Source organism: Salvelinus alpinus, chromosome 2 (genome assembly GCF_045679555.1).
Source record: "Salvelinus alpinus chromosome 2, SLU_Salpinus.1, whole genome shotgun sequence".
NCBI lineage: Eukaryota > Metazoa > Chordata > Actinopteri > Salmoniformes > Salmonidae > Salvelinus > Salvelinus alpinus.
Genome location: NC_092087.1, coordinates 44,642,303 through 45,219,018, shown reverse-complemented (window position 1 = coordinate 45,219,018; position 576,716 = coordinate 44,642,303). Strand labels below are relative to the sequence as shown.

The following is a 576,716-nucleotide window of genomic DNA, read 5'->3' as shown; positions in this document are numbered from 1 at the left end:
TAGTGTGGCCAGATGGTAGCTTCACTTGCCATGATTATTGTATGCGTATAATTTGTCAAATGTTATTTTGTTCTGTAGTGTCTTGTAAACCCATGTGGGCTTGGCAATCTTATAAATCAATCATCACATTTGAAAATACAGTACAAGCCCAATCAAAGTAAGAACATTTACCCTTTTCTCAATATTGTAATATTGTATAAACATGATGTTCTACTGGAAACTTGCCTTTACAGTGGCTTGCGACACTCGCGTGGTTTAAGGGGAAACATTTAAATGTCTTGGAATGGCCTAGTCAAAGCCCAGACCAAAATCCAATTGAGAATCTGTGGTCTGACTTAAAGATTGCTGTACACCAGCGGAACCCATTCAACTTGAAGAAGCTGGAGCAGTTTTGCCTTGAAGAATGGGCAAACATCCCAGTGGCTAGATGTGCCAAGCTTATAGAGACATACCCCAAGAGAATTGCAGCAGTAATTGCTGCAAAAGGTGGCTCTACAAAGTACTGACTTTGGGGGGGTGAATAGTTATGCAAGCTCAAGTTTTCATTTTTTTGGTCTTATTTCTTGAATGTTTCACAATAAAAAATATTTTGCGTCTTCAAAGTGGTAGGCATGTTGTGTAAATCAAATGATACAACCCCTCCCAAAATACATTTTAATTCCAGGTTGTAATGAAACAAAATAGGAAAAAAGCCAAGGGGGTGAATACTTTTGCAAGGCACTGAATCTATGTACGTGGGTGTGTATGTACATCTCCTGCCAATGCAACATCCCCAGGTGTGATCCCTGCTTTGAGAAGGTTCTGGAGGAGGTGACCCGCTACACCCCTTGCTACACGGAGGAGATGGAGTTCATATTTGACCAACCACAGGAGGAAAAGAGGAAGAGTATCAGCAATGATGGACATCATCAACAATGAGAGGTGGCCTACACCTGCAGTCAGACTGTTACTAGGAGTGTGTGTGTGAATGTGGGTGGTCTTTCTTGATGTCATCTCTCACTAAACATTTCTGTCATGCCCTGATCTCTCATTCCCCCACTCTCTCCCTTTTCTATCTTTCTCTTTCCCCCTTCTCTCTTTCTCCTTCTCTCTCCCGGTGTGAAGTCTGTGTATAATGAGCTCCACAACACTCTCATTGCAATTAATGAGCAGGACAAACTGCACTGGTGGAAGAACATCCACAGACCGGGCATGCCCACTGACTGACCTCACTTCCAGGTGCAACACACACACACACACACACCCCGAGCTAGTGGAAGTTAATAGGTTCTAATGGAGTGTTCTGTAGTATGGGATGATGTAGACTTCAGCCGGACTGTATAACAGTAGCGTATGGTCCAACAATGAGACCATTATTAAAGACTGCTGGAGGTTAATATACTGGACCGGTCTGCCTTGTTGTTCAATGGAGTGTAATAAAACCTATTTTTCAGGAGTGGGCACCAGAAAAGAAAAGAAAAAGAAAGAGGTAGAGACACAGCAAGGCACAATAGAGGTGAGCATGTCTCCATATGTCTTTATGACCTCATGCTACATCACAACTATACGTCAGGTTCAGTCTCTTACGATTATCATGTCATACTGTGCGATGTTACCAAATTACCAAATCCTCCTGGCCAGATTTGCTTCAGTTCTGTTGTCACGTTCTGCGATTGGCTTGCTAGGCTACGTCAGGCGACGTAGGCTACGTCAACTGCAGGTGTGTAAATAACAATGTGTCTGGGACGGCAAAATCATGGCATAAGACGTGGCATAAGAAGGCTAAAATCATACATTCACAGACGCAACGATCATCTTGTTGGGGATGAACTGCGAGATAAGTGCTGGTGCATCCATTACGTTAATGGCCAGGGTTAGAGGTTCCAAAACCCTTCTATGGATTATATGTATACGGCCACAACGCAACAAGCTGTTCCACAGATAGGAGTGGGAAACACCAAAGCACACCAAAGACGGCATTAACAATAAGTCATAGAATAAAGAGGGCCCTTCTAAAAGCCTATTTCACACCATAGCCTGCTGAATTAGCACGGTAACTTTTCTTACATTTTGATTTTTGCACAACTTAAATGTGCCATGGATTGATGTTTCAGCATTATCTCAATGAAGAGTTTGGCGATCGACTGGCCATGTGTCACATATGCATGTGCAATTTCAAGCCTGCTATAGTTAGTGGCAGGCAGACGAGCAATATCTACCTTCGTACGGATGAAGTCTTACCTGGAATGTGAAACTAACTGAAGCTGGCTAGCTTTATAAAAGCCTGAATAGATCTGGCTTGCTTCGTAGTATGCCACTCTGGTGACAGATACAGCGACACACACACACACTAAACACTAATCCCTTGTATCTCTTTCTGTTAGTCTAATGGCTGGGATGCCATTGACACGTTCAACTAGGAGACGTACAGAGTCAACTCCATCTGTGGCTTCTTCTCCATGTACACGTGAGTATCTTCCCCTCAGCTATCCAATGTCTCAAAGCCCCTTAATCTATTTTTAGAAGGTTTGGTAATGCATTATTTGCCTCGACAGGTACCCCCTTTCCAACCAGAATACCTGTATTTAAACTGGTATAACTTACTGATAAGACATGTACATTTTCTCTCCTTTCCATCTATCCTCAGTGTTCCTCTGGAGAGGACTGCCTCGGATAAATGAGACAATGAGACAATACCACCACCTCGTCTCACTGAAGAACGATGAAGGCAAGACTGAGGAGTACAAGTACAGTACCATAGTCTAAGTGGGAGAGTAGACACGAATGAGTAGTGCCGAGGGCAGGTGGGTCACGAGAGGAATCACAGACATACACTAATACATGATCACATACAAACATGTAACAGAGTTAAGAACGTGCCCTAAGCTCACTCCACAGCTAGCTTGAAATGTTGCGGTTGAAGTCATCCGATTGTTACCTTTTGGGTGGCACAAACCGTTGGTACATTGTCAAGGAGGAAGGTCACGTGTGTTTGCGAGCAGAGGATCACTGGTTCGAGCTGAGTATGGGACAGGGATAGTGTAGGAAAATATACTGTTTTTGCATTAGCACTACACATCTGATTCAAATCATCAACACTTGATGATAAGTTGATCATTTGAATCGGCTGTGTAGTGCTAGGGAAAAACAAAAATGTGGGTCCCCAGGAACAGGATTAGGAAATGCTGTTCTAACTAGACTAATCACATTCCCACCTCATCTCTCACTGGCTACCCGTATGTAGACATGATCCAACTCTGGGAACATATTGACTCACATTGATTTAATGAATGTTTGTGACAAATCAAAATACAATCCGCCGAATACAACAGATTTGACCATGAAATGCTTACTTACGAGCCCTTTCCCAACAATGCAGCGTTAAAGATGCACTATGCAGAAATCGCTCTGCCATTTCCTGGTTGCTAAAATTGTCATAGTTAGCATAATTTCTGTTTATGTGACAAAACAAGCAAATATAGTATACAGAATCATTGTGCCATCTAAACCACTGTGAAATATAATTTCCATAACCCAAAATATTGTATTTTCAGCTGTTTGAAGCTGGTGTACAAAACCGAAAGGAAAAGACACAAAATCTGAATTTAAGAAGACAGCATAGAAATTGCGCACATAGAAAAGACATACCGCTTCTTAGACTTGCATTCAATGAGAATGACAGATCTATAAGGCATATTTATATGTGAATCTAGTTGGGTCACTCAAAAAGTTACATATTGCAGCTTTAAAAAGTAAGAAATATAGTAACACAATAAAATAACAATAACGAGGCTATACACAAGGAGTACCGGTACCTGTTTACTTTCTTTGCCGACCGCAAGCATGAAAGTTAGACAGGAGAGCATTGCTTCGTTTTTAAGAAGTTTCAGTGTTGCTACATTTGGCAAACAAAGTAATTGTGACACTATTTATGTTTTCCAGGTGATCATGGTAACAGCCTTATCATAGAGATGGACAACTGGTCCTCGGAATGCAATTAGTTTAATCAGTTTAATGTGTTAGCTGGGGCTGGGGAAAAAGTGTGACACCAATCAGGCTCCAGAGGGCTGGAGTACTACAATGAGGATGACCAGGTCAAGATAGAAACAACAGACTCAAGATCCAGAATGTTCTGATACAGAGCTTTCCTGGAGAGTTACTGTCTTGTAGGCTTTCTCGAACCCTAATCTAGTGCACCAGATTCTAAAAACTAGCTGGCTGATAAACTACAGGTGGGTAACTTTCCAGAAAATCTGAACCTCCACCTAGTCTCCCCAGCCTTTTCTCTTGTAACCTCTCTCCCTCTACTATAGATGCATTTTTTGATTGGACTGAGAGGGATGTAAACACAGACAGCTTGCAGCTACCACATTTAACAATGTGTGATTAATTCACTATTACATAATTTAAAATAAAGTGAATCATCTTATTTGTTTGTGCTAAGGTGGTCCATTAGGTTAATATGAATAGTACTGATGACGATTACAATCATGTTGGTAATGTTGACTTCAGTGAAATATTGTTGTTTATTATGTTTTGGTATTCTAATAGTTTCTGTAACAAGTCTCATCACCTGCTGCTTGCATTTCAATAGCTAAGTTGTTTATGAATTACACAATTGTCAGAAAGTCAGGATAAATCAGGCTAAGATGCTGCAACATCAGTCAACAGCCATCTTAGTGCAGAACAGCACTGCCTGGACACATTGAGACTAAAAATAATATTGGAGATATGGGTAAAGAGTAGCTACTAATGATCAAGGTAAGGCTAGACATAGCGTTCTACTTCTGTTTGATGAAACGTTCGTGGGATTATGCTATTGTATGTCATTTGAGCATTGGTTTGATTAGCGAACTAGCTAGCTACGGTAGAGAGGTCGATTTGTTGCAACAAAATGAAGCTCGATCTGAGCTCATGCATTGAATTGAATTGTGAATATGGCTGAGATAATTGAACAAAACAAGTATGTTGAGGGTCAATGTTGTCAAGGTAAAAACGTATTAGCAAGGCAATTTATGCTATAGCTGGGCTGCTCAGATGAGATGGGAACATGGGCTGTATCGCATTAGTGGAAACCAATACTGTTCTCGGGGCATGTTTTGACTAGCAGAAGTTACTTTTTGTAGCACTGGTTAGGATAACTTAAGCAGCAGGTTAGGATAATTAGGTTAAGGATAGGAAAAGGGTTAGGGTTAGCTAAAATTGTTCCCCAAAGTGACTCGAACATATCTAGCTACAACCAGGCCTGCCCTGAGAACAGGCTTGGTTTCCACTAATGCGATGCACCGCGAACCCAGGAGCCTGGCTAACGTTACAACATGAAATAACGAAACAGATAAAAATTCAACAAAGGCTATCTGACTTGGATTTGTTTTGAATATGGCTGAGAACAAAAATATATTGAGCGGCAGTGTTGTCGAGATATAACATTAGCTAGCTAGCTAAAAACTTGTGTGGCTAGCTACTGTTGCTAAGATACTTGAGAGTGGTTAGGTTTCAGTTTTGCATCACAGCTCGGTACCTAGAACAGATAGATCTCCAATGAGGACATGCTGCATGTCTCACTTTGAATGAGACTATGATCTGTAATCCTAATTCTGTTTTACCTTTTTTGGTATCTCCTTAAAACTTCTTAGGGCTAGGCCCCTTTTTTCTCAATTTCCGCCTGAATGACGTGCCTGTTGCTCAGTCCCTGAAGCCAGGATATGCATATAATTGGTACCATTGGAAAGAAAACACTTTGAAGTTTGTAGAAATGTTAAAATAATGTCGGAGAATATCCAAAGAGAAACCAACCATAATTCGGTTTTTTGACAGATCATGCTCTTACAATGGAAAGTATAAGGGCATACTGGAAAGCTCCCTGGATGCAATTCCTATGACTTCCACAGAGTGTCAGCAGTCTATGTTCAAGGTTTCAGGCTTGTAACTTCAAAAACGAAGAAGAAATATCAGTTTTAGTACAGGGACACACAGTCTTGGAAATTCATGTTTGCGTGCGCTATGAAGACAGGACGCACCTGCTAAAATCCACTTCCTATTGAACATTCTTCATTCCGTGAGAAATATTATAGTTTGATTACATTTTAGGGTATTTGAGGAGTAAATAGAAACGTATTTTGACTTGTTGAAACAAAGTTTAGGGGTAGATTTTCGGATTCCTTTCTCTGCATGTTGAACGAGTGGATTACTCAAATGGATGGCGCCAACTAAACAGACTTTTTGGGATATAGAGAAGGATTGTATCTAACAAAACCACACTACATGTTATAGCTGGGACCCTTTGGATGACAAATCAGAGGAACATTTTCAAAAAATAAGTGAATATTTAATCGCTATTTGTGAATTTATGAAACCTGTGCCGTTGGAAAAATATTTTGATGTGGGGCGCCGTCCTCAAACAATCGCATGGCATGCTTCCGCTGTAATAGCTACTGTAAATCGGACAGTGCAGTTAGATTAACATCAATTTAAGCTTTCAACTGATATAAGACACTTACATGTACCTAAATGTTTAATATCCATAATTTGTATGATTATTTATTTGAATTGTGCACTCTCCAGTTAGCGGGACACCTAGCCCTAAATATTAGCTTGTTAGCCCCTATGTAATTATTTCGTTCTCCTTAATTGTTCGCTGTAAAATATAGCAGAGAAAATATTGTTTTTAATTGAATCAACAACACATTTCTTGAATATTCAAACAGAAGAATGTGGTCATAATTAATTGTTCTTTGTGTTTCAAGTGTCACTGTTGAAAAGTTTGTGGAATTTCTTGGAAGTCATTTAAAAAATGGCAATTGGATAATGCTAATACATTAAACCCCATTTTGCAAGAAAACTAGCAAACTGATTGAGGTGTCATCTGGTGACAATTTAGGGAATTAAATTCTCAACCGAGGTACCAAATGTCATTCAGGAATATGCAGTATTGATGGAGAAAAGAGAAGGGGGAAAAACTCAGTTTAACATGCATTGGCCAATCAAAACCTAATAATTCTCAGAAAATAATTATCTATGCATCATTAATTTAGAAATCCAAAAATGTATGTAAGCCTACTAATCCCAAATTGCACGTTAAATAATCCACATATTCTGGTTTGAATACTTGGAGGACACTTTGATTAGCTGTAACACGATCTACTATGCCAGGTAGGGAGAAGACAAGGCTAATTTGTTTGATGCTAATGTGATGGGAAAAAGATGAGGTCAGAGAGGTACGGAACTCTTTGGGGTGAGATTGAAACATGCCTTTAAACATATTGATTGAGTGGTCACAGTTAGGAAGAGCTTGCTAGACCAGAAACCGAGCTAAAAGCAATGCCCTTCTCCTCTGTGCACTGTCCTTCTCTGATGACATCACGTGTGTGTCCCAAATGGCACCCTATTCCCTTTACAGTGCACAACCTTTGGCCATATGGCTCTGGTCAAAATAAGTGCACTATATAGGGAATAGGTGCATGCCACAGCCCATGAATACAGTAGATGAGTTCTGCTGCTGTCAGCTCCCCTGGTGTGGCTGCTGGTGAGGCAGTATCGGCCCTGACTCGACTCAGCTTAACTGGAAATCAAACTGCATGTCTGAAAGTGTTTTAATTAATAGCTGCATGTTTTACCTGCACTTGATTTCAAACACACACAGCCATGAATATACTATGTTATACCATAGTACCTGATACAATCAGTGTTTGATTGCTGATACACTGTAGAGTATACACAATATACAGAATAAAATATTACTAGGACGACTAGACATAGAAGGCACAACACTTCATGTTTACTGTAATGGAAAGCAATTCTTGAAATGGATAGTGTGTTGCTCAGAGCAGTAGGAATACTTTGCGGTACTATATGAGAGGCCTACATTGATAAACTGACAGTATCTCTGCACGCTGCCTCCTTTCCCTCTAAACCGTTTTCTTGCTGTCCAGAAGCCTTTCCTATCAGTTTATATTCTAGATAAACATTGACAACTCTGTGCCACGTAGACTGTAGCTTCCACACAGACAGGAGCAGTGTGAGTGCTGTTAAGGAACAGAGAACAGCCAGTGTTAGTTTCAGTCCAATGTGCTCAAGTCTAAATTCTCTTGTGTAAACAAGTAAAAAGGGTGCTTGGGAATATATTTTATTTTATTTGAGTTGCAGTTCTAACATGAGCCAATAGTCATTTTATTGTTGCTGCTTAGAGCCATAGTTATTTAACTCCCTTGACGTCATGAAAGTCAAATATTGTACATGAATGGTCTAAAGTATTACAATGAATTCATATAAATTCAAATGTATTTAAATAAGCAAGCGCAAAATAAAACTGATTTAGTCATATACCATGTTCTTGAGTGTGATTATATGTGAACCATACCAAGACTTTGTTGTGTACCATGTCATGGGTTCCTCATCAAAGTGACCAAAGCTACAGATGTAGGATCTTAATTTGATCACTCTTTTGTTGCTGAGAATTTTCCTGCACCGCAGTAAATCAGTAATGATTTACATACATTCACTGAAAATCTGCACTAACACACAGTTATATTAACAGTATTGCAGTTTTCATTAGGGCTGGGATATGTACTGATATTGATGCCCGGACCTGTTTGAGTTTTTACTTTACCTTCTATAACAGTATTTCAATGTTTGGTTTGTTAAATGTGATACGCAACTCTGGCATGTATAATGTCAGTTTTTATAGTTTACTCCGTTTTGCTACTTGAGTCATTTCTCTCCCTCTGCTCCTGCTGCTTAGCCTTTGCTGCATGCCACACAAAGCCCTGCCCCCTGTCACTCAAAGAGAGAGCAGTTGTTCGACCACAGAGTCACGAGCACTTTCTTGCCATTCACTCTGCATGGTCAGTTTGATGCAACAATGTTGGTGACTTTCTGCTTTTCACAAGCGTTCTATATTCTATTAGTTTGTCTATCTTACTGTCTGCAAACTACCGCTAGTTTGTCTTTTCTTAGCAAGGTGTTGCTAAAATAATTTGTCTTAGCCACTAATGCTAATCGCTAGTTAGCTTGCTGAATGTACTAAGAGTCCGAGCAAATGTAGCTAGCTAGCTAATACTGCCTGGTACCAGTGCTGGTGTAGGCCTAGATAAGCATGTTTGTGCAATGGTTTCTTATCAGAGAGCATGAATATGTTGGCTAGCTAGTTACAAGAAGTAAGAAAAGATGTGATGTAACATCTTATTAGGGTCACCTGGAAACACTGACCAACACTTTGGTTCCTCCCTGGTTTATTAATTAATTGTCATGTCAAACAACAATGTATTCAAGGTTCTGCCCACTATATTCCAACTATATAATTAGAATAATCAGTGTATTTCTATGATTCCAACAGTTCACCAATTTAACTAGGCCTATATTTTTTGCCCATATCATGCTGTGGTACAGTGTGGAAATTATAATGAAAGTGCAGGAAATGCAGAAATCAAAGATTTAAAAAATGTGATATGATATTTTGTCCATATCTCCCAGCCCTACTTTTCATGTAGTCTAATTAACATTATGGACTAAAAGTTAAAATCCTGTTATGCAGGATTATTTAGCTGCGACAATATAGGTCAAATTAACACCCTACAGCTGTAATTAAAATAGAAAAATTATATAGGTGAAAACAATCATGTATACTGTAATTATGCTTGTCAGGTTCTGACTATCTGTATCAGTGTATACTGTAGAGCAGATAAATACAAATCTGGACCTCGAAGCCAGTGACACTGCTCATGTTCATTATCCCCCTCTAATCAATAATTCATTTAGATCTGGGATACCAGGTGTGTGAAATGATTTATCAGGTAAGAAACAGAAAAGCATCGGTACTCCAGACCTCCAGGCTCAGATTTCAATACCCTGCTGTAGAGTAAAGGAAAGCTAAATGACAGTTGAATTCTCAGACAGGCACTTGTTACCATAAAGTCTCCTTGGGTGGGTTACCCTCTGTGTGGTGATCATGCCCGCATCCAAAATGCCAATCTATTCCCTATATAGTGCACTACATTTGAGCAGGGTCTATAGGCCTCTGGTGAAAGTAGTGTACTATAAAGGGATCAGGGTGCCATTTGGGACGAACCCCATTCCTATTCTGAATAACATACTGTAGAGGACAGAGACAGGGTGACAGAGGAAATCAATGTAAATCACTACCTACTGAAGGACAAAACATCTTGGCATCTCACTCTCCTCTCTCACAGCCAGGGTGACATTAGAGGACCTGTCTGCCACCTCAACCCTCCACCTTCCTGCCCCATTCTCAATCCCAATCTGCATTTAGATACATCATTGATTACGCCTGTGGAAGTCAGAGAGATTGAGAGAGAGCTGATGAGGAATTCTATGCTGCGTTGCAGTGGAGAGAGAAAGAAATTCGGAACAAACAAGATTAATAATAGCTTGTGGTGTTCATCCCTGGGGCCTGACAGCTAACAACTCTTGACAAAAACAGGGTTGAGAGCGGCAGATGGATTGTCTGTAGACATGAAGGAGAATGTGCACTGGGGCTGTAATGAGGAGGAGAGGAGCTAGATGGAGCAGAGAGCATGGGGCTGGACGCTCCCCAAGACCCTTGGAGGGACTCGGTGGAAATTAAATCAGCCCTGTGACAGTAACTTACCATCCACTTCCTGCCTTCATCTGTGATGTGGGGAAAACAGACATGTGGTTTTCGGACATGTTCATTTTTCACACGACTCAGACGCGTGGTTTCCCAACATTTCAAATGCAATATTATACATTTCTCATGTGTGCTTTTGTAACGGGTGGGATTAGAACCCACATCTCCTACACCACAAGCCAATATCTTGACACTACCAACTACGTGACCATGAGCAACCAAGACCGACTCATGTCCACTACGTTTTCACATTTTAATGTCAACTAGGGCTGTCAAACGATAAAAAAATGTAATAGAGTTTATCGCAGGATTTGCTGTGATTAATCACGATTAATCGCAAAATCATAATTTTCGCTAAATGAGGTATAATTAAAAATGTCTTAAACAAAAATAATTACAAGAATATTGCTGCTTGATTTTGTCCAAAGTAATGGTTAGCAAAATCATGTACATTGATAAACACACTTTCTTTAACCTCAAAGTTAACTTGTTTTGACATCACATTGTTGTTTTTAGCTGTATTGATGATTTATTTGGAATGTTTTCAGGGTATTTTGAATACTTTCAGACAATGCAATTAAAAAAATTATAGGTTAACTTGAGTTAACTGATCAACTCTGACAGTGCACATTTTAACATGTTGGAATGGATGGCTCAGCAGTGACAAATAATTATTTCAGGTAGGCAAAGTACCTTTTTTACAGAAAAAAAAAGAAACACAATTCCATAAGTGGAAACATTGCTACTGCAACATACAGTATTAACATCACCTTTTCACCATCACACGCGGACGTGCAATTCCTCATGTGAAAGTTCAATTTTCACCTCCGGAAAGTATTCCGACACCTTGACTTTTTCCACATTTTGTTACGTATTATTCTAATTATATTATTCTAAAATGTATTCAAATAAATGTTTTTCCTCATCAATCTACACACAATACCCCATAATGACAAAGCGAAAACAGGATTTAAGAAATGGTTGCAGATTTATTACAAATAAAAAACTGAAATACCTTATTTCCATAAGTATTCAGAACCTTTGCTATAAGACTCGAAATTGAGCGAAGGTGCATCCTGTTTCCATTCATATCGTTGAGATGTTTCTACAAATGTTAATATTTGGTTACGTTGACAACCAAACAGAATTCAATATTACTTTTGAAATAAAAATATATAGTGCATTCGGGAAGTATTCAGAGCCCTTCCCTTTTTCCACATTTTGTTACATTTCAGCCTTATTATAAAATGTATTAAATACATTTTCCCCCTCATCAATCTACATACAATACCTCATAATAGTATTCACAACCTTTGTTACTAGACTCGAAATTGAGCTCAGGTGCATGGTGTTTCCATTGATCATCCTTGAGATGTTTCTACAACTTGATTGAAGACCACCTGTGGTAAATTAAATTGATTGGACATGATTTCGAAAGGCACACACCTGTTTATATAAGGTCCCACAGTTGACAGTGCATGTCAGAGCAAAAACCAAGCCATGGGTTCGAAGGAATTGGGTCGAGGGGAAGGGTAACAAATCTGGGGAAGGGGAACAAAACATTTCTGAAGGATTGAAGGTCACCAAGAACTAAGTGGCCTTCATCATTCTTAAATGGAAGAAGTTTGGAACCACCAAGACTCTTCCTAGAGCTGGCTGCTCTACCAAACTTAGCAGCAATCGGGGGAGAAGGGCCTTGGTCAGGGAGGTGACCAAGAACAAGATGGTAACTCTGACAGAGCTCCGGCGTTCCTCTGTGGAGATGGGAGAACCTTCCAGAAGGACAACCATCTCTGCAGCACTCCACCAATCAGGCCTTTACGGTAGAGTGGCCAGACGGAAGCCACTTCTCAGTAAAAGGCACATGACAGCCGCTTGGAGTTTGCCAAAATGCTCCTAAAGACTCTCAGAGTGTGGGGATGTTTTTCAGCAGCAGGGACTGGGAGACTAGTCAGGATTGAGGGAAAGAGGAACAGAGCAAAGTACAGAGAGATCCTTGATGAAAACCTGCTCCAGAGCACTCAGGACCTCAGACTGGGGTGAAAGTTAATCTGCCAACAGGACAAAGACCTGCCAGCCAAGACAACGCAGGAGTGGCTTCGGGACAAGTCTCTGAATGTCCTTGAGTGGCCCAGCCATGCCCCGGAATTGAAACCGATTGAACATCTCTGGCGAGACCTGGAAACAGCTGTGCAGCAACGCTCCCCATCCAACCTGACAGAGCTTGAGAAAATATGCGGAGAAGATTGGGAGAAACTCCCCAAGTACAGGTGTGCCAAGCTTGTAGCGTCATACCCAAGAAGACTCGAGGCTGTAATCGCTGCCAAAGGTGCTTCAACAAAGTACTAAGGGTCTGTTTTCTAGTTTGAATACATTTGCAAAAATACATGTGTTTTAAGTTTCTGCTTTGTCATTATGGGGTATTGTGTCTAGATTGATGGGGGGAAAAAACGGTTTAATCCATTTTAGAATAAGGCTGTAACGTAACAAAGTTTGGAAAAAAGTCAAGAGGTCTGAATACTTTTCAAATGCACTGTATGTTTATTACAATTGAAACTGCAAATATAATTTTCACATATTATTGTTTTTTACATATGAAACTACAAATTAGATTTTCACATATGATTGTTTTTCACATGGGAACTTGCAATTACACATGTGAAAGTATATATTTTCTCTTCTTACATGTCAAACTGCAAATTAGATTTTAACACGTGACACTGCAAATTTCACATGTGCAACTGCAATTCACATGTGAGGTGAAAACATGTTTTTCTTCTCACATGTGAAAAGGTGGTGTTAACATGTGAACTCAAAATGTAATACGTGAAAATGTGAAAATAGCTATTTCACATGTGAAACTGCAAATGAGAGGTGTTTTTTTGTTGCTGTAAGGGCAGCCTAGGGATGCCTGATGAAGACCACTTAGAGTTGTGAATGCTACACTATGTTGAGCACCTTAGGGATGAAGACGAGGGTAGAACTGTGCACAGGGGTATAGAAAAGGAAATTGAATCAAATTGGTTCTGACACATGGACATGTATTCTTAATATTAACCATTTAGATGAGAGATGCATCAATGAAACTTTGGTATTGTTGCATCTAATGTCAAAGAGTAGCAACAGTCAAAGGTAGTAGAGTAATGTTGGTCAACATTAATAAAAAGTTACGGTAGCCTACTTCACCAGACACATCACTGTGGGTTTCTTTACTGTACCTCTCCTCTTTCTAAATATCTCATTTAACCTGTATATAAGAATATTAATATGTATACTGAAAAAAAATATAAACACAACATGTAAAACGTTGGTCCCATGTTTAATGAGACAGCGTGTATGGTATCGTGTGGGCGAGCGGTTTGCTGATGTCAACGTTGTTGTGTATATTTTTGTTCAGTGTATATATGAATACTGTGTAAATAGTATTTTTGTTGTCTCTTTGTGTCGTTCCAATGTTTACCTCTTATTTAATTAATTATTAGTATTTTATATATATATATACAGTGGGGAGAACAAGTATTTGATACACTGCCGATTTTGCAGGTTTTCCTACTTACAAAGCATGTAGAGGTCTGTAATTTTTATCACAGGTACACTTCAACTGTGAGAGACGGATTCTAAAACAAAAATCCAGAAAATCACATTGTATGATTTTTAAGTAATTAATTAGCATTTTATTGCATGACATAAGTATTTGAAAACCTACCAACCAGTAAGAATTCCGGCTCACACAGACCTGTTAGTTTTTCTTTAAGAAGCCCTCCTGAACTTCAGGAAACGTATGATCTCTGTAATTGCAAACAAAGGTTTCTGTACCAAATATTAACTTCTGCTTTTCTGATGTATCAAATAGTTATGTCATGCAATAAAATGCAAATTAATTACTTAAAAATCATACAATGTGATTTTCTGGATTTTTGTTTTAGATTCCGTCTCTCACAGTTTAACTGTACCTATGATAAAAAAGTACAGACCTCTACATGCTTTGTAAGTAGGAAAACCTGCAAAATCGGCAGTGTATCAAATACTTCTTCTCCCCACTGTATATATGTACATATATACCTCATGAAGCTGGTTGAGAGAATGCCAAGAGTGTGCAAAGCTGTCATCAAAGCAAAGGGTGGCTACTTTGAAGAATCTCAAATACAAATATAAAATATATTTGGATTTGTTTAACACTTTTTTGGTTACTACATGGTTCCATATGTGTTATTTCATAGTTTTGATGTCTTCACTATTATTCTACAATGTAGAAAATAGTACAAATAAAGAAAAATCCTGGAATGAGTAGGTGTGTCCAAACTTTGACTGGTACTGTATGTATGTATGTATGTATGTATGTATGTATGTATGTATGTATGTATGTATGTATGTATGTATGTATGTATGTATGTATGTATGTATGTATGTATGTATGTATGTATGTACTCGCAATTCAACAGCTCAGACACAAGAGGTATGTGGCAGGGTCTACAGTCAATCACGGATTACAAAAAGAAAACCAGCCCCGTCGCGGACCAGGATGTCTTGCTCCCAGACAGGCTAAACAACTTTTTTGCCCGCTTTGAGGACAATACAGTGCCACTGACACGGCCCCCTACCAAAACCTGCGGGCTCTCCTTCACTGCAGCCGAGGTGAGTAAAACATTTAAACGTGTTAACCCTCGCAAGGCTGCAGGCCCAGACGGCATTCCCAGCCGCGTCCTCAGAGCATGCGCAGACCAGCTGGCTGGTGTGTTTACGGACATATTCAATCAATGCTTATCCCAGTCTGCTGTTCCCACATGCTTCAAGAGGGCCACCATTGTTCCTGTTCCCAAGAAAGCTAAGGTAACTGAGCTAAACGACTACCGCCCCGTAGCACTCACTTCCGTCATCATGAAGTGCTTTGAGAGACTAGTCAAGGACCATATCACCTCCACCCTACCGGACACCCTAGACCCACTCCAATTTGCTTACCGACCCAATAGGTCCACAGACGACGCAATCGCAACCACACTGCACACTGCCCTAACCCATCTGGACAAGAGGAATACCCATGTGAGAATGCTGTTCATCGATTACAGCTCAGCATTTAACACCATAGTACCCTCCAAACTCGTCATCAAGCTCGAGACCCTGGGTCTCGACCCCGCCCTGTGCAACTGGGTCCTGGACTTCCTGACGGGCCGCCCCCAGGTGGTGAGGGTAGGTAACAACATCTCCACCCCGCTGATCCTCAACACTGGGGCCCCACAAGGGTGCGTTCTGAGCCCTCTCCTGTACTCCCTGTTCACCCACGACTGCGTGGCCATGCACGCCTCCAACTCAATCATCAAGTTTGCGGATGACACTACAGTGGTAGGCTTGATTACCAACAACGACGAGACGGCCTACAGGGAGGAGGTGAGGGCCCTCGGAGTGTGGTGTCAGGAAAATAACCTCACACTCAACGTCAACAAAACAAAGGAGATGATTGTGGACTTCAGGAAACAGCAGAGGGAGCACCCCCCTATCCACATCGACGGGTCAGTAGTGGAGAAGGTGGAAAGTTTTAAGTTCCTCGGTGTACACATCACGGACAAACTGAATTGGTCCACCCACACAGACAGCGTTGTGAAGAAGGCGCAGCAGCGCCTCTTCAACCTCAGGAGGCTGAAGAAATTCGGCTTGTCACCAAAAGCACTCACAAACTTCTACAGATGCACAATCGAGAGCATCCTGTCGGGCTGTATCACCGCCTGGTACGGCAACTGCTCCGCCCACAACCGTAAGGCTCTCCAGAGGGTAGTGAGGTCTGCAGAACGCATCACCAGGGGCAAACTACCTGCCCTCCAGGACACCTACACCACCCGATGTCACAGGAAGGCCATAAAGATCATCAAGGACAACAACCACCCAAGCCACTGCCTGTTCACCCCGCTATCATCCAGAAGGCGAGGTCAGTACAGGTGCATCAAAGCAGGGACCGACAGACTGAAAAACAGCTTCTATCTCAAGGCCATCAGACTGTTAAACAGCCACCACTAACATTTAGCGGCCGCTGCCAACATACTGACTCAACTCCAGCCACTTTAAAAATGGGAATTGATGGAAATTATGTAAAAATGTACCACTAGCCACTTTAAACAATGCCACTTAATACAATGTTTACATACCCTACATTACCCATCTCATATGTATATACTGTACTCTATATCATCTACTGCATCTTGCCATCTTTATGTAATACATGTACCACTAGCCACTTTAAACTATGCCACTTTATGTTTACATACCCTACAGTACTCATCTCATATGTATATACCGTACTCTATACCATCTACTGCATCTGCCATGCCGTTCTGTACCACCACTCATTCATATATCTTTATGTACATATTCTTTATCCCTTTACACTTGTGTGTGTGTGTAAGGTAGTAGTTGTGGAATTGTTAGGTTAGATTACTGTTGGTTATTACTGCATTGTCGGAACTAGAAGCACAAGCATTTCGCTACACTCGCATTAACATCTGCTAACCATGTGTATGTGACTAATAAAATTTGATTTGATTTGATTTGATGTATATAAAATATATCGAATGTCCTTGTCTATAACTGTTCTGTACTTTCTCATGTATTTGTACGTTTTACGTAGACCCCAGGAAGAGTAGCTGCTGCGTGTGCACTAGCTAATGGGGATCTTAATAAACTAAACTTCAAGGTCATAAATGTCCACAGAGAAGTTGGTAGACCTGCACGTCAGCCAACCTTTAATCGGCTGAACTGAAGCGGTTTCTTGTAAAAGCAGAGAGTGAAAGGAGAAGTTGTGAGAGCGAGAAACTAGACAAGCGTGTCTCACTAAATCACCTCAAAGAAACAAGCATGACCACTGGATTGATTGAGGCCAACAAACAACTCAAAATAAGAAGTGTGACATCGTAACACCTGAGCCAAAGGAATAGTGAAAAATCAACTCCTCAAGAAACAAGGAAAGAAAGTTCTGGAAATGCTCATACTACTCTTTCTTTAATACACCCCATCCTCAGAAGGTTGTTTTTGCACCTCTGTTGTAATAAATTGCTCCCACCTAACTGTCCTGTCTCTCTGGTATGTCACTATGTCTTAGTTCGAGTGTGCCATGATGGTGACACATTTAGACAGAGGAAAGAAAAGGCAATACTCTTCAGCCCCCCATGGATCCAGGTCAGTAATAAAGGCTGTGCACCTCTCTAATGAAATAAACCAGTGGTTTTGTTGAACCGCTATTGACAAGAAGCTCTGTGGAAGGAGGACGACCTGACATTTGGTCGATTCAGAGCATCTCAACCTACCTGATCACAACAGGGTCATTGCAGAAGGCAGTGCGACATGATCTCACAAACTCACTGTTATCACACTGGGCATTGTGAATCACGGCTCCCCACACAAGGTTTAAGCTGAACTCGTCATGAGACCATGGTGTGTCAGACCTCTGTTGCTCTCTGTCTGTCCGTCAGTCCGTCTGTCTGTCTCCCCATGTATTTTTGTAATACATTACTCAGCCCTTTTCTGTTTTATTTTTATTCTTGCTAGTCCTCCATTCACCATAACACTCAATATTCTAGTCATGGGAAAGGCATCCCTTTCGTATCCCCCAGACATGTAATAGGTGGATGACCTCTGTGAAAATAATTTATGTTTGGCAACAAATGTGAATTGGATTTGTCTGTTATTGCCCAAGCAAGCCTGAATTTCCCGCCGGGGCCCAGCAGTCTTAATTAAGTCAAATCAGCCATCGCTCCTAGTTTAGTTGAATTTACCCTGAAACACACACACACACACTCAAACACACAGTGCTCCAGTGCCGCTGAACCAGACTCCTCAGACACCATCTGACCACTCCTATTACATATGACTGCTCTCATTACTTCAGAGGGAGGGGGGGGGGGATGTTTGAGGTTGTTTGGGTTTGGATTGGTGTGGTGATAATCTCTCAGTAACCTTGCAGATGAGGTATGGTCTGGTGTTGTGGTGTTGTCGTGTGATGGTGAACTCTCAGTAACCTTGCTGATGGGGATTGATATAGTGTTGTAGTGGTGTGGTGTGGTGTGGTCTCTCTTGCAGATGGGGTTGTAGTCTGGTGTTGTGGTGTTGTGGTGTTGGTGATCTCTCAGTAGTCTTGCAGATGGGGTTTGGTCTGGTCTGGTGTTGTGGTGTTGTCGTGTGATGGTGAACTCTCAGTAGCCTTGCAGATGGGGTTTGATATAGTGTTGTAGTGGTGTGGTCTCTCTTGCAGATGGGGGTTGATATAGTGTTGTAGTGGTATGGTCTCTCTTGCAGATGGGGTTTGATATAGTGTTGTAGTGGTGTGGTCTCTCTTGCAGATGGGGTTTGATATAGTGTTGTAGTGGTGTGGTCTCTCTTGCAGATGGGGTTTGATGTATCGGTGTGGTCTCTCTTGCAGATGGGGTTTGATGTATCGGTGTGGTCTCTCTTGCAGATGGGGTTTGATATAGTGTTGTAGTGGTGTGGTCTTTCTTGCAGATGGGGTTTGATATAGTGTTGTTGTGGTGTGGTCTCTCTTGCAGATGGGGTTTGATATAGTGTTGTAGTGGTGTGGTCTCTCTTGCAGATGGGGTTTGATATAGTGTTGTTGTGGTGTGGTCTCTCTTGCAGATGGGGATTGATATAGTGGTGTGGTCTCTCTTGCAGATGGGGTTTGATATAGTGTTGTAGTGGTGTGGTCTCTCTTGCAGATGGGGGTTGATATAGTGTTGTTGTGGTGTGGTCTCTCTTGCAGATGGGGTTTGATATAGTGTTCCTAGTGGTGTGGTCTCTCTTGCAGATGGGGTTTGATATAGTGTGGTAGTGGTGTGGTCTCTCTTGCAGATGGTGTTGTAGTGGTGTGGTCTCTCTTGCAGATGGGGTTTGATATAGTGTTGTCGTGGTGTGGTCTCTCTTGCAGATGGGGTTTGATATAGTGTTGTAGTGGTGTGGTCTCTCTTGCAGATGGGGTTTGATATAGTGTTGTAGTGGTGTGGTCTCTCTTGCAGATGGGGTTTGATATAGTGTTGTAGTGGTGTGGTCTCTCTTGCAGATGGGGTTTGATATAGTGTTGTAGTGGTGTGGTCTCTCTTGCAGATGGGGTTTGATGTATCGGTGTGGTCTCTCTTGCAGATGGGGTTTGATGTATCGGTGTGGTCTCTCTTGCAGATGGGGTTTGATATAGTGTTGTAGTGGTGTGGTCTTTCTTGCAGATGGGGTTTGATATAGTGTTGTTGTGGTGTGGTCTCTCTTGCAGATGGGGTTTGATATAGTGTTGTAGTGGTGTGGTCTCTCTTGCAGATGGGGTTTGATATAGTGTTGTTGTGGTGTGGTCTCTCTTGCAGATGGGGATTGATATAGTGGTGTGGTCTCTCTTGCAGATGGGGTTTGATATAGTGTTGTAGTGGTGTGGTCTCTCTTGCAGATGGGGGTTGATATAGTGTTGTTGTGGTGTGGTCTCTCTTGCAGATGGGGTTTGATATAGTGTTCCTAGTGGTGTGGTCTCTCTTGCAGATGGGGGTTGATATAGTGTGGTAGTGGTGTGGTCTCTCTTGCAGATGGTGTTGTAGTGGTGTGGTCTCTCTTGCAGATGGTGTTGTAGTGGTGTGGTCTCTCTTGCAGATGGGGTTTGATATAGTGTTGTCGTGGTGTGGTCTCTCTTGCAGATGGGGTTTGATATAGTGTTGTAGTGGTGTGGTCTCTCTTGCAGATGGGGTTTGATATAGTGTTGTAGTGGTGTGGTCTCTCTTGCAGATGGGGTTTGATATAGTGTTGTAGTGGTGTGGTCTCTTGCAGATGGGGTTTGATATAGTGTTGTAGTGGTGTGGTCTCTCCTGCAGATGGGGTTTGATATAGTGCTGTAGTGGTGTGGTCTCTCTTGCAGATGGGGTTTGATATAGTGTGGTAGTGGTGTGGTCTCTCTTGCAGATGGGGTTTGATATGGTGTTGTAGTGGTGTGGTCTCTCTTGCAGATGGGGTTTGATATAGTGTTGTAGTGGTGTGGTCTCTCTTGCAGATGGGGTTTGATATAGTGTTGTAGTGGTGTTGTCTCTTGCAGATGGGGTTTGATATGGTGTTGTAGTGGTGTGGTCTCTCTTGCAGATGGGGTTTGATATAGTGGTGTGGTCTCTCTTGCAGATGGGGTTTGATATAGTGTTGTTGTGGTGTGGTCTCTCTTGCAGATGGGGTTTGATATAGTGTTGTAGTGGTGTGGTCTCTCTTGCAGATGGGGTTGGATATAGTGTTGTAGTGGTGTGGTCTCTCTTGCAGATGGGGTTTGATATAGTGTTGTTGTGGTGTGGTCTCTCTTGCAGATGGGGTTTGATATAGTGTTGTAGTGGTGTGGTCTCTCTTGCAAATGGGGTTTGATATAGTGTTGTAGTGGTGTGGTCTCTCTTGCAGATGGGGTTTGATATAGTGCTGTTGTGGTGTGGTCTCTCTTGCAGATGGGGTTTGATATAGTGTTGTAGTGGTGTGGTCTCTCTTACAGATGGGGTTTGATATAGTGTTGTCGTGGTGTGGTCTCTCTTGCAGATGGGGTTTGATATGGTGTTTTAGTGGTGTGGTCTCTCTTGCAGATGGGGTTTGATATGGTGTTGTAGTGGTGTGGTCTCTCTTGCAGATGGGGTTTGATATAGTGTTGTAGTGGTGTGGTCTCTCTTGCAGATGGGGGTTGATATAGTGTTGTAGTGGTGTGGTCTCTCTTGCAGATGGGGTTTGATATAGTGTTGTAGTGGTGTGGTCTCTCTTGCAGATGGGGTTTGATATAGTGTTGTAGTGGTGTGGTCTCTCTTGCAGATGGGGTTTGATATAGTGTTGTAGTGGTGTGGTCTCTCTTGCAGATGGGGTTTGATATAGTGTTGTAGTGGTGTGGTCTCTCTTGCAGATGGGGTTTGATGTATCGGTGTGGTCTCTCTTGCAGATGGGGTTTGATGTAGTGGTGTAGTGGTGTGGTCTCTCTTGCAGATGGGGTTTGATATAGTGTGGTAGTGGTGTGGTCTCTCTTGCAGATGGGGTTTGATATGGTGTTGTAGTGGTGTGGTCTCTCTTGCAGATGGGGTTTGATATAGTGCTGTAGTGGTGTGGTCTCTCTTGCAGATGGGGTTTGATATAGTGTGGTAGTGGTGTGGTCTCTCTTGCAGATGGGGTTTGATATGGTGTTGTAGTGGTGTGGTCTCTCTTGCAGATGGGGTTTGATATAGTGTTGTAGTGGTGTGGTCTCTCTTGCAGATGGGGTTGTAGTCTGGTGGTGTGGTGTTGTTGTGGTGTAGTCCACGGAGATCATATAATATATTATATATAGAGTAAATGCTGTAATATGAAATTATATTAGATATCTTTATTATATATAATTCTATGGTTTGGTCTCTGTTGCAGACAGAGGATGTTCTCCCAAGCTAAGGCCTTACTGTCTACACGTAATCAGGTTCAGTCAGTTCGTCTTCCTGAATGAGCCAAACCAGAGCTGCTAGCTAATCCCTGCATGCTTTCCCTTTCAGAATGAACACCTCTGGAAGCTAGGGGAGTGAACGTTATTTAAAGTAAGGGTTACATGGAGAAAATCTAAACTTTCTGAAATGAAACTAGATGGCCCTACCTTCAGCAAAATATGTTTTACCTAAACCCTCCCTGAACGCTTGAAAAAAAAAAGGGAATGACCCTCCCCAATACCTAAAATAATAGTAATAATCACAGAACAAAACAAACTTCACAGAACAAACTGGCGCTAACCAGAATAGAAAGAGGAGTGGGAGGCGCGGTGCACAACTGAGCAAGAGGACAAGTACATTAGAGTGTCTAGTTTGAGAATCAGATGCCTCCCAAGTCCTCAACTGGCAGCTTCATTAAATAGTACCCGCAAAACACCAGTCTCAACGTCAACAGTGAAGAGGCAACTCCGGGATGCTGGCCTTCTAGGCAGAGTTCCTCTGTCCAGTGTCTGTGTTCTTTTGCCCATCTTAATCTTTTATTTTATTGGCCAGTCTGAGATATGGCTTTTTCTTTGCAACTCTGGCTAGAAGGCCATTATCCCAGAGTCGGGATGCTGGCCTTTGCTTTTAGACATTTTCTTTAAATAAAATTTGATTTGATTTGATAATACCACCCCAATTCGTGTCTTGGTTTAAACTCAACAGCCCTTCACTGACACAGAGGTAGGCTTTTTAAATCTATGGATATAGCAGCCTATAGTCTAATTTTGTCTGTAAAATCTCTTATTTCTTAAAGAGGAAGAAATAGTCGCCATCACAAAGCCCTCTTGTTGTTAGTAAAGTCTAATTAAAATGAAGACCTGAAATGAATTATGCCTACTCGAATTTGCCTACTTTCAGCATCATGAGCTGTCCCTTTCTGATTGGTTGTGCCTTGGCTGCTGGTTCAAGTTTCAGTTTCAATGTTATTCGAATTTCAAACCTTGCTTAAATTTGTGTACGATCACGTGTCTCTCTATTATGTGTTGGAATACTTGGGAACAGATTTCTTAAATCAAAATCACTTGGAGCTGATTTCCTGGTGTTTTTACAGTCTTTTATGTCCAACATTGAATAAAAAATAATACAGAAACCTGAGGGGCCAAATAAAACTTACCCTGGTCTACCCTGGTCTATGGATCATTTGATTGAGACCACACTAAATAGCCCATTAGCGCACTTATTTGCACACCCAGCAGAGAATCAGAGATAAGAGGCGGCATTGGGTACACATCGCTATATAACCTAATAAGCAACTAATAACACTGAGAAATATTTAAATGTCATCAATTACAAATGACATGACCCTCCCCTGGACTGGATTTAAAAAATACTAAACCCTCCCCTGGACTGAAATTGAAAAACCATGACCCTCCCACATTTTCCTCCAGGTACCAATTCTGTAAATTTCAATCCATCCCTAGTTGGAGAGTGGTGGAGAAGGAGTGGAGACGTCTTCAAGTTGCCTCAGATAGAAGCAATCGAACGATAAAAATGACCAAACCCTATCCTGAAGTGATGCTTCTGGACACGTTCTCCAGCACTCAACTTAATAAGAGACGTGGGCAACAACAATACTAAAGTATTTATTTTTAATGACACGTTAGTCATAATAAGCTATTGACGCAGAGAGTCTTTGATGAGGCAAAGATTTCTCACTGTGTGTTTATGTTTTTATCAACGATTATAGACACTAATTAAAACACAAGAGAATAAATGAAGCGCTTCTGTCTTCTCTAGGACCTTCGAGCCTTGAGAAAAACTAAACAAAAACCATTCAATTGGCATACTTGTAAGATCTTTTTCTGCTATTTGTTTTCTCACTTTTCCTTTGTCGTTTTACCCTAAGCCTGAGGGATGTCATTGCGCTTGCTCCGACATAAAATAGATTAGATTTACTCAAACTAAAAACTTTTTGTGAAATAGATTCCTATTGGTGGAGGTTCCATATCACTTTACCTGTGTTAGCAGTTGATGTTATTCTTCAATAACACAGACCCCAAAGCAAATCAGGTGGAGAAAAATAGGTTTATTTAAAGAGGACAAATCATGCTTGGAAGTGGATGATAGATGGTCATTTTTTCCCTGTCCTCAGTGATTCGCTCCACAGAACAAAGTGACAGTGTGCAATGTATAACCCCCAACCATAGCCTGCGGTTGACCAATTAGAATTCCTTGCAGTAAAATTGGGCCAATGGCCAAGTAACAAGTATCCTGTTTCAGGCTCAATGTATAAACCATTCAAACCAACGAAAACGTGCCACACGTAGCTATGAGTCCAGGACTGAAACCCTTATTCTAAACTGATGTTGACCTGAAAAACAACTATTTCCATTGATTGTTAATCCCCTATTGACCTCTTCTGCCCTGCCAAGCAACTGCTCATAGTGTGGAACTGAGAAAAATAGCTTTTATTTACCTTGGTTTCACAGTAACTTTATGCAGGTACTGCTAACATGACCCCCATTTTCTTCAAAACACAGTACAATAGAGACAGGATACTTGTCCACATGATTAAGCATGTATTTAATGTAGCAAAAATGACATTAACTAATTTTCGACTAAATTAGCATTTACTGCCTTTTTGCTTGGTAGGGCAGTCTAGTCCTCTGCGTTGTGTATTATCTTAAAATATTCTTACACTAGTTTACCCTTTCAATCATCCTACCATAGTGGTTATCAGAGAGATTCATTTCATTTTTCAGTTTGTGATTTTGGAACCTTGAAACTCTGTAATCTTTGAACCGTGGATGAATGGACATTCATTCATTCAAGGCCTTGCATGAGTACATGTGTGAGATGTATCTGAGAAATGTAATTACATTCACTTTTCCATGAATAGTTTGTATTAAATCATTTCTCTGCTTCCTTTTTTTTCTCTGCATAAAACTTTCTGTCCATTTTTGCCAGCTCTTTTGTCTCCAATCCCTTTCCAGTCTCCATTTTTAGTTTTCTTAAGACGTTCTTTAAACACAGACACCTTAATGGTAGCCATTTTCTGTCATTTGACAGTCTGTGTGTTGCATCATCATCATCACACTTTCCCATCCTATAATCAAAGTGGTGCATGGTTAGATTGGTGCAGGTTGATCATTCTCTCCTCACCACAGGTATAATAACAGGCGATGCCTGTGTGTTGCTCAGAGGCTGAGACAAATAAAGCTCATACTGGGTACTCATACTGGGTACGCATATTGGGTATTCATACTGTGTACTTTATTGTGAATGACATGATACACCTAATCATGAGTTGAAGTTTAAGTGTATTTTGCTTTCCTTGCTACAGAACTGGTAGTAATTGAACATAATAAGAGGGTTTAGCTGTTCAAGTTGTGTGTAGGCTATGTGGTGCTAATAATGTGTGTATCTATGTGGTGATGAACAGAGCAGCCAGTAGCCAGAGCTCCTTTCTACTTTGCTGTCAGACAGAACACTAAACCAACCAGAAGCTAAATAATTCTGAAGTTGATGTGCATTTTACTTTTCTTGAAACCACACTACAAATTATTGAACTTAACTGCTTGTGTGTAGCCTATCTGGTGGTGTACAGAGCATCAGCTAGATCGAGCATCATCAGACAGACACACTAAACTAACCCAGAGTAGAGGCCCCCGGGGTAGCGGCATCACTATGAGGACCCGGCTACTGCCTGACACATCTAATCAAGTTCGTGGATCCACTTTTAGACAGGCTTGATCCACAGGGACCTATTCCCATGAGTAAAGGTTTCTCGCATCAAGAAGATGAGCAAGAAAAGAAAAGAAAAAAACAATTCATGTTCTCTTGCTTTGGTTTTATGTTCTCACTTAGATTGTATTCATAACATTTCATTTCTTTTGAAGTGGTCTGCTAAGTGACTAGCTTTCTGTTCTGACGACATTTTCTATTTATTTTCATAGAAACATTAATTAAAGTGTTTTGAAGAATCAAACTGTAAATCATGGGTCCTAATAAACTCATTCAAGTCTTAATTTTTATATCACAGTAATTAATCACTCATTTAAACCAGCATTAAATTGTTTTTAACTGCCAAGGCGTGTATTCTCTTAGTAGACGACACATTATTAATCTACTGAGTTTCATATTTAATCATGTCGGACATTTGTTCATGCTTGTTGCACACTAAGAATCACATTTTAGATTGTTCATAAGGAAGGCATAAGGCACAAAGCAGTGTTGTGATTTGGTGCTTTGCTGCAATTTAACAATGTTTACATATTTTTTTACCCACTTTATATGTACAGTGCCCTCGGAAAGTATTCAGACCCCTTGACTTTTTCCACATTTTGTTACGTTACAGCATTATTCTAAAATTGATTAAATTTTTAAAAACATGCTCAGCAATCTACACACAATACCCCATAATGACAAAACAACAACCTTATTTATATAAATATTCAGACCCTTTGCTATGACTCTCGAAATTGAGCTCAGGTGCATGCTGTTTCCATTGATCCTCCTTGAGATGTTTCTACAACTTGATTGGAGTCCACCTGTGGTAAATTCAATTGATTGAACATGATTTGGAAAGGCACACACCTGTCTATATAAGGTCCCACAGTTGACAGTGTATGTCAGAGCAAAAACCAAGCCATGAGGTCCAAGGAATTGTCCGTAGAGCTCCGAGACAGGATTGTGTTGAGGCACAGATCTGGGGATGGGTACCCCAAAACTTCTGCAGCAATGAAGGTCCCAAAGAACACAGTGGCCTCCATCATTTTTAAATGAAAGACATTTGGAACCACCAAGACACCTCCTAGAGCTGGCCGCCAAACTGAGCAATCGGGGGAGAAGGGCCTTTGTCAGGGAGGTGACTGATGGTCACTCTTACAGAGCTCCGGAGTTCCTCTGTGGAGATGGGAGAACCTTACAGAAGGACAACCATCGCTGCAGCACTCCACCAATTAGGCCTTTATGGTTGAGTGGTCAGACAGAAGCACCTCTTCAGTAAAAGGTACATGAAAGCCTGCTTGGAGTTTTCCAAAATGCACCTAAAGTCTCACAGACCATGAGAAACAAGATTCTCTGGTCTGATGTAAACAAGATTGAACTCTTTGGCCTGAATGCCAAGCATCACTTCTGGAGGAAACTTGGCAACATCCCTACGGTGAAGTATGATGGTGGCAGCATCATGCTGTGGGGGGTGTTTTTCAGCGGCAGGGACTGGGAGACTAGTCAGGATCGAGGGAAAGATGAACGGAGCAAAGTACAGAGAGATCCTTGATGAAAACCTGCTCCAGAGCACTCGGGACCTCAGACTGGGGCGAAGGTTCACCTTCCAACAGGACAACGTCCTAAGCACTCTTTGGGACAAGTCTCTAAATGTCCTTGAGTGGCCCAGCCAGAGTCCAGACTTGAACCCGATCGAACTTCTCTAAAGAGACCTGAAAATAGCTGTGCAGCAATGCCCCCCATGCTCCCCAGAGCTTGAGAGGATCTGCAGAGAAGAATGGGAGAAACTCTCTAAATACAGGTGTGCCTAGCTTATAGCATCATACCCAAGAAGAATTGAGGCTGTAATCGTTACCAAAGGTGCTTCAACAAAGTACTGAGTAAAAGGTCTGAATACTTATACTACCGTTCAAAAGTTTGGTGTCACTTAGAAATGTACTTGTTTTTTAAAGAAAAGCAAATTTTCTGTCCTTTTAAAATAACATGAAATTGATCAGAAATACAGTGTAGACATTGTTCATGTTGTAAATGACTATTGTAGCTGGAAACGGTGGATATTTATGGAATATCTACATAGGCGTACAGAGGCTCGTTATCAGCAACCATCACTCCTGTGTTCCAATGGCTAACGTTGTGTTAGCTAATCCAAGTTGATCATTTTAAAAGGCTAATTGATCATTAGAAAACCGTTTTGCAATTATGATAGCACAGCTGAGAACTGTTGTGCTGATTAAAGAAGCAAGAAAAGTGGCCTTCTTTAGACAAGTTCAGTATCTGGAGCATCAGCATTTGTGGGTTTGATTACAGGCTCAAAATGGCTACAAACAAAGACTTTCTTCTGAAACTCGTCAGTCTATTCTTGTTCTGAGAAATTAAGGCTATTCCATGCGAGAAATTGCCAAGAAACTGAAGATCTCGTACAATGCTGTGTACTACTCCCTTCACAGAACAGCACAAACTGGATCTAACCAGAATAGAAAGAGGAGTGGGAGGCCCCGGTGCACAACTGAGAGGACAAGTACATTAGAGTGTCTAGTTTGAGAAACAGACGCATCACTAGTCCTCAACTGGCAGTTTCATTAAATAGTACCTGCAAAACACCAGTCTCAACGTCAACAGTGAAGAGGCGACTCCGGGATGCTGGCCTTCTAGACAGAGTTGCAAAGAAAAAGCCATATTTCAGACTGGCCAATAAAAAGAACAGATTAAGATGGGCAAAAGAACACAGACCCTGGACAGAGGAAGATTGGAAAAAAGTGTTATGGACAGACGAATCTAAGTTTGAGGTGTTCGGATCACAAAGAAGAACATTCGTGAGACGCAGAAAAAATGAAAAGACACTGGAGGAGTGCTTGATGCCATCTGTCATGCACGGTGGAGGCAATGTGATGGTCTAGGGGTGCTTTGGTGATGGTAAAGTGGGAGATTTGTACAGGGTAAAAGGGATCTTGAAGAAGGAAGACTATCACTCCATTTTGCAACGCCATACCCTGTGGACGGTGCTTAATTGGAGCCTATTTCCTCCTACAACAGGACAATGACCCAAAGCACAGCTCCAAACTATACAAAAACTATTTAGGGAAGAAGCAGTCAGCTGGTATTCTGTCTGTGCTGGCCACTCTATTATAGTCACCAGATCTCAACCCTATTGAGCTGTTGTGGGAGCAGCTTGACGGTATGGTACGTAAGAAGTGCCATTAAGCCAATCCAATTTGTGGGAGGTGCTTCAGGAAGCATGGGGTGAAATCTCTTCAGATTACCTCAACAAAATGACAACTAGAATGCCAATGTTCTGCAAGGCTGTAATTGCTGCAAATGGAGGATTCTTTGATGAAAGCCAAGGACACAATTATTATTTACATTTAAAATCATTATTTATAACCTTGTCAACGTCTTGACTATATTTCCTATTCATTTTGCAACTCATTTCATGTATGTTTTCATGGAAAACAAGGACATTTTTAAGTGACCCCAAACGGTAGTGTATGTAAATGTGAGATTTCAGTTGTTTAAAAAATATATAAATTAGCAAACATTTCTAAAATCCTGTTTTTGCTTTGTCATTACGGGGTATTGTGTGTAGATTGATGAGAGAAAAATAAATTGTAATACGTTTAGAATAAGGCTGTAACCTAACAAAATGTGGAAAATGTCAAGGGGTCTGAATACTTTCCTAAGGTACTGTATATACTGTATTCTATTCATGGCTCATCCTATATAACTACTGCTGTACACACCTTTTCTATTCAAATACTGTCTATACACCCATTATATGTGTACAGTGGGGAGAACAAGTATTTGATACACTGCCGATTTTGCAGGTTTTCCTACTTACAAAGCATGTAGAGGTCTGTCATTTTTATCATAGGTACACTTCAACTGTGAGAGACGGAATCTAAAACAAAAATCCAGAAAATCACATTGTATGATTTTTAAGTAATTAATTTGCATTTTATTGCATGACATAAGTATTTGATCACCTACCAACCAGTAAGAATTCCGGCTCTCACAGACCTGTTAGTTTTTCTTTAAGAAGCCCTCCTGTTCTCCACTCATTACCTGTATTAACTGCACCTGTTTGAACTCGTTACCTGTATAAAAGACACCTGTCCACACACTCAATCAAACAGACTCCAACCTCTCCACAATGGCCAAGACCAGAGAGCTGTATAAGGACATCAGGGATAAATTGTAGACCTGTACAAGGCTGGGATGGGCTACAGGACAATAGCCAAGCAGCTTGGTGAGAAGGCAACAACTGTTGGCACAATTATTAGAAAATGGAAGAAGTTCAAGATGACGGTCAATCAATCAATCAATCAATCAATTTTATTTTATATAGCCCTTCGTACATCAGCTAATATCTCGAAGTGCTGTACAGACACCCAGCCTAAAACCCCAAACAGCTAGTAATGCAGGTGTAGAAGCACGGTGGCTAGGAAAAACTCCCTAGAAAGGCCAAAACCTAGGAAGAAACCTAGAGAGGAACCAGGCTATGAGGGGTGGCCAGTCCTCTTCTGGCTGTGCCGGGTGGAGATTATAACAGAACTATGCCAAGATGTTCAAAAATGTTCATAAGTGACAAGCATGGTCAAATAATAATCATGAATAATTTTCAGTTGGCTTTTCATAGCCGATCATCAAGAGTTGAAAAACAACAGGTCTGGGACAGGTGGCGGTTCCATAACCGCAGGCAGAACAGCTGAAACTGGAATAGCAGCAAGGCCAGGCGGACTGGGGACAGCAAGGAGTCACCACGGGCGGCAGTCCCGACGCATGGTCCTAGGGCCCAGGTCCTCCGAGAGAAAGAAAGAGAGAAGGAGAAAATTAGAGAGAGCCAAGATTTTCAAAATTTCCATAAATGACAAGCATGGTCAAATAATAATCAGGAATAAATCTCAGTTGGCTTTTCATAGCCGATCATTAAGAGTTGAAAACAGCAGGTCTGGGACAGGTAGGGGTTCCATGACCGCAGGCAGAACAGTTGAAACTGGAATAGCAGCAAGGCCAGGCGGACTGGGGACAGCAAGGAGTCACCACGGCCGGTAGTCCCGACGTATGGTCCTAGGGCTCAGGTCCTCCGAGAGAAAGAAAGAGAGAAGGAAAATATTAGAGAGAGCCAAGATTTTCAAAATGTTCATAAATGACAAGCATGGTCAAATAATAATCAGGAATAAATCTCAGTTGGCTTTTCATAGCCGATCATTAAGAGTTGAAAACAGCAGGTCTGGGACAGGTAGGGGTTCCGTAACCACAGGCAGAACAGTTGAAACTGGAATAGCAGCAAGGCCAGGCGGACTGGGGACAGCAAGGTGTCATCATGCCCGGTAGTCCTGACGTATGGTCCTAGGGCTCAGGTTCTCAGAGAGAAAGAGAGAACGAGAGAATTAGAGAGAGCATACTTAAATTCACACAGGACACTGGATAAGACAGGAGAAGTACTCCAGGTAACCAACTGACCCTAGCCCCCCGACACAAACTACTGCAGCATAAATACTGGAGGCTGAGACAGGAGCGGTCAGGAGACACTGTGGCCCCATCCGAAGAAACCCCCAGGACAGGGCCAAATAGGAAGGATATAACCCCACCCACTTTGCCAAAGCACAGCCCCCGCACCACTAGAGGGAAATCCTCAACCACCAACTTACAATCCTGAGACAAGGCCGAGTATAGCCCACAAAGGTCTCCACCACAGCACAAACCAAGGGGGGGCGCCAACCCAGACAGGAAGATCACGTCAGTAACTCAACCCACTCAAGTGACGCACCCCTCCTAGGGACGGCATGAAAGAGCACCAGCAAGCCAGTGACTCAGCCCCTGTAACAGGGTTGAACAGGGTTGAATCACCCTCGGTCTGGGGCTCCATGCAAGATCTCACCTCGTGGGGCATCAATGATCATGAAGAATGTGAGGGATCAGCCCAGAACTACACGGCAGGACCTGGTCAATGACCTGAAGAGAGCTGGGACCACAGTCTCAAAGAAAACCATTAGTAACACACTACGCCGTCATGGATTAAAATCCTGCAGCGCACGCAAGGTCCCCCTGCTCAAGCCAGCGCATGTCCAGGCCCGTCTGAAGTTTGCCAATGACCATCTGGATGATCCAGAGGAGGAATGGGAGAAGGTCATGTGGTCTGATGAGACAAAAATAGAGCTTTTTGCTCTAAACTCCACTCGCCGTGTTTGGAGGAATAGAAGGATGAGTACAACCCCAAGAACACCATCCCAACCGTGAAGCATGGAGGTGGAAACATCATTCTTTGGGGATGCTTTTCTGCAAAGGGGACAGGACGACTGCACCGTATTGAAGGGAGGATGGATGGGGCCATGTATCGCGAGATCTTGAATTACAGACCTCTACATGCTTTGTAAGTAGGAAAACCTGCAAAATTGTCAGTGTATCAAATACTTGTTCTCCCCACTGTATATACTGTATATATATGCCGGTCTCTGACATTGCTCGTTCTGATATTTATTTATTTTTCTGGATTATGTGTGTATTGTTTTTAGTTTTTTTTTGTTCCTGGTATTACTGCACTGCTAGAGCTAGAAACACAAGCATTCCGCTGCACATGCGATAACATCTGCAAATCTGTGTACACAACCAATAAACTTTGATTTGATTTTGCATGCCACGCACAACATAAATACTCTAGCTCTGATGACTAAATTAACAAGTTGGCAGACCTGTGCATCAAGTTAAAATGTTCTCTTTCTCTTCATAAACGTTGCTCCCTTGGCTGGCCCAACGGTGTGTGGTTTTACTGAGGTAGGGCAAGAAGAGCAGGGTTCAACAACAGTGATTGTTCTAGCTCTAATTAACATTGCTACTGCTTGGGCTGTGGTTGTTGTTCCTCCTGCATGGCCTACTAGGAGCACAGCTGTTCCTGACAATGATTTTGTTGACTACTCTTTATAGATTTACCATAGACAATACAAATAGCAGAGTAGCCCTTTCCTGGTGTTTATTTCCACTTCAAATGTAGTCGGTGATATCTGTTTGAATTAGGCGTTGAGGGAGACTGAGTGAACACCTCTTTGCCGCAGGGACTAACTCCTTGATTGGGAGACGTGAACCTTTCTTCTCCTGGGTCTACCTACTTGATTGAAGTCCTTTTAGAATTTGTCTGTGACGTATTGTTCTCCTCACGGATCATGTCACAAATAACACTTTTATGCTTCTTTTTACTTCAATCGTTTCTCTCGTTCTGCTATTTTGAGGACTTAATTAGTATTTTTTCCATTATAAAAGTGGCAGTGTAGACAGGGCCTGTGATCAAACAAATTATCTGGCAAGTCCAAATTAATTGTCACAAAGGAGTGTATTACTGGAAGCCATTAAGAGAAGCACAGAATTTGGGGATAAGGTTTGACAGTGTCTGTGGGCTAATTTGACAGCAGACCAGTGTTGTGATGGGAGCATAGAGGAGTAAATAATTATCTAGCAGTAAAGTAAACAACAATGTTTCCTCTCTCAGCAAGCACAGTGCCTTGTCACACACACGGTTTGAAAATGCAGATTGCTACAGCTCCATTTCTCAAACACAGATCGAAAGCAGGAGAGAGAGAAACAGGGAGCAAGAGAGAGAGAGAGATAGAGAGAGAGGAGAGTGATGGAGAAATTGAAAGACAGAGCAGAGAGCGAGAGAAAAAGAAAGAAGCAGAGAGTGAGAGAGAGAGAGAAAGCAGCCACTGAAGTAGAGCCAAGTCCATTATCCAAACCACCTCAGAGATTCAGAGATCAGCTTGAACTCAATTATCAGTGACTGGTACCGCTGAGCTTATTAGTAGAAAAATACCAAAACAAACTAGACATTCAACTATGTTATTTACTGCTCCTTGGTTGTCCAAATCAGCATGTTCTTATAAAGTTATTATCCTCCTCCCCTTGGATGAGTGGGTATAGAGGGAAGCACTGTCTCTGTAATTGGGTGTATTTGGTTCAATCTGCAATATTTCTTTCCCCCTACCTCGTCTTTTTCTCTCTCTCCAACCCCCTCTATTTCTGTCTCCACTCCCCTTCTCTCTCAATTAAATTAAATTCAATTCAAGGGGCTTTATTGGCATGGGAAACGTGTTAACATTGCCAAAGCAAGTGAAGTAGATAATAAACAAAAGTAGATAATAAACAAAAGTGAAATTAGCAATAAAAATGAACAGTAAACATTACACTCACAGAAGTTCCAAAATAATAAAAACATTTTATGCATAGTAAGTATATATACAGTGTTGTAACAATGTGCAAATGGTTAAAGTGCAAAAGGGAAAATAAATAAACATTAATATGGGTTGTATTTACAATGGTGTTTGTTCTTCACTGGTTGCCCTTTTCTTGTGGCAACAGGTCACACATCTTGCTGCTGTGATGGCACACTGTGTTATTTCACCCAGTAGATATGGGAGTTTATCAAAATTGGGTTTGTTTTCGAATTCTTTGTGGATCTGTGTAATCTGAGGGAAATATGTATCTCTAATATGGTCATACATTTGGCAGAAGGTTAGGGAGTGCAGCTCAGTTTCCACCTCATTTTGTGGGCAGTGTACACACAGCCTGTCTGCTCTTGAGATCCAGGTCTGCCTACGGTGGCCTTTCTCAATAGCAAGGCCATGCTCACTGAGTCTGAACATAGTCAAAGCTTTCCTTAAGTTTGGGTCAGTCACGGTGGTCAGGTATTCTGCCACTGTGAACTCTCTGTTTAGGGCCAAATAGCATTCTAGTTGCTCAGTCTTTTGTGAATTCTTTCCAATGTTTCAAGTAATTATCTGTTCTCATGATTTGGTTGGGTCTAATTGTGTTGCTGTCCTGGGGGCTCTGTGTGGTCTGTTTGTGTTTCCAGGTTCATCTCTCTGTAGGTGATGGCTTTGTTATGGACGGTTTGGGAATCGCTTCCTTTTAGGTGGTTGTAGAATGTAACGTCTCTTTTGTGTATTTTGATAATTAGCGGGTATTGACCTAATTCTGCTGAGCATGCATTATTTGGTGTTTTACGTTATACACTGAGGATATTTTTGCAGAATTCTGCATGCAGAGTCTCAATTTGGTGTTTGTCCCATTTTGTGAATTCTTGGTTGGTGAGCGAACCCCAGATCTCACAACCATAAAGGGCAATGCGTTCTATAACTGATTCAAGTATTTTTAGCCAGATCCAAATTGGTATGTCGAATTTTATGTTCCTTTTGATGGCATAGAAGGCCATTCCTGCCTTGTCTCTCAGATCGTTCACAGTTTTGTGGATCTTACCTGTGGCGCTGATGTTTAGGCCAAGGTATGTATCGTTTTCTGTGTGCTCTAGGGCAATGGTGTCTAGATGGAATTTGTATTTGTGGTCCTGGTGACTGACTTGTTTGGAACACCATTATTTTGGTCTTACTGATATTTACTGTCAGGGCCCAGGTCTGGCAGAATCTGTGCAGAAGATCTAGGTGCTGCTGTAGGCCCTCCTTGGTTGGCGACAGAAGCACCAGATCATCAGCAAACAGTAGACATTTGACTTCAGATTCTAGTAGGGTGAGGACGGGTGCTGCAGACTGTTCTAGTGCCATCGCCTATTCGTTGATATACAGTGGCTTGTGAAAGTATTCACCCCCTTGGCATTTTTCCTATTTTGTTGCCTTACAACCTGGAATTAAAATATATTTTGGGGGGCTTGTAACATTTGATTTACACACATGCCTACCACTTTGAAGATGCAAAATATTTTTTCTCGTGAAACAAAGAAGAAATAAGACAAAAAACTGAAAACTTGAGCGTGCATAGCTATTCACCCCCCCCAAATTCCGTACTTTGTAGAGCCACCTTTTGCAGCAATTACAGCTGCAAGTCTCTTGGGGTATGTCTCTATAAGCTTGGCACATCTAGCCACTGGGATTTTCTCCCATCCTTCAAGGCAAAACTGCTCCAGCTCCTTCAAGTTGGATGGGTTCTGCTGGTGTACAGCAATCTTTAAGTCAAACCACATATTCTCTATTGGATTGAGATCTGGGCTTTGACTAGGCCATTCCAAGACATTTAAATGTTTCCCCTTAAACCACTCGACTGTTGCTTTAGCAGTGTGCTTAGGGTCATTGTCCTGCTGGAAGTTGAACCTCCGTCCCAGTCTAAAATGGAAGACTGAAACAGGTTTCCCTCAAGAATTTCCCTGTATTTAGCACCATCCATCATTCCTTGAATTCTGACCAGTTTCCCAGTCCCTGCCGATGAAAAACATCCCCACAGCATGATGCTGCCACCACCATGCTTCACTGTGGGGATGATGTTCTCGGGGTGATGAGAGGTGTTGGGTTTGCGCCAGACATAGCATTTTCCTTGATGGACAAAAAGCTAAATGTTAGTCTCATCTGACCAGAGTACCTTCTTCCATATGTTTGGGGAGTCTCCCACATGCCTGTTGGCGAACACCAAATGTGTTTGCCTGTTTTTTTCTTTAAGCAATGGCTTTTTTCTGGACACTCTTCCGTAAAGCCCAGCTCTGTGGAGTGTACGGCTGAAAGTGGCCCTATGGACAGATACTCCAATCTCCGCTGTGGAGCTTTGCAGCTCCTTCAGGGTTATATTTGGTCTCTTTGTTGCCTCTCTGCTTAATGCCCTCCTTGCCTGGTCCGTGAGTTTTGGTTGGCGGCCCTCTCTTGGCAGGTTTGTTGTGGTGCCATATTCTTTCCTTTTTTAATAATGGATTTAATGGAGCTCCGTGGGATGTTCAAAGTTTCAGATATTTTTTTATAACCCAATCCGGATCTATACTTCTCCACAACTCTGTCCCTGACCTGTTTGGAGAGCTGCTCGGTTTTCATGGTGCCGCTTGCTTGGTAGTGCCCCTTGCTTAGTGGTGTTGCAGACTCTGGGGCATATATACTGAGATCATGTGACAGATCATGTGACAATTAGATTGCACACAAGTGGACTTTATTTAACTAATTATGTGACTTATGAAGGTAATTGGTTGCACCAGATCTTATTTAGGGGCTTCATAGCAAAGGGGGTGAATACATATGTACGCACCACTTTTCCGTTTGTTATTCTTTTGAAACAAGTCCTTTTTTTATTTCACTTCACCAATTTGGACTATTTTGTGTAAGTCCATTACATGAAATCCAAAAAAAAATCAATTTAAATTACAGGTTGTAATGCAATGAAATAGGAAAAACGCCAAGGTTGATTGTCACGCCCTGACCTTAGTTATATATGTTTTCTGTATTATTTTGGTCAGGTCAGGGTGTGACGTGGGTGGGTATGCGTGTTTTGTGTTGTCTAGGTCTTTTTGTAGATCTATCTACACAAGGCAGGCAATACGCTTGACCTCATCTTTACTAGATGCTGTTCTTCCACTAATCTCATTGCAACTCCCCTCCAAGTCTCCGACCACTACCTTGTATCCTTTTCCCTCTCGCTCTCATCCAACACTTCCCACACTGCCCCTACTCGGATGGTATCGCGCCGTCCCAACCTTCGCTCTCTCTCCCCCGCTACTCTCTCCTCTTCCATCCTATCATCTCTTCCCTCTGCTCAAACCTTCTCCAACCTATCTCCTGATTCTGCCTCCTCAACCCTCCTCTCCTCCCTTTCTGCATCCTTTGACTCTCTATGTCCCCTATCCTCCAGGCCGGCTCGGTCCTCCCCTCCTGCTCCGTGGCTCGACGACTCATTGCGAGCTCACAGAACAGGGCTCCGGGCAGCCGAGCGGAAATGGAGGAAAACTCGCCTCCCTGCGGACCTGGCATCCTTTCACTCCCTCCTCTCTACATTCTCCTCTTCTGTCTCTGCTGCTAAAGCCAATTTCTACCACTCTAAATTCCAAGCATCTGCCTCTAACCCTAGGAAGCTCTTTGCCACCTTCTCCTCCCTCCTGAATCCTCCTCCCCCTCCTCCCCCCTCCTCCCTCTCTGCTGATGACTTCGTCAACCATTTTGAAAAGAAGGTCGACGACATCCGATCCTCGTTTGCTAAGTCAAACGACACCGCTGGTTCTGCTCACACTGCCCTACCCTGTGCTTTGACCTCTTTCTCCCCTCTCTCTCCAGATGAAATCTCGCGTCTTGTGACGGCCGGCCGCCCAACAACCTGCCCGCTTGACCCTATCCCCTCCTCTCTTCTCCAGACCATTTCCGGAGACCTTCTCCCTTACCTCACCTCGCTCATCAACTCATCCTTGACCGCTGGCTACGTCCCTTCCGTCTTCAAGAGAGCGAGAGTTGCACCCCTTCTGAAAAAACCTACACTCGATCCCTCCGATGTCAACAACTACAGACCAGTATCCCTTCTTTCTTTTCTCTCCAAAACTCTTGAACGTGCCGTCCTTGGCCAGCTCTCCTGCTATCTCTCTCAGAATGACCTTCTTGATCCAAATCAGTCAGGTTTCAAGACTAGTCATTCAACTGAGACTGCTCTTCTCTGTGTCACGGAGGCGCTCCGCACTGCTAAAGCTAACTCTCTCTCCTCTGCTCTCATCCTTCTAGACCTATCGGCTGCCTTTGATATTGTGAACCATCAGATCCTCCTCTCCACCCTCTCCGAGCTGGGCATCTCCGGCGCGGCCCACGCTTGGATTGCGTCCTACCTGACAGGTCGCTCCTACCAGGTGGCGTGGCGAGAATCTGTCTCCGCACCACGTGCTCTCACCACTGGTGTCCCCCAGGGCTCTATTCTAGGCCCTCTCCTATTCTCGCTATACACCAAGTCACTTGGCTCTGTCATATCCTCACATGGTCTCTCCTATCATTGCTATGCAGACGACACACAATTAATCTTCTCCTTTCCCCCCTCTGATAACCAGGTGGTGAATCGCATCTCTGCATGTCTGGCAGACATATCAGTGTGGATGACGGATCACCATCTCAAGCTGAACCTCGGCAAGACGGAGCTGCTCTTCCTCCCGGGGAAGGACTGCCCGTTCCATGATCTCGCCATCACGGTTGACAACTCCATTGTGTCCTCCTCCCAGAGTGCTAAGAACCTTGGCGTGATCCTGGACAACACCCTGTCGTTCTCAACTAACATCAAGGCGGTGACCCGTTCCTGTAGGTTCATGCTCTACAACATTCGCAGAGTACGACCCTGCCTCACGCAGAAAGCGGCGCAGGTCCTAATCCAGGCACTTGTCATCTCCCGTCTGGATTACTGCAACTCGCTGTTGGCTGGGCTCCCTGCCTGTGCCATTAAACCCCTACAACTCATCCAGAACGCCGCAGCCCGTCTGGTCTCTCACGTCACCCCGCTCCTCCGCTCTCTCCACTGGCTTCCAGTTGAAGCTCGCATCCGCTACAAGACCATGGTGCTTGCCTACGGAGCTGTGAGGGGAACGGCACCTCCGTACCTTCAGGCTCTGATCAGGCCCTACACCCAAACAAGGGCACTGCGTTCATCCACCTCTGGCCTGCTCGCCTCCCTACCTCTGAGGAAGTACAGTTCCCGCTCAGCCCAGTCAAAACTGTTCGCTGCTCTGGCACCCCAATGGTGGAACAAACTCCCTCACGACGCCAGGTCAGCGGAGTCAACCACCACCTTCCGGAGACACCTGAAACCCCACCTCTTTAAGGAATACCTAGGAGAGGAGAAAGTAATCCTTCTAACCCCCCCCCCCCCCCCTTAAAAGAGTTAGATGCACTATTGTAAAGTGGTTGTTCCACTGGATATCATAAGGTGAATGCACCAATTTGTAAGTCGCTCTGGATAAGAGCGTCTGCTAAATGACTTAAATGTAAATGTAAATGTAAATCTATGGGGTTTTTGTAAGTCTAGGTTATTGTAGGTCTATGGTGGCATGAATTGGTTCCCAATCAGAGGCAGCTGTTTATCGTTGTCTCTGATTGGGGATCCTATTTAGGTTGCCAATTTAACTTTTAGGTTTTGTGGGTTATTGTCTATGTGTAGTTGCATGTCAGCACTAGTTGTTTATAGCTTCACGTTAGTTTGTTTAAGTGTTCTTCGTTTAATTAAAAGAAGAATGTATTCCAATCACGCTGCGCCTTGGTCTCATCATTATGACGAACGTGACAGGGATGAATACTTTTGCAAGGGACTGTATATGCTTGAAGAGGGTGGGGCTTAAGCTGCATCCCTGTCTCAACCCACATCCCTGTTGAAATAAATGTGTGTGTTTGCCAATTTTAACCACAGACTCTCTCTCTGTCCCTCCCTCTTTCTCCCACTCCCTCCCTCTCTCTCTCTCCCTCCGTCCCTCTTTCTCCCCCTCCCTCCATCTCTCTCTCTCTCTCCCTCTCTCTCTCTCTCGACTGAATAGGTTTAATTTGATTTCATGACAAAGATTGTATCAGTGCAAGATGTTGATTTCTGCGATTGAGAGTGTGTATATTCTTATACATGGGTCAACTATAGTTCACATTCTACATGTTTCACACTGTAATATTCTGTATGCTCCAGAACTGAGAGGGTTCTGCAACTCAGTTGAATAATTGCTTCAATTCTTATCTTTATCTTTATCAATTTATCTTTTCACTAAATAAAAACAAGTTGGATAAAAACATGTTTTATTTTCAAAATGCCCTGTGGGCTATACGTGTACAATGTGTCCGCTTCCTTTCTATCGGCCTTTCTTTCTCTCCTTCCCCTTTCTGTGTGTAACCACACTCTTTTTTCTGTTCCTTATAGAGCTTTACTCAACTCTTCTTCAAGGGCTCTGTACTACAGTACATCTTGTTCAGTAATTGTGTATTCATTCTTTGGCACAGAGACAGAAAGGTGTTTGGTTGTTATGGTTGACAACCTGTTTCTGATACAATGCAGATAAATGACAGAACATGGACATTTGAATCTGAATGTTATTTTTTGTAATGGAGTTTAGGTTTACTCCTAACGCCAGTACTGCCTACCTGTACTTCATCTTTAACATTATCTTATGAGTGCCAGAAGGTGGCCGTGCGGTTAAGGCCGCACCCCTCAGCACATGTATGATTCCTCCACCTGTGCGGGTACGAATCCATGCACCTATCGGCCCTACTACTTTGTGTCTCCCTTCTCTCAGTTTACCCTTCATTTCATACCAAGGTTATTATAGTAAACTAAAACAAAAATTGGAAAAACAATTTAGTAAACTGAAATAAAATAATGAAGAAGAAAAACATTTTAAAAACCGAGGGCGAATGCGGAGCATGAGCGTGAACCATAGGCGTGAACAATGACGGCAGCACCCTCATCACCAGCATTGGTCAGTCGCAAAAGGCAAAGCCCTGTATGGGATTATTTCAAGTACTGTACATTGCTGAAAAGCAAATGTATTGTGGTGTCAGAAGATGGCAGCATATGTGGAACGGAGGTAAAAGGGAAAAACCCAACCAACCTTAAAGTTCATCTGAACAGCTCCCACAAGGTGAGACAGCTATTTCTTTGTTTTTGGAATTTGGTCAGGAGTTGACTCCTGGTATCGTATGAACACACATAAGACATGGAAAATTTGTAGAATTGCAGGAAATTAGCTTTAAAACTGCTAAATGTTCTATCCGCTTGATGGAATAATATGTACAATTGCAGAAAATGAGCTTTAAAACGGCTAAATGTTCTCTCTGCCAACTAGAAGTGTGTGAACAGCTTGAACAGTTTGGGGTCGCATGGGTTGCGAGGTGGGGGTTTGCTACTACGGCAATAAATGACAATATCCATCAGGACCTTTACCGCCTACAGATGTAGGATCTTAATTTGAGCCAGTTTGCTACAGCAAGAAAATAATCCTGCAGCAACAGGATATGTGAATTATTATGTGGATTATAATTAATGGGCATTTTTGTAGGGGTTGAACAATTTCCGTAAGGGAAAATAAAGTCCAAAATGTGACTTCAAAAGCCTTTTTAAACCTCAAATACACTACACGTTTAACATTTCCTGTACATTTCCTGTAATATAAAAACTAAATAGAAATGTGTTTATCAAACTGAAACTGAATAAAAACGAGTAAATTAAGACTGAAAACTAACTGAAACAAAACTGAAATTCAAATAAAATGTCAAAAACGAATAGAACGTCACTAAACTATAATAACCTTGCTTCATACTGTCTCCGTAAATAAATTATAAAAAATAATAATTATAATCATTGTAATTCATCTCCTGCTACGTCTGGTAAAAGAACATGTCTATCTGCTCATGCTTGGAAGTCAAAGCAGTGGATGTTGTGCAACACTCGGTCTCCAGTGAAAAATGTGTGTGTGAATGTTGTAATGTGCGTGTTGTAATGCAGCATCAACAACACTGTATCCCGAGTGAGGAGAGGTTTCACCGCTCGAGTGTCTGCATGACGCTTGAACTCATTTAGCTGAACATATGGAACGTGTCATCACGTTCCCCCACTGTGGTTCCTATAGTTCCCTTCCCACTACAGACCCCAGTGTGTACACACTTTTCATGTTTCATCTACAAACCACATGTACAGTAAATCACACCGGCACAGGAGGAGAACCAACCAAGCTGCTGTCTGCGAATGTACAATAAAGCATCCACCAACCCATCTACTGTATATACATGGTTCTGTGACAGGTTCTGCCTACAAACGCTCAAGTTGACTGCAATTAGAATTTTAATTGCAAGCTGTAGGGCAGATAGCTTAGTGCAGATATGGCAGACAGAAAACCAGGGTTTATTTGCATATGAGTTCAAATGCAAATGAGAGCGTGATACATCAGGGACAGTGAAAAAGATCTAATTATTACTCCTTTGGATGTGTTCATGTCTACCACAATATATTTGATTATATCAACAATGTTAGTGTTTGGATTGAGATAGCCTACTTTTGTTGCCAGCGGTTGTCAGTGGTTGCTCCATAAAGATTCAAATGTTGATCATGATCATGTAATGCCATTTCATATTAAGAACAATACGTTTCACATTATGTATGAAGTAGCATTATGACCTCTGGGGGAAGTCTTTGGAAAGTTATTGAATTTCCAACAGAAAAATAAACCTACTAAGCAACATTACACTATGTACCTGACCTCCAAGAATGACCCATGCATGAGAACCTGCCAGTCCTAGATCACGTTGGAGGCCTACTGAAGTCTGTTAATACAGTTCAGAAGGGTTATGCCATATCACGGTGTTGGCAGCTCCAGTAGGCCATCAGACTGAGCAGCGAGTGATACCAGGCCGGCACCATAGAATGATTAGAGTGGGAGAAGCCCGACCACATGGCCGTTCAAGAGAAATGGTAGAAAAATGGTTTCTAATTTTTTTCCAGCTGACTCCTGTCCTGTGCACCTATCATTCAGGGACGGTGTCAGAGAAATGACATACAAAATATCAAAACCTGATTCAAGAAAGAGAAGTGAAAATCACTGGCCATTAACCTCCTTCTTCTGCATCTTTTGTTATTTTTCTCCAGTAGCTTTCTCAAGCAGCCACTCTTTTTTGTTTCAGGGCCACACCGTATGACACGAGTGTGAGAAATCCTGTGCGTGAGCGTTTCCATGGGACCGCTTGTATCTATCTTTCAGAAATATAGAGACCTATTTCCACCTTCCATTGAGAATCCTTCTCTGCTGTCTGTGTGCCTTGTAAATATATAGCTACAGCATTGATGGATATCACATCTCTACTGAGAAATTGGTTTTGGAAAGTAGCCTGATTGGATGGAGGGTGGAGGCCCACTGGCACTTACATTAGTTATCATATGAATAACTATAGGTGCAAACATGAAGGATACAGATCTTTACTAGGCTAGGGGGAGTATGGATAAAAAGGATCACTTCTCACAAGCAGTCACATTGCCACAGAAATAACTGGGATAACTTTCAGTGAGACATCCAGCACATACATTCTGCAGCTGTGCATGTCCATTGTTTGCTCGTCTCCAACAGAGCTACTGTATATGGCTCTCCACAACACACTCCACAATGCAGTCATCATACTGTGTAGCATTCTCCATGGCAGGAGTTTTATAAACTGCTTACAATGCTTATTCAGACTTGCATAAAAGCTTACCTTATGCCATCTAGGAAAAGTCACAGAAATAGTAAAGTCCTCCAGGTGCAATACCATGTACATACCTAATCACATAAATAATGATTCATTATATTAATTCATTCATTTATATTGAAATTCCTCATTGCAATTCTTGGTTTAAGAGGTACTATTTTTGGTCAAAAGTAATGCACTTTATAGGGAATAGGGTGCCATTTGGGACACACAGTATGTTGATTTGCTCCCGAGTGGCACCGCAGTCGAAGGCACTGCATCTCAGTGCTAGAGGCGTCACTACAGACCCCGGTTCGATCCTGGGCTGTATCACAACCGGCCGTGATTGGGAGTCCCATAGGGCGGCGCACAGCGTCGTCCGGGTTAGGGTTTGTCCGGGGTAGGCCGTCATTGTAAATAAGAATTTGTTCTTAACTGACTTGCCTAGTTTAATAAAGGTTAAATAAAACCTAAATAAGTGACTTTTAAGAACCTCTGCAGGGATGTATTCCCCATCTCCCTCAGGCTAGCCTCTTCATTAGCTTATTCCCATCTTCCAATCACAACACTCCTCAAAGGAAGGACTAGATAACATTGTTATGTACTCAGTGTTCTGTGGATCAAGAGAACAGCTTTGTAAATTACATTGTTCTATATGCAAATCGATTTACCTAAAGCACATTAGTGCAGATTCGTATTCATAATCCAAGTGGTTAATACCGAATTATTATAGTTCTTCAGTTCCCAAGAGAATAGAAAAGCAATGGGGGGGGGGGGGTTGTATGCATAAAAATACGTTATAAGGGTATACAGGGGCATCATGCACCCCCAAACGCTGAGGGGGCACAAAGTACTTGAAGATGGCTTGGCGTTGGATATTTTTTTAAACACCTGAAACAGATTTTTTCTGCAATCTATCTAGTCATTAAGCTTAATTTTATTAAATACATTTGTATTTTTCTGCATATCTAAGCATACATCTTGAGCTGTCTGTATCCTCCTGATCGGTATCTCTTTTTTTAAAGAAACTAAATATGCTTCTCTGCATCTAAAATGTGGGTAAAAGATTGAAAGGAATGTGAGTCTAGCTCAGTTATCGCTTGCTTTTCTAAAGTCTACCAACATTGCCAGCAGGCATGCCAGATAATACAGGTAGACAAGCTAGCTACTCTAACTTGATTGATAGCCTGAAATTGCTTTTTGGTAGCTATGCTGAACAAAAATATAAATGCAACATGCAAAATGTTGGGCCTATATGTTTCATGAGCTGAAATAAAAGATCCCAGAAATTTTCCAAACGCACAAAAAGTGTATTTCTCTCAAATTTTGTTCACAAATTTGTGTACATCCCTGTTGGTGAGCATTTCTCCTTTGCCAAGATAATCCATCCACCTGACAGGTATGGCATATCGAGAAGCGGATTAAACAGCATGATCATTACCCAGGTGTACCTTGTGCTGGGGACAAAAAAAGGCCACTCTAAAATGTGCAGTTTTGTCACACAACACAATGCCACATATGTCTCAGGTTTTGAGGGAGCATGCAATTGGCATACTGACTGCAGGAATGTCCACCAGAGCTGTTGCCAGAGAATTTTATGTTAATTTCTCTACCATAAGCCACCTCCAACGTCATTTTAGAGAATTTGGAGAGTACGTCCAACCCACTGGGGAGCCAGGCCAGGACCACCCCATCCAACTTCTTCATCTGCGGGATCGTCTGAGACCAGTCACCCGGACATTTGATGAAACTGAGGAATATTTCTGTCAAATAAAGCGCTTTTGATTGGCTGGGCCTGGCTCGCCAGTGGGTGGGCCTGGCTCCCAAGTTGGTGAGCCTATGCCCTCCCAGGCCCACCTATGGCTGCACCCCTGCCCAGTCATGTGAAATATAATTAATTTATTTCAATTGACTGATTTTCTTATATGAGCTATAACTCAGTAAAATTATTGAAATGATTGCATGTTTTATTCAGTATAGGTATGAGGTTTGGAGATTGGGAACCTACAGTACCTTCATAAACTATTCATACCTCTTGACATATTCCACATTTTGTTGTGTTACAGCCTGAATTCAAAATGTATAACTTTTTTATTTCACGGATATACCCCATGATGACAAAGTGAAAACATGTTTTTATAAATTTCTGCAAATTTATTGAAAATTTTATACAGAAATATACCATTTACATAAATATTCACACTACTAAGTCAATACCTGTTAGAATCACCTTTGGCAGCGAATACAACTGTGAGTCTTGCTGTGCAAGTCTCTAAGAGCTTTGCACACCCGGAGTGTACAATATTTGCATTCTTTAATGGGGAAATTGGAGGAGAGTGAAATGAGGGAGTTGCTGTGTTGGTGAATGAGACACGACATCCGCCCGACGGAGCGTGTCCGGGATTTGATGTTACCTGAGTCAGCTCTCCATACTCGTCCTGAGGTGCGTGCTAACCGTCGGGTAATGACAGTGCCAGTCCCACGCACCAGGCCTCCTGTGCGCCTCCCTAGTCCTGCACCTCCTGTGGCAGCCCCATGTACTAGCTCTCCTGTGGCAGCCCCACGCACCAGCTCTCCTGTGGCAGCCCCTCGCACCAGTCCTCCGGTGCCGGCGACACGAACCAGGCCTCCAGTTCCAGCACCCCGCACTCGCCTTGAGGTACGTGTCCCCAGCCCAGTACCACCAGTGCCAACACCACGCACCAGGCTTCCTGTGCGTCTCCAGAGCCCTGTACGCCCTGTTCATCCTCCCCGCAATAGCCCTGAGGTGCGTGTTCCCAGCCCGGTACCACCAGTTCCGGCACCACGCTTCCTGTGCGCCTCCAGGGCCCAGTATGCCCTGTTCCTGCTCCCCGCACTAGCCTTGAGGTGCGTGTCCCCAGCCCGGTACCACCAGTTCCGGCACCACGCACCAGGCCTACTGTGTGTCTCCAGGGTCCAGTACTCCCTGTTACTGCTCCTCGCACTCGCCCTGAGGTGCGTGCCCCCAGCCCGGTACCACCAGTGCCGGCACCACGCACCAGGCTTATAGTGCGCCTCTGCAGTCCAGTATGCCCTGTTCCTTCTCCCCGCACTCGCCTTGAGGTGCGTGTCTCCAGCCCGGTATCACCAGTTCCGGCACCACGCACCAGGCCTACAATGCGCCTCGGCAAGCCTGAGCTGCCTGTCTGTCCAGCGCTGCCTGAGCTGCCCGTCTGTCCAGCGCCGCCTGAGCCGCCCATCTGTCCTGAGCCGTCAGAGCCGCCCGTCTGTCCTGAGCCGCTAGAGCCGTCCGTCAGTCAGGAGCCGCTAGAGCCGCCCGCCAGTCAGGAGCCGCCCGCCAGTCAGGAGCTGCCAGAGCCGCCCGCCAGTCAGGAGCCGCCAGAGCCGCCCGCCAGTCAGGAGCCGCCAGAGCCGCCCGCCAGTCAGGAGCCGCCAGAGCCGCCCGTCGGTCCGGAGCTGCCCGTCAGTCCTGAGCTACCCCTCAGTCCTGAGCTACCCCTCAGTCCTGAGCTGTCCTTCAGTCCGGAGCTGCCCGTCAGTCCGGAGCTGCCCGTCAGTCCGGAGCTGCCCCTCAGTCCGGAGCTACCCCTCAGTCCGGAGCTGCCCCTCAGTCTGGAGCTGCCCCTCAGTCCGGAGCTGCCCCTCAGTCCTGAGCTGCCCCTCAGTCCGGAACTGCCCGTCAGTCCGGAGCTGCCCGTCAGTCCGGAGCTGCCCCTCAGTCCGGAGCTACCACTCAGTCCGGAGCTGCCCCTCCGTCCAGTGGCGCCCTCTACGATGGTCTTCAGTCCGGGACTCGCTGCAAGGGTCCCCGCTCCAGAGGCGCCACCAAAGCGGGTAATGACTATGGCGGAGTGGGGTCCACGTCCCACACCCGAGCCGCCGCCGTAAGAAGGCCCACCCGGACCCTCCCCTTCTGTGTCAGGTTTTGCGACCGGAGTCCGCACCTTTGGGGGGGGGGGGGGTACTGTCACGCCCTGACCTTAGTTATCTTTGTTTTCTTTATTATTTTGGTTAGGTCAGGGTGTGACATGGGGGATGTAGGTGTTTTGGCTTGTTCTGGGGGTTTTGTATGTTTATGGGGCGTTGTCTAGTCTAGGTGTTTGTTTGTCTATGGTTGCCTAGATTGGTTCTCAATTAGAGGCAGCTGTTTATCATTGTCTCTGATTGGGAACCATATTTAGGCAGCCATATTTTTGGGGATTTCGTGGGTTATTGTCTATGTATTGGTTGCTTGTGTCTGCACTTTATATATATAGCTTCACGTTCGTTTTGTTGTTTTGATTAGTTTGTTTAAGTGTTCTTTGTTTCGTGTTAAATAAATAGAAGAATGTATTCGTATCACGCTACGCCTTGGTCCTTCTCTCTTCCTCCATACGACGAATGTGACAGACGATTTAAGTCAAAACTGTAACTAAGACACTCAAGAAGATTGTATATCATATTGGTAAACAACTCCAGTGTAGATTTGGCCTTGTATTTTAGGTTATTGTCCTGCTGAAAGGTGAATTTGTCTCCCAGTGTCTGTTGGAAAGCAGATTAAACCAGGTTTTCCTCTAGGATTTTGCCTGTGCTTAGCTCTATTCCGTTTCATTTGTTTGAAAACTCCCTAGTCCTTAATGATTACAAGCATGCCCATAACATAATGCAGCCACCACCATGCTTGAAAATATGAAGAGTGGTACTCAGTGATGTGTTGTGTTGGATTTGCCCCAAACATAATGCGTTGTATTCAGGACATAAAGTTAATTTCTTTGCCACATTTCTTTGCAGTTTTACTTTAGTGCCTTATTGAAAACAGGATACATGTTTTAGAATATTTTTATTCTGTAAAGGCTTCCTTATTTTCACTCTGTCATTTAGATTAGTATTGTGGAGTAACTACAATGTTGTTGATCCATCCTCAGTTTTCTCCAAGCACAGCCATTAAAATCTGTAACTATTTTAAAGTCACCATTGGTCTCATGGTGAAATCCCTGAGCGGTGTCCTTCCTCTCTGGTAACTGAGTTAATTAAGAAGGAAGCTTGTATCTTTGTAGTGACTGGCGGTATTGATACACCATCCAAAGTGTAATTAATAACTTCACCATGCTCAAAGGGATATTCAATGTCTGCATTTTACCCATCTACCAATAGGTGCCCTTCTTTGCAAGGCATTGGAAAACTCACCTGGTCTTTGTGGTTAAATCTGTATTTGAAATGTAATGCTCGACTCAAGGACCTTATATATAATTGTATATATACAGAGATGAGGTGGTAATAAAAAAATCTTGTGAAACACAATTATTGCACACAGAGGGAGGCATGCAAATTATTATGTGACTTGTTAAGCACAGTTTTACTCGAACTTATTTAGGCTTTCTATTACAAAGAGGTTGAATACTTATTGACTCAAGACATTTTTGTTTTTCATTTGTAATTAATATGTAAACATTTCTAAAAACAGAATTCCACTTTGACATTATGGGGTATTGTGTGTAGTCCAGTGACACAAAAGCTCAATGTAATACATCTTTTATTCAGAATGTGGAAAAAGTCAAGGGGTGTGAATACTTTTCTGAAGGCACTGTATCTGGTCTAGCTAAAGCCAACTTCCTAAGATGTATAGGTGGCTAGTAGTATTACAGAGAAACAACAACACATCATATTAAGTCGCTCTGGATAAGAGCGTCTGCTAAATGACTTAAATGTAAATGTAAATGTAAATTATATATGTATTTTTTTTAAATAGGACAAATATGAGGGTGCACGTGCCCCTCTTGCCCCTATGGGCATGATGTCTCTGAGGGTATATGTGTCACGCCCTGACCTTAGAGAGCTTTTTATGTCTCTATTTTGGGTTTGGTCAGGGTGTGATTTGGGTGGGCATTCTATGTTCTATTTTCTATGTTTTTGTATTCTTTGTTTTGGCCGGGTATGATTCTCAATCAGCGACAGCTGTCTATCGTTGTCTCTGATTGGGAACCATACTTAGGTAGCCCTTTTCCCTCCTTTCTGTGTGGGAAGTGACTTTGTTTGTGGCACATAGCCCTTACGCTTCACGGTTGTTTTGTATTGTTTATTGTTTTTGTCGGCGTCATCCTAATAAAAAGGAATATGTACGCTCACCACGCTGCGCTTTGGTCCAGTTCTTTCAACGGCCGTGACAATATGACTGACACTTGAACTGGTTATTGTCATTATATTGATCCAACGTTACAGTATTCACATATTGTAGGTTCTCAGATTGCAGTGTAAATGTTTGCACATCTGTGGATATCTTACATATTACATATTAATCTAAAGTAAATCTATTGAGCACCTATTGCATATTAAACAAAAATGTATCTGTTTTATATCAGGTACCTACTGTATATGTATTAAACTATTGCCTAATCAGCCATCAACAGCAGAACTTGCCATTTCCACACGGCCAATTGCTTTTCTGACTTGTTGAAAATGGTGTTTAATTTTGAAATGTCACCCTCATACATATGTATGATATGGCCTTTTGTATTAGCTGAGAAACAAGAGATACAGCAGTGTGTGTGTTTGCATTTCCCTCCGATATTAGTGTATTCTAGATAACAGAGTTCAGAACACAAAATGTAGCTTCTGAAGTTATCTACTAGATAAAGTGAGGGGTCAAGGCACTACGGCAATCAAGGGATTATTAGTGACAAAGACAAGTAAAATATAGCAATAAAAGTAGCACAATAAAAGAAAAACACAGGTGCAGTGAATTATTGTGATATGATGCTTTTGCGCCTTTTTCTCGCTTGTTAACACTAAAGAAGGACTCCCTACAGACAAAACCAGTAATGTAGAATAAACTCTAGTGCCCTCAGCCTCTCCCTACAAGACGGATACAAAAAAATCTGTGGGAGGGGGAAAAGTGGGAGGGAGAAAATGGAGAACTGCCTTTTTGTACCTCTTTTGTATAACCCTGATTATTTAACGGCTCCTGCGGTCACACTTTCAAGCTGTTTAAATGAGGTAAGATGGTGGTGTCAAAGGCCTGATAACTAGGTCTGCCTTCTGCACTGTTTCCCTTCCTGAGAGTTCTCAGGTAAATGTTAAGATGAGGTTCTCACCACCATCTACTATTATGTGGTTCCACTATGCCGTATGCCAGGGAGAATTCACACAGCCTGGTTCTTAGGCCAATTTAACCTATCAGAACCACTGTGAACTGCTTGGTAATAATGGGGGTCTTGCAGGCTGTAGTAGTTCTCTCCTATGCTTTTTTAGTGCTTTGTCTTTAGCTTTTGAGGATGTAATGTACTGTAACTCAGCCAACCAAAAACATTCCCAGGAAATTAGCTTTTAATGCTTAAAAAAAATGTTGCACAATAGTTTTATCTCATAAGAAACACTTGGGAATTTAGTTATTTTTTACCATAACTAAACATATCCTATGTATTCATTTATTCGGCAGGTCTGTTCCCTGATTCTTTCTGCCATCACCGAACTGAAGGCAGCTAATGGACTTGTATTCAGTCAGGGGAGAATCATTGGAGGGAATCGATTTCCTGATGTTCCTCTGAATGTTTAAATGGATATTTAAATGTCAGCAGCCACAGGAGCACATCAATACCGAGATCATCAGAGGAATGCACAGAAAACACCGGGATAAAAAAGAACGAGCTGTCTGATGAATAAACACATTGGAGATGGCAGAACTGTTCAAAACGCAATAGGTCTCCAGGGTCAGTTGTCTGTCTTAGAGCCCACACACTCATAAGCTCCACCATGTACCTTTATTCACAAACAAACAACTGACCTGAAGTGACCTGACGAAGATCCTTGCAGGAATGAAACATTGTTTGCTTGTGAATAAAGGTATGTGGTGGAGCTTATGAGTGTGTAGGCTCTATTTCTTTTATACCAACTTTTTACACTTTAAAAACGAAATAAAGGATGTGCTTGTGATCCCACTTGACTCAGTTGTCTGTCGTCCCAGCAAACCAATATTGGTTAGGTTGCGGCAAATGTTCTCAGAACACAAAAACTGTCCAATCGTGCGGATGACTATACAATATCTGTATAAAACATTTGCCTGATGTTGCAAGAATGTTACCAGTACATATTTAATCTGTTCTTTAAAGGTTCCTAGAATGTTTCATTAAGTTGTGGGAACAGTCTTGTGGGAATATTGTGGGGCATTACAAAGGATAAACTGTCTAGTTGTGCAGATGATTATACAATGTTTATTTTCAGGCGCAAAAAAACCATTCTCTTGATTATACAAGAACGTTCCCAGAACACATTTTTTATGTTCTTTAAAAGTTCCTAAACACTGTGGGGATATGGCAAGAGAAGTTTACATACACCTTAGCCAAAATACATTTAAACTCAGTTTTCAATTCCTGACATTTATTCCTAGTACAAATTCCCTGTCTTAGGTCAGTTTTCCTCACATAATTCAAATCACAGTGCAGTAATCACAAAACACATTATTTTATGTGTTATAGCCTAACTAGACTATATGGCTATAAAGGTCTGGGAAAAGCTGTCTAATTTAAATTTACCAGAGAGGAAGAGGCAAACTTTAGGTTACTTTGGTGAATTGGCAAACTTTAGGTTACTTTGGTGAATTGGCAAACTTTAGGTTACTTTGGTGAATTGGCGAGGCATGCAAGATAAAACATGCAAGACATATGCGCACGGTTCTGCCTGCCTCTCCTCTCTCCCTCGCGCTGGCCTGCCTGCTCTTTCTCTTCACTAGGGTTTCCACCATTTACGAATTCGCCAGATGAAGTTTCGCCCCCATTCATTTTCAATGGGAGCACGCCGAGCAATGCGCAGGGGATTGTGAGAAGGTGAGCGGCGTGAACCCTGCAATATAAAAAGTTAAGCTCTGCTCTACTTTACTTTATGCAAATTGCACGCGGCCACCGCTGCCGATAATGAAACATACTTCCGCCTGTCATTAGTTCCGGGAAAGGAGAACCAAAAAGCATGGAGGAAACCCAATCATTGCTGTGTCTAGTTTTCCAATTTTATATGATTTTGCTATGCTAGAATACAGAGACAAAATCATGAGGTCAATGGCATGGAGGAGGATTGCAGAGATTGTTGTTGTTGATGGTGGGTGAAGAGAGATTTGCACAACAATGTTTGCTTGTGCTGCTAGCTAGCAATGAACATCAAGCAACCAAAACCTCAACACTGCGATCAAATACACCATTTGTAAATGTGTTGAGTAAATTAAATTGTGAAATTTGTCAACCAAAGGATAGAAATCACCCACCAGTAACATGCATAATAACATTGTAAATGATACACTAAGCATGAATTTCCCATGTGATATGCTACCAATTGGATAATGGTTTCATCAAATTATGATTATAATACAGAATATTGTAGTTTATGGCTCTTTCATTATACTTGTGTCATGACATTGATGATTATAGCTCACTTCCTGTAAAATACATTGGCCTAAATGCAGATTAATGGGTACTTTGGGTAAAGTAAATTGTGGCTTTGACTTGCAAACATTGTTGTGCACATCTGTCTTTACCCTCCATCAAATCAAATCAAACTCTATTTGCCACATGTGCCTATAACGATCTTCTTCGTCTGATGAACAGGAAGGATCGGACCAAAACGCAGCGTGGTAAGTCTTCATGCTTTGTTGAAAACTGAACACTAAATACAAAATAACAAAGTGAATAAACGAAAATCGAAACAGTCCTGGAAGGTGCAACAACACAAAACAGAAAACAACTACCCACAAAACACAGGTGGGAAAAGGCTACCTACAGTGGGACAAAAAAGTATTTAGTCAGCCACCAATTGTGCAAGTTCTCCCACTTAAAAAAATGAGAGAGGCCTGTAATTTTCATCATAGGTACACTTCAACTATGACAGACAAAATGAGAAAAAAAATTTATGAATTTATTTGCAAATTATGGTGGAAAATAAGTATTTGGTCACCTACAAACAAGCAAGATTTCTGGCTCTCACAGACCTGTAACTTCTTCTTTAAGAGGCTCCTCTGTCCTCCACTCGTTACCTGTATTAATGGCACCTGTTTGAACGTGTTATCAGTATAAAAGACACCTGTCCACAACCTCAAACAGTCACACTCCAAACTCCACTATGGCCAAGACCAAAGAGCTGTCAAAGGACACCAGAAACAAAATTGTAGACCTGCACCAGGCTGGGAAGACTGAATCTGCAATAGGTAAGCAGCTTGGTTTGAAGAAATCAACTGTGGGAGCAATTATTAGGAAATGGAAGACATACAAGACCACTGATAATCTCCCTCGATCTGGGGCTCCATGCAAGATCTCACCCCGTGGGGTCAAAATGATCACAAGAACGGTGAGCAAAAATCCCAGAATCACACGGGGGGACCTAGTGAATGACCTGCAGAGAGCTGGGACCAAAGTAACAAAGCCTACCATCAGTAACACACTACTCCGCCAGGGACTCAAATCCTGCAGTGCCAGACGTGTTCCCCTGCTTAAGCCAGTACATGTCCAGGCCCGTCTGAAGTTTGCTAGAGAGCATTTGGATGATCCAGAAGAAGATTGGGAGAATGTCATATGGTCAGATGAAACCGAAAAAGAACACCATACTTACTGTGAAGCATGGGGGTGGAAACATCATGCTTTGGGGCTGTTTTTCTGCAAAGGGACCAGGACGACTGATCCGTGTAAAGGAAAGAATGAATGGGGCCATGTATCGTGAGATTTTGAGTGAAAACCTCCTTCCATCAGCAAGGGCATTGAAGATGAAACGTGGCTGGGTCTTTCAGCATGACAATGATCCCAAACGCAACGAAGGAGTGGCTTCGTAAGAAGATTTTCAAGGTCCTGGAGTGGCCTAGCCAGTCTCCAGAACTCAACCCCATAGAAAATCTTTGGAGGGAGTTGAAAGTCCGTGTTGCCCAGCAACAGCCCCAAAACATCACTGCTCTAGAGGAGATCTGCATGGAGGAATGGGCCAATAATACCAGCAACAGTGTGTGAAAACCTTGTGAATACTTACAGAAAACGTTTGACCTCTGTCATTGCCAACAAAGGGTATATAACAAAGTATTGAGATAAACTTTTGTTATTGACCAAATACTTATTTTCCACCATAATTTGCAAATAAATTCATGAAAAATCCTACAATGTGATTTTCTGGATTTTTTTTCCTCATTTTGTCTGTCATAGTTGAAGTGTACCTATGATGAAAATTACAGGCCTCTCTCATATTTTTAAGTGGGAGAACTTGCACAATTGGTGGCTGACTAAATACTTTTTTGCACCACTGTAAGTATGGTTCTCAATCAGAGACAACGATAGACAGCTGTCCTTGATTGAGAACCACACCTGGCCAAACACATAGAAATAGAAAACAAAGAACAAAAACATAGAATGCCCACCCCAACTCACGCCCTGACCGAACCAAAATAGAGACATAAAAAAGGAACTAAGGTCAGGGCGTGACAGTGCCGAAGACAACAAGTGTACACTTTACCGTGAAATGCTTACTTACAAGCCCTTAACCAACAGTGCAGTTTAAGAAGAAGAAAATATTTACCAAATAGGCTAAAATAAAAAGTCATAATAAAATGTAACACTAAGAATAACAATAACGAGGCTATATACAGGGGGCACTGATGCCGAGTCAGTGTGCAGGGATACAAGCTAGTTGAGGTAATCTGTACATGTAGGTAGTGGCAAAGTGACTATGCATAGGTAACAAACAATCAGCGAGTAGCAAGTGTACACAAGGGGGGGGGGGGGGGTCAATGTAGATTGTCCGGTGGCGATTTTGATGAATTGTTGAGGAGTCTAATGGATTGGGGGTATAAGCTGTTGAGGAGCCGTTTGGTCCTAGACTTCAAACCAAGGCGCTCTGGTACCGCTTTTCGTGCAGTAGCAGAGAAAACAGTCTATAACTTGGGTGACTGGAGTCTCTGACAATTTTATGGGCTTTCCTCTGACACCGCATATTACAGTTGAAGTCGGAAGTTTACATACACTTAGGTTGGAGTCATTAAAACGTGTTTGTCAACCACTCCACAAACGTCTTGTTAACAAACTATAGTTTTGGCAAGTCAGTTAGGACATCTACTTTGTGCATGACACAAGTAATTTTTCCAACAATTGTTTACAGACAGATTATTTCACTTATAATTCATTGTATCACAATTCCAATGGTTCAGAAGTTTACATACTCTTAGTTGACTGTGCCTTTTAACAGCTTGGAATATTCCAGAAAATTATATCATGGCTTTAGAAGCTTCTGATAGGCTAATTGACATCATTTGACTCAATTGGAGGTGTACCTGTGGATGTATTTCAAGGCCTAGATTCAAACTCAGTGCCTCTTTGCTTGACATCATGGGAAAATCTAAAGAAATCAGCCAAGACCTCAGAAAAAAAATTGTAGACCTCCACAAGTCTGGTTCATCCTTGGGAGCAATTTCCAAACGCCTGAAGGTACCACGTTCATCTGTACGAACAATAGTACGCAAGTATAAACACCATGGGACCACGCAGCCGTCATAATTCTCAGGAAGGAGACGCGTTCTGTCTCCTAGAGATTAACATACCTTGGTGCGGAAAGTGCAAATCAATCCCAGAACAACAGCAAAGGACCTTGTGAAGATGCTGGAGGAAACAGGTACAAAAGTATCTATATCCACAGTAAAACGAGTCCTATATCGACATAACTTGAAAGACCACTCAGCAAGGAAGAAGCCACTGCTCTAAAACCGCCATAAAAAAGCCAGACTACGGTTTGCAACTGCACATGGGGACAAAGATCGTACTTTTTGGAGAAATGTCCTCTGGTCTGATGAAAGAAAAATAGAACTGTTTGGCCATAATTACCATTGTTATTAGGTGGAGGCTTGCAAGCCGAAGAACACCATCCCAACTATGAAGCACGGGGGTGGCAGCATCATGTTGTGGGGGTGCTATGCTGCAGGAGGGACTGGTGCACTTCACAAAATAGATGGCATCATGAGGCAGGAAAATTATGTGAATATACTGAAGCAACATCTCAAGACATCAGTCAGGAAGTTAAAGCTTGTGGGTCTTCCAAATGGACAATGACCCCAAGCATACTTCCGAAGTTGTGGCAAAATGGCTTAAGGACAACAAAGTCAAGGTACTGGAGTGGCCATCACAAAGCCCTGACCTCAATCCTATAGAAAATTTGTGGGCAGAACTGAAAAAGCGTGTGCGAGCGAGGAGGCCTACAAACCTGACTCAGTTACATCAGCTCTGCCAGGAGGAATGGGACAAAATTCACCCAATTTATTGTGGAAAGCTTGTGGAAGGCTACCCAAAACGTTTGACCCAAGTTAAACAATTTAATGGCAATGCTACCAAATCCTAATTGAGTGTATGTACATTTCTGACCCACTGGGAATGTGATGACCGAAATAAAAGCTGAAATAAATCATTCTCTCTACTATTATTCTGACATTTCACATTCTTAAAATAAAGTGGTGATCCTAGCTGACCTAAAACAGGGAATTTCTACTAGGATTAAATGTCAGCAATTGTGAAAATCTGAGTTTAAATGTATTTGGCTAAGGTGTATGTAAACATCCGACTTCAACTGTATATAGGTCCTGGATGGCAGGAAGCTTGGCCCCAGTGATGTACTGGGCCGTTCGCACTACCCTCTGTAGCGCCTTACGATCAGACACCAACATCTGCAATCCTCCTCCATGCCATTGACCTTCTGATTTTGTCTCTGTATTGTCTCGAAAATCATTCTCAGCAAATAAACGAGGTAGAATTACAATGCTCCCCACGGCACATTATTTTCCTTTTTGATATTTATTATTAACCTACAAATTGCCAGCTCCTTATTTTCATGTTCAGTCCTGTACCTAGAATACAAGGGTTGGATTTGCAGTAAACAATTTAATGTCACAAAAATGATGTAGAAAATCTGGCATTATCTACTGGTATCATTTTAAATTGGAGAGCTGACAACTGGACAAAAAAAGACATGTTAATTTGAGAAAGCAACACAGACAAATTGGAGACAGATCCCTTCATGCCTTTTTATTGCAGAATTGTGATCTGTGATGAATGAACATTCACACTAGTTCATCTTGTTGACAAATAAAATATGTTTAAACACTTCACTTCAATGAATCAACATTGAATTAAATAATTGAATTTGTAAATGTTAAACATCTTAGTAAGTAGGCTATTATTACTAAAGCATCATTTCAGTGGTGGCCAACCTTCCTCCACTCCCTGATCTACTGGGTGAAGAGGCTTCTATTCCAGTCTAGCAATAATAAACATTATTATCAGCTCATTAGGTTTGATAAGTTGAATCAGGTGTGTTAGTGCTAGGCTGGAACAGACGCCTGCACACCCAGCATACCTCCAGGAGAAGAATTGGCCTGCTACAGTTGTAATACGTTTGTAGCCTACATTGTGTGTGACTTTTAACTGTATTGTTGTATACAGCATTTGCTAACATAAGTACACATACAACCCATGGCATACAAGGATCTGCCAGCAGTCTCTTGGGACATTCACTGGGATGTATTCATCTGCAGACAAGCTTTCACAGCTTTCCATATCTGAGGACAGGCATCACAAAGAAACAGGTTTCATTTTATTTCAATTAGACTGCCATGACTATTATCTCTCTGTCTGTCTTCATAGTTTTCCTCTCTAGGGACTAAAACTGGAGAATATTTGCATAATGTTCTCCCACAACCTACCCTGTCTAACTAGTAGTACACTGTACTCCCTTTTCTGACAGCTGGAGTAGAAAATAATTTCACCCTCTTCCATTGCTGTTATCTACAAATGCATTTGGAGCATGAGTTTTTAATTTACAACGATAAATAGTGTTTTTGTCTCATAATATGAAATTACAGTAGGCTACTGGTAGCCTGTATCGATTACCCTTTTCAGGTGGAATGTGGTCCCTAGAAAGCGCCTCGGGCAACGTCATGTTTGTTCGTCTGTTATTAGGTTAGGCTACACAATGGCTTGTTTAATGCCGACATCAAAACTTTCTCTGGAAATATGAACAGCATTTTACTTGTCTGTAAAGTAATGCTGCGACTGAAGTGGGACTAACTTCCATCACTAGGCGACCAGAACTGTCAATCAAGTAATGTTGAGCTGCTGCAGGCAGCACATCAATCAACATAAAAAAAGTACTTTACAGTTCTTTAAATACAGTGACTTAAAAACAGCACAGCAGCACATCAATCAGCAACATGTATTGTTGTCAGGGAAGCAGTAGAACATTTAATGCTGGAGCAGAATTGTACTGTCTGAAAAGGTACAGACTTCTGATGCTGCAATTTTTAAAATTGTCTGAAAAGCTATCTATTCTTGCTATTGACATGTTACTGTAACAGTAGCTGCTTTCTATGATTGTAAAGGGTTGCTGTAGATATAACTTTATTGCCCAGCCCTAGCGGTCAAACATATGTAATAGGACTATTATTCGACATTGTGAATTGACACGGAATTTTGTGATTTTTTTTCTTATCGTTTTAACGGAAAACCAATAACAAATGTCCATTTCAATTATCAATTTGTCACATCCCTACTTGTAACCCTATATTGTAAGATGTTCTTCCTTCATCACGTGTTGAAGGTCTTATCATTTTAGTTGGATATATATTTATAAAGCTTCCTTTAAAAAAACGTGTGTTCTTGTGTATTCATATAGGCCTACTTCTTAAATACAGGCTCAGGACATTTAAACTACTATAAATAATAAACAATTTGACTTTTTCTCAATTTCAATCAAAACACATACTAATGCATGCAATACTCATTCTGAAAAATTATACGTCATAAATATACAAAAACAAGTTCAGGTTCAATTAATTCATATTTTATTGATTACATGTTCTGTGTTGTTTTAATCTTAATTTAGCACCTTCAGGGATACAAAAAAAACAGATCATTATTGAATATGAAAAGACTGGCGATTAACACAAAATTTAACAGCATTTGGTTTACTGTGCAAAATGGTATATTCTTCAGATGAGCACCATTATGGTCACTATTCATTCTAAAATAAACCCACGTTCCTTGCACCAGTTCTCCTGTGTGGTGCAGAATGTAGTTTGCCCAATGTAAGTTTCCAGGTCTTTCACCTTCACATTCCTGTGATTACGACGGCATGCACCTAAAACCATTAACTGTACTCCTTTTAAATGTCTAAATACTAAATCCTATCACATTTCATAGTCAATTCACAGATTATGACTTCACAATATTATTTTAAGAGTTTTTAAATGATCGTTTCCCCTTCCACCCCTTGTAGCTGTACTGTGTTATCCAAGTTATTTAAAGGAAGCTTTATAAATATCTATCCAGCTAAAATCCCACTTCATGACTTTCAACACGTGATATAGTAAAGTATAGTGTTACAAATACACAGCATATGAACAGGATGGGAACATTTTAATAACTCAGAAACTGCGTTCTATGTCATGATAGGGTAATATAGTCAATCTATATACAGTAGACTGAAAAAACCCTGCAATACCACAGCTTTCCCCTGGTGGCGCAGAGGGTTAAATAACCCATGTAAGTCAAAGCCCTTCGATGGTGATATCTACAAAGCTAACACATAGAATTGTTAAGATGGCCATACCATGGATCATTTACCTATTTGGTTTAGGATTTTAGGACCCCTGTAGGTATAAAAAAATAAATAAGTAAAAGTTATTTGATAATCCATTGAATTTGGTCTTTACTGCTATAGCCTCATAGAAATGCATTGAATAACACATTTGTTCATGGCAAAACAGATAGTAAAAACAGGGAAGTATGTTTGAAGTGTCTGTCCTACAGTATATCTGAGAGATATAAGAAAACTCGAGATTTGTAGATTTTTTTTTAGATCCATATTAAAGCACTACTCATGACACTTTCCCCCCCCTGTTCACAGTGTCATATTTACAGCCCGTAACTGGGTTACCTTCAGACGACTGCCGTAAAGCATGTGTGCGTCATAGAGCAAAGCACGTGTCCATGAGAGTCTCAGCTTTCGATGGTGGTGTCATATTAACTTCTAGATCAAACAGTTTGGGTTTGACAGGCGGTTTTATGAGAAGAATTGGGAGGTCCACATCAGCGACTTGAGACGACTGCCGTAAAGCTTGTGGTTGTTGTAAAGCGAAAACAACCGACACCCTTGTGTTCATGAGAGTCTCAGTTTTCGTTGTCATATTAGTTTCCAGCTCAAAGCATTCAGGTTTTATAGACTATTTCGTGACTATTTTTATGTTTTGATCTTTTCGTGTCTGGAAAAACACTGTATTCACAAGCCCTAGGTTATGGAAACGCTGACTGGCGGCTGCTGGCGAACTCAGTAGAATCTCACAAAGCCTGTGCAAGAAGCAGGTCTAGCGTAAACACATGGGGAGCTATTTAATAAAACGTGATGACGTCACGGCATGACGAGCAGGTGTATCAATTGACTGGGGAAGGGGGGGGGGGGGGGGCTCTAAGATGGCAGCTTGAGCACATGCTTCCTACCAAGCTCTGCATACCAACCTTTAAAAGATAGCGAAAAGTGTATTATTTTGAACTACCAAATAAAAATTTCACTTGCTAAAAACACCAGATCATTGATGATTTAAGCAAACGCTTGGATTGACAACTGCCACAACTACAGTATACTACAACTGGCCTGACAGACTCTATGACACTTACAGTGTCAGATGAGTATTTCCTTCCTTGCCTATAACCCCAAGCAAGCCTCCAGCTTCCAAGAAAGGCATGTTTGAACCTTGATGACACTGCCAATAATGATGCTATCACCACTCTTTCCAGGCTCACCAATACAAGATTCGATGCCATAGAGAAAATGGTCGGCGACAACGCAATGAAAATCGAGGGCTTGAAAAAAACGGTTGACTTTGCATGCATGGAAATCAAGGATGTTAAGAAGAAGGTCGCCTACATCGAAAAGGGTGTCGAAAAAAGGAGGAAAAGATGGACTTGTGCCAAAGAAGAATTGCGGAACTCGAAAGCTGATCATTTGTGTGAGATCCAGGGCATCTAGTTTAGATTGTAGGATGGAAGGGGTGTTAAGCATGTCCCAGTTTAGGTCACCTAGCAGCACGAGCTCTGAATGTAGATGGGGGGCAATCAATTCACATATGGTGTCCAGGGCACAGCTGGGGGCAGAGAGTGGTCTATAGCAAGCGGCAACGGTAAGAGACTTGTTTCTGGAAAGGTGGATTTTTAAAAGTAGAAGCTCGAATTGTTTGGGTACAGACCTAGATAGTAAGACAGAACTCTGCAGGCTATCTTTGCAGTAGATTGCTACACCGCCCCCTTTGGCAGTTCTATCTTGTAGTAGTTAGGGATGGACATTTCAGGGTTTTTGGTGGTCTTCCTAAGCCAGGATTCAGACATGGCTAAGACATCCTGGTTGGCAGAGTGTGCTAAAGCAGTGAATAAAACAAACTTAGGGAGGAGGCATCTAATGTTAACATGCATGAAACCAAGGCTTTTACGGTTACAGAAGTCAACAAATGAGAGCACCTGGGGAATAGGAGTGGAGCTAGGAACTGCAGGGCCTGGATTAACCTCTATATCACCAGAGGAACAGAGGAGAAGTAAGATAAGGGTACGGCTAAAGGCTATAAGAACTGGTCGTCTAGTACGTTCGGAACAGAGAGTAAAAGGAGCAGGTTTCTGGGCACGATAGAATAGGTTCAAGGCATAGTTTACAGACAAAGGTATGGTAGGATGTGAGTACATTGGAGGTAAACCTAGGCATTGAGTAATGATGAGAGCGATATTGTCTCTAGAGACGTTTAACTTCTCTAGGATAAGGGGCAGCATTTTCACTTTGGATGAATAGCGTGCCCAGAGTGAACTGCCTCCTACTCTGTCCCAGATGCTAATATATGCATATTATTATTACTATTGGATATACAACAATCTGAAGTTTCTAAAAATGTTTGAATGATGTCTGTGAGTATAACAGAACTCATATGGCAGGCAAAAACCTGAGAAAAAAATCCAAACAGGATGTGAGAATTCTGAGGCTGGTCGATTTTCAACTCATCACCTATTCAAACCCCAGTAAGATATGGATCTGTTTGCACTTCCTACGCCTTCCACTAGATGTCAACAGTCTGTAGAACGTTGAATGAAGCCTCTACTGTGATGTTGAGCCCGGATGGGAGGTGTTTCAGTCAGTGGTCTGGCAGAGAGCCAGTTCCTGGTCACGTGCATTCCACATCCTTGCGTAGACACAAAGGAATTCTCCGGTTGGAACGTTATTGAATATTTATGATAACAACATCCTGAAGATTGATTCTCTACTTAGTTTGACAAGTTTATTCGACCTGTAATATAACTTTTTGAAGTTTTCGTCCGACGTTCGCCTGGACCTGCGCGAGCGTTTGGACATGTGTACTAAACGTGCTAACAAAAGTAGCTACTTGGACATAATTAATTAACATTATCGAACAAAACAACCATTTATTGTGGAACTGAGATTCCTGGGAGTGCATTCTGATGAAGAACATCAAAGGTAAGGGTATATTTATGATGTAAATTCGTATTTCTGTTGACTCCAACATGGCGGAGAAATGTTGTTTATATCTGAGCGCCGTCTCAGATTATTGCATGGTTTGCTTTTTCCGTGGCTGGAGACATGGCGATTCAGACAGCTAGCAGGTCGGGGCTAGCAAGCTAACAGATGGGCCTTAGAGGGACGTTGCGACAGAGGAAAGTCTGTTTTAGCCCTCCCCGTGCGGTGACGTCGATAGACCAGTCGTGATGGATTAGTACGGTTCCGAGTAGCAGAGGGGTCCAAGTCCTATTGGCAAAATAGGTATAGTGGCCCAAGAAATTGGCCGATGGGCCTATTCGCTAACAGTCCGATATGCTCTAGACAGCTAGCGGGCCGCGGCTGATGACTTTTGTTTATTATGGGAGAATGTGCTGCTTAGTTTCCTTAACGATAATAAGGATAAAGAAAAACTATTTTACCTCTTAAATCTAATTGTGCTAACAGAAAAATGTCATATTCATAAATGTAAATTCCCTAATAAAAAACCACTCTTCCATGTTTTCTATTAAGGAGTTAGCAGTACGCTAAGACCATTCTACATTCTTCCAATAAGAAAGCTGTTAAAACAATCAATACGTGTGTATCTTTTAAATTCTTTGTATAATTTGTAATTTGTTGTACCGCCTAGCATATGTTATCATTGTCTGTTTGTATACTTCTTGTATGCATACTGGTATTTCTGCAATTATTATTATTTTTTTTTTTAATCAACTCTAGGGGGTTTTAATGATCTGTTTGAATATCCGAAGATCGCAGGTTCAAACCCACGTGCAGACTGTCAACATACAGAGCCGTCGGAAAGTATTCAGACCCCTTGACTTTTTCCACATTTTGTTACATTACGGCCTTATTTTAAAATGGATTAAATAAAAAACAATCCTTAGCAATCTACACACAATACCCCATAATGACAAAGTGAAAAGTTTTTTTTTAAACATTTTTGCTAATGAAAAAATTAAATAAAACAGAAATACCTTATTTACATAAGTATTCAGCCCTTTGCTATGAGACTCAAAATTGAGCTCAGGTGCATCCTGTTTCCATTGATCATCCTTGAGATGTTTCTACAACTTGATTGGAGTCCACCTGTGGTAAATTCAATTGATTGGATATGATTTGGAAAGGTACACACCTGTCAATATTAGTTCCCACAATTGACAGTGCCTATCAGAGCAAAAACCAAGCCATGAGGTCGAAGGAATTATCCATAGAGCTTTGAGACAGGATTGTCAAGACACAGATCTGGGGAAGGGTACCCAAACATTTCTGCATCATTGAAGGTCCCCAAGAACACATTGGCCTTCATCATTCTTAAATGGAAGATGTTTGGAACCTGGCTGCCTGGCCAAAGTAAGCAATTGGATGAGAAGGGCCTTGCTCAGGGAGGTGACCAAGAACCTGATGGTCACTCTGACAGAGCTCTAGAGTTCCTCTGTGGCGATGGGAGAACCTTCCAGAAGGACAACTATCTCTGCAGCACTCCACCAATCAGGCTTTTATGGTAGAGTGGCCAGACAGATGTAAAAGGCACATGATAGCCCGCTTGGAGTTTGCCAAAAGGCACCTAAAGACTCTCAGACCATGAAGAACAAGATTCTCTGTCCTGATGAAACCAATATTAAACTATTTTGCCTGAATGCCAAGCTTCACGTCTGGAGGAAACCTGGCACCATCCCTACGGTGAAGCATGGTGGTGGCAGCATCATGCTGTGGGATGTTTTTCAGCGGCAAGGACTGGGAAACTAGTCAGGATTGAGGCAAAGATGATCGAAGAAAAGTACAGAGAGATCCTAAATGAAAACCTGCTCTAGAGCGCTCAGGACCTCAGACTGGTGCGAAGGTTCACCTTCCAACAGGTCAACGACCCTAAGCACACAGCCAAGACAATGCAGGATGTCCTTGAGTGGCCCAGCCAGAGTCCGGACTTGAACCAGATCGATCATCTCTGGAGAGACCTGAAAGTAGATGTGCAGCAACGCTCCCCATCCAACCTGACAGAGCTTGAGAGGATCTGCAGAGAAGAATGGGAGAAACTCCCCAAATACAGGTGTGCCAAGCTTGTAGCGTCATACCCAAGACGAATCGTTGCTGTAATCGCTGCCAAAGGTGCTTCAACAAAGTACTGAGTAAAGGGTCTGAATACTTATGTAAATGTCATATTTCATTTTTTTATATACACTGCTCAAAAAAATAAAGGGAACACTAAAATAACACATCCTAGATCTGAATGAATGAAATATTCTTATTAAATACTTTTTTCTTTACATAGTTGAATGTGCTGACAACAAAACCACACAAAAATATCAATGGAAATCAAATTTATCAACCCATGGAGGTCTGGATTTGGAGTCACACTCAAAATTAAAGTGGAACACCACACTACAGGCTGATCCAACTTTGATGTAATGTACTTAAAACAAGTCAAAATGAGGCTCAGTAGTGTGTGTGGCCTCCACGTGCCTGTATGACCTCCCTACAACGCCTGGGCATGCTCCTGATGAGGTGGCGGATGGTCTCCTGAGGGATCTCCTCCCAGACCTTGACTAAAGCATCCGCGAGACATGATGTCCCAGATGTGCTCAATTGGATTCAGGTCTGGGGAACGGGCGGGCCAGTCCATAGCATCAATGCCTTCCTCTTGCAGGAACTGCTGACACACTCCAGCCACATGAGGTCTAGAATTGTCTTGCATTAGGAGGAACCCAGGGCCAACCGCACCAGCATATGGTCTCACAAGGGGTCTGAGGATCTCGGTACCTAATGGCAGTCAGGCTACCTCTGGCGAGCACATGGAGGGCTTTGAGGCCCCCCAAAGAAATGCCACCCCACACCATGACTGACCCACCGCCAAACCGGTCATGCTGGAGGATGTTTCAGGCAGCAGAACGTTCTCCACGGCGTCTCCAGACTCTGTCACGTCTGTCACGTGCTCAGTGTGAACCTGCTTTCATCTGTGAAGAGCACAGGGCGCCAGTGGCGAATTTGCCAATCTTGGTGTTCTCTGGCAAATGCCAAACGTCCTGCACGGTGTTGGGCTGTAAGCACAACCCCCACCTGTGGACGTCGGGCCCTCATACCACCCTCATTGAGTCTGTTTCTGACTGTTTGAGCAGACACATGCACATTTGTGGCCTGCTGGAGGTAATTTTGCAGGGCTCTGGCAGTGCTCCTCCTGCTCCTACTTGCACAAAGGCGGAGGTAGCGGTCCTGCTGCTGGGTTGTTGCCCTCCTACGGCCTCCTCCACGTCTCCTGATGTACTGGCCTGTCTCCTGGTAGCGCCTCCATGCTCTGGACACTACGCTGACAGACACAGCAAACATTCTTGCCACAGCTCGCATTGAGGTGCCATCCTGGATGAGCTGCACTACCTGAGCCACTTGTGTGGGTTGTAGACTCCATCTCATGCTACCACTAGAGTGAAAGCACCGACAGCATTCAAAAGTGACCAAAACATCAGCCAGGAAGCATAGGAACTGAGAAGTGGTCTGTGGTCACCACCTGCAGAACCACTCCTTTATTGGGGGTGTCTTGCTAATTGCCTATAATTTCCACCTGTTGTCTATTCCATTTGCACAACAGCATGTGAAATTTATTGTCAATCAGTGTTGCTTCCTGAGTGGACAGTTTGATTTCACAGAAGTGTGATTGACTTGGAGTTACAGTGTGTTGTTTAAGTGTTCCCTTTATTTTTTTGAGCAGTGTATATATATAAATGTGCAAATATTTATAAAAAACAGTTTTTGCTTTGTCATTATGGGGTGTATAGATTGAGTCAAGGGGTCTGAAAACTTTCCGAAGCTACTGTATGAAGTGTAAAAAATATTGTTGTGTTTGCATGATTAAATGCTGTTCAAATGTCCTATGAATTAAATGAAATGCCATGTGTGTCTATCACAATACAAGCCTCAAATGCGAATTGCCATTGAATCTGGAGAGAAACATAATGGGGAAGTATTACTAGAAATGTGCACGCTGAGAATGTTGTGGTAATATTAGGTCAAACTGAAATATTCTGACGACCTCCAGGACAAGCTAAAACATATATTGTGTAAACATCAATGGAATATTATGTTCACGTCAAACAAATATGTCATAAAAAAAGGACTTATTTGGAAATTGTGGAACATTCTACAATATTGTGGGAATATTCTGTGGAACCTCTTTTTTTTAATATTTTTTATATCCGAATATGACAAGAACATTCTTGCAACCTTCCAGACAACTCCCAATAATGCACTAAATGTTCTGGGAATCTTTAAAGAACTTAGAACATGTGTGCTGTCAACATTCTTACAACATTAAAGGGAAAATCCACCCAAAAGCTGTCATTATCTATCGCTGTTGATACAGACCCAAAGTGTTTTGCATGTTAGCAGTCAAGATTTCAAGATATTGGACTTTCAAGAAACAAAGTGTCACCGGCCACATCATCATGATGATATAAAATGCAACAGTGGACTAATATTTGTTTATGTTTTTGAGTGGTTTCCCTTTAATGGAATGTCCTGTGCAACCTAACTTTAACATTGTATGAATGTCATCACAACTAAGAATATTTTGTGCTTTGGGAACCTATCGCTTGTAATTAGGGATGTGCATCTTTCCCTTCCAAGACAATTTGCTATGTATCTAGATACATGGGCTCCGATAAGATACAGGAACGATACATTTTAGTTTGAAATGATTCGGTGCGAACATGTTTGATTAGAGGACAAATCGATGCGATACGTTTCAATGCACTAACATGTGTTGCATAAACACATTCATTTTCCATTCTAAATTCAAATCTGCTGCTGATGGAGCTCATGAGTTGAGCTGAGCTCTCTCTCTCTCTCATTCTCTCTCTCTCTCTCTCTCTCTCTCTCTCTCTCTCTCTCTCTCTCTCTCTCTCTCTCTCTCTCTCTCTCTCTCTGTGTGTAAATGATGTACAGTGCCTTCAGAAATTGCCTTCAGAAACTATACCATGAAGTCCAAGGAACTGTCCATAGATCTCTGAGATAGAATTGTGATGAGGCATATATCTGGGGAAGGGTATAAAACACTTTCTAGAGTGTTGTAAGTTTCCAAGAGCACAGAGGTCTCCATCGCTGGGAAATGGAAGAAATATGGATGGGGAGCTGTTCACCACCGCTCCCCATCTAACTTAACAGAGCTTGAGAAAATCTGCAAGGAAAAATGGGAGACAATCCTCAAATCCAGGTGTGCAAAACTGATCAAGACATAGCCAAGAAGATTCGAAGCTGTAATCGCCGCCAAACATGCTTCTACAAAGTATTGACTCAGGGGTTTGAATACTTATGTAAATGAGATATTTCTGTATTTAATTTTCAATACATTTGCTAACATTTCTAAAAACATGTCATTGTCATTATGGGGTATTGTGTGTAGAATCCAGTTTGAATTCAGGCTGTAACACAACAAAATGTGGAATAAGTCAAGGAGTGTGAATAATTTCCGAAGGCACTGTATGTCTATGGTGTATACCAGTGTTTCTCAACTAGGACCCCTTTCTTTAATTGAACCTTTATTTAACTAGGCAAGTCAGTTAAGAACAAATTCTTATTTACAATGACGGCCTACCCCGGCCAAACCCGGACGACGCTGGGCCAATTGTGCGCCACCCTATGGGACTCCCAATCACGGCCGGATGTGATACAGCACATGAGGGGGTAGTCTGGACAGAGCAATATGTACTTGGTGGTACATTAACCTGTTGGTGGTACAATGTTGCCTGTTTTTTGCACCCCCACTTTGTTTCTGAAATCACCATCACCCACTAATTAACATGTCATTTTTGCAGATTATGTGTTTGAGCTAGTAATGTATCACTATGTATAATTTACAAATTAGAATATATAACACAATTTTGGATTTCACCCCCATCTAAAAATCGAATGGTTTTGACAATTTGGAAGTTTTTAGTGAGCTTCTTTTCTCCTCCCGCTTTGGCCATGCAGTCAGTGCGCCTCGCAAAAGGGATTCCTCATTATAAAATTATCAACTTTACCCTATATATCTAAAATTGACCATATACACTGAGTGCACAAAACATTATTGGACACCTTCCTAATATTGATATGCACCCCACTCTTTTCCCCTCAGAACAGCCTTAATTTGTCAAGGGCATGGACTCTACAAGGTGTTGAAAGTGTTCCACAGGAATGCCCCTGTTGACTACAATGCTTCCCACAGTTGTGTCAAGTTGTCTGGATGTCTTTTGGGTGGTGGACCATTCTTGATACACAGGAAATTGTGGATCTGCACAGCACAGTGGATCTGGGCTTATCTGGCCCAAATATATTACTTGGGGCTCTGGCAGTTTGTGGCTACTCTCTGGCAGATGATTACACGGACTGATTGTATAATTAACATTTCATTATTTATAATTTATTTCCCATATTTTATCATTGTTTCTGTGATTTTTTAATTACATTTTTTACATTTATATTAAATTCTTTAAGAGTCCTGTTTAAGTGGTATTTTAGTATTTTGATACTTTGTGCAAGGCAATTGAAAACTTTGTAGCTGGGCCTCCCGAGTGGCGCAGCGTTCTAAGACACTGCTACAGATGCTGGTTTGATACCCATGCCGGCCGCAACCGGGAGACCCATGAGGAAATGCACAATTGGCCCAGCGTCGTCCGAGTTAGGGGAGGGTTTGGCTGGCCGGGATGTCCTTGTCCCATCGTGCTGTAGCAACTTGTGTGGCTGGCCAGGTGCATGCATGCTGACCCGGTCCAGTTTCGCTAGGGGAGGGTTTGGCCGGCCGGGATGTCCTTGTCCCATTGCGCTGTAGCAACTCCTTTGGCCTCTCCCGAGGCCGTACGGGAGTTGCAGCGATTGGATAAGACAAAAAGGGGGTAAAAAAGTGTGGATGGGTATAATTTGTATGTATTAAATGTATAATAGTAATATGTAAAATGACTAAATCGGGTAATTTTGTATACATTTACATCGGGCCGTTTCTGGGGGGGATTCTGGTAATATGCTGGCAATTTCAGGCTGAATTCTGGTAGACGGAAACAGCCAGATGTAGTTGGGCTGATTCTGGACAGTCATTCATTTTGATTCTGGGCCGAGTCCGACACCCGGGTTGATTCAATCAGTTCTGGCCCCCCGGAAGAGGGCCGCTTCTGGGCCGATTCCTCATTGCTAGCTGGGATGCTTAGTTCGACACTGAAGGAGAGGACCTATCAGTTGTCACAAAATATTCGGTATTTTCGGAATGTAAAATGAAAGTACAACAAAAAAGTTCATCGCCGATTCGTAACGTTTGAATAGATTTTCTGACCGATGCATAGTACATTTGGATCATTTTGGGGTCTGCGGACCGATGCAGTCATATCGTAAACATTTACAGTACCAGTCCATTATTTGGACACACCTACTTATTCAAGAGTTTTTCTTTATTTTTACTATTTTCTACATTGTAGGATAATAGTGAAGACATCAAAACTACAAAATAACACATATGTATCAAGGCGAGACCCAAATGCAGACACAGGAGGCAGATGATTGGAGTCTTACAATGTTTATTAATCCAAAGGGGTAGGCAAGAGAATGGTCGTGGACAGGCAAAAGGTCAAAACCAGATCAGAGTCCAGGAGGTACAGAGTGGTAGACAGGCTGGTGGTCAAGGCAGGCAGAAAGGTCAGGCAGGCGGTTACAAGGTCCAGAAACAGGCAAGGGTCAAAACCGGGAGGAGTAGTAAAAGGAGAATGCAACAGCAGGCAAACGGGGAAAAAGCTGGTTGACTTGGAAACATACAAGACGAACTGGCACAGAGAGACAGGAAACACAGGGATAAATACACTAGGGAAAATAAGCGAGACCTAGAGGGGGTGGAGACAATCACAAGGACAGGTGAAACAGATCAGGGCGTGACAATATGGAATCATGTAGTAACCAAATTAGTGTTCTTCTTTTGTTATGTCCCAACAATGTTCCCACCAGACTTTTCCCACATTCTTCGAATGTTTTCGGGGATTTGATCATCTTAAGGTTAGATCAATCTTAGCTAATGTTCTGGGAATGTTCCCATTTTGCTGGGTTTAGACTTCCTTTTGTGCAGAATAATGCACCATGCAGAGTAAGCCATCCTCAGCATATTCTATGCAGAACATATCCATATTTTATGGACATTCAGATACTTTAGAGGTGAAATACATGTTATGAATGTCATCTCATGGCTTTGTCTTTCTGTAAGAACTTCCCATAACTGCCAATCCCATAAAACAGACACAAAGAAGAGGTTTAGCACTTAAGGTGCTGAATACATATTTTATCACCTGTCGTCTCAGCATAGCAAAGATATTCATGAAATCTGTGAACCTTAGACTATCAGGATATCACCCTAGCATAGTGACCTCCTATTTCATTGATCTTTCTTGGTCAAGGAAGGACTCACAAACAGAATACCTTTATGGAAGATGCTGCTAATGTAAAATGCACTCATCCATGCCTAAGGGTCACTCTGGGGTTTTGTGAAGTGACCCTTATACCCTAAAGGTCACAGATGGGTTCAGCCCAATATTGATTGACATCAAAACGACATAGGGTAGGAGGATGGGGAGACGTCATGATATGAAGTGTGATAAAATTATACCCTGACACATCTTAAATTGGTTCACATCTTGGTTCTGTTTTCCATGGTCAGTAGATATTTCTGATAGCTACCTTGACCTATTATCATATTTACATGTCTGTATTCACAACCGATATGTCTCTATATGAATAATTGAGTAAGTCACATTTTAGGAAATGGTCTTAACATAGTTTTCCTGCAAGGATCTGGTAACGAGCAGCGTATAAAGGCCCACGGGATCAGTTGGGATAGTGGGTGAGACAACATGGTGTGTGTGTGTGTTGTAAGTCAATGTGCCTCTCTCTACTCCCTGAGCTAGAGACCCTCCTGACCTGCAGTGAGATAATCAGGAAGCCTCAGGGTTTACAGTACTAGCAGATACCCAGATGAGATATTAGTCGGTGTCCAAAGCAGCACCCTCTTCCCTATAGAGTGCACACATTTTGACCAGGACCAATAGGGCTCTGGTCAAAAGTAGTGCACTATGTAGGGAATAGGGTGGCATTTGATCCGCACATAGGCTTTACCCAGCAACACCCTGAGAAGACTGCTGGTATCCCCACAACACCCTGAGAGGATGACTGTCATAAGACCAGCGGGTTCTGAGTCAGTCAGAGGAAAGTCTGGGAATGCCCCAATGGCTGGAGGGGCTGGGGAGATGCATCATGGGAATGCCCTAATGGCCCACGGGGCTGGAGAGATGTCAACACAGAGGTCTGGCTGCAACCTGAGGAGTCTGCAGGGAGGGCTTTCCCAAACTCTACTACTAACATTAAGTGACATTAAATGAATTATTGTCTCATGTTTCACGCTTTATTCAGGACACCAGTGAATGGATTAACATAAATTGGGCCCCTCTTCTTTTTTCATCTCCTCTGTTGGGCTATGTTGGGCTTTACAAGCATAAATTCATCCTTACTGTAAATACAAACGGAGCCTGAAGTGATTCTGTTTAGCTAGATGGTTTTTTAATGTATGTGTGATGCCACATTTCCACATTGCGCTGAACAAAAACGTTTTTTATTCTAACTTAAATGGAATGTAAGTTAATCAACTGAGAATCCATCTGCACATTTTTTTATTCCAAATTACTAGCTAACATTCTAGACCTTGAATTGAATAGTGGTGAATAAGCAACAATGCATCTTTAACTAACTCTGAATAGACATACAGTGACTGTTTACACATTTCATTGACAATGTAAGAATCATTGTTTCCCTAGGTGATGGGTCGAAGGTCAGGTTACAGTTTGTAGTCCTGATGGTAGAACAAAACAAGCTTGACTGAACTGAATGTAGGGAATAGACGCTTTGACATACTGTAGCATTCATATGTCAACAAAAGCAACAGCAAGGTCTCTATCCACACTGCCATACAGCATAGTACACCTTGTCTTCTGGTATATTGACTTGACCCTGGCCCTTTGAAAAAAATGAAATGACTAGTTGCAGGCACTTGTATTTTTGCACTGTGCTTTCTGTATGTTCGACATAATGCTAAGAGCATAATTGGTACTTCTTTCTGCAGTGTTCTAACCCTGTGTATGGTATGTTACTCTAAAAATGGTCCTGAGGAGAGAACTATGCTTGTTTCCATAGCGAGAAAGTCCAAATTGAGGGCATATGTTAAAAATTCCAGTTTTCCAGACAATAAATAATAATCCTGCCATTGATTTATTTCTGGTATCAGGTCTTGTCTCTGTGGTCTGTCCACCAGTGACTGCCCCAGAAAGGCTGACAGCCTCAGCCTGGGTTGTGTCTCTAGCAGTAAGCTCCGGGTAGACCTGCAACCCCCAATTAATCACACAGTTACCAGGTTAAGTCTGGCTTTGAACAATGTTCATTACTCCTCTTGCGATGCTTGAAATGAAAATGCACAGTCTTCCTTTTCATATGAGAAGCAAAGATCTGTAGCTTGGGTACCAGTCTGTTTGTGCTAACATTCCACTGCTTGTTCTCTGAGTCATATGCAATTTTAGCACAACCAGACTGGTACCCAGGTTAAAGAAAATCCTGATTAATATTTAGATGAATTGCGTTGAATTCTGTCTGAAGACTTGAATCAGAGCATTACAATGTTAAAGGGTTTATTGTTTTCTGGAATAAGGGATAGAGTGATATGTAAAAAAATATATATAACTAATTGTATAATGTATGCCAGCCCAGCAACCTGTTCGTAATGTATTCAAATCCACCTCTTCCAATACCTGTAGTTTAACGACAATTATTTCACCAACTTTTATTACACACTTTGCTGAGCTCTCCTTAGATTACATAACATGTAAATGACCACAATTGGATTCAGGTAATAGGATATGTAGAGGTGAAATGACACATTATATTTTATTCCCCTTCAGGACATAATTATTACCTACAGTGCCTTCAGCAAGTATTCACAGCCTTTTTCCAAATGCTTTTGTGTTACAGCCTGAATTTAAAATGGATTAAATTTAGATACTTTGTCAGTGGCCTACACACAATACCCCATAATGTCAAAGTGGAATGATGTTTTTAGACATTTTTACAAATTAATTACAAATGAAAAGCTGAAATCTCTTGCGTCAATAAGTATTCAACCCGTTTTTTATGGCAAGCCTAAATAAGTTTAGGAGTAAAAATGTGCTTAACAAGTCACATAATAAGTTCCATGGCCTCACTATGTGTGCAATAATAGTGTTTAACATGATTTTTGAATGACTACCACATATCTGTACCCCACACATACAACTAATTGTAAGGTCCCTTAGTTGAGCAGTGAATTTCCAACACAGATTCAACCACAAAGACCAGGGAGGTATACCAAATGCATGCTTTTCAACCGTTCGCTGCCTGCACCCGCACGCCCGACTAGCATCACCACCCTGGACGGTTCCGACCTAGAATATGTGGACATCTATAAGTACCTAGGTGTCTGGCTAGACTGCAAACTCTCCTTCCAGACTCATATCAAACATCTCCAATCCAAAATCAAAGCAAGAATCGGCTTTCTATTCCGCAACAAAGCCTCCTTCACTCACGCCGCCAAACTTACCCTAGTAAAACTGACTATCCTACCGATCCTCGACTTCGGCGATGTCATCTACAAAATAGCTTCCAATACTCTACTCAGCAAACTGGATGCAGTTTATCACAGTGCCATTCGTTTTGTTACTAAAGCACCTTATACGACCCACCACTGCGACCTGTATGCCCTAGTCGGCTGGCCCTCGCTACATGTTCGTCGTCAGACCCACTGGCTCCAGGTCATCTACAAGGCTATGCTAGGTAAAGTGCCGCCTTATCTCAGTTCACTGGTCACGATGGCTACACCCACCCGCAACACGCGCTCCAGCAGGTGTATCTCACTGATCATCCCTAAAGCCAAAACCTCATTTGGACGCCTTTCCTTCCAGTTCTCTGCTGCCTGCGACTGGAACGAATTGCAAAAATCTCTGAAGTTGGAGACTTTTATCTCCCTCAACAACTTTAAAAATCTGCTATCCGAGCAGCTAACCGATCGCTGCAGCTGTACATAGTCCATCTGTAAACTACCCACCCAATTTACCTACCTCACCCCCCATACTGCTTTTATTTATTTACTTTTCTGCTCTTTTGCACACCAGTATCTCTTCTTGCACATGATCATCTGATGATTTATCACTCCAGTGTTAATCTGCTAAATTGTAATTATTCGATTTATTGCCTACCTCATGCCTTTTGCACACATTGTATATAGATTATCTTTTTTTTCCTACCATGTTATTGACTTGTTTATTGTTTACTCCATGTGTAACTCTGTGTTGTCTGTTCACACTGCTATGCTTTATCTTGGCCAGGTCGCAGTTGCAAATGAGAACTTGTTCTCAACTAGCCTACCTGGTTAAATAAAGGTAAAAAAATAAATAAAAAAAAATAAAAAATTCCAATGCCTTGCAAAGGGCACATATTGGTAGATGGGTCAAAATAAAAACATTGAATATCCCTTTGAGCATGGTGAAGTTATTAATTACACTTCGGATGTTGTGTCACTACAAAGATACAGGCGTCCTTCCTAATTCAGTTGCTGGATAGGAAGGAAATCTCTCAGGGATTTCACCATGAGGCCAATGGTTAAAAAAGTTACATAGTTTAATGGCTGTGATAGGAATACACTGAGGATGGATCAACAACATTGTAGTTACTCCACAATAATAACCTAATTGACAGAATGAAAAGAAGGAAACCTGTACAGAATAAAAATATTCCAAAACATGCACATTTGCAACAAGGCACTAAAGTAATGCAGGCTGCATCACATCCGACAGTGATTGGGAGTCCCATGGGAAGCACACAATTGGCCCAGCGTCGTCTGAGTTTGGCCGGGGTAGGCCGTCATTGTAAATAAGAATGTGTTCTTAACTGACTTGCCTAGTTAAATAAAGGTTCAATAAAAATAAAAAATACTCCAAAAAATTATGCTAAAAATTTGGCAAAGCAATTCACTTTTTGTCCTGAATACAACATTTTATGTTTGGGGCAAATCCAAAACAACACATTACTGAGCACCACTCTAAATATTTTCAAGCATTGTAGTGGTTGCATCATGTTATGGGTATGCTTGTAATTGTTAAGGACTGGGAAGTTTTTCAGGATAACAAATACATGGAATGGAGCTAAACAAAATCTTAGAGGGAAACCTGGTTGAGTCTGCTTTCCACCAAACACTGGGAGATTAATTCACTTTTCAGCAGGAAAATAACCTAAAACACAAGACCAAATCTACAGTCGTGGCCAAAAGTTTTGAGAATGACACAAATGTTAACATTGCCAAAGCAAGTGAAGTAGATAATAAACAAAAGTGAAATAAGCAATAAAAATTAACAGTAAACATTACACTCACAGAAGTTCCAAAATAATAAAAACATTTCAAATGTCATATTATTTATATATACAATGTTGTAACGATGTGCAAATGGTTAAAGTGCAAAAGAGAAAATAAATAAACATTAATATGGGTTGTATTTACAATGGTGTTTGTTCTTCACTGGGTGCCCTTTTCTTGTGGCAACAGGTCACACATCTTGCTGCTGTGGTGGCACACTGTGTTATTTCACCCAGTAGATATGGGAGTTTATCAAAATTGGGTTTGTTTTCGAATTCTTTGTGGATCTGTGTAATCTGAGGGAAATATGTATCTCTAATATGGTCATACATTTGGCAGAAGGTTAGGGAGTGCAGCTCAGTTTCCACCTCATTTTGTGGGCAGTGTACAGTACACTGGAGTTGATTACCAAGAAGACACCATGGGACTCGCATAGGGCGGTGCACAATTGGCCCAGCGTCGTCCGGGTTAGGATTTGGCATAAACACATGTAAATAGTGCCACAAATAAACACATACAGCTTTGATATTTGTTGTCCTTGAGGTTTTCTGCTGTGGTTTTCCTTTGTTTTTCCCCAATTTCTCTTTTTGTTGGTTGTTGGCACATTAGGTGGGTGGTGGTTTTGGTTGGGTTGGAGGGGGATGGTGGCTTGGGGGTGGGGAGTGGATGGTTGACGGGCAGCTCTCGGGGAGAACTGTGGGTTCAGGTTCCCGATTCGACTTGGTAAGAGATCTGGCGCATGACCCTGGTTACTCCTGTGGGTCGCTCTGGATGGGAGTCTGCTAGATGACTGAATGTAATGTAAATATTGAGCAGCTTCACTGCAGGTATGTTTTGAAAATAATAATGGGCAAATGTTCTACAATCCAGGTGTAGAAAGCTCTTAGAGACTTACTCTGTAAAGAGTGATTCTGACATGTATTGACTCAGGGGGTTGAATACTTATCTAATCAAGATATTTTATTTTTCATGATAAAAAAATTATGTTAGAGTTTTTCTTCCACTTTAACAATAGAGTATTTTGTGTAGATCATTGACAAGAAATTTCAATTAAATCAATTTTAACCCCACTTTGTAACACAACAAAATGTGTGGGAAAATCAAGGGGTGTGAATACTTTCTGAAGGCACTGTACATATGAATCACTTTGAAGTATAAACTGCAAAATGAATAGAGTGGGCGTTTCAGGATAATCACAATGGCCCTCCTACAGCGTGATGGACAGCTGACCTTGGTGCGTACTGGGGTGTATGTGCTGATTATCTTGAAATATTTCAAATGATTTAAGACAAATTACTGGCTGCGTCCCAATAATCTCTCCTTTCTCCTGAAATGTATACTCATTCTCTACTTCCCACAAATCTAAAAGCATTGGGTTGGTAGAGGGATGGGCTAGTGGAAGTTTCCACCATGTTTCTTATACCAGTCATTTCCTTTCGAATCAGTAAAGGGAAGTAGACAGGCACAAACTTTGGGAGGAAGGATATATTATTGGGATACACAGTAGCCACTGTGCATTTATCAAACAACCGTTTGAAAACAAGTTCTGGGAAGGAGTTTGGGGAGAGAGGTTAGTGTTACATTGTTCAAATATGATTAAAACATGGAAAACAAAAAGCACATTTAACCGCTCTTGTAAAAGGCATTTATTTAGGTGCAGTATACTACTTTTGTAAATCTTTTGTAAATCTTGAATGCATGCTTGTCAAATATGAATGCATAAAACATAAGAGGTGTTGGATCCATTTGATATTCTCTGGGAAGCTCGACCGCAGCCAAAACAATTGCGCTGATGGCGGCGTACTATATGGCCGCCGTTTTGCGAGCTCCAACCCAACTTTGCTATTTTGTGATTGTAGCCGCTATTGAATGCTTTTTTTGTCATTATAATAGTTTTTTTCTCCCCTTTTCCTCCCCAATTTCAAACTTGTCTCATCGCTGCAACTCCCCAATGGGCTCGGGAGAGGCGGAGGTCGAGTCATGCGTCCTCCGAAACATGACCCGCCAAACCACGCTTCTTAACACCCGCCCGCTTAACCCCGAACCCAGCTGCACCAATGTGTTGGAGGAACACAGGCGCCAGGCCCGCCACATGAAGTCGCTAGAGCGCGATGAGCTAAGTAAAGCTCCCCCGGCCAAACCCTCCCCTAACCCAGACGACACTGGGCCAATTGTGTTTCACCCTATGGGACTCCCGGTCACGGCCAGCTGTGACACAGCCTGGGATTGAACCCGGGTCTGTAGTGACGCCTCAAGCACTGCAAAGCAGTGCCTTAGACTACTGTGCCACTCAGGAGGCGCTGCCGCTATCGTTTCTTATAACTGACAATAACTTGTTAACATCAGATCGGCAGTTTCTTACCTCAATTCTGGCCTCAACTTTGACTAATTTGTCCTGGGTTCTTCTATAATTCCGACCCAATTTTCGGGGTATCCAAGAGGAAACACCAACGTTACAGAGGCAAGAGAGTGGGAGTTCTGTTGAGATTAAGGTGAAAGGAAAACTGGCCACCTCTTCCCCTAGAAGCAGCAAACCTGACTGGGTATGCAGGTTCCCTGCTTCCACAATCAAAAGCCCTGCATTAACACAGAGGTTAGCACTAAACTAAAGGACAGGGCTACCACACACAAGGCTATCACAGACAACCATGAGGCTACGGCTGAGGACAGAAACAAGTACAAGAAGTCCCACGTTGACCTCCACAGAGTCATGAAACGAGCAAAAGGACAATATAGGAATAAGGTGGAATCATATTACACAGGCTCCGACGCCCACCGCATGTGGCAGGGGCTACAGTCCATTACGGATTACAAAGGAAGACCCAGCCGTGATCTGCTCAATGATGCCTCTCTACCAGACGAACTCAATGCATTTTATGCACGCTTCGACAATAACAACACCGTGCCACCACCGACCCAGAGGACTGGGTGATTTCGCTCTCCGAGGCACAGAACAGCTGGCAGGCATATTCAAGGTCATTTTCAACCTCTCCTTGTCCCAGTCCGTAATCCCCACATGTCTTATTAAACTGACCACCACAATTCCTGTTCCCAAGAACTCTAAGCCTTAATGCCACAATGACTACCGCCCTGTAGCACTCACATCTGAAATCATGAAGTGCTTTGAGAGGCTGGTTATGGCACACATCAACTCCATCATCCCAGACACCCGAGACCCACTCCAATTTGCATACCGCCCCAACAGATCCATAGACGACGCAATCTCAATTACACTCCACACTGCCCTCACCCACCTAGATAAGAGGAATACCTATGTGTGAATCCTGTTCATTGACTGCAACTCTGCGTTCAACACCATTGTCTCCTTAAAGCTCATCAATCTTACAAGCCTGGGACTGAACACCCCCCTCTGCAACTGGATCCTGGACTTCCTGATGGGCCGAGCCTAGGTGGTGAGAGTATCAACTCTGCCACACAGACCCTCAACACGGGGGACCGCACATGTGTGCGTGCTTAGTCCCCTCCTGTACTCCCTGTTCACCCACAACTGCACGGCCACACGTGACTCCAACACCATTATCAAGTTTGCTGACGACACGACTCTGATAAGCCTGTCTGAGTTGAGCCTTGTATTTTATTTTTATATTAAGTATTTTTATATCAAATACTATGCACACACACACACACTTCATTTACCCACACAAATAACATGGACACACATTTATACGGACTCTACACACTCACATACGATCATCATATACGCTGCTCCCACTCTGTTTATCATATATCCTAATGCCTAGTCACCTTACCCCTATACATATCTACCTCTATCACTCTAGTATCCCAGCACAATGTAAATATGGTATTGGAACTGACCCTGGAACTGACCCTGTATATAGCTTACTTACTTTCCTATGTTCTTCTTATTTCTTGTGTTTTTGTTTGACCTTTTTGTTATTTTTAGTACTACATTTATATTGATTGCTGCATTGTTGGGTTTAGAGCATGCAAGAAAGGCATTTCACTGTACTTGTGCACGTGACAAAACTTGAAACTTGAAAGTGGGTCGAAACGTATGAACCCTCGGCGAAAGGGGCCACGGGGGCATGGTCTCTTTTCAGCTGGTGTCTTGTCCTGGTAGGTTTGATTAATTATTGTGGTTTCACAGTGCACATGCCCAGTGCCCCCGTATTTACAACGTGTTTTAGAGTAGGAGTGCTGATGTAGGAACTGTTTTTCATTATAGATCATAATGAATAAGATTACATAGACAGGGAGGACCTGTTCCTTGATCAGCACCAGAGGAGGCTGGTGGGGGGAGCTATAGGAGGACGGAATCATTGTAATGACTGGAATGGAATAAATGTTGTTTCCATATGTTTGATGTGTTTGATACCATTCCATTTATTCCATTCCAGCCATTACAATGAGACCATCCTCCTATAGCTCCACCCACCAGCCTCCACTGATCAGCACTCCTACTCCGAGACACCTTTTTAAATACGGGACATCAGATTTATGGTTCTCTATTTGGTTTATATGATTAATGTATCAATGTACTACTACTAATGTGTACCACTCTATCAGAAGTCAGTCCTTCAACCCGGTGCTACAGATGCACAGAGGCTTGTTGTGGAATTAAACTGAACTTCTTTACTTTAGATCAACATGTTAGCAACTCATATAAAAAAATAGTGTGCACCTGTGCACCTACCCTTCACGTGATACATTCTTAAAGCGACTGATTTAATACTCAACTGAGCTAGAACCCCACATTACTGAACACAACAGCCGGGCTCACCATGACAACACTATCCACACGAAGAAGCACCCACGAGGAATGATGAAACTGAATTGAAAGCCTGTACATTTGACAACGGGTATGCCTACAAGGCAATGCACTTTTGAAATGTCATTATCTGTACTCACCTTGGCATCACCGTGCATTAAGGCACATGTCAGGTTGTTATTGTAAAAGAGAAAGTGTCCTCCAGTCAAATAAAGGAAACAATTAATAAACAGAGACACACTGTAAAATGAAAGGGCGTGGAACCCTTCGATCTTGTGGGATGTTCTGCAAGTCAAGGGCCACGAAAACAAAAACAAACCAAAAAAGATCAACATTACACTAGTAGGGTGGGATTCAAAACATAGATACAGGACCAACACCACACACTGTACAGATGTCAGGGTGTAAATACACTACCATATAATTCAAATGTCTATGTTAGATACAACATGCAGGCCTGTAGAGCCTAGATCCAGCCAGGTACTTTTTAAACCATCTTTCAGTTATTATTACCATCAACACACTGAACAGATCTCTCTGCAGAGACTCATTTAATCTGCAGGGAATAATATATTTTAGGCTCTACTGTTCTCTGATTAAAGTGGTGCTGTGGGCAGCCCTAATCCCTCTATGAGGTTCAATTGCTTTTTTATCGCTCTGTCTGCCGTACTGGAAACACACATTGGATACAGTAAATACAGGGCAGCAGGTCTCCCCTCAGCAGGGGAAATGTCGGCCTTGCTGTGGCTTACTGTAATTTAAAAGTGAGTAAAAAGGTCAGTGTTGGAATGAGGTCTACCGTGCCGTGGCCTGCAGCCCTGTGGTAGTAGACAGGGGATTACTCACTCACTGTATCGGCTGGGTGTGTGTGTGTGTGTGTGTGTCACAGGAGGCTGCTGAGGGGAGGACGGCTCATAATAATGGCCGGAACGGAGCAAATGGAATGGCATCAAACACCTGGAAACCACGTGTTCGAGGTATTTGAACCCATTCCAACTATTCCACTCCAGCCATTACCATGAGCCCGTTTCCCCAGTTAAGGTGCCACCAACCTGTGGTGTGTGTGTGTGTGTGTGTGTGTGTGTGTGTGTGCACCCTTGCCAACTCATCCCTAATGGCTGGCTGTGGGATGAAATTCAGAGGACCATGAGGTCACTCCCTCCCAGTGTGAGGTTATAATGGGTTACTGCATGGCGTAAAAGTATGCTGATGGATGTCCTATATGTTCACATTCATACACAACAGGTATACAGCTATTTAGATAGGAGAGTGACATCAGAAATTAATTTACAAGAAATCCACACATACAGTATGTTGTTCATCCTGAAGGATCAACAGTGTATCACAGCCAAACGAGAAGAACTAAAGCTCTATTTAACTGAATAAAAAGTGATACATTCTCTGCAAATGAATTCTTCCCAGCACTCGCTGGTCCAGCTAACCACACGGTGACAGTCACAGAGCCACGCAACCACGTATCAATGCCACATCCTACTACACAAGCTTCGTTATTGTTATTTTATTGTGTTACTTATTTATTTTTTTAGCAAATATTACTTCAACTTTGCATTGTTGGTTAAGAGCTTGTGAGTAAGCATTTCACGGTAAGTCCTACACCTGTTCTATTCGGCGCATGTGACAAATACAATATGATTTGATTTTACATACAAACAGGAGACACTAGTGCCTCCCTTCGCACCACACAATAACGCACCACACCACAGCTGGTACCATTCTGAGGAAGACAGACAGGCAGCAGGTAAGCTGCAAGAACATGCTGAAAAACATAACATGAGTGTGGACATTTCCCCAAAGCATTAGTGTGTGTGTGTGTGTGTGGATGCAAGCTTAGTTTTCACAATGAGATTCAGTAGCATGCTCCACTTTGTGCTACTGCAGATGGGGAAGGGACCCAGCTGCTCTCTGTTCTTATGGGGTTGGGAGACACTCCCAAAGTGATCCTCAGACAAGACTGTGCATTTTATTGTCTTGTTATGTTATATTTTGTTTGTGTGAGGGATTAGTTTGTCCGCTCAGTTATAAAATACCTAGTTTTTATAACCTACAGAAAGCGGCTGCAATTTTGAGTATACCTCTACTTTTGAATCCTAGGTTGAGATTTCCATGTATGTTACTTGCTCAAATACTTTGTTCTTAAGTCAGTGTGTTGATGGAGCCAGGCACGGTTAAATATAGAATAAAATGTGTTTTTGAAGAGGTACAAAAAAGGCGTGCACTTACTACTACTGTAAGTCGCTCTGGATAAGAGCGTCTGCTAAATTACTCAAATGTTCTCTCTGAGTGTTGTAGCTCGTATAACGGTCATGCAAATTGTATTCTTTAAAATGTGTCATTAATGTTTGTCCCACCTATTGATTTCCTGTGACCTTTTACTTTCTCCATTTCAAATAACAGATTAAATGATTATTAATACAGTACAATAATAATATAAATCATAATGCAATTTATCTGGCAAGAATAAATATGTGTGTACTGCATTTTTCTGTTTACTGATGGGTGTTCATTGTGTGTGTGTGTGTGTGTGTTAAACATATTATTTCTCACAACGCCACCACTGCTGTTTCACCTTTTTTCTATGTTAATTAGATTTGATATGTGACCTCTCAAACAAAACTAGATAAAAGACCAGAGCAGAGAGAACATAGACTAATTCAAATAATGTATTATATTCTATTGTATCGATCTGTGTTTTTCTAGAAATACCTTCTGGTCCGTAAAATATAGAGAAGCAGTATAAGAGAGAACCTCTGAGAGCCTGAGGCTATTGTTTCAGGGAGCCCAGAAGAACAATTAAACCATCTTTACCAGCGGCCACATCTTCCTAAAGCACATTCCACACCTCCCAAAGTGCAGGTAAAACACAATCACTGGAAAACCTTTGAACTCTCAAAGTGTCCACTTTCATATCACTGAGTTTAAGGTGGGTCCGGGGAGCAGAATGCCTGCAGAACTGAGCCACTTAAATCTATTTTTCTATTTTTGAGTGCATTTTCATTTCTCTTGTGTGTCTTAAATGTGGATTAGCTCTATCATGGCTCTGTACAGTCTCTCTCAACATCAGAGGCGTCATGCCCATTGGGGGCATAAAGGCACGTGCCCCCTCAGATTTGTCCTGTTTTAAAACATTTCAGATGTTCAATGAATTACTCAACTTCATTTTTAAGCCCACGTTTTATCATAATTACTTTTAAAAAGGTCTGTTAGCTGTATTTTGGAGAGGGGGCACACTGACTGGACCAGGCAAAGAGTACACTCCCCCTATTCTCCCTATAAAGTGGTTCCTTCCAATGTGCACGATGGAGCAAAACACATAGCATTCTCAATTTTTAGCTGCCAGTGATGAGCAGAACTCGAAGGAGGTATGATAGGTTCCCAATCTCCCAACCTCATAACTAGCTACCAAGCCATTTCAAGCGTTCAATCAAATTAGAGTAGCTTGTCTAACTATCATAGCTGGCATGCCTGCTGGCAAGGTTGCTAGACTTTAGAAAAGCAAGCAATTACTAAATGTATTGAATAAGACACATTCCTTTCAATCTTTTACCCATATTTTAGCAGAGATGCAGAGAAACAGGAGGATACAGACAGCTCAAGAGATATGCTTAGATATGCAGACAAATAATTGATTTAAGTGTAATCTGGCATCTTATGGTAATAGCATGATATTTGTGTATTATTTATGATGCCATGACATGTGCCTGTTTTGATAATGTGTGTTATCCCATGTACTGTATTGTACTTTAGATATAATATCCTAGGCAAGTTAGTGCAGTATATTGAGATGTGTAATTTACAACATTCAGAATAACACCCGCATTAAAATTACAATTGAACAGTCAAAAGGGTAACTCATATAACCTACGCAGAAAAGTATACATCAAATTAGGCATAATGATCGATTATGGCTTTCGATTGCAGGAAACAGAATGTTTCAAGTGTTTGAAAAATGCAAAATGCCCCAGAACCCTTTTTGGTTCCAGAGGGTTCTGCCTGGAACCAAAAAGGGTTCTTCAAAGGGTTCTCCTATGGGGGCAGCCAAAGAACCATTTTAGGTTCTAGATAGCACCTTTTTTCCCGAAGAGTGTAGGTTTATAAAGAGATCAAAAATGAGTAAGGTAAAATCAACTCGGGGCTATGCATTCTATGGAAAATAATGAACAACATGGAAGCTGTGTTCCACAAGCTCACCTTCCACGGAGTTGCATTATTTTCCAGAGTACACATAGAGCCCCGAGTTGATTGTCCCTTTTATGCCATGGTAATCATTGTTGGTTTGCTTCCTGTCTTTAAGTTTGGGGTGGGTTTTTCTTTTGTTTGCCTCTTCTTGGGCAAATTTAGTAGGTGCTCATTATGGGGGTCTTTCAGGTTCCAGTTGTTACTAGTCGACTTTCAGCGGACACATCCATGAGTGTCTTTCAGAACCCCTCCTAAATCCCCACCTGTTTCATTTTGGTTGGTGGTCAGTGACTCTTTGTTACTTCCCCGTTCTGTTTGAGCGCCATTTTTGGTTTTCTTGCTGGGGAACGTAACAACAGGTAAGACATTTAATGTGTTTAGTACAGTCCGTTTGTAACGCCACTCACTATTGTAGCTGTATAGTCTGTTGTTGGTCTTGGCTACCTTAATGTTCCGGTTGGCTAGCTAGTACTCAGTCATGTGACTGCTAGCACTGTCCTGAAAAAAGTCATGAGGCCCTACAATATTAGTGTTTTTCTTAGTAGTGAGAACACTCGGGAGCAGGCAATGTCGAAAAGTAATCTTTAAACATTTACTTTTCTTAAATGTAGTTTTGTAATTGACTAAAACAAGCAGACAAAAATAAAATTGTGTTTAAAAAAGGCCAAATATTTGCTGCGAGGCAATAGGGTAATTTAGGTAACCACAGGTTGTTTTCCCCACAAGCGGGCGGGGCTGCAATGTTCTATCTAATACCGACTGGGTCTATACCATGGCATTGTTGAATACTCGTTTCTAATGGGCTTGAAGGGCATTTTAGAGCATGCATTATTTCCATATATTGCATGGTATATCTGCACGGTAGAATTCAATGGCTATAGTTCATTTTTACATGTTCTATTTTTGAGCTGCTTTTGAAAGCAAAATTCGATTTGAAAACATTACTGGCATTGTTGAATTCATTTTTCATAATAGCAAGCTTGGACTGCTGGTTTGGTTACCAAGGCAACTACTGTAGCTATCTAGTAAACTTGCTAGCTACTTCAGTGGATGTTGAACACATTTAGAATGGCAAATGAACACATTTCTAGTGGCAAATGTGTTAAATTATAGCCATGGTATAAAATGGATAATCAACTCGAGACTCTATACATACTCTGGAAAATAATGCAACTCCGTGGAGTTGTATATATTATATATATATACACTTAACTGAATATATATACACTTAACTTATATATATATACACTTAACTGAACTCCGTGGAGTTCCACATCGTTAATTATTTCCCATAGAATGCATAGCCCCTCGTTAATTATCCCTTACTTAATTAGCTACTGAAGAAGATAAATATCCAGAAGATGGGCTAGATCTTATTATAGTATTGCTTATTTACACATTAGAAAACAAACGTTTGATTAAACCACGAGGTGGCCTCTGTTATTGTTGGAAGATGTTGGAACAAAGGAGACCACAGCCCACTCTCGCCCCGGTCTCCACAGGCAATGTTTATGTCGAGGACATCCTTTCAAGCCATTAACTTTGTTGTTTCTGTTCCTGTTTTCTCCAATATTCCCTTGTTTCATAGCTATGAATACCTTCACAAATACTTTTTTTGTTGGACACAATGCCGGGGATAATTAGGGAGCATTGTGCATGACAATGGAAGACAGAGTGCAAACTCTGGGAGGGAATAAGCTAACTTCATGTGGGAAAGGATGGGTTGTGCTCTGCAGTGTTAGACAAAAAGAGTGAGCGAGATGGTGACAGAGAGAGGGCAGCAGAGTAAGGCTCAGAATTAACTTTCATTCCTCTCCAGCGATGGCTTGATACTGATTGAGGCAGGCAGCATCATTAGAATATGATACAGGCCCAGCATGAGGTCCTCACTAAACATACACAACTCTCTCAGTGATTTCTCCTAATATATCCGGCCCAAAACAAGCTTCCCAATATCATTTATTATTTTCAAAGGAAGTCAGCGGAAACTCGAGCACGGATGCCAGATGAGAAAATTCCAACTCGACAGCTCTGAATATTTGAGTCTCCAGATTCTCCATGCAACATTTAGCATCCCTGTGTTTGAAGACACCTAAATGAATCAGAAGATATGTATTAATTAACACTCAACTGACTTGCTCCACCTATTGGTGACTTGTTAAATGTCACACAGTACTGCACTGAGGACACTTAACTGATTAAAACCAGGGCCCCGATTTCCTAATAGTAATGGAAAGGGAACTTAGGTTTATGAGTGTTTTAACAATGCATCTTTCTGACAACGGCCGAAGATGTAACATGCATTTCCCAAAACGACCCGCAGTAAGAGCAGTCGCTAAGTGCATTTATACTGACAGGATCGAAAGAAAGGGAGCGCAGGTCCTGGATCACCTTCCTTCATTCAAATATTTCCTTAACATTATAATTATTTCACAATACTGGTAACGGATCAGCTCCTAGGGAGATGTTACCACCTACGCATTTATTTTAGGGAGATTGCAAAATACAAAACATTAAATACATTCCTAATATTTAATTCCAATGTATGCTGCCCATGTTGACTCCAATGCTTCCTACAGTTGTGTCAAGTTGGCTGGATGTCCTTTGGGTGGTGGACCATTCTTGATAAGTGATACTCATGAGCATGAAAAACCCAGCAGCGTTGCAGTTCTTGACACAACCCGTTGAGCCTGGCACCTACAGTACTGTACTTACCTTACCCTGTTCAAAGGCACTTAAATCTTTTGACTTGCTCATTCACCCGCTGAATGGCACACATACACAATCCATATCTCAAGTGTCTCAAGGCTAGACTAGGTTGAAGATACCACTTAGCGACCTCTACCTAATAATTATCATCAAAAACAAACATTACCATCACAATAAACAAAAATGTGTCAGAAAGTATATTTGGCATGACAGCCAGAAAGTATATTTGGCATGACAGCCAATGTTTATTATTTTTACCATACTATTAACATAGTTATCCCATAAACCCATCCTCTAATACCACACATTTTCATTTTGTTCTGTGGTTTGGTAACTTCCACTTCTTTGACGGACTCTGGCCAGACTGAAGAAGACGCAGAGTTTAGAAAAATTCAAAGTAAGCGGTGTCTGTCTCGCAATAGAGTCTTCAACCGGAAGGGGGCATTGCATTTTCATTCCGTTGGGGATGGTCCCCATTCAAATGAATGACATCCGGCTCAACGTAACGGAGTGCTTCTGGTGAATGAGGCATTCGATTACGAGTGTTTTCAAGTGCAATGTTATAACGATGTTTTGGGGAAACAGCTCTGAGATTTAACAATGCTACTACAAAGGTTCTAAAGGTTAATTTAGCTTTAAGATGCTTTTGGGAAACCGGGCCCAAATTGGGATGATTGCTTTCGACAATATCAACTTCAATTTGAGTGTGCACATTTCTAAATCAACTTCAATTTGAGCATAGAAATGTATTACATTGAGGTGTGCAGGGTTGCCAATGGAACAAATATGTTTCTTACAATGTTTGTGGTGGCAACTCATGCCTACTTTGAAACATCTTCTTAACCTAAAGCTGTTTTCCCTGAAAATAAGGGAGAGCTGTGTTCTTTCTTATCAATTTCTAAGCTTAAAGTGTATTTCTAAGATGGCGCCGACAGACATGGCAGCTCTGCTTCTAGCTCCTAAGCAACTTGGCAGTATTTTTTTTTGTGTGTGTTATTTCTTACATTATTAGCCCAATTTTTTTTGTGTTATTACATACAGCCGGACAGAACTTTTGGATATCAGAGCGGTGGTAACTCACCAGCATTACGACCAGGAATACGACTTTCCCGAATTGGATCCTTTGTTCATACCCCCCAGGGCAATTTAACTTATTCCAGAGGCTGCTCCAAAACAAAGCCGGCAGAGAAGAGGTATTCGGAGTGGACTTCTAGCCCGACTCAGGAGGCGTACACACCATCCCCCGCTTCCGAGTATATTACTCGATAATGTTCAGTCTCTGAATAATAAAGTAGACGAGCTCAGGGCGAGGATCTTCTTCCAGATAGACATCAGGGATTGTAACATACTCTGTTTCACGGAAACATGGCTCTCTCTGGATATACTGTCCCCGTCCATACAGCCAGTTGGGTTGTCAGTACATCGCACAGACAGGAATAAAGAACCCTCCGAGAAGAAGAAAGGCGGGGGTGTATGTTTCATGATGAACTACTCATGGTGTGATTGTGATAACATATAGAAACTCAAGTCCTTTTGTTCACCCAACCTAGAATACCTCACAATCAAATGCTGACCGTATTACCTCCCAAGAGAATTCTCTTCGGTTATAGTCACAGGCGTGTATATTCCCCCTCAAGCCGGCCCTCAAAGAACTACACTGGACTTTATGCAAACTGGAAACCACATATCCTGAGGGTGCATTTATTGTAGTTGGGGATTTTAAGAAAGCAAATTTAAGGAAAATGCTACCGAAGTTCTACCAACACATTGAATGTAGTACTCGCTCTGGAAAAACATTGGACCACTGCTACTCAAATTTTCGAAAAGCCTACAAGGCCCTCCCCCGCCCTCCCTTTGGCAAATTTGATCACGACTCCATTTTGCTCCTCCCTTCCTATGGGCAGAAACTCAAACAGGAAGTATCCGTACTAAGGTGTATTCAATGCTGGTCTAACCAATCGGAATCCATGCTTCAAGATTGTTTTGATCACGCGGACTGGGATATGTTCTGGATAGCTTCTGAGAATAACATTGACGAATACACGCATATGGTGGCTGAGTTCATCAGGAAGTGTACAGGAGATGTTGTACCCACTGTGACTATTAAAACCTACCCAAGATGGTAGCTGAAACTGAAAGCGCAAACCACCTCATTTAACCATGGCAAGGGGACTGGGAATATGGCTGAATAAAAACAGTGTAGTTATTCCCTCCGCTATACAATCAAACAGGCAGAAAGTCAGTACAGAGACAAAGTGGAGTTACAATTCAACGGCTCATACACGAGACATATAGTACCAGTCAAAAGTTTGGACACACCTACTCATTCAAGGGTTTTTCTTTATTTTGACTATTTCTACATTGTAGGATAATAGTAAGGACATCAACACTATGCAATAAAACATATGGATTCATGTAGTAGCCCAAACATTGTTAAACAGATCAAAATATATTTTAGATTCTTCAAAGTAGCCACTCTTTGCCTTGATGACAGCTTCGCACACTCTTGGCATTCTCTCAACCAGACTCATGAGGTAGTCACCTGGAATGCATTTCAATTAACAGGTGTGCCTTGATCAAATATATTTTGTGGAATTTCTTTCCTTCTTAATGCGTTTGAGCCAATCAGTTGTGTTGTGAAAAGGTATGGTGGCCGACGTGAGTAAGACATTCAAGCATGTTAACCCTCGCAAGGCATCCCTAGTCGCATCCTCAGAGCATGCAGATAAGCTGGTTGGAGTGTTTGCGGACATATTCAATCTCTCCCTATCCCAGTCTGCTGTCCTCACATGCTTCAAGATGTCCACCATTGTTTCCTGTACCCAAGATAGCAAAGGTAATGGAACTGAATGACTATCGCCCCGTAGCACTCAATTCTGTCATCATGAAGTGCTTTGAGAGACTAGTCAAGGATCATATCACCTCACCTGACACCCTAGACCCACTTCAATTTGCTTACCGCCCCAATAGATCCACAAACGATGCAATCACCATCGCACTGTACACTGCCCTATTCCATCTGGACAAGAGGGAATACCTATGTAAGAATGCTGTTCATTGACTATAGCTCAGCAGTCAACACCATACTACCCTCCAAGCTCCTCATTAAGCTCAGGGCCCTGGTTCTGAACCCCGCCCTGTGCAACTGGGTCCTGGACTTCGTGATGGGCTGCCCCTATGTGATGAAGGTAGGAAACAAAACCTCCACTTCGCTGATCCTAAACACAGGGGCCCCACAAGGGTGTGTGCTCAGCCTCCTCCTGTACTCCCTGTTCACCCACGACTGCGTGGCCACACACGCCTCCAACTCAATCACCAAGTTTGCAGATGACACAACAGTAGGCCTGATTAGCACCAATGACGGGACCGCCTACTTGGAGGAGGTAAGGGCCCTGGGAGAGCGGTGCCAGGAAAATAACCTCTCACTCAACGTCAAACAAAACAAAGGAGCTGATAGTGGGCCTCAGGAAATAGCAGAGGGAGCACACCCCTATCCACATCGACGGGTCCACAGTGGAGAAGGTGGAAAGCTTCAAATTCCTCGGCGTACACATCACTGACGATCTGAAATGGTCCACCCACACAGACAGTGAGGTGAAGAAGGTGCAACAGCGCCTCTTCAACTTCAGGAGGCTGAAGAAATTTGGCTTGGTCCCTAAAACCTTCAAACTTTAACAGATGCATAATTGAGAGCATAATGTCGGGCTGTATCACCGCCTAGTACGGCAACTGCATCGCTCGCAACCGCTGGGCTCTGGGAAGGTGGTGCGGTCTGTCCAATGCATCACCGGGGGCAAACTACCTGCCTTCCAGGACACCTACAGCACCCAATGTCACAGGAAGGCCAAAAAGATAATCAAGGACATCAACCACCCGAGCCTGTTCACCCAGCTATCATCCAGAAGGCGAAGTCAGTACAGGTGCATCAAAGCTGGGACTGAGAGACTGAAAAACAGCTTCTATCTCAAGGCCATCAGACAGTTAAATAGATATCACTATCCGGCTTACACCCGGTTCCTCAACCTTGCACATTAGAGGCTGCTGCATTATATACATATACATGGAATTACTGGCCACTTTAATAATGGAACACTAGTCACTTTAATAATGTTTATATACTGCTGTACTCATCTCATATGTATATACTGTATTCTATTCTACTGTATTTTAGTAATTTCCACTCCGACAATGCTCAATCTAATATTTATATATTTCTTAATTCCATTCTTTTACTTTTAGATTTGTGTGTACTGCTGTGAACTGTTAGATACTACTGCACTGTTGGAGCTAGGAACACAAGCATTTTGCTACACCCGCAATAACCTCCGCTAAATATGTGTATGTGACCAATTAAATTTGATTTGATTTATGTGTGAGAGCAGAGCCATACTCTGACATTGATTGCTCTGCCTGCAGCCTTTCTCAGTGGCTGAGTGAGTTAGTCCCATGTCTACTGGTATTGATTTAAACTAAACCTTCTTCTCTGTTCCTCCTTGATCTAGTCTCGACAAAGTGTTTGTCTTGTGTTCTTTTTGGTTGTTTTAGTCTTCCCCTTTAAAGTCAAATCTGCGTTTGCTTGTTTTTTCCCATCGCCTCCATGAAAGTACTTTTGAAACTTTTTTCAAGCGTGAAAATAAAATTGGTATGAAAAAGATGAATGCATTAGAGATTTGCAGGGGGTTACTAAGACATAAATGCAAAGGACGTACAAAATGTAAAGTTGCCAAATCTATGATCTGTGTATATGTACATAATATTCAATATTCTGCCGTGATCAGCATAACCGTATAACAGACTTAGAATTTGGGTGTCGACATGTCAACACAAGGCCTTTTCAGAATCGAATCATGGGTATATTAGTCAAATTATTAAAGATTATTAAAGATTGCACCTCTCATGATGCTCTGCGGTATGTTATTATGAGATGGGATTAAATTCAGTCACTCATCAGCAAAAACACTCCCTGACAAGCCAAAGTGCATTCCCCTGTGAGCTGCTTCAGTATTTCCACTATTGCTTTGAGCCCTGGGTGTTGGTTTTATACGTGTTCAAGATTCTGGAACAGCTGCCAATTGGACAAATACACTTTTCAAACTACTGTGCCAAGCTGTACTGCGCTAGCCTGGTTACGTAATCCACCATCATTTCTGAAGCCAATCTGTAAAGGACAATGTGATAATAAAATATCCAAGTCAGCAAGGTACAGCTCAGATTGGCACGGTAATGTAAAAAGAGTATAAAAGTATGGGAAGGCATCAGTTGGAGAGAGGGGAGTGGATGCTCTGGGTCTATTCCTATTTGGGTGAGCGGTTGTAACTTCTCAAGGTTTCTGCTCTGTTCTGCGTTGAACTGTGATGTTATGCATTTCATAGACTTCTGTTATGTCTACACCCTAACACATTGTGTTCTGGAACTGTTGCGTGTATAAATAACTTGTGTAAACAATATGATTGCTTTATCACCTCCCACTGGATGAGGTAACCATTTCCTCTTTGAGCTCCTACCATGAATGAGATTAGAGAGGGATCTGCCTTGCAGCTGTTGCATTAAAGATTCACTATCGTACTTTAAATTAGTCTCTGCCTAACCTTTAGATCGAGCTTTCCACAACATACGGTGCTGTGACACGGAAGTGATCCGTTTCGCTCGACTTGGACCCAGACATCCATCTGGCCACAACTGAAAAAAGATAAGAGACCTTATTCAAGCATCTCCCAGGGGCTGTCTGTTTTCCAGCCGAGCCTTAACAGTGAAAGATCGCCTGTCCTCCTCATCCACAACATTTAAGCGTTCAATTTGGCAGAACTATTTCCCTATAATAATGAATCTGGCTGAATAACATTGACCAATGGGAGCACAGGGGTGTCTCCAATAGTAGGGATTGGTTTTCCTACAATCACGTGAATACTGTTGGATCAGTATATAAATAGGGATTGGTTTCTCTACACTTGCAGGTGAATACTGTTGGGTCAGTATAAAAACTGGTGGGTCAGTATATACTGTATATACAATCGATTTGTACACAGAGGGTTAAGGAAGTGAGAAGGATTGATTATGTCTAATGAAGTTGGTCAAATATACAGTTTTTAACATTATTAGCAGGGATTGGATAGCCTACAAGAAAGTAAACAGTCAAATTATCTATCTGTAGGAATTGGTTGGCCTACAATTGAATATATATATATATATATATACATATCGTTTTGACTATAAGGTAGTAGGAATTGGTTTGCCTGCATGAGAGGAGAAAGCGGAAGGTAATTACAGAAATCTGACTAATAGTTTGGTTGGTAATAGGACAGGTTGAGTATAGAGAGGAAGGGATAGACCAGTGGTCGGATAGAATTGTGTCTGTTAAGAGACGTAGTTGGATAAAGAAAGATTGAATTGTATGTGTGTATATGTGTATGGGTTATTAGATGTGTGTGGGTTACTAGATGTGTATGGGTTACTAGAGATTTGGTGTAATAATACAAGAGTAAGAAGACAATTAGAAATCATGGGAGATAAACCCTCCAAAATCACCAGTGAAAGTGCTGATCCGGGCGAATTAAAAAAAAAACTTGTGCACCCACACGTAGACGTACGTAAGTGGGGTAGACGTTCTCAGAGACGTTCAGAGCTGTCCCCTTACAGATCATTTGATAAAGATAATGTTAAAAGCACTGCATGACTGTCTAAAAAGGTTTGGGAATAAAAGTCTCAGACAAAGATTGGCATAGCTTCGGCCGAAAAATATAATCGTCAAGATATCAGAACCTTCATCAAGAATTTAAATACATTAAATCACTGGAACACTTTAAATTACAATGTCCCTATGATTTTCCTCATCCTCTTTCAGCATATGGAGATGATGATGATGATTTGGCCTGTTTAGGTGCTATAAATATAAATATAATATGTACACGTTGATAATTACGAAGTGATTCATCAATAGCTCTTATTCTGATTCGGACAGGCGAGATGGAGAGAGACAGGGCGCTGCCACTGTCGGGTGAGCTACTCACCAATAGTGCATGAGTAGTGTGAGAAAATCCTGTCTCTAGTCTATTTGACTTTTCCTTCAATTCCCTTATGGGATAAAATTATTTCCTTATGAGTTATCAAGGGTTGTAATTCAAATGTTATTTGTTATTCTGATGAGTTTATTTAAAAAAAATCCTTCTCAAGAAATGTAGGGGGGCAGTAAAGCAAAGCTATTCCTACACATTCCTATGCCCTCATAGAAATGTCATCCTGCAGGTGGTTTCTGAAACTAATTCAATGTTTGTAAGAATCCATTGAGCTCCCTGGTTAGGGAGGGTTTCCTCCCAGGGTTGAGAGAGAAAGGCCTGTTGTGTACTCCAGCCAATAACAAGCTACTCTAATCAGTGGTTGATTACTGTAACCAATTATATCAATTTCATACTCTGTTGGCTACATATGGGGAGGGTTTTACGATTCGCCACCGACACTGTTGGGTTACCTTGGAAGCACGTATCACAGTGTGAGTCATGTGTCCAAAAAGTGAATGGTCAGTGCATGCAGAAAATGTACTACATGCACCGATTTGCCAAGAACACAATGCAGGAGAACGAGTACCCACTTCCTTGTCTTGACTACCAGTCCCCTGGGGCCCATTAGTAAAATATGCAAATTGATTTGGCAAGGCCTATGAGAACCCCAGCATCCCCTCCATGTGCTATCCCAGATCTGCATCTGTTGGATGACACTATGATGAAGTACTGTATAGCTCTCTGACTAACTGTATCCGAGCTGTTCACTCACAGGTCTCTGATGCCCAGACTCCCCCAGATGACCGTCCCCATCACGATCTCCAGTCTGGAGATTGGGTAATGGTCAGGAGGCACAACAGAGGTAAAGAACCCTTAAAACCCTGGTGGATGGACCACATCAGATCGCCCTCACCACCCCAACAGCGGTAAAGTGCTTAGGAAAAGACACCTGGATCCACGCCTCCCACTGCAAGCAAGTAGCAGAGCAGGAAGAAGATGTTACTCCTGCAACAAAGGAAGGGCACTCTGCTCATCCTGGGACTCGCAGCTATTGTGGCTGTGGGCATCCTCTGGGTGAAAGCAGACTCCGAGGCAGGTGAAAGTGCTAGTAACCTCTCCCCGACCTCTCCGCTCCAACAAGGCCCGGCTTCCACAGGGTAAAGCCAAGACGAGTACATATGAAACCTGCCTGGACTCTGATGACCCCACAGACCTGAAGAGGAAAAAAAGAGGACATGAACATGATGGGGTTTTCCCCAGGTCAAACACTTTCTTACATTTAGCTAGTAATGTCTCTGTACTACAGAATGTATCAGATTGTTAGGTTTGTGGATTGTTACTAGACAGTGCTGAGACTATGCCATTACGAGCTATACCCCTCGGTGCTTATCAAATATTGATGTGGACCAAAGCAGGTAACCAAAGGTAACCAATGTTTGATTGGGTGGAGGATGAGGTGTTTTATATGAGAAGATTTTAATAAACACACCTCTCTGCCCAAGCAACCCATCACCCTTGTCTACTCTCCCCCAGGTTATGTGTTATATAGCAAATGGAACCGGTCTTCAGTTGGGGGAAAGTCATTGTAAGTATAACCTTTCTGTCTACAATAACATAACCCTGCCCTTCCTGTTGAGAAATGGAACATTCCACCCTAACATGTCATTAGGAATACTTTATAAACTTAAGAATGTCAGTGTGTATGCTAAACGTATACTACCGTTCAAAAATTTGGGGTCACTTAGAAATGTCCTTGTTTTTGAAAGAAAAGCTAATTTTCTGTCCAATAAAATAACATCAAATTGATCAGAAATACAGTGTAGACATTGTTAATGTTGTAAATTACTATTGTAGCTGAAAACGGCAGATTTTTTTATGGAATATCTACATAGGCGTAAAGAGGCCCATTATCAGTAATCATCACTCCTGTGTTCTAATGGCACGTTGTGTTAGCTAATCCAAGTTTATCATTTTAAAAGGCTAATTGATCATTAGAAAACCCTTTTGCAATTATGTTAGCACAGCTGAAAACCGGTGTCCTGATTAAAGAAGCAATAAAACTGGCCTTCTTTAGACTTGTTGAGTATCTGGAGCATCAGCATTTGTGGGTTTGATTACAGGCTCAAAATGGCCAGAAACAAAGACCTTTCTTCTGAAACTCGTCAGTCTATTCTTGTTCTGAAAAAAGAAAGCTATTCCATGCGAGACATTTCCAAGAAACTGAAGATCTCATACAACGCTGTGTACTACTCCCTTCACAGAACAGTGCAAACTGGCCCTAACCAGAATAGAAAGAGGAGTGGGAGGCCCCAGCGCACAACTGAGCAAAAGGACATGTACATTAGTGTCTAGTTTGAGAAACAGACGCCTCACTAGTCCTCAAATGGCAGCTTCAATAAATAGTACCCGCAAAACACCAGTTTCAACGTCAACAGTGTAACGGCAGCCTTCCCTCTCTTCACGAGAAGAGAGGGTGTAACAGGGATCGGACCAAGAAACAGCGTAGTTGGTGCTCAACATATTTAATAATGATAAACAGTGAACACTTAACAATTACAAAATAACAAAATGTGGCAAACCGATACAGTCCTAGCTGGTGCAGAGAAAACACAGAGACAGGAAACAACCACCCACAAACCCCAACACAAAACAAGCCACCTATATATGATTCCCAATCAGAGACAACACAAAACACCTGCCTCTGATTGAGAACCATATTAGGCCAAACATAGAAACAGACAAACTAGACACACAACATAGAATGCCCACCCAGCTCACGTCCTGACCAACACTAAAACAAGCAAAACACACAAGAACTATGGTCAGAACGTGACAAACAGTGAAGAGGCGACTCTGGGATGCTGGCCTAGGCAGAGTTGCAAAGAAAAAGCTATATTTCAGACTGGCCAATAAAAAGAAAAGATTAAGATGGGCCAAAAACACACACTGGACAGAGGAAGATTGGAAAAAAGTGTTATGGACAGACAAATCTAAGTTTAAGGTGTTCGGATCACAAAGAAGAACATTCGTGAGACGCAGAAAAAATTTAAAGATGCTGGAGGTGTGCTTGTCGCCATCTGTCAATCATGGTGGAGGCAATGTGATGGTCTGGGGGTGCTTTGGTGGTGGTAAAATGGAAGATTTGTAGAGGGTAAAAGGGATCTTGAAGAAAGAAGGCTATCACTCCATTTTGGAACACCATGCCATACCCCGTGGACAGCGCTTAATTGGAGCCAATTTCCTCCAAACTTTTGAACTTTTGAATGGCAGTGTATGTCCTCAGTAAGTGGAACTATGTATATGTGGGGGGAACTGTGGGGGGAACTATTATCTGCCTAAAAATTGATCAGGATCATGCTATGCTGCCTATGTTGTTCCTGCTGTGCGTACTATCCCAATACCCACAAATCACCCTTTCTCCAACTTGTATAGGAGGACCATTGCATCTTGTCCTGCAAAATGTAATTTTTTTCTGCATTAATCCCTAATTATGTATTGACAGTTGCACTTGATTCCATTAGAGAACTAGCAAATAATGGGCAATGCTGCTGCTATTGAATAATTTACTGCTGAACTTGTGGCTATGCATACTATGGTCTTACAGAAAAGATTGGCTTTGGATATTCTCCTAGCATCTAAGGGAGGCACCTGTACGGTAGCTGGTTAAGAATGCTGTACTTATATTCCAGACTCCTCTATGGGTTTTGCTGAGTCATTTGCCACTATCAGACAGGTGGTTGATACTGTGGCAAAGCGAGATAACGAGTGGGGTTGGGTTCTGTTTGCATATGTGAAAGCTAGCCTTTGGGAACATTGGAACTCTTGTGTTGCAATGTCTCCTGGTACTGGTTGGATTCCTTCTGCTATTGTTCTCTGTTCTCATGCGTGACGACCTTGGTGAGGAGATTGTGTGAAAATAGCAGTATCCCCTCCCCACCAGATGGTCATGACCACAGAACTCAGCTTAAAATGACCTGACGGATCTGGCCACTGTTTCATCCTTTCACCCAGATTGCCCTATCAGAGATGATAGTACCTACTGTCATCGAAATGACCCCGATCCCTATGAACCTCCCTTTTCCCCAGATTATTATTATTAAGTTACCGTTCAGGAGTTCCATTCAGACTACCCCTTTTAGTGTAAAATGAAAATGTCCTTTTTCCAGAAGGTTTTAAGTTCTGTCTGACAGCTCAGATATATCGTGTATGGTGATGATTATGGTTTTCATGGCATCAAAGGGGGAATTGTGGTGGCAGAATTGGGGTGAGCTGTTGAAACGTCTTAAGGTTTATGCTCTGTTCTGATGTTAGGCATTTCATAGACTCCTGTTATGTCTGCACCCTGACACAAGACCATTGTGTTCTGGAACTGTTGCTGTATAAAATAACTGTCCCTGAGATTTCTTTTATCTCCTAAACAGGACAAACACTTCAAAACCTTGATTCTTATTATTTATTTTTATTTGTTACTTTTTTTTGCTATTTATGAATGTGCGTTTCTCTGGGCTAGTAGTAAAGGCCTAATTCAATATTTTATCAAATCATTTTGAAATATATATATTTTTTTAACCTAAAGGGGTCCTAAAATAAAATAGCTATGATCCCCCTTAGACTTTAAATAGTCTCTGCCATATCTTTGGATCGAGTTTTTCACAACACAATACTGAGTCCCCTTAGTGAGGACACTGATATCTGACTGCTACAGCAGCTTCCTCCTCATGTCCTTCAAACACTAGCTCCCTATGGTCCCTCTCTGATACACAAACCAGTACCTCTGATACACACACCAGTCCTTCAAGCACAGAACGTCTTCTTTCACATCCCTTCTGATTAAGGAATATTGATACATCTAAGAAATTGATACTACCATCCATCTTATTAGCAAAATTGTATCCAGGTCTCTCTTGAAAAAGCCATTTTCATCTCAACGATACCGACTTGGCTAATTAAAGGTTAAATAAATGTATTATATATATATTATTCCATCCCATCGTTTGCTCACTGTAATATATGTGCCTCTGCTCTCTACTGTTTGATGACACATGGCGTCTGATCTGAATGGAGACATCACTACAGTATAGACCTAGTAAATCCAATTATTCTATCCCCCACATCTGATGCATTAGATATCGGCCCAGTCAGCAGACAGTACACAACGAAGAGCGGTTCCGTACTTCACTGTCATTCTCCACTCAGCTCAGCAGCTGCCAAGCAACCAGGCGACATACAGTACACTACAAACCATGGGATGCAAGACCACCAACACCAGGAGCATCTGGGACCAGGCTACATAAACACACCTTTAGATCTGTAGGAATGCTGTGATGTAGATGGGTGTAGAGGTGTCTGATTGGCCCACGTCTTTCACCTGTCACCTACTGACAACGCCTGGTATTGTTGAAGATTTGTGAAAATGTGCCTGTATGTGAGTACGTAGTGTCTGTTAGTATGTTATATGCTTGTCTTCGTGTGTAAAGCATGAAGTGTGTGTGCTGCCATAATCAGGCATAAAGAGCATTGCTTTGTAGTACAACGTAGTAGCCTACATCAGGCAATTATGAGTCTACCTACTTTAACTACAGGCAAAATAAACTAAATCTAATGCAAATTGATGCAAGCTTTTCCTAGCTGATATAGGAAACTTGGCAACTGCTCAGTATGAAAACTGGTTCAGATGTGTGTGCATGAACCTGACACCAGAGGTTGCCTAGGGCAACATTAGGTATAAATAACTAAGGTCAGACAAGAAAAAAAATGATTTTCCTCCTAGGCAATGAGATAATTAGATGTCAAGCTGCATTATGGGTAATTAATATGGAAAAGTGTTATTACATATGAAACAAACCAACACCATAACAACATGTTAATTGTTATACTTCCAACTGTTGCAATGGATGAGACTAACATGGATAGCAAGTTTGACTGAATCAAAGTAAAACTGAATTAAAAAGTAATTAAGAGTGAACGTAATTATTAACTCATATACTGTAGTCACAAAAAAGGGTAGTTTTCAACAAGGTTGATATAGTTTATGTCTTGTCTGTTGGACTGAATAAAAAGGAAAGCTCAATCGCTCTATTGGCTGACCTATAGTTCACTGCTTATTAGTTTACATTGAGCCTTTCTATAGACCAATGACTGTTTAAATGAATGGACAAAGCCATTGATCAAATGACACTATTAATTCTTATGTGAAGACTCAATAGCGCATTGAAGCCAAAATGAAGTCGGTTAAGATGGAGAGTAATGGAGACATCCCTTTACCTAACATGCACAGTTTGAGCTAAACCAGGAAGGCTAGTTCAGTGTTGCCCCCTCTCATTGAGTAAACAAGTTGAAGGCCGACTAGGGTACTACAGGCTGCCATTAGCAACTAAATGATCCTTAACTTCTTCTGTGTGCGAATTTAAAATAATCGGACACATACAGTGCATTTGGAAAGTGTTCAGACCTCTTGACATTTTGTTACGTTACAGCCTTATTCTAAAATGAATACAATTTTAAAAAATCAACACAATACCCCATAATAACAAGACAAAAACAGTTTTTTTTTTTTTTTTTTTGCAAGAACAACCCCCAGAAATACTATATTTACATAAGTATTCGGACCATTCGCTATGAGGCTCAAAATTGAGCTCAGGTGCATCCTGTTTCCATTGTTCATCCTTGATGTTTCTACAACTTGGAGTCCACCGGTGGTATAATCAATTGATTGGACATGATTTGGAAAAGGCATACACCTGTCTATATAAGGTCCCACAGTTGACAGTGCATGTCAGAGCAAAAACCAAGCCATGAGGTCGAAGGAATTGTCTGTAGACCTCCAAGACATGATTGTGTCAAGGCACAGATCTGGGGAAGGGTACCAAAAAATGTGTCCAGCATTGAAGGTCTCCAAGAACACAGTGGCCTCCATCATTCTTAAATGGAAGAAGTTAGGGTCCACCAAGACTCTTCCTAGAGTTGGCCACCAGGGAGGTGAGTAAGAACCCGATGGTCACTCTGACAGAGCTCCAGAGTTCATTTGTGGAGATGGGAGAACCTTCCAGAAGGACTACCATCTCTGCAGCACTCCACCAATCAGGCCTTTATGGTAGAGTGGCCAGACGGAAGCCATTCCTCAGTAAAAGGCACATGACAGCCAGCTTGGAGTTTGCCAAAAAAGCACCTAAAGACTCTCAGACCATGAGAAACAAGATTCTCTGGTCTGATGAAACCAAGATTGAACTTGTTGGCCTGAATGCCAAGTGTGACGTCTGGCGGAAACCTGTCACCATCCTACCGGTGAAGCATAGTGGTGGCAGCATCATGCTGTAGGGATGTTTTTCAGTGGCAGGGACTGGGAGACTAACCAGGATCGAGGCAAAGATGAATGGAAACAAAGTACGGAGAGATCCTTGATAAAAAACCTGCTCCAGACGCTCAGGACCTCAGGGGAGAAGGTTCACCTTCCAACCGGACATTGACCCCAAGCACACAGCCAAGACAACGCAGAAGTGGCTTCGGGACAAGTCTCTGAATGTCCTTAAAGGGCCCAGTCAGAGCCCGGACTTGAACCAGATTGAACATCTCTGGAGAGACCTGAAAATAGCTGTGCATCAACGCTCCCCATCCAACCTGACAGTGCTTGAGAGGATCTGCAGAAAAGAATGTGAGAAACTACCCAAATACAGGTGTGCCAAGCTTGTAGCGTCATACCCAAGAAGACTCAAGGTTGTAATCGCTGCCAAAGGTGCTTCAACAAAGTACTGAGTAAAGGGTCTGAATACTTAATTAAATGTTATTTTTTTAATTTTTTAATATTTTTATACATTTGCCAAAATGTCTAAACATCTGTTTTTGCTTTGTCATTATGGAATATTGTGTGTAGACTGATGAGGGGGAAAAAAACTATTTCAAACATTTTAGAATACGGCTCTAACGTAACAAAATATGGAAAAAGTCAAGGGGTCTGAATACTTTCCAAATGAACTGTATTTGGTGTATTAGAAGTAATTATTGGTACCATGAATGTCTTCGACAAAAATATTTTATATGCACAAAGATTGACCACAAAGATCTGCATTTCTCCATTCACTATAATGGGGGATCCTATTTTCTGCTAACATTGCCCTCAATACCGTGGTCGTCCTTGAACTTTCGTGGCTTCAATGAGAGGGGGCAGTCGTTCTCCCATGCTATATACAGGCCATGTGACACAACATGACACCGACACAGTACACCTCAGACTTGCCATAGGGTTACTGTCATGCTGTCAACAGGACAAGCCAAGTGGTCAGCCAACAAACATAGAGACAACACCCCATGTCACGATTTACGAGTGAAAAGGGAACTTTTACAATTCCGTTCCATAGTGGATTGGTGTACCCGGGATGTTAGTATGATGTGACTTTCTTTTGGTATTCCACAAGCCTATACCTCTGACCTCAAAAAGAAACAGAGGCTAGGCTAATCGCAAAGGCTCATTTCATTACAATGCCCCCGCGCATACTCCCTTACACGCCCTAATTTATCTGACACTTCAAAAAGAGGCTGCTTGTTTGACCCAGACCCTTTGCTCTGCGCCAGGTCTTAGGTTAGGATAATAGACCAAGATTTGCTTTCACTTGAATTATATTTTTGGTTTTTGAGAGACTTGGACGCTGTGTGACATCTTAATCGCTACGCACGCACACACAATTATCATATGACGGAGTGGGAAGTACTGTAAAGTGTGTCAGATCTTCTCAGTCACTGGTTGGTTGGTTTAAAAGTTCATTGGAAAGAGGATGGGGATGGCTAAGAGGCTCGGCGTTTGATCTGCACCCTTAAAAGGTCCTCTCATCTTTGATATCCTCAGACACTTCTGGGTCACTGGTATATTATGGATAAACATTAACTACAGCCCTACGAAAAATGAACATTAACTCTAAAAGGGACAGCATTACCAGCTACATGGATATTTGGGCAGCCAAAAAACTGTATTAACAATCTGTCAAGTTATTCAACACTTAACCCAATCTGTGGGCCAAACATGGTTGAACACGGATGTTCCATTATTGGCTGTTTACTGTTAGCATGCTTCCATAGATATTTGGTCTTGAGTACAATGTCACAAGCTCTTTAAGGTCAAACCAGGTCAAGCACTAGGCCATGTGAGGCTGACTTTTTTTGTTGTTGAGCCAAGACTTCCTTCAGGCGAAGAGGAGGCACAAACTCAGGATACAGCTATTTCTTTACGATAACAGTGGAACAGTGGTCTTCTTGTGTTGTGAACAATCATCGACAAGGACTCCAGCATGTAGCACAGTTTACTATCTGATAGAAAACAGCACGGATAGCACTTAATCCAATGGAGCCACCACAGATCCTCATCCTACGCTTTGCATGCGCGCTGGTTTGGAGTTGTTGACTGGGGTAACCATAGTTACCAAAAATAATACAAGTTTACAACAGGAATACATGCAATGCTCAATATAATAATAATAATTTAAACAATGCGCCTAATAGGAAATAGCACAGCTAGCACATAGCAATGCAGCCGCCACAGATAATCATCCTACTCTCTGCACACGCTGTAGAAAAGACCTGACCCCCCCCCCCCAGACACATTGAATAACCAGCATTAGCTGAAATTATATTCAACGAAATGCACCGCAAAAGAAACACCACATCTCATGTATAATAATCCGCCAATGTTAATAACAAAATTGATATAACTTGTGCATTCCGATCTGCACTGAGGAGTATAAAAATCACTTTCGATGTACAGTGCTTTGCAACCATTAACTTACCGCTGGTTTGACGCTTGTTGACGGAGATGATTCTAACTCAAACACCGCCCCTCGTAAGCAAGCCGCACAAACCAGCCAGTAAGAATCTATATTGAGTAGGTGGAGGCAAGACTAAACAAAAACAAACAAAAAACGTTGGCTGACAATAGAGTGGCAAGGGGAATCACCAATAAAAACTCTGTTACACTAGTAATATTGCAGTAAAATTACCGTTTGATTATTTTCCAATTATACTCCTCAGGTGTCCCGTCACAAACACTTAGCTACCCTGCCTCTGTAGAGTACATGAATCAGAAGCAGCCAGCAGCCACTGAGCCCACTCTGTGTAATTAACCAGATATGTTGTGACACACCTCCTTCCACAGGTGTGTGTGTGTGTGTGTCCAACCCTGGATATTCTGTGACACACACTCCTTATTCCACAAGTGGATTACATTTAGAGCTGCTGTGAATGTTTTTTTACTGAGCTTGAAAACCAAAGCAGAGATCTAGCTATTGAACCCCTTGACTCACAAGTCTCTGCTAGATATACTAGTGAACCCAGGGTGGATGCCCCTTCAAATGTTAATGAAATAAGATCTCCTCAAAGGCTATTTGTTTCAAGCAGTGAACAGTGAACAGTATTAAGTGCATAGACACAATTTCTTATCTGAACACAGGAACATGTGAAGCTGCTCACTTTAAGTATGAATCCCATTGCATACCTAGCATCAAACACACCATAATAAGAATCATTCCTGCCTTTCACTGGAGCTGTCGAAACACCTCTTAATCTATCCTTCCTTCATCACTCCCCAGTGGACCAGTGATGACAGAGGAGAAAAGGGCAAATTAATAGGCCTCTGTTGCGACACCATTCCACTGCTGGGTGTACTGAGCCCCCTTTCAATTACTTGGGGTTCAGCGGATTCTCTATTTAAATTTGGCAAATGGAACGTTATTGTTTAAAATAAATGTCAACTTGCAGATTCGGAGTCCTCCGCTTAATAAAACCACATAACCTATTTCAGAACTCATTATGATGTAAATTGAACCCTTGAGAAGGTCGTTTTAAATACAGAAAAATAATACAATGAAACAACAACAAAAACGATCACACAGAGAAAGAACAAAAAGAGTTGCAAAAAAAACAGTTTAGAAACAAAAGAGTTTTCTACAATGTATTTCCTGTCATTTGTGGAGCGGCAGAGTTACAGCTTGCAGTGGGATGCTGGAGGAAAATGGAGCTACTTACTGTACAGAGAGGCCGAGAGGTGCTTTGTGACAATGAAGTGACAGGGAAAAAACTATTATGAGTCAGAGGCTGTCACAGTTTCTCTTCCATTAGTGTGTGTGTGTTTGTGTGTGTGTATGTGTGTGCCTGTATGTCACAGTGTCATACCATTAGCAGGAGGTAAGGCTAGATGAAAATGAACTCCGCTGTCATGAGGCAATGTTTCTCTCAGGAGACCACAACCTTTAAATTAAGTCAACTTCCCGATCTGCAATACACTCCTCTGACAGTGAATAATTTGCAGTTTATTAGCAGCTCGATCTGAGCCGAACAGGAAGAAAGAACACTATACAAATGTCTGTGTGTGTCTTTCAGAACCAGATTAATGGCCATAACACCGACAGTAACACCTTTAAAAAGACACATAAATCTCTGTAGATGGACGGTGTCAGAATGAAGCTTTTAACCTAAACTTTACTTCCTACAATCAATACAACATACATTGACATTCTGATTGTTGTACATGTACGTTCTTTTCAAATGTTCCTGCTGTAATAATTATATGCCTGTTGTTACAAACAGTAAGACAAGCAGAGGGGATAGAGAGAAAGAGGGAGGGGGGGCATTGCGTTTGGGGTTGTGGCAGTCAGAGATTTCTGAATTGGCCTGGACAACAAACCACCTGATGAAAATGTGTTTCCCTCTTCATCTCTGCAAAACATTTTTGGGGAAGAACTGCCTCCTTGGCTAAGACCTGCAAACAGTAGCCTAGCGTAATAAGGCAGACAAAGCATGAACTAGAGTGTGAAATATGGACTGTCCCTCATTTCACAGATCCCCTCCCCTCATTTCACCTATCCCCTCCCCTCATGTCACTGATCCCCTCCCCTCATGTCACCGATCCCCTCCCCTCATTTCACCGATCCCCTCCCCTCATTTCACCTATCCACCCCTATAATTTCACCGATCCCTTCACCTTATTTCACAGATTCTCTTCCCTCAATTCACCAATCCCCTCCCCATCATTTCACCGATCCCCTCCCCATCATTTCACCGATCCCCTCACCTCATTTCACCGATCCACCCCCGTTATTTCACCGATCCCCTCGCCTCATTTCACCGATCCCTTCGCCTCATTTCACCAATCCCCTCGCCTCATTTCACCGGTGTAATAAATGTATCACTAGCCACTTTAAACAATGCCACTTTATATAATGTTTACATACCCTACATTACTAATCTCATATGTATATACTGTACTCTATACCATCTACTGCATCTTGCCTATGCCGTTCGGCCATCACTCATTCATATATTTTTATGTACATATTCTTATTCATTCCTTTACACTTGTAAAGGTAGTTGTTGTGAAATTGTTAGGTTAGATTACTTGTTAGATATTACTGTATGGTCGGAACTAGAAGCACAAGCATTTTGCTATACTCGCATTAACATCTGCTAGCCATGTGTATGTGACAAATAAAATTTGATTTGATTTGATCCCCTCACCTCATTTCACCAATCCCCTCACCTCATTTCACCGATCCCCTAATTTCACCAATCGGCTCGCCTCATTTCACCGATCCCCTTGCCTCATTTCACCGAACCCCTCGCCTCATTTCACCGAACCCCTCCTCTCATTTCACCAATCATTTCAAATCAAATCAAACTTTATTTGTTACATATGCTGAATACAACAAGTGTAGACTTTACTGTGAAATGCTTACTACAAGCCCTTAACCAACAGTGCAATTCAAGAAGAGTTAAGAAATATTTACCAAGTAGACTAAAATAAAGTAATAATAAAAAGTAACACAATAAGCTTACTGGATGGCAGTAAGCTTGGCCCCAGTGATGTACTGGGCCGCTCGCACTACCCTCTGTAGCGCCTTATGGTCAGATGCCGAGCAGTTGCCATACCAGGTTATGATGCAACCGGTCGGGATACCCTCGATGGTGCAGCTGTAGAACCTTTTGAGGATCTGGGGACCCATGCCATTTCCACTCATTTCACCGATCCAATCCTCTCATTTCACCTATCCACTCCCCTCATTTCACCTATCCACTCCCCTCATTTCAACGATCCACCCCTGTCATTTCCCCGATCCCCTCGCGTCATTTCACCGATCCCCTCCCCTCCCCTGATTACACAGATCCCTCTTTTCACTGATCCTTTCCCCTCATTTCACCGATCCCTTCATTTCACCGATCCCCTCATTTCACCAATACCCTAATTTCACTGATCTCCTTGCCTCATTTCACCGATCCCCTCCCCTCATTTCACCGATCCCTCAACTCATTTTACTGATCCCCTTCGCTCATTTTACCAATCCCCTCCCCTCATGTCACCGATCCCCTCCCGATTTTACAGATCCCTCATTTCACTGATTCTTTCCCCTCATTTTACTGATCCTGTCTCCTTATTTCACCAATCCCCTCATTTCACCGATCCTCTCCCCTCATTTCACCGATCCCCTCCCCTCATTTCACCTATCCACCCGCGTCATTTTCCGAATCCCCTCCCCTGATCTTACTGATCCTTTCCCCTCATTTCACCGATCCCCTCTCCTCATTTCACAAATCCCCTCCCCTCATTTAACCAATCCTCTCCCCTCATTTCACCGATCCCCTCATTTCCCCGATCTCCTCCCCTCATGTCACCAATCCCCTCGCCTCATTTCATTTATCCATCCCCGTCATTTCACCGATCCTTTTTCCTCATTTCACCGATCCCCTAATTTCAGCAATCTCCTCCCCTCAATTCACCGATCCTCTCCTCTCATTTCACCGATCCTCTCCCTTCATTTCACCGATCCCCTCGCCTCATTTCACCGAGCCCCTCCCTTCATTTCACCGATCCCCTCCTCTCATTTCACCGAACCCCTCCTCTCATTTCACCAATCCCCTCCTCTCATTTCACCAATCCCCTCCTCTCATTTCACCAATCCCCTCCTCTCATTTCACCGATCCCCTCCTGTCATTTCACCGATCCCCTCCCCTCATTTCACCGATCCCCTAATTTCAGCAATCTCCTCCCCTCAATTCACCGATCCTCTCCTCTCATTTCACCGATCCTCTCCCTTCATTTCACCGATCCCCTCGCCTCATTTCACCGAGCCCCTCCCTTCATTTCACCGATCCCCTCCTCTCATTTCACCGAACCCCTCCTCTCATTTCACCAATCCCCTCCTCTCATTTCACCAATCCCCTCCTCTCATTTCACCAATCCCCTCCTCTCATTTCACCAATCCCCTCCTGTCATTTCACCGATCCCCTCCCCTCATTTCACCGATCCCCCCCCTCATTTCACCGATCCCCTCCCCTCATTTCACCGATCCCCTCCCCTCATTTCACCGATCCCCTCCCCTCATTTCTGTGTTGTATTTTAGAACAAAGCATGATGGAACCATACATTTTCTTGGATTTCTCTGCAAAGCAGTTGTCCCAAGCCAGGCCAGGGCCCTCAATTTCTAAAGGGAAAGAGGTCGAGCCAAGCCCACAATCCAATCTCAACACTTGGCCAATCTACACATAATATCGGCCTACCCAGTGACTCATCCACTCACAACAAGCTGCCGTCCGATCCAAGAGAAACACATCTTGTTTCTAAACCCATTTGTATGACCTGATCATCTTCCGGTCAGTCACAGCAGATTGTTTCCCCAGAACTCATTCCACCCAATGGACCTTCCTGACCTCCCTTCCTCTCCAGCCACCACTGTATCCTGGGACTCCCCAACCCCCCACTACCACCCAGTAACAGCTGCATGTGTACTCACCCTAAGACAATGAACGTTATTCTGTCCATGTTGTGAGCTATGTAGCAAGTTTTCTTTGATTCAGTTTTGCGTCCTGTTTGCTTGATGTGGTGGGGATTGTTGTAGATGTGGCCCATCTGCCGCTGGTCTCTGGCACACACAACCTGCACACTGCTCCAGCCCTGGCACATGTAGAGAGGGGAGATCAGGGTAGATGGAAGCACACATCAACAACTGATGGAACGATTCAGAAAGCTACACACGTCATACATGACATAACAAAAAGAACATACATAAAAAACACGAGACAACAAATCTCAGAACTCCACAGTTTGCTGAGGAATCACAGATCAGATATCCACAGTTTTCCAAAACACACAAGGTAAACACATACTGTATAAAGTGAAATGAGGTGAGGGGATCGGTAAAACGAGGGGAGGGGATCGGTGAAATGAGGGAAGGGGATTGGTACAGTGATTTTTAAACACAAATTCAAACACAAAGACCAGGGAGATTTTTCAATGCCTCGCAAAGAAGGGCACCTATTGGTAGATGGGTAAACATAAAAAAGCAGACATTGAATATCCCTTTGAGGATGGTGAAGTTATTAATTACACTTTGGATGGTGTATCAATACACCCAGTCACTACAAAGATAGAGGTGTCCTTCCTAACTCAGTTGTTGGAGAGGAAAGAAATCACTCAGGGATTTCACCATGAGGCCAATGGTGACTTTAAAACAGTTAGAGTGTAATGGCTGTGATAGGATCAACAAACTTGTAGTTACTCCACAATACTAACCTAATTGACAGAGTGAAAAGAAGGAAGCCTATACAAAATAAAACATATTCCAAAACATGCCTGTTTGCAACAAGGCACTTAAGTAATACTGCAAAAAAATGTGGCAAAGCAATTAACTTTTTGTCCTGAATACAAAGTATTATGTTTGGGACAAGTCCAATACAACACATTACTGAGTACCTCTCTCCATATTTCCAAGCATGGTGGTGGCTGCATAATGTTATGGGTATGCTTGTAATCGTTAAGGACTGGGGAGTTTTTCAGGATAAAAAAGAAACATAATGTTGCTAAGCACAGGCAAAATCCTAAAGGAAAACCTGGTTCAGTCTGCTTTCCATCAAACACTGGGAGATTAATTCACCTTTCAGCAGGACAATAACCTAAAACACAAGGCCAAATCTACACTCGAGTTGCTTACCAAGAAGAAAGTGAATGTTCCTGAGTGGCCAAGTTACAGTTTTGACTTAAATCTACTTTTAAAAAACTATGGCAAGACCTGAAAATGGTTGTCTAGCAATGATCAACAACCAGTTTGACATAGATTAAAAAAAAAATATATATTTAAAAGAAGAAGAATGTGCAAATGTTGCACAATCCATGTGTGGAAAGCTTTCAGAGACTTACCCAGAAAGACTCTTATAGACAGCTATAAGGCAGCTGTAATCACTGCCAAAGATGCTTCTACAAAGTATTGACTCAGGGGTGTGAATACTTATCTAAATGATATATTTCTGTATTTAATTTAATACATTTATTAAAACATGTTTCCAACTTGTAAGTCGCTCTGGATAAGAGCGTCTGCTAAATGCCTTAAATGTAATGTAAATGTTTTCACTTTGTCGTTATGGGGTATTGTGTGTAGATCGATGAGAGAAACAAATATATGTAATCCGTTTTGAATTCAGGCTGTAACACAACAAAATGTGAAGTAAGTGATGACGACTTTCTGAAGGCACTGCAAATGAATTATTAACATCTGTTTTTTACGATTTAATATTTCTAAATATAATAGAAGAAACGGGGGGTCTGTGACTAGAGTAATTGGGTGAGATTCAAAGACATTTGACTGGATGTTTTTGCCTAATTGGCAGTAGCTAACGATGTCTGCTAAGCTGAACAAAGTTGGTGTTAATGGCTGTCCTTTTCATGATGCCAATTTAGTAATCCTAGAAATGGAACTGAAATGACAACTTGGTCAAATTGGTTGTTCTTTTTGAAGTTGTTTTCTAGTAATTGCAAGAAACCTATTAAAGATTCATAGATTATGAACACACATGATTGTGCTATTTTTGGGTTGTTTGTAACTTATTTTGTACATAATGTTGCTGCTACTGTCTCTTATGACCGAAAATAACTTCTGGACATCCGAACAGCGATTACTCACCACGAACTGGAAGAAGCTTTTTCCTTTAACGAGTTCGACGAAAAGGATATATTGCTTTCCCGCCGGGAACAGGCCCTAATCTATGTAATTTGACGGGGTGCAGGTCGGGCTGCCTTCTGAGAATCTGTACGCGAGCGAGTGAACTCCCACAGCCATCGGTTCTACTGGCTAACATGAAATCATTGGAAAATAAAATTGATGACCTATCATTATCCAACCAACAGGATATTAAAACATGTAATATATTATGTTTCACCGAGTCGTGGCTGAACGACAACATGGATAATATAGAGCTGGCAGGATTTTCCATGCACCGGCAGAACAGATAAGAAGCTACTTCTGGTAAGACGAGCGGTGGGGGTGGGTGTCTTTTTGTCAATAACAGCTCATGCGCGATGTCTAATATTAAAGAAGTCTCGAGGTATTGCTCGCCTGAGGTAAAGTACCTTATGATAAGTTGTAGACCACACTATCTACCAAGAGAGTTCTCATCTATATTATTCGTAGCCGTCTATTTACCACCACAGACCGATGCTGCCACTAATAACGCACTCAACCAACTCTACAAGGCCATAAGCAAACAAGAAACTGCTCATCCAGAAGTGGCACTCCTAGTGGCCAGGGACTTTAATGCAGGCAAACTTAAATCACTTTTACCAAACTTTTACCAGCATGTCACATGTGCAACCAGAGGGGAAAAAAACTCTAGACCACCTTTGCTCCACACACATGCAAACAAATGCAAACAAAGATCTCCCCCGCACTCCATTTGGCAAATCTGACCATCATTTTATTCTCCTGATTCCTGCTTACAAGCAAAAACTAAAGCAGGAAGTACCAGTGACTCACTCAAAACGGAAGTGGTCAGATGACGTGGATGCTACGCTACAGGACTGTTTTGCTAGCACAGGCTGGAATATGTTCTGGGATTCATCCAATGGCATTGAGAAGTATACCACCTCAGTCATCGGCTTCATAAATAAGTGAGTCGACGACGTCGTCCCCAACCAGAAGCCATGGATTACAGGCAGCATCCGCATCGAGCTAAAGGCTAGAGCTGCCGCTTTCAAGGAGTGAGACACTAATTCGGACGCTTAAAAAAAAAATCACGCTATGCCCTCAGACGATCCATCAAACAAACAAAGTGTCAACACAGGATTAAGATTGAAACCGGCTCTGACGCTCGTCAGATGTGGCAGGGCTTGAAAACTATTACGGACAACGAGCCTACCAGACAAGCTAAATGCCTTTTATGTTTGCTTCGAGGCAAGCAACACCGAAGCATGCATGAGAGCACCAGCTGTTCTGATTGACTGTGTGATAACGCTCTCAGTAGCCGGTGTGAACAAAACCTTTAAACAGGTCAACATTCACAAAGCCGCGGGGTCAGACGGAATACCAGGACGTGTACTCAAAGTATGCGCGGACCAACTGGCAAGTGTCTTCACTGACATTTTCAACCTCTTCCTGACCGGGTCTGTAATACCTACATATTTCAAGCAGACGACCATAGTCCCTATGCCCAAGGAAGCGAAGATAACCTGCCTAAATGATTACCGCCCCGTAGCACTCACGTCGGTAGGAATGAAATGCTTTGAAAGGCTGGTCATGGTTCACATTAACAGCATCCTCCCGGATACCCTAGACCCACTCCAATTCTCATACTGCCCCAACAGATCCACAGATGACGCAATCTCAATCACACTCCATACTGCCCTTTTCCACCTGGACAAAAGGAACACCTATGTGAGAATGCTGTTCATTGACTACAGCTCAGCGTTCAACACCATAGTGCCCACGAAGCTCATCACTAAGCTAAGGACCCTGGGACTAAACACCTCCATCTGCAACTGGATCCTGGACTTCCTAATGGGCCATCCCCAGGTGGTAAGGGTAGGCAACAACACATCTACCACGCTGATCCTCAACACTGGGGCCCCTCAGGGGTGTGTACTCAGTCCCATCCTGTACTCCCTGTTCACCCATGACTGCGTGGCCAACACGAGTCCAACACCATCATTAAGTCTGCTGATGACACAACAGTGGTAGGCCTCATCACTGACAACGATGAGACAGCCTATAGGGAGGAGGTCCGAGAACTTGCAGTGTGATGCCAGGACAACAACCTCACCCTCAATGTGAGCAAGACAAAGGAGATGATCGTGGACTACAGGAAAAGGCAGGCCGAACAGGCCCACATTAACATCGACGGGGCTGTAGTTGAGCGGGTCGAGAGTTTCAAGATCCTTGGTGTCCACATCACCAACAATCTATCATGGTCCAAACACACCAAGACAGTCGTGAAGAGGGCACGACAAAACCTTTTCCCCCTAAGGAGACTGAAAAGATTCGGCATGGGTCCCCAGATCCTCAAAAAATTCTACAGCTGCATCATCGAGAGCATCCTGACCGGTTGCATCACCGCCTGGTATGGCAACTGCTCGGCATCTGACCGTAAGGTGCTACAGAGGGTAGTGCGTACGGCCCAGTACATCACTGGGGCCAAACTTCCTGCAATCCAGGACCTATATAATAGGCAGTGTCAGAAATTGTCAGTGACTCCGGTCACCCAAGTCATAGACTGTTTTCTCTGCTACCGCACAGCAAGCAGTACCGGACCGCCAAGTCTAAGACCAAAAGGCTCCTTAGGAACTTCTACCCTCAAGCCATAAAACTGCTGAACAATTAATCAAATGGCCACCGGACAATTTACATTGATACCACCCCCCCCCCTCATTTGTTTTGTACACTGCTGCTACTTGCTGTTTATTATATATGCATAGTCACTTCACCCCTACCTACATGTACAAATTACCTCAACTAACCTGTACCCCTGCACAGTAACTCGGTACCAGTACTCCCTGTATATAGCCTCGTTATTTTTATGTTACTGTGTTACTTTTTATTATTTTTACATTAGTTTATTTGGTATATATTTTCTTAACTCTTCTTGAACTGCACTGTTGGTTAAGGGCTTGTAAGTAAGTATTTCACGGTAAGGTCCACACGTGTTGTATTCGGCACATGTGACAAATAAAGCTTGATTTGACATGACAGAGTTTAAAAGGGTTAATCAGCAGTTGAAAGACAAACAAAGTGCCCTCCCCGCCACTGTTTCGATAAAAAGCTGAGGGATAGGGATGGAGAAATGTAATCACTCTCAAATTCATAGGCAGAGCTAAGGATGCCAGGACTGATCATCCATGATATCCAAAATTATAGTTTTAACCATGTTTTGAGGTTTTAACCAGTGTTTGTTAATATTTACTTTGTTTACAAGCATTGGACTAAAGCAAGCTTATGTTTTGGGTTCTGATGGGGTATGATAGTTGAATTAAGCACAAGGCATTTCTAACTTATATTCTTCAATAATCAATGGGTACATATAATTCATTTAGTAAAAAAAATGTATGTATCAACTGCTGATTGCCGCTTTAAAGAGTTCCAAAACGAACTGTTTTTATTTATTTTATTTTATTAATTTTTTAAAATTTTATCCCATTTTCTCCCCAATTTTCGTGGTATCCAATCGCTAGTAATTACTATCTTGTCTCATCGCTACAACTCCCGTACGGGCTCGGGAGAGACGAAGGACGAAAGCCATGCGTCCTCCGAAGCACAACCCAACCAAGCCGCACTGCTTCTTTAACACAGCGTGCCTCCAACCCGGAAGCCAGCCGCACCAATGTGTCGGAGGAAACACTGTGTACCTGGCCACCTTGGTTAGCACGCACTGCGCCCGGCCCGCCACAGGAGTCGCTGGAGCGCGATGAGACAAGGATATCCCTACCGGCCAAACCCTCCCTAACCCGGACGACGCTATGCCAATTGTGCGTCGCCCCACGGACCTCCCGGTCACGGCCGGCTGCGACAGAGCCTGGGCGCGAACCCAGAGACTCTGGTGGAGCAGCTAGCACTGCGATGCAGTGCCCTAGACCACTGCGCCACCCGGGAGGCCCTTAAAACGAACTGTTAATGTTAACCTGTTGTTTTTTTCTGTGGTGAAAACACACCAAGCTTCTCGCCCACTCCAAATTTCTGCCAATTTTGAGAATGCTTTGTTTTTCTATAATAAATATTTATTCATGTTTCCCCAAGTTTTACATCATTTCTGTTAAATCTACATTCCATCACCTCTTAAAATAATTGCTGGCGTTCCACCATTTCAGCCCATAGCCTACCGTTGTCGACATTTCAGGCTCTAAACACACTGTCTGTAAAGTGCACATTTGTTAGACTCACGAGGTAGAAGTTCATTTTATTTCCATCAAATGCGTTAGCTCCTTCATATGTGTCAGGTTCGGACGTTGGCTTAGTGCTCGCACAGTCGCATTCCTAAAGGCCGACCTGGCTTTCCTGCAAAGATGATACCAGTTGTGTGGAGAGTATGTCCCAGTGAGGGGCTAAGACAATATACAGATGTAGGATCTTAATTTGAACAGTTTCTCACAACAGGAAATGTGAATTATTATGTGGATTATAATTAAATTGACATTTTTGTAGGGGTTAATGCTTTTTTCATTGGGGCAAATCAAGTCTGAACATTTAAAGTGGAAATTATAAACTTTAGAAGCCGCAGTCTGGCGGACTGATTTCGGTAATTGGGAGGAGAGGCTTAGGCCTATAGCCCCCTGGGTCCGAATGGAGTAGACAGGTTTGCCTGCTCCAAGGCATTAAAGTGTTTTTTTATTATGAAGTTGATTTGAGAAGTATGTAGGCTAGATATCATCGTTTTTTGCAAGTCTGGACCACCTGATTCATCGGAAAATAAAAGCACTGTAGACTACGTTTGCACTTGATTCTGCCTGTCTTCAACTGCAACATTTCTGTCCTTCCAACTGCTACAAGGTCCCTATTTTACCTTTTCACTGCTCAACTGTGCTGCTCATATGATTATGCACAAAGTCATTATCCAAAGGTGATTACCAAGAAAGAAGCAATAACATCACATTAAGAAGTACATTTATCATCCAATCAGTCAGCGTGCTGATAGCTTGATGTACAATATGATTACAAAATGTCCTCGATTGAACCAAACTATCTCTGGCTCACGCCCCTACCCCTATTACTGTATGAGAATGTTGGTGGCTATAACACTATAACACTGAGTCAGTTTTCTATGCAGAGGTTACATTGGCTACATTCTCTGCCTGTATTCTTGTAAGTTAAAAATAATGAGTGTTATGTGAACAAAGAGATAATGGAGATGTTTTGAATCAAATTGTTCTGGGCTGGCCTTCCGCTGTAGTGAACACCTGTTCTTTTAGTGGATGAGAAGTGTGTGTGTGCGTGTGAGAGAGTGTGAGTGTGATACGTCTAGCGTACAATGTGTGTGTGCATGCATGACAGGAATTTACATCAACTGACACGTTGGACCTCTTGTAGGGAGCAAATTCTATTAAGTGACATTTCCATGATCCATAACAGCTCACAAAATCTAATTTAGCTCTAATTTGCTTTTGTCATCATCATTATTATTGCAATACATGTAAATACAGGAACTCCATATGCCTCAGCTAAACCTTTATATGTAAATGAGGCTCACTTTTCTCTGTGGATGATCACTGGAGCAAACCAAACTGAATAGCAGTGTGTGTGTGTGTGTGTGTGTGTGTGTGTGTGTGTGTGTGTGGTGGTGTTGTGTGTTCATTCGGTTTGCTTATTTCAGTTTATATTTCTATTTGGCTGAAACATTGTCTCCAAACCTACATTATGGTACGAAAGATGCTCTACAATTTGCAACGGTGCTCAGTAGAGCAGCACTGTCAACGCACCGAGCGCTGAGAAACAACATATGTCTCAAATCTTCTCATGAAAAACACATTTGTTGTCATGTCATCCCTCCCAGTGAGTCACACAATCAATGAACAGAAACAATCAAGGAAGTCAATTTCATGCCTTTATAACAGTCCCTCTCCTTGCCCCAACCTGGACTCGAACCAGGGACCCTCTGAACACATCAACAACTGCCTCCCATGAAGCATCGTTACCTATCGCTCCACAAAATCCAACAAACAAATACTTCAAGGTCTCAGAGCGAGTGACGTCGCCGATTGAAATAATAGCACACACCGCTAACTAGCCTGCCATTTCACACCGGTGTTGTGTCTCTGGCTATGCCGGATTAAGTGATATGACATGCAATTCTATAAAATCATTTCTCTGTAATTCATATCACCTGATTAAGCTAATCAGGTGAATGTAATTAACTAGAAAGTTGGGGCACCACAAAAGAATGTTTATAGAGCTGTTATCTTCCGAATAAACTCTTAAAGACCTAGTAATCTTTTACATCAATAGCGCGTGGTGATTTTATGCTTGTGTGCGGCTGCTCGGCCATGGAAACCCACTTCATTAAGCTCCCGACGAACAGTTATTGTGCTGACGTTGTTTCCAGAGGCAGTTTGGAACCCGGTAGTGAGTGTTGCAAACGAGGACAGACGATTTTTACATACTACGCGCTTCAGTGCTCGACGGTCCCGTTCTGTGAGCTTGTATGGCCTACCACTTCGTGGCTGAGCCGTTGTTACTCCTAAACGTTTCCACTTCAGAATAACAGCGCTTACAGTTGATCGGGGCAGCTCTAGCAGGGCAGACATTTGATGAACTGACTTGTTGGAAAGGTGGCATCCTCTGACGTTAAAAGTCACTGAGCTCTTCAGTAAAGCCATTCTACTGCCAATGTTTGTCTTTGGAGATTGCATGGCTGTGTGCTCAATTTTATACACCTATCAGAATTGGGTGCGTCTGAAAACGCCAATAATTAATTTGAAGGGGTGTCCACATACTTTTGTATGTATATATATATGACATGATAACATGTCTTGAGATGTTACTTTAATATAGCCACAATTTTCCTGCCTCATGATGCCATCTATTTTGTGAAATGCACCAGTCCCTCCTGCAGCAAAGCACCCCCACAACATGATGCTGACACCCATGCTTCACGGTTGGGATGGTGTTCTTCGGCTTGCAAGCCTCCCCCTTTTTCCTCCAAACATAACAATGGTGAGTATGGCCAAACAGTTCTATTTTTGTTTCATCAGACCAGAGGACATTTCTCCAAAAAGTATGATCTTTGTCCCCATGTGCAATTGCAAACCGTAGTCTGGCTTTTTTATGGCGGTTTTGGAGCAGTGGCTTCTTCCTTGCTGAGCGGCCTTTCAGGTTATGTCGATATAGGACTCGTTTTACTGTGGATATAGATACATTTGTACCTGTTTCCTCCAGCATCTTCACAAGGTCCTTTGCTGTTGTTCTGCGATTGATTTGCACTTTTCGCACCAAAGTACGTTCATCTCTAGGAGATAGAATGCATCTCCTTCCTGAGCGGTATGACGGCTGCGTGGTCCCATGGTGTTTATACTTGCGTACTATTGTTTGTACAGATGAACGTAGTACCTTCAGGCATTTGGAAATTGCTCCCAGGGATTAACCAGACTTGTGGAGGTCTAAAAAAAAAAATCTGAGGTCTTGGCTGATTTCTTTTGATTTTCCCATGATGTCAAGCAAAGAGGCACCTCCAATTGATTCAAATTATGTAAATTAGCCTATCAGAAGCTTCTAAAGCCATGACATCATTTTCTGGAATTTTCCAAGCTGTTTAAAGGCACAGTCAACTTCATGTATGTAAACTGCTGACCCACTGGAATTGTGATACAGTGAATTATAGGTAAAATAATCTGTCTGTAAACAATTGTTGGAAAAATTACTTGTGTCATGCATAAAGTAGATGTCCTAACCGACTTGCCAAAACTATAGTTTGTTAACAAGAAATTTGTGGAGTGGTTGAAAAACAAGTTTTAATGACTCCAACCTAAGTGTATGTAAACTTCTGACTTCAACTGTATGTTAGGCTTTGGTTGACATTTGAAAAAGCAAGAAATGGTAGTTATGCTGAGCTCATAAAAATGTACCTCTTCAATTTCTCTCTCCAAATGACTTTAGGAGCGTCAACTGTCCAAGCCACCCAAGAGGATCAGTCTGATTCTCTGTCCTTGAGTCGGAAAGGGACCAGCTTGAGGTAGGCTATACTTTCAAAAACGGTTGAAAAGTACATATCCTCTTCATAACACTGCAATAATCCATCAAATGTTCTCACAGGTGGCTTGCGTCGGACTGGAGGAACAGGGGCAGGTAAGTCCAGGCCCTGGACTAGAAGACACTAGTGAGGTTCTCATCACTAGTGTCTAACAGGGACAGGTAAGGCAAGCTGCTCTCTGTGGCCGGATGGAGGACCTGCGGGGGGTCATTCTTCCGTCACACTCCTGGTTAGACAATTTTACAATTGATCATGCTCAAGCTCTTTTGCAGGTGCAGCATCCAGAAGTAGGAGGCCTCCTCACGGTGGGAGGCATCGCCATACTGTCAGCAGTACCCAACACTGGCCAAGGGGTTTGTCCAGATAGTCAACCTCAAGGAAAACCACTGGGTCACGGTAAATAACCTTCGCTGCCAGGTAGGTACTGTTAAGGTGTATGACTCCAGTGGTCATGACACCACCCAAGAGTTTCTCCCACAACTCACCTCTCTCTTATCTTTTCCAGGGACCTCTCTGACTGTGGAGTGGCCGGCAGTCCAGCAGCAGAAAGGGGGCACAGATTGTGGGCTGTTTTCTATTGCAAACAGTCTTACTCTCTGCAGAGATGAGGAACCCTCCATTGCACGATACCATCAGAAATCCATTTCCCAGTGCCGATTCCAGTCCCCGTCCTGGGTCCAGGCCTCCCAAGGTCAGCGACCACTGCTTCTGTCGGAAATACGTGAGAGAAGGTAAGGAGGTGGCCCGATGCAGGAGATGCGGAAAGCATTTTCATGTGTGTTGTTTGTCTCATGTCGTCAATGTGTGTGAATTTGTCTGTCCATCGTCCGTCATCTGTTTTGTCTGATGTTTTCCCCACACTTGTTTTCACTAATTGGCCGGCTCCCCACCTCAAAACGATAGGTATTTTACTACATTGCATCTTGTTGTATATTGTATGTTATTGTAAATAACCTTAATAACCTGTTGTAATATTGTTTAAAATGTGTATAAAGATGCGTTTTCTTGCAGACATTGGCTGTGAAGTTGGTAAGTTGTTTGGTAAGTATATAGCATATGTAATCTGTCTTGTATTCAAAGTAATGTTTACTTATTTTTCCATTTGTTTGCTGGTAAATATTTGAAACTTGCTCAAATTGGCTGTAAATGTATACATTTGCATATTAAATGTATTCATTGCAAGTAACATTTTCAATTGACTGAAATGGACAGTTCAATTGCCTAGTTATTTACTGGTCCTTAAAACCCCTTCTCCCTAACCATTAATCTTTCGTGTCCAATTCCAAATCAAATTTTAGGCCAGGGTTGGTATGGAATTGGACATTGGTTTCTAGTTAGTGTTTGCATATCTGGAGGTTCTAGATTTGTGTATGTAATATGGCAGAAGTCTCCCAGAGTCCATTACACAGCAGGGTTGAGTCATCACCATATTGCTACACCTATCCCAGCCCCATCAGGTCAAACACTACAAAGATAGAGTAGGGAGTTAAAGGCCTTAATTATAAACAAAATACTGCTCTCGGCCTTGACGTGGTGAGAGGGCTTCCAACTCAACCAGGCCCATGTTATTGAACCCATGACTGAAACTGGCTGCCTGTCGAGGACAAGTGACAGGAAGAACTAGCCGCAGCATCTCTTGATTCCGCCTCTTTCCTCTCTCTTCATCCTTTAACTCTTTCTCTCCTCTCCCTCCTGACGAAATTCTGCATCTAGTGACTTCTGATTGCCCAACAATCTGCACACTCATCCCATCCCATCCTCCATCTCATTACATCATTTTTATTTAACCTGTATTTATCTAAAGCTACTGTTATTGTCATGTTGTCATTATTTGCTAACAAAGTTTGCTATGCACGCTCACAGGGCCCTACGAACACTGACACTCCAACGCATACAAACACTCACTCCATCATTTGCTCACACACACATACAGTAATATGCACATACAGTGCATTCAGAAAGTATTCAGACCCCTTTACTTTTTCCACAAGTTACAGCCTTATTCTAAAATTAAAATAAATAAAAAGGTCCTCATTAATCTACACACAATACTCAATAATGACAAAGTGAAAACAGGTTTTTAGAATTTTTTGCACATTTACTACAAATAAAAAATACGGGATAATCTCTTGAAATAGTTGAACACGTTATTTTTATTATTTTTATTTAGCCTTTATTTAAATAGGCAAGACAGTTAAGAACAAATTCTTATTTACAATGACAGCCTACACCGGCCAAACCCGGACGACGCTGGGCCAATTGTGCTACGCCCTATGGGACTCCCAATCACTCCCAGTGATCCAGCCTGGATACCAACCAGGGACTGTAGTGACACCTCTAGCACTGAGATACAGTGCCTTAGACCGCTGCGCAACTCGGGAGCGCAGCGGTTATTACTCCAACCTGGTGAAAGTGACAAACTGACTGAAGTTTTCATTTTCACCAAAAACAACCTTATATCGAAGAAAAACCTTTGATTTAACGGACTGCACATGCGCAGTTCGGCGAGAGACGACCGTTAGACCCGATGATGTGTTTCTATGCATGAGCTTAGTTAGCCAACATCGCCATGACATCGCTTACAAGTGTGATCGGGGATTTCTATTGGAGAAACAGTTTCTGCATATCTTAATACTGTACTGTCTTTGATTAAACTGTTATTGTTCCTGTGGTATAACACTAAGCAACATTTTATTGGCGCGATGTTAAATAATCATTTGGTAATTGCATTTGAATTGCATAACAGTGAGTTGAGAGTTTTTAAAACTACTCTACACTACTTTATTCAACTTGTGTGATAACTCAATTATTAAGCAATTCAAAAGCCATTTCTAAAGTCCTACATAACAACAATGTTGCTATTGTAGAAATCATAAAGTTACTACATCATGAACTTGATGTCAAGTGTTACTGTATCAGCTTACATGTATGTCTCACTCATTATGATATATTTCTTAGTCATTTTGAAAATGCAAAACTGTTCTACTCTAATTTTGAGATGAGTCAATTTATTGCCTAGATCTAGCTTAATTCCTGAAAGTGTAATTTATCGCATTTTTTCAGGCCTAAACATTTGTCTTGTTTGCTTTACATTTGTAGCATTGCTTTCAACTCTTTTGATTGATAAATGTTAAAGGTAGACTCAGCAATATGACGTAGATTCACTAAGTAAACAGCATAGTGTGTCAATTTCTGCAACACCCAAGAGCGTTGAAGCGCTGTTTTTGGTCCCGTGGCTCAAGCAAATCTGTGCACATGCACAGTGTGATTGTGTGAGAGTGAAGTCTTGCATCTCACTCATCTCAATATTTGGTGCTGTTCGTAAAATGTTCTCCAATCATTAAGTATTTAATTCTAGGATATATATATATATATACAGTACACACACATACTGAACAAAAATATAACGCAAGATGTAAAGTGTTGGTCCCATGAGATTAAATAAAATATCTCAGAAACATTCCATATGCACAAAAAGCATATTCTCAACAACAACAAAAATCTCAGAAATGTGTTTACATACCTGTTAGTGAGGATTTATCCTTTGCCAAGATAATCCATCCAAGAAGCTGATTAAACAGCATGATCATTACACAAGTGCACGTTATGCTGGGGACAATAAAAGACCACTCTAAAATGTTCAGTTTTGTCATACAACACAATGCCACAGAAGTCTCAAGTTTTGAGGGAGTGTGCAATTGGCATTCTGACTAATTAGTTAATAGTTAATTTATCTACCATGAGCCGCCTCCAATGCCATTTTAGAGAATTTGGCAGTACGTACAACCGGCCTCACAACCGCAGGCCACGTGTAACCACGCCAGCCCAGGACCTCCTCATCCGGCTTCTTCATCGTCTGAGACCAGCCACCGGGACAGCTGATGAAACTGAGGAGTATTTCTGTTTCTAATAATGCCCTTTTCTGGGTAAAAACGTATTCTGATTGGCTGGGCCTGGATCCCAAGTGGGTGAGCCTATGCTCCACCAGGTCCACTGATGGCAGCGCCACTGCCCAGTCATGTGAAATCCATAGATTAAGGCCTAATGAATTGATTTCAAATGACTGATTTCCTTATATGAACTGTAACTCTGTAAAATCGTTGAAAATATTGCATGTTGAATTTATATTTTTGTTTAGTATGAAGTCCAGGCACCACACCCTCATAGGGTAATTTGGCTGATAAATGCTGATATTTGCATATAGCACAAATCCCTGTTTTCTGGACACTGGATGTCAGCCTAAATATTTTGGTTTCATTTTGTTAAGACTTTCCTGGACTGGACCTTCATCCTTCTATCTGTAAAATACTAAAGACATGTACGTAAAATGCATTTTTGGCCGTCTATAAGCTGTCTTTTGCTGTTTTAAAGTTAATTTCCTGCAATTCTACACATTTTACTATCTCATATGCCGACTTGGGATAGACTGACTAGATCTGATCTCGTTACAGTAGTGCAGCCTCGTGCTACAATGTGCGTCTTGTCACCATGGAGACACCCCGACTCAAATGACTAGGGAACTTAACTGTGGATTTTAGCTAGCAGACTTTGGCATTTGCCAGTTAGCTAGCAAACATTGAAACTCACGGATGAAGAATTATTTCGAGAATTTGCTCTGTTTTGGAACACTCCCGTGGCCAGCGTGCCGACAATCTTTGACTGTAAAGCCAACACTGGACTGATGGCTAGACACATGCATGCCGAGGTTAAATAAAATGACGTTAGCCAGCTAACGTTACTGTAGCCAGCTATTGGAAGTGGTCACATGCCAGTCCAGAATGTTATCTAGCTAGCTAACATTAGTGGTTGACAAGGGAAAGAAGATATCCTACCTGAAACATGTTTAAGAACGAATATCAGGTAAATCTTAGTTTAACAAATCTTCAATGTACAACATAGCCTGACCGTTACCTCTCAAACACTCACTGTCTGTGTCATGAAAACGAATGGCATTTTCTTCAAAGGGTGGAGCTGCTGTAGAGATCTTCAGTGCACAAGGCAAAGATCCTGTTGCAAAATGGAAACTTTGTGGAGGAAAATCAGCTATAAATAAAGTGAGTTGCATATTGAGCCAGACATATTGCATGATTTTTCACATTCAATTGTAGGTCGGAAAAAATAGCACCCTCCCCTCTCTGTGCTTCTTCCTGTTCTCTGAATGTCTCCCTGCCTGTCTGCGCCTTAGGTTATACGTTATAAAAGCCAAGCCGATTTAGGCTGTATTGCAAATTAGTGCCTGTCAAATGTGTTCCCCTGAATCAACACTAAGTGTTAATTACTATTACAGGGCACCAGACTAACATTTTACACTTTTAAGGTTGGTGGCACCAGCCCATGATTTGGTCAGACCCAAATCCTGATCACACCCAAATCATGAGTAATCATCTTATGAAGTCATTCATATGTTTTACTAATATTAAGAAGTATAATAAATAGACTACTGAGGTAGGCCTATTCATAAAATAAGTTGTTTCATCTAACACGTCCAAGCAGGAATGCATAATTCAAGATGTTTTTATGTGCTAACTAATTCCAGTCATTGTCATGAATTTTGGGTTGACAATGAAACTATAGTTGTTATTTTACTGTCAAAATAGGACTCCAGAATTTTTATTTTTTGTTCGTCATAGATGAATTACATACATCGTTATGTGCACTAACTAATATCATAGGCGTATTAATTTGCAATTCAACACTATGCTATTACCCATGGGACATACAGTGCATTCGGAAAGTATTCAGACCCATTTACTTTTTCCACATTTTGTTACATTACAACCTTATTCTAAAAAGGATTAAATACACAATAGCCCATAATGACAAAGCGAAAACATAAAAAACAGATACCTTATTAAGTATTCAGACCCTTTGCTATGAGACTCGAAATTGAGCTCAGGTACATTCTGTTACCATTGATCATCCTTGAGATGTTTCTACAACTTGATTGGAGTCCACCTGTGGTAAATTCCATTGATTGGACATGATTTGGAAAGGCACACACCTGCCTACATAAGGTCCCACAGTTGACAGTGCATGTCAGAGCAAAAACCAAGGCATGAGGTCGAAGGAATTGTCCGTAGAACTCCGATACAGGATTGTGTCGAGGCACAGATCTGGGGAAGAGTAAAAAAAAATTGAAGGTCCCCAAGAACACAGTGGCCTCCATCATTCTTAAATGGGAGAAGTTTGGTTATTTCTAGAGCTCGCCGCCTGGTCAATCGGGGGAGATGGCCCTTGGTCAGGGAGGTGACAAAAAACCCAATGGTCACTCTGACAGAGCTCCAGAGATCCTCTGTGGAGATGGGACAATCTTCCAGAATGACAACCATCTCTGCAGCACTCCACCAATCAGGCCTTTATGGTAGAGTAGCCAGACGGAAGCCACTCCTCAGTAAAAGGCACATGACAGCCAGCTTGGAAATTGCCAAAAGACACCTAAAGACTCTCAGACCATGAGAAACAAGATTCTCTGGTCTGATGAAACCAAGATTAAACTCTTTGGCCTGAATGCCAAGCGTCACGTCTGGAGGAAACCTGCCACCATCCCTACCGTGAAGCATGGTGGTGGCAGCATCATGCTGTGGGGATGTTTTTCAGTGGCAGGGACTGGGAGACTAGTCAGGATTGAGGGAAAGATAAACAGAGCAAAGTACAGAGAGATACTTGATGAAAACCTGCTCCAGAGCACTCAGGACCTCAGACTGGGGAAAATATTTACCTTCCAACAGGAGGACGACCCTAAGCACACAGCCAAGACTTTGCAGGAGTGGCTTCGGGACAAGTCTCTGAATGTCCTTGAGTGGCCCAGCCATAGCCCGGACTTGAACCCGATCTAACCTCTCTGGAGAGACCTGAAAATATCTGTGCAGCGATGCTCCCCATCCAACCTGACAGAGCTTGTGAGGATCTGCAGAGAAGAATGTGAGAAACCCCAAATACAGGTGTGCTAAGATTGTAGCATCATACCCAAGAAGACTTGAGACTCTAATCACTGCCAAAGGTGCTTCAACAAAGTACTGAGTAAAGTGTCTGAAATCTTATGTAAATGTGATATTTCAGCTTTTTATATTTAATAACTTTGCTAAAATATATCAAAACCTATTTTTGCTTTATCATTATGGGGTATTGTGTGTAGATTGATGAGGGAAAAAAACTATTTCATCCATTTTAGAATAAGGCTGTAACGTAACAAAATGTGGAAAACATCAAGGGTTCTGAATACTTTCCGAATGCACGGTATAGGCCTATGCCCGCGCAATGGCATGTGCAAAAAATGGTCCAGCCAATCTGGCATTTGCCAGATTTGCCAGATGGCCAATCTGCCACTGCTGATATGAATAACCTGATCATCATAATCTAGCACTTTTGCATTGCTCTGCTCTAGGAGTTTGACAAAGAGGTCAAGAGCTTTGTGTACAGTCTGGAGGGGAGCAGCCAAGCTATTCAAATGCAGATGCCAAAGGATGGAAAAATGGCTCGTAAGTCTCAACCATATACTGTTTGAACGAGACCTAAGAATATTGTACCCAACTACTCCTATTGAAAAAACGAACTATTACTAATTTACTCTAGGTTGAATAATGTTTGTTTGTTTGATTGTCATTCCAGTTGGACTGGTACAGAGATTCTTGGTCCTCCAGCTGAATGTTTCCCAATGTAAAGACTTCTCTACAGAGCTTGTGTAAGTAGCCTACCAGACCAGTATCCTCTTATTTTCACTTACTTCATTGCCTTGCTTCATACCAGAAAAACCACTGTAATCACACATCTTTAACACTGAAGCTGTCTGTCAGCCATAATCTAACTGCCCCTGGTCACATGTATTCTCCCTCCTCCCAAGATGAGTTGATCATCTATATCCAGCCACTAATTCCTCAGGAAAACAGAGTGACAGTTTTATTGGTTCCAAAAGACATCCATTACCTTTTAATGTAGACATACGCACGCATGCACACAGACTCTCTCACTCACTCACTCACTCACTCACTCACTCACTCACTCACTCACTCACTCACTCACTCACTCACTCACACACTCTCTCTCTCTCTCTCTCTCTCTCTCTCTCTCTCTCTCTCTCTCTCTCTCTCTCTCTCTCTCTCTCTCTCTCTCTCTCTCTCTCTCTCTCTCTCTCTCTCTCTCTCTCTCTCTCTCTCTCTCTCTCTCTCTCTCTCTCTCTCTCTCTCTCTCTCTCTCTCTCATTATAATGACAGTGAGTTAGTATTGGATAATTCTGTAATCTTTTGTCTACTGAAACTTCATTAAGTTAAGAATAAAAGCCCACAGTGATGGTGTGTCTGAACTGAAGCAATGTGTTTGATAGGACCTGACCATTTTAATGAAGGGACTGACGAGATTTATCTCTGTGACACATTATACTGTGTCACGCTGGGCAGGCACAGGACCTTTATAGTGTGACCCATTAGGAAACTCTGTTCTGCAGGCAGTAGTATATGTAATTACAGTAGCAGATCATCATGTTGAAGGTCGGGTTAGCTTTACACAAAAGGATTACACATTGTTCACAGAGTAGCAACCATATGCACACACATCTAAATGCACGCACATGCACACACACTTTAATTAATTCATTCACACATTCTCACACACACACACACAAACTTAAATCAGTGTGCTTAGTACACAGTAAAGGAGAGATGGCATACACTCTAAACTCTATGTGTAATCCTGTCATCCGAAGAAGAATTTCCATAATCAGAATTGCTCAAATCAACACTTCCGATGAGGTGGATATTAAAAAGTTATTATAAACAAAAGTAATCAGGTGTTAAATTATCTAGAGTGATTCAATTCAAATGTTCTTTTTAATTCAGCAACCTTTTTCTATTTGAGATAGACAATAACACATTTGTAGAATTGGCTTTTAGCAAGAAGATAATCCATTGTGCTGCAAAACTAATTTCCAGATTAGAAAACAGGCGCTGGCAGTTGATCATATTCAAAGCCCTGGCTTGATTTGTAGTCACAATAATGAAGAGGGTGAAGTAAGTGAAGCAACGGTCTTGGCTGCACACTTTCTTTGCTGGTAACTTGCAGTTCATTCGGTTGAAATGGAAACTTAATCAGTTTGGGACTTTCGGTCTGCCAAATGTGTTCTTCAAACACTTTTGTGAATTGTTCTAAATTGAGTAAATATAGGCCTTAATGTATTACCGGTATATATAGGCCCTATAATGGGCCGAGAATAGGCCCTATATCATTCGACAGAGCAGACTTGTTGGTCCCGCTGCAGTGAAAACATTGATGTGATGTTGATGAATTTCATGCATCATCTTTCTGTGTAGTGTTTGTTATTCTGAAGCACTAATTAATAAAGATGCAATAATGGAAAAACGCAGCGTTTCGATTGTGTCCTGGTCACCGGTACCGTGTAATTATGTAAAACTCCAGGCTGGAGAAAATGCAATCCATTAGAGACATTGGTCATGGTTACTCGCTAGTGTTAATGAAGCTATCGTTCAGATGGAGGAGGGGGCTGTGTGGAAAATGGGCCAGAAGAGCTACTTTAGGCTTTCAGTTTGCTTCTTTCCCTCTATTTCATAAGGTCCTCCTCTCCTACTTTCTCTCTCTCAAACTCCCTCCCTCCCTCCCCTTCCCCCCCTCCCTCCCTGCAGATGATGAAGATACACTACATGACCAAAAGTATGTGAACATCTCATTCCAAAATCATGGCGTTTAATAGGGAGTTGGTCACCTCTTTGCTGCTATAACAGCCTCCTCTTCTGGGAAGGCTTTCCCCTAGATGTTGGAACATTGCTGCGGGACTTGCTTCCATTCAGCCACAAGAGCATTAGTGAGGTCGGGCACTGATGTTGGGGTGATTAGGCCTGGCTTACAGTCGGCGTTCCAATTCACCCCAAAGGTGTTAGATAGGGTTGAGGTCAGGATTCTGTGCAGGCCAGTCAAGTTCTTCCACACCAATCTCGACAAACCATTTATGTATGGACCTCGCTTTGTGCACGGGACACTGTCCACCAAATTTACAGTTGGCACTATGCATTGGGGCAGGTAGCGTTCTCCTGGTATCCGCTAAACCGATATTCATCCGTCGGGACTGTCAGATGGTGAAGCGTGATTCATCATTCCAGAGAAGACATTTCCACTGCTCCAGTGTCCAATGGCGGCGAGCTTAATACCACTCCAGCTAACGCTTGGAATTCCTCATGGTGATCTTAGGCTTGTGTACGGCTGCTTGGCCATGGAAACCCACTTCATGAAGCTCCCGACGAACAGTTCTTGTGCTGACGTTGCTTCCAAAGACAGTTTGGAACTTGGTAGTGAGTGTTGCAACCGAGGACAGACGATTTCTACGCTCTACGCTCTTCAGCACTTAACGGGCCCATTCTGTGAGCTTGTGTGGCCTATCACTTCGCGGCTGAGCCGTTGTTGCTTCTAGACGTTTCCACTTCACAATAACAGCACTTACAGTTGACCGGGATAGCTCTAGTAGGGCAGAAATTGAACAAACTGACTTGTTGCAAAGGTGGCATCCTATGATGGTGCCACGTTGAAAGTCACTGAGCTCTGCAGTAAGGCCATTCTACTGCCAATGTTTGTTCATGGAGATTGCCTGGCTGTGTGCTCAAATGTATACACCTGTCAGCAATGGGTGTGGCTGAAATAGCCAACTCCGCTAATTTGAATGGGTGTCCACATACTTTTGTATATATAGTGTAGATGAATAATAGCATAGTACGTTATGATTGCATGCAGAACTGAACACAGTAACAGTAATTGGTGCTCACCAGTGTAGTACCCTGACATTGGGCGAGGTGAGGAGATGAGATGGTTAATCATATCTGCTAGGTGGAGAAGAGGTAACAAGTGAAAGGAGTAGAGGTAACAGGTGAACACTGTTCCAAAGCCCATTACAGAGGAAAGACATGCTGGGAGACATTTGGGAGGATGTCCCAAATGGCACCCTGTTCCCTATATAGTTCACTACTTTTGACCGGAGTCCTATGGGCCCTAGTCAAAAGTAGTGCACTATAAAGGGAATAGGGTACCATTTGGGACCCTGAGAGAGGCTGTTTAGCATCAGGACAGCCATGTTGATAGGCCTTGTCTTAATTTGTGTCTGTGTGAATAGAGGTTAAACACACCATCTCAGCTGTAAGTAGAATAAGGTCTTAATACTGTAACGCTCTCGTAGGCCAGATAGCTTGATCAGTTGTTAACGCGTGTGTGTGTGTGTGTGTGTGTGTGTGTGTGTGTGTGTGTGTGTGTGTGTGTGTGTGTGTGTGTGTGTGTGTGTGTGTGTGTGTGTGTGTGTGTGTGTGTGTGTGTGTGTGTGTGTGTGTGTGTGTGTGTGTGTGTGTGTGTGTGTGTGTGTTGAGGACGGAGGAGAACCCAAGCCATGTGCCATATTCTTACGTGTTTTTGCTTAGAATCATTTCACGAGTAGGGTTGCAAAACTACCAGTAATTTACCAAAGTTACTGGAATCTTCAGTAATTTCTTCTGTATTTTCGGTTTAATTTTCAATATTTTGGTCCATATTGTCCATGAGTTTTTGGTAGATAGACCATATAGTTTAACAGAAAATAGCCTTATTAATAAGGTTGATGTTCGTGTTCCCTTCGTAAATCTAATTAGCATAATAAAAAAATCCCCATAAAAATGTGTCAGTTTAAACTAGAGATATCAGTTGGATGCGTCTCAATCCACCGCATCCGCCTATGTAACACTTCCGAAAATCGGTCTTCTCACAAAATCGTCTGAACGGTTTGGCCTAGATAAACTTTTATTATGACCCCTCTATGGAGAGATGAGACTCTCAAGAACACAATGGTTTTCTCCGTGTTGCTCTACGACCCCCACACGTGTCTTGGGACTAGTCTGAAGTTGGTACAGCCGATCTGCCAACTTCTGTCTGTCAGTTTGAACTACACTCTAATGTGACCCCTCTGTGTTAAGGTGAAACTCACGAACACGTACATGCCGGTTGTTTTGTTCTAGGACGCCCACAGGCCTCACAAGTCTCGTCTGAATATCCCCAATGTACCAGTTGTCAATGTACCAGTTGGAAAAAATGTGGTTAGACAGTATATATTTAGTGACCGAAAAAATTAACAAATGTTTCCTGATCCACAAAGAAAAATCAGATTCATTTTTGATACTTCAAGGGGTCTTAAAATTCTAAATCAAATAGAAGAATTATCCTAGGTATGACCGTCTTTAAAAAAAAAAAATGCATATAGCGTATGTCACGCCCTGATCTGTTTCACCTGTCCTTGTGCTTGTCTCCACCCCCTCCAGGTGTCGCTTATTATCCCCGGTGTATTTATCCCTGTGTTTCCTGTCTCTCTGTGCCAGTTCGTCTTGTTTGTCAAGTCAACCACCGGTTTTGTGTCTCAGCTCCTGCTTTTCCCAGTCTCCCTTTTCTTGCCCTCCTGGTTTTGACCCTTGCCTGTCCTGACTCTGAGCCCGCCTGCCTGACCCTTGCCTGTCCTGACTCTGAGCCCGCCTGCCTGACCCTTGCCTGTCCTGACTCTGAGCCCGCCTGCCTGACCACGCTGCCTGCCCCTGACCTCGATCTTGTACCGCTTGGACTCTGACCTGGTTTATGAACTCTCGCCTGTACCCGATCTGCCTTTTGCCTACCCCTTTTGCTATCATATATATCGGAGCTCAACCATCTGCCTCCTATGTCTGCATTTGGGTCTCGCCTTGTGCCCTTATAGCTTAGGAGTACCTCCCCAGCTTTGTCATTAAATGTTTTATTTTAAAATCATATTATTTAATTATTTAATATATTTTACATGTGATAAGGCCACACAGAGGGACAGGAATAAGCACAGACACCTGTGATAATCTGAAGTACCAAAAAAATGCCATTAGATATCATCTTGTAAAATTCCCCCAAAACCTTGAAAGCTACAAAAGTTCTAGTAGTTTACTGGTAACATTTGCAACCCTAATCATGAGTAACATGCTTACTTGCACACACACATAACTCAAAATGGTTTAAGTATACAACAGTTTTTCATCAATCTCTGTGCCTCAGATCACACAGTCCTCAACTTGTGACAAATCCGAACTTGAGTTGGCTCAAGCTGCCGAAAGCTCTCTGTACCCAAAGTAGCAAATGTTTCATTGTTCGCATTGTTCAACTGAAGGTTGTGTCAGTTTCGTATCAATGATGCATGTATACTTAATTCAGAATAACCATATAACCTTGAGACGGAGAGAAATGATTTGTCCTCTGCCTTTGAGCCATTTGGCTTTTAGCCCCCGGTGATATTATGCCACTATGATTACCAAACTGTAGACGGAATTACCATGCTATTTATTTTGTACTATGCTATTTATTTTGTACTATGCCCTTGCATCTAAGATGTAACTTACTCTTGCATGTATCCAGAAGAATTTGGTGTCACATTTGTTACTTTTACCACCACCAGCCAAGTGAATTTACCAGAAATTGTGGGTCAACAGTGTAATTTTTTTATTTTTTTACACCTATATGATGAAATCCTGTGTATCTGTGTGTGTCTTTGCAGAGAATGCACGCAACATACAATGAATGCCGTAAAAGATAGGCCAATATACAAAATGTTATTATAATGACACTTTGTTTGATGTCTTAATAACACACCCTCGGGGGCTTTAAGCTAGCTGTAACATTACATTTTCACCCCTCAACACATCTTCATTCCTCACACAAATTGAATTCTGTTTTAGGGGTGGGGATCGGTAGATAGGTGCTATAATTCAGTGGAGGTGGTGAAAGTGAATTAGCATGTAAATTGATTAATTCCCTCTTCTCTTCTACCCTCCACCTCTAACAATGAAGGGGATGCATCTTATCACGCTGACACAAGACAATAGATTATGCTCCTGAAAGCTGTGTGAGTGGAAAAATAGGCCAGCTCTCCCTCACTGTTAATAGGCCAGCTCTCCCTCACAACAATGGCTTTGGTTAACAGCTGAGGGACGGGCCTGGAGAAATGTTATTTGTTAATGAGCTATTGATGCAAGGACCATCCAATATATCAAAATTATAGTTGTAAGCATATATTGAGACTACAGTTTTGTGTACATTTACAATGTTTACAAATATTGGAGAAAAATAAGCTTATATTTTAGGTTCTGATGGGGTACGACAGTTGAACTAAGCTCATGAGGCATTTAATAATTTTATTCTTCAAGAATCAATGAGTATATATCATCAATGTATATGTCCAAAAATGGATGTAGCAACTGCAGGTTTGTTCCTTTAAAAGATCAATCTTATTTTTCTTATTAAAACCATAACGTTTCATTTCACATTTTAGTCATATAGCAGATGCTCTTATCCAGAGCGACTTACAGGAGCAATTAGGGTTACCGTGCATTCAGAAAGTATTCAGACCCGTTGACATTTTCCACATTTTGTTGCGTTACCGCCTTATTCGTGTAACGATTGTCGTCTGGAGAAGGAGAGGAGGACCAAGGTGCAACGTGGTAAGTGGTCATATTTTTTTTTATAAAATACGAAAACACTTGACAAACAACAAAAACAACAAACGAACAGTCCTGAAAGGTGAAACAAAACACTAAACAGGAAACAAACATCCACAAACAAAAGTGGGAAAACAGGCTACCTAAATATGGCTCCCAATCAGAGACAACGATAGACAGCTGCCTCTGATTGGGAACCACACCAGGCCAAACACACAGAAACAGAAAACCTAGACCTACAACATAGAATACCCAGACATAGAATACCCACCCACATCACACCCTGATCAAACTAAAAATAGAAACATACAAAGCAATCTACGGTCTGGGCGTGACAATTCTAAAATCGATGAAATTATTTTTTTACCTCAATAATCTACACACAATACCCTATAACGACAAAGTGAAAACGGGTTTTAAAAAAAAAAGCTAATGTATTAGAAATAAAAACAGATACCTTATTTACATAAGTATTCAGACCCTTTGCTATGAGACTTGAAATTGAGCTCAGATGCATCCTGTTTCCATTGATCATCCTTGAGATGTTTAGATTGGAGTACACCTGTGGTAAAATTAATTGATTGGACATGATTTGGAAAGGCACACACCTGTCTACTGTATAAGGTCCCACAGTTGACAGTGCATATCAGAGCAAAAACCAAGCCATCAGGTCGAAGGAATTGTCCGTAGAACTCCGATACAGGATTGTGTCGAGGGTACCAAAAATTTTCTGCAGCATTGAAGGTCCCCAAGAACACAGTGACCTCCATCATTCTTAAATGGGAGAAGTTAGGAACCACCAAGATTGTTCCTAGAGCTGGCCGCCCGGCCAAACTGAGCAATCGGGGGAGAAAGGCCTTGGTCAGGGAAGTGACCAAGAACACGATGGTCAATCTGACAGAGCTCCAGAGGTCCTCTGTGGAGAAGGGAGAGGCTTCCAGAAGGACAAACCTCTCTGCAGCACTCTACCAATCAGGCCTTTATGGTAGAGTGGCCGGACTGAAGCCACTCTTCAGTAAAAGGCACATGACAGCCCGCTTGGAGTTTGCCAAAAGGCACCCAAAGGACTCTCAGACCATGAGAAACAAGATTCTCTGGTCTGATGAAACCAAGATGAAACTCTTTGGCCTGAATGCCAAGCGTCACGTCTGGAGGAAACCTGCCACCTTCCCTACGGTGAAGCATGGTGGTGGCAGCATCATGCTTTTGGGATGTTTTTCAGTGGCAGGGACTGGGAGACTAGTCAGGATCGAGGGAAAGATTAATTGAGCAAAGTACAGAGAGATCCTTGAGGGAAAACCTGCTCCAGAGAGCTCAGGACTTCAGACTGGGGCGAAGGTTCACCTTCCAACAGGACAACGACTCTAAGCACACAGCCAAGACAATACAGGAGTGGCTTCGGGACAAGTCTCTGAATGTCCTTGAGTGGCCCAGCCAGAGCCCGAACCCAATCGAACATCTCTGGAGAGACCTGAATATAGCTGTGCAGTGATGCTCCCCATCCAACCTGACAGAGCTTGAGACAATCTGCAGAGAAGAATGTGAGAAATTCCCCAAATACAGGTGTGCCAAGCTTGTAGTGTCATACCCAAGAAGACTCGAGGCTGTAATCGCTGCCGAAGGTGCTTCAACAAAGTACTGAGTAAAGGGTCTGAAAATGTATGTAAAAGTGATATTTCAAGGTGTATGAATATATTCCGAATTCACTGTAAGTGCTTTGCTCAAGGGCATATTGGCATATTCTTCACGTAGTCAGCTTGGAGATTCCATCCAGTGACCTTTCGGTTACTTGCCCAACTCTCTCAAGGCTACACTCTTAGAAAAAAGAGTTCCAAAAGGATTCTTCAGCTGTTCCCATAGGAAACCCGTTTTTGGTTCCAGGTAAAAAACACAAAACACAATTTTGTTTCAGGTAGAAACCTTTTGGGTTCATGAAGCATGCTCTTAGGAGAGGGTTCTACATGGAACCCAAAAGTGTTCTTCTCGGAACCAAAAAGGGTTCTTCAAAGGGTTCTCCTATGGGGACAGCCCAAAGAACCCTTTTAGGTTCTAGATAGCACCTTTTTTCTAAGACTTGAAAGCTTTGTTGTAATATATAATTCCTGTTCACTATTAACTCATGAATTCCTTCACTTGTTTTTCAGGATAACTGATTTAGGTCATCTGAAAAGGAGGCTGTACCTATCCACGGTTCATAAAGAGTTCTCTGCTACACCCTTGCATGCAAGGATACCTTTAGGTCTGAAACGCAACGTTGTGAGTATTGCCCTCGCCTCCACCGCTACCATAAGTACAATATATCGAGGTTGCTTGTGACTTAAGAAAGTTCTGCCAATTTCTACCAGTTCAAAAGATACTATCCCAGCTTACAATTCTAGGGAGAGAGAACATTTTTGTAATGTTATCTGTAATGTTCTCCTGATGTTTGAGTGTCCAGATTTCCATTAGTTGTAGGAACATTCTATCTATGTCAGCAAAAACCTTATGAGAGCCTATTTAGCATGTTTTGGTGTTAGAGTTAGGACAATTCCTTAATGTCAAACATAACTTACCCAGAACGTGATTACCATGTTCTCAGAATATTCAATATTAGCGTTCAAGACACGTTTCATGGGACGTTGCAAGAACATTTGCGTGTCCTGTTTTCTGAGGGTTCTGAGAATATTCTATCAATGTCACACCAAACATACACAGAGCATGGTTGCCATGTTCTTAGAATATAAGATATTTATGTTTTAGACACATTTTATGGGAGGTTGCAAGAACATTAACGTTTTCAGTTTTCTGAGGGTTAGGAGAATATTCCATCAACATCACACCAAACATACACAGAACATGGTGCCATGTTCTCCAAATATAAGATATTAATGTTATAGACACGTTTCATTGTAACATTGCAAGAGCATTCCTGTGTTCAAAGACATTTAAAACATAGGACATTCTGTAATGGTCCCCTGGAGGTTTTTGTTTAGTTCCCGGGTTGTTCCGGGTGACTTCCCCAAAAACGTTTTTCAGGATGTCGCCTGATGGTCCCAAAGAAACGTTCTTCCCCCAAAAAAACTTTTCTGATGGTCCCCCGGTTGAAAAAATTTATGGGAGTATATATTGTACCAGGTATATATTGTACCAGTCAAAAGTTTGGACACCTACTCATTCAAGGGTATTTCTTTATTTTACTATTTTCTACATTCTAGAATAATAGTGAAGACATCAAAACTATGAAATAACACATATGGAATCACGTAGTAACCAAAAAACAATCGAAATATATTTTATATTCTTCAAAGTAGCCACCCTTTGCCTTCATGACAGCTTTGCACACTCTTGGCATTCTCTCAACCAGCTTCACCTGGAATGCTTTTTCAACAGTATGCTGACCACTTCAAATGCTGAGCACTTGTTGGCTGCTTTTCATTCACTCTGCAGTCCAACTCATCCCAACTCATCCCAAACCATCTCAATTGGGTTTAGTGATTGTGGAGGCCAGGTCATCTGATGCAGCACTCCATCACTCTCCTTCTTGGTCAAATAGCCCTTACACAGCCGGAGGTGTGTTGGGTCATTGTCCTGTTGTAAAACAAATGATAGTCCCACTAAGTGCAGACCAGATGTAATGGTGTATCGCTGCAGAATGCTGTGGTAGCCATGCTGGTTAAGTGTGCTTTGAATTCTAAATAAATCACTGATAGTGTCACCAGCAAAGCACCCCACACCATTACACCTCCTCCTCCATGCTTCACGGTGGGAACCACACATGCAGAAATCATCCGTTCACCTACTCTGCGTCTCACAAAGATACAGCGGTTGGAACCAAAAATCTCAAATTTTGACTCATCAGACCAAAGGATAGATTTGGTGTCCTTTAGTAGTGGTTTCTTTGCAGCAATTCAACCACGAAGGACTGATTCACACAGTCTCCTCTTGATGTTGAGAGGTGTCTGTTACTTGAACTCTGTGAAGCATTTATTTGGGCTGCAATTTCTGAGGCTGGAAACTCTAATGAACTTATCCTCTGCAGCAGAGGTAACATCAAAGCGCTTGGTTTTTGCAACTGCACTTGAAGAAACATTCAAAGTTCCGGATTGAATGACCTTCATGTCTTAAAGTAATGATGGACTGTCGTTTCTCTTTATGTTCTCAGCTGTTCTATCTTCTGTATACCACACCTACCATGTCACAACACAACTGATTGGCTCAAACAAGGAAAGAAATTCCACATATTAACTTCTAACAAGGCACACCTGTTAATTTAAATCCATTCCAGGTGACTGCCTCATGAAGCTGGTTGAAAGAATTCCAAGAGTGTGCAAAGCTGTCATCAAGGCAAAGGGTGGCTACTTTGAAGAATCTCAAATGTAAAAAGAAATTGTATTTGTTTAACACTTTTTTGGTTCCTACATGATTCCAAATGTGTTATTTCATAGTTTTGATTTCTTCACTATTATTCTACAATGTAGAAAATAGTAAAAAACAAAGCAAAACCCAGGAATGAGTAGGTTTGTCCAAACTTTTGATTGGCACTGTATGTAGACTGTTTAGTGACAAATATAAACCGTTAAATACATGTAAAAAATATCTAAATAAATGTTCTGAAGTGTCTATCCTTAGAGATAAGATCAGAATCTTTCCTATATCTCTAAGGATAGACACTTCAGAACAAACTTCCTTTAGATTTTTAGGGGGGGACTATCTGTTGTTTCTTATTGTATCTGTCTCTTTCTTATTCAATGCGTTTGTATGGGCTAATAGCAGTAAGGCCAAATAAATAAAACAATTCCAATTCATTTTTGATACTTCAAGGGGTCTTAAAAATTCAAAATCAAATAGAAAAAAGGATCTTTGGTATGACCTTTTTATTCCATATAGTTTAGTAGAACAATCACATTAAGGTACTTAATTGTTATCCACAAATGATTTGATATTGAGATGAAAACGTCTGCATTGGACCTGTAAAGGAATGTTCTCTAAAGTTATGGGAGCATTTGTTGTTCGCTGGGATATTTCTTCAACAAACTTTTTAACAAAAAAACAGGGACAAGGAGGACAGCTGTCAACTGTTTAAATTGCTTTAGATAGTCTGAACAAAACAATTTCCTTCTCTTCCCTCTTTTCTCATCTCTAGTGGTGCAACATGTGCATCGACCTTGTGTCATTCACCAGTGAGCTGTTTAAAGGTGCAGGGTTCTTATCCCTGGATGGAATCACTGTCTCTGCCAGCTGTAAGTTACGGAGAATCTTCACCATGAAGACTGAGCCTGCAGGGGCTTCTGATGGAGGTAAAACATTCAGTCAGTCAGTCAGTCAGTCAGTCAGTCAGTCAGTCAGTCAGTCAGTCAATCAGTCACACCAAAACACTCTAAACGCTCCTTTATGGCAAGACATGTCTTCTTCATTTTTGTCCATTCCATGGATATTAAACTGTACATTTTTATTCTGATGAACATTTTTGAAAATGGCCTACCATTGGCCTACCATGGTAGGTTGCTTGGCCTTGCTTAAACAGTCATGGTAAGCCAATGTGTATCATGTGAATAGCCTCTTCCTACATGGTGAATCAATGACACACCCCAGGGCGAGTCCAACTTCACACCTCCATCCCTCACAGAGCATGTTGAGAACTGTTGATGAGAACTGATATGGCACAGCAACACCTTGAGCAGCAGATTACTGGTGTGTGTGTGTGTGTGTGTGTGTGTGTGTGTGTGTGTGTGTGTGTGTGTGTGTGTGTGTGTGTGTGTGTGTGTGTGTGTGTGTGTGTGTGTGTGTGTGTGTGTGTGTGTGTGTGTGTACCCATTACACTGCCTGCTAATTCATCTGGAAAATGGATAGGCCTGGAATTATTTATTTTTTAATGAATTATAATGCAAAAGCTTCTTTTCTTTTCCTTGAGAAAGCCAATACCTCCATGATTATGTTTTCAGCTAGATCACTTTTGGTTTATTTCATTCTCTTGTTTCATGCTTAGTTTTTTGTTTTCCCTCTGTAGACCTATATATTGGTGGAAATGGTCCCATGGACTCGATCCCTCGGAGCTGCCAGTTACCCCCTGACGTCCACCAGGTGATCCAGGTAATGAACATGGAGCGGCTGAGACTGGCAGACCTGAAGACTTGCCCTCTCAACTCTGAGTCTGGTGGGTGAGACAACAAATCTATGAAGTAAATAGATAAAGAACCTACATCCCTTCTGTGAGGTGTTGAATACAAGTAAAAAAGAAAGTTGCACACTCAAAATCATGTGTGGGTGTGACTTTCTTCATTTGAGAGAACAAATGTAACCACATTGCAATCTGTGTTTATTTCTAATCCCCCTCTTTGGTTAGAACAATCACGTTATGGTTGGGATAGAGCTTGAGTTCTTGTTCATCTGTTCTCAAGTGTCAATAGCTGACCAAGTGATTGTCCAATAATAGTAACAATAACCCAGTAATACAAAACAATCAAATCAAGTCCAGTATATATTTTCATCAAACAGTTCTAGGCTACGTCCATTTTGTTCCGTCTTTGACCAAGAAACAAATAATAATTCAGTTCAATTAATTTCCATATAAGCCAGAGTTTTCCATTTGTTTCAAACAGACACCAGTAATTCTCTGAAATTGGTTTGCCCTTTCTGGCTCCTACTGTTTTTGTTCCCCTGATTGGATATGCTTCATGACTGGCTAAACTCAGCCTCAGACCCCCACATCTAACCAAAGTAAACATAGTCCCATAGTTGCAAACAGTTTTCCATTTATTGAAAGCAGCGTATTACAAATCTTTATCTTTGAAATGTAAAATGTGTTTTGTTTTTCAATATGTCCATAACATGTTTAAACACAAATAAACAGTCGAATATAGATTGTGCTTTTCCAGAGACTTTTGTTGCATGTAATCATGTGCAGATAGTTTCCTTGTCTCTCATGGCTTACATAATAATCTGTCAGTTCATCTCCTGTTGATTCCTGAGCTGCTATCACACATGGTACGTAAAGTCTAATAGAGTTTCTGAGGGATTAAATACATGAAGACAGGGCCTTAAAGGCATACCCAGGAAGACAGCATCATCAGAGTACAGCAATGCCCATTGAGATTATGTGGCTTTACGTAACCATTCCTTCATAACTTTGAAAGGCGGTCAAAGTTCCATTCTTGTTGTTTTGTGTACATTCTTTTGTTGTTTTATGGTTGAAAGCAATGAAAAACCAGAACAGGCAGTAAGTAGTACTTTAAAGGACTTGCCTTTATTCTCACCTAAAAGCTTCCACTCTGCTGCAGGCGGCACAGTGTGATTGTTGCACTCTAAAACCCAGGTGGCCTTTGGAATTTGGCTCGCACATCACCCCGCACCTGTACACCCAGAGAGAGAACAGCAATTATATGTGTTTATGAGGGAGAAAGACATGCGCCAGTGATTCAGCAGCCCCACTCTGCTCCCCTACAGACAGACAGTACCTCTGTGGCCTTTTTATCAGCGCATATTTATTTGTTCTGACAGCTGTCTCCAGCATGTTGAGTCACTTGGCCGTGCCATTAGAAATGAACAGTAATCACATGCACACACACACACTTGGACGCATGCATGCATACACACACACACACACACACACACACACACACACACACACACACACACCAAGAGAGAGACACACACACACACACATTCACACACATGCAATGCACACACTCGCTCACGCACACACCGTTCGTTTTCTTGTAAATTAGTTCTCATAATTGGTTGGTCTAGTTATTAGCATAACATGCCTAATAATGATTAAAAGGGATTGCTATTAAAGTAGACATCCAATCTAATTGTGTAAAAAAGACTGTTGCTAATTACTGTTTCTTGAGTTTAGTACATTCGTCAGCCAAACAGCAAATTAAAAGATGAAACATCTATAGAGATTTTTTGTTGTTGTTGAGAGAGAACAGTTGAACCAATTGCATGCTGGGTTTTGTCTTTTCAACAATGGTGTGACCTTGTCTTTAGGTTCATCCAATTATCACTAGGCACTTTGCTATGGAAAAGTGTAGGCGGGTTGTTCCCTTTTGGGCAGTGTGGTGAAGAAAACCTTTATTTCCCCTAATTTTAACATTCTGTCATGATGAGCACATGTTCAACTTTTTTTTAAACTATCTCAAGAGGTTATTATTATTATTATTTATTTGTTATATGGTAAGTGCCTATTAAGTGCCAAAGAAAGTAACGGTGTTGAACGCAACAGAGTTGACGATTTCATCTTAAATCAGCCATAAATCCCCATGTGACAGGGGGAATGGTAGCTCGTTGTGTGCAACAATTAGGGGCAATTGGATGCAAGCTTCACAACAACAAAAAATATAGTGAAAAAATTATTGCCTGTGTATTTATGGGAAACAGGCTTGACGTGTAATGCTCAACCCACTCAGTTTTGCACCACAAAACCAGAAAATTGCAAAAAAAGTAGAACCAGCTCACCTGCTTTGACATTTTTTTACATTACAGTCATTTCGCAGACCCTTTTATCAAGATCGACCTACAGTAGTGAGTGCATACATTTTCATACTGGTTCCCTGTGGGAATCGAACCCTCAATGCTGGTGTTGCAAGTGCCATGCTCTACCAAGTGAGCCACACAGGACTGATGTTTAATGTTTCTTTTGAAAAATAATATTTAAATAGGAGTAGTTTCACCATTATTGAAATGAGTTGTTTTTTTAACCTTAAAATAAATCAATAATCACATTAAATAAATGATCATCTTTAGAAACTACTGTATGAAAGCAACAAACTAACAAGGGGTTTACAAAAATCTGATTTATTGAATTTTCCATATGGTCTATATTAAAGAGCACTTCATTTAATATAACAGGCACCATTTCTACTTAAAATATCAAAAGGACGCAAAAGGGACTCATTTTGTGGAACGACCCAGGCCTGTAAGTTGTGGTGTTTCAAACCAATCAGACTCAAGCTTCTGCATTTATATAAAGGAAGCTATGGTGCTTATTTCCCACTCCCAATATTCCTCCGATTAGTTATACCACAGTTTCTATAACATAGCTACAGTTGAAGTCAGACGTTTACATGCACCTTAGCCAAATACATTTAAACTCACAATTCCTATTAAAAATTCCCTGTCTTATTTCTGTTAGGATCACCACTTTATTTTAAGAATGTGAAATGTCCGAATAATAGTAGAGAATTATTTATTTCAGCTTTTATTTCTTTCATCACATTCCCAGTGGGTCAGAAGTTTACATATACTCAATTAGTATTTAGTAGCATTGCCTTTAAATAGTTTAACTTGGGTCAAACATTTTGGGTAGCCTTCTCCAAGCTTCCAACAATAAGTTGGGTGAATTTTGGCCCATTCCTCCTGACAGAGCTGGTGTAACTGAGTCAGGTTTGCAGGCTTGCTCGCACACGCTTTTTCAGTTCTGCCCACAAATTTTCCATAGGATTGAGGTCGGGGCTTTGTGATGGCCACTCCAATACCTTGACTTTGTTGTCCTTAAGCAATTTTGCCACAACTTTGGAAGTATGCTTGGGGTCTTTGTCCATTTGGAAGACCCATTTGCAACCAAGCTTTAACTTCCTGACTGATGTCTTGAGATGTTGATTTAATGTATCCACATAATTTTCCTGCCTCATGATGCCATCTATTTTGTGAAGTGCACCAGTCCCTCCTGTAGCAAAGCACCCCCACAACATGATGCTGCCACCCCATGCTTCACGGTTGGGATGGTGTTCTTCGGCTTGCAAGCATCCCCCTTTTTCTTTCAAACATAACGATGGTCATTATGGCCAAACAGTTCTATTTTTGTTTCATCAGACCAGAGGACATTTCTCCAAAAAGTACAATCTTTGTCCCCATGTGCAGTTGCAAACCGTAGTCTGGCTTTTTTTATGGCGGTTTTGGAGCAGTGGCTTCTTCCTTGCTGAGTGGCCTTTCAGGTTATGTCGATATAGGACTCGTTTTACTGTGGATATAGATAATTGTGTACCTGTTTCATCCAGCATCTTCACAAGGTCCTTTGCTGTTGTTCTGGGATTGATTTGCACTTTTCGCACCAAAGTACGTTCATCTCTAGGAGACAGAATGCGTCTCCTTCCTGAGCGGTATGACGTCTGCATAGTCCCATGGTGTTTATACTTGTATACTATTGTTTGTACAGATGAACGTGGTACCTTCAGCCGTTTGGAAATTGCTCCCAGGGATGAACCAGACTTGTGGAGGTCTACAATTTTTGGGGCTGATTTCTTTTGATTTTCCTATGATGTCAAACAAAGAGTCACTGAGTTTGAATCTAGACCTTGAAATACATTCACAGGTACGCCTCCAATTGACTTAAATTATGTCAATTAGCCTATCACAAGCTTCTAAAGCCATGACATCATGTTCTGGAATTTTCCAAGCTGTTTAAAGGCACAGTCAACTAAGTGTATGTAAACTTCTGACCCACTGGAATTGTGATACAGTGAATTATAAGTGAAATAATCTGTCTATAAACAGTTGTTGGAAAAATGACTTGTGTCATGCACAAAGTAGATGTCCTAACCGACTTGCCAAAACTAGTTTGTTAACAATACATTTGTGGAGTGGTTGAAAACGAGTTTTAATGTCTCCAACCTAAGTGTATGTAAACTTCCGACTTCAACTGTATGTCCGTTTTTTATCAATTTTGGTTGAAAGGGGTGTAATTTATGTTTGTAAATTAATTATGTACAGAGGGGTGCTAGTATGCCACTGTAATATCAAGCTCAAATCCATATGTTAAATCAGCTGGAATCCATTTGCAATGTCAGGATATCACTGTCTTTTACATAGGCGGTGTTTGTCTCTATTCTTAGCCTTGAGTAATATTAATGAAACACAAATAAGTGCAAAGTGGTGACTGTGTGAGAAACAGTTTAAAAGTAATAGGCTGCTGATATGCTACATTAAGCCTATGTGTAATGTGTTTGAGCTGGTTACTTGAAAATTACACAAAACAGCCAAACATTGCTGTTGATCCCTATCACAGTCACGATCACTATCTATTTTCCCAGTATTACATTGAAAGAGATGATCCTATGCGTTGTAAACATTGATAACAAATGAGTATCCAAATGATCTGTTTATTTTTGTACCTTCCAGATCAGTCAGGCAGTGTCAGGGTAGCCAGTGTTGCTCGAGGCCCCAAGATCCAGCCGGACGCCTCCCACATCGCATTTGGATCGAGGGTTTTAGGACCCCCTCCACTGACCGGAAGGAAGAACGGTGGACTCTCAGAGGGACAGGGACAGGACGGGAGGACACAGGACGGGAGGACACACCGAAGCATGAATATGGTAATACTCCCCTGAGAAGGGAGCTTGCTGTCCAAACATGGGTTGATTTCATATATAAATATATTGCATGGGAGCGCTAGAGTCTCTCTTTTGAATACCCACATGAACACATTTATCATACGATGTGACTATTGCATTTACCAATAGTGTGAAAATAAGTGTTGGGAGGAGCTGTTATTATTTTATTGTAGCGCTGGCCCACTCTCCAAGCATAGATATCACATCCACTTTTTGAAGAGCAAACTTTACTCAACTAAAAGAGACCTTTGTGAATAGTATTTTAGGTATTCCTGCTTTTGTTTCTCTTTTTCTCCAATAGTTTCATGATGATAAGACTCAACGGATGTTGTCTTGAGGCACCGGGAGTTATTTGGGTCTTTGACGCATTCTGAACTATTTCTGTATTGTTATCCACCTGTAATATCTCCCATCATTGGAAAGCCAGTGCTGTGTCTTCTAGGACGCCCGGTGAGAGATCCGCTCTGTGATCCTCTTTTGTTTGTTTTTGCTTTGCTGTTTCAGTCTTTAGTGCTCTGATTTTATTTATGTTTTATAATATGTTTTTAGACCTCTCTCTCTCTCTCAATTCAATTCAAAGGGCTTCATTGGCATGGGCAACATATGTTTACATTGTAAATAGTAAGCATTACACTCACAAAAGTTGGAAAAGGAATAGAGACATTTATGGCTATGTACAGTGTTGTAACGATGTGCAAATAGTTCAAGTACAAAAGGGAAAATAAATCAACATAATGTTGCCCTTTTCTTGTGGCAACAGGTTGCCAATCTTGTTCTCTCTCGCTCTCACTCACTCTCTCTCTCTGTCTCTGTCTCCCTCGCTCTCTCCCTCTCTCTCCTTCTTTCTCTCTGTCACAGGGGTCTGTCTCTGGTGCAAAAACAAATAGAACAGCTGCTTCAGAGAGACATCAGGATCATGGAGACTGGAGCGAGAAACAACCTGGTCCCAGTAGCCAGAAGAATGACTCTGTTTATGAGCTGGCAGGTAAGGACAAGTCTGTTCCACACAACGTCAAGTAAAAATGCCAGACATTTACATTCAACTGAAATGCTCAAATCAACCTACAACATTGTTTTACATGTCGATGTTAGGTAACCTTGTTGAATGTTAGGACAATACTTTTAGAACATAATATTTGAAATTGTTCAAGCTTAGAGAGATGTGGCCGCAGCCATATTGAAACAGCGTAATAGGAATGGTAGAGCGTCCGCGCGCCTACTTTACTCATGGCCTTTGGTGTCCGTTCAGCGAGCAAGGTCTAGCTGTGTTAAACATTACAGTAGTTTTGACATGTGCATCGGATCATACTGTGTTTGCAAGCTAGCTAACAGCAAACAAGGTTAGTAAGCAAGCCAACTGCATGGTAATAAAGTCACTTTTGCAGATTGTGTACACTATGCATGAAACGGTATTCAATCTGGTTTGCAGTGAGGGACTTCACTGCAAACCCAGTAGAGGCTAGCAAGCTAGCTGGGCTAGAAACAGCTAGCTAGAAAAAGGAGTATTGACGCTAGCTAGGTGTCTGATCTGAAAGATTTAGCAACAGACATGTCGGGTTGTTAACAGTGTCCACTCGTATTAAATCAATTGCAGCTAGTTGTAAGATTTATGAGACCAAATTATGTTAACAATGTCCATAGTGAAATCCATAATCCATAGTAAAATCCTGCTCTGTAGCAAGCTGTTCCGATAACGACACTAGCATGCAAAATATCCATCAAGGATAGCTGAGCATGCCGTGGTTTTGGACTAGCTGGCTATGATAGCCCATAATGCACAGTATAATGTTTTGGTCAATTTATCATGCCATATCACCTAGTTTAGGGATCATCTAGAGTCAGCCGCGGGCCGATTTTTTTCTTAAGCATATGGTCAGGGGGCCGGAACATAATTACAAATCATTTGTAAACTGCAGATTGACCGCAAGAAGCACAAACGGATATAATATATAACTAAAACAGAATCATTTCAAACCTTGCTTACATTTGTATACGATCGCATACTGTATATCTCTTTATTATGTGTGGGAATACATTGGAACAGATTTCCAAAATTAAAATCACTCTAAGCTGATTTGCAGGTGTTTTTACAGTCTTTTATGTCCAATAAGAAAATATATATATTTTTAAATAAAAAAATGTTTTCTTAAATTGAACTGGCGGCCCACTTCGTCCAGTGGGCCGCCAGTTGGGGAACCCTGACCTAGCTAGTCTATAACAGGAGAGCCTTCTAAAAAGACAATTATTTTCATTTTTTTTTTATTGTTGTCAAAATGAAAACATTGTCAATGAGGCTACTAACATGCATTGTAATCTGGGCTGCCTGTCAGATGAACCAATCAAGTGATGTTGTTGATGACACATTATCAACATGGCAACACACAGTCATTTTTTTTATTTAACCTTTATTTAACTAGTCAGTTAAGAACTAATTATTTTTTACAATGAGAGCCTACACCGGCCAAATTGTTTGCCCTTCTATGGGACTCCCAATCACGGCCGGCTGTGATACAGCCTGGATTCAAACCAAGGTGTCTGTGGTGACGCCTCTAGCACTGAGATGCAATGCCTTAGACCGCTGCGCCACTCGGGAGCCCGAGTAGTCAAATGATTTTCAATCATTTTAACATAAATATTAGTTTTTCAGCAGTTTTAAGGGTAGGAACATGCATCTTTATCACATTTGGTTATCGAAATCACCTTAACTTACTAAAATGTTTCAGTTCATCTTTAATACTTTCGTTGTTAAGCAGACACTCTTAACCAGAGCGATTTACAGTGCAATCATCTTAAAGTAGCGAGGTGAGACAACCATATATCACAGGCAGAGTAAACATGAGGGTGCTGTGGGATTAATCAAGATATTTTTTTGATACGGTAGGTTTTCAGACGTTTTCAGACGATAGGGCTTCCAGATGTCTGTCAGTGTGGATCCCACACTGTAGTGTCGACCGTTTTCATTAGCATCAGCAAATCTCAAATCGTTGTAAGAGAAATTCAAGCATGAACTGAGAGTTTGTTATAGGCCATTAATAATTTGCATGTCACACTACTACAGAAACCATACATTCATTCCGCAGTGTGCTTCCCACACTGACCAATAGTCACAGACATGACTTGGAAATTGTGATTTGGCCAAATCTGAAAAACAACTTCCTCCTTAGTTTTGCCTAGCTTGCTTTATTCAGCCCAGTTTGTCGAATTACTGCTCCCGTAAGAGAAGTTAAATCAGTGGGTATATTTAATGTACTTTCAACAGCTGTCCTTTTCCACCAAGCTAACTAACCGTAAACACTGGTTCATTAGTACAATGGTATGACAGAATCATTGACTCCCCAACGTTCATCATAGTTATGGTTTCCCTTCTCAATCTGAGTGCGTAATTGAAATATTACATAAGTATGTCTGGTTAGCATGCTCCTTTATGTGATAGTAATTCAGCCGCACACTGACTCTATACACTCACTGACCTAAATTCAACTATATTAGACTTGGTAATGCAATACGTTTGAAGTGTGATGGAGTGTATAAGAAGATCATTAAAATATCTAGCTTTAGTTGTGCATAGCTAGCTTTATTTAGTCTGCTGCACTCGCTATTGATGGATTGGACAGAGCTTGTTTTCTGAAATACCTTTCATTGAGAATGAAAGATGGTTTTACTGTGGCATACTATTCAGTACTCCGTAAGCTGTTCCACTAGCCATGAACAAACTGTTATCTGCTCAGGTTCTAAAGTTGCATTATGTGTTTGTCAGGCTATTATTGTGACGCGTGTTTTGAATGTAACCTCGTTGTGCAACGTACAGGGAAGCCAGGGAGCCTGCAGCCGCGACCACCTAAAGACAGAGCGTCATCAGACAAGGCGGGGTCCAGGAAGCTACGGGTCCACAGTGCAGGGAAGGAGAAACTGGCGCCTGGCTCAGGTGAGCTGTGTATGTATTATGAAAGCTTTAGAGAGCCTGTCTGTGTGAACTGGATTGTGTGTCTAAGTGTGAAGTGTGTGCAGTGTGGTGGTCTTAGGGTAGATGTCCTCTTTTCTGTTGTAAATTGGACCCATAGACGCTGAACTTAGCCACCATGGAGACAGGAACCAACAACGTTTGACCCCCAGTGAGATGAGTGGAGACCAAACAGCAGGTCAGACACTTCTCTAAACTGACACACATTTTAAAATGGACACAGCCGGGCTCCGGCTAGTGCTTCTGTTTCTGATTTGGGAGTGAAGTGAAGACACTTTAACCCCTTTATCCAGTTCCTACTCCAGAGCACAATCTGGAGCTACAGTATGTGGCAGATGGCTTATCTGGCATGACACTTCCAAGGATGGTTCTTACCAAGATTTACTTCCATCTACCTCAATTAATTGGCAAGTTGGGCCAACTTTAGCCATTAGTATATTTGCCTCAGTAGTTTCCAGCTACAGTAATAGTACCCAGCTTCTGAAGTCTCACCCATTTCTACACATTTTATGCAGGATTATTGCTAAGGCTATGAAATACTTGTCTGAGTTTTTTTTGTTAACCCCCCACCCCAGCCACACTAAATGCACACTTTTTTTGCTCTTAAGCACATTTATGGGCTGTTCCCATCTCCAAAAGCCTGGAGCAGTCCCTGTGCAGGGCAGGAGGCAGCACTGCAGCCCTCCCCTCTTACTCTCAGTCTAAGCGCAGTACGTTCATTAATGGTAATGGCACATTAAATAAGAGTCAGAGGGGGAAGTCCCGTGGGTTTGGCTCAGGGTCTTCCACACAGCAGCACAATTAGAAAAGGTGATTATAGTGTTGAGACAAAAGTGCGCTGAATGTTCATAGACACTTCATACCGCTGAACTACTAGGCTGCATCCCAAATGACACACTATTTCCTGTATGGTAAGTAGCCTCGCGCGAGCCAGAATGGCTCATAGGAGCAGGAGTCAGTAGCCTGAGGCAGCTTGATGTACAAGTACACCCCTTGGACAGGACAATAGTCTATCACAGGGGCTTACTCCCAAGCAAAGAAGCATCAAATCAAATTCAAATTTTAAAAAAAGTATTTTTTTATTTCACCTTTATTTAACCAGGTAGGCCAGTTGAGAACAAGTTCTCATTTACAACTGCGACCTGGCCAAGATAAAGCAAAGCAGTGCGACAAATACAACAACACAGAGTTACACATAAACAAACGTACAGTCAATAACACAAGAGAAAATAAAAATAGAAAAATATATGTACAGTGTGTGCAAATGTAGAAGAGTAGGGAGGTAGGCAATAAATAAGCCCTAGAGGCGAAAATAATTACAATTTAGCATTAATACTGGAGTGATAGATGTGCAGAAGATGAATGTGCAAGTAGAAATACTGGGGTGCAAAAGAGCAGAAGGGTAAGTAATAATATGGTGATGAGGTAGTGGGGTGTGCTATTTACAGATTGGCTGTGTACAGGTACAGTGATCGGTAAGCTGCTCTGACAGTTGATGCTTAAAGTTAGAGAGGGAGATATAAGACTCCAGCTTCAGAGATTTTTGCAATTCCTTCCAGTTATTGACAGCAGAGAACTGGAAGGAAAGGCAGCCAAAGGAAGTGTTGACTTTGGTGACCAGTGAGCTTAGATAAGGTGGGGCTTTACCTAGCAAAGACTTATAGATGACCTGGAGCCAGTGGGTTTGGCGACGGATATGTAGTGAGGGCCAGCCAACGAGAGCATACAGGTCGCAGTGGTGGGTAGTATATGGGGCTTTGGTGATAAAACGGATGGCACTGGGATAGACTACATCCAGTTTGCTGAATAGAGTGTTGGGGGCTATTTTGTAAATGACATCGCCGAAGTCAAGGATCGGTAGGATAGTCCGTTTTACGAGGGTATGTTTGGCAGCATGAGTGAAGGATGCTTTGTCGCGAAATAGGAAGCCGATTCTAGATTTCATTTTGTATTGGAGATGCTTAATGTGAGTCTGGAAGGAGAGTTTACAGTCTAACCAGACACCTAGGTATGTGTGGTTGTCCACATATTCTAGGTCATAAAAATGTTATGCGCCGAATACAACAGACCTTACAGTGAAATGCTTACTTACAAGCCCTTAACCAACAATGCAGTTCAAGGAAAAGAGTTATATATTTACTAAATAAATTAGAGTATAAAATAAAAAGTGACACAATAAAATTACATAACAATAACGAGGCCATATACAGGGGGTATCGGTACAGAGTCAATGTGCGGGGGGTACAGGTTAGTTGAGGTAATTTGAACATGTAGGTAGGAGTAAAGTGACTATGCATAGATAATAAACAGACGTGTAGCAACAGTGTAAAAAAGGGGAGGGGGGGGGGCGCTCCGGTACCGCTTGCTGTGCGGAAGCAGAGAGAATAGTCTAAGACTTGGGTGACTGGAGTCTATGACAATTTTGGGCCTTCCGCTGACACCGCCTAGTATATAAAATTGAAGTAGGAAGTTTACATACACTTGTGTTGGAGTCATTAAAACTTGTTTTTCAACCACTCCACAAATTTCTTGTTAACAAACTGTAGTTTTGGCAAGTCGGTTAGGACATCTACTTTGTGCATGACACAAGTAATCTTTCCAACAACTGTTTATAGACAGATTATTCCACTTATAATTCACTGTATCACAATTCCAGTGGGTCAGAAGTTTACATACACTAAGTTGACTGTGCCTTTAAACAGCTTGGAAAATTCCAGAAAATGATGTCATGGCTTTAGAAGCTTCTGATAGGCTAATTGACATTATTTGAGTCAATTGGAGGCATACATGTGGATGTATGCCTGAAGGTACCACGTCTGAAGGTACCACGTTCATCTGTACAAACAATAGTACGCAAGTATAAACACCATGGGACCACACAGCCGTCATACCGCTCAGGAAGGAGACACGTTCTGTCTCCTAGAGATGAACGTACTTTGGTGCTAAAAGTTCAAATCAATCCCAGAACAACAGCAAAGGACCTTGTGAAGATGCTGGAGGAAACAGGTACAAAAGTATCTTTATCCACAGTAAAACAAGTCCTATATCGACATAACCTGAAAGGCCGCTCAGCAAGGAAGATGCCACTGCTCTAAAACCGCCATAAAAAAAGCCAGACTACGGTTTGCAACTGCACATAGGGACAAAGATCGTATTTTTTTGAGAAATGTCCTCTGGTCTGATGAAACAAAAATAGAACTGTTGGCCATAATGACCATTGTTATGTTTGGAGGAAAAAGGGGGACGCTTGCAAGCCGAAGAACACCATCCCAACCGTGAAGCACATGGGTGGCAGCATCATGTTGTGGGGGTGCTTTGCTACAGGAGGGACTTGTGCACTTCACAAAATAGATGGCATCATGAGGCAGGAAAATTATATTGAAGCAACATCTCAAGACATCAGTCAGGAAGTTAAAGCTTGGTCGCAAATGGGTCTTCCAAATGAACAATGACCCCAAGCATACTTCCAAAGTTGTGGCAAAATGGCTTAAGGACAACAAAGTCAAGGTATTGAAGTGGCCATCATAAAGCCCTGACCCCAATCCTATAGAAAATTTGGGGCAGAACTGAAAAAGCGTGTGTGAGCAAGGAGGCCTGCAAACCTGACTCAGTTACACCAGCTCTGCCAGGAGGAATGGGCCAAAATTCACCCAACTTATTGTGGGAAGCTTGTGGAAGGCTACCCGAAACGTTTGACCCAAGTTAAACTATTAAAAGCAATGCTACCAAATACGAATTGAGTATATGTAAACTTCTGACCCACTGGGAATGTGATGAAAGAAATAAAAGCTGAAATGAATCATTCTCTTTGCTATTATTCTGACATTTCACATTCTTAAAATAAAGTGGTGATCCTAACAGACCTAAGACAGAACATTTTTACTAGGACGAAATGTCAGGAATTGTGAAAAATGTTGATTAAATGTATTTGGCTAAGGTGTATGTAAACTTCCGACTTCAACTGTAGGTCCTGGATGGCAGGAAGCTTGGCACCAGTGATGTATTGTGCCGTACACCCTACCCTCTGTAGCGCCTTGCGGTCGGATGCCGAGCAGTTGCCATACCAGGCGGTGATGCATCCGGTCAGGATGCTCTCAATGGTGCACCTTTTTGAGGATCTGAGGACACATGCCAAGTATTTTCAGTCTCTTGAGGAATAGATGTTGTCGTGCCCTCTTCACGACAGTTTTGGTGTGTTTCAACCATGATAGGTTCTTAGTTATGTGGACACCAAGGAATTTGAAACTCTCGACCCGCTCCACTACAGCCATGTTGATGTAAATGGGGGCCTGTTCGGCCTTCCTTTTCTTGTAGTCCACGATCACCTTTGTCTTGCACACATTGAGGGAGAGGTTGTTGTCCTGGAGGTCTCTGACCTCCTCCCTATAGGCTGTCTCATCATTGTCAGTGCTTGGCTACAAAGTCGTGGGTGAACAGGGAGTACAGGAGGGGACTAGGAACGCACCCCTGAGGGGCCCCGGTGTTGAGGATCCACGTGGCAGATGTGTTGTTGCCTACCCTTACCACCTTGGGGCGGCCCGTCAGGAAGTCCAGGATCCAGTTGTACTGGGAGGTGTTTAGTTGCAGGGTCCATAGATTAGTGATGAGCTTCATGGGCACTATCGGGTACCATTTACAGTCTTTGGTGTGACTTGGCCTGGAATCGAACTCCCAACCTTCCAATCTCTGGGCGGACACTAACCAGAAGGCCACTGAATTAATATTCCAAATGTAGTGCACTACTTGTTTTAACCAGAAATCTATGGGCCCTGGTCAAAATAAGTGCACTAAATATCAATCAAATTTATTGATAAAGCCCTTCTTACATCAGTTGATGTCACAAAGTGCTGTACAGAAACCCAGCCTAAAACCCCAAACAGCAAGCAATGCAGGTGTAGAAGCACGGTGGCTCGGAAAAACTCCCTAGAAAGGCCAGAACCTAGGAAAAAACCTAGAGAGGAACCAGGCTATGAGTGGTGGCCAGTCCTCTTCTGTCAGTGCCAGGTGGAGATTATAACAGAACATGGCCAAGATGTTCAAATGTTCATAGATGACCAGCAGGGTAAAATAATAATAATCACAGTGGTTGTAGAGGGTGCAACAGGTCAGCACCTCAGGAGTAAATGTCAGTTTGCTTTTCATAGCCAATCATTCAGAGTATCTCTACCGCTCCTGCTGTCTCTAGAGAGTTGAAAACAGCAGGTCTGGGACAGGTAGCACGTCCGGTGAACAGGTCAGGGTTCCATAGCCGCAGGCAGAACAGTTGAAACTGGAGCAGCAGCACGACCAGGTGGACTGGGGACAGCAAGGAGTCATCAGGCCAGGTAGTCCTGAGGCATGGTCCTACGGTTCAGGTCCTCCGAGAGAGAGAAAGAAGGAAAGAGAGAAAGAAAGAGTGAAAAAGAGAGAGCGAATTAGAGAGAGCATACTTAAATTCACACAGGACACCGGATAAAACAGGAGAAATACTCCAGATTTAACAGACTGACCCTAGCCCCCCGACACAAACTATTGCAGCATAAATACTGGAGGCTGAGACAGGAGGGGTCGGGAGACATTGTGGCCCCGTCCGACGATACCCCCGGACAGGGCCAAACAGATAGAATATAACCCCACCCACTTTGCCAAAGCACAGCCCCCACACCACTAGAGGGATATCTCCAACCACCAATTTAGGGAATAGGGTTTAATTTGGGAAGCAGCCGTAGAGCCTAGCTAGCTGAAAGTATTAGGATTCTTTAGTTAAGTTTGGTCTGATGAGAGTCACTTGAACATAGTGGATGGATGGGCTCTTGAGTGTGTGAATCACAGGAGTTTGGAGACACCTTAATTGGGGAGGACGGGCATGTGGTAATGGCTGAAGCGGAATAAGTGGAAAGGTATCAACATCTGACACATGGTTCCCATGTGTTTGATACTATTCCATTCGCTCCATTCCAGCCCTTATCATGAGCTGTCCTCCACTCAGCAGCCTCCACTGGAGTGAATGAACATGATGTGTTCCAAGTCTGGACCTCCTAAGTGGGCCTGGACTCCATTGGTGAACATTTCACAGCATACATACACATACAGCCAATGTCACTGTCTGCAATAAGCCAACACTACTATTAATCAGCATGCAGTCAGGCCTCTGGAGCAGTGTGTTCCTGCCTGGGTGTTTTCTAATGCCAGGGCCTGTAGACAGACCCCATGGGCAGAGGTATGGGTGTGTGAGCGATGATTCTGCAGCAGAATGGCGCCCACACTACTAATGATGTCGTTTGTGTGCTGGCGGGTGAGCCCCGCTCTGCCAAGGCGAAGCGTTTTTCTCCCCCAGTCCCTCCCTGCATACCACAGACAAATACATTCGCAATCGTTTTCAATGCTTCGGCTTCCACTTATGCATATTTGAAATGCTCATTAAGGCATTATGCCTCTATTAACAAAGACCTGACCAAAATATATACATCTATGCAGGAGTGGAAATGAACGCAGGCCCGCTTTTGGCAACCATGGCATAATCGAATTCATTTCATTCTGCCGTACTGTGATTAGGCAGTAGTTATTTGCATATATGAAAATGAACCCAGGCAGGCAGAGAACAGCAGGAGGTTTTCCTGATGATGAAGAAATGAAGATGGATCCATTGATCACTGCAATAAGATCTCTGTCATTATTCTTGATTCATCATCACCATTACGCGTTGACTCAAGAGGAGTGTCTTACACAAGAGGCTTGGGCTGTGCATTAGCAGCCTACGCACTCTGATATTGAATACTCCGTATGGATTGTGCAATCCATTCACCTGAGGTTAGGCATTGTGTTTTCATTGTATGAAGTTAGTAAGGTGGAACTCTTTAGTTTTAGAGTCAATGATACAGTTGTAGCTAACGATCACGGGACGAGCAAATCGAGTCACCAAGAACCATTGGAGAAGGCAATCAGAGCAGTCTCATGTTTTTATTGACTGTAAAGCTGTTGTTGTTGTTGTTATTCTTCTCTTAGACAAGTTGTTGTCTCCCAGACCTGTTGACGAGGACAGAGCCTGTTTGGAGCCCTCCAAATCTTCTCCAGAGCTTCTGTCTGGCCAGTCGACCCCTGTCCCTGACCTCCCCCCATCACCATTACCCCTGCAGGACTCGGACAGTGATGACAGTGAAGGGGAGAGTGATGTGGATGAAGTCTCTGAGCCTCAGTTCTCAGTGGAAGACGTGTTCACCTTCTCTTCTCGGCCCCACTCAGCCAAGCGAGGCCAGGGACAAGGACTTGGAGACCAGGGCCAGGGACATGGAGAGACCTGCTGGACTGAGGAGGCAGCTCAGGCCGCTGACACCTACGGCCAGCAGGACACGGGAGGGCACAGGGGGGCCAGGCCAGACGACGACTTCCTAGCCAGCGAGAGTGAGGAGGTATGTCTATGTGTCTCAAACGACTGGGTCTGTTCCAGATTTGCTGGAGGATGAAGAGTACACACACACACACACACACACACACACACACACACACACACACACACACACACACACACACACACACACACACACACACACACACACACACACACACACACACACACACACACACACACACACACACAAGACCCTGTGCCCCATGACACAGTCCTCTCAACATCATTGTTTTTCTTCTTCAAAACATTTAGTTGCTCTGGTACATTTAGCTTCAATAGAAACCTCAATAAAAACCTCAACAATAGAAACCTCTCAGCGATTGTACAATAGAAACCTCTTAGACCCCCCATGACCTTCAGATGCCCTGAATAAGCAGTCCTACCACCGCCACACAACAACTCCAGTAGGAGCTGCTTCCTTAAAGCAATTGTTTGAAACTGAGAAAAAAAAGTTATGAGACACTCTATGGGCAAATAAAAGGATCGATTTTAAACGTAACCAAAGCATAAACTAAGTGTATATAATAACTAACTATACTCTTAAATCTTATATCTGAGACCATTAGTGCAAAGTGATTGTGATGTGTTATTGTCTCACCTACTTATCTTAAGATGAATGCTCTAATTGTAAGTCGCTCTGGATAAGACCGTCTGCTAAATGACTCAAATGTAAATATAAAATGTAAGAAAGTGTTTACACAGCAATGTAACCCAGTAATAAAGAGCTGCTGATAAAGAGCTGCTGAGGAGAATTTTTATAAGTAATGAGTACAAAGGCTATTACCGTTAGATGTATTCAAAGGAAAACGAATTGTCTTGACTGGTTTTAAATTTAAGAAGGAATATAGTTATTCAGATTTAAGACTTTCATTAATAGTCAAATTCAGAATAAATGACTGGTCCTTGAGGTGCTCATTGTTCTTTTCTTGGCTTGGCCTAATGGATTCCACAAGGAGAGAAAAAAGCAGTGAGGGTCAGTTATTTTATACATTCAGTCCATTTCTATATGAAAGAAAAAAACATGATTCAGTTTATTTTTTTTATGGGTCCTGTATGAGAAATATAATTCAGTTTGTCGTGTGAGAAACATATCACTCAGCTGGCTCAGACTAGATAACTTCCATTAGAATTGAGAATATATATTGTTCATCCTCAATTCAGTTGTGTGTGAGATAGAGAAAGATAATTTAGTTGTTGTGTTGATCCGTCCCTCTCTCTCTCCTCTACTGTCCTGAGGGAAATCAGTTTCATCTTCAACATACATATGCTCTGCTACTGTTAATTAGGCCCCTTTGATTGATGTGTGTGTGTGTGTGTGTGTGTGTGTGTGTGTGTGTGTGTGTGTGTGTGTGTGTGTGTGTGTGTGTGTGTGTGTGTGTGTGGGTGTGTGTGTGTGTGTGTGTGTGTGTGTGTGTGTGTGTGTGTGTGTGTGTGTGTGTGTGTGTGTGTGTGTGTGTGTGTGTGTGTGTGTGTGTGTGTGTGTGAGCTGCTCTGCTAGTCTAGAAGAACACATTGTAAAACCTCTGGAGCTTTCTATTTTTCTTTCAATTCCCATCTTGTTCTGTTTGCTTGTTTTCAGCCAATCATCTTACTCTGGGAGACCAAGGTTAATTTGAATAAACCACAGACTAGACAGTAGACACACAGCATGTTTTAGGTAATTCATGGGTTCAAATATACAACATCACAACTTACTACCATATCCACATGTAGTCCCAGTTGGCCTTAAAGAAAACTGTTATTAAACACTGAAAATAGCTTCCTCTTCTCCCTAACCTACAGTACCAGTCAAACGTTTGGACACACCTACTCATTCAAGGGTTTTTCTTTATTTGTACTATTTTCTACATTGTAGAATAATAGTGAGGACATCAAAACTATGAAATAACACATATGGAATCATGTAGTAACCAAAAAAGTGTTAAACAAATCAAAATATATTTCAGATTCTTCAAAGTAGCCAACCTTTGCCTTGATGACAGCTTTGCACACTATTGGCATTCTTTCAACCAAATTCATGAGGTAGTCACCTGGAATGGATTTAAATTAACAGGTGTGCCTTCTTAGAAGTTAATTTGTGGAATTTATTTTCTTCTTAATGTGTTTGAGCAAATCATTTGTGTTGTAACAAGGTATGGGTGGTATACAGAAGATAGCCCAATTTGGTTAAAGACCAGGTCCATATTATGGCAAGAACATATATTTGAGATTCTTCAAAATAGCCACCCTTCGACGCACAATTGGCTTAGCGTCGTCCGGGTTAGGGAGGTTTTGGCCGGTAGGGATATCCTTGTCTCATCGCGCTCCAGCGACTCCTGTGGCGGGCCGGGCGCAGTGCGCGCTAACCGAGGGGGGCGGGTGCACGGTGTTTCCTCCGACACATTGGTGCGGCTGGCTTCCGGGTTGGAGGCGCGCTGTGTTAAGAAGCAGTGCGGCTTGGTTGGGTTGTGCTTCGGAGGACGCATGACTTTCGACCTTCGTCTCTCCCGAGCCCGTACGGGAGTTGTAGCGATGAGACAAGATAGTAATTACTAGCGATTGGATACCACGAAAAATTGGGGAGAAAAGGGGATAAAAAAAAAAAAAAATAATAATAATAATAATAAAAAATAAAAAAAATAGCCACCCTTTGCCTTGATGGCAGCTTTGCTCACTCTTGGCATTCTCTCAACCAGCTTCACCTGGAATGCTATTCCAACAATCTCGAAGGAGTTCCCACATATGCTGAGCACTTGTTGGCTGCTTTTCCTTCACTCTGTGGTCCAACTCATCCCAAACCATCTCAACTGGGTTGAGGTCGGGTGATTGGGGAGGCCAGGTCATCTGGCAAATAAAGAAAAACCCTTGAATTAGTATGTGTGTCCAAACTCTTGACTGGCACTGTATGTCGGAACCAAAAGACAGATTGCCTAAAAGTGTAACTTGCAAAAGACATAAAATACAATGTTACCAATGAGGGAAATCAGATTATTCTTCCTTATTTATTCCATGTGCAACTCTGTGTTGTTGTATGTGTCGAACTGCTGTGCTTTATCTTGGCCTGGTCGCAGTTGTAAATGAGAACTTGTTCTCAACTAGCCTACCTGGTTAAATAAAGGTGAAATAAAAAAATAAAAAAAATAAATGTATCCCTGATTATTACTAGATAATTAATTCATATGGACATACTTTTTTCAGAGTTGTCCACATTCGATGCCTCGTCCCAGTTGGATCATGCTTAGTAATTGGCCATGCCAGAGGTGTTGACTCTAAACTGCGTGAGGCCTCTATCACACCACTGACATCAGTGCCCCACTCAATGACATACGATTCTGAGCATGAAACGAAAAGCAGCAGAAGAAAAAGATGAGAGAGAGGTAAAAAGGGAGGAAGAGGAGGAGTGAAGAAGAGTCAATGGGGTTCGGGCTAGGAGTCAAACTTAACATGCCCTATCACCAGGTTGTCCTCATTAGTGAACCAGGAACCAGAGCCGTCTGCTTTCAAGCCAAACCTACCGAGACCATTAGCCGGGATGAAAGCCTAGCGCTTTACACTACTTTAAAGCCATTTTAGCCTCTGCCAGCTAAGCAAGACTAATATTGAGTCTTTTCAGATAGCCTGCTGCCATAGTTAATTGCAAGTAATTTGGGACGTGGGATACCAGCCCACGGCTAGCCGCCAGTATGGAATCGTACAGTACAGCCGTAGCAGTTTATTAGCTAGCTGGCCGGCACGCGCATTCTTTTGCATTCATCTGTGGCAGGTTGTGCTATAATTCCCTTCTTGAGGCAGACGTCTTTTTCTTTCAAGGTGTTGCGTCAGTGCCTCCTCTGTCCTTTTAGATATGCCTGCCTGGCTACCATTACTCATATTCTAATAATAAAATAAATTTTAAAAATCCTATTTTTAAACTGTTCCTCTCTATTTCTCCCAGGAAGAGACCTCCTCTAGGTTCCTCTATCAGAGGTCCAGTGTCCCCCCCAGCCCTGGTACTCCTGGTGTTCCCCCCAGCTCCACCCCTGGTATCCCCGGATCATCAGGCCTAGATGAGGACACTCCGCCCAGACCACCGCCTGGGTCCAGTGGGTTCAGTGGGTCCAGTGGTGCGGACCGAACATTTACCATAGAGCGAACCCTAACCCACACAGACCCTGCAGGGTGTAAAACCAGGCTGGCTCCCCACACTGACTCCCAAGCATACAAGAGAACATTAGAGGTGCCTGGGGTGGTCCCAACCCGCTGCCGGTCACCCTGTCAGAGTACCAGGCAGGGGCAGAGACACAGCAGTCTGGGCCAGTCTGGACCTGGGGGAAGAGGAGGGGGAGCGAGCCAGACTCCGGACAGGAGCAGCAGCAGGACATCACTGAGCAGGAGATCTCTGCGAGAGATCATCCCCCGAGGAGACGCCACATTAGACAAGGTTAGGGACTGTCTGTCTGCAGCCAGGCATTTAGTATTCACAATCACATCCTTATTATCGCACTGTCTTCGTCAGAAGCTCTTACCCGCCCTGTGGGACAGAACAGAAACACATGATTTACCAAGAGAGAGAAAGTTCTGCTGTTAACTCCGCCATCTTCCATTTCCTCCTATACTTCTCATGTTATAATTAAGTGAGCAGCTGTCAAGTGACCATCAGTCCTGACTGTCTCTTGCCACTCTGGGATGGAGGCCCTGGGTGGAAGGGAGGCCCTGGGTGGGATGAGAGGGAGGGAGCCCCTAGGAGAGAAGGATGAGGGGGGAGCGAGAAAGAGGGAGGGAGAACCTGTCTGAGAGTCTAATTGAGCAGCCAGCCACATCCCTGATGCCACAATCCGGCAGGGATTTACAGTTGTCAAAGCACATCAGATGTGCCACCGTGTGATTCCCCCCCAAGACAACAGACTGATGCCTCATCAGTAACTTCAAGTTATAGCCTAGTAGTCACATATACAGGACATGGATGTATCACATTCAAGTCATAGTCTAGTAGTCACATATACAGGACATGGATGTATCCCATTCAAGTTATAGTCTAGTAGTCACATATGCAGGACATGGATGTATCCCATTCAAGTTATAGTCTAGTAGTCACATATGCAGGACATGGATGTATCACATTCAAGTTATAGCCTAGTAGTCACATATACAGGACATGGATGTATCACATTCAAGTTATAGTCTAGTAGTCACATATACAGGACATGGATGTATCACATTCAAGTTATAGTTTAGTAGTCACATATACAGGACATGGATGTATCACATTCAAGTTATAGTTTAGTAGTCACATATACAGGACATGGATGTATCATATTCAAGTTATAGCCTAGTAGTCACATATACAGGACATGGATGTATCACATTCAAGTTATAGTCTAGTAGTCACATATACAGGCTATATAGTACTTTATTTAACCTAGAGTTCTATGTGATTGTTTTTCTTCAGTGGTCTGTGTTTACAGTAGTATACTGTATAGTAGTTTTACCAATAGAAAAGCACTGCAATTTCCTGGATTTTCCCCCTCTGAAAACATGTAGTTACAAGTCTGCCTGTTGAATTGTCTCAGACCAGCTTAAAAGAAATCTCTCTTTTGATACAGATAGATACAGTGAGTTTGTCTGTGCCCCTTGTTGATCCTCATTCTCCCACAGACATATCGCCAAAGCTTAATAATAGATAGAAAACAGGGAATCAGTGGCGTGGGTGGAGGGATACACAAAGAGCGAGGGAGTGAGAAGAAAAGAGGGAGCAGAGTGCATTTTGAACGAGAGATGTAGAATTATCACTGGGAACTGTAGGAGAGAACAGTCATTCCCCTTGACCTCTCACAACAGAAGAGAGCCCACTGTTTAATTAAAGATGCTGTGTGTGTCCCAAATGGCACCCTATTCCCTGTAACATGCAATTCTTTTAACCAGGGCTGTGGGCAAAAGTAGTGCACTATATAGGGAATATGGTGCCGTTTGGGACACAGCCGGGAAAGTCTGAGAAGTCTGAAGAGAGTTTTCAGGAAAGAGGAAAGGTCCCTTTTGACAAAGAGTGGATGTGACAGTCATGTGGCTGCCTGCTTTGTGCCAGTCTTTCTTCTATGGTCGGGGTTGACTCCTCTCTGATGCTCAAGTGGTTGCAGTCAGGATGGGCTTAGATAGAAGAGAGTGAGGAAGAGAAGAGAGAGAGAGAAGCTTAGATAGAAGAAGAGTGAGTGAGGAAATGTAGAGAGAAGCTTGTTAAAGGGCTTGGCATCGTGCTGTTCAGCTTCTGATGGCATGATGACACGCCGTGTCGCACCCGCCCGCCTGCCTGCCTGTCTCTCCGCTCATCCCTCGCCTCCCCTCATCTCCTCTGCTCACATTAAAGTGTGTGATGTACAGAGCAGAGCAGAGCAGTGATCTAAGAGCAGGTTTGTCAGTCATGCTGTGCTGAGGAGAAGGATTCTGCGATTTAAAATAGAGAGGGTGAGAGAGAGGGTGAAGAGAGGTGGGGGGCTAGCTGTCACACCTTGAGGTGCCCGGGGCCCACTCCCTTCCAGCCGCTCCTCCTAAGAGGAACCAGGGGATCCATGATCAGAGCACAGTATTTTGTATTTTTTGAAATATTTTTTAGGGATCCTCATTAGCTCTAGCTGACACAGCAGCTACTCTTCCTGAGGTCCACAAAAGACAGGGGAGTGGAGGGATCCCAAGCCCACAAAGGAGGCCTGCTGCCTGGGTCGCTGATGAGGCTCAGATACCCCCCTCAACCCTCACCTCATTGTAGTGGAACACAGCACAGTAAGCTGTAGTCTTACAACCACTGACACACCCTGCTCCATGTCCCCAGCAGGTAGCCAAGTGAAGGCTGTTGAGCTGTCCTCTCATCAAGTCAAATCAAATTGGATTTGTCACATGCGCCAAATACAACAGGGGTAGACCTTACTTACAAGCCCTTAACCAACAATGCAGTTCAAGGAATAGAGTTAAGAAAATATTTACTAAATAAACTAAAGTGAAAAAATCTAATCAAAAAGTAACACAAGAAAATTACATAACAATAACAAGGCTATGGTTAGAGCGTTGGGCCAGTAACTGAAAGGTTGCTGGATCGAATCCCAGAGCTGACATGGTAAAAATCTGTTGTTCTGCCCCTGAGCAAGGCAATTAACCCACTGTTCCCCGGGCGCCGAAGACTTGGATGTCGATTATGGCAGCCCTCCGCACCTCTCTGATTCAGGGGTTGGGTTAAATGCGGAAGACACATTTCAGTTGAATGCATTCAGTTGTACAACTGACTAGGTATCCCCCTTCCCCTATATACAGGGGGTACCAGTACTGAGTCAGTGTGGTAGCCACTGAGCTAGCCTATGGTACAGTAGAGTCAGGGTCCTGATTGAAATGTTGTCAGAGAGAGAGAGAGAGAAGACAGAGATGATTGTTGCGGTTCCCACTGGCCTGTGAGGCTCTCTTTCACGCCAGCAGCCATTGATCCTCTCTCAACCTCCAGAGTTGCCCCAGTCCTTCCTTTCGGACAAAGCCAGTTACCACAGAGCTCCAAGCCTCCAACTGAATTGATAGCTGGACGAGTTACTGTACACACACACACACACACACACACACACACACACACACACACACACACACACCAGTCATGCCAGCTAAGCCACAGGCCAGTGGGTGATATCCAAGCCTGGGCTGGGCCCTGGATGGGAACACTGAGACATGCTGTTTTAAACACACTGATTTCTTATCTTTGTTACACTTACACAGGGGTTGGTTGGGCTCAGGTCATTGACCTGTTTCTTCTTATTGGACGGATCGAAACAGAACTTGCTATTTGTGGATGTGATGAAAAAGGATGATTGAGATTCTAGGAATTTGGGGCATGTGCTTGATACACACCATGGTCAAACCACAAAGCCCATTAAAAAAAGCTGTCAAATTCCTTTACTGTAATGTCTGGAATGCAGTGTGTAATCCATCTTGATTTTGTTTGTTTGAAGGTGGGAGAGGGGGGGGCAGAGAGAAGACATGAGCCTGTTGGGTCCAGTAGCTGTGATTTGCGTCTGTTGGACAGCCTGCGTATGCAGGAGGAAGAGGAGGAGGAGGAGCTACATATGCTGGCCAGTCTACGGCGGGAGCAGGAGGAAGAAGAGGAGGGGGGAGGAGCAACAGGTCTCAGTGCCTCTCAGATCCACCAATGTAACGTCAGCATCAGCACCAGCAGTGATGAGACATCCACCTGGACACACATACCTATGGTGAGTCATGTACTCCAAAGATGGGGGATAGATGAAGATGTCTTACTCAGGACGTTTGCCATTGACGTAGGGGGTTGGTGTTGCTCATTTCATACTCACATACTGTAATTTGCAGAAGCAATGAAGTAGGCCCAGATATCTATTATGCCTTCCCTTGTCCTTAAGCCCTTATTTACAGGCAGCTCTCCTGAGTGATACATTAAGGTGCAAATGGGGCTTATTCAAACAATCTCTCTCTCTCTCTCTCTCTCTCTCTCTCTCTCTCTCTCTCTCTCTCTCTCTCTCTCTCTCTCTCTCTCTCTCTCTCTCTCTCTCTCTCTCTCTCTCTCTCTCTCTCTCTCTCTCTCTCTCTCTCTCTCTCTCTCTCTCTCTCTCTCTCTCTCTCTCTCTCTCTCTCTCTCTCTCTCTCTCTCTCTCTCTCTCTCTCTCTCTCTCTCTCTCTCTCTCTCTCTCTCTCTCTCTCTCTCTCTCTCTCTCTCTCTCTCTCTCTCTCTCTCTCTCTCTCTCTCTCAGGCTAGCTGCTCACCTTTGTTGTGGAAAACTCGATCCAAAGATCAGGCTGTTATGCTGGTGAATGAGGACCCAAAAGCGACTTAATAGAAACAGAGTCTTTATTCCAGTCTTAAACAAAAAACCGATACTCCTGGATATTATCTTAGGTAAATCCAAAACAGGAAAACTGAAATCCTCTCGTCAGTAGAGAGGAACGACTGGAGACGCGGCCACAGACTGCAGGTCGCTTCGGGAAGGCACAGGCCGTAGCTGACATAGACACCTGCTCACACGCAGCATCTGAAGAAGGCAAAAACACGACAGGGCGGAACAAGGACACAGAACAGCAAACATCAAACAAGGATCCGACAAGGACAGAAGCGGAAAACAGAGGGAGAAATAGGGACTCTAATCAGAGGGCAAAATAGGGGACAGGTGTGAAAGAGTAAATGAGGTAGTTAGGAGAATGAGGAACAGCTGGGAGCAGGAACGGAACGATAGAGAGAGAGAGCGAGAGAGGGAGAGAGGGAGGGAGAGAGAGGGATAGAAAGAGGGAAAGAACCTAATAAGACCAGCAGAGGGAAACGAATAGAAGGGAAGCACAGGGACAAGACATGATAATCAATGACAAAACATGACAGTACCCCCCCACTCACCGAGCGCCTCCTGGCGCACTCGAGGAGGAACCCTGGCGGCAACGGAGGAAATCATCAATCAACGAACGGTCCAGCACGTCCCGAGATGGAACCCAACTCCTCTCCTCAGGACCGTAACCCTCCCAATCCACTAAGTACTGGTGACCACGTCCCCGAGAACGCATGTCCATGATCTTCCGTACCTTGTAAATAGGTGCGCCCTCGACAAGGACGGGGGGGGGGGGAGGGAAGACGAACGGGGGCGCGAAGAAAAGGTTTGACACAGGAGACATGGAAGACAGGGTGGACGCGACGAAGATGTCGCGGAAGAAGCAGTCGCACAGCGACAGGATTGACGACCTGAGAGACACGGAACGGACCAATGAACCGCGGAGTCAACTTGCGAGAAGCTGTCGTAAGGGGAAGGTTACGAGTGGAAAGCCACACTCTCTGACCGCGACAATACCTAGGACTCTTAATCCTACGTTTATTGGCGGCTCTCACAGTCTGCGCCCTGTAACGGCAAAGTGCAGACCTGACCCTCCTCCAGGTGCGCTCACAACGTTGGACAAAAGCCTGAGCGGAGGGAACGCTGGACTCGGCGAGCTGGGACGAGAACAGAGGAGGCTGGTACCCAAGACTACTCTGAAACGGAGATAGCCCGGTAGCAGACGAAGGAAGCGAGTTGTGAGCGTATTCTGCCCAGGGGAGCTGTTCTGCCCAAGACGCAGGGTTTCGAAAAGAAAGGCTGCGTAATATGCGACCAATCGACTGATTGGCCCTTTCTGCTTGACCGTTAGACTGGGGATGAAACCCGGAAGAGAGACTGACGGAAGCACCAATCAAACGACAGAACTCCCTCCAAAACTGTGACGTGAATTGCGGGCCTCTGTCTGAAACGGCGTCTAACGGGAGGCCATGAATTCTGAACACATTCTCAATGATGATTTGTGCCGTCTCCTTAGCGGAAGGAAGCTTAGCGAGGGGAATGAAATGTGCCGCCTTAGAGAACCTATCGACAACCGTAAGAATCACAGTCTTCCCCGCAGACGAAGGCAGACCGGTAATAAAGTCTAAGGCGATGTGAGACCATGGTCGAGAAGGAATGGGAAGCGGTCTGAGACGACCGGCAGGAGGAGAGTTACCTGACTTAGTCTGCGCGCAGTCCGAACAAGCAGCCACGAAACGGCGCGTGTCACGCTCCTGAGTAGGCCACCAAAACCGCTGGCGAATAGAAGCAAGCGTACCCCGAACGCCGGGGTGGCCCGCTAACTTGGCAGAGTGAGCCCACTGAAGAACAGCCAGACGAGTAGAGACAGGAACGAACAGAAGGTTACTAGGACAAGCGCGCGGCGACGCAGTGTGAGTGAGTGCTTGCTTTACCTGTCTCTCAATTCCCCAGACAGTCAACCCGACAACACGCCCTTCAGGGAGAATCCCCTCGGGGTCGGTAGAAGCCACAGAAGAACTAAAGAGACGGGATAAGGCATCAGGCTTGGTGTTCTTATTTCCCGGGCGATAAGAAATCACGAACTCGAAACGAGCGAAAAACAACGCCCAACGAGCTTGACGTGCATTAAGTCGTTTGGCAGAACGGATGTACTCAAGGTTCTTATGGTCAGTCCAAACGACAAAAGGAACGGTCGCCCCCTCCAACCACTGTCGCCATTCGCCTATGGCTAAGCGGATGGCGAGCAGTTCGCGGTTACCCACATCATAGTTGCGTTCCGATGGCGACAGGCGATGAGAAAAATAAGCGCAAGGATGGACCTTATCGTCAGAATGGAAGCGCTGGGACAGAATGGCTCCCACGCCCACCTCTGAAGCGTCAACCTCGACAATGAATTGTTTAGTGACGTCAGGAGTAACAAGGATAGGAGCGGATGTAAAACGCTTCTTGAGGAGATCAAAAGCTCCCTGGGCGGAACCGGACCACTTAAAGCACGTCTTGACAGAAGTCAGAGCTGTGAGAGGGGCAGCCACTTGACCGAAATTACGAATGAAACGCCGATAGAAATTAGCGAAACCGAGAAAGCGCTGCAACTCGACACGTGACTTAGGAACGGGCCAATCGCTGACAGCCTGGACCTTAGCGGGATCCATCTGAATGCCCTCAGCGGAAATAACAGAACCGAGAAATGTGACAGAGGAGACATGAAAGGCGCACTTCTCAGCCTTCACGTAGAGACAATTCTCTAAAAGGCGCTGGAGTACACGTCGAACGTGCTGAACATGAATCTCGAGTGACGGTGAAAAAATCAGGATATCGTCAAGGTAAACGAAAACAAAGATGTTCAGCATGTCTCTCAGTACATCATTAACTAATGCCTGAAAGACAGCTGGAGCATTAGCGAGACCGAACGGCAGAACCCGGTATTCAAAATGCCCTAACGGAGTGTTAAACGCCGTTTTCCACTCGTCCCCCTCTCTGATGCGCACGAGATGGTAAGCGTTACGAAGGTCCAACTTAGTAAAGAACCTGGCTCCCTGCAGAATCTCGAAGGCTGACGACATAAGGGGAAGCGGATAACGATTCTTAACCGTTATGTCATTCAGCCCTCGATAATCCACGCAGGGGCGCAGAGTACCGTCCTGCTTCTTAACAAAAAAAAACCCCGCTCCGGCGGGAGAGGAAGAAGGCACCACGGTACCGGCGTCGAGAGAAACAGACAGATAATCCTCGAGAGCCTTACGTTCGGGAGCCGACAGAGAGTATAGTCTACCCCGAGGGGGAGTGGTCCCCGGAAGGAGATCAATACAACAATCATACGACCGGTGAGGAGGAAGAGAGTTGGCTCTGGACCGACTGAAGACCGTGCGCAGATCATGATATTCCTCCGGCACTCCTGTCAAATCACCAGGTTCCTCCTGAGAAGAGGGGACAGAAGAAACAGGAGGGATAGCAGACATTAAACACTTCACATGACAAGAAACGTTCCAGGATAGGATAGAATTACTAGACCAATTAATAGAAGGATTATGACATACTAGCCAGGGATGACCCAAAACAACAGGTGTAAAAGGTGAACGAAAAATCAAAAAGGAAATGGTCTCACTGTGGTTACCAGATACTGTGAGGGTTAAAGGTAGTGTCTCACATCTGATACTGGGGAGAAGACTACCATCTAAGGCGAACATGGGCGTGGGCTTCCCTAACTGTCTGAGAGGAATGTCATGTTTCCGAGCCCATGCTTCGTCCATAAAACAACCCTCAGCCCCAGAGTCTATCAAGGCACTGCAGGAAGCAGCCGAACCGGTCCAGCGTAGATGGACCGACAAGGTAGTACAAGATCTTGATGGAGAGACCTGAGTAGTAGCGCTCACCAGTAGCCCTCCGCTTACTGATGAGCTCTGGCTTTTACTGGACATGACATGACAAAATGTCCAGCAGAACCGCAATAGAGGCAAAGGCGGTTGGTGATTCTCCGTTCCCTCTCCTTAGTCGAGATGCGAATACCTCCCAGCTGCATGGGCTCAGTCTCTGAGCCGGTGGGAGGAGATGGTTGAGATGCGGAGAGGGGGAACACCGTTAACGCGAGCTCTCTTCCACGAGCTCGGTGACGAAGATCTACCCGTCGTTCTATGCGGATGGCGAGTGCAATCAAAGAGTCCACGCTGGAAGGAACCTCCCGGGAGAGAATCTCATCCTTAACCTCAGCGTGGAGTCCCTCCAGAAAACGAGCGAGCAACGCCGGCTCGTTCCAGTCACTGGAGGCAGCAAGAGTGCGAAACTCTATAGAGTAATCCGTTATGGATCGATCACCTTGACATAGGGAAGCCAGGGCCCTGGAAGCCTCCTTCCCAAAAACTGAACGATCAAAAACCCGTATCATCTCCTCTTTAAAGTTCTGATAATCGTTAGAACACTCAGCCCTTGCCTCCCAGATAGCTGTGCCCCACTCCCGAGCCCGACCAGTAAGGAGTGATATGACGTAAGCGATCCGAGCTCTCTCTCTTGAGTATGTGTTGGGCTGGAGAGAGAACACAATATCACACTGGGTGAGAAAGGAGCGACACTCAGTGGGCTGCCCAGAGTAACATGGTGGGTTATTAACCCTAGGTTCCGGAGACTCGGAAGACCAGGAAGTAGCTGGTGGCACGAGACGAAGACTCTGAAACTGTCCTGAGAGGTCGGAGACCTGAGCGGCCAGGGTCTCAACGGCATGACGAGCAGCAGACAATTCCTGCTCGTGTCTGCCGAGCATTGCTCCCTGGAACTCGACGGCAGTGTTGCGAGAATCCGTAGTCGCTGGGTCCATTCTTGTTCGGATCCTTCTGTTATGCTGGTGAATGAGGACCCAAAAGCGACTTAATAGAAACAGAGTCTTTATTCCAGTCTTAAACAAAAAACCGATACTCCTGGATATTATCTTAGGTAAATCCAAAACAGGAAAACTGAAATCCTCTCGTCAGTAGAGAGGAACGACTGGAGACGCGGCCACAGACTGCAGGTCGCTTCGGGAAGGCACAGGCCGTAGCTGACATAGACACCTGCTCACACGCAGCATCTGAAGAAGGCAAAAACACGACAGGGCGGAACAAGGACACAGAACAGCAAACATCAAACAAGGATCCGACAAGGACAGAAGCGGAAAACAGAGGGAGAAATAGGGACTCTAATCAGAGGGCAAAATAGGGGACAGGTGTGAAAGAGTAAATGAGGTAGTTAGGAGAATGAGGAACAGCTGGGAGCAGGAACGGAACGATAGAGAGAGAGAGCGAGAGAGGGAGAGAGGGAGGGAGAGAGAGGGATAGAAAGAGGGAAAGAACCTAATAAGACCAGCAGAGGGAAACGAATAGAAGGGAAGCACAGGGACAAGACATGATAATCAATGACAAAACATGACAGTACCCCCCCACTCACCGAGCGCCTCCTGGCGCACTCGAGGAGGAACCCTGGCGGCAACGGAGGAAATCATCAATCAACGAACGGTCCAGCACGTCCCGAGATGGAACCCAACTCCTCTCCTCAGGACCGTAACCCTCCCAATCCACTAAGTACTGGTGACCACGTCCCCGAGAACGCATGTCCATGATCTTCCGTACCTTGTAAATAGGTGCGCCCTCGACAAGGACGGGGGGGGGGGAGGGAAGACGAACGGGGGCGCGAAGAAAAGGTTTGACACAGGAGACATGGAAGACAGGGTGGACGCGACGAAGATGTCGCGGAAGAAGCAGTCGCACAGCGACAGGATTGACGACCTGAGAGACACGGAACGGACCAATGAACCGCGGAGTCAACTTGCGAGAAGCTGTCGTAAGGGGAAGGTTACGAGTGGAAAGCCACACTCTCTGACCGCGACAATAACTAGGACTCTTAATCCTACGTTTATTGGCGGCTCTCACAGTCTGCGCCCTGTAACGGCAAAGTGCAGACCTGACCCTCCTCCAGGTGCGCTCACAACGTTGGACAAAAGCCTGAGCAGAGGGAACGCTGGACTCGGCGAGCTGGGACGAGAACAGAGGAGGCTGGTACCCAAGACTACTCTGAAACGGAGATAGCCCGGTAGCAGACGAAGGAAGCGAGTTGTGAGCGTATTCTGCCCAGGGGAGCTGTTCTGCCCAAGACGCAGGGTTTCGAAAAGAAAGGCTGCGTAATATGCGACCAATCGACTGATTGGCCCTTTCTGCTTGACCGTTAGACTGGGGATGAAACCCGGAAGAGAGACTGACGGAAGCACCAATCAAACGACAGAACTCCCTCCAAAACTGTGACGTGAATTGCGGGCCTCTGTCTGAAACGGCGTCTAACGGGAGGCCATGAATTCTGAACACATTCTCAATGATGATTTGTGCCGTCTCCTTAGCGGAAGGAAGCTTAGCGAGGGGAATGAAATGTGCCGCCTTAGAGAACCTATCGACAACCGTAAGAATCACAGTCTTCCCCGCAGACGAAGGCAGACCGGTAATAAAGTCTAAGGCGATGTGAGACCATGGTCGAGAAGGAATGGGAAGCGGTCTGAGACGACCGGCAGGAGGAGAGTTACCTGACTTAGTCTGCGCGCAGTCCGAACAAGCAGCCACGAAACGGCGCGTGTCACGCTCCTGAGTAGGCCACCAAAACCGCTGGCGAATAGAAGCAAGCGTACCCCGAACGCCGGGGTGGCCCGCTAACTTGGCAGAGTGAGCCCACTGAAGAACAGCCAGACGAGTAGAGACAGGAACGAACAGAAGGTTACTAGGACAAGCGCGCGGCGACGCAGTGTGAGTGAGTGCTTGCTTTACCTGTCTCTCAATTCCCCAGACAGTCAACCCGACAACACGCCCTTCAGGGAGAATCCCCTCGGGGTCGGTAGAAGCCACAGAAGAACTAAAGAGACGGGATAAGGCATCAGGCTTGGTGTTCTTATTTCCCGGGCGATAAGAAATCACGAACTCGAAACGAGCGAAAAACAACGCCCAACGAGCTTGACGTGCATTAAGTCGTTTGGCAGAACGGATGTACTCAAGGTTCTTATGGTCAGTCCAAACGACAAAAGGAACGGTCGCCCCCTCCAACCACTGTCGCCATTCGCCTATGGCTAAGCGGATGGCGAGCAGTTCGCGGTTACCCACATCATAGTTGCGTTCCGATGGCGACAGGCGATGAGAAAAATAAGCGCAAGGATGGACCTTATCGTCAGAATGGAAGCGCTGGGACAGAATGGCTCCCACGCCCACCTCTGAAGCGTCAACCTCGACAATGAATTGTTTAGTGACGTCAGGAGTAACAAGGATAGGAGCGGATGTAAAACGCTTCTTGAGGAGATCAAAAGCTCCCTGGGCGGAACCGGACCACTTAAAGCACGTCTTGACAGAAGTCAGAGCTGTGAGAGGGGCAGCCACTTGACCGAAATTACGAATGAAACGCCGATAGAAATTAGCGAAACCGAGAAAGCGCTGCAACTCGACACGTGACTTAGGAACGGGCCAATCGCTGACAGCCTGGACCTTAGCGGGATCCATCTGAATGCCCTCAGCGGAAATAACAGAACCGAGAAATGTGACAGAGGAGACATGAAAGGCGCACTTCTCAGCCTTCACGTAGAGACAATTCTCTAAAAGGCGCTGGAGTACACGTCGAACGTGCTGAACATGAATCTCGAGTGACGGTGAAAAAATCAGGATATCGTCAAGGTAAACGAAAACAAAGATGTTCAGCATGTCTCTCAGTACATCATTAACTAATGCCTGAAAGACAGCTGGAGCATTAGCGAGACCGAACGGCAGAACCCGGTATTCAAAATGCCCTAACGGAGTGTTAAACGCCGTTTTCCACTCGTCCCCCTCTCTGATGCGCACGAGATGGTAAGCGTTACGAAGGTCCAACTTAGTAAAGAACCTGGCTCCCTGCAGAATCTCGAAGGCTGACGACATAAGGGGAAGCGGATAACGATTCTTAACCGTTATGTCATTCAGCCCTCGATAATCCACGCAGGGGCGCAGAGTACCGTCCTGCTTCTTAACAAAAAAAAACCCCGCTCCGGCGGGAGAGGAAGAAGGCACCACGGTACCGGCGTCGAGAGAAACAGACAGATAATCCTCGAGAGCCTTACGTTCGGGAGCCGACAGAGAGTATAGTCTACCCCGAGGGGGAGTGGTCCCCGGAAGGAGATCAATACAACAATCATACGACCGGTGAGGAGGAAGAGAGTTGGCTCTGGACCGACTGAAGACCGTGCGCAGATCATGATATTCCTCCGGCACTCCTGTCAAATCACCAGGTTCCTCCTGAGAAGAGGGGACAGAAGAAACAGGAGGGATAGCAGACATTAAACACTTCACATGACAAGAAACGTTCCAGGATAGGATAGAATTACTAGACCAATTAATAGAAGGATTATGACATACTAGCCAGGGATGACCCAAAACAACAGGTGTAAAAGGTGAACGAAAAATCAAAAAGGAAATGGTCTCACTGTGGTTACCAGATACTGTGAGGGTTAAAGGTAGTGTCTCACATCTGATACTGGGGAGAAGACTACCATCTAAGGCGAACATGGGCGTGGGCTTCCCTAACTGTCTGAGAGGAATGTCATGTTTCCGAGCCCATGCTTCGTCCATAAAACAACCCTCAGCCCCAGAGTCTATCAAGGCACTGCAGGAAGCAGCCGAACCGGTCCAGCGTAGATGGACCGACAAGGTAGTACAAGATCTTGATGGAGAGACCTGAGTAGTAGCGCTCACCAGTAGCCCTCCGCTTACTGATGAGCTCTGGCTTTTACTGGACATGACATGACAAAATGTCCAGCAGAACCGCAATAGAGGCAAAGGCGGTTGGTGATTCTCCGTTCCCTCTCCTTAGTCGAGATGCGAATACCTCCCAGCTGCATGGGCTCAGTCTCTGAGCCGGTGGGAGGAGATGGTTGAGATGCGGAGAGGGGGAACACCGTTAACGCGAGCTCTCTTCCACGAGCTCGGTGACGAAGATCTACCCGTCGTTCTATGCGGATGGCGAGTGCAATCAAAGAGTCCACGCTGGAAGGAACCTCCCGGGAGAGAATCTCATCCTTAACCTCAGCGTGGAGTCCCTCCAGAAAACGAGCGAGCAACGCCGGCTCGTTCCAGTCACTGGAGGCAGCAAGAGTGCGAAACTCTATAGAGTAATCCGTTATGGATCGATCACCTTGACATAGGGAAGCCAGGGCCCTGGAAGCCTCCTTCCCAAAAACTGAACGATCAAAAACCCGTATCATCTCCTCTTTAAAGTTCTGATAATCGTTAGAACACTCAGCCCTTGCCTCCCAGATAGCTGTGCCCCACTCCCGAGCCCGACCAGTAAGGAGTGATATGACGTAAGCGATCCGAGCTCTCTCTCTTGAGTATGTGTTGGGCTGGAGAGAGAACACAATATCACACTGGGTGAGAAAGGAGCGACACTCAGTGGGCTGCCCAGAGTAACATGGTGGGTTATTAACCCTAGGTTCCGGAGACTCGGAAGACCAGGAAGTAGCTGGTGGCACGAGACGAAGACTCTGAAACTGTCCTGAGAGGTCGGAGACCTGAGCGGCCAGGGTCTCAACGGCATGACGAGCAGCAGACAATTCCTGCTCGTGTCTGCCGAGCATTGCTCCCTGGAACTCGACGGCAGTGTTGCGAGAATCCGTAGTCGCTGGGTCCATTCTTGTTCGGATCCTTCTGTTATGCTGGTGAATGAGGACCCAAAAGCGACTTAATAGAAACAGAGTCTTTATTCCAGTCTTAAACAAAAAACCGATACTCCTGGATATTATCTTAGGTAAATCCAAAACAGGAAAACTGAAATCCTCTCGTCAGTAGAGAGGAACGACTGGAGCGTCTCCAGTCGTTCCTCTCTACTGACGAGAGGATTTCAGTTTTCCTGTTTTGGATTTACAGACTGCAGGTCGCTTCGGGAAGGCACAGGCCGTAGCTGACATAGACACCTGCTCACACGCAGCATCTGAAGAAGGCAAAAACACGACAGGGCGGAACAAGGACACAGAACAGCAAACATCAAACAAGGATCCGACAAGGACAGAAGCGGAAAACAGAGGGAGAAATAGGGACTCTAATCAGAGGGCAAAATAGGGGACAGGTGTGAAAGAGTAAATGAGGTAGTTAGGAGAATGAGGAACAGCTGGGAGCAGGAACGGAACGATAGAGAGAGAGAGCGAGAGAGGGAGAGAGGGAGGGAGAGAGAGGGATAGAAAGAGGGAAAGAACCTAATAAGACCAGCAGAGGGAAACGAATAGAAGGGAAGCACAGGGACAAGACATGATAATCAATGACAAAACATGACACAGGCAGAGACTAATTGTATTATATAATAGTGAATATTCTCATCAAGAAGCTGCAGGGGAGATCCACCTCTGGTTTCACAGGGAAGAACTCAAAGAATAAATGGTTTCATGTCCCTTATATAGTGGGAGGTGATAATACAATCATGTTGTTTACACAACAGTTATTTCAATCCAGCAACAGTTCCGGAACACAATGGCCTTGTGTTAGGGTGCAGACATACCAGGAGTCTATGAAAAGCAGAACACAGAACAATAGCATAACCCTTGAGAAGTTACATCAGCTCACCCCAATTCTGCCATAACAGCTTGATGTGCTGTAATCATATTGCTGCTTTTTCGACTGTAACATCAGTGTCACGCTAGGGTATACACCGTGATGTTATACTAGAGAAACGGTGTTTCCGTAGCTAGGGCTGACCGTGAGGACCTGTGGAGAGTAAAATCAACAAACTCTACATAATCAAAACAGTTGCTTTATAAGAAGGTGTTGAATTTCACAGTTAGCCAGTGTTATGTAATTGCCAGCTGAAAAGTACCAGTGGCCTGGTTTTGGCCCCAAGTGAGAGCAGGTCCGCCGGAGCCATGGCCCGGTGAGACACGGGTGCCGGCTCGCGTAGATGGAAACAGAAAAGTCTGAGCCTTTTGGGTAAAACACTGGGGTAAATCCTGTATGGAAATGTGCCATTATAGAGTCATGAGATAAATACTGAGAACCTTTGCACTCTGTAGTAACATATGTAGCCACAGCGCCCCCATCAGGCAGCTGAGGGAGGTGCACTGAAGCTTTTTTGTTATTACGCAGATTGTGATTTCACATAATACTGTACGAGATAGTTAGAAAAGATAGCAACATGCTAAATGTATGTGGCGGGTATCTTTTTATGTTATTAGTCTCTGGTGACTGACAGCCTTTAAATTAAAATGTTAGCGGCCAGCCTGCATGCGAGACTTTCTTCTGGGTGCCGAGATTAGAATCTGAATGATTATAGCATCGCTGGTAGATTATGACGTTCTCTTTTCCTCATTCGTTGTGTTCTGTTGTTCTCAGCCGGCCAAACAGGGCCATCACTACCAGAAGGAAATGAACCCACTCTTACACTCCAATCCAAGGTGAGCATACCTCAAATCTTGTCCCCAAAATAAACAACACATAAACAATGTTTTGTCTTTTAAAAAGGGGGCAGAGTTTTTTTTAAATTATTATTATTTTTATTTCACCTTTATGTAACCAGGTAAGCTAGATGAGAACAAGTTCTCATTTACAACTGCGACCTGGCCAAGAATAAAGCAAAGCAGTTCGACACATACAACAACACAGAGTTACACATGGAATAAACAAACATACAGTCGATAATACAGTAGAAAAAAGTCTATATACAGTGTGCAAATGAGGTAAGACAAGGGAGGTAAGGCAATAAATAGGCCATGGTGGCGAAGTAATTACAATATACCAATTAAACACTGGAGTGATTGATGTGCAGAAGATGAATGTGCAAGTAGAGATACTGGGGTGCAAAGGAGCAAGATAAATTAATAAATACAGTATGGTGATGAGGTAGTTGGATGGGCTATTTACAGATGGGCTATGTACAGGTGCAGTGATCTGTGAGCTGCTCTGACAGCTGGTGCTTAAAGCTAGTGAGGGAGATATGAGTCTTCAGCTTCAGTGATTTTTGCAGTTCGTTCCAGTCATTGGTAGCAGAGAGCTGGAAGGAAAGGCGGCCAAATGAGGAATTGGCTTTGTGGGTGACTAGTGAGATATATCTGCTGGAGCGCGTGCTACGGGTGGGTGCTGCTATGGTGACCAGTGAGCTGAGATATGGCGGGGCTTTACCTAGCAGAGACTTGTAGATGACCTGGAGCCAGTGGGTTTGGCGATGAGTATGAAGCGAGGGCCAGCCAACAAGAGCGTACAGATCGCAATGGTGGGTAGTATATAGGGCTTTGGTGACAAAACTGATGGCACTGTGATAGACTGCATCCAATTTGTTGAGTAGAGTGTTGGAGGCTATTTTGTAAATGACATCGCCGAAGTCGAGGATCGGTAGGATGGTCAGTTTTACGAGAGTATGTTTGGCAGCATGAGTGAAGGATGCTTTGTTGCGAAATAGGAAGCCGATTCTAGATTTAATTTTGGATTGGAGATGCTTAATGTGAGTCTGGAAGGAGAGTTTACAGTCTAACCAGACACCTAGGTATTTGTAGTTGTCCACATATTCTAAGTCAGAACCGTCCAGAGTAGTGATGCTGGACGGGCGGGCAGGTGCGGGCATCGATCGGTTGAAGAACATGCATTTAGTTTTACTTGCATTTAAGAGCAGTTGGAGGCAACGGAAGGAGAGTTGTATGGCATTGAAGCTCGTCTGGAGGTTAGTTATCACAGTGTCCAAAGAAGGGCCAGAAGTATACAGAATGGTGTCGTCTGTGTAGAGGTGGATCAGAGAATCACCAGCAGCAAGAGCAACATCATTGATGTATACAGAGAAGAGAGTCGACCCAAGAATTGAACCCTGTGGCACCCCCATAGAGACTGCCAGAGGTCCAGGCAACAGGCACTACGATTTGACACACTAAACTCAGAGAAGTAGTTGGTGAACCAGGCGAGGCAGTCATTTGAGAAACAAAGGCTGTTTAGTCTGCCGATAAAAATGTGGTGATTGACAGAGTCGAAAGCCTTGGCCAGGTCGATGAATACGGCTGCGCAGTAATGTCTCTTATCGATGGCGGTTAAGATATCATTTAGGATCTTGAGCGTGGCTGATGTGCACCTGTGACCAGCTCGGAAACCAGATTGCATAGCGAAGAAGGTACGGTGGGATTCGAAATTGTCGGTAATCTGTTTGTTAACTTGGCTTTTAAAGACCTTAGAAAGGCAGGGTAGGATAGATATAGGTCTGTAACAGTTTGGGTCTAGAGTGTCTCCCCCTTTGAAGAGGGGGATGACCGCGGCAGCTTTTCAAGATTTGGGAATCTCAGATGATACGAAAGAGAGGTTGAACAGGCTAGTAATAGGGGTTGCAACAATTTCGGCAGATCATTTTAGAACTAGAGGGTCCAGATTGTCTAGCCCGGATGATTTGTAGGGGTCCAGATTATGCAGCTCTTTCAGAACATCAGCTATCTGGATTTGGGTGAAGGAGAAATGGGGGAGGCTTGGGCGAGTTGGTGTGGGGGGTGCCGGGCAGTTGACCGGTGTAGGGTTAGCCAGGTGGAAAGCATGGCCAGCCATAGAAAAGTGCTTATTGAAATTCTCAATTATAGTGGATTTATCGGTGGTGACAGTGTTTCCTAGCCTCATTGCAGTGGGCAGCTGGGAGGAGGTGCTCTTATTCTCCCTGGACTTTACAGTGTCCCAGAACTTTTTTGAGTTTGTGCTACAGGATGCAAATTTCTGTTTCAAAAAGCTAGCCTTAGCTTTCTTAACTGCCTGTGTATATTGGTTCCTAACTTCCCTGAAAGTTGCATATCACGGGGGCTATTTGATGCTAATGCAGTACACCACAGGATGTTTTTGTGCTGGTCAAGGGCAGTCAGGTCTGGAGTGAACCAAGGGATGTATCTGTTCTTTGTTCCACATTTTTTGAATGGAGCATGCTTATTTAAGATGGTGATGAAGGCACTTTGAAAGAATAACCAGGCATCCTCTACTGATGGAATGAGGTCAATATCATTCCAGGATACCCCAGCCAGGTCGATTAGAAAGGCCTGCTCGCTGAAGTGTTTTATGGAGTCGTTTAGACCCATTACGGATGCATGCAATGAGGCAGTGATCGCTGAGATCTTGGTTGAAAACAGCAGAGGTGTATTTGGAGGGCAAGTTGGTTAGGATGATATCTATGAGGGTGCCGTGTTTACGGATTTGGGGTTGTACCTAGTAGGTTCATTGACAATTTGTGTGAGATTGAGGGCATCTTGCTTAGATTGTAGGATGGCCCGGGGTTTTAAGCATGTCCCAGTTTAGGTCACCTAGCAGCACGAGCTCTGAAGATAGATGGTGGGCAATCAATTCACATATGGTGTCCAGGGCACAGCTGGGGGCAGAGGGTGGTCTATAGCAAGCGGCAATGGTGAGAGACTTGTTTCTGGAAAGGTGGATTTTTAAAAGTAGAAGCTCGAATTGTTTGGGTACAGACCTGGATAGTAAGACAGAACTCTGCAGGCTATCTCAGCAGTAGATTGCAACTCTGCCCCCTTTGGCAGTTCTATCTTGGCGGAAAATGTTATAGTTAGGGATGGAAATTTCAGGGTTTTTGGTGGTCTTCCTAAACCAGGATTCAGACACGGCTAAGACATCCGGGTTGGCAGAGTGTGCTAAAGCAGTGAATAAAACAAACTTAGGGAGGAGGCTTCTAATGTTAACATGCATGAAACCAAGGCTTTTACGGTTACAGAAGTCAACAAATGAGAGCACCTGGGGAATAGGAGTGGAGCTAGGCACTGCAGGTCCTGGATTAACCTCTACATCACCAGAGGAACAGAGGAGAAGTAGGATAAGGGTACGGCTAAAGGCTAATAGAACTGGTCGTCTAGTACGTTCGGGTCAGAGTAAAAGGAGCAGGGTTCTGGGCGCGATAGAATATATTCAAGGCATAATGTACAGACAAAGGTATGGTAGGATGTGAGTACATTGGAGGTAAAACTAGGCATTGAGTAATGATGGGAGAGATATTGTCTCTAGAAACATTTAAACCAGGTGATGTCATCGCATATGTGGGAGGTGGAACTAAATGGTTGGTTAAGGCATATTGAGCAGGGCTAGAGGCTCTACAGCGAAATAAAACAATAATCACTAACCAGAACAGTAATGGACAAGGCATATTGACATTAGGGAGAGGCATTCGTAGCCGAGTGATCATAGGGATCCAGTCAGTAGTTGGGCTGGCTGGAGACACAGCGATTCAGACAGTTAGCAGGCCGGGGCTAGCAGATGGGCCTTAGAGGGACGTCACGACAGAGGAAAGTCTGTTTCCGCCTCGTTGTGTCGTTCCGTCGATAGACCAGTCGTGATGGATTAGTAGGGTTCCGTGTAGCAGAGGGGTCCAATTGGCAAATGGATCTATTCAGCTAACAGTCCAATATGCTCTAGATAGCTAGCGGGCCGCGGCTAGCAGATGGGCATTCAGGGGACGTCGCGACGTATGAGCCGGTTGAGTAACCCCCTCGAGCAAATTGCGTATTAGGTTGGGTGGAGGAGGTTTCGTCCTTTTTGAATTTCCTAACAATACGGGTCCTCCGCCAACTGTTTAAAGGTAGCCAATATGTTCAGCCTGTAAATTATGTAACCTCCCTTTCCATCTAATCTCTTCTGTAACGTTATCTATGATGGGAAATCGGGGAGGCAGGTAGCCTAGTGGTTAGAGCGTTGGGCCAGTAACCGAAAGGTTGCTGGATTGAATCCCCGAGCTGACAACGTACAAATCTGTCGTTCTGCCCCTGACCAAGGCAGTTAACGCACTGTTCCCCAGTAGGCCGTCATTGTAAATAAGAATTTGTTCTTAACTGACTTGCCTAGTTAAATAAAGAATACATGAAATAATTCACTGATCCTGAAGTGAGAATGGATGGAGGGTGCATTCATTCTATCTGTCCATTCAGAATCAGTCAAGAGACCCAGGGCATGGAACCCTTCCTGACAAGTGTATGAAGCCGTACACAAAATGTAAATATGAACACATACTAACAGATTCCCACCTGTAGCAGTGCGTCAGTGTCTCATTAGCCAATGCTGTCCCGGATGATTAGCACAGAGTTAGTTAGTGTTTCCGTTGGCGCAAGGCCCAAACACACAGAGGTCTAATACACCAGTCACCTGGCTGTCATTACTTGGCTGTCATCACCTGGGCTTGGGTCTGGCTCACCTCACCTCATCTTACAGGATGCCATTGCCATTACTCATTAGAGCTCTTCTTGTCATCCTCTCTGCTCGCCTCTCAATTAGATGCAGGGCTGTTGTCACTCATTAGTACACAACCCGCTCTCTCGCTCGCTCTGTCTTTATGTTTTTAATTTCTTTGTGGGTCTCTCTCTCCCTTTCTCCCTTTCTCTCTTTCTGTCTCTCTCTGAGGACACACATGCAGCGCCACCAACATGTTACAAAGGATGACAAAAGTGTTGCATCACCTGTCTCCAAGTTGAATTATGCATTGTTCCTGTTGGCTCAAACATGTCTGATTTATTGATGAAAGGCAGGGAAGGCTTCCTGGTGTATATATCTCTGTCTCCATGATGTATTAAGTGCTCCTTTGTGGTGTAAAACCACATGACTGTTGAATGAACCTGGCAACAAAATTGCAGTCATGTAGGCTAGTGTTTTTGAGGTTCAATTTTGTTTGTATTATACTTCTGTTTCATTTCACACAAGCTCCTAAACCTTCTGTCCTTGAGACTGTCTCTGTCTTTCAAATGTTCAGACTGAGTGCTTGTGTTTCTGCTTGACTGCGCCTTGAGGCAGATTTGAGTACACTCTAAGAAAAAAAGGTGCTATCTAGAACCTAAAAGGGTCCCCATAGAACCATTTTTTCTTAGAGTATACTCAAGTATAGACTTATATTTTTTAAGTATAGGCTTGTTAACCGAACCCTATCCACTAGTGGCCTGTATTTACTACAGCAATACTACAAACACTAGATAGGTGATGACTGAATTTGTGTTACTGTATTCAAGTACAGCTGCAGTGGATCTGAGAGGTGTGTGATGTAGCATGCCAACCAGCTTTAATTATCTCTCTGTCAGTGGAAATCTTGTTTGTTCTTTCTCTTCTCCTCTCTTTTCTTCTTTCTTTATTTTGTATTCAGACATACCCCCAAAAGTGTTTTGTGTTCTGAAAGCCCAAAAGTGAAATCTTCGGTCTTAAGTGTCCTGACTGGCACCACTGTCTGCAAGGCTCCACTGTCAGTTATCTGGAGTGGTACAGTTTGACAGTTGAAACACTGCTGCTGTTCCCTGCTATAGTTTTGTCAGTGCTTTTCTGACACATTTACCATGTTCCTCTGTGTGTGATATCTGTGCCTTCTGCCTCTGGCTGGTAAACAAGCGTTGCATCTCCTAAACACCCTGTCATGGAGATATGGAGATATTCTCACTGAACACAGAATCTGAGGCATTCTCACTGAACACAGAATCATCTTTTTACAAAGTCTATTTTCAACAGAGGTAGAAGTGCCAACATCCGTTTTCTTTCTTCTCCAACTCCAAGCACAGATGTATTGTAGGAGTATACCCAGCAAACCGGGAATATTGGCAGAACATTAGCTAAGATTACCATGAAGTTCTAGTTAGGGTTTTTTCTAACATCAGGATGACAACATCTCAAAATCTTTCAAATAATGTTTTTGAAAAAAAAAAAAAAAAAGAACATTTAAAATTAAATGTTCTCCTAACATTAAAAAAAATCCCAGCAAATCAACGTTTTAAAGAACTCAGAAAGGCTGTTCTGTCAACATTCTTGCAACATCAAATTCATTTTTTGTGAAATCTGATACTAATATTATCTGAATGTCAGCACAACTGAACAGGTTTTTTGTTTGTTTTGAGTGTGTTTTGGGTGTGTTTTGGGTGTGTTTTGGGAACCTATCTCTTGTCATATCCCCACAATGTTCTCACCTTAATAAATATTTTAGGAACTTTTAAAGAACAGACAAAATGTGTTCTGGGAACGTTCTTGCAACATCAGGCGTATGTTTTATACAAACATTGTATAATCATCAGCACAACTGGACAGTTTTTGTGTTATGAGAACATTTGCCGCAACCTAACGAATGTTCTGGGAACTTCTGCAGAACCAATGTTGGTTTGCTGGGTACACTATAGATCATGTTTTTGTTTTTTTACACTAACCGCAAGGTAAAATACTTACTAAAAGGGACCTTCATCTTCTGTCAGGTTAAAAAGGCTAATTTATTTCCTCCCATCCCCAGTTCACTTTTATGCCATGAATATAATGACTTAACAATTCAATCTGCAGTCTCTCGTCCAGTCCCACTTAACAATTTCCTCTCCCTGCAGGTAAGTAGCTGCTGTCTGCAGCGTTGAGCTGCGTTGTCCTTGAAAATAGCTTCCATTAAATCTGCCTGTGCTTTGTGCCTCCCAGTGTGGAGTCAGAGGGAAGTGGGAGGGTGTAAATGGCTCCGGTAGGGGAAGGAAAGATTATTTGGAATATATTAGATTTTTGCTTCGGTCTGGAGAAGAAGTGATAATCTATTTCTAAGGGACACAATGGGGGAGGGTTACTATCTAGTCCTTGAAGTTGAAATTGAAAATCAAGTAGGATCTATATCTGACAGAAGTATAGAATGGCTGTATTTATGAGTGTGTAGATAGATGTATTTACAAAAAACTAACTCAGTGGAAGCATGTTGTTTTCCCAGTTTAGAGATTGAAATTCGAGAAGTCCATATTTTGCCGAAATGTATTCCGCAGCCACACTGTTAGAATGGAGGAGAGCGCTACACATCTCAGTCAAGTGATGATATCATATCAACCTATAGTGACTGTTCATTTTGAATATCAAAGATCAGAGCTAACTGGTGGAAGAGAAGGGGAATCCAAGGCATAGAGGAAAGCAACTATACCTCTCCAATGGAAAATACTTCTTAGCTGTTATCAAGTTCACAAATGTCCTAAAATCTGTGGACAGTTTACTTTCGGATGTGTTCAAACTATCAGTGACTTACTTGACTCATTCTTTTTAGCTCCTAGTTGAACAACTGGCCTCAAGCCATCATTAAGACAGGGTCTTTTTGAGATTGTCAACTAGGAATCAACTTCAACCATAAAGGTGCCATTCTGAAAGTTAGAGTTTAGGAGACAGGAGGCTAAAAGTAGTGGGAAGGAGATAGCCTTTGGTTCTGTCTGTTGCATTGACCTCTGATATAAATGGGAGAGAGAGAGCCCTGCTGGTAGCAGTACGGTGACACACACAACACACACACAAATATACACACACGCTGATGCAGTCTGCAGTGCTCCTTCACCCCCATCTCTCGTGTGTAGGAGGAAGAGTATTGCTCCTCTCAGTACGTCTGTCCCCCAGCAGTACAAGGTGTAATACTGTCCCTCTGACTACCACAAAGACTAGTGACACTCAATTTTAACAATTAAATCCATTTTAATCCCACTTTGAAACATGATCCCACTTTGAAAATAAATTAAACCTTCGAGAAGAAAATAAGTTAAATTCAAAACTTCATAAACCTCCCATGATGTTCTCTGAAGCAACTTTTACCCTGAGGCAAAGAAAGTACAAAAGAATTGAAGACGAGCTTAAAGTGGATACGTATCTGGATGGTGTCTAATGTAGTAATTTACTATACAATGATAATGCCTAGCCTATTTTTCTCCAGTTTCCACCTTACATCACCATATACTTACATTTAATTGTTTAATTTCTACAAACAGTAGTGCTGGAAGGGGAGAATGGAGCACAGGGAAGGCAGTATACGGGCCTCTTGCATATATACAGTATATGTGTTATATGTACAGTGCCTTCAGAAAGTATTCACACCCCTTGCCTTTTTCCACATTTTGTTGTGTTACAAAATTAGATTAATGGATTTAATTGTAATTTTTTATCAAGGATCTACACTAAATGTATGGAGAATAAAACACTCTTGATTAGATATATTAGTATTCTACCACGAGTCAATACATGCTAGAATCACCTTTGGCAGCGTTTACAGCTGTGAGTCTTTCTGGGTAAGTCTCTAAGAGCATTGTACACCTGGATTGCACAATATTTGCCCATCATTCTTTAAACAATTATTCAGGCTCTGTCAAGTTCGTTGTTCATCATTGCTGGACAGCCATTTTCAAGTCTTGCCATAGATTTTCATGCCGATTTAGGTGAAAACTGTAACTAAGCCACTCAGGAACATTCAATGTCGTCTTGGTAAGCAACTACAGTGTACAGTTGAAGTCGGAAGTTTACATACTCTTAGGTTGGAGTCATTAAAACTATTTTTTCAACCACTCCACAATTTAACAAACTATAGTTTTGGCAAGTCAGTTAGAACATCTACTTTAATGCATAACACAAGTCATTTTTCCAACAATTGTTTACAGAAAGATTATTTCACTTATAATTCACTGTATCACAATTCCAGTGGGTCAGAAGTTTACATACACTAAGTTGACTGTGCCTTTAAACAGCTTGGAAAATTCCAGAAAATTATGTCATGGCTTTAGAAGCTTCTGATAGGCTAATTGACATAATTTGAGTCAATTGGAGGTGTACGTGTGGATGTATTTCAAGGCCTACCTTCAAACTCAGTGCCTCTTTGCTTGACATCATGGGAAAATCAAAAGAAATCAGCCAATCAGACCTTAGAAAAACATTTGTAGACCTCCACAAGTCTGGTTCATCCTTGGGAGCAATTTCCAAACGCCTGAATGTACCACGATCATCTGTACAAACAATAGTACTGTCACGTCCTGACCTTAGTTCCTTTTTTATGTCTCTATTTTGGTTTGGTCAGGGCGTGAGTTGGGGTGGGCATTCTATGTTTTTCATTCTATGTTTTGTATTTCTATGTGTTTGGCCTGGTATGGTTCCCAATCAGAGGCAGCTGTCTATCGTTGTCTCTGATTGAGAACCATACTTAGGTAGCCTTTTCCCACCTGGTGTTGGTGGGTAGTTGTTTCCTGTTTTGTGTTGTGTCACCTTTCAGGACTGTTTCGATTTTCGTTGTTTCACTTTTGTTATTTTATATTTAGTGTTCAGTTTTAATAAATTTAACATGGACACGTACCATGCTGCATTTTGGTCCGATCTTTCCTATTCCTCGTCCGAAGAAGACGACGATCGTTACAAGTACGCAAGTATAAACACCATGGGACCACGAAGCTGTCATACCACTCAGGAAGTAGACGCGTTCTGTCTCCTAGAGATGAGCGTACTTTGGTGCGAAAAGTTCAATTCAATCCCAGAACGCGTCTTTTTGTGAAGATGCTGGAGGAAACAGGTACAAAAGTATCTATATCCACAGTAAAACGAGTCCTATATCGACATAACCTGAAAGGCCCCTCAGTAAGGATGAAGCCACTGTTCCAAAACCAGACTACGGTTTGCAACTGCACATGGTGACAAAGATCGTACTTTTTAGAGAATTGTCCTCTGGTCTGATGAAACAAAAACTATAACTGTTTGGCCATAATGACCATTTATGTTTGGAGGATAAAGGGGGAGGCTTGTAAGCTGAAGAACACCATCCCAACCGTGAAGCACGTGGTTGCAGCATCATGTTGTGGGGGTGCTTTGCTGCCGGAGGGACTGGTGCACTTCACAAAATAGATGGCATTATGAGGCAGGAAAATTATGTGGATACATTGAAGCAACATCTCAAGACATCAGTCAGGAAGTTAAAGCTTGGTCGCAAATGGGTCTTCCAAATGGACAATGACCCCAAGCATACTTCCAAAGTTGTGGCAACAATGTCAAGGTATTGGAGTGGCCATCACAAAGCCCTGACCTCAATTTATAGAAAATTTGTGGGCAGAACTGAAAAAGCGTGTGCGAGCAAGGTGGCCTACAAACCTGACTCAGTTACACCAGCTCTGTCAGGGGGAATGGGTCAAAATTCACCCAACCTATTGTGGGAAGCTTGTGGAAGAGTACCTGAAACATTTGACCCAAGTTAAACAATGTAAAGGCAATGCTACCAAATACTTCTGAACTTCTGGGAAATTGATAAATAAATAAAAGCTGAAATAAATAATTTTCTCTACTATTATTCTGACATTTCACATTCTTAAAATAAACTGGTGATCCTAACTGACATAAGACAGGGAATTTTTAACTAGGATTAAATGTCAGGAATTGTGAAAAACTGAGTTTAAATGTATTTGGCTAAGGTGTATGTAAACTTCCGACTTCAACTGAATATTTGGCCTTGTGTTTTAGGTAATAGTCCTGCTGAAAGGTGAATTTGTATCCCAGTGTCTGTTGGAAAGCAGACTGAACCAAGTTTTCCTCTAGGATTTTGCCTGTGCTTAGCTCTATTCCGTTTATTTTTATTCGCCTAAAAAAAACTCCCTAGTCCTTGTTGATGACAAGCATACCCATAACATGATGCAGCCACCACCATGCTTGAAAATATGAAGAGTGGTACTCAGTGATGTGTTGTGTTGGATTTGCCTTGTATTAAGGACAAAAAGTTAATTTCTTTGCCAATTTTTCTTGCGGAGTTACTTTCGTGCCTTATTGTAAACAGGATGCATGTATGTGGTTGAATCTGTGCTTGAAATTCACTGCTCAACTGAGAGACCTCACAGTTGTATGTGTGGGGTACAGAGATGGGGTAATCATTTCAAAATCATGTTGAACACTATTATTGCACACAGAGTGAGTCCATGCAACTTATTATCTGACTTGTTAAGCAAATGTATTTAGGCTTACTATAACAAAGGTTTTGAATAATTATTGACTCAAGACATTTGAGCTTTTCATTTTAGGGAACCACACATGCGGAGATCATCCGTCATGCGTCTCAAAGACACGGCGGTTGGAACCAAAAATCTCAAATTTGGACTCATCAAACCAAAGGACAGATTTCCACCGGTCCAATGTCCATTGCTTGTGTTTCTTGGCCCAAGCAAGTCTCTTCTTCTTATTGGTGTCCTTTAGTAGTGGTTTCTTTGCAGCAATTTGACCATGAAGGCCTGATTCACGCAGTCTCCTCTGAACAGTTGATGTTGAGATGTGTCTGTTACTTGAACTCTGTGAAGCATTTATTTGGGGTGCAATCTGAGGTGCAGTTAACTCTAATGAACTTACCCTCTGCAGCAAAGGTAACTCTGGGTCTTCCTTTCCTGTGGCGGTCCTCATGAGAGCCAGTTTCATCATAGCACTTGATGGTTTTTGTGACTGCACTTGAAGAAACTTTCAAAGTTCATGAAATTTTACACATTGTCTGACCTTCATGTCTTAAAGTAATGACGGACTGTCGTTTCTCTTTGCTTATTTGAGCTGTTCATGCCATAATATGGACTTGGTCTTTTACCAAATAGGGCTATCTTCTGTATACCACCCGTACCTTATTGGCTCAAACGCATTAAGAAGGTAAGAAATTCCACAAATTAACTTTTAACAAGACATATCTTTTAATTAAAATGCATTCCAGGTGACTACCCCATGTGGTTGGTTGAGAGAATGACAAGAGTGTGCAAAGCTATCATCAATGCAAAGGGTTGCTACTTTGAAGAATCTCAAATATAAAATATATTTTGATTTGTTTAACACTTTTTTGGTTACTACATGATTCCATATGTGTTATTTCACCGTTTTGATGTCTTCACTATTATTCTACAATGTAGAAAATAGTTTAAAAAAATAAAGAAAAAGCCTTGAATGAGTAAATGTGTCCAAACTTTTGACTGGTACTGAGGTGGACAGACACTTGTGTGAAATCACAGCATGTGTCTGTGTCTGACGAATGTTCCTCCAGCCAAGTTCTCGGTTGTTGAGCCAGTTAGAACAGAACAGAGGAGATGGGTTGGGAGGCTCAAGGGCAGTGGACGGGGAGGTTAGTGGTGGCCCATGGTGGTCTAGTCTAAAGAACAAAAGAGATGGGAGGCTTTGGTGGGCCTCATGGAAAGATCATCAGGTGCGATCCCTACAGTATTTTATTTATTTTATTTCACCTTTATTTAACCGGGTAGACTAGTTGAGAACAAGTTCTCATTTACAACTGCGACCTGGCCAAGATAAAGCAAAGCAATTCGACACATACAACAACACAGAGTTACACATGGAATAAACAAACATACAATCAATAATACAGTAGAAAAATCTATATACAGCATATGCAAATGAGGTAAAATAAGGGAGGTAAGGCAATAAATAGGCCATAGTGGCGAAGTAATTACAATATAGCAATTAAACACTGGAATGGTAGAATGTATTCTTCCCTCCCAAATCTCTTTGATTGGTGTTGGTAACAGGTATTGGGAGTTTCCTGATTGATTAAAACTGTCCTCCTTTTTTGACATTATCCGCTATTCACAAATTGTTAATTGACCTACACCGCAACTAATATTATGAATTTCCTAATTGTCTTTGTAGTCCTGATAGCATCTCTGTAGTGATGACTGTGTTCTGATGCCTATTGCCTCTAGGGAATGGATGGATGTCCTCAGCCCTCCCATTATTCCTCCTAGCCAGAAGAAAGGGAAGGGGTCAGAGGGCACAGGGGACCATCGGAGGGGACCCCCGACCAGAAGTACAGGCTTGGCTCAACACACACACGCACACACATGCACACACACACACACACGTAAACCTATAGAATCCACATTGTTTTTTATTCTCAGAAACCTGTGAAATGGCACCACCGTCACATTCTGCTAATGGAAATGTTTCACAGGTGTCAGAAGTTAGGCAGGCTGAAATGTTACGGCTCTCTTTAAAGAAGACACAGGGTGGAAACGAGGCAGAGCGAGGAGACCCATAAAACTAGGACCAATTAGGGCTATAGATCCCAGGAGGCTGCAGCTTTCTGTTCTCCCCGTGACTCCACAGGTCAGAGACAGTCTCGTTACAAGGCTGCGCTTCTAAAGACACGCCTGCCGGGGTTAATTGGCAAAACCTTTCCAATTTACAACATCATTTTAAACCTCTGACACATTGTGTCTCATAATTAGTTTTCATTATCATCCATTGGAGTTTCCAATTAGACACAATGTTTCTCCCAGAGCATTCCATTACCTTTTTAAGTAGTTAACTGCCCGTCAATTTAACAACTAAAATAATGGCGGTTAAAGCAAGGGGTTGGAAATTACATCACCTTTTTATTTAACAGCTTTCAGAATGTGTCTGTGCGGTATTCTGAGGTATGAGGATCCTAAACGTGGCTGTGCTGATTGATGTGAAGAAAGTGTCTGAAATGAAGTTAAGAAGTTAAGATTCACCTGGGTCCCAAGGTCAGCAGACCCTTACAGCCTACCAGGAACCATTTAATTCCGCTAAATAGTTCTGTTCACAGGGTAGTAGGGGTACAGATTCATGGCTTACACAGCATGTGTCTGGTGTTGGCAGTCTCTTCAGTCGTGCACTTACAGTTCATACAGGGTCTTGTTCAGTTCTCGACAAAAGGAATATTTCCTAAGAGGAAATCAGAACGCTTGTTCAGTCCAAAGGAGGCTGGTAGGAGGAGCTATAGGAGGATGGGCTCATTGTAATGGCTGGAATGGAATAAATGGAACAGTCGAACGTGGTTTCCATATTTTATGATGTGTTTGATATAGGGTTATTAAAAGAGGGTATATTATTGGAAACTTTCTAAGTTTACCAGTAAACTACCAGAATTTTGGTATATTTCAAGGATTTTATGTAATCTATCACAAGACATCTAGTGGCCCTTTTGGGTACTTCAAATTATCACAGGTGTCTGTAATAATCAAGTGTAAAATATATTAAATAAGATGATTTTAAAATAAAAAATAGAATGACACAGTTGTAAAACATTATATTAAATATAAATCATCAACTTAGTGAACACCATTGGTGTTTAATATGAGGGCTTCAGCATGAAATATCCTTTATATATTTTTTTACACATTTTATTTATTTTACTATGTCAATATGTATTTGATGTCAATATTTTGGCGTCAAACTGGTGGCAGTTGTGAACCCAGTCAATAGTTAGAAGAGTTGCAGAGTTAATTGAAAATAACGCCATTGTTGATTAGATGCCTTTTTCATTAATTAGGCTATTTCTCTTGAACGATATGGTCTATCCACTAGAAACTCATGGACAATATGGACACAGATATAATAAATGAATACTATATATGAATTTTTTAAAAGTTATTCAGGTATAAATTACCAAAGTTAGAATAGATTGCCATCGATTTTCTGTTAATTACAAAACTTTGGTAAATTCCAGGTAGCTTTACAACCCTAGTTTGATACCGTTGCATTTATTCCATTTCAGCCATTACAATGAGCCCGTTCTCCTATAGCTCCTCCCACCAGCCTCCTCTGGTTCAGTTGTACTCTTCTATTTATATATGGGGGGTAATTTATAATGTAGCAAGCTAAATGACCGAGTGGCGCAGCGGTCTAAGGCACTGCATCTCGCTGCTAGAGGCATCACTGCAGACCCTGGTTCGATCCTGGGCTGTATCACAACCGGCCGTGATCGGGAGTCTCATAGGGAGGCGCACAATTGGCCCAATATCGTCCTGGTTAGGGGAGGCCGGGGTAGGCCATCATTGTAAATAAGAATTTGTTCTTAACTGACTTGCCTAGTTAAATAAAGGTTAAAAAAAATAATAATTAAACGCCACCTTTGCAATCTCATCAAAAGGTTTGGCACTTGTGAGGAAAAAAATGACAAAGGAAATAAAAAGGGTTGGACTGTAACGCTCGTCTTTCTCCTCATCTGAAGAGGAGCAAGGATCGGACCAATATGCAGCGTAGTTTAAAGACATAACCACGTTTATTTAAACGAAGACGAAAAACACTTGAACAAACTACAAAATAACAAACGACGTGAACAGACCTGAACTTGAGAACAAAACACATGAACGCACGAACAGGACGGAACACACGAAACGAAACGAAACAAAACGAAACAGTCCCGTGTGGTACAAACACTGACACAGGAACAATCACCCACAAACAAACAGTGAGAACAGCCTACCTTAATATGGTTCTCAATCAGAGGAAACGTAAAACACCTGCCCCTAATTGAGAACCATATCAGGCTAATACATTGAACCCAACATAGAAACACATAACATAGAATGCCCACCCCAACTCACGTTCTGACCATACTAAACAAAGACAAAATAAAGGAAATATGGTCAGGAACGTGACATGGACCTCTTAATGTAACCAGTTAAGGTGTTGGAAATTGGAATAGTAGGGAGCCAGGTTGATGTCCCAGTCGGGCTACCCCCCCTGGTGTATGTGCATGTTATGGTATGTCATAACTGCATGTTCCTCCTGTTTGTGTTTCAGGGGCTGATGGATCAGTGAATGGAGGAAATGAGGACGAGGAGGAGTACCTGAATCTGCTCTATGATCCCTCTCTTAACTGCTACTTTGATCCCCAGTCTGGGAAATACTATGAGCTGGTCTAATTCATCAAGCTTTTTTATGAGCAAAATGCAGGAAAAGAACAGAATGTTCATGTTCACTGCTGGAAAAATAGATTTTTTTTGTTTTACTTAATTACGCTTTTCTGAACTATTAATGAGCCTTAGAAAATATTTATACCATTCTGTTATCCTCGGTTGTATTTAATATGGAATGGTGAGGATGCTCTTGTAATTAATTGTTTATACAGTGACTTTTTTAAGTGTTCTGTACTGTATAGTGTGTATGCAGTAGTGTGTGTGTCATGTGTGTCCTCTACACATATTTGTGATTAAACGTGTTTGTTTTATCCTTGGCTCAAATGTTTTTGTCCTTTGTTCAATTTAAGTGGTTAGACTTAGCCAGGGGCGGACTGGGAGAAGAATTTGGCCCTGGCATTGGATCCACACCAGCCCACGCCAACTCGCCGTATCTGTCTCAGCATCTTCTCTGCTGTCACTCTGTGCTTCTTCTTGTTCTCTGTTTGTCTGTTTGTGTCTGTCTTGCCTGTCTGCTTAAGCCTTATACGTTATAAAAGCCAAGCCAATGAATTAGGCTATATTGCAGATGAGTTCCTGTCAAATGTGTTCCCCTGAATCAACAGTAAGTGTTAATTACTATTACAGGGCATCAGACTAACATTTAGTGCCACCAACTTTTACAGTTGGTGGCACCGGCCCATGTTTTAGTTTGACCCAAATCATAAGCAATCATCTTATAAAGTAATTCATAGTGCTTTATTAATATTAAGAAGTATAATAAATACACTACTGAGGTAGGCCTATTCAAGAAATTAGTTGTTTCATCTAATATGTCCAAGAAAAAAATATTTTGGTGTGTGTCAATTTCAACCAGCCCATCTAACAATAAAATTATCCAGCACATCTGGCATTTTCCAGAAGTGCCAGATGGCCAATCCGCCCCTGGACTTTGCCTACACAGGGCTTACAAGACAAATCAGGACTGCACTTAAATAGATGATCTTCATTTTTCCTGCACTCACTCTATTACTATGGAGCAATATATTTCTGTTGATTTCACTGCTTATGAAATGTTAATATTATAAACATTTATTTCAGACAATCCCCCCCCCCCCCCCACAAATATTCCCTCAATTTATGCAGCTGTTACATGGAATTTGTACTTTTCCCCATTCAACAAACATGCAAAACTCAATCATGCAATATAGCCTACCTTTACAATCTTGTCCTCTCGTACTTCCCTAAATAAGGCATTCCACCTCCTCCAATCAGAAAAGCCTTTCGTTTCCACGTAAACAGGTGAAAAACCCAACCAGGAAGTAAACAATAATGGCGATGACTTCAAGAAAAATTGTTTCTAATGTTTTAAAACTATTTCTTATTTTCTTTATTCAACAAACATTTTGTGAGAGACCCACCACTAGTTTATCTTTAACCCAGAAGTTATCGGAGGACAGGAATGGGATCCATATGAGAAGTGTCACCCCCACAAAGTCGTCAACTCAACAGGTGAAGTAGCTGTAGCATATCCGTTGTCTGTCAATGTAATCGTTGTTGACAGTTGTACATATGCGCACACCTAGGCATTCGGTTAAATGGCAATCACATTTGTGACATTTCATTTCTCAAATTAAATTCCATATCTTTGTCGTTCAATAGGCAAGACTGCACCCGGGGGTCATTGCAGCTGTGATATTCGTTACATTTGCTGCAGTTCTTGCTGCAGTTTTTATCATCAGAAAATACTGCTTTCCCCGCAGGTATTTGTGATATTGATATGGATCATCAATAGAGCTGTGTTGGCCTTTCTATTTTAGATCATTATAGATCTTAATATCATGAAAGACAACATCAAACATGTTGCCTGCCTGGAGGTCCAGTATTCTGGATGTTGGCTGCATGTCAATACGAATGGAGCCTTTTTAAGGATTTATGATTGCCTTCATGAGGTTGTTCATTATGCTCATTTTATGTTATTTCATCAATGAGTAAACTTGCTTATCAGGTGTAGTGCCCAGGGTACTATCATAATGAACTGCTTATGTCATAGTCTCAATAATAAATCATGTAAATGTTAAACAGTGTTTTCTTTTCAGCGAGGCCACATACAGGTACTCAGTGCTGAGGCGGATGGAGGCTGAGGGGTCAGGAGGGACTGAGGAGGATGGGCCCTACACGCTGGGGGAGGACTCTGATGAGGTTGGTGGACCTGGTCCTGTGTCTCTGTCATCCTCCTCGTCACTATAGTGGTGTAGGGGTGAAGTTGCCCCAGGACGCTGATCTTGGGTCAGTTTTGCATTTTCCCTTCCGTTGGTTAAGGTTAAGATTGGGGGAAGAGAAGCTGATCCTAGATTTGCATCTTGGAGAAATATTACCCCTGAGCCACTATAGTCTACTCCAGAACAGCTGTCTTACTCAGGGGATGGAGAAAATTACATTTTAGAGACTACAAAAGTTTTGGCAACACCTAAGTTATACCATAGGCTATATGATAGTAATTTTACCTGCATGGACAGTACTTGGCTGCTAAACATTGGGACATGACAGGCCATTTATTTCATAGGTCTAGCCTACTATATATTTTTTCAGTGCTTGTGGGTGTTTTTGCTGTGATAAGAGATCTAGTTGTGTCTTTCTTCTCTTTTCTCCCCTCCAACAGGATATGTTGGAGTGAATCATCACTCGGATGACACTGCTCTGCGCTCAGGTTAGCTGAGGTCGACTGTGAAGTGTGTGTGTGTGTGTGTGTGTGTGTGTGTGTGTGTGTGTGTGTGTGTGTGTGTGTGTGTGTGTGTGTGTGTGTGTGTGTGTGTGTGTGTGTGTGTGTGTGTGTGTGTGTGTGTGTGTGTGTGCATTCGCTAAGCTGTTACCTCTTCTTCTCCTTGCACCCCTTCCAGTCTACATGCACCCGAAATGGCTGGGCTCTTTTGCATTGACTAGTTACAACAGGGCTATTATCCACTGATGCTGGTTTTAATTCAGGGAATTGTTGTCATGACATGCATACCTTATTCTACACATCTGGACTGTTAATAATATTTTAAAATATACAACCGATACCAATGGCAAGCAGACCAGAAGAACCATTCTTCACAAGTATAGATGCTGTGTCTGCACTGTGTACCGCAATCAAATCTTTCTATTTGTTACTGACCTCTTCAAGCACTGTTTCAGTTGTTGAGTATTGTTGTGTCATCTTTAAGTATTATTCACACATTTAATGTAAAGTATGTGGTACTATGTTAACTTAACACAGCTGCCCAGGTTTTGTCTTTAAGACACAAGCTGTTGTGGTTACGTCCTTTAATTATTATAATTTTTTGTCATTTAGCAGACACTCTTATCCAGAGTGAGTGAGTGCATACGTTTTTCGTTGTTTATTTTCTTCTTTATATTATATAAACATGTTGTATAAATGTATTTCCCCCTGAGCAAAAATGTGTATGTCAATCAATCAAATGTATTTATAAAGCCCTTCTTACATCAGCTGATGTCACAAAGTGCTGTACAGAAACCCAGCCTAAAACCCCAAACAGCAAGCAATGCAGGCGTATAAGCACGTGTTTGCCGTTCTGTGTTTAGTGTTTGCAGTTCTGTTTTGTGTTTGCCCTTCTGCATTTTGAAATTAAATAATGTACAGTACCGCTACTGTGAGTTTCTTCAGTGCTTATAAATAAAGAGACGCTCTGCTCATCTGGCATGAGTGACACGTCATTATCAACCACACCCCCACACCTGTGTATGCTAATCACATAAACCAACAATCCAAAGGGTAAATATGGAATCATGGAAGGGAGCGATTCCAGTAACATTAACGCCATCAGGCCAGTGCATGCCCTCTTGTCCGTTGGCCCATTTCCAATCACACTGCTGTGTTCTACGTTAGGTGTTTGATTTCAACACTAGAGGACAGTAAAGGTATGGCAAAAGTAAATACAACTGCTAAAGCTGCCTTTCTCAGGTCTCATTGTGTTGTATTGTTTGATCAAAGCCAATATCCGTTGTCGTGTCCTCCTCGGTGTGGCCATCTTGTTTATATGGTGGGTGTGGACATATTACCATATCCTGGTTTCACAATGTACCTTACAGGAGTGTTGGCATTTACTCTATACTATAGGCTACAGGATAATCACTCTTGGTTCTCTATTGAGGTTGAACACTGCTGTAGATTTTACAGGATGACGGTGGAAGTGGGGACTGTTGCTTGAGCTATACAGCATGACAGAGGAGAGTACTTCAGGCTGTCAGGAAATACTTCAGGAATCTCTTCTTTCAGTGTAAAGATCTGCCAAAATACCAAGGAATTGTCTTCTAATTGGCTGTTGAGATGAGACCAAGAGGTGAGAGCTCTGTTTTTGCATGGTATGGGAATATTTTGAATAAGTTAAATGTGATTGAGTGTGGAATTTGCATTATCTCACGTATGTGTGGTTGTGTTGCTGTGGTTGTGGTTGCTAGACGTTGTGTATCCTGTTATTTTCCTCATCGTCATCATCGTTATGTGGGGAATCTATACCAACCCACCCTACATCCATCAGAGAGCAAGGGTTATACAACAACATATCTTTGGTAAGATCACTCTTTCTCCATATCTATTTCTGTGTATCTCTTTTGCCCTCTACTTAATCGTTTTCCCCCTCAGTATAATAGCACTGTGTTGTGTTTCTCTTATTTCAGGATCTCAAAGAGCAACTGTGGTCACTGCTGGTAAGTGTTTCAAGCATTTCCATTTCAGCTATTTCCCATCTATCTTAATAGTATCAATCAATCTTCATAGCTGAACGTGCCGAATATTCAATACATGCCAAATGCTGAATACAGTAGAATTTGACCCTTTCTCCTAAGTAAAATATTCTGCGGGAATAATTTATTATGAAGTAAATAGTTGAACTTCAAGTGATACAGACAGTTCAGAAGTGTCTCTTATGATGTCTGAAGTTTTCTCTTTGTCCCTGATACATGTATCAGAACCCTCAGTCGCCTATCATTCAGTAATCTTTAGCTATTCACAGCCTCCTCCCTCACTTCTTGAAAGTAACCCAGTACTCTGTTTCATCAGATCTAGGAGTGTGATAGTGCTGGTTCTAAAGGAGAGAGACGTAGGAGGGGGGTCCTACATATGAATTATGTCTCTCATAATATGATTTTCTTAACTTTGCATTAATTTAAACTTTGTATCACACTTTGTATCATGTGTAACACTTTGAATCACATCTGAAGAGGTTTCTGTCTACACACAGTACCAGTCAAAAGTTAATTTTTTACTATTTTCTACATTGTAGATATATTTTGACTACCTCATGAATCTGGTTGAGAGAATGCCAAGAGTGTGCAAAGCTGTCATCAAGGCAAAGGGTGGCTTCTTTGAAGAATCTCAAATATATTTTGATTTGTTTGCCACTTTTATTTGGTTACTACATGATTCCATATGTGTTATTTCATAGTTTTGATGTCTTCACTATTATTCTACAATGTAGAAAATAGTACAAATAAAGAAAAACCCTGGAACGAGGAGGTGTGTCCAAACTTTTGACTGGTACTGTAGATTGCTTGACTGGTTGTATATGAGACTTATCATAAGGATGTGTGTTACAGCTTGATGAGTATGTTGTTTTCTCTGTTGGTTTGTAAATATATAATTTCAACACATATCTATCTGTGCCTGTATTTGTCAGCTGTGCCCGAAATCTCCCAAACAAAATGCAGCCTTTCCAAAAACTGCCCTATCGACCATTTTGCATTTCAAATCAGGAGTGGAGCAGCGACTGTTGTGGGCCCCAAGATCTGCTTTGATGGTAACATGTACGTGTGTTCTTAACCAATGTACATTCATATTGTTAACAGAAATGGACTTATTAACTAGTGATTAGTGAGCAAGACAGGAATATTTGAATGCAGCCCACCCCTACTTTAAACGTGTCCCAAATTAAACGTGGATATTTTCACCAAACTTTTGCATGACACTTCAGCTATTGCACATGTGATTGCTACTCCAGCTCTCGTGTTTGCAGTCTTGTGACATGTGACTCTCATCTCCGTAGTGTTATGAGTGGTGTGATGAACAACGTGGGGTCAGGCCTGAACCTAGTGCTGGTGAATGGTGAGCTCAGCTTCTCCTAACTTCACCACACATAAGCTGTGATGCACGTAGACACACTGCTATGGAGTGAATGGATTGGATTGTGCAAAAGTGAAATGGCATCAGACATGCCTGACTCGTTATGCAATGTGCATCTCTTGTTTTCATAGGTGAAAATGGGAAGATCGAAAAATTTGACTACTTTGACATGTACTCTGGAGGTAAGGGCAGTTATAAGGATACAACATTCAAAAGGCACTCGCACATCTGAGCTATCTTTGTTGCAGGTGCATGGTAACAATTGAATAAGATACTAGCAAGAGCAGCGTGGGGGTATCACTGCTCTTTATTAAGCTTCGCGTATCGGCCTCAAGGCCTTCGTCAGAGCTTTTTATTAGGATGCAAAAGCGACATGCATTCTATAATCTGATGGAAATGTAAAGATAGAAATGATCTTGTTTTTTCATCTAAACTACAGTTTTGTTTTCTTTTTTTCTTCTACTTTCTCCAAAAAGAATCAAAGGCCATCTTGGACTTCTTAAAGACGATTAAACCCGGAATGATTGTTCTGGTGGCATCTTTTGATGATGCAGCGACAAAGTGGGTTTAAATTAGTGTTGGGCAGTGGGCACCAATATCGATCATTTGATATGATATCGATATATCGTTTGATGTTAATATATGAGCAAGGCATATTGTGATATCGGTTTATCCTTCCTGTTAACCTACACTATAATGTAAAAAAAGCATAAATGGCTGTTCCTGTATGCACAAAACCCTCTCACAGACCTTCTCACAGGCTGTCTACTTAGTATTCGTAGCATGCCTGCTGAGTCATCACTCGGTAGATGGGCCTCCCATTGTATTCAGACTGGGTGGGTAGGTTAGGCTCCCAGAACATTCACACCTGGTCCAATGAGCAAACCGCAAACAGATGTCTGAACTTCCCAGAGCAGAGACAAACCGATATATTGTATCAAGATAAAAATGCAACTGATATAGATTTTCCATATCGGTGCCCATTTCTAGTTTAAATAAATTCAAACATTCATAAATCAATATTCATTTTACATCCTGTTTTCAAATTAGAACAGTCACTCTGATCCTCAACCTCTCCTCAGGATGACTGATGAAATCAGGAACATATTTGCGGGACTGGGAAGCAGCAGTATCAATGATGTCAAATTCAGAGACAGCTGGGTCTTTGCTGGAGGCGCTGGGACAGAACAGAAAAGCCCCTTTGAGAAGGTGAGAGAGCATTTGTAGCATCGACACTGTCTACTACAAATATCAAGATCAATCGATATAAAATCCCTATTCTGTCCAGCAACCTTTTTGCAATACTACTACACAATTGTACTGTCTATACTGTAATAGTATAGACAGTACATACTATATGTATAGTATATACTATAGTACTATAAGCTCTCTCTACTTTTGTAATAAAGCAGATGGTACAGTGGGGCAAAAAAGTATTTAGTCAGCCACCAATTGTGCAAGTTCTCCCACTTAAAAGATGAGAGAGGCCTGTAATTTTCATCATAGGTACACTTCAACTATGACAGACAAAATGAGATTTTTTTTCTCCAGAAAATCACATTGTAGGATTTTTAATGAATTTATTTGCAAATTATGGTGGAAAATAAGTATTTGGTCAATAACAAAAGTTTATCTCAATACTTTGTTATATACCCTTTGTTGGCAATGACAGAGGTCAAACGTTTTCTGTAAGTCCTCACAAGGTTTTCACACACTGTTACTGGTATTTTGGCCCATTCCTCCATGCAGATCTCCTCTAGAGCAGTGATGTTTTGGGGCTGTTGCTGGGAAATACGGACTTTCAACTTCCTCCAAAGATTTTCTATGGGGTTGAGATCTGGAGACTGGCTAGGCCACTCCAGGACCTTGAAATGCTTCTTACGAAGCCACTCCTTCGTTGCCCGGGCAGTGTGTTTGGGATCATTGTCATGCTGAAAGACCCAGCCACGTTTCGTCTTCAATGCCCTTGCTGATGGAAGGAGGTTTTCACTCAAAATCTCACGATACATGGCCCCATTCATTCTTTCCTTTACACGGATCAGTCATCCTGGTCCCTTTGCAGAAAAACAGCCCCAAAGCATGATGTTTCCACCCCCATGCTTCACAGTATGCATGGTGTTCTTTGGATGCAACTCAGCATTCTTTGTCCTCCAAGCACGACGAGTTGAGTTTTTACCAAAAAGTTATATTTTGGTTTCATCTGACCATATGACATTCTCCCAATCTTCTTCTGGATCATCCAAATGCTCTCTAGCAAACTTCAGATGGGCCTGGACATGTACTGGCTTAAGCAGGGGGACACGTCTGGCACTGCAGGATTTGAGTCCCTGGCGGCGTAGTGTGTTACTGATGGTAGGCTTTGTTACTTTGGCCCCAGCTCTCTGCAGGTCATTCACTAGGTCCCCCCGTGTGGTTCTGGGATTTTTGCTCACCGTTCTTGTGATCATTTTGACCCCATGGGGTGAGATCTTGCGTGGAGCCCCAGATCGAGGGAGATTATCAGTGGTCTTGTATGTCTTCCATTTCCTAATAATTGCTCCCACAGTTGATTTCTTCAAACCAAGCTGCTTACCTATTGCAGATTCAGTCTTCCCAGCCTGGTGCAGGTCTACAATTTTGTTTCTGGTGTCCTTTGACAGCTCTTTGGTCTTGGCCATAGTGGAGTTTGGAGTGTGACTGTTTGAGGTTGTGGACAGGTGTCTTTTATACTGATAACAAGTTCAAACAGGTGCCATTAATACAGGTAACGCGTGGAGGACAGAGGAGCCTCTTAAAGAAGAAGTTACAGGTCTGTGAGAGCCAGAAATCTTGCTTGTTTGTAGGTGACCAAATACTTATTTTCCACCATAATTTGCAAATAAATTCATAAAAAATCCTACAATGTGATTTTCTGGATGAGGCCTCTCTCATCTTTTTAATTGGGAGAACTTGCACAATTGGTGGCTGACTAAATACTTTTTTGCCCCACTGTATATAGTGTGACAGGTTCTTTGATGAAACTACAGTGTGATGATTTCCTATCTTCTATTGTTCAGCTGGCTGCCAATGATCAGAAGACCAATGTTTATGGAAACTGGCCAGAGATGGTGGAAATAGCCGGCTGCTTCCCCAGGAAAATCTGACTAGACATCCCATACAGAGATCTCCGAGTATACTGATCTAGAATCATGTCCATCCTGTCCATGTATTGTTATTCATTATTATGTCAAAGGGTAAACAGATCCTGAATCGGCACTCATACTTGGTGATTGACAGATCAAACAAACCACTGTCAGGATCACTCAACAATAAGGAACAACTTCTCTGTTAAGACTGGGCATTCATTGTGTGTTTTTTCATGTCAGATTATTATGGTTACAGAATTTTTTGCAAAATAGAGGAGTTTCAAAGTATGTAAACAATAAAAAAAGTAAGAAATTCGAGAGATGTATTGAATGAGAGATGTTGTTACAAATTAAATAATGAAGCTTGAGCTCCCTCTATGGGATTTTTATTGAACTACAGTTCATGAATTGTACTGTACATTTAGTATTGTCATAATCCCGGGCCTAACTTGAAATGTGCTGTCTTTTGTGTAGCATCATACTTTTCCCTGGAGAAATTACTTATCTCATTCACTTTTGTGTGTTTAGCGTGCTAGCACGGCTATTTTGGAAGGGAGGCACCTCTCATTGGTTGACTAAATAGATGGCATTCCATCTCTACCTAATCCGTGTTGTTGTTGTTTTCCAGGACTCCCTAGCCTGGTTCCAGATCTGTTTGTGCTATAATGTGAATTCCTTGTCACTCATTATCATGCCACACATGAGCATGTTAGGCGTGACAATGAAACAGACTGGCACCCAGGCTAAGGACTCCCTGGATAGCAGTGGCAATTGCTAGTGAGTGGATTACCTAGGTTAAATAGATAAATGAATGGTGTAGTGGCCAGCTAGACCTTCCTTGGCTGCACAGAGCACCAATACGCCCCCCATTACCGTATGCAAACCGGCTGCTCCGTCAACCTCAATTAGCCTAATCTGCCCTGGACCCCCCTTAAGCTTTGGAGAGTGGCGAGTGGGGACCACCGGTTAACCATGAACAGGTGGTCAGGAGTTTTTTTTCTTTGATGTTATTCTTCTTAATTATCTTACCTCTACCTCCTTTTGTCTCTGTTTCTCTCTCTTTCTCACAAACCCCGACCCTCACTCTTCTCTCTCTCTCTCTCCTCAGTTCTCTCCTTTCTCTGCAATCTCTTACCCTCTCAACCAAAATATCAACCGCTCCCTTCTCTTTCCTTCTCAAGCTTCTCCCCACCTAACCCCCTTTCTTACCCCTCTCTCTTTCTCTGGGCTCTCTTCCTCCCCCCACTCCTAAAGAGGCAGACCTCTGTTGCTCTCATTTGTTGACGGGCTTGGTGTGATGAACGGCTGGTGAATCCCCTAGATTTAATGCGCCCTCTCAGAAACTGGTGTCACGCATTAGACGAGGGTTGTCAACTTGTCCTTGGTCCTGGGGGAGTGCATTCCTCCCCGCTCTCCTCTCCTTCACTAGAGACCAGCTCGAGTGAAACTTCAGAACAAGTGAAACTTCAGGAGCTGTACAGACTCACCTACTCTTGCCGAGGATCTCAGCTCATCCTGAGGCCATGGGAGTCACCCACGGAAAGAAAGTAAGTAACTATTATGTTTCCTTCCTCATTTCTTCACTTCTGATTTGACACGACGCTGGACTCTGACAAATCTCAGGTCACATGGTCAGCTTGCAGGGTGCTGCTGCAGGGACATGCATTATGTTAATAAACTGGCAATGTTAAACAACTATTCTAATTAACTTTGATGTGTCTGTAAGCCCAAAAAAGGTCTGAAGGTCTATGTCACTTGCGAGCTAGAAAACCTGAGGCAATTGTTTTTCAATTGTAATTCATGTTTTGAACCTCAACCAGATTGAAAGTTAATGTCTGTCTCTGAATGAACATCTTTCATCGAACTTGTTTCATAGAATAAAGAATTACAGAAATGTTTGGTTTCCCTCTTTGGCCAGAGTTGCTTCACTGGCTATTTACAAACTTGTTAACAGTTCAAATGAGCCGTAGAAACCCACCGAGCACACACTGGATGAATCAATGAAATGACGTTGAACCAATGTGAAGTAAACGTTGAATTGACATCTGTGCCCAGTGGAACCTTCTGAAATATTCTGACAGCGATTGAAAGAGTGACAGTATGTTTTGTGTGACAGTATGTCTCAAGCTTTGTGACAGTATGTTTCAAGCTTTGTAAGTAACCCAAAAGAAGTGTGTGTCTGTGTGAAACAACACGTAGACTAGACCCGGTAAGAGCAGCATGTTTACCACAGAGCGAAGGTCCTGCTGTTGTGTCACAACAATGGTCGACGCACAACATCTTCTCCCAGAGATTAGCCAATAAGTGGCAATACCACCTCATTATCTAAAGAGCATTGAACCAACGGAGATGCCATTACTACAGCTCAACCAGATGTACACACACGTACTCTCCTCGTATTCATTAGCAGGGTTTGGGTCAATTCCCTTTGAACAGTGACGCTATTGCTAAACCTCAACAAGATTAAGATTCACTTAGATGACATCATTTTAGTATTACCTTCACTGAACTCTTACAATACTACTGCTCAACAATATTATAAACTCTTCTCCTGTTAGGGATGGATCCAAATGGACAGAATGGGTACATGGAGGAATATCGGTGAGGGTCATGCTTTTTCAATTTCAGAAAATGGCAAAAAGCACAGGCCTACCCCTTGTTAGCTTAAGATTTTTAAGAAAATAAAACAGATCTGATTATATAAAGTGATCTATAACAGCGCTTTGGTCCGTGATGCTTTGTGCTAGAAACAAGCTGTAAAATACCAGGGAAGACTTGACTCGGTTGCATATGGGGATATCATTCTTTCCTTTCTTTGACATTCAGAGGCTGAGCTACAGACAGCTTCTAGGGAAACACTTCTTGACCTTCTCTCATTGGGTTAAGCCAAGAGTAGACGGCAGTTAAAGCTTACATTTTTCTGCATTTGGCAGTTGAAGCTTACATTTTTGTACATCGGTAGGCCTACTGTCTGGGGTGGAAAGGTAGGCCTAACTTTTGAAAGTACCATGCTCAGATTCCTAATGACGTCTCAGATTGAATTGTTTGCAAACAGGGACAGTTTCTGTGGCAATTTTGATTTGGCATTGGGAAATAGGCCTATGGAAATGAGGGTAAATGGTAAGGATGTTTTGTTTTAATTATTATTTTGGGTATAGGGGATGGTCACTTCTTTTTTTTTTCTTCAAGCGCTCAGGGAGGGTTTAGGTCAAATATATTTTGCTGAAGGGAGGGCCATCCGTTTTCATTTCAGAGGTCCGATTTTCTCCATGTAACATTTTATAATGAATCAAATTCATTCCCTTAGTCAATAGCTGATCATGTTAGTATCTGGGTTGGGCGGTCAATACCATTTCAATTTAGTCATTTGTAGTGGTGGATCAGGACAAAATGACAAAGAAGCTTAAAATACCAGTACACCACTGCCAATAGGTAGACTGGGTTGCTGTGTATAAAGTTAGCCAGCCCCTTCAATATTTAATGAAAACCTATCTGCTTTTGCGACATACATTGTTTTACTTTTCAATTAATGATATATATACCCATTGATTTTTTTTTCTGAGTATGCCTCATGAGCTTACATTCAATTGTCGTACCCCATCAGAACCCAAAATATGAGCGTTAGAGTGTGATTGAAATTGAAAGGCAATGTTCCCGCATTAGCATTTACAGTAAACAAGGCATATTTCGGCTCAATCTGAAATTCCCTTTACGTTTCCAGCACACAATCTGTAACACTTCAGTGATACAGACTGAGTAGAGCCCATAGTCAAAACTATAATGTTGATATCATGGATGGTCAGTCCTTGTACCCATAGCTCTGTCCATAAGTTTTTAGAGTGGTTACATTTCTCCAGCCCCATCTCTCCGCTGTTTACCACATCAGTGGTGGTGAGGCATTATCATTGTTTGAAATGCAGATTTCCTTTCTTTGAACTATTGGTATGCTGGCCTTTGAAGGGGCAAAGATCCTCCAAACTCAGGCCATAAGAGATGCTGTCTGGCTGACCTCCACCCCAGGCAACATATGTACATGTAGACGATTGCAATGAACCACCAGATTATGTTTAGCTTTCATTTAAAACAAAGTTGGACTTGCTTTTAATCTGTTGTAGCAGTATGTCCAGTAGAAGGATTTAATCTGAAATACACTCAGTGGCCAGTTCACGAAAATGGTTTGCTCCTACAGACAGTCACGTGGCCGTGGCTTGCTATATAAAGCAGACAGACAGGCATCAAGGCATTCAGTTACTGTTCGATTGAACGTTAGAATGGGCAAAACGAGTGACTGAAGCGACTTTGAGCGTGGTATGATCATCGGTGCCAGGCACAACGGTTCCAGTACCTCAGAAACGGCCGGCCTTCTGGGCTTTTCACACACTACAGTGTCTAGGGTTTACCGAGAATGGTGCGACAAACAAAAAACATCCAGTCAGCGGCAGTCCTGTGAGCGAAAACAGTTTGTTAATGAGAAGTCGAAGGAGAATGGCAAGAATTGTGCAAGCTAACAGGCGGGCCACTAACAGTAAAGTAACAGTTCAGTACAACAGCGCTGTGCAGAAGGGCATCTCGGAACACAAGTCCTTGTCGTCCTTATCACAGATGGGCTATTGCAGCAGACGACCACACCGGGTTCCACTCCTATCAGCTAAAAACAAGAAGAAGCGGCTCCAATGGGCACGGTATCACCAAACAACGCCTGGTCCGACGAATCCCGATTCATGTTGCGTCATGTTGATGGCAGAGTCGGGATTTGGTGTAAGCAGCATGAGTCCATGGCCACATCCTGCCTGGTGTTAATGGTACAGGCTGGTGGCAGTGGTGTAATGGTGTGGGGAATGTTTTCCTGGCACACGTTAGGTCCCTTGATACCATTTGAGTAATGTTTCCATGCCCTGAAGAATTCAGGCTGTTCTGGAGGCAAATGGGGTTCTGACCCAGTACTAGATGGATTTGCCCTAATAAACTGGCCACTGATTGTATATTGCTCCTCTAAACAAGGCTTCATATTGTATAAAAAAAAAAAATTGTATTGAACATTATTGCCAGTAACTAAGGCCTGTTGTTTGTGGTTTTGTCAGTAATGAGGTGGATGGCAGGCCTCCACAAGGGCCTCTCCTCTCGGTTCACTGGTCATCTGGGTCTGTAGCTGCCCCTTCACGTCACAAGGGCCTCTCCTCTCGGTTCACTGGTCATCTGGGTCTGTAGCTGCCCGTTCACGTCTGGTCTAACACAAACAACAAAGGACCATTGTTGAGCTGATTGTCCATTGGGACATTCAAAATGAGTAGGCTGTGATCACCTTATGAAAGACATCCTCGAAATTAGACCATTCAAAATGTTTGTGAAAAACATGGTATTACTGGGAGAGAGAGAGAGATAGAGGGGGGAAGGAGATGGGGGGAGAGGACGAAGGAGAGAGGGGGGATGGGGGGACGGCTGGGAACGACATTACTGTGATACATGCTACTGTATTCTTTGGTCTGACTGTTTCTCTGACAGTTTCTCATGTGGTTGATTGTGTTGTATCTGTTGACAGAGTGAACACCACCTCCAAATCTCTCCCACCAGAAGTAGAACACCTCTGAAGGGAACAGGTGAGAACAATCTGTTATCCGATTAGAGTAGAAGAAGAATAGATCACTTAACATCTACCTGTATTGTCATTGGACAATGAAGATGTAGGGCAGTTGTCCCAGACACAGATTAAATCTAGTCCTGGACAGAAAAAGCAGGCTCAATGGAGAATCTCCATTGAAAGTCCTTCCTAGTCCGGGACTATACGTAATCTGTGTCCGGGACACCAGCCTGTAGTGTCTGTCTACCATGAGGCGTGTGGAGGTGCTTTGGGATACTGTAAATCCCCAACCATATTGTGATGGGTGTAATTATGTAAATAGGTCCGGCGGTTGGCTTCTAGTGAGGAGATTTAAACAGGGCGGGGCTTGAGCCCCTGGATAATCCAACCTAGAGGGCAAGGCACGGAGCAGAGAGGGGAGAGAGAGAGAGTGGAGGGATCAAAGTCACAAAGCGAAGGGGAGGGGAGGGGAGGGAAGGGAGAGAGGGTAGAGGAGGGAGAGGGAGAGAGGAGAGGAGGAAGAAGAGAGGAGAGGAGGAGGGAAAGAGGAGATGATGTATGGAGAGAGAGGGGGCAGTAGCGAGGCTACAGGACAACCTGAGCGGTCATGTGACTGACTGGCAGCTAGAGGTGTGGCCAGGGCTGGAGGCGGGGCTGAGGTGGAATGGAGACAGAGGTGTTAGGGTAGTGGAGCAGGGAGTGGCTGTGGAGGTAGGCTCCCAGACCCAGCCCAGCTCTGGTCAGACCTCTGGATTCATAGTGCCAGTGATAGCTTTGCTAGCTTACTTATCACTAGCTGGGCCCTGGGCTCCATAGAAGAGATGGATACTAGCAGTGTCATCCCAAACAGAACACCAGGGAGGCAGAGAGAGGGACTGATCAAGTCAGGTAAGGGACCTATAGATAATTTCACAGTGAGAGAAACAACTGCAGAAAGAGTAGCTTTTCATAGGAACTGATTGATGATTGGTGTAAAAAGGGCATCATGGGTTTGTGAGTACATCATTCATTTATACATAAATGAATGAATGATTCGATATTGGGTTGATGGGTGTTGATGATCATGATTCAATCCCTCTGGAAAATCACGGAGGCAAACTTTGTATTTATGCAAACACTTTGTAAATATAGTCCTTGGAGTTTGATAGTGAAATGTATAACCACAACATGTGCACAATTGACCTCGTGCAATAGGACACCTGTTGTTCTATGTAGTTCTGATATGGAGATAGCTAATGCCCTAACATGGTCCTAGATCTGTTTGTGCTGTACAGCCAACTCCTATGATGTTTCCCATTTCTATAACCATAGGAGTTGGCAAGACAGCACAAACAGATCTGGGTCTAGGCTACTAATGGATCACTGTTGCCCATGCCAAGGAATAGAACATAAGCTTAACACACCATAACGGACCTCTCTCCCATAACAAACAGCTGTGGTGCTATAAACAGAACAAAATGACCTGTTTAGCTGATTCTGCTGCTATGATGCAACTGGAGTGTGTCTGGCCAGCAGAAAAGGGACATGATTTTAGTTGTGTAATGCTACTAAGTGATGTAACCTCTGTCATAATTTCTGCTCCTGTCTAATACGAGGCTTACGGACATGTTTTAAAAAACGAGGATGTGAGCACAGGCAAAACATTCAAGTTGACATTGTTTCTGTCCCCCAGCCTCAGCCCACGCTGGCCTGCTGTCGGAACAGGATGGAGCGCAGGGTCAACGTGCAGAGGACCAAGAGCAGGGGAAGTCAGGTGGATCACCACCTCAGCCAGAGAGTCAGGAAGAGGAGGGCAGAGATTTTATCATCCAGACCAAGAAGCGCCTCAACCTGGTCAGCGTCTCCAAGAGCCACCAGGAGCTCCACCGGGAGTTAAGGATGACACACAAGAGGTAGGGCTTGCACAGGGTAACCCAAGTGTGCCCACTGCACATAGCTGCAAGCACGTTTCAACAGTCCTATTTGTTCTCTGTCAGAGGTCCCTGTCTGGAGGTGAAGCCGGAGCTCCAGCGTGTTCTGGAACAGAGGAACTGGGAACAGGGGATGAAACAGAGGAGAGAGGCAGAGGAGGAGAAGAAGAACCGGTCTCCTCTCCAACAGGAACTGCTCAAGAGGCACCAGAGGCTGGGGGAGGTTGGTATGCTTCATGTCAACGTTGGGGAGACTGCCTTCGCGGTAAACGCTGCGCATGTCGGCAAATTTTGACGCGGAGCTTCCACAATACTCTGGCGATTACGGCTTGAATCCAGGCCCTTGCTTTTGCGTCTGTCTGACTTGTCAAAGTTGACATGTTTCGCACTGCACACAGCTTCACTCATGCATTACTAGCTCATTTACATACAATGCTCATTATTAAAATGTATGATGGAGTCAAAGTAGACATGACTTATTCAGTTCCTGCGAACTTTACATACTGTGTCCTGTTGGGTTGAAACTTGTACATACACATAGCATGCAGTCCTATCTACTTCTGTATTCAATGACTGTCAGTGTCCATCTGTTCCCTGCAGCTGGAGAGGGAGCTAAAGGCACAGCAGGAGGGCCTGCAGAGTTCCCCAGAGTTCATCAGAGTTAAAGAGAGCCTGAGACGCACCACCATACTGGATGTGGGAGAGAAGATAGTTTAAAAGGACTGACAGGAAGATGCGTAACGTATGGTTAGAGTGATGTGGGGTTGTTTTAGCATCTACATGAGGTAAGGATAGGATGGTGGGGATACATGACTACATGGAGGTGAAGGAAGACTGTGTGACATTGAGCTATTCGATTGGGTTGACAGTTGTTGGGATAGTATGCTTGGCATAGTTCAGCTGCGTGGGAGTACAGATGGATGCACGCATGGTGCAGGTTGGTACCTGAACATGTCCTCGGCCACACGTCTTCTCCGAAAGAGCCTGCTGCCTGAAGGTAACCACCCCTTGTCCAATTGGCCTTTTGAAGAACATCTTTATTTGTTCCAATTAGGGATCGACTCCCTGCTAGCCTGGTCCCAGATCTGTTTGTTGTCTTGCCAACTCAATATTATCTTCCATGACAACGACCATAGGATCTGGCAATACAGCACAAACAGATCTGGGACGTGGCTGGCCCCTCCCATCCTCTGAGAGACTTGACGTTAGATTAGTCATTTGTCTCTCATGCCAACCACCTCTGACATAGAGAGAGCACCCCTTTAACCAGGGATCTTACTGAGTTACATACAATGAGTGAATGTAACATTTTTAATTTCATGCCTATATAGTGTTCACATTGTGATTGTATTCGTGGAATATGTTGATGTACTGTATCAGTAGATGTATTTGTAAAATAATATTACATTTCCTATTTGTTTATAAGTTTACAGTATTTTTTACCTGTCGTAAATGTTCAGAGTCATTTTATATTATTAGCAGTTTAACAAGTGGTCTAAGACTGTTATTTCTTAAATAATGGTTCCGTCCTGTCTTTCCCTGAGCCTCTCACGCACACATTCTCTATGCAAATCAACAGAACATACATAATTCACCTAGTGACAACAGTGAATAATAATGTTTAACACTTTGGATGACAGTGTCCTTGGAAACGTTTACTTTGTCATAAATAAAAAGGACATTAAACATTAATAAAGTGCATTTTATATTTTATCTGGACACAAGCGTAAGACAGCGTACTGTGTCTGTTGTACCATACGTCCTCTATCCACACTCAGGTACAGTATATACTGCCCCATCAGATGGCAGAATAGAACGCATGTACTGTATTACCGATGGTATTATTATAACATACCATAACCCTCACCGTTCAAGTAAAAAAAAAAAAATGTTTTAATGAAAGTGTAGTCTACCTGTTTGTCGTCTAATTTACGTGATCCTGACTGATTATTTTTTTTTTTTAAATGACAGTAAAATGACAGTACACACAATGCATAGACAAGGAAGTTTAATTTCATTTCCTGCGATCATATCTCCTCCGATGGTACAAATCATTATCTCCTTTCATACATGTTGATCAATAACCCATGATGCATTGCATCCATACATTAGTAGCTCAAAACAGCTTTTACAAAAAAGGATATACAATATATATACTTATATATAATATACACGTGTTTCTTTATGCATTTAAATGTTTGTCATGAGTCAAATAAATCTGTTTATTTTTTGAACAAATCGGAACCAAGGGGAAACAAAACCAAGGAAAGGTTCAACAGAAGGTCTATACGAAACAAATGAACACAGGTTATTAGGTTAACAAAGTCATCAAGAGCAACTACACCAAACATTTAACATGAAGCCCTTCACACATGGTTTGCATATTTTCCACTCTGCAGTCAGTCAGTCACTTATAAAGCCAGAATGATTGCCTTCTATGACTGGCCAACATCTTTTGACCAATTATAACCTCATGAAGTCACTGCTAAGGACCAAACACAGGTCACCATTGGCCTAAACCAGGTCCAACTATAAGGTTTTGGCTAGCAGTACCTCTGATTCAACTAAACAATAAGGATTTGGTATCCAATCTGAACAGCCGTTTGGCATGAACAAAACAGATAATAGGCTTCCCCAGTTGGCTTTCCATTTTATTTTACCTTTATTTAACTAGGCAAGTCAGTTAAGAACAAATTCTTATTTTCAATGACGGCCTAGGAACAGTGGGTTAACTGCCTGTTCAGGGGCAGAACGACAGATTTGTACCTTGTCAGCTCAGGGATTTGAACTTGCAACCTTTCGGTTACTAGTCCAACGCTCTAATATTGTCAGCCATTGTCAGCCATACTGATGTGTTGAAACCGTAATCATATCTAGTAACACTGTACTTTGAGAATTTTAATCAGACTGCATTCTGTCTTGTCATTGCAGTTAGAGAACTGGTTTCTCGTTCCACTCCTAAGCAAACGCTCAAAGTATTTGAAATATTTCAAATAGTATTTTAACTCAAGTCTGTCGTGTTCACTCAACATGTTTTATGTTACAATCAAAACGGTTACACAGTACCAGGGCAAGGGAGGGGTCAGGGACTATTCAGTATGTTGAGACAAACTACAAAACCTTCAGTGGACAAAACAAATAAATAGACTCCCACAACGACTTATAGAACATCCTAGAGTTGTAATTTAAACTAAATCAACATGGTTACCAGGGAAATGGTGCCAGTGTGCCACTGGGGTAGAGATATGACCATCATATGGACAATGCAGAGGTTAAGGTAAAGTTACAGTTCAGACTGTGCTGCACGTACGTGCGTTGTCAACAACAGAACATCTGACTGGTGATTCTCACTTCACATTATATAGTTTTCAGAATTACATTATATATTTTTGGATCAGGACAACAGAGTAGTAATAATAATCATACACGTGTTTTTTTTAAATATTTATATGTGGATCATCATTCATGTAAACATATTATAACCAAGTCATGCAGACGGTAGACCGATACTTCTTTCACAAGAGAGAGGTGCACAGTACAGAGCAGACAGTGAACACACACACTGAGATCCCTCCCACCACGAAGGATAGGGGTGTAAAATCGGCGGCACGTTTAAATGATCATAACATTTAGGGACCTTTGCGGCTAGAGGTGTCATGCATACAACTGACTTGATTCCTTATCAAGTGGAGTTTATTTGCAAACTACTCCTAACTGAAATGGTCTCAACATCAAACCATGTGCCCCAACTCGCATGTTAAGTGGGTGTGGTTACTATGGACATGCTCATTGGCTGAGAGGGTGTATAGGATTAATCTGATAGGCTATGCAGTCCGTTTGTTGTCATAGGGATCTCAGTGTGAACCTCTGGTAACAGAACAGCCATAAGATTTTTATTTATTTTTTTAAGTCTCCCTTTTATATCCACACATTTCACATTTTATCATCCAACCGAAGCATGCAGATGCCTCGAACCAGAAGCGCTTTTTACGACCCCAGTCTGAACCAGAATACAGAGTCAATCCAGAGTCCTGCAGTCAACTCACTCATAAACTCTGAAGTGTTTCTCATGGGGATGGAAGCATCAAAACTGAAACAAACACAGGTAAGATACGGATGACTCATGATCCAAATGGAACAATCGAAGAAGAAAAATAAACATTACAATGGAAAGAAGAAAGTAGTAGTGGTTTGAATGTTGATGATGAACTGGTATTGGCTTCAGTGATATGGAAACAAATGGTCTTTCGTGCCTGGAAACTCTGCCTGAATGGTTGTGTCCCTCTAGTGGACACAGCATGTCATAACATCACTCTGCATTCATGGCCAGACTGGGCCGGCTCTGGGTGGCTCCATAGAAACATACGTATCCCCATGGCGACAGGGGGGCGGGGTCTGTGGCTACTCAGACGCGACTTGCTGGCCTGCAGCAGTAGGTGCAACTCCTCAGACTGTCCCGGTCGGCACTGCCTTCTGCACTCCCGCGCCTCTGCGACACTGGAGAGGAGAGGAGAGCTTGATGACAGGGACAGTACTCCACAGTGCTGTACTAGAGTCACAGGAGGTTGGTGGCACCTTCATTGGGGAGGACGGGCCTGTGGTAATGACTGGAGTGGAATCAGTGGAATGGTATCAAATACATTAAACACATGGTTTCCAGGTGTTTGATGCCATTCCATTTGCTCTGTGCCAGCCATTATTATGAACCTTTCTTCCCTCAGCAGCCTCCTGTGACTAGAGTACTGTACTACTAGAGTACCAATAGAGTACTGTACACAACACTGTACTTGCTCAGAGGCTCCACAGTACTGGCGGCTATGTGAGATTTTTAATTTTTTAATTTTTATTTCACCTTTATTTAACCAGGTAGGCCAGTTGAGAACAAGTTCTCATTTACACCTGCGACCTGGCCAAGATAAAGCAAAGCAGTGCGACACAAACAACAACACAGAGTTATACATAAACAAACGTACAGTCAATAACACAATAGAAAAAATCGATATACAGTGTGTGCAAATGAGGTAAGATAAGGGAGGTAAGGCAATAAATAGGCCATAGTGGCGAAGTAATTACAATTTAGCAAACACCGGAGTGATAGATGTGCAGAAGATGAATGTGCAAGTAGAGATACTGGGGTGCAAAGGAGCAAAAAAATATATATAACAATATGGGGATGAGGTAGTTGGATGGGCTATTTACAGATGGGCTATGTACAGGTGCAATGATCTGTGAGCTGCTCTGACAGCTGATGCTTAAAGTTAGTGAGGGAGATATGAGTCTCCAGCTTCAGTGATATTTTCAATTCATTCCAGTCATTGGCAGCAGAGAACTGGAAGGAAAGGCGGCCAAAGGAGGAATTGGCTTTGTGGGTGACCAGTGAAATAAACCTGCTGGAGCGCGTGCTACAGGTGGGTGCTGCAATGGTGACCAGTGAGCTGAGATAAGGCGTGGCTTTACCTAGCAAAGGCTTAATGTGAGTCTGGAAGGAGAGTTTACAGTCTAACCAGACACCTAGGTATTTGTAGTTGTCCACATATTCTAAGTCATAACCGTCCAGAGTAGTGATGCTGGACGGGCGAGCAGGTGCGGGCAGCGATTGGTTGAAGAGCATGCATTTAGTTTTACTTGCATTTAAGAGAAGTTGGGAGGCCACGGAAGGAGAGTTGTATGGCATTGAAGCTCGTCTGGAGGTTAGTTAACACAATGTCCAAAGAAGGGCCAGACGTATACAGAATGGTGTCGTCTGCGTAGAGGTGGATCACCAGCAGCAAGAGCGACATCATTGATGTCTACAGAGAAGAGAGTCGACCCGAGAATTGAACCCTGTGGCACCCCATAGAGACTGCCAGAGGTCCGGACAACAGGCCCTCCAATTTGACACACTGAACTCTGTCTGAGAAGTAGTTGGTGAACCAGAAGAGGCAGTCATTTGAGAAACCAAGGCTGTTGAGTCTGCCGATAAGAATGTGGTGATTGACAGAGTCGAAAGCCTTGGCCAGGTCGATGAATATGGCTGCACAGCATTGTCTTTTATCGATGGCGGTTATGATATCGTTTAAGACCTTGAGCGTGGCTGAGGTGCACCCATGACCAGCTCGGAAACCAGATTGCATAGCGGAGAAGGTACGGTGGGATTCGAAATGGTCAGTGATCTGTTTCTTAACTTGGCTCTCGAAGACCTTAGAAAGGCAGGGTAGGATAGATATAGGTCTGTAACAGTTTGGTTCTAGAGTGTTTCCACCTTTGAAGAGGGGGAAGATCGCGACAGCTTTCCAATATTTGGGAATCTCAGACGATACGAAAGAGAGGTTGAACAGGCTAGTAATACGGGTTGCAACAATTGCGGCGGATCATTTTAGAAAGAGAGGGTCCAGATTGTCTAGCCCGGCTGATTTGTAGGGGTCCAGATTATGCAACTCTTTCAGAACATCAGCTATCTGGATTTTGCTGAAGGAGAGATGGGGGAGGCTTGGACAAGTTGCTGTGGGGGGTGCAGGGCTGTTGACCGGGGTAGTGGTAGCCAGGTGGAAAGCATGGCCAGCCGTAGAAAAATGCTTATTGAAATTCTCAATTATCGTGGATTTATCGGTGGTGACACTGTTTCCTAGCCTCAGTGCAGTGGGCAGCTGGGAGAAGGTGCTCTTATTCTCCATTGACTTTAGTGTCCCAGAACTTTTTGGACTTTGTGCTACAGGGTGCAAATTTCTGTTTGAAAAAGCTAGTCTTTGCTTTCCTAACTGCCTGTGTATATTGGTTCCTAACTTCCCTAACAAGTTTCATATCGCGGGGGCTATTCGATGCCAATGCAGTATGCCACAGGATGTTTTTGTGCTGGTCAAGGGCAGTCAGGTCTGGAGTGAACCAAGGGCTATATCAGTACCTGTTTTTTTGTGTTTTTTTGTTGTTGAATGGGGCATGCTTATTTAAGATGGTGAGGAAAGCACTTTTAAAGAATAACCAGGCATCCTCTACTGACGGAATGAGGTCAATTTAGAGGTGTATTTAGAGGGCAGTTTGGTCAGGATGATATCTATGAGGGTGCCCATGGTTACAGATTTGGGGTTGTACCTGGTAGGTTCATTGATAATTTGTGTGAGATTGAGGGCATCTAGCTTAGATTGTAGGAAGGCTGGGGTGTTAAGCATGTCCCAGTTTAGGTCACCTATCAGTACGAGCTCTGAAGATAGATGGGGGGCAATCAATTCACATATGGTGTCCAAGGTACAGCTGTGGGCTGAGGGGGGTCTATAACAAGCGGCAACAGTGAGAGACTTGTTTCTGGAAAGGTGGATTTTTTAGAAGCTCGAATTGTTTGGGTACAGACCTGGATAGTAAGACAGAACTCTGCAGGCTATCTCTGCAGTAGATTGCAACTCCGCCCCCTTTGGCAGTTCTATCTTGTCGGAAAATGTTATAGTTAGCGATGGAAAATTCTGGATTTTTGGTGGCCTTCCTAAGCCAGGATTCAGACACGTCTAGGACATCCGAGTTGGCGGAGTGTGCTAAAGCAGTGAATAAAACAAACTTAGGGAGGAGGCTTCTCATGTTAACATGCATGAAACAAAGGTTTTTATGGTTACAGAAGTCAACAAACGAGCACCTGCGGAATGGGAGTGGAGCTAGGCGCTGCAAGGCCTGGATTAAACTCTACATCACCAGAAGAACAGAGGAGGAGTAGGATAAGGGTACGGCTAAAGGCTATAAGAACTGGTCGTCTAGTGCGTTCAGAACAGAGAGTAAAAGGAGCAGGTTTCTGGGCACGGAAGAATAGATTCAAATAGATAGAATAGATAGAAAGAGTGAGAGTCTGAGTGAGAGAGAGAGGTGTCTGGCTGAGTGGGGGACAGGCTCAGTGTTTGTCTCACTTACAGCTCTCCTCCTCTACCCCCGGTCCCTCTTCTTCCTCCTCCTCCTCGTCCTCCTCCTGCAGCAGGAGTGCTTGGGCGTGACAGGGGCTGGTGGGGGTGATCTGGCTGGGGCCCTCTAGGCTGGTACCCAGCTGCAGTCTCCGCATGTGTCTCACCACCGCTGTGGCGTTGAACGCTTGCTATATGGGGGGAAAGGGAGGGGAAAGGGGGGAGATGGGAGAGGGGGAAAGAGAGAAAAGGATAGAGCAAAAGAAAGGGGAGAGAGAAGAGAGATAGAGGAGAAAGGGGGGATGGAAGAGAAGAGGAAGGGGGTTGGGAGAGAGACAATGGGAAGGGGTTGAGAGAGAGAGAGAGAGAGAGAGAAAGAGAGAGAGAGAGAGATATTTGAAATGTCTTTATTCTTTTGGAACTTCTGTGAGTGTAATGTTTACTGTTCATTTTTATTTTTTATTTCACTTTTGTTTATTATCTACTTCACTTGCATTGGCAATATTAACATATGTTTCCCAATGCCAATAAAGCCCTTAAATGGAATTGAAATTGAATTGAGAGAGAGCTGAAGGTGAGAAATGCACAGTGATTTATCCAACCACCATAAAAAACGTAGGAACCATATAAATTAGAGAGAGGACAGAGAGAGATAAACTAATAAAAAGAGTAAGAACATGAGAGTTATCAAAGCTGTGATTTTGAGCCACTGACCTTCCATTTACTTTTAGCAAAGTTCTTCTTGATCTGAGCACTGACAGACTCATGGATGTTTTTATCAAGAGCTGTGTCTCCACAGATCCTGAAAACCAGAAAAGAGAGAGATGAGAGCAGGGTGGGGCAAGCTGTCTGAAGTTTGGGTTGTGGGACGTAGGCATCGTAGCCTGGTTAAACCAGCCTGAACGCCAGAATGCATTGAAGGGCTTGAAGTGTCTCTCTAAGGTCTTAGAACACATTCAGAGACGACGCTGCCGCATTATTGGAACTCCCTACTGCTCACTCCCATGCAGACAGGATGTAGCCCTACTGCTCACTCCCATGCAGACAGGATGCAGCCCTACAACTCACTCCCATGCAGACAGGATGTAGCCCTACTGCTCACTCCCATGCAGACAGGATGAGGCCCTACAACTCACTCCCATGCAGACAGGATGTAGCCCTACAACTCACTCCCATGCAGACAGGATGGAGCCCTACAACTCACTCCCATGCAGACAGGATGTAGCCCTACAACTCACTCCCATGCAGACAGGATGTAGCCCTACAACTCACTCCCATGCAGACAGGATGAAGCCCTACAACTCACTCCCATGCACACAGGATGTAGCCCTACAACTCACTCCCATGCAGACAGGATGTAGCCCTACAACTCACTCCCATGCAGACAGGATGTAGCCCTACAACTCACTCCCATGCAGACGGGATGAAGCCCTACAACTCACTCCCATGCAGACAGGATGGAGCCCTACAACTCACTCCCATGCAGACAGGATGGAGCCCTACAACTCACTCCCATGCAGACGGGATGTAGCCCTACAACTCACTCCCATGCAGACGGGATGAAGCCCTACAACTCCCTCCCATGCAGATGGGATGTAGCCCTACAACTCACTCCCATGCAGACGGGATGAAGCCCTACAACTCCCTCCCATGCAGACGGGATGGAGCCCTACAACTCACTCCCATGCAGACAGGATGAAGCCCTACAACTCACTCCCATGCAGACGGGATGAAGCCCTACAACTCACTCCCATGCAGACGGGATGAAGCCCTACAACTCACTCCCATGCAGACGGGATGAAGCCCTACAACTCACTCCCATGCAGACGGGATGAAGCCCTACAACTCACTCCCATGCAGACGGGATGAAGCCCTACAACTCACACCCATGCAGACAGGATGAAGCCCTACAACTCACTCCCATGCAAACGGGATGAAGCCCTACAACTCACACCCATGCAGACGGGATGAAGCCCTACAACTCACTCCCATGCAGACGGGATGAAGCCCTACAACTCACACCCATGCAGACAGGATGAAGCCCTACAACTCACTCCCATGCAAACGGGATGAAGCCCTACAACTCACACCCATGCAGACGGGATGAAGCCCTACAACTCACTCCCATGCAGACAGGATGAAGCCCTACAACTCACTCCCATGCAGACAGGATGAAGCCCTACAACTCACTCCCATGCAGACAGGATGAAGCCCTACAACTCACTCCCATGCAGACGGGATGAAGCCCTACAACTCACTCCCATGCAGACGGAATGAAGCCCAATTTGAAATGGTTTATACTTTTACTTTTGATACTTAAGTATATTTTTGCACTTACATTTACTTTTGATACTTAAGTATATTTAAAACCAAATACTTTTACTCAAGTAATAATTTAGTGGGTGACTCACTTTTACTTGAGTCATTTTCTATTAAGGTATCTTTACTTTTACTCAAGTATGAGAATTGGGTACTTTTTCCACCACTGAGTCTACTGCACAAGTTTCTAACCCCTACTGTACACAGCAACAACCAGAGTTCTTTCTTGCCAAGAGCTCTCAAACTATGCAAATGTATTGCTATATCACTAAAGACATTGATATGCATATTTATTGATTTGGTGGTATGCCATTTTGTTGTTTATGACTTATCACTTATTGATGATGTACTGTTCATAGAGTTAGGCTTATTATATATTTTACTTGTGTTTAATTTTCTTATTGTTGTACGACATCGCATTTTATGTAAAGGTAACTGCCAAAATAAAGGAAACATCTAAATAAATGAGGGATACAAGGCATATTGAAAGCAGGTGCTTCTACACAGATGTGGTTACTGAGTTAATTAAGGAATTAACATCCCATCAACAAAACACCAAATTATGAAATTTCTCGTGGAAGAATAGTGTCGCATCCTCATAGAGTTCCAGACACTTGTAGAACCCATGTCAAGGCGCATTGAAGCTGGTCTGGCGGCTCGTGGTGGCCCAACCCCCTATTAAGACACTTTATTTTGGTGTTTCCTTTATTTTGGCAGATACCTGTATGTTTCTGCATATGAACCAAGATGTTCAGATAAACCTCAACCTAAGCTGAGGTTATGGTGTACCGGAATGTGTAAATGAAGTTAGATTTAGGGTTGGAGTCAGGGTTGAACCAGGATGTGGACATGAAGCTAGGGTTAGGGTTGCGGTCAGGGTCAGGGTTAAACCAGGATGTGGACATGAAGCTAGGGTTAGGGTTGCGGTCAGGGTCAGGGTTAAACCAGGATGTGGACATGAAGCTAGGGTTAGGGTTGCGGTCAGGGTCAGGGTTAAACCAGGATGTGGACATGAAGCTAGGGTTAGGGTTGCGGTCAGGGTCAGGGTTAAACCAGGATGTGGACATGAAGCTAGGGTTAGGGTTGCGATCAGGGTTATGGTTGAACTAGGATGTGGAAATGAAGCTAGGGTTAGGGTTGGGGTTGGAGCTAGGGTTGTGGTTGGGGCTAGGGTTGTGGTTGGGGCTAGGGTTGTGGTTGTGGTTGGGGCTAGGGTTGTGGTTGGTGCTAGGGTTGTGGCTAGGGTTGTGGTTGGGGAAAGCTTGTAGTACCAGGGGTGTTGAAGTGCTTGATCAGTGGTATATCTCTTCATGAAGTCTTTCTCCATCAGGTGACAGATAAAGTCTTTAGCTGGAATTAATCAAAACAGTTTCAAATCATTACTGAACATTCACATTGTTGATTCCTTACCAATTTACATCTCCAGATACACTACATGACCAAAAGTATGTGGACACCTGCTCGTCAAACATCTCATTCCAAGTCATGGGCATTAATATGGAGTTGGCCCCATCTTTGCTGCTATAACATCCTTCACAGTTATGGTGCTGATGTTGCTTCTAGAGGCAGTTTGGAACACGGTAGTGAGTGTTGCAACCAAGGACAGATGATATTTATGTACTAAATGCTTCAGCACTCGGCGGTCCCGTTCTGTGAGCTTGTGTGGCCAACCACTTCGCGTTGTTGCTCCTAGACGTTTCCACTTCACAATAACAACACTTACACTACAGTTGACCGGGGCAGCTCTAGCAGGGCAGAAATTTGACAAGCTGACTTGTTGGAAAGGTGGCATCCTATGACGGCATCACGTTGAAAGTCACTAAGCTCTTCAGTATGGGCCATTCTACTGCCCATGTTTGTTTATGGAGATTACGAGGCTGTGTGCTTTATACACCTGTCAGCAACGGGTGTGGCTGAAATAGCCGATACCATTCATTTGAAGGGGTGTCCACATACTTGTGTATGGTACAGTACAATCAATGGCTTACAAATCCACACAAAGTAGACATGGTATTCATTCACAGTTCAATGTAATCTATGTCTTTGAAACGAGTGCAGATCATTGAAAAAGGATTCATGCTTTTATTGTGTTTTTTGTGTGATCCTCTGACTTTTTTTCTATTATCAAAAAAAAGTAAAAAGTGTGTTTAAGATACCTGAATCGGAGATGTCATCCCAGTAAGGAGAGTCAAACTCATACTCTGCCTTCAGTATCTGCTCAAACAGCTTAGCATCGTTCTCGTCGTAAAACGGAGGGTAGCCACACAACCTGAAAGAGTTCATATGACATGAGGGAACACTTTTTGCTCCCATACATCGAACGCAGTTAATAAAATATCCCATTTAAATTGGGTTGTAAGGATGTAATATCACTGTAGCGCTATTAAGTGCCAAGAGTCCCAGCCACAGATCGACCATACCAACACGACCATACCAAATAACGTGGGGGTGTGAAGATCATTGAAGGACACGGACAAAACCATTTAAGAATTGTACAACTTTTGGACCGAGCTGCTCTAGCGAGTGTTCTATAACAGATGTTTAAATGCACAAGCACCAGTCAGTATACAGAGTATGAGACTGTATTTGTGTTGGGGGACTAAGCAGATAACTTACAGAATATAAGAGATGACTCCGATGGACCAGCAGTCTACTGCTTTGCTGTACGGTTTCTGAGCCAACACCTCAGGAGCTGCCAACAACATGAAACCGCAAAGTCAGAGGAGGAGAGAGGAAGAGAGGGAGAGTCAGAAATACAGAGATGGAGAGTCAGAAATACAGAGAGGGAGAGAGATTTGGGGCTAAGAGGGAGAAAGACAGAGAGGGAGAGCGTGATTGAGAAAGACGGAGGGACTGATTGCGACAGAGTCCATTGAAGTTCGTGTTTTACCCTCTCAATCAGAGCTCTAGTGGGTTACATCACACACACACACACACACACACACACACACACACACACACACACACACACACACACACACACACACACACACACACACACACACACACACACACACACACACACACAGCGAGAGAAAGACAGAGAGCTTTTGAAGGACTAACAGTTGATACAATAGCACTCCAACATAAATGGCATGCGAGGAGGAGGTTGTGAATGGATCAGGGAGAGAAAGAGAGGGGGTAGTGAGAGAGATCACGCATGCACACACCCACAAACACATGGACACACACACACACTCATGCACGCACAGATCTCTTACCCACGTATCCTGGGGTCCCACAGGCTGTAGACATGACACTGCCTGTATCCTCGATCTTAGACAGGCCGAAGTCACTGATCATGATCTTAGAGTCCTCGTCCATACTGTAATACAACAGATTCTCTGGCTAGAGAGAGAAAAGAGACAAAAGAAAGACAGAGAGAGTGAGAGAGAGAGGGTGAGAGTGAGAGTGTGGAGGGGAGAGACAGAGAGAGCGAGAAAGCGAGAGACAGGGAGAGAAATAGAGAAGGGAGAGAGAGAGAGAGAGAAAGAGAGAAGGGAAAGAGAGATAGAGTGAGAGAGAAAATTAGGGTATGACGTTATGATAAAAAGTGAAAAGATTACAACTGGAGCTTCGAAGCTTTTCTTACAGAAACCTTAATGATTCCGGTAAGAAATAATTGGCAAGAAAAGTTGTTGAGGGAGTACATTGGCACCTCTTCTTCCAGCCTGGGATGTGGCAGCATGCCTAAACCTGAGGGAGGATCTGTTGCATTCCATGTTCAAATGGTCAAATAGTGATTGCTTGGCAACATTGCACCAACAGCTGTATCCATGTAAAATATTTAAATATGAAAATTATAATTTGGCAGGAGAGGAGTAAATTAACCTAGATTTCCAGCTTTCTCACATTGGTGAACACGAGACATGGATGTGTAGCAATGCAAGACAAAGAGTAATTGGAGTGGTTGTTATTTTTGAGTACTAATCTAATGGACAGCATCTAATACTAATGTATCTATTTCTACAGGAATCATGACCATTTCACAACAGTACAAGATCTCATCAACTGACTCTCCAAGGAGGGAAACAAGCAGATCGGCCCTGTGTAGGATGACCCTGTGTAGGATGACCCTGTGTTAGATGACCCTGTGTTAGATGACCCTGTGTTAGATGACCCTGTGTAGAATGACCATGTCTAGGATGACCCTGTGTAGAATGACCATGTCTAGGATGACCATGTCTAGGATGACCCTGTGTAGGATGACCCTGTGTAGGATGACCCTGTGTTGGATGACCATGTGTAAAATGACCCCGTGTAGGATGACCATGTGTTGGATGACCCTGTGTTGGATGAGCCTGTGTAGGATGACCCTGTGTAGGATGACCCTGTGCAGCATGACCATGTGATGACCCTGTGCAGCATGACCATGTGATGACCCTGTGTAGGATGACCTTGTGTAGGATGACCATGTATGGTATGACCATGTCGTGGAGGTGTGTGTATGTATGTATGTGTGTGCGCGTCAGGGTCAATTATCTTTCAGTTCCAGACAATTCAGGAAGTACACCGAAATTCCAAATCTATTCAATGCTTTTCAATGAGTAACACTTAGAATTTCTGAATTCACTGGAATTTAAATGGATTTGACCCCAACCCTGGTTTGCGTGCATGTGTCAGTGTGTGTGTGTTTGTGCATGTGTGAGTGTGTGTAGGCACGTGCGTGCATGTATGAGTGTGTGTGTTTGTGCATGTGTGAGGGTGTGTATGCACGTGCATGCATGTGTGAGTGTGTGTAGGCACGTGCGTGCATGTGTGAGTAAGGCACGTGCGTACATGTGTGAGTGTGTGTAAGGCACGTGCGTGCATGTGTGAGTGTGTGTGAGTGTCGAGTTGCCATACCTTCAGGTCCCTGTGTACGATGCCCATGTCATGGAGGTATTTGACAGCGTCCAGGATCTGGTGGATGAGTTGGCTGGCGTCTCTCTCCGTGTAGAAACCCTTCTCTACGATGCGGTCAAACAGCTCCCCTCCAGACACCCTGACAGAGACACACATCCATGATACTAAAAATGGGACCCGATGCTTCCCTGCTTGGCACACAACATTAAGGAGATTGTGTGGCAGTAAGGCCCTGCTATAGACTAGTGTCCTGTCCAGGGGGTGTACTTGTACATCAAGCTGCCTCATGCTACAGAAAGGGGATAGGCCCTTACTCCTATAAGCCGTTCCCGGCACGCACGAGCCAATGCTACTTACGTATAATACTTACTTGCAGGTGCTGGACAAAAAGAAGGTCCTATACATACAGAAAAAAGGAATGTCCGCTCACTGTTATGCTTCTCCTAAACACAATATTTGAAGAAAGGAAAAACATGTCTTCAACTCTTACCCCACACCAGTCCAGCAATCTGTCCCCGATTCATGACTTACAGTATTTCTACCAGAACACTGAATAAGAAGGGGAGAGAGGGGTGACAGAGATAAAGAGAGACAGAGAGAGAGAGAGAGAGAGAGAGAGAGAGAGAGAGAGAGAGAGAGAGAGAGAGAGAGAGAGATAAAGAGAGAGAGAGAGATAAAGAGAGACAGAGAGAGAGATAAAGAGAACGAGAGAGAGAGAGAACGAGAGAGAGAGAGAGCCGACTCACAGCTGCATGACCAGGTACAAGTGGGATGTGCTCTCAAATATATCCTCCAGTGAAACAATGTTGGTGTGCTTGATTCTGAAAAAGAAAGAAAGACACAAAGAAGACAGAAAGACAGGGATATTATTATGACAATATACACTGAGTGCACAAAACATTAAGAACACCTGCTCTTTCCATGACATCGACTGAATCCAGGTAAAGGCTATGATCCCTTATTGATGTCACTTGTTAAATCCACTTCAAATCAGCGTAGGTGAAGGGGAGGAGACAGGTTAAAGAAGGAGTTTTAAGACTTGAGCCATAGATTGTATGTGCCATTCAGAGGGTGAATGGCTAGACAAAATATTTCAGTGCCTTTGAACGGGGTATTGTAGTAGGTGCCAGGTGCCGGTTTGTGTCAATAACTGCAAAAGCTGCTGGGTTTTTCACACTCAACAGTTTCCCGTGTGTGTCAAGAATGGTCCACCGCCCAAAGCCCATCTAGCCAACTTCACAACCGTGGGAAGCATTGGAGTCAACATGGGCCAGCATCTCTGTGGATCGTTTGACACCTTGTAGAGTCCACGCCCAATGAATTGAGGCTGTTCTTGAGGGAAAACGTTCAACTCAATTATTAGGAAGGTGTTCCTTATGTTTGGTATACTCAGTGTACAGTACTATGCTGCACGGTGTCTCGCTCTCAATACTGTCATGTGATCACCAGGTGGCACCATTGCTGTGTTTAAGAGTATGTAGGAATACCATACACAAAGCCTCATCCCATAAATAGAGAACTTGTAATATCGTGGGGCCGGTTGTTTTCTTCTCACACCAAAACGTACAGTAGTCTCTGACAGAGGAGTGTTTCATCATCTCTATCCAGAATATATGGATATATTTTGGAGACAGCTCCTGACGTTGGCTGAACACACCAGTGTCCATGTCCTGATGCAGCACCACAGACGAGAGAGAAGCGAGCCAGTTAGTGGGAGTTCTATAGTTACTGAGGGAATTACACTGGCAGGAACAGCACTGGTAATACACAAGCCAACAACGAGACATCCAAGGCTGAGGCAGGACATTGCTCCGTTGTTACACTGTAAGCATTCATGTAGGCGATATGTGACACTGTGTGTTGTTGCTGTAAAGAAAAGAGCGAGAGGATGGAGGAGAGAGGATGTCAATGTGTATGTCTATGAGTATGTCTCTCTCCCTCCCCTCAATTCTATTTCTCTCTCTCCATCACACTGCTGCAGGGAACTCCACACACACACACACATCTCCCCCCCGCCTCTGTATGTGCTGTTGCCCTAGCAACAAGGACACTAAAAATAGGTTTATCTTCTTTACTCCTGACATTTCCGGTGCACAATCCTGGTGTTTCTACTGACAGGACACATATATATAACGTACTGTATCATGCATCCAGCCAGTACCCCTTCTCCACTGGCATCCACTGCTTAACATCAAGTTGGCTCTGCCGTACATTACCATGAGCCAATAGATAGATACCATGCTGTCAATTCTTTACATTGACAGATCCTGTGTGTTACTTAAGCAATAAGGCCCAAGAGGTTGTGGTATATGGCCAATAAAGCACAGCTAAGGGCTGTTCTTATGCACGATGCAAAGCAGAGTTGCTATGTTCTTTATTGCTATTATTATCTGATTACCAACGTAATTAGAGCAGTAAAAATAAGTGTTTCGTCATACCCGTGGTATGCCACGGCTGTCAGCCAATCAGCGTTCAGGGCTGAAACCACCCAGTTTATAATTTCGATTTTACATTTTAGTAATTGACCAGATGCTCTTATCCAGAGCGACTTACAGGAGCAATTAGGGTTGAGTGCATTGCTCAAGGGCACAGCAACAGATGTTAGACCTAGTCTGCTCGGGGATTTGACCCAGCAACCTCTCGGTTACTGGCACGACCGCTAGGCTACCTGCCGCCTTCAGCCTCTTTCCTGAGCCTGAACGTAATGAGTATTAAAATATTTTCATGACTGATGATGGGGAAACGACCTGGTATTCATTATTAAAGCTGGAATCTGCAGTTGCTACGTCCATTTTTGGACGTATTAATTATTGATATGTAGCCTACCCATTGATTCTTGAAGAATAGGCTATAACTTAGAAATGCCTCATGAGCTCAGTTCACCTGTCACTTCCATCGGAACCCAAAATATAAGTTGGTATTACTCATGTTTGTAAACAACGTAAATATAAACAAACATTGCATAGCCTCAAAACATGGTTTAAACTATAATGTTGATATCATGGAAGGTCAGTCCTTGCACCCATAGCTCTGTTTATGTATTTGAGAATGATTACATTTCTTCAGGCCCATCAGTTTGCATTTTACCAAAACAGAGGCGCGTGGCCGCTTTGTAATTGTTTCAACTGCGGATTCTAGCATTAAGGATATCGAGTTATGTAGTGGTGTGGTGTGGTGTGTTTTGTTGTGTTAATTCTCTATGTTACTGACCTGTGCAGCACAGCGATCTCATTCTCGATGTTGTTCTCCTTCCCCTGCAGAGCCTTCTTGGGGATACACTTGATGGCCACCAGCCTCTGGGTCCCCTTCTCCTCTGCTAGCACCACCTCCGAGAACGCCCCCCTGGAGCACAGGAAACACACATGTTCAAAAATATGACACACGCTTACAGTTACACTTACTAACTGCAAAGACCAATCCAAATACTGTACATTAAAATGGGTTAAAGATGTGTTGCTGAACGTATGTCACCAATGCAAAAGTGAGGCAGTTAGTCTTGGTCCCTAGAACCCAAGTCAATAAGGCCTGCTTGTCTCAAAAGGTGGGTTACTAAAACGATAGTGACATTTTAATAAGAGGAAAGGGTCTGACCCAACTCAATAGGTGGAGTTCTTGGGAAATAAGGCGTGTGGATCACTTTGCACAAAGAGTGTTCGCACGTGAGCTGCATGACTCCTGGTGGGGCGAGTGTGGCTACAGAAAGAGCCTCCCTTCCTCCTCAGAGAGAGCACACACCAAGGGCGGCTGAGGGTATCCCCCATAGATCCCCATGGCCTAACCAGGCACAACCTGTCCAACACATTCCCCATGGCCAGCCACTATTACCATGCACATTCTGTCCACCATCTCTCCCACGAACGTAGGCTCTCTCCACCCAGGGAGGGCCTCCCCATGGCTGCTATAACCAGGCACATCGTGTCTGTCCCTAACCCATGCCAGCAGCACCTCTCTACCCATGGACGGTGTCCCCACGGCCACCCTCTAATAAGGCACATCCTGTTTCTCTCATCCCATCCCTCCCAGTAGCAGCACAGGTTCTCTCCCCCCAGGGAGGGTTTCCCCAAGGAGGACTAGCTACTATAACCAGGAACATCACATGCACTCCAGGCTCTCCACAGCTGTGTGTGTCATGGCAGCCAGGTCCTGTGGGGTTCAGGGCAGAGGAGAGGCTGGATAAACAAAAACACAAGTGTTTGCTCACTCATCATCACTAGCCATCCACATCACCCATCCCAACCCCAACCCTGTCTGACTCCCACAAAAATAACCATTGAAACAGCACTCCATCTAGATATTTAAAAAAATTCTACAAGCCAGTCTCTCTCGCTGCTATTTGGGATAGCGCCACTACCACCTACCTGTCAGTCTCAAAGTTCACATGGCAAACAGTTTGAGGCACTACAGCAATGTCTCCATTGTGAATTATTCAATAGGCCACCCACACACACAGCCATGTGCACGCGCGCGCACGCTGTGCAATCAGAAACAGATGCGGTTAGAGACAGATGACGATGAAGACGTGTACACTCACGTTACCAGCTATTATACAACCTCGCAAAAAAAATCTCTCTTTTCAGAATCAAGCACACCAACATTGTTTTACTGGAGGACATCTTTGAGAGCACATCCCACTTGCAGCTGTGATCTCTCTCTCTCTCGACTCATTCCCCTTGTTAAACAACACTCACACACAACTTGATGCTATTATTTATTCAATTTTATAGAAGGAATATTTCCTTATAGAAGGAATGCAACCAAAAAAGAGCAACCCAGTAAACCCACATAACAGTCTGGTTGGTATTGAGCAAAAACATGCACTGATGGGCACGCACGTTCACAGAGAACTGGGGCGTTATGGTAATTCTATCACTTGTTGTGGTCAGTTCCATCGCTCCCTGCTACAGGGCATGAGGATGAGTGGAGGGTCAGTTACGATGCTGAGGTTCTGAGAGAATCAACATAAAGGCCCCTCTATCCCATTTGGTGAGCCTGACAACCTCATTTGGCCGACAGCACATCTCTTCATCTCTTAATTGTAAATCGCTCTGGATTAGGGTCCGCTAAATTACTAAAATGTCAATGTTAATTGAAAGCATGTAAACTTTACGGTTCTCAGCCGCTGTCACGAACAACCCAGCACTGCTGTAGGGTACATTGGCGCACCACTTTCACTCACTGTCTATCACTGAGCTGAGCATTACACCAACCACACACGGACACGCACAGGCACACACACTTAAATAACTTAAACTATATTACATAACTTAAATGTAATATATTCTAATCCTATGCATTCTGTTGAATTCCCATATCTTGTTTACTCCCCTTGCATTCATTTTGAAAGTCGCTGTAAGTCCTTGACACCCCATGATGAGACTTCCTGCCACCCATGGCCCTCAGTCTTGTGCTCAATGAGCCAGTGGTGCAGAAAGGGTTGCATGGTTAGGCTGATTCCAAAAAGAGGGGATCAAATCTCACGCATTCACTGCACTTCCCCGTCCACATAATTGTCTTCAAATTTAGCCTGCAAGCAACAAAATCAAATAAAGTTGCACTTCTCATCGACCTGGAAAAGGAGACAAGCCATTGCTTTATTTGTGCTGTTCGACCCAGAAAAAAACTCTATATTCGCGATGTACCTATAAAGCCTGCCCTGGCCTGTTTTACAGTAAATGTTAACTGATATTTTATCACTAGGACACAAGGACACAAAGCTCTCTCGTAGTCTGTCAGTAAAATCCTAATGGCCTGTGCCTGGCAACCCTTAAAGACCACTGAGCTGAGGGCCTGAGGCCCATGAAAGGGACAATCAAGGTAGAGTGTATGGCTCACTCCCTCCCTCAATCCAGAGAGCTAAACATAGTGTAACTATCACACACACAGAGGAGGTCCGTTTCAACCGAGGACAGGATTAGAAGCAGATGTGCATCTTTACTTAGCTGGTGAATTACACACACACACACACACACACACACACACACACACACACACACACACACACACACACAATCGTTCAAAGGTTTGGGGTCACTTAGAAATGTCCTTGTTTTTGAAAGAAAAGCAAATTTTTGGTCCATTAAAATAACATCAAATTGATCAGAAATACAGTGTAGACATTGTTAATGTTGTAAATGACTATTGTAGCTGGAAACGGCTGATCTTTTATGGAATATCTACATAGGCGTACAGAGGCCCATTATCAGCAACGATGACTCCTGTGTTCCAATGGCACGTTGTTTTAGCTAATCCAAGTTTATCATTTTAAAAGTCTAATTGATCATTAGAAAACCCTTTTGCAATTATGTTAGCAGAGCTGAAAACGGTTGTGCTGATTAAGGAAGTAATAAAACTGGCCTTCTTTAGACAAGTTGAGTATCTGGAGCATCAGCATTTGTGTGTTCGATTACAGGCTCAAAATGGCCAGAAACAAAGACCTTTCTTCTGAAACTCGTCAGTCTATTCTTGTTCTGGGAAATGAAGGCTATTCCATGCGAGAAATTGGCAAGAAACTGTAGATCTCGTACAACGATGTGTACTACTCCCTTCACAGAACAGCGCAAACTGGCTCTAACCAGAATAGAAAGAGGAGTGGGAGGCCCCGGTGCACAACTGAGCAAGAGGACAAGTACATTAGAGTGTCTAGTTGGAGAAACAGACGCAGTCCTCAAATGGCAGCTTCATGAAATAGTACCCGCAAAACACCAGTCTCAACGTCAACAGTGAAGAGGCAACTCTGGGATGCTGGCCTTCTAGGCAGAGTTGCAAAGAAAAAGCCATATCTCAGACTGGCCAATAAAAAGAAAAGATTAAGATGGGCAAAAGAACACAGACACTGGACAGAGGAACTCTGCCTAGAAGGCCAGCATCCCTCTTCAACTATTTGCCATTAGTGGCAATAAATATTATTGTTGCCAAAGGTTTGCCGCAGATTCACCACTAGTGGCAAACATTTGCAAACTTCTGGTAACATTGTTTTGCACACTATTTAATTTTAAACAAATTTGCCCCCCCAAAAAATATTTGTAAGGGATATTATATCTATACTTTGACTCCAAGTATCGATAAATGTTTCACAATATTGAATCGCAATACATATAGAATCGTGAGCATAGCAATACATATTGTATCGGCACTTAAGTATCATGATATCGTATTCGTGAAGTCACTGGCAATTCCTAGCCCTAAAACGGAAGCTTAGCAGCTATCTGAAAAACAATACATACTGGTATTTAAATTATTTATAGAATAACACGACTACCACAGATGATTGCTTATAACACTTCCAGTATGCCACAATATTGATATTATCCTTAGCAATGGTGACACCAACACCATCTCAGATATGTGGGTTGAGAGATTAATTTCCCATAATGGAAAATGGATTAAATATGCCATAGATAAATAGGCAGGCCAGCGATGGTTCAGCTAGTGTAATGTGTCTCTAGTGCAGTGATCTGAGTGCACACAAGAATATGAGTGGTGAGTGAGAATGAGAGGCAGAGAGGAAAGGAGGCTGTGTTTAACCTAGGTTGACATGCAGGGGGAGAGAGAGGGGGGAGGAACGGAGCGTGACAGACCGCGCGCAGGCACACATGCACGCACACGCACAGAGTCTGAAGAAACATCACTAACCTTCTAGCTCTGAGCTTGTACACTTTCCATCATTAGCATGGGAATAAATCTCAGCCATGAGAGAACTATCGCACCCATCACCCAAACGAGCCCAAATATTTGGTGCACAAACATTTGGATTGAATACACATGCAGTACACACTGTTCATACACGCACAGCACAGTAATACACTGGCTTGTAGTCAACATTTGCCATTAGCTATTGATGTAAACCGGAGTCCCTGTGGGCTCTCAGATTACCAAAACATTGTAGTGGCCAGTGCCAATATGTGTAATGATACCAGTGTGCTTTTAGAATCCACATCCAAATAGACATGTACTGTATGTGGTGATGTCTTCTCTACTGTATAATAGCTTCATTACCTTATCAAATCGAACAAGTGTTGTGAGCCAAATGCAAATTCATATACAGATCTGCCATCTTAAGGATCCGCCCCTTTTTTAATTTTAAATCGCCTAAAATGACATACCCAAATCTAACTGCCTGTAACTCAGGCCCTGAAGCAAGGATATGCATATTCTTGGTACCGTTTGAAAGGAAACACTTTGAAGTTTGTGGAAATGTGAAAGGAATGTAGGAGAATATAACACAATAGATCTGGTAAAAGATAATACATAGACAAAATAACCGTTCTTTGGGGTTAAATACAGAGCCTTCAGAAAGTATTCATGCCCCTTGACTTGTTCCACATTTTGTTATGTTATAGCCTGAATTGTGTCACCGGTCTACACACAATACTCAATAATGTCAAAGTGGAATTATGTTTTTAAAAATGTTCAAATTAATAAATTAAAAGCTGAAATGCCTTAAGTCAATAAGTATTCATCCTCTTTGTTATGGCAAGCCTAAATAAGTTCAGGAGTAAACATTTGCTTAACAAGTCACATAATAAGTTGGATGGACTCACTCTGTGTGCAATAATAGTGTTTAACATGATTTTTTTATGACTACCTCATCTCTGTACCCTACACATTCAAAAATCTATAAGGTCCCTCAGTCGAGCAGCACATTTCAAACACAAATTCAACCACAAAGACCAGGGAGGTTTTCCAATGCCTCACAAAGAGCACCTATTGGTAGGTGGGTAAAATAAAAAGAAGCAGACATTGAATATCCCTTTGAGCACGGTGAAGTTATTAATTACACTTTGGATGGTGTACCAATACACCCAGTCATTACAAACATACAGGTGTCCTTCCTAACTCAGTTGCCGGAGAGGAAGGAACCGCTCAGGAATTTCACCATGAGGCCAGTGGTAACTTTAAAACAGTTACTGTCACGTTCCTGACCTGTTTTATGTTATTTTTGTATGTGTTTAGTTGGTCAGGGCGTGAGTTGGGGTGGGCATTCTATGTTTTGTGTTTCTATGTTTAGATCACTTGTAATTAGCCTTATATGGTTCTCAATCAGGGACAGGTGTTTGACGTTTCCTCTGATTGAGAACCATATATAGGTTGGCTGTTCACACTGTTTGTTTGTGGGTGATTGTCTTCTGTGTCTGTGTATGTTGCACCACACGGGACTGTTTCGGTTTGTTTGTTCATTTGATGTAGTCCGTTCCTGTTCGTGAGTTCTTCGTGCATTTATGTAAGTTCCATGTTCAGGTCTGTCTACGTCGTTTTCTTATTTTGTAGTTTGAAGTGTTTTTCTGTTTTCGTCAGTACTTTAATAAACTTCATTATGTCCAAATATCACGCTGCACTTTGGTCTAATCCCTACTCCTCCTCTTCGTCTGAAGAGGAGGAGGACACCCGTGACAGTTACAGAGTTAAATGACTGTGACAGGAGAAAACTGAGGATGGATCAACAACATTGTAGTTACTCTACAATGCTAACCTACAGTACCTTCGGAAAGTGTTCAGACCCCTTGAATTTTTCTACATTTTGTTACATTTAGCCTTATTCTAAAATGGATTAAAACATATTTTTCAAATCCTCAGTAATCTACACACACTACCCCATAATGACTAAGCGAAAACAGGTTTTTAGAAATCTTTGCAAATTTATTAAAATTCAAAAACAGAAATACCTTATTTACATAAGTATTCAGACCCCAAAATATCTAAACCTGTTTACTTTGTCATTATGGGGTATTGTGTGTAGATGAGGAAAAAAACGATTTAATACATTTTAGAATAAGGCTGTAACCTAACAAAATTTGGAAAAAGTCAAGGGGTCTGAATACTTTCCGAAGGCACTGTAAATGACAGAGTAAAAAGAAGCAAGCCTGTACAGAATTGTAAAAAATCCAAAACATGCATCTTGTTTGCAATAAGGCACTAAAGTAAAATTGCTAAATATTTGGCAAAGAATTGACCTTTACATCATGAATACAAAGATTAACTTTTGGGGGCAAATCCAACACATATTTTCAAGCGTGGTGGCTGGATCATGTTAAGGGTACACTTGTCATTGGCAAGGACTAGGGAGTTTTTTGGGGATAAAAAGAAACGGAAGAGAGATACAATTCAAAATCAAATAGCTAAATTATCCATGATATGACCATCTTAAAACAATTCCATATGTTAGCATCAGGAAATTAAAATGAGCCTTGTGAGCTGGCGGAAAATGAGCAGTTATCTTTCTCTCCATGCGGGTGCAGTTGAGTCATTGGATCAGGGCTTGCTATCAAAATGATGTTCTCTCTTGCTTGTGCAAATGCTAGGCCTAGGTCCTATTACTGCAACATTCAAATGTACAAAAATGGATCTAAAATGCAGCCATACACATCAACAACCATCGTTTTATATAGCTTAATACCACAAGATAGATATTGGTCTCCACTGGGATACGACATACAAGTGTCTAGTGCAGGGCTCACCACCCTTGTTCCTGGAGAGCTACTGTCCTGTAGGTTTTCACTCCAACCTGATTCTAATAATTAGCTGGTTGATAAACTGAACCAGGTTAGTTACAACTGGGGTTGGAGCGAAAACCTACAGGTGGGTAGCTCCCCGGGAACAGGGTTGGAGACCCCTGGTCAAATGTATCCTAAGGTTACGAATTAACTCAAAATTGGCACAAATAACTCAATACCCCGATTGACTTGATGTCAAGTTACACAGTTCAAATATGGACAGTCAAGTGTTATTTTACCCCCAATCTTGATTAGAAATGACCATACCAGACACTTTTGGATAACATAAATAGGAAACTAATAAAATAAGTCAGTAAGCTACACCAACATTAGGTTCTAGTCATACAAATTGTCGGGTAGATTGCAAAAGTAGATTTCAACGAGGAAATATTTTATTTATATTGTACGGAATGCTTGTCAAATAAATCAATCAGCCTTACTCTGTTCAAAAAGGACTTAGTTGTTGCAATGACAATACCAACCAGAGGGCGAACATATCTTGAACGACTGTGGTTGCAAGCATCTTTTATTGAGCAGTAATGAGGTGCCCAATGTTTGCAATTGAGATCAGCTGCGTGGGTGAATTTAACGCGAATTTATGGTTTAACGAGACAGCAGCTGGCGATAATAAGGATGCTGCCTTTTGAGGAAGACTTTCGAGGCAGGGTGTCAAAATTTGCGTGTCCCAATCCCATGTAAGGAGGCTATCCCTTAAGAGTCCGTTGCTAAGCTAGCTAGTTAACACGTTGGCCACGACAGCAGGCGATCTCATCCTGCTTATATCGGCTGTTTTCGAGATGAACATCCTAAACGAACTAGTCGTAGATTCAGCAATGTCTCAATTGTGAAGAACCGGACAGTTTTAAATTCTGAATTGGTGAACTTGCGAGCCAGCAAATCGTTTTCAGGTACTAAAGTGGGCACCTGATCACGTTTCACTCCATTGCATTGGCAGGAGAAAACAGTCCTGCCCAATAGCCAGCCAAGTTATTTGTACATCCTGTTGATGAGTCTGTTTTGCTACCTAGCTGCAGTGTTTGATTACCTAGCTAACTTTCTCTTGCCACTTTCCCTTCCCTTATTGTGTTGCACCATTGGGGTATGTGTTACTAGTTACAATTTGAGGCTACATTTTTCTACTCTTTCTGTAAACTTGACCAAGCCTAAAAATATGCAAAACTGTTAAATGATTGCAGAGTAATAAAGGTAGTTGTGGCTTAAGCAACTTGAACCAGCACTGACATTTGAGCAGTGAGGTTAATTTCTTTCCTCTCCTCTCTGCTTGTTCCAGGTTGAAGGACATCCCACCCTGCACATGTAAATAACTTGTTGTGAAGCTCCCAGACACCACCGTAATCGCCATATCCAAGAATATTATTCAGGAGTGTGCAACATCACAATGTTAAAATAAATTCACCCATATTGTTTATCCAGATTTGTCAGGACATTGTAATTTATGAAGCTCATTCTAAAATACAGATGTGATTTCTGTCCCAGGGGATTGCACTGTTTGCAAGTCTTCAATTTAGACCACAATTTGATGAACAAGAACCTGTAAAGTACGGTCCTGCATATAAAAAAAAACCTGTGGCTGTCATTACACAATTTGCTCTTGTGCACTGAACAAGCTTGTGAATGTTGGAAGTTAATCTCCTTGATGTCACTCCCTTAGTCCATTGTACAAAATAAATAATTCCTGTGTTTTAAAGAATCATGCACCGATACAGTAAAAACAAATGTTAACATTTATACAAAATTACAAGTGTTTCTGGTTGAGGCCTGGTGATCTGTCTAATCCCCTGCAAGGAGAGAAAAGGTAGCAATAATATAATGCTGTAATCATTTCATGTTTGATATGCATTTACAGCGCATTCGGAAAGTATTCAGACCCTTTTTCCACAGTTGGGCTCCCGAGTAGTGCAGCGGTCTAAGGCACTGCATCTCAGTGCTAGAGGTGTCACTACAGACCCTGGTTCAATTCCAGGCTGTATCACAACTGGCTGTGATTGGGAGTCCCATAGGGCGGCCCACAACTGGCCCAGCGTCGTCATTGTAAATAAGAATTTGTTCTTAACTGACTTGACTTTTTAAATAAAAAAATAAAATGTGTTAAGTTACAGCCTGATTCTAAAATGGATAAATAAATATTTTTCCTCAATCTACACACATTACCTCATAATGACAAAGCGAAAAAAGGTTTAGACATTTTTGAAAATGTATTTCTTTTTTTAAATCAGACCTTATTTTCGTACTGTATGTATTCAGACTGTTTGCTATGAGACTCAAAATTTGAGCTCCGGTACATCCTGTTTCCATTGATCATCCTTGAGATGTTTCTACAACTTGATTGGAGTCCACCTGTGGTAAATTCAATTGATTGGACATGATTTGGAAAGGCACACCTGTCTATATAAGGTTCCACAGTTGACCGTATATGTCAGAGCAAAAACTAAGCAATGAGGTCGAAGGAATTGTCCGTAGAGATCCGAGACAGGATTGTGTCGAGGCACAGATCTAGGGAAGGACACAAAAAAATGCTGCAGCATGGAAGGTCCCCATGAACACAGTGGGCTCCATCATTCTTATATGGAACTGACTGACCGGCCAAACTGAGCAATCGGGGTAGAAGGGCATTGGTCAGGGAGGTGACCAAGAACCCGATGGTCACTCTGAAGGAGCTCCAGAGTTCCTCTGTGGAGATAGGAGAATCTTCCAGAAGGACAAACCTCTCTGCAGCACTCCACCAATCCGGCCTTTATGGTACCGTGGCCAGACGGAAGCCACTCCTCAGTAAAAGGCACATGACAGCCCGCTTCGAGCTTGCCAAAAGCCACCTAGACTCCCGGATCATGAGAAACAAGATTCTCTGGTCTGATGAAACCAAGATTGAACTCTTTGGCTTGAATGCCAAGCGTCGGGTCACGTCTGAAGGAAACCTGGCACCATCCCTACGGTGAAGCATGGTAGTGGCAGCATCATGTGGGGATGTTTTTCAGCGGCAGGGATTGGGAGACTAGTAAGGATCGAGGGAAAGATGAATGGAGCAAAGTACAGAGCGATACTTGATGATAACCTGCTCCAGAGCACTCAGAACCTGAGACTGGGGCCGAAGGTTCACCTTCCAACCGGACAACAACCCTAAGCACACAGCCAAGACAATGCAGGACTGGCTTCGGGACAAGTTTCAATGTCCTTGAATGGCCCAGCCAGATCCCGGACTTGAACCCGATCGAACATCTCTGGAGAGACCTGAAAATAGGTGTGTAGCAACGCTCCCCATCCAACCTGACAGAGCTTGAGAGAATCTGCAGAGAAGAATGGGAGAAACTCCCCAAATACAGGTGTGCCAAGCTTGTAGTGTCATACCCAAGAAAACTCGATGCTGTAATTGCTGCCAAATGTGCTACAACAAAGTACTGAGTAAAGTGTCTGAATACATCTGTATGTATCAAATACTTATGTCATGCAATAAAATGCAAATTAATTACTTAAAAATCATACAATGTGATTTTCTGGATTTTTGTTTTAGATTCCGTCTCTCACAGTTGAAGTGTACCTATGATAAAAAATTACAGACCTCTACATGCTTTGTAAGTAGGAAAACCTGCAAAATCGGCAGTGTATCAAATACTTGTTCTCCCCACTGTACATGAGATGAGTAATGCAAGATATGTAAACATTATTAAAGTGGCCAATGATTTCAAGTCTGTATGTAGGCAGCAGCCTCTGTGTTAATGATGTTTAACTTCTTACGGCTGAGATCGTCTGAGATCCCGTTAACGGGATCGACTTGACAACAGCCAGTGAAAGTGCAGGGCGCCAAATTCGAACAACAGAAATCTCAGAATTAAAATTCCTCAAACATACAAGTGTTTTACTTCAATTTAAAGATAAACTTGTTGTTAATCCCACCACAGTGTCCGATTTCAAAAAGGCTTTACGACGAAAGCACACCATCCGATTATGTTAGGTCAGTACCTAGTCACAGAAAAACACTACCATTTTTCCAGCCAAAGAGAGAAGTCACAAAAAGCAGAAAGAGATAAAATTCATCACTAACCTTTGATGATCTTCATCAGATGACACTCATAGGACTTCATGTATGTTTTGTTGGATAAAGTTCATATTTATATCCAAAAATCTTAGTTTACATTGGCGCATTATGTTCAGTAATGTTTTACCTCCAAAACATCCAGTGATTTTGCAGAGAGCCACATCAATTTACAGAAATACTCATAATAAACATTGATAAAAGATACAAGTATTATACATGGAACTTTCGATAAACTTCTCCTTAATGCAACCGCTGTCAGATTTCAAAAAAACTTTACCGAAAAAGCAAACCTGAGTACAGCGCTCAGAGACCAAAACAAGCCATACAGATATCCGCCATGTTGTGGAGTCAACAGAAGTCAGAAATAGCATTATAAATATTAACTTACCTTTGATGATCATCATCAGAATGCACTCCCAGGAATTCCAGTTCCACAATAAATGTTTGTTTTGTTTGATAATGTCCATAATTTATGTACAAATACCTCCTTTTTGTTTGCGCGTTTAGTTCCAAAATCCAAATTGATGACGCGCAGGCCAGACGAAAAGTCAAAAAATTCCATTACAGTTTGTAGAAACATGTCAAACAATGTATAGAATCAATCTTTAGGATGTTTTTATCATAAATCTTCAAAAATGTTTCAACCGGAGAATTCCTTTGTCTGTAGAAATGCGATGGAACGCAGCTAACTCTCACAGTGGCGCACCTGAGTGAGCTCGTGGCACTCTGCCAGAGCCCTGGCTCAGTCAGCTCTTATTCCCTCATCCTTCACAGTAGAAGCATCAAACAAGGTTCTAAAGACTGTTGACATCTAGTGGAAGCCTTAGGAAGTGTAATATGACCCCATAGACACTGTATATTGGATAGGCAAACCTACAAATCTCAGATTTTCCACTTCCTGGTTGGATTTTTTCTCAGGTTTTTGCTTGCCATATGAGTTCTGTTATACTTAGACATCATTCAAACGGTTTTAGAAACTTCAGAGTGTTTTCTATCCAAATCTACTAATAATATGCATATCTTAGCTTCTGGTACTGAGTAGCAGGCAGTTTACTCTGGGCACCTTATTCATCCAAGCTACTCAATACTGCCCCCAGCCATAAGAAGTTAACAGACTGATGGCCTTGAGAGATGTTTTTCAGTCTCTCGGTCCCAGCTTTGATTCACCTGTACTGACCTCGCCTTCTGGATGGTAGTGGGGTGAACAGGCAGTGGCTCGGGTGGTTGTTGTCCTTGATGATCTTTTTGGCCTTCCTGTGACATTGGGTGCTGTAAGTGTCCTGGAGGGCAGGTAGTTTGCCCCCAGTGATGCGTTGTGTAGACCGCACCACCCTCTGGAGAGCCTTGCGGTTGTGGGCGGTGCAGTTGCCGTACCAGGTTGTGATACAGCCCAACAGGATGCTCTCAATTGTGTATCTGTAAAAGTTTGAGGGTTTTAAGTGACAATCCAAACTTCTTCAGCCTCCTGAGGTTGAAGAGGTGCTGTTGTGCCTTCTTCACCACACTGTCTGTGTGGGTGGACCATTTACACCTTCTCCACTGCTGTCCTGTCTGTGGATTGGGGGGTACTCCCTCTGCTGTTTCCTTAAGTCCATGATCATCTCCTTTTGTTTTGTTGACGTTGAGTGCGAGGTTGTTTTCCCGCCCTCACCTCCTCCCTGTAGCCTGTCTCGTTGTTGTTGGCAATCAAGCCTACTACTGTTGTCGTCTGCAAACTTGATGATATGAGTTGGAGGCGTGCAAGGCCACGCAGTCATGGGTGAACAGGGAGTACAGGAGGGGGCTGAGCATGCACCCTTGTTGGGCCCCAGTGTTGAGGATCAGCGAAGTAGAAATGTTGTTTCCTACCTTCACCACCTGGGGGCGGCCCGTCAGGAAGTCCAGGACCCAATTGTACAGGGTGGGGTTGAGACTAGTGATGCACTGATATTACATTTTTGGCAGATACCGATATCCAATATTTTCCTTGCCAAATAAAACAATACCGATTTATTAAAATTTGTACAGTTAAATAGTTAACACACATGGACGCAGCGGTCTAAGGCACTGCATCTCAGTGCAAGAGGTGTCACTACAGTCCCTGGTTCAAAGCCAGGCTGTATCACATTTGGCCATGATTGGGAGTCCCATAGGGCGGTGAACAACTTGCCCAGCGTCATCCGGGCTGTCATTGTAAATAACTGACTTGCCTAGTTAAAGGTTACACACACACACACCACCCTGACCAAAAAGTTATTTTGTTGGCATTTACGTATGTCCCCATTACCAGTAAAACATAATCAAAACCTGTTTCTTTCATTTACTTGCTGTGCTGTTTCGTTGTTCAGTCGTTTCATTCTCAACCAGGATTTCTATGGAATGCCGTTTGGGTCTTAAAAGATACAATATTTGACATGTAAAATAATATGAAAATCTGATTCAGTAGCTATAGTTAGCTAGCTAGTTAGATAGCTAACTATATAGCTAGGTGTCATCTAAAATAACCTTAATTTATAAGACAGTTATTTGATTAATGGTGGTCGGACCCATCTGTGAAGCTAGCCACAATACGGATTAGTCACAATAGTGGACTTTGCGGTTAGCCTTCAAAATAAAAGTATGGCATAATTCTACTATTTGTATTCATTTGCATCACAGTCAATTACACTTATTTTGAAGGCAAACCGCAAATTCCACTATTGTGCCTAATCCTTATTGTGGCTAGCTTCACAACACATAACCCAGTGCCTCACTAGCCAGATGAAGCTAGCTGGCTGCTTATAACGTTAGCTTTGGGCAACAGGGGTAAGTAGCTGGCTAGCTATTTATTTTCATTAAGTTCAATTTCAATAGGCAAACAAGTGGTAACCTAGATAATACTTACTCACAAGGATTCCTAAATCGTTGCTAAGAATAATGATATTGACTGCAGTTTCTACTGGTCATTGTTTTCAGGCTGGTTGTATTGGTGCTAGCTAGGTACCAAGCTAAACCTAGCTACCCCAGAAGTTGTGGTCGAACAAATTATGCTTTATTACCAACGCGGTATTGTAAATATATCGTCCGTGGCCGGTGTTTGTTTGCACACTTTTTTGTAGTTCTTTGACAGTGCTAATATTTATTTTTTCCTACGCAAGACCCAAACGGCATTCCATAGTATGTATGTCGTGGAGCTAACAGTAGTGACGCTATTACTGTGTAACTCCAGTAGGGCAACATCTGAAAAATAGCGCACTTGGTAGTGTGTACCGGTGCTCGACCAGTCGGTGAAAGCCAACATCACCCACGACAGAGAACGGTTGTTGTCAAGGGCAATGAATTCTATTAACTTGGCTTTAATGGATTTTGCCTTTAAGTTGTCTCGCTGAAATGTTCTTAGACTTTCAAATGACTGCTCGACTTGTTGACTGCTCGATCCACACAGCAGACATTGTTCGTTCCACACAGCAGACATTGTGTGGGCTAGGTTAGGAATGCTGTATTGCACTTGTAGCGCAAAATTAACGTGGCGTTATTACGTTATATAGGTGTGCACGGTAGCTTTGACATAGGTTTTTAACATTGGCGTTAAACTAGACATCAGCCGATACCGATGCTGCTGTTTTTAGCTAATATCGTCCGATTCCGATATGTTCACCGATATATCGTGCATGCCTAGTTCAGACCCAGGGCCTCATGTTTAATGATGAGCTTGGAGGATACTATGGTGTTGAATGCTGAGCTATAGTCAATGAACAGCATTCTTACATAGGTATTCCTCTTGTCCAGATGGGATAAGGCAGTGTGCAGTGTGATGGCGATTGCATCGTCTGTGGACCTATTGGGGCGGTAAGCAAATTGGAGTGGGTCTAGGGTGTCAGGTAAGATGGAGGTGATATGATCGTTGACTAGCCTCTCAAAGCACTTCATGATGACAGATTTAGTTCAGATTTAGTTCAGTTACCTTTGCCTTCTTGGGCACAGGATTAATGGGGGCCATCAGAGCATGCACCCTTGATACGAAAGAGAGGTTGAACAGGCTAGTAATTGGGGTTGCAACAATTTTGGCAGATCATTTTAGAAAGATAGGGTCCAGATCTAGCCCTGCTCATTTGTAGGGATCCAGATTTTGCAGCTCTTTCAGAACATCAGCTGTCTGGATTTGGGGGAAGGAGAAGCGGGGGGGGGCTTGGGCAGGGGGTGCAGAGCTATTGGCCGGGGTCGGGGTAGCCAGGTGGAAAGCATGGCCAGCCGTAGAAAAATGCTTATTGAAATTATCGATTATTGTAGATTTATCGGTGGTGACAGGGATTCCTAGCCTCAGTGCAGTGGGCAGCTGGGAGGAGGTGCTCTTATTCTCCATGGACTGTAGTGTTCCAAAACGTTTTGTAATTAGTGCTACAGGATGCAAATTTCTGTTTGACAAAGCTAGCCTTAGCTTTCCTAAGTGACTGTGTATGTTGGTTCCTGACTTCCCTGAAAAGTTGCATATCGCGGGGGCTATTCGATGCTAATGCAGGATGTTTTTGTGCTGGTCAAGGGCAGTCAAGTTTGGGGTGAACCAAGGTTTACATCTGTTCTTGGTTCTACATTTTTTGAATGGGGCATGCTTATTTAAGATGGTGAGGAAAGCACTTTTTAAAGAGCAACCAGGCATCCTCTACTGACGGGATGAGGTCAATATCCTTCCAGGATACCTGGGCCAGGTCGATAAGAAAGGCTTGCTCGCTGAAGTGTTTTAGGTAGCGTTTGACATTGAGGGGTGGTCGTTTCACCGCGGACCCATTACGGACGCAGGCAATGAGGCAGTGATCGCTGAGATCCTGGTTGAAGACAGCAGAGGTGTATTTAGAGGGCAAGTTGGTCAGCATGATATTTAAGAGGGTTCCCATGGTTATGGATTTAGGGTTGTACCTGGTAGGTTCCCTGAATTTGTGTGAGCTTGAGGGGATCTAGCTTAGATTGTAGGATGGCCGGGGTGTATCCCAGTTTAGGTCACCTAACAGTATGAACTCTGAAGATAGATGTGGGGCAATCAATTCACATATGGTGTCCAGGGCACAGCTGGGAGCTGAGGGGGGTCTATAACAAGCTGCAACGGTGAGAGACTTGTTTCTGGAAAGGTGGATTTTTAATAGTAGAAGCTCGAATTGTTTGGGCACAGACCTGGATATTATGACAGAACTCTGGAGGCTATCTCTGCAGTAGATTGCAACTCCGCCCCCTTTCCGACAAGTTCTATCTTGTCGAAAATGTTGTAGTTGGATGGAAATTTCTGGATTTTTGGTGGTCTTCCAAAGCCAGGATTCAGACACGGCTAGGACATCAGGGTTGGCGGAGTGTGCTAAAGCAGTGAATAAAACAAACCTAGGGAGGAGGCTTCTAATGTTAACATACATGAAACCAAGGCTTTTATGGTTACAGAAGTCAACAAATGAGAGCGCTTGGGGAGTGGTGCTGGGGGCTGCAGGGCCTGGGTTAACCTCTACATCACCAGAGGAACAGAGGAGGAGGAGGATAAGGGTACGGCTAAAGGCTATTAGAACTGGTCGTCTAGTGGGTTCAGAACAGAGAGTAAAAGGAGCAGATTTCTGGGCGTGGAAGAATAGATTCAAGGCATATTGTACAGACAAGGGTATGGTAGGATGTGAGTACAGTGGAGGTTAACCTAGGCATTGAGTGACGATGAGAGAGGTTTTGTCTCTAGAGGCACCAGTTAAGCCAGGTGAGGTCACCGCATGTGTAGGGGGTGGGACAAAAGGGCTATCTAAGGCATATTGGGCTGGGGGCTCTACAGTGAAGTAAGACAATAATCACTAACCGAAACAGCAATAGACAAGGCATATAAACATTAGGGAGAGGCATGTGTAGCCGAGTGATTATAGGGTCCAATGAGTAGCAATAGGTGAGTCAGGGAGCCGATTCAGTAGTCGCTACTACGCTAGGCGAGCTGGAGACACGGCGATTCAGACAGTTAGCAGGCCGGGGCTAGCAGATGGGCCTTCAGTGACATCGCAACGGAATAGCCTGTTGAGACCACCTCGGATAATTACATCGGCAGACCAGTCGTGATGGATCGGCGGGGCTCCGTGTCGGCAGTGAAGGGTCCGGGCCAATTGGCAAAAGAGGTATTGTAGCTTAAGAAATTAGCTGGTGGACCTCTTCTGCCAGCCGGGAGATGGGCCTAGCTCGAGGCTAGCTCAAGGCTAACTGGTGCTTGCTTTGGGACAGAGACGTTAGCCAGGAGTAGCCACTCGGATTGCAGCTAGCTAGCTGCGATGCTCCGGTGTAAAGGTTCAGAGCTTGCTGTAGGAATCCGGAGATGTAGTAGAGAAAAAGCAGTCCGATACGCTCTGGGTTGATATCGCGCTGTGTAGACTGGCAGTTATTGACCGAGCTTAGGCTGGTTGGTGTCCGAGTTAACAGTGAAGACTGCTAGCAGTGGCTAACTGACTAGTAGCTAGTTAGCTGGCTAGCATCTGATGGGGGTTCCGGTTCTAAATTATAAAAATAGCAGAGCCGTACCACATTAGGTGAGGCAGGTTGCAGGAGAGTATATTCAGTCCGTAAATGTAGTGAGATTAACATATAAACAAAAAAAAGAAACGATATTTACACGGGACAGGACGTGACAAAACCCACGTCTGACTGCTACGTCATCTTTGAAGCAGATACCTACTGCCTAGTAGAAACCAAGGCTGTTGGTTTCATCACATCATCAGGTGATGCTGCCTTCGAATCTCGGCCCAAATGGCAGTAACCTGCTGGAAAAGTGCTACCTACTAAGGTAGTTGCCTTGGTAGGCAGTAGGCATCTGCCTTTTGGATTGGTTAAATGTTAACAGTAGGCTACACCAAGAGTTTCCATTCATACAAAGTGTCAAAACGATTGCCCAGCACTGGTCACGAACTCTTGATGCTTGAAGCTGAATATTGCTGATTAGACCACTGCGCTATGGTGTGCCTTGCAGAGTGGAGTCTGACATTCACAAAGTCTATGCAATGGCACCATGCAATGCACCCTGGGCTGAAGAGGCAGACAAATAGGATAAATGTCGTGGAGCCTTGGTTAAATAAAACATTTCTCGAGGTAGGAATATCACAAAATATGATTAATGGCTCATTCGAGAGAAGACAACCTCCCGCGTTATGACATCGGCCATGTATGATAAACGTTTTTGCGATCTAAAAGATTCTATTAACTTCCAGTGTAGTGAGCGCAGCTTTATCACAATGGCACATCATACCGGCTGAGTTTCTGCCTGCTTGAACAGCAATAGCTCAGACACACATGAAAACAACATGAAATTACCCAGGGAATCGATAGAACATCGCTCAGAAATGCACAAAAAACAATAACATTCAATGTGGAAGTTTCTTTCCTTTTTAAGGGAGGAAAGACTGGATTCCCAACTGCCACCCAAGCCGTTTGGAACGCAGCCTGTGTCACGGAATACAGTAGCTAGCTGCAGCCTCTCCAGCATGTGCCCAGAGTTTGCATGCCACCCTGCAACACTGCATGGTGTATTTAAAAGAAAGCACTCCAATACATCTCTTTCCCATTGATGGATGCTTGCTGAGGTGGCAAATATACACTGAGTGTACAAAACATTATGATGCTCTTTCCATGACAGACTGACGAGGTGAAAGCTATGATCCCTTATTGATGTCACATTCAACCACTTAAATCAATGTAGATGAAGGGGGGGAGAAAGGTTAAAGAAGGATTTTGAAGCCTTGAGACAATTGTGACATGGATTGTGCGTGTGCCATTCAAAGTGAATGGGTAAAACAAAACATTTAAGTGCCTTTGAACGTGGTATGGTCGTAGGTGCCAGGCCGCACCGGTTTGAGTGTTAACTGCAACGCAGCTGGGTTTTTCATGCTCAACAGTTTCCAGTGTGTATCAAGAATGGTCCACTACCCAAAGGACATCCGGCCAACTTGACTGTGGTAAGCCACGAAATCCCTAGTTTGAAAGACTGTTTTTCTGGAAGCTGTGCTGCGCCATTTTCCTCCATGTGGGCCAGCCCCCTAGCAATTTGAGTTCTGGCCAATGCGACTCAGCCCCTCACCATTTGAGTGACAGCTAGCAAGATCCACACACAGCAGAGCGAGAGAGCGCAATGACGTGGTGCATATACTGTATGTGATGTAGTAAGCAATTTTTGGTGACCACTTTTGGCTCGTGAGAGCTACTTTCAGAACTACTGGCTAAAAAGTATTCAAAAGTACCAGATTTTGTATCTACTGGTGACATTTATATTAACTTTATCAAAAGGGGGTCAAATATATAATAGTCAGGTACCAAGTCAAGATCAGAAGTTCTCACGATTTGAGAAAAACTAACATCAGACTGATGGATGGCTCTCTGTCGATTTCACATGATTCAGGTGCTTCCCTCCAGGCAGCCAAAACCATCTCCCACCCCTGCCTCACCCATGATCCTCACCCAAACATCAACCCCCCCCAACACAGCAACCCCAATCCCTACATATCCCCCTGATGCACACAGTATTTGCTTTTCCCCCCTCTAATAGCGGGGGATTCTGACATGAATTAAGCGTGTGTAAATGGAATGTAATTCCCTTTTCTACAGATGCGTCGTATTCTAACCTTGACATAATTCCCTCATTCCACCACCTTTACGTGTGATGAAACGATGAATCAGGTCGAGCAACCTGTCGGTTCTAGGTGGAAGAACTTGATTTTTCTCGATAGAAATAACACCATTCTCCATGCACTGTTATTTACAGATTGATGAAAACTATTGATACGAGCTAGGTAAATGAGTAAGTCGTCTGGATAAGGGGATTGTAAATATACACTGTGTGTATAAAACATTAAGGACACCTGCTCTTTCCATGACAGACTGACCAGGTGAATCCAGGTGAAAGCTATGATCCCTTACTGATGTCACTTGTTAAATCCACTTCAATCAGGGTAGCTGAAGGGGACGAGGCAGGTTAAAGTAGGATTCGTCTTGAGATAATTGAGTCATAGATTGTGTATGTGCCATTCAGAGTGTGAATAAGCAAGACAAAATATTTAAGTGCCTTTGAATGGGGTATTGTAGTAGGTGCCAGGCACACCGGTTTGTGTCAAGAACCCCAAACGCTGCTGGGTTTTTCACTCAACAGTTTCCTGTGTGTATCAAGAATGGTCCACCACCCAAAGGACATCCAGACAACTTTTAACTTAGGTTCACTGGACACAAATGTGAAACAAGTCATTTAGCAGCAATACAGAAGCATGTCAACATATCACCTTTTCCACAGTGAAGTTTATGAAATGCTGGCCTTATAACTTGCAAGGCCGAAATTGAGACCCAAGCTATAGGCTTCTGTAGCCATGCGCAAATGACACAATAGCGCCAAACCTGAGTTGATTTCTATATTCTTTTAATTATATGCCCAGACTTCGCGGTATTTCTTCTTACTTTATTGTACCATGTTAAATATTAGCCACTATCGGTAGCCACCATCCGTTATAAATGTCAGTGACTTTAGTGTTAGTTTTCTTCCATTTTGCATCATTCCATTACATAGTTAATCTTTCTTTCCTCTGTCACGTTTGTGTGGTTGTTCCTGAGGAGGTTGTTCCTGAGGATCGCTAGCAACAGTGGATCATATTAGGTTAACGTATTGCAAGTTGTGCAATCATTTTGGACATGTAGCCTATTTGAATCATTATGGAACGCAGACCATAAGTAGTAGTGTAAACTTGGAGCCTGGCACACGGTTCAGAACAACTGGACCGTTGTCATCACAGATGACACTTTTCTCTCCTTCCAATATTTCATGGTTTGAACAATTGAATATGGCAACTTTTCAGGATGAAAAGTGTGTAAAGGCTCTCCAAACCAGTTCATTTTCTTGTCATTCATAAATAGGACAGAGTATTTTTAAATCTGCTAATTGGTGCTGAAAATATGAATATGCGTATTTACATGGCTTTCTTTCATTGGTCCCGTATAATCTGAACCGCTCTCCATATATTCTAGTGAGTCCGTTAATAAAATTTGAATTAAAGCTATGCCAAATTTAAAGGGATGGCTTTAGATACATGTATTGAAAATCCTATTGACTGAAAACTCCACAAGAAAATCTGTTGGCCAGCAAGTGGGAGGGTTTTGAGAGGTTGAATTCAATCTATTCAGCACGCGCAAGGGAACCACACCTGCCAATTCTGTTACGCAGCTGCATAAGGTAATTCTGAATACCAACTACTGAGAAGTGCGTTGGGAAAGCATACATTTCCTACGTCTGAATGTAATCCATAGAGGACATTTTCCTACACCAGAACAATATTTACTTTCTGTATAGGCTGTGTGTGGGTGTGTTAATTGGTTTGTGTGTGTGCATTAGCGTTGTTGGATTCTAGCTTGAAATATACTTATTCATGTTACCATACCAAAACTTTGATTACTTTACATGTGTAAGAAATGCATATGTTTGGGGTCAAGGAAGGCTAAAGAGGTACTTGGCGTGTGGAAAGTTACGGAAAGTCACTAAGTGAGAAAAGGGGAAGTGCAGGAAGTTCATATTCTATTCAAATATTATTGTTGAATATGAATGTTCCTAACGATGGCGGTAAAGGTCAACAGTCTAGTTTCAGTTCTTGATAAGGCAAGCCAGTTGCTGCGGAACCAGGACCATGGGGAATGTGGAACTCAACTCGAGACCAAGTCAACAGTGTGAAGAGAGAAGATACTGCTGGAAGAACATCTCCCACACACATACTCACTTCCACGCCCATGAGGGTCCTAGAGTTAAGCAGGGCCATGACATTACCAATAAGAGGGAGGAACCTACTATGTTTCAACCAATCCTTCTTTGGTGTTAGGTAATCTTAGACATGCAAGGAGGCGACTCTGCCTAGTTGGAAGGTATACAGATTTGTTTGTGTGGTTTGTATGTTGTCTTGGCAGCTGTATGACTCAGTGGGGTGAATAAACTTGGTTTGAGCTTTTTCTAGTTGTCGGCGTTCACGTGTGGGCATATGGTCACTGCTCTCTTAACAGTTTCAACCTAATTCCTCAAATCCATTCCTCTCGCCTCGTGTTGTGAACATGATAACGCAACAACAAACATTTACCACCCACTAGTACCAGACCAGCGCCTAACGATGCTAATATATTTCCTATAGCTACTGTTCCAATAACAAATCCTACTGTGTCACGGCTCCTCTGAACCTGAATCCTCTCATGTAAACTCATCAGATAGCAGTGGGTGTTTTCCAACAGTGATGATTAGTCCACCATGCATATGAGAACGATTGTCCCAACTCCTAACCATACGTCATTATCGCCTATGACTTACTGTGCTGCTGTGAAATTGACAGTCTTGTACTGTAATTTCTTCATTACTCTATGGACTAGAATAGATTCTAAAAAGACGGACTGATAGACTGGAAAAGTGGGAAGATTTCATATCCACAATGCTTTTCAACTTGTCTCTTACAGCTGCCATGAATCTAGCAAGCGAGATTACTTTGCAACAAATGCTTTTCATGATTGACACAGTTCTTATGGTTGTGAAAAAAGCATCTCATAACAGACTCATTTTAGATGTCGAAATGACAAGAACAGCAATAAAGTAATGCCGTGATGGAGTGTTGTAGAGTGCAGGAGTCAGGATGAAGCCAAACAGAGTAGTCGGACCGCTAGCATCCCTGTCATCCTCTCCCTCCCTCTGCCCTCTTCTCCCCCTGCGCCTCCTCTCCTTCCCCTCCCTTCATTTACAGCCTTCAGGAAGATGAGAAACACTCGGGGTGACTACGAGCCCCAGCCTCCAGATGATCCCAGTTAGGAGAGCTTGAGGCAACAGGAGAGGGGATCTTGCTGTGTCTTACAACACATTCATCTGCCTAACGAAAAAACTAACTTCTGTCTCCATAGTGACTGACTGCATGCAGAAATCTCTCTCTCGCTGTTGTCAAGACTACCAGATCGCTATGACCTCCGAGCAGTGCAAAACAGTTAGACATGCAGGGATCTTTCTTTCCATTAGGCCTTGACTACTGATTGGCTAAAAGCAAAACAAACAGGGAAACATGAGTCAAACACGTCAAAAGCTGGCTGGAGTTCTCAGTTTATAAGCTACACCACCCAGTTCACAAAGCTCCTACAGACAATGACCACGTAGCCGTGGCTTGCTATATAAAGTAGGCAAACAGGCATTCAGTTACTGTTCGATTGAACGATAGAATGGGCAAAACGAGTGACCTATGCGACTTTGAGCGTGGTATGCTCATCGGTGCCAGGCACAACGGTTCCAGTATCTCAGAAACGGCCGGCCTTCTGGGCTTTTCACACACTACAGTGTCTAGGGTTTACAGAGAATGGTGCGACAAACAAAAAACATCCAGTCAGCGGCAGTCCTGTGGGTGAAAACAGCGAAAACAGAAAAATAACAGTGCAAGCTAACAGGTGGGCCACAAACAGAAAAATAACAGTGCAGTACAGCAGTGGTGTGCAGAACGGCATTCCGGAACACACAAGTCGCTGGTCCTTGTCACAGATGGGCTATTACAGCAGACGACCACACTGGGTTCCACTCCTATCAGCTAAAAACAAGAAGAAGCTGCTCCAGTGGGCACACGATCACCAACACTGGACAATTAAGGAGTGGAAAAACATTGTCTGGTTCGATGAATCCCGGTTCCTGTTGAGTCATGCTGATGGCAGTCAGGATTTGCCGTAAGCAGCATGGCCCCATCCTGCCATTGTCAACGGTACAGGTTGGTGGCAGTGGTGTAATGGTGTGGGGAATGTTTTCCTAGCACACGTTAGGTCCCTTGATACCAATTGAGCAACGTTTCCATGTGCGGAAGAATTCAGGCTGTTCTGGAGGCAAAGGGAGGTCTGATTCAGTACTAGATGGATGTACCTAATAAACTGGCCACTGAGTGTATAGTCTTCTGCACGGGTGTTTTCACACTTGGTCCCTTTCAGCCAATTCTGGTGAACTCAGTGCGGTTCACTTAATTTTTTGTGCAATGTGAACACTCCAAAGGAACTCAGACGCCTTTTGAAAGAGCCCCCGAAGCAAACCGAACGGATACCATCTCAAGAGGTCTGAGTTCGGTTTGCTTGAATTCCGCAGACCGGTTCCCTTTTTTAGGGCAATGTAAACACCAAGCTGTCCAGGTTCGCTTGTCATTATTCCCACACCACACACACTAGACTACTGCAACACCGTTTCCCCTGCCATAACCCCTCACATTAGTACCCACAAAAGAGAGACAATTATGTGCAGGTTTGTGAATTTTTTGTTGTTGCTTTTTGGACATTGATTAGCAATTGTCAAGGATGCACAGGAATTCCAAAATATGTGTGGAGTTTTGTACTGACACAATGTTTAGATTATTTGTTTGCAACATGTGATCTATAGGGTAAGAAAGCTTCATAAGCTGTTGATTCAATTGTGTGGTTTAAATAGTGAGACAACATATTTGGTGAGAATCACAACATTCCATACCAAATCCTTGCTACCCAGGACTCTTGGGATGTCCCAACTTACGTTACCCCATTGAAGTTGACATTTAAAATGGCTATTGTTAGGTAAGGGTTAAGGTTAGGATTTAGGGTAGGGATGTCCCAAGGATCGTGCATAGCACTAATCACAAAATCAATGCTAGCTCTTGAAAGGGCAGTGTACAATTTTCAATTACAATATTATTTAATCTGCAGTGTTCGTCTGCTATTTATTATGTTACCAATAATGTTTACATGTTAATATTATCTTCTGATAATTATTACCGGTATATCTCATCTTTTAACTAATCGCAATCTATTAGTTTTCAAAATGTAAGTAGGTATATTTAGCTGTCCGATAACACCATCTGATGGCATGGCTTGCCCTGCACTTCATAAAAACCCAGAGTGCATTGAGTGAATGTTGGAAAAAGTTCTTGGTTCCTTTCTAAACATAACAATGTGAATGCATAGAGGACTCGGACAACAAAATAGGTGAAGAGAACTGGCAAAATAGTCCTCATTCAAAGGCACGGGCAGTGTAAATACAAAGAGAACTGGAAGCTACTAGTTTGAATGTAGTTACAAAATAAGACATACTAATTATAATCAAAATATAACATTTACATGTAAAAATGACTGGTAACAGGATAAATGTCAGAAGAAGAATTGCAGATGAAATCATGTTTTAATTGAAAATTGTACCGCCAACCTGCACATTTTTTGTTTGTGGCACTAATGTAAGGGGCTATGAAACAATGCTGCAGTAGCTTATGGTGTGGAAATAATGAGAAGTGAACCTGGAGAGCTTTGTGTTCACATTGCACTAACAAAGGGAACCGAACCACGGACTTCAAAATGAACCAAACTCTCGAGAAGGTCTCAATTTGGTTTGCGTCGCAGGCTCTGAGGGGTCTGAGTCGCTTTGGAGCATTCACACTTTTTATTTTTTTATTACACAAACCGCACAGAGTTCCCAAAAATTGTCTGAAAGGGATTTTTTTTTATTGGGATGACTCATGTACCACAAAGTCATAAAATCTGATTTTAAACCTAATCCGAACCTTAACCACACTGAATACCCTAATGCATAACCCTAACCTAAAATTAAGACCATTTCATGAATTTTTATGATATAGCCAATTTTGACTTTGATTTCTGTTAGATGGGCCAGCTGCACTCAGTTATGCCTCCAGGGCAAGACTCATGACAATAAACATCAACCTGCGTTTCACCTCCATGTATGAAGTGCACTAAACTTGAACAATTAATAACTCCTGGAAGGCCCCTCTGAAAGGCTTTAATATAATGCTGCCCTTTGCACGACCAATGTGTACAGTATTTGACATGCTAGATTATTCTGAAGCGAGGAGTTTAAACACAGAGCACGGTTACATGCACACAATAATACAATTATTGTGGATAGTCAGATTAATATAGTTTGTCTAAAATATTTACATTCTTAGAACCATATCCATAATAATCCTATTTACATGGACACATCTGAAAAAGGCTACTGATCTGACTTTTGATAAATGCTGAAAATCAGCAATCAAAACAAAAGTTCTACCACAGTGACCATGTTATTTTTGCGAAACCTTTTTAACTATAAGTTTGGACATATAAAGTTTGTGATAACTATTTCTAAGATGCATACTTAAAGTTTTTCCGAAGCCACTTCACTCGCACATAAGAAGAGGGAGGTTTGCGCTACCAGTGCTGGCATATACACAGATCATATACACCGCTGAAATGCAGATTAAGAAAACCAGGTGTTTTAATCGGCATATGCTTACTTCTATTTTGACTTTACGCCGATTAAGATAAACAGAGTAAGGTGTTTACATGACTATTTCCATACTCAGCCTACTGCCATAATCAGTTTAATATTGCAGTATTAGTGTGCATGTAAACATACTCACTGTGAATCCCAGAGAACACCCACTGGGCTCAAACTGGTTGAATCAATGTTATTTCAATGTAATTTGTCAATGTATTGTGACGTGGAACCTATGTGAAAATACATTGGATTTGAAAAAAGTTATCCAAACTGTTGTTTTGAGGGTGGAATTTCAACCACAGGACTATGTCATCATTGTAACCAATTTTCAACAAAGACAAACCTTGTATAAAATGTTGAAACAATGTTATATCCACTATCAGAAGAAAAAAAACTACAGGCTGGCAGCACTTCTTCCTGCAGAGTTGATCCATCTACAGCTATTAATTTGGTCTCCCATCCAGGGATTTAACCAAGCCCAGCTTAGCTTTGATATTTGTCACTGAGTACTACCAATGTGCAATCGTGAGAATGATTATTGAGATATCTCTTAATAACTAAATATATTCACTGTCGCTATCAAAGTCATTCAAAAGGGTCAGTTTAACAGATCATATTACATGTGACCATACTTTATCACTTATATATCAACAATGATACTATTTAGGCCTATATAGCATTTGCAAAGTCATCAACCGCTTTTGTTTCAATTCAACCCAGGGTTCAACTAAAAATAGACAATACATGCCTAGGGTTTCAAGCTTTGGTTGATTTCAAATGTAAATCTTCAAGTTAATCATTAATATGTTGGATTCAACTCTTCTCAACCAAAAATCAAAGGTAAATAATAGGTCTAAATCAAATATTATTTAAAGTGCATTTAAAGTTTAAATAGATTGTCTTATTCTTTAACTTTGATTTTTGGATGTGTCACGTCTGCTCCCGCTCTTCCAGGCTCCCCAGCCCTTATGCACTCCTGCCACAGTCAGTACACACACCTGCCTTTCCCCGTCACTCGCATCAGCGATTATTGGACTCACCTGGACTCAATCACCTCTGTCCTTGCCTCTCCTATCTGTCTGGTTCCCCACTGCAGCATTACTTGTCAAATGTCCTTGTTTACCCGTGTGCTGACGCTGTTCCTGTTTTGTTGCCTGTCTGTTCCGTATTAAATGTCAACTCCCCGTACCTGCCTCTCATCTCCAGCGTTGGTCCTTACAGGTTGAGCTGGAGACGTGAATCCAACGTATCAATATATTATTTTGTAGACAAACTGGATATTGAATTGTGTTTGGTTGTCACCGCAACCAAACATTAACATTTGAAGGGGATATATCTTCTGCTTGGATAGTTCCATCTGTGCCACAGACTTAGTCTGGCTTTAAATCCTATTTTGTCTACAAATTTAGAATTGATATGTTGGATTCACATCTCCATCTCAATGAAAAATCTAAGGTAAAGAATAGGAGTAAATCAAACATTAAAGTTTGATTAGATTTAGTCTTAAAATTAGATTGTTGGTTGAGAGACACGTGAATCCAACATAAAAAAATATTAATTTGTAGACAAACTGGAATTAAAGTCAGTGGCACAAAAGATACATCTCCTTAAAAATGTTGATATATGGTTGCGTTGACAACCAAACAACTTTTGTAATATAGTAAATAGTCCAAATGTAAGGCTCTTACAAATGAATGTAACAGTATTTATTCAATCGTAAAATGACCAGCACATCCATGGACACATTTTGAGGTTAGCCTACAGTAACTATAAATGTCTTCCTATGTAATCATAGAAAATGTGCATGTTCAACATAGCATGCAAAGGCTGCAGGTCTGTGGAGATCTTCACAATTGCTATAACAATCTGTGCAGGATCTCGAACATCATTGATATCTTGCACTATGTACTTTTAATCTAATCTCAACTTCAGTCCCGGTTATTTGGTTGTGCTATTAGATAAAACAGTGATTACGGTACACATTAAATTGTTGTATAAATACAAAATATCTGACATTGTATTCCCATTTCAACTTTGGTGTGTTTTTTAAAATGGTTGAAAGTGCAGTGATAACACATTTAGATGACAACTAAACCAAAAATCTGACTGTTTTTTCATCTGAATTTGGTTGTGCTTTTAGATGGTTGAAAGCAGTGATAACACATGGGGAAGTCAACACATTTCTGGCTGTCTTTTTGAGTGGGTGAATAAAAGGTTGAAATCTCATTGAACAACGTCTCAACCAAATATGACCCATATTTCCACGTTGAAATGACATGATGTGCCCAGTGGTCAGAGTTCGGTTTTAAGAGAAACAGTAGTTTACAGTGTAACATGCTATTCTTCCTAACACGTAGTACCTGCGTATGGTAGCCAAGTGTTTAGAGCATTAGGCCAGTAACCGAAAGGTTTCCGGATCGAATCCCCGAGCTGACAAGGTAAAAATCTGTCGTTCTGAGCAAGGCAGTTTAACCCACTGTTCCCCGTGGATGTTGATTAAGGCAGCCCCCTGCACCCCTCTGACTCAGAGGGGTTGGTTTAAACGCGCAAGACACATTTAAGTAAAAGGCATTCAATTGTACAACTGACTAGGTATCTCCTTTTCTTGTTAACACACTATGATTCAATACGGTGCTCTGGTCTGGTCCTAGTCACATAACAACACTACCACATCTTCCCACAGTCTGTTGAGTGTGTTTCAAACAAAGAAACTTAGATGATCAGTCATCATCAGATATGATCAGGCATAATTCCATGCCACTTACAGTGCATTCGGAAAGTATTCAGACCCCTTGACTATTTCCACATTTTGTTGTCTTGGTTGTGAGCTTAAGGTCATTGTCCAGTTGGAAGGTGAACCTTCACCCCAGTCTGAGGTCCTGAGTGCTCTGGAGCAGGTTTTCATCAAGGATCTCTCTGTCCTTTGCTCTGCTAATCGTTGACTCGATCCTGACTAGGCTCCCAGTCCCTGCCACAGCATGATGCTGCCACCACCATGCTTCACGGTGGGGATGGTGCCAGGTTTCCTCCAGACGTGACGCTTGGCATTCAGGCCAAAGAGTTCAATCTTGGTTTCATCAGACCAGAGAATCTTGTTTCTCATGGTCTGAGAGTCTTTAGGTGCGAACTCCAATCGGGCTGTCATGTGCCACTTTACCATAAATGCCTGATTGGTGGAGTGCTGCAGAGATGGTTGTCCTTCTGGAAAGTTCTCCCATCTCCACAGAGGAACTCTAGAGTTTTGTCAGTGACAATTGGGTTCTTACCTCCCTGACCAAGGCCTATCTCCCCCAATTGCTCGGTTTGGCTGGGCGGCCAGCTCTAGGAAGAGTCTTGGTGGTTCCAAACTTCTTCCATTTAAGAATGATGGAGGTCACTGTTTTCTTCAGGACCTTAAATGCTGCAGAAATGCGTTACCCTTCCCCAGATCTGTGCCTCGAAACAACATGGCTTGGTTTTTGCTCTGACACGCACTGTCAACTGTGGGACCTTTATATAGACAGCTGTGTGCCTTTCCAAATCATATCCAATCAATTGAATTTACCACTGGTTGTAGAAACATCTCAAGGATGTTGAATGGAAACAGGATGCACCTGAGCTCAATTTCAATTCTCATAGCAAAGGGTCTGAATACTTATGTAAATAAGGTATTATTTATATTTTTTATACATTTGCAAAATTTCTAAAACCTGTTTTCGCTTTGTCTTTATGGTGTAAAAAATATTTTTCATCCATTTTAGAATAAGGCTGTAACGTAACAAAATGTGTAAAAAAATCAAGAGGTCTGAATACTTTCCAAAGGCACTGTACATAGTGACATACTGTATTTCAAAAATAAAATAAAAACATCAACTGAATGATAACTTGTTTTATGGATCCAGATGTTATCAACCCCACACGTCCACAAGGACAGGACAGTTTGTACTAAAGCCGGGTCCTAACACATGAGGAATGTCAGGATTAAACCATAAGACCTGAATACAATATTTCCAAATTAATTTATTAACTCTATACCCTAAATTCTTGGATAAACTGAATTCAGTAATCTCTCTGGGAGCGTAAGGAGCTTTCCGTCAACACATACAGTGGGATTATATTTTGCTCTCTGCCAGGTCTCACTGGGAACACTGACAACAGGGAGGGAAGATTGGTTACAAGGTTTTCATAGGAACAAGGCGATGCTACCCTCCTGGTTATTCACTCCTTAAATCCTGCTTATATAAGACTTTTTATAATATCTCAATATTCTGTCAGACTCCACATTACTGTATTGAATTCCAATGTTATTGGAAAAAAGAGAATGAACAACTTTAAGGTTGAAATATTTGGATAAAGATTTGTTCATTTTGTTCACTGTTTAACACTGAAGCGGTGATCTGCTTCTCTCACGTTGATGCAACATTGGGATAAATATGGTGTAATACTGGAACTGTATATGACTGACTTGTCTCTCTACTTACTTTAGCTTTCCCCATTTGGCTACACCAGGTCTGATATACTGTAAGGGACCACCTCCTTATCCATCCAACAGTGGCTGAGTCCCAAATGCCACCCTATTCTCTACCTGTGTGAACTGACCGAAACGTCATGTGACGATCCTAGGCTTCATATGTGCTTCAAAGTTTGGACCATTACAATGTCTACTGAGAAATGTTTTTTAAATGTGAAATTTAAAAATGAAACAATGCATAAGAACGTTTTCTCTGTCTGATCACAAACACATTGACAGAAGAGCAATGGTCTAAATAAGACCGCATAAGACAGTGACCATAATGCAAAGGTCAGACCATCTTGCCGTTAGCATCTGAGAGACCATTCAGGCATCCTTATAATGACTATATCTGAGGGGGGCGGATACCCGAAGGATAGAGTACATTGCATTCTACCCCAAGGAGAGACATGCTAAGGTACACATACGCACCTAAATTTAACTACTCAAAGACATAAGGGAGTTCTCCTTCATTATAGGATCGCTATGGTTCTCCTTCTCAGAACATCCAAGTAAACGCATAATGGATCCATGATGCCGTGCTACAGAAAAAGGCCAAAGATGTTGAAAAATGTTGGCCCCATGATCACATCCAAGTGTGTGTTATTACCGCGAATGACATCCATGTTACCCTTGCAAAAAGAAGATTCGAAACCTCAAGGGTGTTTCCTGGTTAAATAAAATGTATTCTTCTCACCCTGTTTTTCATTGGCTCCTTTTTTCATTTTCCCCTCTTTGCTCCTCTCATGAGCTGCTGTTACTGGGCCATTTGGCCTGGCTGCTATATGATCTGTTCTCACTGAGACACTATAAATAAATCCAATGATGGCCAAGAACACTAATCTCTCTGGAACGCTAAACATAATATACTTCTCCTTGCACATCTCTCTTCCAGCATTGAGAGTTATATACAGTGGGGTCCGGAATTATTGGACCCCTTTATAAAGATAAGCAAAAAACTGCATTAAATGAACAATTATGTTATTTTATATTAATATATTTCCTCCGAAAAAGAGATTGAAAAAGAATTGATCCGTTTTTTTCAAGCACCCTCCCCTTGCGAGGATAACGACACGGAGCTGTTTTCTAAAATGTTTTATGAGATTGGAGATTCTTTCCAGATCCTAGATAATTAGGGCCCTAGAAAATCTGCGTTGCGGAGAATGCGGACGGAATCCAGGAATCTAGACATTAAATGCAATTCAACAATATACTCTTTTTTTAATTCGTAGAAAAATCAACTAAATGTATTGAATTTATTAGAAAATGTATTGAATTTATTAGAAAATGCATTATTCTGCCCAAGTTTCACATAAAAGATGCATAAAAAGCCTCAGTGATTCATATTTTACTTCAACTTTCTGAAGAGGCAAAGTCACAGGAATCAAATAATCTAATAAAATTTCATGTCACCTGCGCCAAATACAAATGCTTGTTTACAAGCCCTTAACCAACAATGCAGTTTTAAGAAAATAGAGTTAGGATAGGATTTACAAATAGTCCGGCTGGCCATTTGATTTAAATGTTCAGTAGTCTTATTGCTTGGGGTTAGAAGCTGTTAAGGAGCCTTTTGGTCCTAGACTTGGCACTCCGTTACCGCTTGCCGTGTGGTAGAATTTTTTGGGGTCTTCCTCTGACACTGCGTGCGCAAACATTTGTCTACCACTTTGTGTTGCCATTAGTGATAATGCTAATGTAATGGCTTTCCCAAAAACCTCAATTAAATGTTAACTACAAAGTGGCCTATGCATAAATGGCAGAATGATATAATGATTATTTGCATCAATCCAGCCTTTTGTTTTGCAACTCTGCAATCACATGAGTGCTACAGAAACATTGCTAACCAAACAACGGTCCCTTGCTGGTGTGCAGTTGAACTAGGGTAAATACACCCAAAATTCAAAATGTCAGATTTTTCCCAGACCCCAAAAGGGATCTTCTGGTGTGGTTTAAGCATTGTTGTGGGCTTATAACATCCACTTTTTTTGTTTTTCCTATTAAAAAAGTATGATTTTGATATTGAAAAACAGAAACCTGGAAAAACTAAAACAGAAAATGGAATCAGGCAAAAAATAACACTGATTTAATAGGGCTCTATTGATATCCTTAGTCTGTGCTTATGGACTTGATGTGTGCTTGGGGTAATTTTCTTGCAGGAAGATTCACTTGCATTCAAGTTTCAGCCTCCTGGCAGAGGCAACCAGGTTTTTGGCAAAAATGTCCTGGTACTTGGTAAAGTTCATGAATCGGTTGACCTTAACAAGGGCCCCAGGACCAACGGAAGCAATATAGCCCCACAATATCAAAGATCCACCACCATATTTTACAGTAGGGATGAGGTATTTTGTGAATATGAATTGTTCTTTCAAAAGGCCATTGGTCCTGGGGTGCAACGGCATCATGAACATCACCAAGTACTAGGACATTTTAGCCCAAAACTTGGTTGCCTCTGCTGGGAGGCTGAAACTTGGTTACAAGTGAATCTTCCAGCAAGACAACATCCCAAGCGCACTTCCACAAAGAAATGTGTTAATTGACCACAAAATCAACATTTAGCAGTGGCCATCTCAGTCTCCGGACATGAACCCCATTGAAAACCAGTGGTTTGAATTGAAGAAGGCAGACGAAGGATATCAAGTATCTGGAAAGATTCTGTATAGAGGAATGGTCTAAGATCCCTCCCAATGTGTTCTCCAGTCTCATAGAAAAAGGCTCAATGTCATTCTCCACTAATTATGACCCCTATTTGAGGGATTTTTTGTATTACTTGTTAAACAAAATCTATTTCTCTGAGCAATTGTATTAGTATACATTTTTCCATTTCTTTAGCATACAATATATCTCAGTATTTGTATCATTTTTTTTTAAACACAGTCATTTTTTTGCTCATCTTTATCAAGGGATCCAATCATTCCGGACCCCACTGTAGCTATTACTGTAACAGTGGTGTCAGAACACTTACGTTCCCAGAATTTCTTTGAAGTCGTAGTTTTCTTTGATGTCTGACGTCTTCTTTTTCCATCCATTCCCGTCCTCTAGATCTCCAAGGGGCATCCTATCCTAAACTGTCAATCCGATCGGCCAAGGGAGAACTGTGGAGGAATAAAGTGGTGGACAGTCAGGCAGAAAGCTTAGTATCACCATTTACTAGCTCATATTTCTCAGGCAAAAAGTAAATCCACCTTCAAGAAAAACCTAAAGAACATCTAATGCAATCAACCATATGACTGGACAGATACTAATCCCAGAGAGCATTCACTGAATGTTAAATATATTACCGGTCGGGTATTTTAATTGTCTGCAATGTCTACTTGTTAATCTCTTAATGTAAATTGTAATTGTTTGTAATGTCTATTTAGTTCTGTGTTGGACCCCAGGAAGATTAGCCGATGTTATGCATGGCGTCAGCTAATGGGGATCCTAATCAAATTCAAAATTAGCCAGAAAAATCTGCTCACTGGAAAAGACACACAACACAAATAAGGAATAGGGTGCCATTTGGGAAGCAGACATGGTGCTAAACCAGATGTATGGATCAATATTGGAGATTTAAAGCACTTTCCAATGCCGTCTCCCTTTAGTATGTAATTCATTACAACTCAAAGGACATTTCAATCGATAAATTACGAGTAAAGAGTGATCACCACGTGAGATTGTGTATTTACCACAAGGCTAAGAAAAGGAAAGAGAGCGAGAAATGTGGTTATAGTTTCTGTATACAGTATAGTATACAGAACAAAAATATAAATGCAAGATTAATTTTTTTAAATGTAACTAGACAAGTCAGTTGAGAACAAATTCTTATTTACAATGACTGCCTAGAAACAGTGGGTTAACTGCTTTGTTCAGGGGCAGAACGACAGATGTTTACCTTGTAAGCTCGGGGATTAAATCTAACAACCTTTTGGTTACTGGCCCAACACTCTAACCACTAGGCTACCTGCCGCCCCAGCAACATTTTCAAAGATTTTACTGAGTTACAGTTCATATAAGGAAAATCAATCAATTGAAATAAATTCATTAGGCCCTAATCTATGGATTTCACATGACTGGGCAGGGGCGCAGCCATGGGAGGGCCTGGGAGGGCATAGGCTCACCCACTTTGGAACCAGGCCCAGCCAATCAGAATTTGTTTTTCCACACAAAAGGGCTTTATTACAGACATAAATACTCCTCAGTTTCATCAGCTTTCCGGGTGACTGGTCTCAGACGATCCTGCAGCTGAAGAAGCCGGATGTCCTGGGCTGGCGTGCTTACAAGTGATCTGCGATTGTGAGGCCGGTTGGACGTACTGCCAAATTCTCTAAAATGACGTTGGAGGTGGCTTATGGTAGAGAAATTAACATTAAATTCCCTAGCAACCGCTCTGGTGGACATTCCTGCAGTCTGCATGCAAATTGCATCTTCCCTCAAAACTTCAGACATCTGTGGCATTGTGTTGTGTGACAAAACTGCACATTTTAGTAGCCTTTTATTGTCCCCAGCACAAGGTGCACCTGTGTAATGATCATGCTGTTTAATCAGCTTCTTGATATGCCACACCTGCCAGGTGGATGGATTATTGTGGCAAAGGAGAAATGCTAACTAACAGGGATGTAAACAAATTTGTGCACAACATTTTTGAGAAATACGCTTTTCCTGCAAAGGAACATATATATATATATTTTTATTCAGTATATATATATTAGGGATGGGCAACTGGCAGCCCGCGGTCCTACCCATTTCATAAATAGATAGTCAAAATCGTATGTCCTAGGTTGCAAATATATAGAGTTCCAAACTGCCTCTGGGAGCAACGTCAGCATTAGAACTGTTTGTCAGGGGGTTTCAAGAAATGGGTTTCCATGGCCAAGCAGCCGCACACAAGCTTAAGATCACCATGCACATTGCCAAGTGTCGGCTGGAGTGGTGTAAAGCTCGCCACCATTGGACTCTGGAGCAGTGGAAACGTGTTCTGTGGAGTGATGAATCATGCTTCACCATCTGGCAGTCCGATGGATGAATCTGGGTTTGGCGGATGCCAGGAGAACGCTACCTGCCCCAACGCATAGTCCAAACTGTAAAGTTTAGTGGAGGAGGAATAATGTTTGAGGGTGTTTTTCATGGTTTAGACGAGGCCCCTTAGTTCCAGTGAGGGGAAATATTAACGCTACAGCATACAATGATATTCTAGAAAATTATGTGGTCCCAACTTTGTGGCAACAGTTTGGGGAAGGCCCTCACCTGTTTCAGCATGACAATGTCCCCATGCACAAAGCGAGGTCCAAACAGAAATGGTTTGTCGAGATAGGTGTGGAATATCTTGACTGGCCTGCACAGAGCCCTGACCTCAACCCCATCGAACACCTTTGGGATGAATGGAATACCGAATGCGAGCCAGGCCTAAACATCAGGGCACAAACTCACTAATGCACTAATGGAAGCAAGTTCCTGCAGCAATGTTCCAACATCTGGTGGAAAGCCTTCCCAGAAGAGTGGAACCTATTATAGCAGTGGGACCAACTCCATTTTTATTGTCCATGATTTTGGAATGAGATGTTCGATGAGCAGACGTTCACATACTTTGTTATGTAGTGTGTGTGTATATTGTTTAACACTTTTTTGGTTACTACATGATTCCATATGTGTTATTTCATAGTTGTTGATGTCTTCACTATTATTCTACAATGTAGCAAATAGTACAAATAAAAAAAAACTTGTATGAGTAGGTGTTCTAAAACTTTTGACCGGTAGAAATAATATATATAAGTGCATTCGGAAAGTATTCACACCCCTTCCCTTTTTCCACATTTTGTTACGTTACAGCCTTATTCTAAAATTGATTAAATAAAAAAATGGTCCTCCTCAATCTACGTACAATAACCCATAATGACAATGTGAAAACAGGTTTTTAGACATTTTAGCAAATATACCAGGAATTAAAAACAAAAATACTTTATTTATATAAGTATTCAAAACCTTTGCTATGAGACTCGAAATTGAGCTCAGGTGCATCCTGTTTACATTGATCATCCTTGAGATGTTTCTACAACTTGATTGGAGTCCACCTGTGGTAAGTTCAATTGATTGTACATGATTTGGAAAGGCGCACAGCTGTCTAAATAAAGTCCCACAGTTGACAGTGCACGTTAGAGCAAAAACCAAGCCATGAGGTCGAAGGAATTAGCCGCAGAGCTCCATGACAGGATTGTGTCGAGGCACAGATCTTGGGAAGGGTAGCAAACATTTCTGCAGCAATGAAGGTCCCCAAGAACAAAGCGGCCTCCATCATTTTTCAATGGAAGAAGTTTGGAACCACCAAGACTCTTCCTAGAGCTGGCCAAACTGAGCAATCAGGGGAGAAGGGCCTTGGTCAGGGAGGTGACCAAGAACCTGATGGTCACTCTGACAGAGCTCCTCTGTGGAGATAGGGGAAACTGACAGAAGCCACTCCTCAGTAAAAGGCACATGACAGCCAGCTTGGAGTTTGCTAAATGGCACCTGAAGGACTCAGACCATGAGAAACAAGATTCTCTGGTCTGATGAAACCTGAATGCCAACCGTCACGTCTGTAGGAAACCTGGCACCATCCCTACGGTGAAGCATGGTGGTGGCAGCATCATGCTGTGGGGATGTTTTTCAGCGGCAGGGACTGGGAGACTAGTCAGAATCGAGGGAAAGATGAACGGAGAAAAGTATAGAGATCCTTGATGAAAACCTGCTCCAGAGCGTCAAGGACCTCAGACTGGGGCAAACGACCCTAAGCACACAGCCAAGACAAAGCAGGAGGGGCTTCGGGACAAGTCTCTGAATGTCCTTGAGTGGCCCAGCCAGAGCCCACACTTGAACCCGATCTCATCTCTGGAGAAACCTGAAAATAGCTGTGCAGCGAAGCTCCCCATCCACCCTGACAGAGCTTGAGAGGATCTGCAGAGAAGAATGGGAGAAACTCCCCAAATACAGGTGTGTCAAGCTTGTAGTGTCATACCCAAGAACACTCGAGGCTGTAATCGCTGCCAAAGGTGCTTCAACAAAGTACTGATAAAGGGTCTGAATACTTATGTAAATGAGATATGTATTTTATTTTTCATACCTTTGCAAAAAAACAAAATCAACTGTTTTTGCTTTGTCATTATGGGGTATTGTGTGTAGATTGATGAGAAGAAAAAAAACGTTCATACATTTTAGAATAAGGCTGTAACGTAACAGTCAAGGGGTCTGAATATTTTGAATGCACCGTATAAAATAATAGAATAATTTCAGCTGTGAAGAAAATCTGACGTGAAAAGATCTAATGTAAAAAGCTCTGAAAAATACCTGATATGAAAGATCTGATGTAAATTAGTGAAACAAAGATCAGAATTGGACTGCCTGTGTAAACGCAGCCAAGTACTTACTTCACTGTCAATTATGTGAGAAACTGGCAGGTTTTCATAGACACGATTAGGCTATCAATGACAACGGTAGGCCTACAATAGCAGACGGGTTAACCAATGTAATATATTATCATATAGACTAATCTGTCAAACACAGGTAGCCTACAAGTATAGCGCGCATCAATAGGCGATTGTTGGAATCAAAATACAAGGTGTATGGGTGTACATAAACATTCTGAATGTTCAAGGGTAGGCTATAGTCCAGCGAGAGTATAAAACGGCTATAGTCATAGATGGATATGAATTGTAAGCTAAGGGAGTACGTAGAAGACATTGCCTATGCAAAATCGAACATGCGCCAGTTGGATAGACAGGCTATATAATAGTCTACTGCGACATTATAGCCTACCCGGGGACAAAAAAAAACCCGCTATGTGTAAAATGTGGTTAGCCTATGTTTTCTTTTGCGTCCAAATTCAATGCAAATCTTACCTGAATGCGCAAAGCTCAAGAATCCCTTCTCCCTCTTAATGGGCTGTTTGGCTCTATGCGCAGCGCTATATCAGTTGAGGCTGCTGGTCTCGCGCCTGACGTCAAAGAAGGGTATTGGCTTCACAGCTCAGGAAATCAAACAGCCCTAAATCAACCACAGCTAAAAAGTAGCCTACTGGCCTTACTTAACCATTGTCTGGTGTACATGTTTTTGTTATGCATCCAATGTTCGCGGGTCTGATGGACCCACAGCATTATTGGGTTTTTAAAACGATACAACCATAACAATTTACGTAAAAATACGTAATACTTATATGTTGACTTATATCAATTACAAGCAATATAGAGCGCATACATGGATACAGCATACAGATCACATTTATCAATAAAATCACTATTCGTTTTTTTATATAATTCAAATTAAGACATGGGTGGATTAAATCATGTTCATATTGAACAAATATAAATGAAACAAGGTTTTCATCACTATTGATGTTTATTGCTTCGAACTGAACAAATTGAAAGGACACATTTTACATACAGTATTTTATGGAAACGATAAATGAGCCCCATTGAACACAAATTAATGCTGGTCTACACACCACATGAGGGACAGAGTTTTACTGTGTGTGTGTTGCAAATGTATTTCTTAGACTTGATGCATGTGCACTGTGTCTTCCTGTCCTTCTTGGGCCCACATACATCACAGTGCTTTTTCTTGTTGCTACAGGCTGCAATCTAGAATGATGAAAACACTTAGTTAAGAATTGTACTAACATCTCACTCACATATATAGTTACAGCAGGCCATGGTATGAGAGTCAGACACACACACATGCAACAACATCCCTCACAGAGTTGTTGGTTCTGTGGGTCAGATGGATGGGCAGATGGGGCACCAGCATCCTCCTCCTGAATCCTCCTTACGATGGCTGCAGAAGCTGGGGTCCTTGGGATATATTGCCTCCTCTGGATTTTAGGTCCTACCAATGCCTTGCCCAGCTCCTCGAGAAAGAGCCGTCACCTCTGGAGCTTCCCTCTGTTAAAATCTGAGTTCAACGCCATCCAGATGACAAACACGTTGTAGGGCGAGATGTCCAAGATGTTGAAGAATATCACAAGTGGCCAGCGTAGGGTTCTTCGTTTGGAGCTGTAGCCAGTCACCAGCTTGTCTAAATTGTCCACCCCTCCTTTTGTGGCATTGTAATCCATTATGATTTGTTTTTTGATGTTCCTGGCCAAAAATGTTCCCATCCCTATGCAGCGTACTCATGAGTACCAGATTTTTGCCTTTCTTTGGCACATAGGACACTGGGGACGTGAACATAAACTTAGAGGAATTGATAGGCCTGTTCCGTGTACTCAACAGCTGAGGTTGGAGCTCTGGCTTGTTTTTTTGTACTGTTCCTACCATCGCCAGCTTCCTGTTGAGGAGCTTCTGTCCCAGCTTCTGCAAAGTAAAAAGGTTATCGCATGTGATGTTGTGGCCACGTAGTCCCTCTGTCACGTCCAGAACAAACTGCATCCCTTGGTTCTTCTCTGGGGCTCCTATCTGGCTTCCCTGTATCCACTTGCAAGTTCCACACATCTGATGAAGCAGCATCACAAGCAGCCCATATCTTGATTCAATATTTTGCGGGTTTAGACGCTATGTACTGCCTGAAGGGGCAGCAGACCCTAAATGGCATAAGCTGCTCATCAACAGTAATGTTGGGCCCAGGGTTGTAAAACAGGGAAGAAGGTCCACCCACTGACCTGATTGCAGCTAGCTTGTCTCTCTGTCGCCGAGCTGGTCTGGTGTCTCGGTTATTGAAGAGGATAATCCTGGAAAGAATGTGGAAGTTTTCCAGAGACATTGTTGCACGGAAAAGTTATCTGCCAGTTTCTGCATCCCACAGGGATTCTCTGGATTCCCCATTGGATCTGAAAACACCAGCAAGATAAGAACCCCAAAGTATGCATGTAAATGAGTTTGGGCCATCTCCTTCCATCTCTCTCCAAAAACACACCTTTCCTCCAAATTAGTGCAGTCCAGAATGATTTTCTGGATGGTGTCTGGGATGAACAGTTCAAAAGAAGACTTTATGTCCTGCACATGAGTAACCGCCATCAGCGTCGGCCCTGGTATCATTCTTATCACACTGACAGCCATGCGGGGTGGCTCATTCCTTGGGCAATAAGACCATTCAATTTCACAATTTTTTGACATCCATATTTCTCCTCCTTCAGGCTGCTGATGAGCTGGTTGCTGACGGGATGTTCCTGGGGCTGGCTGCTGACGGGCTGGTCCTTGGTCTGGCTGAGGGTCAATCTCATCCTCTTCTTCCAACTCACTGTCGGACTCAGAATTGACAGAGACATGATCCTCATATTCTGAATATTCTTCATCTTCCAAAGTGGAAGATGGTCCTACCACACCAGCTTCTCTATCTGCAAATATTATTTCTAAGGCCCTCTGAGCAGAGATTATTTTGACCATACTGATTGATTGTGGTAAGAAGCCACACATGCAAAGCTATTTATTTGTTGTCTCCCTCTCCCACTTTGCACCTGGCTGGGGTAGAGTGTGAGAAAATACCCTTTTTTTTTTTTTACATTGTATCGAAATAATGTATTGTAATAACACTGTGCAGGTTCCCGCAATACATTGTGTAGTTTCACACTCTACAAAGGGTAAAGAGTGTGATAAAAGCAGGAAACAGGCAGACAGGCAGGGATACAGACAGGTTATTGGTGCTATGTTGAAACAGCAGGCCCAGGGAGGAGGAAAACAGAGTGAAGGCACACAGCAAACCTTTTTGTTTCATTTTTACTTGTTTTCACCTACACACACACTTTTCCACACTTTTATTACCCCCAGGTCCAGTGGACCCAAACACCACATATGCAAAATAAATGTGTATGTGTTCTTTAACATGTCCTTCACAGAAAATGAGCCAAGGCCAATGAGTCTCAGGTTGAAAAAAATGATTCATTGTGTCATTTTTCTTTCAGTAAACATTGAAAATGGGTCCCACAGACACAAACACCACACAAGGGTTGAATCAATATAGCCTGGCATCAACAGAGCCTGGCATGCAGGTTTTAAAGCTACCGGTAATTTACCAAAGGTAGCGGAATCTTCTGTCATTTCATAATTAACAGGTATCTATGGTAACTTTGGTAATTTACACTTGAATAACATTTATTTTATTATTAATATATAGCAGGCCTGAAATATAGGCTAGTATTACTTTTTATATCCGTGTCCATGAGTTTCTAGTAGATATACCATATGGTTCAAAAGAAAATATCCTAACTAAGGAAAAAAGCTAATCTAATCAACAGCAATGACATAATTTTTTCACAACTGCCACCAGTTTGGCACCAAAACATTTACAACAAAGACATATTGACATAGTAGAAAAAAAATTGTAAAAAATATTTATAAAGGATATTTCATGATGAAACCCTCATAATATATATATAAAGGATATTTAATGATCAAACCCTCATAATATATATATAAAGGATATTTAATGATCAAACCCTCATATTAAAAACCAATGGCATTCACTAAGTTGATTGTTTATTTTTTAAATAATGTTTTTATAGATTTGTCATTCTTATTTTTTTTTATCATCTTATCTTACATGTGATAAGGCCACACAGAAGGCCATAGTAATTACAGACCCCTGTGATAATCGGAAGTACCCAAAAAGGCCACTAGATATCATCTTGTTTAAATTCCCCAAAGAACTTGAAAGCTACCAAAATTCTAGTAGTTTCCTGGTAAACTTAGAAAGTTTCCAGTAATGTGCCCTCTCTTTGCAACCCTACTGGAAAGGATTGTAGCCTATTTCTTAATGCTAATAGCCTAACACACACCATGATGCTGTTATTATAAATTATTATTGAGGGTGCAATACCAGATTCCACACAATTCCATTCCAATGAATGAAATACAATCATAATTGCATGAGATTTAATTTCAGAATGTTAAAACAAATTCATTTAGATTCTGAGAACTCTACAGATGTAATTTGAGCCAATTTGCTACACCAGGAAAATAATCCTGCAGCAACAGATTTAACTGAGTTACAGTTCATATAAGGAAATTAATCAATTTAAATAAATAAATTAGGCCCTAATCCAGTGTTTCCCAACCCTGGTCCTCGAGTACCCCCAACAGTACACAGTTTTATTGTAACCCTGGACACGCACACCTTATTCAACTCATCAAGCCTTCAATGAGTTGAATGAGGCATGTTTGTCAAGGGCTACAACAAAAATGTGTACTGTTGGGGGTACTCAAGGACCAGGGTTGGGAAACACTGCCCTAATCTATGGATTTCACATGACTGGGAATACAGATATCCAGTCAGTATCTGACCAACAGATGCAACAGAGCATCCCAAACGTGCTCAATGGGTGACATGTCTGATGTGTATGCAGGCCAAGGAAGAATTGGGACATTTTCAGCTATCAGGAATTGTGTAAAGATCCTTGAGACATGAGACATGGTGCATTATCATACTGAAACATAAGGTGATGGCAGTGGATGAATGGCACAACAATGGGCCTCAGGAACTCGTCCACAGTATCTCTGTGCAATAAAAATTCCATAGATAAAATGAAATTGTGTTCGTTGTCCGTAGCTTATGCCTACCCATACGATAACCCTACCACCACCATGGGGTTCACAACGTTGACATCAGCAAACCACTCCCCCACACAATGTCATACACGCCATCTGCCTAGTACAGTTGGGATTCATCTGTGAAGAGCACACTTCTCCAGTGTGCCAGTGTCCATTGAAGGTGAGCATTTGCCCACTGAAGTCGGTTACAACGCAGAACTGCAGTCAGGTCAAGACCCTGGTGAGGAAAGCGAGCACGCAGATGAGCTTCCCTGAGACGATTTTTGACAGTTTGTGCAGACATTTTTCGGTTGTGCAAACCCACAGTCCCCAATGCTACACATTCCTTTGTCTCATGCACTTCCGCACACCTAGGAACCTCCCCCCTACACAGTTGCCACATGCCCATAAGCTTGACACCTATAACAACGTAATGTATTCGGCACAAAAGCTCATACAGTAAACGTATTTATTCTAACATCACTTTGTCGGGCAAAGACTCAACATCTAAACTCAAAAGCACAGACAACGACTCGGTTTCACCACTCACGCCACCCTGTCTGTGTCGCACCAAACGACAAGCCTCACAAACACCAGGAATCTTCCCCTTCAGTTGGTTAATTTGTACATTTACTGCTACCCCAGTAATCACTCCTTTCAATGGAACCCTTTTCTTGAGCAAAACGATTCACATTTCTTGCCCCTATTAGTTTAACGCAGAGCACCTTCTCCCTCTGACCAGCAGAAACACAAACAAGACCACTTCTGGTTAACTTCACCGATTCCACAACACCCAACTCTGTTTTCACCCACCCTGAAACCACAAATGGATCAGCCAAAAGGCAAGGGTCCACTTTTTCCAAAAAAGTCACTCCTACTGTCACAGGCTCATCTTTATCCTAACCCTTGGTGCAAGCCTCGGCTCCGAGAACTTCACACCTACCACCTCCGATACTTCGCCCTCATTCACTTCCATTTCACCTCCTATCTTTAGTTCACTCTGCTTACCCTTTCTACCATTCTTCTTGAACAAACCATCTCACCCTTTCCCGCCATTTTTAACAGACTCAAGTTCACCCTCTTCCTCCCTCGCTCTTAGATCTCATCTGCCTCTTTCTCCCTCCATATTCCAAGTATATGTGCCCTTATGCTAATACTGCACTTGTCCTGACATACATCGGGTTCTTGCCTTCTCAAGGGACGCCATTTAGCCGGCTGTCACAATCTCCGAACAATCAGCACGAACCCCTCGGGATGTTGCGCTCAACAGTGCATCCCACTTATAAAGCAGCTGCTTCATATTGATGTTCTTCTTTATCAAAAGCTATCACGACGCTTTTCCATTTCAAACAAACGCGCTCTTTCAACCACCACCACCCACAGTCTCGCTTCATGCATTTGATACCGTTTCAAGTCCGAGCCGCCTCCACTTTTTCCAAATGGATCGCAGCTTTATAGGGTCACATCCGGCAATATACTGCTACGGGGGAGGAGCTTGACTAGCTAACGTTTCGAATGAATTGACTTTTTAACGAAACAATTTTGCTCAGGGAAATATACTACAATTCAGGTAAGCCGGGTTTGCATTTTGCTTTAAATTTGTTTATCAAAGTAACATTACAACTAGCTTGTTAGCAAGCTAGTTCTAGTTTTTACGGTTTAGCGAACGTTAAAATTTTAGGCGCTCGCCTTTGTAAGTTACTTAGTCATCTAGCTAGCTAACAACGTTACTGCTAACTGTATTTATCGGCAGATTGTTAGCTAGATAGCGAGATAAACTAGCCAATATTCTACGTCGAAGATCCCATTTTCCCATGTTTGATAACTAACCGCTACCTAGCTAACGTTACCGGTAGCCAGATAAAGTTAACACGGACGTGTTTAAATGCTTTTCATCGTTAATCTCTTTCAATGTTTGTGTTGCTACCGTGTTATGTTGCTACGGTGGTGTTGTTTTGCTCCCATGCTGTGTTGTCGTCTTAGGTCTGTCTTTATGTAGCTAGTGGTGTCTGTCTTGTCGTGGTGTGTGTTTTGTCCTACTAGTGTACAGTACATTTAATTGTTATCCCAGCCCTGGTCCCCGCGGGACTCTGTCTCTTTGTAGGCCGTCATTGTAAATCATAATATTTTCTTAATTGACTTGCCTAGTTAAATAAACGAATTATAATAAAATACTTAATTCTGTAACGTTACAGGTCTAGTCATTGTTTATAATATTATAAAAATTGGATGGCTACTTAGCCAGCAAGCTAACGGTATTTGTGTGTGTTGTTTTGAAGGTACCATCAGTTATACCAATGAGTTCGAAAAGGAGAAGGGCCACCTCTCCATCCAGTAGTAGTGTGAGCGGAGGGGACTTTGACGATGCCTCCTCCTCCACTCCTGGAAGCGGGCGAAAGAGGAGAAGACCCTCTAATGTACCTACGGTAGATCCTGTGAGTTGAATTTCTTATCTTCTAGCTCTGGCAGTGGCGATTTTAGCATTTTTAATCTTGGTGGGGCGAACTCCCCCCATTATTTTTATGCATGCCAGCAAAGCCACTAAACAATGCATTAATAGCACTATAACGGTGACAAACGGTGCCCACAAACTTTTAGGGCATAAATAAAGCTGTCCCAACTTCAGAGCTTTCTTTTCAGCACCATGGAGTGAATCCTTACCATCTCTACACCTAGCTATCAGCGGAGCCTTGTCTGGCAGCAAAACAGTTCATTCAGCCTCATTTCCTGTCCTTAAAAAAAACATGGCTGACTTGCTTAAACAAATGTGGATTCTACTGACAATTGAGATGTACAAACTATGGCATAAGGGAACGACGAGCGGAAAAGAGGCCATGCGTAATTTTGATGAAGACATTATTTGAGCAAGCTATGATGGACGTAGTCAATATAACAATTTTTTTCAGCCCTTTTGAAATGTACAGTGACAGAATTCAGAACATGGGCCGTTCTTACAGTATTCTCCCTGTACACAAAGTTAGAACTGTAGGATACATAAAGGGAGCATATAAGCAGACAATGAAAGCTCTTACAATATTCAGTGATTACATTTCTCTAAAACAGGCAATAGGCTACATGTGTGTAACGGATGTGAAATGGCTAGCTAGTTAGCGGTGGTCCGAGCTAATAGCGTTTCAATCGGTTACGTCACTCGCTTTGAGACCTTGAAGTAGTGGTTCCCCTTGCTCTGCAAAAGCCGCGGCTTTTGCGGAGCGATGGGTAACGATGCTTCGTGGGTGACTGTTGTTGATGTGTGCAGAGGGTCCCTGGTTTGCGCCCGGGTCGGGGCGAGGGGACGGACGTAAATTTATACTGTTACATTGATGCTGTTGACCCGGATCACCAAGTCACAACAGTAAGCTAAGTTAAAAGGGGGAAAGGGACCAAATTAATTAGGGTGAGGCACATGAGCTACTATCAGCTTACTACACAACACACACTTAGTATTACTTTCTTAGCTACAGTATACATATCTCCCTGGCATATTACATCATTATGCAGCAGAATACAATACATTTTTGGAATAACCTTTGTTGTTCTGTGCTCACTTGAAGAGGTGGTGCGGTGGCCATTCTTGTGGGCAAATTTTGTCATCAAACTGTGACATTCTCTGGATTTATGGTGCTTTCAAGACAACTGGGAACTCTAGGGGGGGGGGGGGGGGCAAGGTCGAAACGCCAGTGATCTTCAGGTCGGAACTCTAGAAAGAGGCCCAAGTTCCCAGTTGTCTTGAACTCACTGAAGTCTTAGATTTTCCAGTTGTTTTGTCCATGGCAGAAGTCATGCTGGATTGACACCATGGCCATTGTATTCAACCTTTTCTGGCCCATGGTGTTATATGTGAATGTTTGTCCGTTTAAGCTTGGAAAAGAGACCGGTAAACCCAGACTTGGACTGCAAACCCACCACTGAATAGCAGACTAGTGATTGCTTTGCACCGCTTGCAGTTAGCCACTGATTCCTTCCAAACCACTCATTGCTGAATTTGGGAGTTGGGATTTCCAACTTGTTGTGTAATGTTCATGTCCAATGTCAGATGAGCACCGATACGTTTTATGTATAATTTCTCTTCATATGACAAGGATTGAAAAAGATTTGCCAGTAGATTGTCGACTTAATTCATGATGACTGCTTGTCTAACTTGCTAGCTAAGATTTCGAAAGTATGATGTTGACATGATCAGTCCAATCAAAGCTACGGTAGATATTTATCAGTGGCCTTGAGTATTCTTGGATCCGCACTTCTAATGTCAATCTATGGCAGCACCCAAGGGGCTTGAATATTGCGGTGACGTAGTGTCCCCATGAGTGACAGAACACTGAGCCAATTATGGCGCAACTAGAGAACATTACCAACCCCTACACTCTGTATTTTCCGCTGGCTGCCCCACCACCACAGAAAGCAGTGAGCTAGGCTGAAATGTGTGTATTTTGGAGATGCCTTACTCAAGAAAGCAAAAAAGAGACCATGTTTGTAAGCGGATTTCTTAACTCAATTATAATCTTTTGCATTGTTTGCAAACTGATGTGACACATTAATGTGAAAATAACATAAAATGAACTACAAAATATATTCACTACCGTTCAAAAGTTTGGGTTCACTTAGAAATGTCCTTGTTTTTGAAAGAAAAGCACATTTTGGTCCATTTTAAAATAACATCAAATTGATCTGAAATACAATGTAGACATGGTTAATGTTGTAAATGACCATTGTAGCTGGAAATGGCAGATTTTTATGGAATATCTATATAGGAGTGCAGAGGCCCATTTTCAGCAACCATCACTCCTATGTTCCAATTGCACATTGTGCTAGCTAATCCAAGTTTATCATTTTAAACGCTAATTGATCATTAGAAAACCCTTTTGCAATTATGTTTCCACAGATGAAAACTGTTGTGTTGATTAAAGAAGCAATAAAACTGTCCTTCTTTAGATTAGTTGAGTATCTGGAGCATCGGCATTTGTGGGTTCGATTACAGGCTCAATATGGCCAGAAACAAAGAACTTTCTTCTGAAAGTCTATTCTTGTTCTGAGAAATTAAGGCAAAACCCATTGAATTTGACAGACATCAGTAAACGTCGGCAAAAAAACTGAATCAAATTGTTGCTAGCAGCACAGATAACATGTAAACAGTCTAACCAGCTCTGCTAGGGCGAGTAAAATAGTGAAGCGTGAGGTGTTCTCTCATTTGTGTTTGGAAGAAGCTAGACAGATTTAGTTAATTAGTTAGCGTCGGCTCTTGACTACCGTTGTGAGGTCAGAACGCTCGGATCAACCCTGCTCCTCGGCCAGAGCATCCAGTGTGCGCTCTAAACGCTCCATGAGCGAAATGCACTGAATTTACGAATGGACAATCGAACAAAGCTCTTACATTACGAACGCAGAGAGTGCAAACTGACACTCCAGAGGGAATTTACGAACCCATCCTAACTATCCCGTTGATAAAGCTTGTGGTTATCTTTATCAACATCCTTGTTTTACTCTTGGTCGGGTTTGCCATGTTTTATTTGTGTGATGCAGTGAATCCAAGTATCCCAAACACGGAATTGTCTACTGTAGCCTGCTTTGACACACATTATTATTATTATTATTATATCATGTTTTGTGTTCAACAGATTGCTGTGTGCCATGAGGTGTACAACACTGTTAGGGACCACAAGGACGACCAGGGAAGACTGCTTTGTGAGCTGTTCATCAGGGTACCAAAGAGAAGGTAAGGATCATAACAAAAATTTGCAGCAGAAAACTTAACTAGCATTTCTCATTGGACATGTCCATGTAGTCCCTCCCTTTCACAACCCATTTTCTGATATTTGGTGCCAAATGACCATAGACTAAATGTAGAGGAAAAGCCCCCAGGTGACTTATCTCTGCCTCTTCCTCCCTCAGGAAACAGCCAGACTACTATGAGGTGGTGTCCCAGCCCATAGACATGACCAAGATCCAGCAGAAGCTCAAGTCAGAGGACTACCAAGATGTGGAGCAGCTCACTGCTGATTTCCAGCTCATGTTCAACAACGCCAAGACCTACTATAAGGTGACACACACACTATGTGGATTGAAGTCTAAGATGAAAATCGATTGAAAACTTGATTGTGCTTTACTTTGTGCTATTACACTTTGTGATAACAAACATTGTTAGTCTTTGACTAGCAGGAAACACATCCTTTAGACACAGCAGGTTATTAATGCTTTTATATCAGGGTTTCCGTTAGGATAATGTGGTGCCGGACAACGTGACCGGGAAGATTTACATTTACTGGCCATATTGAGAAATGTACCGGACCCATATGCATTGGGTTCGCAACCCATTAGGGCGTCTACCCCCGGTGCTCAGAATGACAGAAATAACATTTACATTATGGTAATTCATCTTAACAGAACATTCAACTCCTGTAATGAAGCAGTCAATAAAACGTCACTTTCAAACGTTTGCTTAAATGCAGTTCTAAACAGTGCACCTGATGCCAGCAGTATATGACAGAGATGAAAATCTCCTTAGAAAGAGGGTGACTCTAAAGATGCAACAACTAGGACGGGTTGCTATTATGACTAGGATTGTACCTTTGGCTTCTGGACAACAAAAGAAAGTTGATATGAAAACCAATAGGACAAGAGAGAAATGGCATAAGAGGAAGTTTTTAATAGGCAGCGCAGGTGGCGGCTGTCAGTGAAAAGCATCTAAGATATGTGAAGATTTCAAATATTGAGACAAGAAGAAGGGGAGTGGTGTGTGGCAAAGATAGACTAGGCGCATCTTGTGCCTCAACTAGCCTACCTGGTTAAATAAAGGTGAAATAAATAAAAATCTGTCTCCAGAATGCATGCTCAGCTCTCCAGAATGCACTCAGCTGTCTCCTGACAATTATTTTGCTGTTTCGTTGTGTGAATTGTTTATTTTTATCAATTCCCCATCACATGTGTCACGAGTAGTAAATGTACCATTAATGCCCGTCATTTGGTTGTAATACAATGCATTGTATTACTAATTAGGCCTACAGTCATTTACCATTCTCATTCTTGGGGTGGAAATGTGTTTTGCAGAGTTCACAACCTGCTACACTTGTGAGAAACAAGTTTAGGTTTATTTAGCCTTTTTTTTTCATTGTCTTTTGTTTGGAGTGCTCCATGTGAGCAATGAGCATGGGTCTGGTTTCTCTGTCTTGTTAATGTTGAGGGAGCACGCATAGAAGTAGCCTACTTGGCCTGCTGCGCACAAATGTAGGAAAGTGCCCATTTGAGGATGTTTTCTGCTTTTCTTAACTTACCACATCCACTATTAATAAACTAAGTTTCTCAGTACATTTTTTTCTTCATCCCACACAGTAAGTCAACTGTTTTATTTTTTTATTAACTTTTTTACATCCATTGCGAATGATAGGCCTATTGTGAGGAACTATTAGGCTATTTGAAAAAAATCACCAGGCCTCAGTGGAAAAGTCATAAAATACCTTTTGCAAAAACAGCTGTCTGAGGGCTGTAATATGCTGGTAGATGCAATGTTGCAAGTTAGCTAGAAACCACTTCAGGCTGGATCCAGTTGATTTGATTTGATTCCATGTTGTACTTCACTAGCAATAATAGCTCCAGTCAAGACAGATAGGAAAGGGAGGCAGACAGGCTGAGTAGAGAGATGAATGTGATTTGAAAGAACTGGAATTTCCATTAGTATGTTTTATTTGTCAGCTTTATGTAATGTTACTTAGTTGACAATAAGTTATAGGCCACCAGATGCATTGGCCACCTGAGTTCCATGTGCTCATTTAGGCTATTTAGCCACCAATGATCACAGTGTATAAATGTGTCCATATGGCAGATGCTAGTGCTCTCGCATTAGTTGAGTTTCAACTTTTATATTTTTATCATTATAAATAAGATTTTTATGATTTACCGTGATAATGATTTTGAGAAACAAAAATGTTATTATTGAAATGAAACTTCCACTGAAATGCGCATATGAAAATCATAACTGGCACGCAGATTGGAAGAAGTGGTAGGATAAATTGTATGCTTCCCCAAACTTGAAACAAGTCTTTATAAAATAATTGCCTACACATTTCTTTGTTTGGATTTTCAAGCAAGGTTGGACATGCCTCATAAAATGAAGTAAAACATTCAGGTTTCAAACAATGTTTTCAAAATGCATACTGCCTCCAGCTAAAGTGGTGGGTGACGTGCTGATAGCCTGCCTACCGGTGTTTTTTTTCTTCCCGGGTCAATTTAGCCGGCAACAATTTTATTTATCGGCCTTTTGTTTTTTTACTGGCCAACAGCCAGCAATTACCGGCTAACGGAAACCCTGTTTTATCTCTGACTTGTCAGGCTGATGGTGTGGAGTACCAAAAGGCCTGCAGGCTGTGGGAACTCTATGTCCACACCAGGAATGAGTTTGTTCAGCCAGGGGATGGTGATGAAGATGACGACGATGGTGAAGACATCCTAGATAATCCTGCTCTCTTCACTGAAGATGAGGTAAAGATTAAAGATCATCTGACATCCATTTTTACCTCTATATATCGTGAGATCTTTAAGCTCCTTCCTGCTTTGCATGTCTATCTATCATGGACAATCTACATCATGTTAAGTCAACTACATATACCTTTTATTCTCATCTCTTCTGTGTCTACAACATCTACCCACAAGCTAAGTTTACTCATTGTTGACAAGCTCTGTAGACGTGCAACACTTGCAACTGAAGTTCCATAAGTACTGGATGTGCGTGGGATCATAGCTTGTGGTTGTTCCTGTATGCGCTGATATACAGACCCCACCGAGCTGCCTGAAGGAGGTTTTGGAGCAGCTGCTAGATGCTGTAGTGTCATACACGGACCACTCAGGAAGGGTCATCAGTGAGCTCTTCCAGAAGCTGCCTTCCAAAGTGCACTACCCAGACTACTATGCTGTTATCAAGGAGCCCCTTGATCTGAGAGCCATCACTCAGAGAATACAGGTATCCTATTCACCTGATGCATTGTAGTTTGTGTAGAATTGATTGACATCTAATTGGTTAAGCGTATTAATACATAAACAAATGAATATAGGCCTACCTGATATCATTTGTTATTTTGTGTAATTATATAAGATGTCATATGTGTCCTGTGTAGCTCAGTTCGTAGAGCATGGCGCTTGCAGCACCAGGGTTGTGGGTTCGATTCCCATGGGGGACCAGTATGAAAATATATACTCTCACTACTGTCAGTCGCTCTGGATAAGAGCGTCTGCTAAATAACTAAAATGTAACTCTGTAACCTAACCATGATGTTTTGTGAATCTTTGTCAGATTGGATACTACAAAAGTGTCACCGGCATGGCTAAGGATGTTGACCTTCTGGTGAAAAATGCAAAAACATACAATGAACCAGGATCTCAGGTTTTCAAGGTATATTTATCCTCCTATATGGCATAGGATATATTTTATACAGCATTTCCCTATTGGTATCTTATGTTCTTGTGAGTAGTTGCGCAGAAAGTCTAGTTTCAGTAGAGCTATGTTGTGCTCAAGATTTCCCTGCATGTCTACAACTTGTAGATGTTATAGAAAGCACACTAATCTCAACGCTTCCTTATTTGATGTCAAGGATGCTAACATCATCAAGAAGGTCTTCATCCAGAGGAAGACTGAGATAGACCATGCTGAGCCCACTAAGACCAGTGTACGCATCAAGAACCGGAGGTCAGCCCAGGGAGACCGTTTCTCTGCCATCACCCTGGCTTTGCAGTACGGTTCAGAGAATGACGAGGACGCCCTGCTCTCTGGTGAGTTTCTCAACACAACAAACGCGCACACACACTAACCAGATTTGAATTGTTGAGTCTTTGAGACCAAGCCCTCTTCATAGCTTTATGTTGTTACGGTGTGGTTAAGTATGTGTGATTTTGTAAATGTGTGCACTTCTCTGTGTATCATGTGTTCCAGGCTCTGTGCATTATGACGAGGGTGAGTCTGAGGCGGAGTGCCTGAGCTCCAGTATGGACATGGGTAACCCAGTGTTCCAGCTGTATGAGGCTGTGAGGGGGGGCAGGAACAGCCAGGGACCGCTCCTTTCTGAACCCTTCCTCCAGCTGCCCTCCAGGAAAGAATACCCTGACTACTACCAGCAGATCAAACAGCCCATCGCCCTGCAGCAGATCAGGTAGGAATAGGCTACTACAGTACATCGTCCTATAGGCACTGTACATGGAGAGTTGGTGTCCGTGTAGCTAACGTCAGTCAATGATGAAAAAGAGAATGTCCACTCACAGTGTTGCTGCTCCCAATGCGAAAAATAAAAAAATCTCCTTTTTTTGCGAGCAGCAAAACTCTATGGACCTTGTTTTTGTCCAGCTCCTGATACTATTTTGGATGTATGTAAAAACCCATCCATTCAGTGAATGATGAACTTCTTTGTCCCTGTCTCAGGGAGAAGATGAAGAATGGGGAGTACGAGAGCGTGGAGCAGATGGACTCTGACCTTACTCTGATGTTTGAGAACGCCAAGTGTTACAACGTGCCCACCTCAGGCATCTCCAAACGGGCCCTCCGGCTGCAGCAGATCCTGCTGGTCAGTAGAGGGACTTGGATCTTGTTTGCCCTTTGCTGTTGGTTTAGGAGGGGGCTCTCCAACCCTGTTCCTGGGGACCTACCCTTTAGTAGAGTTTCACTCCAACCCCAGTTGTAACTAACCTAATCTAGTGCCTTGCAAAAGTATTCACCCCCTTAGCGTTTTTCCTATTTTGTTGCATTACAACATGTAATGGACATACACAAAATAGTCCAAATTGATGAAGTGAAATGAAAAAAATGTGTTTCAAAACATTATACAAAATAAAAAACGGAAAAGTGGTGCGTGCGCATGTATTCAACCCCTTTGCTATGAAGCCCCTAAATAAGATCTGGTGCAACCAATTACCTTCAGAAGTCACATAATTAGTTAGATTGCACACAGGTGGACTTAATTTAAGTGTTACATGATCTCAGTATATATACACGCCTGTTCTGAAAGGCCCCAGAGTCTGCAACACCACTAAGCGGCACTATGAAGACCAAGGAGTTCTCCAAACAGGTCAGGGTCAAAGTTGTGGAGAAGTACAGATCAGGGTTGGGTTATAAAAAAATATCTGAAACTTTGAACATCCCACGGAGCACCATTTAAGTCCATTATTAAAAAATGTAAAGAATATGACACCACGACAAACCTGCCAAGAGAGAGCCACCCACCAAAACTCAAGGACCATGCAAGGAGGGCATTAATCAGAGAGGCAACAAAGAGACCAAAGATAACCCTGAAGGAGCTGCAAAGCTCCACAGCAGCGATTGGATTATCTGTCCATAGGACCACTTTAAGCCGTACACTCCACAGAGCTGGGCTTTACGGAAGTGGCCAGAAAAAATAATAAGCAAACATGTTTGGTGTTTGCCAAAAGGCATGATAAGACTAAAATTGTGCTTTTTGGCCATCAAGGAAAACGCTGTGTCTGGTGCAAACCCAACACCTCTCATCACCCCGAGAACACCATCCCAACAGTGAAGCATGGTGGTGGCAGCATCATGCTGTGGGGGTGTTTTTCATCGGCAGGGACTGGGAAACTGGTCAGAATTGAAGGAATGATGGATGGCGCTAAATACAGGGAAATTCTTGAGGGAAACCTGTTTCAGTCTTCCAGAGATTTGAGACAATGACCCTAAGCATACTGCTAAAGCAACACTCCAGTGGTTTAAGGGGAACATTTTTAAATGTCTTGGAATGGCCTAGTCAAAGCCCAGACTTCAATCCAATTGAGAATCTGTGGTATGACTTAAAGATTGCTGTACACCAGCGGAACCCATCCAACTTGAAGGAGCTAGAGCAGTTTTGCCTTGAAGAATGGGCAAAAATCCCAGTGGCTATATGTGCCAAGCTTATAGAGACATACTCCAAGAGACTTGCAGCTGTAATTGCTGCAAAAGGTGGCTCTACCAAAAGGTGCTTTTTTAAAATAAAATCTATAAAGCATTAATTCGCTATCCTGACATTGACTTTGGGGGAGCGAATAGTTATGCTTCAAAGTTTGTTTCACAGGAAAAAATATTTAGCATCTTCAAAGTGGTAAGCATGTTGTGTAAATCAAATGATACAAACCCCCCCAAAAATCTATTTTAATTCCAGGTTGTAAGGCAACAAAATTGGAGAAATGCCAAGGTGGGTGAATACTTTCGTAAGCCACTGTATAGCTTATCAACCAGATAATTATTAGAATCAGGTGCGCTAGATTGGGGTTGGAGAACCTACAGGGCGGTAGCTCTCCAGGAACAAGGTTGGAGAACCCTGGTTTAGGGTAAGAGCTGAATATATTAAACTAGTTCAGAGTTCACTAGTAGGATTTCTTTCTGGTGGTGGGTTGGGACTGCAACTGTAGGAATACAAGCCATTACCACGGTCCCGTCCTCCCCAATTAAGGTTCCACCAACCTCCTGTGCTGTATACAAAATAATTAAGACTGAATGGTTAGTAGTACACTATTGTTTTGAATGCAGTATGTAATGAATGTTTTGCAGCTTAAGAAGAGGGAGCTTTTGAGGAGAGGCGACGAAGAGGAACAGGACAGCATTCTGTCCTCTGACACAGGAACTGGCAGTGCCACCAAGAGGAAAAGGTAGGACCACTTCTCTCTCTCGTTCTCTTTCCTTACCACGTCTACATAGATGCCATTGTTGCCATCTCACACCAAGTCAACCACCTATCGCTTTCATTCTCGATTTCTGTGTCTATCTACAACAGCTGCCCTCATGCTTATAAGTCACAGGAGTCACCTTAATTGTGCAGGACGAGCTCATAGTAATGGCTGGAACGGAATGGATGGAATGGTATCGAACGCATCTAACACATGGTTTCCATGTGTTTACCATTCCATTGACGCCATTCCAGCCTATATTATGAGCTGTCCTTCCCTCAGCAGCCTCCTGTGTTATAAGTTGACCCTTTGTCAAACTAAGTAGATCTGCAACACTTGCAACTCAAGTTGCCTACAGGCGGCCAGGTTTTTTAAATCAAATCTATAAAGCATTAATTCACTATCCTGACAACTTGTGTTAGCTAATATTGCATTTATACATATTTTATATTTCATTAAAAAAGTAACTTTACTAACCCAGGCTTCTCTTGCCCTGCAGCCATAAGAAGAACATGAAGAACCGTATGAAGGCACTGTATGCTGCAGTGACTGAAGCCAGAGAGGCAGGGACCAACCGGAGGCTCTGTGATCTGTTCATGGTCAAGCCCTCCAAGAAGGACTACCAAGACTACTACAAGGTAGATATGAGTTCAACACAAGGCTTTCACAATCCACTAGTTGGTGGTTGCTAGGGTCAATTAATCAACGTTTTTCTTTAAACGTACAAATCTTACTTTCCATGACAAAATGTAGTCCGGTGCACTGGACATATCCTATTGCAGTGGAGAAACGCTACACATATTTAATATCCAAGCAGAATCTTGTTTATTTGAAACGCATATCTCGGGTTCAGCAAAGAAAAATATCTTGGAATTGTTATTTTTATTCCCCAATGTTGGAATCGATACAGATGCCGTGGATCGACTAATCTATGAACCTAACTCCTCCCTACTATCAGGTGATCCTGGAGCCCATGGACCTTAAGACCATCGAGCACAACGTCCGCTCAAAGCGCTACGCCACCGAAGAAGCCCTGATGGACGACATGAGGCTGATGTTCCGCAATGCACGTCACTACAACGAGGAGGGATCTCAGGTAGGACCACAGCCAATCACTCACAGGGCCATGTCGCTGTGAACAGTGTGAAGCGAACCGGTGCACATGCGCAGATACTGTGTGAGATCAAAGTGTTGTATCTCTCTCATTCAGTATCCTCGGCTATTCATTGATGATAGGCCCTGCTTTACTGAAGTTGCAAGACATTGCGAGATTATTACATTGCAAGATACAGCTTTTGATTGTCGTTAGGTAGGTCTAGTGCACGGTCTGACTGTCTACCGGGTCGGCCCTGCCTGTACTGTGCCCTTCCCCTCTCTCGCCATCCCTCGCTAGCTTGCTATGACTCAGTGAGACCCAAACAATTGCTGGCATTGTGAATTCATGGGGATTTTTTTTCTTCTTTTCTTATCATTATAACAGAAAACCGATTTTGAAAAAATAAAAATGTCAGTTTAAACATTTAGATCGTTTTTTTCAATTTGCCATATCCCTAGTAGGCATAAAACAAAGTAAAACTGGGTGGGACTGACTACCTGAACTTGTCCAGTAAGAAACTGAATGTTGTCTATTGTATTCCTTAAAGAACACAACCCTGGGCTAAATTTACAACAAAAGGGAGGGTTGAGTGACATGTTCTGATGTTGTTTTGCTGTGAAGGTTTATAACGACGCTGGCATCCTGGAGAAGATAGTGAAGGACAAGAGGAAGGAGCTAGGAGCTTCTCCCGAGGAGGACACTGACAACATGGGATCTCCTAAGCTGAAACTAAGTGTGTTTGACTCTTCTCTATGGGCGTTTTAACATTACTCCCGAAAAATTCCAAGAAAACATACACCTTAGCCAAATACACTTAAACTCAGTTTTTTACAATTCCTGACATTTAATCCTAGTAAAAAGGTCTTAGGTCAGTTAGGATCACCACTTTATTTTAAGAATGTGAAATGTCAGAATAATAGGAGAGAGAGTGATTTATTTCAGCTTTTAATTCTTTCATCACATTCCCAGTGGGTCAGAAGTTTACATACACTCAATTAGTATTTGGTAGCATTGCCTTTAAATTGTTTAACTTGGGTCAAATGTTTTGGGTAGCCTTCCACAAGCTTCCCACAATAAGTTGGGTGAATTTTGGCCCCTTTTTCCTCCATAACAATGGTCATTATGGCCAACAGTTCTATTTTGTTTCATCAGACCAGAGGACATTTCTCCAAAAAGTACAATCTTTGTCTCTATGTGCAGTTGCAAACCGTAGTCTGGCTTTTTTATGGCGGTTTTGGAGCAGTGGCTTCTTCCTTGCTGAGTGGCCTTTCAGGTTATGTCGATAGAAGATGTGTTTTACCGTGGGTATAGATACTTTTGTACCTGTTTCCTCCAGCATCTTCACAAGGTCCTTTGCTGTTGTTCTGGGATTGATTTGCACTTTTCGCTCCAAAGTACGTTCATCTCTAGGAGACAGAAAGCGTCTCCTTCCTGAGCGGTATGACGGCTGCGTGGTCCCATGGTGTTTATACTTGCGTACTATTGTTTGTACAGATGAACATGGTACCTTCAGGCGTTTGGAAATTGCTCCCAAGGAGGAACCAACTTGTGTAGGTCTACAATTTATTTTTCCTGAGTTCTTGGCTGATTTCTTTTGATTTTCCCATGATGTCAAGCAAAGAGGCAATGAGTTTGAAGGTAGTCCTTGGAATACATCCACAGGTACACCTCCAATTGACTCAAATTATGTCAATTAGCCTATCACAAGCTTCTAAAGCCATGACATCATTTTCTGGAATTTTCCAAGCTGTTTAAAGCCCCAGTCAACTTAGTGTATGTAAACTTCTGACCCACTGGAATTGTGATACAGTGAAATAATCTGTCTGTAAGCAATTGTTGGAAAAATTACTTGTCATGCACAAAGTAGATGTCCTAACCGACTTGCCAAAACTATGGTTTGTTAACAATAAATTTGTGGAGTTGTTGAAAAACGAGTTTTAATGACTCCAACCTAAGTGTATGTAAACTTCCGACTTCAACTGTATATCTTGCTGTTTTGATTACATTTACACGGAATTCTCTCTGTAGGGAAGAGTGGTGTGTCTCCTAAGAAGTCCAATAAGTGCCTGACCCTCCTGCAGCAGCGCCTCAACGAGCTGTATGACGCTGTGAGGAACTACACAGACGCCAGAGGGCGACGTATCTCCACCATCTTCCTGCGCCTGCCCTCCCGTGCCGAGCTGCCTGACTACTACGCCACCATCAAGAGGCCCATCGACATGGAGCGCCTGCGCAGGTAAGCTAGAGGCTAACCTGTATGTGTGTGTGTGGTAGTCATGCGCTGGTTGACTCATATCTGGGGGTTTAGGGTCATGTAATATTGTGTGGATAAAGGCTGGGTTGAATAAAGAGAAAACAATGCCTTACATTCATGGATGTTTTATCATTCTTGTGCAATTTATATTTATAGGCTACATTGAGGTTTTTCTTTCATTATTTTAGGCTAACTGTACGCGTGCCAAATAGTCTACAAATTATTTTGGGAACGGGCAAAAAAAGCAAGCGTTAATCCACGGAGGCAAAAAGGACAATGTCAGAGTTTAATTCAATATGAGAAAAGCTGCGAAATGGAGAGTTGAAAATGGAGCGAAGGGAGGGCCAGAAATGTAATGTTTTGGAAAGATGTGGTGACGTGGTAAAAGGATGATAGCAGTACAGGCTATGTTATGTGTGATTATGAGGGCTATACAAATTCAACAGTGACAAGACTGGGACTTCAAATAAGCCTATGACACGTTAAGGGTACTGTAGCCTACTGTTCGGATGGGTTAAATGGAAAATGAAATCTGGACACTGACTGTAGGTCTATAACCTCTCACATACCCTTAATATTATCTCCTGAAGAATTAAGCATTTATTACAGTAAAATTAGACTATACACCAAATGTAGGCTACATTTTGACTTGGGAACATGAGTTGAGAGAATCTTTCTTTCTTTCAGTATCTTGAGAGAATGCGAATGCACAGTTAGATACTGTCTGTAGAGGTGCTATCTTTATCAGCATCATAAAAGCTGATAGTATTTCAATCACATAAAATATGCATCCAAGCTGAACTAAAATCCCATCAGAAACATGTTGGTTCGTTTTCACAGCTTTCTATTGCCTTACAACCGGTCAAACTGATGTCATTTGGACATTTTGCACAGTAAAGTTATTGCATTTTCTCCTCGGCCCCTAAACGTCTTTTGCTCCGCGAAAGAAGCAGAGATGACAGAGAACTTTACCAATGTCAACTAGATTGAAGCATTCATTTTGTCGAATTCTTATGATTTCTTTTTACATTTCACCTTTATTTAACCAGGTAGGCTAGTTGAGAACAAGTTGTCATTTACAACTGCGACCTGGCCAAGATAAAGCAAAGCAGTGCGACACAAACAACAACACAGAGTTACACATGGAATAAACAAACATACAGTCAACAATACAATAGAAAAAGTGTATATACAGTGTGTGCAAATGAGGTAGGATAAGGGAAGTAAGGCAATAAATGGGCATAGTGGTCGAAATAATTACAGTATAGCAAATAAACACTGGAGGGATAGATGTGTGCAAGTAGAGTATTATGACATTATTCTGGTGCGCAAGGGTTTATTTGGTCTTCTAGTGTAACATATAATGAGAGAAGAGAAGCTGCATGTATCTAATATAGACAAGTTGACTAAGAACTAGCCTACCAAAATATTGGAAATTATAAGCAGAACCATATCTATATCGGGTAAGAAAATCCTGCACCTCCTGTCAACTCTTTCTGCCGTCTCTGACTGTAGCCTACAGCAAATGTTCTAAATTAGCGGGTCAGGGTTGAGTTTGTGCCTCAGATTTTCACTTTATTACATATAGTTGGGTGGTTGCGGGTGGGTTATTAGCAATTGCAGGTGGGTGCGGGTGAACAAATAGCTGGCCCTTCCACCACTAGTGTGTGGCTAGCTAAAGGTTAGGTTGCTGGGTGGTTAGAGATGTGGGCCAGGAACTAAGGTTGCCCTGTTTGAATCCCAGCTCCGACGGGGAAAAGCTGTTGTGGAGTGAGCCAGCAACTGGAGGGTTGCTTGTGTCAGTATCCTAGATACTATATCCTGGTGTTGTGCCCTTGAGCAGGGCACTTATCCCCTAAACTGCAATAGTGGCGCTTGGGGTTGGGATCTGATAAAACTAAAAACAACCTTTCATTAAGTAGAATAAAATAAGAAGAGTATAGTACAAAAAGAACAGGTATCAGAATAAAATTGACTATAACAACAACGTCAATGACGTTTATTTGAGTATGATTTGCCCTCCAAAAATACATTTATTAAATACTACATAAGTTGTTGTAGCTCTATTTGAATGAAGTGAGATAAATGACGAGTCCATAAAGCAAACCATATTAAGTAAAAATCTGTTTCTCCCTGTTTCAATAGAAAATGCAATTATCTTATCTTCTTGTTCTCCAGCCACATGGCGGGCGGCCGTTACCAGGACGTGGATGCTCTGGTGGAAGACTTTGCAGTGATGTTCAACAACGCCTGTACCTACAACGAGCCAGAGTCCCTGATCTACCGCGACGCTCTGCTCCTCCACCGCGTGCTCCTGGATACCCGGCGGCTGCAGGAGGGAGGAGAGGAGGGCGGCGGCTCTCCCCCTGCTGTAGGGCCCGTGGTCATGGAACTGATCAGGAACCTGTTTGTGTCTGTGCTGGCGCACCAGGACGAGGAGGGGAGGTGTTACAGCGACTCACTGGCTGAGATCCCTGCCCAGGTAAGAGAGAGGAGATCGCCCATACCCTACCTGGGGCCGCCGTATTCATAGTGTCTCGGGGTAGGAGTGCTGATCTAGGATCACGTCCCCCACTGTCTATGTAATCTTATTCATTGTGATCTAAAAGGCAAAACCTATCATAATTCAGCACTCATATGGCCCCTGTTTAATGTTTAAGATATCAGCAAAGTCATTCAGAGTTTTTAATAGCAACTGTTTTTCTGAATGACAAATAAAACTATGTTAACTGACTTCAACAGGACCCGACCAGCCCGGAGAACCCTCCGCTCAACTTCGACGTGATACGGGCCAACGTAGACCGAGGACGCTACCGCAGGCTGGACGTGTTCCAGGAGCACATGTTCAATGTGCTGGAGAAGGCCAGGCGCCTGCACAGGTACGTAGTCATTAGAAAGGCCTTTTGAATTGCTCTCCAACCTTTTTTTGAGTCTTGAACCACCCCCATGAACCCTCACCTTGCCCTGTCTCTTCCCAGGACGGACTCTGAGATCTTTGAGGATGCGGTGGAGCTGCAGCAGTTCTTTATAAAGATCCGGGATGAGCTGTGTAAGAACGGAGAGATCCTCCTCTCCCCTGCGCTCAGCTACACCTCCAAACACCTGCACAATGACGTGGAGCAGGAAAAGAGAGAGAAAGTACCTAAGGAGATAGAGGAGGACAAACTGAAGAGGGAGGAGGAGAACAAAGGTGTGTTAGTGTGTGATGGCGTTGTGGCCGGGTATGCGTGTGTAGAATACGTGCATTTCTTCTGTGCTGGTGTGTGATTGTCAGTGCAGGTGATTGATGTGACATTGACTCTGAGTCTGAAGCGTATACAATGTGAGAGGTATTATAATATTCTAATTTACTTCCAGAGGAGGGAGAGAAGGCTGAGGACCCAGCTGGGGGAGGTTCGGGGCCAAAGAGGACATACCGTCAGGACTGCAGCTTTGAGAACAGCACCTACCACGTGGGTGACTGTGTCTACGTGCAGCCAGCAGAGGCCAACCTCAAGCCTCACATCGTCTGCATCGAGCGCCTGTGGGAGGATGAAGCAGGTAACCAACTCAACACGCAGGTTTAGACATGCACGCTTTAAGACACACACACACACTCCTACTGCTTTCTGCCACTCCCTCCTGTTAGTAATATGTGTGTGTGTGTGTGTGTGTGTGTGTGTGTGTGTGTGTGTGTGTGTGTGTGTGTAGGTGAGAAGTGGCTGTATGGCTGTTGGTTCTACAGGCCTAGTGAGACCTTCCATCTAGCCACACGCAAGTTCCTCAAGCAAGAGGTCTTCAAGAGTGACTACTTCAACAAAGTACCAATCAGCAAGATACTGGCAAAATGCATGGTCATGTTTGTCAAGGTAAGGCCATCCTATATATCTGAACGGTTTTGATAATACACACCCCGGGACCATAGATGTATGCAATTCTATGCTCATCTATTGGATCATTATTTTAGCTGAATATTGTAGCTACATGCATGCCCCGCCCACCTGATGATTTGTCTTCTTCAGCCATCTATTTCCAGTGTTTGAGGGGTGCTTTTATTTCTCCTGCAACTCATTCATGCTCTTACTTGTGCCTGTCGGTTTTTCACGTTAACGTTATGACTGCGGAGATGTTTATGATGACCTGTCAAACACACCCCAGTAATTGCTGAAATGGGCTCAATGGAATACATTCTTTCTGTTGCATCTATAAGAACGCTTAAGCTTTGGCTGGAATGTAACGTAGCCTGTTGTCTCGACACTTACATCACAAGAAAGAGAAGAAATAACTTTATTTTAAGTGGTGTTCATTTTTTTTGTGGAATTGAAAAAAGTAATCATTTAATACAGTTGAAATGTTTACAAATTAGATGCTCGAAAATGAAAGCAACTTCCGAAAATGAACATTCGGATTATACTGATATTATGTCTGATCTCGCAAACAATGTTATGTGTATAGATGGGTGTAATCTAGAGCCAAGCGTGTTGATTTTTAATCCGAGGGTATCCTGCTATTGAATGCTATTTGTATCCTGCTGTTAAATTATGCAACAGAATTGCAGAATATGCTAACAGTAATTTCAGGCAGTCGAGACAGTGCAGGTAGGCCTAGACAGAGCAAGTTTTTGGTGTTTGCAACCCTGTTCCACCCCTTAATGTTAATTTCATAATTAATGCACTATGCAAATTAACCTAGTGTATTTATACAAATGAGGCATGTGTATATATTATTTTGATCACACACACACACATATATATATATACACTGAACGGAAATATAAACACATTGTATTGACGCGCATAGCGCAATAAAAACGTCTGTCCTCGGTTGCAACACTCACTACCAAGTTCCAAACTGCCTCTGGAAGCAACGTAAGCACAAGAACTGAGCTTCATGAAATGGGTTTATAGCTGAGCAGCCACACACAAGCCTAAGATCACCATACACAATGCCAAGCGTCGGCTGGAGTGGTGTAAAGCTCGTCGCCATTGGAGTCAGTAGCAGTGGAAACACGTTCTCTGGAGTGATGAATCACTCTTCACCATCTGGATTTTTGTTTTAGATTCCGTCTCTCACAGTTGAAGTGTACCTATGATAAAAATTACAGACCTCTACATGCTTTGTAAGTAGGAAAACCTGCAAAATCGGCAGGGTATCAAATACTTCTTCTCCCCACTGTATGAGTGCATCCCCCCAAAAACAATTATTGCCCATTTATTTGTCAGTCCCAGTGAATGTGAGATCATTCAGTAAATTTCTGATGGCTTTTTGGGGGGGGTATCTTCATCCATTATCCAACTTTTGCATTTATTTGAATTGCTTTTAAAACCTTTTAACAGTTTTCGTGACTGTTCAGATCTCAAAATGAACGCTTGTCCAGGACAAGAAAAAAAATAATGCAACAAGAACAGATGTAAGTTGTCCGAATGGACATGTAAGGAACACAGGAACAACATACAGGAACTCAAGTCCTTTTGTTCACCTGACTTAGAATTCCTCACAATCAAATGCCGACCGCATTATCTACCAAGAGAATTCTCTTCGATCATAATCACAGTCGTGTGTATCCCCCCCCTCAAGCAGACACATCGACGGCCCTGAAAGAACTTCATTCAACTCTATGTAAACTGGAAACCACATATCCTGATGCTGCATTTATTGTAGCTGGGGATTTTAACAAGGCTAATCTGAAAACAAGGCTTCCTAAATTTTATCAGCACATCAATTGCGCAACCCGGGCTGGCAAAACCCTAGATCATTGTTATTCTAACTTCCACGATGCATGTAAGGCCCTCCCCCACCCTCCTTTTGGAAAAGCTGACCACGACTCCATTTTGTTGCTCCAAGCCTATAGACAGAAACTAAAACAGGAAGCACCCGCGCTCAGCTGATTCGGTGAGCGAGTTTATTAGCAAGTGCATCGGTGATGTTGTACCCACAGTGTCTATTAAAACATTCCCCAACCAGAAACCGTGGATTGATGGCAGCATTTGCGCAAAACTGAAAGCGCGAACCACTGCTTTTAATCAGCGCAAGGTTTCCGGAAACATGACCGAATACAAACAGTGTAGCTATTCCCTCTGCAAGGCAATCAAACAAGCTAAGCGTCTGTATTGAGACAAAGTAGAGTCGCAATTCAACGGCTCAGACACGAGAGGTATGTGGCTAGGTCTACAGTCAATCACGGACTACAAAAGAAAAACCAGCCCCGTCGCGGACCACGATGTCTTGCTCCCAGACAGACTAAACAACTTCTTTGCTCGCTTTGAGGACAATACAGTGCCACTGACACAGCCCGCTACCAAAACCTGCGGGCTCTCCTTCACTGCAGCCAGCGTGAGTAAAACATTTAAACGTGTTAACCCTCGCAAGGCTGCAGGCCCAGACGGCATCCCCGGCCGCGTCCTCAGAGCATGCGCAGACCAGCTGGCTGGTGTGTTTACGGACATATTCAATCAATCCTTATCCCAGTCTGCTGTTCCCACATGCTTCAAGAGGGCCACCATTGTTCCTGTTCCCAAGAAAGCTAAGGTAACTGAGCTAAATGACTACCGCCCCGTAGCACTCACTTCCATCATCATAAAGTGCTTTGAGAGACTAGTCAAGGACCATATCACCTCCACCCTACCTGACACCCTAGACCCACTCCAATTTGCTTACCGCCCCAATAGGTTCACAGACAACGCAATCGCAATCACACTGCCCTAACCCATCTCGACAAGAGGAATACCTATGTAAGAATGCTGTTCATCGATTACAGCTCAGCATTTAACACCATAGTACCCTCCAAACTCGTCATTAAGCTCGAGACCCTGGGTCTCGACCCCGCCCTGTGCAACTTGGTCCTGGACTTTCTGACGGGCCGCCCCCAGGTGGTGAGGGTAGGTAACAACATCTCCACCCCGCTGATCCTCAACACTGGGGCCCCACAAGGATGCGTTCTCAGCCCTCTCCTGTACTCCCTGTTCACCCACGACTGCGTGGCCATGCCCGCCTCCAACTCAATCATCAAGTTTGCAGACGACACTACAGTGGTAGGCTTGATTACCAACAACGACGAGACTGACTACAGGGAGGAGGTGAGGGCCCTCGGAGTGTGGTGTCAGGAAAATAACCTCACACTCAATGTCAACAAAACAAAGGAGATGATCGTGCACTTCAGGAAACAGCAGAGGGAGCACCCCCCTATCCACATTAACGGGACAGTAGTGGAAAGTTTTAAGTTCCTCGGCGTACACATCACGGACAAACTGAAATGGTCCACCCACGCAGACAGCGTGGTGAAGAACGCGCAGCAGCGCCTCTTCAACCTCAGGAGGCTGAAGAAATTTGGCTTGTCACCAAAAACACTCACAATCTTTTACAGATACACAATCGAGAGCATCCTGTCGGGCTGTATCACCGCCTGGTACAGCAACTGCTCCGCCCACAACCGTAAGGCTCTCCAGAGGGTAGTGAGGTCTGCACGACGCATCACCGGGGGCAAACTACCTGCCCTCCAGGACACCTACACCAACCGATGTCACAGGAAGGCCAAAAAGATCATCAAGGACAACAACCACCCGAGCCACTGCCTGTTCACCCCGCTCTCATCCAGAAGGCGAGGTCAGTACAGGTGCATCAAAGCTGGGACCGAGAGACTGAAAAACAGCTTCTATCTCAAGGCCATCAGACTGTTAAACAGCCATCACTAACATTGAGTGGCTGCTGCCAACATACTGACTCAACTCTAGCCACTTAAATAATGGAAAAATTTATGTAATAAATGTATCACTAGCCACTTTAAACAATGGCACTTTATATAATCTTTACATACCCTACATTACTCATCTCATATGTATATTTATTTAAATATATATATATATATATATATATATATTTGGTGGTGGTGAAGTAAATACAATATAGCAAGTAAAACACTGGAATGGTAGATTTGCAGTCGAAGAATGTGCAAAGTAGAAATAATGGAGTGCAAAGGAGCAAAATATATAAATAAATACAGTAGTTATATAGTATATACTATATAGTATTATAGTATATACTGTACTCTATACCATCTATTGCATCTTGCCTATGCCGTTCGGCCATCACTCATTCATATATTTTTATGTACATATTCTTATCCATTCCTTTACACTTGTGTATATAAGGTAGTTGTTGTGAAATTGTTAGGTTAGATTACTTGTTAGATATTACTGCATTGGTCGGAACTAGCAGCACAAGCATTTCGCTACACTCGCATTAACATCTGCTAACCATGTGTATGTGACAAATAAAATTTGATTTGAAATATTTTTTTAAATAATCTCTCAGGCAATTACTCAGATCAGAATTGGATCAGAGAGGCCAATGTTGGAATGATATAGAAATAAATGTTTCATGTACATAAAAAAGCCTACATGTCAAAGTGTAGGGCATATGCATATTGACTACAGGCTCATGTCCAAACCAATGCTGACATCGGGAAATTGCCAGAAAATGTAGCCAAACTTTTTTTCAACGAGACAATTAGTTACACAAATCAATAGAGGCTGCTGAGGGAAGGACTGCTCATAATAATGGCTGGAACAGAGTGAATGGAATGGTAGATGTATTTGATACTTTTCCGCCCCAGCCATTACCACGAGCCCGTCCTCCCCAATTGAGGTGCCAACAACCTCCTCTGACACATATATAGGCTAAACGCTAAATGTTTGACAAATATAATGAAGGATAATTAACATTTACGTCTAAAGGCTTGATTCTATCGACAAACTCGAGGCACTGTTTGTTCAGATCAAATAGTCACAAGACCGGAGAGTGAAGGACAGTGCCTGTTGTGCACCGGTCAGCATTTTGAAACTAAATGTCCAGGTTTTAAACAATTAAGTTTTGTTGTTTTCTGAAGCATGTCTTAACTTTTTAAAAGTAGCCTAGGCTAGCCGAAAGACGACCATAGAAATGTTGAGGAAATTATTTTATAAACCCTTCATATGCCATTGAAATCACCATTTCTTTCCTGTTTTATTTGTTTTCAAATCAACTTTATTTTTTTGTCCAGCTGCCGAAAGTACAATCCTAGTCATATTAGTAATATATGACTAGGATTGTACACTAGTTTATGCATCTTTAGGTCATCCATTTTTCTTAATTTCTAACTAATATTTTCTTCTGTCACATGAAACCGCTTGCACGTGTGGTGCGCTTTTGAGAATGCCATTTTCCCTATAATTTCATTTTGGAAAATTCACATGTAGCCTACAGCCATGTGCGCTTTGCTGAGCTTATAATATTAAGAAATAAAACTGTATCGACATTTTAAGGCTTAAAAGTGATCTGTTGCATCCTCATTGTATGAATTTGGGATCGGTCTTTCTAGAACTGTCCCAGAGTCTTGTTTTGAACCAGACATTTCTTTTATCGCCCCAAGGACGACAGGACGCCCTTAATTTCAAACCGTGGAGTGAATAATTTTATTATTTGGTTGTAATTGTAATGTTACAATATTTCATAGGCTACCAAGGGTGGGCAACCATCCTCCAGGATAGCATTAAATGGGCAGTGTTGAATATGCAGCTTGAATATGCAAATAGTGTTACCTATATTTTTTGTGTGATTCTCTCTGGTAAAAAAAGATACTAATGCATTTTATTTTGTAAAGTGGTTCCTTGCATCATACAATGGTGTAAAAATGGTGTTACAGACTATTGTTTTTATTTTTGGACAAGTAACTTGAGCTTTCAGACAAGCAAAAAATCTGTCCTTGTCCATAGGACAAGTGGCAAAAAAAGTGAATTCCAAGCCCTGCCGTTGCTAAATATTGTAATGTCAATTTGTAATATGAGATATACAAGGACAGGCAGTGTAATTTCTGTTGAAGTTAGTCTGCAAACCTTTTCAACCAGCATTTGAAGCATCATCCCTCTCATTTTGACATGTAGTAGTCCATATTGTTTGTGTTTTAAAATCGTCTACATTGTCTACTGTGCAGAATCACTGATCTACAAGTCACCTTGTATCCCAAATAACTACTCATTACCAAGATTAGTGATTCTTGCTCAAACTGATTCCCTCCAACACACTGACCAACTGTGTGCTTCCCCTCTACAGGATTACTTCAAGCTTCAGCCTGAGGGAGTAAGACCAGAGGATGTGTATGTCTGTGAGTCCCGTTACTCTGCCAGGAACAAGGCCTTCAAGAAAATCAAGATGTGGGCCGGGCCAGCCGGCGTGAGGTTTGTCCCTCGGGATGTGCCATTGCCCGTTATCCGGGTGGCCTCCATGTATGCCAAACGTGATCAGGAGAAACTGTTGGCCGTGGTCGATAACGGCAGCCACAGTATCGTCGACAAGGTGAGAAGTCTGTGCACCGGAGGATATTAGCTCAGTTGGTATAGCATGGTGCTCACGCCAGGATAGTGGGTTTGATTCCCAGGACCACCCTTACATAAAATGTTGCACACATGACTAAGTCGCTTTGGAGAAAAGCGTCTGCTAAATGGCATATATTATTTTTAGTGCTGTCAAATGATTAAAATAATTCATCAACATTTTAGAATTTGTAAAAATGTTGGCCCTGAAGATATATATTTATGTTTTTTTTTTAAGCAGTGCATTGAGTTACAGGCATACTATGATTTGATTGTAAGGGAAGAAACATAAAATAATCTGTATCAGACTTGCTTTCAATGAGAATGACAGATCTATAAGTCCCATGCCAGGTCGCAATTGTAAATGAGAACGTGTTCTCAATTTGCCTACCTGGTTAAATAAAGGTTAAATAAATAAATAAAATAAAAATTTCTATGTGAATTTGATCAGGATGCCCAAAAAGTTACATATTGCAGCTTTAACTTTGACAGCCCTAATTATTCTATTTTATTTTAGAGAGTGAAATGCATTTGTCCTGCTTATTGGACATGTCAATCACAAATAAGACCATATTTACTGTATGTGTGAGGCAACACTTCATTGAGTACTTCTTTTAAGGTTGAATATTTTCCTGGTATTTTACAATTCACTTTTCTCCCAGGTAACCCAGCATTTCCTGCCAAAACCGGAAGTGTTATTCAAAAGCATTATAAAGCATATAAATATGTCTGGATTTGATTGGAGCTTTGATAAGCATGAACATTTTAACCTGATGCTACCTGAGCCTGATGAGCCATATACTACATACATTTTATGAGCCCTACATGAACGACATTTAATGAGCCCAAGCCCGAATGATTGTGCCGTTATCCAATACATCTATGATATAGGCTACTACACATTTATGCACGACAGAAAACCATAAAAGCCCATGATGTAGCTAGCTACTGTAGTTGTGGCCACTCATCTGTCTGTCTGCAACATGCTCTCGGAGCATTTCGTATTATTCTGTGCATAAATCTGAGACACAACATTGGCAGTAGAATGGCCCATACCGAAGAGCTCAGTGACTTTCAACGTGGCACCATCATAGGGTACCACCTTTCCAGCAAGCCAGTTCGCACTGTATATGCTCTCTTGGGTAAATAAATGAAACTAGCTCCAGTAGGCTAATACTTTTAGTGTGAACTGTGTTACTGTACTGTATTATATGGACTGGAATTACACACATTGTTCAAACCATGATGAAGCAGAAGAGAACATGGGTTCTGGTGCAGCCCATGTGGCCTACAATGTTGCAAGCATAGGCTAGCGAATTAGATTTTAATTTTGAAATATAATACAGCCTATTTGTATAATTAGTAGGCTGACGCATATATCACTTCCATAATATTTCCCCTAATGTTATTATACTACCTCCTTTTTATCACTCTTGTTGCTTCATTCCTTCCTCACTTTCAACAGTTAAATGAAATAAGTCCTCATTCTAATGACATCCTAGAATATTGGACTAGAATTAGATGAAGGCTTTCACTTCTCTTCACGAAGATTGAGTGGGTCTGAATAAATAACTGCTACAGCCTACCGCCATCGCACGTTCGCTCTTCTTGTAAACTACCCGTGAGTTCTATTGGCTGCTGTATTTAACATTCAGCAAATAAAGAGCTTACGTTCCTTTTGGAATAGTGTATTGGTATTAGAAATGTTTTAAAAAATTATGTCCAGCAAGCTATTCTAGTCTACCTTTTCCTGCATGGGACTCCGAGCTAAGGAGCTTCTTTTTTTTTAAGGAGAGACAAGCGGAGCACAGGTGCTTGCGTATTGCGCAAGTAACAGCTGTAAGTTAGAAGCATATTATGCATAACCCATCATTAATTAGCTAAATATAAGGCTTATACTGCATTGAATTTATTATCTTAAAGAGGTTGGCTAGGAGGATAGATGCTTTTGTTCATGTAGTGTATGTGGACACCTGCTCGTCGAACATCTCATTCCAAAATCATGGGCATTAATATGAAGTTGGTCCCCCCCTTTGATATAACAGCCTCCACTCTTCTGGGAAGGTTTTCCACTGGATGTTGGAACATTGCTGCTGGGACTTGCTTCCATTCAGTCACAAGAGCATTAGTGAGGTCGGGCACTGATGTTGGCCAATTAGGCCTGGCTCGCTGGCTTGACAAACTATTTCTGTATGGACCTCGCTTTGTGCACGGGGGCGTTGTGATGCTGAAACGGGTGAGGGCCTTCCCCAAACTGTTACCACAAAGTTGGAAGCACAGAATCGTCTAGAATGTCGTTGTATGCTGTAGCGTTAATATTTCCCTTCACTGGAACTAAGGGGCCTAGCCCGAACCATGAAAAATAGCCCCAGACCATTATTCCTCCTTCACCAAACTGTACAGTTGGCACTATGCATTGGGGCAGGTAGCGTTCTCCTGGCATTTGCCAAACCCAGATTCGGACTGCCAGATGGTGAAGCGTGATTCATCAATCCAGGGAACGCGTTTCCACTGCTCCATAGTACAATGGCGGCGAGCTTCACACCACTGCAGTCGACGCTTGGCATTGCACATGGTGATCTTAGGCTTGTGTGCGGCTGTTCGGCCATGGAAACCCATTTCATGAAGCTCCCGCCGAGTTATTGTGTTGACGTTGCTTCTAGAGGCAGTTTGAACTTGGTAGTGAGTGTTACAACTGAGGACAGACAATTTTTACGCTCTTCAGCTCTCGGTGGTCCCGTTCTGTGAGCTTGTGTGGCCTACCACTTCACGGCTGAACCGTTGTTGCTCCTAGACGTTGACCGGGGCAGCTCTAGCGGGCAGAAATTTGACGAACTGAACTGTTGGAAAGGTGGCATCCTATGACGGTGTCACGTTGAAAGTCACAGCTCTTCAGTACATGCCATTCTGCTGCCAATGTTATGTCTATGGAGAGTGCATTGCTATGTGCTATTATACACCTGTCAGCAACGGGTGTGGCTGAAAGAGCCTAATCTACTAATTTGAAGGGGTGTCCACATGCACTATATATACAGTGGGGAGAACAAGTATTTGATACACTGCCGATTTTGCAGGTTTTCCTACTTACAAAGCATGTAGAGGTCTGTAATTTTTATCATAGGTACACTTCAACTGTGAGAGACGGAATTTAAAACAAAAATCCAGAAAATCACATTGTATGATTTTTAAGTAATTAATTCGCATTTTATTGCATGACATAAGTATTTGATCACCTACCAACCAGTAAGAATTCCGGCTCTCACAGACCTGTTAGTTTTTCTTTAAGAAGCCCTCCTGTTCTCCACTCATTACCTGTATTAACTGGACCTGTTTGAACTCGTTACCTGTATAAAAGACACCTGTCCACCCACTCAATCAAACAGACTCCAACCTCTCCACAATGGCCAAGACCAGAGAGCTGTGTAAGGACATCAGGGATAAAATTGTAGACCTGCACAAGGCTGGGATGGGCTACAGGACAATAGGTAAGCAGCTTGGTGAGAAGGCAACAACTGTTGGCGCAATTATTAGAAAATGGAAGAAGTTCAAGATGACGGTCAATCACCCTCGGTCTGGGGCTCCATGCAAGATCTCACCTCGTGGGGCATCAATGATCATGAGGAAGGTGAGGGATCAGCCCAGAACTACACGGCAGGACCTGGTTAATGACCTGAAGAGAGCTGGGACCACAGTCTCAAAGAAAACCATTAGTAACACACTACGCCGTCATGGATTAAAATCCTGCAGCGCACGCAAGGTCCCCCTGCTCAAGCCAGCGCATGTCCAGGCCCGTCTGAAGTTTGCCAATGACCATCTGGATGATCCAGAGGAGGAATTGGAGAAGGTCATGTGGTCTGATGAGACAAAAATAGAGCTTTTTGGTCTAAACTCCACTCGCCGTGTTTGGAGGAAGAAGAAGGATTAGTACAACCCCAAGAACACCATCCTAACCGTGAAGCTTGGAGGTGGAAACATCATTCTTTGGGGATGCTTTTCTGCAAAGGGGACAGGATGACTGCACCGTATTGAGGGGAGGATGGATGGGGCCATGCATCGCGAGATCTTGGCCAACAACCTCCTTCCCTCAGTAAGAGCATTGAAGATAGGTCGTGGCTGGGTCTTCCAGCATGACAACGACCCGAAACACACAGCCAGGGCAACTAAGGAGTGGCTCCGTAAGAAGCATCTCAAGGTCCTGGAGTGGCCTAGCCAGTCTCCAGACCTGAACCCAATAGAAAATCTTTGGAGGGAGCTGAAAGTCCGTATTGCCCAGCGACAGCCCCGAAACCTGAAGGATCTGGAGAAGGTCTGTATGGAGGAGTGGGCCAAAATCCCTGCTGCAGTGTGTGCAAACCTGGTCAAGAACTACAGGAAACGTATGATCTCTGTAATTGCAAACAAAGGTTTCTGTACCAAATATTAAGTTCTGCTTTTCTGATGTATCAAATACTTATGTCATGCAATAAAATGCAAATTAATTACTTAAAAATCATACAATGTGATTTTCTGGATTTTTGTTTTAGATTCCGTCTCTCACAGTTGAAGTGTACCTGTGATAAAAATTACAGACCTCTACATGCTTTGTAAGTAGGAAAACCTGCAAAATCGGCAGTGTATCAAATACTTGTTCTCCCCACTGTAGATGCACTATATGAGAGAGATCTCTAGGATGCAATTTGAATGCGAGAGAATGCTCGCGCATGCAATGATATTCGAGTGATAGGCTGTTTTAAGACTCAGCAGCTGCAATTAAAAAAATTATCATCTTTACAATTTAAAAAGAACAAAGTGACTCCCGAAAGCCAGATAGATATTGGTACATTTAGACGCGCATTCGGTCTTTATATTACTGTAGCATAGGCTATGCTGCAGCAAATGTAGACCTACCTGTCACAAGAAAAAATGTACCATGATGGGTCTACGTACATTGTGAACTGACTCCATACTGAGATGGGCTGTCTGTCCCCACCCTGATTCATCATACAGGCTGTAGAGAAGCCAGATTTAGACATTGCATATAATTTAACAGTTCCATATCACTCCATGCTGTTCATATCGGTCATTTATTATCATTTACCGGGTTCTCACAGTTATTTATCCCGGGAAAAGAGAGTGGTTTTCGGAGGTAAATCTCGATAACCGGCTTTGCACCATTCAACCCTACTTCTTATCTCTAATTTCATCATAAACAACACTGAAACATTGGAATGTATTAACGTATCCGTTCCATATTGTTGTGCCGAACTGAACAAAGCCACGCTGTGTTGGTTACGCACCATAGTTGCTCGAGCGGTGTTGGAAAGGATGACGTGAAAGGAAAATATCTGAATCGGGTCACAATATGGGTTTGGGTTGACACGATAGTGTTAAAAAGTGTACCGGTGTTACTGAGTGTGTGCTCTCATACTGTGTGTAGGAGCTTGAGGATGTCCCGGTAGAGATGAGTGGAGGGGAGCCAGGCTGTCAGTACTACGACCAGCTCCACTACAACAACATGTGGCTGAAGGTGGGAGACTGTGTCTACGTCCAGTCACATGGGCTCGTTAAACCCCGTGTCGGCAGGTACGTCAAACACACCTCGTAGTATTTGGTTTCTCTTCAGAACTCTTTTGTAATGTGTTGATGGTGTCGGTAGCTTTTTCTCTTTCCTCGATTCCTCTCGTCCTATCGCCTCTTTCTCAAAAATGCATTGGAGAACATGGTCCGAGGGGAGGGACCTGTGACCTACTCCTCCAATGCAGTTGAGAAAATAAGATGTCATAAATCACATAAATATGGATTGAGATAAACCCTTTGTGTTTTGAGTATGGAGATGTGGTGTATGTCTGTGAATGTGGCCATTAGGAAGCCAACAGGGCTATTTTAATGAATTGAACTGTAACAGGATAGAGAAGCTGTGGGTGCTCGACGGCGCAGCATTTTTCTTCGGACCCATCTTCATCCACCCAGAGGAGACAGGACACGAGCCCACCAGGATGTTCTACAAGAGAGAGGTGTTCCTCAGCAACGTGGAGGAGGCCTGCCCCATGACCTGCGTCATAGGTACCTTACTACTTTGCTAGGCTTCTGCACTGCCTTCCGCATCCTCTCTACACTCAACATGCATTCATTATAGTTGTTTTCATTATCAAACCTTTGCTAGACTAGTTTCAGACATTCAAACCGTTTCAGACATCAAGTACCCCTTGGAATACTAGGTTCAATAGCAGTATAATTGGCCCTATAATTAACCATCATTCTCTCCATCCCTCCGTCCTGCAGGTAAATGTGTGGTGTCGTCCTTTAAGGACTACCTTTCGTGTCGGCCCACTGAGGTGTCTGAGGAGGACGTGTTTCTGTGTGAGAGCCGTTACATTGAGAGTGAGAAGCAGATGAAGAAGTTTAAGGGCCTGAAGCGCTTCTCCCTCCACGCTAAGGTGGTGGACGACGAGGTCTACTACTTCAGGTGGGAGTGACTCACATACTGTACATTTAACATAGAACAGGTAAAAGCCCTATCCCCTTTCTCCTCCTGAAGTGTGCGCTGAACTAATTCACTCCCCCTCGTGGATTGGACTGGTGTGTATATACAGGCTAAGGAAGCTTCTCTGCTTACTTCAGGGAGAACAAGGGAAGAGAATTGGACTGTCACCAAAGACTTGGTTAAATAGATAGCACTTGTGATTTTCTTGTTTAGCTAGTATCAACCCTCTTCTCTGATTGGTCCATATCCAGGAAGTTGATAGTGCCCCAGAAGGAGCCATCTCCTCTGCTGAATAAGAAGATTGAGGAACTGGAGCTGAAACTGGCAGACATGGATGAGGGGGATGAGGATCTGGATGACCTGGAGGATGAGAACGAGGCTCCAGAGACCCCCTCCATGCCCACCATTCAGACCCCTCTGGCAAGCGATTTGGACATCATGCCTTACACCCCTCCTCCCCAGGTCTTACAAACACCCACACGCACTGAATGCCCAACTGTTGTACCCTTCCACACACACACGCCTCTCCTCGCCCCAAATATCTTATCCCTTCCTCATATACAGCCACTCACACACCCTTGGCCCAATGTCTTACTTTTATCCAAGCATCCAGTTCGTATGCCTACTCCCACCTAATCCCTCCATTCAGCCAGTCATGCATCACACATAGCTCTATGCAGATTTTACACCCATTGCCATCATTACCCCAAGATCTTAAAACTTCTACTAAGCTAACATATGGAATTGTTTTAAGATGGTGATACAAAGGATAATTTAGCTATTTGATTTAGATTTAAGTCCCCTTTTAGGTGTGTATGTATACAGTAACAGTCAAAAGTTTGGACACACATACTCATTCAAGGGTTTTTCTTTATTTTTACTATTTTCTACATTGTAGAATAATAGTGAAGACATCAAAACTAAGAAACATATGGAATCATGTAGTAACCAAAAAAGTTAATATTCAAAGTAGCCACCTTTTGGTCATCTGGTGCAGCACCCCATCACTCTCCTTCTTTGTCAAATATCCCTTACACAGCCTGGAGGTGTGTTTTGGGTCATTGTCCTGTTTGGGGGAAAAATTATAGTTCCACTAAGCGCAAACCAGATGGGTGGCATATCGCTGCAGAATGCTGTGGTAGCCATGCTGGTTAAGTGTTAAATCACAGACAGTGTAACCAGCAAAGCACCTCCACACCATCACTCCTCCATGCTTCACGGTGGGAACCACACATGCAGAGATCATCTGTTCACCTACTCTGCATCTCACAAAGACACAAAAATCTCAGGTTTGGACTCATCAGACCAAAGGACAGCTTTCCACCGGTCTAATGTCCATTGCTCGTGTATCTTGGCCCAAGCAAGTTTATTCTTCTTATTGGTGTCCTTCAGTAGCAATTCGACCATGAAGACCTGATTTCGCGCAGTTTCCTCTGAACAGTTGATGTTGAGATGTATCTGTTACTTGAACTCTGAAGCATTTATTTGGATGCAATCTGAGGTGCAGTTAATTGCAGATTTCTGAGGCTGATAACTGTAATGAACTTATCCTCTGCAGCAGAGGTAACTCTGGGTCTTCCTTTCCTGTGGCGGTCCTCATGAAAGCCAGTTTCATCATAGTGCTTGATGGTTTTTGCGACTGCACTTGAAGAAACTTTCAAAGTTCTTAATTTTCTGGATTGACTGACCTTCTAGTCTTAAAGTAATGAAACTGTCGTTTCTCTTTGCTTATTTGGGCTGTTCTTGCCATAATATGGACTTGGTCTTTTACCAAATAGGGCTATCTTCTGTATACCACCCATACCTTATTGGCTCAAACGCATTAAGAAGGAAAGAAATTCCACAAATTAACTTTTAACGAGGCACACCTGTTAATTGAAATGCATTCCAGGTGACTACCTCATGAAGCTGGTTGAGAGAATGCCAAGAGTGTGCAAAGCTGTCATCAAGGCAATGGGTGGCTACTTTGAGGAATTTCAAATATAAAATATTTTGATTTGTTTAACACTTTTTTTGGTTCCTACATGATTTCATGTGTTATTTCATAGTTTTGATGTCTTAACTATTATTCTACAATGTGTAATAGTAGAAAATAAAGAAAAACCCTTGTAGGTGTGTCCAAACTTTTGACTGGTACTGTAAGTATTCAGACCATTTGCTTTGTGACTCGAAATTGAGCTCAGGGGCATCCTGTTTCTATTGATCATTCTTGAGATGTTTCTACAACTTGATTGGAGTCAACCTGTGGTACATTCAATTGATTGGACATGATTTGGAAAGGCACACACCTGTCTATAGAATGTCCCACAGGTGACAGTGCATGTCAGAGCCAAAACCAAGCCTTGAGGTCGAAGGAATTGTCCGTAGAGCTCTGAGACAGGATTGTTTCGAGGCACAGATCTGGGGAAGGGTCCCAAAACACTTCTGCAGCATTGAAGGTCCCCAATAACACAGTGGCCTCCATCATTCTTGAATGGAAGAAGTTTGGAACCACCAAGACTATTCCTAGAGCTGGCTGCCCGGCCAAGCTGCGCAATCGGGGGAGAAGGGCCTTGAGTCGCTCTGGATAAGAGCGTCTGCTAAATGACTTAAATGTAAATGTAAATGTGATGGACGTTTCCAAGAACCCAATGGTCACTCTGACAGAGTTCCTCTGTGGAGATGGTTGTCCTTCTGGAAGGTTCTCCCATCTCTGCAGCACTCCACCAATCACGCCTTTATGGTAGAATGGCCAGACGGAAGCAACTCCTCATTAAAAGGCACATGACAGCCCGATCTGCAGAGAAGAATGGGAAACACTCCTCAAATACAGGTGTGCCAAGCTTGTAGCATCATACCCAAGAAGACTCGATGCTGTAATCGCTGCCAATGGTGCTTCAACAAAGTGCTGAGTAAAGGGTCTGAATACTTATGTAAATATGTTTTAGTTTTTTATACATTTACAAAAATTTCTAAAAACCTGTAGATTGAGGGAAAAGAACAATTTAATACATTTTGGTATGGCTGTAACGTAACAAAATGTGGGAAAAGTCAAGGGGTCTGAATACTTTCCGAATGCACTGTATATAGCTATCTCTATCTTTTGGACACAACAGATGTTTTCGTGAGTGTTTTCATGAGAAACATTTTCAAGATGTCTCCTAGTCTGACAAACACCTCTGTAGCTCTGCCACCTTTCACCGCAGATGCGGAAGGCCAACATTGACAGATGCGGTGGATTGAGATGCAGCCCATGCAATAAAAAAAAACACATCTTTAGCTTTATACAGATGGATGTTATGGGGTGTATTTATTATGCTAATTAGGTTTATGCAGGGGTGTGGACATTGACTATTAATTAACATGGGTGTTACTGTTCATTGACTGGTCTACCCCCTGTTTCTCTCACAGTCCACCCCCAAGGCGAAGGGCGTTTCTAAGAAGGAAGGAGCCAAGAGGAAGGTCAACATGAGTGGTTATATCCTATTCAGCAGTGAGATGCGTTCGGTCATCAAGACCCGCCACCCTGACTTCTCCTTCGGGGAGCTCAGCCGTCTGGTGGGCACCGAGTGGAGGAACCTGGAGGCTCCCAAGAAAGTAGAGTATGAAGGTAGGAAGGCCAGGGAAGCATGCTAGTACTGAGGCATCTCTATGGAGACTTTGTTTCACCAGTGGATTCATACACCGTTTGAGATCTGCAATCAGATTGGTGATGACAATAACCAGGTTTCCATTCAACCTTTTCATGCGAGTAAAGTACATGTTGGATAAAAAAATGTCACGTCAGGCCTGCTAGAAACAGCTAATTTGAAGGTAAACTTTCCAAATGTCGACAAAACAAAATACGCTAGTCCATATCCCTAGCCAAACATCTGACAAACTTGGAGTGTTATGTCCCTTCAGTGTTAGCGGTATGAATTAATCCAAGTCTGCGTATTGTTGTTTGTTCCAGAGCGAGCAGCCAGGGTGGTGGAGCGGCAGGAGAAGGAGAGGGCAGCCCAGCAGCAAGCATCCCCGAGAGCAGGTACCCCAGTAGGGTCCATGATGGGGGTGGTGCCTTCGCCTAGCCACATGGGAATGATGCCTGGTCCAGGTAACCCCTTCCTCACAGAGACAGACATCCCAAATCAACCACTAGCCCCTAAGCACCCAGATCTACAGTGCCTAAAGGGTAGTGGCTAGGGGAGATTTGGGATTCAGGGCGATGGCACCATTGCTTGGGACTTAGCAGCTACTTGGGAAATAATGAAGCTGGACTGCTAAAACAATTCAACCTTAATTTATTTACCCTCTTCCCCTATCCAGAAATAGCCCATTCAAAATTGTCCAGTGGCTTTCAACTGCATCCTCATTATAGGCTGTGATTGTTTTTGTCTCTTTTGCTGCTAATTTTAATTTAGTATTTCATCCCTGTTTTATATTTTGTTTTGCATCAAATGCATTGAATCAGAGTTTGCATGATCCAAATCAACTGCATGACCAAAAATAGTATTTGTATTATTTTAAACTCTTCTTTATAGTAACATCCATTCTTGTTTTACTTACTAGCTTGTTTAACTTAATATTTTATCATTCATTAATATGTAGTGCATGTCTTTTGGATAGTCAGTTGCATGTCACTTATGCATGGGTATCGTTGTTGTTGTCATTCCCGGCCCCGCCTCCTCCTCCTAAGGCATGATGGGAGCTTACGGCCCCCCCTACGGCATGCCCATGCAGGGCCCCCATGAGGGCCCCCAACACCTCCAGCCAGGTATGCCTGGGTACCAACCTGGCATGCCCTACCCGGGTAAGGACCCCACCCACCTTCCACTCCAGGCCAAGGTCAAACCTGTCCTGGTCAGTCAGTAGCTTCTAGTCAGTCGTGTCTTGGTCTCTCCTGCTGGAGGGGTTTACCTGGTCCACAGACAGGTTGTGCTGTGGTGGCCCACTGACCATTCAGGCTGCCAAGCCTGGTCTCTGTCTGTCTGTTCCGAGATGGGAAAATGTAAACCTGAGTTGGCGAGGTCCAGGTTGCAGAACAAAACACTTTGAAAAGTAAAGAAGGTAGCTGGACATTCTATTGCTCTGCATTAGAGCTACAGTGCCTATCGAAAGTCTACAAATTAATTGTATTTTTTTTGTCATCGATCGACATCTAATACTCCATAATGTCAAAGTGATAAGAAAATGATATAAAGGAATACACTTTTTGGCCAAAATGCAAAGCCTTTTGTTTGTGGCAAACACAACACATCACTAAGTAACTGCTTCCTTATTTTCAAGCATGGTGGTGGCTGCATCATGGTATGGGTATGCTTGGGGAGTTTTTCAGAGTGAAAAGAAACTGGATGGAGCTAAGCACAGGCAAAATCCTAAAGGAAAACCTGCTTCAGTCTGCTTTACACCAGACACTGGGAGAGGAATTCACCTTTCAGCTGGACAATAACCTACAACACAAAGCCAAATCTTTCACTGGAGTTGCTTATCAAGTCACAGTTTTGACTTAATTCTCCTTGAAAATCTGTGGCAAGACTTGAAAATTGCTGTCTAGCCATGATCCCCAACACCTTGACAGAGCTTGAATAATTTAATTAATAATTTGCAGGTATTGCCCAATGCAGGTGTGCAAAACTCTTATGAGACTTAGTCAAGAAGACTCACAGCTGTAATCGCTGCCAAAGGTGTTTCAAACATGTATTGACTCGTGGGGTGAACACTTATCCTAATCAAGGTATATTAGTGTTTTATTTTTTATTTGACAGAGTATTTTGTGTAGATTATTGACAAAAAATGACAATTTAAATCCATTTTAATCCCACTTTGTAACACAATAAATGTGAAGAAATCCAAGGGGGGGTTTGTAAACTTTCTGTAGGTACTAGTGGGTAGCGACCTTCTCTACAGGGGTTCCACCGTCCTTTACCTCTCTACACATTCGCACAGTATTACTCTGTTCCATCTGCTCGCATATCTCGGAATCCAAGGTCAGCTCAATTAACACATGAACAAACATGTAATGCATGTGGAGCTATATGACTACAAATAAAGAAGCGCACACATTTATTCTACAGCATGCATTCTATGCACATCCACCATGTTATACATCCTACACTAACAATGCATGTTGTTGTGTGTGGAAACTCATTCTTTTTGTGATAGGTATGATGGGTCCTGGTATGAATGGCATGCAAGGAAGTCCCGGAGGCCACTACTACATGCAACAGGTAAAAGCCTAACTTATTACTAAGAACTACCAATGAGCTACTGCACTCATTAGTTCCATACACGGTATATTGTACCCAAATGCAGTGGGAAAGCAGTGCTCTTATTATGTTTTCCTGTATCTCCCTTCAGCCTGGGATGTTTAGCCAGGGGCAGCAGGCTCCTCCACCCTACCCAGGCCAGCTAGGCCAGCCCTCTCACCTCCAGCCCATGACTCCCATGTTTGTGGCTCCACCGCCCAAGACACAGAGGGTGCTTCACTCTGAGGCCTACCTCAAGTACATCGAGGGCTTGAACGCAGAGACCGACACAGTCAGCAAGTGGGACCAATCTCTCAAAGGTATATTTCTAATCACAAATGTGCTGTTCTTCTCTACGCACCTGTACTGCAGCATACTGAATTAACTCCAATGAATTGAGCGCAACAATTTCCTTCTCCCTCTACTCCCATGTATTCTCGGTCTCTTGAATAGCTGTCCTCTTAGGTGTCTTTTATTGCTGAGTTTCTACACTTCTGTTTGTGGGTGTGTGTGTGTTGTGAGCAAAATGGGTAAAGTCTGTCATTTCCACAGCGCGTCGGAGAGATGCCCACCTGTCCAAAGACCAGGAGAGCAGGCTCCCTTCCCATTGGCTGAAGAGCAAGGGAGCCCACAAGACGATGGCAGATGCACTGTGGCGCCTGCGGGACCTGATGCTTCGAGACTCACTGAACATACGTCAGGTGTACAACATGTAAAAAACCTCAAACTACTGGCCGTGTTCCTGGCTGACTTCATTGCAGACACCTGCCAGATCTCACAATGCCTGGATAGGTGTTTAACATATTAGCTAACCACATCTTTTCCCGTGCAACAGACAGCAAGTGGTCCACTAATACAGGACTAGTAAATGCCCAGTACACTACTTTTGTGGAGAGGAAAAAAAAAAAGAAGAAAAAAAATATATATATATATATATATTTGTTGTTATTATTTTGGGGGATTTTTCAGGGGGTGCTGCAGCACCCTCCGCACCCATACTTCGCGCGGCTATGCAACCACTGGGCTTGTTTGGGTCCTGTGTGGCTTTTGGTAGAGTATGGCGCTTGCAACGCCATGGTTATGGGTTCGAATCCCACAGGTGATCAGTACGAAAAAGTACAACAATTATGCACTCACTACTGTAAGTTTCTCTGGATAAGAGCATCTGCTAAATGACTAAAATATAAATGTGAAATGTTCGACAGTGCAGGCGACTGCTGACTGACTGATCTACTATTAATCTTGCATCGTAAATAATGACTCATTATTTCTTGTACATTAGTCAGTCACAATTTACCCATGATACATCACAGTTTTGATGCTCTCAAACACAGCTATTGTCTCTCTCTCACAGACACAGGAAGAAAAATGTGGTTAGAGAAGCAATATTTTATAGTGAATCAATCATGGATTTTATATTTTTTGAGCATAAAAAGCTTAGGTTTGTGTGTGTGATTTTTCTCTTTTGTATCATGGTTGTAAAGATTTCTCAATGTAAGTTAAAGTTCTTTGCAGCTTACGGTCATTCACTGACAAAATAAATGTGCTGAGGACAATTATGGTGGTTTTGTTTGATTTGTTTGTTGTTTGATCAATCCATGCACCATTAGGTTTATTATGAGAGATATCCCTCAAGGAGATTAGTGATGAGCATTATCATTTGACTCCATTCACGTATAAGGCACTTATTCAAATTCTTATTATTCTGTACGTAAATCCAAGGCACAACATTGGCAGTAGAATGGCCTGTACTGAAGAGCTCAGTCACTTTCAACGTGGCACCATCATAATACACTACCTTTCCAACAAGTCAGTTTGTCAAATTTCTGCCCTGCTAGAGCTGCCCCGGTCAACTGTAAGTGCTGTTTTTGTGAAGTGGAAACATCTAGGAGCAACAACTCGGTTGCAACACTCACTACTGAGTTCCAAACTGCCTCTAGAAGCAACATCAGCACAATAATTGTTCGTCGGGAGCTTCACGAAATGGGTTTCCATGACCGAGCAGCCGCACGCACACAAGCCTAAGATCACCATTTGCAATGCCAAGCGTCGGCTGGAATGGTGTAAAGCTCTCCGCCATTGGACTCTGAAGCAGTGGAATTGTGTTCTCTGCAATGATGTAACACTGAAACATACATGGGAGCTTCAGCTGTTCCGGACGACTGTGTGATCGCGCTCTCCACAGCCGATGTGAGTAAGACCTTTAAACAGGTCAACATTCAAAAGGCCGCAGGGCCAGACGGATTACCAGGACGTGTACTCTGAGCATGCGCGGACCAACTGGCAAGTGTCTAAACTGACATTCAAGCAGACCACCATAGTCCCAGTGCCCAAGAACACTAAGATAACCTGCCAAAATGACTACCGACATGTAGCACTCACGTCTGTAGCCATGAAATGCTTTGAAAGGCTGGTCATGGCTCACATAAACACTATTATCCCAGAAACCCTAGACCCACTCTAATTTGCATACCGCCCCAACAGATCAACAGATGATGCAATCTATTGCACTCCACACTGCCCTTTCACACCTGGACAAAAGGAACACCTATGTGAGAAATGCTATTCATTGACTACAGCTTAGTGTTCAACACCATAGTGCCCTCAAAGCTCATCATAAACTAAGGACCCTGGGATTAAACACCTCCCTCTGCAACTAGATCATGGTCTTCCTGACGGTCCGCCCCCAGGTGGTAAGGGTAGGTAACAACACATCCACCACGCTGATCCTCAACACGGGGGCCCCTCGGGTGCGTTCTCAGTCCCCTCCTGTACTCCCTGTTCACTCATGACTGCACGGCCAGGCACGACTCCAACACCATCATTAAGTTTGCAGACGACACAACAGTGGTAGGCCTGATCACCGACAACGATGAGACAGCCAATAGGGAGGACAACAACCTCTCCCTCCAACGTGATCAAGACAAAGGAGATGATTGTGGACTACAGGAAAATGAGGACCGAGCACACCCCCATTCTCATCGACGGGGCTGTAGTGGAGCAGGTTGAGAGCTTCAAGTTCCTTGGCGTCCACATCACCAACAAACTAACATGGTCCAAGCACACCAAAACAGTTGTGAAGAGGGCATGACAAAACCTATTCCCCCTCAGAAGACTGAAAAGACTTGGCATGGGTCCTCAGATCCTCAAAATGTTTTACAGCTACCCCATCGAGAGCATCCTGACGGGTTGCATCACTGCCTGGTATGGCAACTGCTCGGCCTCCAACCGCAAGGCACTACAGATGGTAGTGCGTATGGCCCAGTACTTCACCGGGGCCAAGCTTCCTGCCATCCAGGACCTCTATATCAGGCGGTGTCAGAGGAAGGCCCTAAAAATTGTCAAAGACTCCAGCCACCCTAGTCATAGACTGTTCTCTCTGCTACCGCACGGCAAGCGGTACCGGAGCGCCAAGTCTAGGTCCAAGATGCTTCTTAACAGCTTCTACCCCCAAGCCATAAGACTCCTGAACAGCTAATCAAAAGGCTACCCAGACTATTTGCATTGCCCCCCCCCCCCCCCCCCCCCCCCCTATACGCTGCTGCTGCTACTCTTATTTTATTATTATTATTTATCCATAGTCACTTTAATAACTCTACCTATGTACATATTACCTCAATTACCTCGACACCGGTGCCCCAGCACAATGACTCTGTACCGGTACACCCTGTATATAGCCCCGCTATTGTTAGTTACTGCTGCTCTTAATTATTTGTTATTCTTATCTCTTACTTTTTTTTAAATTTAATTTGTATTTTCTTAACTGCATTTTTGGTTAAGGGCTTGTAAGTAAGCATTTCACTGTAAGGTCTACACCTGTTGTATTCGGCGCATGTGACAAATAAAAGTTGATTTGAAGTATTTGGTTTTAAATGTACTTAACCTCTACAGGATCGGTGCCTCCCCCCACCCCCGGCGGGACGGTTGAGCTAAAATAGGCTAATGTGATTAGTGTGAGGTTGTAAGTAACAAGAACATTTCCCAGGACATAGACATATCTGATATTGGCAGAAAGATTAAATACTTGTTAATCTATCTGCACTGTCCAATATACAGTAGCTATTACAGTGAAAGAATACCATGCTATTGTTTGAGGAGAGTGAACAGTTATGAACTTGAAATTGTATTAATAAACCAATTAGGCACATTTGGGCAGTCTTGATACAAAAACAGACATGCAATGGTTCATTGGATCAGTCTAAAACTTTGCACATACACTGCTTACATCTAGTGGCCAACATCTAAATTGCACCTGGGCTGGAATAATAAATTATGGTCTTTCTCTTGCATTTCAAAGGTGGTACAAAAAACAAACAAAAATGTTTTTATTTGTATTTCTTTGTATTATCTTTTACCAGATCTAATGTGTTATATTCTCCTACATTCATTTAACATTTCCACAAACTTCAAAGTGTTTCCTTTCAAATGGTATCAAGAATATGCATATCCTTGCTTCAGGTCCTGAGCTACAGGCAGTTACATTTGGGTATGTCATTTTAGGATTCAATCCTTAAGTATCAAAAGTAAAAGTATAAACCATTTAAAATCAATTATGGGCCTCCCGGGTGGCGCAGTGGTCTAGGGCACTGCATCGCAGCGCTAGCTGCGCCACCAGAAGTCTCTGGGTTCGCGCCCAGGCTCTGTCGCAGCCGGCCGCGACCGGGAGGTCCGTGGGGCGACGCACAATTGGCCTAGCGTCGTCCGGGTTAGGGAGGGTTTGGCCGGTAGGGATATCCTTGTCTCATCGCGCTCCAGTGACTCCTGTGGCGGGCCGGGTGCAGTGCGCGCTAACCGAGGTGGCCAGGTGCACGGTGTTTCCTCCGACACATTGGTGCGGCTGGCTTCCGGGTTGGAGGCGCGCTGTGTTAAGAAGCAGTGCGGCTTGGTTGGGTTGTGCTTCGGAGGACGCATGGCTTTCGACCTTCGTCTCTCCCGAGCCAGTACGGGAGTTGTAGCGATGAGACAAGATAGTAATTACTAGCGATTGGATACCACGAAAAGGGGGTAACATTTATTTTTAATTAAAAAAAATTTTAAATCCATTATATTAAGCAAACCAGACGGCACAATTGTTTTTTTTATTGACTGATTTTTTATTTATTTTATTTCATTTATAATATTATTTATTTAACCAGGTAAGCAAGTTATCATTTAAAACTGCGACCTGGCCAAGATAAAGCAAAGCAGTGCGACACAAACAACAACACAGCGTTACACATGGAATAAACAAACGTATAGTCAATAACACAATAGAAAAGTCTATATAATGAAGTAAGATTAGGGAGGGAAGGCAATAAATAGGCCGTAGTGGCGAAATAATCACAATTTAGCAAATAAATACTGGAGTGATAGATGTGCAGAAGATGAATGTGCAAGTAGAGATACTGAGGTGCAGAGGAGCAAAAATAAATAAATAATATGGGGAGAGGTAGTTAGATGGGCTATGCACAGGTGCAATGATCTGTAAGAAGCTCAGATAGCTGATGCTTAAAGTTAGTGAGGGAGATCTGAGTCTCCAGCTTCAGTGATTTTTGCAATTCGTTCCAGTCATTGGCAGCAGAGAACTGGAAAGAAAGAAGGCCAAAGGAGGAATTGGCTTTGGGGGTGACCAGTGAAATATACCTGCTGGAGCGAGTGCTACGGGTGGGTGCTGCTGTGGTGACCAGTGAGCTGAGATAAGGTGGGGCTTTACCTGGCAAAGACTTATAGATGGAGCCAGTGGGTTTGGCGACGAATATGAAGCGAGGGCCAGCCAACGAGAGCATACAGGTCGCAGTGGTGGGTAGTATATGGGGCTTTGGTGACGAAACGGATGGCACTGTGATAGACTGCATCCAATTTGCTGAGTAGTGTGTTGGAGGCTATTTTGTAAATTACACCGCCGAAGTCAAGGATCGGTAGGATAGTCAGTTTTACGAGGGTATGTTTGGCAGCGTGAGTGAAGGATGCTTTGTTGCAAAATAGGAAGCCGATTCTAGATTTGCTATGCGGGCGGGCAGGTACGGGCAGCGATTGGTTGAAGAGCATGCATTTAGTTTTACTTGCATTTAAGAGCAGTTGGAGGCCACGGAAGGAGAGCTGTATGGCATTGAAGCTCATCTGGAAGTTAGTTAACACAGTGTCCAAAGAAGGGCCAGAAGTATACAGAATGGTGTCGTCTGCGTAGAGGTGGATCAGAGAATCACCAGCAGCAAGAGCGAAATCATTGATATATACAGAGAAAAGAGTCGGCACGAGAATTGAACCCTGTGGCAGCCCCATAGACTGCCAGATGTCTGGACAACAGGCCCTCTGATTTGACACACTGAACTCTGTCTGAGAAGTAGTTGGTGAACCAGGCAAGGCAGTCATTTGAGAAACCAAGGCTGTTGAGTCTGCCGATAAGAATGTGGTGACTGACAGAGTCGAAAGCCTTGGCCAGGTCGATGAATACGGCTGCACAGCATTGTCTTTTGTCGATGGTGGTTATGATGTTGTTTAGGACCTTGAGCGTGGCTGAGGTGCACCCATGACCCAGAAACCAGATTGCATAGTGGAGAAGGTATGGTGGGATTCGAAATGATCGGTTTGTTAACTTGGCTTTCGAAGACCTTAGAAAGGCAGGGTAGGATAGATATAGGTCTGTAACAGTTTGGGTCTAGAGTGTCTCCCCCTTTGAAGAGGGGGATGACCGCGGCAGCTTTCCAATCTTTGGGGATCTCAGACGATACAAAAAGAGGTTGAACAGGCTAGTAATAGGGATTGCAACAATTTCGGCAGATAATTTTAGAAAGATAGGGTCCAGGTTGTCTAGCCCAGCTGATTTGTAGGGGTCCAGATTTTGCAGCTCTTTTAGAACATCAGCTATCTGGATTTGGGTGAAGGAGAAATGGGGGAGGCTTGGGCGAGTTGCTGTGGGCGGTGCAGAGCTGTTGACCGGGGTAGTGGTAGCCAGGTGGAAAGCATGGCCAGCCGTAGAAAAATGCTTATTGAAATTCTCGATTATCGTAGATTTATCGGTGGTGACAGTGTTTCCTAGCAGCAGCTGGGAGGAAGTGCTCTTATTCTCCATGGACTTTACAGTGTCCCAGAACATTTTGGAGTTTGTGCTACAGGATGCAAATTTCTGTTTGAAAAAGCTAGCCTTTGCTTTCCTAACTGCCTGTGTATATTGGTTCCTAACTTCCCTGAAAAGTTGCATATCACGGGGGCTACTCGATGCTAATGCAGTACGCCACAGGATGTTTTTGTGCTGGTCAAGGGCAGTCAGGTCTGGAGTGAACCATATATCTGTTCCTGGTTCTAATTTTTTTGAATGGGGCATGCTTATTTAAAATGGTGAGGAAAGCACTCTTTAAGAATAACCAGCCATCCTCTACTGACGGAATGAGGTCAATATCTTTCCAGGATACCCGGGCCAGGTCGATTAGAAAGGCCTGCTCGCTGAAGTGTTTTAGGGAGCGTTTGACTGTGATGAGGGGTGGTCGTTTGACCGCGGACCCATTACGGACGCAGGCAATGAGGCAGTGATCGCTGAGTTCCTGGTTGAAGACAGCAGAGGTGTATTTAGAGGGCAGTTTGGTCAGGATGATATCCACGAGGGTGCCCGAGTTTACAGATTTGGGGTTGTACCTGATAGGTTCCATGATAATTTAGTTGAGATTGAGGGCATCTAGCTTAGATTGTAGGACGGTCGGGGTGTTAAGCATATCCCAGTTTAGGTCACCTAACAGTACAAACTCTGAAGATAAATGGGGGGCAATTAATTCACATATGATGTCCAGGGCGCAGCTGGGGGCTGAGGGGGGTCTGTAACAAGCGGCAATAGTGAGAGACTTGTTTCTGGAAAGGTGGATTTTTAAAGTAGAACCTCAAACTGTTTGGGCACAGACCTGGCTATGATGATAGAACTCTGCAGGCTGTCTCTGCAGTAGATTGCAACTCCACCCCCTTTGGCAGTTCTATCTTGGCGGAAAATGATATAGTTGGAGATAGAAATTTCAGAATTTTTGGTGGCCTTCCTAAGCCAGGATTCAGACACGGCTAGGACATCGGGGTTGGCAGAGTGTGCTAAAGCAGTGAAAAAAAAAAAACTTAGGGAGGAGGCTTCTGATGTTAACATGCATGAAACCAAGACTTTTACGGTTACAGAAGTTAACAAATGATAGCGCCTGGGGAATAGAAGTGGAACTGGGAGCTACAGGGCCTGGGTTAACCTCTACATCACCAGAGGAACAGAGGAGGAGTAGGATAAGGGTACGGCTAAAGGCTATCAGAACTGGTTGTCTAGTGCGTTGGGGACAGAGAATAAAAGGAGCAGATTTCTGGGCGTGGTAGAATAGATTCAAGGCATAATTTACAGACAAGGGTAGCCAGGAGCACACTCCAACACTCAGACATAATTTTCAAACAAAGCATGTGTTTTTAGTGAGTCCGCAAGATCAGAGACAGCGATGTGTCCTGGGATGTTCTCTTGATAAGTGTTCGTGAATTGGACAATTTTCCTGTCAAAATGTAACCAGTACTTTTGGGTGTCACTGAAAATGTATGGAGTAAAAAGTACATTATTTTCTTTAGTTATGTAGTGAAGTAAAAGTTGGCAAAAATATAAATAGTAAAGTACAAATAACACAAAAAACGACTTAAGTAGTACTTTGAAGTATTTTTACTTAAGTACTTTACACCACTGCTAAAAAGTATTTGCAAAGTTGATAACGTTATCCATGATGGGATTCGAACACGCATCCTATCGGTTGCTAGACGTTCGCTTTATACACCCACCTATCAATACAACCTGCTTCCATCTTATTTTATGTAATGTGCCATACTAATTTGATAGTCACGGATTGATGTTTACCATGTTACATCTAATCTGAGACCAGTCTACAACACCATGTAGTCTTCTTTACTAAATGTTCCAGAGCCTTTCGAGCTATGGATGTGCTCGTCTGTAGCAAGATATGCACTCAAATGTCTACTAGGAAATACACTGCTCAAAAAAATAAAGGGAACACTTAAACAACACAATGTAACTCCAAGTCAATCACACTTCTGTGAAATCAAACTGTCCACTTAGGACGCAACACTGATTGACAATACATTTCACATGCTGTTGTGCAAATGGAATAGACAACAGGTGGAAATTATAGGCAATTAGCAAGACACCCCCAATAAAGGAGTGGTTCTGCAGGTGGTGACCACAGACCACTTCTCAGTTCCTATGCTTCCTGGCTGATGTTTTGGTCACTTTTGAATGCTGGCGGTGCTTTCACTCTAGTGGTAGCATGAGACGGAGTCTACAACCCACACAAGTGGCTCAGGTAGTGCAGCTCATCCAGAATGGCACATCAATGCGAGCTGTGGCAAGAAGGTTTGCTGTGTCTGTCAGCGTAGTGTCCAGAGCATGGAGGCGCTACCAGGAGACAGGCCAGTACATCAGGAGACGTGGAGGAGGCCGTAGGAGGGCAACAACCCAGCAGCAGGACCGCTACCTCCGCCTTTGTGCAAGGAGGAGCACTGCCAGAGCCCTGCAAAATGACCTCCAGCAGGCCACAAATGTGCATGTGTCTGCTCAAACGGTCAGAAACAGACTCCATGAGGGTGGTATGAGGGCCCGACGTCCACAGGTGGGGGTTGTGCTTACAGCCCAACACCGTGCAGGACGTTTGGCATTTGCCAGAGAACACCAAGATTGGCAAATTCGCCACTGGCGCCCTGTGCTCTTCACAGATGAAAGCAGGTTCACACTGAGCACATGAGCACATGTGACAGACGTGACAGAGTCTGGAGACGCTGTGGAGAACGTTCTGCTGCCTGCAACATCCTCCAGCATGACCGGTTTGGCGGTGGGTCAGTCATGGTGTGGGGTGGCATTTCTTTGGGGGGCCGCACAGCCCTCCATGTGCTCGCCAGAGGTAGCCTGACTGCCATTAGGTACCGAGATGAGATCCTCAGACCCCTTGTGAGACCATATGCTGGTGGCCCTGGGTTCCTCCTAATGCAAGACAATGCTAGACCTCATGTGGCTGGAGTGTGTCAGCAGTTCCTGCAAGAGGAAGGCATTGATGCTATGGACTGGCCCGCCCGTTCCCCAGACCTAAATCCAATTGAGCACATCTGGGACATCATGTCTCGCTCCATCCACCAACGCCACGTTGCACCACAGACTGTCCAGGAGTTGGCGGATGCTTTAGTCCAGGTCTGGGAGGAGATCCCTCAGGAGACCATCCGCCACCTCATCAGGAGCATGCCCAGGCGTTGTAGGGAGGTCATACAGGCACGTGGAGGCCACACACACTACTGAGCCTCATTTTGACTTGTTTTAAGGACATTACATCAAAGTTGGATCAGCCTGTAGTGTGGTTTTCCACTTTAATTTTGAGTGTGACTCCAAATCCAGACCTCCATGGGTTGATACATTTGATTTCCATTGATCATTTTTGTGTGATTTTGTTGTCAGCACATTCAACTATGTAAAGAAAAAAGTATTTAATAAGAATATTTCATTCATTCAGATCTAGGATGTGTTATTTTAGTGTTCCCTTTATTTTTTTGAGCAGTGTATATTATATGATCATTCATTCATTCGTTAGCTACAAAGTAGCCCACTTTCCAAGCATACTTCCTCTTAGCTGAACGATGTCATTTCCCGGAAGAGACAGCTAAGATTGGGCCATTCTCTTTAGTGTTTGCCTTGTATGCCTTTCCCCCACTTCTTCACTACCAACATTTTGATCCAAAATCACACGGGAAACCCTACACAATTGGAGCAAAAACAAACCAATACAACACTAAAGTAACGTATCCAATGGAGTAACCAAGAACTGGACAGAAAGATAACGAGGTGAGGTTTTATTAGATGCCTCTTGACTAGCTAACGTTAGCTAGTTTGCTTAGCTAGCGTCTCGAGCTACCTGACTCGACATCCATGATCCATCAATTCCTGATGGAGTTCGATAAGCGAATTGCTTCAGATTTATGCCGGATTCATACCTTTTTATTGCACAATATATAGCTAATGAATGTTTTAGAAGAATATTTAAAATGCTAATACACATGACATGAGTGTGAAATGTGTTGACGTCGACCAGATAATTAGATTGTTAGCTAGCCAGATACTTTGGCTAGGCTAACTAGCTAGCTACCGCCGGTACTTGACTTGACAAGCGTGCAAACAAACGGCACAACTGCAATAACTTGTCTAGCAAAACCGGATCAATCAATTACACTTGACAACGTTTTGCAGAAACAAAAATTACATTTAAAGTTAGTATGTAATGTTCGTATATGAAATTAACATGAACTAGTTCAGTTGGATAGCCAGACAGCTAGTTGGCTGGCTAGCAGAACACACCTTACAAAGATCCTCCAAACGACTTTCTCTTATAAACGTGTCCTCTCAGCAAGTTGGGCATTAAGTTCTACTGTCTGCAGAGAATGATGATTGTCACAACAGCCAGATGATGTCTAAGTTACTAGTTAGCCATTATTGTATTGCAGGGAAACAGATTAAATAGCTTACGGTTTATTGGATTTATTGCGGCCCATTCATTTTAGTCTTATGATGCAAAATTACAGCACCCTTATGACCTTTTCATGTATGGTTGTTATTAGGTGTTACAAATGAATGAATCTGTATTGTTGTTGCTGTCAGTGCTGGATCTACAAAGTCAGCTGAAGGCCAGTTTTGCAAGGCACTGAATGTTTTTTGTTGTTGTGGTCATGCAAATGTGGCACCATCTCGTAACCTTAAATTGTAGGGAACAAGCTACCCCTCTAAGTTTAAGCCATTGTCTTTGTTATCCTCTTTTCAGGTGGAGCTTTACAGTCATTCACCTCAATCAAATAAATCTTAAACGTCTATCGCTGCAGTACTGAAGAGTTCCCACCTCGACTTAACCTACCTACCGCCTGACTCCACCAAACCAAACTGGCCAGTATGTCCCAGTTCCAGTGTCCGGGTAACCTTATGTCGAGCCCTGCTGCCAGCCCCATGCAGCAGCTGTCTCAGCCCCAGCCAGGGTACAGTATCCCCTGTGCCTCGGGCCCCCTGCCCTCTGAGAGTGCCAGTCACCCGCTCCTGAGCTCAGCCCTGCCCTCGGGCTCAGCCACTCCATTCAGCCCCACCTCCACAGGTCTGTCGGTGTGCGTGCATTGTGTGTGTGCTCCAAAGCTTTTTTTCTGTGCCTCTCTCAATGGACTTATCTATTTTTGTTAATTTGTTTTTAGTATCTAACATGGCAAACCCTAAAGAGAAGACCCCCATGTGTTTGGTGAATGAGTTAGCCCGTTTCAATAAGATCCAGCCTGAGTATAAGCTGCTCTGTGAGCAAGGACCAGCTCATTCCAAGGTAACTCAACAACCCAACCACTGACACTCACTAGCAAACATGGGTCATGTTCATTAGGGTACACTCACTGTAGCAAAGGGTTTTGCAACTGAAAACAAAAACAAAAGCACATGTTTCTTGTTGGACATGTTTAACTTCAGATAGTACCTCATAATTTCTGGCCTTTTTCTGCCTACTGAACATGACCCTAGGAGATCAGTCATCACTGTGCTTTTTAATGTCTACATCCCTGCTCTTAAATACTTGTTCATTTCAATAACAGATATATATCCCTCTCTCTACTTCTATCTATTCTGTCTCTCTCTTTCCTTCCTCCCCCAGATCTTCTCAGTGCGGTTATCACTGGGGGATCAGCACTGGGAGGCAGAGGGGACCAGTATAAAGAAGGCCCAGCACTCTGCAGCTGCCACAGCCTTGGCCCAGACAACACTGCCCAAACCTAGCATGAGGAACAACCCCCGCAACAACACAGGCAAGAACCCAGCACGCCTGGCCCTGTGTGTGTGCTTATTTCTGAGAGGCTCTCAGGTCATCAGTTGCTGTATCATGAAAGTATCATGATTGGGGAAACATTGATAGTCAGTGGTGTTAAGTAGTCTACATTCAAAAGAGTTTGATAACCAGGTGTATTAAAGTTTTGGTCCCTATTGTTCTGTAATGTTTGTTTTCTGTTTTGTCTGTGTGTGTGTGTGTGTGTGTGTGTGTGTGTGTGTGTGTGTGTCCCCTACCACAGTAGATTGCATGACACACACGGTGGAGCTGAATGCCTTCTGTATGAAGCTAGGGGTGAAGCCTATGTACAAGCCCATAGACCCCTACCCTGGGATGAGACCATCCAACTTCAACTACAACATCAGGGCCCCGGGGCCTTACCAACGCTCCATGCAACAGTATGTCCACTCTGGGGTGGGGGGGGGGTGTCATCTCAGTAAAAGCTATACCTGAGCGTATCCTGTCTTCTTTGTGTGGTCAGGTACTACTACCCGTTTCCCCCGGTGGGGCCGGTGTTGTACCACATGGAGCTGAACATCGGGGGCCAACAGTTCCACGGGAAGGGGCGCACGCGGCAGCTCGCCAAACACGACGCTGCTGCCAAGGCACTGAAGACTCTACAGAAAGAGCCCATACTGCTGCAGCAGCTGCCTGAGGTCAGAGCTGCCTGGGGTCAGAGCGGCCTGGGGTCAGAGCGGCCTGGGGTCAGAGCGGCCTGGGGTCAGAGCGGCCTGGGGTCAGAGCGGCCTGGGGTCAGAGCGGCCTGGGGTCAGAGCGGCCTGGGGTCAGAGCGGCCTGGGGTCAGAGCGGCCTGGGGTCAGCGCTAGGGTTGGAATATTCTGGTAACTTTTCCAAAATTCCAGGGTTTTCCCAGAAATCCTGGTTGGAAGATTCCCATTTCTATTATTCCTTCCTTGCTTATTCCCTTCTGATTCCGTGAATCCTCCAACAGGAATTCCTGGAAAAAGTTGGGTGGAACTTTGGAAAAATGTACAGTATTTTACCCACAAGGCAACACCTGCTACATGGATCACTACACCTGTCTGCTTCACAACGTGAAGGAAGGGCACATATGTGACTCAATACTGCCACACAAAGCAACTCAGCTGTAACATACACAACTGTCAGACAGAATGTTTTGACACAACTTTGTTGATTTCAGACGAATGGAGAAGACACAGAGAACTTCAATAAATCAGAAATCAGCCAGGTGTTTGAGATCGCACTGAAGAGGAACATGCCTGTCAACTTTGAGGTAGTTAAGCCAATGGAGGACTATAGCCTAACAGTCATTTAGATTGATCAAGTCCAGTTTGAACAAATCATTTGTCCTCTCAATGACCTACCTTTCCATTGATACGCCTATTTCAATTTTTTTTTGTCTTTCTCTAACCTCGTTCCTCCTCCGACCCACAGGTTCTGAAGGAGGCAGGTCCGCCTCACATGAAGAGCTTCATGGTGTGTGTGGCGGTGGGCGAGTTCTGTGGTGAGGGCGAGGGCAAGAGTAAGAAGATCGCTAAGAAGCTGGCAGCTACAGCCGTGCTGGAGGAACTGAGGAGACTGCCCCAGCTGTCCCCCAGCGTGGAGAAGATTCAGCCAGCACGCATTAAGAAGAAAACCAAGTCCATCATTAAGGTGAAAGGACCAGGGGGATGAGGTCAGGGAGCGTAGAGAGCAGTAAAGCATCTTTGTTATCCCAGATGGGAAATTTGCTAGCTAACAGTGAGTAAAGGGTACTGTACATCATAAGAAAATAACAAGTGCTTCTAAGATATTCCTTTTTAAAGGGAAGGGCAACAGGAGGGAAAGGAGGGGTGATGAAGAAAGCTTTTGTAGAGTTGGAAAATTGTTTCTAAGGAATCTTTGTTCTTGTGTGTAATGCGCAATATCGCTCTTTCTCGCGCTCTCTTTTTCTCCTGCCTTCTCTTCCACCACCCCGTGCCCCCCCCCCCCCCTCCAGCTGCAGACCAGTCCAGAGTATGGGCAGGGCATGAACCCCATCAGCAGACTGGCTCAGATCCAGCAGGCTAAGAAAGAGAAGGAGCCAGAGTACAGCATGATGACGGAGAGGGGGCTGCCCAGACGAAGGGAGTTCGTCATGCAGGTAAAAACAGGAGGCTCAAATAGCCTAGCCTGCTCTTGACCAAATCAACCTCACAGTGCCTATTCTCTAGGCCTAGGGCACTTGTGGAGGTCTGAGGGGATTGGACAGGTGTGAACAAATATGGCAAACATGACACCCATCCTATCAGAGGGCAATTTAGCGCCATATTGCGTATGTCTATCTAGGCTAGTTCCCACAGATCTCTGTAAGTGTCTATGGTTGGTTTGGGGGCCACTTTTTTTTTTCATTCTGACCTGTTTTGTGGTCATCAGGTGACTGTGTGTGGCCATTGTGCGGAGGGCATGGGCCCCAGTAAGAAGGTAGCGAAGAGGAATGCAGCAGAGAAGATGCTTGAGCTTCTAGGTTTCAAAGTGCCTCCACCTCAGCCCCACAAACCTGCGCTCAAAACGGACGAAAAGGTACAGTATGTCCAAGAGCCACCGGAGGCATACCAGCCAGGCAACTGGTTTAGTTAGAACCTACTCATGTGCTCATCTAGCCAGCAGTACACAGCAGAGGTAGTTTGTGTTGACTTGAATGACCGTTGAGCAGCCAACGCCAACGTGTGCTTTTTCTGTTGATCATGTAATCCAAGGTCCCGCAGAAGAAAAATGGAGATGGGAGGAAAGTGACCTTCTTTGAGCCGGGCTCTGTAGAAGAGAGCCAGTCGCTGGGTGAGTTGTTCAGGGGCTGGGTTGGAACTACACATGCTTTGATATGTACTCGGAGTTATGTAGTAGACTTTGCTTTTGGATTTTATATTAAGAGATTTGACTTGACTTAAACCCTTTTGTCTCTTTATGGAGCATAGGTCATTCACAATCTTCCTCCAGCGGGCTTGGTGTTGTGCGGGATGACAGATTTAGGATTTTTTTTAAATCAGGGAGCTTTTACACGGGTGTTCCGTTCTCCTTCCCAGTGTTTTACATGTGTCTGTCTCTCTGGCGCCCCCTATCTCTCAGGCTCCAAGGCAGAGAACTACCGCCAGCCCTACCTCAGCCACCAGCAGCTCCCAGCAGGCATCCTGCCCATGGTGGCAGAGGTGGCCCAGGCTATAGGGGCCAGCCCCAGCCTGGGGCACCAGAACAAGGGCTACGGCCCCCGGACCAACCCTGCCAAGGTGTGTGTGTCAGTGTCTAGTGTGCGTTTTAGTTCTTGACGTTATCCTTGGGGATGATATTTTTGCTCGGTTTCCTTTGTATATTTATTTTTAGTCCTTTGATGTTCTGTTTTATGTAAATGTCTTTGTATAAAGATAAGCAGTATGCAAATAAACATTATTATTGTTAAAGCTGTAACTTTTTGGGCGACCTGACCAAATTCACATATAAATTAGTTATAGATCTGTCATTCTTATTGACAACAAGTGTAAGAAGCAATAGATATGTTCTATGTTCCCTTTTTCTATACTTCCTGTTAAGTTTAGTTTTTGTGTCTTACTTTTGGCTTCAAACAGCTGAAAATACAATGTTTTTGGTTATTTAAAAGATATTTCACAGCAGTTATGATGGTACAATGATTCTCTACACTTGCTTGTTTTGAAAGTAGTAGGCATACTATTAGAATTTTAGCAAGCAGGAAATGGTGGAGAGATCTCTGCATATTGCACCTTTATAATGTTATTAATATTAAGGTCACCCTGACGGCCATGATCGCCAACGAGCTGCTGTACACTGGTACCTCCCTGACCGCCGATACCATCCTGAAGAGTCAGAACAGTATGGCTCATCTAGTACCTCACGGACCCATGACCAGACCCTCCGAACAGCTCAGCTACCTAGCCAACGTACAAGGTCTACAGGTAAACAGACGCAGAGGCGCGCAAGCATGTGCGGACAAACACACACAGACACACACATTTTTATTCTTGTATTTTGGAGTGTTAGTATTAAAAACCATTTGTTTTTTCTTTGCAGGTGGATTACAAAGACTTTCCCAAAAACAACAAGAATGAATTTGTATCGCTGATCAACTGCTCCTCCCAGCCGCCTCTTATCAGCCATGGCATTGGCAAGGACGTGGAGTCCTGTCACGACATGGTGAGACACACATATTCAACCACACTGAAGGTGCTCTGATGGTTAGACCAGAATCTTGTCCATTAGGGCACACCATAGCTAAACATTTTCATATATTGGACATGTTCAGAATATACTTCTCTTTTTCACTTGTACCCTCTGAACACGACCCGGATGCTTTAAATCAGACACATACTGGCACAAGCACTAGGGAAATTATGATATAGGCTATATCAAATGTTCCAACCCCATCCACAGGCGGCCTTGAGTATCCTGAAGTTACTGTCAGAGCTGGACCAGCAGCAGCACCAGCAGCAGACCAATGACAGGACAGGGAGCGGACCAACCTCTGGGTAAGACCACGCATCTGAATGGGTCAGATGTGGACCAGTACGAGAACACTTACGGTTGAATAATACATTTCTTTCATAGGGTTGCAAAACTGGAAACTTTAAAAGTTTATCAGAAATCCTTGTTTCCCTCCAACTGGAGAATTTGGTCTGTATGACTTGGTAATGCTGATCTGGCTTGTGTTGCTTCTGTAGGTGTGGCAAACAGGACATGGGCGGCAGCGACTCTCTCCTCATCAAACAGGCTAACTCAAGCACCTTGGGACAACAGACTCTGGATGGCACTGTGTAGACAGACACACACCATTGGTTGTTTGCAAGAAGCACTAAAAGAAAACTCTGACACTGTGTTGTGATAGGCTGTTTTAGAATTCTACAGGAAGCTCAGGGCAACTGTAGGCTCTAAAGCATCACTAGTGTTCATGTTATATTAAATGTTATGAAATGTTCACAGTTAAACAAGATTAATAGAAGAAATTGTTTTAGTTTCATTTCCTCCTCCTTAATGTTGTTTAATTGTACACGTTTTTTTTTTTTTTGCTGCTTAATAGAAAAGTGTAGCTGCATCGTATCCGATATAATGGCAGTCCGCTCTGTTGAGATGGAATGGGATAATGTTAACTGTGAAAAGCTTTGTTTTTGAGTAGAAGTGTTTTCTCTCTTTTTTTTCCTTTTCTGTTAACAACTTTCTTTCTCTCATTTTTAAATATTTTATTGTTCTTTAACCCAGGGCCTGGAATTCTTGGCGGGTTGTTCACAAACATGGCTTCAAACGTTTTTTTTGAAATATTTTCAGCGTTTACTTTAGTCTGACTGGCGTGCCAGATGGACTGGTTTGCAGTTTTGCCACTATTCCATTGGTTCCATTGTGCCAGGCAAGCTCAATCAATCGCAGCTAAAGTATTTGAAATGATTTCAAATGGCTTTTGAACCCAGGTCTACTGTAGTTGTTACAATAGTGTTTACTTGTGAAGTATGTTACCCCATAGAAGGATAGGATGCAGCTAGCAAACCACTGTTGATTTTCCTAGAGTGCTTTATAACAACCACCACAAGTGAACAGTGTTTATTTACATTACCATGTAGGACTGGGAAGGTTTTGAGACTAATTGTAGCGTTTGTGCGTGTGATGTTGTCTATCCCCACTGAAAGATGGCGGGGCAGTATAAGTCTGTGTTGCTCCCCCCCCCCCTTTCGTCTCTCCCCCTCCCTCGGTGTCAAACCACCTCTCTGCTCCCCATGGAATGTAAGTAAAACTTGTGTGCTGTAACGCACAAAACAAAACCATCAGTTTTTATTTTTTTTGTTCATCTCTTGTTCCAAGAGAAAATGGTATGAGGATTTTTGTACTCTCTCGACAGACGTGTATGTTTCTGGCAAAGCATGTCTAGCCCTATAGGGCTGTGATATCAGTGACGGAAAAACAAACCCAGTCACTCAGTGTTTTTACTCAACGTAATCAGTTCTGTGGCAGCAGGATGGTGGGTAAGCCAAACAAACGGCTGACACATTATTATTGACCTGTCAAACACATGGTACAACCACCCTGTCCTGCAAGACTTCATTGCTGGCCAATGACCATTACTTCCATTCCATCACATGCAATCAGAGGACCACCAATCACAGGTGTCACACATGTAACCTTTTCACACTATTGTGCAGACTTGAGACATACTGTGCTGGCTCAGATATTTTCTTTTCACATTGTCCTCTCCAGCACAGCTAGGGTTGCTTAAAGCGAGCTGAACAGGACCGATGGTGCCAGCCTGCTTTTAAACCAGTCGAGGGGAATGGGTGATTGGTTGGCGATGCCCGTAAACCACCTGGGAATAACTGAGTGTGTTACAAAAGCAGACTGACCTTCTGTTGGGCCATAGTCACAGTCATACAGTTAGGGTTGGTAGAATAGTTTGGGAGAAGAAAGTGTGGCCATTTTATTTCCTCATTACATAATTTTTATCCCATTAAATATTTGTCTATATCCACTCAAGGTTTGTTCCCCGGACACAGTTTAAGCTTCTTCCTGGAATAAAAAAACATGCTCAATGGAGAATTTTTGTCCAGGACTAGACTTAATATGTGTCTGTGAAACTGGCCCTTAGATTTCGTTTGTAGAGACTGAATTGACAGGGAGAGTTAGTTAGCTGCAATCAGGGTAGGTCAGGTTGTACTTCTTGCTCTTTATGAAGGGGTACATGCATTTGTCTGACCCCATGGACCGATAGGTCACCACGTTGGGCTCCCACGGCAACAGTCTGCAGGAAGAGGAAGTGTGCAGTTACACAGGTCAAAGGTAAAACCTGTCAGTATCATGCCAGGGTGTCCTGTACAAGCACTACGTTTGATGTGAAGTTGGATGCAGTCCAGGGACTGGTCGATCAGGATGGCGTTCGTGGCCTGCTCCACACAGTACTCCGGCTCCAGCGGTGCCAGGAACAGTGCTACCTCATCCCTGAGGGATGCAGCAGAGAGCATAGAGTTTTACAGCATCACATTGTTAGAAGTACAACTACAACATTCTGAAACATACTGTAGTAAGCCTATGTTCAGTGTCAAATGATGAACCACTGTACTATTGTATGAAGTAGGCTTACACCTGCAATGTCAGTCTGATTAACCCAGAACAAAGTTGCCCTTAGTCCCTCTTTAGTGCTGCCCTTTCTCCAGCCCATAGTTTCTCTCACCGGATCTTGCACCCGTCAAACATGCCCGTGTCGACAATATAGGGACACACAAGAGTGGTCTTGACTCCATCAAATTCCTCAGTCAGCAACTCGTGGGCCAGGGACTCGTGGAAGCCCACTGCCGCAAACTTACTGGCGCAAAAATCATGGTACAAACAGAAACACCACTGAGACGTTAGGGCCCATATTCATTAAGTCTCAGAGTAAGAGTGCTGATCTAGGATCAGGTCCATCCTGTCCATGTAATCTTACTCAGTATGATCTAAAAGGTTGTATATCAGGGACTCGTACTCTGAGATGCTTTGTGAATATGGGTCCAGAACACATTTAGAACATCACAGTAACACATACTGTACATACAGTAGGCTACGTTACAGAGGCTAAGATACTTTACCATAGGCTACCCTTTTACCTACAGTATGTCTCTACACAGTACTAACTGTAGTAATACCATTCTTGGTTAACTTCTTATGGCTGGGTGGCAGTATTGAGTAGCTCGGATGAAAAGGTGCCCAGAGTAAACTGCCTGCTACTATGAACCTCTTTCTCCCCTCTCTCTCCAGATGAAATCTCGCGTCTTGTGACGGCCGGCCACCCAACAACCTGCCCGCTTGACCCTATCCCCTCCTCTCTTCTCCAGACCATTTCCGGAGACCTTCTCCCTTACCTCACCTCGCTCATCAACTCATCCTTGACCGCTGGCTACGTCCCTTCCGTCTTCAAGAGAGCGAGAGTTGCACCCCTTCTGAAAAAACCTACACTCGATCCCTCCGATGTCAACAACTACAGACCAGTATCCCTTCTTTCTTTTCTCTCCAAAACTCTTGAACGTGCCGTCCTTGGCCAGCTCTCCTGCTATCTCTCTCAGAATGACCTTCTTGATCCAAATCAGTCAGGTTTCAAGACTAGTCATTCAACTGAGACTGCTCTTCTCTGTGTCACGGAGGCGCTCCGCACTGCTAAAGCTAACTCTCTCTCCTCTGCTCTCATCCTTCTAGACCTATCGGCTGCCTTTGATACTGTGAACCATCAGATCCTCCTCTCCACCCTCTCCAAGCTGGGCATCTCCGGCGCGGCACACGCTTGGATTGCGTCCTACCTGACAGGTCGCTCCTACCAGGTGGCGTGGCGAGAATCTGTCTCCGCACCACGTGCTCTCACCACTGGTGTCCCCCAGGGCTCTGTTCTAGGCCCTCTCCTATTCTCGCTATACACCAAGTCACTTGGCTCTGTCATATCCTCACATGGTCTCTCCTATCATTGCTATGCAGACGACACACAATTAATCTTCTCCTTTCCCCCCTCTGATAACCAGGTGGTGAATCGCATCTCTGCATGTCTGGCAGACATATCAGTGTGGATGACGGATCACCACCTCAAGCTGAACCTCGGCAAGACGGAGCTGCTCTTCCTCCCGGGGAAGGACTGCCCGTTCCATGATCTCGCCATCACGGTTGACAACTCCATTGTGTCCTCCTCCCAGAGTGCTAAGAACCTTGGCGTGATCCTGGACAACACCCTGTCGTTCTCAACTAACATCAAGGCGGTGACCCGTTCCTGTAGGTTCATGCTCTACAACATTCGCAGAGTACGACCCTGCCTCACGCAGGAAGCGGCGCAGGTCCTAATCCAGGCACTTGTCATCTCCCGTCTGGATTACTGCAACTCGCTGTTGGCTGGGCTCCCTGCCTGTGCCATTAAACCCCTACAACTCATCCAGAACGCCGCAGCCCGTCTGGTGTTCAACTTTCCCAAGTTCTCTCACGTCACCCCGCTCCTCCGCTCTCTCCACTGGCTTCCAGTTGAAGCTCGCATCCGCTACAAGACCATGGTGCTTGCCTACGGAGCTGTGAGGGGAACGGCACCTCCGTACCTTCAGGCTCTGATCAGGCCCTACACCCAAACAAGGGCACTGCGTTCATCCACCTCTGGCCTGCTCGCCTCCCTACCTCTGAGGAAGTACAGTTCCCGCTCAGCCCAGTCAAAACTGTTCGCTGCTCTGGCACCCCAATGGTGGAACAAACTCCCTCACGACGCCAGGTCAGCGGAGTCAATCACCACCTTCCGGAGACACCTGAAACCCCACCTCTTTAAGGAATACCTAGGATAGGATAAAGTAATCCTTCTAACCCCCCCCCCCTTAAAAGAGTTAGATGCACTATTGTAAAGTGGTTGTTCCACTGGATATCATAAGGTGAATGCACCAATTTGTAAGTCGCTCTGGATAAGAGCGTCTGCTAAATGACTTAAATGTAAATGTAAATGTACTCAGGCACAGAGGCTAAGATATGCATATTATTAGTAGATGTGGATAGAAAACACTCTGAAGTTTCTAAAACTGTTTGAATGATGTCTGTGAGTATAACAGAACTCATATGGCAGGCAAAAACCTGAGAAAAAATCCAACCAGTAAGTGGGAAATCTGAGGTTTGTAGGTTTGCCTATCCAATATACAGTGGGATATTGGTCATATTGCACTTCCTAAGGCTTCCACTAGATGTCAACAGTCTTTAGAACCTTGTTTGATGCTTCTACTGTGAGGAATGAGGGAAGGAGAGCTCTTTGAGTCAGGTGTCTGGCATGAGCTGAACATGCGCGCTCACGTGAGAGCGACCTGCTTTCCATTGCATTTCTGAAGACAAAGGAATTATCCGGTTGAAACATTGTTAAAAACATCCTAAAGATTGATTCTATACATCGTTTAACATGTTTCTACGAACTGTAATGGAATTGTTTGACTTTTCGTCTGACCTGTGCGTCATGAATTTGGATTACTGGACTGAACGTGCGAACAAAATGAAGGTATTTGGACATAAATGGTGGACTATATCGAACAAAACAAACATTTATTGTGGAACTGGGATTCCTGGGAGTGCATTCTGATGAAGACCATCAAAGGTAAGTGAATATTTATAATGCTATTTCTGACTTCTGTTGACTCCAAAACATGGTGGATATCTTTATGGCTTATTTCGGCTCTGAGGGCTGTACTCAGATTATAGCATGGCGTGCTTTTTCCGTAAAGTTTTTTTGAAATCTGACACAGCGGTTGCATTAAGGAGAAGTTTAGATAAAGTTCCATGTTTAATACTTGTATCTTTTATCAATGTTTATTATGAGTATTTCTGTAAATTGATGTGGCTCTCTGCAAAATCACCGGATGTTTTGGAGGTAAAACATTACTGAACATAATGCGCCAATGTAAACTAAGATTTTTGGATATAAATATGAACTTTACCGAACAAAACATACATGTATTGTGTAACATGAAGTCCTATGAGTGTCATCTGATGAAGATCATCAAAGGTTAGTGATTAATTTTATCTCTATTTCTGCTTTTTGTGACTTCTCTCTTTGGCTGGAAAAATGGCAGGGTTTTTCTGTGACTAGGTGCAAACCTAACATAATCGTTTGGTGTGCTTTCGTCGTAAAGTCTTTTTGAAATCGGACACTGTGGTTGGATTAACAACAAGTTTATCTTTAAAATGGTGTAAAATACTTGTATGTCTGAGGAGTTTTAATTATGATATTTCTGTTGTTTTGAATTTGGCGCCCTGCACTTTCACTGGCTGTTGTCATATCGATCCCGTTAACGGGATCTCAGCCGTAAGAAGTTAAATAATATTTACGGTAATAAACAGCAACAAGACAGTCATAGACATCAGTAATATTCACTCTTAGGTGGTGTGTCCTCCCTGGTTCACCTCCACACAGGCAGTGCTGAAGAGACCCGGGACGCTGGCGACGTGTCCATGGTTCTGCTCTTTCATCTGGGGAATGAAGGCCTTTGTCATCTGTGAGACACACACAGATAGGCAGGTCCACACGCACGCACAGACATGTACACACGTGCACGCATGGACAAACACGGACAGACAGGCAGGCACACACAGGCACGCACGGACACACAGAGAGACAGACACACACGCAGGCACGAACATACACAACCAGATGCACAAACACACACACACACAAAGAGACTGCTATTCGATGAACACAATTACTGACTATCAGGAGTCGCAATAATGAGATTAATATCAAAATAGTCCATGAACATTTTGAATGAGCAAAATGAGGCAGTATTATTGTACTGCAGTCCTGATGGGAGTTCTGCCTCACTAAGCTTCTTAAAAAAGTTGCTTAATGTGAAGCAGGCTTACTGTTCCCCACTGTAAGAGGATCAGGGAGGGAATCCCCTAGCCCTTTAATTGGCTGTGTGTGTGTGTCACTTTAATAGGGTCACTGTATGGGATGTTGTCGCTCAGCTAAGAGGATAAGAACTTATTAAAGTTGTACATTTCACACGTGTCATGTGACGCATTAAGAACAATAAACTGCACTGTATACGTCCGACTATAGCTGAGGTATAGGGAGGGATAAAACTGACGCACACAGGGATAAAACGGCTTGGAATTTCTCTTTCGCAATGCAAAGATTTAAGAGTAAACCTAAACCCTTCATATTTTACGAGTTATAGTCTGATAGTCTGTTTTCACATACCAGTAGGTTTGTCTTCTTCATGTTACCCATATAGCCCTTGTAACACTATGGCTGCATTTACACAGGCAGGCCAATTCTGATATTTTTCCCAATTATGGGCAAAATATCTGAAATATCTGATTGGTCAAAAGACCAATTAGTGGAAAAATATCAGAATTGGCCTGCCTGTGTGAACGCAGCCTGTAGGATCCTGCTCTGAGAAACATTTGTACATAAAACCTATTAGTATTCATATTACTTCACATTGCATATCAAACTTGTGCAAAATGATGCTATTTGCTGGTGATGGGAGCCTGTATATTTATAGATTATAATAATCCATCTGATTATCATCAATGACAATAAATCATGGAAACCTCAAGCCCACATCCTAAAGCCTGACTGATTACAGAACTATATGGTACTATATGGACAGAATTTAACTGTCATCATCCCTACAGTGTATCACAGTGTGATTAGTCTCTTGTGACAGACTGTTAACATATACAGTATGTCAAACTGAGTAGCTGGCCAGCACACACTAGATTTGGTTCTGGGTTCTGAGATTACAGTTGGATGATAGCCGCATGCCACCCTCTCCCTCCACCAGCTGATAAGAGTCCCCTGTCCCCGTTCTATAAAGTGTTATCTGGCCCACAGAGTAACAACAGTAGCAGCAGCAGTCTTACCCAGAAGAGGGCGTGACAGCTGACCTTCATGGTCCTCTCCACCAGCTCATCCGGACAGTCCATCAGCCGTTCCCCGGCAACCACCCCGGCGTTGTTCACTAGCATGGTGACATTACGGCCCAGGTCCGTCCACACCTCGTCCGCCGTGCGGTACACCTCCACCCGGTTGGTCACGTCCACCCTGTAGGGCTACGCCTTGCCCCCCGCGTCCCTCACTAACCTGGAAGTCTCCTCGTTGTTGTTAGCGTTGACGTCCCATAGCACCACCTCTGCCCCGTGTTTGGTGAACTCCAGGGCGAAGAGACGTCCCAAGGCGCCCCCTGACCCTGTGATGAGGACAAGCTCAGCCGTCGATGGGCTTGGTGAGCGGCTGGAAGGAAGGAAGGAGATCACATCCAGGAGCATCATCTGGAGGTCCATCAGAAAGATGATCTTCTCTGGTGGTCCTGGGGGTTTGATGTCCTGACTGTACCGAGTGTGTGTTATGTTCAAGTATGAAAGCAGCTAGCTAAGGTCTGTTGTGCTCAGATGCAAGGACTTTGTTCTGAACTGTCTCATTAAATAAAAGGTAGAAAATAAAAGTGTGTCTGAGAGTCTACGGAGTGTTCTAACTGAGAACGCTAAAGGTGCAGACAGCCAAGCTGGTGCATGTTACCTTCCCTCTGCTCTACTCTGTGGCTCCGGCCTGCCTTCTCACTTTATTTAAAAACTCCTTCAGGATTAGGTTAAAAGGAATTATAAATTGGGTGGTTCGAGCCCTGAATGCTGATTGGCTGACAGCCGTGGTAAATCAGACAGTACACCATGGGTTAGACAAAAGTTATTTTTACTTCTCTAATTACATTGGTAACCAGTTTATAATAGCAATAAGGCACCTCAGGGGTTTGTGGTATATGGCCAATATACACCGGCAAGAGGCTGTATTCAGACACTCCGCGTTGCGTCGTGCTTATGAACAGCCCTTTGCTGTGGTATATTGGCCATATACCATACCCCCTCGGGCCTTATTGCTTAAATACCTCCTTGAGCCCCCTATAAAAAATATGTTTGTTGAGAGGGACACCATGTACTGCATATTAATTATTACTTTAGAAAATTGGGCTGAGGAATTCTCAGCCCAATTTTCTTATGTGCAAATAAGAAACACATTTATTTTACCAGGCAGTTAAGAGCAATTTTTTTTTTTTTTAATGACGGTACCAACACTATGATTTTGTCAATAAGAAATAATCAAAATAGATATCTGCCATTATGTCCAATAGTTTTATGATGCTTACAGTATCAACATGCACATACACTTTCAACCCCATTTGACCCTTCGTCACACACACTTGCAAGATATGACAGCAAATGGCAGGCTTACTGGACTCGTTCAAGGTTATGGATAAATATTATTCTCAACTATTTCTCTTCTCACAGTGTTGAGTACTGCAGTATTAGTGTTGAGTACTGCAGTATTAGTGTTGAGTACTGCGGTATTAGTGTTGAGTACTGTAGTCACTAGCCAGAATGTATGAAATGTAAATGTCATAAGAAGATTATGCATACATGAACTGTAGACCTTATTATAGATGCTTACATCCTGTCTGCTTACATATGTTTCTATAAAGTTCCTGCAATGTTTAGGTGAACGCTACCTCCCTTGTTTAACCTTAAATCTCCTAAGCATCTAACATGAAGTTAAGGTTACAGACACGTATAGACTGACTGAACAAATGGAAATACAAGACACAAACGCAAGCACGTGAATCAGGGTTGGGCAATCTGAATGTAAAGACTAAAGGCTATTTCAGGTAATTACTTTGCAGAAGGTTATGGGAGGGGAACTAGCCTGGCGGACGCGACCCACACGACTACACAGCGAAGAGTAAGAGCTGGTGTCAGCCAGACTATTCATCAGGGTGTGGTTGAACAAAAGCGAAGGATCATGTCTGAAGTAAACACCTTGAACGACAACTGGCTGGCCCAGTCAGATAAATAATAATTAACAGACACGGGCCTTCACTTACAGTACTGGAACCAGGTCAACTTTATATGACACTACAGATTGGCTGGTGTGGCCTGGCATCTGTTGGGATAGACTTGAAAACGGTGCAAATAACTTATCAAAGCCTCCATTTGCCGTAGGTCTAAATCTTGGCTTGTAAATCAGGTGATTTGAATCCAAGGCTCAGGCTGCCTTGTTGGCACGTAGTGCTGCCTGATGGTGTGCCAACCAGCCAAGTCCTCCTCAGGCCAGTGGGATAGCAGGATAGGCCCTAAAGCCTGAGTCAGGGTTTAAATCATCACATATTGCTACCTGTGGGAATAATCAAATCAAACCCTGTTTTCCTCAATGCTGTAATCTTGATTTAGGTTTTGTAGTTGATATGTTTTTATATTGTGAGTCAGTATAAGGACTATGATAATACCTTATAATGCAAAATGCTTTTAAGAAGCTGGACTATGTAAACATGAGATAATGTAGTATATTACCTAAAAAGCTAGTCAACATACTTGTCAGTCGTTAAATGAGGCAAGAGGTGCCCTTAAATAGAAATCTCTCATAAAAACCGCTGATAAACTTACATTATAAAATTGGGCCCATATTTGTAAAGTGTCTCGGAGAAGGAATGCAGATCTAGGATCAGCTCCCCCCTCTTATTCATTATGATATAAAAGGCTAAATTGATCCTAGATTGTGTGGTGGTGGTTTCGGCTGGATGGGTGTTGGCGTCTGATTCACCTCCAGGTGTTAATGGTTAACGAGAGAGATCTGATAAGATGCTTGATACAGAAACGTGGAGACAAGAACAGAAGTAGTTTGAGAGCGATGGAGGTGGAGTAATTGCAGCTACGCATATTTCTGCCACTCAGAGAGAAGTCAATAGGCCCTATTTAGTGTCCTTTACTGCATCAGGTATCTGTTACAGCATTTTGTTCACTGCTGTACAAGAAAAACATACTCTAAGCCGCTTTCAGATTGTAAACATGATCCAAATGTTAATCCAAATAACTTACTTGGCTTACTTGTGGTTTATTTAACATGTGCAAGTATCCAGAATACAAGTCCTTTAACAGGTGCCATGTAGAAACGGACCATTGGATGAGTTTACTATGTGCCATGCTTATCTGAAATGGGGGAACTACCCAAGTAACATTTGATTGGACTATGAATTGTGCCTTTGGATTGTCTATGACAGTTAGAGCTGATCTGTGTTTATTAGAGCGGTAAATGCAGAGGTTCTATAGAACTCCCAGACTACACCAGGACAGGGCCCCTCTATGGGGCCGCACTCTAGCTCTCTCTCTCTGTGTGTGTGTGTGTGTGTATATGTGTGTGTGTGTGTGTGTTTTTGTGTGTTTGTGTCTGTGTGTGTTTGTGTGTCTGTGTGTGTGTCTGTGCCTGCATTCAGGTCAATGCCTGGGAAACTGCCCCGCCACGCCCACACGTCCTCAAGCACACACTCAGTACTGAGTAGCTGGGAAATATGTATTTGAGCGGAAGACCCATGCTGCTGCACTGTCCACAGTGTTGTTATTGTTCTGCATGAATGGTCCTGGCCTTAGGAATTTGATCAATCCATTATTTTCACATGTTGAGGCACAAGAGGCCAGGAAAGCTGGCAGCTTAAGCTAACAGGGGTAGAAAGAATGGGCTGTGCAAAGCAAACAAGTTACTCATGCCTCCCACTAATTAATCCAGGGAAAATGGACATGAGGCCACATACTGTCACTGTAGGCTACTTATCATAATAAAACCTTATGGGTTGAAGTAAATATTCTCACAGGCATGCACATACATCCCTACCGTGATCATTCATTAACATTGTTAAACGCACATCCACATATCATGCAATTATAAAATCACCATATAGTAAACAGTAGCCTGCTTAATGACCATGTTATTTTAAATTAAGAGCCCCGCAGAATAGGATATATGCAAATTATGAAAAATTTGAACAAGAAGCCTATGCTTCACAGCTGTACTATTTTCTTTAATTTAGTTTTGAGGCAAATGAGCTTCCTTGTAGGGAGCGCTGTGGTCAGAGAAACGAACTGTCCCTTTAAGAGAGCGAAAGAGAGAGATATGCGCTTGACAAAAGCCATTGCAGTATATTGCCCGATAGCACTTGGAATCCCATTATGGGGATAGTTGCTGAACAAACTCTGTGTCAAAAACTTTTCAGAATGATAGCCTATCTTTTCAAAAAAAATCGAAATACTTAGATAAACGACATCGAAAGTCCCCTAGTATCAACTTCGGCGTGTGAACACAGCTCTGTGATTTTACAGGTGTCAGCCGCGGCGCTAAGTCCCACAGAAATACTAGTCTAGGCCAATGGTCATGCATCAGTTCAGTTATACTGTTACCGGCCGCTGGCTCTACTCCTGTGTCGTGCTGCTAGTTTTGCTGGTCGTCCCGAACGAGGCAGGGTGTCAGGACACGGGTTTTTGCTGCACTGGGCACGACCGGTCGTGCGTCAGTAAGGGATGGAGAGCTGACCGTTCGTATGGCACCTGCTATTGCGACCAGGCTTGTACCTCTACTCTGGACTGCTGTCATGATTATGAATTCGCCTGCCCAGGTAAGTTTCCCATACACTATACAAAAGTATGTGGACACCCATCAAATGAATCATGCTTCACCATCTGGCAGTCCGAAAGACGAATCTGGATTTGGCGGATGCCAGGAGAACACTACCTGCCCCAATGCATAGTGCCAACTGTCAAGTTTGGTGAAGGAGGAATAATGGTCTGGGGCTATTTTTCTTGGTTCCGTCTAGGCCCCTTAGTTCCAGTGAAGGGAAATATTAATCCTACAGCATACAATGACATTCTAGATGAATCAGTGCTTCCAACTTTGTGGCAACAGTTTGGGGAAGGCAGAGCCGGTCCTGATCTCCCGGGGCCCTAAGCAAAATTCTGTTAAGGGGGCCCTCTTACCTGACCCGTGAGCCATGTAAACCATTGTCTCACAGTCACACCAGTGCTCCCACTACCAGTGCTCCCTCCTTTAAAACAGTTTGCTCCATCTGTCGGTCTAAGAATAAGTAGACCTATACAGAACAGAAGGAGGTGTAAAAACAAGCAATATTTATTGAATATAATATTTTCTATAGAATCTTAAGATAAGTGAATATTAACATAAATAAGAAATTGTAGAAAATATAAAATGTAGAAAATAATCAAATATATTACTGAGCTTTGGCTCTGCTGCCTGGTAATTAGTCCAGTCCCCACAATATTATACAATTAGCTTTGTCTATACAATGTAAACATAACCCTATAGGCTATGGCTGCAGCGATATGTCTCAAAATAGTAAAATAAAACCTATACAGCTGTGTGATTTAACTTTGGTTCCCTCTACAGCCTGGGCATTTTCAGCATGGGCACCAGTCATTTACACAAATGCACTTCTGCCATACAATCTTAAATGTTACTAAGTGTGTAAACATTTGAATGTTTGAATTAAAATCTTACCATCAAAATATTCCTCTTCTGCACCTTGAGGCAAAATCATCAATGATGTCATCATAGGACATGTTTCCCCACGTCATGATTTATGCTCATGATGGCCAGACCACTCAAACATTCCTGTGACATGGAAGACCTCAGGTAGCTTTGAGGAGCTTTCATTTTGAAAAGCTCCTCTCTGACGATGCTACTGTTACTGGTAGGGTGACTGCAATTCTTAGGGTTATCCAAAGGTTAGGATAGAGTTCCTCCAGGTTTTTTCTCACAGAGAAAGGAAAGCAGCTCAAAGGCAGTCATCTTATCTGATGGCAGATGAGGTACATTCTGAATCTCGTGTGCCAGATCCATTCCACTGATGTCACAGTCATCTCTGAAGGTTAGTGTTTTCAACTTCCATGCAGTGAGCCTTTAAAGATTCAATGGACATCTGAGGTAGTGCTGAAGGCCAGCAGCACTCCATATTTGGTTTTCACCTGGTTGAGTGTTTCAAATCTCTCATCCATGGATGTCACAGCAGAGTCGACCACAATGTTGAAGTAGTTGACTTCAAGGTTTTTCAGTGCCTCAGTCACTGGTTCATCAGAAGCCTCATAGCTGAAATGCCTCTTGCTGTTTCTCAGTCTCTTCTCTTTCAGAACAGCCTCCACATGAATTTCTTCACAAATGCGTTTGGCTGTTTTCTGGGCCTCAGAATACAGTTTGCCAGTATGTAGTGAGGGAGGCCTTTGCATTTGAGATTAAATTCACTGCGATATCCAACTGCATTGAGGCGGATTGGAGGAGCTTGTTCACCTTGTTTGTCATTGTCAGTATCTCACCATACGACACAGCAAATCAAGAAGCGGTAGGACCCAACTTCCTCTGCAAGTGCTTGTGCCTCCACTGTCTGGCTTCCAGTAATGCCTCTGAAGCCTGATACCTGATTGTATGAACACTTTGGAGCCTACTCTCCCATCTCGTGTCACTCCATGACTTCACAGTTATGTTCACGTGTTTCTTCAAAACACTCCATCTTTGTGTGCCAGCTGAAAAGGTGAAGAGAGTTTGCACATGCCCCCCCCCCCCCAAAAAAACTGCATCTTTTGAAGATTTGGCAGCATCTGCAATGACAAGGTTTAGAGTATGTGCTCCACATGGGACGAACACGGCTCTGGGATTTTTTTTTTAGCAGTCTGGCTTGTACTCCTTGCCCTTCATGTTGGCCCCATTATCATGAGCTTGCCCTCTGCCCTCTGCAATCTTCAAATGGGATCTTCAGCTCGTTCGGCTTATCTAAGATGACAGTGGACAGATTCAAGCCTGTGTTAAACTCAACATTCACCAAGCCGAGGAAGTGCTCCTTGATCTCTGGCTTTCCCTTTAAAGCCACACTTCTCAGAATAACTGACATTTGCTCCTGGTGACTGTCAGGTGTACAGTCCAAGATAAAGGAGACGTACTTTGAGTCTCTTACTTGAGTTACTGTTTCTTCCAGAATCTTGTCGCTCACAATCTGTGTCAGCTCATTCTATGTGCGCTTCTCAAGGTAATGAGCATGTGTGTCTCCATCTTTAAATTTGCTGAGATGATTTTCCATAACAGGGTCAAATTTTGCCAGTAATTCAACCTCCTTTTAGGAAGTTTCCATTATCTGGTTGGAAGAGTTTGTCGTCTGAATCCCAGGTTTCTGGGTGATACTTATTAAACGTGTAAGGACATCTGATTCTTTCAGCCTCCAAAATTGTCATTTGTATCTGGTCAAGAGTCTGTCCCCGACTTAGGCGCAGATCAAGTTCTCTCCACTTAAACATATTGTTTGTGTGTTCAGGACTACCCTCATGGTGTTTCAGAATGGCGTTGATATTTGATCAGTCATTCACGCCTTCCTTTATTATTTTGTAGTCGTTTGTAGAAAAGAGCTGTCGTGGTAATTTCCTGTATTACTCAATAAAGAGAGAGAGCCAACCACACACAAGTCACAGTTAAATTATATATTCCATCTTTAATATATATACAAGCTTCACCAAAGCCCTTTTTTGACTCTCAGATCAATTCAGTGTCTATAAATTAATTCTCTGAGAGTCCTTACAAAACAATTCTTAGTTTAATTTATAGCCAAGATACACCCCTCTCAACTTACAAAGAATCCTTTACCTGAAAGAGGAGTATCCTATCTCTAGACAGCATCAGCTATAAATCATCGTTCAGTTTGATCTCCCAAGACAAGGTTTCAATCTCATGCTTGGTACTTCACTGTCTACCAACCATTACCTCATCCAATGGCATATATCAATTGTCATTTGAGATACTCCCCCTCCTGGATAAGCTCAGAAAAGACAGTGAGCCTCTTAGGTCATATACTAGATCAAGATAAGGGCAACCTCAGAGGGGAAATAAAATGGTTCCAAACACTGCCAAACTCCTTCCCCATATGAGAAAAGTAGGGAGTGACTGGCGTACAGACATTGTATGAGATAACTAACTGGTTCCCCATTTAATAACGCCATCCCGTCACATGATTTAAGAATAGTTACAGATACATTGACTTATGAAGACAAGCCTGACCTCTCCCCTCTCTGGCCCCAAGTTACTTATCCCTAGCTCAGAAGGGAAAATGCACTGTCAATCCTATAGTCCAGAGGGCCCCATTCTAATGACAAGTATCTCACAAGCATATGATGAAAATAACATCTTATCTATGTTACTTAGCTAAATCTGATTCTGCCACGACAGAGCTTACAGCAAAAACAATACACAGCGTTGTTTTTGATTGAGTATGAAAGCCAGCTCCTGGTAATCTTTTCCCCATTTGACAGCCGTCTCTGTAATAAGCCTGAATGGAAACCTCCTCTTGACTTGTCTTTAAGGTTTGAAAAATCCAGTCCTGGTTTGAATGGACCTCTGCGCACTAACTCAGTCCTCATCAAATCTGTTAAGCCTGGGGGCCAATCTGCTGGGTCATTTGGTGGAGCAGCAACTGTTCTATTAGGGTCTGAGCTGCTTGTATCTGATGCTGGCTGTACACCTCTGGTTGTGCTGGTACTGGCTGAGGCTGCCTGTACTTCCCCTGGGTCTGTGCTAGTACTTGCTGAAGATGGCTGTACTGGGTCAGTGTTAGTACTTGCTGAAGATGGCTGTACTGGGTCTGTGTTAGTACTTGCTGAAGATGGCTGTACTGGGTCTGTGTTAGTACTTGTTGAAGCCAGCTGTACTGGGTCTGTGTTAGTACTTGCTGAAGCCAGCTGTACTGGGTCTGTGTTAGTACTGGCTGAAGCCAGCTGTACTGGGTCTGTGTTAGTACTGGCTGAAGCCAGCTGTACTGGGTCTGTGTTAGTACTGGCTGAAGCCAGCTGTACTGGGTCTGTGTTAGTACTGGCTGAAGCCAGCTGTACTGTGTCTGTGTTAGTACTGGCTGAAGCTGCCAGTACTGGGTCTGTGTTAGTATTTGCCTAGGCCAGCTGTACTGGGTCTGTGTTAGTACTGGCTGAAGCCAGCTGTACTGGGTCTGTGTTAGTATTTGCTGAGGCCAGCTGTACTGGGTCTGTGTTAGTACTGGCTGAAGCCAGCTGTACTGGGTCTGTGTTAGTACTTGCTGAGACTGCCAGTACTGGGTCTGTGTTAGTATTTGCTGAGGCTGGATGTGGATCAACTGAGTCTGTCCTTGTACTGGCTGAAGCCAGCTGTACTGGGTCTGTGTTAGTACTTGCTGAAGACGGCTGTACTGGGTCTGTGTTAGTACTCGCTGAAGCCAGCTGTACTCGGTCTGTGTTGGTACTTGCTGAAGCCAGCTGTACTGGGTCTGTGTTGGTTCTTGCTGAAGCCAGCTGTACTGGGTCTGTGTTGGTACTTGCTGAAGCCAGCTGTACTGGGTCTGTGTTGGTACTTGCTGAAGCCAGCTGTACTGGGTCTGTGTTGGTACTTGCTGAAGCCAGCTGTACTGGGTCTGTGTTAGTACTTGCTGAAGCCAGCTGTACTGGGTCTGTGTTAGTACTTGCTGAAACTGCCAGTACTGGGTCTGTGTTAGTACTTTCTGAAGCCAGCTGTACTGGGTCTGTGTTAGTACTTGCTGAAACTGCCAGTACTGGGTCTGTGTTAGTATTTGCTGAGGCTGGATGTGGATCAACTGAGTCTGTCCTTGTACTGGCTGAAGCCAGCTGTACTGGGTCTGTGTTAGTACTTGCTGAAGACGGCTGTACTGGGTCTGTGTTAGTACTTGCTGAAGCCAGCTGTACTCGGTCTGTGTTGGTACTTGCTGAAGCCAGCTGTACTGGGTCTGTGTTGGTACTTGCTGAAGCCAGCTGTACTGGGTCTGTGTTAGTACTTGCTGAAGCCAGCTGTACTGGGTCTGTGTTAGTACTTGCTGAAACTGCCAGTACTGGGTCTGTGTTAGTACTTGCTGAAGCCAGCTGTATTGGGTCTGTGTTAGTACTGGCTGAAGCCAGCTGTACTGGGTCTGTGTTAGTACTGGCTGAAGCCAGCTGTACTGGGTCTGTGTTAGTACTTTCTGAAGCCAGCTGTACTGGGTCTGTGTTAGTACTTTCTGAAGCCAGCTGTACTGGGTCTGTGTTAGTACTGGCTGAAGCCAGCTGTACTGGGTCTGTGTTAGTACTGGCTGAAGCCAGCTGTACTGGGTCTGTGTTGGTACTGGCTGAAGCCAGCTGTACTGGGTCTGTGTTGGTACTTGCTGAAGCCAGCTGTACTGGGTCTGTGTTGGTACTTGCTGAAGCCAGCTGTACTGGGTCTGTGTTGGTACTGGCTGAAGCCAGCTGTACTGGGTCTGTGTTGGTACTTGCTGAAGCCAGCTGTACTGGGTCTGTGTTGGTACTTGCTGAAGCCAGCTGTACTGGGTCTGTGTTGGTACTTGCTGAAGCCAGCTGTACTGGGTCTGTGTTGGTACTTGCTGAAGCCAGCTGTACTGGGTCTGTGTTGGTACTGGCTGAAGCCAGCTGTACTGGGTCTGTGTTGGTACTGGCTGAAGCCAGCTGTACTGGGTCTGTGTTGGTACTTGCTGAAGCCAGCTGTACTGGGTCTGTGTTGGTACTTGCTGAAGCCAGCTGTACTGGGTCTGTGTTGGTACTTGCTGAAGCCAGCTGTACTGGGTCTGTGTTAGTACTTGCTGAAGCCAGCTGTACTGGGTCTGTGTTAGTACTTGCTGAAGCCAGCTGTACTGGGTCTGTGTTAGTACTTGCTGAAGCCAGCTGTACTGGGTCTGTGTTGGTACTTGCTGAAGCCAGCTGTACTGGGTCTGTGTTGGTACTTGCTGAAGCCAGCTGTACTGGGTCTGTGTTGGTACTTGCTGAAGCCAGCTGTACTGGGTCTGTGTTGGTACTTGCTGAAGCCAGCTGTACTGGGTCTGTGTTGGTACTTGCTGAAGCCAGCTGTACTGGGTCTGTGTTGGTACTTGCTGAAGCCAGCTGTACTGGGTCTGTGTTAGTACTGGCTGAAGCCAGCTGTACTGGGTCTGTGTTAGTACTTGCTGAAGCCAGCTGTACTGGGTCTGTGTTAGTACTAGCTGAAGCCAGCTGTACTGGGTCTGTGTTAGTACTTGCTGAAGCCAGCTGTACTGGGTCTGTGTTAGTACTGGCTGAAGCCAGCTGTACTGGGTCTGTGTTAGTACTGGCTGAAGCCAGCTGTACTGGGTCTGTGTTAGTACTGGCTGAAGCCAGCTGTACTGGGTCTGTGTTAGTACTGGCTGAAGCCAGCTGTACTGGGTCTGTGTTAGTACTGGCTGGATGTGGATCAACTGAGTCTGTGTTTGTACTGGCTGATGATCCAACATCTCCTCTACTAACAAACTTAAGCACCTGTAGATTATAGATAACAATACTATTATACATTTTATCAGCTGCATCAGGCCCATTCAAACTGGCTCCCCCAGATTTGATTTTATACATTTTAAAATATAAAATACTATTTATACTATGGCTTGCCTGAATACTTGATGGTTATTGTTTACTTAGAGATGTGCATCCATATTGCCCAGTATGCCCAGCTAATCAACATTTTAAATTCAATATATAAATCTAATATATAAATCTATAGTCAATGTCAATCCATTGCTTTCCATCTTGCATTAGTCCAAAGTTGTAACTAAACCTTGACTGAGAGACTAGATAATCATTGTCTTGTTTTAAAATGATGTGCGCCTATGAGGAGTGCCATCGCCCATATATTGTCTGGACTGGTCCAGACAGAGGTTGCTGCTGGAAAGCGCGAGTTTCATTTCGTGCACGCGCATATGAACACATGTTCACGCCCGACGCGGTTATCTTTTCCGAGCTGCTGTTTATTGTTGCCCGTTGGCGTTTATCAAACGTATTAAATAGTTAGTATTTCACTCTCACTTTTGTCAGGCACAAAGTCACAGGACACAGCCCCGGAAGTGGCAGGCAAGCAAGACACAGACAGACCAAGAGATGCACTGCTCAGCAAGGTTAGCAAGACAGATAGACTAGAGCGAGATGCACTGGCACATCAACTTAACGTTACTGTTATTTGCTCTGACATCAAACTTGGAGAGGAAACAAGTTTACATGATCGCTGTTCCCACAATTCACTCTCGTGGTGTTTTTTTTCCTTCTCTTTTCGTGACCAGAAGGATAGTTCCGCTTCATCCTCTCATCGAGTGTAAACATTGACACCCGCTTTGACACGAGGGGGAGGCGGGGCCCTTGCGTAATTTGCGGGGCCCTACGCAACTTGCGTACTGAGCGTATAGGCCCGCCCGGCTCTGGGGGAAGGCACTTTCCTGTTTCTGTATGGCAGTGACCCGTGCATAAAGTGAGGTCCATAGAGACATTTTGGAATGAATTGGAAAGCCGACTGCAAGCCAGGCCTTATCGCCCTACATCAGAGCCCGATCTCACTAATGCTCATGGTTGAATGGAAGCAAGTCCCCTCAGCAATGTTCCAACATCTGGTGGAAAGCCTTTCCAGAAGATTGAAGGCTGTTATAGCAGAAAAGGGGGGGGACCAACTCCATATTAATGCCCATGATTTTGTGATGAGATGTTCGACGAGCAGGTGTCCAGAAACCTTCGGTCATGTAGTGTATAATATGTTACCCAAAGTGTGTCAATTTCTACAACACACTAGCATAAGACCTGTGTTTGACAACACTGGATATGGTCATTTTGCCCCAGTTTGGTGTAAAAGTAATTGAGATTCTCCTGAAAGTGTGATGATTAATTGTCATGTGAGCCGTATGATTTGTTTTTAATTCATAGAGTATATACCTTGCTTATAATTCTATACCAATTTACTTTTTATTTAGCTGTCTAAAAATGCAAAATGCTTTTTCAGTGGCAAATGCATACAGTAGAGGGCACTCTACCATAGAGTTGTGCTTGTACTTGCTTTCATTTACCCCTGCCATGTTCTCATGCTGTCCTGTCCTCAGGGCCCGCTCTAGCCTTTTGGGGTCCCTATGTGAGAGTTAGTAGAAAATTCTACACGTTTTGTCACGACTTATGCCATGTTAAAATTATATCTGAGTGAGATTGACTAACAAAATCAATGGGGGCCCCCTAGAGGTCAGAGCCATTACATTTTAGTCATTTAACAGAAGCTAATAGCCAGAGTGACTTACAGAAGCAATTAGGGTTAAGTACCTTGCTCAAGGGCACGTCAGATTTTTCACCTAGGCAGCACGGGGTTTCAAACCAGTGACCTTTTCGGTTACTGGCCCAATGCTCTTAACCACTAGGCTACCTGCAGCTGACCCCTGGGCACGCTGACTAGACTAACTTACCAATCTACATTTTTTGTGTGAATGATAATTGAGTGACTTTCATTGACTGACATAACAAAAGCAAAAGTGATGATGCACAACCAAATTTCAAAACTACACCTTGTGTATTCTACTATTCTAACTCAACAGTAAGTTGAGAGTTCCAAAAAAAGAATGTATGTTGCTTATGCCTGGAGCTGGCCTTGCCTGTCCTCCCCCTCCCTCCTAGCGGTGTCCTGTGTGCTGAGTGAGTGGACTGCGTGGTCTGGCTGTGGTGAGCCCTGCAGGGCCACAGTTCGGATAAGGAGCAGGGAAGTCCTGCAGGAGCCCCGAAATGGGGGGAAACCCTGTCCACACGTGGAGGAGCACGCCGGCTGTGCAGAGTACAGGGAACACCACCGACAGTGCGGTAAATCACTAGGTAAGCACCACAGCCATATACTGAGTGTACCAAACATTTAGAACACCTTCCTTGTATTGAGTTGCAACCCCTTAGCCCATAGAATAGCCTCAATTCGTTGGGCATGGACTACAAGGTGTCAAGCATTCCACAGGGATGCTTCACACAGTTGTGTCAAGTTTCCCGGATGTCCTTTGGGTGGTGGACCATTCTTAATACACACGGGAAACAGTTGAGCTTAACCCAGCAGCGTTGCAGTTCTTGACACACAAACTGGTGCACCGGTCATCAATTACCATACTCCGTTCAAAGGCACTGAAATCTTTTGTCTTGCCCGTTCACCCTCTGAATGGCACACATACACAATCCATGTCTCAATTATCTCAAGGCTTAAAAATCCTTCTTTAACTTGTCTCATCCCCTTCATCTACACTGATTTAACAGGTGACATCAGTAAGGGCTCATAGCTTTCACCTGGTCAGTCTGTCATGGAAAGAGGTGTTCTTAACGTTTTGTACACTCAGTGTATATTGCCTTAGGCTATATATCTAAATGCTCTGGTAAGGACCTTAACCCATATGTGTTTAATGGCCTCTTGTCTCTGTCGGATATCCCTCTGTCTTCAAGTAAAGGTCACATTCCCAGGTCTCCCTTGCAAAATAGGTCTTCTGACCTCAATGGGCCTACCTGGTTAAATAAAAAAATGTGTGTGTGGGAGCTAAACCTGTGCTATTGTTGTCGTGGTTTTGTTCTTATGGATATTGTCTTTGCAGTCCCGGCTCTCATCACTACCGGTGGCTATGGCAATGCCAGGAAGAAGAGGGACATCCCTGATAACGATGATGCCGAAGGGTGAGAGATCCGGTCTATGTGTTTGTCTCCTTCCATAGTATTCCTGTCATATTTTCTGACCCCTGTGTGTATATGAATGTGTGTGTACTGCACAGGAGGTTGGTGGCACCTTAAATTGGGGAGAACGGGCTCATGGTAATGACTGGAGTGGAATGGTATCAAATACAGCAAACGCATGGTTTGATGCCATTCCATTTGCTCCGTTCCAGCCATTATTATGAGCTGTCCTCCCCTCAGCAGCCTCCACTGTACTTTGTGTGTGGGTGTACAGTGGCAAGAAAAAGTATGTGAACCCTTTGGAAAAACCTGGATTTTTGCATAAATTGGTCAAAATTTGATATGATCTTCATCTAGGTCACAACAATAGTCAACAAACAATAGACAACAAACAGCAATAGACAGTTTGCTTAAACTAATAAAACACAAACAATTATATGTTTTCATGTCTTTATTGAACACACTGTGTAAACATTCACAGTGCAGGGTGGGAAAAGTATGTGAACCCTTGGATTTAATAACTGGTTGATCCTCCTTTGGCAGCAACCAAACGTTTTCTGTAGCTGCGGATCAGACCTGTACAACGGTCAGGAGGAATTTTGGACCATTCCTCTTTACAAAACTGTTTAAGTTTAGCAATATTATTGGCATGTCTGGTGTGAACTGCTCTCTTGAGGTCATGCCACAGCATCTCAATCGGGTTGAGGTCAGGACTCTGACTGGGCCACTCCTTAAGGCGTATTTTCTTCTGTTGAAGCCATTCTGTTGTTGATTTACTTCTGTGTTTTGGGTCGTTGTCCTGTTGCATCACCCAACTTCCGTTGAGCTTCAATTAGCGGACAGATAGCCTAACATTCTCCTGCAAAATGTCTTGATAAACTTGGGAATTCATATTTCCGTCGATGATAGAAAGCTGTCCAGGACCTGAGGCAGCAAAGCAGCCCCAAACCATGATGCTCCCTCCAACATACTTTACAGTTGGGATGAGGTTTTGATGTTGGTGTGCTGTGCCATTGTTTTGGCCACACGGGGTGTTGTGTGTTCCTTCCAAACAACTCAACTGTAGTTCCATCTGTCCACAGAATATTTTGCCAGTAGCGCTGTGGAACATCCAGGTGCACTTTTGCAAACTTCAGACGGGCAGCAATGTATTTTTTGGACAGCAGTGGCTTCTTCCGTGGTGTCTTCCCCTGAACACCATTATTGTTTAGTGTTTTACGTATCGTAGACTCGTCAACAGAGATATTAGCATGTTCCAGAGATTTCTGTAAGTCTTTAGCTGACACTCTAGGATTCTTCTTAACCTTATTGAGCATTCTGCGCTGTGCTCTTGCAGTCATCTTTGTTGGACGGCCACTCCTAGGGAGAGTAGCAACAGTGCTGAACTTTCCATTTATAGACCATTTGTCTTACCGTGGACTAATGAACATCAAGGCTTTTAGAGATACTTTTTTAACCCTTTCCAGCTTTATGCAAGTCAACAATTCTTAATCTTAGGTCTTCTGAGATCTCTTTTGTTCAGGCAATGCTTCTTGTGAATAGCAAACTCACATTTTGTGAGTTTTTTTTATAGGGCAAGGCAGCTCTAACCAACATCTCCAATCTCGTCTCATTGATTGGACTCCAGGTTAGCTGACCCCTGACTCCAATTAGCTTTTGGAGAAGTCATTAGCCTTGGGGTTCGCATACTTTTTCCAACCTACACTGAATGTTTAAATTATGTATTCAATATAGACAAGCAAAATACAATAATTTGTATGTTATTAGTTTAAGCACACCATGTTCTTGTCTATTGTTGTATGAAGATGAAGATCAGATCAAATTTGATGACCAATTTATGTAGAAATCCAGGTAATTCCAAAGGGTTCACATACGTTTTCTTGCCACTGTATGTCTGTATGCGTGTCTGTAATGTGTATACTTATCCAGGTACTGTGTGCAGTTCCAGCTGACCTCCCTGACCCCTGGGTGCCAGCGTAGTGTGGGGCCACACACCCGCTGGATGCAGTACCTGAGGGAGGGCCACCAAGTTTGTGTGGAGTGCCAGCCTCCAGCCCTCGCTGCCGGGCAGACACACTGCTCTGGAGATGGAGATAAGGACGAGGAGGAGAGGTAAGACATGCAGGGCCCATGAGCAAAGGAGTGGAGGGGAGGGGAGAGAAGAGAAGAGAGCTTGAGGCTATACATATGTGGTAAAGATATTAGGACATTCCGTTTAAATCGTGTTTACATTCTAACCCAATGTTGCTTTTCTTGTTTGAAGAGTCAGATTTCAGCCACTAGGTGGCAGTCTTAGTCTAGACTAGATTAGTAAACGACAGTCTTTCTTTCTCCCTTCCCCCTCTTTCAGTGGCAGGCAGTCTCTGCAGTGGCAGGCGGTGGGTAACCCCAGGTGTCGTGGCGTGTGGAGGCGTGTCGGGAGACTAGACTCCTGCTCCTGTCCCACCGTCCACAGCTTCCTCTTCATATAACCCTGTGTTACTGGCTAGTCTACAGACCTGAGTCTACAACTTCTTCATGGCCATACAGACAGACCGGACAGCACATGGATCAGGCATAATCAAAAAGCAACATCGACAGTGCTGTGTGCATCCGTATGGACCCGACCATACCAGTGTCTAACCTAACAATTGATATGAAACCTCTGCCAACAATTTAATCGTGTTTATGTGGCTGATTCGGGTCATTTTGTTCTCTGGTTGGACAGACTCTTTCTTCTGAAAAAATACTATTGTAGATTATTTCCTAAGTGTATGTAACTGTCAGTGCAGTTTTTCTTTGTATTAGCGAAAGCCTTCAATAATGCCTGTAACACATGTCAATAACCAAAACTCAACCCAGTCATTAATTAGACTTTTATTGAATTTTCAGTCATCCAAGGGGAATGTTGCCTTTTTTAAAAGAAATAGAAAGATCTTGGGACATTGAGACACTTTTTACAGGACAGTTAAACTGGCGTTGTGCATGTTTCACACCCAGTCACGGCTCCAAAGTTACGACATGCATCGATCGAACAACAGAACATTTATACAGCAACAACTTACAGCATTAGAAAGTCAACAGGTAAAAATATTACAAAACAAACAGTAGCCTGGAGACCTACAAAAACAACAGTAGAAGAAGAGGTGGGGGTAGTCTGAAAGTCTGTCAAATCTTTTTTTCCCCTTCAGTTCCCTGGAATTTCTGTATGTTACAATGACTGGTTGGGAATGACTCGTTGGGATCTCTTTCAAATCTATTCAATTTCCAAATCCAATTATTGAATTGAATTCCAATTTACCAAGCATTTCAAATGGACCCTAACCCTGAAATCCCAACATCAATTTCAATGGCATTTGTCTAATTCCTAAATTGTATGTTATTCATATCTTATCAAAAAAAGATCAATAAAAGAAGTCACTTGATTGTGCTTTCTCATTAAAACATAACGCTTACAAATCCTTTGACATCAGAAACCCTTTTGTTCAGGACTACAGTAAAAGTTAAAGCTCTTGTACGCTACAGGACGTTTGGATGTTGGGTGACTCACTCAGAGACGGAGAGAGACTGATGTATAAAGTGCCCTTTAAGAAGAAAAAAAAAATACAAAGACTAGCAGCAAATTTACATGAACTTTTTTTAAACACACTGGTCAGTGGTCACAGTATAGCAGTAAACACATTTCACCTTGTCAGAACATTGTCCAGAATCGTTCTACCAAAACAAATATGTAAAGGCTATCGGTGGCTACTTCCTTTCTGTAAGTGTCCATGGTGTGTTTTCCAGTTAGTCTTTCCAACCGATGACTCGCCACAGGCTCATCTCATAGCAATGCTACAATGTATATCGTGTCTATTCATGACGAATTGATTGTCATCTTTCTTTTAAAGAGATATTTTACGTGATAAAACTGTCCCCGACTCCCACTATGTATTCTTACAGTGCGAGCATAACATGATGCCTGGTTATGTGACATATGGGACAGTAACACAACTCAGTATTAGACAGTGCACAAGAAGCCAACGCTATACAGATGACAGCCAATTTAACCAGATGGATTTGAAGTGCATTGTGAACATAATGAACATTAAAACAGTGACATTGTATGTCCACGCTACAGTTTCAAATCATATCCCACTGGCACCGACGTCAGTACAACGTCTATTCCACGTTGGTTCAACGTTGATTCAACAAGGTGGTGCCCAGTGGGATGTTAACATTAACCAAGTTTCCAGATAAATTTAAAGTACATGTCGAATTTAAAAAAGGGTCATGACAGGCCTGATGGAAACAGAAAATTTGTCGGTAAACTTTCCAAATGTCGACAAAACAGAATATGCCAGACAAGGTGGGATCTTTTTGTGCTGGTAAAATGAATTATGCAAGAATTGGTGGTGGAAACACTTTATCCTCAAATATTAATAATAACCACAAGATCGAAGTAAATTGTGTCATGCGATATGTTGTGTGGTCCTCCGGTTATGACTTGGGAAAGCATGCAGTTTATTAGGCTACGGATGAAATAAATCATGAACTTCACAGGGTTGTGAAAGTGCACGGTGATGAGCTTCCTTCTTTCCAATACATTTCAAGGGTCTCATTCTGTTGACATGATGATCGATGCTTGGCTGCCGTTTGACAAATAAAAATTATCTCGCTCTTGTCCATAATATACTCATCATCATGTAGGTAATTAGCCTATTGGCGCATATGCCAAAACCATAGTGGGCACATTTGCTATTTAACGCTACATTTGTTGTGACAAAGCCATCAGTAGAGTTGAAAATGCGATGGAAACCCATTAAACATAGATTTTGTTTATTCGGTACATGGGAATTTAACTGCAAAATAATTGTGTGTTCACTAGGCCTAAATCATCACGCACATGCTTTTATCCGCAACAAGTCAATTTGATGGAAACACATCTCTGGTGGGAAAATGCGCATATTGTTGTTATGTGGATTTTAGAATATTCTTATGAAAATCTGTCGCCAATTGGATAGAAACCTAGCTAACAAAGTGGAAGCCTTTGGCTGAGCATCAGTCCCTTTAAACATGACAATAACATGCACACACACAGTGTTTCAGTGGTTCTGCCCTTTCTGCAGTCATTACTATTCCTTTCACAGAGCTCCCCTCGCTCGGATCCAGCTCAGACAGGAATGGGTGCGAAAAATGCGTCTCTGGAGATGCGACATTCTCACCTTTTCACGCTGACTTTTCTCAGAAAGAGGAAGAGGAAGAGAGCCAAGGACAAACACATGGACATGTATGTGGACAGTGTTGTGGGTCTGTCTTTTTATTTATAAGCATCTTCAGTGATATCTATGCACTGTGATGTCTATTCTTCAGAATGCATTATCATACATTTATTCAAAACTATGCAGGGGGGGAATGGGTGGTTACAGGATGTTTATTTGTCTACGTGCATTCCTGTGTAACAACTACTGTATGTTTGAGTGTGCAAACTGTGTAAACGTAAAGAATGCATGCATTTTGATACAATTAGACATTCCCACCCCAATTAGCAGAGCTATGCAGCTCTGGCATCAGCCTTGCCAGGATGGAGCTTGTTACTATGGAAACTGGGCAGGCCTGGAGCTATCTTGTAGATATTGTATACCTGTGTATGGGCTGTCCTTTCAATATGTCTGTATGTCTGTGTGTGGATGAATGCAGATGCACTCAAAAAGACTAGACATGCTATTCAATCAAAACCTGTAACTAGGTTTCCTGGATAAGTGAGAAGTAACACTCTTCCCTCTTTTGAATTAATAATCTGTTCAGACTTATACTGCAACCTAAGGAGTACTGTATGGGGGATCTTTCTCTCGCTCATTCCAACTACAGTTCTAAATGGACCACTCTTTGGCTCTATGTTGTTGAAAGGAAAATTATGATGATGCATGTTATGGCAGCATTATCAATGTTTCACTTTAAAAATGAACATATATCATAAATGTTTGCTTGGATTTGGAAATATAGGTTCATAAATCCGTTCACCACATTCTTTATAAAGTACCATAAAAATAAACAGGTAATTTTTCTTTTACACATCTCAGCACTTCAGCTGAAGAGATTCTTTTGAACTCTGGGCTCTATTTAATCTGTATTGCTGAAGCGTTAATGAAAGCGCACTTGAAATGTAAATGTAATTTCCTATTGAGCTGACACTTGCAGTGTTTACCATGAATGCATTTCCTGCTAACGCGGAAACATTGCTTTTCAATTTCAATAACGCAGTTACGCTGAATTTCCCCGATATGGATTGAATCGAGCCCCTTGTGTCTTGGTGGTATGACTGGGAGGAAGAGGCAGGCTGTTTGGTACATGCATGTCTTGGAGGAGAGCTCTCCTAAATGTGTGTTTGATGCAAAAAATCTTCAGGGATATTTATGATTCCTGACTTTAATACCAAAAAGATTAGGTTTCTTTCAACCATACCCCTCTGACTCAAACCCAATACGATAAAAATAAAACAACACACAATCAAGACATTCACAGACAGAAATGTCAGATCAAAATGTGGTCCTCTACTCTTACTATGTGATAAAGAAACGGTACCAAGAAGAACAAGACTCTTTTTGACAGACTGTGGTTTTCCCTAAGATGAGTCTGGATTGTAAACCTCCAGCAACTGTAACTTGTCTAGAAATATGTCATACAGAATTACTCAAACAGTTATGGTCATGACACAACAGACTAGCAAATCACAAATTCCTATAGGTAACCTCCTTTATCTATATAAAAATAAATCAGGTAAGACAATCTAAAAGTGTGGATATCTTTTAAACACGTACACGCCAACTCACTCAAACACACACACACGCGCACACAGGCTTAAACACATACTCACATATGACTAAGGCCAGGTTTGGGTCTAGGGGGGCACTAGTAAGTAGCTTATTGGCGTCTACCGTAACTCCTCCCTACACTCTTAGAAAAAAAGGTGCTATCTAGAACCTAAAAGGTTGGTTCCAGGTAGAACCCTTCTGTTTCAAAATATAACCATATTGGGTTCCATGTAGAACCCTTTCCACAGTTGGTTCTACATGGAACCCAAAACGTTTCTACTTGGAACAGAAAAGGTTTTTACCTGGAGCCAAAAATGGTTCTCTTATGGGGACAGCCAAAGAACCCTTTTGGAAAACTTTTTTCTAAGAGTGTAGTTTTCTACAGTGTGAGCTGGGCTGGGGCGGAATGGGACAGTGGTCAGCTGATATATATAGACCTGTGGGAGAATATAGGGGATGACTGTCTTGCTGTTTCCCACCTCACCCCTCATCCTGCCTCTTACCCCATAGCCACTGAAATGGACCACCACAGCCTCAACCAACCAACAGACCATGTCCCTTCCCAGCATGCGCTGCTTTGACCTGCTCCCACGTCTCCCTGTGGGGCCCCTGCTCAGTTGGGTTTGTGGGAGTTTTCTGCCCAGTTCTGTGGTAGCTTGTGTACTGTGGCTAACAGGAAGGGAGGGAGAAGAGGGAAAGTGTTCTTTATCTGTCCTGCAAGTCTTTTCCCATAGTATTGAACACCACACCACAGCCCAAACGCTGCCCTGAATCTCTCTCCCTTCCTGGCCCTTTCTGTCAGTTTGTAAAGGGATTCTGCACAGTGGGTCTCTTTCCTTCACTCTCTTACTTTCTCTTTCTCTATCACTTTCTCTGCCTTCCACACAGTACCCTGTCTGTGTTTCTCTGGATGTCCCTGACATAAGTCTTCCTTGCTCCAGCTCCCTTAACGCTGTCCGTGCTGTCCTCTGCTCTGCCCTATCTCTGTAGCTCAGAGACTCTTGTCCATGGCACTAGACCTTCCTCTGTCCCCTTTGGACCTGCGGGGCAGCTCTGGAACCACATGGTTCTCCGTGTGGCCCCCGCTCCCCCGCGTCCCCTCATCCAGGCCAGGGAATAGGCAGTTCTGCCCCAGCATCCGCTGGGTGGTGCTTGGTGCCAGGTGGTTGATGCCTCTCTGGTTGTAGCCGCTGTTGATGTTCCTGCTGTGTTTGGGGGGACTGGAGCCGGCCAGCAGGCGCTCCGAGGGGCTGGTGGCCTCCGACATGTCCCGCAGGTGCTCGTCTTCGTCTGTGTCGGCGTCAATGTACTTACTGATGGAGGAGTCGTGGAAAGTGAAGACGGCCGGTGTGGAGGTCAGGGCTGTGGTCAGGGTGGAGCTGTCAGGGGACTTGTTCGGTGTCCTGCTGCTGGCCGTGGTGTAGATGGACGCCTCTGGGCTGAGCAGGGAGCGGTCAGACAGGACGGAACTGTCTGAGAGAGGACCACCGCTGCTGGGGGAAGGGCCTGGGCCTGGTCCTGGCACTGACTCCCCTCCACTGCTCCGGTAGTTCACCTTGTAGGAAAGGCCACCACCCTTTAGAGGGTTGTTAAAGTGACGAGTGTTGCCAGAACCTGCAGGCTTCACAGCAGAGAGTGGATCCAGCAAGGGCTCATGCTCCATGGTGGTCTGGAGGCCAGGATTGGTGCTGACCCGCCCAGAGAGGGCCGTGACTGGGTTGATGTGGGAGAAGCGGCTGGTCTCCTGGGCCAGGAGGGCCAGGCCGTAGGCTGGACTATGGGCGTAGACACCACGTGGATTCTCTTGGAAGTCTGCAGCACAGCTGATGTAGCTGTCAATACTAGACAGGCTCTTCATATCCCCCACCACCTCTCGACCCCCTAGCATAGGTTCCCCTGGACCCCCAGGGATGGTCCCCAGCTCCATCTCATCCCTATCCCTCTGCCTGCCAGCCCTGGAGCGCTTGTCTTTGGCGTTGAGGTTGGGCTGTGACTGGGTCTTGGCCATTTGGTTATACATCTCCTCCAGCTTCTGAGGGTTGAGCCCCTGAGGACTGGAGGCCCTGGCCTTGCTGGGGGAACCGGTCTGCGACTCCACAGGGTTGAAGGAGTGGGCCGAGCTGGTCTCGGAGGCGGTGGTGGCTCGCTTAGGTGTCCACTTCCAGTGGCTGGGGGACAGGTGGTTGTCTTGCGTTAGCGGCCTCTCGCTCTTCTCCACCACCACGTCCATCAGCTCGGCACTGCGGGCGAACGCCTCCTTCATGTTCATGGAGACGATGCTCCCATTGCGTTTCGCCCTCTCCAGTGCCTCCCGCCGCTTCACAGCTTTCTCCTGGCGCTTCTGCTCCTTGTAGAACTCAGAGAAGTTGTTGACGATGATGGGAATGGGCAAGGCTATCACCAGCACCCCTGCGATGCAACAGAGACCACCCACAATCTTACCCAGCAGAGTCTTAGGGTAAATGTCCCCATAACCCACCGTGGTCATAGTAATGGTAGCCCACCAGAAGGAGGCTGGGATGCTTTTGAATTTCGTGTCATCCTCGTCCTTCTCTGCGAAGAAGACGAGGCTGGAGAAGATCATGATGCCCATGGCCAGGAAGAGGATGAGTAGACCCAGCTCATTGTAACTCCTCTTCAGGGTAAATCCTAGAGACTGCAGCCCTGTGGAATGACGCGCCAACTTCAGAATCCTAAGGATACGCATGATCCGGAAGATCTGAACCACCCTCCGGACGTTCTGGAACTGTAGAACACTCTTGTTGGACTCTGTCAGGAAGATTGTGACGTAGTAAGGAAGGATGGCCAGCAGGTCGATCACGTTCAGGGGACCTTAAAGATAAGATAAGACAGTAGTTTATTCATCCTTATAAGGGGACATTTACTTGCACAAAACATACAACACCAATAAATACTGTACATTACAATGGACACGGACACTAAAAGTAGCACATCATGAATGCATATTAAGAACGAAAGTGTTCACCTTTGATGAACTTCCATTTGGTGGGCGATGAGAGGAAGCGGAGGAGGTACTCCATAGTAAACCAGGCGATGCAGACGGCCTCTACGTGGGCCAGCTGGGGGTTGTCTGAGGCATGTCCAAATTCGTCTGTGTCCTGCAGCTCAGGCAGGGTGTTGAGGGACAGGGCGATGGTGGACAGCCCGATAAACAGGATGGAGATGATGGCTAGGATCTGGAGAAAAAGGAGAGATGTTATCATTGAGGAGAATCTGCGACACAAAGGCTGAGTTTACACAGGCAGCCCAATTCTAAAATTGTTTCCACTAGTCTTTTAACCAATCACATCAGATCTTTTCACATCAGCTATTTTTCCGAGCTTATCTGATTGGTCAAAAGACAGCCAGAGACATTGTCTGTGTCCCAAATGTCACCCAATACCTTATACTGTATAGTGCACTGCGTTTGACAAGGGCCCATAGGGTGCCAATTGTGAGTATGGGACTCAGTGTCATTATCAAATAGATTATCAGTATCATAATCAGGGCTCTATAGTGCTAATATTTTGCAATGCAAAAATTTGTTTTATTTTGGGAGTACTGGACATCTCTGAAAAAAATCTCCCAGATAATAATTGTTGCCGAGTGCAGATTCATTAGTGTAAAGGTTGCGCCATTACTACGGCGAAAACGGCTTGCATCTAACCCAACCAGTTCAGAAGATCTGGGACCTCATCTATAACCGCTGCATACATTTTACATTAAATATCTGCCTGCGCCATTTCTGAAAAGACTGCGCACGCACAAAAATATTGATACATTAACTTGACGTACGCAATATATACGCATCTTTCCCGTTATAAATCAGACCTATCCTAAAACTGTGTGCGTGTGAACGAGCATTTTAACTCCGCCTGAAAAACCATCACCTGTAAACAGATCTTTTGAATTCAATACTGTTTTGCATGTACTTTTTCCCCTGCACGAAAATTATTCTCGGCATTCTACAAGGTGTGTGCATCACACAGTTGCTGTAGATTGGATGGCGGTACCTTCTAAAGATGCTCCATTGGGTTGAAGTCTGGGGACTACGCAAACCACTCTAGTAAACTGAACTCGCAGTCATGTTCATGGCAATATTTTTCCACTCCTCAGTTGTCCAGTGTTGGAAACCATCAAAGTCAGAAAAGTTGAGGAATGTATTATGCAATGATCATGGAAATTAAGTAAACAATAGGAAATTAGATGCCTATTTCAAATTATTTTAGAATGCAAAGATCAAATAAACCGATTTTCGAGCCTCTGACTAACGGCACATGATTGAATCTTGTTATTATATTAAGCTACCTGTTTTTTTTGTGACGAATAAGAGTGTCATCATATATTCCCCATTTGCACAATGGTCTACTACTTTTGGCTTCTTTCAATGCAATTCTTTAACCACTAGAAACTGTGCGTAGGCCTACGTATGGTCTAAACTGAAGTTTGCGGGAGGTTAAGCACATTCTCAAGTCAAGTTCCGTTTTTATAAATGCCCATTTTTGCGTGAAAGCTGGCGCATGCATGTTTTGGGGCATATTTTGTGCAAATGCAATGTTTATAAATGAGGCCCCTGACCCATATTACTGGTAAAACACTTGTATCTTCCTATAGCAGATCACCGGGACTCTCATTTTACATTAAGAAACCATGTCGTGCATAGCTGCTGGAAGTAGGGTTGCCCTGATTTAAAAAAAAAAAGTACAAAATAAATAAATAGGCCTTTATTACACCTGTATTAGCAGCGTAAAATACTCCTGTTGATTGTGGCATGTGGAATGTTTTCCCAATCCTCTTCAATGGCTGTGCGAAGTGGCTGGAGATTGGTGGGAACTGGAACACGCTGTCGTACATGTCAATCCAGAGCATCCCAAACGTGCTCAATGGGTGACATGTCTGGTGAGTATGCAGGCCATCGAAGAACTGTGACATTTTCAGCTTCTAGGAATTATGTACAGATCCTTGCGACATGGAGCCGTGCATTATCATGCTGAAACATGAGGTGATGGCGGTCGATGAATGGCACAACAATGGGCCTCAGGATCTCGTTACTGTATCTCTGTGCATTCAAATCATCATCGATAAAATGCAATTGTGTTATGCCTGCCCATACCATAACCCCACCGCCACCATGGGGCACTCTATTCACAACGTTGACATCAGCAAACCGCTCACCCACACGACGCCATACACGTGGTCTGCTGTTATGAGGCTGGTTGGATGTACTGCCAAAGAGAAATTAACATTACATTCTCTGGCAACCGAGCTGGTGGACATTCCTGCACTCAGCATGCCAATTGCACTCTCCCTCAAAACTGGAGTCATCTGTGGCATGGTGTTATGTGACAAAACTGCACATTTTAAAGGTGTCTTTTATTGTCCACAGCACAAGGTTCACCTGTGTAATGATCATGCTGTTTAATCAGCTTCTTGATATGCTACACCTGTCAGATTTTTGTGTGCATATAACTTTTCTCTGAGATTTCATTTCAGCTCATGAAACGTGGGACCAAACACTTCTGCGTTTATATTTTTGTTCAGTGTAATTTCAATGACAGGTATTCTTATCAAAATGTTAGCTTTTATAATTAACTAATGTGTTTACAGTGTTACATATTAGTTACATATTACATATTAGACGCTGACACGGTCGCCAGGTGTACGGTGTTTCCTCTGACACATTGGTGCGGCTGGCTTCTGGGTTAAGTGGGCATTGTGTCAAGAAGCAGTGCGGCTTGGCTGGGTTGTGTTTCGACTCTTGGCTTTCACCTCTCCCGAGTCCGTATGGGACTGACTGATTGACTCAAACGCATTAAGAAGGAAAGACGTTTTTATTTTTTTATTTTTTACCCCAATTTCATGGTATCCAATTGGTAGTTACAGTCTTGTCTCATCGCTGCCACCCCTATACGGACTCAAAATATATTTTGATTTGTTTAACACTTTTGGTTACTACGTGATTCCATATGTGTTATTTCATAGTTTTGATGTCTTCACTATTATTCTACAATGTAGAAAATAGTAAAAATAAAGAAAACCCCTTTTGACTGGTACTGTATATCAGATATATGCTATTTAGCCAACGGTTTCATCCAAAGCGACTTACTGATAAGTTCAGTGAGTGCATTTCTGAGTGCATTATCAGAGAAAGTATCAGAGCAGAGACAGGTTATGTGAACACTTTGCATGGCAAAACAACCAACAACTTTATGGTACAATGTGAATTGGAAATGTTTCTTTTTCTGTTTTGTGTCTACACATGTCACATGTTTAATTTTAATGTATGATTTATTGTTAAGGGAAAAAAATACATCTTCACCCTGCATAGTCAATGTATGTCCAGTGTTATTGTAGAAATTAATTTAACAAATGCATGCTGTCTTGAAGCCAGTGTGCTGGTACCAATCAAGCACCCCACAATAAAAAAGCTGACAAGTCTTTGTGTGTGTTTGGTTGGAAGCTCAGCCTAATGCAGGGGGACTGACTTGGAACAGTTATTAACTCATGACCCACTTATCTGACTACAATTGCCTGCTAGCTATGAGTGAGTGTTAGAGTGTGAGATAATGCTTAGCCAGCAGAATGGCAACAATGTGACAGTTCAACCAAAATACAAAATACAAAAAGGTCAAACAATGGATGGAAACAGCTTTTAGAGCACAAGGAAGCCCGAAAGTAGAAAAGTCATATTGTTAAATGTAAATTCATGCAAATAATTTTTGGCATTATACATTTCATAAGTCTATGTTTCATTTTCTATCTAAAAGTTTGAATACAAAACCTTTTTTAGAACAAACAAGCCATACGTAACTTGCTTTATTCAAAAGTATTCCGACTATTCAAATACAAATCAATTCCAATGGTATGATATATATCCCAAGATAGGTCCCAAGGTTACTGTTGTCTGATCTTGATGTTATCCAACAACGGTAGTGCTTTAACCTGAGGTTAACTGTAGTAACATTGGATATAATCCATCTCTCCAGAGCATGTATGGAACATGTGTGTATACCAGTGGAGGCTCCTCAGAGGAGGAAGGGGAGGACCATCCTTCATAAAAATAGTGAAACATTTAAAAAGCTATTGTTTTTTTTAGATATTTCCCCCAGCAAGGCCAGGGCCTCCAGTCCTTAGGGGCTCAACCCTCAGAAGCTGGAGGAGATGTATAACCATTTATGTATTCAATGAAGGAATGAAGAAGAAGCTAGCAAATGCAGCTAGCTAGTTTAGCCTACTCAAACACCTGGCTCAAACAAAGGGATGCTATGTTAGATAGCTCGCTATGACTATCCAACACAACATTGGAACTCTTCCAAGTCAAGGTACATTTTTGGTTTAACCAATTTATATTACCACCGGGGCATAGCTGCTAAACTGCTTACTGACTGTACAATGTACTGCATGATTGTTTACTAACGCGTTAGTTCTATTAGCCACGTTGATTATGATGTTACTTTAGCTAATTTGGTGAGAATGATGTAGGCTGTGTGTAGAGGTATGATATGGTTTGGCTTGAAAAGTTTATTTAGCCTTGTCACATAGAGCTGATGTGTTGTGCATTGAACTACACAAGCGAAGGGTAAAGGTGAGAGGAGGAGAGCGAGTAGATGCGAGAAGGAATACAACTTGGCTGCTATGAAAGTGAACTGTGTTTACGTGTTATTAGGGGTGTATTCATTCCACTGATTCTTCTGTTGAAAAACATTTCTCAAACGGAACGAAACGGGGATAAACATACCTGAATTTGTCCAATAGAAACTTTTGTTTGCAACTGTTGGACTAATGATTACACCCTAGATCAGCTAGATACAGGTAAGAGTGTGCAAGGTGGTATTGAATGTGTAAATGTCTGTCACCTCAAATCTTTCTCTCGACCTGTGTGCACCTTTGTTGTAAACCTTAATTCATAGGCTAGGTTGTGGCAACCTCATGATGGGTACAGGGAAAATTAGAGTATCATGTAGTAGCCTAAACCTATTGATGTTACATTGAACTGGGTGAATGGAATATGAATGACAGTCATCCAATATGCTGTAATAGAAATATGGACATGCTCATGAAAAAAAATAATTGTCCTCCCTCATCTTAAACGGTGTACACTGGTGTTTACGGTGTGTGTGTGTGTGTGTATGAAACGTTAACTGAAAGTTAGCCTCAGGCTCAGTGTGGCTAGTCCAGTGTGACAGGTCTAAAAAAGCCGATAGTCTCCTACATCACACGCATACACACACACACACACACACACACACACACACACACACACACACACACACACACACACACACACACACACACACACACACACACACACACACACACACACACACACACACACACACACAATGGGGAACACTTTCCGGTCTGTCTGCCTGGCTGCACATTACTCACAGTGACTTATCCATGTTTCCCTCTAGCTGACCATTCAGGATATCACTCTAGCTGGCCCTTCAGTCCTTTTCCATTGACACGAATATTAGAAGGAGATGATGGAATCAGCACTTCTCAATCCCATAGCTTGAGGCACAAATCGAGCAGATGCTTTCTCTACATGATCTCCCAGAGCCAGCCCAGACATTACAATTACAATAGGCCTCTGTAGTGACTTGACTAAGAAATAATGATTCAGAGAAGCATAAATTGACATGTATGTGCTTTAATACATGGATTTAGATCTATTAAAATGATACCATGCTGCTGCTTCTGTTCCAACCACTGTGTGTTTGTTATGATGGGTAATTGCTGTTCGTATTTAATTTGCTCCCAAGTGTGTGTGTGTGTGTGTGTGTGTGTGTGTGTGTGTGTGTGTGTGTGTGTGTGTGTGTGTGTGTGTGTGTGTGTGTGTGTGTGTGTGTGTGTGTGTGTGTGTGTGTGTGTCTCGTAAACACACACACACAACTGTCCCGCCTGCTGTTCCGTCCCGTCTAGTCCAGTCCAGTTAGTCCAGAAAATTCCAGCCAGTCCAGTCCTATAGTTTCTCGAGTCAGACGACTTGCTTCAGCAATATTTGAATGCCTATAGGCTTACGGTTTTCTAAAATCCAGATTTACACCTGTCTCTCTTCTCTCTCACACACTCGGATTAGGCAACAGCTACTCTATGGCCTACTACTCATCAGTAGATTAGGCTACTAGCCAACAACTCAGCGTTCATTATCCTTATCTCACCCTGACAACTCGTCAACTCATCTTTATATTTTTTATGACCATTAACTCATTATTTTATTTCACTTACTCTTCCAATCACACCTGCAACCCTGCACATGTGACTATTAAACACTGACTCTGAGTCTGTAGTATTACTCACCTGTATTACGTCCTTGCTCACCCATACTACATGTAGTCTTACAAAATGACTAGTTTACAAATGGATGACCCAACCACAGGGGCGTAGCCACGGGTGGGCTCAGGCCAGACCACTGGGGAGCCAGGCCCCCCCAATCAGATTGAGCAACGTACTTGTCAGTGTTCCAAATAGGACATCATTTGTATTTTCCTTTAACACAGTACTTGACTTGGGCAGGAGCTCACCGTAACTGAGAACCGGCACCTCAACTTTTCTTCTGCTTGGGTTCCTGCATGTCCTATAGAATATTAGGTAAAAAGTATTGAGGAGTTCCTGCACCTAAATACACTGCTCAAAAAAATAAAGGGAACACTTAAACAACACAATGTAACTCCAAGTCAATCACACTTCTGTGAAATCAAACTGGCCACTTAGGAAGCAACACTGATTGACAATAAATTTCACATGCTGTTGTGCAAATGGAATAGACAACAGATGGAAATTATAGGCAATTAGCAAGACACCCCCAATAAAGGAGTGGTTCTGCAGGTGGTGACCACAGACCACTTCTCAGTTCCTATGCTTCCTGGCTGATGTTTTGGTCACTTTTGAATGCTGGCGGTGCTTTCACTCTAGTGGTAGCATGAGACGGAGTCTACAACGCACACAAGTGGCTCAGGTAGTGCAGCTCATCCAGGATGGCACATCAATGCGAGCTGTGGCAAGAAGGTTTGCTGTGTCTGTCAGCGTAGTGTCCAGAGCATGGAGGCGCTACCAGGAGACAGGCCAGTACATCAGGAGACGTGGAGGAGGCCGTAGGAGGGCAACAACCCAGCAGCAGGACCGCTACCTCCGCCTTTGTGCAAGGAGGAGCACTGCCAGAGCCCTGCAAAATGACCTCCAGCAGGCCACAAATGTGTATGTGTCTGCTCAAACGGTCAGAAACAGACTCCATGAGGGTGGTATGAAGGCCCGACGTCCACAGGTGGGGGTTGTGCTTACAGCCCAACACCGTGCAGGAAGTTTGGCATTTGCCAGAGAACACCAAGATTGGCAAATTTGCCACTGGCGCCCTGTGCTCTTCACAGATGAAAGCAGGTTCACACTGAGCACATGTGACAGACGTGACAGTCTGGAGACGCCGTGGAGAACGTTCTGCTGCCTGCAACATCCTCCAGCATGACCAGTTTGGCGGTAGGTCAGTCATGGTGTGGGGTGGCATTTCTTTGGGGGGCCGCACAGCCCTACATGGGCTCGCCAGAGGTAGCCTGACTGCCATTAGGTACCGAGATGAGATCCTCAGACCCCTTGTGAGACCATATGCTGGTGCGGTTGGCCCTGGGTTCCTCCTAATGCAAGACAATGCTAGACCTCATGTGGCTGGAGTGTGTCAGCAGTTCCTGCAAGAGGAAGGCATTGATGCTATGGACTGGCCCGCCCGTTCCCCAGACCTGAATCGAATTGAGCACATCTGGGACATGTCTCGCTCCATCCACCAACGCCATGTTGCACCACAGACTGTCCAGGAGTTGGCGGATGCTTTAGTCCAGGTCTGGGAGGAGATCCCTCAGGAGACCATCCGCCACCTCATCAGGAGCATGCCCAGGCGTTGTAGGGAGGTCATACAGGCACGTGGAGGCCACACACACTACTGAGCCTCATTTTGACTTGATTTAAGGACATTACATCAAAGTTGGATCAGCCTGTAGTGTGGTTTTCCACTTTAATTTTGAGTGTGACTCCAAATCCAGACCTCCATGGGTTGATAAATTTGATTTCCATTGATCATTTTTGTGTGATTTTGTTGTCAGCACATTCAACTATGTAAAGAAAAAAGTATTTAATAAGAATATTTCATTCATTCAGATCTAGGATGTGTTATTTTAGTGTTCCCTTTATTTTTTTGAGCAGTGTATAAACTGTACCGGCATCCATAATGAATACCGACACCTAGTCAGGCCCTGGCCTAAACATACATACACCATCCAGATAGAATTCATAGCAAGCAGTAGGGAGGGTGTGGGAAAACTAAAGGGATATATATTGACAATAAATATTATAATAATAATACATTGATGACACCTTACATAAAATATAGTGCTGTACTTAAAATCAATTTCATTTAGGCCTATATAATGAATTGTGCTTTATTATTTACCCCCAAAAAACAAAACATCTGCTTATCAGGCTAGGTTACACTGTGTAGGTTTCTCACCATTAACTAGCTAGCTAAGACTCACTAGCCAACGTGGCAAGCAAAAACAAGTAAAATGGCCAAACAAAGCTCACTGTAAAAAAAATTCAAGAGACTGTGCATTTGCCAAGTTATTTGATATCAGTGATTTTGCCACGAAGGGTCTCCAGTCCCTCTCTATATAAATCGCTGATTGCATTGAGCGGGGGGGGGGGGGGGGGGGGCAGGTTCTACTAAGCTAACTTAAGCTAACATATGGAATTGTTTAAAAATGTAGACCCCCTTAAGGTATCCCCCAAAAATATTTTTTAAAGTATTTGTTGGAACATTGAATTTGGCTTTACTGCGCCTTAAAATGGCGCTGGAAGAAATGGCTGCAGTTTTACGGGTGCCCAACCAAATGTGCTATTATGTGTTTTTTTTTGCGTTATTTGTAACTTATTTTGTACATAATGTTTCTGCAACTGTATCTTACGGCAGAAAAGAGCTTCTGGATATCAGGACAGCGATCACTCACCTCGGATTAGACAAAGATTTCTTCAACAACAAGCAAAACTCACATGATATTCTCCAAACACCCGGCAGGGCCGACATCCCAGTTATTCGCAAGAGGAAGCGACGCAGGTACAGAGGACGAAGAGCCAGATGCCTCGTCTGGACCCGCAGAAGTGAGTAGGAAAGCTGCCGTTACCGTCAATATTACTCGCCAACGTGCAATCATTGGACAATAAATTAGACGAGGTACGATCACGAATATCCTACCAACGGGACATCAAAAACTGTAATACCCTATGTTTCACGGAATCGTGGCTGAATGACGACATGGATAATCAGCAATAAAAAAGTTGTCAGATGAAGCAGATGCTTTATCTGACAAACTACAGGACTGTTTTGCTATCACAGACTGGAACATGTTCCGGGATTCTTCCGATGACATTGAGGAATACACCACATCAGTCACTGGCTTTATCAATAACTGCATCGAGGACGTCGTCCCAACAGTGACTGTATGTACATACCCCAACCAGAAGCAATGGATTACAGGCAACATTCACACTGAGCTAAAGGGTAGAGCTGCCACTTTCAAGGTGCGGGACTCGGAAGCTTACAAAAAATCCCGTTATGCCCTGCAATGAACCATCAAACAGGCAAAGCGTCAACACAGGGATAAGATTGAATCATACTACACCGGCTCCGACGCTCGTCGGATGTGGCAGGGCTTGCAAACTATTACAAGTCGCTCTGGATAAGAGCGTCTGCTAAATGACTTAAATGTAAATGTAAATGTAAATGTATTACAGACTACAAAGGGAAGCACAGCCGCGAGCTGCCCAGTGACACGAGCCTACCAGACGAGCTAAATCACTTCTATGCTCACGTCGAGGCAAGCAACACTGAGGCATGCATGAGAGCATCAGCTGTTCCGGACGACTGTGTGATCACGCTCTCCGTAGCCGACGTGAGTAAGACCTTTAAACAGGTCAACATACACAAGGCTGCGGGGCCAGATGGATTACCAGGACGTGTGCTCCGGGCATGTGCTGACCAACTGGCAGGTGTCTTCACTGACATTTTCAACATGTCCCTGATTGAGTCTGTAATACCAACATGTTTCAAGCAGACCACCATAGTCCCTGTGCCCAAGAACACAAAGGCAACCTGCCTAAATGACTACAGACCCGTAGCACTCACGCCCGTAGCCATGAAGTGCTTTGAAAGGCTGGTAATGGCTCACATCAACACCATTATCCCAGAAACCCTAGACCCACTCCAATTTGCATACCGCCCAAACAGATCCACAGATGATGCAATCTCTATTGCACTCCACACTGCCCTTTCCCACCTGGACAAAAGGAACACCTATGTGAGAATGCTTTTCATTGACTACAGCTCAGCGTTCAACACCATAGTTCCCTCAAAGCTCATCACTAAGCTAAGGAACCTGGGACTAAACACCTCCCTCTGCAACTGGATCCTGGACTTCCTGACGGGCCGCCCCGAGCTTCAAGTTCCTTGGTGTCCCCATCAGCAACAAACTAGAATGGTCCAAACACACCAAGACAGTCGTGAAGAGAGCACGACAAAGCCTATTCCCCCTCAGGAAACTAAAAATATTTGGCATGGGTCCTGAGATCCTCAAAAGTTTCTACAGCTGCAACATCGAGAGCATCCTGACCGGTTGCATCACCGCCTGGTACGGCAATTGCTCGGCCTCCGACCGCAAGGCACTTCAGAGGGTTGTGCATACGGCCCAGTACATCACTGGGGCAAAGCTGCCTGCCATCCAGGACTTCTACACCAGGCGGTGTCAGAAGAAGGCCCTAAAAATTGTCAAAGACCCCAGCCACCCCAGTCATAGACTGTTCTCTCTACTACCGCATGGCAAGCAGTACCGGAGTGCCAAGTCTTGGACAAAAAGGCTTCTCAACAGTTTTTACCCCCAAGCCAGAAGACTCCTGAACAGGTAACCAAATGGTTACCCGGACTATTTGCATTGTGTGCCCTCCCCCAACCCCTCTTTTACGCTGCTGCTACTCTCTGTTTTATCATATATGCATAGTCACATGGTCACCACGACCATTCTCTTGCTTACCCCTTTGGATTAATAAACATTGTAAGACTCCAACCATCTGCCTCCTGTGTCTGCATTTGGGTCTCGCCTCGTGCCTTGATATTGCCAATGACGTGTTTTTTGAAAGTCAACAGGTCTAATAATGTCACGGCCGATGCTGGAAGAAGCGGACCATGGTGCAGCGTGGTGAGCGTACATTACTATTACTTTGGAATGACGCCAACAAAAACAATAGACAATACAGAAACGACCGTGAAGCTTAGGGGCTATAGTGCCACAAACAAAGTTAACTACCCACAACGAAAGGAGGGAAAAAGGGCTACCTAAGTATGGTTCCCAATCAGAGACAAGGATAGATAGCTGTCCCTGATTGAGAACCATACCCGGCCAAAACATAGAAACACAAAATCATAGAAAACAAAACATAGAATGCCCACCCCAAATCACACCCTGACCAAACCAAATAGAGACATAAAAAGTCTCTCTGAGGTCAGGGCGTGACAAATAAATACATTTCATATATGCTATCGGAACAATAATCATTTGGTTGTATTTATGAAGGTCTTAGGCAACATTAAAATATGAAAGAAAATGTATTTCAAGGAACACAACAGCATTTTAATTAGTTTATGTAACACTAGGCTATATGTACAAAAGAAAGATAACTAAAACAACACAATTCAAGTGTTAAAATCCATTAAAAAACACCACAACTCAGATCATTCATTATTATTTTGTTATGGTCAGGTCTTAGGGCATGCATTCATGAATTTAAGAAAACGCATTTCAAAAGAACGGAATGGAATATTTTAAGTCTAAATATATTACTCTGTTTTGAGTGTTGCGAGAGCACATGTAATAGCAGTAATTCTGTCAATTGTTATATTTTGAAATAGAGCTTTAAGAGTTGTTTGGCAAGGTTATGTGATTTGGAAACTGCAGAATCTGCTTTTTCTGATACATTATGACCTGCTTGTGACTCTGTAGGAGAACTTGTCAACGTCACTTTTTTGGCACTCACTCATCAGAATTTTGTCAATTTAATCATGTTTTTAGGCTAACCCTATTATGTGTGAAATTAGTTTTGATATACATAGTTTTGATGTATTTCAAACATTAGGAAGACCTTCCTAATATTGAGTTGCCCACCCCCCTCCTTTTGTCGTCAGAACATCCTCAAATCTTCAGGGCATGGACTCTAAAAGGTGTCGAAAGCGTTAAATAAGGACTGAAAGAGAGCGCCACCATGTCGTGGTTACCGATAGAGGTGCTGGTTTAGATATAGGTGCAACTGTCCCAGCATCCCGGTAATAGGATGGAAATGACCAGTAGGAGACAGGGATACAATTCACACCTCATTGCCACACTCAAGACAGGCACACACACACACACAGCAGACAGGAAGTTGACTGATGGTATTGAATAGTGATAGTGGTTGTTGACAAGAACAAACAAGAGAACAGCATGTATAAATGCGGAAGACACATTTCAGTTGAAGGCATTCAGTTGTACAACTGACTAGGTATTTCCCTTTCCCTTTCCCTTTATTACATAAGCATTCAGACCCTTTGCTATGAGACTCGAAATTGAGTTCAGGTGCATCCTGTTTCCATTGATTATCCTTGAGATGTTTCCTCAACTTGATTGGAGTCCACCTGTGGTAAATTCAATTGATTGGACATAATTTGGAAAGCACACACCTAACTATATAAGGTCCCACAGTTAACAGTGCATATCAGAGCAAAAACCAAGCCATAGATCTAAGAAATTGTCCGTAGAGCTCTGAGACAGGATTGTGTCGAGGCACAGATATGGGGAAGGGTACCAAAACATTTCTGCAGCATTGATGGTCCCCAAGAATGCAGTGACCTTAGTTTGGAACCACCAAGACTCTTCCTAGAGCTGGCCACCTGGACAAACTGAGCAATAAGAAGCCTTGGTCAGTGAGGTGACCAAGAACCCGACTCTGACAGAGCTCCAGAGTTCCTCTGTGGAGATGGGAGAAGCTTCCAGAAGGACAACCATCTCTGCAACACTCCACCAATCAGGCCTTTATGGAGAGTGGCTAGACGGAAGCCACTCCTCAGTAAAAGGCACATGACAGCCTGCTTGGAGTTTGCCAAAAGACACCTAAAGACTCAAACCACGAGAAACAAGGTTATCTGGTCTGATGAAACCAAGGTTGAACTCTTTGGCCTGAATGCCAAGCGTCACGTCTAGAGGAAATTTGGCACCATCCCTACGGTGAAGCATGGTGGTGGCCGCATCATGCTGTGGGGATGTTTTTCAGTGGCAGGGACTGGGAGACTAGTCAGGATCGAGGGTAAGATGAACGCAGCAAAGTACAGAGAGATCCTTGATGAAAAGCTGCTCCAGAGCTCTCAAGACCTCAGACTGGGGAGAAGGGTCACCTTCCAACAGTACAACAACCCTAAGCACACAGCCAAGACAACACAGGCTTTGGGACAAGTCTCTGAATGTCCTTGAGTGGCCTAGCCAGAGCCCGGACTTGAACCCGATCGAACATCTCTGGAGAGACCTGAAAATAGCTGTGTAGCGATGCTCCCCATCCAACCTGATAAAGCTTGAGAGAATCTGCAGAGAAGAATGGGAGAATCTCCCCAAATACTGGTGTGCCAAGCTTGTAGCGTCACACCCAAGAAGACTCAAGGCTGTAATCGCTACCAAAGGTGCGTCAACAAAGTACTGAGTAAAGGGTCTGAATATTTATGTAAATGTCATTATTTCGCAAAAAGAAAAGCTGTTTTGCTTTGTCATTCTGGGGTATTTCGGGTGTAGATTGATGAGGGGAAAAACGATTTAATACATTTTAGAATAAGGCTGTAACGTAACAAAATATGGAAAAAGTCAAGGGGTTTGAATACTTTCCGAATGCACTGTAAAGTTGGGCTAGCATAGCATAGGGTAATACACAGGATACAATTAGTGACTAGCATGATTAACAAGATATACAAAATAAACTAGCATAATATGCTAGCAGGGCACAGGCTTTGGGTAGTAGCCCAAATGTAAAATGGCGCCGACAGATTGGGCAGCCGTGCTTCTAGCTCCTAGGCAACTTTGCAGTATTTGTTTTTTTATGTGTTATTTCTTACATTATTAACCCATGAAACTTTTGGATATCAGAGTGGCGCTAACTCACCAGCATTACCAGCATTACGACCAGGAATACGACTTTCACGAATTGGATCCTTTGTTCGTATCCACCAGGGCATTTGAACTGATTCCAGAGGCTGATCCAAAACACCTCCGGCGGAGAAGATGTATTCAGATTGGACTTCTAGTCTGACTAAGGAGGTGCGCACCACCCACCTCATCCGAGTATATTATTCGCTAATGTTCAGTCTATGGATAATAAAGTTGACGAGCTCAGGGCGAGGATCTTCTTCCAGAGACATCAGGGATTGTAACATACTTTGTTTCATGGAAACATGGCTCTCTCGGGATATACTCATACTCAGTCTCAGTCCGTACAGCAGTTGGGTTCTCAGTTCATCGCGCAGATAGGAAGAAGAAGGGCAGGGGTGTATGTTTCATGATTATCTACTCATGGTGTGACTGTGATAACATACAGGACCTCAAGTCCTTTTGTTCACCCGACCTAGAATACCTCACAATCAAATACCACTGTATTGCCTCCCAAGATAATTCTCTTCGGTTATGGTCAGAGCCGTGTATATTCCCTCTTAAGCCGATACCACGACGGCCCTCAAAGAATTTCACTGGACTTTATGCAAACTGGAAACCACATATTCTGAGGCCGCATTTATTTTAGCTGGGGATTTTAACAAAGCAAATTTGAGGAAAACGCTACTGAAGTTCTATCAACACATTGACTGTAGTACTTGCGCTGCTAAAACACTCTACCACTGCTACTCCATCTTCCGGGATGCCTACAAGGCCCTCCCCTGCCCCCTCCCTCTGCAAAGCTGGTCATGACTCCATTTTTCTCCTCCCTTCCTATAGGCAGAAACTCAAACAGGAAGAAACCGTGCTAAGGACTATTCAATGCTGGTCTGACCAATCGGAATCCACGCTTCAAGATTGTTTTGATCACGCTGACTGGGATATGTAACGGGAAGCCTCTATGAATAACATTGACGAATACACTGATACAGTGACTGAGTTTATCAGGATGTGTATAGGAGATGTTGTACCCACTATGACTACTAAAACCTACCCTAACCAGAAACCGTGGATAGATGGCAGCATTCGCACAAAACTGAAAGCGTGAAGCACCCATTTAACCATTGCAAGGTGACTGGGAATATGGCCGAATGTAGTTATTCCCTCTGTAAGGCAATCAAACAGTCAAAACGTCAGTATAGAAAATGGAGTCGCAATTCAACTGCTCAGACACAAGATGTATTTGGCAGGGCCTACAGACAATCACGAACTACAAAGGGAAAACCAGCCACGTCGCGGACACCAACGTCTTGCTTCCGGACAAGCTAAACCCCTTCTTCGACCGCTTTGAAGATAACACAGTGTCACTGACGCGGCCCGCTACCAAGGACTGTGGGATCTCCTTCTCCGTGGCTGACGTGAGTAAGACATTTAAACGTGTAGACCCTCACAAGGCTGCCGTCCTCAGAGCATGCGCAGACCAGCTGACTGGAGTGTTTACGGACATATTCAATCTCTCCTGATCCCAGTCTGCTGTCCCCACATGCTTCAATATGTCCACCATTGTTCTTGTACCAAAGAAAGCAAAGGAAACTGAACTAAATGATTATCGCCCAGTAGCAATCACTTCTGTCATCATGAAGTGCTTTGAGAGGCTACTCAAGGATCATATCACCTCTACCTTACCTGACACCCTACACCCACTTCAATATGCTTACCGCACCAATAGATACACAGACGATACAATCGCTATCGCACTGCACACTGCCCAATCCCATCTGCACAAGAGGAATACCTATGTAAGAATGCTGATCATTAACTATAGCTCAGCATTCAACACTATAGTAACCTCCAAGCTCATCATTAAGCTTTGGGTCCTGGACTTCCTGAGGGGCCGCCCCCAGGTGGTGAAGGTAGGAAACAACACTTCCACTTTGCTGATCCTCAACACAGGGGCTCCACAAGGGTGCATGCTCAGCCCCCTCCTGTACTCCCTGTTCACCCATGACTGCGTGGCCACACACGCCTCCAACTCAATCATCAAGTTTGCAGTCGACACAACAGTAGTAGGCTTGATTACCAGCAATAAAGACAGCCTACAGGGAGGTGAGGGCCCTGGGAGTGTGTTGCCAGGAAAACAAGCTCTTACTCAACATCATCAAAACAAAGGAGCTTATCGTGGACTTAAGGAAACAGCAGAGGGAGCACCTCCCTATCCACATCGACGGGACCACAGTGGAGAAGGTGGAAAGCTTCAAGTTCCTCTGCATACACATCACTGACAAACTGAAATGGTCCAACCACACAGAGTCTGAAAAAATTTGGCTTGGCACGTAAAACACTCACATACTTTTACAGATTTACTATTGAGAGCATCCTGTCGGGCTGGATCACCACCTGGTACGGCAACAGCCGCAGGGCTCTCAACCGCAGGGCTCTCCAGAGGGGGGTGCGATCTGCCCAATGCATCACCAGGGGCAAACTACCTGCCCTCCAGGACACCTACAGCAACCGATGTCACAGGAAGGCCAAAAAGATAATCAAGGACAACAACCACCCGAGCCACTGCCTGTTCACGCCGCTATCATCCAGAAGGCGAGGTCAGTACAGGTGCATCGAAGCCGAGAGATTGAAAAACAGCTTCTATCTCAAGGCCATCAGACTGTTGAATAGCCATCACTAGCACCTTAGAGGCTGCTGCCCTATATACATAGACTTGAAATCACTGGCCACTTTAATAATGGAACACTAGTCACTTTAATAATGCATACATATTTTCATAACTCATTTCATATGTATATACTGTATTCTATTCTACTGTATCTTAGTCTATGCCACTCCGACATTGCTTGTCCAAATATTTATATATTTTTAATTCCATTCCTTTACTTTAGATTTGTGTGAATTGTTTGTATTGTTGTGAAATTGTTAGATATTACTTGTTAAATATCACTGCACTGTTGGAGCTCGAAACACAAGCATTTCGCTACACCCGCAATAACATGTGCTAAACACGTGTATGTGACCAATAACATTTGATTTAATTTGGATTTGAAAGTGTATGTACAGTGGAGGCTAGCATGCTAGGGTAGTAGTCTCAGGCTATAGGTAATAGCATACATTATATACAGTGCAATAGAGACCAGCAAACTAGGCTAGTAGGCCAGGGCTGTAGGCCTCAAGCTGTAGGCCAGCATGGAGAGCTGTGTAAACCCCATGCGAAGTACAGTTAGCAGCTAGTGGGGCTAATTGTTAGCGAAAGCATGCTCAGATGCTAAGATGTAAACTGGCCAAAGTTAAGTGGCCATTTTGGATGGGGCTAGGAAGTGACTGGGACGTGATGACATCATAGACAAGCCATTTTGGGTGAGTGTGACCAATGACTGGCTGGCAGCCATCTTGACCCATAGGGGCTTCCGAGTGGCGCTGCGGTGTAAGGCACTGCATCTCAGTGCTAGAGGCGTCACTACAGACCCTGGTTCGATTCCAGGCTCTATCACAACCGGCAGTGATTTGGAGTCCCATAGGGCGGCGCACAATTGTCCGGGTTAGGGTTTGGCCGGGGTAGGCCGTCATTATATATAAGAATTTGTTCTTAACTGACTTGCCTAGTTAAATGAAGGTAAAATAAACTAATGGGGAGAGATTTTACCACATGACCTGAATAGCTAAGACATACAAACTATGCCATGAGGGCATAAACAGGGGACAATAAAATGACTTGTACCCAGGCATGAATACCAACATACTAACATCAATAAGGCATGTATAAACATGCAGTTATCGTACTATGGAGCTTATAACGTACAGACATATTAAATATATACATGAATCATAACATGTTAGTGACACACTAACACACAGGTAGGAGGTCCAGGGTGTAGGGTTGTCCAGGAAGAAAGGTCCAGCTGATGAGTTGGTGTGGAGCCAGGTTTAGAGGATGTGCTCAACCTGGGCTCCAAAATGCAACTGAAGAGTGCAGAGATTGTGTTGGGGGTTCTCCTGCCCCTGGCTAGGCCACTGATTGGCTGGCCAGGTCACACGACACAGGTCAGGAGAGAGTTGCCCCTAGCAACAGAGTTCCCATGGGCCAGAGGTGTGAAGCTGGGGGATACTAGCCTCTGCTGGGCTGGTGGGTTTCTCTCTCAAGTTTGTGCCTCTGTGTCTCAGAGCCAGAGAGAGGGTTTCCGACAGTACAGCAATATGTAACATGTAATCTAACAATTCCACAACAACTACCTAATACACACAAATCTAAGTAAAGGATTAGAATAAGAATATATACATATAAATATATGGATGAGCAATGACAGAGCGGCATAGACAAGGTGTAATAGATGGTATAAAATACCGTATATAGATATGGGATGAGTGATGCAAGATAGGTAAACATTATTAAAGTGGCCAATTATTTCAAGTCTGTATGTAGGCAGTAGCCTCTCTGTGTTAGTGATGGCTGTTTAACAGTCATAACAAGCACTAAATAAACTTCAGTTAGTGCTAAACACGGCTGCTAGAATCTTGACTAGAACCAACATTTTTTTATCATATTACTCCAGTGCTAGCCTCTCTACACTGGCTTCCTGATTTCAAGGGTTTACTGCTAAACTACACAGCATTACATGGGCTTGCTCCTACCTATCTCTCCGATTTGGTCCTACCGTACAAACCTACACTTACGCTACGGTCACAAGACGCAGGCCTCCTAATTGTCCCTAGAATTTCTAAGCAAACAGCTGGAGGCAGGGCTTTCTCCTATACATCTCAATTTTTTATGGAATGGTCTGCCTATCCATGTGAGAGATGCAGACTCGGTCTCGACCTTTAAGTCTATATTGAAGACTCATCTCTTCAGTAGGTCCTATGATTGAGTGTAGTCTGGCCCAAGGGTGTGAAGGTGAACGGGAAGGCACTGGAGCGACTAACCGCCCTTGCTGTCTCTGCCTGGCCGGTTCCGCTCTCCAGTGGGATTTTCTGCCTCTAACCCAATTATGGGGTCTGAGTCACTGGCTTTCTGGTGCTCTTCCATGCCGTCTCTAGGAGGGGTGCGTCCCTTGAGTGGGTTGAGTCACTTATGTGATCTTCCTGTCCGGGTTGGCGCCTCCCTCGGGTTCGTGCCGTCGGGGAGATCTTCGTGGGCTATACTCAGCCTTGTCTCAGGGTAGTAAGCTGGAGGTTTGAAGACATCCCTCTAGTGGTGTGGGGGCTGTGCTTTGGCAAAGTGGGTGGGGTTATATCCTGTCTGGTTGGCCCTGTCTGGGGGTATCGTTGGACGGGGCCACAGTGTCTCCCGACCCCTCCTGTCTCAGCCTCCAGTATTTATGCTAAACAGTTTATGTGTCGGGGGGCTAGGGTCAGTCTGTTATATCTGGAGTATTTATCTTGTCTTATCCAGTGTTCTGTGTGAATTGAAGTATGCTCCCTCAAATACCCTCACCCTCCCCTCCCGGAGGACCTGAGCCCTGGGACCTTGCCTCAGGACTACCTGACCTGATGACTCGTTGCTGTCCCCCGTCCACCTGGTCGTGCTGCTGTTCTGGTTTCAACTGTTCTGCCTGCGGCTATGGAACCCTGACCTGTTCACCGGACGTGCTACCTTGTCCTGGACCTGCTGTTTTCGACTCACTCTCTCTACCGCACCTGCTGTCTCTAACTCTGAATGCTCAGCTATGAAAAGCCAACTGACATTTGTGACCCGATTCAGGAAACTCGGTGTATATCGCAAGTCACGATTTCACAGGAGAGCTGTTTGAATGTAAAATTTGTTTGGGATCAAAATATGTTTTTGGGCAGAAATGCCTTCTCAAACATGTGAACTTTCATGTGCTTTAATATCAAACTTGTATGCAATCTGTAAATATGAATACAATTGTTAAATTACGAGCCTAGTTGGTTTCGCCACAGAAAAAGCGAGCAACCTTCCCGCTAGCCATGATTGGCTGAGATAATGAGTGGGCTGGACAAGCCGAGAGATGAGTCAGCATGTTTAGGTAATCGTGTTGAACGCAACTTTATAAAAAATATGTATCGCGTAGTAAAACTGCATAAACCTAATGTCAAGTTAAAGTGTACTGTTAGCTAGCTAACGTTAGCTGGCTGGCTCACTAGCTAACGTTATGTGTATGCTCTCCACTTTCTGGAGGACCGTGTTTTGAAATCGAGTATGATAGCTAAGGAGATGGAGAAAACACGAGTCTGGATTACATCGTCAAACTAAGGCAACCATGCATGGCATCAGACAGGAGAAGCGTCCAACCATGATGTATACTGGAAAGATTTTCAGATATTACACGTTTCTAATTTTGACAGAAAGTGGTTTCATTTCAAGTGTACCGTTAGCTAGCTAACGTTAGCTGGCTGGGTCGCTAGCTGACGTTATGTGTATGATCTCATTCTTCGTATCTCAGACACATTTGCTTGACTAGTTATAACGTAAACTCACCCCATTCCGTGCAAATGTGTGCAACATTCAAACGAGGCTACAAAGAAAACTAATGGGACTGTAGCGACTGTGTTGACTTCAAAATCGGGGGTGTGAACTACGTTTCTATTCAAGCGTTGATCGACATGGTAATGGCTCTATAGTATTGGAGAAAAGTTGAAAAAACGGACCCTCCGTTACATCGTGACTTGTCATGTCGTAACGTACAGCACGCATAAAGCAACTATTTCTGTCTTACAATCTCTCTCCACCAGGTGTAACACTTCTCTCATGCTTTAAAAACAAGAAATGGACAGTGACGGGGGTAAGGGGGGGATACCTAGTCATTTTTTGTGTCATCTTTGCATGCGATCATCATTCTCAAAGCCGCTGTTTACTTCTAAGATCACTTTAGCACTGCCCTAAAAACCCGACTCAAATTCGACACAAACCTTCAAATAGATATGTAATAACACATTATATAAACTCTTTATAGTGTTTAATTTACATTTTAGAGGCGATAAGGTGATAAGTTGGACAGATCGAGTGAAAAAAAAGCAATTTTCCCACACAACATCTCTCCTTCTCACTATCACGCATTAGTTTCGCTTCCCCACCCGCCATTTTTAAAAAGACCCGACGGGGCTCATTGCCGTCTTGAATCATGCAGAAACGGGCAGCGTTTTGGTCATGTAATTGATTCTGTTGGAAAGGGGAGAAATTGTGCTTTACAATGGTATTGACATTACAGTTGATCTGGAAGTATTACGTTTTTGGGGCGCTAAAATAAGGTCAATTGTACGGACCAAGGCGATGTACAGAAGTGAGTGAGTTTACGTTAGCCATAGAACCTGGTTGGTTAGCAGATTCATGCAGGGTAGTAACGTCATGAGTTGTCATTATGGTCCATTGTTTAGCTAGCTAGCTACATGTCTTAACAAAAGACTCCACTCTAAATTTGACAAAGTATTTTCATTTCAAGCTAAAGTGTACTGTTAGCTAGCTAGCTAACGTTAGCTGGCTGGCTCGCTAACTAACATGACCTGGCTGGCTCGCTAACTAACGTTACGTCATGCATTGGGATTCATTGTTTACCTAGCTAGCTATCTAGCTACATTTCTCAACAGAAGACTCTCATTGTAGTGTGCCAGAGCACAGAATAACTGATGCATTTTTGAACGCTCAATACCTGTTGAATATGCCCGGTGTCAATAAACCTCGGCAACAAAGCGTGATTCAACTGTTGCCAGCAGCAGATTTACAGTCACCAACGCTCTGGATAACATGAAAAAAGCCTAACCAGCTCTGCTAGGGCAAGTAAAATGGGGTGTTCTCTCAAATCAAATCCAATCAAATCAACTTTTATTTGTCACATACAAATGGTTAGCAGATTAATGCGAGTGTAGCGAAATGCTTGTGCTTCTAGTTCCGACAGTGCAGTAATATCTAACAAGTAATCTAACAATTCCCCAACAACTACCTAATACACACAAATCTAAAGGGGTTAATGAGAATATTTAAATGTAAGTATATGGATGAGCGATGGCCGAGAGGCATAGGCAAGGTGAAATAGATGGTATAAAATACAGTATATACTGTACATGTGATATGAGTAATGTAAGATATGTAAACATTATTAAAACCTGTTATGGCTGCAGCCCGACGCCGGTACACCTATGACAACATCCAGCTCAAGTGCAGGGCGCGAAATTCAAAATCTATTTTTTTTTTATATTTAACTTTCACACATTAACAAGTCCAATACAGCATTTGAAAGATAAACATCTTGTCAATCCAGCCAACATGTCCGATTTTTTTAATGTTTTACAGAGAAAACACCACATATATTTATGTTAGCTCACCACCAAATAAAAAAGAGGACAGACATTTTTCACAGCACAAGTAGGATGCAAGTAGCATGCACAAGCCAACCTAACTAACCTAGAACCAACCTAAATAACATAGAAAAAACTACCTCAGATGACAGTCCTATAACATGTTACACAATAAATCTATGTTTTGTTCAAAAAATGTGCATATTTTAGCTATAAATCAGTTTTACATTACTGCTACCATCATAGCTACAGTCAGAAATCGCACGGGAGTAGCCAGAGAAAATACAGACACCAACGTCAACTACTAATTACACATCATAAAACATTTCAGAAAAATATATGGTGGATAGCTAATGAAAGACAAAGATCTTGTGAATAGAGCCAATATTTCCGATTTTTGAAGTGTTTTACAGCGAAAACACAATATATCGTTATATTAGCTTACTACAATAGCTAGCACACAGCAGCATTGATTCTAGTCAAACGGTAGCGATAGCACAGTTCGACAGATATATGAAAAAGCATCCCAAATTGGGTCCTTATCTTTGTTGATCTTCCATCAGAATGTTCTCCAAGGGGTCCTTTGTTCAGAACCGTCTTTATTTGGATCCAGAACAAACGATTTCCCTCTTGAATTAGCAAGCACACTGGCCGTGCGGTGCTAACCTCTCCGTCTTGACAAAATTCTTGCGTCGCATCACGTCTAAAGTCCAGAATAAATTTCAATAATATAATTAAACTATATTGAAAAAACATACTTTAGGATGATATTGTGACATGTATCAAATAAAATCGAAGCCGGAGATCATATTCACCTTTAACGAGGGTTTTCCAGGAGCCGAGTCCAGGTCCTACTTCGCGCCCAGAAAAAAAAATAAAGTGCGCAACTCTCATTCCAAGAGGTTGTGTTCAATCCCAGGACGAGATAATCAAGTCATTTCTGCTCTCACTTCCGCATGACACCCAGGGGAAGGCGTATGACGTGTTTCTACAGTCTTAAGTGACATGCCCTTTTATAGACAAGCTCTTGAAGAGAGACATCGATTTTGGAAATCTCACTTCCGGATAGGAAATGGGCTGTAAAAAGAGTTCTGTTCCACTTAGAGAAATAATTCAAACGGTTTTAGAAACTAGAGACTGTTTTCTATCCAATAGTAATAATAATATGCATATTGTACGAGCAAAAATTGAGTAAGAGGCCGTTTGAAAATGGGCACATATTTTCCAGTTTTTCAATACGCCCCCTGCAGCCATAACAAGTTAAAGTGGCATTATTTAGAGTGCATTGTATAAAGTGACTAGTGATCCATTTATTAAAGTGGCCAGTGATTGGGTCTCAATGTGGGCAGTAGCCTCTCTGAGTTAGTGATTGCTGTTTAGCAGTCTGATGGCCTTGAGATAGACTGAAAAACAGCTTCTCGGTCCCAGCTTTGATGCAAAGCATTGAGTGATACGGGCAGTAGTCATTTAGTTCAGTTATCTTTGCCTTCTTGGGTACAGGAACAATGGTAGCCATCTTGAAGCATGACTGGGATAGGGAGCGATTGGGATAGGGAGCGATTGAATATGTCCGTAAACACACCAGCCAGTTGGTCCGCGCATGCTTTGAGGACGCGGCTAGGGATGCCATCTGGGCCAGCAGCCTTGCAAGGGTTAACACGTTTAAATGTTTTACTCACATCAGCCACGGAGAACGGGGGAGGGGGGGGGGTGCAGTCCTTGTTAACGGGCCGTGACCGTGGCACTGTATTACCCTCAAAGCGGGCAAAGAAGGTGTTTAGTTTGTCTGGAAGCATGACGTCGGTGTCCGTGACATGGCTGCATTTCTTTTTGTAGTCCGTGATTTCCTGTAGACCCTGCCACATACATCTCATTGGGCCGTTGACTTGCGACTGCGCCTTGTCCCTGTACTGGCATTTTGCTTGTTTGATTTCCTTGCGGAGGGAATAGCTATACTGTTTGTATTCAGACATTTTCCCAGACCTCTTTCCATGGTTAAATGCGGTGGATCGCGCTTTCAGTTCTGTGCGAATGCTGCCATCCATCCACGTTTATTTGGTTAGGGTAGGTTTTAATAGTCACAGTGAGTACAACATCTCCAATGCACTTATTTATAAATGCACTCACCGAGTCAGCGTATAGGTTGATGTTGTTCTCTGAGGCTGACCGGAACATATTCCAGTCCGCATGATCAAAACAATCTTGAAGCGTGGCTTCCGATTGGTCGGACCAGCGTCGAATCGTTCTCGTCACTGGTACATCCTGTTTGAGTTTCTGCCTATAAGATGAAAGGATCAAGATGGCGTCGTGGTCGGATTTGTAGAAGGGAGGGTGGGGGAGGGCTTTGTATGCATCGCGGAAGTTAGAGTAGCAGTGGTCGAGGTATTGCGCATGCGCGTAGAGCAATCAATATGCTCATAGAATTTAGGTAGCCTTGTTCTCAAATTTTCTTTGTTAAAATCGTCAGTTACAATATATGCAGCCTCGGGATGTATGATTTCCAGTTTGCATATAGTCCAGTGAAGTTCCTTGATGGCCGTCTTGGTGTCTGCTTGAGGGGGAATGTACACAGCTGTGACTATAACTGATGAGAATTCTCTTGGTAGGTAAAATGGCCGGCACTTGATTGTAAGGAATTATAGATCGTGTGAGCAGAAGGACTTTAGTTCCTGTATGTTGTTATGATTACACCATGAGTCGTTAATCATAAAGCATACACCCCCGCCCTTCCTTTTCCCAGTGAGGAGTTTATCTCTGTTGGCGCGATGAACTGAGAATCCAGATGGCTGGACCGACTCCGACAGTATATCCCGAGAGAGCCGTGTTTCTGTGAAACAGAGTATGTTACAATCCCTGATGTCTCTCTGGAAAGAAACCCTTGCCCTGATCTCGTCAACTTTGTTATCCAGGGACTGAACATTAGTTAGTAATATACTCGGAAGCGGTGGGTGGTGTGTGCGCCTCCTAAGTCGGACTAGAAGACCCCTCCAATTCCCTCTTTTCCACCACCGTTGTTTTGGGTCGGCCTCTGGAATCAGTTCAATTGCCCTGGCTGGTGCGAACAAAGAATTTGCTTCTGGAAAGTCTTATTCCTGGTTGTAATGCTGGTAATGCTGGTGAATTACCGGCACTCTGATATCCAATAGTTCTTCCCGGCTGTATGTAAAAACACAAAACATTTTCTGGGCTAACAATGTAAGAAATAATAAAAACAAAATTCTGCAAAGTTTCCTTAGAACTAGAAGCGAGGCAGCCCACCTCTGTCGGCGCCATCTAAATTATGACTGACTGGCTGTGTAAGATTATACAGTAGTGTCCATTATAAACTGTATGTTACACATATGTTAGTGTGTCTATTACTGTAAAAGTGTGTGTAGGTATGGAGAATGACGATAAAAGACATCCTTGCGCCATGTGTCCACTTAAATATACAATGTGTGTTGCATGTGTGTGTCTGTGTGTGTGTGCATGTGTGTTTGTGTGTGCGTGTGTGTCGGTCCCCTGGAGCGTGACTGTGTGTGTGTCTATGCATGTGTGTGTGTGGCCCCCGGGAGTGTGGCCTGTGGGAAAGAGGTGTCCGTGAGGACAAGAAAGGATAGAGCTAATAGGATTGGGAGGCTGCTATAAAAAGGTTGCTAAGACAAGGAGTTTAATATTGGCACATTGCTGCCTCTGCTGCTGCTGTGGCTATGAGGTCACGTTCCACTATAGGAGGAAAGCCAGTGTTGTGTTGTGTTCCCTCTGGTACCTCCTGCCCTTGTTGCCAACTAACGGGAATTCCCTCTACACATGATGCTCTTTACCTTTCTGTTTTGCTTGGTCTCTCTCTGTCTCTCTCTCTGTCTCTCTCTCTGTCTCTCTCTCTGTCTCTCTCTCTGTCTCTCTCTCTGTCTCTCTCTCTCTCTCTCTCTCTCTCTCTCTCTCTCTCTCTCTCTCTCTCTCTCTCTCTCTCTCTCTCTCTCTCTCTCTCTCTAGGGTGAGAGCCGTGGGTAGTTAGTAATCCCACTGTAATAGACAAACATGACAAAGTCGGGAAGTAAACAACTGCTTCAAGCGGCAACCTGCACACACACACACACACACACACACACACACACACACACACACACACACACACACACACACACACACACACACACACACACACACACACACACACACACACACACACACACACACACACACACACACACACACACACACACACACACACACACACACAGAGAAAGTAATTGGCTGTACTACTGTTTGTGACAGCAGACAGTAAACAACAAGGCAGACTGGTGATATGCACTAACTCTGGACCCTAAGGCAACATGCATGATGAAACTCTCTGTCTGTCTAAAAATAGCGGCTATGTAGCCCCAGGTGATCTGTCTAAAATGAGTAAGCGTGAGCCGAGCGCACCAATATTTGCTGCTGTTTGTTTATATGTATTATGCTGTCTGTGTGTCAATGGGCTATGTGAGTGAATATTGACGAGAGACAGCGAGAGAGATGGAGGGAGAGAAAGACAGAGCTGAGAGCCAGGGGTTTGGATATGGCTGGTTGTGACACACCAGATTGACAGCACCTGCAACTCAGAGACTACACACACCCGGAGCCCTCTCGTCAACTGTCATATATCCACCACACCAGGCCCACCACAGCACTCTCATCACACAGTATAGTAGACAGAATGTTCTGTTAGACATTGTATTAGACAAGGTTGTCCCGACCTCCAACAAGCTATTTCTGAAGATTCCCCAGACATTGTTGGTGGGTGTATCAGTCCAGATAAGCAGACAACACAACACCAAACAGCTCTGAAGGAATGGGTAGTCTGCCAGCATACAGCCATTAATAGTCACTAATATTGTACTGGAGTAATGTAATATACTATGTATTATTGTGTCATTGACAAGATGCGCACTCGAGTGATGTTTCCTTGAAACAATGACGACCTAAGCCAAAGGAAATGGGGCGGCAGGTAGCCTAGTGGTTAAAGCGTTGAGCCAGTAACCGAATGGTTGCTAGATCGAATCCCCGAGCTGACAAGGTAAAGATCTGTCGTTCTGCCCCTGAACAAGGCAGTTAACCCACTGTTCCTAGGCCGTTGTTGTAAATAAAAATGTGTTCTTAACTGACTTGCCTAGTTAAATAAAAAAATTAAATGGAAGCTCATTGAAAGTGTTATTCATGAAACCCTGAAGATCTTTTATGATGATAAGATTCACAGGATCCCAAATTGAACCCTATTCCCCACATAGTGCACTACTTTCGATCAGAGCCCTATGAGCACTGATGCACTACATAGGAAACAGGGTGCCAAAATTGTGAAAGACTCCAGTCACCCAAGTCATAGACTGTTCTCTCTGCTACCGCACGGCAAGCCGAAACGCTAAGTCTAGAACCAAAAGGCTCCTTAACAGCTTCGACCCCCAAGCCATAAGACTGCTGAACAATTAATCAAATGGCCACCCGGACTATTTACATTGACCCCCCCCCCCCCCCCCCCCCTTTGTTTTTACACTGCTGCTACTCACTGTTTGTTATCTATGCATAGTCACTTTACAAATTAACTTGACTAACCTGTTGTATTCGGTGCATGTGACCATTTTTTTTCTCCATTTGATTTGTTGGGGATGCAAACAGAGTTTTCTGTACAGGATGCTCCACTTTGATTGTCTCTAAAAGGCTTGACAGTATAATGGTTCTACAGTGTATTATTACAGGATGTGTACCACTTAACACAACTACTTCCTCCTTCAAGATGCTCCTGCATTACACAGAAAAGCAAGCATCCAAACCCTTTTAAAATTAGCTCTTTTTTCCATGTTAATTCACTCCTTGAGTTCCTGACAACAGTTCGGTTTTCAGTTGCTTCTCTGTTTCTCTCATACAGACTGTGTACTCCCCTCTCTCAGGAGATGCCATGCTTGTCGAGTCCCAGTAGCTATGATTCATCCTCTGCTCTATGTGCGTGCGTGTCTGCCTGTACGTGCGTTATTCAGGGTCAGGTGCCTGACTGTCTCTGTCTGCATGTCTCACACACCTCTGAACCCCAGCTTTATTGAACTTTGAACCTTGAACCTGGAATATAGAGCTCACAGTCCTGCTTGTGTGTTTTGAGTGTGCTACAGCTCAGACTGTTCTGATGTGCACTCCTGTGTTATACAGGAGTGTACACCCTGGGAAGTGTTTTGCCGTCCCAGAGGGCCATGCAACAGGAAGAAACTCCCAGTGCTCAGACTGGCATCCCTCTCATTAGCAGGCCCAGCTGAGTGCTATACGTGTGTGCGTTGTGCTCTAACCAGGCTGTTCCTGAGAATCCCTCCTCCGTCATCGTCACTAAACTCACAGTACACAACAGGCACTCAAGGAGCTGTGAGACTACCCAGGGATATCGCTCATGTTGTTTCTCTTTCTATCTCCCCCTCTCTCTTTCTCTCATGTAGCCTATAGGGCAGAGAGAGTAAAAGAGGAGAAAAAAACCAAGATACTTAGGTTGAGATCAAAATATATTTCCGGTCGAGCCCTGACCTCCAGTTTCCCATCATTCCCTAGGCCAGGGATGGCTATGTCGGCCATGGGTACATCATGCCATGCTCTCAGAGGCTGGGGGGCCGGGCTGACTTCGCCATGACAACCCCCTTGATGCTCGACAGGAGGTAGCTACTTGGAGCTGCTTGTGAAAAGCAAGTTTGACAGTCTCACACACACATACACACGCAAGCATTATCTCTCTCTCTCTCTTTCTCTCGCTGCCTTCAGCTCTCTCCTCGCTCTTTCCATTTCTCTGCTTCCTCTCTTCTCTCTGTCTTTCTTTGACCTTTCTATTTCCCCCTCTCATTATTTCATTCCTTTCTCAGCTGACACATAAACTAGAGACTCTTTGTTGTTATGGTTACTGTTTAGAAACCTAGAAGGTTAGAAAGTCAGTCAACCTGAACTGGTCTGCGACTGCATGTTCGAATGAAACAGTTGTATTGATCGTGACAGTGATATGTTTAGCTGGAGGAACTATCCATCCATGCTCTTCACAACCCCTCTGAGAGCTCACTGTACAGGGAACTGCCAGCAGCACATGACTCACAAGATTTTTGCAAGCTGCTCCGTGTTTGAACGCCTCATTGTAAAATCACAGCATATGCATTGGGATATGATGATTCATTGCAAATGGCATACTATTTTCATCCAGGTTGCTAGAAGCCATGCAGCGGTTGGCAACATCCGAGTGACACTGTGTGATACTGTTGAGCGTTAGATAATGTGGCGTAATACAACCTCCTAATTGTGAATAGCAGTTTAGGCCTCTCTCTTTCTCCTCCTCCCTTCCTCCCTCCCTTCCTGCCTTTCTGGAGGGACAGGGTTACCATGGATACGGGAGGAGATCGTGTCTTCCACATTTCCTACAGCGTGATGGCTTGAACGACACACACAGCAACACACTCCCAACCACACTCACAAACACACACACACACAAGCAGACACACACACAAATGCATAAACACAGGCACAAGCGCACAAGCCAGCCAAGAAGACCAAATACCAGCCAAGACTGGGGCATTGTTGATACAGCTGTGGCCAAATCGCCCCGGAGACTACAGGGATAGAATGCAGCTGTGATCACCAAATAATCTGCGTAGGACTCTCACACACATACACACCCACCCTCCAGTCTCTCTTTCTCATTCTCCCTCTCTGACACACACCTAGCACAGTATCAGTCAGTATGTCACTAATCAGTGTGTGCGACTGGATAGAAAGCCACTCTGCCTGAACCATTCGTCTCCATCTCCTGAACCATTCGTCTTCATCTCCTGAACCATTCCCATTCCATCTCCTTTCTCCTCTCAATTATTCATGCCTGGCAAGATGAGGAGGAGAGTCAAAACGCAGCAGAGGTCTATATTTATACCATTCATGGACTCCCGGCCTGTCACACACACACACACACACACAAACATGGCGCAAGCCCAGGGGAGTCCTATAAATAGAAGCAGCAGGCAGAGGATCTGGTCCTCTGGTCCTCGCTCCCCCGCTGTGGGTCTGGTCCTCTGGTCCTCTGGTCCTCTGGTCCTCGCTCCCCCGCTGTGGGCCTGGTCCTCTGGTCCTTGCTCCCCCCGCTGAGGGTCTGAAGGAGACTGATGTGATCCCATCAGGAAGAGGATGTAGTTAGAACCGTGTGTGTAGGGAGGGGGTGGCGGGGGAGGGGGTTGTGTGTGTGTGTGTGTGTACATTCAGACCCTCCTGCTCCCGCTGGTAAGAGACAGGAAGGATGGAAACCTGGAGGGGACAGGAAGAGTGACCCGCAATGATGCTGCTGCTTCTAGGCTGCCTTTAGTAGCAGATCTAAAGTATGAGCGAAAATGTGTTTTTATGTGATGCACAACTGATATCAGGATATCATCTCCTTTCTGGCATGGGGCCAAAAATTCCTGTGAATTCACTTACCATGACATGGTAGAGTGGCTTATACAGTGGAGTTGTCGAGCGGAGCTGAAACACTGGGAAATGGATGGATGCTGATGTTTGGCAGATCTACCAACATTTGCTTTAGACCAAAAGTGGGTGACCAACACTAGTTAGGTTTCCATCCAATTGGAGACAATTGGAAACAACAGGGGCCTTTTTCCAACATTGATATGTTTCCATCAAACTGACTGTGTGTGATGACGTAGTGCACATAAAAAGTACTTTCCCTTGTACCGAAAAAATATACACGTTAAATGGGTTTCCAGCGCATTTTCAACTCTACCGATGGTTTCATCAACGACAACAAAAATTGCGTTATATAGCAAATGTGCCCACTCTGGCTTTAGCCAACAAATCGCATATACAGTGCAGGTAGGATAGTCTACATGATGAGATTATTATGGATAAGAGCAAGATTACTTTTACTTGTCAAACAGCAGTCAAGCATTGATCATCATGTCACCATAATAAGACCCTCGATATTTATTGGAAAGGAGCATCAAGCTCATCACCGTGCATCTTCACCACCTTGTGAAGTTCATCATAATTGATTTCATCTGTAGCCTAATTACCTGAAATGCATTGCCGAGTCATAGTGGGAGGACCACACAACATATTACCGCGTGACTCCAAGTTTACTGAGACATGATGGTTATTATATCAATATTTGAATGCAGATGGTATTTCCATCTGCATTCCTTGCATAATTCATTTTACAGACACTAAAAGGTCCCACCATGTCGAACGAAAAAATTGTCTGTGGACATTGAAGAAATTGTACCGACATTTCCGTTTTCCATCATTACTTTTTTAATCCACATGAAATGGTTGGATGGAAACCTAGTTAGTGATGGTCCTCCCCTGTTTGGTGAGGGTTTCAACTTCCAGGCCAGCTGGCTACAGAGCTTTTCTGCTCTGTCCAACTCTGTCCACCGCAGGCAAACCCACACTGGCCAAATCTACCCTCCTATCATACAGTCCAGCTCGGTTGCTTAGAGATCAGTGATAGTCCTCGTGTTTGGTCAGCTGATGCTTACACCAAAGTTCCTCTGTAGGCCACACTGGCTCCAAACAGGCTGAAATCGAAAATCCCTCTAGCCTAGTCCCAGATACATTTGCGTAGGAGTGGGTCAGCACAAACAGATCTGTGTCCATGTTACCATCTCCTATCTTCCAGTCAGTCATTCAGCTCTCTGTGAAGCTCTGATCATCACCTGCAAGGAGTGTGTGAGTGTGATGTTGGCACACGTCTGACACCTCAAAACAGATTTTGAGATTCAGCCAGGATGTGTGAAGTGATAATGAGTTTTACAGAATCAATGTGACCCTTAGAGACAGATACTGTCTCTAAGACATGTAGAAGATGTTACTGGCAGAATCTAAACTATAACAAAGACAACCAGAGACAACCAGAGACAACCTTTATCAACGATAAACAAAGACGACTGACAGACAGACATATACCTAGACAGACAGGCAGACAAACACACGCATGCACACGCACGCACACACACACGCACACACACACACACACACACACACACACACACACACACACACACACACACACACACACACACACACACACACACACACACACACACACACACACACACACACACACACACACACACACACACACACACACACACACACACACACACACACACACACACACAATAACACACACAGCCGATCCTCAGGAAAGACAGCAGTGAGTTCAAGCATTGCAGCAGTGACAGTCAACAAGCTCTCACAGTCTCACTTCCGAATCCGACATTTGTCCATAAACTTTGAAGGTTAAGTTTAGGGGTTCATTCTGAATGGTTAAGGTAAGGGCTAAGGTTTGGGATAGGATTAAAACAAAAACAACTTGACGGTTAAGTGAAGGCATTAATTCTGAATGGTTAAGGTAAGGGTTAGCACTGGGATTGAACAAGCAAATCTCGGAGCCGGCTTGATGGTAATAGCGCTCACTGTTGCCCCTATTGGCCGGTTTTGAAGTAATCTCCTGGGTACCTGGACGGACGTGGAATTTTGCCTTGGATCTTGAGCGACCTGGCAGTGACAGTTGCTACGGTGACAGTGGTGGAAGGCTTTTTAGCATTGCAGAGATGGCACAGAAAAGGGTGAATACTGAAGAGGGGGGCATTCACAAAAACAAAAGCACAACAAACAAAAGAGGAGATAACCACCTCTACAACTGATAAAACAGAGATGGTTACTCAATATTTTCACTGACAGGGACCAAAGGCAGCAGAACGTATTAGCTTAAGCACGCACAAGTGCATGAATAGAAGCAGTTGGAACAATGCTGAATATGCCTTTGCAATATAAAGATGGAGCTGAGAGTGCTTATGCTATAAAGGTTTGACCTGTTGTGTGGCAAAGAGGCCATTACAGGAAAGCGTGGACATGTCCCATGATGTATAGAATGCTCACATCACATGTAGCATGAGTGATGTACAGAACAGTGTGTTGTGAGCGTAATTCCAGAAACATCCTCCCAGTAAGGGAACGCCCTATATCACAGGACATTCGCAGGACATTCCCTGATTCCCTGGCAGTTTTCCCTAATCCCATTGAGACAGTAAGGAACACTAAGAGTGTTCAGAGTTTCTGGCACATCATCCATGATGTTGTAATGTTGTGCAGATGATGTTCAGTGAGGAGCTTCTGTGTCTGTGTTAAAATGATCACAACTCAAACTGCTGCCTGGCTTCAAGTGTTTTGTCGTTGAATTCTTACCCTGGCCTGAGTCCTCACCCTGGCTTGTCCTCACCCTGGCTTGAGTCCTCACCCTGGCCTGAGTCGTCACCCTGGCCTGAGTCCTCACCCTGGCCTCAGTCCCAGCACTGACTGACACTGTGACATTACACTGGTTTCTGACGAGCCAATTTATCGGGCCGATAGTCCCTCTACATAAAAAAGCTGCTTCTATGCCATCCGCCACTCACCGCCTGAGCCACTGCACGATGTAGAGGAATGCATTGAGAGCTTCAAGTTCCTTGGCGTCCCCATCACCAACAAACTAACAGGGTCCAAGCACACCAAGACAGTCGTGAAGAGGGCACGACAAAACCTATTTCCCCTCAGGAGACTGAAAAGATTTGGCATCGGTCCTCATATCCTCAAAAGGATCTACAGCTGCACCATCGAGAGCATCCTGACTGGTTGCATCACTGCCTGGTATGGCAACTGATCGGCCTCCGACCGCAAGGCACTACAGAGGGTAGTGCGAACAGCCCAGGACATCACTGGGGCCAAGCTTCCTGCCATCAAGGACCTCAGAGGAAGGCTCTAAAAATTGTCAAAGACTCCAGCCACCCTAGTCATAGACTGTTCTCTTTGCTACCGCACGGCAAGCAGTACCGGAGCGCCAAGTCTAGGTCCAAGATGCTTCTAAACAGCATAAGCCATAAGACTCCTGAACACCTAGTCAAATGGCTACCCAGACATTTTGCATTGCCCCCCTTCCCCTCTTTACACCACTGCTACTCTCTGTTGTCATCTATGCATAGTCACTTTAATAACTCTACCTACATGTACATACTACCTCAACTAACCGGTGCCCCCGCACATTGACTCTGTATCGGTACCCCTCGTATATATAGTCTCACTATTGTTATTTTTACTGCTGCTATTTAATTACTTGTTACTTTTATCTCTTATTCTTATCCATAATTTTGGGAAACTGCATTGTTGCTTAGGGGCATGTGACTAATAAAATGTGATTTGATTTGAATGTCTAGCTCGGAAAATCAGCAGCAAGCAAGCAGCTAGCAAGCAGCAAGCTAGCTCATTCTCCAACAGAAAAGTGCAGTATTGAGAAATTGATACAGTGACCAAAATAGAGGTCCTTTTGCAAATATTAGTTTAGTTAATTCACTAGTAATAAGGCTTGTATCGACCTGCCCGGACATGCATGCAATAAGCAAGCTAGCTTACCAGATAACTATGTGACCTGTTAGCAAAGATTTGGATAACTAACCCTTTCATCTGTGGTGTTAGCTCTACTATGCTAGCTAGCTGGCTAGATTAACATGGTGATAAGATATCAGATAGGAGCTAATAGCCAACATAGCTAGCTAACGTTAGCTGGTTATCATTTTGAACTTGTACCATTTTCGTCAGTGAGCCATCTGACTTGCGGTGTAACTTTAGCTATTACTGGTGTGCTGATCTAACCAACCGCAATGGCATCTGTAAATTGACAGTTGATAGTCGAATTAGATGATTGTCGTAATAGGGAGAGAATTAAGTGTTTTAAAATGTCTAATTAAAGGTTGGCAATCGGACTAGCTACCTAAAACTCTTCCTGCATGTTTATGGACCAAGAAAACTGTAGATCAGCATGCATGTGTGTGCGTTCTTACTTCAAACTATGGGCAGATTTGAGTCATTCACACAGAACATGCATAGTTTTTTCAGCTTTTTACCCACCCTCGCTCCCCTTGTTAGATATTATGCACATTTATAGCTTGGTTGGAAATGTCCATTGAACTTGTTCTCATATTATCAGTAAACTGCGGCAAGTGATATGAGCAATGGAGAGACATGCGAGGAGATGTGAAAGAGATCGTAATTACAGCCTCACTCTACCCAATCGTAGCAGTAGGATGAAGTTACAACCCGCCCATTTCTTGACAGATAGCTGAACTAACCAATTGACTTGTTAACAAAATTCGTCCTGGCAGCTGAGTTGTTTAGAGATACGTCTTGACAGCTGAAAAAAAAAATTTCTCTCCCCATCACAGAAAATGACTACAATTTCATAAGCATCCATGATGACAAATCATGACGTTACATTGGATTCATTTGCATTGAATAGATGTTATTTTATATTCTCAAACTAACAGCAGTGCCTATACTGGGGCTGCTGCAGGATTCCAACATAGGCACAACACCTGACCAACTGAGCTAATTGATCAGTTCAGTGATTGCCTAAATTCAACACACCTGGTCTTACAGGTCTGTTTAATCAAAAACATGAAGTGTCTGCGGCACGCCAGGACTACGGTTGCCTAACCTTGGCCTACAGGATGTCCTTCCATGCAGGCGTGACATGCTGGAGTGATGGTTCTATGCAAATATGTTGATCAGTAGGCTAATTAAGTCAGAAATGGAAGGCTAACAGATTGTTTGTCATCTGTAGCACCATAGACTCCACTGATCAGCCCAAAAAAGCTAAAAAAAACTCATTGCATGCACACACTCCTATTGAATATGCATTCACCTATATTGTGAGTTGGCCTATGCCATCTTGATTTACCCAGTTTATCAAGAGATTTACCATTCAAATACAAGTATTACCATTATGTTGTTATGTAGTTATATCGATAAAAAGTCAAATGTATTGTTTGATTTGAAAATTGATGCATTGATGAATACATGGCTGTCTCTGGGAAAGTTTGACACCAACATCGGCCTCCTTGACCCCCCAAAATCGTTATTGTTATCGGCCCTAAAAATATCCATATTGGTGGTTCTCTAACCAGCTTTACTAGTGTATTAACACAGGAATACAATTACTAGTGCAGCTTGTCTTCAAGGTATATGATTTACTGAAGTATGAATTTATGTTCTGTGTGCCTAGTTTGTGTGTGTGTATGCTTGTGTGTGTATGCTTGTGTCTGTATGCGTGTGTGTGTGTCACATGAGGCTGGTGGCACCTTAATTGGGGAGGACAGGCACGTGGTAATGGATGGAGCGGAATCGGGGAAAAGGTATCAAATACATCATCCACATGGTTTCCAGGTGTTTGATGCCGTTCTATGTGCTCCGTTCCAAACATTATTATGAGCCATCCTCCCCTCAGCAGCCTCCACTGGTGTGTGTGTACGTGCATGTCTACCTAGCTGTGTGTGTGCGCGCAAGTCTGTGTGTGTGTGCTCAAGTCAGCCAGTCTGAGTAGCGTTTTGGCAAGGTGAAACTGGGTCTTTGGCAAAAGTCCTCTAGCTCTAACAGTCAAGGCCCCTCTCGGTTTTCTCCCCAATCAGATGTTTGTTCTGATGAAGGTTTTCTTCTGGCATCTATTTCTGCCCTGTTTGCCTTCTCTCTTTCCTTAAAGTCATTCATCCACCAATCACGTCTCTAGAACAGCTGCTACCGCAAGGATTCCACCAATGAAAGAGGCCGTGACATCAAGAAGAGCAGGGTTGCGTCCCAAATGGCACCCTATTCCCCATACAGTGCACTACCTTTGACCAGGGCCAATAGGGCTCTGGCCTAAAGTAGTGGGCTATATAGGGCAGATATGAGAACTCCAGTCCGTCCTCAGGAGCCTGAATGGTGTCACACTTTTCCCTCAGCCCTATAGCTAACACACCTGATGAAACTAATTGCATTCTAAACTGAAGACAATGGTTAGTTGAATGTTGGAGTCAGGTGTGTTAGCTGGGGCTGGGGCTGGGGCAAAAGTGTGATACCAATCAGGCACCCGAGGACTGGAGTTGCCATTCACTGATATAGGGAATAAAGATTTATACCAGTCTCTGTATCGTGTGTGTCTCTTGAGTGTGTTGACCGCTGTGGCCGTGTTAGAGGCCACTCATTGTAGTGGTGACATGGCCAATTCTATAGGGCCAGGGCAGAGGGACGATTCAGGTCCACCCTGCCAGCCAATGACAACACACACATACACACACAGGGGCTGAAAGGACACAGTGTGCAGATGATGTCAGATACACTTGATCATTTATAATATTAACCACTTACAGATTTCCTCAAGCAATAACAGTTAGCTGCTTAAAGATTTCTGAATTAATTATACCGAATTGGAGCATGAATTTCCATTCCGGACAATAAAGTTTTAATTGAATTGAAGTATTGCGTGAATCTGTGGTTCAACACATGACAGGTGTAGTTTCTATTGTGAAACGGCTGGTTTGTTATGTATAGGGATTGATATAAAGCTCATTCCTCCTGATTCCTCCTCATTCTTCCTTATTTAAGATGGCGCCGACAGAGATGGTCGCCTCACTTTGCGTTCTTAGGAAACTATGCAGTATTTCTTACTTCTTACATTGTTACCCCAGGAAATATTAAGTCTTATTACATACAGCCGGGACGAACTATTGGATATAAGAGCAACGTCAACTTACCAACATTACGACCAGGAATACAACTTTTCCAAAGTAGATCCTCTCTTCGGACCACCAACCAGGACAATGGATCTAATCCCAGCAGCTGACCGAAAACAACGGCGACGCAGAAGGGGCAAACGGAGCGGTCTTCTGGTCAGGCTTCGTAAATGGGCACATCGCTCACCGCTCCCGAGTATACTACTTACCAATGTCCAGTCTCTTGACAACAAGGTAGACGAAATTCAAGCAAGGGTTGCCTTCCAGAGAGACATCAGAGATTGTAACATTCTCTGTTTCACAGAAACATGGCTCTCTTGGGATATGTTGTCGGAATCGGTCCAGCCAACGGGCTTCTCCATGCATCGCGCCGACAGAGATAAACACCTCTCTGGGAAGAGGAAGGGCAGGGTGTATGTTTTATGATTAACTGCTCATATTGCGATCATAACAACACACCGGAACTCAAGTCCTTCTGTTCACCCGACCTAGAATTCCTTACAATCAAATGCCGGCCATTCTACCTACCAAGATAATTCTCGTCAGTTATAGTCACAGCTGTGTACATCCCCTCTCAAGCGAACACCAAGACGGCCTTCAAGGAAATTCACTCGACTCTATGTAAACTGGAAACTATATACCCGGAGGTTGCATTTATTGTAGCTGGCGATTTTAACAAAGCAAATTTGAAATCAATGTTACCTAAATTTTATCAGCATATTGATTGCACGACACGTAGGGATAATACTCTCGACCACTGCTACTCTAACTTACGCGATGCGTACAAAGCCCTCCCCCACCCTCCCTTTGGCAAATCCGACCACAACGCCATCTTGCTCGTCCTGGCTTATAGGCAGAAACTCAAACAGGATGTATCAGTGACGAGAACCATTCAACACTGGACTGACCAATCGGAAGCCACGCTCCAAGATTGTTTTGATCACGCGGCCTGGAATATGTTCCAGTCAGCCTCAGAGAACGACATTGATCTATATGCTGACTCGGTGAGTGAGTTTATAAATAAGTGCATTGGAAATGTCGTAACCACTGTGACTATTAAAACCTACCCTAACCAGAAACTGTGGATGGATGGTGGCATTCACGAAAAACTGAAAGCGCGATCCACCGCATTTAACCATGGAAAGAGGTCTGGCGATATGGCTGAATATAAACAGTGAAGTTTATTGCAAGGGAATCAAACAAGCGAAATGCCGGTACAGGGACAAGGTGGAGTTGCAATTCAACGGCTCAGACATGAGATGTAAGTGGCAGGGTCTACAGGAAATCACGGACTACAAAAACAAAAACAGCCACGTCATGGATACCGATGTCACACTTCCAGACAAACTAAACACCTTCTTTGCCCGCTTTGAGGATAATACAGTGCCACCGTCTGCGCACCTCCCCACATGTTAACCCTTGCAAGGCTACTGGCCCAGACGACATCCCTAGCCGCGTCCTTAGAGCATGCGCAGACCAGCTGGCTGGTGTGTTTACGGACATATTTAATCACTCCCTATCCCAGTCTGCTGTTCCCACATGCTACCATTGAACTAAATGACTACCGCCACGTAGCACTCACTTCTGTCCTCATGAAGTACTTTGAGAGACTAGTCAAGGATCATATCACCGCCACTTTACCGGCCGCCCTAGACCCACTTCAGTTTGCATACCGTCCCAACAGGTCCACAGATGACGCAATCGCCATCGCACTGCACACTGCCCTATCCCATCTGGACAAAAATAATACCTATGTACGAATTATGTTAATTGACTACAGTGCAGCATTCAGCACCATAGTACCCTCCAAGCTCATCATCAAGCTGGAGGCCCTGGGTCTCAACCCCGCCCTGTGCAACTGGGTCCTGGACTTTCTGACGGGCCGCCCCCAGGTTGTAAAGGTAGGAAACAACATCTCCACTTCACTGACCCTCAACACTGGGGCCCCACAAGGGTGTGTGCTCAGCCCTCTCCTGTACTCCCTGTTCACCCAAGACTGCGTGGCCAAGCACGCCTCCCACTCAATCAACAAGTTTGCAGACGACACAACAGTAGTGGGCTTGATCACCAACAACGACGAGACAGCCTACAGGGAGGCGGTGAGGGCACGCGGAGTGTGGTGTCAGGAAAAAACCTCTCACTCAACATCAGCAGAACAAATCAGATGATCGTGGACTTCAGGAAACAGCAGAGGGAGCAGCCCCCTATCCACATCAAAGGGTCAGCAGTGGAGACTTAAGTTTTAAGTTTTAAGTTCCTGGGCGTACACATCACAGACAAACTGAAATGGTCCACCCACACAGACAGTGTGGTGAAGAAGGCGCAACAGCACCTCTTCAACCTCAGGAGGCTGAAGAAATTTGGCTTGTCACCCAAAACTCTGACGAACTTTTACAGATGCACAATCGAGAGCATCCTGTCGCGTTGTATCACAGCCTGGTTCGGCAACTGCACCGCCCACAACCGCAAGGCTCTCCAGAGGGTGGTGTGGTCTACTCAACGCATCACCGGGGGCATTCTACCTGCCCTCCATGACAGCTACAGCACCCGATGTCACAGGAAGGCCAAAAGATCATCAAGGACAACAACCACCCGAGCCACTGCCTGTTCACCCCGCTATCATCCAGAAGGCGAGGTCAGTACAGGTGCATCAAAGCTGGGACCGAGAGACTGAGAAATAGCTTCTATCTCAAGGCCATCAGACTGCTAAACGGCAATCACTACCTCAGAGAGGCTGCTGCCCACATTGAGACCCGATCACTGGACACTTTAATATCTTTCATTACTCATATCACATGTATATACTGTATTGAGACCAAATCACTGGACACTGTAATAAATTGATCACTAGTCACTTTAAACAATGCCACTTTAAATAATGCCTCTTTAATAATGTTTCAATATCTTACATTACTCATATCACATCTACTATATACTGTATTTTATTCCATCTACTCCACCTTGCCTATACTGCTCAGCCATCGCTCATCCATATATTTATATGTACATATTCTCATTCACCCCTTTAAATTTGTGTGTATTAGGTAGTTGTTGGGGAAGTGTTAGCTTACTTGTTAGATTTGTATGTATTAGGTAGTTGTTGGGAATTGTTCAATTATTTGTTAGATATTACTGCACTGTTGGAACTAAAAGCACAAGCATTTCGCTACACTCGCATCAACATCTGCCGATCATGTGTATGTGACCAATAAAACTAGATTTGTAGTGATGTTTTTCATGCTATAATTCCTTTGAAGCGGTTTGGTATTTTTGTATCAGCACTTTCAAGGTTCAAAGTAAGCAAGAAGCATTCCGTGTAAAGGCAACAAACCTTAAGCCATTCAAACGCATGCAATTAACAAGACCTGACCAAACACAAGCACGAACACATGCGCACACATACACACACACGCACAAACACACCAAACGATTCCCATATCACTAGTTGTCACGGAAACAGAGAAGTTCTTGTTCGAGACTTGGAAGGGGACTTCAATAGTAAACGAGACATCATGTTCCTCTGTGATACAGTGAGCGGGAGTTGTTCTTTGATCACTCTGGTCTTCAGACTAGGCCTTTCACTGATCTCAGCTGACTCGGGGAGAATGAAGTCATGTTTTATCTAATCTCACACTCACATACTTAGAGAGCATGCTAATTCAGTCCAGAGCAATTTCAATTGAAGATATTTCACTGCTGGGAGGAAACAGAGAAGACCTGAACTCTGTTCAACCTGGACAGCACCCCTTCTGCAGAGCATATCTGGAAAACATATTAACAAACATATACCTCCTGCCTGCTCTGTAATGTAATAACAATAATATAAGCCATTTGCTTTAATCCAAATTGACAGCACTTGTATACATTTGTAGTAAGTGTATGTGATCCCTGCGGAAATTTAACGAACAACATTGGCATTGCCAGCTGCACGCTCTTACCAACTGAGCAACACATGACCACATGTACACCATGCTGCCCACTCTTATCCTTCAGTGCAATCTATACCAAAGACTTTTGGAATGGGATTCCGATTTGTGTTCAAAGCAGTTGCTGAAAGAATAATAGCCAGGGATCCTTCCCCAAGATGATAATTTCATCAATGGGTATCTTCAGCTCACTTTGAGCCCACTTCAGTCAAGATGTCTCTCATTGGTACACACACACACACACACACACACACACACACACACACACACACACACACACACACACACACACACACACACACACACACACACACACACACACACACACACACACACACACACACACACACACACACACACACACACACACACAGGAGTCAATATGGGAGAGTGGCTTATACTCTGGAGCTGTCCAGTGCTGAAACTATGAGTTGCATGGAATAAACATCAGGCTTAGAGGATTACATGATAAGTATAGTATAATAGTACTATATATAGTATAAGTAGTGTAATACTACTATCCATAGTATTTATAGTATAAGCATGTGCCATTATGTGACAATAAGCTTATAAAGTACATTGATTGAGCTAAGAATATCTAATAAATAGCTGGCAGCAGAGGAAAATGCCTGTATCATGACGTTCAGTGGTACACGTGAGTGGAACCAAGAGCCAGCCAGCCGTCTTAAGTAACTTCATCCTCTCCTCTCCTCTCCTCTCCTCTCCTCTCCTCTCCTCTCCTCTCCTCTCCTCTCCTCTCCTCTCCTCTCCTCTCCTCTCCTCTCCTCTCCTCTCCTCTCCTCTCCTCTCCTCTCCTCTCCTCTCCTCTCCCAGGCAGTCGTGCTAATGGTGATGGCTGGTTGCTCATCGCTCCCTGCCCAACACGACAGATCCACTATGAATAATGGACAGGATGTGGCTAATAAGGATATGGCTCTACTATGGCTAAGACAAGTCACCCCCTCCTCAGTCATTACCTCCATTGTCAGGCCCTACCTCCACCCTCTACTCCCTCTGCTCTGCTGTGGCTAACACTCTCTCCCCATTCCCACAGCCAATTCACACAATTCCTTTCCCCCATCATTCTATCTCCATGTCCCCGGAGCCAACTCAAGAGCCCCACCTCGCAGCTACTGACCGCAGCTACTAAAGACAGAGCTGCACACCAGCACCAGGGACTCAACACATCATTAAATCAGGATCATCTTGGCTTTCACACAAGTACCAGCTTCTGGATCCTCTCTGATGGCTTGCTATAGCAAACATAGCAGACTGGTGGCCGTAGACTGGTGATATCTGATCTGCACCAACCTGGGTGTTAAAGAAGTTAAACAAGATAGGTCATTGGGCACTGGAGAGAGAGAGAGAGAGAGAGAGAGAGAGAGAGACCCCAGTGGACAAAATTTGGGTTGGGACTCTGGTGCTATAATTCGCTTTAACATCCATGAATCCTATGTTAGTCAGTTACACAGTAGCTTGCTGACTTTCCTATTTTAGAAAGAGACAGACTCAGCTACTAACTCCCTCTGTTACAGTTGTATCTATTTTCTTCTGTACATGTAGGACCCATTACAAAAATCATCTCCTTTTCTCTTCTGAGGAATCCCAAAATGACACCACAGGAGGACAATCCTCTTGAATTAAGTAAGGAGGCCAGAACATTTTGTTCTAAAAATGTAAGTCTTCTATAGCCCTCCTGTGGTTTGTACTGTCAGACAGCAATAATTGAGGAGGATCTCGTATGTGTGTATGTGTGTGGTGTGGGTGTGAGACTGGAGCTATTTATAACCTAGTGATTTAGCATCGTCATACAGATCCATTAGCTCCCAAGATGCTATTTCACTGTGTGTGTGTGTGTGTGTGTGTGAGCATGCTCACTTGAGTGTGGGTATCCATGCGTGCATTTGTGTGTGTGTGTGTGTGTGTGTGTGTGTGTGTGTGTGTGTGTGTGTGTGTGTGTGTGTGTGTGTGTGTGTGTGTGTGTGTGTAAGTGCGTACTAATACTCTAGGTCTAGTTGTTCTGAGCAATTAACCTACATTTTGGTTATTTTTCGGTTTTTGAATAACTAGTTGGCCTACATTGGTTCAATTATCTGAAACTCATTTTGTTCAGTTTTATTCTGTGAGCTTGATGCTCATTTTCTGTAGATATACATCAGATCAATAACCATAATACATTGCGCGCCCACTTACTTGTCCGGTCTGGGTGGAGCAGACACAGAGACCTATTTGACAGAGACAGAGAGAAGAGAGGACGCGCGAGAGGGATAGAAAGCAGTTGCTTTGCGGGTCATCTCTACCTGAAAACACATGATCTAAGTGATTTATAGTTGGTATTCAGCAGTCATAAAAGTATGTCAGACAGCAAAGGCAGCAGCTCTATAGAGATGAGATGATGACTTGGAATTAAATAATACATTCATAAAATAAAACATATATTTTCTAAAAGTAATGTGAATAAATGATGGTTAATAAGTGATATGCAGTAATGGGCAGTCACTAATATCATGGGACTAGTATTAATTGTTTTGTTTGTGTTGTTACAGCATTCAACCCACATAATGCATGGTGCATTTAATGTCAAGAAATATTGTCGAAATCGAAAAACCGGGATAATTTAATCATAATCGAACCAAAACCGAAGCGACCTCAAAAAGCACTAATGTCTCAGCACTAAGTTCTAGAATGGGGAAAAAAACAACAGGTCACAGGTCAGCCTACTGATCAACTGAAAAGCTGGTCTTTGTCCATGAACCTATACCACTAGAATACTAGAGTGGCTACGACTGAGCAGCACCCAGCAATCAATAGCCAGCAGGAGTCTTTGACTTGTTAAGACACGCTCTGTACACTCTATACATGATCTTCAAATAAAAGACTTAGTAAAAAGTCTGTACATGATACCCTAGGAGTTGCAAAGGAAAATTGTGTTATGGCTTTTAAGAATAATGTAATATAACATGTAATGTAATAATAATGTAATAATAATCATCATAATAATAATGTAATAATGTGCACAGTTCAAGTCTCTACATTGAGTCAGTCACTATTGACCGAAGGGGGAGTTAGGATGCACTTTCTCAGAGGGAAATGTGAGCATCTGGCTGCTTCCAAAATGGCCCCCTTATTCACTATGGGCCCTGGTCAAAAGTAGTGCACTAAATAGGCGGCCATTTGGGACGGAGCCTCTGATTCCAGGCCTGATTTATGGGGCCATGAGAAACCCCATGACAGGCGAGGGGAGAGACGCCACGGGCCGCCCAGCTCCCACGGAAGTAGTAGCGATCGTCCGGGCACGCAATCTTCCTGCTGCACAAACGGAGGCCTGTGTATGTGTGTGTGTGTGAGTGCGTGCGTGTACTAATACTCTAGTTCAAGAGTGGGAAAGAGTGTGTGTGTGTTTGTGTGTGTGCGCGTGTGTGCATGTGTGTGCATGTGTGCGCGCACGCGGCTCTATGTATGCGCACGCGGCTCTATGTATGCGCACGCGGCTCTATGTATGCGCACGCGGCTCTATGTATGCGCACGCGGCTCTATGTATGCACGTTAAACATGGAGGGCAGCGTACGACAAAGGGCAGCGTTCTCTCAAGACTTCTTTAGTTACAAACACTGATCTGTCACAACACAGTCTACTTTTATAAATAAACATGCCTAACAACAACAACGTTTGAATTAGAATTCCTCACCTGACACAATGATTACTCATCACAACTCAATCTGTTTGAGTGATAGCTACTCATCACCTGCTCCCTGCTAGGCTGATTGTAAATCAACGTCATGGCCCATTGGACTGGTTGTAATTCCACAGCTGTCAGAGATACACACACACACACACACTCATTCACATGCATACACACACACAAACAGCCGACTCACGGCTTTGTGTCAGGCCAGACGTCTGTTGGCGTACATCTGATTAATGAGTGGGAATAAAGACAAACAGATTTCATTTGTCATCTAAAGTACGCATGAGAAAGGCATAATTGGAATTCGTTGCCTGGCCATCTGACACACAATGACAGTTGACAGCGCTGTCATTTGTAATTCCCCATTGCTAAATTGGACAGGGACAAAACAAAGCGAATGTGGCACTTTTATTCTTTCTGCCTTCACTTTGTTTGTTATGTTTGCTCTGAAGACTTGCCCAGAGCCAAACTCATCTAGATATTGAAATTCATTTCTCAACTTAACATCAGATCCAATTTAGTGTGTCAAAGGGTAGCTGTCTGAAACATCAACAGTTCATTGAATCCTTGACCCACGATTAGCAAAAACAAAAAGCAAACAATAAGGTCAATAATTATCGAGAAAGTTTATTTATGATACCTTACACAAACACACACACACACACACACACACACACACACACACACACACACACACACACACACACACACACACACAGACAGACAGACAGACAGACAGACAGACAGACAGACAGACAGACAGACAGACAGACAGACAGACAGACAGACAGACAGACAGACAGACAGACAGACAGACAGACAGACAGACAGACAGACAGACAGACAGACAGACAGACAGACAGACAGACAGACAGACAGACAGACAGACAGACAGACAGACAGACAGACAGACAGACAGACAGACAGACAGACAGACAGACAGACAGACAGACAGACAGACAGACAGACAGACAGACACATATATATATATATATAAACCACTCCACAAATTTCTTGTTAACAAACTATAGTTTTGGCAAGTCGGTTAGGACATTTACTTTGTGCATGACACATGTAACTTTTCCAACAATTGTTTACAGACAGATTATTTCACTTTTAATTCACTGTATCACAATTCCAGTGAGTCAGAAGTTTACATACACTAAGTTGACTGTGCCTTTAAACAGCTTGGAAAATTCCTGAAAATTATGTCATGGCTTTAGAAGCTTCTGATAGGCTAATTGACATCATTTGAGTCAATTGGAGGTGTACCTGTGGATGTATTTCAAGGCCTACCTTCAAACTCAGTGCCTCTTTCCTTGACATCATGGGAAAATCAAAAGAAAACATCCAAAACCTCAGAAAATTGCAGACCTCCACAAATCTGGTTCATCCTTGGGAGCAATTTCCAAACGCCTGAAGGTACCACATTCATCTGCACAAACAATAGTACGCAAGTATAAACACCATTGGACCACGCAGCTGTCATACCGCTTAGGAAGGAGAAGCGTTCTGTCTCCTAGAGATGAACGTACTTTGGTGCGAAAAGTGCAAATCAATCCCAGAACAACAGCAAAGGACCTTGTGAAGATACTGGAGGAAACAGGTACAAAAGTATCTATATCCACAGTAAAACGAGTCCAATATCGACATAGCCTGAAAAGCTGCTCAGCAAGGAAGAAGCCACTACTCCAAAACCACCATAAAAAAGCCAGACTACGGTTTGCAACTGCACATGGGGACAAAGATCATACTTTTTGGAAATGTCCTCTGGTCTGATGAAACAAAATAGAACTGTTTGGCCACAATGACCTTCATTATGTTTGGAGGAAAAGGGGGAGGCTTGCAAGCCGAAGAACACTATCCCAACTGTGAAGCACGGGGTGGCAGCATCATGTTGTGGTGGTGCTTTGCTGCAGGAGGGACTGGTGCACTTCACAAAATAGATGGCATCATGAGAAAGGAAAATTATCTGTATATATTGAAGCAACATCTCAAGGCAACAGTCAGGAAGTTAAAGCTTGGTTGCAAATGGGTCTTCCAAATGGACAATGACCCCAAGCATACATCCAAAGTTGTGGCAAAATGGCTTAAGGGCAACAAAGTCAAGGTATTGGAGTGGCCATCACAAAGCCCTGACCTATAGAACATTTGTGGGAAGAACAGAAAAAGCGTGTGCGAGCACAGAGGCCTACAAACCTGACTCAGTTACACCAGCTCTGTCAGGAGGAATGGGCCAAAATTCACTCAACTTATTGTGGGAAGCTTGTGGAAGGCTACCCGAAATGTTTGACCCAAGTTAAACAATTTAAAGGCAATGCTACCAAATAGTAATTGAGTGTATGTAAACTTCTTACCCACTAGGAATGTGATGAAAGAATTAAAAGCTGAAATAAATCACTCTCTCTCCTATTATTCTGACATTTCACATTCTTAAAATAAAGTGGTGATCCTAACTGACCTAAGACCTTTTTACTAGGATTAAATGTCAGGAATTGTGAAAAACTGAGTTTAAATGTATTTGGCTAAGGTGTATGTAAACTTCCGACTTCAACTGTATATACACTACTGTTCAAAAGTTTGGGGTCACTTAGAAATGTCCTTGTTTTTGAAAAAAAAGCACGGTTTTTGTCCATTAAAATAACATAAAATTGATTACAAATACAGTGTAGACATTGTTAATGTTGTAAATCACTATTGTAGCTAGAAACGGCAGATTTTTTATGGAATATCTACATCGGTGTACAGAGGCCCATTATCAGCAACCATCTCTCCTCTGTTCCAATGGCACGTTGTGTTAGCTAATCCAAGCTTATCATTTTAAAAGGCTAATTGATCATTAGAAAACCCTTTTGCAATTATGTTAGCACAGCTGAAAACTGTTGTCCTGATTAAAGAAGCAATAAAACTGGCCCACTTTAGACTAGTTGAGTATCTGGAGTATCAGCATTTTGTGGGTTCGATTACAGGCTCAAAATGGCCAGAAACAAAGAACTTTCTTCTGAAACTCGTCAGTCTATTCTTGTTCTGAGACATGAAGGCTATTCCATGCGAGAAATTGCCAAGAAACTGAAAATCTCGTACAACGCTGTGTACTACTCCCTTCACAGAACAGGGCAAACTGTCTCTAACCAGAATAGAAAGAGGAGTGGGAGGCCCCAGTGCACAACTGAGTAAGAGGACAAGTACATCAGAGTGTCTAGTTTGAGAAACAGACTCCTCACAAGTCCTCAACTGGCAGCTTCATTAAATAGTACCCGCAAAACACGAGTCTCAACATCAACAGTGAAGAGGCAACTCCGGGATGCTGGCCTTCTAGACAGAGTTGCAAAGAAAAAGCCATATCTCAGACTGGTCAATAAAAATAAAATATTAAGATGGGAAAAAGAACACAGGCACTGGACAGAGGAACTCTGCCTAGAAGGCCAGCATCCTGGAGTCGCCTCTTCACTGTATTATAATATGTACATATTTATACTGTATATATATACTGTATACTGTATATATATACTGTATATATTTAGGGTTATAATTATTGCTTGAATAAACGTATTTACTATTATGTATTGATTTCTTTTTCACTCTTTATACAGTGCACACTGCAGAGAACACCGGAACAATTATCACTGAATTATCACAGTGAATTATTGTAATGTTTGTTTATGTGTCAATTAATCCCAAAAGGGATGGGTTGCCAACAGGCGATTTGACACGAAAATAAAATGTAATTCATTCATTCATACACAGTCAAAGGTTAGTGATATGGCAGAAGTGTACTGTCTTGAGACCAGTGACAGTCATTGATAGAGACAGTAAGGGGCTCTATGTCCCCCTCCTTGGATGGAGGCATACATCAAATCAAATCAAATCAAATTGTATTGGTCACATACACATGGTTAGGAGATGTTAATGCGAGTGTAGCGAAGTGATTGTGCTTCTAGTTCCGACCGTGCAGTAATATCTAGCAAGTAATCTAACTATTTCACAACAACTACCTTATACACACAAGTGTAAAGGAATGAATAAGAATATGTACATATAAATATATGGATGAGCGATGGCCGTACGGCATAGGCAAGATGCAGTAGATGGTATGGAGTACAGTACATACATATGAGATGAGAAATGTAGGGTGTGTAAACATTAAATAAAGTGGATGATAGCGGGGTGAACAGGCAGTGGCTCGGGTAGTTGTTGTCCTTGATGATCCTTTTGGCCTTCCTGTGACATCGGGTGGTGTAGGTGTCCTGGAGGCCAGGTAGTTTAACCCCGGTGATGCGTTGTGCAGACCTCACTACCCTCTGGAGAGAATTACGGTTGTGGGCGGTGAAGTTGCCGAACCAGGCGGTGATACAGCCCGACAGGATGCTCTCGATTGTGAATCTGTAAAAGTTTGTGACTGTTTTCTGTGACAAGCCAAATTTCTTCAGCCTCCTGAGGTTGAAGAGGCACTGTTGCGCCTTCTTCACCACGCTGTCTGTGTGGGTGGACCATTTCAGTTTGTCTGTGATGTGTACGCCGAGGAACTTAAAACTTTCCACCTTCTCCACTACTGTCCCATTGATGTGGATAGGGGGTGGATAGGGGGGTGCTCACTCTGCTGTTTCCTGAAGTCCATGATCATCTCCTTTGTTTTGTTGACGTAGAGTGTGAGGTTATGTTCCTGACACCACACTCCGAGGGCCCTCACCTCCTCCCTGTAGGCCGTCTCGTTGTTGTTGGTAATCAAGCCCACCACTGTAGTGTCGTCTGCAAACTTGATGATTGAGTTGGAGGCGTGCATGGCCACAAAGTCATGGGTAAACAGGGAATACAGGAGAGGGCTGAAAACGCACCCTTGTGGGGCCCCAGTGTTGAGGATCAGCGGGGTGGAGATGTTGTTTCCTACCCTCACCACCTAGGGGGCGGCCCGTCAGAAAGTCCAGGACCCAGTTGCACAGGGCGGGGTCGAGACCCAGGGCTTAATGACGAGTTTGGAGGGTACTATGGTGTTAAATGCTGAGCTGTAATCGATGAAATCGATGAACAGCATTCTTACATAGCTATTCCTCTTGTCCTGATGGGTTAGCAGTGTGATTGCGATTGCGTTGTCTGTGGACCTATTGGGGCAGTAAGCAAATTGGAGTGGGTCTAGGGTGTCTAGGGTGTCAGGTAGGGTGGAGGTGATATGATCCTTGACTATCTCTCAAAGCACTTCGTGATGACGGAAGTGAGTGCTACGGGGCGATAGTCATTTAGCTCAGTTACCTTAGCTTTCTTGGGAACAGGAACAATGGTGGCCCTCTTGAAGCATGTGGGAACAGAAGACTGGGATAGGGATTGATTGAATATGTCCATAAACACACCAGCCAGCTGGTCTGCGCACGCTCTGAGGACGCGGCTAGGGATGCTGTCTGGGCCGGCAGCCTTGCGAGGGTTAACACGTTTAAATGTTTTACTCACAGTGAAGGAGAGCCCACAGGTTTTGGTAGCGGGCTGTGTCAGTGGTACTGTATTGTCCTCGAAGCGAGCAAAGAATTTGTTTAGTTTGTCTGGGAGCAAGACGTCGGTGTCCGCGACGGGGCTGATTTTCTTTTTGTAGTCCATGATTGACTGTAGACCCTGCCACATACGTCTCATGTCTGAGCCGTTGAATTGCGACTCTACTTTGTCTCTATACTGACGCCTAGCTTGTTTGATTGCCTTGCGGAGGGAATAGCTACACGTTTTGTATTCGGTCATGTTTCCGGTCGCCTTGCCATGATTAAAAGCAGTGGTTCGCGCTTTCAGTTTTGCGCGATTGCTGCCATCAATCAACGGTTTTTGGTTGGGGAAGGTTTTAATGTTTTAATAGTCACCGTGGGTACAACATCACCGATGCACTTGCTAAGATACTTGCTCACCGAATCAGCGTGAACATCAATGTTGTTGTCTGAGGCTATCCGGAACTTGTCCCAGTCCACGTAATCAAAGCAATCTTGAAGCGTGGAATCAGATTGGTCGGACCAGCGTTGAACAGACCTGAGCACGGGCGTTTCCTGTTTAAGTTTCTGTCTATAGGTTGGGAGCAACAAAATGGAGTCGTGGTCAGATTTGCCCGAAAGGAGGGCGAGGGAGGGCTTTGTATGACCTTAACGTAACAAGGAGTCACATCTCAGTAGGACACACAGCCACCGATAACTACATTTCATTATCAGATAACAGGTATGAGTCAGACTACATACAATTCCTCTAGATATCCATGTATCACAGCGTGTAACATACCTCTCTAAGGCTCTAACGTTTACTGCTGTAAGAACCAAACCATGACATGTATTATTGCTCTGTTGCATTGAATGCATTAGCTACTCTATCCCGCTAAATGATATGGTTTATTGACATTGCCCTCGTATGGTTAGGTTATGTAAATAGAAGTGAATGTAAACTAAAAAAGCTTGTCTGGCTGGGAGCAGACACAATGTCATTGTGTAGTATGGCAGACGTGGGGGGGGGGGGGGGGCTGAGTAGAGAGAAAGAAGAGCTAGAGAGAGCGAACGGGTGAAAGAGGGAGGGAAGCTTCTAATTGGGCCTGGAGACTCATGGAAAATAATGTGACATTTCCCTGACATTTAGCTGAAGGTGTAGCGGAGGAGCCAGAGGAATGAGGGAGTGAGAGAGCAAGAGATAAAGAGAGGGATTGAGGCAGAGATAGGAAGGGATAGGAAGAAGAAGGGAGAAAGGGTAAAGAAGGTACAGGGTAAGAAAACCACAGACAGAAATAACAGACATACCGATGTCATGTCTTCATTGTTGTACTTTTCTCTTCTGTGTACTGACTGTGGACCCATGTCTACCGTATGCATAGAGTACTGAAGGTCACAGCACTTCTTCTGACTTAATGTTTAAAACTCAATAAAACAATAAAACATCACACAACTTAGTGCTTGGCCAGCAGCCACTGGCATGGGATAACCAAGAAATGCAAGATTCTGAATGCACATTTTTTATGCTGTATGTAAGTCTGTAATGTCTATGTTAATGTTTTAAATATATGTCAATTGTTAAGTATTTTCATCTGTAATGTCTTTTCCATTATGTGTCGGATCCCATTGGCGTCGGCTAATGGCAATCCTAATAAAAATCATTAAAGTCATAAATTCTCTCTCTCTCTCGCTCGCTCGCTCTCGCTCGCTCTCGCTCTCTCTCGCTCTCTCTCTCTCTCTCTCTCTCTCTCTCTCTCTCTCTCTCTCTCTCTCTCTCTCTCTCTCTCTCTCTCTCTCTCTCTCTCTCTCTCTCTCTCTCTCTCTCTCTCTCTCTCTCTCTCTCTCTCTCTCTCTCTCTCTCTCTCTCTCTCTCTCTCTCTCTCTCTCTCTCTCACACACTGTAGTAGAAAACTGTAGTATACTGTAGAATCCTATACTCCACACTGTAGTATCCCTCGATCGTGTAGTGATTACTATGGACTTTTATAGTATACTGTAAAATACTACACTACACACTGTACTATCCCTCATGTATACTTACTTTAGTATGTTGTAGTATAATGTAGAACACTATACTACACACTTTAGTCACGTAGTGATTATTATAGAATGTTGTAGTATACTGGATAATTCTATACTAGACACTATAGTATCCCCCTCGGTCATGTAGTGCTTACTTTAGGATTTATAGATCGATTGGCCTGCTAGCTAGCTTTACTGCTAGCTGCCAAGTTTGTCAATGCTGTTTTGATTTGAACGTGCTGTCCTTGGGGAACTCATGCTAGGGATTTCCTCTGAGGTTCCCCCTCGATTGTGCAGTGCTTAGTATAGAATTCTGTAGAATACTGTAGAACACTCTGTACATTACAGTGAATGCTACAGTAAAGTCTGCAAAGACACTACAGTAAATACTGCAGCATACTACAGACCACGATTGAAATACATTTGTAAAGTTTTTGTTGTTGTGTCATTCTCAACAAATTTCAAAACTGTTTTCTCATTTGTGGTTGTATTGTGTTTTTTAAGTAGTCAAATAAAATCAATCAATCAAGAGATACTACAGTATTGAGGGCAGCCTTATTAGGGGAGGACATGCAGGAAATGTATAAAAGCAGCCCTTAGTCACGTTAAGGTCAGAGCTTTGTACCTGGTAGGCCCTTTGTGTGTATAGGCTGTATAGCGTTATTGCTGTTTGTTTATTTCTGTGAGCAACCATTTTGGGACCACGCTGTCTTGACGAAATGTTTGGGGCGTGGTCGATTGTTCTGAATGGTGTGTTGAGTTTGACCATCAGTGAATCTATTCACGTGTGACAACATTCAAGATGTTCATTATGTAAAGCCACTGCGATAATTTCCTTTCGTTTTCAATTGGCTTGTTTGGAGAGGCTTTTCTGGTTTGTGTTTCAGGCAGTTTATTGGCAGTGCCATGCAATAAAGTGGCTGTCTTTAAGTAGTCATTTTTATTTCTAAAATATCTATTGTTTATGTAAATGCAGTGATTAACTGTTCTTTCTTTCCTACCATCAGAAGTACGGTATCATTTGTCACGGTTTTTGGTCATCTTGTGAACTTGGTCAGCAGAATCTCTGTGAAAGCACTGTTCTATTTTAGAACGCTATCTAGTGGAAGTAACAGATCTAAATCATGTTGCTGTACTCTTGTTAATGTGTGTTATCTGTGTCAAACAAGCAAACCTAATAAACGTTGCTTATTCTTTATATCTGCTTCTGTACCGTTTCCCTTTAATGGGCCTAGAACCTGAGTTGAATGTTTACATGTTTCAATTGTAACAAACATTTTATATTTTTGTTAGGATGTTGTCTGGTCCGTTGCATTGCTCAGAACTGTTGACCCAACTCAATAGGTGTCCTGTTACGAACCTGTCTTATGTTCTAGTTGAGGCGTTCCCCTCATTAAACCGTAACCGCCGTAGTCCGGTAGTTGTGCCATTTTAACTAACCCTAGTCAGCGAGTATTACTACAATATACTAAACACTACAGTAGTAGTAAATACAGTATACTAGCCATGTCTGCAAAAACAATTCAGTAAATACTACAGTATACTACAGTCATGTCCACAAAAACACTACAGTGAATACTACAGTAAAGTCTGCAAAAACAAACTACACTGAATACTGTAGTATATTACAGTCATGTTGCGGTGACCATATTACCGCCACGAGTCATGACTATGTAGTTACGGTAATTAGGCTTCTCCAAGCTCTGATGCTACTGCTGTTAATTAGTAGCCTACCAAACGTTCTACCTGCCTGGTACTCAGCACTCTATTGTCCCTCTAATCCAGGCCTGAGCAACTCCAGTCCTCGGGGGCCTGATTGGTGTCACACTTTTGCTCCAGCCCCAGCTAGCACACCTGACTCCAATAATTAACAAATCAGCGGTGGAAAAAGTACCCAATTGTCATACATGAGTAAAAGTAAAGACACCTCAATAGAAAATGACTCAAGTAAAAGTGAAAGTCACCCAGTAAAATCCTACTTGAGTAAAAGTCTGTAAGTATTTGGTTTTAAATATACTTAAGTATCAAAAGTAAAAGTATAAAGAGAGCCATGCATCCTCCAAAACACAACCCAACCGCACTGCTTCTTGACACAATGCCCATCCAACCCGGAAGCCAGTCACACCAATGTGTTGGAGGAAACACACCTGGTGACCTGGTCAGCGTGCACTGCGCCGCCCCATGGGCCTCCCGGTCACAGCCAGCTGTGACAGAGCCTGGACTCAAACCCAGAATCTCTGGTGGCACAGCTAGCACTGCGTTGCAGTGCCTTAGACCACTGCGCCACCCGGGAGGCCTAGGGATGTTCTCTTGATAAGTGTGTGAATTAGACCATTTACCTGTCCTGCTAAGAATTCAAAATGTAATGAGGGTCAGGGAAATTGTATGGAGTAAAAAGTACATCATTTTCTTTAGGAATGTAGTGAAGTAAAAGTAAAAGTACTTTACACCATTGCCTAATAGTTTATCAACATTTTAAGCTAAATGTTCTGATCTGCTGCGTCAACCACATTGCGTAAAAAATGATATTTTTTTGGTGCTGGTGGTTGTATTAATTTGAGATCTATCGCGTCCCACAACTGTCCCAGACTATGTTTGGAATAGTAGATTGACATAGCCTAGTGCTTTTGCTGTTCGTTAGGCCTACTCATCTTGTTGGCTGATGAAAAGTAATTGTGGACAGTTCTTCCAATATCTTCAATATGCACCACGGAATTGGATAAGGACGGATGCAGTTGCATCCCCGATGTGTCTGTCTTCACTTTTAGCCTGTGAGAAAGACCCGATCACGTAATGGAGAGCCATGTGAGTGAGAGGTGATCCGGAGTACGCAGCACTCAGGGAGAAGGGCACAACGGTCACTGGCCGCAAAAGGCTTGACTTTTTTAGGGTGCATGACGGCCACACAAAGGGTATGCCGCCGTGAAATTCTTGGCATTCTCAAGTGCTTGTCAAATTGTGAATGATTGACTGATGTAGTGTGTACAACCTGCGCAAAAAAAACAAAGAATAGCTCATGCCTTTCAAGCAACTTTTTTCAAATCATAATTTTAGTTGCATCATGCAGCCTTACAATGTATCAAAACATATAGCCCAATGTTTGTAGAACAACTAAAGTTACATTAAATTAAGCATATAAGAATACCTATTTCTTTGTTAACCACTCAACATAGAATAGCTGCATGTGCGCACTCCCTGAAATCGTTTGGAGAAAATATCATTTCTATTTTATTCAGCTTTGTTCAACTGCATTCTTCGTACTATAAAATAACGCTACATAATTCTAAGCAAATCTTGTCTGCTAAATGAACTAGTGTAGCCCACAGCCATTTGGCATACCCAGATCAGGACCTAACATAAGTATAACTCAGAGTAGGCTATTCTGTTCTTCTGAAATAGTCTTCATTATCTTCATATCATGTTTCTTTAGTCCTATCTAAAATAAGTAATGGATTTATTGTGACGGTGTAGGCAATATTACATGGATTTATTAGACTTTTTAAATGTAGATGTTCCAAACGTCTGCATCAGTGGCTTGTAGGAATCCAGGAGATGCTAAATGTTATTTAGCGGTCAATTACAGTGAGACCGACAGTTATTTGCCTGACAATCACCGGCTGACGAAATTTCATGACCGCCACAGGCCTATGTCCACAAAAACACTACAGGGAATACTTTAGTACACAACACTCATGTCCGCAAAAACACAACAGTGAATACTATAGTATATGCATTTATATGGGTTTGATCAATGGCCGTCTGTTGATGGGTTATTGTGTGTGTGTGTGTGTTTGTGTGTGTGTGTGTGTGTTTGTTTGTTCGTTCGATGATCCCAACATTAGCCAAGGAGACTGGTGGTTACACAGGGACCCAGCTGAAGTCCTGCAGGAAGGCTTGGAGCTTAGGATGTTGGTAAGACTCAACTCAACATGCATCAGCTGTATTATTAATGCTTTTAGGAGTTTGGCTTTGTGGTTTTACATTGGCCTTCTAAGCTAAATTAGGAATTGATAAACACTCATAATTGATAAACAATTATGTAGAGGCTGCTCTTTTTCCTGTCACATACATTACAAGTCTACAGAGACAAGCCTTTTAACGATTCCACTCAGAGGAGTGACATAAATGTACAGTATGGCCAAACAGCTATCTGACCGGAAGCACTGCAGCCAGGCATTACGTCAAGACATTACCGTACGTTAATGGGCTGTTAACTACACAGTGACTGAGCAGACTAAACTCAACTCCACGATTTACGATGGAGTTGAGCGGCGACTAGTGTGTGCGGACTGGAGCTCCGACCTCACATAAAATCACATTGTCGGTGTAATTGCGTGCTGAAATCTGTCATTTTTGATAAAAACGTAATTTTATGTGAGGTTGGAGCTACAGTCCGTCCACACTAGCGGGCTACAAAGTGACCTTGCCTTGAGGGAAGCACGGGTGTAGGAAAAATCATTTGTCTTATGATAGAGGCTTCAATACTTCCAGTATCAATAACTTACAAGATATCAGTAACTTCAAATTGATATTTGGTTGGGAATTTGATCAGCCTGAAGTTTCAACATTGATTTATTCATTGAAGAGACGTGATTGAGAGGCCAATTGCCAATATCAGAATAACTAAGACAGAACGGTATAAGATCAACCCACCTACAGTGAGAGCCTGGATTTGTACAATCTTACAGTAGCACTACAACATCACTTCAAGTTAACCTGATAAACATTGATTGTGCATCTCATTGACGCCTGTGTGAAGGAGCCATTATGCTGACACACTGGACTTACTGATCTCATCTACTCCACAGCCTGTTTGTAAAGCACTGGCAGCTCTCACATATACAGTATCTCTCCACAGCCTGTGTGTGTGTGTGTGCGTGCGTGCGTCTGTGTGTGTGTGTGTGTGTGTGCATGTGTGTGCGCGCGCGCGTGTGTGTGTGTGTGTGTGTGTGTGTGTGTGTGTGTGTGTGTGTGTGTGTGTGTGTGTGTGTGCGTGTGTGTGTGTGTGTGTGCGTGTGTGTGTGTGTAGTATCTCTCCACAGCCTGTTAGTTAAGTAATGACAGCTCTCACATACAGTACCCTAGCTACTTCCTATAAAGCTTCAGAAGCTGTTATCAACTCCTGGTCTAATTCCATTTCCGAGACGAGGCAAGAACAGCCACAGCTGAACAACAAAGCATTGTGTGCTCTCTCTCTCTCTCTCTCTCTCTCTCTCTCTCTCTCTCTCTCTCTCTCTCTCTCTCCCTCTCCCTCTCTCTCTCTCTCCCTCTCTCTCTCTCTCCCATTTTCTCTCTCTGAGCAGTGTAAAGGTATGGATGTGATCTAGCTCTAGCTGACCCATCCTGACATGGCCTTAGAGGAAGAAGCAATGAGCAGTACTGGCTGAGCTCATCCATTCCACAGCTGATCACATAACTACTGGGTTTGGATTATGTTGAGATAACAACACAGCAAAGGAACAGTGATTGTATTTCAGCAGGCCCGTTAAGGCCCTAATATAACTTAACCCATCGTGATCATACAGAAGCTATGACTGTTATGCTGAATTCTGATCAAATCATTGATCTATTAGTCGATAGTCGCACATGTTGCATTCATCAAATCTCTCTCTCTCGCTCTCTCGCTCTCTCGCTCTCTCTCTCTCTCTCTCTCTCTCTCTCTCTCTCTCTCTCTCTCTCTCTCTCTCTCTCTCTCTCTCGCTCTCTCGCTCTCTCTCTCTCTCTCTCTCTCTCTCTCTCTCTCTCTCTCTCTCTCTCTCTCTCTCTCGCTCTCTTTCTCTCTCCCTCTCTCTCCCTCTCTCTCTCTCTCTCTCTCTCTTGCTCTCTCTCTCTCTCGCTCTCTCTCTCTCTCACTCTCTCTCTCTCTCTCTCTCTCTCTCTCTCTCTCTCTCTCTCTCTCTCTCTCTCTCTCTCTCTCTCTCTCTCTCTCTCTCTCTCTCTCTCTCTCTCTCTCTCTCTCTCCCTCTCTCTCTCTATGCATATTTATAAATTATGAAAAGAAGTTATCATTAACAAGTTAAATTAATTCTGTCCACATATGACATTTGGAATGAAAGGTTACCTTGGCTGCGACGGACGAACTAGGCTTTTCTAGAAGGTCCCAGAGTTTCTTTCGTTTGTCGGCACAACACGTGTTGTCGAACTCTTCTCCCTCTCTGTCGTTCAAGGTGTCTTGCTCTCTTTTGAGCTCTTCGTTCATCTGTTCTTTCTTCTGGTGGTACCTGGCCTGGCAGCAGGACTCCAGGTAGATCTCATCTATGCCCCAGTAGTCCAGCTCCTGACTGAACGACAGGGCGCACATCTCCTCCATCATGTGGAGCTTACCGGTCCGGTAGAAGTTCAGAATGGACGTGAACGCCCCCGGGTGCCTGTCGAAAAAGTACTCATTCTCGTCCAAGTTGTAGTCGTCACATACCTCCATGAGCGAGTCGTGGGTGTTGCAGTCTCGTAGTTTCCCTAACCGGGTGCGCGGTAATCTATCCAACGTTCTCCAGAGGACCTCGTGTGGAAGCCCCCCAACGTTGAGCCGTACTCGGCGGTAACATGACTTGCTGCGGATGATGTCCACCGGTTCCGGGGGGAGAGATGCGGTCGACCGCGAGCCAGTCTTAGTCAACCCCATTGAGGATTTCTCCATTTTGAACTGTCAAGAGTTCCACCGAGTTCAACAGGCAAGATCCAGGCGGGGGTATAGTTACGGACTACATTTACGCTTGTGAATCTGGGAGGGGGGGGGGGGGGGGGTAGAGAAGGAGAGGGATAAAAGAGAGGAAAATAGGAATAATGTTAATGACGAGAGTCTAAAATGGAGCTGGTAGCCCAGGCATTCACAATGACCTAGTCAGAACATTCCTCGAGCCATGCCACATACTCATCACCTACTCAGAGGAGTGAATACAAAGATGATGGTACTCTCTTTTTTTTGGGGTGGGGGGGTGTTCTAAATAGAACGTCTTGGTTCTTTGGACGAGATTAAAGAACCTTTTACTAAAAAAGGTTCTACACATACACCCAGTAAAGGCAAAGAACCTTGAGTGTAATGTGGATTTGAACCATCAACAGATAACCTAACAAAGTCACTTCAAACTCTGAAATGCCTTTACATTTGTTTTATCTGTATTACATTGACATTTCTATCCATATTAACGATGTGCTACATGATTTTGCCGGGTCAGAAAAATGTATAGTTGTCTCGTCTGACACCGTTCACATATGGCAGGGGGGAGATTACATTAGTATTTGCAATATTTTTGCAGAGTACGGAATGGCAAACCGCAAGGTTCATACAAATCGTGAAAAATTACACATTACATTTTTTGGTGCAATATTTTCAAGAATCACATGTGATTGTCGGACTCGTGTGAACAAATCACGCGAAAAATGTCAGAAGATCATTTTTAAAAACTATAATCACGTGAAATTACACGTGATTTCTGGACACATGCATGACGTTTCACATGACTTTTCCCCGTGAATAAATCACATGTGAAAAATATAACTTGGGGAAAATAAACAGGTGAGTCAGATACGTCGTTTTCGGACATGTGTATTTTTCATATGTTCATTTTTCTCAGCACTCAGACACATGTGGTTTTCCAACATTTCACATGTGATATTATACATTTCACGTGTGTTTTTGTAACTGGCGGGACCCTGGTCTCCCACGGAAGAAGCCAACATCTTGACCATTCAACCAAGAGGCTACTGCAACATATTAACACCACCTTTTCACATGTGAGCAGAACACTATTTCACCACCACATGTGAACTTGCGATTCCAGATGTGAAAATTGTATTTTCACATATGTATCGTTTTGACACGTGAAATTGCAATTACACTTGTGAAAGTGAGATTTTCTCATGTGAAGTTTTACATGTGAAACCGCAAAAATTTTACATGTGCAACTGCAATTTACATGTGAGGTAAAAATATGTTTTAATTCACACTGAAAAAGTGGTGTTAACATGTGAACTCTAAATGTAATACATGTGAAATGTGGTTTCATGTGTGAAATTTAAGCTCAACACATTTGACATGTTTTTTTTTTTATTGTTGTAAGGGTAGCTAGACAGGAAAAAGTTACTTTAATCAACCACTTTACAAGCTAGCTAACTCTTACACAGAAATGTAACCTTTTTTTCTAAGACCGTAATCTGCTCTGAGATCGAGGGTGCTGTCCTGTCCACGAATCCATTCAGAATAATGGGTCGGGACTCGGCAACAGCTCAGGTGAACGCTGTCCACTCTGCACTGGTGCTGAAACGACAGCGGGCGCTTTTCACTCGACTGAACTGAACTAGGGCGAGTTCCCTTGGGCGGGAAAGCATGCTTCGAAATATTTAATGCTGTTCAAATTGCTGTATAACACCTAGCAAAGCAGTTCATAAGTGATAGAGCCATCATGACACCCGAACGCTGTACTCAAGTAAACCCATTTTTACCTTAAATAAATAATGAACTAGAGACGTTTGCGACTGAGGAGGCCATTTTAAAACATTTTGAAGAAATGAATACATAAGGCTTATGTCACAACCATAAAGCTACTGATGCAGTACTTTCATAAATCCGGTGTTTTACCTGGTGTCTCTCTACAACTCAGACCAATGCGTTTTCTCTCACCGTTCAAGATGAGTTCCCAAATCAAAACAAACCATCCCCTCCCATCCTTCTCTGACAGTACCCCATGGGACGCTTTGGACGATCACAGATCCATACAGTAGCAGGTGAAGGATCCTCCACAGTGTCAGTTGAATATGAATGTAGCAGGATGCTCTGTCCCGCCCTCATTGATGAACCAGTTGCATGCATTTGCATTCAAAATAAGCTTTCAAAATCAAAGTAGCAATCCGTCTTGACTATATAAACATTTTGTATTTTCCATTCCTGACAATCAAATACTGTTGTGTCAACAAAGTTACAAAACTTACTTTCTCTCTACAGTATACGGTATAGCCTTGAGCCATCATTGACTAAATGCATCACGTGCTGTGTTGGGCCAAATAGAAAATAATAACTTGATACCGTCTTCTCCGTGGCCGTTTTTTTGGCAATGAAGTCAATATTGTGGATTAATCAACCGTTATTAGAAACCGAAATAACACAATTTATCTGCCACGGTCTATTGACCTGGCTATGTGACGGTTCTATTGGCTACAAAACGTCCGAACGTACATCTTCAAAAAGCTGGAATTTTAATGTTAATGTAGCAACCTACCAACTCCCCTGCGATTCCCCGTGCTATGAACGACAATTCGTCAATGTTCTTTTGCATTTTTCTTTTTGCACATTTAAGAGGTTTAATTGTTGCTCATTTGTCATGCTGTGTGTAAATGTCTGTTCATGTAGAGCAGGCCTATATGACTGTATTAAAAACAATGATATTAAATAAATAACAACAGCAATTGAACCATCTAGCAATACTTGCTTTATAAAGGAGACCAACAAATACAACCTGTTATTTGACTATTCGGAACAAGCCTCCCACATACCTTAACTTCAGGCTGGCTCATCCGACGGCAGCGAGAGGCAGATATGAAAACATTCAATCGAAGAGGAAAAAGGAAGAAACGTCATTGGTTTATTAGCCTATTCCTGGGAACGGTTTCTGACCCATTCGGTTTCAAGCGGTGTTGCCTCGGTGGCACGTTGGATCTCCTCCGCCGTGGACATGGTTAGATAAGGGATCCTATACACTGATTTAGTCCGCCTACCATGTTACCCGCCCACTTTACTGAAAATAATCAACAATTATGTATATTGTGAATGCACACGGTTTTCTGCTCTGGGGTCTTCCCCCGTCCGCTGTCTGTGAGAAGGGCGGCGCGACTGGTAGCTGCGCAGGTGGATCCGTAGCGCGGCAGGCAGCTTCATCGCCCGGCTTCACGTTAAGGCGTTTAACCCTTACATTACAGGACTAAGGACATGCAATCTTATTCGCCACAATACACCATGTTGTTTGCCACAAAAATAGCGCCACATGGAGTACTAATTCCCTCCCAATTCATCCAGACAGATATAATGTAACTGCACTGAATTCTATCATCTAAACCCCCCTCATTCTCGTCGTGCTTCAAAGCCTATTTGTTGTCATGTGTGCACTTCGCCATATGGGTAAGGTTATGATGATGTGCAGTTCATTCAAGGCATTTGGTCTTGAGAGACAAGCAACACAAGCAAGTAATTCAGATACATTATTTATTATACAGAGATATACAGTACAAGTGATATAGTTTGAATGTAAAAACAATATTTAAAAAAACTATAAATAAAAACATGAAACTGATTTGTATTGAGTGCAGTCAGTGTCAGGAGGATGTAGGAGGAAGTCATGTCCTAGCCTGGTCCCAGATTTGGTTGTGCTGTCTTGCCAACTCCTAATGCCATTGTCATGCCAAACATGGCTATACAGCACAAACAGATCTGGGACCAGGCTAATCATGTCCTAGTTCTAGTGCAGGATGCAGGAGTCAGAGGTTAGGGGTCGTGTCCTAGTGCAGAGTCTTGAGTCTGTAGCGGACCTCCAGGTCTCCGTCGGGCTGGAGCATCCCGAAACCATAGCGACTGGGATTGACCGGAGGGACGATGGCGGTTGGGTCACACAGCTCCAGGTCCAGCCGGGAGAGGACCATGAACACAAACCTGAGAATCACATAGAAGGAGAGTAAGGTTAGTTAAGTCAATCCTCTTGACCCCCATTGGGAGTATAGGACAACTAGCATGGCTCTGGAGGCACGAAGAACACTAGCTAGCAGAAAAATAATGACAGGTGACCTCATATTATATAACTGTCTGTAACAATATCAATCACCCAGCATGCATTGAAAGGGTTAAAGAATAATGTACACAATGCCTGCAGAAATACATCTGGATGTAGTCGGCCATGTAATACACTATTTGCATATCACACATATGGTAAAGCCTAGAGGTTGCGAGCACATACTGTATGTGCACAGCTGTTCCACCATCTTCCCATATTATCATCTGGCCTCTTACTCTCACTGTGGATAACTAGGATTCTACCTTTGAACTACTGATATCCGGCACAGAAAGACACTGACATCAGCACTCTGATTTTCTTCAAGGACCCTCTACCCCTCTACTGCTGTACATACAGTACATACCAGATGAGGCTAGTGTTAACCTAGTCAAGGGCTTTATGATCAGTTGACGATTGGAATCAGGTTTGCTAGCTCTAGAATAGTTCAAATACATGGAATGGCTGGGCGCCCCCGAGGCAAGGTTTGAAAACCACTGCCTTAGGCTATGTTTGTAGCGTGTAGTATATCATATGAACAACTAAGAAAATCCACTTCTCAGATCATCCCTTTATCTATATTGATCGTTCTGTCTGCTTAGCTGTTCTGTTGTATGGTATCTCTATTGAGTTAAAATGTTGGCTTGAATTATTGAAATGGCCGTTAACGACTGTGAGTGTGTGCTACAGTAATGGTACATGTCTCAGAGGACAAGCTCATTGTAATGGCTGGAATGGAATCAATGGAACGGAGTCCAACAGGGGTTTCCATGTGTTTGATGTGCTTGGTACCATTCCATTGATTCCATTCCAGCCATGGCAATAAGCCCATCCTCCTATAGCTCCTCCCACCAGGAGATGTTTGAAAGCAACTGGCCTATGGCAGCGATCTTCAGGTGATTGTAAATGCCTCATGAATCATTAATACCTTGCTAATGAACTGATTCATTGGGGGAAACGATGTATGAACAACGTTGGGTGGTTTAGATGTACTTAGGTGAAAGGTAGCCTAATTGTGCTGTCTTGCCAACTCCTATGGTCATTGTCACGTGACAATAACAACAGAAGTTAGCAAGACAACACAAACAGAAGTGGGACCAGGCTATGTGTGAGGGAAAACAGGCGGAGAATGTCATATCACACTCACTGTTTGATGCCACTGACTGCAAAGTTTCTCCCTACACACATGTTGTTGCCTGCACCCCATGGCATGGTGTAATACTTTAGTCTCTCCCCGCCCTTATAGAACTTCTTCTTTTCTGTCCCGTCTGCATTTAGGAAGCGGTCATATTGAAATGTCTGTAAAGCAGAGAAGAAGAAAAAACTAAAGTTATTGTGATAGATAGATGCCACAGTACATTAAGTAGCTCCAGTGATGCTGCATGCAAACACACACACACACACACACACCACACACACACACACACACACACACACACACACACACACACACACACACACACACACACACACACACACACACACACACACACACACAGACACACACACACACACACACACACACACACACACACACACACACACACACACACACACACACACACACACACACACACACACACACACACACACACACACACACACACACACACACACACACACACACACACACACACACACACACACACACACACACACACATTACAGCCTTTAACCAGCTAATCCCCATGGGATCTCCTTTCTTAGCCCTTTAACCTTTCCATCATGTAATCCTGGCGCCATTTAAACACTGCGTAGTACAACACTGTGTATGAGACACGCACTCACACCAGATGAGGCTGGTGGAAGGAGCTATAGAAGGACGGGCTCTTTGTAATGGCTGGAATGGATTAAATGGAACGGTATCAAACACATACGGAAACCACATGTTTGACTCTGTTCTGTTGATTCCATTCCAGCCATTACATTACAATGAGCCCTCCTATAGCGTCATTCTATTCAAATCATGCTATTAGAGTCGTTCTATTAGAGTCGTTCTATTTGAGTCATTGTATTAGAGTCATTCTATTAGAGTCGTTCTATTAGAGTCGTTCTATTAGAGTCGTTCTATTAGAGTCATTCTATTTGAGTCATTGTATTTGAGTCATTCTATTTGAGTCATTCTATTCAAATCATTCCATTAGAGTCGTTCTATTAGAGTCGTTCTATTTGAGTCATTGTATTAGAGTCATTCTATTAGAGTCGTTCTATTAGAGTCGTTCTATTAGAGTCGTTCTATTAGAGTCATTCTATTAGAGTCATTCTATTAGAGTCATTGTATTTGAGTCATTATATTTGAATCATTCTATTTGAGTCATTGTATTTGAGTCATTCTATTTGAGTCATTCTATTTGAGTCATTCTATTTGAGTCATTGTATTTGAGTCATTGTATTTGAGTCATTGTATTAGAGTCATTCTATTAGAGTCATTCTATTTGAGTCATTCTATTTGAGTCATTCTATTTGAGTCATTGTATTAAAGGCATTCTATTAGAGTCATTATATTTGAGTCATTGTATTTGAGTCATTCTATTAGTCATTCTATTTGAGTCATTCTATTTGAGTCATTCTATTAGAGTCATTCTATTAGAGTCATTTTATTAGAGTCATTCTATTAGAGTCATTCTATTAGAGTCATTGTATTAGAGTCATTCTATTAGAGTCATTCTATTAGAGTCATTGTATTAGCTCAGCAGACAAAGCCTGATTCAGTAGTACTATACTCAGTACTCAGTACTCAGTACTATACTCAGAAACACTTTCACCCTCACCATGTTTGTGTATTTTTAAAATATATTTTTTATTTATTTAACCTTTATTTAACAAGGCAAGTCAGTTAAGAAAAACATATTATTTTCCAATGAGAGTATTGACTTAATTCAACAGATTGCTGTAATGTATTGTATTGAGAGGTTGTTTCAAGTTTTAATGTCACATGCACAAGTACAATGAAATGCCTGTCTTGCAAGCTCCAAACTCAACAATGCAGTAATCAATATCAATAGCTAGTTTCCATCCATTTGGTGACAGATTTTCATGCCAAGGATCATTTAGCTATTTGATTAGGAATTTGGAAGTATAAAAAATATATATAAAACAACGTTTGGCCCATACAAACACATTGAATAACAGATTCACCACATGGAACAATAGATAGTCCCCAAAAAACGATCTAAAGGAAGTTTGTTCTGAAGTGTCTGTCCTATACAGTGCATTCAGAAAGTATTCAAACCCCTTGACTTTTTCAACATTTTGTTACGTTACAGCCTTATTCTAAAATTGATTAAATTAAATGTTTTCCACATCAATCGACACACAATACCCCATAATAGAAAGCGAAAACAGCTTTTTTTTTGAATGTTTGCAAATGTATTAAAGATTAAAAACAGAAATAACTTGTTGACATAAGTATTCAGACCCTTTGCTACGAGACTCGACATTGAGCTCAGTTACATCCTGTTTCCATTGATCATCCTTGAGATGTTTCTACAACCTGATTGGAGTCCACCTGTGGTAAATTCAATTGATTAGACATGATTTGGAAATGCACACACCTGTCTATATAAGGTCCCACAGTTGACAGTGCATGTCAGTGCAAAAACCAAGTCATGAGGTCGAATGAATTGTCCGTAGAGCTCCGAGACAGGATTGTGTCTAGGCACAGATCTATGGAAGGGTACCAAAACATTTCTGCAGTATTGATGGTCCCTAAGAACACAGTGACCTCCATCATTCTTACATGGAAGAAGTTTGGAACCACCAAGACTATTCCTAGAGCTGGCTGCCCGGCCAAACTGAGCAATTGGGGGAGAAGGGCCTTGGTCAGGGAGGTGACCAAGAACCCGATGGTCACTCTGACAGAGCTCCAGAGTTCCTCTGTGGAGATGGAAGAACCTTCCAGAAGGACAACCATCTCTGCAGTACTCCATCAATCAGGCCTTTATGGTAGAGTGGCCAGACGGAAGCCACTCCTCAGTAAAAGGCACATCACAACCCCCTTGGAGTTTGCCAAAAGGCACCTAAAGGACAAGATTCTCTGGTCAGATGAATCCAAGATTGAACTCTTTGGCTTGAATGCCAAGCGTCACGTCTGGAGGAAACCTGGCACCATCTCTACGGTGAAGCATGGTGGTGACAGCATCATGCTATGGGGAGGTTTTTCAGTGGCAGAGACTGGGAGACTAGTCAGGATCAATGGAAAGATGAACGGAGCAAAGTACAGAGAGATCCTTGAGGGCTTCAGACTGGGGCGAAGGTTCACCTTCCAACAGGACAACGACCCTAAGTACACAGCCAAGACAACGCAGGAGTGGCTTTGGGACAAGTCTCTAAATGTCCTTGAATGGCCCAGCCGGAGCCCGGAAATGAACATCTCTGGAGAGGCCTGAAAATAGCTGTGCAGCGACGCTCCCCATCCAACCTGATAGAGCTTGAGAGGATCTGCAGAGAAGAATGGGAGAAACTCCCCAAATACAGGTGTGCCAAGTGTCAGGTTTTGGCCAGGACTGTTTAGGTTTTGTTCACTAGATGTCCCCCTTGCACCTTTTTGTACCTTTTGTTTTTCTTGCTCCAATTATTGTTTGCACCTGTAAGTCATTCCCTTGTTAGTATTTAAACCCTGTGTGTTCCTTAGTTCCTTGCTCAGTGTTTGTAAGTTAGCACCCAGCCCCAGCCCAAGCCTTGTTTGATATAGATATTTCTCTTGTTTGATTTTCCAGAGGTTCTCTGGTTTTGTTCTTGTGTTTTTTGGATTAGTCTTTTGAGGTTTGTTTTTTCACTTGCGGTTCTTATCACTTTGTGGATTTTCTTTTTATTGTTGGAAGATATCCATTTTTTATTAAACCACCATCTCTAGTACTGCTGTGTCTGCCTCATCTTCTGGGTTCTGCCTATTATTAGTGACTGTTTCTCGCACCGGGTCCTGACAGAAACACTGAGCCAATTCATATGAACCCAGAGGCAGCCAGTACCCAGGACTTTTTTCCCATGCTGTCCCACCACGAGGGGACTGTCCAACGTCACGAAGCTGCTCTGGTTCAGCAAGAGGCCTTACTGGCTGGACATTCTCAACTTCTGTCGGAGATGATGACTTCCATAAAGCAGATTTCTGATCAACTTTCTCCTGCAACCGCTTCTGCTCCAGTTCATCAGATTCAAGTGCCCGTGGCAGTTAACCCCCTGGCTGAACCTCGTCTGCCGCCTCCCCAACGGTTCTCAGGTGATCCGAGTGTTTGTAAGGGGTTTTTCACCCAATGTTCTCTCTCCTTCGAGCTGCAACCCTCGTCGTTTCCCACCGACCGGTCCAAGATAGCATATATCATCACCCTGCTGTCTGAAAAAGCCCTAGCCTGGGCTACTGCTGTGTGGGATGCCCAAAGTCCCTGCTGTGCCAGCTACTCTACCTTTGCTGAAGAATTCAAGCGAGTGTTTCAAGGTCCTACCAGCGGTCCTGACTCAGCCAAACAGCTCCTGACTCTCCGCCAAGGTCGGCGCAGCGTGACGGACTATGCCATCCAGTTCCACACAGTGGCAGCAGCGAGTGGCTGGAACGACGAGGCGCTCACAGTGTGCTTTTTGAAGGGTCTTTCCGACACCATCCAAGATGAACTGGCCACTCGGGAACCACCAGACAACCTCGAGTCCCTGATCAAGTTGGCTTCACGCATAGACCAGCGTCTGAGAGAGAGAGAGCTCAACCGTAGATCTCTCACCCTAGCTCCTATCGGTCCCAGCTCCGAGTCTCCACCTTTATCCTCGCTGACTCCACCGGAACCCATGCAGGTTGGACGCATCTCCCAGGCTGAGAGAGACCGCCGGATGAGGGAGCGATGCTGTCTATATTGCGGCAAACCGGGCCATTTCCTCTCCACGTGTCCCGGGCTCCAGGGAAAACGCACTCTCCCGTGCAGGCCTGGGAGGACTGTAACGGGAAACATAACCTCCTCCCATCCATCCAACTCCCGCCTGCTCATTCCAGTTACCCTTTCCTGGGACAACCACGAGCTTCCCCTTCAAGCCTTGGTAGACTCTGGAGCCGCAGGTAACTTCATGGATGGTGTCTGGGCGAAGGAGAATGGCGTTCCCTCTGAACCTCTAAGTGACCCCATAAGGGTTACTACGTTGGATGGAAGCCCTTTGGGATCTGGACTTGTCACTCGTGTCACTACCCCCTTGCGACTTTCAGTTTCCCAACACCAGGAAGTGATGAACTTTCATCTGACCTCGTGTTCCGAGTTCCCTCTCGTCCTTGGATACCCCTGGCTTCACAGCCATAACCCTCACATCGACTGGTCTGTGGGCACTATCAAGCAGTGGGGTCCTACGTGCCAAGCCACTTGTATCTTCCCAAGTTCCCCGAGTTCCCCTCCCGAGTCTCTAGAATCCATCGACCTGTCCCGAGTTCCCGAGTGTTACCATGACCTCAAACCGGTATTTAGCAAACAGAGGGCCACCAAACTACCACCCCATAGACCTTACGATTGCCCCATCGACCTGTTTCCGGGCACCTGCCCCCCCAGGGGTCGGATCTTTTCCCTATCTCCTCCCGAACGAGCTGCTATGGATACCTACATCAAGGACTCTCTGGCAGCAGGCCTCATGCGTCCATCCACCTCGCCGGCGGGAGCAGGGTTTTTCTTTGTGGCCAAAAAAGACGGGGGATTACGTCCTTGCATCGACTACCGGGGACTTAATGCCATAACCGTCCGTAACCGCTACCCGCTACCCCTTATGGCCACAGCCTTTGAGCTGCTCCAGGAAGCAGTGGTCTTCACTAAGCTTGACCTGCGGAACGCATACCATCTTGTGCGGATCAAACCCGGTGACGAGTGGAAGACCGCTTTCAACACGCCTACTGGTCACTACGAATACTTGGTGATGCCCTTCGGCCTGACCAACGCCCCGGCTGTGTTCCAAGCGCTCATAAACGATGTGCTTAGGGATATGCTTAACATTTTCGTGTTTGTTTACTTGGATGACATCCTCATCTTTTCGAGCTCCCTTCAAGAACACACCAAGCATGTCAGACAAGTGCTCAAACGCCTCCTAGACAGCCATTTGTACGTTAAGCCGGAAAAGTGTGAATTCCATTCCTCTCGAGTACAATTCCTGGGATTTATAGTGGAACCCGGTCGAGTCCAGATGGACCCCAAGAAGGTAGGGGCGGTAGCGGATTGGCCCACCCCCAAGTCCGTTAAGGAAGTTCAGCGTTTCCTGGGCTTCACCAACTTTTACCGCAAGTTCATCAAGAACTTCAGCTCGGTGGCAGCCCCTCTCTCAGCTGTAACCAAGGGTGGCAACACAAGGTTTCTGTGGGGAAGAGAGGCTGAGACGGCCTTCCAAGGACTCAAGCAGCGCATCCTCTCTGCTCCCATCCTGACACTACCAACGGCGGATGAACCTTTTGTGGTGGAGGTAGACGCATCAGAGGTTGGGGTTGGAGCTGTCCTGTCTCAGAGGGGTGAAGACAAGAAGCTTCATCCTTGCGCCTTCTTCTCTCACCGGCTTACCCCGGCCGAGAGGAATTACGATGTGGGGGATCGTGAACTCCTAGCAGTTAAGATGGCATTGAAGGAATGGAGACACTGGCTCGAGGGGGCTTCTCAACCGTTTCAAGTGCTTACGGACCACAAAAATCTGGAGTATATCCAGCAGGCGAAGCGGTTGAACTCCAGACAAGCTCGATGGTCTCTTTTCTTCAGCCGATTTCAGTTTATCCTCACCTATAGACCCGGGTCGAAGAATCTCAAACCGGACGCCTTGTCACGAATCTACTCTCCTGCCATTCGAGAAGATACTGACATGACTGTCCTTCCGGCCGCTAAGATCGTGGCTCCGATCTCGTGGCAAGTGGAGGATACCGTGAAACAAGCTCAAGCCATCGAACCGGGCCCTGGAGGAGGTCCTGCTAATCGGTTGTTTGTTCCCAAGGCAGCAAGATCCCAAGTCCTTCTGTGGGGGCACTCCTCTCGCCTCACCTGTCACCCGGGCGTAGGTCGCACCTTGGAGTTCATTCAGCGTAAGTTCTGGTGGCCCACCATAAACACGGGACAGGCCTTTCGTCAAGGCCTGTCCCGTGTGCTGCCAGGGCAAATCTTCTCACCTCCGCCCTCAAGGACTCCTTCATCCTTTATCTATTCCCCACCGACCCTGGTCCCATATCTCGTTGGACTTTATTACTGGCCTTCCTCCGTCCCATGGTAATACTACTATCCTAGTCATCATCGACAGGTTTTCTAAGGCGGCCAGGTTTGTTCCCTTGACCAAATTACCTTCTGCCAAGGAAACAGCTGAGTTGGTGATTAACCATGTGTTCCGAGTCTTTGGTATCCCGCAAGATATGGTTTCCGACAGAGGTCCCCAGTTCGCCTCAAGGTTTTGGAAGGCCTTCTGCCAACTCATAGGGGCCACGGCCAGTTTATCTTCAGGGTACCATCCGGAGTCCAACGGCCAAACTGAGAGGATGAATCAGGAGCTGGAAACCACCCTCAGATGTATGGTTTCCAACAACCCGTCCACATGGTCATCCTTCATTGTTTGGGCCGAGTACGCGCACAACACCTTGTGCTCCTCCTCCACTGGTATGTCTCCGCATGAGTGTCAGTTTGGCTATGCTCCGCTATTGTTCCCGGACCAGGAGGCAGAAGTCAGAGTGCCTTCAGCCTCGAGGTTCATCAGACGCTGTCGGCTTACGTGGAAGAAGGCCCGTCTTAATCTTCTGCGTTCCTCACAGCAGTACCAGCGACAAGCCAACAGACGTCGCCGTCCCGGTCCCACCCTGTACCCCGGCCAGAGAGTATGGCTCTCAACAAAAAACTTACCGCTAAGGGTGGAGTCTCGCAAGCTGTCCCAGAGATTCATCGGTCCCTTTAAGATAGCCAGGAGAGTCAATCCCGTTACTTTTCGCCTACACTTACCCAGATCCCTTAAGATCAATCCCACATTTCACATTTCTTTATTAAAACCTGTTGTTTTTTCTCCCCTTATCCCGGCAGGCAGACCTCCCCCTCCGCCCGTGTCATCGGAGGCCAGTCGGCTTATACCGTCCACCGGATACTGGATTCCCGCCGGGTGCAGCGGTCCTGGCAGTATCTGGTGGACTGGGAAGGCTACGGTCCCGAGGAGCGCTCCTGGGTTCCTGCCAAGGACATACTGGACCCTGACCTCATTCGTCAGTTCAGGGTCCTCCACCCTGAGAAGGCTGGTAGGAACGTCAGGAGCCGTTCCTAGGGGGGGGATTCTGTCAGGTTTTGGCCAGGACTGTTTAGGTTTTGTTCACTAGATGTCCCCCTTGCACCTTTTTGTACCTTTTGTTTTTCTTGCTCCAATTATTGTTTGCACCTGTAAGTCATTCCCTTGTTAGTATTTAAACCCTGTGTGTTCCTTAGTTCCTTGCTCAGTGTTTGTAAGTTAGCACCCAGCCCCAGCCCAAGCCTTGTTTGATATAGATATTTATCTTGTTTGATTTTCCAGAGGTTCTCTGGTTTTGTTCTTGTGTTTTTTGGATTAGTCTTTTGAGGTTTGTTTTTTCCCTTGCGGTTCTTATCACTTTGTGGATTTTCTTTTTATTGTTGGAAGATATCCATTTTTTATTAAACCACCATCTCTAGTACTGCTGTGTCTGCCTCATCTTCTGGGTTCTGCCTATTATTAGTGACTGTTTCTCGCACCGGGTCCTGACACCAAGCTTGTAGCATCATACGCAAGAAGACTCTGGGCTATAATCGCTGCAAAAGGTGTTTCAACAAAGTACTGAGTAAACGGTCTGAATACTTATGTAAATGTAATATTCCTGTTTGTTTTGTTGCATAACTTGTTTTTGCTTTGTCATTATGGGGTATTTTGTGTAGATTGATGAGGGAAAAACTATTGAATCCATTTCTGAATAAGGCTGTAACATAACAAATGGCTTCCTGCCATCCAGGACCTCTATACCTGTTGGCATTTATAAAATTGTACCGTAACTTCCTGTTTCCATTACAGCCGTCTTGATTTTTTTTTATATGTTTGCTCGCATGAAAACTTTGGATACTTTGGATAGTAACGTAGTTAGTGTAGTACTAAAAATTACAAGGTCGAACAAAATCACACAATAAATAAAAATAAGAAATAAGAATAACAGGAGAAAGTAAGTAAGCGTCAGTTCCACTACCACATTGACAATGTGCAGGGATACTGGAGTGATAAGAGGTAGATATGTATAAGGGTAAGGTGACTAGGCAACAGGATATATAATAAACAGAGCAGCAGCATCCTAAATTATGAATGTATGTGAGTGTGTGCGTGTGTGTGTAGAGTCAGTATAAATGTGTGTGCATGTTATGTTTGTGTTGGAGTGTCAGTGTCAGTGTGCGTGAGTGTATATATTCCTGTGAGTGTGCATAGAGACAGTGCAAAAATAAAAATACAACGGTCAATTCAGATAGTCTGTGTGGCCATTTTGTTAGCTAACTATCAGTCTTATGGCTTGGGATAGAAGCTGTTCAGGAGCCTGTTGATGTCAGACTTCCTGTGCAGAAGCAGAGAGAACAGTCTATGGCTTGTAGGCACACATTCGTAAAAGCTTTTGTCCTAGGTGCTGGATTAGACTGAACAGTAATCTAAATCTAAAAGAAATCTGTACACTGGCAGGTGTTCCATTTATTCAGACAATATTTCAACACCAACTGGGTCTTTGTCAGGTAACAGTATTGTGTTGTATTACCTGTGGATCGTGGTGTATCTGGGGGTCCATCTGAGGGCTGAGGAAGGGGAACATACACACCCTGTCCCCCTGTCTGAGGTCGTATGCCTGTCCACTGGCCAGACGAAGGGTCTTGTCCTGGACCACCTCTCTGGTGATGATGGCAGCAGCAGTCAGACGCAGGGTCTCACTCAGAACACTGTCTGTGATTGGAGGGAGGAACAATACGTATGATGTCAAAGGGGTGGCTGCCGGGTGCATGTGAATAATCCTGTGAATAATCATTCACCTTCAATAATCATGATCATTACCCTTGTCCCAGATCTGTTTGTGTTGTAAAGCCAACTCCAATGGTTGACAGCAGGTCAACATTCACAAGGTTGCAGGGCCAGACAGATTACCAGGACGTGTACTCCGAGCATACGCTGACCAACTGGCAATTGTCTTCACTGACATTTTCAACCTCTCCCTGTCTGAGTCTGTAATACCAACATGTTTCAAGCAGACCACCATAGTCCCTGTGCCCAAGAACACTAAGGTAACCTGCCTAAACAACTACCGACCCGTAGCACTCACATCTGTAGCCATGAAGTGCTTTGAAAGGCTGGTCATGGCTCAAATCAACACCATTATCCCAGAAACCCTAGACACACTCCAATTTGAATACCGCCCCAACAGATCCACAGATGACGCAATCTCTATTGCACTCCACACTGCCCTTTCACACCTGGACAAAAGGAAAACCTATGTGAGAATGCTATTCGTTGCTCAGCGTTCAACACCATACTGCCCTCAAAGAAGCTCATCACTAAGCTAAGGACCCTGGGACTAAACACCTCCCTCTGCAATTAGATCCTGGATTTCCTGACAGGCCGCCCCCAGGTGGTAAGGGTAGGTAGTAACACATCCGCCACGCTGATCCTCAACACGAGGGCCCCTCAGGGGTGCCTGCTCAGTCCCATCCTGTACTCCCTGTTCACTCATGACTGCACGGCCAGGCACGACTCCAACACCATCATTAAGTTTGCCAATGACACGACAGTGGTAGGCCTGATCACCGACAACGATGAGAAAGCCTATTGGGAGGAGGTCAGAGACCTGACTGTGTGGCGCCAGGACAACAACCTCTCCCTCAACGTGATCAAGACAAAGGAGATGATTGTGGACTACAGGAAAAGGAGGACCGAGCACGCCCCCGTTCGAATCTACGGGGCTGTAGTGGAGCAGGTTGAGAGCTTCAAGTTCCTTGGTGTCCACATCACCAACAAACTAACATGGTCCAAGCACACCTAGACAGTCGTAAAGAGGGCACAACAAAACCTATTCTCCCTCAGGAGACTGAAAGTATTTGGCATGGGTCCTCAGATCCTCAAAAGGTTCTACAGCTACACCATCGAGAGCATCCTGGTGGGTTGCATCACTGCCTGGTATGGCAACTGCTCGGCCTCCGACCACAAGGCACTACAGAGGGTAGTGCATACGGCCCAGTACATCCTGCCATCCAGGACCTCTATACCAGGCGGTGTCAGAGCAAGGCCCTAAGATTTGTCAAAGACTCCAGCCACCCTAGTCATAGACTGTTCTCTCTGCTACAGCACGGCAAGTGGTACCGGAGCGCCAAGTCTAGGTCCAAGAGGCTTCTAAACAGCTTTTACCCCCAAGCCATAAGACTCCTGAACATCTAATCAAATGGCTACCCAGACTATTTTCAGTACCCCCCCTCTTTTACGCTGCAGCTACTCTCTGTTATTATCTATGCATAGTCACCTTAATAACTCTACCTACATGTACATATTTCCTCAATTACCTCGACTAACCAGTGCCCCCGCACATTGACTCTGTACCGGTACCCCATGTATATAGCCTTGCTATTGCTATTTTACTGCTGCTCTATAATTATTTGATATTTTTATTTATTTTTAATTTTTTTGTTAAAACTGCATTGTTGGTTAAGGGCTTGTAAGTAAGCATTTCACTGTCAGGTCTACTACACCTGTTGTATTCGCCGCATGTGCCAAATAACATTTGATTTGATTTGAACAACCATAGGCGTTATATAGTACAAACTGATCTGCCACCAGACTACACAATCATAAAACTATAGGTATGTCCTTCTGGAATGCTATGGATCACAAGAATATGTTCTAATATCACCCTGTGGCAAGCAAACTTTAACCTTATTCAACCACAGCAACAACAAAAAAATATTTATCAATCTTTACTCATTCAGCTCTCTGAATCTTCCCTTTTTTCACTTTGTTATTCCACACAGTTCACACGAGCTTCAGTTCAATATTTCACTGCATGTCTTTGGCTGGACAGGCAGAGCCTTGAGAGCCCTGAGGTGGAAGAGAGTGTGAGTGAGTAATAGAGGAGGTTGCTTGAGCTCTTACCGAACACAGGTGTGCTGTGGTGCTCCAGTGTGTCCAGAGGGTGTCGCTGTAGAGAGCAGTCCTCCTGTAGACGCAGGCCTCTGATCTCCTTCCTCACAGCTCTCATGGCCTCGGGGTGCGTGAGCAGGAAACTCAGAAGCCAGAAGGCAGCAGGCCCAGCGTTACCCTGGAATGAAACAACACAACATAGACTCACAGTCAGTTCAGAAATGGTTTTGCAGTTCCAGAGTATGTAGTCAAAGACAGTGAACGCATTACCGAGCATGGAGAGGTAGATACCTTGCAGTTATAGACAAATCCACAACAGGTACTGTACAGTGTGAACACGCTGCAAGAAGCCCCCAGGGGAAAATGGAAGCAGGTTTAGATACATCTAAATCTCTCTTTTTTTTCTCTTTCTTTCAGTCTCACTTTACTTTTATTTTCTCTATTTTTTTTTATCCCACCCTGCATCATGATACTGCTGTACTGTACTGTAGTGATCTGAGGTGAGGTGAGGAGCCATCAGAGCTGTCAGGGCTGTGTAGACAGGGCGTAGACATCTGTCTGAACCTGTCAGCCAGTAATTGCTGTGGGCTCCGGGAGCTTCTCTCCTCACCCCCTTGCAGGCCAGGTCTTCACCGATCGACTGACAACCAGGGCTAATGCAAGATGAAGACCAGGTCCAATGGATCTCTGGTTGACTCACTGGCCTGTCCCGTCACAGATCCGTTACGACAGACACTAGGCTACACAAACTGTGTAGCCTGTGTAGCCTTGTTGTCCCAGTTTGCTGTAGGGGTTACAGTCGAAGTGTTGCAGTAGAAATAGTCATTTCAAATGCTGCACGTTCTTACCAACACTGTATAGTGTTGTTATCAGATTGAGACACTTTGAATTGCCATTGAATTCACTATTAGACGTGTACACGGTAAGGAACTTTACCTCCTCCTCCACTCCTCTGAGTGTGTATTCGTACACTGTGTACTGGTGTAGTTGTGTTGAAAGCAAAGCCGCAGTCAGGTGTGTGATGGACTGAATGTGACACAGGCTCCCTGGGGTCCATCATAGGCATATTGACATTGGACTGGAGCCTCACTGACAGGCTGGTTCAGAGATTCACTGGACTGTGGAACTGCCTCCACCCCAATCCCCAACAACACACACAGAGCCAGAAACATAAAGCTCTCATAACTTTCTTGCAATATCTAGCGATTGTGTCTGTTGTAGGAGAGTTTGTTGTATGTAGACCGCATGGAACTGCATTTGGAATGTTTGACTTCAGTGACATCTCTGATTCACTCAGTATTGTATTGTTACTGAGGAAGCCTACAGTACCTCTGTACGACTGGTGGTGAGAGAGACAACAACCAGAAGATATTCTTCGTGGCACTTCCTTATACTCAGCCTCAGTTCTAATATGTTTCAGTGGTGATTGGTTCTGTCTGATTGTCTGTGACTGGAACAGTGAGTCTCTGTTCCAGAAAAGACATTAATAAGCAGGGAACAGTGATGCTAAGGGACTAGCTGTCCTCTCCTATCCCAGCCTGGTAGGTGAGCCAAGGTCCCCAGAGGGAGAGGCTCCATCTTGGCGAAGGACTCTCTACCCGCTCCCCTGGTCTGATTGTGCCGACTAGGCCTCCAGTGCTCCAGGCTGAAAGTAGCAGCCAAAGTCCCAGAGGGAGCAGAGAAGGCCTGGTACAGATGACACCTGTGGCTCTATTATTTTCTGAGGCTGGTGGTGAAGGCAGGTACCAGACAGACAGACATTACACTAGCTCCCCCATCTGGCCACACAGTGCAACAGCAGCTCATTCATAACAATTTTTTGGGATTGGTTTGTGACAGGAAGCCACAAGGAGCCTGCTATTAAACCGCCTCTGGAGCTCATAAATATAGAGTTAGATAATGCTTCATTGCTGTGATCTATATTGGATTTTGACATCAATATTCATTGATGTCTATTGCAGATGATACATCTAAATCAGTGGAGGCTGCTTAAGGGAGGACTGCTCATGATAATGGCCGGACTGGAGAAATGGAATGGCATCAAACACATGGAAACCATGTGTTTCATGTATTTGATAGCATACCACTTCCTTCTAAATCGTCCTACAATTTGTGTACTGTAGACCTAACGTTTGATCTAATTCTGAAATTAGACAGGTTGGTTTGGGCGACCCGCCAACTCTTCTTTTTTCAATAATGTTCTGGAATGTGTGAACCCATTGTCCCAGATCAGTTTACACAGAACTCCAAACAAGCCCAGGTGCCATGAAAACACATTCATAGAAACTCATGTCACATTCCTAACAATCATTACTTCTCACATAATGACATAACAAGTCAACTGTGCCAACAAGGAAGTCATGAGTCACTGGGAGAGAAGAATCCTGTGAACCTATTCATGCCAGGGCCACAGGTCTCAAAGAGGACACAGGAAGAGAAGGTATGAGAGTGACATCCAGGTGTGGCAGAACACTGTGAAAGCATTGGTCTTGGTTCTCTGTAATGTTGTGTGTGTGTGTGTGTGTGTGTGTGTGTGTGTGTGTGTGTGTGTGTGTGTGTGTGTGTGTGTGTGTGTGTGTGTGTGTGTGTGTGTGTGTGTGTGTGTGTGTGTGTGTGTGTGTGTGTGTGTGTGTGTGTGTGTGTGTGTGTGTGTGCATTTGTGCATGTGTGTGTATGCTTGTGTGCCTGTGCTTGTGTGCCTGTGCTTGCATGTGCTTTTTGTGTGTGAATTTGTATGCTTGTCTGTGTGTGTGTGTGTGTGTGCATGCTCTTGCATGCTCTTACATGCTCTTGCATCTGTGCGTGTGAGTGTGTTCTTGTCTTTCCCACTCACCTGGGTGACCCAGAGCTGGAGCAGCATGGCTCGTCTCTGCATCTCCGTGTCCACTCCTTCCGTCTGTAGATGGCTGAGGTAACTCTGCTGCCAGGAGCTGCTCTCTGACCCCTTTCCTCTGCTCAGCCACGCTGGGGACAGCAGCTCCCACAGTCTCTCCTGGGACAGGCTTGCTGTCCTCTTCTCCTCTAGCAACATAGAGAGAGAGACAGGTTAGAGAGGAAAGATCAACCAGAGAGAGACAGGTACACTCTTAGAAAAAAGGGTTCAAAAGGGTTCTTCAGCTGTCCCCATAGGAGAACCCTTTTTGATTCCAGTTAGAACCCTTTTTGGTTCCAGGTAGAACTCTTTAGGGTTCCATGTAGAACCCTCTGTGGAAAGGGTTTTACATGGAACCCAAAAGGCTTCTACCTGGAACTAAACGGGTTCTACCTGGAACCATAAAGGTTATTCAAAGGGTTATCCTATGGGGGCAGCCGAAGAACCCTTTTAGGTTCTAGATAGCACCAGAGTGACAGGTACACCGAGACACAGGCACACACAGAGACATGCACACGAACACAGAGAAACAGGTACAGCGAGACAGAAACGTATTGTATGGATAGATCCATTCCGTATTGATATAAGTGACGTACGACCACGTGCATTAGATGAAACTCGGTGTACGTGTAAATGTACCTTGCTTGAGGGTTGAACGAGCCAGTTTGGCGAGGAGACCATCAAACGTGCGGAACTCTTTGTAGACAGTAGCGAGTGCGGTGACGTCGTTGCTGTTCTCTGCACCGAACAGTGTGAGATACCCAGCCCTACGAGGACAGAAAGAAGCATTAACTCTAGGGTAAGAGTACGTCTTCCCTCTTGTGTAAGAGTTATGCAATTTTCTCCAGGTGTGATACTGTCATTTGAGCCTAAATCCACCCCTGGGCCAGTGACCCAGAGAAATGTCTGATGTAACCTGAAGAGCAGGATGACTGTTAAACACACAAACAGTAGCTGGCCACTCCAGACAGAATTTGGTTCTGGGTTCTGGCTCTTACCCGAAGAGCAAGCTGTAACAGAGGCTGAAGAGGCCATCCTGCCTCCAGTCTGCTGGGCTACAGCTCCTCTCCTCATCCCGTAGCAGTGTCTGGAGGTGGAGGTGCATGGTGCTGCTTAATCTGGCCAGGCTAGGGCCCTGGAAGTGCCTGGACAGGGATTTTATGGAGAGGTCGAATTATTGCTACAACATGTTACCTCAGAGAATTAAATGAATTTTCAAGTAATCTATTCTGGTGGAAAATGATGTCTCATTACAATACCATATACAGTAATAGAAAAGAATAGAATAGAAACGGTATGGTCCTTGACAAGGACAGGTAGATGCAGCGGAATTGGATTAAGATGGCGTGTGTGGACAGGTGTGGATGTGTGTGAGGTCAGGCGTGAGGTCATGTGGATACAGGTCTAGAACACCTACTGTTCCATCCAGGCCCTCTCTGTGTCTGGGTTGTGATTGGGTAGTCTCAGGCTGAAGATCTTTTGCATCAGGACCTGGGCGTAGCGACTGAAGTCCAGAGAGACTGTGTCATCGAGGACCGCGTCATAGGAGTTAGGATCCAGCAGCACAGTGATGTAACGACCACAAACACGCACCTGGGAGACATTATTTGAAACGTTAAAGCCACGGCCATGTCTGTACACGTCTGTCGTAGTCACAATGCACATTACAAGTGTTTGAGATTGTTTGAGAAAGCAAAATGAGTAGTGAGTAGGAGATGCACATAGCACTACCCTGCAAAGACGAAAGAAGCTTTTGAAAAAGAACCTACCCAGGTTCACAGCAACCCTTTCTATCTCAGTAACAAAGATATCAAGAATGTGTTGAAGATTGATGAGGTACTCAGGTACAGATACAGTATAGGATTGGCTGCTAGAATCTTGACTTAGAACCAAAGAAATTGATCATATTACTCCAGTGCTAGCCTCTCTACACTGGCTTCCTGTTAAGGCAAGGGCTGATTTCAAGGTTTTACTGCTAACCTACAAAGCATTACATGGGCTTGCTCCTACCTATCTTTCCGATTTGGTCCTGCCGTACATACCTACACGTACGCTACGGTCACAAGACGCAGGCCTCCTTACTGTCCCTAGAATTTCTAAGCAAACAGCTGGAGGCAGGGCTTTCTCCTACAGAGCTCCATTTTTATGGAATGGTCTGCCTATCCATGTGAGAGACGCAGACTCGGTCTCAACCTTTAAGTCTTTATTGAAGACTCATCTCTACAGTAGGTCCTATGATTGAGTGTAGTCTGGCCCAGGAGTGTGAAGGTGACGGAAAGGCACTGGAGCAACGAACCGCCCTTGCTGTCTCTGCCTGGCCGGTTCCCCTCTCTGCACTGGGATTCTCTGCCTCTAACCCTATTACAGGGGCTGAGTCACTGGCTTACTGGTGCTCTTCCATGCCGTTCCTATTAGGGGTGCGTCACTTGAGTGGGTTGAGTCACTGACGTGATCTTCCTGTCCGGGTTGGCGCCCCCCCTTGGGTTGTGCCATGGCGGAGATCTTTGTGGGCTATACTCGGCCTTGTCTCAGGATGGAAAGTTGGTGGTTGAAGATATCCCTCTAGTGGTGTAGGTAGCAGTGCTTTGGCAAAGTGGGTGGGGTTATATCCTGCCTGTTTGGCCCTGTCCGGGGGTATCGTCGGACGGGGCCACAGTGTCTCCCGACCCCTCCTGTCTCAGCCTCCAGTATTTATGCTGCAGTAGTATATGTGTCAGGATGGAGTATTTCTCCTGTCTTATCCGGTGTCCTGTGTGAATTTAAGTATGCTCTCTCTAATTCTCTCTCACTTTTTCTCTCTTTCTCTTTCTCTCTATTTCTTTCTTTCTTTCTCTCTCTCTATCGGAGGACATGAGCCCTAGGACCATGCCTCAGGACTACCTGGACTGATGACTCCTTGCTGTCCCCAGTACACCTGGCCGTGCTGCTGCTCCATTTTCCACTGTTCTGCCTGTGGCTATGGAACCCTGACCTTTTCACCAGACGTGCTACCTGTCCCAGACCTGCTGTTAACTCTCTAGAGACAGCAGGAGCGGTAGACATACTCTGAATGATCGGCTATGAAAAGCCAACTGACAGTGCTGACCTGTTGCACCCTCAACAACCACTATGATTACTTTTATTTGACCCTACTGGCCATCTATGAACGTTTGAACATCTTGGCCATGTTCTGTTATAATCTCCACCCGGCACAGCCAGAAGAGAACTGGCCACCCCTCATAGCCTGGTTCCTCTCTAGGTTTCTTCCTAGGTTCTGGCCTTTCTAGGGAGTTTTTCCCAGCCACCATGCTTTTACACCTGCATTGCTTGCTGTTTGGGGTTTTAGGCTGGGTTTCTGTACAGCACTTTATGACATCAGCTGATGTATGAAGGGCTTTATAAATACATTTGATTGATTGATCTCAATTTGATCACCCTGTTGCAGACAAACTTTCTTGCGATGCAGAATTGTTTTAACTTGTAGTGTATTTGAGGTTTAAAAAGGCTCGTAATTTCCACTTTGAAATGTTGGACTTGTGTTTGTTTCCCTTTGGAAAAATCTAGCAACCCCTACAAAATTGTCCATGAATTATAATTCACATAATTTACATTTCCCGTTGCTGCATGGGATATTTTTCTGCTTTAGCAAACTGGCTTGTACACACAAATGCATCGAGAACTCCTACCGTAAAAATGTCACCATGTTTTTGTTTCATCCGTGTTAGAAACTTTGCAGCATCTTTTCCAAACTCCAGGGCATGACCCAGCCACGGAATGAAGCCTTTGTCTAATGGTGGTTCATTTTTCTGTCTGGTGGAAACAAACGGACAGACAGACAGCAGACAGACAGACAGTTGTCAACCAAGATGAACACTGTTCAATAGAAGGAGTTAAATCACTTCATCTCCCAAACTAAACCAACTGGTTGTAGCGCCACAGTTGGCATAAGGACATGCCCTTAAGCAGTCAACTGTGCGAGCTGATGTGTACAGACATAAAGTAGGCTTGTAATACACTGTGGGAATGGGAAATAGGGCATAATCAATGTGTACCATATAAGAAATGCTCTGCGTTTGAATGGTCTAGGGAAAGGTTATATGAAGAATTGGATAATCCACGTTAATGATCTAGCCTGCACTTTCAGCGATGCTGTATGTTCAGTAAGGCATTTTTTACCCTGACATTTTTTTCATTAATTGATTTCTGTATAGAAAGTACATTTCTTTGTAAATTATTAAGTAAACAGTATGTGAGACGTTGGTTAATCTTTTCACCAAAATGTTCAATATCAGAGAGAGAAACTAAATTATAGCAAACGACATTGACTTCATCCTTGAAATATTGTAGGCTTATCCTTTTTAAACTCAAATAACGTCATTGATTTACAATGTCTTGTTCTACAATCCGAATGAAAAAGAAATATGAAGAACATTTACCTTGAGCGGGAAGAGTAAAGAATGACGAGAGCGAGCAGACCATTGAGCAGTAAAAATATAGTCCATAACATTTTACCCGTTAAAGAGAGAGCTTGACAGTGAAATGAGTTCCTCTGGAGCTGTGGGCTTTATTGTCAAGTGGCTGCCCTACAGTAGATCCGAGGTGTGGGTTGGAGATGGGTGGGGTTTGTGACAGGTGTGTGTCATCTTAGATTCTCTCTGTCACAGAACAGACACTGGAGCTCTGCCAACAAGTTTTCTGCATGACAAAAAGGGAACTGAAATTAAAATCTCAAGAAGAGTTTCTCAATCATGATTTTTTTGTACATTTTAATATTTTTTAAGAAGGCTTTGGTCCTTCTCTGCAGTTATTCCTAAGAGAAAAGTTCCTTGATTTTAGCATCTCCACACTTTAGTGTGTGAAAAATGGGAATTCAAAGTCCTCTATGAGTGTTTCTCAATCATTTTCTTTATGAAATCCCAGTTAGTCCTATAATTATTGGTCTTTGGTCTTTCCATTGCACTTGTTCCTGATAACGAAACTAGCCAATCTGAAGCATCTCTCCTCTGTTGACTTATTCTGTTGAACAGGCTACATATAGTACATAGTCTCACTCGGTCACCAGAGTAAGAACATTCCATTGGAATGAGAGAACCTAAGTAAATGGACTCTTCTTACTGTTGTAGAGATCTTGTAAAGACATGCCTCCCTCTCTACTCGTCTGTTTACCCCCCCCCCCTCATTTTCAGCAATCAATCTTTGCAGCAAGGATTTCCACTGTCTTGACAACAGAGTTATTTCCTGTCAGTTATTTCCTGTCTGTTTGACAAATGGATGTTTATTTCGTTCACACCTTGTTGATGATTAAGCTGGCATTGAACACCACACCAACCACCGGCGTTTATTTTTGTCACATCCATGTTGATTAAACTGACATCCCACACAAAATGGAACTAGCACTGTTAAAATTACGCAATAATGAATTTCCCCAGAAATGTTTACCACCACAGCTATTCACCATAGAAACATACCTACAGGTGTAGAATCTTCATTTGAGCCAGTTTGCTACAGCAGGAAAATGATCCTGCAGCAACATGAATGTGAAATAATAATGGACATTTTTTGTAGGGGTTAATACATTTTTCTTAAGGACAAATAAAGTCTGACATTTTAAAATGGAAATGACAATCGTTAAAAGCCTTTTTAAACCTTGAATACACTACAAGTTTGCATTTCCTGCAATGCAGGAACATTCCAAGAAACAAAATAGTGATCAAATTAAGATGGTTCATCTGTAGTTTCACTTCCCTAGTACACTTGCAGGTTTGTGACAAATTTATATCTGTTTGCATATAGGCCTAATCCTGCTAACTACTCAGCAGTATAAACATGGACACGTCTACTCAACTCAAACACACATATAGATGAGTTTGAATATGTGAAAGCCAACAATATTTACATAGAGTGGGAGAAATCCTCTTTAGACTCCTTGGCTGAGGTTCTGTATTCTGCTGAGTGTACTGTGGTGTGTACTGCGGTATGTACTGTGGTATGTTCTGCCACTGGCATGTGTGCTGTGTGCATTTGTCATGCAGATGTTCCCACATGAAGCATATTCTGTGAGTGTATTCTCCCCTCAGCAGAGGGCTGACTGATAATGGCTGGCTATGTAAGCACATACAGCACTGACATACAGTAGGGCACTGTGAAATGACTTGCTTTTTATCCACATCAATAATTTCCCCAAATCAATATCAGGAAATCAATTACATACGCTGATGAAAAACATGTGTATGATAAAGACTACTGTATGTAGAGGGAAGTAAGGGATTCATAAACCTATAGCAAGGCAGGGACTTAGACATGTGATAATACGATGATATAATAGTCTACTATTCCCACAAGACAACACCCCATTCCTTTGTTCTTTGGAGCAACCACAGCAAACGCTGACATTGCAAAAAGTACACTGGGATTATAAAATGTTATATTTTTAGAACTTCTTATTTTTGGAACATCTTCAAACAGTCGAGTCAATGAAGCACTAATACAATAGGGAGAGCTATTTAAAATGTAACCGAGTTGACTTTGAGGCTGGTTGCCACTGAGACGTATTATTACACTTTGCTAAGAGGCCCTGTGGAGATTCCGAGATAACACTGTCAGTGAAGAAGAATACTACTGTTACTCAATGAGGTTATGTGCAGTCATGGAAGGGGTGGACTCATAAGAGCCGAACATGTGGCTGTGTCTGCAGTGAACCGTTGCTGTTCGATGTAGTGTGTTTGGTATAATGTGCATTGTGCACACAGTATTCAAATCTGAACATAGCACAGCAAGATGAGGTTACTATACACCTAGTAAAATGTATACGCCCACAAATGTTCGTCAATCTGCTGTTTTATAATTGTTTTCATTGTGTCCTAAGCTTAATATTTCATACGAGGAAATCCAAGTAATAAAGTTACAAAATCTTGATTGAAAAGTTATTGACTACAATCTCAATAATACTGTGGCTAGATCAGCATCAAATCAGTGCTACAGTAAAGTCAATGTAAACGTGACAGATTCCACCCCATCCTGAAAGGAAAGGAGACAAATTACAGTAATGTGTCTTGAAGAAACATTGACATTGTCATTGTGGAAGACACATTTCAGTTGAATACATTCAGTTGGACAACTGACTAGGTACCCCCCTCTCCCTCTCCCTTTCCATTGTTCCCTAAATCCAGGCTGTATCACAACCGGGCGTAATTGGGAGTCCCATAGAGCGGCACACAACTGGCCCAGCGTCGTCCGGGTTTGGCCGGTGTAGGCTGTCATTGTAAATAAGAATTTGTTCTTAAGTGACTTGCCTAGTTAAATAAAGGTTAAATGTAAAACATTTAAACAAATTTAAAAAAAATCTCATTTGAATTTAAAAAAAATGTCTCCTCCCTCTCAAAGCTCATTGGTGGAGAGTCATACCTAATGTAAAAGTAAAGATACCTTAATAGAAAATGACTCAAGTAAAAGTGAAAGTCACCCAGTAAAATACTACTTGAGTAAAAGTCCAAAGGTATTTTGTTTTAAACATACTTAATTATCAAAAGTAAATGGAATTGCTAATGTGTACTTAAGTATCAAAAGTGAAAGTAAAAGTATAAATCATTTAAACTTCCTTATATTAAGCAAACCAGACCGTCCAATTTTTAAAATATTTTTTTATTGATGGATAGCCAGGGGGACACTCCAACACTGAGACATAATTTACAAACGGAGCATTTATGTTTAGTGAGTCTGCCAGATCAAAGGCAGTAGGGATGACCAGGGATGTTCTCTTGATAAGTGTTTGAATTGGTTAAAAAGCTACTTTTGGGTGTCAGGGAAAATGTATGGAGTAAAAAGTACATTATTTTCTTTTGGAATGTAGGGAAGTAAAAGTAAAAGTTGCTAAAAATACAAATAGTAAAGAAAAGTACAGATACCCCCCCAAAAAACACTTACTTTACGTCACTGGTCTTATAACACTTATTACAGTAGAGGTTGACCAGCATTGCTCCCAAAGAGGCCCATGAATTAATGAATTACTCAGAATGTGTCCCAAATGGCACCCGAATCCCAATAGTGCACTATGTTTGAGTCCTATGGGTCTTGGTTAAAGGTACTGTAGTGCACAAAATACAGAATAGGTTGCCTTTTGGATGCAGCCACTGAATGGGAAATGGACAATGGATCCTTGTTGGGCCTCAAGAACAGCGATGATGCTATCGTTTCCCAGGCTCCTTCACTGCAATGCCTTTGGGATCAGAGTCGAGTTAGAAGAGTTTGGGGGTTCCCCCGGTTTGGAAAAGAGAAGATTCTCCTTCAAGAGTCACAAAAAGGGTATTTGCAAATGCATGGTGATACATCTTGCATCTTGGCTAAGTTCAAAGTCCGGTTGATGGCTGCCACAGGCCAATATCTGGTTCCAAGTGTCTGAAAGAATGCTCTTCTAAAAATACCACTCTGGAACCATATGAGTTCATACAGTATACAGTGCCACTGTCAACGTAGCATTCTGATCCTTTCTTTTGCTGTGAAACCCTTCAGTGCATTACTGTTTATTTTGGATGATATTAAAAATAAGACTTAAAAAAATAAATATATATTGTTATTTAGCAGACACTCTTATCCAGAGCGACTTACAGGAGCAATTAGGGTTAAGTGTTTTGCTTAAGGGCACATCTTCTGTGTTTCTAACCAGCAACCTTTCAGTTACTGGCCCAACGCTCTAACCGCTAGGCTACCTGCTGCCTACTGTGAATACCTTTACCTGGAGTAAGATATTATATCATGCAGGAATACAATTCTAGCAAACTCCACATATTATCAGTAGACACAAACCTTCAGACAATACAAATATGTTAAACATGTCTGTACACATGTATCCACATTTGATCCTGTGCACGAGGTTTTGACAATCAGCAACGGTCAAAAAAAGAACACCTCATGACACAGAATTGGGAAAGTGCAAAGTAATTTTGCTTTACTGGTAAATCTAATCTTCAAACTCTGTCTTTACAATAAAGGCTACGAAGAAATGTGAGTCATTCAGCCACAATGACTCTCCCTGAAGGCTCATGCTTGGGTTGCTGAATAATACCTTCCAGCAGAGAGACAAGAAAAACCTTTAATCTTTCCATTTAGTCATAGCAATAATAATAACATTCATTCTGTGTCATTGACAATGTTTGTTATGTTATGACTGCCAAGGCTGTTGAATTATGAAACATACAGATATTATCCAACATTAAAACAATGTTGATATTATAATTAGCCTACAACAGTATAGCTCTCTCTTCTGTTATGAGGGTTGTATTCAGAGGGCTGCATTGAGGTCGGTAAAGCAGCCTGCAAATGTAGGTATTTTATGCCATCATTTCCAGGTCACCAGTGTCTGTGCTAACGATGATGTGCCTCTTTCAATCTCATCATTTAAAAATCTGTCACCATATATCAGCAACACTTCTAAATTGCTTTGTCACCACGTGCATAACCGCTGTACCGTAATGACCCTTTGCATGTGTGTAAGTGTGGGAGTGTGTGTGTGAGGGGAGGGGTGTGTGGGAGGAGTCTGAGATCACTTTTGCATCCAACTCTTGCTGCAGCAGACAGAGACCTCGCAAGAAAAGGGGTGGCTGGAAAGGCGTATGGAAAATTGCACGATGCTATTCTTGCTCATGCACCCCACTGCAAGGCAGTGTTTATACTGAAACATATAATTTACCAAATGTAGTAAATGCGGATTCTTCATATTTTGTTGTTGTTGGGACATTCAAATATGTTATGTTGAGGAAAGAGGGGAGTTGTCCAGATCTGTTTTGCACTTTTAACCAGTTCAACGTCGCCTTGATCGCTGTGCAACCTCAAGTGCATTTTGAGACCCTGGAAATCTCTGGAACGCATGTAGCCCTCCCTGCTTCACGCATTTGACGGTTTTTGCCGAAGATATTTGTAGGCTAGGATACTTCGTGGTGTCGCGAGGCGAGGTGTATAGGTTTCCGTCATCTATTCCTAAAGAATCATGTCATCTCATACGAGAGTCAAGAAGGACAAGGAGATTATTGGGGATTACGAGACTCAAGTGAAAGGTTGGTATTTCCTAATCTAATTGCTTGTGTTTTGATGGTCTTCATTCAAAATGCTTTAAAATCGACCTAGACCCATGAAAAATTGCAAAGCTCTCATTTAAAACCCCAAAAGTAGGCTACGATTATGTCAGATCGTGATATGCATGTTCAAATACTTTTTTACCTGAACAAAGTATTATATTGCCTGCAAAAAAAGGGAATTAAGAATTTTCTATGCACTGCAAAAATGAACATGGACCAGAATGACGTGCTCTCTACTATTTATTGTTTCTGCTGTGAGGAATCACCATATTCAGAGAATTATTTAGATTTATTTCCAGATATTCGTTTTTAAACAACTCAAAAAACAGTAACAGTATGCAAATCTGGGAGCCAAATGAACGGCTCTTTATGTGATTCACCAAAAAGATCCGTTCAAAAAGATCCGTTCTTTCGCGAACGACCCATCGCTAGAGTAGACACTTGCATAACTTGCAATTCGAGAGTGAACGACATTGATGGCATCAACAGCATGTTTTTAGTTTATCTTGAACAGAAGCATTTCTTATGCGAATATTTTGGGCCGTTTTTTGTGAATATACATGGTCAGGAGGTCCCAGTAGCCAGATAAACATACATTTCCAACAGATAACTCTTATTCAACATAATTTGGTTAAAATCTCCGCACAATGCACTTTACGTGAGTAGGTCTACTAATGTATGGATACGATACTTCAGACATTCCGACAGAATAGTGAAAATGCATAACACCACATTATGCAGCATTAACATGTTAAACAATATGTGGCGAAAGTTATTCTTATCCTTAACAAGGGAAAGATTATAACGTGTGACAGCAGCACGGCTCATTCAGATAGCTAGTCTCTCAAGCCAAGGCCAGGTTGTCTTCATTTTAGAGAATGTGATACATTGAGATTAATTTTTCACTAACTGGTATTTTGACCAATCAGACCAGGTCGATAGGAGCCGTTGTGATTGCTGCGTTCATAACCAAGCTGGACGGTGGTAATTACCAGCTGTGACGTCGTAAATACCAGTTGGATGCATTCAAGTGCTTTGAACTCGTTGAGAAACGCCAATTGACAACAAGCCCTGTCAACCATAAACTAAAAGTACAGCTGTGATGCTTATAAACAAATGAAGGTGTTCAAAAACCATATTTGTAGATTGCTTTTTATAAATAATGTTTTACATTTAACTGCCAAAAACGCTGCAATCGAGGTCATTTCCTAAGTAGGTGACGTCAGAGGTCAGCATGTGGGAGAAGAAGAAGCTCGGATGATAGATGAGCTTCCCACTAGTAATTACGAGTTGGAGGGGCGTTGAAGTGGAATTTTCCCAGTTGTATGTGGTAAATATCACCTTCCCACTTAGTTATGAAGACAGCATTAGTGTCTCAGAGACTAAAGGTCATGACCTCTGACCTGATCACAGTCTGCTCTGACCAATGCGGCGGATCATTATGATGATGCATCACCACCTTTTCACTTTAGGGTCATTTCAGTAGGATAATTCCTCTAATAATGATGTTGTTCCATATGATTTCAATCACTTTCTGACTGCACCCCTTTTGATTTAATCAAACCCTTCTATACCTGTTGGCCCAAGGTAGAAATGATCAGAAAGGGACTTTTTGGACCTGAATGCCAAAACATTCAGGAGATAGAGATGCTCTTTATTTAAAGTTTATAAACAGGGTTATCAAAATATTCTCAAATTTCTTGGGATTTTTTAGAAAATATTCTTTTGGGTCATTTTTTTAACCGTTAACGTCAATTATCTAAAAAAATGTTTGTGTTGTGTCCGTCATCGGTTGAGACACAGCATGCTCTAGAATACAGGGTGGGTGTCATTTCAATCATATAAATATAATTCATAGAATGGACCTCTCTTCAGACAACTGCGTTTTAGCTGGTACACCATTTAAATAGAAATTGAATTGAACATTTAATTTCCAATTACTATCAGAAACATGGCCACTGGTCCATCCACTGTCAAATGTCTATTGTATTACCTAAACTGTACAAAAATATAAATGCAACATGTAAAGTGTTGGTCCCATGTTTCATGAGCTGATATAAAAGATCACTGAAAGTTTCTATAAGCACAAAAAGCTTATTTCTCTCAAATTTTGTGCACACATTTGTTTACATCCCTGTTAGTGAGCATTTCCCCTTTGCCAAGATAATCCATCCACCTGACAGGTGTGGTATATCAGGAAGCTGATTCAACAGAATGATCATTACACAGGTGCACCTTGTGCTGGGGACAATACAAGGCCACTCCAAAATGTGCAGTTTTGTCACACAGCACAATGCTATAGATGTCTCAAGTTTTGAAGGAGCATGCAATTGGCATGCTGACTGCAGGAATGTCCACTCGAGCTTTTGCCAGAGAATTGGATGTTAATTTCTCTACCATAAGCTGCCTCCAACATGGGTTTTAGAGAATTTGGCAGTATGTCCAACCGGCCTCACAACCACAGACCACGTTTATAGGGTTGTATGGGCAAGCGGTTTGTTGATGTCAATGTTGCGAACAGAGTGCCCCATGGTGGCGGTGGGGTTATGGTATTGGCAGGCATAAGCTATGGACAACAAACCAATTCTATTTTATTGGTGGCAGTTTGAATGCACAGCCATACCGTGACAAGATCCTGAGGCCCATCGTCATGCCATTCATCCGCTGCCATCACCTCATGTTTCAGCATGATAATACACGGCCCCATGTCGGAAGGATCTGTACACAATTCCTGGAAGCTGAAAATGTCCCAGTTCTTCCATCGCCTGCATACTCCAGACATGTCACCTATTGAGCATGTTTGGGATGCTCTGGATCAACATGTATGACAGCGTGTTCCAGTTCCCGCCAATATCCAACAACTTTTGCACAGCCATTGAAGAGGATTGGGGCAACATTCCACAGGCCACAATCACAACAACAACCAGATCAACCAGATCAACTCTATGCGAAGGAGATGTGTTGCACTGTATGAGGCAAATGGTGGTCACAGCAGATACTGACCGATTTTCTGATCCACTCCCCTACCGTTTAAAAAGAAAAACAGTATCTGTGACCAACAGATGCATATCAGTATCAACAGTCATGTGAAATCCATAGATTAGGGCCTAATTTATTTATTTCAATTGACTGATTTCCTTATATGAACTGTAATTCAGTAAAATCTTTGAAATTGTTGTATGTTGCTTTTTATACATTTGTTCAGTATAGATTGCTAGGATTTCAATAACTTTCTTATGGAGGATTGACAGTTTAATTTATAACAATGGGTTTTCCCACTTAAAGATGCACTATGCAGAAATCCCTCTACCATTTCCTGGTTGCTGAAGTTCGAATAGTCAGTATATGTAACAAAACAAGCAAGTCTAGTGTAGAGGCTTCAAACTCTACGTTGGACCTCGAAGCCAGTTCCATTGCATTTTTTCATTATTTCCCTGTAATCAGGGACTGATTTAGACCTGAGACACCAGGTGTGTGCAATTAATTATCAGGTAGAACAGAAAACCAGCAGGCTATGGACCGCATAGGGTAAGAGTTCAATACCCCTGGTGTAGAGAATCATTGTACCATCTAAACTGCTGTGAAATATCTTTTCCACAACTCAAAATATTGTATTTTCAATTGTTTGAAGCCGGTGTACAAAACCGAAAGTAAAAGATGCAAAAACTACATTTAATAAACGGGAAGCATAAAATTTGCGGAAATAGAATAGATCTACTGCTTCTCAGACTTGCTTTCAATGAGACTGACAAATCTATAACTCACATTTCCATGTAAGTTACATATTGCAGCTTTAAGTCAACATTCTGTGATGTGTGGAACCCCAACCATCTTTGTGGTACCATTTGAAAGTAGACATTTTTAATTGTATTCACATGTTAATACATCTTTTAGCAAAAACATGATACCCACCCTGTATTCAAGAGTATGCTGTGTCTCAACCGATGGTGGGCACAAGACAAACACCTCAGATTATGTAAAATAGGGTATTTTCTACAATATATATGATCATGAAAAACATCTGAGTTTAGGTTTTTAGATAATTGACTTTAAACAAACAAAAAATAAAATTTTGTGTTAAACCTTTTTTCTCATTTGACAACCCAGTTTGTAAGTTTTAAATAATGTGAAAGCTTAACTGTTTCTATTTTCCAGTGATGAAGACAGATGTCTCATGAAGGGGTAAGGTATGCAACATGGGTCAATCTTGAGCACCTCTATCTCCTGAATATTTTGGCGTTTAGGTCCAAAAAGTCACTTTCTGACCACTTCTACCATGGGCAAACATATATGGAAAGTATGTTCAAATCACAAGGGGTAGAGTCAGAAAGTGATTGAAGTCATATGGAACGACCCAATGTCCATCTTTTCAAATGTTATTTGTCACATGCGCTGAATACAACAGGTGTAGTAGACCTTATAGTAAAATGCTCACTTACAAGACCTTAACCAACAATGAGTGTTAAGTAAAAAATTTAGAATAAAAGTAACAAATAATTAAACAGCAGCAGTAAAATAACAATAGCGAGGCTATATGCAGGTGGTACAGAGTCAATGTGCGGGGGCACCGGAGAGTCGAGGTAATTGAGGTAATATGTACATGTAGGTAGAGTTATTAAGGTGAGTATGCATAGATAATAACAGAGTAGCAGCAGCGTAAAAGAGCGGTCTGGGTAGCCCTTTGATTAGCTGTTAAGGAGTCTTATGGCTTGGGGATAGAAGCTGTTAAGAAGCCTTTTGGACCTAGACTTGGTGCTCCGGTACCACATGCCATGTGGTAGCATAGAGAACAGTCTATGACTAGGGTGGCTGGAGTCTTTGACCATTTTTAGGGCCTTGCTCTAACACCGCCTGGTATAGAGGTCCTGGATGGCAGGAAGCTTGGCCCAAGTGATGTACTGGGCCGTACGCGCTGTCCTCTGTAGTAGAGGTCGACCGATTATGATTTTTCAATGCCGATACCGATTATTGGAGGACCAAAAAAAGCCGATACCGATTAATCAGCCGAAAATAAATAAATATATATATAGATTTTTTATAAATGTATTTATTTATTTACTTGTAATAATGACAATTACAACAATACTGAATGAACACTTTTATTTGAACTTAATATAATACATCAATCAAATCAATTTAGCCTCAAATAAATAATGAAACATGTTCAATTTGGTTTAAATAATGCAAAAAACTAAGTGTTGGAGAAGAAAGTAAAAGTGCAATATGTGCCATATAAAAAAGCTAACGTTTAAGTTCCTTGCTCAGAACATATGAAAGCTGGTGGCTCCTTTTAACATGAGTCTTCAATATTCCCAGGTAAGAAGTTTTAGGTTGTAGTTATTATAGGAATTATAGGACTATTTCTCTCTATACCATTTGTATTTCATATACCTTTGACTATTGGATGTTCTTATAGGCACTATAGTATTGCCAGTGTAACAGTATAGCTTCCGTCCCTCTCCTCGCCCCTACCTGGGCTCAAACCAGGAACACATCGAAAACAGCCACCCTCAGCATCGTTACCCATCGCTTCACAAAAGCCGCGGCCCTTGCAGAGCAAGGGGAACAACTACTCCAAGTCTCAGAGCGAGTGACGTTTGAAACGCTATTAGCGCGCACCCCGCTAACTAGCTAGCCATTTCACATCAGTTACACCAGCCTAATCTCAGGAGTTGATAGGCTTGAAGTCATAAACAGCGCAATGCTTGAAGCATTGCGAAGAGCTGCTGGCAAACGCACGAAAGTGCTGTTTGAATGAATGCTTACGAGCCTGCTGCTGCCTACCAACGCTCAGTCAGACTGCTCTATCAAATATCAAATCATAGACTTAATTATAACATAATAACACACAGAAATACGAGCCTTAGGTCATTAATATGGTCAAATCCGGAAACTATCATTTCGAAAATAAAACGTTTATTCTTTCAGTGAAATACGGAACCGTTCCGTATTTTATCTAACGGGTGGCATCCATAAGTCTAAATATATCTGTTACATTGCACAACCTTCAATGTTATGTCATAAAATTCTGGCAAATTAGTTCGCAACGAGCCAGGTGGCCCAAACGGTTGCATATACCCTGACTCTGCGTACAATGAACGCAAGAGAAGTGACACAATTTCCCTAGTTTAATATTGCCTGCTAACATGAATTTCTTTTAACTAAATATGCAGGTTTAAAAATATATACTTCTGTGTATTGATTTTAAGGAAGGCATTGATGTTTATGGTTGGGTACATTCGTGCAACGATTGTGCTTTTTTTGCAAATGCACTTTTGTTAAATCATCCCCCGTTTGGCGAAGTTGGTTGTCTTTGTTAGGAAGAAATAGTCTTCACAGTTCGCAACGAGCCAGGCGGCCCAAACTGCTGCATGAACCCTGACTCTGTTGCACAGAACGCAAGAGAAGTGACACAATTTCCCTAGTTAAAATAAATTCATGTTAGACGGCAATATTAACTAAATATGCAGGTTTAAAAATATATACTTGTGTATTGATTGTAAGAAAGGCATTTTTTTTCGCGAATGCGCTTGTTAAATCACCCGTTTGGCGAAGTAGGCTATGATTCAATGATAAATTAACAGGCACCGCATCAATTATATGCAACGCAGGACAAGCTAGATAAACTAGTAATATCATCAACCATGTGTAGTTAACTAGTGATTCTGTTAATATTGATTGTTTTTTATAAGTTTAATGCTAGCTAGCACCTTACCTTGGCTCCTGGCTGCACTCGCATAACAGGTAGTCAGCCTGCTTCGCAGTCTCCTCGTGGAGTGCAATGTAATCGGCCATGATCGGTGTCCAAAAATGCCGATCACCGATTGTTATGAAAACTTGAAATAGGCCCTAATTAATCAGCCATTCTGATGAATCGGTCGACCTCTACTCTGTAGTGCCTTATGGTCGGAGGCCGAGCAGTTGCCATACCAGGCAGTGATGCAACCAGTCAGGATGCTCTCGATGGTGCAGCTGTAGAAACTTTTGAGGATCAGAGGACCCATGCCAAATCTTTTCAGTCTCCTGAGTGGGAATAGGCTTTGTCGTGCCCTCTTCACGACTGTCTTAGTGTGTTTGGACCATGTTAGTTTGTTGGTGATGTGGACACCAAGGAACTTGAAGCTCTCAACCTGCTCCACTACAGCCCCGTAGATTCGAACGGGGGCGTGCTCGGTCCTCCTTTTCCTGTAGTCCACAATCATCTCCTTTGTCTTGATCACGTTGGGGGAGAGGTGGTTGTCCTGGCACCACACGGCCATGTTTCTGACCTCCTCCCTAAAGGCTCTCTCGTTGTTGGTGATCAGGCCTACCACTGTTGTGTCATCGGCAAACTTGATGATGGTGTTGGAGTCGTGCTTGGCCGTGCAGTCATGAGTGAACAGGAAGTACAGGAGGGGACTGAGCACGCACCCCTGAGGGGCTCCAGTGTTGAGGATCAGCGTGGCGGATGTGTTGTTACCTACCCTCATCACCTGGGGGCGGCCCGTCAGGAAGTCCAGGATCCAGTTGCAGAGGGAGGTGTTTAGTCCCAGGGTCCTTAGCTTAGTGATGAGCTTTGAGGACACTATGGTGTTGACCACAGAGCTGTAGTTAATGAATAGCATTCTCACGTAGGTGTTCCTTTTGTCCAGGTGGGAAAGGGCCATGTGGAGTGCAGTAGAGATTGCATCATCTGTGGATCTGTTGGGGTGGTATGCAAATTGGAGTGGGTCTAGGGTTTCTGGTTAAGGTTAAGGTTAAGGTGTTGATGTGAGCCATGACCAGCCTTCCAAAGCACTTCATGGCTACGTGAGTGCTATGGATCGGTAGTAATTTAGGCAGGTTAGCTTAGTGTTCTTGGGCACAGGGACTATGGTGGTATTACAGACTCGGACAGGGAGAGGTTGAAAATGTCAGTGAAGACACTTGCCAGTTGGTCAGCGCATGCTCGTAGTACACGTCCTGGTAATCCATCTGGTCCTGCGGTCTTGTGAATGTTGACCTGTTTAAAGGTCTTACTCACATCGGCTGCAGAGAGAGTGATCACACAGTCATCCGGAACAGCTGATGCTCTCATGCATGTTTCAGTGTTACTTGCCTCGAAGCGATGAGAAGAGAGCTTTCGACGAGATGTCTTGAGGAGAGTGAAAGAACCAGGGATGTCCTTTTTAATCAATAACGTTCTATAATGTTTGGCCCCGGAGTAAGTTTATTTTACATCATCTTCTTTAATTTTCAGACTCATAAATAAAAATGTGTTAGTGCTGGAACTATAGAGGGTCTGACTGGGGAATCTCTCTCTCTCTCCCGGCAAACAGTTCAGAAACGCCATAAATAATGTATGTTGTCAGCATGAATTATGGAACCATGAAATGGTTTTAGTGTCTCTCTGCTGATGCTAAATACAGTATGTGAATGCATCCCAAATGGCACCCTATGCCCTACATAATGCACTACTTTAGGGTGCCATTTGGGACGCAACCTGTGACTGTAGAAGATGGGACCACCAAAACTCATGGAGGAGATTGAGAGAGAACTAGTAAGGGAGGAGTGTGTATGTACAGTAACCGTATCAGAACCGACAGACGTACAGCGTGGAACGCATCCTGCAGCCTGGGTTTAGGTGCCTAATTTGAGACACTCTGTTTTTCAGCTAACTCCATTTTGAACTCGATTTCCAACAGTCTGACTGACTGAGCCAGCCCTCATACCCCCTTCATTCCTATAATCTGTCTTAAATCAACCCAGCAGAGTTGAATATATTGTAGCTGGTTGTAGATCTTTCTCCTGCTCTCCGCTAAAACCGATGGCTTCTCCAAGTTGACACATTAAGAGGATGAAGGTACAGTACATCCTCTTGATCACGTAACTGCCAATTAGCATACACTTTTACCCATAGCCACTTACATTATAGTGAGTGCATACATGTTTAGTAAGTGTATGTGATCCCTGCAATAATTGAACTTACAACCTTGGCATTGCTATAGCCATGCTCTTACCAACCAAGCCGCATAGGCCCACATATAGAATCCTCTACCCTCCAACCTGTTTGTAGAAGAATAGAAAAGTTAGGCAATATAGCCCTCAAGACAAGTGGCTGATGAATTCCACAACAAAATAGTCTGATACATGCCACAATGGAGCCCCTCTGTTAGACATGTTTCAAACAACATCCCACACACTTTTTGTCAGTCAATCTACCTTGTACTGAAGTAAGAAATCCAGTGATCTTTGCTCACAACTAAAAGGTAAGATGCTGTGTCAAGCCGATGCCAGACACGTGTATTATCCTACTTGGATTGAAATATTGTAACTCATTTTAGACTGTGCTTGCAGCAAAGAGCAAACACTGAAACCCTTTTATCCCCCCTGGAGCAGGGTGTGACCATAGTGCATCATGAAGAAACGAAGCTGCTCTCACTGCTTTTTAATGAGAAATGGAGCTACACACTGCAGCATGTTGCTGTAGTCTGCTGAAGTCTTGGTTGGCTCTTTGTGTGTGTGTGCATGCATGTGTGTCTATGCCTGCGTTCATACATGTCTGTGTAGGTGCATGTGAGTGCGTGTGTATTCACGGCAGTGTGTGTGCGATAGGGCCATCACAGCTGAGAGGACGTCTCAGTTTCAGGAAAAGCTTTTAAGCTGACAGCTTAAGCTCGTTTGCAAGGCTGTCTGGGATCAGTTCAGTTGGGAGTTATAAGGGCTATACTCTGGCATCGGGGTCTAATAGTGCTGAGTAGGTAGCTGACTAAACAACATTTACTGTAGTGCAGTCAGCCAGCAGCCCTTTATTGCTGTCTATTTCCAGGCCTGCAGCAAATATCTGGACATAGATTCTTTCTTGGTTGCCTGGTCTCAGATCTGTTTGTGCCGTCTTGCCAACTCCTTCGGTCATTGTCACGGCTCCAACGTGGACCGTATGAGTTGGAGAGACAGATCTGGAACCAGGCTACTTTCTTGGGAGAATTTGACTTGAACATACCATAGGGTGGCGCACAATTGGCCCGGCGTCGTCCGGGTTAGGGGAGGGTTTGGCCGAGGTAGACCATCATTGTAAATAAGAATTTGTTCTTAACCGACTTAACCGACTAGTTAAATAAAGGTTGTGGTGGGGAGTAAAATAAAATAATCGATTCCTCGACTCCTTGCCTGTCGACTCCCATTTCTGGGTGACAAGCTTCAGTATTTTTGCAATTGAGAAAACTAGTTGCCTTAGGCTACTTCCCGAGAATACTAACTCTCGCAACTTTTACAGCAAAGAAAGAGAGAGCTAGCGAGGGGGGGGGGGAGGGGCACAGCCAGGCATCGGTAGGCATGTTGGCTACCAGGCAGACAGTCAGAACCGTGCATCGGTAATCAAAAGATGCTGTATCTCTCAATTTCTTGGCTTGCAATGTTTCGCGCAAGTTCACTAAAGTACGGGCTATCAATTAAGTTTTTGGAAATGGCAAAGTTCCCTTTATCATCCATAAACGCATGTTAAATACAAATGCAGTTCAGCAGCTCAAATCAGCAGGATGGGGGCATTGTTATTAGGAGGGACATCTACCGTGGATCGCTAAAATGATGATTATGATCACACTTCATCAATTGAAATATTAATGGGGACACCTATACATTTGGCAGCCAAGCTCGAGTTGTCAGTGTATAGCCTATTATTATCATTTAGACATGACTGTGAGTGCGCGGCATCATCCCATGGGATCTGTCAAGGCTGCGCACAGCGGAAATATCACTGAAATATTCTAGTTCCTACAGATCACCTTCTATATTCAAACAAAATTAGGCCTTCTGTAGGCTAAGTTTATGAGGACATGTGCAGCATCATGCTCATGTCAGTCCTCTGGAATGCAAATGTAGTCTTCCTAGTAGGAGACTGCAATAATGAGGTGGTGTGTACGTATACGTTTTGGTCGTCGAGCATGAGTCGTGCACCAAGAATCCTGGAGTCAAGCACCACTACTTGAACAGAGTGTTGAAGGACCAACCAACTTTCCGTAACCATGTCGAAGAGTCAATGCTGTTAAACCTATAATAACTGCGTTGACAGGTCATGACCGATGACATCATTATTTACCTTGTCATGACACTGGCTGTGGTATGTTGTCCAACCGCTCATTAACCTAGTCACTTCCTATGAAGGATGTGTCAACTATTGGTATGCGTCAGAATGAACCAAAACTAACCTCCATTAATGGTGTCATGTGTGAAAATGTTAATGAAGAAGAGTTCACAAGTCGCACCACCGCCTTTATACACCTGCCCATGATCCTTTACACAGACAATCAAATTTACTCATGATCAAATGATCAAAACATCTATTAAAATGTCTTTAGTCCTTGAAGCATCTTGGTGATTTTATTACAGTAGATTTATTAGAATAATATTACCAATCATTTTTATTTTCAGATGGATATTTTTATTAACCTTTTATTTAACTAGGCAAGTCAAATTCTTATTTACAATGATGGCCTACCCCGGCCAAACCAGGACGACGCTGGGCCAATTGTGCGCCGCCCTATGGGACTCCCAATCACAGCCGGATGTGATACAGCCTAGATTCAAACCAGGGACCGTAGTGACACCTCTTGCACTGAGATGCAGTGCCTTAGACTGCTGTGCCACTCGGGAGCCCTAATATACAGTATAGTACATTACAATACAGTGTGATTTATCCAGCAGGTAAAGCGGTCAGACTGGAATAGACCACAGTTCTTTGTTCTGTGCATAGCTACTGATGTCTTTGTATGAGCGTATGTATGGTTGACACTGTGCATGAATGTTTATTGAATTACTCAGCCTGTTTTCATATTCATGTCCTATAGTAGCTGGCTATACTAGCCAGACTTGAGAAAACAGTTTGATGTGTTTGAAGTGGAACCCAGCTGCAATCTGTTAACTGACCTTGGTTTGCATCCATACACATATTTCCATGCGTTTGAAAGAATCTCAATGGATCAGCTCGACTACAATTCAGTCACAGGCCATTAAACAAACCTCTAGATGCACTGCAGCAAGGCACTGCTGTTTACCCTCATCTACCCCTTCTACCCCCCATTCCTTCTCAACTGGAAAGTAAAACCCACTGAATGAGGTTTGATTGACCTGGATCATGGACCATTTCCCCTCCCTCTGTCATTAGACTCATTTGGAGTCCGTCCATTTAGGTCTTATGCTTAAATGCTTCATTTGGTTGGATCTAATTTGATGCATAAACAATTATTAGCCAGATAATGATAATTGTGTGTAAAAAAACAAACAAGTTAAACCCACAGGCCTAAAAATGGACCAGCCTATCTGGCATTTGTCTGAAATGCCAGATGTCTAGTCCGTCCCTGTGTGGCATTGAAGTATGGTGCGCAATGTGTTAGTAAGTGAAGGTATGCTAGCCTATTATTTACAGTAGTCACAGAGGAAGACATTATTGCAGTTTTAATTTCATTTGATCTGTCTAGGAGAAGAAGACGCATGAGAAGGTGTGTGTGTGTGTGTGTGTGTGTAGCTTGTGTTCCTCCTCTCTGTCTCCACCGTAAAATACATTTATTGCAGTAGATCTGCATTCCATGACTGTCTGGGTTGGTTGACGCCCCTCTGCTAATCAGTATTCATCATGAAGAAAAAATGCTTTGACCTTTCACTGTCATGAGATCATGACAGTGTAAGCAATAATGTAGCCTGATTCCCAGATCCGTTTTTTGTCTGTCTTGTAAACACTTGTGGTGTTTGGCGTGACAATTACCATAGGAGTTGGCAAGACTGCACAAAGAGATCTTGGACCAGGCTAGTAATAATGCCTCAACCCCCTCACCCCATGTTCCACCCACCCTGTGTGATATCCTTTCACCCCTCTCCGTTTTCTCTCTCTCCTTCTGCACTTCTGCTTTTGTCTTCTATGGTAATAACAACAACGCTTATTGCAAAAATCAGCTACAGATTAAGGCAGAATTGTGTGTCGAGACACATCTAGACATAGGAAATCAATGTGAGGTGATTGTTATGGCCATCATAGCTGAGCCCAGTCTGTCTGTCGCCACCCTTTCCTCCTGTCGACCTCTATCTCTGTCCGTCTCTGCCCCTGTCACTGGCTGGATGCTGATGCCCTCATTAAAGCCATTTGTTTCCACAGAGTGAGATAGAGACATTGGAGGATTACAGCGAGACATAGAGATGCATTTGTGAATTCAACCAAAGGGTGTGTAAAGACATGCCATAGCAATTACGGCTCACCCGAGACAAGCGTTCACAGGAAACTGCCTTGCTTTGTGCCAACTGATGTCGGAGTGTGCGCCTGTGTAAGGACGCATGTGACCAGCCACGCGTGGATAACAGCAGAGAGAGAGAGAGACAAGCCCAGAGACAGTGCCACTCACTCAGCCCCCCCCCCCCCCCCACACCCTGTCCAGAATCAGGGAACATCCCGCGAGAGAGGAGGGAGAGGTGCATTATAATAATAATAACAGTCCCGCTCTAAATGCGTCTGCTACCTACCTAATGGACAGTGTTACAGAGGGGAATCAAACACTGAACTGACTGAATAGTTGTCTGCTATTACAGTAATAGATATATTTATAGAGACACTGGTTATGGCCATTGTGATAGAAATCACCTCCTAATTGGGAAAATTCCTCCGTATATGTTAGCACATTTGTTCTGTAGCTGTATATCTACACCATAGCACCCCTGCTGCGGTAGCACCTGCATTGCGTAAAACAATACATGTAACTATATCCACACAAATCCCAACTGCGTGTGTCTGTGCGCCTTTGTGTGTGTGATGTGAAACAACAACTGTACATATCCACGAACGTAGCACAAAGCAGGATCAATGAGTTAGCCAGCCAGCTAACTTTGATAAGCAACCAGAAATAACTATTGATTTTATGCTTCATTAAAAAAGCTAAACTAAAGGGACTTTCGCACTAAAATGGTTTGTTGCATTTATTTTCAGAACTCTGGTGAGTTTACCCCTTAGTTCGGTTTGTTCTATCTGCACTAAACAAATCACCTTGTTTCGCTCAAAAAGGGTGGTCTCTGTCCGATTTAAATTATTTTCATGGTGCGGTTCGCTGCCAGTGAGAATGCAGTCCGGACCAAACACAGGAAAATAACCAGAGTTGCATATTATTATTGGTTGTTTGACTGTGAACATTTGATGAAATCATAACTTGAGAGCTCTGAAACATTCTGTGACTAGCAGCACATTTAGCATTTAGCGGGTAGTGTTGCTCTGCCTTGCATGCTACCTCAGTGACGCCCCTGCCCCATGCGAGTCTCAGGCTCAGCTGGCTCCAGTTGACAGCACCCGGTTAGGGCCTCCAACCAGGGTTATGGGAAACTTTAGGGTAGACTGGGCTCTCAAACCCTGGCAGGCAGCCAGTCTAGGAGATGGACAAATCCAATTACAAAGCCACACGTCCTCAAAGGCTGACCAAGCGGATACAGGAGTCCCATCTCCCAAACGTCTGGAAAGGCGGATGAAGGCGGCAACTGATAACTGGCGAAATTGTATGCACTCACTACTGTAAATGACTCTTGTGCAGTCTTGCTAAATTACTAAAATTTATATTTATGAGTGCATCCTATGCAGATTAGGGGAGATGGGGACTATACCAGGGAAATAGGCTACTGAATATAGCCTATTCACATCGCAGTCAGAGGCTATTGGGCAGTGTCCTCCCACATGTTGGAAGACCAAAGCGAAGGTAACTACTACCAATTGGATCCCCCGAAATTGGGGAACACTTTCAAAGCAGAATTACTTTCCCATTGTTCCTCAACTGTAGTGTATGATATACCATTTTCTAGCTCTGAGTCTCTACTTTCATCCAATGTAAAAATAAATAAAAAATAAATGAAAAAATAACACTTTCAAATTTTGCTGCATAAGACTGAATCGAGCCGGTCAGTCACATATGAAGATTGGGACACGCAAGTGATGCTTCATGATAATCATAAATTGATTTATCCTTAGTGTTATTGTCCAATAAACAAATAACTTGGATGGACACGTGGTATTGTTTCGGAATTTTGGTTCGTTTGACATTTGACGATGTGGAACCAACCAAACCAAATTTAAAAAATACAATGTAACAAATAGTCTAACTCAAACTATAGCTCAAAATTATGTTTGAAAACGACATTCAATGTATTTTCGTTTGTTAAATCAATTAGACCATGCCCATTTCAAGCTTATCTTTTAATAAAATAAAATGTTTTATCAGAATATTTAGAAAAGTGAGCTGACTAACTCCATAATCCTGCTTTTTGGTATACCCCCTCTGAGGCTTTCTTTCTTGTTTTTCATATTTCGCTGTGGTTTTAAACCGGTTTCTGGGGGTAATTCATATTTGGGTCCAGAGCTGTAGCCACTGAGCTTTTATTGAGGAAAACAAACACCTGGCCCAGAATTCAACAGCAGATGGGTTAATTGACATCTCACTGACTGGGCTCTGGAACATCTGAGTCATTTTGGCAAAATACATTAGCTACCAATTTAAAAAAAAAAAAACCCTCTAACTACAGTGATGCCTGACTAAACTAAACAGAGCACATGTTTAATTCTAAGATGGAAACATCGAGCCATACATGCTTATGACAAGTAATTTGTACAACACATTATAATACATTATACCTGCAGGCTTGAAGTAAAGTCAATGTTACCAAAATATAGCTATTTATTCACCTTTCCTACAAGACTGCAGCTTTTAGAGCATAGTTGTAGATCAGTGGAGGCTCCTCAGAGAACAAAGGGGAGGTCCATCCTCAGTGAATTTCATAAAAATAGTTAAACATTAAAGTTATCCTTTTTAGACAAAAGTATACTAAATATGCCACCAAATAATTGATTACAACACACTTTTGCAATGAAGGTCTACAGTAGCCTCAACAGCATTCTGTAGGGTAGCACCATGGTGTAGCCGGAGGACAGCTGATTTCCGTCCTCCTGTGGGTACATTGACTTCAATACAAAACCAAGGAGGCTCATGGTTCTCACCCCATTCCATAGACTTAAACAGTAATTATAACAACTTCCGGAGGTGCAACCTGTGCATCGATTCTGTATGGGTTTCAAGGGCCGTCCTGTAACTTTGTAGAGGCCTGCAGCATCCAGAGAACTGTGCACAAACTGCACATAGAGTACCATCCTTCCATAGCCTTTACTGACCATAAATAACTAGAGCTAGGGCTCTAGGAAGAGAAGGCAAACATCATGAGGCTATTATCTTGATCACACTGATAACATTATAGTATCAAACAGTCATTTTGATCCTGTCATAGAGTGAATTCTTAATGGCACCCTATTACCTATATGCGCCTTGGTCAAAAGTGTTGCACTATGTGGATGATCCCATGCCAGCGGGAGCGGAAAATATTTTTGGTATCTCAGATTGTTCTCGCAATTATTACATAGATACCTCATTGAGAGGAAGGATGTTTGAAATGCTTTTTGGGCATTTCCACGGTAACATAATTACGCTTTTACTCTCTTTTTACACTTTTTAAAACTGTATGCAAAACAAAAAAACATTTCAAAGCATACAACTCTATGTACAAGAACTACTTTTAACATTTCCACTGACATTTTTTCCAAAAACTAATTGAGTAGAAGAACAGTGCAGATGCAAACTTTGGTAACGGAATTATGGTAAAATCTCCCTCAGTTTGTGAATACGTTTTCCCAAAACTCTGTTAAATATCGGCTCCAAATTAAGATTCGAAGATGTCTGCAGAAAGAATGGGTTATGACATGGCACCTTGAGTTTGAAAAATACATTTTGTTTGTTGAACTACAGTAAGTGAAGTGGTTTTACACCTGGTAATTGAATTACGGTACCGGAATTATGTCGTGGGTGCCTGATCTGTTCTACACAGAAATGCATAATTAAGGATATGAATTCTTCTCATGTTTCACAAGTTTGGGCATCACAGCGCAACACAGCAGAGCACAGTGCAGTACAATACAGCAGAGTAGAGTATAGTTCAGGACAGTAGAGTGCAGCACATCGCATCGTAGAATAATAGTGAAGATGAACTATGAAATAACAAATATGGAATAATGTAGTAACCAAAAAAGTGTTAAACAAAACAAAGATTTTAGATTCTTCAAAGTAGCCATCCTTTGCCTTGATGACAGCTTTGCACACTCAACTAGTTTCATGAGGAATGCTTTTCTAACAGTCTTGAAAGAGTTCCCACATATGCTGAGCATTTGTTGGTTGCTTTTCATTTACGCTGCGGTCGAACTCATCAAAAACCATCTCAATTGGGTTGAGGTCGGTGATTGTGGAGGCCAGGTCATCTGATGCAGCACTCCATCACTCTCTTTCTTGGTCAAATAGCCCTTACACAGCCTGGAGGTGTGTTGGGCCATTGTCCTGTTGAAAAACAAATGATAGTCCCACTAAGTGCAAACCAGATGGGATGGCGTATCGCTGCAGAATGCTGTGGTAGCCCTGCTGGTTCAGTGTCTTGAATTCTAAATAAATGACTGACAGTGTCACCAGCAAAGCACCCCCACACCATTACACCACCTCCTCCATGCTTCTCTTAGTAGTGGTTTCTTTGCAGCAATTCAACCATGAAGGCCTGATTCAAGCAGTCTCCTCTGAACAGTTGATGTTGAGATGTATCTGTTACTTGAACTCTTGAATTATTTATTTGGGCTGAAATCTGAGGTGCAGTTAACTCTAATTAACTTATTCTCTGCAGCAGAGGAAACTCTGGGTCTTCCTTTACTGAGGCAGTCCTCATGAGAGCCAGTTTCATCATAGCGCTTGATGGTTTTTGCGACTGCACTTGAAGCAACTTTCAAAGTTATTGAAATTTTCAGTGTTGTCAAAGTAATGATGGACTGTTGTTTCTCTTTGCTTATTTCAGCTTTTCTTGCCATAATATGGACTTGGTCTTTTACCAAATAGGGCTATCTTCTGTATACCACCCCTACCTTGTCACAACACAACTGATTGGCTCAAACACATTAAAAAGGGAAGAAATTCCACAAAGAACTTAGAGAGAGAGAATGTTTTCTTAGACTCCTTTTCCATCTGTTTATCCAGAAATCCAAACCTTTACTTATGCCAAATTTTGAAGATGGAAACATTTTGAAAAATGTATTTATGCCTTCATTTCGCAAATATATAAACTCTTAGCTTTCATTTTACACCCAATTGGAAATTCATGTTGGTGCTCGTGGGTCCTTTTGGATGGAAATACCCTTTAAGTGGAAATTTTTGGATTTTTTTTTGGCATCCTGGAAGACCCGATAATCTGTGACCCCGTACATGATACAGAACAACATCTTGGTATCATTGAACTTCTTTTAGTGTTCTCTAAAATATTTCACATTCATTTATTCAACATTAAAAGTATTAATATCTCAAAACGACCCTTTTTGATTTCTGAAGGTATGATTTCAGGTGGTGCAATTTCTGAAGGTATGATACATTTTATGAGCACCACCAACACAGTGAATTCGCACTGAGCTAAAGGGTAGAGCTACCGCTTTCAAGGTGCGGGACTCTAACCCGGAAGCTTATAAGAAATCCTGCTATGACCCCTGATGAACCATCAAACAGGCAAAGCGCCAATACAGGACTAAGATTGAATTGTACTACACCGTCTCCGACACTTGTCTTATGTGGCAGGGCTTGCAAACTATTATAGACTACAAAGGGAAGCACAGCCGCGAGCTGCCCAGTGACACAAGCCTACCAGAGGAGCTAAATCACTTCTATGCTCGCTTCGAGGCAAGAAACACTGAGGCATGCATGAGAGCATCAGCTGTTTCGGACGACTGTGTGATCACGCTCTCCGTAGCTGACGTGAGTAAGACCTTTAAACAGGTCAACATTCACAAGGCTGCGGGGCCAGACGCATGTGCTGACCAACTGGCAGGTGTCTTAAATGACATTTTCAACATGTCCCTGATTGAGTCTGTAATACCAACATGTTTCAAGCAGACCACCATAGTCCCTGTGCCCAAGAACACTAAGGTAACCTGCCTAAATGACAACCGACCTGTAACACTCACGTCCGTAGCCATGAGTGCTTTGAAAGGCTGGTAATGGCTCACATCAACACCATTATCCTAGAAACCCTAGACCCACTCCAATTTGCATACCGCCCCAACAGATCCACAGATGAGGCAATCTCTATTGCACTCCATAAGGCCCATTCCCACCTGGACAAAAGGAACACCTAATGTGAGAATGCTATTCATTGACTACAGCTCAGCGTTCAACACCATGTTACCCTCAAAGCTCATCACTAAGCTAAGGATCCTGGGACTAAACACCTCCCTCTGCAACTGGATCCTGGACTCCCTGACGGGCTGCCCCCAGGTGGTGAGGGTGGTAGCAACACATCTGCCATACTGATCCTCAACACTGGAGCCCCCCCCAGGGGTGCGTGCTCAGTCCCCTCCTGTACTCCCTGTTCACCCACAACTGCATGGACAGGCACGACTCCAACACCATCATTAAGTTTGCAGACGACACAACAGTGGTAGGCCTGATCACCGACAACGATGAGACAGCCTATAGGGAGGAGGTCAGAGACCTGGCCGGGTGGTGCCAGAATAACAACCTATCCCTCAACGTAATCAAGACTAAGGAGATGATTGTGAACTACAGGAAAAGGAGGACCGAGCACGCCCCCATTCTCATCAAACGGGCTGTAGTGGAGCAGGTTGTGAACTTCAAGTTCATTGGTGTCCACATCACCAACCAGCTAGAGTGGTCCAAGCACACAAAGACAGTCGTGAAGAGGGTACGAGAAAGCCTATTCCCCCTCAGGAAACTAAAAAGATTTGGCATGGGTCCTGAGATCCTCATAAAGTTTCTACAGCTGCAACATCGAGAGCATCCTGACTGGTTGCATCACTGCCTGGTATGGCAATTGCTCGGCCTTTGACCGCAAGGCACTACAGAGGGTAGTGCATACGGCCCAGTACATCACTGGGGCTAAGCTGCCTACCATCCAGGACCTCTACACCAGGCGGTGTCAGAGGAAGGCCCTAAAAATTGTCAAAGACCCCAGCCACCCCAGTCATAGACTGTTCTCTCTACTACCACATGACAAGCGGTACGGCTTGTCATGCGGTAGTAGAGAGAACAGTCTATGACTGGCTTCTCAACAGTTTTTACCCCCAAGCCATAAGACTCCTGAACAGGTAATCAAATGCCTTTCCGGACTATTTGCATTGTGTGCAACCCCTCTTTTACACTGCTGCTACTCTCTGTTTATCATACAGTTAATGTCGGACGTTTACATACACTTAGGTTGGAGTCAATAAAACTTGTTTTTCAACCACTCCACAAATTTCTTGTTAATTAGGACATCCACTTTGTGCATGACGCAAGTAATTTTTCCAACAATTGTTTACAGACAGTTTATTTCACTTATAATTCACTGTATCACAATTCCAGTAGGTCAGAAGTTTACATACCCTAAGTTGACTGTGCCTTTAAACAGCTTGGAAAATTCCTGAAAATGATGTCATGGCTTTAGAAGCTTCTGATAGGCTAATTGACATCATTTGATGTCCTCAATTGGAGGTGTACCTGTGGCTGTATTTCAAGGCCTACCTTCAAACTCAGTGCCTCTTTCCTTGACATCATGGGAAAATCAAAAGAAATCAGCCAAGACCTCAGAAAAGAATTGTAGACCTCCACAAGTTGGTTCATCCTTGGGAGCAATTTCCAAACGCCTGAAGGTACCATGTTCATCTGTACAAACAATAGTACGCAAGTATAAACACCATGGGACCATGCAGCCGTCATACCGCTTAGGAAGGAGACGCGCCCTGTCTCGTAGTGATGAACCTACTTTGGTGCGAAAAGTGCAAATCAATCTCAGAACAACAGCAAAGGACCTTGTGAAGATTCTGGAGGAAACAGGTACAAAAGTATCTTTAACCGCGATAAAAAAGCCAGACTACGGTTTGCAACTGCACATGGGGACAAAGATCATACATTTTGGAGAAATTACCTCTGGTCTGATTAAACAAAAATTTAACTGTTTGGCTTTAATGACCATTGTTATGTTTGTAGGAAAAGGGGGGAGGCTTGCAAGCCGAAGAACACCATCCCAACCGTGAAGCACGGGGGTGGCAGCATCATGTTGTGGGGGTGCTTTGCTGCAGGAGGGACTGGTGCACTTCACATACTAGATGGCATCACGAGGAAGGAAATTGATGTGGATTTATTGAAGCAACATCTCAAGACATCAGTCAGGAAGTTAAAGCTTGGTCGCAAATGGGTCTTCCAAATGGACAATGTCCCCAAGCATACTTCCAAAGTTGTGGCAAAATGGCTGAAGGACAACAAAGTCAAGGTATTGGAGTGGCCATCACAAAGCCCTGACCTCAATCCTGTAGAAAATGTGTGGGCAGAACTGAAAAAGCGTGTGTGAGCAAGGAGGCCTGCAAACTTGACTCAGTTACACCAGCTCTGTCAGGAGGAATGGGCCAAAATTCACCTAACTTATTGTGGGCAGCTTGTGGAAGGCTACCTGAAACATTTGACCCAAGTTAAACAATTTGAAGGCAATGCTACCAAATAGTAATTGAGTGTATGTATACTTCTGAGCCACTAGGAATGTCATGAAATAAATAAAAGCTGAAATAAATCATTCTCTCCACTATTATTCCGACATTTCACATTCTTAAAATATATTGGTGATCCTAACTGACCTAAGACAGGGAATTTTTACTAGGATTAAATGTCAGGAATTGTGAGAAACTGAGTTTAAATGTATTTGGCTAAGGTATATGTAAACTTCTGACTTCAACTGTATATGCATAGTCACTTTAACTATACATTTGTGTACATACTACCTCAATTGACCCAATTAACCAGTTCCCCTGCACATTGGCTAACCAGGCTATCTGCATTATGTCCCGCCACTCACCACCCGCCAACCCCTCTTTTACGCTACTGCTACTCTGTTTATCATATATGCATAGCCACTTTAACCATATCTACATGTACATACTACCTCAATCAGCCCGACTAACCGGTGCCTGTATGTAGCCTCGCTGCTGTTATAGCCTCGCTACTGTATATAGCCTTCGCTACTGTTATTTTTCACTGTCTTTTTACTGTTGTTTTTATTTCTTTACTTACCTATTGTTCACCTCATACCTTTTTTTGCACTGTTGTTTAGAGCCTGTAAGTAAGCATTTCACTGTAAGGTCTACCTGTAAGATCTACACCTGTTGTATTCAGCGTGTGACAAATATACTTTGATTTTGATTTGAAAATGGATTCAAAGGGACCTCCCTCTGCTGGTGACTTGTTGAATATGCAATTCTAAAGGAGTGCTGTGATTGGTTTTCTGTGTATAAAATTAGTCATATCATTAAAAGTACAGGGCCCCCTCTGGAAATTTGACGTGTTTGAAGAGTACATTGTTACAACCAATATGCCAATAAATAAGCTAAATCTAACAGGGTAGTTTTGAGAGTCTTAAAAGGGGCCTAAAATGGGATACAAATGTAAAAAGCATATTGAACATCCTTCCTGCCAATGCAGATCCAATGTGAGAATTGCCAAAACAAAAATGTTCCACTCCCACTGGTTTGGAATGCACCCATTGATTACCCTCCATTATTTGATTTTCCACTTAGATGTTCATTTATTATAAATGACCCATAATCTGATAGTTGGATGCGGGAAGTATTACGGTGACATAATAAGAGGAAATCATGTTGTTTGATGCTCTATTTTTACACATGGGGTAGCGAGGCTGGCTGGCAGCAGGACCGTCATTTCTTCCCACTGACTCCTTTCAGCAGCACATACAGTTGAAGTCGGAAGTTTACATACACCTTAGCCAAGTGTATGTAAACTTCCGACTTCAACTGTACAGGCTATTAATTGTTATTAAGAGACTCCGATTGTGGTCCAAATGGCACCCTATTCCCTATGTGGTGCACTACTTTTGACCAGAGCACTACATAGGGAATAGGGTGCCATTTGAGACACAACCTCAAAGTTGCCCTTGTCCCAGCCCATTATGCCAATAAACAGAAGGGCTGCTGGGAGGGAACGGAACACAGAAGTGGAACACAGAAGTGGAACTCTGGCCAGGCTAGTGGAGATGCATCCAGGGTTCCTTATCCAGGCAGCCATGGAGACCATGAGGGATACATTTCCAACAAGCCGGCCAAGAAATAGAAGGCACACACACACACACACACACACACGCTCTTGCTATTTTTGTGCTGCTTTATTCATCAATACAAAAACCCCATTGAGAAGTAAACAAAAGTGCCTTTTATATGCAAGGGGCAGTATAATCTGGTTCATTGATACATTTCTAAAGACTTCCTGTCTGTTTGCTGGGTAGTGCATGATGGGTAAAGGCTGCCAAGCTGGAGACTTGGAAGGGTTCAATCATGATCTCCATATTGCTTAATCACTTGGACTGGTTCTGTTAAGGGAATCGAGAGAAAAGATCAGTTCATCACCACATTATGGAAATGCCTTGGACCATCTGTTCATCTACAGAATCTAAAATCTTAAATACTGTGTTTTTTTACATTTATTATTTGGATATTTGTACTGTGCTACTAACTGCGCTGTAAGTGAGTCATTGGATTTTACAGAGCTGCATGTGTGTCTCTGTCTGCATGCGTGTGAGTGAATGTCAGTCTCTCTGTGTGTGTGAGTGTGTGCTCGTAGCTGCAGAAGGAGCCTTTAGACGCGAGATGCATGTCTGGCTGATTTAGGCAGACAGGATGGAGAATAGGATATAGGTCAGGGCAGCCTTCTGAGATCTACACATTGTTCTGCGAGCGACCACAAAGAAAAGTTTGTCATTTTAAAATGGCACACATTCTTTGAATTACAAGCTTTCGGCAGTTTGGAAACTATGCTCGTATTCAAAGTCAAAGAATGGGGGAAAATGCCAATCGTTTTTGGTCAGCATTCTTCAATTATAATCAAAATACCTGAGTGGAATTATGAGTTAATGGCGTATGGCTAAATTGAACTTAAAATAACACGCAATGTAGAAACCTTTGCAGTCTCACATCGCCATTGATTTAAGTGTATCTTTAAGCAGCATATCAAACTAGGGTTGGGCGCTATTCAGATTTTCATATCGTCATACCGTCCTTCTTTCATCCCGGGATATACGGTATTACCGGCTTTGTACACAAGGGTGTTCCAATAAATGCCCATTGGTCGTCTGTTACCAGAATGCTAACAAAGTTAGCACAAGTAATAGCACATTTCCATGGAGGCTGCTAGCTAAATAAGCTAATGAATGCCAAAGAAAATTAACGAATTGCATAGACAGGCAATCCAGCTCATAAAGTTATAGGTAGGAGCTACGGAATAAATTTTTTGGTGAGTTTGGACATCTACAAGCGAACATGAACAAGCGACATTATGCAAATTAACGACGTTTTGACGCATGCTTGTTAGAAGGAAGAACAGTACTGGCTCTGGAGCAGCATGTGTACACGCTGTGTCTGTGTGGAGTCTGGATTCGCCAGGGCAACAGGCCTACCTGCTCTGCTCAGAGAAGAGGAGGGATGAGAAAACTGTCTGAGAACGGAGAGGAGAAAAAATACTATTAAATTAAGATATTTGTACAGCTGCCACTAACTCATATGAAGGGCTTTGACGTCTCAAACACGGCAGAAAGCTAACACAATATGATGCCCCGTCACTTTATTAATTCAGCTACTTACTTAGATAACTAGCAAGGTAAACTTAGGGGTCACGGTTAACAAAAGATTCTGCGTTTTTCACACAGGAAAACAATATAAAATGCGTAGGAAATATCTTGCTGCCTTTTGTAAACACAGATGTAAAATGCTTCTTATTGTAATTTCTGCTCTGCATCAGACACATTTTGTGCTTCAGTTGCACTTTTCCACTCAGATGAAAAATTCACAAACTGTCATTCTATCGGCAGACAACGCTCGAACTGATGTGTAGCTACTTGTCTCTGGTACTTCTCTCAGTGTAGCCAGCCTACTTTTCTCCTGTAAAATGCACTTTAAGCAAAACATTAGGAAATGTAGCTGGCTACATTATTTCAATGTTAAACATTAGAAATATAATGGCCATGCATCGTTTTTACAAAAAAAGATCTTGCTTTTTCATTGTAAACTCATTTACTTGTGTGGCTGCCAGCCAAATAGCGTTGCACTTCTGTTGTCTTCTGATGAAAATTAAGCTTTTTTTCTGCCGAATGTGTTGCACTAATGTATTTTCTGTGAAGGAAAACTAAAGTTGCACATCCCTGATCACTCTATTGAAGCAAAAAAACACTGTTGACTTTCAATATAAAACGCGACCCCTGTCAATACACAGCTGGACTCACCTGCTACGGTTTCTCCTGTTGTGCTATTTGCAAACAAACACATGACTGGCTCAACTGTTCTGGGGAACTGCGGTAAGCTTCATAATGTTAAATAATGTGACAGGTGAAATGAAGAACGTGATCTGCTTTATCTCCTAACGTATTGCACAAGTTGACTGCAGGTATTTATTTCAGCAGCTAGAAAATACACATTTATTGAAAAACTTCAAATAAATAGTTTCAACGGTATTTCCAAATACCCCGGTATACTGTGTATTTGGTATACCGCCCAAGCCTATACTATACGCTATAATATTTGAAGAGGTTACCAATAGGAATATTAACACAGCTTTGCATAGTAATCATCGATAGTTATGTACTACTATGTGCAGCTACTGAACGCCTGTATCTCCAAAGCCCTCACATCAGCAGAGCCACACCAGTGCCACAGTGGCTTACTGTGACTTGAGTCCCTAAACGATGATTTAATGTAATGAGGCTTGTGATCTATATGGGCTGACACAGTGTGAGGGGATGCTGATATAGTCTGCTCTCTATCTCGCTGTGCTGGCTTCTGGCTCACAACCCTGGCCTGAGCAGGCCAGCACCTTAGCTACAGTATTCAACAGCAAGCATGGAGAGCCCAGCATAACACATTATAGACAGTGACACCCCAGCAGGAAGCATAGAGCACTCTCCATAGGCAGAGGACAGCAAGATCCAACACGTGCACACACACTTTAAACATTTATTTGGAGACATTTTTATTTGTTTGTTCTTTTGTATGTACCTTTGCCTCCTGCCTGCCCACCCTTACGACCGCAAGACGCGTTTACCTGTTTCACACTGCCCCTCTTTTGAAGGTGTGCTTTCCTCATTTCTAATTGTCAGAGATCCGTAACCAGTTGGTGGAGCAGTTCCGATGTCTTGAGCAGCAGTCGGAGTCCCGGCTACAGCTTCTGCAGGACCTGCAGGAATTCTTCCGCCGCAAGGCCGAGCTGCAGTTGGAGTACTCCAGAGGCCTGGACAAACTGGCCGAGCGCTTCTCCGGCAAGATACGCTCCTCCAGGGAACATCAGCACTTTAAGTGAGTATTGTTGTGTTGTGTGTACTGTCTGTCTGGTAATCCTGTAATTGTGCTATTGTCTTATCGTACGACTGTATGATAAACAGAAATGGTATATACTTGACAAAAATATAAACGCAACATGTAAAGTGTTGGTCCCATGTTTCATGAGTTGAAATAAAAGATCCCAGAAATTTGCCATATGCAGAAAAAGGTATATTTCTCTAACATTTTGGGCACAAATTTGTTTATATCCCTGTTAGTGAGCATTTCTCCTTTGCCAAGATAATCCATCCCCTTGACAGGTGTGGAAAATCAAGAAGCTGATTAAACAGCATGATCATTACACAGATGCACCTTGTGCTGGGGACAATAAAAGGCCTCTCTAAAATGTGCAGTTTTGTCACACAGCACAATGCCACAGATGTCTCAAGTTTTGAGGGCGCGCGCAATTGGCATGCTGACTGCAGGAATGTCCACCAGAGCTGTTGCCAGATAATGTTAATTTCTCTACCATAAGCCGCCTCCAATGTCGTTTTTGAGAATTTGGCAGTATGTTCAACCGGCCTCACAACCACAGCCCAGGACCTCCACATCCGGCTTCTTCACCTTGTCTGAGACCAGCCACCTGGACAGCTGATGAAACGGAGTAGTATTTCAGTCTGTAAAAAATCCCTTTTGTGTGGTAAAACTCATTCTGATTGGCTGGGCCTGGCTCCCCAGTAGGTGGGCCTGGATCCCCAGTGAGTGGGCCTATGCACACAGACACACACAGAGAGAGAGAGAGAGAGAGAGACACATATATATACACACACACACACACACAGAGACACACACAGAGGCACATACACACACAGAGACACATACACACACACACAGATACACCCACACATGCAGCGAGAGAGAGACACAGACACAAAGACACACACATCCTTATGCACTCTTGCACTTGACCTGACTATGCATCCTCTTGCTTGACATCCTCGTTGGTTTTTGAGTAGCTTCCTCTATGGTCAATTGGTTTTAGTGGAATCTATATGGATGAGATACCGTGTAGACTATCAGAGAATACATGGATCATTCTCCCCTCTTTCTCTAGTCTCCTCTCCTTCTCTATTTTCATATCTTTCTCTAGTCTCCTCTCTCGACACCCCATTGTCCCAGTTGCACCCTCCTCACATTAAATGGCAATCATTATTTCTGTCTTTCAAAGGTGGGATTCAGAACTCACCGAGTGCTGCACTCACTTGGCTGCTCGAATCTCCATGTTTTTAATAATTCCATCCATGCCTCCCTCTCCTCCCACCCTCGCTCCAGAGCGCGCTCTCTCTTTTTATTTCCTCAAACCCCCGGTGGTCTCCTTCCCTTTTTATCCATTTTGATCTTTTCAGGTTTTCATTTCAGTGTCAAACTCAATAAAAGAAGAGGCACATGACAAACAGAAAAAACGTTTTCAAGTTGCCCGAGAAGAATGCATGCATGGGGAAAAGGGTCATTATATCATCTCCAGTTCCGCGCAGTGCAGATCACTGCAGTGTTGCTCCCCTGCTAGTAGTGGTCTGTTATCTGCAATGGACAGCTCAGAGACAGCTCTTAGAGTATATAACCTCTATAAGAACGTCTTAGACTATAATTCTGCCAAGATAGTTTACTTTTGATTGAGTGCAGAGCTACTTGCTGGGTCGGGCCCCAATTGAGTTCCTGGAAGCCGACTGTATGTCCGGGATCAATCATTCACATCCTCCACCACAGATAGGGAAGCAATGGGGACTTTTTATTCAAAGGATGCTGGATAAAAAGGAAGGCGCTGACGAGAGCCTCAGATGTGTGGGCTGTGGAGTAGCCTAGGATACCTGGAGCAACATATTAAAGCGAGTCTCTTTTAACTATCCACGCCAGGAACTTCTTTCCTTATTCTTTTTATTGTCTGTTTTGACATCTTTTCACTTGTATGGTTGGAGAGACAGGAGTCAAGAGCCCCCAGAGTGGGAAAGACTTTGAGCAGGGTTGGAGTCGATTGGAAATTGAAGGCAGTCAATTCAGGAAGTAAATTCTCATACAAAAATACAAAAACAGGTTTTGCAATCACTTCTCTATAAACTGAAAAGTAAATGCAATTAAAAAAAATATATATATATTTTTTATTATTTTAAATTCAAATCCCTTCTTAAATTGACTGCCTTCAATTGGAATTGACCCCAACCCTGACTTGGAGAGACTGACTGAGATCAAGACTGCTCCTGTAGAAGACTCTGATATGCATTATGATGTGTCAGTAATAATTAAGGAGAGGAACCTCGACCTGTACACTATCTTTTCATTATAACAATTACATCGCATTAAAGAAACGGGCTCACCGTCATCTTGAAGCAATGTCATGCAGTTTATTCTGAGTGGTGTAGTGCTTTATGACTGGTTAGCTTGCTGTTGTTGTGCAGACTCCTCCTAAGTCACTCGTTCATTACTCAACCTGTGGTTATTGATGTGTTTGTAGAAAAGACTAGAGGTTACTTCTCAAATAGGCTTTTGAGTGTGATGTGCGGTGCATGCTTAGCAAAATTCCATAGTATAAAAGATACCTCCCCCCTCACACAATGTTACTTCAGTTAGCATGCTCAGCAGAAGACGCCTATCTGGCTCTGTGTGAAGTTATATAAAGAGAGGTGCGTGCTCAGCCAAAGATGCCTATCTGACTGTGATGGTGAGACTTAGTTTCCGTCTTTCACTGTGTGCTACTTCCTTTTCCTCTTCTACAGGAAATGAAGAGAATGTGATAAACGTATATCTCATCTCCACATCAAAGCTTCATCTCACCTACAGGCTTTCATTTAACAACACCTCACCTTCTCTGCTGTTAATTTCCACACTAGTATCTGCTAAACTACACTGGTAGATTCCAAAAGCTAAACGATATTGGGGACAAACAATAATATTGGTTGCATTAACCCCCCCCCCCCCCGTTATTTCCAGGAAGGACCAGAACCTGCTGTCGACAGTGAACTGTTGGTACTTGGTTCTGAACCAGACAAGGAGAGAGAGCAGAGATCATGCTACCCTCAGCGACCTCTACAACAACAATGTCATCTTCCGCCTGGCACACGTCGGAGAGGATGTCATCAGACTTTTCAAAAAGGTCAGGACACCCCCGCCCCCCCCCCCCCCCCACACACACACACACACCACAAGCACATGCACACAGAAGCTGGAGGAGGAAGCAGGTGATACAGGGAAAGGGAAGGAAAGGAATTTGAAAGTGGGAAAGGTGAAGAGGAAGCACATAGGGGTGATTACACACACACGCCTGGGATACTAACCTACAGTATGTGCTGTCAGGCTGGGCTAGTACCAACCTCGTCTACCTCTGGATGTCAGACCTACAGCTGAGAGATGTGTTCCCCACCTTCAAATGTATTTTCTTCCCTTTCTCTGTGTCACCTGCTCCCTCCTCCAGCGTTTCCTGTTCTTCACAACATCTTTGTCTTTCTAAAGTGGTAAACAAACTACATCTGGTAAACAACCTACAAGTATAATCTCCGCTTCTATCCTGCAATTTTTATGTCATTAAATGACTGAAGGATACATTGCTGCATGAAATGTCCCTGTTAATCTTCACCTAAGTATACACATTAGCTATAGCCTAGGACCCATCAGAGCTATAAAGCATGTCTCAGAGAGAGAGTTAGAGCAGAGAGTGGCCATGGTTCAGGGACTGCAGTATGATGGAACGATCTGGCTGGGGGAAGCACAGATCAGTATCGATCCACAGCAACCGGCTGAGGTCTCACATGATTTATGTCCTCTGGGAATGGATATGCTGTCAGGGGGAGCCGTGATGAGGCTGGGTTACTCTTTCCTGGTGGGTTGTTCCTGCCTGGTGGGCTGGGCTGCCTGGTGGGCTGAGTTGTTACTGCCTGGTGTGCTGAGTTGTTACTGCCTGGTGGGCCGAGTTGTTACTGCCTGGTGGGCCGAGTTGTTACTGCCTGGTGGGCCGAGTTGTTACTGCCTGGTGGGCTGAGTTGTTGCTGCCTGACGGGCAGCTCAGAGAGAGGTGGCTGAGTAATTGCCTGTTGAAAAATGATAAAATCTCTCCCACTGCAAGAAATGGGGAGTTGTGGTGTAAAGTTTGTTACAATGTCAAGGATGATAGCAGTAGCACCACCTATGCCAGGGTTCCCCAACTGACGGATTTAGCCCACAGGTGGTTTTATTTGGCCCCTCAAGTTTTCTGAGCAAAAAAAAAATATATAATTGTCATGGTTGCACCAAAGACTGTAAAAACACCAGGAAATCAGCTCCAAGTTATTTTAATTTTGGAAATCTGTCCTCAAGTATTCCCACACGAAGAGACCAATGTTAGCATGGTTTGAAATGGTTGTTTCAGTGATACATTATATCTGTTTGGGCTTCTTGGGGTCAATTTGCAGTCAACAAATTATTTGTAATTATGTTCCGGCCCGCCGATCATCCGCTCAAGACAAAATCGTCCTGATTACCGATCTATGCATTCCATACCACATACCATCCGGGTTCAATGTAGAAGCAAATATTGTGCAACATGAATATACTAAACTAAAAATAATGTTAATGACTACTGTTTAAGTTGTTCTTATGTGTAAATGTAGTGTTGCTGCCATAGCACCAATCTCTGATGAAAGTGGAGTTGATTAGGCCTAACTCACTGCTGCTGGGCATAACAACCATGGCCGTGACAACCTCCCATCACTGACGCCTAAATACTGCACTTTTAACCTGTAACACACTGTAGTGTATTACTGAAGAGGAAAACCGTTCCTACTCTTACAGGATTATTTAAACCACTCTGCTTTCCATACTTCCTCGTCTATTAGCTGCCTTCCTGTACACAGCCTTTTCATAAATAGAGAGAAACAACATGTCGTGGTGTTCAGTCATCTCCCATACAAATACGTCAAAGGGAAACGTATCTCTTCCATACAGACACATGATCCCGGGAAACCGATGTATTCATGCCTCAGGGAAACAACCAGGTCTGTTAATGGTAAACATGTTCTTCCTGTCACCTGTGAGATTGATTTGCACACTTCATGCTTCCTCTGCTTCTTTTCAGAGCAAAGACATCGGGGTGCAGATGCATGAGGAGTTGGTAAAAGTCACAAATGAGCTCTACACTGTGAGTAAACATGTCATTTTCTCGCTCTCGTCCCTCTTTCTTTCTGTCTCTCTCTCTCGCCTCTCTCTCTCGTCCCTCTTTCTTTCTGTCTCTCTCTCCCTGTGGCCTCTCTCGCCCCTCTTTCTTTCTCTCGCTCTCTCTCGCCCCTCTTTCTTTCTTTCTTTCTTTCTTTCTTTCTTTCTTTCTTTCTTTCTTTCTTTCTTTCTTTCTTTCTTTCTGTCTTTCTGTCTCTCTCTCTCACCTCTCTCCCTCTCTCTCGCCCCTCTTTCTTTCTGTCTCTCTCTCACTTGCCCCTCTTTCTTTCTCTCGCTCTCTCACGCTCTCGGTCTTGCTCTTTTTTTTCTCTCCTTCCTTTTCTCTTCCCCGATATCTTTTCACTGTACAGTGTCTCCTTCCATCGACTCCCCATTTTTGTTAGTTAGCCTCCTGAAGCTAACGCCATTCCGCTAGACCCACCTCTGACTCTCTGCTCTGTTGTCTCTGGGTTGCCCAGGATATGCCCAGAGCAGAATAGCTTTATCAGCACTCCAGCAGCACAGCCTTGCTGCACAGGTCATTTCTTTCTGCCCTGGAGGACATTAAGAATTAGCATTTTTCCTCCCGCTGTGAGAGAAGTTGTAGTTGAAGGAGAAACTGTACTTGCCATTGGCTCTGCTCCAAGCCGACTCAGCAGTTTCCACTGCAGTGGAGGTCTGCTCACTGCCAAGGTGTATCGTCACATATTTACATATTCAGCCCATGCTACACAGGATCAAACACAGATCTGTTGTTAAAGTTAATTGGCATCCTTCTCTTCTGTCTGTAAATTGACTGTGTACATGAAGAGTATGCATAAGCAAGCACACGCACACACAATAATGAATGCTCAAAGACACCTGTCCCAGGTTGTTTCAGTTTGATTTGATTAAACCAAATCAAATTGCATTTGTCTCATGCGCCAAATACAACAAGTGTAGACTTTACCGTGAAATACTTACTCACGAGCCCTTTCCCAACAATGCAGTTAAAAAGTAAGAACATTACAAATGGATTAAAAGAAAATAGTAACACAATAAAATAATAATAACGAGGCTATATATAAGTTATATACAAGGAGTACCAGTACTGAGTCGTGTACTGGGGTACGAAGTAGTTGGGGTGATTGATTTAGATAATATGTACATGTAGGTTTGGTTAGGTGATTGATTGATTGAAGTACAATGTACATGTAGGTAGGTGTTTAATTAACTGTTCAACAGTCTTATGGCTTTCGGGTAGTCCACGATCAGCTCCTTTGTCTTCCTGACGTTGTGTGACTTGATGTGTGTGCTTGTGCATGCGTGAATGTGTGTGTATATCTGTGTGTGTGTTTGTGACAGGAAGGCACTCATTTGTGAAATGTGATGCCTGTTTCTGAAATGCCAGGGCATCGCTCTGTAACACAGACAGTATGGACTCTATCGGCTGTTTAGCCAGAGTCCTGGATTACAATCAATATGTAGAGAATGACATTGTCCACCAGCCAGACAGCTAAACCAGCAGTCACGTTACAGAGGCTGGTATTATATCAATTGTATTAGAATGTTGATCCTGTTCGTTTGTTTTGGTTGGAACACTGTGTTGAAATGGATATAGAATGGCTGTGACTGACTAGTGTCGACACATGCAGTGTCTGTCCATTCACATCCCTCAGATAGATATTTAAGTGTTGTAGGCAGGCCAGTGAGCATTGGTAAAATAACACGACCACACTGTGCAGCAGCTAGCATGCAACCAATTGAAAATGCCTGGGCTTTAAATACACCAAATGGCCGCATGAGGAATGATTCTGCATGACATGCAACATAATGATGCAGATTTTCATTGATTTTGCTTTTTATCATGTGTACGTCGGTGACATAGTTAATAGCTAGTACTTGTACATACTTGTACATGTTTTATGTACAGTGTTGATGCATAATGCACAATGTGAGAGCCAGCTTGGCTTCAACACGTCTCCAGCTTGATCTGACTTCAAGTCAGAACCAAAGGCTCCTCTCTTGTTTCACACCCAGCAGCAGCCAGAGGAACGAGGAAAGGTTCTCTGTGACTCAGCTCGAGAAAAAGATCTCTGTAACTTGGCTACGACAATCTTCCTGCTGGTTTCACTTGCACTCTCCTCACATCGATTACCTCAATCAGAGTTGCTAGGAGACGTGTAAGAGAGAGGGTGAGTTTGTAGTGCGTGAGGGGAGAGAAACAGGACAGAAGTAACCTAATTTTAGCACTCGGTCACAAATCCTTAACAGATTTGACAGTAGCTGTCTTTCTGTGTTCTCATTGAGTTTACAGGACACGCGGATTAGTATGCTGAATCCTAACTTTAGATATGCACGTCTAACCAATCTCCCATTGACAGCGTCTGTTACACGCTTATCGTGAGTTTTAGTGTGTTGCCGCGTTACTCTGTTGAGTTAGTCTCATGACCAATGTCAACGTCCAGACCAAGAGCCTTGACGTGTACATGTAGTTGATTTTTAATGTTCTGTACAATGTCCTGTTTTAATGTTCACACAGACACACCGCTCTAACCCTTGTCGTCCTCCTGTCCCCGGGTAGGTGATGAAGACCTACCACATGTACCACACCGAGAGCGTCAGCGCCGAGAGCAAGCTGAAGGAGGCGGAGAAACAGGAAGAGAAGCAGATTGGCAAGGCCAATGAGGTCAGCACCAGCCTCTTGCGCCATGACGACCGCCCACAGCGACGCAGCTCCGTCAAGAAGATGGAGAAGATGAAGGAGAAGGTGTGGCTTGGGCTGAGTGTGTGTGTGTGTGTTCTCCCAATTGTCTGTAAAAGCTCTGAGGACTTGGATGCATTAGCGTCTGACATTTCATCAGTTAATGTATACACTAATGACCAGAAACGTTAACTGGTTTTGTTGCCGTGGTAAGACTGGACCTCTTGTTTCATGTGTCCCATGTAAATGATTTTGATCAGATTAGACTTCCATAGATGGAACAAAATGTTTTACACCCTTGGTATAAGAATCCTTTCAGAGAGAGATCATCTATGGTTTACTGATATTTGTCTCTCTGTCTCCCTCTCTCTCTTCTTCTCCCTCTCTCCCCAGAGACAAGCCAAATACTCTGAAAACAAGCTGAAGTGCATTAAAGCCCGGAACGACTATTTGTTGAACCTGGCCGCGACCAATGCTCTGGTGGCCAAATATTACATCCACGATGTCTCTGACATGATAGATGTGAGTGGGTGGTACAGGACATGCTGATTACAACAACATGAGAATGGTAGAATCCATTTGATACACAAAAGCCCAGTGGCATCTTGTAATACAGGGTATTTTATTCAAAGTTAGCGTTCTATTGATTGCAATAAATAATAGATACAGTAGTTTGATGGATTGAAGCAGAGTAGCATCTGACACCGTATCTCCTATTTTGTTTGAAGTTAGCATTTTATTGATTGCAATGGATTTAATGAATAATTGATACAGTAATAGATGGTTTGATAGATGGACGCATAATAGCATCTTGTGACACAGTATCTCTCCCCATTGGTTTGGAACTAACATGTGCTTCCCAATGGTGGTAACCATAGAAATATAATTACTAGAACAGACATTTCCATTGTAGTAGTTCTAAGTCTATGGTAATGACTGTATTTGGTGTACATATTTAGTAGACATTTGAGGAACGGCTGTCAGGTTCTAGATGGAAAAAAACAATGATTTGTGAATGTGACTTTAATGACGGGGCATTTTTCCTACTCATCTCAACCTGGGTGAGGTTTATGGTTATTGCTGTCATAATGACTGTGTATTTTCCCTGTCTGTGACCTGGGGAAGGGTTAGTTATTTCTATGGTAATGACTGTGTGTTGTGTTGTCCATGCCTCCCCCCAGTGCTGTGACATGGGCTACCATGCCAGCCTGGCGCGGACCCTGAGGACCTACCTGTCTGCAGAGTACAGCCTGGAGACGTCCCGCCACGAGGGACTGGACCAGCTGGAGGGGGCCGTGGATGCCATGGATGTCAGAGGGGACAAACACAGGGTCATGGACGTGCACAGTCAGATCTTCTGCCCGCCCACACGCTTCGACTACCAGCCACACATGGGCGATGAGGTGAGGGAGGCGGAGGGTGTGTGATTGGAGGGGTGATTGTAACAGCAATGCCAGGTTTGAAAATATACTGCTGAAAATGCTGGTTCTTTCAAGCAGATTTTCTCTCTACTCAGCCTCTCTGCCTCCCTTTGTCTGTCTTGACTTGAGGTTTCAAGTGCAACATTGTATCAAATCAATCAACTGGGTCTGGCCTGAAGCTGTCTCTAGTGAACTTTGCAACATTGTATCAACTAACCTATTCCAGGCCTTCAAGGTCTCCCATGCCAGTGAGCTTGGGTCAGACAGCTGTTTTTGTGCAAGGGAAAGGTATTTTATGACTTTTCCACTGGATATATGGCATCATCAGATCATGGTATTTTCCTCTTTCACACCGAGGCTTGGTTAATATTGAGGAGGAGATTGCTGGAAATAATTTTAAAATAGGAACTATTAGGCTATCATTTGCAAAGATGTAAAAAAAACTTTAAAAAAACAAGACTTCATTGACTTACTCTTACTGTGTGGGGTGAAGAAAAAATGACTGAAAAGCTCAGCTTATTAGTGTTGGATATGGTGAGTTAAGACAAGCAGAAAACATCCTCAAATGGGCACTTTCCTACATTTGTGCGCAGCAGGCCAGGTAGGCTACTTCTATGCGTGCTCCCTCAACATTAACAAGACAGAGAAACCAGACCAAAGCTCATTGCTCACACGGAGCACTCCAAACAAAAGACAATGGGGGGAAAAAGGCTAAACTCATAAATGATAGTGATGAAATAAACCTAAACTTGTTTCTCACAAGTGTAGCAGGTTGTGAATTCTGCAAACAGCGTTTCCACTCTGAGAATGAGAATGGTAAATGACTGTAGGCCTAATTAGTAATACAATGTGTTAACAGAACTTTATGCAACCAAATGACTAGGATTAACAGTACATTTACTACTGGTGACGTACAGTATGTAATGGGAATGGATCATAATAAACAATCAAAGGGCAATTAAAACAATGAATGTGCAAAATAATTGGTGGGAGACAGCCGAGTGCATTCTGGAGAGAGACGCACCTATAGTCTATTTTCGTCCCTTGTCTCAACATTTAAAAATATACACATCTTCACATATATTTGAGACGTTTTTCACTGACAGCCGCAACTCAATAATCAACTAGGCCTTTTGCCACGCGCACTGCCCATGAAAGACTTCCTCATATGCCATTTCTCTCCTGTTCTATTCGTTTTCATATCAACTTTCTTTTGTTGTCCAGAAGCCAAAGGTACAATCCTAGTCATAATAGCAACCCGTCCTAGTTGTTGCATCTTTAGAGTCACCCTCTTTCTAAGGAGATTTTCATCTCTGTCATATACTGCTGGCATCAGGTGCACTGTTTAGAATTGTGTTTTCCCGCAAATTGCATTTAGGCAAATGTTTGAAAATTACGTTTTATTGGCTGCTTTATTGCAGGAGTTGCATGTTCTGTTAAAATGAATTACCGTAATGTTGTTAGGTTCTGATTATTAGAGTAATAACTCAACGGACACTGTGGAAGCTTAAACCAAGTTTATTCTTCCCAAAGGAACGAACAGCTGAATCGATGAAAACATATTCACCCAAGCACTATTATTTAACTCTTTCTCCTATGCTGTGTCTCCTCCTACCCATCTGAACAACCAATATAGAACCTTAGTAATATCTGTTCTTCCTCACTTCATCTGACCTGACCTCTACCCCAAAGTGCTCACTCCTCTGCAACTCAAGGCTGTCATGGTGACTGGCACCAGACTGTCTCTCTTCTCCTCCCAGAGTTTCCCTCCCATAGGATCCCAGATGGCTAACAATAACATATCCTGACATAATGTAAACGTTATACACTACCCTCTCTCTCTCAGTGAAATGAAAAAGTATATTTCCTATTCTCAGAACCCAACAATGTAAATGTTATTTCTGTCATTCTGAGCACCGGGGGTAGACCACCAATGGGTTACGAACCCAATGCATATGGGTCCGGTAAATTTCTCAAATGGCCAGTAAATTTAAATCTTTAAATCACATTGTCCGGCGCCACATGTTCTTAACGGAAAGCCTGATCTCTATCTACAGTATCCATCCATCCATCTAATCTAATCAATCCTCACCAGGTGTGTCAGGTGAGTGCCCAGCAGCCGGTGCAGACAGAGCTCCTGATGCGTCACCACCAGCTCCAGTCCCGCCTGGGCACGCTCAAGATAGAGAACGAGGAGGTGAGCTCTAACCCTAACATAGTCACATGGTCAGAGTCAGTAAACCAGTATCACCTGGGCCATGTTCAGTAGGTAAAAATTGTGGAACATTGTAGACAGGAATGTCATGAGTATTGTCCTTATTGTACATGTCAGAGAATGTTACAAAAAGGTACCACATCGTTGGTTCTTAATAGACAGAAATGAGCACGTGAGAACGATAAATTATACATATCTATGTTTTTTAAATGTTAAACCTACAAACTTAGTCAATCCCCCAAAAAATGAAGTCCAATGGTCACTTTATGGACGCTATAGTCTCATTTTAATCCGATGTCTAGGATTTGAGCTAGGTAGGCACAGAAAGTCCGGTAACGGCCGGACGGCTCATGATGAAAGGCGAGGAGTGTGTTGTGTACCTCCAAGTCGATTTGCGATTTTTCATCTAGATTGTTATCATATTGGCTTAGATATGATAGTAGGGAGATTTGAATTTAACATTGAGCTTCATCCAATACCTATACTATTGTGTGTTACACAAGTTGTGCCCTGCTGAACTTTTTAGGGAAAAACATGCATACAGGATATGGAAACATTCAGTATGTTAAAACTGATATACTGTCAGTCTTTTCTTGTCTCTTCAGAAATCCATCTAGGCAGAGGGCTATAGGCAAAATTTGTGACTCATGTTTAGATGCACATCATGAATACTCAAACAGACAGGCTTATATCCACTCAGGGCCAACAGATGACCCCAGCAGCTCTGGTGAACCACACACTGACTGCATTACTGTACTGTTGACCATGTTCATGTCGGCTGAAGGCGTTTTCCTACTCACACTATAATTATGCGCGTGCGTGCACACACACACACACAGTCCCTCCCTCTCACAAACATTCACACACACAATAATGCATTCACGCACACTCTCTCTCACAAGCAAAGTGTAGCCCTTGGGATTGCCTCTCATCTAACAAGCGGGCAGGGGAGCCCCTACTGTACGAGGACTGTTACCCAAGCAGCGTTCATGCACAATACATCTTCTAAACTGACGAAGGTGTGGCCCTAGGGTTGACTCTCATCTTCCATCTCTTCCCCATTGCCCACCAAACCAGGCAGGCAGCCAGGCCCTAGCAGCTAGCACTGCATCCAGGCCTCCAGCTACAGAGCCTGCCTGCCTGTCTGCCTGCCTGCTTGCTTCATGCTGCTGCAGTGATTCAGACAGATGTGTGTAAAGGTCACCGTATTTGTGCTATGCGTTCAGCTTATCTCCTATGAATATGGAGGTGCTCCCTCTGCTGAGTTCCTCTCCCTCTCACACAGACAGAACACCAGTTATCTTCCTAATTATCTTCACACGGTCACACACTCACACCAGAAAACATGTCCCCTACCGGGCTGACTGAACTTTACATTATATATTATGCAAGCGGTTGTAGGATGTAGTACTGTGATCAAGATGGTGTCTGCAGAAGTCATACTAGTGTAGATGTGGGACATTTTGTTCTTTAATTTGACATTTTGCTCTTAAAGGAAAAATCGACTCAAAAACTATCTTTTGGTATTTGTTTCATTAGTCCACTGTTGATACAGTCCCATACAGATTTAAGAGCATTATACAATTACAATTGAAGTCTCATTGTGTTGCAAGGAAAACACTGTGAATATTGATGTTGTGACACAGTTTAATAATGACTCTTCCCTTTTTGTGTTTCTTAGGTAAGAAAGACCCTGGATGCCACCATGCAGACGCTGCAGGACATGCTGACGGTTGAGGACTTTGATGTGTCTGAGGCTTTCCAACACAGCCAGTCCACTGAGTCGGTCAAGTCTGCCTCGTCCGACTCCTACATGAGCAAGGTCAACGTTGCTAAGAGACGAGCCAACCAGCAGGAGACGGAGGGCTTCTACTTCACTGTGAGTGGCTCTGATAAGTCACTTGACTTAAGACTTCACTGTGATTGGCTTTGACAACTAACCACGCTTACAAAGCATTAGAAATGTTTTTCTTTCTCATTTGTATGAATGCTTCCTGGTACAGTACCTTGCAAAAGTTTTCATCCCCCTTGGCGTTTTTCGTATTTTGTTGCATTACAACCTGTAATTTGAATAGATTTTTATTTGGATTTCATGTAATGGACATGCACAAAATAGTCCAAATTGGTGAAGTGAAATAAAAAAAAATTACAACGGAAATGTGCTGCGTGCATATGTATTCACCCCCTTTGCCCCTAAATAAGATCTGAAGCAACCAATTACCTTCCGAAGTCACATAATTAGTTATATAAAGTCCATCTGTGTGCAATCTGTTTGTCAGATGATCTGTCACATGATCTCAGTATATATACACCTGTTCTGAAAGACCTCAGAGTCTGCAACACCACCAAGCAAGGGGCAATGCCAAGCAAGCGGGCACCATGAAGACCAAGGAGCTCTCCAAACAGGTCAGGGACAAAGTTGTGGAGAAGTACAGATCAGGGTTGGGTTATAAAAAAAAAATATCATAAACTTTAAATGTCCCACGGAGCACCATTAAATCCATTATTAAAACATGGAAAGAATATGGCACCACCATAAACCTGCCAAGAGTGGGCCGCCCACCAGAACTCACGGACCAGGCAAGGAGGGCATTAATCAGAGAGGCAACAAAGAGACCAACGATAACCCTGAAGGAGCTGCAAAGCTCCACAGCGGAGATTGGAGTATCTCTCCATAGGACCACTTTAAGCCGTATACTCCACAGAGCTGGGCTTTACGGAAGAGTGTCCAGAAAAAAGCAATTTCTTCAAGAAAAAATAAGCAAACACTTTTGGTGTTCGCCAGAAGGCATGTGGGAGACTCCCCAAACATATGGAAGAAGGTACTCTGGTCAGATAAGACTAAAATTGAGATTTTTGGCCATCAAGGAAAACCCTATGTCTGGCGCAAACCCAACACCTTGCATCACCCCGAGAGCACCATCCCATGCTGTGGGGATGTTTTTCATCGGCAAGGACTGGGAAACTGGTCAGAATTGAAAGAATGATGGATGGCGCTAAATACAGGGAAATTCTTGAGGGAAACCTGTTTCAGTCTTCCAGAGATTTGAGACTAGAACAGAGGTTCCCTGTGGAATGCTTTTGACACCTTGTAGAATCCATACCCCAAGGCTGTTCTGAATATTAGGAAGGTGTTGCTAATGTTTTGTACACTCGGTGTATAAGTAGGGTTCAAGTGACTAGGCAAGAGGATAGATAATAGACAATAGCAGCAGTGTGTGTGTGGGTTTGAATGAATGTGTGTGTGCAGTTAATATGCATGTGTGCGCATGTTATGTGTGCATGGGCATATGCAGTGTGTGTTGGGGTGTCAATGTAGGTATGTGTGAGTGTGTGGGTAGAGTCCAGTGTGTGTGCATAGAGCAAGTGCCGGAGGTTTAGTCCAAAAAAGGGTCAATGGCCAGTAGCAGCAGGTAGCCATTTAGAAGTCTTGTTTAGCAGTCTTATGGTGGTAGAAGCTGTTCAGGGTCCTGTTGGTTCCAGACTTGGTGCATCGGTACCGCTTGCTGTGCGGTAGCAAAGTGAACAGTCTATGGCTTTGAAGGCAGAATTCTTAGAAAAAAATGTACGTCTTCCTCTGACACCACCTGGTATAGAGGTCCTGGATAGCAGGGAGCTCAGCCCAGCTCGACCCCAGAACATTGTCATCATGGGTTCAATTCCCAAAGGGATCACATAAGTGTACTGTAAGTCACTTTACAAAAAGTATAATAGTGTCATACATTATTATTATTATTATTGTATTAACACAACTAACTTACAGTGCATTAGAAATGCTTTTTTCATTTTTATTAATGAATTACATACTGATATTAGAGTACTTATGCATTCAAGTTTAGTGGCTTTCTCCAGTGTTCATCATTATGCAGCATTATGCCCTGTGGAATTCAGACAGGCAACCATCTGGTTGTGAATTCATTTGACTGGTATTATCATCAGGCTTTGCTGATACAAGTCATGCAAATGAATTATGAAATTAACCTTTTGCTGTAATGCAGTACTGACTGTAGCCTACAGTCGCAAGTGTGGCTCAGTTTGTAAGAGTGTGGCATTAGCTAGGATTGCCAAGGTTTAATTCCTGCAAGGATTACATATTAAACATTAATTCACTCACTGTACTACTTACTATAAATTGCTTTGGATAAAAGTGTCCGCTAAATGTCATATATTACACATTGTAAAAGTATTTCTCTCTCTCTCTCTCTCTTTGCATTCTCTGTCTCTCTGACTGTCTCTGTCTGCCTGTATAGAAATTTAAAGAGTACCTGAATGGCAGCAACCTCATAGTGAAACTACAGGCCAAGCATGATCTACTGAAGCAGACGCTAGGAGAAGGTGAGAACAACTCTCATGTTACAATGTTGTTGTGCCACTTCTGGATCACAATGCCGTTCATTGGGTCTTCACCGCCCCTTTAAAGCACTAGCAGCAGCTTGCCAATTGTAGTCTTCTTATGGTTCAAACATTGTTGTTTTATGAACTCAACTTAACTGCAATCAGCTACCAGTAAGAACCCATATTGTATACACTCCCCTACGTATTTATTTGGACAGTGAGCTAAAACTTTACGTTTTGGTCTATACTCCAGCATTTTGGATTTGAGATCAAATGTTTAATATGAGGCAACAGTACAGAATGTCACCTTTTCTTTGAGGGTATTTTCATACATATGTTTTACCGTTTAGAAATAAAAGCACTTTATGTATCTTGTTCCCCAATTTGAAGGTGTCATAAGTATTTGGACAAGTTCAATTATATGATAATGAATTGAATCGTTAATAATTATGAGTGACATGCTGACTTTTCACCATTACCAATAACATGAGAGGTTTGCATTTTATTGGGAGAGGAGGGGGGTGGTTTATGATATTTATGCCTCTAACTTTCTTACTCATCATTATTAACGATTCAGTCATGATTATCCATAATCATGGTAGTATCCACATTAAATGCACAATATGTTATTTACAATTTATTTATATTGGTCACAACATAATCTGAAACACAACCCCAACGAACTGCAAATGCATCCAACAGGTGTGTAGAGTCACAAGCTTGATGTAGTCATTGCGTGCTAGGAATATTGGACCAAATACTAAACTTTTGACTACTTTAATAAACATATATCTGAATTTGTCCAAATACTTATGATACCTTTTAAGTTGGGGGACAAGATGCATAAAGTGCTTTCATTTCTAAACGGTGAAACAGATGTGTATGAAAATACCCTCAAATAAAAGGTGAAATTCTGTACTGTCGCTTCATATGAAACATTTGATCTCAAATCCAAAATGCTGTGGTACAGAGCCGAAATAAAAGTTTTAGCCCCTCTAACATTTTGGATTTGGCACATTTTTCAATATATTGTTGAACATAATATACTCTACGGCCATATCAAAGTTCCAGAGTGGGATTTCTGCTAATTCTTGGAAGTCCAACAAATATTGCTGTCTAGTTGTAAATCACAGATGGCCTTGTATATTGTTGGCTTCCTCCAGCAATTCAGTATGTACGGTTTCAGTTTCAATTACTAATTCTTTTGGGGGAAAAATTAACGAATGTAGCTAACTAAGGCTGGGAATGCCAATACAATCAGACTAGCAAGGGGAATGATCACAACGTGGCTAATATGCTAGCTTATCTATTTATGTAGCTATTTATTTGGCAAGCTAAAAGCACAGAGCCTAACGTTAGCTAGCTAACCAACTGCTGTTATGTCATTGGACGAGTGGGTGTGTGGTCGACTTCCCCCACCCATATCATTTTTCTCTGGCTACAGCTAGAGAGGAAGGCAGTGCCGGCACCAGAACTAATCAATTGGACGGGCATTTCATTTCTATAGGCGGGCCCGTTTTTTAAAATAATAAACAACCATTAAGACCATAGGCAGCTTGTGACTTTCAAGTTTGGAGTGGCTTACAATGTATCCGACCATTTCTATCGATCTGCGTGCCAGTTATAATTGTTGTTATATGTGCATTTTTGTAGAATAGTTTTATTTCAATAAAACGTTTTCGTTTCTCAAAATGATTTTCATGTGGTTAATCATAAAAATCTGAATTAAAATGATACAAATCTAAAAGTTAAAACGCAACTAATGCAAGAGTACCAGCCTTTGCCATATGGACACATTGATACACCGTGTTCCATTGGACGCAAAAAAAAATTGCGCTTGGAACTCAGAGAGAGCCTCTAGGCCAGTGGTCCCCAACCAGTCGATCATGATCGATCGCATTCCTAGTCGGTCACCAAGAGTTTCTGTAAAAGAAAAGAAAAACATAAAGCCTTGCGTTCCTGTTTTTTGTATTCGTTTCATGTTGTTGGCGGTAGATGCACTTGATTCTGCAGCCCTAGCGCAAGGTAAGGCAAAACGTTCCCATTTTTAACCATTTCATGTGTCTGAAGTTAGAACTCCACCTTCCCGGCAGGCCCAGAGAGCAAATCAAGTGCACATATAGTCCTACCGCTGGCCAATCAGATAGCTCAGATCACCGTGTCTGCACAGTTTCCTCGAGCCATAGACTGGAAAAAGAAGCCTTGAACGCACAGCAAAGTTGATACTGAGATTTCAAAACTAGAGAGAGACAATTGAGTGAGACTCTCTCCATGACTAGAGAGAGACTCAATGAATATAGCAAAGAGCTGCTGTTTTTATGTGCAAGTTCATGTTTGTTATTATTCAGTACTGCTAACACTTTTATAAGCCATAAAATATGCGTTCTCCCTACTTCCACATGAACCAGCACTGCAGCTGCAATAAATGAGTATAGCAAAGTGTTCCAATAATTTTGCTTTATTATCAGCGTCTTGTGTCTTTTTAATATTCAGGAATATTTCACTTTCTCTGGTCATAGGAGTAACAGCATGATTTGGTGCATTAGGCAGAAATAATGCAGTGCGACTTGAGTTTCAGCTGGAAGACTGTGTCCCCTTTTCTCAGCGGAGGGAAGGAGGGCGGAGGGACGGTGAGTTGGGTGAGGCAGCCTCACCGCTGCTCCCTCCCTCCCTCCCTCCCTCCCTCCCTCCCTCCCTCCCTCCCTCCCTCCCTCCCTCCCTCCCTCCCTCCCTCCCTGCCTCTCAGACTGACCATCAGATTCAGTCCAGTAAAAATAAGCACATTATTATGCTCACTTACAGTGGGGCAAAAAAGTATTTAGTCAGCCACAAATTGTGCAAGTTCTCCCACTTAAAAAGATGAGAGAGGCCTGTAATTTTCATCATAGGTACACTTTAACTATGACAAACAAAATGAGAAAAAAGAATCCAGAAAATCACATTGTAGGATTTTTAATGAATTTATTAGCAAATTATGGTGGAAAATAAGTATTTGGTCACCTACAAACAAGCAAGATTTCTGGCTCTCACAGACCTGTAACTTCTTCTTTAAGAGGCTCCTCTGTCCTCCACTCATTACCTGTATTAATGGCACCTGTTTGAACTTGTTATCAGTATAAAAGACACCTGTCCACAACCTCAAACAGTCACACTCCAAACTCCACTATGGCCAAGACCAAAGAGCTGTCAAAGGACACCAGAAACAAAATTGTAGACCTGCACCAGGCTGGGAAGACTGAATCTGCAATAGGTAAGCAGCTTGGTTTGAAGAAATCAACTGTGGGAGCAATTATTAGGAAATGGAAGACATACAAGACCACTGATAATCTCCCTCGATCTGGGGCTCCACGCAAGATCTCAGAACCACACGGGGGGACCTAGTGAATGACCTGCAGAGAGCTGGGACCAAAGTAACAAAGCCTACCATCAGTAACACACTACGCCGCCAGGGACTCAAATCCTGCAGTGCCAGACGTGTCCCCCTGCTTAAGCCAGTACATGTCCAGGCCCGTCTGAAGTTTGCTAGAGAGCATTTGGATGATCCAGAAGAAGATTGGGAGAATGTCATATGGTCAGATGAAACCAAAATATAACTTTTTGGTAAAAACTCAACTCGTCGTGTTTGGAGGACAAAGAATGCTGAGTTGCATCCAAAGAACACCATACCTACTGTGAAGCGTGGGGGTGGAAACATCATGCTTTGGGGCTGTTTTTCTGCAAAGGGACCAGGACGACTGATCTGTGTAAAGGAAAGAATGAATGGTGCCATGTATCGTGAGATTTTGAGTGAAAACCTCCTTCCATCAGCAAGGGCATTGAAGATGAAACGTGGCTGGGTCTTTCAGCATGACAATGATCCCAAACACACCGCCCGGGCAACGAAGGAGTGGCTTCGTAAGAAGCATTTCAAGGTCCTGGAGTGGCCTAGCCAGTCTCCAGATCTCAACCCCATAGAAAATCTTTGGAGGGAGTTGAAAGTACGTGTTGCCCAGCAACAGCCCCAAAACATCACTGCTCTAGAGGAGATCTGCATGGAGGAATGGGCCAAAATACCAGCAACAGTGTGTGAAAACCTTGTGAAGACTTACAGAAAACGTTTGACCTCTGTCATTGCCAACAAAGGGTATATAACAAAGTATTGAGATACACTTTTGTTATTGACCAAATACTTATTTTCCACCATAATTTGCAAATAAATTCATTAAAAAAAAGATGTTTGTTTCTCATTTTGTCTGTCATAGTTGAAGTGTACCTATGATGAAAATTACAGGCCTCTCTCATCTTTTTAAGTGGGAGAACTTGCACAATTGGTGGCTGACTAAATACTTTTTCGCCCCACTGTAGCTGTTCCTCACAAGTAATACAACAAATGATCCTTTACGAGTGTGATCATAAACCTAATTAAAAAAATTAAGTATAATTTCAAAATGGTCTGAGAAGAGCAACATTTGAATGGCAATACAAACAGCCAATATGCAGTGATAATGTATTGGGCCTGTAGCCTACTGTACAAACCTCATTGCTACAGAACTGTTTTTAATTGGTCAATGTTGCATAGGCTTATGTTTTTTAAGTCATGTTTAAAAAAAATCTGTGCGTTAGATCTCGGCTTGCATTTTGACTCAAAGTGATCTTGACTCAGAAAAGGTTGACGACCACTGCTATAGATCAATGCAGTAGTAGGCCTATAACTTCCATTGCCAAATAAGTAAAATACATAGACCTAAAGCCGACCAAATAAAAAGAGTAGAAAATATCCTGATAAATTCAGGTTCTTTCAATCGCATTAATATATATACTCCGCCTGTCTGCCTCCCTTTGTATCTGTCTTGACTTGAGCTATCGCTAGTGAAGTGCAACATTGTATCAACTCAGCAGGTTGGTGTGTTCAGGCATGTGCACCCCCTTAACATTATCAGGACAGAGTTACCACACACATGCTCATTGCTCACATGGAGCAATCCAAACAAATGACAATTAAAAATGGACAAATCTCCTAAATGATGGTTCTAAAATAATCCAAAACCTGTTTCTCACAAGTGTAACAGGTCGTGAACAATGCAAACAACGTTTCCACTCCGAGAGTGAGAACAGTAGATGACTGTAATACATTGTATTTGTATTTATTTATCCTTTATTTAACTAGGCAAGTCAGTTAAGAACAAACTCTTATTTACAATGACGGCCTACCAAAAGGCAAAAGGCCTCCTGCGGGGCCTGGAGCCTGGGATGAAAAAATAAATAGAATATAAATATAGGACAAAACACTCATCACAACAAGAGAGACAACACTACATAAAGAGAGACCTAAGACGACAACATAGCAAGGCGACAACACAACTTGGTAGCAACACAACATGGTAGCAGCACAAAACATGGTACAAACATTATTGGGCACAGACAACAGCACAAAGGGCAAGAAGGTAGAGACAACAATACATCACACAAAGCAGCCACAACTGTCAGTAAGAGTGTCCATGATTGAGTCTTTGAATGAAGAGATTGAGATAAAACTGTCCAGTTTGAGTGTTTGTTGCCGCTCGTTCCAGTCACTAGCTGCAGCGAACTGAAAAGAGGAGCGACCCAGGGATGTGTGTGCTTTGGGGACCTTTAACAGAATGTGACTGGCAGAACGGGTGTTGTATGTAGAGGATGAGAGCTGCAGTAGATATCTCAGATAGGGGGGAGTGAGGCCTAAGAGGGTTTTATAAATAAGCATCAACCAGTGGGTCTTGCGATGGGTATACAGCGATGACCAGTTTACAGAGGAGTATAGAGTGCAGTGATGTGTCCTATAAGGAGCATTAGTGGCAAATCTGATGGCCGAATGGTAAAGAACATCTAGCCGCTCGAGAGCACCCTTACCTGTCGATCTATAAATTATGTCTCCGTAATGTAGCATAGGTCGGATGGTCATCTGAATCAGGGTTAGTTTGGCAGCTGGGGTGAATGAGGAGCGATTACGATAGAGGAAACCAAGTCTAGATTTAACTTTAGCCTGCAGCTTTGATATGTGCTGAGAGAAGGACACTGCACCGTTTAGCCATACTCCCAAGTACTTGTATGCGGTGACTACCTCAAGCTCTAATCCCTCAGAGGTAGTAATAACACCTGTGGGGAGAGGGGCATTCTTCTTACCAAACCACATGACCTTTGTTTTGGAGGTGTTCAGAACAAGGTTAAGGGTAGAGAAAGCTTCTTGGACATTAAGAAATCTTTGTTGTAGAGCATTTAACACAAAATCCGGGGAGGGGCCAGCTTGAGTATAAGACTGTATCATCTGCATATAAACGGATGAGTGAGCTTCCTACTGCCTGAGCTATGTTGTTGATGTAAATTGAGAAGAGCGTGGGGCCTAGGATCGAGCGTTGGAGTACTCCCTTGGTGACAGGCAGTGGCTGAGAAGGCAGATTTTCTGACGTTAACCTCTCTGGGATATGTGGGACGCTAGCGTCCCGCATGGCCAACATCCAGTGAAAATGCAGAGTGCCAAATTCAAATAAATTGCTATAAAAATGTAACTTTCATGAAATCACACATGCAATACACCAAATTAAAGCTACACTTGTTGTGAATCCAGCCAACGTGTCAGATTTCAAAAAGGCTTTACGACGAAAGCACACCAAACGATTATGTTAGGTCAGTACATAGTCACAGAAAAACACAGCCATTTTTCCAGCCAAAGAGAGGAGTCACAAAAAGCAGAAATAGAGATAAAATGAATCACTAACCTTTGATGATCTTCATCAGATGACACTCATAGGACTTCATGTTACACAATACATGTATGTTTTGTTCGATAAAGTTCATATTTATATCCAAAAATCTCAGTTTACATTGGCGCGTTACGTTCAGTAATGTATGCTTCCAAAACATCCAGTGATTTTGCAGAGAGCCACATCAATTTACAGAAATACTCATCATAAATGTTGATGAAAATACAAGAGTTATGCATGGAACTTTAGATAAACTTCTCCTTAATGCAACCGCTGTGTCTGATTTTCAAAAAAGCTTGACCGAAAAAGCACACCATGCAATATTCTGAGTAGAGCGTTCAGAGCCCAAACAAGCCAAACAGATATCCGCCATGTTGTGGAGTCAACAAAGTCAGAAATAGCATTATATATATTCACTTACCTTTGATGATCTTCATCAGAATGCACTCCCAGGATTCCCAGTTCCACAATAAATGTTTGATTTGTTCGATAAAGTCCGTCATTTATGTCCAAATACCTCCTTTTTGTTTGCGCGTTTAGTACACAATCCAAACTGACGACGCGCGGGCAGGTCCAGGCGAACGTTCAGACGAAAAGTCATATTACAGTTCGTAGAAACATGTCAAACTAAGTATAGAATCAATCTTTAGGATGTTTTTATCATAAATCTTCAATAATGTTCCAACCGGAGAATTCCTTTGTCTGTAGAAATGCAATGGAACGCAAGCTACCTCTCACGTGAATGCGCATGACCAGCTCATGGCACTCTGCCAGACCACTGACTCAATCCCCTCTCATTCCCCCCTCCTTTACAGTAGAAGCATCAAACAAGGTTCTAAAGACTGTTGACATCTAGTGGAAGCCTTAGGAAGTGCAATATGACCCCATTTCCACTGTATCTTGGATAGGCAAAGAGTTGAAAATCTACAAACCTCAGATTCCCCACTTCCTGGTTGGATTTTTTCTCAGGTTTTTGCCTGCCATATGAGTTATGTTATACTCACAGACATCATTCAAACAGTTTTAGAAACTTCAGTGTTTTCTATCTAAATCTACTAATTATATGCATATTCTTGCTTTTAGGACTGAGTAGCAGGCAGTTAACTCTGGGCACCTTTTTATCCAAGCTACTCAATACTGCCCCCCCTGTCCCAAAGAAGTTAATTAGCAAACCAGGCCAAAGTCCCCTCAGAGACACCAATACTCCTTAGCCGGCCCACAAGAATAGAATGGTCTACCGTATCATAAGCTTTGGCCAAGTCAATAAAAATAGCAGCACAATATTGCTTTGAATCAAGGGCAATTGTGACATCATTGAGGACCTTTAAGGTTGCAGTGACACATCCATAACCTGAGCGGAAACAAGATTGCATACCCGAGAGAATACTTTAGACATCAAGAAAGCCAGTCAGTTGATTATTGACAAGTTTTTCCAACACTTTTGGTTAATTAATAGGGCAAAATAGAAATAGGCCTTTAACAGTTAGGATCAGCTTGATCTCCCTTTTAAATAAAGGATGAACTGTGGCTGCCTTCCAAGCAATTGGAACATCCCCAGAAAGGAGAGACAGGCTTGGCGATGATAGGGGCAGCAACCTTAGAAGAAAGGGTCTAAACCATCTGACCCAGATGGTTTTTTGGGGTCAAGTTTAAGGTGGTCCTTTAGCACCTTGGACTCTGACTGTCTGCAGGGAGAAACTTTGTAGCGGGGCAGGGGAAAAAGAGGGAGAAGCTTCAGGGATAGTCGCATTAGAAGGGGTGGGCGATGAGGAATTATTGGATGGGCAAGGAGGCATGGCTGATTCAAATAGGAACCCTGACTTAATGAAGTGGTGATTAAAGAGCTCAGCCATGTGCTTCTTGTCAGTAACAACCACATCATCAACATTAAGGGACATGGGCAGCTGCGAGGAGGAGGGTATATTTTCCAGGTCTTTAACCGTGTTCCAGAACTTCTTGGGGTTAGACCCAGAGAGAGAGAACTGCTTCTTAAAGTAACTAACTTTGGTTTTCCGGATAGCCTGAGTGCACTTATTTCTAATTTGCCTGAACGATAGCCAGTCAGCCTGAGTATGCGTGTGCCGAGCCTTTTTCCAAATGCAATTCTTGAGGTGGAGTAACTCTGCAAGATCACAGTCGAACCAGGGGCTGAACCTGTTTTTAATTCTCATTTTCTTTATGGGGGCGTGTTTGTTAACAATACCATTGAAAATAAAAGAAATGTATGTAACCAAATGATGGGGATTAACGGTACATTTACTAAGCCCACTGGTTACATATGTAATGGGGAATTGATAAAAATAAACAATTCACACAATGAAACAATGAATGTGCAAGAATTGGCGGGAGACAGCGGAGCACATTCTGGAAAGCCGAGTGCATGCATTCTGGAGAGAGACGCCCATATCTTCTTGTCTCAAAATGTGTATTATACTCAAGACACTATCTTCACATATTTCACTGATAGTCGCAACTCAATAATCAGCTAGGCCTTTTGCCACGCGCGCTGCCCAAATAGCTGGCTTCCCGAATAGGCGTAGGCCTATGCACTTTGAAACAATCCACAGCCATTTTTTTTTTTTAAATAAGCTAATGAGCCTCTGTGGCTCAAGCTCTCTGGTAAAGTATTTTGAATGATTTTTATTTTATACAGGAGTAATTATATAATTTTGCCAATTTTTTAAAATTTACTTTAGGGGAAGCCAGCATCCGCACTGCGCAACTTTCCTTTCTAAATTCGATAGTGGCTGTGATCAGAGATCTGTATATAATGATACGATGCTCATCTCTCCCCCCTAACAATGCGAGTCACTGTCTCAAAGGCGGGAATGCAGGCGACAAGCTTAGGTCTGCATATTATGCCCATAAAATTCAGGACAGATTTTCGCGAGAGTGAGTCCTCTCGCTTCGCCTCTTCCTCTCTTCTGAAACTAGTGAGCGAAACAGCGCACCTCTGTCTCACTATATGTATCCCATGTATCTGATGCTGTCTGTCCAGAAAAAGTATGACATGTCATGCTCCCTTTGTCCAGACGGCATCAGATACACGGTCTACACATATGGCGACAGAGGGACGCTGTTTCGCTCGATCGGATTCTTGATCTGAGATTGAGGCGTATTTTATGTCGGCGCGCATCTTGGTCAAATACATTATCAATATTTCTATATTTTATTTGGACGGGAACGGAGGTACGGTAGGGCGGGCCAGGTCCCCTAGAGCTCGCACATAATGCCGGCCCTGGATGCAGGTGTCATTTTGTTAGTTAGCAAGAAATGTGAATCACTTTGCTAGCTAGCTATGCTGAACTTGAACTGTTAACCGCAGTTAGCATATCTCTTAGTTTTCAATCAAATGTTTTTGTCATCGATCAAATGGGCGGGCAGGGAGGAAAGTTCCCATTCAGTTGTCAAAACGTGTGTTGGGACAAGCATGCATTGGCAGGCAAGCTGCAGAAGGGCGAGCAGGCTGCTATTCCCCATCGTTTATCAGTGCAATTTTGACGGCCAACTACAAGCTGAAAAGGTTTGACAGGGTTTATCTACTGTTGCCTCGATTTTAGCTCATCTCGATCTAGCTAGCATTAGTTGTTGATCTTGTTGTTTTTGATGTGCATATATGATAGCCTACTTTTTCATGGTTGTTTGAGCTAAAGTCCCACTGTTGCTACTGCCTGTAAACACAGTCCAGTTCAAAATGAATGATGGCAGGCCCATGCGGCAAATCGCTTATTTGCATATATGCCTACTGTAGCTCTGATTGGCTATGGCGCACCGGTCTTAGTCCGGTCCTGGACAAGACAGATGCTTTTATTTACTGCAGTGTCTCTATTAATTGTCCAAACGCATGGCCGCTTTCACACTGTGTATTGCTATAGAACTTTCACAAATGCCTTACTCTATTTAATTCCCAAACATTCTATGAATATATGAAAACGTGAAAATGACCATATGTAAGTACTCGCTTAATAAGATTTAATGTCGCTAAAACGCTGTCATTTCCACTTTATAGGAGGCTTGGGTAAAGTAGAAATGTCACAAATGTTCGAACTTCTTCAATGAATTATTTCTCAATTATGCTTTAAGATACACATGTCAAATATATGTCAACAATCCTTTCTCAGAAGGACCTTTCTATGAATTCAATTTTGTAAAAAAACAAAAAAAAACAATTCCAGTTTCGTGAGGAATCACCCATGTACTATGCATTTTAAAATACAATTTTACAAGAAGCTCATATGATACCCCATAAGCAGCCAAACCGCTGGCTCCAGTATTTCCAGGACTTAGTTGTGGTTGGTCAAATAGACAGACAGAAGACCGACAGAGTGCTTGTTGCTGGAAGCTGCTTTTTTTCACATGAGCCCTGAAATCAACAATACGAGTCCCTGATCACAGAGTGTTATCATGCTATGGGATATCATGTCATCTTGTATTCTTGTTACTTAACCTTGTTGCAACCCCCCTGTTGTATTCTTGTTGCAACCCCCCTGTTTCCTGGGATAACTAGATGACCAAAACCGGACTGTAAGTGATTTATTTTTTGCCCCCCCATTATCTTTGGTCAAGAAGTGTAAAATCACCAGTAATTCAGCAAAAAATGTGTTTAATTTAGGGAAATCTGTTCCCATGTATTTCTATAAATAAAATAAAAAAGAGATGTGATCATGCCAATGTAATCAAGGTAGGAATTTGTTCATTTCAAATACAATTTATTTTTGGGCTTAGTTGTGGTCAATTTGCAGTGTACAATTGACGATAGTTATTTTCCAGCCGCCCGACCATTTGCTACGACAAAAATCGGCCCCCGGCTGAATCTAGTTGCTTACCCCTGACATCATGTTATATTACTACTGCACAGTTACTTCAATATTGTCCCCCCCCCCCCCCCCCAAAAAAAAACCACTGCCTTCCTCACACTTCCCTCCTCCCCGTTGCCCCTGGATACGCTAGCTTCCATTGACATTCTGCTCTGAGCTGGCAGGGTCCGCCCCCTCCGTCTCTCTCTCTATGGTTTCTAGGGCGACCACTGAATGGCCGCTGCCTGACTGGCTGTATGTGAGTCAGAGAGGCGGTCATGGCGCCCGCACTGTTGAGCCCGTCTGAATAGGTGCCCGTTTTCTCATCCCTCTGCCCATTCTGCCAGCTCTGTAGACAACCAGGTCTGGCTCCAAATGCACTCAACCTTGCCATTAATGCGTTGTTTCTTCTTTCTCTCAGAGACACATGCACGCAAGCGCGTGCAGACACACACTCATTTTCTCTCTCTCTCTTGCTCCCTCTCTTCTGCTCTCCCTCTCCCTTTATCCATTCCTTTATTTTAGGAGAAAGGGCTGAATATGGAACAACAAGGTAAGAAAAGAGGTTCAAAAGAGGAGGAAGAAAAGCGTGTCAAACACTTCCTGTGTTCCTGGAAGTGGCAGAGATGACGTCATGTTAAAATGAAGAGCAGTTTGGTCCCGAGGCTCTCTGATAAGTCAGGGGTGGGATTCCAAATAGGGAGAGGGGATGTTTGTCTGGTGATTAATTAATCAACTTCTGAGAAAACTCGAGTGTACAATGAAGCAGTCATGGGTAGATGAGCTGGCTGTAAGACCATCTGCCACCCATCAGTCACCGGTGGTCATACGGAGCCTTGTTAAACACTACAGTATAGTACAGGCATCTGGTAAACAGAGCACTGCTGTATATTAAGCACAGACATGACTTAGTCTTACATCAGTGAGTTGAGAAGAATGAACAGTAGCGCAGCAGTCCAGAGTTAAGAGACATTAAGATTTGATATCGCCTCTCAGCTCCCATGCCTGTTACACTATTTAAATGTCATTCTCTGTGTCATTAATCATGTGCTTTGACTGTCTTCATGTTTTTATGACCTGATTTGTTTGATAAGTGGCCCAGAGTCATTAGTCAGGTTATTGAGGGTTTAGCTGAAACAGTTGTAGTGATAGTGTAAGCATACGTCTGTGACTGCACTTGTGTGTTAAAGTAATGTTATGGTTTGTACAGCAAGAAGAGGAGAAAGAATAGGACATGCAAAGCTATCCAGAGCTATGTATGTATGTATGTATGTATGTATGTACGTACGTACGTACACACTGAGTGTACAAAACATTAGGAACACCTGCTCTTTCCATTACATTGACTGACCAGGTGAAAGCTATGATCTCTTATTGATGTCAACTGTTAAATCCACTTCAATCAGTGTAGATGAAGGGGAGGAGACAGGTTAAAGAGACAATTGAGACATGGGTTGTGTATATGTACCATTCAGAGGGTCCGGGCAAGACAAATTATGTAAGTGTCTTTGAACAGGATATGGTAGTAGGTGCCAGGTGCACCGGTTTGAGTGTGTGAAGAACTGCAATGTTTCTGGGTTTTTCACGCTCAACAGTTTCCCATGTGGATCAAGAATGGTCCTCCAGCCAATTTGACAAAACTATGGGAAGCATTGGATTCAACATGGGCCAGCATCCCTGTGGAATGCTTTCGAAACCTTGTAGAGTCCTTTCCCCGACGATTTGAGGCTGTTCTGAGGGCAAAGGGGGGGGGGGTCCATCTCGATATTAGGAAGATGTTCCTAATGTTTTGTACACTCAGTGCATATAGATGGCTCTATATATGGCACTGAATATATCTAGAAAAACATTGTCCCACTGACTATACAGTGTAAAATACATGTTTCAGTCCTTATTGTTTTATCATAGTTTATGTGTATCTGCCCCCCCCCCCCCCCTTAACCTCCTTCACCATCAGGCCCCCCACTCTTCCCCCTAAACCTGGGAGAATGCGGAAGCCTAGACCTCGCTCCATTTTTAATCATAAACTCTTTAATGGCAATATGGAGGCCTTCATCAAGGTACTGACTGCCCTTATTTGGCCCCCATGTGGTCTCTCTGTGTGTAAGCTGTCTTTACTAACAGTTCTGGGGGCTCTACCTCTGTCCTGTCTGACTGCTTTTCTGTCTCACTTCAGCTCACTGACTTGCCCTTCCTTCATAGCCCTGTGCTGGGCACAACAGCTGTCTAAATACATTGACTAAATGCCGAGACCCCTCTATTCAATCCTATAGGAAATTCTCGGACTGGACAGTCCATTGGCTTGACAGTTGGGAAAGGTATTGTTTGTCTCTCTGGTCTGGAGAAGAGTACTCAATTCTACAAATCTTGGGTTTTGAGGTTGTTTAAGTACAGAACGTAGACAGACTCTGGTCATATAAGGTTTGCTTTTGACATTCTTGCCCATGTTTTAGCACTTGAACCCTGGCCTCTAGATGTTAAACACATTTTGGCGACGGGCCATTTGGCCCAGAACTAAGCATGTCAGGCTATGAAAATAAACACACAGGGCCATATATCCTCTGTGTAAGCCAGGATCCAACACTAGCACACTGACAGAAAGAGTGTGTACACCACAGCAGTGGAGGCCCGTGGGGCTGTTAGTGTCAGACTGTCATGGTTCTATGGCCTTGCCCCCTAACGTCTCCTCAGATGTATTCTCAGTCATAATCAATCGAATTGCCCCAGTCAACCTTGTTGTAAAAACTGAGCCACAGTCCCAGCATCCTACAACCCCCCCTATTCTCCACCATAGCCACCCACCCTCATCCCACATGGCCTCCCCAAGCTTGGGTCTCCCCCGTCCTCTACCTCGCCCCATCTCCACAGCACTGGGGCTTTTCTCTCAGGCTTGACCTCTGACCTCCTCTCTCTGGACGCACTTTTCCCCTGTGCTTCTCTAACCTTGTTGTGGTTCTTCTTGCCTCTCTTCCTCTCTGTTCTGTTCATCCTGCTGCTGCCACTGTTTTCTGCCTCCTCCAGGGGAAGACGGAATGCCCGCGCCCGCAGCCAGGTATTCTGGGTATTCTGACGTACATGAGTAGCCTGGTCCCAGATCTGTTTGTGCTGCCAATATGAGTTGGCAAGACAGCATCAACAGATCTAAGAATCAGGCTATGGGTTTGGGTTTAATGTGTAAACTAACTAACCAACATCTCTCTGCCTGCCTGGTAACTCTGTTCTTTGTCATCTGATAACCAATGAATGATGTACAGTCACTCGTGAAAGTCTACACACACAACTTGTACAGTCTTCACATTTTTCTGCCTTAAAATTAAATCTAAAAAGGAGAGGTTTTATTAATTAGGAAAATGTTCTAGAATTTTCTTTCACTTAGAAAATGTGGAGTAGGTTGTGTAGAGCTGTAGAAAAGAACATCTAATTTAATTCCTTTTTAGATTGAAATTTAAGGCAGCAAAATCTGAAGACTGCAAGGGGTGTGTAAACTTTCACTGGGCACTTAATGAATATATATATATATAGTGGTAACCTTGTGAGGAAACAGGGGGTATGGGAAGAACACCACAATCTCCTATTCCCTCTGCAGACCATACAGTATATTTGGCATGATTACACACGGAGTGTACAAAACATTAAGAACACCTGCTCTTTCCATTACAGATTGACCAGGTGAATCCAGGTAAAGGTGTCACTTGTTAAATCCACTTCAATCAGTCTAGATGAAGCAGAAGAGAAAGGTTAAAGAAGGATTTTTAAGCCTTGAGACAATTGATACATGGATTGTGTATGCGTGCCATTGATGGTGAATGGGCAAGACAAAAAATGTAAGTGCAAGTGGGGTATGGTAGTACATGCCAGGCGCACAGGTTTGTGTCAAGAACTGCAACGCTGCTGGGTTTTTCACGCTCAGTTTCCCGTATCCAGCCAACTTGACACAATGCACCCCTACCCCTGTCCTGACGAATTGAGGCTGTTCTGAGGGCAAAAGGGGGGGGGGGGGTGGTTCCAACTCAATACAAGGAAGGTGTTCTTAATGTTTTGTACGCTCATTGTACATTAGTCATTCTCTGTGCACAGTCAGATAATGAATTTATTAATGTGCTGTGTTCACGCTCATAACCTGTGGTAAGTCACCTTACCTCTCTCTACACCCCTCTATGCCTCTCTGTTAGGACTCAGGACAGGCCATACCAGTGGTGGTTGAGAGCTGTGTTCGCTACATCAATCTATATGGTAAGAGGAACACAGTAATTAATTGATATAAATAGACATAAAGTTGAATATACTACAGTAAAACCTCCATTTTGGATCTCTGTGATGTAGTTTCTCATCTTGGAATTTTGAATATGGAAACTAGCATGTAGTGGACAGACTGAGATTATGTTACTAATGGTTGTTTGGGCTATGGACATATTACACATTTTTAATGAATATAAATGTTTCCATTTAGTTGTGTGTTTGTGTGTCTCTGTCTTTGTGTCTCTGTCTATGTGTCTCTGTCTATGTGTCTCTGTATGCGTCTGTGTTGCCAGATTTGTTTCCATCTAAGTGCTGACTTGGGTTTCTCTGCTCCAACAGGCCTTCAGCAGCAGGGCATATTCAGGATTCCCGGCTCACAGGTCGAAGTCAACGATATCAAAAATTCATTTGAGAGAGGTCGGTCCGAGCGAGGCCCCATATCCTGCTTGATCGTTTTTTATTGCGTTTAGTCTGCCTCAGAATGCCACAGCCCCTCCCTCTAGGACTGTAAAGTGCAGATGGATACATAGACAGCACATATGTCATGTATGACACTGTAACGGACATGAAAATCTAGGTTAGATGTATAGCAGCAGTAGCTTCCACATTCTTAACAGAAATGCTAGTTGGGCGAAAATACTGTACTGACAAATATATCTTTGTTCTTTTTGTTGGCTAGCTAATGTTTGTCATGGACTATCTGATATCTATCTATAGAGAGAGCCGAGACATTTTCCTAAAGACGAGTTAATGAGGTGTTATATTGTATTACATGACGGCTGACAGTGTTTTTACAAGCTTAATGCATTTCTTTAACAGAACATTCAGTTTACTAAGCAGATTAACTTTTCACACAAGCATGACTTGGGTTATATAGATAAAACATTCACAGTTGAATATCCAGCAAGCTTACAGTAGTGTGACTGGATGGTTGACAGCTTGTGTGATGCCTCTAGGTGAGGACCCATTGGTGGACGATCAGAGTGACCATGACATCATGGCGGTGGCAGGCGTTCTGAAGCTGTACTTCAGGGGGTTGGAGACCCCACTGTTCCCCAAAGAACGCTTCCTCGACCTCATGTCTACCATCAGTAAGTATTACTACTGTACTGCTAATGTACAATGACCTCATAGCAACCATCAGTAAGGACTGGACAAGTGTACTCCACTGGGACGGATGCGGGATTTAGATAAAAATGTATTATTAATAATTGTTTGGATATTGATATAGTAAATATGTTTACTATAGTAAAGTAGATATGCCCCTCTCCCTGTCTCTCTCAGAACTAGACTCTGGTGCAGAGAGAGCTCATCACCTTCAGCAGATCGTTGTAACTCTTTCTCGCCCCGTCATCATCGTCATGAGATACCTGTTTGCATTCCTCAACCAGTAAGTCCATATATCAGTTACCAAGTCTATGTATCAACCAGTAAGTTACAACGGTGATGGAGCCAGAGAGGATGGCTGCCGTTTTATTGGCTCTTAACCAACTGTACTATTTTGTTCGTTTTTTCACATTGTTTGTAACTTATTTTCTACATAATGTTGCTGCTACCGTCTCTTATGACCGAAAAGAGCTTCTGGACATCAGAACAGCGATTACGCATCATTTTTCTTTAATGAGTCAGACGAGAAGGATATACTCCAAACACCCGAACAGGCCCTCATCCTGGAGAAAGAGACAGAGATTTTGCAGAAAGAGTTCGGGGTGCCTTGTGAGGATCAGGCGACGAGGGGCTAATCTGCCTTTGCCATCCGTACTGTTAGCCAACGTTCAATCGCTGAAAAATGAATGGGACGACTGAAAGCATGTATATCCTACCAACGGGACATTAAAAACTGTAATATCTTATGTTTCACGAGTCGTGGCTGAATGACAACATTAACATACAGCTGGCAGGTTATACACTGTATCGGCAGGATAGAACAGCAGCCTCTGGTAAGACACGGGTGGCGGCCTATGTATATTTGTAAACAACAACTGGTGCACGATATCTAAGGAAGTCTTGAGGTTTTGCTCGCCTGATGTGACACAAGCCTACCAGTCGAGCTAAGTTACTTCTATGCTCGCTTCGAGACAAGTAACACTGAAACATGCATGAGAGCATCAGCTGTTCCGGACGACTGTGTGATCACATTCTCCGCAGTCGATGTGAGTAAGACCTTTAAACAGGTCAACATTCACAAGGCTGCAGGGCCAGGCGGATTACCAGGACGTGTACTCCGAGCATGCGCTGACCAACTGGCAAGTGTCTTCACTGACATTTTCAACCTCTCCCTGTCCGAGTCTGTAATACCAACATGTTTCAAGCAGACCACCATAGTCCCTGTGCCCAAGAACACTAAAATAACCTGCCTAAATGACTACCGACCTGTAGCACTCACGTCTGTAGCCATGAAGTGCTTTGAAAGGCTGGTCATGGCTCAGATCAACACCATTATCCCAGAAACCCTAGACCCACTCCAATTTGCATACCGCCCCAACAGATCCACAGATGATGCAGTCTCTATTGCACTCCACACTGCCCTTTCACACCTGGACTAAAGGAGCACCTATGTGAGAATGCTATTCATTGACTACAGCTCAGCGTTCTACACCATAGTGCCCTCAAAGCTCATCACTAAGCTAAGGACCCTGGGACTAAACACCTCCCTCTGCAACTGGATCCTGGACTTCCTGACGGGGCCGCCCCCAGGTGGTAAGGGTAGGTAACAACACATCCGCCATGCTGATCCTCAACACAGGAGCCCCTCAGGAGACTGAAAATATTTGGCATGGGTCCTCAGATCCTCAAATGGTTTTGCACCATCGAGAGCATCCGGACAGGTTGCATCACTGCCTGGTATGGCAACAGCTCAGCCTCCAACTGCGAGGCACTACGGAGGGTAGTGCGTATGGCCCAGTACATCACAGGGGCCAAGCTTCCTGCCATCCAGGACCTCTTACCGCACGGCAAGTGGTACCGGAGCGCCAAGTCTAGGTCCAAGAGGCTTCTAAACAGCTTCTACTCCCAAGCCATAAGACTCCTGAACATCTAATCAAATGGCTACCCAGACTATTTGCATTGCCCCCCCTCCCCTCTACGCTGATGCTATTATCTATGCATAGTCACTTTAAAGACTCTACCTACATGTACGTATTACCTCGACACCAGTTCCCCGCACATTGACTCTGTACCTGTACCACCTGTATATAGCCCCGCTATTGTTATTTTACTGCTGCTCTTTAATTATTTGTTATTTTTATCTCTTACTTTTTTGGGGGGTATTTTCTTGAAACTACATTGTTGGTTAAGGGCTTGTAAGTAAGCATTTCACTGTAAGGTGTAACCTGTTGTATTCGGCGCATGTGACAAATAACATGTGATTTGATCACCATAATAATGCTTTATGTTTATGGAGAAATCCAATAGGAAAGATGGTGTTCAGAGCTGGCTCATTCGGGGAGAAAGAGGAGGGTAGTCCTCATTAAATGAGGAAAAATTTAGATAAACCGTATTTAAAAAAAGTTCAGTCAAAGTGTTCAGTCATTATAAAAACATGTGTTTATGAACAAACCCAATAAATATACCCATACTGTATTATCGATAATTGTTTTGTTTGTTAATTCCCCATTGTTTCTCTCCAGTCTATCCCAATACAGTGATGAGAACATGATGGATCCCTATAACCTGGCTACCTGCTTCGGCCCGACTCTGATGCCCATACCTGATGACCATGATCCTGTGGCCTGCCAGACGCACGTTAATGAGGTCATCAAGACCATCATCATCCACAACGAGGTCATCTTCCCGAGTCACCGTGAGCTGGACGGACCAGTCTATGAGAAGTGCATGGCTGGAGGAGAGGAGTACTGGTTAGTGATTGGATGGAGAATAACCAATGGAGAAAAGGACGTAAGGTCACTGGATCCAGTTCTGCATTTCAAACGACTTGACCCTCTTGTTGATGTAGTTTAGCCCAAAGCACTACACTGTGTCGTTCTTTATCATTATCCAAATCTATTAATCAATCAATGAATGTATGCATTTTTTTCTCTATCTCTCTCCCACACCATTCAGTGACAGTCCCCATAGTGAGCCAGGTGCCATTAATGAAGTGGACAATGGTACAGGACCTCCCACCAGTGATGACGAACTGGAGCAAATCGAGGCCATTGCTAAGTTCGACTACGTGGGGCGTACTCCCAGAGAGCTTTCCTTTAAGAAGGGGGCATCCCTGTTGTTGTACCTGAGAGCCTCTGATGACTGGTGGGAGGGACGACACAACGGAGTGGATGGACTCATCCCACATCAGTACATCGTGGTGCAGGACATGTAAGTACAGAATGAGCACTTCATATGTCACATTTCTATGTAAGTGCTCGAATGCTACCAACTACTCAAATGCTACACGGTTTTGTTTAGGATAAAAACATATATTGTATTCTGATTCGACTAGAGACAGACTCTGCACCAGGACACTGTGGTCCTCCAGGTTATGTGAGTCCATGTGCACTGTCTCATTCACCAGCTGTATTTGGTCAATAACAGGTAACAGATGAACTGTGCCCAAAGGGCATTAGTCTGTTACTGTCGGAGTCGGGATATACTGTCTGAGTCGGTCCAGCCATCTGGATTCTCAGTTCATCGTGCCAACAGGAATAAACATCTCTCCGGGAAGAAGAAGGGCGGGGGTGTATGTTTCATGATGAATGACTCATGGTGTAATTGTGATAACATACAGGAACTCAAGTCCTTTTGTTCACCCGACCTAGAATACCTCACGATCAAATGCCAACCGTATTATCTCTCAAGAGAATTCTCTTCGATTATAGTCACAGCCTTGTATATCCCCCCTCAAGCCGATACCACGACTGCCCCTCAAAGAACTTCACTGGACTTTATGCAAACTGGAAACCATATATCCTGAGGCTGCATTTATTGATTTTAACAAAGCAAATTTGAAGAAAAGGCTGCCTAAATTCTATCAGCATATCGACTGTAGTACTCACGCTGCTAAAACACTAGAGCACTGTTACTCCAACTTCCGGGATGCATACAAGGCCCTCCCCTGCCCTCCTTTTGGCCATTCTGACCGCGACTCCATTTTGCTCCTCCCTTCCTATAAGCAAAAACTCAAAACGGGAAGTACCCGTGCTAAGGACTATTCAACGCTGGTCTGACTAATCGGAATCCACGCTTCAAGATTGTTTTGATCATGCAGACTGGGATATGTTCCGGGTAGCTTCCGAGAATAATGTTGACGAATATACCAAAACGGTAACTGATTTTATCAGGAAGTGTATAGGAGATGTTGTGCCCACTGTGACTATCAAAACCTACCCTAACCAGAAACCTTGGATAGATGGCAGCATTGGCGCAAAACTGAAAGCGTGAACCACCGCATTTAAACATGGCAAGGTGACTGGGAATATGGCCGAATACAAACAGAGTAGTCATTCCCTCTGCAAGGCAACCAAACAGGCAAAACGTCAGTATAGAGACAAAGTAGAGTCGCAATTCAACGGCTCAGACACGAGACGTATGTGGCAGGGTCTACAGACAATCACGGACTACAAAAGGAAAACAAGCCACGTCACAGACACCGACGTTTTTCCAAGGACTGTTGGCTCTCCTTCTCCGTGGCCGATGTGAGTAAGATATTTAAACGTGTTAACCCTCGCAAGGCTTCCGGCCCAGACGGCATCCCTAGTCGCATCCTCAGAGCATGCGCTGATAGCTGGCTGGTGTGTTTACGGACATATTCAATCTCGCCCTATCCTAGTCTGCTGTCCACACATGGTTCAAGAGGGCCACCATTGTTCCTGTACCCAAAAAAGCGAAGGTAACTGAACTAAATGACTATCGCCCCGTAGAACTCACCTCTGTCATAATGAAGTGCTTTGAGAGACTGAGAATTTGACAGAGGTAATAAACTGCCCATTGATCAGCACAGCAATTGAGAAAACCACCATGTTTGCAAAACAAGATTTTCTGAACTTATGTCAATATTACACAGGTAAGATAACGGTTACAGAAATCAGTCGGACAGGCTCTATAGACCTCTAGGTATGAGTGACTGTGTCCAACACACCACCACCTGGTGTTATGTTGGGCACCTACTGACCCCCCAAAAGATTTAATGAAATACATTTTTCTTCTCAATGACATGTATTGCTAAATAAAAAGGTTTTAAGGAAATACAGGCAGGCACTACATTACTACAAGACTTAACAGCTCGTTCAATCTGGCATGATGGTCTATTAAGTATAAAAGAAAAGCTTGTTTTCAAATAATTTAAAACGTTTTAAAAGCTAGTGGAATGGGATTAGTGTGTGGTGTGTGAAGAATCCAACACGTTAACTTGCATGCGGTACAAATCACATTATTGTGGGAGCACCTCCTCGTAGAGTATGAATTAGGCTGTTTGAGAAGGTTTGAATCCTAAGCAACCTGCATACGCATTGTTTGAACTAGAATAGACCAACATAGCTACTGTAGCATGTCAAAAATATCTGCTGGAAAACCTTGGTAGAGCATGGGTGGAGAAGGCATTGTGGTGCTCATGTGAATTATCTTTTTTTTCCCGGCTTCAGACCGGAAATGCCTACTTCTCACTTAAAACAGTTTTTTTGTTTTTATAATAAGTATAAGAGCCTCTCCTCATTCTCCGGAGGCAACACCTACTCATGACAAAGATGGAACGTTAAGGTCACTCTGTAACTGGTCATTTATCCTTCCAGAACTCTGCCCGACAGCCAATCACCATCCATCACTGTGAGACGGCATAATTAAACCCTAATTAGGGAGAAGAAACAGGATGTGTTCCAAATGGCAACCTATTGCCTTTTTAGTGCACTACTTCTGTTCATAGCCCTGGTCAAAAGTAGTGCACTATAAAAAGAATAGGGTGCCATTTGAGATGCATACACACTCATCTCCAGCTGATCCTCAGGCCTATCGATTCACGTCACAAGGGGGCCCAGGGTAACCAGGGAATGGGTGTTGTGCTTGTTAATGATGCCTTGAAGTAATCTGGCAGCAGATGACATTGACATTTCATTATGAGTTAGATTCTGATTCTGAAGGACCTTTTATTGTGTTTGTTGAGATGTTAGTTGAGGATAGTCTTTGGTGTAATGGTGTCCAGCAAAGTCCTGATTATTTGAATAAACCCTGTGTTCTCCTCTCTGTCTCTCCTTTACCTCAGGGACGATGCATTCTCAGACAGTCTGAGTGGGAAGGCTGAGAGTGAAGCCAGTAGTGGACCCCACCAGGAGGACAGAGACAGGACCTCATCTAGGAACCAAGACCATGACCGCAGCTCCCCCTGTGAACACACACAGCATACCCCTGAACACCGCTATGGAGCTGCTTTGGGAAGGTAGCTACACATTAAATTTGACTTGGTTGACTCATGCTCACCGTTCACAGAATCTGAAGAAATGCAGATTAATACAGGTTTTCTTGACACATGCAGGATTAAATGTTTTCCTTCGATGAGGAGTCTATATAATAATGGTTCATTTAGTGTAGTTTTATTGACTGAACTATATTTTATATCTGCACCATGCCTACACCCTGTCCAGTCCTGTCATTGCAATGATGCTGTCCTGACAGTCTGTCTGCTCTGTGTGTTGTCGCTCAACAGGGTGAGGGTTCGTTCAGATGGTGCTGCTATCCCTCACCGCAGGAGCACAGCCGACACCCACAGCCCCACCAGAGGTATGGACATGCCCTCTAGGGTCATACCTCGCCCCTGCAGCCCTCACAAGATGTCTGTCAGCAGGGGCCGCATGGACAGTCCAGAGAAACACCATCTCAGCACGTTTGGCAGCGCGGGAAGTATCAACCACCCAGACAGGAAGTGCTTCCCCGATGGCTCCGTCCTCAGACCATCCACCGGCTCCACCCGCCATGGTAGCCTTGGTGACCACAAATCACTGGAGGCCGAGGCCCTGGCAGAGGTGAGAGTCTATGAAGTAAAGCAATAAAGAACTCACAAAAGCCAAAAGGTGAGGTGCTGACTAACAGATGATAAACTAACCTATTGAAGAAAGAATGTTGCTCCTTGCTTGTGGATTTATTTAACCAAAGTTTTGGCTAAAGGGCCTTTATCAGGGTATGCAGAAGTGAGACTCTAATCACTGCAATAAAGACTTGACAGTTTAACAAATATAACGGTGGCTCGCTAAAAGCAACTGATTCAGTGGGTGAAGTCAGGCAAGACCAAACGGCCCTTTATTATTCATAATACATAGCGGCTGTTCTTTTCATTTGACCTATTTCATGCCAAGGCAGCCAGGTTTAGAGTTGTTCAGTGGAAAGCTAATGAGGATATTCTCCTGTCTGTGGTTCAGAGACAGAGAGAGGCATACAGACTCTTAGGGAGAGAGACAGACAGACAGGGAGAGAGAGAGATTGAGAGAGGGCGAGAGATGTATTCTCAGAATGTGTCCAGTACATTCTATGGATCCTAGGCAGGACACAGAAGAACAAAGTCAAAGGCAGCAGCGGGAAGGATATCTGAGAGAGAGGCTCATTCTTTGACCCGTGTTTCTCATTTCCTAATTACTGTTCAGTCTGTTAGCTGCTGCTATCTCCACATTTAAATATGGCTCCCTTTGTGTGCTTCATTAGAGAGAGAATATTGGAACCGTTTGTGAGGTGTTAATTTGTCCATTTATCCCTGCTTTCAACAAGAAAAGCGTTTAGTTTTTATTCTGAAGAGTTGGTACGTCAGTGTTTCGTTTGAGAATTAACAAAACGTCAGAGCAGATGTCTGAATGGGCCATTCTTTTTTTGTCTTTTTTTTTTAATGGTGTCTAATACTCTGTGTAGGAGAGTATCGTCATCATTGACTACGATGGACAGCCAAGATGTTGCAGGAAATAAGACTCAGGATTAATATCAGTATTTAGTGAAACTGTGTGTGTTACAGGACATAGAAAAGACCATGAACACCGCCCTGCATGAGCTACGTGAGCTGGAGCGTCAGAACGTGGCCAAGCACGCTCCCGATGTGGTCCTGGACACCTTGGAGCCCCTGAAACAGCAGCAACCCTCCGGGTCCGGACCACCCTCTGAGCCCCCCGGCAGCCCCCTGCACACTAACACCATGGCCATCCGAGACCCTGACGCTGCCCTACGCCGTAGCAGCTGTTCCTCGTCCTCCGAGACCATGAGCACCTTCAAACCGACTGCACGGAGGCCCATCGCCCCCCTGAGGCCACCGCCGATCAGACCCCTCCGGCCTGCCCCCATCCACCCGGGACATGGCCATGGACAGGGGCAGCACAGGTCCAGTAGTTCCAGCTCCTCAGGCATGGGTAGTCCAGCCTCTATCACCCCCACAGACAGGGTGTTCCCCAAGGCACCATCCCCGTCCCCCTCCACTTCCTCCTCGTCCTCAGACAAACAGGGTAACATGTAGCCTGGCTGAGCAGGATGCAGCAGTCCCAGACAGAGCCCAGGAACTGTCGTATGAACTGAGTGAGCAGGCTGTATCATAGCCCTATATAGGACACTGTGCATCCACGCATGGCTGTCCTAGAAAGCTAAAATGCGGAGCCTGGAAAATAACTGGCTAAATGTTTTAGGGGGGGTTCGTGTTTCTGAAAATCCTGCTACTGAAGGCATATCTATATTCTGTAACTCCTTGTTCGTCCACACTGATAGTATAATGTGTGGATATCTGTAAAAAAAAAAAAAACATAAAAAAAACAGTCTGAGACTAACTTTTCTCCAAACCGGCAGCGTCTTCTTCATTTCCGCTGGCTGTGACAAAAGAAACACTTTGAGGCCTTGTCTCTGTGGGAACAATATCGACCACTAACTAGTAGGAGGTTGGATTCAACATGTAGGATGAGGGCTGATTAATTGATTTATTGACAGCTGAACATCCACCAGTATTGACTGTGTGCTTGTCTGTGGAGATTATGAATCACTCAGCAGAAACATGAACCCTACTATGATAATCATTATAAATGATGTTTCTACTCTCCCCACGTGGCACATAACTGCCACAGAACAAACCTGATCAAAGGGATGCACTGGATAACTCTTTGTTTACTGTTCTAGCCTTAGAGAGATATCTGTGGTTTGTTTTTCAGAATGACAAACCCTCTCAAATGGAAGCTTGGTGTTTGTGAGCTGGGAGTCTGAGACTAGCATTTATTACTCTGCAGATTGTAATAAGTATTCCTATCTTTCTTTCTCCCTCTCTTTTTCTCTGTATCTCTCTCTCTGTCTCTCTCTTTTTCTCTGTCTCTCTCTCTTTCTCCCTCTCTTTTTCTCTCACTGTCTCTGTCTCGCTCTCTCCAGTTTGAGATTAGCGGTGGTACCTCAAGAAAAGAGCAAACACCTTGTCATGACCCGACCCAGTCTACTAAAGAGAATAATGCACTGATTTGATTTGGTCATTCTCTGTGAGCCTGAACTAGTTGATCCTGCATACTGTATGTGCAGTATATTGATACAGTTATGTGTATGAAGACAAAAGAGCATCAGTGTATGTAACAAGGTTAGTTGTGCTGTTACATGTGGACCGGATCTCTTACCTGGTGAAGTAGATTGCACACTTACCACTGTTTTCTTGTAGGCCTACTTTGGACTTGTACAGTATATAGATGGACTTGCTTGCTTGGTGGTACGTGTTCCTGTATGTATTATATGAGGGATCATTAATCAGCAAAACACATGTTAAAAGTGTTATAGATACATTTCAAATGGAAAATAATATGCATAAAGTTGAAAACTACCTGTATGTATGAATAACATGGTATGATAGACACAGGATATATATATATAATCATTATATAGTAAGTAGATTTTGTAACTCTTACACCTTGCACAGGCATTAACAGAACAAGAAAATAAATGTGGGGAATCTGTATCTGAAATGGTCTTTTGGTACTCTTTTGTTGAAATTATACCACACTGACCCTTGGTGGTGAAAAGTTGCAAATACACATGTGTTACAATACAGCAGAGTCAGATTGGTAATTTGGTTTGTTGTGCCACTTAGTGGTGAAGATAGAAACAACACTTCCACTTTAGTGTGGGCAAAGATTATCTGATGTATTGACAAAATATTACACTGACCACAATAAAATATAAATACATGCCCTCAACATGGAAGGCAGGTGAGATCAGGTGGAAACATTCAAGCCAATGAGAAGGCTGATAGTTGTGCCTGTTGTTCACACACGTAAGTTGCATCCACTTATCAGTACATTTGGTATTTATTAGGGTTCTGGGGGTCCACACAAAACATAATACAGAACATTAAAAGACAACAACAGCTCAAGGACAGAACTACATACATTTAAAAATGGCACACATAGCCTACAGTGCATTCGGAAAGTTTAAAAGAAAAATTTAACTAGGCAAGTCAGTTAAGAACAAATTTTTATTTACAATGACAGCCTACCGGGGAACAGTGGGTTAGTTGCCTTGTTCAGGGGCAGAACGACAGATTTTTACCTTGTCAACTTGGGGATTCGATCCAGCAACCTTTCAGGTACTGGCCCAACGCTCTAACCACTAGGCTACCTGTCGCCCCAAGTATTCAGACCCCTTGACTTTTTCCACATTTTGTTACATAAAAATCATTCAGTTTTAAAATAAGCCTATCTACACACAATACCCCATAATGACAAAGCGAAAACAGGTTTTTAGAAATGTTTGAAAATGTATTGAAAATAAAAAACATACCTTATTTACATAAGTATTCAGACCCTTTGCTTTAAGACTTGAGCTCAGGTGCATCCTGTTTCCATTGATCTTCCTTGAGATGTTTCTACAACTTGATTGGAGTCAACCTGTGGTAAATTCAATTGATTGGACATGATTTGGAAAGGCACACACCTGTCTATGTAAGGTCCCTCAGTTGACAGTGCATGTCAGAGCAAAAACCAAGCCATGAGGTCTAAGGAACCTCAGTTTACATTGGCGCCATGTTCAGAAATGCCTCCAAAATATCCGGAGAAATTGCAGAAAGCCACGTCAAATAACATAAATACTCATCATAAACTTTGATGAAAGATACATGTTTTACATAGAATTAAAGATACACTTGTTCTTAATGCAACCGCTGTGTCAGATTTCAAAAAGCTTTACGGCAAAAGCACAATATTCAATAATCTGAGAACAGCGTTCAGCCACAAAAGAAAGCCATACAGTTACCCGCCAAATTGTGCAGTCAACAAAACTCATAAAAAGCATTATAAATCTTCACTTACCTTTGCTGATCTTCGTCGGAATGCACTGCCAGGACTCCCACTTCCACAACAAATGTTTGTTTTGTTCGGTAATGTCCATAATTTATGTCCAAATAGCTATTTTTGTTAGCGTGTTTGGTAAACAAATCCAAAGTCAGGAAGCGCGTTCACTAAAAGCAGACGAAATGTCAAAAAGTTCCGTAACAGTCAGTAGAAACATGTCAAACGATGTATTGAATCAATCTTTAGAATGTTTTTAACATAAATCCTCAATAATGTTCCATCCGGAGAATTACATTGACTTCAGATGTGCGATGGAACAGAGCTCCCTCATGTGAACGCGCATGGTCAGAGCATGGTCACCTCATGGCAGACCTGACTAATTCCTGTCTCCTTCGGCCCCACTTCACAGTAGAGGCACCAGACAAGGTTCTACAGACTGTTGACATCTAGTGGAAGCTGTAGGAAGTGCAAACTCATCCATATCCCACTGTGTATTCAATAGGGGCTGGGTTGAAAATCGACCAACCTCAGAATTCCCACTTCCTGTTTGGATTGTTTTCTCAGGTTTTTGCTTGCCATATGAGTTCTGTTATACTCACAGACATCATTCAAACAGTTTTAGAAACTTCAGAGTGTTTTCTATCCAATACTAATAATAATATGCATATATTAGCAACTGGGACTGAGGAGCAGGCAGTTTACTATGGGCACCTCTGGGCACCTTTCATCCAAGCTACTCAATGCTGCCCCTGCAGCCATAAGAAGTTAACCAACAATGCAGTTCAAGAAATACAGTAAGGAAAATATTTACTAAATAAACTAAAGTAAAAAATAAAAAGTAACACAATAAAATAACAAAAACGAGGCTATATACAGGGGGTACCGGTACCGAGTCAATGTGCGGGGGGTACAGGTTAGCTGAGGTAATTTGTACATGTAGGTAGGAGTAAAGTGACTATGCATAAATAATAAACAGCGTGTAGCAGCAGTGTAAAAATGAAGGGGGGTAGGGTGTCAATGTAAATAGCCTGGGGGACCATTTGATTAATTGTTCAGGAGTCTTATGGCTTGGGGGGTAGAAACTGTTAAGGGGCCTTTTGGACTTAGACTTGGCGCTCCGGTACCGCTTGCCGTGCGGAAGCAGAGGGAACAGTCTATGACTTGGGTGACTGGAGTCTTTGAAAATGTTTTGGGCCTTCCTCTAACATTGCCTAGTACATAGGTCCTGGATGGCAGGAAGCTTCGGTCCAATGATGTACCAGGCTGTACGCACTACCTTCTGTAGCGCCTTACGGTCGGATGCAGAGCCGATGCAACCGGTCAGGATGCTCTCGATAGTGCAGCTGTAGAACTTTTTGAGGATCTGGCGATCCTTGCCAAATCTTTTCTATCTCCTGAGGTGGAAAAGTAATTTTCGTGCCCTCATCACTTCTTTCTTGGTGTGTCATGATAGTTTGTTGATGATGTGGACACCAAGGAACTTGAAACTCTTGACCTGCTCTACTACAATCCCGCCTATGTGAATTGGGGTGTGTTCAGCCCTCCTTTTCCTGTAGTCCACAATCATCTCTTTTGTCTTGCTCACATTGAGGGAGAGGTTTTTGTCCTGGCACCACATTGCCAGGTCTCTGACCTCCTCCCTAAAGGCTGTCTCACTGTTGTCCGTGATCAGGCCTACCCCCATTGTGTCGTCAGAAAGCTTAATGATGGTGTTGGAGTCGTGCTTGGCCACGCAGTCGTGGTTGAACAGGGAGTACAGGAGGGGACTAAGCACACAGCCCTGAGGGGCCCCCGTGTTGAGGATCAGCTTGGCAGATGTGGTGTTGCCTACCCTTACCACCTGGGGGGTGGCCCGTCATGAAGTCCAGGATCCAGTAGCAGAAGGAGGTGTTTAGTCCCAGGGTCCTTAGCTTAGTGATGAGCTTTGTGGGCACTATGGTGTTGAACGCTGAGGTGTAGTCAATGAACAGCATTCTTACATAGATGTTCCTTTTGTCCAGGTGGGAAAGGGCAGTGTGGAATGCAATAGAGATTGCATCATCTGTGGATCTGTTGGGGCGGTATGCGAATTGGAGTGGGTCTAGGGTTTCCGGGATGATGGTGTTTATGTGAGCCTGAAACACCTGCATTTTGGAGCTGCCTTACTCTGGAAACCAAAAAAGAGACAATGTTTGTATGCAGCTTTATTAACTCAATGATATTAATATATTTTTTACATTGTTTGCAAACTGATATGTGGCACGTATTAATGCCAAAATAACATGCAAAACAGGCAAGCCCCCCCCCCCCCCCCCATTTTTATTGTATTTATTTTATTTTTTGCAAAAAATGTGGGTCTCTAAACAGGTGGGGCTCTGTCCCACCTGCCCTGATTGACGGGTTGCCATTGAGATAGCAGAGCAGAGAAGGTCATAGAGAAGACAGATTTTGACATTGCATATCATTTAACAGTTCCATTTCACATCTTGCTGATCATATAAATAGTTCATTATAATTTACCTGTTTCTTGCAGTTATTTATCCCGAAGAACGGGAGTGTGATTCGGAGGAAAATATCGGTAACCCGGTTCCCGCTATAAACCCTAGGCAGACTCAAGCAAATGCTCAAAGTATTTGAACCCAGGTATGGTTAGGAATCAGTAATACGGTTGGCTGCGCCCGATGACTTCTCAGTCATGAGGTTCTGGTGGTGCATGGTCATGCCATGGGATTTACCATTTTTTAATCAACTGTCAACTCAAATACCTCCATCGGGGACACGCTGCTTTGCAAATAAATGATACACACTTCTGAAGGCATGGTGCAGGAAAATATCCCTATATCTTAAATTGATTAAATTGATATCTTAAATTAATTTCAGGCGAATTAACTTTTACAGAGCCACCCTCAGATCAAGATACCCATGCCACTTTAAATGATAATGAACTGATACATTGTATTGCTTCTCGGTATGAAACATTCCTAGGGGGATTGGGGGGGGGGGGGTGGAAATTGATTTGGCAACCAATATTTTCATTTAATCAAAATGCATATGTATTTACAGATTGCTTAGTGAATACCAAACCTCTGATGTGTCTTATTGAATTGTGGTCCCATTCTCGTGAGCTACTGATGTTGCTCTACTGTTTTGAAAGCACAAGAATCAGTAGATGTTTGATAGATATTGAGAATTCTATGTTTCTTGTTTCAGCAGAACCACAAGATGTCATATTTTGTTGCCATCTACAACATTCCTCTCTCTAGAAAGTCAATTTTATATTTGACGATAGATCCCAGCACTTGGGGACAAAGCTCAGGACATTATTAGTAGCACACAGCCAGCTACTACTTTTCAATCTTCTGTGGATTGTAGTTTGGAGAAGAAATAGCTATACTGTATATCACATTCTCTGCCCCTTCTAAAGCTGCAGTATTTTTCACCCTTTCACAGTGTGACTGTCTTCTATGTCCTCCCTACTACACTGTCCCAGGTCCCAGGGCTGTTTGGCTCCAGGGGCCTCGCCTCACTGTTTGCTCCTCCTCTTCCTATATGTCTCTTCTTCCTCCCCCTCCCCCACCACCACCACTCCCCTTCCTCCACCAGCTCCCCCACCACCACTCCCCTTTCTCCTCTGCCTTGTTAGAAATAGTTTATGTAATTAATTGATAAGGATCTTATTAAAACAGGTCTGGCAGGCAGCAGTAAACTTCAAACTTCTTGATGCATTATTTACTTATGACATTGCATTAATATGACCATTAGATCTGAGAGTCGTCAGGACTCGGGAGTGTGAGTTATTCACTACCATAAACCTAATTGGAGACTGGAATTTCAGCTTTTAAATAGAAAGTCTGGCCTCGGAACAACAAGCTGTGATGGGAGTTAGGCTTGGGCAGTATACCATATATACCATATACTGGGGAATTTGGAAAAAGCCACAGGGTGTTTTTTCAATACCGTCAATACCATTAAAACTTTGAGGTTTTTTAAATAAATGTCAATATTTGTAGCTACTTTTAAAGTAAATACCTGCAGTCAACTTGTGGAATTAAAATAAAAAATTATTGAATCTTTATTTAACTAGGCAAGTCAACTAAGCAAGTCCAATCCAAAATTAAATCTAGAATCGGCTTCCTATTTCGCAACAAAGTATCCTTCACTCATGCTGCCAAACATACCCTCGTAAAATCCTTGATTTCGGCAATGTCATTTACAAAATAGCCTCCAACACTCTACTCAGCAAATTGGATGCAGTCTACAACAGTGCCATCTGTTCTGTCACCAAAGTCCCATATACTACCTACCACTGCGACCTGTATGCTCTCGTTGGCTGGCCCTCGCTTCATATTCGTCGCCAAACCCACTGGCTCCAGGTCATCTATAAGTCTTTGCTAGATAAAGCCCCACCTTATCTCAGCTCACTGGTCACCATAGCAGCACCCACCCGTAGCATGCACTCCAGCAGGTATATTTCACTGATAACCCCCAAAGCCAATTCCTCCTTTGGCTGCCTTTCCTTCCAGTTCTCTGCTGCCAATGACTGGAACGAATTGCAAAAATCACTGAAGCTGGAGACTCATAACTCCCTCACTAACTTTAAGCACCAGCTGTCAGAGCAGCTCACAGATCACTGCACCTGTACATAGCCCATCTGTAAATTGCCCATCCAACTACCTATTCCCCATACTGTTATTTTTTGTTGTTGCTCTTTTGCCCCCCAGTATCTACTTGCACATTCATATTCTGCACATCTATCACTCCAGTGTTTAATTGCTAAATTGTAATTATTTCGCCACTATGGCCTACTTATTGCCTTGCCTCCCTTATCTTACCTCATTTGCACACACTATATAGACTTTTTTCTATTGTGTTATTGACTGTATGTTTGTTTATTCCATGTGTAACTCTGTGTTGTTGTTTGTGTCACACTGCTTTGCTTTATCTTGGCCAGGACGCAGTTGTAAATGAGAACTTGTTCTCAACTGTCCTACCTGGTTAAATAAAGGTGAAATAAATAAATTAAGAACAAATTCTTATTTCCATTGACGGCCTACCGGGAAACAGTGCCTTGTTCAGGGGCAGAACGACATATTTTTACCTTATCAGTTCAGGGATTCGATCCAGCAACCTTTCGGTTACTGGCCCAACGCTCTGACCACTAGGCTACCTGCCGCCCCAAAACATTCCATTCTTAATTTCATCTGTCACATTAATATGCAGTTTACGGTAGTCCCCAGTCACATGTTACAACGACCGGAGACTGGATCCCTGTGAGTCACTCACCGCCGTGCAGCATGCACCATGTAATCTAATTACTGTATGGAATTCACAACAAAATGTTTGCCCGCTACAGTAGATATCTTATAACTGTTAAGTGAACTGTCTAAGATGTGCTAAATGCTCTGCAGTTGTGCATTTGGTGTGCTAATTTAGTAGCTAGTTAACTATCTAGCTAAGTGGTTAGCTTCTTAAAAAAATCTAGCATTTTCTTGGTAACAGCAGAGAATCTCCTTCTGGATCAAGAGCCTTGCTGGCTAATATTTGTTTTCTGTGTGCAGCAGACTGTGAGTAGCATTTTTTTTTTTTACTTGTATAGTTTCGGTCTGAAAATACTGCCCCCTATCCCAAAGAGGTTTTAAATTAACTATCTAAGATGTGCCAAATAAATTCTCTCCAGCTGGGTTTTGCTAACTTGCTAAGTGGCTACCGTTATCTTGCAAGATCAAACTTCTTGGTAACAGCAGCAGAGACAATCCCCTCCTGGATGAAGATCCCTGCTGCCTAATGTTTGTTTTGTGTGTGCTGCAAACTGCGTTTTGAGATACTTGCATAACTTTATGAGCTGGGTTGTCTGTCCTAGTAGTAAATGTTTGTTAGCATTTACCTAGCTTCCACTATGAGGATTCCTTACTACTTGTTAGCATTGTGATGTTTTTGAGCTTTTTTTACATTTGGAAAATATATAGCGCCCCTTGTGTGCACTACCGGTATATCCCGGGATTGTATGATGGTATGGAAATCTGAATACCGCCCAACCCTAATGGGAATAGGCTACATGTTAAGCTGTGATGAGAGTAGAATGCATGTTGAGAGTAGGCTACATATTGAGCTGTGATGGGAGGCTGCATATTTAGGTTCAGGCCCATAAACTTTGATTTGATTAACATCTTGATATGTGCATGCTGTTGTGCATTATATGCACTCAGGCTGTCATGTGCTCTTCAAGGTCTATTGCACCCATCACAATCCACATGACAGGAATATAACATTTCCGGGATTGTGTTCATTAAGGTACTTTTTTTTATTTTATTTTTTTACCTTTATTTAACTAGGCAAGTCAGTTAAGAACAAATTCTTATTTTCAATGACGGCCTAGGAACAGTGGGTTAACTGCCTCGTTCAGGGGCAGAACGACAGATTGGTACCTTGTCAGCTTGGGGATTCAAACTTGCAACCTTTCGGTTACTAGCCCAACGCTCTAACCACTAGGCTACCCTGCCGCCCCAATATGGCTTTTTCTTTGCAACTCTGCCCAGAAGGCCAGCATCCCAGAGTCGCCTCTTCACTGTTGAAGTTGAGACTGGTGTTTTGCGGATACTATTTAATAAAGCTGCCAGTTGAGGACATGTGAGGCATCTGTTTCTTAAAACTAGATACTCTGATGTACTTGTCCTCTTGCTCACTTATGCACCGGGGCCTCCCACTCCTCTTTCTATTCTGGTTAGAGACAGTTTGTGCTGTTCTGTGAAGGTAGTACACAGCGTTGTACGAGATCTTCAGTTTCTTGGCAATTTCTCGCATGGAATAGCCTTCATTTCTCAGAACAAGAATAGACTGACGAGTTTCAGAAGAAAGTTCTTTGTTTCTGGCCATTTTGAGCCTGTAATTGAACCCACAAATGCTGATGATGCAGATACTCAACTAGTCAAAAATGGGCCAGTTTTATTGCTTCTTTAATCAGATCAACAGTTTTCAGCTGTGCTAACATAATTGCAAAAGGGTTTTCTAATGATCAATTAGCCTTTTAAAATGATAAACTTGGATTAGCTAACACAACGTGCCATTGGAACACAGGAGTGATGGTTGCTGATAATGGTCCTCTGTACGCCTATGTAGATATTCCATTAAAAATCACACGTTTCCAGCTACAATAGTCATTTACAACATTAACACTGTATTTCTGATCAATTTTATGTTATTTTAATGGACCAAAAAATTGCTTTTCTTTCAAAAGTAAGGACATTTCTAGGTGACCACAATCTTTTGAACAGTAGTGTGTATATATATACAGTATATATACACTGCTCAAAAAAATAAAGGGAACACTAAAATAACACATCCTAGATCTGAATGAATGAAATATTCTTATTAAATATTTTTTTCTTTACATAGTTGAATGTACTGACAACAAAATCACACACAAATTATCAATGGAAATCAAATTTATCAACCCATGGAGGTCTGGATTTGGAGTCACACTCAAAATTAAAGTGGAAAACCACACTACAGGCTGATCCAACTTTGATGTAATGTCCTTAAAACAAGTCAAAATGAGGCTCAGTAGTGTGTGTGGCCTCCACGTGCCTGTATGACCTCCCTACAACGCCTGGGCATGCTCCTGATGAGGTGGCGGATGGTCTCCTGAGGGATCTCCTCCCAGACCTGGACTAAAGCATCCGCCAACTCCTGGACAGTCTGTGGTGCAACGTGGCGTTGATGGATGGAGCGAGACATGATGTCCCAGATGTGCTCAATTGGATTCAGGTCTGGGGAACGGGCGGGCCAGTCCATAGCATCAATGCCGTCCTCTTGCAGGAACTGCTGACACACTCCAGCCACATGAGGTCTAGCATTGTTTTGCATTAGGAGGAACCCAGGGCCAACCGCACCAGCATATGGTCTCACAAGGGGTCTGAGGATCTCATCTCGGTACCTAATGGCAGTCAGGCTACCTCTGGCGAGCACATGGAGGGCTGTGCGGCCCCCAAAGAAATGCCACCCCACACCATGACTGACCCACCGACAAACCGGTCATGCTGGAGGATGTTGGAGGCAGCAGAACGTTCTCCACGGCGTCTCCAGACTCTGTCACGTCTGTCACATGTGCTCAGTGTGAACCTGCTTTCATCTGTGAAGAGCACAGGGCGCCAGTGGCGAATTTGCCAATCTTGGTGTTCTCTGGCAAATGCCAAACGTCCTGCACGGTGTTGGGCTGTAAGCACAACCCCCACCTGTAGAAGTCGGGCCCTCATACCAACCTCATGGAGTCTGTTTCTGACCGTTTGAGCTGACACATGCACATTTGTGGCCTGCTGGAGGTCATTTTACAGGGCTCTGGCAGTGCTCCTCCTTGCACAAAGGCGGAGGTAGCGGTCCTGCTGCTGGGTTGTTGCCCTCCTACAGCCTCCTCCACGTCTCCTGATGTACTGGCCTGTCTCCTGGTAGCGCCTCCATGCTCTGGACACTACGCTGACAGACACAGCAAACCTTCTTGCCACAGCTCGCATTGATGTGCCATCCTGGATGAGCTGCACTACCTGAGCCACTTGTGTGGATTGTAGACTCCGTCTCATGCTACCACTAGAGTGAAAGCACCGCCAGCATTCAAAAGTGACCAAAACATCAGCCAGGAAGCATAGGAACTGAGAAGTGGTCTGTGGTCACCACCTGCAGAACCACTCCTTTATTGGGGGTGTCTTGCTAATTGCCTATAATTTCCACCTGTTGTCTATTCCATTTGCACAACAGCGTGTGAAATGTATTGTCAATCAGTGTTGCTTCCTAAGTGGACAGTTTGATTTCACAGAAGTGTGATTGACTTGAAGTTACATTGTGTTGTTTAATTGTTCCCTTTATTTTTTTGAGCAGTGTATATTTTTTTACCCCCTTTTTCATGGTATCCAATTAGTTACTGTCTTGTCTCATCGCTGCAACTCCCGTACGGACTCGGGAGCGGCAAAGGTCGAGAGCCATGCATCCTCTGAAACACAACCCAACCAAGCCGTACTGCTTCTTGACACAATGCACATCCAACCCAGAAGCCAGCCGCACCAATGTGTCGGAGGAAACACCGTACACCTGGCGACCTGGTCAGCGTGCACTGCGCCCGGCCCGCCACAGGAGTCACTAGTGCATGATGAGACAAGGTTATCCCTGCTGGCCAAACCCTCCCTAACCCGAACAACGCTGGGATAATTGTGCACCGCCCCATGGGCCTCCCCAGTCCTTAATGATTACAAGCATACCCAATAACATGATGCAGCCACCACTGTGTTTGAAAATATGGAGTGTTACTCAGTAATGTGTTGTATTGGATTTGACCCAAACGTAACACTATGTATTCAGGACAAAAAGTGAATTGCTTTGCCACGTTTTGCAGTATTACTTTAGTGCCTTGTTGCAAAGAGGATGCATGTTTTGGAGTATTTGTATTTTGTACAGGCTTCCTTCTTTTCACTTTGTCAATTAGGTTAGTGTTGTCGAGTAACTACAATGTTGTCAGCTTTTAATTTTTAATACAATTTTACAATGTAGGAACATAATTCCACTTTGACATTATGGGGTATTGTGTGTAGGCTAGTGACCAACAATCTAAATGCAATGCATTTTAAATTCAGGCTGTAACACAACACAATGTGGAAATAGTCAACGGGTGTGAATACTTCTGAAGGCACTGTAGACGCACAATTGGCCCAGCGTCGTTCGAATTTGCCCGGTGTAGGCCGTCATTGTAAATAAGAATTTGTTCTTAACTGACTTGCCTAGTTAAATAAAGGTTAAATAAAAAAATAAAAACATCCTGTTCTGTGTAGGTTACATCCTGTTCTGTGTACTGTGTAGGTTACATCCTGTTCTGTTCACTGTATAGGTTACATCCTGTTCTGTGTACTGTGTAGGTTACATCCTGTTCTGTGTACTGTGTAGGTTACATCCTGTTCTGTGTACTGTGTAGGTTACATCCTGTTCTGTGTACTGTGTAGGTTACATCCTGTTCTGTGTACTGTGTAGGTTACATCCTGTTCTGTGTACTGTGTAGGTTACATCCTGTGGAACCATACTTATCCTACGTAAATAGCTATGTAGCGCTAGAACCCCACCTTGGTTCAGGTTTGAGATTTGATAAGGACACAGTTTCACATGTAGTCCTGCTCCCTCCCTGCAAGTGGCGCCAAGCCACGTCATAGTGATGGGAAACTCCCCAGCATCTCATCAATTTCATGTGAATCATCTGTCCCTGCCATTTCATATCAAATTCAGATGGGAGATTATATCCCTTTTCCCACATTTTATTTGGGAATTCCATCTGGTTTATGAAAGAGTTTGGAGATGTTTGTTTGTCCTCTGCTTTGTCCTCTTCCTGTGTATTCTTGTGACAGTGGCCTAGTTGTGGTGTATGTTTAGTGGTAGCCTGGTGACAGATCTGTTTATGTTGTATATAACCACCTCCTATATGGCCATTCCCCTATATGTTTGGCATGACAATGGTGATATAAGATTTGGCAAGACATCACGAACAGATCTGAGACAAGACTAGTGTGGGCGAGCCGTCGGGAGAATGGAAGGAGAGGAGGATTGACAGTGGGGTTGAGGTATTAGAGGTCAGAATATGTTTACACACACTTAGTCCCATTACACTCTGAACCCTGACCCCCATGACATATACTGACCCATACCCACTGCTTCTCAGGAATCTACTCCAGGCTTGTGCAACAACAACAAACTAAATATAATATTTGTGTTTCTCCATTTATAATTTTTTGAGATGTTAATAAAGTATTATTTTAAGAAGTCTTGAAGTGTCCTTGATTGAACTGTTTGGCTTTGCAGCAGCTTTCACAGAAGTCTGAATTGTATTACACTTCTTCTGAAATATTTTATGAATATATGCAAATTAGGAAATACCTAATTAAATATGGGCATATTTGCATACCATGCAAATACATTTTTTCTGGATACTGGATGAAGTCAGCCTAAATATTTTTGTTTCATTTTATTAAGACACTCCAGGACCGGACTTGTCCAGAGCAGATTGTGGATAAATACTTCTTTCATCTTTCTATCTGTAAAATACTAAAGAACTGCATTCTTTTGTGAATTTTTCCAAATAAAATGTTATCTAGAATAAAAAATGTAAAACATATCAACATTTCCCTCTGGGCAAGTCTGGGGATTATATCTAAGGATAACCACCCAAAATAGGTGAATGTAGATGCTACTGAAACTGAGAATGTTTGGGGGGCATGTGGGAAGAGTCAAACTTTCAGGAAATTGCAGTTAAAGACAGGTACTCTGAATTAAGACTACCAAACCCCAAAGCCTATTTAGACCCATCACCATCTCTGCAAAGTAATGCTGAGTGATAAACCAAAATGTTGGTTATTTTTCGTTTTTTAAACAATGAATTGACCAATTCTAAAATCTAACTAATTTACCGACTTCAGTTCAATTATTTGGATTCCATAATTTTTTTGTTGTTTTATTGTTGTTCTCAATGCGCACATTGGGTTGCAGTTTCTCTAGAAATAAATCAGATCATGCCCGAACTGTGCAAAGTAGTAGGGAGTTGTAGTTTCCAACAGGCTAATGTTCTGCAGTCAATAAAGTATGATCAATCAATCAAATGTATTTATAAAGTTCTGAGGGGTGGCCAGTCCTCTTCTGGCTGTGCCAGGTGGAGATTATAAGAGTACAATCAATCAATCAATCAATCAAATTGATTTACAAAGCCCTTCTTACATCAGCTGATGTCATAAAGTGCTGTACAGAAACCCAGCTTAAAACCCCAAACAGCAAGCAATACAGGTGTAGAAGCACGGTGGCTAGGAAAAACTCCCTAGAAAGGCCAGAACCTAGGAAGAAACCTAGAAAGGAACCAGGCTATGAGGGGTGGCCAGTCCTCTTCTGGCTGTGCCGGGTGGAGATTATAACAGAACATGGCCAAGACGTTCAAATGTTCATTGATGACCAGCAGGGTCAAATAATAATAATCACAGTGGTTGTCGAAGTTGCAACATGTCAGCACCTCAGGAGTAAATGTCAGTTGGCTTTTCATAGTCGATCATTAAAAGTATCTCTACCGCTCCTGCTGTCTCTAGAGAGTTGAAAACAGCAGGTCTGGGACAGGTAGCACGTCCGGTGAACAGGTCAGGGTCCCATAGCCGCAAGCAGAACAAACTGGAGCAGCAGCACGGCCAGGTGGACTGGGGACAGCAAGGAGTCATCAGGCCAGGTAGTCCTGAGGCATGGTCCTAGGGCTCAGGTCCTCCTCCGAGAGAGAGAAAGAAAGAAAGAGTGAGTGAGAGAGAGAGAGAGAGAGAGAGAGAGAGGAAAAAAGAGAAAGGAGAGAGAATTAGAGAGAGCATACTTAAATTCACACAGGACACCGGATAAGACAGGAGAAATACTCCAGCTATAACAGAATGACCCTAGCCCCCTGACACATAAACTACTGCAGCATAAATACTGGAGGCTGAGACAGGAGGAGTACATGGCTAATAAGGCCAGATTGTTCTTCAAGATGTTCAAACGTTCATAAATGATCAAATATTGGTCAAATAATAATCACAGTGGTTGTAGAGGGTGCAACAGGTCAGTACCTTAGGAATAAATGTCAGTTGGCTTTTCATAGACGAGTATGCCTTATTTACTTTGAAGAACTACTAAAATAGTGATTTTAAGAACTACTAAAATAGGGATTTTGTAAAACAGCATAGGCAGCAGCTCTGAAGAGATGAGATGATGACTTGAGTGAAATGATTAAGTTATCAAATAAAACAAATGTAATATGCACAACAACTGCAATATTTTATTAAAGTAATGTGAGTAACTGCTGGTTAATAAGTGATGGGCAGTCACTACCATAATGGGACTTCAAAAAAAGTTGTATTCTGTGTTGTTACACCATTCAACCCAAGCAATGCCTACTCCATTTAATGTAAAAAACAAACATAATATTGTATTTTTCACATGCACCGAATACAACAAGTGTAGACTTTACCATGAAATGCTTACTTACTAGCCCTTTCCCAACCATGCAGTTAAAAAGTAAGCAAATCAACAAATATATCAAAATAAAATAGTAACAATCAAATATCACAATAAAATAACAATACGAGGCTATATATAGGCCATTTAAAAGGAGTACAGCTACCGAGTCAGGGTATTCGGGTACGAGGTAGTTGGGGTGATTGATTGAGGTAATATGTACATGTAGGTTTGGTTAGGTGATTTGATTGAAGTACTATGTACATGTGGGTAGGCGGTGAAAAGCAGAAAGTCTGGGTAGCCATTTAATTAACTTTTCAAAAGTGTTATGGCTTTGGGGTAGAAGCTGTTCTAGAGCCTTATGGTCCCAGAAATGGTGCTCCGGTACCGCTTGCCGTGTGTTAGCAATGAGAACAGACTTTGACCTGGGTGGCTGGAGTCTTTGACAATTTTTAGGGTCTTCCTCTTACGCTGCGTGGTATAGTGGTTCTGGATGACAGGGAGCTTGGCACCAATGATGTACTGGGCCGTACACACTGCCCTCTGTAGCGCCTTGCAGTCGAATGCCGAACAGTTGCCATACCAAGTGATGATGCAGCCAGTCAAGATGCTCTCAGTGGTGCAGCTGTAATAATTTCAACGAAACGGATCCGACCTCAAAAAGCACAAATCGCTTAGCACTAATTCAGTGTAAGATACTAAATGTAGTCCAGTTTGTAACATTTTCTATGAAATGGGCTTTGAAATTATGTATTTACTATATGCCCATTTTAAAGTGGTTAAAATTCATTAAAATGTTGATCACGGTATTATGATAAACTGAAGAAAATATACATTTTCATGAAGTTTTTGACATTTTTATGCTTACTTTTTGAAAATACTAATATTAATGGAAGAAAATACCAACAAATCACAAAATTGATAGGTAGATTAAACATTTTAATATCAGCCAGTGGTGGATGGCCTTAATATTCTGACTCAGACCTTTTTTATAATAGCACATTTATGTATTTTATAAAGTATGTTCATAATAGGTGAATTTAAAACTTTCAGTGAACGGAAAATAATATATATATATATTTTTTTTATGGACTAAGTATCCCGCCGTCATCAAAACATTTGAGTTGCCCATTAATCGGCCCATGCTCAAGTCTTGCATTATTTCGCTGCACCTTTTATATCTGCTGTAAAATGTGCATGTGACGAATACAATTTGATTTGATCTTTCAAATCGTTTCTTTCAAATGAAACTTTATCCAATTCCACTGACACTAATCAAACTTGTCACAAGTAACAAATACATAGCCAAAAATCTATCCAAACAAGTGGAATTGTGCCCTCTTTAGATGACATAAATGATAACAGGTGTCTGTGTCTGGTAAGGTCTGCCGAATTGGAGATTTGATTGTCAGGTGAGGGAGGTAAATTACCACTCCCAGAGACAAACCAATGAAACAAGGTGTGGGGTAACAAGGCGAGACGGCTCATCCATTGCAAAATAGTTAGTGTTTGTGACTTTACCTGTCTGTCGGAAATTAATCATGTACAGTATAGTATATCTATGACTATCTCACGGTTATATAAAGATGAGTCACAAGAGTGTGAGAGAACACATCACCTGTAACCCTTGACTCCTGGTCTTAACCTGTGATCACTTGACCTGTGTGACCTTTCCATCACCCGCACCTACTCCTACTCACCCAATTAGCGCCATCCCATCCCATAATCTCATCAGCATAAATAATCCAAGATAAAACCCCTTTTATCAATAACGCTACATTCCACTTACCGGCTTCTTGAACTACTTACATGACTTACATCCAGTGTAGCATTGGCTGTCTGCTAGTGTTCAAATGAACTGCTGCTTTATTGCGCGCATGGTAATCTATATTTTAGACAAAGCAGGACATGTACAGGTGGCCCCAGGAGGCCGTCTCTATGGGAGCTTATCAGTGAAGCAGCAGAGAGCAGACCACAGTGGGGTATCATCATGGCTGGGATGGGCCAGGCCAGACGTCATTCGCTGATAGACAGGTAGCCTGGAAGATTGAGCACTATGATCATGAGATTGTATCAGCTTAGGAACAGTATATTAGGAGAGATAGGGAAACAGCAGGGACATATCTGTGGAAGAACAGTCTAGAGTTCAAGGGCTCTCTCTCTCGAGCATATTTTCTTGGACAGAAGCAATGAACATAATCCTGGCATTTCATTCCATACCTTTTGCTTGGAATGCATATGGACTTTTCTCGACCTCTATCCATCTCCCTACAGCACATCTCTCTCCATCTCCCGACATCTCTTTCTCTCTCTGGTTTGTATGGGTTGTGTATCAAGTGGTTTTAATAACCATAGGAGTCCCCCCCCTCTCTCTCGCCCTCTCTCTCTCACCTCTTATATAAGTCTATTTAACAGTAGTTTGAGACCTGTTACCAGTGATACTGTCCAATGTTGTGGCTACAGCCTCAGAACCATATTGCTCTAATGTAGTAGAGATTTTTCACAAACATAACACGACACGTAGTGAAACAGACCATGGGTGCGTCCGAAATGGCACGCTATTCTCTACATAGTGGGCTACTTTTGACCAGAGCCTTATGGGCTGGTGCACTATAAATAGGGTGCAATTTGGGACGCCACCCATGTCCATGGTCAGGCCCACCAAAGCGAACCTACTTCAAGGCTTCAAAGCTTCCATTGTACTGGTTCAAGGCAGAGGCAGCTCACAGAGGTACCCGTGTAGAGCAGAAAGAGCAGGGAGAGCCTCAGGGTCTGTAGGTCTGGTATTACACATCACAGGAAGCTAAAGAATATAAGCCGTCCAAGCACAACAGACTGTGTTGCTCTGGAAGGTAGCCCACCAGTTCAAAACTTCTTACGTTTCCTGATTATCAAGTATTTTCTGTTAGAGAAAAATGCTGTTTAATTAGCTTTTAGACTAGTTCATATGTAAAGAACAAGACTGGAATACTAAACAAACTATAACCCCTGTGGTGCAATGTATTTGGCTTCGCTCTGCCAAAACAATACAACTCAATTCATGTTTGATCTTTTCTAAGAAACCTCCTGCAAACCGTGTAATGGATTGTACTCGGATTCTTAGGGAGTAACACGCTAGCTTTGCATCTCATTTCTCTCTCACACTATAGTTTAGTTTAGGTTTAAATAGAGTTAAAGCTACGTACGTGTGATGTGAGTCAGGGAACACTCTATATACAGTTAACGGGAGATATTTCTCTCTGTAAAACTATTTGAAGAATGTGATTCATATCAAATCAATTCCAGTTTCCCAAACACTTCATGTCTTTGACATAATCTGTAGCACATAGTTAATTCACAAGAAAACCCCCTACAGTAAAGTTAAACATTTTCTTTCCAGGATTACAGCATGTGACTGACCAGGTGCAGTATCTTTTATATATATTTTTTATTTAACTAGGCAAGTTAGTTAAGAACAAATTCTTATTTACAATGACAGCCTACTGGGAAAAGTGGGTTAACTGCCTTGTTCAGAGGCAGAATGACAGATTTTTACCTTGTCAGCTCTGGGATTAGATCCAGCAACCTTTCGGTTACTGGCCCAATGGTCTAACCACTAAGATACCTGCCGCCCCAAGTACAGTAGAGTGAGCTCATCAGATGTACAGTAAGGGGGAGAGAGAAGGGGTTTTAACTGTGGTGCGGATTATGGACACACTCAGGTGGAAAATGGTGTGTGTTTACCAGAGGTGGGACCAAGTCATTGTTTTACAAGTCACAAGTAAGTCTCTATTCTTAGCACTCAAGTCCCAAGTCAAGTCCCAAGTCAAGACAGGCAAGTCCGAGTCAAGTCTCAAGTCAAGTCTCAAGTCCTAAACTTTGAGTCTTCATGTCCTAAACAAGTCATAATGTGCTCTTCACCAAAGGTAATACCATTTCATATTTTTAACAAGAGTAATAGTTAGGATATTACATTTATGCAAATCATCATCTTTCCAAGGGCTCCATCTGAATTCCCCCGCCGATGTTCCTCTGCACTGCCATACGCAACTTCTTCTCAGCTGGCACAATTTGATTGGCTGCTGTCCGATTCAAACTGTAATCCGTTAAATGAAGAGTTGATGCGCTGCACACTTTTTTAAATAGCATCATTTTTTATATTTGGGCTGGGGGAGGGTATCAAGTCAGTTCGAGTCAAAAGGCTCAAGTCCAAGTTAAGTCACGAGTCATTGGTGCTAAAGTCAAAGTCGAGTTGCAAGTCTTGTGACTCGAGTCTGACTCGAGTCCAAGTCATGTGACTCGAGTTCACACCTCTGGTGTTTACAGTACAGACTTCCACCACTTTCGTCCTACCTGGCTGTATGTGAAGTCAATATGTGAAGCATGGCACTGGCATCCTGACCATGCCTGGAACTCTGGAACCCTCTCCTGCGTCCAAAATCACACTCTATTCCCTATATATTGTACTACATTTGACCAGAGCCCTATCGGCCCTGGTTAAAAGTAGTACACTACATAGGGAATAGGGTGCCAGTTGGGACCCTGGAACGTCCCGGCATCAAGTCAGCATCTGGAGGAGATGGAGATGATAAATGAGGGTTATTATTTCATTTCTCTCAGATATGCTTCTGACACAAACAGAAGCTCATGTTTCTGCAGCCTCAGCCCTCTTTCTCTCCTGCACCCTTCCTCTCCATCAATTACTAATCTCTAGCAGTGTCAACTTGGAGGGAGAATCTCTAGCAGTGTGGAGGGGAAGGGGGATGGACACCACATACCACCTGGCATCATAGGAAGGGTCTGAACGCCAACACTACAGAGCTGTGTAATTAAAATGAGGAAATCATCCTTCAAAAACGTGTAGGATCCTGAGTTCTCCTGAACTTGAGATTAGGCAGATACTCCTTTCAAGACGTTTACTCTGACCATTGACAAATGTAAGGCCTTCTCTCTCCTGCTCCAGGTTAAAAATCACGACCCAGGTATCAAATCAAAGAACATTTTCAAGATGGAAAAGAAAATGCTTTCAACAATGTGATTTAAATTTGTTCAATACTTATCTAACATACATAGTGATGAAAATATTGACACATCACAGTACCCTGAGTACCCTAGATTAAAGAACCACAAAACAACTTCAGATACTGTATGATTTCATCCATTACAGTATTATACATGTAAATACTCCTCCCCATGTCAAACTATATGCAGGAAATGCTCAACACATTACAGATATAAACATAGATTACAGTTGTTAGAATATTGTGGGAGAGCTGTTGAGTACACACTGCCTGTCAAACAGGGTTATGAATAACCTCATCACGTTGGTTTGATTAATGACAAGAACATATTTAGATGAGTGGAGACAGAGCTGACCGTAGTCTTGATAATCAGTCTGACAGTGATCTATTAGTGTGTCAGACTTGGAATAACACTAACCTCAAATTGCAGTCAAGCAACAGTGCTCAACATTTTACTAGTTCTACAGCACTAGGTTATTATGATCTCACAGGAAGCGTAAACATTCTCATATTCGCAAAACGATTAAGGGCTGGATTCAATCCGTATCGCAGAAGTATAGCAGAAATTTAAAGGCAATGTTCCCGCGTTCGCGGAGACTGCATTCACGGTAACTGCTGCATATGTCGGCAAAATGTTGATGGGAATTTTCTAAAATACGGATGGAATCTAGCACTAATATTTATATGCAAGTGCGAGAAGGCATGCTAGCGAGTGGGGAGGGGTTAGGGCAGGGTGAAGCCCGCACCAACCAAACTTGGCCCTCGACAATATTTGGATTGGCCTGCCAAAGGCTTCCAGAAGAATCTTAGGTATTTATGAAAAAGCCCCAAAATAGGTTAGAATACACAATTATGTCAAAACAAAAACATTCCAAAGTTCTAACAACAACAAAGTTATTAAATATTATCAATTCAATATTATCCCCAACAAGTTCCAATTCAAATTAAATTCCTTTAGGCTTTTCAGTCTGATCATGCCACTGTTCAGACAGCCCAGTTACACTGGAAATATAGAAAAACAAATCATTTCAGTATTTTTTTTAATACTAAGTGCATTAATTCCATTACCTGGGAAATGTACACAAATATTGAATTCCAATTCAATTCCAAAGCTTAAACGTTTTTACAATTCAAATTCAATTCCAATTCAAAAAGTCCAAACAGTCTAATTCCAAATCAATTCCATAACTTGAATATAGTTGAAATTTGAATTGAAATCAATGTAAATTATCCACTTCATGAGTGAATTCAATAATTGAATTGGAATTTCAAATGAAATTGATCCCAACCCTGGTGCATATAACAATGAACTGGTTAAAATGTTCTGTAAGGCTGGGGTAAAGAATGATTGTCCACGGACTTGTGACTTCAGTTAAGACTCAAGGTTTAATTAGAGCAAGCTACAAAACTTCAGGAACAAATAAAATATAAGGATTAAATAATATGAGTAGAGCTGGCACCGGCTATGGCACCAAACTCTAAAATACAGCTTTCCCAGCAACCCCTGCTCTTTATAGCCCAGAGCACCAGCATCCAGTATCAAAATAAAACTCCTCTAATTACGCTCCCACACTTCTTTACCAAACGGAAGACTCTAAAGATGTCTAGAAGCAGACTATCATAATATCACATAGTATTCAGGCCTTTTCAATGAAACCGGTATACATTTTCAATACGAGATATCCCATTACACAAAATAATACATTGATCAAATGACACAACTCGTGGGAAAAGAGGGTATGTGCTTCTCGAGCATCCACGGGTATACCCACACATGTCTGCGAGCGCGCCTCGTAGGAGAGCTTCGAGTCACGGACGTGCACCATCGAAGTTTCGAGGATGTGGCAACAAACACCAGACAAACTCAAAGTAAGCACTGGAAATACATTCACCAACTAAAGTTGAATAACTTCACTCGAATTACACAGATAACTGGGCAGTATTTACTGTAAGGTAGTGTGTGCACTTATTACCACAAAATTATTAATGGGGCACCAGTCCTTTTCAAATTTTATTAGACACACATTTGAATAATAGTAATACATTGATTAATCTGAAGATATCAATTAAATACTTTCTCTGTGCGATCAACATTTAATAACGCTAATCAAAATGTACAAACATAATGAGAGTGATCATTAAAAGGTAGGAAATATATTGAAAGACAAGATGAGCGACCTCGAGATATTTGAATATTATGAGTGTTATACACCGTCTGTGGGCAAAGTCTTTGATCCTTGAACTTGTTGCCTGCTGATGGAAGTGTGTTCCTTGGGCTGCTCCTTTGGGTTGGGTCCCTTGTTTCTCTGTTTGTTGGCTTTTTCTTTGAGTTGCAGAGGCTGTGCTTTAAAATGGCTTCTTCTTTTCTTGAAGAAGGTGAGCTTAAAGATACAGTTCTGGCTACACTGAGACTGTTTAGTATATGGGCTCTTCCGTTCCAATTCCCATACTGAATATGTAATGCTTCCCTAAAAAAGTACTTTCCCTAACTTCTGAGAAATAGCTGAGCCCAGCGCAGGGCAGAGAGGACAAGGAGAAGAGAGGCTAAAGGCGTTCGGAACAGTTTGTGCAAATATTATGATGATTGTTTGTGAAGTTTTTGTTCGTTTTGGTCTTCGGCTGTTCGTGCACACATTTATTTCAGAGGCAAGCTGAGGTCGGTAGCCGAAGTCTACGCCCCTTCATTGGTGATAGGTCAACAGTGGGGATTCTTAAATGTAGTGTTTGTTGTCATTCAATGAGAGACAAATCGTTTTCATGGATATTTTGTCAGTTGAGAAATACTGCACCAAACATCTTAGTTAAATGTAAAATTGCGTGACTAAGATTTCCTCTACGAAAACGTCAAAATGTCTCTCTTATTTTGGAACTTGTGTGTGTGTAATATTTAATGTTCACTTTTTTATTGTTTATTTCACTTTTGTTTATACATTTCACTTGCTTTGGCAATGTAAACATATGTTTCCCATGCCAATAAAGCCCCTTGAATTGAACTGAGAGAGAGAGGGGGGGGGGGGCGTGCTTTTCTAGTCCTGTGAGGTCACGTGATATCTAGGTGCGAAGAGCAACTTTCATGACCCCTGTATATTAAAAAACACATCGCTACACAGTAATATTGACATGTCATAATTAATTCAAGAGCACACAGGGGAGATTTGACTTGAGTGTGAGTGTGATGCGCACAGGTCAGGCACGCCTTTCGCCTCCGTCTCCCATTGCTTTTGCTATCAGTACACACTGTATGGGTTCCATCTCCATCAATCGGTCGCGTCTTTGCTATCAACGTTCTACAGATGCTGCAGCCATGTTGATGCTCAAAAGAAGACTGGGGGCTAATGACTGTTTCGTCTAAATTACACAATAGTTGCTTGGAAATACGATGACATTGCTAAAGTAGGCAAATATTTAGTAGGGAACAGCTTTGCCATTATCATCATGTTGTCAAATTGGTAATAACTACAACATAATCTATCTGACAAGTTATTGTCTAGGCAGATGTGTGGTAGCCTGCATCAGTCAGCTATTACTATGTCACAAATTGTTTACCCAGTAAAAATTCCCCGATTACTTTTATGAATGCTTTGAAAACCTCAATGGCAATTTGTGTCTGTGCTGGTCCTGATCTCTCCACACAGCCTTATCAGACTCAACCAGCTAGCCTCGCTAGTGCTAAGTCAATTTTTTATGCCCTATGTTGGGTTGAGGATGTTCAAACTGGCATTGAAGATGGGGTACCCTGCCTAGAATATCCTCTGCTATCTCCTCCTGCTGTAAAAATTTTATGAATGGGGGTGGCAAGGCAACAATACAGTCAGAGAGATAAGCCTCATTCTAGGACCTACGGAGACATGTGAGGAGGAACTGATAGAGTATACACTCTCTGCTCATCCAGGAACAATTTTGACTGGCGTGAAGTCTATTATCTGAAACAGAAAGCCCCAACCCTATGGAAAGCCATTTTAACACACAGTACCAGTCAAAAGTTTGGACATACTTACTCATTCAAGGGTTTTTCTTTATTTTGACTATTTTCTTCAATGCAGAATAATAGTGAAGACATCAAAACTAGAAAATAACACATATGGAATCATGTAGTAACCAAAAAAGTGTTAAACAAATATATTTTAGATTTTAGATGCTTCAAAGTAGCCACCCTTGATGACAGATTTGCACGCTATTGGCATTCTCTCAACCACCTTCACCGGGAATTATTTTACAACAGTCTTGAAGAAGTTCCCACATATGCTGAGCACTTGTTGGTTGCTTTTCCTTCACTCTGCGGTCCAACTCATCCCAAACCATCTCAATTGGGTTGAGGTCGGGTTATCTGATGCAGCACCATAACTCTCTTTCTTGGTCAAATAGTCCTTACACAGCCTGGAGGTGTGTTGGATCATTCTCCTGTTGAAAAACAAATGATAGTCCCACTAAGCTCAAACCAGATGGGATGGCGTATCGCTGTAGAATGGTGTGGTAGCCATGCTGGTTAAGTTTGCCTTGAATTCTAAATTAATCACTGACAGTGTCACCAACAAAGCACCCCCACACCATTACACCTCCTCCTCCATGCTTCACAGTGGGAACCACACATGGGGAGATCATCCGTTCACCTATTCTGCATCTCACAAAGACACAGCGGTTGGAACCAAAAATCTCAAATTTGGACTCATCAGACCAAAGGACAGATTTCCACCGGTCTAATGTCCATTGTTTGTGTTTCTTGACCCACGCAAGTTTCTTATTATTATTGGTGTCCTTTAGTAGTTGTTTCTTTGCAGCAATTTGACCATGAAGGCCTGATTCAGGCAGTCTCCTCTGAACAGTTGATGTTGAGATACTATGTCTGTTACTTGAACTGTGTGAAGCATTTACTTGGGCTGAAATTTCTGAGGCTGGTAACTTTACTGAACTTATCCTCTTCAGCAGAGGTAACTCCGGGTCTTCCTTTCCTGTGGCGGTGCTCATGTGAGCCAGTTTCATCATAGCGCTTGATGGTTTTTGCGACTGCACTTGAAGAAACTTTCAAAGTTCTTGAAATGTTCCACATTGACTGACCTTCAGGTCTTTAAGTAATGATGGACTGTCATTTATCTTTGCTTATTTGAGCTGTTCTTGCCATAATATGGACTTGGTCTTTTACCAAATAGGGCTATCTTCTGTATACCACCCCTACCTTGTCACAACACAACTGATTGGCTCAAACACATTAAGAAGGAAAGAAATTCCACAAATTAACTTTTAACAAGGCAGACCTGTTAATTTAAATGCATTCCAGGTGACTACCTCATGAAGCTGGTTGAGAGAATGCCAAGAGCATGCAAAGTTGTCATCAAGGCAAAGGGTGGTTACTTTGAGGAATGTAGAAAATAGTAACAATAAAGAAAAACCTTGGAATGAGTAGGTGTGTCCAAACTTTTGACAGGTACTGTATATTCATTGAATATTTTATATCAATAATTGTATTTTACATCAATAATTCTAAAAACAAGGATTTGAGACGAGCATCAGAGGGAGAAAAAACTATGTGATTAAAAAGGGACGAATATGTAACCTGATTCAGGAAACTAAGCGTATGTTGCAAGTCACGACTTCACAGGAGGACCGTTTGAACATAAAAATATGCCTTCTCGAACATGTGAACTTTCCTGTGCCTTAATAACAAACGTGTATGTCATCTGTAAATATGAATACAATTATTAAATTACGAGCCTTGTTGGTTAACTCAGCCACGCCTCACAAGTCCTCTACTGGCAGCTTCATTGAATAGTACCCGCAAAACACCAGTCTCAACGTCAACAGTGAAGAGGTGACTCCGGGATACTGGCTTTCTATGCAGAGGTCCTCTGTCCAGTGTCTGTGTTCTTTTGCACATCTTATTATTTTTGTTGGCCAGTCTGAGATATGGCTTTTTCTTTGCAACTCTGCCTGGAAGGCGAGTATCCCGGAGTTGCCTCTTCACTGTTGATGTTGAGAATGGTGTTTTGCGGGTACTATTTAATGAAGCTGCCAGTTGAGGACTTGTGAGGAGTCTGTTTCTCAAACTAGACACTCTGATGTACTTGTCCTCTTGCTCAGTTGTGCACCGGGGCCTCCCACTCCTCTTTCTATTCTGATTAGAGCCAGTTTGCTCTGTTCTGGAAAGGGAGTAGTACACAGCATTGCACGAGATCTTCAGTTTCTTGGCAATTTCTCACATGGAATAGCCTTAATTTCTCAGAACAAGAATAGACTGACGAGTTTCAGAAGAAAGTTATTTGTTTCTGGCCATTTTGAGCCTGTAATCGAACCCAAAATTGCTGATGCTCCAGATACTCAACTAGTCTTAAGAAGGCCAGTTTTATTTCTTCTTTAATCAGATCAACAGTTTTCAGCTGTGCTAACATAATTGCAAAGTGTTTTCTAATGATCAATTAGCCTGATTAACTTGGATTAGCTAACACAACGTGTCATATTAACACAGGAGTTATGGTTGCTGATAATGGTCCTCTGTACACCTATGTAGATATTCCATTAAAAATCAGCCATTGTCACACTGGTGTAAAGGATTTGGAGACAGGAGCAGGGATACATCATCTGGGTTTTTAATACACCCAATACAAACGCATATACAAAATCCGGGGATGTATCCAAACAAAAGAGCGAGGGTAAACTTCGTAGAACGACACGGGACGTTTGTCGCCATTATAGTGCAATTAATGTATTGTTTAGTGTTGTGTAGTGTCTTTGCTGGCATGCATCAAAAAACATTTTTGGGGGGGGTGTTTGCCCCAACAAGATTTACATGCTAAAATTGCTACTGACAGTGAGTAAAGGAAAGGAAATGTATTCAACTGTGAAGCAGAACTTTGGAATTAGCAAACTTGAGAATGAAATGTCAGTGAGTAAAGTGAAGATCACTTGGCTGAGGAAAATATTGCAGTAAGTGACAATCAGGAGTCTACTGAGAAACTGTCTGGATTTGTTGGGAACAGTTTGATTAAAGTATTGAGCAGTGGAGCTCATATACAGAAAGCTTTGAATATTTTCTTATTACAAATAACATTGATGTGGACAAAATTGTGCCTACATTTTTTTGTTTTATGGTGCCAAAGACATTTAATTTACTACACAGCCTGCTACAGCCAGACAGGCCAGTTAATAAAAAATATGGGGATATTGTGGAAATACTGAAAGGACACTTTTCACCAAAACCACTAGTTACTGCTGAAAGGTTTAGTTTTCACAGAAGAAATCAGGTAGAGGGAGAATCAGTGACAATGTCTGCTGCTGTAGTAGCCTTTTCCTGCAGGAACTAGTGACCTCATGGGTGGAATGTTATTCATATTTTTCATAATTTCATAAATAATCAACATTATTTCAAACGGTTTGGTTATATATATATTTCAGTCTTCTGTGAGGTACAGTACATAAAGTGTAATATTGGGATGCAAACTCAAATTTAATACATTTCAACTCTATATCTTACATGGTACAGCTGTCTTCTTTTTTTAAGCCCATAATTGTGTGTGAGGTGTATACTTTTGTTTCAAAGTAGTTTGTTTAAGACTACCCAGAAACACTGTGTGACCCTGACTTACCCCACTGCAGTAAAGGTACAAAACAATATCAGAGCTCTGTGAGTTTAAACGACACCATTAGAGACAGACTTGTATGTAAACTACGGAGTAAAGCTACACAAAAGAGACTATTGAATGAAAGTAATCTGACCTTGGCAAGGGCCATTGAAGTCAGTATTTCCATGGCAGCTAAAGAAGCTCAGCAGTGGAATTCATTAGGAAAAGTTGCGACTGAAAATCAGAGACAGGGAAATCAAGGCACATGCTTCCACTGTGGCAAAGCGGGACATCAGGCGCCTGCCTACATGCTGGTCTAAGGACAAAAAAAGGCTGAAAAATGAGCTCAGAGAAAACATCAAAGATTTAAGTGAAAGAGACTTTCCAATGAAAGAAAAAGTGACATGCACTCTAAAAAGAAAAGGTTCCTGGAGTATCCTTTAGGGGTTCTTCAAATTTAAACTGTGGGGGAACCCCTATAAGTTCTTCAAAGAACACCTTTTAATGGATCCTTGAATAACCTTTTGAAGAACCTTTTGGGGTACATTTTTGAACTACACCACTTCCCCTATTATTATTATTATTAATAATAATACGCATAACAATAATACTATCTTTTTGTTCTCAATGTTTATTATGATTTTAGTGGCAAAGCAGAATTAAAAAAAATACTAATATGATGTAATCTCCCAGCAGAGCCCCAAGTCCAATGACTTTGCAGTGGTGATCAAACAGGTTTCCTGTTATATTCACCAGAGGTATAGGGAGGGTGAAGTCTGTGAATTGAAAACATGGTAGTTATACAGATGTTTAACAAAACATGCACACAACAGTATTCATATCTTGGTTTTTGTGGTGAATGTGAATGAAAGAAAACAGTTTTGATAAAGGTTTTCATACACATATCTTGTCCATAATGTATAGGCCTATGGGATATTCATTGAGGAGGTAAGGAAGGAGGATGGTAAATGTGATCTGCATAACATACCAATACTAATTTACAGTATGCCTCCTTGTCTGTATACCTGCAGACACAGACACAAAAGTGAGCAGTTCAATCATCTGCACCAAATTCAGCTAGCCTTCAACATATTCTTATAGCCTACATATTCTTACTTCTTTTATGATTGATATCCATTGAAATGTGTAAATGTTCTGTTTTAGAAAGATTTGCACAAATATGAAAAGATAATTGAAAAATCGACAAGCTAAGTGCCTGCACCTGCTGTCCTTTCAAATCGAATTGTTTCAGTTGGGCAGTTAGGTTCTTGAAACAATCCCCACCAACTAAGGAGGTTCCTCGATGAACCCCATCTTCTATGGGTTTCTTGGAAGAAACTTCTTTGAAGAACTTTGAAGATCTTAGAAACAACTCTTGTTGAACCCCTCATTTTTTGTGTTCACACTGTTGAGCAGGAGAACACTGAGGTGAGTGACTCTTCAGATGAGAAAGTCACACCGAATATACTGACTGTTGCTGGGGGGGCCGCACAGCTACTATGTGTCTCCCTTGCTCGAGGGGCAGCCCATGCATATGGAGATTGACACAGGGGCAGCTGTATCTCTTGTGTCAGACACAGTCTACAAAAAGACACTGAAACACCTTCCACTTCAACCAGCACACATCATAAGCTTAGCAGACAGCAAACCAACGTTTCTCAAAGCACAACCTGCACCTTATGCTATCAGACCAAACGTTGAGACTGACTTGGTTGCTTTAGTCAAGAACAAATTACTGGAGCTGGTCACAGTGAATGAATGGTACCAGTGAGGGAATTGTACCAGTCCTTAAGAAGGATGGTGGAATCAGGATATGTGGAGGCTTTAAAGTCACAGTTAACCCTATGTTTTCCGTGGGAGCAGTATCCGCTACCACACATTGACGACATTTGCACAAAATTGTTCTCTGCCAAGTCTACTTGCAGATGTACGTGGATGAAAAGTCAAAGGAGCTGCTGACCGTCGTTACACACAAGGGGCTCTTCCAGGTACTGTCGTCTACCTTTTGGAATCACAAGTGTGCCAGCTCTATGCCCGGAGGGCGATGGACCAGATCTTTAGTGGATTGCCAGATGTACAATGCTACTTGGATGACATCCTCATTACTGGAAAGGATGAAGATGAGCATCTCTTGAACTTGGATGCAACCTAACAGAGATTGAAGGACTACGGACTGCGAGTTTATATGGATAAATGTGAATTTTTTCAATCAACGGTTGAATACCTCGGACACGTCATCAACGCTACGGGCCTACACAAGACTCCGTCCAAGGTCAAGGCTGTCTTGGACACCCCGGCTCCTCAGTACGTCAGCCAACTGCATTGTGATGCTACTGTGGTCCCTATGGTGTGGGAGCAGTCATGTCCCATATCATGCCTTCCGGTTAAGAGAAGCCAATCACTTTCGCATTGAGGACATTGCACAAAGCAGAAAGTAACTACAGATACAGCAAGAAACCCTAGGAATTGTTTGTGGAGTATGTAAGTTTCACCAGTATATGTATGAGAGGAAGTTCACCCTTAATACAGATCATCGTCCACTGACAAGCATCGTTGGACCTCATACTGGGATTCCGTCACTTGCTGCAAGTAGAATGCAAAGGTGGGCTTTGTTGTTGTCAGCACACACCTACAACATTAAGTACCAAAAGTCATAACTGCACTACAATGCAGATGGAGTTTCCAAGGTTACCACTACCCGCGGAGAAACACCATAAATGACCCTGTGTTATCTGAAGTGATGTACATTGTCATAATAATCATAATCAGGGGATGCTCCGGCACTGAAACCTTACTTTCCAGGAGAACTGAGCTGTCAGTAGAGTCTAGTTGTCTGCGGTGGGGGAGGAAAGTTATCATTCTTCGCTGAGGAAACCAGTGTTGCAACAGCTACACTCAGATCATTGGAGGCGTGGCAATTCATACACGTCTGCTTCGAAAGTCCATTCGAAGACAGAATGTTTCTTGTCGTCGTTGATGCTCATAGCAAGTGGCCAGAGGTTGCCATCATGAGGTCTACTACTGCAGAGATGACCATCGAGAAGTATTTATTTGGTTCGGATCGCAACTCCAACTTATTAGTGACAATGGACCACAGCTAGTGTCTCAAGAAATAGCTACGTTCCTACAGGTAGGGTGACCACATATCCCACATTGTGCGGGACAGTCACGCATTTTAGACCTTTTTCCCGCGTCACGCAACCAAAAAGTCATGTCCCGCATTTTATCAACAAATTCAAACACCACCAATTTAGAAAAAAGGTTGATTTGTCACATATTTCAGTCAGACATTCCAACCTATCTCTTGCAGTCACGTTGCCCTTATGCAAATATATATCATAAGGGTGTGTTAGCCTGAGCCTGATGGTGATGTTAAACACTTCTCCAATCGTTGTTGAGATCTGATATTCTGCACAGCGCAAGACGAGACGTAAGCCAATGTCATAGGCCTATCGTCAACCAATGTTTCTCAAATCCTTTCGGTCTAAATTCCTGCTAAACTAGGACAGTTAGGCCTCCCAACTACATACAAAAAGCATGCTTCTGATGAAGAGCTACAAAAATAAGTAAATGACCATATTAGACTGAAAGATATAAAGTGATTTTGTCAAACTTGTGAGGCTGTCCATGCTCATTCAACATATTTGCTGCTTCTGCACTCAATTCCACCCTAACTGTTTTACAATCCCTGAGACAAACCAGAAATGTTTCATTGGTCAAATATTCCCAGATGTTCATAAAACAGCCACACATGAGGTCTCCTGTTTCTGCATCACCAAATTTTGAATAGCTGAATAGTCCCATGCGGCCAAAACTCAATTGTGCGAGTGACTAGGCAGAATGAGCTTTGATTGAAACAAAATACAGGAAGGTTATTGTCACGTTCGTCGTAATACTCCTCGTCTGAGGAGGAGTAAGGATCGGACCAAAATGCAGCGTGGTTAGAATACATAATTAATTTAATAAATGAAGACGAAATGAAGAACACTTGACAAACTATACAAAACAACAAACGAACGTGACGCTATAAAACGAAAGTGCAGACACAGGCAACCAACGTATAAACATAGACAATAACCCACCACCCACAATACAAAACAGGCTACCTAAATATGGTTCCCAATCAGAGACAACGCAAAACACCTGCCTCTGATTGAGAACCATATCAGGCCAAACACAGAAATAGACAAACCAGACATACAACATAGAATGCCCACACAGATCACACCCTGACCAACCAAAACATAAAACATACAAAGCAAACTATGGTCAGGGCGTGACAGTACCCCCCCCCCAAGGTGCAGACTCCGGCCGCAAAACCGGAACCTATAGGGGAGGGTCTGGGTGGGCATCTGTCCGCGATGGCGGCTCTGGCGCTGGACGTGGCCCCCACTCCACCATAGTCAATCCCCGCTTCCGTGGCCTCCTTAGCGTCCCTTGAGTGGCGACCCTTGCCGCCGACCTTGGCCTGGGAACCCTAACAAAGGGCCCCACTGGACTGAGGAGCGCCTCTGGACCTCTGGACTGAAGGGCGCCTCAGGACTGAGGAAACTCCTCTGGACTGAGGAACAGCTCCGGACTGAGGGGCAGCTCACGACTGAGAGGTAGCTCTGGACTGAGAGGTAGCTCAGGACTGAGAGGTAGCTCAGGACTGAGAGGTAGCTCAGGACTGAGAGGTAGCTCAGGACTGAATGGCAGCTCATGACTGAATGGCAGCTCATGACTGAAGGGCAGCTCATGACTGAAGGGCAGCTCATGACTGAAGGGCAGCTCATGACTGAAGGGCAGCTCATGACTGAAGGGCAGCTCATGACTGGAGGGCAGCTCATGACTGAAGGGCAGTTCATGACTGAAGGGCAGCTCATGACTGGAGGGCAGCTCATGACTGGAGGGCAGCGCATGACTGAAGGGCAGCTCATGACTGAAGGGCAGCTCATGACTGCAGGGCAGCTCCTGACTGGCGGGCGGCTCTGGCAGCTCCTGACTGGCGGGCGGCTCTGGCAGCTCCTGACTGAAGGGCGGCTCTGGCAGCTCCTGACTGGCGGGCGGATCTGGCAGCTCCTGACTGAAGGGCGGCTCTGGCGGCTCCTGACTGACGGACGGCTCTAGCGGCTCAGGACAGACGGGCGGCTCAGATGGCGCTGGACAGACGGGCGGCTCAGATGGCGCTGGGCAGACAGGCAGCTCAGATGGCGCTGGGCAGACGGGCAGCTCAGATGGCGCTGGGCAGACGGGCAGCTCAGATGGCGTTGGACAGACGGGCAGCTCAAACGGCGCTGGGCAGACGGGCAGCGCAGGCGGCGCTGGGCAGACGGCAGACTCTGACCTGCTGAGGCGCACAGTAGGCCTGGTGCGTGGTGCCGGAGCTGGTGGTACCGGGCTGGGGACACGCACCTCAAGGCTAGTGCGGGAAACAGGAACAGGGCGTACAAGGCTCTGGAGACGCACAGGAGGCTTGGTGCGTGGTGCCGGAACTGGTGGTACTGGACTGGGGACACGCACCACTGGGCGAGTGTGGGGAGGAGGAACAGGGCGTACTGGACTCTGGAGATGCACAAGAAGCCTGGTGCGTGGTGTTGGCACTGGTGGTACTGGGTTGGTGCGAGGGGCTGCCACAGGCGGACTGGTGCGTGGAGAAGGCACCGGATAGACCGGACCGTGGAGGCGCACTACAGGTCTCGAGCACCGAGCCTGCCCAACCCTACCTGGCTGAATACTCCCCGTGGCCATGCCAGTGCGGCGAGGTGGAATAAGACGCACTGGGCTATGTACACGTATGGGAGACACCATACGTAGGGCTGGTGCCATGTACCCCGGCCCAAGGAGACGCACTGGTGACCAGATGCGTAGAGACGGTTTCATGGCACCTGGCTCGATGCCCACCCTAGCCCGGCCGATACGAGGAGCTGGAATGTATCGCACCGGGCTATGCACACACACCGGGGACACCGTGCGCATCTCTGCATAACACGGTACCTGCCCGGTCGCTCTCTCTCCACGGTAAGCACGGGGAGTTGGCTCAGGTCTCCTACCTGGCTTAACACTACCCCCCGTGTGCCCCCCAATAAATTTTTGGGGCTGCCTCTCTGGCTTCCAGCCGCGCTTTCGTGCAGCCTCCTCATACCACCGCCTCTCCGCTTTCGCTGCCTCCAGCTCAGCTTTGGGGCGGCGATACTCACCAGCCTGTTTCCATGGTCCTTTTCCGTCCAGTATTTCCTCCCATGTCCAGAAATCCTGACCTCGCTGTCTCTCCTGCTCCTGCCCGTTACCATGCTGCTTGGTCCTATTTTGGTGGGTTATTCTGTCCGTGTTCGTCGTAATCCTCCTCGTCTGAGGAGGAGTAAGGATCGGACCAAAATCCAGCGTGGTTAGAATACATAATTAATTTAATAAACGAAGACGAAACTAAGAACACTTGACAAACTATACGAAACAACAAACGAACGTGACGCTATATAATGAAAGTGCAGACAGGCAACCAACGTATAAACATAGATAATAACCCACCACCCACAATACAAAACAGGCTACCTAAATATGGTTCCCAATCAGAGACAACGCAAAACACCTGCCTCTGATTGAGAACCATATCAGGCCAAACACAGAAATAGACAAACCAGACATACAACATAGAATGCCCACACAGATCACACCCTGACCAACCAAAACATAAAACATACAAAGCAAACTATGGTCAGGGCGTGACAGTTATATAGTTTGTTAACACCATCTGCTCTAATTTATTTGCTAACAAAACAGTAATTCAATAAGATCTAAATGCATATTTCCATGAATCTGATTGAGATTAAATGATTGGCATGCAGAAGCAGTTTGGATATTTCACTGGCAAAACAAGATTTGTTTTAGATTTTTTTTTTTACATTCACAGTTGACAGTGATGATGTCACAGCCTATTTTGAAATTAGGTATGCCTAACTTGATATTTGAGCGTATTAAAAATAGAAAATGTTCTTCAGACAATAGGCAGACGTTGCAATTTTATGCATATTCTATAATGATATTCAATAGGCCTATCTGTCAGTACAGACTTTGAGAAATTATAACATCAATAAAATTTGGATTGCTCTCCGGCATCTTAAACAATGTGCACTACACCATGAGAGAGATTTTTGTGTGTATGTGTGTGTGTGTTGGGGGGGTGGTGCAGACATCAGGTCTGCACCGTATCATCCATCTATCAACAGGCTGGCGGAGAGGTTTGTACAGACCATATCTTCAGGAGACAGCCGAAAGAGCACACCCCCATTCACATCAATGGGGCCGCAGTGGAGAGGGTGAAAGCTTCAAGTTCATTGGCATGCACATCACTGACAACCTGAAATGGTCCATCCACACACAGTCTTAGCCACCCAAGCCATGGCCTGTTCACCCCGCTACCATCTAGAAGGTGGAGACAGTACAGTTGTATCAAAGCTGGGACCGAGAGACTGACAAATAGCTTCTATCTCCAGATCATCAGACTGTTAAATAGTCACCACTAGCCGGCCTCCACCCAGTACCCTACCTGAACTTGAGTTACTGTTACTAGCCATGTATCACCTGGTACTCAACCCTGCGCCTTAGAGACTGCTGCCCTATGTAAATGGTACACGGGTCACTTTAATAATGCTTACATACTGTTTTACCCACTTCATATGTATATACTGTATTCTAGTCAAGGCTCATCCTATATAACTACTGCTGTACAAACCTTTTCTATTCATATACTGTCCATAATGTACATACATACCATCATATACATACAATATGATATGAGATATATGATACAATATGAGTTTGCAAAGATTCTACTTTAAAGAATGTCAGGAGAGACTGACATATTTGATTAACACTTTTTGGGTTACTACATGATTCCATATGTGTTATTTAATAGTTTTGATGTCTTCACTATTATTCTACAATGTAGACAATAGTAAAAAAAAAGAAAAACCCTTGAATGAGTAGGTGTGTCCAAACTTTTGACTGGTACTGTATATATTTATATTATGTTCTCTGACATTGCTTGTTCTAATATTTCTATATTTCTTAGTTCCTTCATTTAATTTTGGGGGATTTGCGTTTATTATTTTGTATTGTTAGTTATTACTGCACTGTTGGAGCTAGGACCATAAGCATTTCGCTACACCCACAATAACATCTACAAAATATGTGTACGCGACCAATAACATTTGATTTGATTTGAAACATGCCTTAAAGAGTCTCAGGATCAAGGGACATTGCACCAAACCTTGAACAACTTCCTGGTGTCCTACAGGAACATGCCGCATGCAACCAACAAGGCTTCCCCTGCATCGCTACTCATGAATGCACTCTTCGACCTACTCGAACCTCAGAACGTAAAGGCATACGATGTCAACAGGAGAGTCAGGTTAAGCTGAGAGCAAAGGACAGAGCTTTCAATTCAGGACAAACTGTCTTAGCTTGGAACTACCTCAATGGACCAAAGTGGGTTCCTGCTACACTCATCTCTAAGACTGATCCTGTGTCTTACACTGTCCAGACTGTAGAGGACGTCATCTGGAAACGGCACACAGATCAGTTACTGTTGAGTAAAGCAACACAGAGAGAAACTCCAGTCAGTCGTGAGTGGGCCAGGGCCTCGTTTCCCAGGTGCGAGGTAATTCATCGTAATTTAAGAGACAACTTTTTAAGAGTGCTTCCCAAACAAGCACGTTCGCTTAGTACGTTATTAGACCATGTGTCGATGCTGATAGGTTCCAAAGAAAAGCACTGCTGCTCTCGGATCAGCTTTCTCCATTCACAGCTTACCTTAACATTAGAATTATTCCACAATACTGACAACGGATCAGCTCCTAGAGAGATATTACCACCAATGGCTGTAAATAGTCTACATAAGCCAATGTAGCCTATGTATCTTTTAATGTAGTCATCTCGGTTTTCATTTGAAGCATAATTTTATCCTTCACTTGTTTGTAACAATTGCAAATAGTTTGGCAACTTTGTATTTGTAGGCAATTTTGTTCTGAAGTTATCGGCAGTCACAGTCAGACAGATAGCCTAAGATCTTGATTCTATGTTTAGCGGCGATCTTCTGTGAATAAAGTGACGTGGAAGGGCAAAAAAGCATCTGGCGATGCACTTTGGCTGCTCTACGAGTGGATGTGCGAAGGTTTTTAAGAGTCGCGTTACCAATGAAGACTCTGGGAATCATCTTGGCTACTAAAGTACATTGTAAGAAGGTTTGAGCGATGATCTTAGCGCTACAAAGGCTCTGGAAAACTAGGCCCAGAACTGTTACTGAGTGACACCCTGACCAGGCAGTTGTCACCTAGGGGCTCACAGTCACCTTCTCAGGACACTGAGACTGACGAGTCTGTGACACAGGCTACTCACATGCCTACACTTTTGTCAACACCACAGTCTAGAGACATTGTTAAGAGTCAGGTTGACCTCCATTACCCTATGAGAGATAGGCTGGCACCTAGACGCTTGCACTTTTAGAACAGTTACTGTTGTTTATAATGGGGACAATTTAAGTAGGAGGGGGGAGATGTGGTGTATTGGGGTTGTGCCACAGAGCATCATGGGACTTGTATGTGTTGGGATGAGCAAGTTCATATAAATGGTTTAACTGAATCCCTGTCTCCCGTCTCATCATTATTTAAATGTCATAAAGACGTGGTTGTGAAACCCACGAGACATAACACATTCGATTCTGTCAAAATATAGTGTTTCTCCAAGACAAGTTGAGGTTGTGTATTCCACTGCTGTAAGCTATTTGCGATTCAGTGAAATCGCTTGAGTGCAGTCCACTGCTTTCAGCTGGTCTCCAGAGATGAGTCATCCTTCCAGGTTAGAATGTATTTATATGTAGACCTAAGGATGTCCTGAATGCGATATCTCCCTAAACCACAAACAAACAAATAATCTAATTAAAATGACACGTAGTACCCGCATTACAATATCTTACTCAATACAGTCTTCTTGAGTTTGAATCAATTATTCATCTCATCTTTGACTGAATGAGGACAATGTCTAAAACCTTTAATACAGCAAAAAAAATGCGAGAAGTAAATACTGTACAGAATGCTGACATGCACCATGTTGACATGCCATGGAAGTGTAGCGGAGAGTGTTGGCATGTAGAGGACACTGTAGAACTCAATCACTTCCTGTTGTTGTTCTCTGCTCTGTGCCATGTAGTCCCCTGGGGAGAGAGTCTGGCAAAGTGACAGTTGTATCCCTCAATCATGTGTAGTACTTACTATAGAATTTAGTAGTATACTGTAGAATACTATAGTCAATAGTTGTATACTACAGACTGCAAAAACACTACAGTAAAAACTACAGTATTGTCTGCCAAAACCCTAGTCTTTAAAAACACTACAGTAATTACTATAGTATATTATACTACAGTATTTAATTTGCAAACACCTTGCCCATTCCCTTCCACATATCCCAATTTGTGCCACCCATAAGTGAGAAACCTTCATGCCAAGTAAAGACCATACAGTGCCCTCAGAAAGTATTCACATCCCTTGACTATTTGCACATTTTGTTGTGTTACAGCCTGAATTTAAAATGTGTCACTGGCCTACTGCATAATGCCAAAGCGGAATTATGTTTTTTAAAATGTTTATAAATTAATAAACAATGTAAGCTGAAATGTCTTGAGTCAATAAGTATTCAAATAGCAAGCCTAAATAAGTTCAAGTGTAAAAATGTGCTTAACAAGTGACATAAGTTGCATGGAATGTGTGTGCAATAATAGGGTTTGACATTATTTTTGAATGACTACCTCATTTCTGTACCCCACACATACAATTATCTGTAAGGAAACTCAGTCGAGTGATGAATTTTTCAAGGGCTCGCAAAGAGGTGAAAATGAACATCCCTTTGAGCATGGTGAAGTTATTAATTACACTTCAATTCTCCCAGTCAAAGATAAGATCCAAAGATAAGATCCAAAGATACAGCCGTCCCTCCTAACTCTGTTGCCAGAGGGGAAGAATAAGGGATTTCACCATGAGGCCAATGGTGACTTAAATGGCTGTGATAGGAGAAACTGAAGATGGATCAACATTGTGGTTACTCCACATGTCACACCCTAATCGGTTTCACCTGTCTTGTGCTTGTCTTCACCCCCCACCAGGTGTCATCTATTTCCCCATTATCCCCTGTGTATTTATACTTGCGCTTTCTGTCTGTCTGTTGCCAGTTCGTATTGTTTTGTCAGGTCTTACCAGCATGTTTCCCGGTTCTCTAGTTCTTGTTTTCTAGTCTTCCCGGGTTCCGATCTTTCTGCCTGCCCTGAGCCTGCCTGCCGTTCTGTCCCTTTTTGACTCTGCCTTTGACTACGAACCTCTGCCTGCCCTCTGCCTGCCCTTTTGCCTGCCCCTTTGTTATAATAAATATTCTGAGAACCGAACCATCCCTGTGTCTGTATCTGGGTCATATCCTGAGTCGTGATACCACAATACTATCCTAAATGACAGAGTGAAAAGAATGAAGCCTGTACAAAATAAACATATTCCAAAACATGTATCCTGTTTGCAATAAAGCACTAAAGTAAAACTGCAAAAAATGTGGCAAAGAAATTAACTTTGTGTCCTGAATACAAAGCATTATGTTTGGGCAAATCCAACACAACACATTACTGAATACCACTCTTTATATTTTCAAGCACGGTGGTGGCTGCGTCATGTTATGGGTATGCTTGTCATATCGGCACGTACTAGGGAGTTTTTTTAGGATAAAAATAAATGTAATAGACCCAAGCACAGGCTAAATCTTAGATGTAAACCTGGTTAGGTCTGCTTTCCAACAGACACTGGGAGACAAATGTACCTTTCAGCTGGTAAATAACCTAAAAAACAAGGCCAAATACAGTATACACTGTAATTGCTTACCATGACAACACTGAATGTTCCTGAGTGGCCTAGTTACAGTTTTGACTGAAATCGACTTGAAAATATATGGCAAGACTTGAAAATGTCTGTTTAACAATGATCAACAAACAACTTGACAGCGCTTGAAAACAAAAAACGAAGAATCATTTGCAAATATTGTACAATCCAGGTGTGCAAAGCTCTTAGAGACTTACCCAGAAAGTCTCATAGCTGTAATCGCTGCCAATGGTGATGCTAACATGTATTGATTCAGGGGTGCGAAATGTATGGGATATTTCTGTATTTAATTTTCAATACATTTCGAAAAACATGTTTCACTTTGTAATTATTGGATATTATATGTAGATGGTGAGAGAGAAAAAATGTAGGTTGCTCTGAGTATTTGTCCAATAGGTTATATCAAGGAGAAAGCCACTGCTTGATCGAAAATAATAAAACAAAAGCAAGATAGTAAATACTACAGAAATGCCTGCAAAAACACTATAGTAAATACTACAGTATACTAAGTCCACAAAAACACTACAGTAATTACTATAGTATATACTTCCATTTTGTATGACAATATTAAACTATAGTAAACTGTAAATATTACAGTATACTACAGTCATGTCCGTAACACTACAGTATAGTCTGCAAAAACATTTCACGTGGGTAAAGCACTGGAGAAACCTTTCTCCTTTCCCATCAACCCCTTCCAACTCTGCCTTTCTTCTTAGACCAGGAATTGGTGTCCTCTCAGAACCTGTCATAAGCTTTCATGATCAATGACCCTGTCAGATAGAAGCTCTATTACTGCCAATTATCCTTCGTCCCTGAGCCCTGGTACCCTAACCCCTGGGTTCCCTATGCCCTAATTGAACACCACTAAGAGAGACACCCCAGAGAGACACTTCAGACCCCACGGTAAAGCTAGTTCCCCCTTTTCATTATGGTGATTTAGAGAATCACACGTTTTTTGTTTTTCTCATCAAAGTCACATGATCAGTTAAATGGTCCAGTGAAAATGCTTGCTGAATTAGGGACAATTAGTCACACCTGTGACAATATTACTATAATGGATGTACTATTATGCAGAACATTGGCAATTAACTTGTTGACACTTTTCTATAAATTAACACATTGGTCACAAATGATGTACTGTGTATTATTTTTCCATTAAGCTTGTTAGATGCCTTGTTTATCACTGCATTACTAGTCATTGCAATACTTATAACCTGAAACTCTTTTTGTTTCTCATGATCCATAAGTTATATCCATAAATTACTGTAGGTGTAATGGAGTCTTATATTGAGACAACATTTCTACTCTGGCCAGGGCTTTCGTGTGTCCTTTCCTAATCCACCACCCTGGCTTTGAGTTGTGACGTGAACTATGTGAACGAACCCCCAGACACACACATAAATCATCTCCCTGTTTACCACTGAATCAACAGCTACAAGCTCTGTGCTTTCCTGTATGTCCATTGACTAAAGACAATACACAACACATCCACTTGCTATATTGAGCTTACTCATTATATATCACTGTAAAGATACTGGGCCTACAGCCTACAGAATATCCTCAAAATCTCATAATTTATTCTACAAATCCCTGACAATGTCAGTTCAATTCAATATTTGCATTGAGGTGACAAGGTCTCCATAAGTTCAAGACTCATGCTATAATTTAGTGCTTAGGCTTTACTGTATGGTATACGATAGTTGATCCCCAGTATATCAAATTTTATTGGTCACATACACATATTTAGTAGATGTTTATTGCTAACACTGAGCTGTCAGTGTTCAGTTATCACAGATTTAGTTTATGTGGTTTTCTTGTTCAAAGAAAAATAATTTGGATGAGCCATGAGAGAAGAGTATACAGTACTGCATGTTCTCTTGAAACTCTAGAAGAAAAGAAAGTTTTGCCAGAGCTGGTTGTAATTGCAAATACTTTCCATGTGGATTGTTCAGTGAGAGCAAAACAACGGGATCATTTGATATAGAACATATTTGTTTTCTGTTGAGTCATAGGTCAATTTCAGCTGATAGTTTTCACGGTCACATGTATTCTCATCAACATATTGCCTCACTACCACCCTCAAAGCTACTTTACAGATTCGATCATACTATGTTTGTCTCAGAAGTACAGATACGACTGTCTATGGAATTTTAATGATGCAGTACTCACAAGTTTGATTTGGTATGATGAACTCCATATAGCACTTCTATATGCTAAACAAGCATTACATTGTTAGGGATTTACTCATACACCCCATACACTAAAACATTAGTTCTGATTTCATTATGTCGTGACGTGACTACCATTAATGTGATGGCGGCTATTAATTTAAAAATTACATACCACGTTCAATTATTACGCAATTAATTTAATCATATAACTAATTAAGTAGTAATCTGGGGCACCACGGGAAAAGTTTATTTAACGAGTTACCGTTTCCCGATTTAACTCAAGAATATCAGAATATCTCGATATACTATCCATCATCCATCGATCATTTGCTCCTATTTCAGTCTCATTCTGAACGTCATAATATCCTATAAATCTGCACAAACCCTAGTCTCCATGATGAATCAGCTTACACAAATTTGCTTAATTATTAATTTACTATCTAATCATATAAGCATACAGAAATACATAAACACACACACAGGATAGATTATATGTTGATTACTAACAATGCAATGAAAAGTCCCTAGTGGACTAACCAGATATGACTGCTTAGTACACAATGAAAAGGGGTGGGGACAGAAAGAGCGGGAGAAGGAGAGACAGGAATTCAACTATCATACATACAGTTGAATAATACGCTCATTGTAAATGTGGATATTTAGCACCCTAACAACCGCTCATTTGGATTTAGAAAGGCGAAGTACATATTTACGCTTGTATGTCTTTGTTGTCTCACTCTGTTGAAATCGCCCGATCAGTCTGTGACAGATAGTTCTACAGAAAGTCTCTGGTTGTCCACCAGAGGTCACCATGTCCTTTGTAGTCATAGCTGTCCTTCACTGTTTGTTTAGAATAGATACCCTAGAGATACCTATAGTGGTGAGAGGAAATTGTTCTTTGTCTCTCGTCTTCGGTCAAGTTTCCTAGGCTTCCTAGTTTCCTAGTGCATAAACAGCTGCAGACTACAATTTTCTGGTATTGTAGTCTTTAAACCATTTTACATGCCAGTAGCAACCGGCCATTGTCTGGTCTAAATGGTTGATTATTCAGGGTACAGATAAGACCACTGTCCACACCGGCAGCAACCCGGCACGTTTTGGTCTGTAGAGACTCCAACCATTTCAATGTGTGGATGATCCTCACATTCTCTGGTCTAATGTACATTTTGTTATATAAACACTCAAGTAAAAAGGGCGTCCCCTCCTTTTGTCAAAATGTCCGTGCTCACGTGGGCGTGGTTACTGACTGGGTAAAACTTTACATGAAAGACAATTCTAATTTAGAAGGCTAAAATCACATTTCATCTTCTCACAAATAGTTTCAAATGTAATCATATAATTTCCACAATATTTAGATGTAAATCTGATAACTGGGACATATACATTTCTATAGTTACCGTTATTTGGTTATACCGTCTTTAATGATATCAACAAAAAAAAAACTTATTTGACATTATTATTGTTTAGAGCCCCACCAACCATTTCCTACATTATTTACGTTAGAAATATTGTTTCAATGTCTAACCTTTTGATGTTACAGTTTTGGACAAGTGTCTCTCTGTTGTAACACTCAGACATTCCATTTTCAATACTGCAGAGCCCAAAGGCAGAGTTTCTGCAAGGTATATATGATCCGGTTGTTAAGTCATTAAACCTTGCCAACTTCATCCCTCTCCCCCTCTGCGGGGACGCACTGTAACCTGATCCTTCGGATCCTCACAGGAGAGTCACGACAATTATCTGATTTGGGTCTGATTTCCCGACAGGCCCTACCAGTTAGCCTAGTCATTATTCTAACAGGTGAGGAATACTCCACTATGACTGATGCCTACAGTTTTCCCTGATTTCCCTCTCTCTCCCTCTCTCTTATTATAACTTTCATTCTCTCTCTCTCTCGCTCTCTCTCACACTCTCTCTCTCTTTCTGATATTCTATTGACAGGCTTCGAAACTGAGTAAATAGAACAAAAACGAAGTTGAAGGTTAATCTAATACTGATTGAAATCAAGTGCCACATATGACTTAATTTCTCTCCTCTCAGTTCTTTCTCCATGCTTCTCCACACCTTGCTTCACGGCATGCCACACAATCTATTTTGGTTTTTATTACAGATTTAGGATACAAAACTGCCGTGTTATTTCATTCATATTAGTTAACAACGTAGTAGACATGAGGACAGCAAGCACTTCTTTAAAGTTCCTCAAGCTCTTTTGCATTTAACGTTCTCCTCCACTTTTAAATGATCTCTTTCTTTGTACCCGCTCCCAACTAATGTAAATACTACAGTAATGTCTGAAAAAAATACTACAGTTTTTTAAAGGTAGACTCAGCGAAATTACGTTTCCACGAGCAGCACCACAGATATTGAGGTGAGCTATATGAAAGACTCACACAGACACACACAGTATCTGCACATGGGCACGGGTTGTCTACACGCTGTTACAGATGTAGGATCTTAACTTGATGATTATTTTGTTGCAGCAAATTTTTCCTGATGCGTCAGTTTGCCAAAGACTCCAACCGCCTTAGTCATAGACTGTTCTCTCTGCAACCGCACAGCAAGCGGTACCGGAGCACCAAGTCTAGGTCCAAAAGGCTTCTCAACAGCTTTTATCCCCAAGCCATAAGACTACTGAACAGCTAATCAAATGGCTACCCAGACTATTTGCATTGACTCCCCCCCACTCCCTTCTACCCCTATGTAATATTTCCTCAGTTACCTCGACTAAGATGGCGCTGTAAGATGGCGCTGACAGAGATGGTCGCCTTGCTTCAAGTCCTCAGGAAACTATGCAGTATTTCGTTTTTTTATGTATTACTTCTTACATTGTTATCCCAGAAAATTTTAAGTGTTATTACATACAGCCAGGAAGAACAATTGGACATAAGAGCGACGTCAACTTACCAACATTACGACCAGGAATATGACTTTCCCGAAGCAGATCTTTTGTTCAGACCACCACCCAGGACAGTGGATGCAAGCCCAGAAGCCAACACAAAACAACGTCGCCGCAGAAGAGGCAGATGGAACGGCCTCCTGGTCAGGCTCCATAGGTGTGCACACCATCCACTGCTTCAGAGTATACTGATCGCATATGTCCAGTCTCTTGACAACAAGGTAGACAAAATTAGAGCAAGGGTTACCTTCCAGAGAGACATCAGAGATTGTAACAATCTCTGTTTCACAGAAACATGGCTCTCTCGGGATACATTGTCGGAGTCGATTCAGCCAACGGGCTTCTTCATGCGTCGCGCGGAAAGAGATAAACACCTTTCGGGGAAGAAGAAGGGCGGAGTATATGCCTCATGATTAACGACTCATGGTGTAATCATAACAACATACAGGAACTCAAGTCCTGCTGCTCACCCGACCTAGAATTCCTTAAAATGAAATATCGGCCATATTGTCTCCCAAGAGAATTCTCGTCAGTCATTGTCACAGCGGTGTATATATCCCCTCAAGCAGACACCACGACGGCCCTCAAGGAACTTCACTGGAGTCTATGTAAACTGGAAACCATATATCCTGAGGCTGCCTTTATTGCAGCTGGGGATTTTAAAAATCTAATTTGAGAATAGGCTACCTAAATTCTATCAGCATATTGATTGCAGCACTTGCGCGGGCAATACACTCGATCACTGCTACTCCAACTTCCACGATGCATACAATGCCCTCCCTCGCCCTCCCTTCGGCAAATCCGAACACTACTCCATCTTACTCCTACCGTCTTATAGGTAGAAACTCAAACAGAATGTACCCATAATCAGAACCATTCAACACTGGTCTGACCAATCGGAATCCACGCTTCAAGAATGTTTTGATCATGCGGACTGGGAAATGTTCCGGGCAGCCTCAGAGATAACATCAATCTATACGCTGACTCGGTGAGTGAGTTTATAAGGAAGTGCATTGGAGATGTTGTACCCACTGTGACTATTAAAACCTACCCTAACCATAAACCGTGGATGGATGGCGGCATTCGCGCAAAACTGAAAGCGCGAACCACCACATTTAACCATGGAAAGAGGACTGGGAATACAGCTGAATATAAACAATGCAGTTATTCCCTCCGCAAGGAATTCAAACAAGCAAAATATCGGTATAGGGACAAATTGGAGTCGAAATTCAACGGCTCAGACACGGGACGTATGTGGCAGGGTTTACAGGAAATCACGGACTACAAAAAAAAACAGCCACGTTGTGTACACCGATGTCTCTCTTCCAGACAAAATAAAACACCTTCTTTGCCTGATTTGAGGATAATTCACTGCCACCGTCGTGGCCCACTAACAAGGACTGCGTCCCCCCTCCCCTTCTCCCTCTCCGTGGCCGACGTGAGTAAGACATTTAAAAAGTGTTAACTCTCGCAAGGCTGTTGGCCCAGACGGCATCCCTAGCCGCGTCCTCAGAGCATGCACAGACCAGCTGGCTGGTGTGTTTATGGACGTATTCAATCACTCCCTATCCCAGTCTGTTGTTCCCATATGCTTCAAGATGGCCACCGTTGTTCCTGTACCCAAGAAGGCAAAGATAACTGAACTAAATGACTACCGGCACGGAGCACTTACTTCTGTCATCATGAAGTTCTTTGAGAGACTAGTCAAGGATCATATCACCTCCACCTAACCTGCCACCCTAGACACACTTCAGTTTGCATACCGCACCAACAGGTCCATAGATGATGCAATCGCCATCACACTGCACACTTCCCTATCCCATCAGGACAAGAGGAATACCCATGTAAGAATGCTGTTCATTGACTACAGCTCAGCAGTCACCACCATAATACCCTCCAAGCTCATCATTAAGCTGGAAGCCCTGGCTCTCAACCCCGCCCTGTGCAATTGGGTCCTGGACTTTGTGACTGGCTGCCCCCCAGGTGGGGAAGGTAGGAAACAACATCTCCACTTTGCTGATCCTCAACACTGGGGCCCCACAAGGGTGCGTGCTCAGCCCCCTCCTGTACTCCCTGTTCACCCATGACTGTGTGGCCATGCACGCCTCCAACTCAATCATAAAGTTTGCAGACGACACAACAGCAGTGGGCTTGATTACCAACAACGACGAGACAGCCTACAGGGAGGAGGTGAGGGCACTCGGAGTGTGGTATCAGGAAAACAACCTCTCACTCAATGTCAACAAAACAAAGGAGATGATCGTGGAGAACCCCCCTATCCACATCGAAGGGACAGTAGTGGAGAAGGTGAAAAGTTTTAAGTTCCTCGGCGTACACATCTCAGACTAACTGAAATGGTCCTCCCACATAGAGAGTGTGATGAAAACCAGCCACGTCAACCTCAGGAGGCTGAAGAAATTTGGCTTGTCACCTAAAACCCTGACAAACCTTTACAGATGCACAATCGAGAGCATCCTGTCGGGCTGTATCACCGCCTGGTACTGCAACTGCACCGCCCTACACTGTAAGGCTCTCCAGAGGGTGGTGCGGTCGGCAAACTACCTGCCTTCCAAGACACCTACAGCACCCGATGGCACAGGATGGCCAAAAAGATCATCAAGGACAACAACCACCCGAGCCACTGCCTGTTCACCCCGCTACCATCCAGAAGTCAAGGTCAGTACAGGTGCATCAAAGCTGGGACCAAGAGACTGAAAAACAACTTCTATCTCAAGGCCATCAGACTGCTAAACAGCAATCACTAACTCAGAGAGGATGCTGCCTACATAGAGACTCAAATCACTGGCCAGTTTAATAAATGGATCACTAGTCACTTTAAACAATGCCACTTCAATAATTTTAACATATCTTACATTATTCATCTCATATGTATATGCTTTACCTTATACCATCTATTGCACCTTGCCTATGCCGCTTGGCCATCGCTCATCCATATATTTATATGTACATATTCTTATTCTATCCCTTTATATTTGTATGTATTAGATAGTTGTTGGGGAATATTTAGATTACTTGTTAGATTTACTGCACTGTCTGAACTAGAAGCACAAGCATTTCGCTACACTCACATTAACATCTGCTAACCATGTGTTTGTGACCAATACAATTTGATTTCATTTGATTTTGATTTGATTTACATAAAATCCAGGAAACGCTAGCCAGGACCATAGAAAGATAAATCAAGCAAATATAATTTTTTCATTTTCTTTGACTTTGTTCATTCATTGAAAGGGAATTTAGACAGGTTGAAAGAAGAAAAAGCTTCAGTCAGCCTTTAGCTAAATTACAATAAAGAAAGAAAACTTGCAAAACATGGAAAATTATAATTGTAATGTGTACCATATGCCAACAAAGCTCAAGATTACCTAACAGATTACCCTCCCAAAATACTTTATCCGGAATGTGTAGTGAGGAGAGGAGAGTGTATCGTAAGACACAGTTGCAGTAAAGAGACAGTCCTAGGCTACATCTCAAATGGCACACTATTCCCTATATATAGTGTACTGCTTTTGACCACAGCGCTATGGTCTCTACTGGTCAGAAGTAGTGCACTAATAAGGTGTCATTAGCATCCCTCTCTGTTTTAGCCGGGTGTTTGAGTAGGTTAAACTAGCTAGCTGCATAAGCAGTTTACCAGTTACAGCGGCGGGCCCTGGTGAGAATAAATGTATAAAACCAAAAGCTTACCTTGATTTGGAAGAGTTCCAGTGTTGGTTAGCCATAGCCAGCTAGCTAATGTAGTAACCCTCTCTGTTTGAGCCTGGTGTTTGAGTAGGCTAGATGCAGTTGCTAGCAAAGTAAAACAGAGAGAAAAAAAACTTCTCTCTTCCAAATGGAACACTGGAACTCTTCCAAATCAAGGTAAGCTTTTGGATTTATAAATTTATTCTCACCAGGACCTGCCACTTTAACTGCTAAACTGCTTATGCAGCTAGCTAGTTTAGCCTACTTAAACACCCGGGTCAAACAGAGAGGGATGCTATGTTAACTAGCTGGCTATGGCTATCCAACACTGGACCTCTTCCAAGTCAAGGTAAGCTTTTGGTTTTATGAATTTATTGCCACCGGGGCCCGCTGGTGTAACTGCTTTCTGACTATACACTGTACTGCATGATTGTAGCGGGTTTACTAACGCGTTAGTTCTAGTAGTTCCAGTTGCCTATGACGTGACAACAATGTAGGCTGTGTGTAGCGGTTAGCGGTCATTATATGAAGGTTTGGCTTGGAAAGGTTTTTCGCCTGGTCACAGACAGCTGATGTGTTGTGCACAGAAGTCCACAAACGATAGGAAAAGGTTAGAGGAGGAGAGCGCGTAGATATTTGCGAGAAGGAATTATATATACAATCATCAAAGTGATCTGTTTTTATGTGGCTGCTATAAAAATGAATTGTTTGTGTGTGATCAGGGGTGTATTCATTCTGCCGATTCAATTGAAACCGTTTCTTAAACGGAAGCAAACGGAACGAAACGGGGATAAACATACCTGAATTTGTCCAATAGAAACTCTCATTTGCACCTGTTGGACTAAGGATTACACCTTAGATCAGCTTGATGCAGGCAAGAGTGTGCAAGACAGTATTGAATGTGTCACTGTCTGTCACCTTGATTACTCAAAATGTTCTCGACCTGTGCACCTACGTTGTAAACTTTCCTCCATAGGCTACATTTGAGTAACATTTGACTATCATGTAGTAGCCTAAACCTATCGATGTTACATTGAGCTTGGTGAATGGAATATGCATGACAGTCATCCAATATGCTGTAATAGGAATAAGGCCAAGCTAATAAAAAAATATATAATCCCCACTCATCTTAAACAGCACCGACCGCCACTGCTATACACTTCTGGAATTGAGGGTGTTCGTCTGTCTGGAAAATGAGATCTAGTCTACCTCATATGGACCTAGAACATAGACAGGTGTTAAGTTAGAAAGCACTTCTATATGTTAATGGTTGACAGCATGATGCTGCTACCTGCTCCTCTTACAGCTGCTCTGTAAGCGTTGTCAGTATGTTTGGCATGCAGGACATGCATCATCATGTTAGCATTCATATGCTAATCCACAGCAAGCCATCATGGATTCAATGAAATAGTACAAAATGACTGTGTGTGCACATAACCAGATGGAGGGACCACTTGCAATTGATGTTCAAATCAGGCTATAAACATTTAAATATGGTTGAGCAAGATAGCTTTACTTGTACATTCATTATCAAAACATATCACACAATGAGGAAAACTTCCCCCAAACCATTTGCTGTTCTGTTTTAATTTATTTCTCCTGTATCGAACATGTCTTTTGTATCTCAATGATGAAATAATCATGTCAGAATGAATCCCAGGTCTTGTCAGGCGTTATATGGAAAACGTCCTATAAGTCATTATACACAGAAATGCATACCATGCTCTCCCTCGCCCTCCCTTTGGCAAATATGACCATAACACTAACCTCCAGCACAGACTGGAATATGTCCCGGGATTCATCCGATAACATTGAAGAGTTTACCACATCATTCACCGGAATCATTAATAAACGCATCGATGACGTTGTCCCCACTGTGACCGTACATATATATCCTAACCAGAAGCCATGGATTACAGAAACACATAAGATGGCGCCGTACTGTATGGCCGCCGATTTGCGAGCGCTGACTCAACTCAGCTATATTGTGATTCTTTTGGCGTTTATAAAAAACAATCACAAAATGTATCCACTATAATTTCTTATAACCGACAAGAACTTTTGAACATCAGATCAGCAGTTACTTACCTCAATTCCAACTTCAACTTCGACTCATCTGCCATGGACTTTTTGGGGTATTCAAGAGGACACAATGGCTTAACAGAGGCAAGAGAGGAGGAGTCCTGGTGAGATTAAAGCGAAGGCAGAACCGGCCACCTCTTCACTCCATTTTTTGGCCAAGTCACTTGATTATACGATGGTTGACGTCCAATCGCGGATTTGCTACCAACTGTACTCTAGTAACTGCAATATTCTCTGCTTTTCTGAAACATGGCTTTCGGACAAGATACGCCCCATGGCTATCGAACTCACTGTATTCTCCATTCACCGAGCGGACAGGACATTGGAGTCAGGGAAATTGTGAGGGGCTTGCCTCTTCATTAACAGGAAACGGTGTGCTGAGTCGAGTGCAGTGGAAGTCTCAATCCAATGTTCACGCATCGTGGAATACCTGATGCTCAAATGCCGACCCTTCTACCTCCAAAGGGAGTTTTCAGCTGTTATGGTGACTGTTGTATACATTCTACCTCAGGACCAAAAAAAAACAAGCTGGCACTTAACGAACTGTACAATGCTATAAACAAGAAGCAGGAAAACTTGCACCTGGAGGCTGCTTTTCTTGTTGCCGGCATGCGTCATTAAGACAGGAAGTACCCGTGACTTGCTCTGTTGAGAAATGGTCATCAGAATCAGAGATTGTGCTACAGGACTGCTTTGCTAGCTCTGATTAGAATATGTTCAGAGACTCCACCTACAACATCGACGAGCTAACCACCTCAATCTCCGGCTTCATCAGGAAATGCATCGGTGACGTTTCCCCCACAGGGAAGGTTCGCTGCTTCCTCAATAGAAAGCCCTGGATTAACAGCGAGCTTGGCGCTAAGATAAAGTACAGGGCTACCGCACAAAGAGCTATCACAGAAGCTATGGCCGAAGACAGGAACAAGTACAAGAAGTCCCACTATGACCTCCGCAGAGTCATGAAACGAGCAAAAGGACAATATAGGAATAAGGTGGAATCAAATGACACAGGCTCCGATGCCCGACACATGTGGCAGGGGCTACAGTCTATTACGGATTACAAAGGAAGATCCAGCCGTGATCTGCCCAACGATGCCTCTCTACCAGACACACTCACTTTGGCAATAACAACACTGTGCTTTGCGTGAGGGTCTCCCACCGACCCAGAGGACTGGATGATCTCACTCTCCAAGGCCGACATGAGTACGGTCTTTAATCGGGTCAACACTCGCAAGGCCACGGAGTTGGACGGTATTCCCGGGCGCGTTCTCAGAGCATTCAATGAACAGCTGGCAGGCATATTCACAGTCTCCTTGTCCCATTCTGTAATCCCCATGTCTTAAACTGACCACCATCATTCCTGTTCCCAAAAACTCTAAGGCTTCATGCCATAATGACTACAGCCCTGTAGCACTCACATCTGTAATCATGAAGTGCTTTGAAAAGCTGCTAATGGCACACATCAACTCCACCATCCCAGTCACACTAGACCCACTCCAATTTGCAAACCGCCCCAACAGATCCATAGACGATGCGATCTCAATTGCACTCCAGACTGCCCTCACCCACCTAGAGAAGTAATACGTATGTGAGAATCCTGTTCATTGACTACAGCTCAGCGTTCAACACCATTGTCCCCTCCAAGCAGTGACCTGGCAGTGTGGTGCGACGACAACAACCTTTTCCTAAACATTTGAAAGATAAAAGAGCTGATCGTGGACTACAGGAAATGAAAGGCAGAGTAAGCACCCGCCTACATCGATGGGGCTGTAGTGGAGTGGGTCTAGAGTTTCACCTTTCTCTGTGTCCATATTACGGAGCAATTATCATGTTCCACACACACCAACACAGTTGTGAAGAAGGCATGACAACGACCCTTCCCCATCAGGAGGCTGAAAATATTTGGCATGGGCCCTCAGATCCCGAAAAAGTTCTACAGCTGCACCATTGAGAGCATCTTGACTGGCTGCATCACCGCTTGGTATGGCAATTGCATGGCATCTAACCACAAAGCGCTAGAGAGTGTAGTCCCTGCTGCTGGGGCTGAGCTCCCTGCCATCACTGGGGCCGAGCTCCCTGCCATCCAGGACCTCTATACCAGCCACTCAAGTCATATATCGTTCTCTCTGTTACCACATGTCAAGCTGTATCGATGCACCAAGTGCGGAACCATTAGGACCCTGAACAGCTTCTACCCCCTAGAAATAAGACTGCCAAGAGTGTGCAAAGCTGTCATCAAGGCAAAGGGTGGCTTTTTGAAGAATCTCAAATATAAAACATATTTTGATTTGTTTAACACTTTTATGGTTACTACATGATTCCATATGTGTTATTTCATAGTTTTGATGTCTTGTTCTACAATGTAGAAAATAGTAAAAATGAAGAAAACCCCTTGAATGAGTAGGTGTTCTAAAACTTTTGACCGGTAGTGTACATGTTCAAACAGAGAAATACTGTTTTAATCCTACTTGCAATGTAGTCATTTAGTTCGAACAGGAAGTGATGTAGGGAAATTGAAAGTTTGCATTAGGCGTAGGCTACCACTCTTACTTACGTCTTGATTACTGTTGATTGAAATCCTCCCATTAATGAAGTAGACTGTGATTACAGTAAGTAGCAAGAGGTTCTAAATGGTAAACAGTACAGCTTATTTAGAGCAAAGTCATGATCTCAATAATCAATGTGCCTAGTTGGAGTGATTGGTTTATTTGGTTATCAAGACTCTGTGGGAGAACCATCTCTTCTCTGTCCTCCTATAGGCTGACATGCAGATGGGAAATACAGTCATTTGGTTTTACAAACAAACACAACTTTTGGACAGGTATGACTGCTCTAGAGAAATATATAATGGGAAAGGTAGGAATTTCATACATTTGGACAAAGGACATTTCTAAGTTGCTATTTCCCTAAAGTTTAATAACAGTTGCAAAACATTTTAAAATGTATTTATTCAAAAAAAGAGGCCATCCCTTGACAACTTCTCACAGTCAGTATTCTATTTTGAGTATTCTCTCCATGGAAGGATTGGGAGTTGTTGGCCGGAAACAACACCTCAGAACCAAATGCACGGGTCAGTGGTTGTTAGCACCAGAGAGTGACACTATCGATAACGGATAGAATAATAAAAACAGAGGGGCCTCTTCATCCTGATCAAATCTCTCTTTTGACTGACAGGTTTGATATTGCAGTCGGCAGGCAGGTTAATGGGCACCATCTTCACTCAAAAACCTAAATCGTTATATTGTAAAGATCAAAATCACTTTTAATCACTTTTGTTTTCATTTCTGCACTTGAAGCAAAACTACCTTTCAAACAAGATAGAATGGAGTTTTTCTTATTCTTCGAGCTGACCATATTTTTTGAAATAAATCATCATTTTGGTCTTTTATTGTTGTTAATGAGAGTGATTTGCCTTGTGTCTGCATGACAGTGTTGATTTATATAATGCTGGTGCATTTACAATGCAAGACATAACAGGAATCATACACATTATTTGTTATCTTGTGCCTTGGTGTTCTTTTTCATTCCACTTACTGTATTGTTGGACACAGGCAGGAGCTAATGAGTGCTATACTCACATGGTGGATGAGTGAAATTCAGGCCAGTAGGCCATGGCTGCATCCCAATTGACACACTATTCCTTATAGAGTGCACAAACATTTTGGAATAGGGTGCCATTTGGGACTTGATCACCGGTCCAGAGGCTGTTAACACAGCACACTTAATTTCACTCCCTCATACCTCATGAAATCACCACTTAAATTCTCTGAAATAGATGTTTTAAATGTTTTATTTTATTTTATTTCACCTTTATTTAACCAGGTAGGCTAGTTGAGAACAAGTTCTCATTTGCAACTGCGACCTGGCCAAGATAAAGCAAAGCAGTGTGAACAGATAACAACACAGAGTTACACATGGAGTAAACAATAAACAAGTCAATAACATGGTAGAAAAAAAGAGAATCTATATACAATGTGTGCAAAAGGCACACAAATGGTTATATGATGATTATAATTAAATGACGGATTGGTGGTAAAACACAAATGCATTGGTTTTAATAAAACAATGTTAAACATGTCATTTCGAAGTCTACGTCCGTAGTCCTCCAAGAAAGAGGATAGTCTGCTCTTCTATTCATCGAAGTCGGATGTAGAGTGAGGTAGTGAAGCAAAGATTTCAGCCAACACCTGAATGTGCAAGCATTCACTACAGCATTAAAGGTTGGAGCATGAAACACGTGAAGAACAGGTATGTAAGACATGAAGAAAACAAAATGCAAGCTGAAGATGAATTAATAACAGGGCTAAAACATGACTAGGATGATGTGATCACTACAATAGCATACAATACAAAAGCATATGATAGTGACTATGCTGACACTAGAGTAGTACTACTAGAATGCAAGATACAGTCGGTAGTCCCTCCCTGTCGGTCTATGTGAGACTGACTCATGATAGTAACATGGCTAATAAATCAGCCAAACCTAATGCTGCAGATAAGATTAAGTAAATATAACTATGTGACTAAAATTATACTGTAAAATGTATGTTAATAGGGTGACTCAAGGCAACAGTATGCAATAACGAGCCTGCAAATCCTCTGGTTGCTCAGGGCATTTCTCTACACTCGCATTAACATCTACTAACCCTGTGTATGTGACCAATAAACATTTGATTTGATTTGATTAGGAATATGGTTCCAAGAAGTCAGATAATTTGTAAAAAATGTCAAGTGTGACTGCCGGCGCAAGTTACATTAACTAATGTGACTGAGATGACACCATAAAATGTATCACCGATAAGAGTGCCTGGCAACGGTCTCGTGAGCTGCGCGACACGTATATCTCCTTGCACATGCCATTCAAGACAACATTGCTACTTACTGTATATTGACGCATAGGGCGTGGGGAGTGTATGCATAGGGAGTGTATGTTAACCAAGAGCACAGACTCTGCTTGAAAGCTGGCATTGGGAAGAAACAAATAGGCTACTCCCGAGACTATTTCTACTTAGCTAGCTAGCTGGCTATTGACCGACAACAGTTGTCAGTAGAGCAGCAACATGGCTGATCCTCGCAATCAATGACAGCCTCACAGCAGCCAAACATTGCAACATAAGCAAGCGAGCGAGGTTCAAATAACTAGCGAGCATTTGCAAAGAAAGTTAATATCAGAAACAGCAAACATAGGGAATAACAGCTAGTTACAGCAGCAAGAGACACCAGCACATGCTAGCGAGTTACATTTGGTATTGAAACAGAATGTGAAGAACTGGTCAATTTAAATAGTCTGCATGTAATTAGTGTGTGAATCCAATTTGTGCAATATCCTCTGATGCCACCACACTCGTTTCCCTTCTGAACTGGCCACGCTTTATTTAAGTGTCCTCCATTACTCTGAAGTGGGATTGGTGTCTGGCCACTGCCTCTGCCTTCTGTAACAGCTCCTGATATGGTAGGAGGGTTCCCACGACACTGCTGAACAACAACAAATAATTGGCAGAACCCAGAAGATGAGGCAGACACAGCAGTACTAGAGATGGTGGTTTAATAAAAAAAATAGATATCTTCCAAAATACAAAAGAAAATCCACAAAGTGGTAAAAACAGCAAGGGAAAAACAAACCTCAAAAGACCAATCCAAAAATACACGAGAACAAAACCAGAGAACCTCTGGAAAATCCAACAAGAGAAAAATGTTCACAAAGGCTGGGGCTGGGTGCTAACATACAAACACTGAGCAAGGAACTAAGGAACACACAGGGTTTAAATACTAACAAGGGAATGACTTACAGGTGCAAACAATAATTAGGGCAAGAAAAACAAAAGGTACAAAAAAGGTGCAAGGGGGACATCTAGTGAACAAAACCAAACAGTCCTGGCCAAAACCTGACAGAATCCCCCCCCTAGGAACGGCTCCTGACGTTCCTACCAGCCTTCTCAGGGTGGAGGACCCTGAACTGACGAATGAGGTCAGGGTCCAGTATGTCCTTGGCAGGAACCCAGGAGCGCTCCTCGGGACCGTAGCCTTCCCAGTCCACCAGATACTGCCAGGACCGCTGCACCCGGCGGGAATCCAGTATCCGGTGGACGGTATAAGCCGACTGGCCACCAATGACACGGGGCGGAGGGGGAGGTCTGCCTGCCGGGATAAGGGGAGAAAAAACAACAGGTTTTAATAAAGAAATGTGAAATGTGGGATTGATTTTAAGGGATCTGGGTAAGTGCAGGCGAAAAGTAACGGGATTGACTCTCCTGGCAATCTTAAAGGGACCGATGAATCTCTGGGACAGCTTGCGAGACTCCACCCTTAGCGGTAAGTCTTTTGTTGAGAGCCATACTCTCTGGCCGGGGTACAGGGTAGGACCGGGACGGCGACGTCTGTTGGCTTGTCGCTGGTACTGCTGTGAGGAACGCAGAAGATTAAGACGGGCCTTCTTCCACGTAAGCCGACAGCGTCTGATGAACCTCGAGGCTGAAGGCACTCTGACTTCTGCCTCCTGGTCCGGGAACAATAGCGGAGCATAGCCAAACTGACACTCATGCGGAGACATACCAGTGGAGGAGGAGCACAAGGTGTTGTGCGCGTACTCGGCCCAAACAATGAAGGATGACCATGTGGACGGGTTGTTGGAAACCATACATCTGAGGGTGGTTTCCAGCTCCTGATTCATCCTCTCAGTTTGGCCGTTGGACTCCGGATGGTACCCTGAAGATAAACTGGCCGTGGCCCCTATGAGTTGGCAGAAGGCCTTCCAAAACCTTGAGGCGAACTGGGGACCTCTGTCGGAAACCATATCTTGCGGGATACCAAAGACTCGGAACACATGGTTAATCACCAACTCAGCTGTTTCCTTGGCAGAAGGTAACTTAGTTAAGGGAACGAATCTGGCCGCCTTAGAAAACCTGTCGATGATGACTAGGATAGTAGTATTACCATGGGACGGAGGAAGGCCAGTAATAAAGTCCAATGAGATATGGGACCAGGGTCGGTGGGGAATAGATAGAGGGTGAAGGAGTCCTTGAGGGCGGAGGTGAGAAGATTTGCCCTGGCAGCACACGGAACAGGCCTTCCATCACCCACACCTGCCTTCTCTCGTCACTCGCATCAGCGTTAATGGACTCACCTGGACTCACTTATTACATGTTAATTTCCTCCCCTATATTTGTCTGTTCCCTTGCTCTGTTCCCTGCTGCTGCATTGATTGTTTCTTGTCTAAGTTTTTGTTTGCTGACGCTGTGCTTGTCTCGTTATATGTCCGTCATTTATTAAATGTTACTCCCCGTACCTGCTTCGTCTCTCCAGCGTCATTTTGCGTGACACAATGTAGTTTTGTTTTGACTGTGTTGTAATTTGGTTTATTCTGATTGATTGGATGTTCTGGTCCTGAGGCTTCAGTGTGTTAGTAGAACAGGTTTTTGAGCTGAGCCCCATGACCAGCTGGATTCGGGGACTCTTTTCTTTGCTCAGCTATTGGCATTGCAGGGCTTGGTAATGATATGAGAGAGGGTCACTGTATTTTAGATGTTTCCAAAACTTAATTGCTCTTTTTTGAGTTTTTATTTTTAGTGGATATTGGCCTAATTCTGCCCTGCATGCATTGTTTGTAGTTTTCCTCTGGACATGTAGGAGAATCTTACAGAACTCTGCATGCAGGGTTTCAATGGGGTGTTTGTCCCATTTGATGAAATCTTGTTTTGCAAGTGGACCCCACACCTTGCTGCCATAGAGTGCAATTGGTTCAATGACATATTCAATTAGTTTTAGCCAAATTTTAATAGGTATTTCAATTTGAATTAGCTTTTTAATGGCGTAGAATGCCCTGCGTGCTTTCTCTCTCAGTTCATTCACTGCCTCATTAAGGTGTCCAGTTGAGCTTATTTTTAAACCTAAGTAATTGTAGTGTTTGCAGTACTCTATATATTTTGTACCAATTGAGAACTTTGGTCTAATTCCCTGAGATCTGGATCTTCTCTGGAAAATCATTATTTTAGACTTTTTGGGGTTTACTGCCAGGGCCCAGGTCTGGCAGTACTGCTCTAGAAGGTCCAGGCTCTGTTGTAAGCCATGTGCTGTGGGTGACAGCAGGCATAGGTCATCTGCGAAGAGTAGGCATTTAACTTCTGAATTGTGGAGACTAACACCAGGGTTCTCTCCCTCCCTCCCTCCCTCCCTCCCTCCCTCCATTTGTCCTCCATGGTATAGTGTCAGAATGAACCCTGCTATAAAATCCTTAAAATTGCCAAACTAGATGAGAATATTTGTGGGATTACTACCCATTAATGTATTACTATGAGGCAATACCAGCAGGATGCACTTCTTTGGAATAAAACTGTACTCACTCCATTCAGACCAATCATTTAATAACATCTAAGATCATA

The 576,716-nt window shown here is 43.1% G+C and overlaps 11 protein-coding genes and 1 long non-coding RNA gene across 21 annotated transcripts; 8 read left to right on the top strand and 4 right to left on the bottom strand.

Annotated features, from left to right (window-relative positions):
* Nucleotides 1-124,681: 124,681 nt before the first annotated feature.
* Nucleotides 124,682-193,721, top strand: cfap20dc (CFAP20 domain containing). The gene is made up of 16 exons (XM_071381209.1): nucleotides 124,682-125,019; nucleotides 125,124-125,213; nucleotides 127,544-127,637; nucleotides 127,768-127,840; nucleotides 136,763-136,874; nucleotides 139,741-139,894; nucleotides 140,605-140,751; nucleotides 145,716-145,909; nucleotides 146,786-146,912; nucleotides 149,736-149,852; nucleotides 156,873-157,276; nucleotides 161,189-161,674; nucleotides 165,213-165,470; nucleotides 177,386-177,447; nucleotides 190,447-190,550; nucleotides 193,295-193,721. Exons 1-16 carry the CDS (start codon nucleotides 124,999-125,001, stop codon nucleotides 193,414-193,416), a joined length of 2,565 nt encoding a protein of 854 aa, XP_071237310.1. The 5' UTR covers nucleotides 124,682-124,998; the 3' UTR covers nucleotides 193,417-193,721.
* A 3,738-nt stretch (nucleotides 193,722-197,459) lies between these two features.
* On the top strand, nucleotides 197,460-202,932 carry LOC139562965 (protein FAM3C). Its single transcript, XM_071381173.1, has 9 exons — nucleotides 197,460-197,732; nucleotides 197,851-197,961; nucleotides 198,070-198,099; nucleotides 199,068-199,194; nucleotides 199,434-199,492; nucleotides 199,642-199,692; nucleotides 199,987-200,071; nucleotides 200,593-200,719; nucleotides 202,546-202,932. Exons 1-9 carry the CDS (start codon nucleotides 197,720-197,722, stop codon nucleotides 202,630-202,632), a joined length of 690 nt encoding a protein of 229 aa, XP_071237274.1. The 5' UTR covers nucleotides 197,460-197,719; the 3' UTR covers nucleotides 202,633-202,932.
* Nucleotides 202,933-203,114: 182 nt separating this feature from the next.
* Nucleotides 203,115-211,798, top strand: LOC139562969 (actin-associated protein FAM107A). The gene is made up of 5 exons (XM_071381188.1): nucleotides 203,115-204,161; nucleotides 208,154-208,211; nucleotides 209,865-210,084; nucleotides 210,169-210,325; nucleotides 210,703-211,798. Exons 1-5 carry the CDS (start codon nucleotides 204,138-204,140, stop codon nucleotides 210,817-210,819), a joined length of 576 nt encoding a protein of 191 aa, XP_071237289.1. The 5' UTR covers nucleotides 203,115-204,137; the 3' UTR covers nucleotides 210,820-211,798.
* A 295-nt stretch (nucleotides 211,799-212,093) lies between these two features.
* Nucleotides 212,094-267,368, bottom strand: camk1a (calcium/calmodulin-dependent protein kinase Ia). Of its 2 annotated transcripts, none has more exons than XM_071381154.1 (12): nucleotides 267,217-267,368; nucleotides 262,332-262,461; nucleotides 228,333-228,464; nucleotides 225,869-225,943; nucleotides 225,123-225,261; nucleotides 223,499-223,625; nucleotides 222,894-222,969; nucleotides 222,434-222,546; nucleotides 221,549-221,627; nucleotides 218,673-218,760; nucleotides 217,972-218,149; nucleotides 212,094-214,599 (listed from the first exon to the last, which is right to left on the bottom strand). In XM_071381154.1, exons 2-12 carry the CDS (start codon nucleotides 262,421-262,423, stop codon nucleotides 214,508-214,510), a joined length of 1,191 nt encoding a protein of 396 aa, XP_071237255.1. In that variant the 5' UTR covers nucleotides 262,424-262,461; nucleotides 267,217-267,368; the 3' UTR covers nucleotides 212,094-214,507. The 2 variants fall into 2 exon arrangements, with proteins under 2 accessions (XP_071237255.1, XP_071237262.1); XM_071381161.1 differs by lacking the exon at nucleotides 212,094-214,599 and adding an exon at nucleotides 214,618-215,008.
* Nucleotides 236,122-237,047, top strand: LOC139550931 (uncharacterized). The gene is made up of 2 exons (XR_011670153.1): nucleotides 236,122-236,520; nucleotides 236,904-237,047. It is a non-coding gene; the product is annotated as an uncharacterized lncRNA (long non-coding RNA).
* A 5,922-nt stretch (nucleotides 267,369-273,290) lies between the features above and the next one.
* Nucleotides 273,291-311,817, top strand: pbrm1l (polybromo 1, like). 4 transcript variants are annotated; one of them, XM_071381129.1, is made up of 31 exons: nucleotides 273,291-273,403; nucleotides 274,113-274,268; nucleotides 277,449-277,546; nucleotides 277,723-277,870; nucleotides 280,156-280,305; nucleotides 280,598-280,783; nucleotides 281,114-281,212; nucleotides 281,412-281,589; nucleotides 281,750-281,966; nucleotides 282,233-282,374; nucleotides 284,348-284,445; nucleotides 284,963-285,101; nucleotides 285,422-285,559; nucleotides 286,181-286,292; nucleotides 287,588-287,795; nucleotides 289,992-290,295; nucleotides 290,556-290,692; nucleotides 290,792-291,003; nucleotides 291,171-291,353; nucleotides 291,504-291,661; nucleotides 297,879-298,121; nucleotides 303,555-303,700; nucleotides 304,023-304,180; nucleotides 304,400-304,583; nucleotides 304,853-305,063; nucleotides 307,992-308,190; nucleotides 308,533-308,604; nucleotides 309,256-309,369; nucleotides 310,722-310,786; nucleotides 310,917-311,124; nucleotides 311,357-311,817. In XM_071381129.1, the coding sequence occupies exons 2-31, from the start codon at nucleotides 274,131-274,133 to the stop codon at nucleotides 311,518-311,520; spliced, it is 4,809 nt and encodes a 1,602-aa protein (XP_071237230.1). In that variant the 5' UTR covers nucleotides 273,291-273,403; nucleotides 274,113-274,130; the 3' UTR covers nucleotides 311,521-311,817. The 4 variants fall into 4 exon arrangements, with proteins under 4 accessions (XP_071237230.1, XP_071237221.1, XP_071237241.1 ...); XM_071381120.1 differs by having other exon boundaries at nucleotides 308,533-308,673; XM_071381140.1 differs by lacking the exon at nucleotides 309,256-309,369.
* A 9,590-nt stretch (nucleotides 311,818-321,407) lies between these two features.
* stau1 (staufen double-stranded RNA binding protein 1) lies at nucleotides 321,408-329,384 on the top strand. Of its 2 annotated transcripts, none has more exons than XM_071381085.1 (16): nucleotides 321,408-321,626; nucleotides 322,597-322,917; nucleotides 323,012-323,133; nucleotides 323,455-323,605; nucleotides 323,867-324,023; nucleotides 324,107-324,281; nucleotides 324,788-324,880; nucleotides 325,042-325,260; nucleotides 325,586-325,729; nucleotides 326,002-326,148; nucleotides 326,325-326,403; nucleotides 326,692-326,849; nucleotides 327,363-327,530; nucleotides 327,646-327,768; nucleotides 328,006-328,100; nucleotides 328,293-329,384. In XM_071381085.1, the coding sequence occupies exons 2-16, from the start codon at nucleotides 322,722-322,724 to the stop codon at nucleotides 328,387-328,389; spliced, it is 2,124 nt and encodes a 707-aa protein (XP_071237186.1). In that variant the 5' UTR covers nucleotides 321,408-321,626; nucleotides 322,597-322,721; the 3' UTR covers nucleotides 328,390-329,384. The 2 variants fall into 2 exon arrangements, with proteins under 2 accessions (XP_071237186.1, XP_071237195.1); XM_071381094.1 differs by having other exon boundaries at nucleotides 321,490-321,626; nucleotides 323,870-324,023.
* A 768-nt stretch (nucleotides 329,385-330,152) lies between these two features.
* rdh20 (retinol dehydrogenase 20) lies at nucleotides 330,153-336,463 on the bottom strand. Its single transcript, XM_071381107.1, is given in 5 exon segments — nucleotides 330,153-330,356; nucleotides 330,404-330,549; nucleotides 330,782-330,948; nucleotides 334,486-334,575; nucleotides 335,950-336,463. Coding segments are annotated over 5 exon segments (942 nt in total). The 5' UTR covers nucleotides 336,370-336,463; the 3' UTR covers nucleotides 330,153-330,237.
* A 3,494-nt stretch (nucleotides 336,464-339,957) lies between these two features.
* On the top strand, nucleotides 339,958-353,768 carry LOC139562910 (somatomedin-B and thrombospondin type-1 domain-containing protein). Its single transcript, XM_071381071.1, has 5 exons — nucleotides 339,958-340,517; nucleotides 349,345-349,536; nucleotides 350,289-350,367; nucleotides 352,294-352,476; nucleotides 352,715-353,768. The coding sequence occupies exons 1-5, from the start codon at nucleotides 340,271-340,273 to the stop codon at nucleotides 352,833-352,835; spliced, it is 822 nt and encodes a 273-aa protein (XP_071237172.1). The 5' UTR covers nucleotides 339,958-340,270; the 3' UTR covers nucleotides 352,836-353,768.
* Nucleotides 353,206-423,244, bottom strand: kcnb1 (potassium voltage-gated channel, Shab-related subfamily, member 1). The gene is made up of 4 exons (XM_071381059.1): nucleotides 422,694-423,244; nucleotides 419,266-419,925; nucleotides 360,124-360,334; nucleotides 353,206-359,969 (listed from the first exon to the last, which is right to left on the bottom strand). Exons 2-4 carry the CDS (start codon nucleotides 419,839-419,841, stop codon nucleotides 358,129-358,131), a joined length of 2,628 nt encoding a protein of 875 aa, XP_071237160.1. The 5' UTR covers nucleotides 419,842-419,925; nucleotides 422,694-423,244; the 3' UTR covers nucleotides 353,206-358,128.
* A 138-nt stretch (nucleotides 423,245-423,382) lies between these two features.
* Nucleotides 423,383-444,462, bottom strand: ptgis (prostaglandin I2 (prostacyclin) synthase). The gene is made up of 10 exons (XM_071381044.1): nucleotides 444,308-444,462; nucleotides 443,558-443,681; nucleotides 441,310-441,485; nucleotides 440,891-441,037; nucleotides 440,532-440,659; nucleotides 439,854-440,041; nucleotides 437,033-437,198; nucleotides 434,661-434,842; nucleotides 425,106-425,257; nucleotides 423,383-423,843 (listed from the first exon to the last, which is right to left on the bottom strand). The coding sequence occupies exons 1-10, from the start codon at nucleotides 444,376-444,378 to the stop codon at nucleotides 423,693-423,695; spliced, it is 1,485 nt and encodes a 494-aa protein (XP_071237145.1). The 5' UTR covers nucleotides 444,379-444,462; the 3' UTR covers nucleotides 423,383-423,692.
* A 4,969-nt stretch (nucleotides 444,463-449,431) lies between these two features.
* On the top strand, nucleotides 449,432-518,754 carry LOC139562881 (SLIT-ROBO Rho GTPase-activating protein 3-like). Of its 5 annotated transcripts, XM_071381016.1 has the most exons (22): nucleotides 449,437-449,920; nucleotides 476,129-476,324; nucleotides 479,274-479,436; nucleotides 481,390-481,452; nucleotides 484,030-484,215; nucleotides 484,543-484,671; nucleotides 485,331-485,552; nucleotides 487,666-487,767; nucleotides 489,467-489,664; nucleotides 492,036-492,120; nucleotides 504,158-504,185; nucleotides 505,590-505,692; nucleotides 507,805-507,865; nucleotides 508,211-508,288; nucleotides 508,828-508,962; nucleotides 509,156-509,261; nucleotides 511,501-511,728; nucleotides 511,934-512,188; nucleotides 515,064-515,237; nucleotides 515,505-515,820; nucleotides 516,795-517,153; nucleotides 518,177-518,754. In XM_071381016.1, the coding sequence occupies exons 1-22, from the start codon at nucleotides 449,854-449,856 to the stop codon at nucleotides 518,259-518,261; spliced, it is 3,339 nt and encodes a 1,112-aa protein (XP_071237117.1). In that variant the 5' UTR covers nucleotides 449,437-449,853; the 3' UTR covers nucleotides 518,262-518,754. The 5 variants fall into 5 exon arrangements, 4 of the variants coding, with proteins under 4 accessions (XP_071237127.1, XP_071237117.1, XP_071237122.1 ...); XM_071381026.1 differs by lacking the exon at nucleotides 518,177-518,754 and having other exon boundaries at nucleotides 449,435-449,920; nucleotides 515,505-515,868; nucleotides 516,795-516,931; XM_071381021.1 differs by lacking the exon at nucleotides 505,590-505,692 and adding an exon at nucleotides 506,654-506,684 and having other exon boundaries at nucleotides 516,795-518,754.
* Nucleotides 518,755-576,716: the final 57,962 nt, after the last annotated feature.

What these genes read in the sequence shown, in the direction of transcription:
- cfap20dc (XM_071381209.1), top strand. Translation starts at nt 124,999, where the DNA reads ATGTTTAAGAACGAATATCAG. An exon ending in TGTTTAAGAACGAATATCAG is followed by an intron (nt 125,020 to 125,123) that starts GTAAATCTTAGT and finishes TTTTCTTCAAAG; the next exon opens with GGTGGAGCTGCTGTAGAGAT. An exon ending in GAGACGCCACATTAGACAAG is followed by an intron (nt 161,675 to 165,212) that starts GTTAGGGACTGT and finishes GTTTGTTTGAAG; the next exon opens with GTGGGAGAGGGGGGGGCAGA.
- LOC139562965 (XM_071381173.1), top strand. An exon ending in AGCAACTGTGGTCACTGCTG is followed by an intron (nt 198,100 to 199,067) that starts GTAAGTGTTTCA and finishes TGTATTTGTCAG; the next exon opens with CTGTGCCCGAAATCTCCCAA. An exon ending in AGAAAAGCCCCTTTGAGAAG is followed by an intron (nt 200,720 to 202,545) that starts GTGAGAGAGCAT and finishes TCTATTGTTCAG; the next exon opens with CTGGCTGCCAATGATCAGAA.
- LOC139562969 (XM_071381188.1), top strand. Translation starts at nt 204,138, where the DNA reads ATGGGAGTCACCCACGGAAAGAAA. An exon ending in GAGTCACCCACGGAAAGAAA is followed by an intron (nt 204,162 to 208,153) that starts GTAAGTAACTAT and finishes ATCTGTTGACAG; the next exon opens with AGTGAACACCACCTCCAAAT. An exon ending in TTAAGGATGACACACAAGAG is followed by an intron (nt 210,085 to 210,168) that starts GTAGGGCTTGCA and finishes GTTCTCTGTCAG; the next exon opens with AGGTCCCTGTCTGGAGGTGA.
- camk1a (XM_071381154.1), bottom strand. Translation starts at nt 262,423, where the DNA reads ATGCCCCTTGGAGATCTAGAGGACGGGAATGGATGGAAAAAGAAGACG. An exon ending in TCGTACACAGGGACCTGAAG is followed by an intron (nt 223,626 to 225,122) that starts GTATGGCAACTC and finishes TTCTCTCTCTAG; the next exon opens with CCAGAGAATCTGTTGTATTA. An exon ending in GGATGACATCTCCGATTCAG is followed by an intron (nt 221,628 to 222,433) that starts GTATCTTAAACA and finishes GATTAATTCCAG; the next exon opens with CTAAAGACTTTATCTGTCAC.
- pbrm1l (XM_071381120.1), top strand. Translation starts at nt 274,131, where the DNA reads ATGAGTTCGAAAAGGAGAAGGGCCACCTCTCCATCCAGTAGTAGTGTG. An exon ending in CTCTCTTCACTGAAGATGAG is followed by an intron (nt 280,306 to 280,597) that starts GTAAAGATTAAA and finishes GCTGATATACAG; the next exon opens with ACCCCACCGAGCTGCCTGAA. An exon ending in CAGGATCTCAGGTTTTCAAG is followed by an intron (nt 281,213 to 281,411) that starts GTATATTTATCC and finishes TTTGATGTCAAG; the next exon opens with GATGCTAACATCATCAAGAA.
- stau1 (XM_071381085.1), top strand. Translation starts at nt 322,722, where the DNA reads ATGTCCCAGTTCCAGTGTCCGGGTAACCTTATGTCGAGCCCTGCTGCC. An exon ending in AGAAGAGAGCCAGTCGCTGG is followed by an intron (nt 326,404 to 326,691) that starts GTGAGTTGTTCA and finishes CCTATCTCTCAG; the next exon opens with GCTCCAAGGCAGAGAACTAC. An exon ending in CCCGGACCAACCCTGCCAAG is followed by an intron (nt 326,850 to 327,362) that starts GTGTGTGTGTCA and finishes ATTAATATTAAG; the next exon opens with GTCACCCTGACGGCCATGAT.
- LOC139562910 (XM_071381071.1), top strand. Translation starts at nt 340,271, where the DNA reads ATGGTCATGCATCAGTTCAGTTATACTGTTACCGGCCGCTGGCTCTAC. An exon ending in TTATGAATTCGCCTGCCCAG is followed by an intron (nt 340,518 to 349,344) that starts GTAAGTTTCCCA and finishes CCTCCCTCCTAG; the next exon opens with CGGTGTCCTGTGTGCTGAGT. An exon ending in GATAACGATGATGCCGAAGG is followed by an intron (nt 350,368 to 352,293) that starts GTGAGAGATCCG and finishes ATACTTATCCAG; the next exon opens with GTACTGTGTGCAGTTCCAGC.
- kcnb1 (XM_071381059.1), bottom strand. Translation starts at nt 419,841, where the DNA reads ATGGAGAAATCCTCAATGGGGTTGACTAAGACTGGCTCGCGGTCGACC. An exon ending in GTTCGTCCGTCGCAGCCAAG is followed by an intron (nt 360,335 to 419,265) that starts GTAACCTTTCAT and finishes CTTTTTCTCCAG; the next exon opens with ATCCTAGCCATCATCTCCAT. An exon ending in CAAATGGAAGTTCATCAAAG is followed by an intron (nt 359,970 to 360,123) that starts GTGAACACTTTC and finishes CTTATCTTTAAG; the next exon opens with GTCCCCTGAACGTGATCGAC.
- ptgis (XM_071381044.1), bottom strand. Translation starts at nt 444,378, where the DNA reads ATGTTATGGACTATATTTTTACTGCTCAATGGTCTGCTCGCTCTCGTC. An exon ending in GAGAGGGCCTGGATGGAACA is followed by an intron (nt 441,038 to 441,309) that starts GTAGGTGTTCTA and finishes ATCCCTGTCCAG; the next exon opens with GCACTTCCAGGGCCCTAGCC. An exon ending in CCACAGCACACCTGTGTTCG is followed by an intron (nt 434,843 to 437,032) that starts GTAAGAGCTCAA and finishes CTCCAATCACAG; the next exon opens with ACAGTGTTCTGAGTGAGACC.
- LOC139562881 (XM_071381007.1), top strand. Translation starts at nt 449,854, where the DNA reads ATGTCATCTCATACGAGAGTCAAGAAGGACAAGGAGATTATTGGGGAT. An exon ending in TTACGAGACTCAAGTGAAAG is followed by an intron (nt 449,921 to 476,128) that starts GTTGGTATTTCC and finishes TCTAATTGTCAG; the next exon opens with AGATCCGTAACCAGTTGGTG. An exon ending in GCTGGAGGAGAGGAGTACTG is followed by an intron (nt 511,729 to 511,933) that starts GTTAGTGATTGG and finishes CACACCATTCAG; the next exon opens with TGACAGTCCCCATAGTGAGC.